A 487777-nucleotide genomic window follows, 5' to 3' on the forward strand; every position below is an offset into this window, starting at 1 on the left:
ATATGAGCGAGGCCAGGGAGCAACACCCCGATTTGGAAAGTAGGAGGCACCCAGCACAGTTTCCTAGTTTCCTGGAAGCCAGATTGAGGGAGGTCACTGGAGTTGACCTCTGGTGACATGATGGCTTTGAGTGGAGACCGCCATTTCGAGGGGGTGTTTTCTCATGGGAAGGAGAGAGATGGTGGCAGACAGAGGGAGTCGCAAAACCTCAGAAAGCATTATGTTTACTTCTCAATAGAATGGGAGAGGCTTAATCATGTTCTCAGGGAAATAGATGGCCAAGAGACAGAGGAAAGAGATAAAGGGGAGAGCAAAGAAAATTAAAGGAGCAAGGACCAGGCTAAATTCTCCTGGTGCACATGTGCAGACACACACACACTCAGCTCAACCTGACTTATCCCTCCTTCACTTTTTCTGGTCAACGACTCCTCTCCTTGCCATTGTTCTCCTTTATTTTGAAGATGAGATGCTTTAGCAAACACATACCCCACCGGGGGCTGTAGGATGTGATCCACTTAGGCTTCTCCCTGAAGCAAGGGGCACTGTGGGGCACCTGCTGGGCTTCATTTCAGCCATCTGTCCCAGGATGTCAGGGCTGCCTTAGCGAGTGTCTGGTCTGTGTCCTTATTTTTCCAAATGAGGAGACTGAGGCCTATGTTTTCCTGGCAGCATAGAGACAGCAGTGCTGAGCTCACCCCAGATCTCTGGATTGCTGGATCACAGCTTCAGTGGGCATTTCCAGAACATTCCCTTTTGATCTCTCACACTTGAGTATTTCTCAAATCCCAGCATGCCTCAAAATCACCTGGGGGGGTTCATTAAGACACAGGCTCTCTGAGCCCCACCCTCAGAGTGTCAGATTAGGTAGGACTGAGGTGGAGCTGAGAATTTGCTTGTCTAACAGCTTCCCAGGTGATGCACAGGTGCTGGTCTGGGGAAGCATTGAGAACCCTGCTGGGGAGGTGCTGTGTGGCCAGGGAAGGCAGGGAGGGAAGCTAGATCTGGTTCCTAGGAGGTTTTCTTTTGGTCTGATCTCATTTTCCTCAGGTCAGGCCTGAATTATGGGGGGAGGAGGATGGCCTGCTGCCAACCCCAAGAAGATGAGCCACTCAACCTTTTAGCCACCAAAAGAGCCAAGGAATGTGGTGGGGCAGGCAGTGTGCTCTGAGACAAATCCCAGCAGAGTCAGGTCGTCCTTAAATACAGCACAGTCTGGGCTAGTCTATCCCTCCCGCCCGTCCTTCCCAGGGGAACAGAACCGCAGGGAAACCTGCAGCGTGGACCTAGGTCACAGTGTACTCCCAGCCTTCTGAGAGCTACTTCCCCTCCCTGATGCCCAGGGGAGGGATGAACACCTCGCTGGGTGTGACCCAAGGTTTTCCCTCCTCGTATTCCATTATCTTGGCTCTCAGAGCATATGTCAAGTGAATTCCGTGTGTCTGGCAGGTTATTACGCACTGAATTAGTGTGGTGAAATAAAAACTATAATAAAGCTGTACTAGACCCTTAAATTGTTAAAATTTATTATAAAACGTGCATAGTTATTAACTGATTTTCGCCTGTGTGCGTTTGGCTGGCGCCCGAAGCCAGAGAAGATGAAAAGTGACTCTGTCAAAGGGAGGCCGAGAGTTGGCTCCTGGAATTCTCCAGAGAGTCCCAGTGGGGCAACAAATTCACAGATTCATGGAGAGCACGGCTTGCCTCTTGCTGATGGCTGCTGCCCCTCCCTGGTGGTGCCCAGGGCTCTCTGGGGCTGCAGGTCATGGTTCCACGGGAGGGCAGCCCATCTGTCCACCTCACAGGGGTCCCAGGGAGGCCGAGGGAGCCGTGGCTACTCTGACCCGGTGTCTCACCATTGTTTATGCTCAGGAGGCCTGGGTTCTCCCCCCTCTTTAATCCTGGGATGGAATGGAAACCGCTGTCTGTGGGCTTCTACCATGTTCTCTTCTGCCATATCCTTAGGCATTTTTTGAGAACCGAGTCAAGGGGCCAAATTTTCCTCTGCTCAGCTAAGGCTTTTTCCCAGTGGTTCCATCACCACCTGTGCTGTCTGGGTCTTACAAGCATTCTCCAGAAATGAGATGAGGGTATTTTCTCTGCTGCTCAATTCTATGGGAAGCAAGAGGACAAGGTTTCCTCTGTTGCAGAGAAAGATGCTCCCTCGAGACCTTAGGATGGAGTTGGGGATCCCTGATTGATTTCCACTGTGCATTTTGAACCAACTCCCAGGTTTCTGTCTTTTAAAAAAAAATTTTTTTGACTGCATCCATCAGCATGTGGGGCCTTAACCCCCTGATAAGAACCATGCCCCTCTGCGATGAAAGACCGAGTCTTAACCACTGGACCACTGGGGAAGTCCTCCAGGTTGCTGTCTTGATCCTGGCTCCAACGCCCTCAGAGGTGCTTTTGAGCCGATGGCGGCATCCTCATTGGTTTTTAGCCTTGGGTTCTTATTGCCACCTCGAGACCAGCTAGACTGTAAATTCACCTGAACCCAGAGACACCTCTGCCTGAGCAAAAGTGAAAAAGAAAAGCTCAGAGTGTTTTCAAACTGCCAAGACTGAGAGTTTTCTTGCATCTCTGCCACGGGTCTCATCAACCCACTGTTTCTTTGTGGATTTCCACTCATAACATACCAGGAACCATATGCACTGTCATGGAATCCTGGGGGGATTAGGCCCTGAGTTTAGGGGGTTCCCAGCTTTGCTATGATCTATGTACTTCATGGTGAGCTGAAAAACCCAGGGCTAGTATGGGAGATTTCCTTGTTTTTACAGTCCCTCTGGGAGAAGTTTTCCTCCAGTCTGTTTCTATTTATTCCTGTGCATATAACTGATGCCTAAGCCTCAGGGCTCACCCTCATATTAGCAGCCAGGGAGACCCAGTGATGGCGTTTCTGCTTTCCTGTGGATATACTGCTCTTGTTGGGACACTAGTGTTGTGTTGTGTTTTTTTTTTTTACCCTAGGTCACTAAGACTGCCATTTGAGTGGGAAGTTGCGGGGAGCATGACCTATAGTTTTAAGACTACTGAATGGTGGTGCAGATGGCTTCTCCCCTCTAGTCACTGATTTAGGGGAAGATGAAATTAGACTAGGAAAAATGTGAGACATCTAAGCTTCAGTGACTGTCTAACACTTCAAAACCTCCCTTTCCTTTCCTCTGCCCCATCAAAGCCTCAGGATAGTCCATGTGGGAAAGTAACAAATGTTTGGATTCAAACAAAGTGATGGGTTTATTCCTTTCCCACCTCCTCTTGGCATGGTAGTGTCAGCACACAGGCGCTAACAAGATTACATGAATATGTAATAAAGTGAAATCTAGTTAGTTGATCAGCATCATCTCTCTGGCCAGGCAGAGTGATTTCCTGATTTTAAAAGACAGTGAAATTGCTGATGTGAGAGCTGGTCCCTGCTGAAGTCGGTCATAAAGTGGCCAACTTATGAGAGCCATGGTGCACTGCAGAAACCCCATGTTTAGGATCCATTTATATCTTCATCCCCTGGTTCCAGGAAGGATGCAAGGCAGTTTTGCAACGATGCATATCCAACTGCAAGACATAATTAAATGAAAAAATAAGTGGACAAAGAAATATAAGACAGGGAAAATAAGACAGCAAGAGCAAGAATGGAGCCAGGAATAAGGTTAGGACACAAAATGCATGACATCAGATCCTGTGCATTTGCTAGAGGTGGAACTCTGGGGCAGCCCTGAACTTTCTGCCGGCCTACACAGAGAAGAAAACAGACTTTATTAAAGACCCATTATCCATGCCATAAGAGCAAACCAACTGCTCAGAGAAGGGACAGCTATTCCTGTTACTGGAAAGAAAGTGAAAGTAGAAGTTGCTCAGTCGTGTCTGAGCCGTATAATCCATGGAATTCTCCAGGCCAGAATACTGGAGTGGATAACCTTTCCCTTCTCCAGCGGATCTTCCCAACCCAGGGATTGAACCCAGGTCTCCTGCGTTGCAGGTGGATTCTTTACCAACTGAGTTATCAGGGAAGCTGCTGCTGCTGCTAAGTCGCTTCAGTCGTGTCCGACTCTGTGCAACCCCATGGATGGCAGCCCACCAGGCTCCCCCGTCCCTGGGATTTTCCAGGCAAGAACACTGGAGTGGGTTGCCATTTCCTTCTCCAATGCATGAAAGTGAAAAGTGAAAGTGAAGTCGCTCAGTCGTGTCTGACTCTTAGCGACCCCATGGACTGCAGCCTATCAGGCTTCTCCATCCATGGGATTTTCCAGGCAAGAGTACTGGAGTGGGTGGCCATTGCCTTCTCCGTATCAGGGAAGAGGCAGAGAGAAATATTCCTCATGGGTCCTTAGAGAGAGGACATGGCATAATACAAACTGCAGTGTCCTGCATGGCCTTACTGTCCATGTAGCAAGAAGTTTAATAGGGCTGCCTCTTAGAATATTCCTCATGGTAATGGGGATGGTTAGGGAGATAGAGCTGCCCCAAAAACACTGTCTGGAGGTCTGACTCAATCAGAACTGAGATGATCTGTGATAGGCTGCCTTCCCTTCATGATGATGATTCCAAGGCGTGGCATCAGAGGCTGCTGCAGTGTTTAACAGGGCGTGTGTGTGTGTGTGTGTGTGTGTGTGTGTGTGTTGGGAGGATGATAAAAGGGGTGTGCTGAGAGTTTTACCTACCCCAAACCCTCAGCTTTATCCCCATCATTTTTCATATTGGGATTCCTCATAACATTTACTTGAAGCAAGGGTTTCCCTACCAGTCATGATAGTTTGAAAACCATGATTTAGGGAAATGGTTTAACTTAATTTAATGGGCGGTTGTTTTCCAAACAGTGTGAGCACTGGGCGACGAATTTTGAGGTAATTCTCCTTGACAAGTACTCAGAGGGCAGCTGCCCTGGGCGGCTGGTTGGGTACAATCCCATATGCTTTAACAGGTGGTGGAGCTGGAGGGGGCCCTGGAATCCTCTTACGGAAACTGAGGAGGTGACCAGGACACCTTCTTGAATAGAAGGCTTTTGGGGATGCATCTATGATGTACGGGCCGCTTTCTAACTGCCTCCTGTTTGATTGGTTGGTGCCCGACTAGCGTCCATTATGATTGGCCAGTGCTTGTGCGCTATGCGTTGTTACTCCTTTTCAACATCACCCGGCCTGCAGCAGATCTGAAAAACTCTTCAAGGGGAATTTGGGGCGCCCTGTAGAGTCCAGACCAAGGGTCTAACAACTCCCCCAACTCTGACTCTGGAAGGAAAAACTTTTAATCCAGAAAAAATGTAAACGTCCACCTCAGTGATGAACCTACCCATAAAAAACCTGTTATATTTAAGTTAAGACTTCATCATTTCCTCTGAAATAAGCTGGCCACAAATTAAACTTGTAGGTCCCGGAATGAGCTAATTTTATATACATATTTTTGACTCCAAGGCAGTTAAGTGATGAAGAACGTTTTCTGAAAAAATGATGACACTGGGTTTCAGAGTAGCTGATCTACATACTTTCTTTTTGGCAATAATTAGAGATCAAAGCCACTTGTCTATAACAGCCACTACGAAGTCACGATCATAAAATCATGCCCTCTCTTCAGAGGAGAATAATGATCATTCTGTTTCCTGTCTGTGTTCAGTTCATCTAAGAGGGGCCTCAAGTTATAAAGAAAGAATAAAGAGGAAGAAATACAGTCCTTCTTTACATCATGTTCATATTTTGGGGGTGCTTTCTATGCACAATTTGCTATTCTGGGTGCTGGGTTAGAGCAAAGAACAGAACTGATAAGGTTCCCACACTTACAGGAGCTCATGTTTTAGTAGGGAGAAACAGACAATGAAATTTAGTAAATATTTTCTTTTATGTCTTTAAGCCAGTTCCAGTATTTGAATCCGCTTGAGCTTGGTGTCCATAAAGTACCTTTTCTCTTGAGTTCAGGTCACATTTTCCTGTTTGTACATCTGGTGATTTTTAATTGAGTCCTGGGCATTGTGAATCACACATGGCAGAGACTTTGGGTTCTGTTATGTGCATCTGAAGAGTATCGACTTGTTTGTCAGTTTGTTTTGGCAGGACGTTAACTTGGCTGGACAGGAGCGGAAATGTCCATTCCATTCTCTGAGGCTTAGCTGGGCTGCCTGAGTCTGCCCTGGGTGTATAGCTCCAGGTAAACCAGAGGTTCAGCTGAGATATTAGGGATATTTGGGTCTCACTTTTGTGACTCTCCATTCTGGCTCATCCCTCATACTTTTTAGCTGCTGTTGATTACCCAAACTCTGTTTTCTGTTTCCTTAAAAATCAGACTTCAGCTTCTAGCTTCTCAGGGCACAGATAGGGGTTGCCTTCAGATGAAAACCGTAAAAATGGGAAATCTCTTTCCCTCCCCCAAATATCAACTTTCTATCAGTTTCTTCCTGTTTTGGGTCACTCTCAATGACTTTGAACATTGTCTTTTAGATATTGCCCAAAATTCATGATTGTTATTTGCAGGAGAGTTAGTCTTCTATGAGCTGCTCTGCAATTATTATAAGTAGACTTCCAAATTTAGCAAGTAGATAGATAGATAAGATCATTTCAGATGGTGATAAAAGCGATGATGGAAAAAAAATATGACAGAGTGTCTGGAGTGTGTATGTGGAGGGGGCACTTCACCTGAGTGATTGGGAAGAGCCTCTCTTAGGAGGTGACATTGAGCTGAGACCTGAATGATAAGAAGAAGCCAGATGTTCATGGATCTGGCATGAGCTCTCCAGAGGGAGCACTAGGTATACAGCTACCCAGGCAAGAATGAGCTGGGTGTGCAGGAGAGGCAGGGATCAAGCAATGGGAACAAGAGAGCAGTAGTCAGAGGCTAGATTGCATAGAGGCTCACAGTTCATGGTAGGGCATTGGCATTTTACTCTATGTATGATTGGAAATCATAGAGGATTTTGTTTTGTTTTGTTTTTTGCTTTTGGTTGTGTTGGGTCTTCCTTGCAACATTTGGGGGCTTCTCTAGATGATGTGTGTGGGTTTAGTTGCCTTGCAGCATATGGGATCTTAGTTCCCCAACCAGGCATGAAACCCGTGTACTCTACATTGGAAAGCAGATTCTTAACCACTGGACTGCCACGGAAGTCCTATCACGGAGGATCTTAAACAAGACAGCCTGTGATCGATTATGCTTTCCAAAGATTGCTCTGACTCTTTGGAGAACAAGCAGGAGTGGAAGGAGGCAGCTCTGGTCATCTAGATCAGGAGGATGGAGGCTTGGGCAAGAGTAATGATCTATAAGAGATCTCTGTCCCATGGACGATGGGCCCAGCAGTGGGGAATCTGAAAGAGCAGCAGGCACCAGGGTAAGTGCTGACCATAGCTGGTCACTATCCCCAGAAAAAAGACCTCGGTGAGGTTGTCAGAAGTGGTTCCTAAGAGACCACTCCTGGAGTGATCAGTTCAGCTCAGTGGTCGTAGTAGAACAGCCCTGTCTGGCTTTCTGGGAAATTCAGGCTCACAGTTTTTCAAGCAGAGAATCAGTAGCCATGATCTGGGCCAACAGCCTCATTGGAAACCGGACTGTGCCAGGCCTGCACCCTTTTCTGGTTCCTCTGCCCAGGTGAAGCTCTTCTATTCAGTCCAGCGCTATGCGGATTCAAGTCTGGAGCTCATATCCTGCTGTTATCCTTCCATTTCTAGAAGCTAACGGCAGAAAATCCCTCCTGGTTCCTGGCCTAAGTAGGGGTACTAATGCAGCCCAACAGAGAAGCTCCCAACTGGGGCAGCAGCTCATCTTAAGTCTGAGGCATTTTCCTCCCTCTCAGCCGGGCTCCTTGATGTGTTTGACTCTTTCCGAGGGCACCCTGGGAGGAGGAGCATCACCAGTTTTGATGATGGGGTCCTGAGCCCAGCAGAGAGCATCTCTCTGGGCTGAGAGGGGCAGTTGGAAGCCCAAGCTTTGGACTCTGTGCACAGACAGGCCTGGATTCAAATCTGGAAGCCTGTCCTCAGCCACATTCTGTAACCTCTCTCATCCCCATTTCTTTGTCTGTCAGTGGGATCAGGAATTCTTCCTGTTTCATGGGATGGCTGTGAGGAACAGAGGAGATACTGAATGAAGTGATGGTCTGCAAAGTGCTCAACAAGATTGGTGATAGGAAGCGCTCCATCAATGTTAGCAGCTTTAGTAATGATGATACATATTCATTTTCATGATTCAGGATAGCCGACCCACCTGAGAAAGAAAGAATTCATGGTGTCATGCAAACAAGAATGGCCTGGAAGTGTCCTGGAAATAGTGACCCATGAGCAGTACCACCAGGGGCATCTGTGGCTCACGGAAAACAGTCCCTGGTAGAAACTTGACAGGAGGAGCCCTTAGTGAGATTGTGCAGGGGGGATGGACATGGCAGTCTGCTCTCTCTTTTTGTTGGCTGCATGTGGGATCTTAGTTCCCTGACCAGGGATCAAACTTCTGTGCCCTGCAGTGGAAGTGTGGAATCCTAACCTGTGGACTGCCAGGGAAGTCCCAGTTCCCTCTTTCTGAGATTTTACAGCAGTGCAGATGCTCCTGGGGGGATCATGGCAGTGAGGCCCAGAGCCTAAGTGTTCATTAAGTCATCAACAGTTGCCTCACCCATGGGCCAGAATCCTGAGAATGAGGCATTTCGTCTCAGATGGGCCTCAAGTTATAAAAATAAAGGAATTCTTTGTTGGTCCAGGGGTTAAGAAGCAGGCTTTCAGTGCTGTGGATCTCGGCTCCATCTCTAGTTGGGGAACTAAGATCCCACAAAATCACATGGCATGGCCAAAAATAAAGAGGTAGAAAATAAGAAGGATGGCAAGAACAAGCCCGCTTTCCATTCATATTTTTGATGGGGGCCCATGGTCTGGAGGTGAGATGGTTCAGAAATGTTGGGTGGGTTTAGCTTGTCCAGAATTCATGGTAATACTTTAAAAGTACCATCAGATTGAGGCACTAGAAGCATTAGCTCTCAATTCTAAAAAATGGAAACCTTAAGATCCTCAAAAAATGGAAAAGCCTCAGATGTTATTGCTGCCCTACCGTTGAGTCTGTGTTTTAGGAGTCCACTGGACAGAACAGGCTGGCCTCTGCTACGCTTGAAGGTGGAGGAAGGGAAGACTGAAGGGGCTGCCCAGCAGAAGTGCCTTTTCAAATCTCACAAAACACGAGGTTTCAGTCTGGAATTCACCAGTGACAGAGTCGTCCTGGGGGCTCTCCTGATCCGAGGCAGGAAGCCAGGCCTCTCCTGCTCCTTTTCTCAGGAGGGCACATATTTGAATGCACGTATTTTGCAAAGAGGGCTTCCCAGGTGGCTCAGTGCTAAAGAATCCACCTGCCAAGCAGAAGACACAGGTTCAATCACTGGGTAGAGAAGGTCTCCTGGAGAAGGAAATAGCAACCTGCTCCAGTATTCTTGCCATGGACAGAGAAGCCTGGTGGGCTACAGTCCATACGATCACAAAGAGTCAGATATGATTTAGCAACTCAGCAATGATAACAACAAATTTTGCAGGGAAGCTGGATTCTAAGATGGGAGGCCTCCTTCTAGGCCAGCTGTGTGCTGTGGAACACCAGGTTGCGAGGCCCTTTCTGCAGAGCACGTGTGTCCCCTGTAGGGAGGTAAGACTTGCTACCCTTCCCCAGGGGCACCATCTCAGGGATCTTTGTTGGTGGCAGGGGGTCAGATTATCTGGAGAGAAGGAAAGATGTCTCCTGCCTCTCCTGCGTGCAGCCCCTCACTCCCTGACTTGGGCTAGACTTTCTTTGGGGTGGTCGGTAAAGCAAAAAAAGAAAAGAGTGCTGAAGAAAAATAAAGGAAGCCTAAGTATACAATGATGGGCATGGTAGAAAGTGGGGAACTTGAAACTGGAGATTAAAAGAAAAATAAGAGGAGCTAAAGAGAAAAGCACAAAATAGAAATGCAAGCTCTGAATACCTGAACTCGCAGTAAGATAAAGATTGAGTGATACAAATACAATAAAACTGATCAGAGTGGTGTCTGAGATAAAACCAAGACGTGAAGTTAATGGGAAGGTTAAAAGAGAGGAACAAGGTGGAAACTTCTCTGGTGGTCTCAGTTCCATTCAGTCGCTCAGTCGTATCTGACCGTTTGCAACCTCATGGACTGCGGCACGCCAGGCTTCTCTGTCCTTCACCAATTCCTAGAGCTTGCTCAAACTTGTGTCCATCGAGTCGGTGATGCCATCCAAACTATCTCATCCTCTGTTGTCCCCTTCTCCTCCTGCCTTCAATCTTTCCCAGCATCAGGGTCTTTTCCTATGAGTCAGTTGTTTGCGTCAGGTGGTCAAAGTACTGGAACTTCAGCTTCACCATCAGTCTTTCCAATGAATATTCAGGACTGATTTCCTTTAGGATTGACTGGTTCGATTTCCTTGCAGTCCAAAGGACTCTCAAGAGTCTTCAACATCACAGTTCAAAAGCGTCAATTCTTTGGTGCTCAGCTTTCTTTATGGTCCAACTCTCACATCCACACATGACTACTGGAAAAACCATAGCTTTGACTAGATGGACCTTTGTTGGTATAGTGGTGGTCTAGTGGCTGAGAGTTCAACACCTGGTGCCATGTGCTATGCTTAGTCATTCAGTCATGTCCAACTCTTTGCAACCCCATGGACTGCAGCCCGCCAGGCTCCTCTTGTCCTTGTGGATTCTCCAGGCAGGAATACTGTAGTGGGTTGCCATGGTCTTCTCCAGGGGATCTTCCCTACCCAGGTCTTCTGCATTGCGAGGGATTCTTTACCGTCAGAGCCACCAGGGAAGTCCTGGTAGGGGAGCTAAGATCCTACATGCCTCGAGGCCTTAACGAATTCAGTGAAGACTTTAAAAATGGTCCACATTAGCAATAACAACAAAAAGGAGCAAGTTAAAAAGGTGGAGATTTACCTGAAGGATCAGGAAGAAGAATTTAAAACATAAATGTGCATTGACATTGAATCTCACTGGCACGGAATGTTTTAAGAAGTTGACCAAGAGCTCGATGCCCTGGCACTTGGTACTGAAAGCAGAGCTCTGTGGGGCTGATGGTCCCCTAAAGAGAGGGATCTGTTGGGGCAGAGGAAGTGGGAAGCAGGTTTGTAAACAGCTGGTTCTCTGAGCAGAGCCCCTCTTGAAAGCATGGTGATGCTCAGGGGAGGAACCAAAAGCTGCCCGGGCCCCTGCAGCTCCTCAGTCTCCTGTGACAGCTACGGGTAAAGCCCTGAAACTCACATCTCCATCTGCAGTGACTGAGGCCTCTTGGGCAGCATCTGCCTAGGGGAAAGCCAAAAACTTGCCTGTCTGGGGCTGTAGGAGGTGCTGTTGCCTGCAGGGTATGGGGTGAGATTGGGGACTTATTTCATCCTAGCCTGGAGCACAGCCAGGATGGAATGTGGTCATGTCGAAAACTTTTATGCCTGACTATGACTTGCCTTCTTTTTCCCAGCTGGTTGCTGGTTATGTCTTCATACAACCCTAAGGTTAGGCTTAGGGTCAGGATTAGGGTGATAGCGAGCACCTCATCACCATATCCACCCTAGGCATGCTGGGAAAATAGGGTGGGTCTCCAGGATGACTCCAGCACTATCTTGGAGGAAAGAGTGGGATCTGGAACCAGTATCCCAGAAGTCAGGACTAAGAGGAGCAGTGCAGGAGATGTAAGAGATGCAGGTTCAATGCCTGGATTGGGAAGATCCCTGGGAGGAGGGCATGGCAACCCACTCCTGTATTCTTGCCTGGAGAATCCCTTGGACAGAGGAGCCTGGCAGGCTACAGTGCATGGGGTTGCAAAGAGTCGGACACGACCTGAAGCGACTTGGCACACACGCACAGCACTGCCTAAACCCAGTCTAGAGGACTACCCAACACAACCCAGATGTGAGCACTGAGTTAAAGATGACCAGCAAATGCCCTGCCCAAAGGTACCACTGGGCACCATTGAAAAAACCAAGTGTTCTTCGGGATCTTCTTTCTTCCAGGTTCCTCTGTGGGTTGGGATCTGTCACAAAGCAAAGTTATTAATACCATTTGGGGATGTGAAGAATCTGAACCACTGGGGGCCCATCCAGAGGAAATTGATCAGAAGAGTGGTCACCCCTGAGGACAGCTTTCTCATCTGGAGAGAAAATTGTTACCTCCAGACATGAATATGCATTGTTCCACGTGCCAGGGACACTAGGGACTGCCATCATCCAGAGCTCTGGGGTGGGAGTGGCAGGGACAACCCCACCAAAGATAAGGAATGGGGACGAGCAGGCAGAGAGAGGGGGGCTCTGGGTAGAACTTTAAGACCCAGCAATCACTATGATGGAGCCTAAGGTCCATAGATCCCAGGGCAGAGAGGGTGACCCCCAGACCCATTGATGAGGCCCCCACAGCCATGACTAATGGACACGAAGAGCTAATGGACTCCTCTCCATCCTTCAAACCTCTGCCAACACTGCCACCAAGAATAACAGGCACTTAGAAACTAATTATACATCTGGACAAATCTGTCTCAGTCTACTGGATTGAACATAATCATATTAAAATGTAATGAATACATTCAAACACATAGTGGAACCAGCGCCAGCAGGGGAGGCTGGCAGCTAAGAGAGTGGGGCTCGCGGAGCCTGGGGCTGCAACGCGTGGGAATGAAGCCCCCACAGGCCTATTGCTGCTGTCCTTGTCACTTTTAGTTTAGGTCCTCATCTACTGGCTCCTGCCCTGATGTCTTGGCCACACAAACTGTGGGTGGCTCTGACCCTGGTTGTTGTCTTGTCTTTAATCTTTGTCTCGCTTGGGTTGGAGAGGCAGAGCAGGGGTTGCAGGATGTTTTTGGTGTCCTGATGACCACAGCCCTCAACTCTCTGGGCAGCCAAATTTGCTGGGAAGGTGGGTATGTGCCTGCTAAGTCACTTCAGTCTTGTGTCTTTGTGACGCTATGGACAGTAGCTGGCCAGGCTCCCTTGTCCATGGGATTCTCTAGTCAAGAAGACTGGAGTGGGTTGCCATGCCCTCCTCCAAGGGATATTCCTGACCCAGGGATTGAACCCACATCTCTATGTCTTGTGCATTGGCAGGTGGGTTCTTTACCACTAGAACCACCTGGAAAGGTGGGTGGAAGGCATCAAACAGCACTGATGCTTCCCAAATCCTGGCCTCCAGATCCAGTCTGGACCCCCTCAGCTGTACTCATGGAGCATACTCCTGCACCCCAGCTTGCATGAAGATTCAGGTCTCTCAGGGGATCCCTGAGAAGCTGAGCCCCTTCCAGCAGCCAACCCAGCACCTGAAGCGTGTTTTGGCCCCTGGACGAATGCCTTGAGTTCCCTGCAGCTTCTTGCTGCCACCCTGCACTTCCATGCCTCCTGAACAAGCCAGCCCAGCCCACCTCAGTCTTCAACTGGGTGTGGAGTTCCAGGGCGAGGCTTGCCAAGTGTCAAGGGTGGGGTGAAAGGGCCCATGTAGGCTTCAATGGTAAGCTTCTGGAAGAAGAAGCTTCCACTACAGCGTGGAAGGAAATTTGAGTCGGGGGCCAAGGCTGTTTGTCGGTTTTTGTGCTGCCTTTTGATGGAGAATCCTGGACCCCCAGGGATACATCAGAGGCAGGCATCAGGGTGAGCACTGTTGAAGGAAGCCACAGGTGACAGCTCGATTGCACCACCCAGCCGGGTCGCCGTGGTGAGGCCAGTGACCCACTTTGTGCCCTGCAGCCAGACCTTCTGTCCAAGGCCTCTTCCCACCTCCTGGGCTCCCAGCACCTTAGTCACTGCCCCGGCTTCCTGAACTTCCCAGGAGCTGCTTCTAAAATGAGATTTTGAACTGGTGGCTCCTGGGGCCAGAGCCAGCTCACAGAGAGGTTTGCCATTGTTGTTGTTTGGTGTTTTGTTTGTCTATTTTTTTAAGAAATGCATTCATTTTATTTATTTAATTTTTGGTTGCACCCCACCCCATGTGGGACCCTATTTCGCTGACCAGGATTTGAACCTGAGTCCCCCATGTTGATGGCAGAGTCTTAACCACTGGACTGCCAGGGAAGCCCCTGTTGCTTGGTTTTGTGTTGTTGCATTTTTTAATTTTGTTGTTTTCCCATAAAGTGTTTTAAACCTTTGAAGTAGTTGCCAGCCCTTAAAAATCTGTTGATTTATTGTTTTAACTATCCAGATTTCTGGCTTCTCTTTAAACATACATCCAGCCATGCTGGGCCAGATTCCCTCACACCATCGTTGGCCAGGAGCTGTGGCCACCCCTTTGGACAAGGTGAACCGTTCCACTGTGGTCACCCACTTGCTTGACACTGGCTGCTTTGCCTCTCTGTTACTGCCCAGTGCCTGAAGGCTTTGGAGTCGCCATCCCTCATCTCATAGTAAAAAGGAAATAACATTGATGAATCAGCAGTGGGTCACACACTAGTATGAATTAGATTCTAGTGCCCTAGCAAAGAGAAGGACGCTAACCTCCTGTACTAGCTTGGGCTGTGTAACAAAGTACCATCAACTGGGTGGCCTAAACAACATTTATTTTCTCATAGTTCTGGAGGCTGGAAGTCTGAGATCAGGGCGCCAGTATGGTCAGCTTCTGGTGATGGCTCTCTTCCTGACTTGGAGATGTCCACCTTCTCACATGGCAGAAAGAGAGAGACAGACAGAAAGAGAAAGAGATAGATCACTTCCTCTTCTTTAAGTATTTTTTTTTTTTTTTTTGGTGAGGACGATTTTTAAAGTCCTCATTGGATCTGTTCCAATAATGTTTCTGTTTTATTTTTCGCTTTATGTTTTGGCTTTTTGGCTGTGAGGCATGTGGGATCTTATTTCCCTGACCAGGGATTGAACCTTTTCCCCCGCCCCCGAACTGGAAGGTGAAGTCTTAACCACTGGACCACCAGGGACATCCTCCCTTCCTCTTCTCTTAAAACCACAGTTCTGTTGTATTAGGACCTTTCCCTTATGACCTCATCTACCCTTGATTACTTATTTAAAGGCCTGTCTCATATATGGTCATGTTGAGGGTTAGGGCCGCAGTGCATGAATTTGGGCGGGGCGGGGTGGGGGGGGGGGCAGACAGTTACAGTCTACAGCGTACCTGGAATTCAAGATATACATTTGGAGGCAAGAGAACAGTCACAGGGATGGGAAATTAAATGACGAATGGAGTCTCAGTCCATCCAGGCATGTCACAAAAATGGAAAGAGCTGCTTGTGAAAGATACTCAGCGGCCAGGAAGGCTGAGGGCAGGGAGCACACTGAGCCACATGTTGGCAGTTTACCTTGGACATTTCCAAATTCTGCTCTTCTTTCATATCTTTGGAAAGTTTTAAGCTCCCATATTGGGATGAGGGTGATTGCAGTGAGGGGTTCTGGGAAGGTGGTATGAGCGTCCTTCTACCACCCAATGCAAGAGCTCCTGGGCTTGCGTCAGGCAGGCCTCTGGCCTGAGAGAGAAGCTGTGTGACCTTTAGAAATGGATTGACATCTCTGAGTTTCAGTCTCCCCAGTTTGAACTTGGGGGTGGAGGGACCAGATTGGTCCCTTTCTCTGGTTGCATGTTTGATTTTAGCACATAATTTCTAAGATTTATTTATTTATTTTTGACTGCTCTGGGTCTTTGTTGCTGTAGACAGGCTTTCTCTGGTTGCAGTGCTCAGGCTTCTCATTGTGGCGGCTTCTCTTGTTGCAGAGCACCGACTGTATAGTGCAGGCTCAGTAGTTGTGGTGCACAGGCTTAGTTGCCCTGCAGCATGTGGGATCATCCCGGATCAGGGATCCAACCCATGTTCCCGGCATTGGCAGGTGGGTTTTTAACCACTGGACCACCAGGGAAGTCCCTTTAGCACATAATTTTAAGCCCTCGTTAAGGACCTAGCTCTGAGTGGACACACAAAATGGATGGTCTGGCCTCAGTCCCACCGCGGGCTGTCCTGGGCCTCCTGCTAAACTCCCTGATCGCACATCCTTCCACAGTCTGACTCCAGCCCATGAGTCAGCTTCCTCCCTCACTGCTGCCCACCTGGTGAGAGCGATGAGAAGATGTATTAGCTGATAATTAAGTTACTAGCTGCCAAAGCTTCATTGCTCTCAGGAGTATTTTAATTTTAACAGGGGACTCCTAAAAACAGAAAGCCTTAGAGACAGCAAAGACATGCTGGAAGCAGAAGGGAGGGGGAGTGTGTGTGTGTGTGTGTACACATGTGTAGCGGAATCTGGCTCTGTAACCTCTGCCAGTATGCCCGACAGTGAAGAAGCAGACGTTGACACCTGTCCATGCATGAGGCGGCCCCCAGATCTAAAGGTAGGACTGCTCTCCTCTAGGTGGGGTCTGGGTGCCGGCCTGCATGGCCTTCATGGAACATTCTCAGGAAGCTGGCAGGAGCAGGACCAGCTGTGGCCCGGAAGCAAGTGGATGAACATTGTCCTATAGGGAAAGCCAAGCCTGGGCTGTAGCCTCTTTGATCTGGGAGTTTTTTTTTTGGGGGGGTAGGTAGGGAGAGTGATCCTCCAGGGAGAGCTGGGGACACTGGGGTTTCCTCTGTCCCGTGGTTGACTGGCTCTGGAAAGTTTTCTTGGGGATGGGGACAAAGGGCTTTGACAAAGGCCTGGAGTTTGATGCAGAATGTGGGATGTGTTTGCTGTTCCAGTTTGTTTATTCTAGGTTCAGTGGGGCAGGGTTGGGGGAGAGGGGCTGGGGGTCACCTCATCCAGTGTCTGGCCCTGGGGGAGGGGCGCTGAAACCAAAGGAAATGGCAGGCTCCGCGGTGCTGCAGGTGACAGCTGGGGCCGTTTGCACCGGGGTGGGGTCCAGCAGGCAGGCAGCACTCTGAGCGCAGATTTGGGACTCATCTCAGTACCTTTCATTGTCCTCAGACAATGAAACTCCACAGGGCCCTGATCCCCTGGGAGCCTGGGTACCCTGAGCCTCATCCCTGTGAGGGGAACAGGGTGGAGCAGTGAAGGCACCAGGGCCCACACCAGCGTTCACGACAGGATGCTGAGAACCTGAAACAGAGAGCACACCCCTGGCCCCTGACCTGCTTGAGGTGCTTGAGAGGTAGTGTGTGCAGTGTTCGCCAACCATGTTCAGGCTACGGCATGGGTGAGAAGTGACAACATATGTACAGAGCGCTAGGCAAAGAGAGGAGCTGCTGGTGACCAGAGTGACCCTGCCAGGATGTTCTGGGGGTCCCCCTGGGGGCTGGGGGAGCACTGCTAGGTGGGCAGCTCGGGTGAGGAGCGGTGTGTGGGAGTACAGCTTGCCATTCTGCCCACCTCTGGGCCTTGGTTTTTTCATCTCTAAAATGGGGACAGTATTAATCTTAGCACCTGCCTCATCAGGGTATTATGAGGATTAAATGAGTAAATTCATGTAAAGCTCCTCAAAGTATGCCTGGCATGGAGTAAGTGTTCAATTTGTGTAATGATTATTAGCTATTTCATCCAATTCAAGATGACAGTGATTGTACCTTGATTTCAAAGCTGTTAAAACACGAAATAATGAGTCTTGGAACTGACGATAGACGAAACCAGTTGGTGTTGATGATGAGGGGATCAGGGCAAAGGAGGCCTGCCTACATGGAAGCCCGAGCCCAGACAGCAAGCAGGACACCATCTAGCTTCGAGGTCCTTCAGGTCCCATGTCCTCGGGTCAGAGGATGGATGTGAGAGTAAGGTGGTGAGGCAACAGCATGGGGTCCCAGCAGAATAACTGGGTCCAAGAGGCTGGGGCTGGTGGAATCCAAGTCCTGCTGGGGCTACTGGCCTGGGGGAAGAGACATTCTGCCTGTTGTACTTGGCCCTTGAGTAGGACTGAGCCTTCTAGGGCCTTTGAAGAGGCAGTAGATAGATGTTGCCTCCTAATTGTGCTGTTCCATGCAAGACTCTCTGGTTATGTTAATATCCTGGTACTACAAAGTAAGACTCACAATTTACTTTTCTTCTCCTTGTTATTATTAGTTTTTACTATTTTAGTAACAACTTACTTGCCATTTACCTTAGAACCAATGATGACACTTTATTGTGTAGAGACCCCACATTTGAGAACAATTGCTGTAACAATGCCAGGGACCGAGGGAGCAACTATGATTAGCAACTATGATTACAGAAGTTAGAGCCATTATCATAGGCTAGTGTGAGCAGGGGTGGACTGTTTAAAACGTATTACAGTACATCCTATAGATGACTGACTTGATAACGTCTGGCATTCATTCAACAAACATTTACTAGATGTCTGCTGATGCCAAGCTCTGAGCATACTTGTAGGGACAGGCCGAGCGATGATATCCTACCCAGCCCAAGAAAGCTAAGAAGAGACCCCTGTCTTGCGCCCTGGTTTCTAAATATTTAGTTATTTGGGTGCATCAGGCCTTAGTTGCAGCAGTGGCACATGACTCTCTAGTAGTGGTGCTGGGGCTCAATAGTTGTGGTGTGCAGGTTCAGCTGCGCTGCGGTTTGTGGGATCTTAGTCCCCGGACTGGGGATTGAAACCACGTCCCCTTTGCAAGGCAGATTCTAAAGCACTGGACCACCAGGGAAGTCCTCAAGCCCTAGTTTCTAACCTGGCTTCTCCACCTCCATAACTACTCAGCTTAGTAAATGCTGTTAAACGTCAGCCCCACTTGAATGCACAACTGACCTTATGTGTCCAGAGTGTATTTCTTTTCTTTTAAGACACATAAGATACCATGCCAAGATCCAGGTCCACCAGGCTCTGTTTCCAACCATTTGAAAACTTCATACTATGGAAATTTTCAGATATACACCAAATTAAGAGAGACTAGTATAATGAAACTAATGTGTCCAAACACAGACTTTAGTAATTACTGGTGTTCTTTCAATCTTTTTATATTTTTCTTCTTATAACATGTAATTTACATGTAAATACTTCATTGTGTATCTCTGACAGATAAAGATGTCTTTTACTTACTACAACTGAAATACTATTGTCAGTCCCAACAGAATTAACAATTCTTCATATCGTCTCTGTGTTCAGTTTTCCCTGTTGCCTCAGTTATTCGTGCTAAGTGTGTGTATTTGTGCTAAGTCGCTTCAGTTGGGTCCAACCCTGTGGGACCCTATGGACTGTAGCCCGCCAGGCTCCTCTGTCCATGGGTGTTCTCCAGGCAAGGATACTGGGGTGTGTTGCCATGTTCTCCCCCACGCCCTCCGTACTTTCTTCCTCCGGCATTGGCAGGCAGGTTCCTTACCACTAGCACTACCTGGGAAGCCCGCCTCAGTTATGTACTTTATCCACATCCGGATTCATACTGGGTCTGCATGTTACAGTTGGTTGATAGTTCTGTTCAGTATCTTTTAACCCATCATCGTTGCCCTTCTTTTCTTTCCATGCCATGAATCTGATATAGAAATGGCATAATTTTCCTGTAAACTTCCCACATTCTGGTTTTGGCTTCCTCGATCCTCACGTGTTGTTGAACATTATTTTGCTATGCTCTTGTGACCTTCTATATATAACTGAGGGCTTGACTAGATTCGTATTCTATTCTTTATATGAAGAACACTTTTAGGTCATGCCATGCGCTTTCTCTTGCCTCACATCAGAAGGCACTTCATGTCTGGTTGTCCCACTTTGTTGATGTTAATTAAGGTTGAGGTTCTGTCAGCCTGATTCATCCATGATCAAGTTCACGATCAGTCTTACATCTAATGGTTTAGTAGTCATTGATGATGATTCCCTAGAGTTATTACTTCATTTGAGGTAATAAAATGGGATGTTCTCATTCTATCATTCCTTCTTAATTTCTTAGCTGTGATTCCTCACTAAAGAAGAACTTTGTCTTATAGTACAGTCTATATAGAAAAGGTAGAGTCATTGCTTCTTTCATTTATCATTTTTTAAAAATAATAATTAGTTGGTGCCTCAGCAGTTGCATTTGTAACAGTTTTCAAGATAACAAATTTCCCCATATCTGGCCGTTGGACATTTCTTCAAATTGTTCCTCTGTCACTTGGCATCACTGGGAGTTTACCTGTATTCAGCCTTGAAAAGAAGTCCTAGGCTGAGTTTTACATTTCATCCCCTGGAGCTGATTACTTAACAGCTAGAAATGGTATTTAGAGACCAGGGTCCTGCTAATTGGTGCTCATTAAACCTTTTATAGAGACAAAACTGGGACTTAAGATAAGACAAAACTTATCTTGAAAAAGAAAAATGAATCCTGCATTCATACTAATATACTTATTGAAATTACATTTCAGGGTTTTTATTTTGCTTTAAAATTTTATGTTTCTTTTCTCTAACACTGAAAATCTTGATTCCTAATGACATTAGTTATGTATACTTTCTCTAGGGTTTTTTTGTTTGTTTTTGTCCTTAGGATATGTCTCATTTGGAATTTAGAGTCAAAAAATTATGTGTTAAAGTAATTTGAAAAAATTCTTCTTTCTGTACTTAAGCCATTAACCTGAAATAAGTTGTGTTTGCATGTTTTCATTTATTTTCTGTTTTTAGAAATTGCTTTACTTCTCCTCTTGATATAATTTAAAAATGTGTAGCAATTCTAATTTGTTTATTTTGCCTTTGTAAATAGGTTCTACTCATATATTGCTTCTTTTAACCAAGTATTATTTCTTTACATGATGTATAATAAGTTCTATTAATACATGTTAATTTTACACCCTACAAGTTTACTAAATTCTCTTATTATTTGTAATTGGTTTTTCTTAAAACTTTTTTTCTTCCAGTTTTATTGAGCTATAGATGACATTGTTGTTGTTTAGTCATTAAGTCATGTCCAACTCTTTGCACCCCTATGTACTGTATCCTACCAGGTTCCTCTGTCCATGGAATTTTCCAGGCAAGAATACTGGGGTGGGTTGCCATTTCCTTCGCCAGGGGATCTTCCCAACCCAAGGACTGAACCCACGTCTCCTGCTTTGGCAGGTGGGTTGTTTACCACTGAGCCACCTGGGAGACCCAATAGTTGATTTAAAGCATTGTATAGATATAAACTGTACAGCATAATGATTTGGCTTACATACCTCATGAGATCATTGTCACGGTGAGTTTATTAAACATCCATCATCTTATACAGATACAAAATTAAAGAAATAGGTAACATATTCTCCTGTAATGAGAACTCCTAGGATTTATTCTTCTCATAACTCATATATATGTGTGTAGTCACTCACTCGTGTCCAACTCTTTGTGACCCCATGGACTGTAGCCTGCCAGTCTCCTCTGTCCATGGGATTCTCCAGGCAAGAATACTGGAGTGGGTAGCCATTCCCTTCTCCAGGAGAGCTCCCTGACCCAGGGATTGAGCCTGAGTCTCCTGCATTGGCAGGTGGATTCTTTACCACTGGGCCACCTGGGAATCTATATAACATATAGCAGTGTTAATTTTATTTATCAAGTTTTCCATCACATCCCTAGTACTTTATCTTACAACTGGAAGTTTCTACCTTTTAACTGCCTTCATCTAATTACCACTCTCCCTCAAGCCCTGCCTCTGGTAACCAAAAATCTATCTCTCGTTCTATGAGTTTCATGTTTATTTGTTTTTGAAGTATAATTGATCTACAACAGTATTTTAGTTCCTGTTACACAAGCTTGTGACTCAATATTTCCATACATTTCAGAATGCTTACTCTGGTAACTCTAGGTGTTATCTGTCACCATAAAAAGTATTACATGGTTATTGACTGTATTTCCCACAATGTACATTTAATACCTATAATTCATTTAATTTGCAACTGGAAGTTTATACCTCTTAATCTCTCTCACCTACTTGTTTTCTTTCCTCACCCCTCAGCCCTCTGGAAACCACCTGTTTGCTCTCTGTATCTATAACTCTGTTTTTGTTTTGTTATGTTTGTTCATTTGTTTTGGTTTTTAGATTCTACTTATATGTGAAATCATACACTTGTCTTTGTTGGACTTATTTCACTTAACGTAATGGGAATTCCTTGTGGCTCAGATGGTAATGAATCCACCTGCAATTCAGGAGACCTGGGGTTGATCCTTGGGTCAGGAAGATCCCCTGGAGGAAGGAATGACAATCCACTCCAGTATTCTTGCCTGAGAAATCCCATGGACAGAGGAGCCTGGCAGGCTACAGTCCATGGGGTTGCAAAGAGTTGAACACAGCTGAATGACTAACACTTTCACTTTTCTCTTTCAATACCCTCTAGGTCCACCATGTTGCCATAAATGGCAAGACTTCATTCTTTTTTGGCAGCTGAGTGGTAATCCATTGTATATATACACTCTTCTTTATCTATTCACCTATTGATGGGCATTTAGGGGCTTCCATATCTTGGCTATTATAAATAATGCTGCAATGAACATAGAGGTGCATATATCTTTTTGCATTGCTGTTTTTATTTTCTTCAGATAAATACCCAGGAGTGTAATTGCTGGACCATATGGTAGTTCTATTTTTTACTTTTTGGGTAATTTCCCTACTGTTTTCCATAATGGTTACACCAATTTACATTCCTACCAACAGTGCGCAAAGGGTTCCCTTTTTTCCACATCCTCACTAGCAATTGTTATTTGTTGTCTTTTTGATAATAACCTCTCTGACAGGTGTGAGTTGATAATCTCATTGTGCTTTTGATTTGCATTCCTCTGATGATTAGTGATGTTGAGTGTCTTTTCTTGTGCCTGTTGGCCATCTGTATGGTGTGTGTATGTGTGTGTGTTTAATGCTGGTTTGTATGAGTGTTTTTGTATATTTTGGATATTATTCCCTTATCAGATATATCATTTGCAAATATATTCTCCCATTCAGTAGGTGGTCTTTTCATTTTGCTGATAGTTTCTTTCAGTGTGCAGAAGTTTTTTAATTTGTTGTGGTCCCATTTGTTTATTTTTGCTTTTGTTTCCCTTGCTGGAAAAGACATATCAAAAAAAGAATATTACTAAGAGCAATGTTAAAGGGATTATAACCCATGTTTTCATCTAGAAGTTTTATGATTTAAGGTCATACATTTAAGTCTTTAATCCATTTTGAACTTATTTTTCTGTGTGGTGTGAAGGAGTAGTCCAATCTGATTCATTTGCATGGAGCTGTCCAGTTTTCCCAGCACCATTTTTTGAAGAGGCTGTTTGTTCTCCATTATATATTCTTGCATCCTTTTTGTAGATTAATTGCCCATATTAATGTGGGTTCATTTCTGGGCTCTCTATTCTGTTCCATTGATCTGTGTGTCTATTTTAGTGCCAGTAAATTGTTTATAATAGGTTTTTTTAATGAATTCTTTTGGATTTTCCAGATATATAATCATATCATCTTCAAGGAGAGATTAATTTTAGTTTGTTTCTTCCTGTCCAATCTTATGCCTCTAATTGCTTGTCTAGTCATGTTGGTTAATGCCCACAATGCAGTGTTTATAGTAGAGGAAACAGTGAACAATACAGTGGATAGTGGTGGTGACAGTGACTTTTTCCTAATTTTAGCAACTGAGTCTCTGATATTTCTTCAGAAGTAAGAAACTGGATGCTGGCTTTTGAACTATTGTGGATGTATGTATTTATATTAAAGAAATATTCATTGTTTCCCATTTTATTGTGGTTTTCAACTTAAATTGCTCTGATCTGTTTACAGTTCCTGGTTTTCATTTTGAGGATCTAGGATTTAGAATGTTTTGCTTATGTGAGTCTGAGCCAGCAATGTGAAGGGATATTGGGGCTCCTGAGACATAGCACTCATAGAATTATGTTGCAGTTTTATTAATAAAACTAGTTTTATTAATAGTTTTCTGACTTGGGCTTAGAATCTTGGCTTTACCTGGGTATACATTTTATTTTCTTGATATTGAATTGGTTTTGGACAAGACCAAGAGAAAAGGAACTTTCATTTTTATGTCACAATGAAAGGAGCACTTAGCATGGGCTTTTGTATTTTTCAGGAACTCAGTGGAGATTTCCTATGTGTAAACAAGCAGGTTATTTTATATTTTTATTTGTGCTTTTGAATGCTCTTTAGTATTAAAATACTTAAGAGGCTGGTGAACAATTACCTCCCAGAATGACAGCATCTCAGAGTCAGTAAACACCAGCACAGACTTTTTTGCTCATCATCTCTTTAAGCATCTCTCCTCTATAGAGGAGCTCCAGTGTTCACACGTTTCAGTGAAGGCAGGACTTAGCTTGGGGGTTGACTGGACCTCACACTATGTCTCTGACTTCTTACTCTTGGCAAGTTGTTCCTCACCAAATCCCACATGGCATGACTCTCTCCATTCCACACTTTGTCCAGAAGGTACCTTCAAAACAGAATTATATTAACAGAAACATTTGTGCACTGTTGGTAAGAGTGTAAATTGGCATAGCCACTACTAAAAATGGTATGGAGGTTTCTAAAAAAGTTAAAATAGAACCACTATAAGATCTAGCAATCCCACTTCTGGGTGTATAACCAAACGAAATAAAATCATTATCTTGAAGAGAGAGTTTCTCTCTGGTGTTCACTGCAACATTATACACAGTAACCAAGATATGGAAATAACCCAAGTGTCCATCAACAGATGAGTAGATATAGAAAATGTGGTGTTTACATACAGTGGAATATCAGTTGGCCATAAAAAAGAAGGAAATCTTGTCATTTGCAACAACATGGGTGAACCAGGAAGACATTATGTTAAGTGAATTAAGACAGACTCAGAATAGCAAATACTTCATGATCTCACTTCCATATGGAATCTTAAAAAAAAAATTAAGCTCATGGTAACAGAGTAGAATGGTAGTTATCAGGCTTTAAAGGGTGGGGACAAAGGGAAAATGTTGACCTTAGGGTACAAACTTTCAGTTACGGATGGCTAAGTTCTGGAGACCTAATGTACAGTTCGATGACTAGTTAATAGTAATGTATACTTGAAGTACGCTAAAAAACCCAATAAGAAATTTATTAAAAGTGGTGAACAAAAAACAGGATTATATTCAGTTGTAACAAAAATAAATTTAACTTGTGAATCAAATCTGATGACACCTATATAGAGGGTTTTGATAGAAAAGACCCACATGCAAAACCCTTGTCAAACAGGAACAGAGGACACAGTTATAATTATTCAGTATAATGTGTCCATCAACAGCTGCCAACTATATTAGGGAACACAAGACACAAGAGTCTCTAACCTGATGCGCCCAGTATGATCACAATAGAATAGAGTGGTTTTTGGTGGATGTTTGAACTGGGTCTTAGAGTATCAGCTTGAGAGGCATTGTTTATTGGGTTTTCCAGAAACTGAATAGCACCAGCTACCCCATATTTATGAATTATTCATGCCAATAAACAATGTTGGCTCATACACTCTGTTCACACACATTAGATTTTCATCCATCCCCTGCTCCCATGTGATTGAAGTTTTAGATATTCCAACAGGGACAAAAATCTGTGAAGGATTAAGTTTGCCTGTGACCCGTGCACCTAACTGGATGCTCAGAGCCACAGATGCTAGAATGATGAGGTTGACCATTTCTCCCAGACTATATCCATATGACCTGTTGCTCAGAGGTAGGCTTGGGATCCATTTAAGGACATACTTGGTGGCACTGAAGAGGAGACTCAAAACCTCCCCACCCAAATACCCTTGGGGACAAAGTGACTCTTCACAGTGAAGGAGTAGGAGCAGCTTCCTTCTCGGGTCTATGTTTGTGTCTGTGTCCCCAGCTTGATTCTGAGCTCTGTGGGGCTGTGCCTGTAGTTGATCACTTCTGCCTCTCCCTGCCTGACTCTGTGGGGTCAGTCTAGCACCATCTGAGCAGAGTAGGTGCTTAGCCACTGCCTATTAAGTGCAAAAGGAAGGAATGAAAAATGATAGCTAGTGCATGTGGTACTGTGCCAAACACTTTACATTAACCTACAAAGTAGGTGTTATTTATCATGCCTATTTTGCAGGTGAGGAAACTGAAGCACAGAGAGTAAAGCAGGCTGTCTAAGGTCACACAGCCTGCATGTGGCAGAGCCAGGGTTTGAGCTGCATGGTCTAGTTCAACTAGCTATGTTCTCAACTATGCCACTACCTTGGTCTCTGCACATTATAGGTTGCAGTGGGGTCAATGGTGTACCTGGAGGGTAGGATGAAGGATCACATGTTGGGGAGCCCAGAGTGACTCACACTGATTGGCCAGTGCTCAGGCAACATTTTAGGTGCTGAAGGATGTAGGTGGGTCATTTGCTGAAATGAAATGCTGAAGACAACAGTCATATGGGTCCAGGAATTAGTCCAAAGTTCTGACTTCAAGGTTTGGGCTCAAAAACCAGCTCCTGGCCAATCTTTCAGATGATGACAATAAAGATAACTGGCAAATGGACTCAGAGGAGAAATTCTGGAAATTTATTGCCCTTGGGTGTCTCAAGAGGAAATGAGGTAACCAGTTAATTTGGGGGCAAAGAGTAATTCCTGTTGGTATGTACTGTGGGTCCCAAAGTGCATAAGGTCATTGGTGACTTGGTGGTGCATGTACCACGGCTCAGTCTTTGAGAAGCTCCTGGCAACATGGGGAGATTCAGGCCCATCTTCTATCCAGATTCTGACTCAGAGTTGTTCATTAGTTGGCAGTGGGCAGTCAGTCCTATCCTGTGGAAGGTGGCTTGGCTTCCGCCATTGTGTGTCAGACCAGTCGTGACCTAGAGAGGAGCATTCTGGTGAGATGGCTTCTGGCTGGGGGAGCCAGCTCCCTTTTTGGCTGAAGGACCAGCCCCTGGCTTTGTGTTTCTCTGGCACATCCCAGGTGCCGCAGTGAAGGGCACCAGAGGCCAGTCGAGCAGCAGGAGCAGTTGTTCCTTGTGGGGAGCTGCCACCTCCAGTGCCACGCTCCTGTTGAGCTGCGAGCAAGTTCCAAGTAATTAAGTGGATTGGGTTCTGAAGCCGCTGTGACCATCAGCTTGGACATCCTTGCTAAGTACTCCTGGCAGGTCTTGTCACCTGCCATCCTGGAAGCCAGAATAGCACTGGGGGCTGCCCCTGCCCTGGTGTCCACTGGGCCTGGAGGCAACTGATGAGGGAGGACACCCTTTGGATATTCTTGTGTATGGGGAGCTAATTACTCTCTTTAGAAATCTGCATTTGCCACCAATCACAGCTTTTCACGGTGCTGGCACTGTCATGGCAACTAAAAGCATATCTGAAAATAAAATGTCACTTTTCTTTTGCATTTCTAGTATAATGACACAGGAAACTTGTTTTTCATTTTTAACTTAACTAGAGACTCAAAGAGTATAGGTGTGAGTGCAGCACGTGTGGGCAAGTGGGTGTTGTAGTGTGTGTGAACATGTGAGTTGTGTGTGTGTGTGCGTGAGGGTGTGTACAGGTGCTCATGTTGATGGGGGTTGTGTATGTGCAGGTGTGTGGCTGCTGGTGAGTTCTCTTTTTGTGTCTGTCCAAGGTTAAGGGCTGACTTTGGGATTGAGATCACACATGGGCTGTGAATGTTTGAAGACTGATCTGTGACTGTGTGTGTGTGTGTGTCTGAAGACGAGCAGTGTTGGGGGAGGTGAGTCTGCAGACAAATGCTCTTGCCTGCATGTGTTATACTCTCATTATACACAAGCTTTCGGGAAGCTTTGTCACTATAGCATATCTCTGTTGTCCCAACTTTTGGGAGGTTCCAGCCCAGTCGTGGCTTCCCAGGTGGCACTTATGGTAGAGAACCCGCCTGCCAATGCAGGAGACCCAAGAGACACAGGTTCAATACCTGCGTTGGGAAGATCCTGTGGGAAGAAGGAAAGAGCAACCCATCCCAGAATTCTTGCCTGAAGAATCCATGGACAGAGGAAGCTGGCAGGCTGCAGTCCATAGGGTCACAAAGAGTTGGACATGACTGAAGTGACTTGGCACACACAGCCCAGTCATAGGAGATCCAGCGCCTCATTTTGGGAGGACCCAACTCCTTGCCACAAACTTCAGAGAATCAGAGATACTATAGATCATGAGCAACTAGACGCACTCTGGCACAGCCCAGAACTAGATGATGGGGGTTTCTGCTCAAAATGGAAGGTACAAAGCATGCAGATGGTCTGTGTGTCGTTCATTGTAGTAACTGACACACCTCGGGCTCAGGGCTGAGCCTGTCCTATTTGGCCTGGGGCAGGGCTGGCCTGCTACCCCAGGGTGCCCTGTACCTGTGGCACCCCACCACATGTACAGATTTGCAACCATAATTTACAACAGTGATCACGTTTGCACACATCCACGGCCTCATGCTTCCTAAGACCGTTTTCAGAGCCTCTTCTCCTATGGGCTGGCTTCTCCAGGAGAATACTTCCCAAGCGTGGAAATGTGCCTCTGGTCAAAATCAGAAGGCTGCAAGTAGAGTAGGGAGGCTTTTCCCAGGAGGCGAGGTGCTCGGGCCGAGCCCTGAGGGATGGAGACTCATCTGCCTGTCTCTGGAAGAGGCTGCCACCCACTGCTATGTGCAGCCCCCCTCAGGGGCCAGCTTTCTCAGGCAGGGGCTCTATCCATGGTGTCAGGGCTCTTTCTTTCCATCACCAAGATTCTTCCAATTAACTTCCCCATACTTCACATCTCTGGAGAGTCTTTGTTTTATTATCATGTTTTTAAACTTCAGTATGAAACCAAAGAGAACCAGTATCGATTAAATAGTTAGTTCAATAAGTGTTTTATTGATCACCAGTTATTCTCAGATTGTCTCAGCCTGGGCCCAGGTGACACAACATGCATCTGAATGATTCCCTACCTGGAGCTTTTCCCAGTGCAGTGTTGCGGGGATGGATGGAGGGAGGGAGGGAGGCCATGGATGACAGCAGATATAGGCACAGTTGGGGGTGCCTTAACCTAGCCAGGTGCCTTAACCTAAGCAGGGTTGTAAAGGAAGGGGTTGACCAGATGTCTGGGGTCAGGGGAAGAGTGAGAGGAAGTCACCACTTGGTGGCATTAAGCCAACCCAGAGGTTCCATACACATGAGAGGCAAGTCTAGACCAGACCTGGTAGAGGGCCACTTAGTCTGGGATGCTCTTTGCTTTGTCTGAGGATGTTAGGATGACGTTGTGTTGGGTTGGCGAGCAACATCACGAGCTTAAGAGCTTTGGCAAGAGTCCAGTCCATTAGATGGCTATGCAAACTCCTCTGCACCCCTCCCCACACATATACACTTTGTTTCTGTGGCTCTGTCGATGTCAACTGCCAGGAAACAAATTCTCCTGGCAAGGTGCTGGACTTTCTTGTAAGTTGCAATCACATTGGCTGTTCAGGCTCCCTCTGCATAGCTTACACCACGGCAAAGCCCATGGGAGTGGGAGTGGAAAAGAACCTGTAAATATGAAGGTCGGTTCCAAAGGCACATTATTGGTTTCTTGTGCAATAATACCCTCTGGTGACATTGAGGCCTTATTAATAACTAAACATCTGTCACAACTGTAATTATATTTCTTGTGCCAGGATTGTGTTTCTAATCATTGTCCTGTTTAAACACGGAAAGGAGGGTGTGAATTATTTAGGCAACTGACTTTGAGTAAATAACCCATCAGCGCTGTGCAGGCAGTAAGTTTCTGTCAACTCCTTGCAGAGTCTCAGTGTCTCCGCTGACGTTCCCTTGATGTGCTCACAAATCTCTCTGAAAACATCGCCCTGGACCCCCGATGCGGCTGCCCGAGCAACCCGGAGAGGGGAAGCCCGAGAATGAGGAAAAGGGGGGCAGAGGAGCCCCTGGAGGGGGAGAGGAGCCGCCGAGGACCCAGGCCCCCGACTTCCCCACTTGGCAAGTCTTCTACCCCCAACCCCCCCGGAGAAACGAGCTTTCTCGAATGTTTGCTCAGGAGTTGATTGTGTTCAGCCCGCAGGTAGGGGGTGGTGTGGGGTCTGGGAGCCTTTGTGCTGAGTGTCCAGGGACAGGACACCCGGGAGGGGTCCCTAGGGGATGCATGTCCCAGCAGGGCCAGAGATTTGACGATCTATCTTGAGCCTGACAGCTGTTCATTGGTTAAATCTGAGCTGTGTGGACGGGTGAGGGGATGGGTTTGAAAGCTGACGCTATCAGGGACTGATCAAGTTGGAGGGGGTGCTTGTTAGGAAAAAAAGCAACAGATACGTTTTATAGAGTGCATATTCCATGGCAGCATAGAAGTGGGAGCTCTGCATAGATAATTTCAGTTAACCTGCACAACAACCCCATATGGGTGTTATTAACCCCATTTTTACAGGAGAAAAGTAAGACAGTTGGTAAACGGCATCACATAGGCCATATCACAAAGGCAAAGGTCAATCCAGGACTCCTACCCATATCTCTCAATACAAAAACTTGTTCCTAACCATTAGATCACCCTGCCACTCCCCTGCTTATGGGTGAGGAGGTCAGCTCAGGGGGAGGGGTTGTGTGTGTTCTGGGCCACAGGCTTCCCAAGGTTTGAGCTCTTTCTTTTTCTTGGTTTTTCATGGCTGTGAAAACTGAAGAGGAATTTTAACTCTGGGTGGTTTTGTGTAGAAGGAAATGTTGATCTATGTGATGCTGACATCAAGGAGTTGGTCTGGGTGAGTCCTTTAAATGGCTATGTTCTGCTGTGGTCTCCCCAAGGTTGTTTGGAATGGGATCTCCAGCCCTCTCTGTCACCAGCTCCTAGTAGGGGCCACGAGTGTTCATGGTGGGGGCCATGAATTCATGATTAGGGTTATGGCGAACTAAAGGAAGTCTGAGTCTCTGCGACCCCATGGACTGCAGCCTGCCAGGCTCCTCTGTCCTTGGGATTTTTCAGGCAAGAATACTGGAGTGGGTTGCCATTCCTTTCTTCATAGGATCATCCTGACCCTGGGGATCAAACTCAGGTCTCCTGCATTACAGGCACATTCTTGACCATCTGAGCCACCAGGGAAGCCAAAGGAAGTGAACACATTTCTGATGACTAGAGCTCCCGATCTTCAGCACTCTCTCTCCATAACTGGGAGCTGGACTGCAGGGCCCAGCGCAGGGTACTGTAAGATTCTATCCAGAACCTTCTCCAATACAGCTCACTGTTTGGGAAATCAGTGTGGGAGCTGACAGAACCCCTGGCCAAGGGCATGCTGACCTGCAGGTGAGCCCTTCTCATCAACTCTGAGGACAGGTCTGGAACAGGGCAACATGAAATTGGAATGCCATACACTGAAGGCAGGCTCAGAGGAAGGGTCTGCTTCGGAAGCCTGGTCAGGAGTCAGAGGACAACTTGGCCTGGGCCTCCACAGCCAAAGAGAAGCCCCAGCAGGTGGCACAGTCCAGTCCGAGATGAAATTCCTGGTTGGTTTATTCTCTGACTTGGATAAGTGGTACCATCCTGGGCACTTGCCCTGGGAGATGGGTGGTGTTGAGGGAAGGAGGTAAGGATTGGGACAGAGAAATGGTTCTGTATGTCCTACAGAGTGTGTGGCAAATGACAGATGAGGCTGATGATACAGAGGATACAAAGAGTTGCCCACCTTAGTGAATGTGAAGATATGATGCAGCAAACAGACAGAGAAGTCAGATGGAGTCAGAAACCCTTTTTACTCAACATACACCCACATTAAAAGTATTTCCCTATTTGTTCTGGTGACTTTGGGTTTTCGAGTTTGGGGGCTGTGATACTGTGATACTGGAGTGGGATGCCGTTTCCTCCTCAAGGGTATCTTCTCGACCCTGGGTTTGAATGTACATCTCTCACATCTCCTGCAGTAGCAGGCAGATTCTTTACCCCCAGCGCCACCTGGGAAGCCCTCATAGCTGCCCTCTCCTGATGGGCATGAATTAGGCAGGTTAGTTTCCCTTGTCTCTGGGGGCAGCAGTAGCCTAAGAGGAATGAATCTGCTCCTCCCAAGCCGTCAACTTCTCCTTTCGGGGAGAGTAAGAACTCTACTTGGACCCCAGGGCTGAGAGCCTCTGGCTTGTTCTCATCACACATTCACACCCACACTCACACACAGTGCACGTAACACTTTTGTTTACACCTTCTTTGGGGTGTAAACAAACACATTTCTCAAAGATTTCTTTATGCAGTGGGCAAAGAGAGAGAGAGCTAAAAGGAAGAGGGGTGAGATAGGACCAAGAGGTGGATGGTGGTCACAGTCTCTGCACCAGGGCTGGGGTGTGGAGGGGAGAGGGGACACAGCTCCCCTGGAACATGCTTTCATATCACTTTCCAGCAGTGAGTTCTTGCAGAGCACATTGTCTCCTTGTCCTCCAGTTCCTTCGCTAGGAGCCTCCTTCAGATAAAGTATGGGTATTGGGTTTTGCTTACAGGGCATCAGGGGCCTCAGACCTGAAACACTATCTGGGCCCACGTGGCTGTGGTTGGTGTGGGCAGGGTCAGCAAATTAGAAAGTCAGAAGGAGTCTCCTCCATACGTCCCATTTTCCTGCCCTGGATCATTTTCCCAACTCCTGGTGCCATTTTGGTTGCTAGTGATGGAAGTCCAGTAGAACTTTCCTCAGTGAAAAGAGAAACATCTAACGTTCCAACAGAGGATCCAGGCAAGGGTGGATGGTCGGGGAACATGTCTCAGAGAATCCAAAGCCTCAGGGATGTAGAAAATCCATGGGAGTTTTCTGCTGGTCTTCATCTCTCTGGTTTCTCTGTCCATGTGAAAATTAGTCCTTTCAAATAGCTACCAATTTGGCAGTCAGCCTCAACTGGGAACTTGTATGGTCTCAATTCAAAATTCCCTGGGGGAACAGGCTCATAGCTGCCCATCCATAAGCATTCCATTGTGTCTGACTCTTCATGACCCCATGAACTGTAGCCTTCCAGGTCCTTCTGTGCATGGAATTTTCCAGGCAAGAATACTGGAGTGGGATGCCGTTTCCTCCTCTAGGGTATCTTCTTGACCCTGGGTTTGAACGTACATCTCTCACATCTCCTGCTGTAGCAGGCAGATTCTTTACCACCAGCGCCACCTGGGAAGCCCTCATAGCTGCCCTCTCCTGATGAAGTTGACGCTGTCTAGGGGAGGAGGGTCAGTGGGTATGAGCATGGCTGCTTCCACTATAAATACATGGATGGAAATGGTGGCAAGACCACAACCTGAGGAGTCAAGCAGCTCCTCGCCCCAGGCCCTTCACATAATGGTTTTGTATTCCGTTCTTGAAGTTGGTCAGCTATCCATGAAGTGCTGGTAAGATACTTGCTAGTCATGCTCTAAGTTAGTGACTTTATTTATACAGTTTTGCCTTTATTATTTTTTGTTTGTTTGTTTGTTTTTTGCTGCTTTGCATGGCCCATAGAATGTTAATTCCCTGACCAGGGACTGCACTTGCATTCCCTGAATTGGAAGCACAGAGTCTTAACCACTGGACCGCCAGGGAAGTCCAACATTAATTTGTATTTATGTATTAATTTGAAGATAATCTATAGACATTGGAGAAGGCAATGGCAACCCACTCCCGTACTCTTGCCTGGAAAATCCCATGGATGGAGAGGCCTGGTAGGCTGCAGTCCATGGGGTCGCTAAGAGTCGGACATGACTGAGTGACTTCACTGTCACTTTTCACTTTACTGCATTGGAGAAGGAAATGGCAACCCACTCCAGTGTTCTTGCCTGGAGAATCCTAGGGATGGGGGAGCCTCATGGGCTGCCGTCTGTGGGGTCGCACAGAGTCAGACACGACTGAAGTGACTTAGCAACAGCAGCAGCATAGACATTTTAAATTGTAGACGATATCAATTTAAATGGAAACTAGGAATAGGCAGTTTTGAATGCTTTTTTTTTTGGCTACGCCGCATGGCATACCCTGATCAGGGATTGAACCCTGGCCCCCTGCAGTGGAAGCACGGCATCTTAACCACTGCACTGCCAAGGAAGTCCTTGGAGCCTTTAAAAGAAGGTGGTCCCCAGGAGACCCAGAGGAGTGAATGATCACTGATGTGACAAAAACAGTGGGGTAGCTGGAGCTGGCTGGGGGCACCACAGTGACCTGTGGAGACAGACCTCACGCAGAGGCAGGAACCGGAGAGGTAGGACCCAGGAGCCTCCTCCCCGCCTATTCTCCTGCTTGTCAGCCTGGCAGCTTACCAGACTCCCCAGACTGTCTATCCCTAGGTCTTGGCCAGGCTTTCTCTTGGTGGGTCTGGAGGAGATGACCTGTAGATGGGGGTGTTTCTTCTCTTCTACTCTGGAGAGTCTCGCAAGGACCCAGAGCAGTGGGTCCCTGCTTGTCTCTGGTCCACCCAGATACTAACTTTTTAGGCTGGAGGCTTGAAAAGATGCTCTTCCCCTTTGTGCAGATTCTGAGATCTGAAACTCTTCTGAGTCTGAAGCTGACTCATGAGTGGTCAGCAGGTCTAGGAGATCAACTGGAAGAGAGTCCCAGGGAACAGAGAGCTGCCCAGTAGCTTCAACAATCTACTGCTAATAAACAGCCTCACCAGCGTGGTGCTCCTCCAACCCAACCTGAAGGGAGCTTTTCTAATATAGTGAGAAATGGATGTGCACTCTTGATATATGAGCTAAAAATAGCCCATGTTCCAAACAAATTGTTTTTTAGTATTTTGAAATGAAAATGTGTAGACAAAGCAAGGATTTAGAATGTATGACTCATTAAATTGCTGACTCTGAAAGCAATGGGAATTCAAAGGGAATCTTTATCTCCCTATTTTTCCCTCCCACCCCTTCTCTGAATAGCTTATGAAAAGAGTCTCTTCATAAACAGGACCCATAAACTCCTCCATGATTTAAGGTCCTGCACAGTGAGAGGCAGATGGAAGTCAAAGTTTTATTGCCTGATTACTAAGCTGGATTCCCTAGTTAGGTTGGAATCATCAACCTGAGTTCCCCACCCTCCATGACCCGCCCATCCTCATTTCTCCTCCTCAGGTCCCTAACAGGTGCCCAGGGAATTCCGTGGCCCCACGGTGGCCACTGATCCTCCCTCCCCACAATGCAGAGCTCTGTTGGACCTCAGCAGCACTCACATCACCAGCCCTAATAAGGATGTCTCATCACCGGGCGTTAACTCTGGGGCTACATCCTTGAGAGAGCACACACTGGATGGTTCCGTGGAGGGATGCAGCCATGGGCACCTCCATCAACTCACTGGGCACCTTAGGCTCGTTATTGGGTTGAATGGAAGGGTTACATCTCATCCGTGGTGTTCAGGGTTTGTTTGTTTGCTTGTTTTTGCTAACAAAACCTTTCTAGATAAGTCTCCTGGGGAAATCCCAGTATGTAGAACAAAAAAGAGACGACCCATTCTGGTTGGATCAAGGTTTGTATGTGTTTGGGAGGATGGGGAGGTCCTTCAGGACCCTTGAAATGAACAGTGAGACTTTTCACTTGTGGGGACTGTTGCTCAACCTTCATAGCATGTCAGCTCTCACCCCCGTACTCCTTGAATATCTTAGTGCTTCTGTCTTTTATCTGCCGAGTCCTGATAGGAGGAAACTAAAACCATGTAGATGACCAGCCAACAGTTCTACCTCATGTTACTTCAAATTCAACTGCAGAGAACTCACACTGCAATGCTCTCCTCTTTGACAACCTCCTTGCTGATGTTTGACACTGTTATTCCTACTTCAGGATGTAGAGAAAACCTTACATGGATACAGGACATGGGCAGGTGGCCCTCAAAACTCATACCTTTCAATCTCAGTGGGTCCTCACTGGGACTCAGAGGTTCTTCTAGCAGCCAGGTCTCTTCCTCATTCTCCACCATGACTGCTTCACCCCTTGCCCACTCATCTAAGAATGAGGCCATTTCCTCATTCACAAATGAAACAAAGGCCCCGGGAGGAAACTTCTCAACTTCCTGAGCACCTCTGTCACATTTCCTGCATCCAAGTTCATCTTTGCCGCTCCCTGCCCATTATAGTAGAGGAGGATGCCTTTCACCAGGTTGAGGACCACCTGCCGCATGAACCTAGACATCTGTTCTCTGTCATCCTCTCTTCAGGGACCTTATTTCATCAGTTGTTCCTCCTTGGTTATTCTTCAACCTCATTCTTCTTCCCCTAAGCATAAACGTTTGTTCTGATGCACCTTATCTTGGAAAAAAATAAAGGGCTGATACGAACTTTTTAAAAAAACAACATTTTGTTTGTTTATTTTTGGCTGTACTGGGTCTTTGTTGCTCTAGTTGTGGAGAGTGAAGGCCCCTCTCTAGTTGCAGTGTGTGTGGGTTCCTCGTTGCACTGCCTTCTCTTGTGGTGGAGTGTGGGCTCTAGGGCACATGGGCTTCAGTGGTTGCTGCACGTGGGCTCAGCAGTTGGGCTTATGGACTCCAGAGCATGGGCTCAGCAGTTGTGCATGGGCTTAGCTGTGCGCTTAGATGTGGGGTCTTCCCGGACCAGGGATTGAACCTGTGTCCCCTGCATTGCCAGGGAGATTCTTAACCACTGGACCATCAGGGAAGCCCTGATATGAACTTTTTAAAAGTTCTTTGAACTTCTGGAAAAAATTGCCTACACTTGCTCCATCTCTCCATTTTTCATCCACCACTCAGCCCTCCCTTGCTGTGATCTGGTCTCTGCCCCCATCAGGCCACTGATCCTGCTCTGACTGGAACAAGGGAGAGTGTTAAAGTAGAAGGACCAATGCCAAGGTGTAGTCAAAATGTATCTGGTGAGTGTACAAAATCTATATATGTATTACTTAATCATAAAATTTTCAAATAGGACCCAGGAATCTGCTGCCCCAATTCCCTTCTCCCTGAGACCTTCACCAATAGCCCACCCAAGTCCCCAGAAGAATTGGGAGGGTCTCATGGACAGAGGAGACTGGTGGGCTACAATCCATGGGGTCGTAAAGCGTCAGACACAACTGAGCACACATCTCCTCTCTCCTTTGCTGACACAATTTCACATCAGCAAGCATGCTTCACTCACTCTTATTAGGATGGTCAAATCTTTTCCTTTTCCCTTTAGCAGGTCCAGCCATCCAGTTTGAATTTCAAATGATCTTGGCTAAGAAACTTTTAATCACTTTTTCATTCTTCTGGAGATTATCTGACCCTATCTCATGGAAATCTTCCTTTCACTCAGGACCTAGTTACTTCCTTTGTGATTCTTCTAATACAGCATGTTCCAAATTGATGATCCTCAGACATCAATGTTAGTAAATATTCCTCTAAAAGTGCTTCATGATCAGTAAAATTCAGATGATGTTCCTCACCGTATCTACTTGTTAGAGAACATCAGTGCATATTAAAATCCTAGAGATAGCCTACTGCAAAGAAAATGATTTATCTTGGCTTAAATCAACTTTTCCAAACACAGTTTGAGCCTGGAGCACTGGATATGAGTAAATATGTGTGTATAGGTATGTGTAAAGGTGAAGAAACCACCTATTAAGTGTTTATTTCCTCTTCCTAGGGCATGCCTAGTTCTATGGAAATGATACGTAACTGGTATACCTTGGGTCCAAGGAATGCTAACAACCATATATTCACAAAAACACCAATAATTGATGTGCCAGGCTTTGTGCTGGGTGTTGGGAATTGAAATGAATAATTCCTTTCCTCTTATAGGTTATAGGCTCATGGAAAAGATGGATTGATACTCACCATAGTGTTTATGTGTTAGGATAAATTCATGCACAGGGCGTGCCTTGAAGCATCACCACACTCACACACACACACACACACACACACACACACACACACAACCTAGGAGTGTACAGCTCCAGGGTACGCCATTCACTTATAAAACAAGAATACAATGTGAATGTCATCCCCTGAAGTTGTGTAATATTCCGAGAATAAATAAGCCTATATCCATCTAAATATGCAGTTTGTTCTCACTGATGTGGTCACATTACCCCACAAAGTTTTTTTCACTCAACCATTTATTACCAGCACCCTTTTCTGCTGTACTGTGACTGATCTCACCAGTCCCCTCTCTGGCAGTTCAGGCTGCCATTTTTGCTCTCACAAGCAGTGCTGTAATGAGCAGCTCTATTTATCCTTATGAACTTGTGCAAGTATATCTAAATATAAATTTTCTAGAAGTGAAATTTCTGGGTCAGAAAGTATATACATTTTTTTTTCCTTTTGCTAGGTTTGCCAAATTGCTCTCCAGAATTAGGGACCAAATTACCTAAGGGAATGGCTTCTGAGGACAGGGGACACTGGAATGGAGGGGAAGGAGGCAAGAGAGGAGAAGGGCTTGAAGGTGATAGTTAATGGAGTACTGTCTCTTAGGAAGAGAGGGGGCATGGGATCAAGAACATAGTCTTCATGAAGAAAAAATTTCTACATGTACAGCCAAAGTGTAAATTCTGGACTCTGCAGAGAATATTACAAATGATCTTAGCTGAGAATTTTTGATCACTCTTGCACTCTCCTGGAGATTCTCTAACTCAGCCTCTTGGAAATCTCCTTTCATTCAGGATCCACTATGTCCTGCATGATTTTTCTCAGAAAAAACGCTTCAAAAAATTTTTAAATATTTTATATTGGAGTACAGTTGGTTTACAATTTTGAGTTAGTTTCAGGTGTATAGCTGAGTGATCCAGTTATACATATACATAGATCCATTCTGTTTCAGATTCTCTTCCCACGTAGGTCTACAGAGTATTGAGTAGAGTTCTCTGTGCTATACCAGTAGGTCCTTGTTCATTATCTATTAAATAGTTTATATATAGTAATATGTATATGTTAATCTCAAATTCCTAATTTATCCATCCCCCACTTTTCGTCTGTAGTAAGCATAAATTTGTTTTCGAAGTCTGTGAGTCTGTTTTGTACGTAAGTTCATTTGTATCCTTTCTTTAGACTCCACATATAAGTAATATTATGTAATATTTGTCTGGTTTACTTCATGTGATAATCTCTAGGTCCATCCATGTTGCTGCAAATGGCATTATTTCATTCTTTTTTTATGAAACATGCCACAAATTGATGTTTAATGTTGACCTTAATATGCATTCCTCTTAAAGTGCCCCATCGTCAGTAACACAGTTGGCCCCTAGGAATCTTATTTCTTTGACAGAGCATTGGGTATCAGGATGCTATATGCTTGTCCTCCTGGCATTTGCATGGGGGATGCAGCAATGGATCAGAGGATGTCTAGCATCATTGGATAAACAGGGTACCCATTTTTTGCAATGTCTGTTTCACCTTATGGCAGGTAATTGAAGATGGTTTAATATTAAAACAATGCTTGATATGTTCTTGTGCAGGACACCAATTTTTAAGACAAAAATCTTGGCCTTCAAAAGCAGGTTCTTGATTGCAGGGGGATGTTTTGGGCTATCACCTCATTATTCTCTTATTATCAGAAGCTCTTTTATAGAAAAATGGAGGATTCCCGGACCCAATCTAACTCATCAAGCACACTCCCTGTGTTTGTATCAAATTTTAATTTGAGCATTTTACTCCTATTGGGAAAGTGGGGCAGGGGGAGGGGGAGGCAGTGGAATCTATGCCCTAACAGACTTGCTGTCAGCAGAAAACTATAGAAAACAGCACTTTCCCTTAAGGTTAAGCTAGTCCTCTCCATCACAGAATTCAAAGGGGACTGGAGGGACACAAACGACCCTCAGGCCTGTCTGCCAGGTGCCCCTTCCCCAGACTGTCCCCCCGGAGCCACATCCAGCTCTCTGTCCATGGTCCATGTGTGGCCATTGCAGGAATCTTTTCTTCCTGGACCTCTTGTCTCTTCTTAGTCCGTCTACTACAGCTTTGCAATAAACCACCCCAAACTCGGTGGTGTAAACCAACAAACATTTTATGCTCATGGAGACTCTGGGTCAGGAACTCATTGGGGGTTTATCTCTGCTCTGGGATGTCTGGTGCCTCTATTGGAAAGACTCAGCTGGCTGGGGGGTAGACTCATTTGGTGACTCATATGTTTGGTGCCTGGGCTGGCTGAAGGACCAGCTCAGCTGGGAGTATCTACATATGACATCTCCACATGGCTTGTGCTTTGCCCAGCATGGCATCTGGCTTCTAAGACAAGCATCTAGAGATGAGCCTTCCAAGAGCACCAGCTGGGACCTGGTTGGCCTTTTATGGCTTGGCCTTGGAAGCATCACTTCTGGCATGTTATGGCAGTCAAAGCAGTCCAAATCCTCCTGGATTCAGGGGGTGGAGGCATAGAGAACACATATCAGTGGTGAGGAGATTAAAAGAATTTGGGAACCACATTTCAAAACTCCCACACTTTGCCTTCATGGATCCTGGATCCTTCTGTTACATGCGCCTAGTGTTGCACTTCTTTTAGCAGCTTCTGGATTCTTGCCGAGCAGCATGGAAGAATAGGATGCTGGTTGGGGCGGGGAGAGTCAAGGTAAAGGGTCTTCCCAATGATCAGAGAATCCTGTGCATAACTCAGAACATGATTATGTTAGGAAAGTATTTGTCTTCCTTTAAATAACCCTCACTTTAAATTACCTTCCTTTAAATTACCTCAGTCTGGTGTGTGCCAGACTCCAGGAGGAAAAAGGAACTGGGAAGAAAGATCCACATTAGCCAGTAAAGGAAGTTTTGCCACCTGGGCAGAGACATTAACCAGGACAGGGTTTCAGGAAAATTAATAAAGTATGTTCCAGGAGAGCCAGTGGCTCGACCACCTATATGATGATGCAAGTGGTCTACTCCAGAGACTTCTCTGGTGGTTCAGTGGTTAAGAATCTGTGTGTTCTCAATGTAGGGGGCATGGGTTTGACCCCTGGTTGGGGAACTAAGATCCCACATGCCATGCAGTGTGACCAAAATTGATTAATCAATCAATATAAAAAGTGGTCCACTCCACAACTCTAGGGGGGCACTCAGAGTATAATTAATTGGGCCCTGGTCACACAGAGCTTTGATGGGACTTACTTAAGGAAAAGCAGTGGTTGGTACCACTGCGCTCTTGTTGGTCAAATGTCTGTCTCATTCCCTTACCAGGTCCATCTCCTCATATTATATTTCAGGGAAACAGATTAGGCCTTGGGTCTGTATGTGAGTCAGTCCACCTGCAGCTGATTCTGGTTCCTGCCCCCATATAAGGGCTTAGCACCATCTCAGCTTGGTGAAGCTTCACTTCCAGTCACACGGGGGCCACCATATTCTTCTGGTAAGCAGCAGCTACAGCTGCTTACAGCCCCCGCCGCCCGGAGGGGCAGTACTGGAATAAGGGTGCGATTTTCTTTGCCTCCTTTCAATGTCCCACCCAGCCATCATCACACAGCAGATGGATATAAATCACAGATTTTACTGAAGGTTTGGGAATAACTGATGTAGGGAAAATTTACCATCTACAAAGAAATCTTCTTAGAGTCAGAAAAAATAATTTCAAGGTAGGGAAAAACTACCATCTACAAAGAAATCTTAGAAAAAATAAAAATATTTTTAGAGGGACTTTTCATGCTTGCATCCCTTTGGCAGTCTGGTGAAGCCTGTGAATTTTGTTTTTAAATGCATGAAATAGACTATTCAAGGGACCAATAAAGGAAATCAATTATTTTTAAGTACAGTGTGGCAATATTAAACAAAACAAATGGGTGATATAATAATACATGTGCTTCCTTGTTGATGTGTTAAATAATAAGATCTGGCAGTGGGTGTAATAACAATCATAATTTTGAAATACTGTGGCTGTAAGTGTAAACAACATGGGGAGATAATTCTGACAACTGTAACCTGGTAGGAAAATATTAGTGGCAAAGCCACAGTATAGATAATTCCACTGGGCCATGAGACTTGCGTTCATAATGGAAGGAAATGCTAGATTCCATTTAGAGACTGATGAAAATAAAGGTATACTCTTTCCCATCCAAATTCATGGGCCCCTTGATTCTGTCCTTGAGCCTCCAAGAGTGAGAGTCCCCCAGAACCCCTGGTGCATTTCTTAGCCTCTTTTCCTGGCTTCTTTTCATTTTCTCGTCAAAAGTTGGGGGGAGGAGTAGAAATGAGAAAGAGGCAGGAGAGAGAAGGGATGCACTGCTTCCATCTCTCTTGGCGCCCAGGGGCTGCCTGAGGTTAGCACGGAGGACAGAGGCTCTGGCCTCACTCCTCCTTGGGGGACCTTGGGAGCCCACCAGACATGGCCCCTGCCCCAGGACATCATCTCTGGTCTGGTTCAATGTGTGGAGAGTAGATTGAGGCAGATCCCACAAATCTCACTGAGTCTCTGTGGGCAGAGACACTGAATGAGGAGGCGGCTGGTCGGTCACAGGGGCAACGCCAAGGAATCCCCAGAAGAGAGGTGGGTTTGTCAGAATTCTCCACTGCAAAGTTACTAATTGTTCTCTTTTTTCCATACTGTATTCTTTGGAAAGAAGTTACTGCATTGGCCACACAAGAAATGAGGAGTCGTGCCCCATCTCCATGAAGGCAGATCATCTACATAGATTATTTGGCATTATTTTGTACAGGATATTTTATCTTTTTCCCTATTTAGTTTTGCAACCACGTATTTTCATAGTATGAACTCATGGACATTTATATGTAGGTGATGATGCCATACAACTTAGTTTTGTGGCTCAAATGGTTGCAGCCTTGGTCATTGGGCACTCTTGGCTCTTGCCTTTTGAACACTTTCTTACTTCCTGGTATGACAGGATGCTCCAAACTCATCTTGTGTATTTCCTGACCCAGTTTCCTGGCCTGGTTTCTTTTATTAGAGAATGGTGTTAAAAACCAAGATCTGAGCCCTAGGCATGCTTGTTGCTGTTGAAGCATTGTTGCTTCTAGGCCCTGTCACCTGACAGAACAAGAAAATATTTATGTAAATATTAACCTATATATATACATATATCTATGTATATTTCTATATGTAACATCTGTACTTGTATCAAGCTAAATATAGCTTTATTCTGATGTTTCCAACTCAACTCCATTAACACAGGATCCTTCTAGCATCCTCCCCTTTCTTACCTGTAAACTCCCACTCCAACAGAGAGAAGTCTGGCTCCTACCATCCACCATCCATTTACTTAATTTTTTTTTTCTGTTTTTTTTTTTGGTTTTGGCTGCACTGGGTCTTCGTTCCAGCGCTTGAGCTTCTCTAGTCATGATGGCCAGGCTTAGCTGCCTGAGGCATGTGGGATCTTAGTTCCCCAGGGATTGAACCTGTGTCCCCTGCATGGGAAGGCAGGTTCTTAACCACTGGGCCACCAGGGAAATCCCTACTTGTTTAACTGTGTTAACATGTAGAGCAGTATCAGAATTGTTAACACATTCCCCTGTGGGAAACAGTTTTACCAACTAAAGTTCTTTATAGCGCAGTTGCCTTTAGTTTTCCAGAGTCCGCTCATTTCCAGAGTTACCTGTGCCAGCACTTTCCCTGTCTCTTATGTGAGGTTGTTTCATATACATGTGTAATACAGATTGATCTGTCCCATTCTGTATTCCATCCTGAAAATCTATTGATCTCCCAAACGATTTTTTAAAATTTGCATACAGTAAGGTTCAATCGTTGTGCTGAAGTTAAATGAATTTTGACAAGTGTATATTGTCATGTATCCCCAATTATAATATCATATGGAATATTAATAGTTTTGCTGCCCTAAAAATACCCTGAACTTCACCTATTCAACCTTTCTCTTTGATTTCTGAACTTCTGGCAACCACAGACCTTTTCAATCTCAATATTTTTGTCTTTTCCAAAGTGTCAAACAATTGGAGACATACCGTATGTAGCCTTTTTACATTGGCTCCTTTCATTTACATATATCCATTTAAGATCCACTGGTGTCTTTTTGTGGGTTGGTATCTCATTTCTTTTTATTGCTGAGTAATGTTTCATTTCATAGACGCACCATAGTTTATTCACCTATTAAAGGACATCTTTGTTGCATCCAATGTTTTGGTGATTATCAATAAAGATGCTATAAATCTATATATTTGAGATTTGCATATGTATATATAAATATATTTACAAGTAAATATGCTGTATACTTTGGCCCCCTGATGCAAAGAACTGACTCATTGGAAAAGACCCTGATGCTGGGAAAGACTGAAAGCGGGAGGAGAAGGGAATGACAGAAGATAAGATGGTTGGATGGCATCACTGACTTGATGGACATGAGTTTGAATAAGTTCTGGGAGTTGGTGATGGACAGGGAAACCTGGCGTGCTGCAGTCCGTGGGGTTGCAAAGAGTTGGACACAACTGAGCAACTGAACTGAACTGATAGAAATCTGCATGCAGGTTTTTTGTGAACATTAGATTTCAAATTAGTTGGCTAAATACCTAGGAGCATGCTAAGACTATCTGTAGCTTTCTAAGAAACTTCCCAGCTTTCTTCCAAGGTGGCTGAATCATAATTGTATTACACCAGCAGGACGGAAGTTTCTTTTGCTTTATATATTTTTTATAGCAATTGGTATTGTCATGTTTGATTTTGGTTTTAGCCATTCTGATAGGTGTGCAGTGGTATCTCATTTTAATTTGCATTTCCTGATGACATGTGATGTGGGGTATCTTTTCATATGCTTGTTTACCATCTATATATTTCCTTTGGTGAGGTGTCTATTCAGGAATTGTCCCATCTATTTCACTGGGTTGTTTGTTTTCTAATCAATGAATATCAAGATTTCTTTGTATATTTTGGCTATAACTCCTTTATCAGATACTTGTTTTACAGATACTTTCTCCCAGTCTGTGGTTTTCTCTTTTCATTCTCTTGATGGTGTTTTGTAGAGCAGATTTTAATCTTAATAAAATTCAACATACCAAGTTTTTCTTTCATGGATCATGCTTTTACCAGAAAGATCATTACCAAATGCAAGATTATCTAGATTTTCTCCTATATTTTCTTCTAAAGATTTTATAGTTTTGCATTTTACATTCATGTCTATGATTCATTTTGAATTTTTATGAAAGGTGTAATTTCTGTATCTTGTTTTTTTTTTTGCATATGGACATCCAATTTTTCTTGCTCTGTTGAAATCTACATATGCTTTCATTCTACATATGCTTTTCATTCATGTGGTCTTCTGGTTTACTAGGGGGGAATTTTGGAGAGAATCTACATGCATGCTCACATTTGTGAGCACTCCCCTCTCAGGGACAAACAGTAATTCCCAGAGATAGTTTAGTATAGGTCCTTATAAAAGAAGAGCACTATTTTATTAAGGGCAACATAATCTGCAAAATGTCCCCTACCCATAGTGGAGAAAGCTTTTTGCCTCCTTCTCTCTCTGGGTCATTCTCAGGGATGCAATTTATGCGCAAGAAATGAGGACTGTTGTGATGATCATGTTACAACAGGATCAACCTGCTTTATATCCCCACCTTTAGCTACACTGGATTGGAAATTAGCTATGAAATCCCTATTGTTTCTCTAGATGGGAAGGACTCGATGTTTTTATAGGGCTTTTCTCCTCTTTGGTATAAAAACTACCCCCACGCCTTCCCAGAACAACCTCCAAGAGGTATGAACAAGTTTGTGTATTTGGAACTACACAAGGACCTTCTGTGCTAGCTATGGGGCACAAAAGTGAAGACAGTATCATATAGGTTCTGCTCTCCAGGCCTCAGGTACTAACAGACCTGGTATTTAAATGCAGTGATGAGAACAGTCATCAAGCAGCATTTTTCTGACTGCCTGCCACTCATTCTTGGGGAACTTAAGCTCCCCAATGTCTCTAGAGGTGTTTCTCACATGTCTGCGCACACAGGTTGTCTTGACTGCCACCTGACAGTTGACATCATTCTCTTCTTATCATCTTTCATCATCAAGGTGATACCTCCTCTCTTGTAAACCTCTGGTGCCTGACCAGAAAGTTTCTATTCCTGGTGTGGCTGGTGCTGGGCCATGGCTGGACCGTGCCCATGAACTTCAGTCAGCTGGAGGGTTTGTCACCAGCACATACAATTTTGATTCATCTTACAGTCCTTCCAAGAGGCTTGGAGTTTTTGTGTGTTTGTGTGTGTGTTGTGTTGTGTATTGCCTGTACAGTCCAATGAATTTTTTTTACCCCCTTATCCTTGAATTTAAAAAAATTTATCAGTACATCTCTATGTGTGAGTCTCTTCTTATTAACTTTGCCAGTAATATGTGATCCACTATGATCTTCATTCTTATTCTTTAACTAGTTAAAAAAAAAAATTTTTTTTTTTTTTTGCTATGATGGCTTTTCTATAGTATTGACTTATTTCTTGCTAACACCTATAATTCTCAGGTTGCATCTCCATTTCTTTGCCCTGTATATATAATATATTTTTTCTCTCAACATATTTATATCCTTGTTCTTTCCTTCTGCATACCAAGAGAGTGCTTCTAATTTTTCTCTCGTATCAAAGCTTTGATTTATTTTCCAATGAAACATCTACTTTTTATTGCTTCTTTTTTAAAGTTTGTTTTTATTAGAGTATAGTTGCTTTACAGTGTTATGTTTCTACTGTCCAGCAAAATGGATGAGTTATGCATACACATATGCCCTTTCCCTTTTGGACTTCCTTCCCATTCGAGTGACCATTGAGCCCTGAGCAGAGTTCCCTGTGCTGTACAATATGTTCTCATTGGTTATTTATACAATAGCCAGGTCTTGGAAGCAACCTAAATGTGCATCAACAGAGGAGTGGATAAAGAAGATGTGGTACATATACTCAATGGAATATTACTCAGCTATGAAAAGGGATGAAACTGGGTCATCATTGCTTCTGACGAGGGCTTTCATTCTGCGAGATGTTTCTGTCCTTTTTTCTCCTTTCCCCATTTGCCTCTTTGTCTTCACCTTGGTTTGTTCTTTCTGTGTCCCTGTCTCACAAAGTTCATGCCTTCTTTATCCTTATGATGACCCTGAAGACATGGTTTCTAAAATTTACTTCTGTTTCTTACTTTCTGATTCTTAAGAAGAATCTTAAGATTCTTCAAGAACAGGCTCTTTTCTTGAACCTTAAGGATGTTTCCCTTCCTACATGATACAACATCATCTGACTGGCTTCCCCTGAAACAGTAACAACAACAACAGAAAACTGAAAAGTGTATGCAACAGTGGTTTTCAAGGTATTATATGAAGAATGAAGAATAGGGAGACATGAGAAATAGGAAACAAAATGAGTCCTACGATTGTCCCAAGTTACTGCCTGAAGAATTTCCAGGCCTCAGTGCAGGAAGGAGGAACTTGGGAATAGCAGAGGTTTAAAATACATAGAGTAGGGGACTTCCCTGGATGTCCAGTGGCTAAGACTCTGTGCTCCCAATGCAGGGGGTCTGGATTCAGTTCCTGGTCAGGGAACTAGATCCCACAAGCTGCAACTAAGAGTTCGGTTAGGGTAACTAAAGATCTCATGTGCCGCAACAAAGATAGAAGATCTTGAGTGCTGCCGTAAGAACTAGCACAGCCAAAACAAAATGAAACAAAGGCTAAAAAAGAAATAAAACTGAAATACGTGGAGTAAAAACTTATAGGACTTTCAGGAGAAACAATCACAGTTGGAGAGCTTAACACTATTTCAGACTTGAGTTGAACAACACTATCCTTTTATTAATATTTCCTTGTTACTCTCTAATTTGGTTCTCTAGTTAGAAAGCTGCAACTTGACCCCAATTTACTGTACCCTTTGTGCAACTGCACTTGTGTCCGGGACAAGCCAAGGGAGGATGGAGGGAGACAAAAAGAAATGGAGATCCTTCCCACCCTTTAGGGACCACATATTATCTTATCAGAGAGTACAGTTCTCCTTCCTCAGAATTTTAGGTTGCTACTGGCTTTCAGTCAGTCTTAAAGGAAAGAAATCCTAAATACTTTTGGAAGGACTGATGCTGAAGCTGAAGCTTCAATTCTTTGGCCACCTTTGGTCAGAACAGCTGACTCATTGGAAAAGACCTTGATGCTGGGAAAGATTGAAGGCAGAAGGAGAAGAGGGTGTCAGAGGGTGAGATGGTTGGATGGCATCACTGATTCAAGCGACATGAACTTGGGCAAACTCTGGGAGATGGTGAGGGACAGGGAAACCTGGTGTGCTGCAGTCCGTGGGGTCGCAAAGAGTCGGGCACGACTTGGCGACTGAACAACAACACTGGCTCTCATAGGCTTCCCAGGTGGCTTTGTGATAAAGAATCCTCCTGCAGTGCAAGAGACCCGGGTTTGATCCCTGGGTTGGGAAGATCCCCTGGAGTAGGAAATGGTAACCCACCCCAGTATTCTTGCCTGGAAAATTCCATGAACAGAGGAGCTTGGCGGGCTACAGTCCCTAGGGTTACAGAGAGTCAGAGATGACTGATCATGCATGACTACACCTGTACTGGCTCTCATTGCCACTACCCTTTCTGCTTCCAAGTTTCCTGTCAGGGGCTGAGGCACGAGAGCACAAAGGGAAAGGAAACAATGATGGGGAATTTCCATTCTTCTTCTGTGTGTTAGGAAACAACTTTCCTATTCATCCCCTGAGAACCTGAGGCATCTTCTAGGACCTCCTCTGTCGTGCTAATGCTCATTTTCAAGTTTCAGGTTGCCTTGAATTCAAACCTGTAAATACCAGAAAAAAAGAAAGGATTAAATTCACCACCAGTTGATGATCCTTTGAGTTTTTATGTTCTTCCCCAATCTGCCTGTTAGGAGCTATTGTCAGAGTCCTCAATTAGCTGCTCCATGCATTCTGCTCTGATCTTAGGCTGCATTCAGTGGAAGATATAGGTGGAATATACTTAACTTCATCTTACCCAGAAGTGGAAGCCTGGTAAATTGATTATTTCAAGAAAAGTGAAAAGGCAATTCAATGGAGAAAGCATAGTTTTGTCAACAAAGCTTGTTGAAACACCTGGATACCCATATGTAATACTTGCATACATACATATATTCTTTAGTCTCTACATCTCACTTATATATACAACTCAACTCATAATGAATCATAGACCTACATTTAAAGAAAAAAATTTATAGAACTTTTAGAAGAAAACATAAGAGAAAACCTTCATGACTTTGAATTAGGTGAATATTTTAAAAATATGACCCCAAAAGAATGATCCATAAAAGCACAAATTAATAAATTAGATTTGATCAAAGTTAAGGACTTTCTTTTTGGAAGTCACTTAAGACTATTTTCTCGGGCTGTAAAATCACTGCAGATGGTGACTGCAGCCATGAAATTAAAAGATGCTTGCTCCTTGGATGAAAAGCTATGACAAACCTAGACATCGTATTAAAAAGAAGACATTACTTTGCCAACAAAGGTCTGTATAGTCAAAGTTATGGTTTTTCCAGTAGTCATGTATGGATGTGAGAGTTGGGCCATACAGAAGGCTGAGTGCCGGAGAATTGATGCTTTTAAAACTCTGGTGTTGGAGAAGACTGTTGAGAGTCCCTTGGACTGCAAGGAGATCAAACCAGTCAATCCTAAAGGAAATCAATCCTGTATATTCACTGGAAGGACTGATGCTGAAGCTGAAGCTCCAGTACTTTAGTCACCTGATGCAAAGAGCTGACTCACTGGAAAAGACCCTGATGCTGGGAAAGATTGAAGGCAGGAGGAGGAGATGACAGACGATGAGATGGTTGGATGGCATCACCGACTCAATGGACATGAGTTTGAACAAGCTCCGGGAGATGGTGAAGGACAGGGAAGCCTGGCTTGCTGCAGTCCATGGGGTCACAAAGAGTCAGGCACGACTGAGCGACTGAAAACAACAACAAAGAGGATGAAAAGACAAGCCACAGACTGAGTGAAAATATTTGTAAATTATGAGTAATTAGCCATTCCCTTCTCCAGGGGATCTTCCCAACCCAGGGATTGAATCTGGGTCTCCTGCATTGCAGGTAGATTGTCTGAGCCACCAGGGAAGCTCTATCTTATAAAACACTTATATCCAAAACATGTAAGAGCTTGTCAAGTTCAATTAAAAAAACCCACTATAAAAATTAGTAAAAGATATAAACAGATAATTCACCAAAGATATACAGATAGCAAATGAGCACCTGAGAAGATTTTCAACATCATCAATCACTGCGCTTGTGCTTATGCACAGTCACTCAGTCGCATCCAACTCCTTGCAACCCCGTGGACTGCAACCCGCCACCCTTCTCTGTTCATGGGAGTTTTCAGACAAGAATACTGGAGTGGGTTGCCATTTCCTACTCCAGGGGATCTTCCTGATCTAGGGATCAAACCCACGTCTCTTGCATATCCTGAATTGGTAGGCGGATTCTTTACCACTTGTGCCACCTTAGGGAAATGCAAATCAACAATACAATGAAATGCTATTATGCACCTTCAGACCTGGAGACTCATCTTCCAGTTTCAAATCTTTTTGCCCTTTCACACTATCCACGGGGTTCTCCATGCAAGAACACTGGAGTAGGTTTCCATTTCCTCCCCCAGTAGACCAAGTTCTATTAAAACATATAAGATTACAATGACTGTCTATACAAAGTGATAATGAGAAAGCAAAGCCACTGGAATGCTCATACACTGCTGGTGGGAATGTAAAATGGTACAGCCATTGTGTAACAATTTGGCTTTTTTTTTTTTTTTTAAAGTTAAACATACATCTTAATACATTACTTTTTGCATTCTTCATACATGCCATATGAATACATGGCTATATGATCTGCCATTCCACTTCTAGATATTTAACCTATATAAATGAAAGCACATGTTCGTACAAAGACTAAACGTGACTGCTCATTGCAACTTTGTTTGTAATAGTCAAAACTAGAATTAGGTTAGTGATGGACCAATTGCTACCTATTCATACAATTTAATGTTACTCAGCAAACTATTGTTACGTACAAGATTATGGATGATTTTAAAAATCATTATGCCTTAATAAAGAAGCCAGACAACAAAAGCACATATAGTACAATGCTATAATTTCTGTAAAATTCCAGAGAATAGAAGCTTTAATGATTCTTATGGATGAAGGGTGAAGGTGAAGGAGGAAGAATTGCAAAGAGATATGAGGAAACTTGAGGGCAGTGAGTATATTTTTCACCTTGATTGTGGCAATTGTTTCACAGGTGTACACATCCATTAAACACATCAAATTGTACACTTTCTAGGCAGTTTATTTTATGTAAATTATACCTCAATAAGCCTGTTTTTAAAATGAGTTTTCAAATCATTCTCTGTGATGGTGAAATCAGGAGAAATCCCTCTAGTTCTTTGGTTTATGGTTAAAATGCTATTTTCCACTGTGTCTTTTTCTGTAAAATACTGTAAGTTCCTTAGCGGTCATTTGAAAGCAAGTGTATCAAGTCTTTTCAGGCTACCTCCATATTATCTGATTGTTACCTAGCTCTTATCTTGATTACTTCATTCAACCCTGTCCCCATTTTGGTTATTTATTTTTCTAACTTCTTGAGGTGAATGTTCAGTAAATTTATTTTCATTCCTTCAGTTAGATTGTGTTTTTCTGTATATAAATCCAGTGATACAAATTATACAGAAAGAAGCCAAATCATGCTGAACTCCTTCATCAGATAAAACCACTATTAACATTTCTGCCAGTATCCTTCCTGACATCTTTCTGTGCATGTATATACTTTGAGTGTGTTTGCGTGTGTCCAGAAAAGTACACAAATCATAAGTGTACAGATCACCACAAACTGAACATACCCAGGTAACTAGGATTCAATCAGTTAACAAAACCTTGCTGCCTTCCAGAAGGCATCTTTATATCCACTCCTAGTCATAGCCTATTCTTCACCAAATCAAAGATAACTACTGCCTGTTTTTCTTTCCTTAGATGGTTTTTGAAAAAAATTATTTTTATTGGGATATAGTTATTTCACAATGTTACAATGTTGATTTCTGCTGTACAATGAAGTGAATCAGCTATATGTGTACATTTATCCCCTCCCTCTTGCACTTCCCTCCTGCATCCCCGTTCACCCCCCTAGGTCCTCACAGAGCCCCGGACTGACCGAGCTCCCCGAGCTATACGGCAGTTTCTCACCAGGTCTGTTATACACATGGTAATGTTTATATGTGGGTCTCAATCTCCCGATTCAACTACTATCTTGACTTCTAATGAAAAAGATTACTTTTGCCAGGTTCAAAATTTTATTTAAATGTAATTATGAAGCATGTATTCTGCTTTATTTGTCTATTTTCATTCAACATTACATTTGTGAGGTTCATCTATAAGGCTTCAGTGTTGCAGTTCATTCACAATGGAGGTTCATTCTTTCTCTCTTGGGTGAATATAGCATAACTTATTTATCCATTTTATTGTTGGTAGGCATCTGGGTGGTTTCAAGTTTGGGGCTATTATGAATAATGCTGCTATAAATATTTGAGTGCATGTCTTTCATGAGCTTATGCACATATTTTTTTATTAGTTATATACTTATGAAAGAAATTGCTGGGTCTTATACATGTAACTTAAATGTATATAACCAAATAAATGATATCATATTAGACAAACTGTTTTGTAACTTATGTTAATCACTGAACAATAACTTAAAGGCATCTTTCCATGTCAATTAATATTATTCACTATATGGGTGTACCAGGTTTTAATCATTTAGTTGTTATTGATGGACTTCTACTTTGCTTTCAGTTTTTCAATAATAAGCTCTGTTTCATATCCTTATAAACATGTCTTTTTGATATTCACTGGTTATCACTTCAGAATAAATGCTTAGAACTGAAATTCTGCATCCAAGGGTATGGCCATGTACATTTAAATTTTGATGCACGTTGTCCAATTTCCTTCTTGAAAAGGGGTACAATATCACTAACATTGACTAAAGGCAACATTTTCCCATCTCTTCACTCACTGTGAATTTTCTCTATATTTTTAACTTCTGTCAATCTGATAAGAGAAGAATAACTTCAAATTTTGCATTGTTATATTTGTTTATCAGTGAATTTAAATATCTTGTTATAAATGTGTTCCTTATTTTATATACTTTGCTCATTATCTTATTGTTACCCTGTAACCATTGATTTATATGCATTCTTTATATGCTGAGGAAAATAATTCTTTGACTCATCTGTGTTGCAAACAATTATTTCAGGCTTTTGTTTACCTTTTAATTTGGGTGCATGTATTGTGGCTGCTGGTTTGGGTTTTTTTTTGGGCACATGTTTTGTTGTTGTTGTTACTGTTTTGCTTTTTCTTTAAATGGGATCAACTTTTAAAATCTTTGCCTTTATAGTTTTTGTTTCATATTTTAAAAGGATTCTTGTCCTCTAGGATTATAATAGAACTACTGTATTTTTCTTTTAGTGTATTATCATTGTATTTTTTTGTATTTACATCTTTGATCTACCTGGAATCTTTTTTACCATATGGAATAAAGAATTTAGTTTAGTTCCTTTTGAAACAGCTAACCAGTTGATCCAACACTTTGATTGTTTCTGCACTAATATGAAATACCACTTTATCAGTATCCAAAATCCCTGAGTATCTCTGTAAGTCTATTTCTTTACTGAGAACTCCACTCTAGTGCTTTGTTTATCCACTCATCCAATAAATACTTATGTGCCAGACACTTCCTAAACACTGGAGCTATATCAGTAAAAAAAAGAAGTGAAACTCCTCTCTTCATGGAGCTTAACTTTCAGAGGGAGATATAAAGACAGATAATAAACCATACACATTACTTTTATTTTATCTCCTGAATTACTTAATGAGGTTTTTACTACTATAGATTTAGGGTATATTTTAACACCAGCTACAGCTACTTTTTCACATTTGTAATTTTGTAACTATTTGGAAACATTGAATCTTACAGATGAACTTTTGAACCATTTGATCAAATTCCAATGTCAGTCCCACTGGGATCTGGATGGTGATTGCCTGAATTTTGAAGTTAATTTTGGGGGATTTGACCTCTTTACAGTGTTTTTTATTTTTTCTTTTCTAATGGTAATGTGGGCTTCTCTACTTAAATTTTCTTTATTCATCTGTATCCTATAGATCCCTTAGAATTTAAACATTTTCTCCATATAGATTAATTTTTGGTTTCTATTGTGAATGGAATTTTATTTTGCTTTCATCATGTTTCATACCTTGTTATCGTTGTATATAAGAAAGCTATTGATTTTGGCACATATTTCTATAAACTCTCACCTAAGTGAACATTGTTCATAATAGTTTTTCAATTGATTTATTCTTAGGTTATTTGTTGCATTTGTACATTAGAAATATTTCCACTGTGGATTGTACTCTTTATCCTTACTAGTGACTCTCTTTATTCTGTTTAACCATTTTCATCTCGAATTTTCTCTGATATTTAAACTATGAATTTCATTTCCTTATTTGAACTGGCCAACATTATCCATACTTTCACTTAAAACTTTTTATTTCTATTACAAAATAGTACATGCTTGTTATTTAAACACCAACTGTTCTGTTCTAATTCCAGTTGATTACTGAAGTTCAGTTCTGATCATAACCCCTGGAGTTAGTGCAGACCCCACAGTCTAAGGGCTCAGTCCTATTTAAGACTGTCCCCACTTCAGACATCAGTTTCAAGTTCATGGGATTCCCAGGATGCTTCAGTTCAGTTCATTTCAGTTCACTCGTTCAGTCGTGTCCAACTCTTTGCAACCCCATGAACTGCAGCACACCAGGCCTCCCTGTCCATCACCAACTCCCAGAGTTTACTCAAACTTATGTCCATTGAGTTGGTGATGCCATCCAACCATTTCATCCTCTGTCATCCCCTTCTCTTCCTGCCTTCAAGCTTTCCCAGCATCAGGGTCTTTTCCAATGAGTCAGTTCTTCGCATCAGGTGGCCAAAGTACTGGAGTTTCAGCTTCAACATCAGTCCTTCCAATGAACACCCAGGACTGATTTCCTTTAGGATGGACTGGTTGGATCTCCTTGCAGTCCAAGGGACTCTCAAGAGTCTTCTCCAACACCACAGTTCAAAAGCACCAGTTCTTCGTCACTCAGCTTTCTTTATAGTCCAGTTCTCACATCCATACATGAATACTAGAAAAACCATAGCTCTGACTAGACGAACCCTTGTTGGCAAAGTAATGTCTCTGCTTTTTAATATGCTGTCTAGGTTGATCATAGCTTTTCTTTCAAGGAGCAAGCATCTTTTAATTTCATGGCTGCAGCCATCATCTGCAGTGGTTTCGGAGCCCAAAACAATAAAGTCTGACGCTGTTTCCTTTGTTTCCCCATCTATTTGCCATGAAGTGATGGGACCAGATGCCATGATCTTAGTTTTCTGAATGTTGAGCTTTAAGCCAACTTTTTCACTCTCCTCTTTCACTTTCATCAAGAAGCTCTTTAGTTCCTCTTCACTTTCTGCCATAAGGGTGGTGTCATCTGCATATCTGAGGTTATTAATATTTCTCCCGGCAACCTTGATTCCAGCTTGTGCTTCATCCAGTCTAGAATTTCTCATGATGTACTACTCTGCATGTAACTTAAATAAGCAGGGTGACAATATACGGCCTTGACGTACTCCTTTGCCAATTTGGAACCAGTCTGTTGTTCCATGTCCAGTTCTAACTGTTGCTTCTTGACCTGCATACAGATTTCTCAGGAGGCAGGTCAGGTGGTCTGGTATTCCCATCTCTTGAAGAATTTTCCACAGTTTGTTGTGATCCATAGAGTCAAAGGCTTTGGCACAGCCAATAAAGCAGAAGGAGATGTTTTTTTCTGGAACTCTCTTGCTTTTTCAATGATCCAGCGGATGTTGGCAATTTGATCTCTGGTTCCTCTGCCTTTTCTAAATCTGGCTTGAATATCTGGAAGTTCACAGTTCATGTACTGTTGAAGCCTGGCTTGGAGAATTTTGAGCATTACTTTACTAGCATTACTTTAATAGAGATGAGTGCAATTGTGCAGTAGTTTGAGCATTTTTTGGCATTTCCTTTCTTTGGGATTGGAATGAAAGCTGACCTTTTCCAGTCCTGTGGCCACTGCTGAGTTTTTCAAATTTGCTGGCATATTGAGTGCAGCACTTTCACAGCATCATGTTTTAGGATTTGAAATAGCTCAACTGGAATTCCATCACCTTCACTAGCTTTGTTCATAGTGATGCTTCCTAAGGCCCACTTGACTTTGCATTCCAGGATGTCTGGCTCTAGGTGAGTGATCACACCATCGTGATTATTTGGGTCATGAAGATCTTTTTTGTAGAGTTCTTCTGTGTATTCTTGCCACGGCTTCTTAATATCTTCTGCTTCTGTTAGGTCCATACCATTTCTGTCCTTTATTGTGCCCATCTTTGCATGAAAAGTTCCCTTGGTATCTCCAATTTTCTTGAAGAGATCTCTAGTCTTTCCCATTCTATTGTTTTCCTCTACTTCTTTGCATTGATCACTGAGGAAGGCTTTCTTATCTCTCCTTGCTATTCTTTGGAACTCTGCATTCAGATGAGTATATCTTTCCTTTTCTCCTTTGTCTTTTGCTTCTCTTCTTTTCACAGCTATTTGTAAGGCCTCCTCAGACAACTTTTTGCCTTTTTGCATTTCTTTTTCTTGGGGATGGTCTTGATCACTGACTCCTGTACAATGTCACAAACCTCTGTCCATAGTTCATCAGGCACTCTATCAGATCTGATCCCTTGAATCTATTTGTCACTTCCACTGTATAATCATAAGGGATTTGATTTAGGTCATACCTGAATGGTCTGGTGGTTTTCCCTACTTTCTTCAATTTAAGTCTGAATTTAGGTCCAATAATTTGCTAGAATGACTCCTAGAATTTAGGAAGTGCTTATACAGATGGTTACAAACTATATAACTCAGAAACAGACATGTAGGGGGAGTTTGGAATGTACAGCTTCTGTGCTTTCTCCCCATGGAATCAGGGCATTTCACCCTCCCAGGGAACACTGATGTGTTCACCAACCAGGAGCTCTACCAAGCCTTGGTGTCCAGAGTTTTTATTGGAGTTTCTTTCCATAGGCACGGTTGTTTAAATCATTGACTACATGCTTTAACTCAACCTCCAGCTTCTTCTCTCAGGTCAGGCTGGCTCAGAGTTCCAACCCTCCAATCATGAGATTGCTCTTTCTGTTGACCAGCCTCTGTTGTGAAGCTATGATGGGGCTCACCATGACTCACCTAATTAGCATAAACTCAAGGGTGACCCAGGGGCTCAGGAATGGCAAGGACACTCTTATCATCCGGGAAATTCCAAGAGTTTTAGGAGCTCTATGCCAGGAACTGGGGGACAAAGTTCAGACAGCTTCCTTATTATATTGATACAGCACTTATGTAAAACACAGAAAATGTATAGAAAGCAAAAGTTACCCTTAATCCCCCAGTGCAGAGCTGACCAGTGCTAAAATTGAGGGAATGTTCTTCTAGAGTTGTTTTCTGTGCATGTATCAGCATGTAAACAAAACTCCTTTTCAGGCAAATGCCGCTAAATTTAACAGACTGTCTTGTAACTTGCTTTTTTCAGTTAATCATTTATTTTGGCCTCTCTCTATATCACTTCATATAAACCAATCTTGACCTCAGTATTTTAAACTGTTGTATTAAATGTACTACTGCTTATTTTCTAAAATTAAAAACAAAAACAAAATACCCCCAAAATGACTTAGTGGCTAATTAGGGTTGTTTCAAGGTTTCCTTTCCTTCTTTTGGAAATTACCACAATGTTTCCATGAACATAGTTATGCACTTGCTCAAATACACAAACATATACAAAGGAATACAGAAAGGAATTCCTATAAGAGAAACATATGAATGAAAGGATACATGCATTTTAATTGTTAACGTATATTGTAAAGTGCTAGTCACTCAGTCATGTCCGACTCTTTGCGACCCCATGGACTGTAGCCCATCAGGCTCCTCTGTCCATGGGATTCTCCAGGCAAGAATACTGGAGTGGGTAGCCATTCCCTCTTCCAGGGGATCTTCCCAACCCAGGGACTGAACCTGAGTCTCCTGCATTGCTGGTGAATTCTTTACTGTCTGAGTCACCAGGGGAGCCCGTATATTGTAAATAAATATTTATAAGCCCATATATTGTAAATAGCTCTTTAAAATGTTTAACTCATGCATATTCCCACCAAAGCCTGCTATCAGTTCTTTTACTTTCAACTCTTTGTATCTTAAAATATAAAACCTAGCCTGATACTTTTTTCTTTTAAAAGGTGAGTTTTATGTGCATTTGTCTTCTAAAAAATAATATGTCATATAATTAAAAATTTTTTTTCTCTTTGGTGATTTGGAATGTATATGTATATATGGATATTTAGTTTCACTAATTTATAACTTTAATTTACATGCTGAAGCATGTTTTAAATATTAAACAGCTTGAAATGAAACAGGTCCTATTTGAAACTTTCCTCTGAAAGATAAGGAAACAGATTATATTCTTCCAACTGTTCTTATTTCTCCTTCTTTTCCTCCCCCTCTTTCTGAGTCCAGTGTATGGTAACCTGGTAAACTATGATAACATAGTCTATCATATAAGTGTAGAACATACAGTGTATGATATCATGGTAAACATTTTAAAAAACATCTATAAGCTAACCTCTGGATAGGCAGAATCTTTAACATCCGTCTTATATTCTGTCTGTCTGTATGCACTCAGTTGTGTCTGAGTCTTTGCGACTCCTGGGGTCTAGCCCGCCCCTGGCTCCTCTGCCCATGGAATCTTCCAGGCAAGAATACTGAAGTGGGTTGCCATTTCCTACTCCAGGGGATCTTCCCAATCCAGGTATCAAACTCTTGTGTCTCTTGCCTTGGCAGGTGGATTCTTTAACAACTGCGCCACCTGGGAAGCCCCAATGGTTTCATGGGAAGTGATAGTCAAATACTTAGCATCCAGCCCTAGGGACCAGGGTTCTAGAAGCTTCTTGCTGAGCCCTGGTTGCCAGGTCAGGGAAACCCATGGGCTCCAGAAGTTGGGTGAGAGAGATTGGGTGTTAATCATGATTAAACATGCATTATCATCGATGTTTAATCCTGATTTGGGCTTCCCCGGTGGCTCAAACAGGAAAGAATCTGCCTGTAATGCAGGAGACCTGGGTTCCATCCCTGGGTCGGGAAGGTCTCCTGGAGAAGGGAATGGCAATCCACTCCAGTATTCTTGCCTGGAGAATTCCGTGGACAGAGAAGCCTGATGGACTACAGTCCATGGGGTCGCAAAGAGTCGGACACGACTGAGCCACTAATGCTTTCACTCCTAATTTAAACATGAATAAACAATGGAGATTTTTTAAAAAGTTATGAAAACTAAGCTTTTTAAAATACAAAATATTTTTAAAAAATACATTCTTATTGTAACAAATGCCAGTAATGGAGAAGTAAATAGAATGAAGGATGTTGGGACTTCCCTGGTGGTCCAGTGGTTAAAATACCACAGTTCCACTGCAGGGGGCACAGGTTAGATTGCTGGTCTGGGACCTAAGATCCCACATGTATGCAGCATGACAAAAAAATAGGGGGAAAAAAAGAATAAGGAATGTTATGGTAGTTACCCTTCTTTCAAATGCCACCCCACTCTACCCTGCCCCCAGAGATGACTGACAACCAATGTTATCAGCCTGGTTTTTATTAAACTCATTTTTTAAATGCTTATATAAGCATGAATGATGTTTGCATTCTTTATCTAATTTTTTAATTAAAAAAGGTAAAACCTAGAGGAAAATTGCAAAAAATTAAAAACAAAACAAAACCCTACCCCTTCACCATCACCCCCTCCATTCTGTGTTTCTCTCTCTCTCCTGAACCTTTATTAGATGAAAATAAATTGAAGACATCACAATAGACTTCACCCCTAAATATCCAGCATATATTTCTTAAGAACAATTGCATTCCTTTATATGACCACAATATAATTATCATACTCAAGGAATTTAACATTGATATAGTAAAGTAAATACAGACCAACATAAAATTTCCCTGATTGTCGCCATAATTGCCATCATATCCTTTACAGTTGTTTGTTTGTTTTAAATCCAAGATGCAATCATAATTACACATTACATGTAAGTTGTCAGGTCTTTAATACAGAACAGTTTCCTAGCCTCTTTTCATGTATTTTATGGCATTGACATTTTTGCAGAGTTGAGGTCAGTTGTTGAGCAAAAGGCCCCTCAGTTTGAGTTTGTATGATGTTTCCTTGTGTTTGGAATCAGGTTATTTTTGGCAGGAATACTTCATACGTGATGTTATTCTATCGGTGTATCATGTTCAGACCTACATGCCAGCATGCCCCATTATTTGTTATGTTACATTTAATCATTAGTTAAAGTCATGCCTGCCAGATTTCTCCATATTCTATTCTCTAGCTATCTTTCATCTAATGCAGAGGTAGGCAAACTTTTCTGTAAAGGGTTAGATCATACATATTTTAGGTTTTTGCAGACTGCATAAGATCTCCATCACATATTCCTTTCTCCTCCAACCATTAAAAATGTGAAAAAATGTGAAATGTGAAACCATTCTTGGCTAGAGAGCTATACATAAACAGACAGACTGACAGTTCTTGCCTATACCAATCATGACTGCAGTGATTGTGAAGTGATGACTTAAATTTCTGTTATTCCTTTTATGTTTATTAGTTGGCATTTCTTTGCAAAAAGAGCTGTCCCTCTTTTCCTCCCTTTTAGAAAATGTCTTTGGAATCAATATGAAGTTATGGATCTGTTTCCATTTTTTAATGGCTGCAAAAAATGCTGAATGTGTTAATTTATTTTTCAATTAGAATGTATAAAGTGCAGACTGTGCTAATCCCTGGGGATGCAATGTTGAGCATAAGTAGATATAGCCCACATCCCCATGGAATTCACCTTCTCATGGGGTCTCATAAATTAACATAAACTTTCAGTTACAATTAGTTCTATAAAGGAGGAGCATTTAACAGAGCGATATGAGCTGGTCAGGGAGGTCAGCAGGAATGAATGCTGCCCTGAAGAAGTGATGGCTGAGATTCAGAGAATAAGCACTATGAGTTTTGTGAAGATGGGGCTGGAAGAGCACCGTCCTGAAGTCAAAGGAACCCAGGGGAACACCTGAAAGATGGGTAGGAGCCAGGCACACAGGCAGAACTCAGTGATGGCCAGTAGTGTGGAAAGGCAGAACAAACACACAGTAAAAAATAGCATCAGAGAAACACAAAGAGGTCATGGAACCAGGCCGTTGCAGGGGAGGGGCGGGTGGTGGGCATTGTCCATGGGAGAATTTGCATTTTCCTCCAGAGAGTGAAGAGAAGTCACAGAAGTGTATTTTATAAATAGGGTAATGCCCAGACCAGATAAAAGCCTTTGAGCTGGAGTTCCATGGTGGGAGCCCCATCACTGGGCCACGGGATAAGCTGGTAGAGAAAGGATGGCACCTTGAACAGAGTGTTCTATTGGCTATGGAGACAAGGTAACAAACTGAGAACTATGTATGGTGTGAAACTAATGCGACTCTGGAAACTAATGGAAATATTTGAATCTTGATTTTGAGGTGGTCACATAGATGTTGCCATTGTTGTTTAGTCCCTAAGTTGTGTCCAACTCTTTGTGACCCATGGACTGTAGCCCACCAGGCTCCTCTGCCCCTGGGCTTTCCCTGACAAGAATACTGGAGTGGGTTGCCGTTTTGTTCTCCAGGGGATCTTTCCAACCCAGGGATCAAGTCTGCATCTCCTGCATTGGCAGGCAGATCCTTTACTGCTGAGCTAGCCACCAGAGAAGCCACATTGGCTTATCATTTAACAAAAGTCATCCAAGGGGCACACATAAGATACAGGCACCTTGCTAGATGTAAAGTTTACCTAAAAACAGTATCCTGCTAAGTGAAAAAGGATGGTGCAAAACAGTCTATAGAAAGAAGCAGCATATATCTGTACAATGTACCCGGAAGGACACACAGGAAGTTAGTAATAATGCTTGACGGGAGGAGAGCAGTGTCTCGTAGACAGGTAGAAGGGAACTTTTTCCTGAATATTGTTCTTTACTTTGGAATTTTGAATCACGTGAGGGGACTTAGAGATGGATTGGAAACACCTAATAACATGTGCTCAAAATATTGGGTTGGCCAAAAAGCTCATTGTGTTTTTTTGTAAGATGTTAGTGATAAACCTGAATGAACTTTTTAGTCAACCCAATACATAAAGCAAAATTGATAGAATTGGACACATAGCCTAGTCCAACCCAAGCAATACAGTAAATAATCAAAGATGTAAAAAAACCCATAAATCAAAATATAAAAGAATCAAAATATATAATATCTGTAAATTAAGGGAGAAAGTCTGAGCCTCTTATTTAGTCTGTACATGTTGAGAAAGATCTGTTTAAACATAGTTGCCTCGGGGCGGGTGAGAAAGCCTGGAGCAAGAATTTATTGCTTTTCAACGTAAATACTTCTGAGCTTATTTTTTAAATTCAGGGCAGGAAGGAGGGACTTCCAGGAAATAGGGCAGCATAAGTAGACATTTTTAAAGCCTCTTCCTTGAAACTTATAAAATCAACAGAGTCATTACCAACTAAAATGAAAACTAAGCTGAAACTTGGGGACAACCTTATTCTTTCTCTGCAAATGCTGAAGAATCGTTGCCAGACATAGCACAACTGGAACCAAAATGAAATAGGATGCTGGGGGTTGACCAAGTTTCCTGAGCTTGAGAACCAGCACAGAGCTGTCAGCCAGAGAACATCCTGATAGTGTCCCCCGCCCTGAACCAGAGCAGAGATCTGGAGAGGTGGGTGGGCTCAGAAGGAGCCAGGCCTCCCTTCACCTCAGATCAGCTACAACAGAAAGGCTAGGGAAGAGGGGTTGGGGGGGCTTCTGGGTCCAGGCATCACCAATTTTCACATATTCTGGCTTTCTGATTGGGAAAGGGAGGAATTCAACTGGAAATAAAGCAAATTTCTAATCAAAGCAGAACATCCAAGGCAGAGAGAGACATTTGCTGTCACCAGTTCATCCTTCCCCCCAATAAAATGTCAGCGCTTTCTCCATTTTAGCTGTATAACATGATTGTCAGGGATGAGATTTTTGAATGTTTTAAAATATTTTAAATGTGTCATGCTAAACCAACCAAATCTGAATCTTACAAAATGAGGCCCAGGCAATAACTGAAGTTGGAAAATTTCTCTCTAACAAGATAACATTTTTAGCCCAATCAATAGGTAAAAATTTAGGTATTCATAGCACTCAATATTGGCAGAAGTGTGGAGAAATATGTTTATAGGAATACTGAGGGAAAAGTGAATGGTAGGAAATCTTTTCTTTGATTTCATGTTTCCACACGGAGTGATAGCAATTAGTATTGCTACTACTACTAGAATTGCTGTCTTCTCGCTCTCATCTCCAGTTGGTAAGTTTGGAGGAAGAAAAATGCTGATAGCTCAGCCTTTCCTTCTTTCTCTCATGGGCTATTCTTATCTGCGAAAAGCACTGCTGGCCTTGAGCTTTCACTGGCCCATCACCTCCTGTGACTGGCCAGGTGGTAAATTACCTAATTCTGCGTGCAGCATACGGAAGCTGACATTTTGATCTCTGTCTGCCTGGCCCCAGCATTAAAAAAAGTCAACCGGAGAGAGGAAAAAGTGCAATTTATTGATTCCTCTCCATCTGTCATCAGTGGTAAAGTCAACAAAGATTTATGTAAAAATAACATTGACTGCTACCTACTAAACATACCTGCCACCTTCATGGCATGCATTCTGCATCCTGGCTTCCTTCTTACCCACAGAAAAGCCCCAAGTCTCTTCTTGCCTTAAAATTCATTCTGTTTGATATTAGCACACCTGTTCCAACTTTCTTTCAGACAGTGATTGCATGTACCGCCCTTTCATGTTTGAAAATCCTGCAGCCTCCTATTTAATATGTGTTCATTATGAGCAAAATCTATATCTAATCTATTTGTAAGTAATCTAACAGTCTTTGTCTGGAGGTTAGAATATATTTAGTCTGGTAATATTGAATGCAACTGCTGATTTATTTGGCTTTCAATCAATGATTTACTTTCTGCTTATCTCATCTGTCCTGTGTTCCCCTTTTCCTCTCTTCTTCCCTTTTTTTGAAATTCAATCAAGTGTTTTTATCATTACATTCCCCACTACTAATTATACATCCTTTTATTATTCTTTTAGCAATTACCCTAGAAATTGCAATGTATATCCTTGACCCACTGGTATAGATCTTAAATGAGTACCTTTATCACTTCAATATGATGTAAGGACCTGAGAATACTTTTAACTATATTCACTCCCATCTTTTGTACAATTGTTATCATGGATTTTATTTCTTTATATATTTAGCAACCTACCAAACATTGTTATTAAGATGTATTATTAGAAGATTAAAATATAATAATTGCTATTTAAATTTACCACCTATTTATTATTTCCAAGCTCTCTATTCACCTGTCTACATTCTTCTATCTGGACTCTTATTTCTTCTGCCTGGACAATTCAGTCTACCATTTCTTTTAGGATGGGTGTTGGTGAAAAATTTTCTATCTGTATGTTTAAGATGTATTAATTTCACAAATTTTTTAAACATGATATTTTTAAGGCTTCACTTTTTTCTTTTAAAATTAAGTTCGTTGAGGACAATTTATATACAATAACATGCAATCATTTTATGTGTACCGTTAGATGAGTTTTGACAAATGTATACACATTTGTATAACCATCAGTAAAGACATAAGCATTTCCATCAACCCTAAAAAATTCCTTGGTGCCCCTTGGCAGTCAACACTACCCCCCACCCCAGTCTCTACCCTAGGCATCCATTGATTTACTTTCTGTCACTCTAGATTTATTTTTCCTGTTCTAGAATTTTGTAAGAATGAAATAATGGAATCTATACTCTTTTGTGTCTGGCTTCTTTCACTCAGGATAACATTTTTGAGATTCAGCCATGATGTGGTAGGTCTCTAGTTTTGTTCCTTTTAATTGCTGAGCAGTATGTCAGTGTATGCATATGCCATCAATTGTTTATCCATTCATTTAGTGATGAACATTTGGATTATTTTCAGTCTGGGACAGTTATGAATAAGGCTGCTATGAACATTCATGTAAAAGTCACAGTGTGGACTTCATTTCTTTAAGAAAATCACCTACAATTGAAATTGCTGAATCATAGTGTAATTGTGTGTTTAACTTTACAAGGAATGGACAGTTTTTGAAAATGAGTGAACTATTTTATATTCCCAACAAAATGTAGGAGAGTTCCAGTGGCTCCACATTTTTACCAGAACTTGGTACTGTTGGGTGTTTAAAATTTATCTATTGTACTGATTGTGTAGCAGTATTCCATTGTGGTTTTACTTTGCATTCCCTGATGACTAACACAGATGACCATTTTTCATATGCAATTGGCCATTCCTCTTTCTTGTGAAGTCATGTCCTATCACTCGCTCATTTAAAAATTGAATTATTTTCATTTTATTGAGTTACAAGATTTCTCTTAAAAATTTTATGTATTTATTTTTGGCTGTGCTGGGTCTTTGTTACTGCACGGGCTTCTCTCCAGTTGAGGTGCGTGAGGGCCACTCTTCGTTGCAGTGGCTGGCCTTCTCATTGCAGTGGCTTCTCTGGTTGTGGAGCGGGGGGCTCCAGGGTGTGGGAGCTCCAGTAATTGCTGCACATGGGCTCACTAGTTGCAGCTCCTGGTCTCTAGAGCACAGGCTCAACAGCTGTGATACAATAGCCTAGTAGCTCCTCCAAACGTGGGAGCCTCCTCGATCAGGGATCGAACCCATGACTCTTCATTGGCAGGCGGACTCTTCACCACTGAGCCACCAGGGAAGCCCCCAAAATTTCTTGATATAGTCTTAATTCAAATTTTTGCCAGATATATAGCATTATATACATACAAATTATATATAATATAGGAATATAAATTATATGTAAATAACTTTTCTTTTTTTTTTCAATTATTTTTATTAGTTGGAGGCTAATTACTTCGCAACATTGCAGTGGGTTTTGTCATACATTGACATGAATCAGCCATGGAGTTACATGTGTTCCCCACTGTCTGTGATCCCCTTTTTTTTCTTTTTGGTCCTGCGGTGCAGCTTGTGGATCTTAATTCCCAGACCAGGGATTGAAACCAGGCCACGATAGTGAAAGTGCTGAGTCTTAACCGCTGGACTGCTAGGGAATTCCCAATTTTTCCCTATTTGTGGCTTTTTTCATTTTTTTCAAGGGTGTCTTCTGGAGTAGAAGATTTTTATTTTGAGGCAGTAAAAGTGTGTGTTTTTCCTTTGATAATTTGTGCTTTTTATGTCCATTTCTAAAATATCTACTCTACTTGCTCAAAGTTGCAAAGATTTTCTCCAATATTTTCTTTTAAAAGTTCTGTGGTTTATGATCTAATTTTGAGTTATGTTTGTGTATGGGATAAGGTAAGAGTTAATTTGGCACTTTTGTCAGAGGTCAGTTGATCACATACATGTCAATCTGTTCCTGATCTATTATTTCCTTGGGTCTGTATGTCTATTCTTCTGCCAAAGCCACACTCCCTTAATTCGTTTTATAATAAGTCTTAAAATCAGGCAATCCTTTCCAACTTTCTTCTTTTTTAAAAATTGTTTTGGCTCTTGTGTGTATGTATATCAATACAATTTTGCATTTATATATAAATTTTAGATTCCGAAGAAAAACTTTCTGGCATTTGGATTTGGATTACGTTGAACCTATAGATCAATTTGGGGAAGAATTAACATCTTAAAAATATCAAAACTCCAACAAATCATGAACATGTTATATCTTTCCATTTAGTTTCGATCTTTTTAAAATTTCTCTCACCAGTGTTTTGTAGTTTTAGGTATACAGACCTTGGACTTATTTGTTAAATGTATCCATAATATTTCACGGTTTTGATATTATTGTGAATATTGCTATTTTTCCAATTTCATTTTCCAGTTGCTTATTTGTAGTGCTGATCTCACAGAATGTGACCTTGCTAAAGTTACTGATTATTTCTAAAAGCTTGTTTTTTGTTGTTGTTGTTGTCGTTGGTAGATTCCTTAAGATTTTCTACATACACAATCATGTTGACTTTGAATAAAGATGGTTTTACTTTTTTCTTACTAATTTGTTCGCATTTTATTTATCTTGAATGATTTACTTCACTGGCTGGAGCCCCCCAGCAAATATTCCATAGAAGCCTTCTTTCTGGTTTCCTAGAAACAGCATTCAATCTTTGACCATTTGGTATAATGGTATCTATCCATTTTTTGTAATGTCTTTCATCACATGGAGGAAATTTCCCTTTCTATTCCTACTTTTCTGAGAATTTTTAGTTGTGCATGAGTGTTAATTTTGTCAAATGCTCTATATGTATGCATTAAGATGATCATGATTTTTTTCTTCTCTGAATATGAAAAATTACACTGATTAATTAAAAAAAATTTAAACCAACTTTGTATGCCAGGGAAAGATCCCATTTTGCCAAGAGGTATCATTCTTTTTATACATTGTTGAGTTCCATTTGCTAATACATTGTTAAAACTTTTGCATTTATATTTGTTTTATTTTCTTGTAAAGCCTTTATCTGATTTTGGTAATGGGGTAACACTGCCCTCATAAAATGACTTGAGATGTGTCACTCTCTATTTCATGAAAGATTTTATAAGATTGGTGTTTGTTCTTTGTTAAATGTGTGTTAGGATTCAACAGAGAAGTCATCTGAGCATAAAGGGATTTGTTTTGTGTTTGGAAGGAGGAAGTTATTAATTATGAATTAAATTTCTTTAAAAGGTATGAAACTATTCATATTTTCTATCTCTTCTTGTGTCTATTTTTCAAGGAGTTTTTTCTATTTTGTCTAAGTTGTCAAGTTTTTTGGAATAAAGTTATTTATAATATTTCTTTGTTATTTTTAATGTCTTTAGGATTTACACTATAGTCCCTTCCATTAGGCCTGATCTTGGTAATTTGTATTTTCTCCAGATTTTAAAATCAGGCTAGAGAGTTACCAATTTTACTTATATTTTCTTTGATTTTCTCTATTATTTGTACATTTTCTATTTCATTGATTTCTTCTCTTATCTTTATTATTTCCTTCCTTCTGTCTTCTTTGGATTTAACTTGTTTTTTTTTTCCTAGCTTCTCAGAGTGAAATCTTAGAATATTACTTTTAAATCTTTCTTTTTCTAAAATAAATATTTTAAGTTATAATTTTCTCTCTAAGCACTGTTCTAGCTGCATTCTACAAAGTTTAACACCTTGCATTTTCATTTCATTTGCTCTAAAAATTAAAAAAGTTTTTTTTTCCCTTTGGCTTTTTATCCTTTGTTTTTAATTCTTTGGCTTGTGCATTATGTAAACTGTGTTTTACTTATAAAATATTTGAGAATGTTCTAAATGCCTTATTGTTATTTATTTCTAATACATTTCCATTGTGGGCAGAGAATGCTTTCTGTGTGATCTCAATATTTTTGAATTTACTGAGAATCATTGTGAGGCCCAACATATGGTCTTTTATGGACATTCCATGTGTACCTGAAAAGATTGTGTATCTGGCAGTGGCTAATGCAGTGCTTTATAAATTCAGGTTGGTCAAGTTATTTCCTAGTGTTTGACAAATCTTCTGTATCTTTACATGTTTTATCCATGCTGAGGGAGGTGTGTTCATTATGTGGGTGGATTTGTTTTTTACTTCATGTATTGTACTTCATGTATTTTAAAAGCTTTATTATGGGTGCATTTTGGATTATTATATCTTCCTAATGAATTGGCTTTTTATCTTTATTAATTAACTCAATGTCTGGCAATACATTTTGTCCAATATTTAATATAATTGTTCCAGATTTCTTATGATTAATATTTTCATCTTTGTACTTTTTTCTTGTACATTTTCATTCTTGTACATTTTTCTATCCTTGAACTTTTAACCTATCTGTGTTTGTATATTTAAAGAGTGCATTTTGTAAACAGTCTATATTTGGGTCTTATTGTTTTTTTATCCAGCTGATGTTTTCTGCCCTTTAATTATAGCATTAAACTCTTTAAATTAAATGTAATTCACAGTATATTTAGTTTTCAATATACTAGCCTGATGTTTATTTTCTATTGTTCTGTCTGTTCTTTCCTCTTTTATGCCTTCTTTAGTGTTAATTATTTTTCAAATATCTGGATTTTGTTGCTGTCCTTAAAGAGTTTTGAAGTTTGTTTGTTACCCAGGTGAGTTTACTTGTGAATTGGCTTGATTTATCTGATGATTTTTAAAGCTCGGTTATGGAAGTAGAATAACTTCTATCCTAAGGCTAGTTCATTCAGTCCTACTCCTAAGGTACAATCTACCTGGGGTCTCTACTAGAATCACAGGTGTTTTATCCACTCAGGCTCATCAGAACTTAAATGTCTTCCAGTTCTTTCTTAGCTCTAGGAATTGTTCAACTTACAGGTGTCTACCAGCTCTTCTTTGCCTGACCATGTGGAATTTTATCCTGTGAGTGTACATCTTAGTTATCAACCCAGAGCTCAAAGGAATCCCTATAAAGATTTTCTCAGCTCTTGGCTGCAGTCTTCTCTCTCCAGTGATCTGCCTGACAAGTTTCAGCTCCCTAAGCTGCGTGAAGGGTCCTCTCCGAATCCTCGGCTCAGGGAGCCTCTGTGCCGAGTTTTTGTTTCTGTTTCCTCTGCAGGGCACAGAAAGCGACTCCAGGCAGAGGCCCGGCCACTGCAGGGCGCGTCCTATTTCTCTCTGTCCGCATGTGGATTACAGTCCTTCACTGGTTATTGTCCAATTATTGAAAACAGTTAATTTATATATTTTTATATGAAGTTTTCTAGTGGTAATAGTGCGGAGGGTCGGGTGGGGGTAAGTCTAGTGCTAGCTCAGGAGCAAAAATTCCTCAGCATTCTTTTTAATGAATATTTTCACTGCATTCAGAATTTTAGATGGACAGTTATTTTCTTTTAACACATCAAAGATTATACCAATGTTTGTAAGTTATACTAACTTTTGTCATTTTGGTTGAGAAGTCATCTGTTGTTCCTTTGAAAGTAGCGTGTGTGTGTGTGTGTGTGTGTGTGTGTAAAGAGGAGGGACTGGCTTCTTTTAATATTAATATTTTGTCATTGGTTTTTAGAAATGTAATTATGATTGCCTATGTGTCTTTCTATGCACATATCCTGCTTTGAGTTATTAGGACTTCCTGAAATTGTGGCTTAATCAGTCTTTGGAAAATTCTCAGCCAAGATTTTATCTGTCCACATTCTGTCCACAAACCCCTCCTTTTTTTTCAGACTTCAATTACATGTTTGACCATTCATGATATTCTATGTATCTCTTAAGCTCTTTTCTCTATTTTTCATTCTTTCCTCTCTTCATACTTCAATAAGATATTTTCTTCTGACTTAATTAACAGTTCACTGATCTCTTTTGTTGTGTTGGTCCTGCTTTAAGAACATCTATTGAATGAATTTTTTTTTTTTTTTTTGGTTCCAGAATTACCATTTTATTTTATTTTCAAAATAAATTCTAGTTCTTCCCTGGTAAATTTCTTTGTCTTACCATTCATTTTCTTGAACATGTATGACAGTTGTTTTAATGTTCATTGTATATAACTCAAGTATCTGGATCACGTATGTTTTTACTGTCTGTTGGTTTTTCTGTTGGTTTTTCTTAATTTGGCCTCATTACCTGACATGTTTGGCAATTAAAAAATTAAATGCCAGATATGATATTTGAAATCTTTTGTGGTTCTACATGTTGTTCTGTCTCCTCAGTGAGATGCCAATTTTCATCCAGCAGGCAGTTAGGAGAGATGTAGATCAACTTTTACTAATCAATAATTGAGATAATCTGAAGATGAATTTGATTCTCTTAAAACTCCTGGTTTGCTGTTCATCTTCATACACGTTGTCTTTCAAGAGCTCCAGATGAAACCCTGGGGCATTTATTTGCGCTGCCCTCCTTGTCAGGTTCTAAGCTCCAGTTTTTTATTCTGCGGGCATTGTGAGATTCCCAAGTATTCCCCTTCACTGTGAAGCGACTTAGCCTCTGCTCTGTTTCCTTTCCTTGTTTTTCACTCTGTGCTTCTTAAAACGAGGCAAGTGCCTTTAGGGGGAGAGTGGAGCAGAATAATACGTTCACTTTTCTGAGGTTTTCTTTCCTTGGATTTTAGTCCCTCAGGTCCTGACTGTCTTGGTAGTACTGGAAGCTGATTAATTTCTCTCTAAGTCTGTGATATTCTCAAAATTTCTGAGATAGTACTTTCCTTTTGGCCTTTTGGTCCAATGCAACTTGGAAATCAGGTAATGTTTCAAAATCAAAGGCAGCAGAGAATTTCAGGTTCACACCAATGCCCTTTCCTTCTCTCTGGATTCCTGGCCCCATTCTTGAGTTCTTCACTTTGATTCCATTTTTTTTTTTTTTAATTGGCTGATGCAAGTCTTTGAATATTTTTCCAGAATATGTAAAAAAAAAAAAGGCCATTTATTTTCTTATTTGTTTCATTTGGAAACTATTTTCTTCTTAGTTTCATACATGATAACAACCTAAATATATGTATAAGTCCTACACGAGGTCAGTTATCCTCTGTTTATTGGCTCATTTTAATTCTGTGATCTAGTGTTACATACACTCCTGAAGCCAGTCTTTTCCCCCCGCTTTGTTGATAACTTGTTTTTGCTTTGTTGAGAACTTAAATTTTCTTTAGCCTAGAGATCAAAAGATTTATCAACACATGTATCAATATAATCTCTTTTCATTAATAATCCAGTCACAGAGTAAACCCTTTGTTTTTTTTTCAAAACCAGAGAGTGTGTTATTCTTTTTATGGTCGTATACAATGTGTTTATTGCTTTGAGATAAATTAAATATGGGATATTTTCTCATTTAAAATTTAAGCCAATACAAAAAATCTTTGTTATAGAATGTTCACAGAATGTATATCTAAAAGTAGAAATCTTCTTAGTACTGATTCTCCAGAGTGAGTTAGGCAACACATAGCATTCCAGTTATATTATGCATATATGGACACTATGTACAAAGTTTTCTTTTTCAAAAATGGTGTCATGTGTGTTATTTTGCAATTCACTCTACAATATAGTTTGGAAATCTTTCCAACTTAGCACATTCTTTCTGGTTATCTACAGCTGCATAAAAAAATCACCCCAAAATTAAATGGCTTAGAACATCAGTGTATTACTACCTCTTTTAGTCTGTAGGTCAGGAGTTCATACAGGGTCCAGTGGGGATGGCTTCTGTCTGCTCTATAATATGGGTCCTCAGCTGGGAGGACTCTTAACAGCAGGGGCTAGAATAGCTGAGGACTGACCAGATCTCTCTCTCCTTCAACACCGCCTCCCCCCCCCCACCACCATTTCTCCTTCCTTACCTCCCAACCGCCTTCCCTCCACACAGCTAGCTTGAGCTGCCTTGCAGCATGGTGGACTGTGGGTACTTGGACTTCCCACATGGTGACTTAGAGCCCTAACAGAGTGTTCCAGGAGACAGAAAACAAGAGCTTCTGGTTTAAGTCCTAAACTGGAGCCTGGCACAAAAATAACTTTAATTCTTTATTTGGTTAAAGAAGTAACATATCCTCGATAGTCCAGGATATTAAGGGAGTCCAGATAGTCCAGATTCAAGGGAAGAGTGATGTAGATTCCAATTTTTAAAAAAAGTTTATTTATTTGCCTGGCCTAGGTCTTAGTTGCAGCATGTGGGATCTTTACTTGCAGAATGCAGGGTTTTATAATTGTGGTATGCAGGATTGTTGGTTGTGGCATGTGAACTCTTAGTTCCCTGACCAGGGGATGAACCCAGCTCCCCTGCATTGGGAGCGTGGAGTCTTAGTCACCAGAGAAGTCCCGTAGATTCCAATTTGATGACAGGAATATTAAAGAATTTAAAGCCATCTTTAATTCAACACAGTCAAAAATTCACCTTCAGCCAAGCATTATTTATATTCTTCTAACATAAAACATATCCAGACACATTCACAAGTTCCAAAAAGTCTCATCTCCTTGTGGCCACCATGCTCAGGTCCTGGATCTGTTTATCTAAAGCAGGTTCAGGGCAGGTTTTCTCAGTCTGAAGATCTGTAAGCTCCTTTCACCTCTCCTCTAAACACCCCACATACAGCAGTGAGACAGAGAGATAGTAACTGCGATAGCGTTTACTGACTGACTACCAGTCTCTGTCATGACTGAGTGACTCTTTGCAACCCCATGGAATCTAGTCTGCCAATCTCCTTCTGTCCATGGGATTTTTTCAGGTAAAAATACTGGAGTGGGTTGCCTTTCCTCCTCCAGGGGATCTTCCCAATGCAGGGATCGAACCCATCTTCTGTCTCCTGCACTGCAGATGAATTCTGTACCCACTGAGCCCTGGGGGAAGCCCAACTGCGATAGACACCCATTCAGTAAGGGAGGAGGTCGGTGGTATTTACAGTAGCAGTCACTCCAGCTCACAGAAGTTCTGAAATCCAGCTGGGAACCTGTCATCAGTTCTTTAACTAAGACCCAGTCCTGCTTCTTGGGAATGATTCTTCACGGCTCTTGGCTTTATCTTTTGGGCTGTTGGTTCCTCTAAGAGTCCTTCTCCCTCTCTCAGAAGAAATGGCTCCTGTGTGCAGCCATTAGGGGTTGGGGATCCAGAAGGCCTCTGTCCCTTTTAGTCCCAAACTGATATGTTTTCTTTAAAACCATTGAGGACTTCCTGTGATTCAAGCTATTGTTGAGGCGGCTGAGGCACCATGTCTCTAAGATTCTTGAAAGCTCATTTAGGCCTGCACTTAGATATGTATGAGGTTTTTGTTTTTTTAATTGTGCTGGGTCTCGGCTGCAGCACACTGGGCTCCTTGCTGCTGTCTGAGGGCTACTCTCTAATGAGGCGCATGGGCTTCAGTAGTGGCGCATGGGCTTCAGTTGCCCTGTGGCATGTGGGATCTTATTTCACCGACCAGGGATCAAACCTGTGTCTCCTGCATTAACAGGAGGATTCTTAACCACTGGACCACCAGGGGAATCCCTTTGTGAGGTCTTAACTAAAGTTCTGACTGCCCTATCCCTAACTTCGTCTTTATCTGCGGACCACAGTTTACTGCCCCCAGGATTTGAGTGTTTTTGCCAGGAGATGTCAGAATCAGGAGGTACAGTTCTCCTCTCTAATCCAGCAAGTCCTGGTTCTATTTCCTCTAAATTCTACCACCAAAAGCGGAATAATTTCTGCTTTAATTAATCTCCGCTTGTCTTTCATCATCGGCATCTCAAAAAACCCAGTTGGCTTCTTCTGTGCTCTACCTGGAACTCTCCTAGTCAGGTCCATGAATTCCCTAGGTTGCCTTCTCATCTGTCATGTCTTCTAACTGACCCACCAGTCCATGACTTACATGCTCTTTTTTTCCCAGAAAGTGTTTGCAGTGTCCTTCAAGTCCTCTCCAAGAGTCTTCCTGAGGCCCTTGCAGCTTTCACTAACAGTCTTATGAGGCACATCTAGCTTCTGTTCATTGTCCAGTCCCAGAGCCAATGTTTTAAGCGTTTGTTATAGCAGTAGTCTACTTCCAGTTACCGAATTTCGTTTTGATTATCTGTTGCTGCCTAACAAACCACTCTAAAACCTCTTGCCACAAAGTAAAGAACGTGTGTTGTAAAGAAGCCAATGCATTCCATAGTCTGCACTTTGATAAGATACACGGAAATCATTATCCCCCAACATGTGCCCAAATAGTTTTTTCTTTTTCTGCTCATTTCTTTTCAGAATGCAACAGACCCCTTCATCGCCCCCTACCCTTGACTGTCTTGGGCACTTGAAGTAAATATACTTATTGAAGGTAAAACAAAAGAAGGAAAGACAAGGGAAGGGCTGGGGTAGAAGTGATAAAATCCCCATTTTTACCTCACTGGGGGCAGTGAGGTTTTTATATACTTATTTAATTGGATTATATTTGCTTTACAAGTTGTGTTAGTTTCTGTGCTAGGACAATATGAATCCGCTCTATGTACACACATATCCCCTCCCTCCTGAGTGTCCCTCCGACCCCCCACAGCGCCCTCTGGGTCATCACAGAGCAACGAGCTGAGCTCCCTGTGATGGGCAGCAGCTTCCCACCAGCTATGTCACACGCAGAGGTGTATGTATCTCAGCGCTGCTCTTTCAGTTCATCCCACCCTCTCCCTCCCCCTCTGTGTCCACAGTCCATTCTTTATGGAGGACAGTAAGATTTAGAGAGAACAAACAACTTATCCAAATTCACACAAGCAGTGAGGGCAGAGATCTGATAGACGTGTCCTCCTCTGGTTAAAGGGTTACATCTACTTTGTACCAGGAACTCCATGTGTGTTTATAGACTCGCTTAAGGCACTTTGGTGACCTGGTTGCCACCCAGAAAATGGCAAAACAACTGATTGCTAGGGGAGGAAACATTGCTAGAAGATGAAGCTTTCATCCAAACGTTCAGAGGGAAAGATGCTTCTGAGACTCTACCAACTCTATTAGTTCATGTGCCTGTGACCCTTCAGAGAAACTTCTGGAAATGACTTCTATGTACATCTTTGAACTATGTACATAAGATTCGGCCAGTGGCTGAAGAAGATAATTTGGGAAGTAGGGCAGGTACAAGAAAAAATAGTGAGAATACAGGGTAGCAAAGACTGAATGCCAAAGGTACGGTATCAGCAATGAGCGTATTACTGGGGCTCAGAGGAACCACACTCAGGGCGCAGATCAGGAGGTGCAGGCAAGGAGGGGACCCTGATTAACTTGTGCCCCTGGCTGGCAGCACCAATGCCCACATTCTCTTGGCAGCTGCACCAGCCAGAAGAGAGGTGATTACTGAGCTGTTTGGACCAGAGGCTTAGGGCAGTATTGCCTGCTTTGCTTCTGATTGGTGTGAGAATTTTTATGTATATCTTTTCTTTGATTCTGGGAGTTGGAAGAATCTGAGCTGGTGGCATAGTCTTTCTGCCACCTAGAGGGGGGCAAGAAAGTGGGGACCTTGGAAAAGAGGGTGCTGTCAGGAAAGACTAGTCTGCTCCAGCCAGGTGGGTTCCTTCTCCTGTGGCACACCCTTGGGAGGGGCAGAAGGAGACTGGTAGGTGTTTGACTCTGTCTATGGGACAGACTGAGATGCCTCTGGGTGTTTTTCATTTTTTTCTTTTTGCAACACAAACGTGGGTAGCACTGTGTATTCTGTCAGCTTCTGGGCATATGAGAGGTAGACAGGTGGGGGACCAGAGAAGGTGACTGGAGACTCTCATTTAAAGAGTTGCCCTTGAGGCATGGGGCAGGGGAGGAAAGGGGCCTGTCTCGGTATGGACTTGGCAGCGGGCAGTGTCAGGGCAGGTTGCAGACAGTCTTCGAGATGTCAAGCTCACACCTGTGTCCAGGCACCCTCACCCCCCTCATCGAATCCATTCTGTGACCTTGGGAAGGGAGGTGGGGGGCCAAACCACGTGTTCTCAGACCCCGGGGAGCGGGATCAGAGGTCGGCAGGCGGTCGCTGCAGAAGTGCCTCCCTAGGTGGTACTGCGGTGGGCACCCCGAACCCTCCTCCTCCCCCAGTTCTGGCCGCAGGCACCTTGACTCGGCGCTCGCCCTCGCCCTGGGAGCGGATGCAGGTGTGATCCTGGCGCCGGGGATGAAGTAGTTAAGGTGGGGGGCGCTTCGGTGAGTTGTCCAATACGGGGAACAGCAGTTTGCCGGAGTTAACGTGGGCAGCTTCTTTGGGGAGGAAGGAAGGAGGACCGTCTGCCAAGCTCCAGTTCGCCCCCCGCGCGCGTGTGCCTGTGTGTGCAGTGCGTGTGTGTGTGTGTGTGTGTGTGTGCGCGCGCGAGTGTGAGTGCGCGCGCGCCGAGGCGTTCCTCAGGTTGCGCTGCCTGGAAACCGAGGGAGCCATTGGCGAGGCGGAGGGGTGGGGGTGGGGGCTCCCCGACCCTCGGAGGCGAGGCGCGCCCAGAAACCCGGCTCCTGACGCGGGCGAAGGCAGGGCGGGGACAGCGCCGCGGGCTGCCTCAAGGCCCCGGGGGGCCCGCCGGGGAGGAGCCGGGGAGGAGGCCGGAGCTGCATGGAGTTTCTAGGGCGCGCAACTCCGGCGGGGCCTCGGCCACTAGGCTTCGGGGCGCAGCGAGGCAGCCGCGCACATGGGCTGAGCCCGCGCGCCGGGGCTCTGCACGGCCAGCGGGAGCGGGAGGGGTAGAGCCGCGCGCCGAGCCGGGGTGCGGGGCAGCGTCCCCAGACGGGAGCCGAGGACAAGGACAAGAGGAGCGCGCCCAGATCGCGCTCCGAGCCGACGAGGGGCTCGCGCCGACCCCGGCGCGCGCTTGGGGAGCAGCCCGGGGCGCCGTGGGAGCCGGCGGCAGCTAGGATGCCGGCGCGGGGCCGCGGCGGCCGGCCGGGGGTGTGAGCGTGAGGCTGAGCGCTGTCCGTCGGCGCCTCCCCCCGCGCCACCTCCTCCCTGCGGGCCTCGGAGGAAGCCCCCGGCGCGCGCGGAGGCGCCTCGGAACCCGGGCTTCGGGGCGGCGGGCCCGCGCGGCCGGCCCCGGCCCAGCCAGAGGTGAGTGCCGCCGCCCGCTCGCTCCCGCCCTCGCCTCTTCCCTCCGTCCGCCCCTCTGCACCGTGCCCAAAGCCCGGGGCTGTGGCGGGCCCTGGTCCCGGAGTGGGCGGGCTGGCGACAACGCCTCCCATACCTGTTGGCGCTGGGAGAGGGCACCGGGCGGCTGGGGGTTGCCCGAGCCTCCTTGCTCTCCCTGGGGGTGGCGGGTGTCCGCCCGCCTGGGGGCGTGGGGTCCGGTCAGGGCGACGGGTGTCCCACCCGGGTGTCCCAGAACTGTGAGGGCTGCAGGCTGGGCGCCGTTCGCCGAGTCGCCGGCGCCGGTAGCCGCTTGTCTGCGCGCCCCCGGCCTCGGGTGCCTGGGCGGTGGAAGGGAGAGGAACTGCACGGCAGCCCAGGTGGAGAGCCGGGCGGCTTCCAGGTACCCGGGAAGCCGGGAGTCCTGGCATTCGGGGGAGGATTCCCTCCACCTCCAGCCCCGGCGAGGGCTACTCGCCCTCCGGGGCGCACGCTCCTCGCCGCCACCGCCCGGTGTCCGCCGGCCCTGGGGAGCGCGGGATCACCCGGAGGCCTCCGGCAGCCCAGCCTGAAACCTGGCTGCACTGAGCTGGCCTCTGAGTCCCCGGCAGCTTCCGGAGTCCCGCGCCCCGGCAGAGGCGGGCGCCGACTCCGCCGGGCAGTCTGGGTTTACCGGATGCCCCAGCGTCCCTGGACTGGCGCGACGGGGAGTGAACTTCTTCAGACTTGGCCCGAGGGCGCCTAGGCAGCAGCAGGTAGTTCTGGGGACGGCCTCGGGGCCAGGGAGAGCGGAGGACGCCTCACCCGGACGGGATGGGGTGCTGAGCGTGGAGCGAGGGCTACTTTTTTGCTATCTAGGCGCCAGCCACGTGCGCCCTCTGCCCCCATCCCCAGCATCATTTCCCTCTGCATTTTTTCTTTGAGGACCAGTGTGTGTGTGGGGAAAGCGCCTTCCTTGTATTGATGAAGTCCTTTACCCCGGGGAAATGATACCTGCAGTTCCTGAGGCCCCAAGCCTGGGGCGCCATCCCCAGGCCTTGAGCTCCATATTTTGCCTAAAAGGACACCTTGCTGGGCTCGCAAGAGAGCTTGCTCAGTGCCGGTGTGTGTGGCTGTGTTGGGTCGTGTCCACTGAAGTCTGATTCGTGCTAATAATAACTATATAAGAACAGCCCCGGGGATGGAGTTGGGGTTACCTTCTCTAGAAGGAATGGGTAGATTTCTTCCCTTCGTGTGTCCAGACACAGAGCATTTGTGCAAAAGTGAAAACTCATAACTCTTAGGATTTCCACGTTCTGCTTCCTTAACTGCTGACTCGCAGTCCAAAAGAGAAACTCTTTCAGTTCAGGCCTCAGAGCCTTGGAAAGGGTTTTAAAGCCATTTGGTGTGAAATTGTCTTGGGGCCAGAGGAGAACACGGCTTTCATCCAACCCTGACCGCAGCTCTTCTCCTTGGTTTGTTGGTGGTTTTCATTTCATCTATTTTTGGGGGGAAAAAAAAGTGTTGCAGATAGAAGGAGGTGTTGATGGAATCTCCATTGTCTTTGCTACTTGGTTCTTTGAGGCTCTGAAGTCTGGAGGCAGCTCGGACCTCTCCTGTGTTTGCTGCTCTCTTGGGACACCCCCAGCTAAGGATGGATTCCTGGGCTCCAGGAGCTGCAAAACTTTGCTAGTTCCTTAGGCATTGGCCCCCCCACATGCCCGATGGATGCCCCGGGGCGGTGTTCTCCTGGCGGCTAACGGAGGCCCAACTGAGCGCCCCCCCCCCCCCCCCCCCCAGCCTTTCTGAGCTCACTGCAGACATGTGGGTTTTTCATGGCAGTAGCTGCCTGAAAAACAGCTATGTTTACGGAGAAGCTGGTCTACAACACTGATGTTGGTTACTGACTGTATCCAAGTGGAGTAATGAAAACAAAACTCTCTGGAAACCCAATCCCTCGGATGTTTTATTGGAGGAGCGCTAAATCCTCTTAGAATTGTTCATTGAGATCACCTTTCTCTGAACTCGGACTGTAACTACTGCCAGTAATCAGGCCTTCAGTGAGGGTGCAGCAAAGGGCTTTGCAGAAAGAAAATCACTTCATTCAGCTGGTTCCATGGAGAACACGATGGGCGGGACGTGATGGAGACCCACGGCTCCCTTTCCTCGCGAAGGGGTGAGGTGAGGGTGCAGGTGTGACGGCTGCTTGGTTAACATTTATCTCCGCAGTGGGAGGCCTCTGATCAGTGCCCAAGCATTGGGAAAGGTTAGGCGGCCGTCTAGAAATTATTTTCCATTGCAAGTGGCTTTGGGAGGGACGGAGTGCTCCTGGGTCAACAGTGGGAGAGACCTGTCTGAGGGCTGGTCCTCGGTTCTCGCACCGCGCCTGCTAGCTAGATTTGGCAGCACATTCCGGCTCCGCCAGCCTCTGCAGTGCCCAGTGGGTGGCAGAAGGGGGCGCTAGTTCTTACATAGAGAGGAATTCTGGTGGTTCAAAGAGAACTTTGGACGTTTAAGGTCTTTGCACACCCTCTTAATTCAGATTTCTGGGACCCTTCTTGGTGTCAGACACTTCTACGCATTGGAGCTCACGTAGCCTTCGTGTTTCGTATTTGGAAAACTGACGCTGAAGGCGGGTAACCAACTTTCATGTGAGCAGGTAGTTTGTGGGTAAGAGGCAGGGTTAGGGTTTGATTCTAAGAGGCTAGTGTTCCGATTGTAGGTCCAGGGCTCTTTGCACACTGCTGCTTATGATCTGAGGAGTGTTTTAGTAACCTTTGACCTTCAGTGCCTTTCGAGGGTCAGACCCAAGGTGGATGCCCCTTCTGTGTTTGCTGAGTGAACCCAGGGCAGCATCTCATTACTTATTCCTGACAAGGAAGCTCAGGCATAGAGGGGGCTCTGTCTTGTGCAGTGGGTCGGGGGGGAGGCCTTGCCCTCCACGTGTGCCCACACTGGAGACGCATGGGGCTCAAGCCCACGCTGGCTTAATTATAGACGGCGGCGCCTTTGGTTGCATGTTCCCTCTCTGCGCCCACAGTGGTATGGGATTGGGTGACATCTTTGCCCTTCCCTTGAGGCCTAACCTGATGTAGTCAGTGTCTGAAATGTCTTTTCGTGATGGAGAACCATTAGGCGGCACAACGAGCCACAGCCTCCTGTGCTTGTTAAGACAGAGTGCATCCGAACTCGCAAGCAATGAAACTGTCCTTCAAGATGGGCAGGGCATTGGCTGACCCCTCGGTGGCTCCATTGGAGGCTAATTCTGCATGTGGTTTGAAAGGAGGAAAATGAAAGCACAGTTGTGGCATCCAACCTGGGGCTTTCTGAGTGAATGATGTTTTTAATCATTTAACATTGAACAAAAATGTATTCAGTGCCTACTATGTGGTACAGATGTAAGAATGAATATGAGATGAATATGACACAGCGGCTACCATCAGAAAATTCACACATTAATGGGGAAGGCAGACCACGTGTGAGGGATACACATTTGTGAGCAGAGGTGGGAGGCAGTCAGTCTGGTGTGACTGCCTGATGTCTGAGCTGAGCTTGAAGGATGGTCATGAAGTAGCCAGTCCTCCATGGGTATCCCAGGCAGAGGATGTTATGGGAGAGGTAAGAAAACACATGGAAGATATGACAAAGCAACTGGTAATTCGGACCTCCTGGAGCTTCAAGAGTGAGGCAGGAAAGGACGAGAGAAGAGGCTGGAATGGTAGAAGGACTAGGGGGCGAGTGGCAAGGTCAGATTGGAGTTTTAGGTAAGTCTGGTTGGAGACCTTGTGGAGAATGGATTTGGCAGTGAGAAGTCCAGAGGCGTAGATACCGGTGAGGTGGCTGGAGCTGAGGCTATGGTGGGAACTATGGAGGAGAAGAGATGAATTGAGCAAACATTTAGGAGAATTCTCAGTTAGGGTTTGTGGGTTGCAAGCAACAGAAACCAGCTCCAGCTAGCAACTAAAGCCAATAAGGAGAAAGTTGTACGAGCACTGATGGAAATTCACAGGGCTCAGGACACGCCTGAAGAGCCAGGCTTGGAGCAGATGGGAATTAGGCAGTCGAGGGGATCTTGGTGGCTGGAGTAGTCTTGTGGTTTCTCTCAGGTGATGCTATGAAAGTAAATGATCTCTACCCTTTCCCTCCATCATCATCATCATCTTATTGTTGTTATTATTCTTCTACATTCAAAATGCTCAGAGGAAATCTCTCACTGGCAAAGCTTTGGGTCTTCATATCAGGAATAGCTTTCTGAAATTTCTTTGGAATGGGGAGAGGTAGTTTTTCTGAAAGGAAGCTGGAATGAATCTGCTAGAAGACTTGGGCATGTCCTCTACAGGAGGGGTAGTTGGTGGGACTCACTGATTGACTGAGTAGGAAGGAGTATTAGGAGAAGAAGGGAAGAGTGCAGCATGACCACAGAGTTTCCAGCATAGGTAACGAGACGGATAAGCAAAATGAAAGTCTGGCCCAGACTAAATCACTCACTTGTTTCCCCACTGGCAGAGCTGTGGGCAGCTTTCCGTGACCAGGCCACAGGAGAAGGTAACGGCCTATTTTAAAAAGTCTCATTAAGGGGCAGTGCTGCTGAGAATAAGGCCTGTTTAAATAGGTTACTTTAGCTCATGCCCCACAAATCTGGGTAGTTTGAAAGCATTTCCATTCATTCATCCTGTATTTATTGAGCATCTCTGTATCAGGTACCAGGGACAATGGCCAATTAGATAGAGGTGGTACTCTCATATTCTAGTGGCGTAAGACAATGAGAAAATAAAAATGGAAAATAAAATTAGGTGATATCACGGAGGCAAAGGCAGGGGTTTCTTCAGATTGGGTGGTCAAGAAAGTTCTCACTGAGGAGTCACAGTTACGCTGGGTAAGTTGGGGGAAGGTCTAGGCAAGAACTTCCAGGCAGTGGCATCTGCTAGTGCAAAGGTCCTGAGGCAGGAACTGCTGGGTGTGTTGAGGAACAGGAAGGAGATGTGTACTGAGAAGCAGGGGCTAGTTCATGGGGGGCCTCGGAGGTCCCCCGGCAGAGTTTGGATTTGATTCTGAATTAGTTAGGAGGACCAGGAGGGGTTTTAAACAGCAAACGGACATGATCCAATTTCTGTTTTCCAAAGATCACCCTGGCAGCTGTGCCTCCTGGGTGTGCTACCGTAGTGCAAGAGTGTGAGTCTCTATTCATCAGAGCCTAAAAGGAAATGTAGTATTTGAGAGTAACAGATGGAGAGAAAATGCTTTGGTGACCTTAATTTAGTGGTTTCTCATGTACCAATTAACTGTGGGTATGGACAAAACTACATTTCTAGTATGATTTGTTTTGTTTAAAAATGTGGTATAGAAGAATAATAGAAAGAAGTGGACTAAGAATTTTAACAGTGCTTGTCCAAAGGAATTGGCATTATGAATGATTTTTTTTTTAAACGAGCTCAAATTTCTTTTATAATCATAACCAATTTTTTTTTTTTAATGTATACACTGATGACCACCAATGTCGTGGATGGGGTGTTTTGAGACTGTATCAACTATACACTTTTTTTCCTACCATTTTATTTGTGGAAATTTTAATGTGAAAAACCCATGGATTCTGGTTGGGGCAGAAATTAGGGTACTTAACCTTGTACAAGCTGTCCAGTGGGTGGCTCTTTGTTTTATGCTTAAAAAATATTTTTGTTATGAAAGCAAACATTCTTTTTTTAAAAAGAGAAATTAAAGCCAGATGGAAATGTTACTTTAAAAATGAAAGCACCTTTCTGCATTCTCCTTCCCCAGATCATTCGTATTTTTGTACATGTATCATGAGATTTTCTTCCTCAGCATTTCAAATACCTCCATCTATATTTTGTTGAAGGATTTTGGAATATTGCTACAACAAGTCACCCTTTCTCTAAATGACTCTCCCAGACTCCTTCCTCTAGAGCTTGAAACCTTGATGACCTTTACCCCCTTGAAACAAAATCGTTAAGAAACTTGAACACATCGCTTAGCTGGGAGAAACAGCCTCTTGCCTTTTCAGTATTCAGAGTGTTCACTGAAAGCATACTTTATATGTATAAAAAATGGAGCAATTAAATATTCATTAAAAGTTCATCTCTGAGCATTTAAACAATATTACTCTAGTGTTAGAGCCCCAAAGTTGGGTCTATGATTACAAATCACTTCTTTTGTTTCATTAACACAAGTTTGCTGCTATGAAAATTTGAAAGTGCAAGTCAGGGAGCTTGGTTCATTATTTTGGTGACATGTTTATTACCTTGGAATGTTATCCTTTGAAAACAGGAAAAGCAACGCATTCCATGGAGTGTTACTTAGAGCCATGGATGTGTTTGGGAAGTGCTTTGTGGTCTCACTGTGCAGACTGGCCTTGGGAGCTGAAGTGTCAGGATTGAACTGCCATCAACTCCGTGCTCCTGTGTTGGATGGGAGACGCATGTGATTCAGCAGAATTGCTACCTTTCCCATCAGTTCTTTAATTAAACACATCCTTTCTTGGGGAAGAGGAGAGTGAAGACGTGCTTAGAAGAGAATGCTTGAAAAGTAATAGAACCATGGAGTTGATGAGTGAGCAGGGACCTTGGTTATCTCATTTTACAGATGGGGAGGAGGAAGGACTGGAGAGAGCACATGACATGCGTTCTGTTAAACAGAGTCAATTTCCCCACCCCAGCGCCTCTTCCCTGCACGCGGCACCCGCACCGTGTTGTCAGAAAAATGAATTTATTTTGGTAAACCCGAGAATTAGGAAAGCATGCTGAACCTGATGAAAAATGGGAGGGTTTTTGTGCTGTTCATTCACTCTGTAAAGTGTAATCTGTTTGTGTACTGATAACAGGCCTAATTACTGTGTAAACATTTTTATAGCCTGGTAAGAAAACCTCAAAACATCTGTACTGCACATTGATGGAGCCGTTCAGCATCCAGCATGCCGCTGCTCATTCTTAAAACCAGTTGCTCTGTTATTTCATCTGGTCTATGGTAGATGATTCATTTGATGCACAGACACATAAACACACACTCCGGATCCAGCGGGAAGTGACAAGTAATATTAGGAAACTTGCGTCGTACTTACTACGTGTCATCCGCTCTCTGATTATGAGCATGTCCCCCAATTTACAGATGAAGAAATGAACAGACAACTCAGGGTCCCAGGTTTGCCAGTGAGGGATGGGAACCACTACAATGTAGACTCCCCTCTAGAGATGTGAAACTCACTAGTTAAATCTCCACCTTCCCTTTTCTCCCAAAGAGAAGCAGACTTTCTACCACAAAGATCAGGTGTGACTTTGTGAAATCACTTTAGTCAAATCACTTTTCTTTCGGCCAAACTCATGAACATAGAGCTGCCAAGAGTCCTCCGAGGGGATGGCGTTTTCAAGTCTGTTTGGTGAGTTGTCCCAATCCCTTTCCTTCCCGAGTCACTTGGCGGTAGCTAGTCCACACATATCATCTGCCCGCAGCTGAGGCTGTTGGGTTCTCTTTTCATTTGGAGACTTAACTCTCAAGTTAGTTGTACCAGCACTAACCAACCTGTGAGCCCCGGTATATCCAAGAACTGCTGGCTCCCAGCTTGGTTCCTACAGGGTGTTTACATGTGGGCTCCTACAGGCTCCTTTGGTGTTCACATAAACACCAGAGTTCTCAGCTTCTCACACCCAAGGAGGTAGAGGTGTCTTTCAAAAACCCAGAAGCACAGAATCCACGGAGCCTTCAAAGGGCAGTAGGCAACAGGGAGGAATCATATAATTGAAAAGGAGGGAAGCAAATGCTGGTGGGTACTGTCAGTGGGTCCCCACGCAGAGACCTCAGGCTTCAGTCATTCATTCGGACGCAGGCTGACTCCGAATCTGCACCCTGGAAGGGACTGAGGCCAGGGAGGATGTGCCCTGGACTCTCCTGGCTGCCTGAGTTCCAGCCGCTGTCCGGAGGGTTCCGTGTGCTTGGAGATCCTTGCATGAGAGCTGTTGCTGAAGAAGTGAATTCTTTCCTCTGATTTGGAGTATTGTGGTTGTCATGAGAGAGAGAGAAAGAAATAGCGAGTCAGTGCTGCCAGGGAGCTTCCCCTGGGAGTGGCCATGTCCTGCAGGACCTTGGGGGCTACAGGGCTGTGATCTTAGACACAAAGGTAGATGCCAGAGTTAGGGACTGACTTGGGATGGTGACCCTTCATCAGGTAGAACTCCAGGGAGTGGGTGACCCTGCTGTGGTCTTGGGAAAGGTGATGCATATCTTTCTAGGGGGAGGTTGGCTGGCTCTGGGCTTCCCTTGTGGCTCAGCTGGTAAAGAATCCGCCTGCAAGGAGGGAGACCTGGGTTCGATCCCTGTGTTGAGAATATCCCCTCGATGAAGGGAAAGGCTATCCACTCCAGTACTCTGGCCTGGAGAATTCCATGATCTGTTTAGTCCATGGGGTCGCAAAGAGTTGGACATGACTGACTTTCACTTTTTCTTTGGTTGTCTCTGGATTTGAATTTTAGAACCTGAATTTGAGAGTTTAGTTCAGTGCTTCTCAGACTTTGCTGCATGTTAGAGTTCCCTGGGAAACCTTAAAAATGTCCCAGTGCCCCATCACATCCCAGGCCAATGAAATCTGAATCATCTCTGTTGGGGGGCGGGAAGGAGAGAAATGGGACAGGGTTCTCTCCCCACCCCCGCCCCAGGTGATTCCACTGTACTGCCAACTTGTTCCTCTAAGGAGAGTGCCTGCCAATCGCCTGAGGATCTTGTTCAAGTGCAAATTCTGATGCCGGGTCTGGAGCAGGCTGAGAGCCTGCATTTTTAACCAGCTCCAGGTGCTGCCATGGGGTCGCAAAGAGTCGGATGCGACTGAGCGACTGAACTGAACTGAACTGAGATGCTGCCAGAGAGCAGGGCCCAGTTAGAAGAAATATGTTCCAGACTGGGCTTCTGGGATTATCGCTTTTTCATGAGAATATGGCCTCCTTAGTTCATCCGAGGTAGGGTTGGAGAACAAGGGGCCCAGATCCTGCCTTTTCCACTTTGTATTCTTACAAAGAACAATAGAGCAATTGAATATTCATTAAAAGTTCGTCTCTGAACATTGAAATGTTATTGCTCAGGTATTAGAGCCCAAAAGTTAGCATCATGATTACAAATCACTTGAATTATTTTTGTCTTTCTGGATCCAGAGCGTTGTCCTGTCCCTGGTCAGCATTTATAGAGTCAGAATCAGAGGCTCTGACTGCTGGAAAGGACCATAGGAATTATTTTGTCTAAACCACTCAGTTATGGAGAGGGGGCTGCTAAGAGAGAGGTTTGTCCAGAGAAACAGATCATCAGGCCGGGGCTGCTGTGGATGCGAGACCAGGAGGAAGGACATGGGAGGATGACTCCTGGGGAGAAGACCCTCCCCACCCCCACCCCATGCTGCTCCTGGAGCAGGGGAATCACACGACATAGGCATCCAGAAAGATGGCTAGTTATAGTCATGTTCAAACACCTGTTTCACAGTCTAGAACCATTGCTGCCAATACCTGTGTTTTTCCATCAAAATGTCTCAAAATCCAGAAATATTACTGCCAATAATATCTGTGTTTCTCCATCCTCTCCCTGCGGCTTCAGGTAAGGATGCAGAAGTGCGACTAAGTGCTTTGCTTCTGTGGTTAGAGTTGACACGTTGACAGATGTTCAACAGCCCGGTCCCAGGAGGGATGCTGACGCAGGCTGCCCTACATCATGCAAAATAATTACATTTACCATTTCTACTCCAAATATTTTTCTCCTGTGGTCCAAACAAATAAAGAACATTCTCAACATATAGGTTTCTGGATGTCGTGGTGGATTATGTTAAACCTGCTGTAAGAATAGTTCATAATTGATGTTCTTGGCATTTATCACCCAGCCATGACATGTTCAGCAGGTGATGACTAATAAATTATATTTTGTTGGATCCTTTTTTTTCCCCCAGTTTTTTCAACTCCAGACACCTGTTTCAGCATGTCAGCGTTGGCAGGGACATTTTCCTCCTTGTCACTTTTGTGCTTCAGAAACTAACTTGAGATGAAGACCAGTGGGTGTGAAACTCAAGGGCTGAGATGGACACTGCTTTCTCGGGGTGTGCATATTTTGCCCTAGAAGGTCAAGTCTTTAAACAGAGTGGGAGATGACTTAGGGGCACATGAAAGTTAGTAGAAAGATGAGGCAGTGTAATTATAGCTAATGGTTATGTAAGTCCTCCTTTTTGAGTACTTTGTGTGTGTTAACTCCTTCAGTTCTTTCAGTGAAGCTTTAATGAAGTAGATACTGCAACTGTCTCCATTTGTGTGGATGAGGACCCCAAACCACAGAGAGGTTAAGTACTTTATTGAAGGTCCCACAGATAACGAGTACTGAAGCTTGACTCATGACTCTAAGACTCACGTCCTCAAGTCACTAGGCTATACTACCTCTGTGACTTTGATTGCCCAAGACATGCCAGGGGCTGCGGAGGACTTCCACGGGACATTGTCACCCAGACCCCGAGTCCGCCATTCCCCTCCTGGAGTACCCTTTGACATTTGAGTGGAGGCTGCTCCCTCATACTGCTGGACTGGGTGCTGATGACATTGGCCCTCTCCTGTTTCCCCCATCTTTGCTTTTCTAGCTCTCTGTAGATGTGTTCATGATGGGCCCACCTCTGGGCAAGCCCTAGTTTATAAACAAGAGAATTCAATATGTAGGTTTGGCATGTCTTGTGGGGCAACTGTATATATGGAAGCATCAGATACTTGTGTCCTACTTGATTTTCAGACTTCTACTTTCCCATGACGGCCACGCACATACTTAGTTCTGGCTTTCATCTTCCCATTAAACTCAGGGGTGAGAACTCTGCCTTAGTCTCTGCCTCATCCTTGCTGAACTGTTCATATTGGTTGATATTATCCCCCAACATGAGCTTCCAGTGGGAGTTCTGTGCAGACTGATGGGACACCCTGAGTTCTCCCTTTCTTCAGGCCTGCTCTCTGGCCTGGATCTCCTGGGTCCAGTCCTTGCCTAAGTTGTGCCAGGATTGCTCTGCCCTTGGCTGTGGGCCTGAGGGCCCTCATGTTTCATTCTCTTCAGCTCATACCCATTGCCTCGGTCATCAGCTTAGCCTGATTTTGTCTCTCCCTCTCTTTCTGCCTGTCTGGTGTTGCTGTCTGATTTTCATGTCCATTCCTTAGGGGTTGGCAAACTTTTTCTGTCAAGTATTTTGGGCTTTTCAGGTCCTAAGATCCCTGTTGCAGTGACTCAGTTCTGTTGTAGCTGGAAAGTAACTATGGACAAGCGTAAATGATGCAAAGAACTGATTCATTGGGAAAGACCCTGATGCTGGGAAAGATTGAAGGCAGGAGGAGAAGGGGACACCAGAGGATGAGATGGTTGGATGGCATCAGCGACTCGGTGGACGTGAGTTTGAGTAAGCTCCAGGACTTGGTGATGGACAGGGAAGCCTGGTGTGCTGTAGTCCATGGGGTTGCAAAGAGTCAGACACGACTGAGTGACTGAACTGAACTGATCAGTAGGTGTGTTGTGATAACACTTTAATTACAAAAGCAGAGGGTGGGCTGGATTTTGGCCCAGGATTGTAGTTTTCTAACCCCTGATACAGAATGCCTGCTGTCTGCCTCTTTCTAAGACTTTTCAGCCTGCAATGATTCTGTCTCTTCAGAGGTCCTTGGCATGGGTAGCCTAGAACCCTGCACCATAATTTCTATTCTGAATTCCCTGTACGTGTTGACCTTCCTGATCTATTGCTATATTCACTTTGCAACCTTGACCTTGAATAAAACCAATCATTCACTTTTTCAAGTTCTCGGTCAGCTAAATTGATTCCACTAAAAATGTAGGTTGTTCAACAACAGGTAGGTCTTAAATTCTTTCTGCAAATCCTTGTATTGAATTCTGGCTGGTTTCTTGACCAGAAATACAATGGCCGTATCCCTGAGTCTCTCCTTCTTTCAGTGTCCTCCTCTCCTCTCCCACGTGTGTTCTTGGCAGATAGCCTTGCTTCCTGCTTTGAGAGATTGGGGCCTGTACCGCATTGCCTCTTCCCTTGACCTCAACATTCTCCATCATTTCTGCTTCAAAATTTCTCCTTTCTTCCCGTTTCAAAGGAAGCTGTATCCTTACTCTTTTATAAGGAAAACTTGACTGTGCCATGAATCTCATGCGTTTCTGTTTCTCCTTTGTCAGATCTCAAATTTTCCTTCCTTCATCTCATCATCGAAAGTCTCTCTAAAACTCTGCTTGACCCTGCCGCCTCCCTGGGCTGCCATCCTATTTCACTCCCGGTTCTTTAAAGGGAAGTTTCTGTAAAGAAGGCTCTGCCCCGTCACTCTCACTCTTTGACCTTATTCTTGTCTTTTCTATTAACCCTTGGCTGCTGGATGACCCTACTGTTGGGCCCCTATGAGGGTAAGTCTTAAATACTTAATATACTGTAAACTTGCTTTTTGAAAGGTCACTGACATCCTCATTTAAAAATCTAATGATGTGGACTCACTTCTCATGCTTGGCAATATATGATACCATCAGTCACCCTTTCCTCAGGTGCCTCCCCACTGAGTGAACTCTCTTGGTTTTATTCTCACCTCTTAGCTTCTTATATGAGTCTGCTAGGGCTGCTGTAACAAAGCACCACAGGCTGAGTGGATTAAACGACAGAGATTTATTTTCTCATGGTTCTGGAGGCTGAAGTACAGGATCAAGGTATCAGCAGGGTTGGTTTCAGGGGTTGAGGGAAGGATCTGCTTCAGGTCTCTTTCCTTGGTTTGCGGACAGCGCCTTCTCTCCATCTTCAGATGGTCTTCCCTTGTCTGTGTCTGTGACCAGTGTTCTCTTTCTTATAAGGATACCAGTCATGTTGGATGAAGACCCACTCAGATGATCTCATTTTAACTTAATTACCTCTTTAAAACCTATCTCCAGACCTGGTCACGTTCTAAGGTACACTCTGAGGTTAGGACTTCAAATATGAATTTTGGGGAAAAGCACCATTCAGCCATAACACTTTTCTATCTCCATATTTCCCCTTGTATACGTGTATGGGCTCAGTCATTCAGTTGTGTCCAACTCTTTTGCAACCCACCAGATGGATTATAGCCCATCAGGTGGATTGCAGCCCACCAGACTCCTCTGTCCATGGAATCTTCCAGGCAGGAATACTGGAGTGGGTTGCCACTTCCTTCTCCAAGGGATCTTTCTGATCCAGGGATTGAACCCACACCTTTTGAGTCTCCTGCACTGCAGGCAGATTCTTTACCACTGAGCCACTTGGGAAGCCCTATGTGTTCCCTTTCTACCCCTCAAATGTAGCTGTTCCCAAACTTCATGCCTTGGCCCTTTTCTTTTTAAAAACTTATTTATTTTTAATTGGAGGATTATTGCTTTACGATATTGTGATGGTTTTTCCCATACATCAGCATGAATCAGTCATAGGTATACATAGGTCCCCTCCCTCTTGAGCCTTGGCCCCTGTCTTCATGCTCTCTCTAGTTTCTCTCTTGGAACAATCTTTTTTCCCTCCACACTTTAATTAGCTCTTGTAACATGACCTCTTATCAGACATGAGATGTAAATATTCTCATAGGCACTCCAAACTCAGCGTGTCCCAAACACAATGGACCATTTCCTCCACAACACACAGCACATTCTCCTGCCTGGCCCTCAGCTCCGAGCCCCAAGGATGATCAGGATAAGATGCTGGTTGTCATCTCTGGTCCTCTGTCCCCACCCACCTGTGACTGATGAGTGTGTCACGGGCACCAACATTCCAACCCCACTGGCACTGCTGTTACTTTGGCCTGGACTTGAGCCTGTTCCTCCAGGTCTATCCACTGGAAACACGATGGGAGTCATGCCACTCAGGACTTCTAGAACTTTCCAACCGCATCTCACTGAGGTTGAAATTCCAACTCCTTAGTGCCTTTCATTTGGTCTCCTTGGCTGTTGACTGCTGTCACTTTCATGATCCATGTGTGTCTCTGCGCCAGCTGCTTCTGCAGCCTAGAAGCCCCTTGACATTTCAAGGCAGTTAAATCTGACTTTCCCAGTGGAGTGTTCCTTGATCCCCATGATGGATTTAATTTCTCCTTCCTCTATGTTTGTGTGGTTTTTATTATACAAATATGTTTGTTACCTCGACATTTACTGTAATGCTTATTGGCTTGGGCTAGATATATTTAGAAGTTTAGAGTCCTGGAAAAGTGAAAAATAAAGGGATTTTAGAAGGTATCTGCTTTCTTCCAAGGAGGATATAGACCCTCAACAAATTAACCTGCTGTTATGTCTCTGATGGAGAGGGTTGGTGGTGTGTGTGTGTGTAGATGCATGTGTGTAGATGCATGTGTGTGTGTTTTTTTGTATGTTTTCTCCACTGTTTTTGGCACAGTGCTTTGCCTGTAAGTCGTTAGGAGATGTTTCTTAATTTTAATTGGAGGTAAGTGCTGTGGGGATTTAGCTGTGCATTTGACCCTCTGTGGCCTTAAGATATGGATATTAATGTTGGAAGAACAGACCTATGTTGGTTGGCAAGATGATTCTCACTGCTAGTAACCTTTGTCTCCATCACTTGCTTGGTGATTATTTGCTGTCGTTGAAGATGGAGATGATGGGGACTAGCAGAGGAGAAATGGAAATGAATTTTAAAAAAACCACTTCTTTCTGGTCCTTGAATTTCCCACAGAAGAGGCAGGAAAGGAAACAAAGGAAAATTAAGGTGCTTCTTAAAGGGACCTTTGAATCTGAACAGATAAATAAGGGAGGCATTATTGCACTGAAATCAAATAATTCACTGTAGGGTCCTCTTAAAAACGAACTCCCCTCCTGAATTTGAGTGAGGTTTCTAGATCTTGGGTAATTGACAGAGGGAGTTGAGGGCAGGGGAAACCATCCCCATGAACAGCAAGAGGAAGCCCAATCAGAAATAATGGCACAGGTCAGATATTACAGTGCAGATCATTGGGAAATATGGTTTAACCTATTGTTGCTTAGTTGTTAAGTCATGTCTGGCCCTTTTGCAATCACATAGACTGTAGCCTGCCAGGCTCCTCTGTCCATGGGATTCTCTAGGCAAGAAAGGGTGTGGTGGTTTAACATTCTTCTTTCCATCATTCCAATGCATGCAGGGATCTCTGCGTTTCACTGTTATCAAGAAAGTCTTTGGGGGACTTCCCCTGGTCGTCCAGTGGTTAAGCCTCTGCACTTCCAATGTAGGGGCCCCGAATTGGATTCCTATTCGCGGAACTAAGATCACACATGCTGCATGGTGTGGCTGGAAAGAAAAACCTTTGGGTCCCTGCATTCACCAGGGCTGGTGGTCAGTGGTACCTCTTGGAAGGTCCTTGAATCCTTTCCCCTGGAGGAGCTGGAGGAAATGCTCACACCCCTCGCCCCTTTCTTTCCTCTGGCTCAGAGCTCCTGGCTGTATCTGGGGGGCACTTCCTAGACCAGGACTGTTTGGGGGTCAGGAGCTCTGTCCCCATCATTTGCTGTCCTGTCATCCTGTCCTGCCAGATGCTGGCTGCCATCGGTACCGTGGTGGAGTCAGCCAGGCAGAGTGAGCAGAGTCGTGGGGACAGTCATAGCACCAAACCACCCAGTTTAGATGCATTCAATCTTGGTTTAGAAACACTTGGGAGTAAATTCCCCTGTGGGATGATGAGCACTCAGACTCCCCAACCCCACGGGGCCCTCTGAAGGAGTAAATTCCTGCCATCTGGTCTTGACTGTCTTGTATTAAAATGTTGCTCTAAGTACAAAAGTAAAAAACGTGCTGTCAAGCTTTGGAGAACAAGTGAAGAGAAGACAATAAAATTTACTCTTAATCCTGTGGACCCAGAGATAACTCAAGGATCACAGCTTGAGGATAAAAGCTCTCAGAATTTGTGTTTGTACGTGGGGGTGTTTTATATGTATTTACGAAGTATTCCTCTATTTATTTGAAGGAGTCATGATGTGAATACTTTTGTATAAGCTGTTTTTTTTTTTTTTAAACTGAATATGTTGTGGATGTTTCTCCAGGTTGTTATATGTTCCCACCTCATCATTTTTAATGAATGCATTCTATTCCACAAATGGCTATGCTGTGTGTTGTTTTTGACATGTATAATTTTTCTAAGGATAAATTCTTAGATGTGGAATGAACAGGTCAAGGATTTGGGAACGTTTATTAAAAAAATTTTTTTTTCCCATTCCCACTTCTGATAATGTGGGATGGCTCATTCCGATGACTTATTTCCATATACTCTCACCATCCGCTATGGGCATTAATTCATTTTTGAAATTTGTTAGCAAGGTGGTTTTATATTATTGTTTTATTCTGGATTTCTGGAACCATAAGCAAACATGCACATTTTTTCATGTGCTTATTGGCTGTTTGATTTTTCCTTTTGTGAATTATGTATTGATATATCTATTTCTAAAAAATAATTTAGAACTATATTTAGAACTAATTTAGAACTATTAAGAACTATAATAGGAAGAATAGCACCCTTTGTTTATTCTATGTTGCAAAAATTTCCAAGTTTGTTGTTTACCTTTTTATTTCTTTTATATTATTTTTAACTTACTGGGTTTTTGATGATGTTTTAATCAAATTTTTATCCTCCTCCTTTAAATATTTAAGTTTGAAAGTCATGTGTAGTGTATGTTTCCTCACAACTAAGACTGCATAAATATTTACTTCTAAATTTAACATTTTCCTTCTAAATTAAAAAAAAAATCATTAATATAGCATATTACACAGAGCTAAAAGTTGAGTAGTATTCAGTGGCTTCTAAGACCAAGTGGTACAGAAGTCCCTTGATGTCCTTGGGAGTTGCTCTATGTGGCAGGGGCCAAGGAGCTTGGGTACGGGAATTATGCCATCAGGTCCCACTGCTCCTCCAGTCCTTTGTACAGACTGGCCCCTACATCCTTGTGGGCGCTGCATCCTACTTTTTAAAGGATGCAGTTGTCATTTGTTTCTTTGACTTACTTGTCCTTCCTGAATTTTCTAAACCTGAGGCATCTTTCATGAAGTTATATTTTTAAAAATTATATTGCAAAAACAAAAATTCCCCTGGAATGGGGATTTCTTGGTGTGCAGGTAAACTATGCATGGTTTTACCTGTAATCCAGTCTTCTGTCCCCTTAGGTTCAAAGTGCTGTCTGTCAAGGGGAACACAGCTAGTGGGTACAACCTGCGTTTGAAAGCAAAAATCACCACACCATAAAGGAGTGACTCATTGGAACCAGTCTTCTCCTTATGGTCTGGGCAGGTGGCCCTTGGCAATGCTGGGAGAAGTCGGCTGAATGTTGCAGGCGTGAGTGGATCTTACGTGGCCAGAAATGGTTGCCTGTGGCAGGTGCCTTCTGTCATCTTTGGTTTGCTCCTCCCCTGTTTTGTCACCACTTTCCTGTGCGTCTTTCCTATTCCCTGGGGTCATCCGTATTTTTCTTTAAAGTCTGAGCTTGGCCATGGCATCCAAGGGCTTCCTCGGTGGCCTAGCAGTCAAGAATCTGCCTGCAATGCACGAGATGCAGGAGACGGGGGTTCAATCCCTGGGTCAGGAAGATATGCTGAAGGAGGGTATGGTATCCCACTCCAGTATTCTTGCCTGGAGAATCCCATGGACAGAGGAGCCTGGCAGGCTACAGTCTATAGGGGCACAATGAGTTGGACACGACTGAAGTGACTGAGCATGCACGCATGCATAGCATCAGAACCTTTACAGGTCAACTTACTGCTCTTTAAAATACACACACACACACACACACACACACACACACACACACACACACATATGTATTTGGTTGGCCAAAATGTCCATTCAGTTTCTCTGTAACATCTTATGGAAAAACCCACACAAACTTTTGGCCAACCCAAAAAGACGTAAAGACCGCTGAATGCCAAAGCATTGGTGCTTTCGAGCTGTGGGCCTGTAGAAGACTCTTGAGAATTCCTTGGACTGCAAGGAGATCAAGCCAGTCAGTCTGAAGGGAAATCAACTCTGAATACTCACTGGAAGGACTTATGCTGATGCTGAGGCTCCAGTACTTTGGTCATCGGATGTGAACAGCTGAGTCATTGGAAAAGTCCCTGATGCTGGGGAAGATTGCAGGCAGAAGGAGAAGCAGGCAACAGAGGGTAAGATGATTGGATGGCATCACCGATGCAATGGACGTGAACTTGGGCAAACTTTGGGAGATGGTGAGGGACAGAGAGGCCTGGAATGCTGCAGTCCGTGGGATCACAAAGAGTTGGACATGACTGGGTGACTGAACAACAGCATATATATTCCATGTTTTTTGATCCTTTCATAGTAGACTATCTGCATTTTCCTCATTGGCCACTTCTAAAATGTCACACTCTTCCCAATGTGTTTCAATTCCAATGTCATTAGATTTCCCAACCTCCATCCCAGTTGCTGATTGAGGTCTGGAGCTCTCCAAGGTCTTGTCTAAGATGGCACCAGGGAGGTATCAGCATCATAGCCACTGAGGTCACATTCTTTTTGCTCTTTCCTCTCCCCCCTTGGACCTTCCTGACCCACTGATGTTAGTGAATGAGGTCATTGCTGTGGGTGATAGGATCCTGAGAACCAGGAGCAGATGTGTTCCATGCACCAGGCTCTGCTCTAAGTATTTTCTGGAGAATCCCAGGCAGCACCCATCACTGCCCAATGCCTTTCATTCCCACTTCATGGATGGGGAAAACTAAGACTCAGAAAGGTGGTGTTGGTAGGGCCTTACCACTAGAATGTGGCAGAGCCAGGACTGGGTCAGGGGTCTGTTTGGCTTGAATGCCTGTCAGCTATGCTGCCTCTATGTGAGTACTTAGAGGTTGAAGGCAAAGGCCTCCTCCCCGAGCAGGTCCTTAAGGTGGACATAGGGAAGAGCCACCAGCAGCAGTCAGAGGCTGATGACCTGAAGGGGCAGTAGGTGGGGCATGATAGGAAACTCTGGTAGGGCACTGAGGTGGGAGAGGGCTGGAAGATGTCCTTTTGGAGGTGTCAGCACTTCACCCTCCAGGTCTGAAAACCTCCCTACCCCTGGGCATCCTTGAAGCAGGAAGCCCAACAAAGCACATCCTCATTCAGAGTTGGACCATCTCCCTGGCCCTGGTAAGTAAGGTCATTTTAGGAGAGAGTGAGGAGAAGATGACTAAATTAGGTTGGCTTTTGTACCTCTTTGGCTGGGAGTGCAGTGTGGGAAGTGATCCAGTGTTGCTTTTCCTGGCTGACTGGAGGACAGAAGAAGACAGCAAACAGTGGGGAACCTTGCACTCTGGTTTGTTTGCCTCTTGGTGCCCTTCCCTTCCTGCCACTCCTGATCCATCAGCTTCCCTCTGATGCCTGCAGCCAAGGGCTCTTGAAGGTGGCTTCCTTTCCTCCATCATGGTCACTTCCCTGCATTCCAGGAGTCCCCATTTGTTAACTGATGTTAATGCTTCCCTCTACCCTGTTTTTGGTACTACCTTGTACACCTGATAGGTTTGTGTTTCCAACCCACATGACCTTGGCTGGGACCCTTTGTTAAAGGAGAAATTCCTGAATTTCTTGGACCTTTCGAGTCTCACACTGGTCTCCAGTGTATTTCTATTTAAAAAAATAATTTATTTAATTTATTTATTTTTTACTGTGCTGGGTCTTCATTGCTGTGCACGGTCTTTCTCCAGTTGTGGCAAGCAGGGGCTACTCTCTAGTTACAGTGCATGGGCTCCTAAATGAGGGGGCTTCTCTTGCTGTAGAGCATGGGCTCTAGAGCGTGGGCTTAGTTTCCCCACAGCATGTGGAATCTTCCCAGACCAGGGATCAAACCTGTGTCCCCTGCATTGGCAGGCATATTCTTAACCATTGGACCACGAGGTAGTAAGTCCTCCAGTGTATTTCTTTGTAGACAGACTAATATGTACATCTCACAGAACAGAAGTCCTCTCTCATATTATGGCATCAGAAAGGCAAATACACATTTCTAGAATAAACGAATGCCTTCATTGTTGTTCCTTGTCTGTCCCAGGATGAGTTCTGAACATTCTCTCACAGGATCCTGTCTCTAGGTCGCTGTCTTAGGAGGCAGCTGGGGAGGTTGTCTTAAGGTGTGACCTCTGGAGCCAGGCCACTTGGGTTTGAGTTCCTGCTCTACCACTGATGCACTCTGCACTCTTTGGAGCAGTTGTAAATTTTATAACTGCATTTTCCTCATCTGTAAAATGGGGATAATATTAATCCTGCCTAGCAAAGTGTAACCGAGACGTTACTTAACATTGCTTAATTAGAATTGCCTATCACACAGTAAGCACTCTAAAAATAGTCACTCTGTTTATGCCTGACCTATTCTCAGAAATTTTCCTTTGGTATGTTCAGGACAGATGGGCATGGTCCCCAGAGAAACTTCTAGCATCCTTATGGCTACATGAGAATTCTCATTCCTGAGTTTTTCTTTTCTGCCTCTAATGGCCCCAGGGATGTGTTTCATCCTAGGTCCACAGTGAAAGGACAGTAACTCCAGGGGAATAATTTTATTTCCTCTTTGTCATGTTGGTTCTCCGGAGGACAAGCTTCTCCATATCATTCATTCATTTGTCCATTCATATATGCACTCATCCAACAGACATTTTGAGTACTCCTTTTATGGCTGATGCTGGGCTCAATGCTGGGGCAACATTGTGTTTGAAGAGCTCAGTGTCTGGTTGTACTTCCTGGATTTTTTTAAATATAATTTTTTTAAAAGTTGATAGGTTGTGTTTTCATTTTCATTTTGTTCAGGAAATTTTCTTTTTCTTTTTTTTTGGCTGTGTGCCATGACAGATCTTAGTTCCCCAACCAAGGATTGAACCCATACCCCCTGTAGTGGAAGTGTAGAATCCCAGTCACTGAACTGCCAGGGAACTCCCTATTTTATGGATTTTTGTTGTTGTTGATGCTGTCTGGTTTTTCTTGTCTCTTGAGCATAAAATAGCTTTTCATTTCTTTTAGTAGATTATACTAAATATCAAACAGTCATAAAGACTCCTCTCCACCACAGAGTGTTTGTGAAGGTTTGATTGTGATGGAGAGGCCTCATGGGATGTCCTCCCGGTGAACTCAGCATCTTGGGTTATGTTCATTTTTGGTCTCTGCATGTGACTTTTCCAATCAGCTAGGACTCTCCTCTTGCCAGCAGATATTCCTGAGGTGACCGCCTTCCTGCCTTCGCTGTCCTCTGCCCTGCTGCCAGGGTGACCTTTTTATCCTGTTTGTGACATTCCTGGGGCCACGCGCTATCTTGGGCATGGCTGCCTGCAGGGCTTCAGTGTCTAGCCTGCAGGTGAGAGGCCTATGCCCAGTGTCAGCTTCCACATACCACCTGGACCACAGGCTCAGTCAGGATGCTTGCTTCTGAGCCTTGTTCTTTCTAAGTGGATGGTTCTGAGAAATATAATATTTCCTGCCACATCAGTAAATGAGGATGTCACAGTCATCAGTGATGACAACCCTCCAATGTGAGGTGGAGAGTCTCAAGGGAACACAGGAAGGAAAAGAATACCTGCCATCTAGCAGCCATCAAACTGCAGCCACTCCTTATGGTGAGCCCCAAGGAAACTCAGGATGTGAAAAGCACAGAATACTGGCCCCAGATAGCTGAGATGCATATCAAAGGAATAATTCAGTGAGCCCAGACTCTTGCATCTTCCCATATATAGAAAAGCACTGAATTCCTTTACTTAGGATAGCTGGTTTTCTTTAATTAGCAATAATCTTTTGATGTTCAGACTACCTGTCCTTTGTTGCAAAACTTCTATATAACCTGGCTTCTCCCCTCATCTGCTCTGAGCAGTTCTCTCAGGGTTACTTGAGTTGCTGTCTCCCAGGATTGAAGTCCTAAACATTTCTACCAAATAAAACATAACTCTCAACTTTTAGGTTGTGAATATTTTTTAAGGTGATAATTCTCAAGCGATTGCATGGCTCAGATAGTCCTTAATCTTGAGGACATGGGCTGTGCCTTCCTCTGTGACACCGTCTTGGATCATAGCATTCTAGGTGATTTAAGTCCATACTGCCCCAATAGCTGAATTCGATGAACTGACCTTCCTTGCAGCTAGATCTGCTTCAGCCCTCTACCTCAAACGCCATCCCTGGGCATATCCTCAGTTTTATAGCAGAATGAAAAGAAATCTTAGGAAAAAATGAAGTCCTTGTCCTCAGTGCTATTGACTTATTTCCAAATACTCTTATGCTCTCAACTCCAAAATAATAGTTAAATTTCAAGCCACTTTCCATTCAAATGATAGATTGAATGAATCTAATTTACATGCTTTTCATGTAAATTGGCCCAAATGACGTTCAATCTCCTGGGATCCTGTATCCTTGTCTGTCTGTCTCATATAGCCTCTTCTGCATAAGTTAGGGCTAATTCAAGTTTGAAAAAAATATTGGGAAGCAGCACATTTTTAGACTTCTGCTTGGTTTTGTTGTTTAGTTGCTAAGTCATGTCCAACTCTCTTGCAGTCCCACAGACTGTAGCCTGCCGGGTTCCTCTAACTATGGGATTTCCCAAGGTGGGAATACTGGAGGGGTTGCCAGGCCCTCCTCCAAGGGATCTTGCTGACCCCTGGATTGAACCCGAGGCTCTTGTGCCTCCTGCATTGGCAGGCAGATTCTTTACCCCCAAGCCACCTGGGAAGACCCGGGAAGTCTCTGCTTAGTCTTGTCCATCTTCAAATATATTTACTCTCAACTTGGTTAGTACTGTGGAAGGAATTATGTCCCTTCCAAAATTCATATGTTGAAGCCCTATTCCCTAGTGGGGTGGTCATTGGAGGTGGGGACTTTGGAAGATCATTATGTTTAGATGAAGTCATGAGGTTAGTGATGGGATTAGTGCCCTTATAAGAAGAGCCCCCACAGTTTGCTTGCTCTCTCTCTCCTTCCACCATGTGTGGACACAATGAGAAAGCAGCTGCCTTGACCTTGAACTTCTAGCTTCTGTAACTGTGAGAAAACAAATTTCTGTTGTTTAAGCTACCCAGTCTAAGATATTTTGCTTTGGCAGCTAGTAAAGAACTGGAAGAGCCATTCTGGAGACCTCTTTACAATCAACATTGGGGACCATGTCCAGCTATTTCCCACAGATCCAGCAGTCTCTTACTTCACACTGTCTTGGGTGGAGGGCTTCCAACTCAGCCTACAGGAGCCCACATCTTTGCAGAAAGGTATCTGTGAAGATACAGATGCCCCAGCTGCCAGAAATGTCTAGAAGAGGTAGCAGGATATATATATATATGAGGATTGCAGGGGAAGAGACATAAAAATATATTAAAATCAAGTCCTTTCATATTCAACTTATTAATTAAAAAAGATTATAATAGCCTTCAGGAGGAGCCTTGAAAAGCAGTTGAACTTTTTGTGTAATTACATTCAGAAAGAACAACTCAAAATCATCTGCCAGAAGCATCTCTGTTGGCAGGAGAGCTTCAGCATCCCTGTGATGCTGGTGTACAATTTCTTCCAGCAGGTGCATTCATCTAATTACCCGCAGGCTCTCGATCCTTGGAAATTCTCGGGGAGACAGTGCCACTCAAAAATCAAAATTGGTTTAGGAGATGCACATCCGTTCTTGTTGACACAGCCTGTTGTTGACACTAGCCCTTAACGTCCTCCAGTCAATGCTTTCTCTTCAAGGGCCTGTGCTGTAGCCACATCATGTGCTCATACTTGATGGCTCTGGTCATTTGAGTCCTGACCTCAAAGTAGCCTTGGTCTTGCCTTCAGATTCCCTGGCACCCTCTCCCCACGTGGAGGGAGTTCCAGGCAGGCTCTTTAGTTTGTAAAATCCTGTTAGTTTCTTTCTAGCTCCAGCTCTAAAAATGAAATAGACCCATGGTACTAAGTGCGGAGGGCTTGCCAAGTGGTGCTAGTGGTAAAGAACCTGCCTGCCAATTCAGGAGATGTAAGTGCCTCGGATTCAATCCCTGGATCTGGAAGATCCCATGGAGGAGGGCGTGGCAACCCACTCCAGTATTCTTGCCTGAAGAATCCCATGGACAGAGGAGCCTGGCGGGCTATGGTCCATAGGATTGCAGAGTTGGACACAACTGAAGCAACTTAGCATGCATGCACACACTAAGTGTGAAAAGTTTAAATAGATAAGAATACAATAACAGTAAATCCATCACTCATCAGAGACTGGTATTTACATTTTAGTTGATTTCCTTCTAATAACTTTTCCTATGAATATGTATGTATTAACATATCTATATATGTGTGACTAGGTAATTATATTTATATGCTTACAATTACATTCTCCATATAACTTTATGGCCTGACCTTATAAAAGTAATACAAGAATAAGATAATAAAAAAACAATCAAAATGGGTATACTTGAAATGTAAGAGTTCTTAGCAGCCAAACTTTATTTATGTGTCAGAGGTGACTATTTTTAATTATTTTCATTGTGAGGGCCTGTGGTGGATGAAATCGCTCTAGATAAGTGCTTCTGTGTTTTTCCTTCTCCACCTTAAATGGAATCTCTCCATCCTGTCTTATGAACGATAGATCCCTGTCGCTTTACAGCACTCCTCCCTTTTACCTGGGGCTTCCCTGATAGCTCAGTTGGTAACGAATCTGCCTGCAATGCAGGAGACCTTGGTGTGATTCCTGGGTTGGGAAGATCCCCTGGAGAAGGGATAGTCTACTCACTCCAGTATTCTTGGACTTCCCTTGTGGCTCAGCTGGTAAAGAATCTGCCCACAATGCGGGAGACCTGGGTTCAATCCCTGGGTTGGGAAGATCCCCTGGAGAATGGAAAGGCTAGCCACTCCCAGTATTCTGGCCTGGAGAATTCCACGGACTGTATAGTATATGGGGTTGCAAAGAGTCGGACACGACTGAGCCACTTTCACTCATTTCCCTTTCACCTTACGCTGACTTTTATTTTTACCAATTTTTAGTGTATTTAAAAAATATTTACTATTTATTTGGCCATGCCGGGTCTTAGTTGAGGCACATGGGATCTTTTTTAAAATTAGTTATGACATTTGAATTCTTGGTTGCGGCATGTGGGATCTAGTTCCTTGAGCAGGGGTGGAAGCTGGGCCCCCTGCATTGGGAGTATGGAGTCTTAGCCTCTGGACCCCCAGGAAGTCCAGACAGTGATTTTTATTTTTAAATCTTTAAATAGCTTTATTGCTTCAGCTCACCTGCTTAAATCTTATTGCTTTGTTCACTTTAAACAGTACCGTTTGACCCCCCATCATGAAAGATGAGGTACTTCACACACCACAATCCTTTTTCCTTTTTTTAAATCACTTTTATCACAATGGACATGAACTTGGGAAAACTCTGAGAGATGATGAAGGACAGGGAGGCCTGGTGTACTGCAGTCCATGGGGTTGCAAAGAGTCAGACACAACTTAGCGACTAAGCAATAACAATCACTGGACCATCAGAGGGTCAAGCATTTACACTCTGTTCTTTGTCTAGAATTGAAACTTCCATGATTTGTCTATCAATTTCAGATTCAAAAATAAAATAGTGTTTCTAATACTATGATTATGTAAATATTTTCACCTGCAGAAACAAACACTGTATCATTAACCCTGTGCCATTTATAGGAGAAATGTATAAAAAAGATCCAAACAAATCATAACTTGGAAGGAAGAGTGAAGGAGGGAGGGGAAGTCCACTCTGTTTATATTTGACATTTTTTAGAAGTGTTTTAGAAGTTTTGTTTTGAATTGATAACATAAATAATATTTATATTTGAAGTGTAATTGATTTACAACGTTAGTTTCAGATAGGTGTACAACATGGTGATGCAATTTTTTTTTTGATTCAATATTTTTGCAGATTATACTCCATTTAAAGTTATTAAAAAACAATGACTGTATTTCCTTGTGTTGTACAATATATCCTTTTGGCTTATCTATTTTTTGGTTTCTTTGTTTTAATTTTTTAAAAGAACTTTTGGCCATACCATGATGTGTGTGGGATCTTAGTTCCTCCACCAGGAATTGAACCCATGCTCTCTGCATTGGAAGCACGGAGTCTTAACCATTGGACCAGCAGGGAAGTCTCCTTTGCTTATATATTTTGTATGTAGTAGTTTATATCTCTTAATTCCCTATCCCTGTTTTTGTCTCTCTCCCTTCCCTCTTTCCACTGGTAAATACTTATTTGTTCTCTATATCTGTAAGTCTGTGTTGTTTTTTTATTCTATACATTGGTTTGTTTATTTTTTAGCTTCCTCATATAAGTGATAACAGTATTTATCGTTATAAGTCAGATAACAGTCTGACTTATTTCACGAAGCTTAATACTCTATAGGTCCATCCTCACTGTTGTAAATGGCAGAATTTCATTCTTTTTTATGGTGGAGTAATATCACATTGTATGTGTATACCACATCTTCTTTATCCACTTAATGTCGATGACACTTGGGTTGCTTCCACGTCTTGGCTATTGTAAAAAATGCTGCAATGAGCATTGGGGTACATGTATCTCTTTATATTTGAAATTTGTTATGGATATTTGGCCTCTTCTTCTTCTTGGGCAGATGATTCAGCTTCAGCCACTGTAGGCTGCTGTGAGTCCCTTTTCTTCCCGCCCTCCGGACACTTAGTCCGGTTTGCCCCCATGGTGGTCCTCCAGGGTCACTCCTCATCCTTAGATTTCACCCATGATATTGATCCCACATTCTGATCTCTTGGATTTCTTTGTATTTTGCTGAAACAATTTTTTGAGTAATCCTGTTTGAAAGTGTCCATGGACGTAAAGCTTTCTAAGCCTCTCTCTCGGTTGGATGTTGACTGGGTGTAAATTTTTACTGTGAGGCTAAAGGACTTGTTTCACTGTCAACTAGCATCTGACGATGCTGATATGCACCTGATGCCTGTATGATTGTCATTCATTAGCAAGTTGTCTCGTCTCTGTTAGAAGCTTGACAGCACTTTCTTTGTGCTTGTGTCTGAAACATTGCGAAGTTTTGGATGATTGATGAAGTTTTGGCTCTATGACAGGCCTTTTCAGTCTGAAGGTTCATATCACTGGCTCTTGAAGTTTTTTCTTCTGTTACTTCCTTCCCTCTGTGTTCTCTCTTTCTGAAATGCTTCTTAGGTGGGTGTGGCCCCTCTTTGTTAAGCTTTACTGTTTATTAATTAAAAGTGATATTTCTATTTTGCTATATTGTCTGTGTTTTCCATGACTTGTTCCTCTCGTTCTTCTGTTTTTTTTTTTTTTTTTCCTCCAACCAAAATTTTCACTTCCCTGACTTCTTAATCTCAGACTGCAAATTTTTCATGGCAGCCTTTCAGATCTACCTGAAGTATTATGTGAATATTCTTTCTATTAATAATTGTCTACTTTTTCTAGAATCATTCTTGTTATTTCCAGGGTCACCTTTTTTGGTAATGCTGATTTTCCTGAAGTGTCTGACAATTCTTGTTTGGCCCTTGGCATTCCTAACTAGTCTGAATGAAATATGCCAACAAGGGTCAGGTTTCCTCTGAAAACCTTTTTCCCCTCAATTGAGAGATGGCGGCAAACCTTCAGAGCATGGGCCATATTGATAAACAAGACTCATCTTGAGGGGATGAACAGGATGCCCCCATGCAAATGCCAGAGGAAGAGAGTCTCACCCCAGAGCACCCCCACCAGCCCTCAGGCACATCTCTCATTTTAAAAAACCTTGTTCTCCGAATGGGAGACTCAGCTCGGTGCTCCAAGTAAAGGGCTTCAATCAGTCCCCCCGGGGTCCACCCCATCTCCATTTAGTTCTTTGTATCAGTCAACTTGGGAGTGCTCTGTAGCACCCCACCACTCCTCTCTCCACCATGAATGGTCTTCCCTTGTCACATTTTCAGCCCTTCCTTACTCTGCTCATTTGGCTTCCCTGGTGGCTCAGATGGTGAAGAGTCTGCCTGCAGTGTGGGAGACCAGGGTTCGGTCACTGGGTCAGGAAGGTCCCCTCAGTTCAGTTCAGTTCAGTCGCGCAGTCGTATCTGACTCTTTGCAAACCCGTGGATTGCAGCATGCCAGGCTTCCCTGTCCATCACCAACTTGAAGCTTGCTCAAACTCATGTCCATCAAGTCGGTGATGCCATCCAACCATCTCATCCTCTGTTGTCCCCTTCTCCTCCTGCCTTCAATCTTTCCCAGTGTCAGGGTCTTTTCTAAAAGTCAGTTTGTCACATCAGGTGGCCAAAGTATTGGAGTTTCAAGTGCAACATCAGTCCCTTCAATGAATATTTAGGACTGATTTCCTTTAGGATGGACTGGTTGGATCTCCTTGCAGTCCAAGGGACTCTCAAGAGTCTTCTCCAACACCACAGTTCAAAAGCATCAATTTTTGGTGCTCAGCTTTCTTTCTAGTCCAACTCTCACATCCATACATGACCATTGGAAAAACCACAGCTTTGACTAGACGGACCTTTGTTGGCAAAGTAATGTCTCTGCTTTTTAATATGCTGTCTAGGTTGGTCATAGCTTTTCTTCTAAGGAGCAAGCATCTTTTAATTTCCGGGGAAGATCCCTTGGAGAAGGGAAAGGCTACCCACTCCATTATTCTTGCCTGGAAAATTCCATGGACAGAGGAGCCTGGCAGGCTACAGTTCATGGGGTTGCAAAGAGTCAGACATGACTGAGCAACTTCACGTATATATATATATTACTCTGCTCAATTTTGTCCATCAAATGAGCCAAGTAATTCTACCTTCCAGAGAGTTGCTGATGTTTTGGAGTTATGTTCTCCCTCTTCTCCACGTTCAAAGCTTTTATGATTTTATTCCATTTTGTCCCTTTATACCATGATTTTAATGGGATTTTAGGAGAGAAAAATATGTTCAGTTTTCCTACTTGAAATACTTTGTAGAGTTGAGAGCATGTTATGAAGATTTCTACATCATTAAAAATTTAGGAAACAGCATTTATACACAGCATACTCTGATATAAATGTATTTTGTTTATTGATTTCTAGGATTTTAGATTTCTGTTTTGTTTTCTTCTTTCTTCCTTTCTTTTCATTTCTTATCTTTGTTTTTCTGATTTAAATACAACACAATGCATTTTTTTTTTTTTTTTTTTTTTGGTGCACAAGTCTTTGTCCTTATCTCTGGATAGATTTCAAAGAATAGAATTTGGGGGTTAAAGGGTGAGAACCATTTTTTGAATGGATACCTAATGACCAAAATGTTTTCTCCAAGCTGTTGTTTTAACTGCTACAAAGTACTATTCCCAATACAGTGTAACTAGCATGTTAAAAGTAACCCCTACCCGCCTTGAGAAAGCAGATAGCAGCCTACAAACTACACTTTTTGATTAGTTAGGAGTTCAACTATTGTTTTCATATCTTTTATGTTTATTTTTATTTATTTATTTTGGCTTCTCTAGGTCTTAGTTGCAGCAGTTGGGATCTTTGATCTTAGTTGCAGTTGGGATCTCTGATCTATTGCGACATGCAGGATATTTTAGCTGTGGCATGTGAACTCTTAGTTGTAGCATATGGGATGCTACAATATGGGAGTTCCCCTCCCAGAGATCTAACCCGGGCACCCTGAGTTGGGAGTGCAGAGTCTTAACCACCAGACCACCAGGGAAACCCCTTATATGTTTTACTAGTTATTGTCATTCCAGTTTAGTGAATTGTTTGCTTCTGTCCTTTTTGTACTCCTCATTTACCTCATTTTATTTTTGGTGTTTATAACAATTAGAAGGTTATGTTTTTGTAGTGGTAAGGTTCTCAGTCTTTTCCCTTGTATTCCTTGAGCTATATTTAAACTGTGAATGTCCTTTAACTATAAAAGATGAGTAAAACATTTACATATATTTCACTCTAGGTTTTTAATTATTTGATTTTTTCTTGGTCTGTTCCTTTTAAATAGTCTTGTGGTTTTGTTTATGTCTGACTGCCTTAAATAGAATTTTTAGGGAAGTGTTACTTAATAGCAGAAGTAATGGGCATCTTGTCTTTTTTCTCATTTTAATGGCAATGTCTCTGCAGTGATTTTCAAAGTGAGGTGTATGAAGTGTTCTTTTGGGGTGTAGGGGAAAAAAAGACGAAGAAAGGAATTAAGCTTTGCTAATATCGACTGTCGAGAGTGGCACTTACATTCTTAATTGGCCATATGTGTGCCAGGCTGGTGTGACAGGTGTGATGTGTTCAGGAGGGTGGATGCTCCATAAAGGGGGGCGTTCGATAGGACCTTCCCTGTGCACTTGTTACCAGTTATTTGTGACACAAATGCCTGACTAGGGAGATTTAGAGATTATATTAATCAATTTTAACTAGACTGATGTCCAGAAAATAAACAAGATATCTGCCAGTGAGCCCCAGCTTTTGGATCATCCTGATCATGTGGGCCCAAGTGGACCACAAGGCAATGGCTGAGTTGGCATTTCCTGTGCTTCCCAGGGAGACCTTCATTAACCACTTGATGGGTTAAAGTGATAAGCCATCAGACTGGGCAAAAGTTGACCAAAACAATTAAAAAACTTCTAAAATACTATCTGAAATGTTGATCTGCATTCACTTTTGTGAATAATGAAACCTGGCCTGATCTTTGAAATGAGATGGAAAATGATTCTAGATGGCTTTCGTACCACAATAAAGTGTGCAGCTTTTATCAGGGCAAATTTCTTCCAAGAGTTGTTAAACAAAAATCAGAATCACACACTTTCTGTCATAAACAGGCAAATGGTCTGCATTTGTGATCTTTCCTGAGATGGCAAGATGTTGTCTGCTACATAGACTTAAAGATGACATTTTAACAAAGACCGAGGAAATAAATGCTTTTTAAAGGAAATTCATGCTATGGAAAGAACAGTTTTGAGAATGGATGTTTCTGGAAATGTTTCAACCATTACATGATTTTGTGATTAGAAAAATATTGTGAGTGTGCTATCTTTAAGCTCAAATCTGTGAAGTTTAAAAATGTGGAGACAGAATTTTGTTAATTTCTTAAGAATCTTCTAAGTGAAGAGATCAAGTATTTTTGGTTAAAACTAAGAAAATGCAACCGCTTTCAATCAGTTTGCAAAATCATCTGTTGACATTAAGGGAGATGAGACTTTACCGGCCAGATATCACAAAAATCTTGGCATGTTTGTGGGATGGATTGAAGAGCAAATATTATGATTTAGTAAATACTGACAATGACATTTTTCTTCCATTTGGATCTGTAAATTTTTCTGAGGTGTATTTTTGGTTATGGAAGAAGTTAAGGATGGACATACACACAGCCTAAAACCATATCTTCAGATCACTATATAACAAAATGTTATGTCAAGATTTTCAATAAGCATGAATAATATTAAATCATAGCTTTCCATAAAAATCCAATTTCTGTATTTTGAGAGAAAAAGTGTTCATGTAAGCAATGTTTTATTAGTCTAGAGTTGCACGTAGAATTCTCATATTTCAGTCTGTGTTCTATTTGTGCTTTCTCTATTTGTTTTAATAAACTTGTCAGAGATTTGTCTGGTTAATTGCTTTTGTTTCAGAGAACCAGTTTTTTTAATTTATCTGTTTTCTAATTTATCTCTTTCATTATTTCTTTTTTGTTTTCTTAATTTATTTTGTTGTTCTTTTTCTAAAAAGTTTGTGTTGAAGACTTATTTAGTGTTTGCATTTTTCTCTTAAGAATACTAAAAAGACCTCACAGTTTATCTGAATGCTACTTTGTTATGCCTCATATGCTTTTTAATAAGACTCATTTCTCTTTTTAAATTTTAAGTATAGCCTATAATTTAAATTTTAATTTAAGTTTTGATATAGGAGTATGTTAAAATTTTCTATTTTAATGGATAAATTCTAGAGGTCAAAGGTCCAGTGTGGTGACTATAGTTAATAACACTGTGTTATATACTTGAGAGCTGCTGAGAGAGTAGATCTTAAATGTTCTCACTACAAAAAATAGGTAATTATGTGACATGATGGAGGTGTTAGGGAAAGCTGGGGTGGTCATCATTTTGCAACATATAAGGGTATCAACACCTTGTATGGCTTAGACTTACACAATGCTGTATGTCAGTTACAGCTCAATAAAGTTAGAAAAAATATCCATTTTAGTGTTTAAAATATTGACTTATTATTGTTTCTATTATATTCAGTTGTGTCAGACCTGCTTTTGAAGACCTTTATTGAAGCTTGCTTTGTGGTCTTATATTTGATAAATTTCTGTACATGTTTTGTAGATATCTGAAAAGTGACCTGTGGGTGGGCAATGGGAACACACACACACACACACACACGCACATTACATCAGCCTCCATAGAAAAATGTCTACCTCATTCATATCCTCTTTGTTTTTATTTTCTTGTCCTAGTGATTTGCCAAAGGCTTAGAGAGTATCTTTAAAATATTCACCAATTTAATATATCAAAAATGTATTTAAATTATTTTTACTTTATAATGATATGATACGTGATACAGAGGTTTGTGACTAATATATGATTATTTTGGATTTTACTCTTTTGAAACGTACACTGACCTTTACTATATTTTCAGTGCTTTTCATTTTGAATTGTTTTGCAGTTAGAACTTTCTTTTCTTTGACCTTTGCCTTTAAGTTTTTTTCCCATAATTTAATTGGTAAACTTCTCTACTCATTTTACTTTAAGTGACCCTTAAAGGCAGCAGTGGGTGGGGGTAGTTTCTCTGTTGTGGCTGCTTGCTATTGTGAAGAGAGTTGAGTTTCATCTTGACCTTTTGTGGGTAACCTGTTTTTTTCTAACCTGGATGCTCAGAAGAATTTTCCTTATCTTTGAAATTCAAAAATGTTATAAGGATTTCTGGTTCTGTCAGTGTGGTCACTAAGCTCACGTGGATTGTTTTCCTGCCATAAATACAGAGATGCAGGATAAAAATATAACAAAAAAGTTAACTCTGTAGCTCAACCAGTTGTGTGCCAGCTTGCTTACAGATTTATCCTTCTCTTTCCTCCTAATTCACTCTGTATAGTAAGGTCCATTCAAACAAAGTACATTTCTAGATTCCCTGACCAGAGGGAGGTGCCAGCAGGAGGTGAGAAGGTGAAGATGGATTTGCCTTTGACAGATGTCTCCATGGTACCTCTCTCTCTTAAGGGTTCCTGTCCTTGATCTTTGCAGAGCAGAGCTTTCCCTTGCACCATCTCAGATCTTATTGGGCATCCTCTACCAGTTCTAGTTCCTCTGGGCACCCCAACTTTGAGGTCATGGTAATACCACCCTTTCCGTATGTGCCTCCAGGCTAGGGGTGGGAATAACTTACTGCTATTGCTGATCTCTGCTAACCAGGCTCTGGGGGGCTTTGCAGCCCTTCTGCCTGCTTAGTAGGTAGCTCACTGTTTCAAATCCTTTGAATGTATTAGCTGACCTAGACTCTGTTTTCCTGACTACACTCTTCCTGTTATTTTCACACTAAAATAACCCAGTGTGAAAGAAAGGAAGAGGAGACGCAGAGCCTAGAGGTGAAAGTGTAGGGGTGGGTGCTCCTGCAGGGTAAGACTCTGGCAGTTGGGAGTCTTAATGTCCATGCAGGGAGGAAAGGCGTGGGCTTAAATCCACAGCAGGCAGGATACAGGAACTGAGACCCTGCTTCTACTGATGGCTGCCCATCTCGTGCATGGGGATTAGAGTCAGTCAGCCCACTGCTCAGCAAAGTGGCCAAGAAGCTTGTCTACCAGGACCTATGGCTGCCAAAGGCAGAGGCACACCTGGCAAATCAGAACTCTCAACCTGTGCCTGGAGGGGTGGGGTGGTGTGTAGTTGACATCTAAACAACCCGTGTGGTGCAGGCCATCCAAGGTAAGGATGAATGGACAAACTGGTCCCCGACTGCTGCAGCCTGGGGGACCGGTGCCATGGGTGGGGATCGCTGCGCATATGCAGCTCCAGAGGGAAAAAATGACTCCTACTGAAGATGCTCCTGCCCACAGAGTGAAATCACACCTGGAAACTGTTTACTGCTAGTGACAGAGAACCACCAAAAAGATTAGTGCCTTAAGAAACTGAGGTAACAGAATGACATTCCAAAAGAAAATGTGAAAAGGACAGAGAATAAAGATTATAATGAAAGATTTATGCTCAGTGATAAATAAAAGATGGATTTATAAAAGAAACATTACACTTCTAGAAATGAAAAACATAATCATTTACATGAAAACTGAGCAGATAGGTTAAACTGTGGGTTAAGTTACAACTGAATAAAAGAAGGCGAATGTAAGAATAATTTTGAAGAAATTGCTTATAACATAGATACACAGATTTTTAAAAATGAAAATTTAAAAAAGTTTAAGAAACTTGGAAGATATAGTATCAGTTAAGGTTTAGTGCAGGACCAGTATATTTCAAGGACTGGGTATTTTAAGAAGGAAGGAATTTAATACAGGGAATTTGACACTTAGAAATTTGTTGAAGGGCTCAAGGACTGGATTTTCGATAGTCTCCAGAATGACTCCCAGAATAATTCAGATCAACACTCTAGGTTTACTACCACTGAGACTCCACTGGATTATGCTCCTTGTTCCTAAAACTTCCTCTTGACCCCGCAAAGGCTGGAGGATGAATTTGAAGTTCATCTGAGGAATCAGAAACCATTGCTCTTCTGCCAGCACCTTAACCACTCCTTCACAGCCAGGAAACTAGACAGTGGACAGAGGAATACTGTTGCAAGAAAGCATCATGTTTGCGTGACTTTTCTTGCCTGTAGAAACAGCCAGAAATGGTCAGGAAAAAGACCTTCATCCAGTGGTGTGCTGGAGTCAGCTCATACCAGCCCATGAAAGCCCCAACTGGTGAAGCTTGTGGCACTGGTGCCAGGGGTGTGGATCTTGTTAAATTTTCAGGAATTTTATGAGCCAGTTATTAAACATGGCTATGCTTAAAAGCATGATAAGAGAAATATAAACTTAAATTATCAGATATAGACTTACAATGAACTAAATGAAATGGCCAAAAACCATATAAAAAGGTGCCTGAACTAGCAGTCAAGGAAATCTAATTTAAGAAAAATGAAACGGTCTGCTTATGCTCGTTGTCAGCAAGGCTCTGGGGGAAATAGACATGCTGATAGGTTAATGGTGGCTCTGCAAATTGTCACAACTATGATGATGGTTTTAAAAGATGTCTACAAATTCTCTGATACTCCATCTTTCAAAAGATAGAGCCTAATTTCCTTTCCCATGACTGTGGGCTTCACTTAGCATCTTGCTTCTAATGAGTAGAATGTGCTGAAAGTGACTGTGACCTGCATCTCTGTATTTCTGAGACCAGTTCATAAAAGCGCCCTCCTCCTGTGTCTTGGAATACCTGCTGGGGGAAGCCAGCTGTCCTGTCATAAGAACACCCAAGCAGCCCTCTGGAGAGTCCCCCAAGGATGTTGTGAACAGCCACATGAGTGCCGTCTTGGGAGTGGAGCCCATAGCCCCAGGTATACCTTCTGATGGTGGTAATCCTGGTCAGTGTCTTGACTGCAACCTCATAAGACCATCTGAGCCAGAACCACCCAGAGAAGCAATTCCTGATTTCCTGACCCATGGAACCTGTGAGATAATAGACATTTGCTGTTTAAGCCACTAAGTTCAAGGGTAAGTTGTTATATAGTGATAGACCACTAAGCCGACCACTTTGGAGAGCACTTTGGAAAAATGCTATAATATTTGATCTAGGTATGCAGGCTAGAGAAATTTCCCCAAGTATATGCAAAGAGACACACATGAGGATGTTCACTGCAGAATGCTTTTCTTTCAGTTGGATAGTAGATAAATAAATTGCAAGGTGGAAAGCTATGGCACAGTTAAAAGTAAATTAGGTATGTGTATACGGATTTGGCTAAGTCCCTGAGCTCTAAGATAGATTGAAACGTGCACATTGCAAGAGCACATGTATACTGTGATATTATTTATGTAAATTGAAAGATATATACAGCAATACTGTGTGTGTGTGTGTGTGTGTGTATGTTGCTCAGTCATGTCCAACACTTTGCAGCCCCATGGACTGTAGCCTGCCCAGGCTCCTCTGTCCGTGGAATTCTCCAGACAAGAATACTAGAGTGGGTTGTCATTTCCTTCTCCAGAGGATCTTTCCAGGGATTGAACTTGGGTCTCCTGCATTGCAGGCAGATTCTTTACTGCCTGAGCCACTGGGGAAGCCTAGAGCAATACTATAATATATTCTATATAATTACACCCAAATGTAGGAAAATTTAAAACCATGAACCAGAAGGATACATTCTGCCTCCAGAATAGTGTTGTTGCAGCAGAGTGAAGGAAGTGGAGAAATACAATAGGTGGGCAGGGCTTCAATATAAGATATTTCTAAAAAGAAATCTAAAGCAAATAAGGAAAAATATTAGCCCGCATTCAGTCTGGGTGGTGGGGCCATGGCTCATTATATTATTTGCTACATATTCTGTAGCAAATAATATATTCTTTGTTGTATTCTTTGAAGTATTCTTTGTTGCCATTAATGTAGATTTTCATTCTGCTACTATTTTTGGATTTCTCCTTTGCTTTGCAAAGACCTGCACCTTTTCCAAATCAGCTTGCCTCTTAGCAAGCTGTCTTCTCTGTGACTTGATATCTCCTCACTGTACTCTGAGATTTCCTCATGAATTTGCATTCTTATTCTTATTTCAAAGGCACCCTGCTTTCTTATTTATTTTTAAGGATGTAACCAGAAACTTATTCTCTTCTTTCTTGTATCATTCTGTTGTTGACAATCTGCTTTTGGCTGTACATCTTCTTGAAAGCGCTTCCCCCTCTAATGATGCAGAACTTTTATTTAGCCCCTCACATTGGTGTTTTCTGCTTACTCATTCCTGTCTGATTTGAGCTCTGTCCAAACCCTCCTTGCCAATTGGCCTGCCCCTGCAGGATCTTTACAAGAGAACACAATTGTTTTGTAAGTACTTAGCCAAACGCTCTGCTGGCATCCATCTAGTGCATCTTTGCTGGAGTAAGAAGGGATCTTCTTGTCCCTGTAACTTAACTCTTGGACTCTGAGGAGGAGACATGCATTTCTAGGGTATCTGAGGTTTTCTGCAGGTCTTCCTTAATCAAAAGCAATACGTGAAAAGCCTACAGCAAATTCCACATCTTCACATGCAGGGCCCATGCCTCAGACCCTTCTGTTCCTAGCCATGTTGCAGACTGGGAGGGATGATCCCTGCCTAGCCATAGGACGGGGATTGTTGCTTCCCAGTGGTGCTAAGGACCGAAGGAACTGGATCCAGACTCCTTTGAAAAAGCAGTTCCAGCATGGTCAGTTTGAGAAGCACTTCTCTCTAAACTACTTTAAGTTGAACTTTGAGAAAATTTCAGAAAGAAGTTCAAGTGCATTTCTCTAGATGTCTTTCTTCTTCTCTCTCTGTAGCCCGTTACCAGTAAATGATGAAACAAAGTAGTTTAGAGAGAATTACTTCTCACACTAAACTGTTTGTGGGGAGGGACTAGTGTTTTGTCTTTTTTGTTTGTTTTTTTCCATTTTTTGTTCAACGCCCCCGTCCTTGGCAGACTGATTTCCGTAAAATGCAAAAAAAATGAATTAGTGGAAAAATAAAGTAAGAAAACAGATATAAAAAAAAAAAAATCAAGTCCACTGTTCACATGCTTAGGTGTTCAGACAATGCTCCAAATTGGTATAAAAATTTCAATGCTTTCATTCAATTCTTGTCCTTATCTCGTTGCAGACAAGCAGCAAATAATATTCAGTTGGCGGTGGCCCACACACTACACTTTAAGTAGTGCTGCTTCAGAGGCCCTGCAGAATTATGTCCTGGAATACTCTTTATCCAGAATAGTAATATCAGCCTACAGCAATGTGCCTGGGTCTTTGGTACTGCAGAGGGGGAAAAAAGGAAGTTATATTACTCTATGTTTTTTCAGAGAAATATAACCAATAGAATATATATATAATACACACACACGTAGAAAGAAGTTTATTGTAAGGAATTGCTCTGGTGAGCCAGAGACCCAGGAGAGCTGTTGGTGTAAGCTCCAGCCTGAGCCCAAGTCCAAAGGCAGGAGAAGACCAGTGTCTTAGCTCAAATTGTTCAGACAGAAAGAACAAGTTTTCCTTTACTTCTCCTTTCTGTTCTATTCAGACCTCTAACAGATTGGATCAGGCCCAACCACCTTGAGGAGGGCAGTCTTCTTTACTCAGACTGCCAATTTAAATGTTAATCTCACCCCAAAACACTCTCCCAGACATACCCAGAATAACGTTTAACCAGATATCTGGGCAGCCCGTGATCCAGTCAAGGCGACACAAAATTAACTGCCTCTGAAGAGCATCGTCTCAAGGCAAGGGGAGCGAGGCTCTTTGGTTTGTTACTTTGCCAGGAAGTGTACCAGTTCCTCAACCCTGAAAACAGGAACTTCTTTTGTTTTTAACCTCCTGACAACTCATCTTTGATATGACCATGGAGCCTGGTGGTACCCAGGAAATAGACTCTTTTTCATCTCTGCTGCTTTTCATTCAAATAGCCCCCTCCTCCTGATACAGTTGGGCTTCCCTGGTGGCTCAGATGGTAAAGAATCTGCCTGCAATGTGGGGACCTGGGTTCAGTCTCTGGGTCAGGAAGATCCCCTGGAGAAGGGAATGGCAGCCCACTCCAGTATTCTTGCCTGGGGTACCCCATGGACAGAGGAGCCTGGTGGGCTGCAGTCGATGAGGTTACAAAGTCGGACATGACGGAGCGACTAAGCAGGAGCAGAGCCTGATGCAGTCAGCTGCTTGCTGACACCGCTCAGCGCTGGGGCCCCCTGGTGCTCTGTTGTATTCACACTGGATCGCTTGGCACATCCATGGCGTGCAATGCCAGCCAGCTTCTCTCTGAAAGTCACCCTTGGCCAGGTTCTTCCTGATCCTCCTTCAAAAGCCAGCGTGTCTTACCTTCCACCTGACTTATCATGACCTTCTTCTGCCCCGCATCCCACTTCATGTAATCCTTAGCAAATGATTACTGACCATATTTATTGAGAACATTTCTGATGCTAAGTCAAGTGCTTTCTGTATCTTATCTTATTTCATGGTTAAAAGAATCCTATGCAGTATGTATCAAACCTCTAGTTTTACAGAGGAGAAGGCTGAGGCTTACAGAGGTTAATTCATTTACCTACATGGCTAGTCAGTGCAGAGCTAGGATTTAAATCTAACACTGCTTTTGACCAGATAGTCCTGATTCGTAGCCAGGAAACTATACGAATTCACAGAAAATACAGAAAAAAAATGTTCATATGATAAACAGTCACCTAATAGTTCTCAATGAGTAAAATAAGTATTTAAAAAATATATATAAGGATCCATCTCTAAGCTTTAGCTCAGGACCACGTCTGTCTTTGCTGATGAACTGATATGTTTCTGTTCTGTAGCCAAACAGAGAACCTTAAAAGCCTGGATTTCCCCAGGTGGCTTGGGGTGAAATTTAGTCTTTAATTGCTGTGGCTGTTTTTAGCTTACTTGGGATAATGTTCTTCCCTTTCTTGAACATGACTTTATTTATCTCTACGGATGGCTCAATTGCACGTGTTTCCTTTCCCACTAGACTTTGAGCGTTTTGGGTGAATGAACTGAATATGTACCTAATTTTGTAGACTGCTTTTTCCAGAAACAAATTATGTTGGTCTATTGAGTGGGACTCAGTTGCGACCAGTTCTCTCTGCAGAGTACTCGGCATTTCTTCTGCAGCTGAACGTGGCTCGGGCACACGTGTTTGAGTATAACCTTGTTACGGCAGCTGTAAAAATGCATGTGGTGGGGCCAGAGCTTCAGACAACCGAGTAGAAGGTGATCATGGGAAGATATTTACAAAATGCTGAGACACTGGAGTCCTGAGCGGTGGCGTGGGAAGAAATACTTTCCATGCCTTACTGACCTCTGTGGGGCCTCCTTCCAGGTGGCAAAATTAGAGATCAGTATGGGTGCTTTCCTATGTTTATGAAGGATTTAAACGATGGTTAAAACAACAGACGGACTGGGTCCTGGGGCCAGCGCTGAGAGGGATGCTGAAACCACACAGGAAATGTTAGCCAGTATGGGCGCCTCACTCCCTGGACCAGGGAACTCAGTCTGGGCGGAAGTGACCCTGGTGGTACATGGTGCCCCTAAGCAGGGCGAGCCGTAGGAAAGGGAGAGTGGTCCTGCCTTGTGCATCTGATTCTCACCTTTAAACCTGTTTGGTCTGGAATTTAACTTTGAGAAAAGAGGTGATGGTAATTGAAGTTGTCTTCCAAAGAAAGATTCTTTAAAAAAATTTTTTTTTGTTATTTTTATTATTTTTAAATTTTATTTTCCTTATTTGGTTGCACTGGGTCTTCACCACTGTGGCAGGTGGGATCTTTCGCTGTGGCACGTGGGATCTAGTTCCCTGACCAGGGATGGAACCCAGACCCCCTGCACTGGGAGCTTGGTGTCTTCGCCACTGGACCACCAGGGAAGTCACCCAAAGAAAGATGCTTGCCCGTTTATGTATAAGGATAGATTTGGCTGGGAGGGGGAGAGTCTGACTTATAATTAGCTGAAGATGTGCCCCTTACAATTGTCAAGGCTTGCATACTCTGTGACTCCCTCCTGTCACTTGTGATCGGCCCGTGGATGGAGGGATGTATGTTTGTTAGCCGTGGAAAGAGTTAAGGGTGGATTGGAGGCTGGGGGCTGGCTCCAGCCTCAGTCATGTGTCTGTTTTACTTTTCAGGGCCCAGAACATTTGTGAGAATTGTCCCAGTTGTTATGATGAGAGAAAAGTACCTTTGATAGAAACAGAGAAATCAGAAAGTGTGGCCTATTTTTTGGAAGATAATTAATTCATTTTTCAACATCTTAAGTTTGAAATGAGGGTTTGACATCCGGGTGGAAAGGTCTGGTGGAGAGCTGAGGCTGCTTGGTTGAAAGAGCCCTTAGGAGGCTTGTGTTCTAGAATGGATTCTTCCAATCACCGGCTTCCTGCTCTTGGTCAAGCCCTGTAGCTCTTAGGAGTCTCATGGGTTGATCTCTAAGTTGGTAGCTCTCAGTCCACTCAGGGGATGCTGGAGTGGGCTCTAGTCAGGAGGGAGAGAGAGGAAGGGGCATCCTGCCGGCCTGCCACTCAGTAGTGTTACAGGGAAAAGAAGACCCTCCCCCCACGGCATCCATCATCAGGGACAGTTGATTGTCATGAGTGTGACTTGAGGGACACAAGGTTTGGGAGCCCGGAAGCCCTGAACAGTCCTCCCCAGAGATTGGCCTTCTGTTGGCTGTCTCTTTCTGTAATTTACACCTTGTTGCTCAGCAGTGCCTTAACGGGCTTCTAGGACCACTCCGGCTTAACACACAGATGCAAATTTTAATGCCCCGAGGGACTCTACAAGGGACTCACACGGAGAATGATTGGTGTGTGGGAGGCAGCACAGGGGCCGTTTCTCTCCCACAGAAGCCCTGGCAAGGGAGACCTCAACCTCTGCTTGCATGCCCCCAGTGGTGGGGAGCTCACCCCTTCCTGTGCCCCTGTTCACCTTCCTGGAGGTCTTTTAAAAGGGTGTCCTCTACCTGCACCCTGGAATTGACTCCTGATCCTTCCTGCCTGTTCCCTAATTCCACCCAGAGGCTTCTCTTTCCTCTTAGCCCCCTTTGCCGATGGGGAAGCAGAACCAGGTGTGCCCCACGACTCACTCACTATAACAGAACTTGCTCTTTCCACTATGGGGAAACCCAACTTTCTCTCTCTCTCACTCTCTTTTTTTTCATATTCTTATCCACTATGGTTTATTACAGGATATTGAACATAGTTCCCTGTGTTACACAGTAGACTTTATTGTTTATGTATTCTAAATGTAGTAGCTTGCATCTACCACCCCAAACTCCCAGGCAAGCTCTTCCCTGCTTCCCCTACCCCTCGGCAATCACAAGTCTGTTCTGTGTCTTGTGAGCCTGTTTTGTAAATAAGTTCACCTGTGTCATATTTTAGATCCACATATGTGATATCATTTGATATTTGTCTTTCTCTTACTTCACTTACTTTGATAATCGCTAGGTCCATCCATGTTGTTGCAAATAGCATTATTCCACTCTTTTTAATGGCTGAGTAGTATTCCATTGTGTGTGTGTGTGTATCTATATATCTATCTCACATCTTTACCCGTTCATCTGTTGATGGACATTTAGGTTGTTCTCATATCTCGGCTATTGTGAGTAGTGCCACTGTAAACACAGGGGTGCATGTATCTTTTTGAATTAGAGTTTTGTTTGCATATATGCCCAGGGGTGGGATCGCTGGATCATTTGGCAACTCTGTTTTTAGTTGTTTGAGGAACCTCCATGCTGTGAGAGACCCAACTTTCTAACTGTATCTCTCGTCCCTCCCTTTCACCTTAGTCCGGAGCCCCTGGCCCACCTTGCACCATTGGGAACTTCACACCCCCAGGCGGAGCGCTCTGGGCCGAGGACCCTGGAGGGTTTGTTAGTCTGGTCTAAGGGGATGCTTTCGTTTCCTGTGGGAGTCCTGGAAGCTGCTTTGTTCTGAAACACCTTGAGATGCTGCCCACCTTTCCGGCAGGTCAGGTGTGATTGGCATCTCAGAGGGCTGTGCTCACGAGCCACTCATGCTAATAGGCGCAGGGCCGCTTCTCAGAGTTGCAGGCTGTTGTCTGTGTTCACTCAGGGCCTGGCATGTCCGACCTGCTTTGAGTGCAGTATAAGTGCAATACCTGCTTTACTTGGGGAAAATGAAACACTTGGATTTCTATACAGTCCTAGCTAAGACATCTGGTCCCTGGATACACTCACATTTCTAGGGTGTTCAACCCTTTCTTATGAGGACAGAGAAAGGGTTTATCAGGCCAGAGAAAGCAGCGAGTGCATCCTTGTTTGCATGGAGAGACAGCTGGTTGATGCCAGGGTATCCCACAGTCTGCCAGAACCCCATGGCTTAAGTTCATTATTAACTGGGGAAAATAAAGTAAGATGTATAGTGAAGGAAGGGACGGAATTTGGGGGCATTTGGGAATCGTTCCAGCCATGGGGACCCTGGTACTCTCTGACTTTCCCTCTACCAATGTTATTGTCATTTAAAAAAATACCCCTGGCCGTCCAAACACTGGGATGGTCCTTCAGGGAAGGAAAAGAGGAATGGATAATGATGTCTTTCTTTCCCCCTCTACCTCTTGTCTCTCGTGAGCAGGGAGAAGATGCCTTTTCACCATGTGACCGCTGGCCTGTTGTACAAGGGGAATTACCTCAACCGATCTCTCTCTGCTGGCAGCGACAGCGAGCAGCTGGCTAACATCTCCGTGGAGGAGTTGGACGGTAAGGAGCCCGTCCTGCCTGGGAGGTTAGCCACCCAAGGGAGCCATCTGGGGCTGTCGTGCATCTAAGACCCTGGCCATCAGTTGTGGCCAAGTCTAACCATGATGCGGCAGGAAAGAGTTCAGAGATCACTTTTGCCCAGACGACTTCTTTGTGTGAGGTGGACCTGGTGCCCTGAAAAATCTGTGGTGAATGTTTTGGTTCCTTTGGATACCAACTGGGGAGACAGCCTTCAGCTCCCCACATGTTATTTTCCAGTTGATGGAATCTTGATCGCCAATAGTGTGACCCTATTTCCCTCTTGTTCACGATGGGGCCCAGCTGTGGGCGAGATTGTAGCCTTGTTAATGGCTATCTCTTGACTTGAGGCCTTTGAATGGTGCTTTGAATCCTGTCCAGATCAGAATCATTTGAAATCTGTGTCCAGGTGGAAATAGCCAGCAATTACTTTGATTGCCTCTGTAACAGTGTAACCCTGCCTTAGGGTTGGGAACGAACCAGAGAACGTGGTGACTGAATTCATCCTGGGACAGTGCCCCCTCTGTAGCCTGGGGAAATCAACTCCTTAATTAAAAAATTAAAATGAGGAAGAAAGAATTTTTTCTTTTTTTTTTTTAGGATAGAGAATTAGGTTGATGCGGCCAGATGTTTGCCTAGGTACTACATCTGCTGAGGCCAAGCCAGCTCAGTTTCCTGTCTTATTTTGGAATGCTGTGTTCCTGGTAACACACTGTTTTAAAACAAGAAGTTGAGATTTACTTTCTAAAATAGGGAAGTTGAAATTACCTCAGATGGCCCATATCTTTGCTTTTAAGTGTAATAGTCTGAACCAGTGCGCTTTCTCTTGCCACATTTCTTCCAAGGGAAAGGTGGGGAGTTTCAGTTCTGGGCCAGGGAAGCCGAACTTGCTTCACAGTTGATCGGCAGGAGATGCGACAAGCCAGGACAGGGGCGTCGGATAGCTTTCTTGCTCTCGCCCATGTTGTTTGCTTACTTCTTGCCAGTCATACCACGTTTTATTACACTTTGCCTTATTGCGCTTCTCAGATACTGCATTTTTTTTTTTTAAACAAATCTAAGGTTTGTGGCAACACTACATTGTCAGATGCTGGTTAACATTTTTTATTGCTGAAATGTTTTTTAATTAAGGTACATACACTATATGTACATAATGCTATTGCACACTTAATAGACTACACAATGTAGTGTAAACACAACTTTTTTAAAAAAGATATTTTATTTTGCTTATTTGGCTGCTCCGTGTGGCCTGTGAGGTCAGAGTTCCCCAGCCAGAGATTGAACCCATGCCTCCTGCAGTGGAAGCATGGAGTCTTAACCACTGGACCACCAGGGAAGTCTGTAAACATAACTTTTACATGCACTGGGAAACTAAAGGATTCAGTGATTCCCTGCATTGTGATATTAATATAAGCTTTATTGCAATGGCCTGGAACTGAACTCGTGGTATCTCCCAGGCCTCCCTGTAGAGGCTTGCTTATTTCCATGATGAAGCAGTGAAGCTCAGGGCCCAGTGGGCTGGGTCTGGGGGAGAGGCCGAAGGGTGTCAGAGGAAGGGGAGTGATGTGGCCAGAGCCAGGCTCCCCATGCCCAGCAGCTGCTCACTGTGGTCCAGACAGACTGAGGACCGGAGAGGAGAGCTGTGCCTGCATGTCTCCTGGCCTTTAGTTGGCCGGAGGATATTCAGACAAGGACCTGGAAGCAAAAAGTAGAGCCCTGACTGCCTCCAAAACGAGCCCATCCTGATGGCCACAAAGAAGACTGAGGCTGAGCTGTGGGTGTTTGGCAGGTGAGGTGAGGCCCAGTCTTCCTTGTGTCCTGAGCAGGGGTCTGCACCAGTGGGGAACTGGGCAGTGGCACATAGATTTGGGGGGCGGGGTGCTGGTGTTTGAGTAGGTTCCCCCAGATTCAGTCACCAGTTTGCAGGAGGTACCAAGAGCCTCCTGTGTATGGAGCCCCACGGAGCAGAAGCCATGAGACCTGGGCCAAAAGTCTATGTGCTTCAAGCAACTCTCTCTCTCTCTTTTTACAGCATAGTTGATTTGCAGTGTTGTATTAGTTTCGGGTATACAGTAAAGTGACTCAGTTATACATACATATGTATCTATTTTTAAATATTCTTTCCCTTGTAAGTTATTATGAAATATCAAATATAGTTCCTTGTGCTATAGAGCAGGTCCTTGTCTATCTGTTTTATATATATTGTTGTTCAGTCTCTCAGGTCATGTCTGACTCTTTTTGTGAGCCCATGGACTGTAGCCCGCCAGGCTCCTCTGTCTATGGGAATTCCCGGGCAAGAGTCCTGGAGTGGATTGCCATTTGTAGTGTGTATGTATGTGAATCTCAGACTCTTAATTTACCCCTCCCCTACCTTTCCCTTTCGGTAACCATAGTTTGTTTTCCATGTCTGTGGTCTGTCTCTGTTTTATATATAAGTTCATTTGTATCATGGTTTTATTTCATATGTAGGTGATATCATGTGATACTTGTCTTCGGCTTACTTTGCTTAGCATCCCTGTTGCTTCAAACGGCATTATGTCATTCTTTTTTATGACTAATATTCCATTGTATATGGACCACATCTTCTTTATCCATTCATCTGCTGGTGTTCATTAGGTGGTTTTCATGTCTTGGCTATTGTAAATAATGCTGCAGTGAACACTGGAGTGCCACGTATCTTTTTGAATTATAGTTTTCTCTGGATGTATGTCGAGGGGGTGGGGGTCAGGGGTCCCTAGTTGAGTAAAGCTGGACTTTGTGGTGTGATGTAGGCTGGGGAAAATACTGTATTTGTCCTTTAGGAGGGTAATCCATACTCTGAGCCTGGAGAAAGGCCATTTATTTTCTGGTGGAAGATTCCTTCTCCTTATTTATTTATTTTTGCCAAGGTGAACCCTGAGTTATGACTGCTCACGCTTTGTTACAAGCATCTTGGGGCTGTGGCAGGGCTGTGACGATGTGTTCTGTGTGTTGAGCAGGCGCTCTACGTTGGCTTGCATCAGTTCAGAGGACTGCAGGTTGGTTTTTAGGGAAACTACCGTTTCTGAGACTGTGTCTGTTTGCTGTTCTCTTGGGACTGCCTTGTGTCAGCCGAGCCCTAACATCCTACTGCTTGGCGGTCACTCGTTTATCCCTGCAGGACACAGGGTGTTGCATAGGGAGTTGATATATTGGACACTGGTGGACACTGAAGCATCCTCTGTGGTCCAGCCACATTGGGCACAGATGTTAGTTGGGTACCATCCCCACCCCACCATAGCTACAGCCTCAGGCTTATGGATCACCAAGGGCAGGTTCCCTCACCTGGTAAGTGACTGTCACTGGGGATGGAGTGTCCCTTTCCTTCAGTGTAAGGAGCAAAGGCACCCAGTCCATGAGAGGTTACCCTCTGAGAACAGGGCCACTTGCCATGCAGGCTACCTGCCTCTGCCATTTGCTCTGAGAAGTTTCTACTTCTTCTCTATAAACAAAGTTCAGGAGGGAATAACGCAAAGCTGCATCGAGTTGGTCAGACTGGAGTTGGGAATCACCCAACAAACTCAGCAGTGATGATTTGGTTGAGATCTTAATGTTCATTCATTCATTCATTTGTGTTTATTCATATATTCATTCCTAGTCACTCATTCATTATAGGAATGTTTACCCAAATGTTTTCTAGGCAGAGGAATATACAAAGAAGTATAATATTTGTTGCCTGGTCCAAGAAGTTTACAATCTACCCAGGGAGTTTATGTATATACAGAATTTATTAGTAGTATCTTGTGTTTTTAGAGTGTGTCATGTGGAATTTTATTAGACACATGAATTATAATATTTTAAAAACAGTTTTCTCAGTGCTATTTATTGAATAATCTTGTGAGGCTATCTTAAACTAAACTTGCTTCTATCTGAAGTTTACTCATTTTCATGAATGTGTGGTGTTCCATTGTATATAAATATATCTCAGTTTCTGTATCTATTCCATTCAGGAAGTATTTTGGGGTTGTTTTCAGTTTGGGGCTGTTAGGATGTAGTTTAGCCTCCCCTTCTGTTGCAGCTGTGATGTTGAAAATGCTCTCCTCATGGCTCCCCATGACCATTGTGAAATGTCCGAGTGTGGGTGTTTCACGTTGTTCTTGCCAGAAACAGTGTCAGCTTCTTGGATTAATGTCTTGGGTCTTCCTTCTACCTAGGTTAGTTTGCTCTCACATCTGGAATGGTTGTTATTTCTGTTTTTTTTGTTGTTGTTGTTGTTTTTTCCTTCAGGAGTGCCTCCCATTCGAACGCTAGATCTTCATTTGATATTTTCCACAAAATGGGTCTCTTCTCAAATCATTTTTCTCTTTTTTTTGCACTTGAGTCTGTCTACCACTTCATGGATTTATTTGTTTGCAGTCATTTAAAACAATTTTTACTATTGCCTTTAGAACTTATTTTCATTATGGTTGAAAGTTTCAGTTTCACTGTAGCTTGATTTTATTTCAGTAGCTATCCTTTAACATTTTGGTCAAAATATGATACAGAAAAGTTTGAGAGTACAGTTCAATTATTATCAAATATGAACACTCGTGCAAAAAGCCCCCAGGTTAAGGAGTAAGGTGTTACCAGCACCCTGAAGTACCTTTGAAATTTTTCCTATTATCTCTTGCTCAGTCACCTATCATTGTTTGTGTTCGTGTTTTACCCTCATCTCAAGGGGGTCACATTATACCTACGGTTTTCTGTCCAGCCTCTTTTCTTCCACGTTGTACTTGTGAGACTCAACCATGTTTTTGAGGGTAGCTGAAGTTCATTCATTTTCATCAATATATGGTGTTTCTTGATAGGTAAATACCTAAGTTCATTTGTCTATCCTATTCTCTTTTTTTGCCCATTCTGTTCTTGGCAGGTGTTGTTTGTTTCTGATCTGTAGCTCCTAGGCTGTAGTCGTTGATGTTGCTGCTGTAGTCTTAGGCTATGTTCTTCTCACGGCAACTTCTTCGTCTTTTACTGGAGTCATATTTTTTTATTCTCTCCCAACTCTTTGTCTTATTGAGAACAACTTGTACACAGGTTATCCAAGTCTCTTCTGTTTCTTGTCATAAATTATATAGAGAGATCTTTTTATAATAAAAATCTGTTTTTCTCCGAGTCTCCCAGCTGATGCTACCTTTGTTTTCCATTAGAAGATGGTTTTATATGGTCCCTTTTGCTTTTCCTGTTCTATTTTGTGACTCATCAATGGAAGTTTTTTGTAGACCCAAGATCTGTCAGCAGACAAGGTTTATAAAGAGCCTTTAGCTTTCTCCATTCTATCTTCAGTTTATTCCAGACCTGGGATAATGTCCCCTTTTCAGCCCCAGCTGGAGAGTCCAGTTTCTAGAAGACGTTCCTCTAGTCCATGGCTGCTGGGCGAAAGCGGGTTCTTGATGGCCCTTCCTATTAAGTTGGCTCCCTTATGCCACAGAATTCTATTAGTTCCTTTATTCTTCTCTGCTTCTGGTCTCTTTCCTGTTCCCAAGCTAATAGTCAACATTCTGGTACATTTGGGTTCTCATCACTCCACCACAAATAATAGGGGATGAGACACACTCACCCATGGCTCCTGTTACCCTTAGAGAGTTGTGTTCCCCAAAGGAGCTTAGAAAAGAGGTGCTGCTACATAGATAACCAACAAGGACCTACTATATAGCACGGGGAGCTCTTCAATATTCTCTAATGACCTAAATGGGAGAAGAATTTGAAAAGGAATAGATACATGTATATGCATCATGGAATCACTTTGCTGTCCACCTGAAATTAACATAGCATTGTTAGTCAACTGTGCTGCAATATAAAATAAAAATTAAAAAAAAAGATGTTGCCGAGGTGGGTTTGGGTTGAGGAGTAGATCACCGTGGAGAACACATGCTGTGAAATAAAGATCGATTGCTTGATTTGCTGGTCAGTGTAGCCTCTGGGTCCCTAGCAGGGCAGATAATGGTGATGAGCCAGTGCCTTCTGTATGTGCCTCTGTGGTGGGTGGAAATTATGTTACACTAGTTTCATTGGTGTGGCAACTAGTGAAAATGTCTCCTCAGCCTCTAACATGTGTGTCCATCTCACAATAAATGTTTCTGGGGATGTGCATACATTATCCTACATACCTTTTTGGAGAATATTTTAATTTGAATCTTGGAATGGATGTATCAGTCCAACTTTGTAACATGAAGTACCACTTTAGTAGTTATCTCCTTCCATTTGGACTCTTCTAGACCCACTCCAGTGTTCTTGCCTGGAGAGTCCCAGAGACGGCGGAGCCTGGTGGGCCACCGTCTATGGGGTCGCACAGAGTCAGACACGACTGAAGCGACTTGGCAGCAGCAGCAGCAGACCCACTGCCTCAGCACAGTCCAGTTTCCTCAATGGCCTCCTGTTTGCCTGATGCAGGGGACACTCAGCGTTTATCCCAGACTTTCTGTGGCATCTGGCAACATTGCTCACACCCTGGGTTTTGGTTTGTCATTGTCTTGGCATCCTTGCTGCTAGCTGGCTCTCCTCCTTCCTCTTTTCTACTTCTTTGTAATTTCCCTCATCTTCTGCCCACTCCTGATGCACTATTGTCTCCTGGGATTGATTTTTGTTGTCTTCCCCAGGAGCAACTGTGTACCAGTCACCTCAAGATAGATATATTTGATCCATGCCTCCCTCCTGAGTTTTAGACCTGCTACTTGTAGCCCTATATACAGTTCCTTAAATTCCAATGTCCAAAGATGAACAGATTTTCTTTTTTTCTCTTAAATTGCCCCTCCTCTGGATTTTTCCCCAGATAATTATATCCTATTATACCCAGTAAGCCATGATGGTAATTTGGGGATCATCCTGGATCCCCTCCTTTTGTCTTACTCTACACATAGCATTGGCAAAGCCTTGCAGATTGACTTTCTTCTTCTCCAGCCATGTCGCTGTTTTCTTGGGCCAGGTCCCCCACCTCCTAGACAACTGCAGTCACCAAGAGGTGATCTTGTGCCTCATCCAGGATACCAGCCGTATATCAGTTCAGTTCCATTTCACTGGAAGAATGCATCTCAAATGCACACTTGATTAAGTTATCACATTTTCCTTCTTGTCCTACAAAAATACACACAAAGATATATACATAAAACAATAATGTATTTAATATTTCTTTATTCATTTCTAAAAATGTTTAATCTATAGAGATTCTAGAAAGTACAGTGAATACCTGTGTACCCTTTGTCAATTGCTAACATTGCAGCATTTGCTTTCTCTCTCTTTCCATTTCTCTCTCACACACACACAGTTTTTTCAACTCTAGAATTTTAATTTGATTGTTCTTTTATAGTTTCCATTTCTTTGCTGAGATACTCTGTTTACTGATTTAAACAATATTTTCTTTAATTCTTTGGACATATTTTCTTAAATTTATAATAGCTCTTTAAACTCTTTAGTGCTAAATCCATCATCTAGGCTCTAGGCCATGTGAGGGTTGATTTCTATTGTCTTTTTTTAGATTATGATCAAGTTTTCTTGTTTCTTTGTATGCCTGTTAATATTTGACTGTATACTGAACTTTGTAAGTGCTATGTTATAACAACTGTGTTCTGTTAGCTTTCTTTGAAGAGGGCTAATTTTTTTGGTTCTAATAGGTAGTTCAATTACTAACTGACCTCCTTAAACTTCTGTTGGTTTGATTTCTTGTTTTTATGTTAGGGTAGATCTCTGGAAATCCCAAGGTGGCTGGCTCCCAAGCCTCTCTAACTTGACAGGGACTCAGCTTCCAAACTCTTGTCTCCCTTGTGGATCTTGTCAGGGCTTGGTTTTAGGTTTTGTGCAGGTGAATCTTATGGAGACCTTCAGAATGTTTTCAGTTGTGGTCTTTCTAGTGTCTGGATGCCTGGGGTATTAATGAGATTTTTCAGACATCCCCTACAGATGCTTACATTTTCATATCTGTCTTCCATTTTCAATCTCATAGAGGCTGCTTCCTGATAAGTCTGGTTTAATCTCAGCTTGCACTGGGTTGCCCAGTCTTCAGCCAGTCACTCATAGGGAACCACACACAAGCTTCTGAGGCCCCCTCTGCCTAGTTTTCTTCTCTCTGTGGCCTGACCCAATAGATTCCAGCCCCTTCTGCTACCCCAACATAAGAACTATGGTTGGGAAATTGTCCCTGGGCAGTGAGCCAGGGAGGACATGGGGCTCACCATGTGAGTTTCCTCTCACCCTGCAATTGCAGTCTTGTGCTGCCTGTTGTTTATGACCTGAAAACAGTTGCTTTATATATTTTGTTCAGGTTTATGCTTGTACACAGTGGGAGGGTTATTCTCATACTGGTTACTTTGTCACAGTAAAAGCTTATTATCAGTATTTTTTTTTTTTTAAACCTGAACCAGTTAAAAGTAATTTTCAACCATTCTAGCATTTTACCCTTTAATGTTTCACTTCTGCTGATAATTCTGAAATGGCTGTCTGCAGCCTACAGCTGTGTTAGCTACAGCGCATCACTGTGACGAAGTGTATGAAGCCCTGTGTGGCCTGGACCCTTCCTTTTTGTCTGCTTCACCCCTACCTTGCCTTCCAGATGGCTTCCTGCTGCCTCACAATCTCTCTTGCTTCTCTGCCTTTATTTTAGTTGCTTCTTTCAAGAATGTTCTATGTACTTGGGAAACACCTAATCATTTTGTAACTTTCAACATTGTCCATTGTTATCCTCATCCTATCATCACAACTGGAGTTTACTGAGTGCTCAGTATGTGCCAGGAACTGTTCAACATGCAGGAGATGATTTAATCCATTTAACCCTCTCAGTAATTCTGTGATACAGGTGCTATTATGAACCTCATTCTTGCAGAGGTGGAAAAGGGATATGTTCAATAATAACCTTCTCCAAGGTCGCGTAACTAGCACGTGTGAAACTGGGATGGAGACTGCCACCTGGCTTCAGAGCTCATGCTTTTCAAGTTCTGTGCTCTGAATCCTCCCGCCTGCTAAGTAAGATCCTTTGTGCCTTCCCCGCACCCTCATGTCACTATCATATATATCACTGCCACCGCTGTGACACCTGGGTGAGAACTTGGCTGATTAATCAGACTTTCAGTGGGTGGAGAGATATTTTTAAAGCTCTGTGTGAGCCCAGTGTATTTCTCATGAAGAGCAGAGGTGCGCTGCAGCCCAGGAAAAGGCTGGTGGTGGGCTTGAGTTCACACTGGAAGGGGTCTGCCTTCTGTGCTGTGAGCTCTGAAGAGCCCCTTTCCGCCCTCACTTGTCTGGTCCATCATATATTTTCTTGTAAAGAAGATTCCTCCCACCCCCCTTTTTTTCCCTCCTCTACTTTTGATGGTTGATTTAGAAATCCCAGAGGCACCCTACTTGCCTTTTTTGAGATCCTTCCCTCTCCAGGCTTTTCAAGTGGGGTTTTAAGAAGGCAGAAACATTACTGTCACAAGAAGAGAAGCTCTCAACTCTTATCTGAGAAGGCTGATGGCTCAAAGTTCTCTCCTCCAGAGGAGGCGATAAAACCTACACAATGAGCCACATCATCCAACAGGAGTGGGAGTGCCAGATAGACAGCTGTGCTTCTGAGCTGGGAATTAGCCTTACAACCTGGGCCTTTTATCTACCTGGCTACTTTCTCCTGGAGGCTTGACTTGCCTTGGAGCCTTGAGAGGGTAAGTCTTTTGTGGAGAGTTGTGAAGCTTTGTTAGCAGTGCCAAGGAGGGATTTCTCTGATGGTAGCTGCTTCTGAGGGCCCATTACTTTAAGGGACATTTTGCCTAAGTCTTCTTGGAGTTCCCTGCATCTGGTTCTGAAAGTGCTTTTTGATAGCTGTGGCCAAGAAGAAAACCTGAGTACTATCCCTGCCACTTTCATTTTCTTCATTGGTAATTTATATGCCACATGCTTCCCAAAGTGATAGAGACATCATATGATAAAAGAAGAAACATAAACTGCAGAGGCTTTTGGAATAGAAATAGGAAATAAAAATTCACATACCAAGAGGAAGAAAAAAATATGACAGCCCCTAAAACTAATACATTTACTGTGAGCATTAAATTTAGCTCCAAACTTCCAATTGATTGGGGCAAAAAGGTAACATACCTTATTCCAATGACAGCCTTCAAGGATCCTATTGGAAGAATCATCGTCTCATCTATATTTTAAATAGGAGCTCCTTGAAAGTGAAAGTGATAGCCACTCAGTTGTGTCCGACTCTTTGCAACCTCACGGACTATATAGTCCATGGAATTCTCCAGGTCAGAATACTGGAGTGGGTAGCCTTTCCCTTCTCCAGGGATCAAACCCAGGTCTCCCACATTGCAGGCAGATTCTTTACCAGCTGAGCCACCAGGGAAGTCTGTAATAAAAATACCCAACATCCAAGCACTTTGTATTGTTATGTCAAAGGTGTTGGTAGGTTTCAACTTTTTCTCAACCTCTAATTCCTGAAGGTTCTTTGAAACCTGTTTTCACTAGTAATGGTGGCTTTTGATGATGGTGTTTCTCAGTGAAGGACTAGGTGCTAATCTTAGACTTCAGATGCAGAGAGAAGAGGGACGATGGTAGTTTGAAAAGTCTTTCCACCAGATGATGCCAAGTACCCGTGTTGGGACATGTTTCTCTGGTTTCCCCCTCCCCCTGCTTGAGATAGTAGGCAGAGGTGATATCTTGGTGTGAAAGTTCAAGGACCTGCACTGTGAAGCATGACCTTTGACTTGGGATATTTGTGGAACAAGATCTAACAATTCATCTCTATCATAAAATAGCCTTGATATTCTTCCTGTGGAAGCCTCTACTTTCAACAGAAATGCATCATAATAGATCTGCTAAGGTAATTAAGCTCCACAGTGCTTCCCCAGATAACTGAATAAGTTAACCTGTTGGGTGGAATTATTCAGCATTATCCATCTGGATACTGAAGAAAGTTTGCCAGAACTCATCATTCTGATGTTGGCTTCATTGATACAGAGCTGTTTCTCTTGGTGGTAATTGGCCAACAGCAGGTTCAGCTATTTCCTAGGACTACTCAGGGATGTGATATTAGCAATATGTTCTAGCAGGAATGGCTTACTGGTTTTTCCTCCTCACAGGAGTATCCAGAGCATCTCATCCAAACACATCTACAAAACATTTGAAAGCAGGACATGAGCTAGGACACAGCCATTTGAAATACAGATTTTGTCTATTAAGGTGGTCTTTTCTACTTTCTCTAATTCTCAAGTCAGAAGAGCACTGAATTTACATTGAGACCTATATTGTGGGGGTGGTGGCGGCGGCTTAGTCACTAAGTTAAGTCTGACTTTTTTGACCCCCTGGACTATAGCCCACCACGCTTCTTTGTCCATGGGATTCTCCAGGCAAGAATACTGGAGTGGTTGCCATTTGCTTTTCCAGGGGATCTTCCCAATCCAGGGGTGGAACCTGCATCTCCTGCATTGCAGGCAAATTCTTTACCGCTGAGCCACTGGGAAGACCTTTATTGCTGTGTGACAAAGTACTCCCAAAGTTGCTGGTTTAGAACAACAAAACATTTTTATTTCACAGTTTCTGTGGATCAGAAATTCAGGAGTGGCACAGATGGCTAGTCTGGCCCCATGTCTTTCAAAAGGTTGTAGTCAAGACACTTGCTGGGACTGCAGTCATCTGAAGGTTTGACTGTGACTGGGAAATCCATCCAAAGCCATTTCCAAGGCTGTTGACTGGAGGTCTCAGGACCTTCCATGAGGGCCTCCCCATAGGACTGCTTGAGTGACTTCATGACATGGGATCTGACTTTTTCTAAAATGAATGAGCCTTTTATGATCTTGTCTCAGATGTCACATATTGTCGTTTTTACCCCATATATTCGCTAAAAGTGAGTCACCAAATAGAGCCTACACTTAAGGTAAGTGGAATTAGGCTTTAGTTTTGAAGGGATGAATATCAAAGCATTAGCAGGTGTATTTTAAAACCACCAAAACACATACATATTAGCTTGGAGATGGTTTCTAGCTATTGAATTGAAAGCTAATGAAATGTTATAGAGTGTTCCAAAGTCGTACTTAGCAATTTCTTTATGCAGTGAGGAAGAGAGCACCAAAAATCTTTGCTACAAAAATAGGGATTAAAGCCAACCTGACAGAATAAGGGCTCAGCAGTCCCACAGGTATGGACTGTCCAAATTTTACTACTTAGCAGCTACAATAGAGTGGGTTAGCTCTTCCCCAATAGCATTTGTTCTTCAGTAGAAGAAATTTTAGCTGGACAAATGTGTGCTCAAATAAAGACTATATTTCCAAGTCTCCTTAAGAACTGGGTATGGCCATATTAGTAAGTTCTGGCCAATGACACCTAAGCTGAAGTGACATTGGGCAACTTTGCTGCACTTTGCCCTTTCTATATCCTTTCCTCCTTCTTATTATTGGAGTGGGAATGTCATCACTTGGCACCATGAAGACAAAGGTGGCCGAGTGGTGAGCTGGAATGACCCTGGGTGCCTGAGGATAGTGAAACAGAGAGAAATTGGCTTCTGATTTGTTTTTCTCACACACAGCCAAACCTACACCCACCGAATCAGCAACCGTATGACCACAGACAATTAATCCAACCTCTAAGCCTGTTTTCCCATTTTAAAATTAGTGTCTTAACACATAATGCTACTTTGAAGAATCTTCTCTTTACTATTTTTAAGGAGGAAGTATTGTTGAATAAGATTAGAGATAATGGATCTACAGTTTCAAAGCATGGGAATTTGTTCTTTTTCTAACATATATAGACTCTATTTCAAGTTCATCTGTTGAAATGTGAAAGGAAGAGGTTCAGCAGGGCAGAAAGAGTGGGACCAACAGGGAAGGCTGGATAGCAGAGACCCAAAATGCCTCTAGGAGAACATTAACTTCTGCTGGGTGTGTTTCATTATGAGGTCGGGGCCCAAATACACCATGTTCATCCCTGTGAGCAAACGTAGTGAATGTTTAGACAAACAGTGAGTTCTCAGAAATATTTGTTTTTAAAAATTCAGATTTCTCTCTCTCTCTTTTTTTTTTTTTTTTTTTGGTAGCACCATGGGGCATGTGGGATCCATTTTTGCTTTAGTTCCCAAAGCAGGACTCAAATCCATGCCCCTTGCAGTGGAATTGCAGAGTCTTGACCGCTAGACCACTGGGGAAGTTCCCCAGAAAAACTTGCTAAATAAGTGAATGCCATGAAATTTGTCCCAAACTGAGCTAGTTGCTCCCGATTAATCATTCTATGAAATTAAAAGACACTTACTCCTTGAAAGGAGAATTATGACCAACCTAGACAGCGTATTAAAAAGCAGAGACATCACTGTGCCAACAAAGGTCTGTCTTGTCAAGGATATGGTTTTTCCAGCAGCCATGAATGGATGTGACAGCTGGACTATAAAGACAGCTGAGCGCTGAAGAATTGATGCTTTTGAACTGTGGTGTTGGAGAAGACTCTTAAGAGTCCCTTGGACTGCAAGGAGATCCAACCAGTCCATCCTAAAGGAAATCAGTCCTGGGTGTTCATTGGAAGGACTGATGTTGAAGCTGAAACTCCAATACTTTGGCCACCTGATGCAAAGAGCTGACTCATTTGAAAAGACCCTGATGCTGGGAAAGATTGAAGGTGGGAGGAGAAGGGGACAACAGAGGATGAGATGGTTGGATGGCATCACCGACTCAATGGACATGATTTGAGTAAACTCCAGGAGTTGGTGATGGACAGGGAGGCCTGGCGTGCTGCAGTTCATGGGGTTGCAAGGAGTCAGACACGACTGAGTGACTGAACTGAACTGATTCATTCTATAGTGAGAGTAGAATTGGGATGATATATCTGATAGTGAAATATGGTTGATTATACATGACATTTAGAGTCAAATGATCTACTTCAACACTCCATGAGTTTTGGTTTTCTTGCCTGTATGTGTCAGTTGCTCAGTTGTGTCTGACTCTTTGTGACCCCATGGACTGTAACCTGCCAGACTCCTCCATCCATGGGATTCTCCAGGCAAGAATACTGGAGTGGGTTGCCATTTACTGCTCCAGGGGATCTTCCTGACCCAGGGATTGAACCTGGGTCTCCCTCATTGCAGGCAGACTCTTTCCTGTCTGAGCCACCAGGTAAGATGTTCTCTCCTGTACAGTGTGGATAACAGTATGTAGTTTAAAGGGATATTATGAGATAATATATGCAGAGTGAGTTACTATTGTATTTAGTATGTAGTAAGTACCCAATAAATAGTAACAGTAATGGTATCAATAGTAGTAATTACTGCTGTTATTGTTATGATAATAATGATGATGATGGTCATTACAAGAATGACAAGACACATCCAGACAGGATTATTACTTCCACCTTGGGGCAGATTGGCTCCTTGGAGGAGAGAGTAAAACACTAACTAGTATCCTATGCAGTTGTCCTGTCAAGACAGGCTCACTTCAGGAGGTGAATGCCTCTAATTGGAAAGACCTTTCAGTGTGGAAGAATCTGGACACCCCATCACAATTCTCAGTGTTTAAGCCTATAAAGATGCCTTTCCTACTCCTCTGGCTTTAACCTCAGCACTTTACCTTTCAAAGACCCTGTCCTCATTGGGATGAAGGTTAAGAGTTTGAGCTAGTGACACCAGCTTTCAAACCTTAGGTTGTCCTGAGAAATAGCATTAGATGTGGGAAAATTTTGTGAGTGACTGACAGTTCAGGCCTTCCAACTCCTCATTGTCACTTCCAAGGATCAGGAATGAACATGCTCATAAATTTCCTTTTTAAAAATATCTCACAAGACTTATTCCTTGGGTTGGAGGGGAGATGGTAATGAGAGACAGGAAGGCTGAAGTCATGGCCAGATAACCAGAACCCATTCCCTCTTGGGAGGGGACATTGTCAGCTCTTTGAATTCAACACACTGAAAAGAAGTCTTCCATTCCTTCCTCTCTGTTGGACTAGTGATGATTTCTGGAAATGGAGGAGTCTAGCCATCGGTTTTGCTGAGTGTAACTTTCTATCCATTTCCTATTGCCTTTCCTTTGCTGGCTTTTTCTCATTCTCCTAGGTTTTCCCTAACCTCATCTGGTTAAAATTCAAGGCTATTTTTGTTTTAATGTTTCTTCTAGACTAGAAACGTCAACTTCAGTATTAATGGTTTGTTTGTAACACTAAAGTTTTATGGTGATAGTGAAAAAAAGTGTAGTTTTTTTTTCCCTCCCTGTAAAGCTGCTAAAACGAATGGCCCCAGGACCTAAGTCATGCTGGCCTGAGGAACGTGCTACCATTTTCATGCTCAGGCACAGGGCTGGTTCTTAGGCTGGTGCCAGTTGGCTTTGCTGGTTATTACTCTGCTGATATCCAGTAAAATGAGCCTCAGGATACATAGCTCACCTCAACCATCTGGGCGGCAATTTAATATCTCTGTTTAGGAGCGTTATAGGAAGGATGGGTTCTAAAATTCTTGGTCTGATGCCCCTAAGCATCTTGTAGGAGATTTTATAGAGCTCAGTCTCTCTGCCATCTGGTGCTCAGGTGGAGAGAGCTGGGGAAAGGGGAGTCATGGGGACTGAGAGTCAGTGTTTCCTGCCCCTCCCTGGTGCTTCTTCCCAGACCGCCAAGTACAGTTTTTTTAGTCACACCTACTGAGGCTGCAAAAACTTCTGAGTTTCAAGTGCATGACTGATCATAATTTGATGCTACTCAAGACCCCTTCCAAGGTGCCATCTATTTCTGGGGAAAGTGTCTTCGGCTGCTTGCTAGATTTTCTTGCTGGATTTGGATATGCACATGAAGAAATGTGCGGTTTCAAATTTTGAAACCTCAGTGACTGAGGTTAATCCACCTGGAGGACAGGTTAGGATGAACAATGAAGTTATCAAAAGACAGGCTGAAGAATGTTCTAAGTCAGGGATTTTAAAGCTGGGGTCTGTATCTCTCCTATGCTGCTGCGAAGTCGCTTCAGTCGTGTCTGACTCTCCTGTAGCTTCTGACTATTTTGTGTGTTTATACATAGTGCTTTTTTCCTGGGGAGAAGCTCTATATCTTTTGTCATGTTCTTTTTTTATTTAATAAGGTATTTTTTTTCATTTTATTTTTGGCTGTCCTGAGTCTTTGTTGCCGCTCATGGGCTTTCTCTAGTTGCAGTATGCGGGCTTCTTCTTGCAGTGGCTTCTCTTGTGGTGGAGCACAGACTCTAGAGTGTGAGGGCTTCAGTAGTTGTGGTACATGGGCTTAGTTGCCACGTGGCATGTTGGATCTTAGTGCCCTGACCAGGGATTGAACCCGTATCCCCTGCATTGCAAGGCGGTTTCTAATCACTGGACCACTGGGCAAGTCCCTTGTCATTTTCTTGAAGGGATTCAACAAAGGGTAACACAAGTTGCTTATCTACACCTCTTGAACTGGACATTTTATACCCATTACTCCATAAAGGTTTTGTTTTGCTTTCCTTTGGGAGACTGGACAAAGTGCATCCATGCATGCTGGGGAGGTTCTTTATGAAGATTGTACTTGTGATGTGGAGAAAGGGTATGAGGGGAGTCGGTCTAGAGGCTGGAGCATCACCAGCCTCTCATAGTCAGGAGAGAAGTGGTGAGGGGTTAAGCTTAGCAAATGACAGTGAGTCAGAGAGAAGTGGGCTTGGGATGTTAAAAATACAGACACTTGGCAGTGTTTGGGCTTCCCAGGTGGCACTCGTGGTAAAGAACCCGACTGCCAGTCCAGGAGACATAAGATATGCGGGTTTGATCCCTGGGTTGGGAAGATCCCCTGGAAAACGGCATGGAAACCCACTTCAGTAAATCTTGCCTGGAGAATCCCATGGACAGAGGAGGCTGGTGGGCTACAGTCCAAAGGGTTGCAAAAAGTTGGACATGACTGAAGCGACTTAGCACATACTCACATCAGTGTTCATTTTATCCATGTTAATGTTTGCAATACCTCTTGCAGACATTGTTGTCCTCATTATACAGATGAGGGAGATTGGTGTGAAAGTGATGAAGTTATTTGCCCAAGGTCACACAAATAATAGTCAGTGGACTAGGATTTGTATTTAACTTCCTCTAATGCCAAAGCCCTAAAGGAGATCAGTCCTGGGTGTTCATTGGAAGGACTGATGCTGAAGCTGAAACTCCAATACTTGGGCCACCTGATGCGAAGAGTTGACTCATTGTAAAAGACCCTGATGCTGGGAGGGATTGGGGGCAGGAGGAGAAGGGGACGACAGAGGATGAGATGGCTGGATGGCATCACCAACTCGATGGACATGAGTTTGAGTAAACTCCAGGAGTTGGTGATGGACAGGGAGGCCTGGTGTGCTGCGATTCATGGGGTTGCGAAGAGTCGGGCAGGACTGAGTGGCTGAACTGAACTGAATGCCACAGCCCGGGCTTCCCAGGTGGCTCAGTGGTAAAGAATCCACCTGGCAATGCAGGAAATGTGGGTTCAATCGCTGGATGGGGAAGATCCCCTGAAGAAGAAAATGGCAACCCACTCCAGTATTCTTGCCCAGAGAATCCCATGGACAGGGGAGCCTGGTGTGTTACAGTCTGTGGAGTTGCAAAGAGTCGGTCATGACTTAGCGACTAAACAACAATAACAATGCCAAAGCCCCCACTCTGCACTAACTCCCATGCTATCCAGTCTCCACATTGTAGGTCTTGATGTGTGGATGTGAAGCAGGTGAGGACAAGAGGAGTCAGGTGTATGGTTAACTAATGAGGTAACTAGGTGCAGGTGATACCAGTCACAGAACAGGGACATGGGAGTTTGAACAGAATCAGAAGAAACTGATAAGAACTGAAGATCATCCCACTGGAGACAGTCAACGGGCCCTTGAATATTAAATTCTGGCCCTCATTAGCCTTAAGATAAAGATTTTGGAATCTTCATTATTTTGAAGTGATGGATTAAAGGAAAGAGAGCCAAAGACAAGTACCCAAGGCCCAAGAGCCATTCATTCCATGGACCGCAGATGGTCACTGGTGACTGGGTGTTTGAGACGGACCACATCCCCAGTTAAGCTCCTTCATATCCTTGAACTGTGCTTTATATGTCATGGCTAGTCCTGTAGGACTATGAAGGATATGGCATCCTTCATATTCTCGAAAGCCAAAAATCCCGTATCAGGAGGAGGTACTCTTTGGGTTAAAAAAATAGGTCACCTATTTGTGCTTAATTAATTTGCTTTATTGTTTGATTGATAACCCCCTCTTTTTCAAACTCTTTAAGTGAAAAACTTGCCTAAAACCCACTAGCTGTCTTAGATTTTAAAAGAAGTTCGCACACTGGCTCCTGGCCACAGAAATATCTTTTTCAGGGTACCATAAAAATACTCTCTAGTTTTCTCCACTAAATAGACCTACAAATAGACTGTGTTACTCCAAATGTCACTCACCTAAAATGAGAACTGCCCTGGGCCACTCTCAGGGCAAGGATAAAGAGCTTGACTTCTTGGGACTTCCTTGGCATCCCAGTGATTAAGACTCTGTGCTTCTACTGCAGAGGGCATAGGTTCAGTCCCTGACTGGAGAACTAAGATCCCACATGGCATGCAGCACAATCCAAAAAAAAAAAAAAACAACAAACTCGACCTCTTGCCTGCAGTGGCGAATTCCAGGGATTCTGGGATTAGCCTGAATTTGATTCAAATCTTCAACCTATCATTTATTATCTATGTGCCCTTTGGCACGTTTTAAAAACACATCTCCATGTCCTCATCTATAAGATGGGGTCATATAGTTCCCACCCTGTGGGAAGAGCATGTAACATGAGGGGCATGGCTGCGTGCTCTACAGGGGCTGTTAGTATCCTTGCTTGGCAGGCTATGGGGAAGGAATAAGATGAGAGAGAAAGTCTGAATTTCTTTTCTTTTTCTTCTCCCCAGCCAATTTTTCCAAAGTGGATTGAAGCAAATTAGGAAGGGTGAAGGATGTTTCAAAGTGAATGAACAAAACTAAGTCTCATCTGAGAATCTGAAATTTGTTGTCACCTTTACATCTTTTTTAGGTGTGTGTGTATATACATAGGGCTCATGTACTTTCTGGGCTTGACTCTGAACCTTCTTCATAGGACGTCTGGAACTCCCCAGACCACAGGGCCCTTCCACCCCTGACATGCCATCATCATTATGTGGAATTACAATTCAACAACATTTTGCTGATGTAATTGTCCTGGGCAAAGCAGGGCAGAGGAATCCACATTTATACTCATATTTATTTCATACACACAGGAGGCTATTTCTCTGTCATTCTTTGTCATCATCATTATCCCAACGCCTCGATCTCCTCACTTATCCAGCTCTCATTTCCTCCTTCCTTTTCTTTGACCCTCAGCCATACACTGGTTCCGCTGCAGGAGAACCAGGTAGGGGCACTGAGATGTGGGTAATACCCAGGGGTAAAGGGCCTGCGGTGCATTTCCACATCATCTGGGTGTGACCAGGGCTCATTTCCCAATGATTAAGGCAAGAACTCTTTAAGATGGAATGTCTTTCTTGGAGCATAGAGGTAGTAAACCCTGCCATTGAATACAACAGTAATAATGTCCCCACAGGTTGTTAAATCTTGAAACTTATCCATCTGTTCAGTATATTCTGTCTTTAACGAATGTTTATTTAAGGGAGATAAGACATCAAGCTAGGTGCTAATGGCTTCATGTTGACTTGTGGCCCTGTCACCCCTGTCCGCTCAGAAATAGACTGTCCCCTCCTTGTGCAGGCATGCACACACACACACACACACACAACTGTAGAGGGATCGTGTTTTCCTCCAAGCCTCTGATGATAGTTTTTTATTATAATATGTTTTTTAGCTCAGAAGCATCGCCTACTCACGGCAAAACACATTTGTCTTCATAGAGAAAGCGGTGCAGTGTATGTGCTCGGCGTGGTTACAAGTCTCTTGGGAGGCTGATGAGTGGGGATGGCAGACTGTAGATCCAGGGCAGGGTGTTCACACATCACGTCGTACCTTCATGGCCTTAACAAACTGCCAGGTGGAGACAAATCCAGTCCACTCTCACAATCATGTTCTTTACGTTCTTCCCAGATTTGATCCAGTCCTGGGGAAATGCTAAACAAACAAACAAAAAAAACCCCAAACAACCCCCCTTCCCCCAAACCCAGAGATATGTAGAGAAGACAGCTATACAACTGTCCATGTCCAGGCTGAGGAAACCTAATGAGCAAAACCTCCTAGCGAGACTCTGCAGTGCACTGGGCAAGACAGATAGCACAGAGGCTTCTTGAGTGTCAGTTTATCTCTCAGTAAAATGGGCATTATCTCAGAATTAATCTTTCCTCACACAGGAAAGTTATGAGAACCAATGCACCAGTTGTGTAGAGCTAATACCTGCAGGAGAAATAAAAGCCCAGGTTGTGAATTCAGTGTGTTGAGTGGTTAAGAGCAGAGGCTCTGGAGCCCACTGTGCACCCTGCATCCCTCTCATTTGGTTCTCACATCTGCTCTGCCAGGCCCTTGCTGTTATGATTCTCATTTCCAGGTGAGGCCACTGAGGCACAGAGAGGTTAAGTCGCTGCATCAAGGTCACACAGCTTGTGAGGACCAGCCAGGTCAAAGACAGGCTGTCTGCCTCCCATGCCCCATCTCCCAGTGTTAACCTTTAATGGTGGTTTAACCTCTCATAATTCTGATTCAGAGGATAAGCTTATTTAAAAATATTTTATTGAAATATCATTTTTTTTACAGTGTTGTGTAAATTTCTACTATATGGCAAAGTGATTCAATTACCTGTCTATTCTTTTTCACATTCTTCTCCATGATGGTTTATAACAGGATATAAATATAGTTCCCTGTGCTATACAGTAGGACTTTCTTGTGTATCCATTCTCTCTATATATGTGGTATGCATCTGTTAATCCCAAATTGCCATCTCTTCCCTGCCTCCCCTCCCGCTTGGCAACCACGAGTCTGTTCTCTATGCCTGTGAGTCTGTTTCTGTTTCGTAGATAAGTTCATCTGTGTCCTATTTTAGATTCCTCATATAAGTGATATCATATGGTATTTGTCTTTCTCTTTCCAATAAACTCATTTTTTTTTTTTAAAGGGGAGGAGTCAGTAGATAGGAAAAAAGAAATCTGAGTGCCTTTGGATAGAATTTTGTAGTTGAATCTGAGGAGGGAGTGTCAGAGAGAATGTGATGGAGTTGAAGGGCAAAAGGAAAGATTTGGAGTGAGGACTGTGAAAATTGTGGAGAAGAGGCTGAATTAAAGGAAGGATCTTCCCAGGCCCCAGCAAGGTTCATTGAAAGTTTATTTATTGTTGAAGATTCCGTGGATGTGTTGATGGCTACCTGGGGAAAGGTGTACTCTCTGGGCTGATTCTGCCTATTCCAGTAATTAAGCATGTGACTTTGGTCAAGCTCTTGACTTCTAGACCTGACAGAGGGGGTGGATGTGGTTGGGTGGCCTCTCTAGTGGCTTCTTTGCAGGGTTAGGGTGATGGTCTTCTGGGACGTGCACCGGCTTGTGGCTGGTGCTTCGTAGAGGAAGATGGTGCCTCTGCGGTTCGCAGCTTGCAACACGGGCCTGGTGAGTCCGTTGGAGTTTTGGCTGCAGTGACACTGAGGTAGGAAGTGGTGGCCTGAGTCTGTCCCCACCCAGGAGGCGGCACTGGGTAGAATGATGAATTGGCGTGTCCTGTGCTTAACCAAGTCACTTGGAACTATAGGATTTCTAGTTGCTTTTTGCATAAGCTGTGTGATTTTCCAATATTTTTTTTTAATGAAGGAATCTGTGATCTACCATTGCTTATGTGATTTTTCTTTATTTTACCTAGCTCTTCTTTCATATTCTTGATTAAAAATTTTTTAAAATTTTACTTTTCTTTTGTATCTTGGAATACCATCAAATTTAAAATACCCTTTGGAAAAATGTCTCTCACAGCACCAAAAATGTAATCTATTATGGACTGTACTGATTGTCAAAATGTGATTGAAATGATATTTTTGAAAAAAAAAATTCAGATTGAAATTTATCAGGTCTTCTGGTAGGCTGAATAACACCCCCACCCCCCACCGCCAAGTATGCCCATGTCCTTGTTCCTAGTTCCTATGAATATGTCACTTTACATGGCGAATGGTCTGTTGCAAATGCGATTACATTATGATCTTGAGATAAGACTGTTACCCTGGGTGGGAGCTTATGTAATCATAAGAGTTCCTATAAGTGGGAGGCAGGAGGCTCAGGTGGCGCTAGTGGTAAAGAGCCCACCTCCCAGTGAAGGAGACACAAGAGAACCTGGGTTCCATCCCTGTGTTGGGAAGATCCCCTGAAGGAGGAAACGGCAGCCCATGCCAGTATTCTTACTTGGAGACTCCCACGGTCAGAGGAGCCTGCTGGGCTACAGTCCATAGTGTCATAAAGGACCTGGCACAACTGAAGCGACTTAGCTCGCATACACAGGAGGCTCAGAGTCAGAAAGGACATGAGGATTAAAGCAAACAGAGAGAAAGACTGGAAGATGCTACGCTGCTGACTTTGAAGATGGAGGAAGGGGACTCAAACTGAGGAACGCAGGCAGTCTAGAAGGTGGAAAATGCAAAGAGGTAGATTAGTAGCTAGATTAGCCCCTAGAGCCTCTGGAAGAAACGCAGCCCTCCTCACACCTTGACTTTAGGACTTCTGACCTCCAGCACTCTACAAGAGTAAATTTATTTGTGGTAATTTGCTGTGTGTGCCTAGATGTACCTAGTGCTGGAGCCTAGGTACATCTAGGCTCCATCGCTTAGTTGTGTCCTACTCTTTGCAATGCCATGGACATGTAGCCCGCCAGTTTCCTCTATCCATGAGATTCTCCAGGCAAGAATACTGGAGTGGGTTGTCATGCCCTTCTCCAGGTGATCTTTCCGACCCAGGGATTGAACCCCTGTCTCTTGAGTCTCCTGCATTGGCAGGCAGGTTCTTTACCACTAGCACCACCCAAGAAGCCCTGACACAGTTGGTTACTTACCCCCAGAGCCAAGTCTTCATACTTGGAGTCAGTCCGGAGTAGTTTGACTCTCTCGAAGGTATCAACATTATCAGGCCAGTTCTTAAGTTTGAAATGATACTTTCTGTCCTCTGCCAAAGATAGGAACTTCAGGTGTATTTGAGGGAAGGAAGGAGAGAGTGAGGGAAGATGGCATTTTTGAGGTAGGGCTTCTTATGGTCCAGAGGTCTCACTGCCTAAGGACTTGCTTATTCACCCCAAGATGCAACATGAGTGGACTTAGGAAGACCTCCCCCCAAGAAGATACCTGGAATGACTTCTGTCAGATAACATGAAACTGTGGCCCTAGGAGTGGGAGAAGGGACCCTGTGTGGAGAAAAGAAATAGAGTCTAGGTACATCTGATGTTTGAGTTGTGTTTTATAGTGACTTTCCCCCCCCCCAATTAAAAAAGGTGGAGGAGGCATAATGATATAAGCATTGTCCCAAGGACCAGGAGACTTTGTGGGCAGCTGCATTTCTTGGCAGTTTGTTGCTGGTGGAACAGAAAAACAAATGTAGAGACAGTGACTAGCAGAACACTTGTACATACTTCCTGTGGAGAAAAGAATTGAGCTTTTGAATTGTCTGAGGCTCCAGCACAGCGAAGACCTGGCTTTGGAATCACGTAGACCTGAGTGAGAAGCCCAGCTTTGCCTCTAGATGATTAACATCTGGGAAGTTACTTTGACTCTCTGATCTTGGTTTGTGTGTGCCTGTGTGTGTGCTAAGTCACTTTAGTCTTGTCTGACTCTTTCCAACCCCATGGACTATAGCTCACCAGGTTGTTCTGACCATGGGATGGATTCTCCAGGTAAGAATATTGGAATAGGTTGCCATGCCCTCCTCCAGGGGATCTTCCTGACCCAGGGATCGAACCCAGGTCTCTTAGATCTCTGGCGTTGGCAGGCAGGTTCTCGGTATACTCAACTTTATTTATTTATTTTTTAAAATGTTTATTTATTTGACTGCACGGGGTGGGTCTTTGATCCCACCCTACGGCATGTGGGATTTAGCTCCCTGACCAGGGATCGAACCCGTGTGGGGTCTTAGCCACTGAACCACCAGATAAGTCCTGGTTTACTCAACTTTAAAATGACTCACATTCCAATACACCAGGTAGTGTTGTGGGTGAAGCCTGGCCCACCACTAGCACCTGGTAACAGATGGCTAGGGTGATGATGGTTCTTTCCATGGGTGGACCCAGCTGCCTGACACAGGGCATGCAGGACAACTTGAACAAATTGGAGGGAGTGGGGAAAATAATCAGCCTGCCAGCACCTCTGGAGGGAAGTGATTTCTCTGCCTCACCTCACTCAAGCACCTTTTTCTGAGAGAACATGTCACAGGTGATGTTTGGGGATGGGGAAAGGTGATGCTGCTACTGACTAATGTCCTGATCGATTTCGCTTCTGGGAGAAGCCCTAGCCCACGACGAGGATAAAGCCATGGGGAGTTGGGGTAAAAGGCAAAAATGGTTGGGTGTAATTTAATTAATTGTAATTTGAGGTTTTTCTCTCTTCCATGTAAGTGCTAGGTTACAGAAGTTATTGCTAGATACAGTTGAGAAAGGCAGTGATCACCCCTTTGTCAATTAGTAATACAGAAAAAGTACATTTTTGATCTCCAAAGTGTTTATAAATATTTTCCTTCTGTCTGGGCAGCCCTTTCTACCCATCCTTGAAATTTTTAAATTTTTTATTTATTAAAACTTTTTTAAAATGTATTTTTTATTTCTTTGGCTTATATCTTATATCTTTTATTTCATTGCAGGATGCAAACTCTTAGTTGCAGCATGTGGGATCTAGTTCCCCAACCAGGGATTGGATCTGGGTCCCCTGCATTGGGAGCATGGAGTCTTAGCCACTGGACTGCCAGGGACGTCTCTCTGCCTGTTTCTTTATCTGCTGGGATCCTCCCCGACCCCCTTCTCTTTCAATTGCCACCTTGTCTATGAAACCCCCAAAACCTTATCCCACCTAGACAGAATTTATTCTCTGTGTTCTAAGTTGACTTATATCACAATGACAAATTGTAGAGTTTGTTTGGGTTTTTTATGGTGTCTCTTCATTTCTCCAGAATAGATACCAGATCATAACCTGGAGGGTGCTCTGCTGTGCTTAGTCGCTCAGTTGCATCCGACTCCTTGCGACCCCAGGGACTGTAGCCCACCAGGCTCCTCTGTCCATGGAATTCTTCAGGCAAGAATACTGGAGTGGGTTGCCATTCCCTTCTCCAGGGGATCTTCCTGACCCAGGGATCGAACCTGGGTCTCCCTCATTGCAGGCAGATTCTTTCCTATCTGAGCTACCAGGGAAGCCCTTCAGGAATATACTGACTGGTAACAAATTCTCTCTTTTTTGAGAGAGATTTAGCATTAACTGATGCTGTTTTGTGTCAAACTATGTGGACCAGTTGACCAACTGAACTGGTAGTGCTGCTGGCATGATGGCGCTGGAACCAGCTGGATTTGTCTTCCTTGGACACTGGCTTTAAGGGACATTCAGAAGAAGGTTTCTTGAGTGTTTTGAGCAACAGCAGCAGCCGAGATCCTGCGAGACTCCCCTTAAAGGACCCCCATGCTCACTGGAGAGTGTTAAAGACATCACATGTCAAGGCAGAACTTTAGGGTAAGCAATGAGCTGGTTGTAAGAAAGACTCATTCATGTTTAAACTTGAAACTTGATTTCAGCATGGCAGTGAGACTCAGGCACAGTTCAGACTTGGACTGGAAATCACCGAGTTGCATAACCCTTGGCTTGACTTTGCATGTCCCCACCTTTCCTGGCTGTGATTGTCCAAAGCTTGCCTGCTTTCAGCAGGACAGGTGCTTTGAGGCTTGTTCTACTGGTTTCATAAAGGGGATGGAGCTGATCTAAGCTGTATCTGCTGTCTGTTCTGAGTTTGCTGGCATTGAGGACACATTCAGTGCCAACCAGCAGGGGCTGGGCAGGCTGAACCATTAGACAAGCCACACTTTGGTTTTTCTGTAGAATTACATTAGCCTGCTGAGCCGGCTGACCTACCAGCCCACTGACCTTGGGGATTTAGAAAATGAACACCTTAGAAATGTGATTCTCAGAGTTTAGAAAGATTTTGCTATTTTCATATAAAATACAGTATATATGTGTGTGTGCTCAGTCGTGTCATACTCTTTGCAACCCTATGGACTATAGTCTGTCAGGCTTCTCTGTCCATGGAATTTTCCAGGAAAGAATACTGGAGTGGGTTGCCATTTCCTCTTCCAGGGGATCTTCTGAACCCAGGGACTGAACCTGCATCTCTTGCATCTCCTGCATTCGCAGGCAGATTCTTTACCACTGAGCCATCTGGGACTGTAGTGCACTGAATTCTGTTGTATGTTGACACTACTAGAATGCAGGATTATTTCATGCAGGATATAACAGAAGTGAAAAATATTGTCCCTGCACTTGGTGGAGAAGCTGAGATGGCAGAACACCATTGAACATTCAAATGGGTGATGCTCTAGAAATCATGGCATGGGACTTCCCTGGTGGTCCAATGGTTTCAATGCAGGGGACACAGGTTCAATCCCTGGTCAGGAAAATAAGATCCCGCATGCCATAGAGCAACTGAGCCTGCAAGCCACAACTGGAGATAAGACCTAGAGCCACAACTAGGACACAACGCAGCCAAAAATAAAATAAATTAAAAAAAAGAAAAGAAAGAACTTATGACCTGCTCCATCTTATCTGACAGATGAGGAAGTGAAGGCACAGATGGGTTTAGACACACCCATGATTTACTGTCAGCTGGGGGGACATGGAGATCTGAGGCCCCTCCCTCTTGCTCCTTGTGAAAGTGAAAGTGAAGGTCGCTCAGTTGTGTCCGACTTTTTGTGACCCCATGGACTATACAATCCATGGAATTCTCCAGGCCAGAATACTGGAGTGGGTAGCCTTTCCCTTCTCCAGGGGATCTTCCCAACCCAAGGATCGAACCCAGGTCTCCCACATTGCAGGCCCATTAGCCTAGTCTATTTCAGTTGGAGGTGTCTGACCATGGTGGGACATGTCTGTCTCATTATAATCTTTTTCTTCTACTGTACCCCTCCTTCCCTGAACTCCTCTGAAATAAGTGCTGGCAGCTCAGGCCCCTTGCTACCTATCCTGCTAGCAATTTATTTCACTGCTAAAGTAGGCTCTACATAAAATGAAAAAGGCCAAGAAAAAAAGTTCAAGTATCGAGACTCCATTTCAATGTGCCCTTAGAACCAACTTGAATTATCACTGAGCACAATTTTAGTGCTTCCCACAACCAAACCACACCATCCCTAGACAGCCAGCCCTCACCTGGAACTTGCTGAATCCACCTGTCTTTCACAGGTCTCCTTTTTGGGGTCATTTCCCTGACAAGCTTCTGGAAACCACCTCTGTTCTTCGAATGCTTTAAGATGCTAGATTATGCACATGCATTATTCAGGCAAAAGTCTCCTCTTTTATGCATTCATGGCCAACAGTGCCAGGCGGAGAGAGGTCTGTGATGTTGCAGGCACTTCCATTTTTCATGGTAACATTTCTTGGGCACTCTGTGTGGAACGGTTCCATTCCCCTGGTGTCTGCAGTCTTATCTTTCTTACAGATTACCACATGAGTAGCTGCCAGAACTTAGGTTGGTGGAGGGTCGAGAGAAGGATCTCCACCTTTCTTAAATATTTTTTAACTTATTTTGGCCGTGGCACACTACATGCGAGATCTTAGTTCCCCTACCAGGGAGTGAATCTGTACCCACTGCATTGGAAGTAGACTGGACTGCCAGGGAAGTCCCAGATCCCTTTCTTCTTTGCCTTTGTGTTAGGCATTTTGATGCACTCCATCAGCTCAGGGCTCTTGAGTGAAGTCAAACCACCCACAGATCAGCCCCAAGCACCTTAAAAAGCCCCCCTCCATGGCCCAACTGCCTGCAGATGGGCCTTCAGGGTTTCTCCTTGTTCTGATGCTCGGGCCTGGTCTGGCGTCTCCTCTCCCTGCTCTGTGTGCTGATCTTCCTGTGATCTAGCTCTGGCCTCTGCCCCTCCTGGTCTGCCACTCTCTCTGGTTCTCAGTCTTCTTGGTGTGGCTGCCTCTCTGGGCCTGTGCTCTCCGCTTCACCTCCCTCATCTGGAATGAGGACCCCTGACTGCAGCTTCCGGCCAGGGGCGGAGGATTCAGACCTCCAGATGTTTGCCAGATGTTTGCCAGACTGCATGTCATGATACCTCAGATCCATTCCACTTCCTCCTATCAGCATAGTAAGAATTCCCCCAACTAGTCAGACTTCATCTTCTCTGCACATCCAGTAACTTGGGCAGAACTCTAGGTCCTGAGGGGTGCCATAGGACATGAACCTGCCCTTTTGATAGAGACCATGAACATTACATATGAAATAATAGCAACTAACTCACAAGTACTTGTATTATATTGTTTGGGTTGAAAATCAATGACCCCCCCCCCCCCCTTTTTCACCTTCCCCCATAGCACAGTTAGCTCTGGGGTATTTTGTTCAGAAAAATTATAGGGATAATCTGATTTGGGGAGAGCTTGGTATTATCTGCCATTATACAAAAGCAAAAAACAAAACAAACAAACAATAAACTGCAACTCTGAACTTCCATTGCATGCAGATGAATAGCACGAACTGGGTTTCCCGTTGTGTCTTTGCTGTGTCTTTATGGACAGAAGTACTGCTTGCCTGTTTTATTCAAAATATTTGAGCCTCTGTTTTGTGTGTCTTCAGCAGAATTTCCTTGGGGAGAGATCACCCCATTTTGTTGATTTCTTTTCTGGTGGATCTGGATGGTGGATGAACTAATTGAGTAAATCTGATGCTATTGAGTAATTTGTCTCTGGGTATTTTGTGTGTTTGCTTTCAACCCAGAAGCCAATAAATGATTCACTAAAGACTTAATAGTAATACTGAACCTTAATGAGTCCTAACTCTGTGACAGGCATCGTCTTGTGTACATAATAGCCCTTAAACTTAGATGACCACTATCCACTTTTAAAGATTAGGTGATTTTTCTGAGATTTTGCAACTAGTAAGGGCTGGGACCAGGATGTGAAATCAGGCCTCTGAACTCTGGAGCTTGTTATTAATTAGGACACGATCCTACCAGGTGCTGGTAATTCATCTTACAGGTGGGAATGGTGCAGGTGTGTGAGAATGGGGCAAGGACTGGGCAGAGCTTAGAGGGAAATCTCGTCCTGACTTGACCTTCCAGGATTGTCTGGCCAAGTTGAGGACAGGGGGCAGAGATTTGATTGACAGATTTAATCACAACATAAGACAACTGTGTGAGAGAGATCATGGCAGAGTCCAGCATCAGGGGAAATGGAGAGCTTTCTCATACTTTTAGAAGTGTGCCAGGTCCCCTGAGTGGAGTCCTGAGTGAACCCTTTCACAGTGGAGTCCATAAGGGCTGCTTTAGCTTCCTTCTCTGTTGCACTGCATGGTGTGCGGGACTCTTTCTGGTGAGTGTGTGAAGGGTTTCATTTGCAAGCCTGTCTGTTCTGGTGTTAAATAATTTTTACACCATGACGATACGTCTTTAGGAGTTGCCTCCCAAATGGATTTCAATAAAGCAGACTCTAAAAAATGCCCTAGTGGAACTCAGTATTTAAAGACATTCTGTAGGGCAGGGTCATCTCAATTTGTCTGTTTTATAAGTTTTTATCTACTGTGTTTCTTTCTTTTTTTTTTTTTTAGTTGTGTTTCTTTAAAGCAACTTTTAAACAATATATTGGACATGAATATTGTTCTCTAAATATGGGCTTCTCTTCCATGCCTTGCCACTCATCGCTGAGTCCTCCTTGACCACTTCTGAGATCTAGGATCTAAGGTGAATGCAAGCTTAAATTAGAGATGGTCTCTGTCCTTAAGAAGTTGGGAAGATTAGACAAACCAGCTGCAGATAACAGTTGAAGTGACAGTTCAGGATCTGTGATGGATCAGCCTTAGCTGTGTCAGACTTTTGGGGGAGATACCCAGTGGCTGGAGGCACTGAGATAGAGGCTAATCTTGGCCAGGCTCTGATGGATGTTTCCTTTCTTCTCTTGTTGACATCCAAAACTGAGCTCTCAGCTTTTCTCTGCTCTCCACAAGGCTCTGACAACCTCTCTATTTGCCAGAAAAGATTGAGGCTGTCCAAGGCGAGTTCTTCTCAACTTTACTTTTTTCCTGGTAAATATCATTTGATCCCTTTTTAGTCATGCTCTCTCTCTTCACTTAAGGCTCTTTGTTTGCACCACCTCCTTGTGTGTGCATGCTAAGTCATTTCAGTCATATCTGACTCTTTGTGACCCTATGGACCATAGCCCATGGCTTTTCTGTCCATGGGATTTCCTAGGCAAGAACCCTGGAGTGAGTTGCTATGCCCTCCTCCAGGGGCTCTTCCCCGCCCAGGGACTGAACCTGCAGCTCTTAAGGCTCCTGAATTGGCAGGCAGGTTCTTTACCACTAGCACCACCTACACCACCTCCTTATCTCTCCTCAAGCTCTTAACACCCCATCTCCCTGCCCCCCAGTCCTAATCTATCATCCACCCTCCTGCTTTCTCCCAAGAATTCAAGTGTGTTCAGGAGCCTTTGATAGTAAGAAACACTTTTCTTCCATTCACCTCCCTGACCGGCTACTATTTAATCCTCTCCTTTTCTCCATCTTGCTTCAAGTGAATTTAGAAAAAGGGTGTTTTGTTTTGTTTGTCGCTAAATCATGTCTGACTCTTTTGCGACCCCGTGAGCTGCAGCCCACCAGGCTCCTCTGTCCATGGGATTTCCCAGGGAAGAATACTGGAGTGGGTTGCCATTTCCTTCTCAGGGGATCTTCCTAACCCAGGAATGGAATCCCCATCTTCTGCATTGGCAGGCCGGTTCTTTACCACTGAGCCACCAGGGAAGCCCAGAAAAATGGTATAGGTGAACTTATTTGCAAAGCAGAAAGAGAGATACAGGTGCAGAAAACAAACCTCTGAATACCAAGTGGGGAAGGGGAGATGGGATGAATTGGAAGATTGGAATTGACGTGTATACAGTACAATGTATAAAATAGATGACTAAAGAGAACCAATTGTATAGTACAGGGAACACTACTCAATACTCTGTGGTGAACTAGATGGAAAGGAAATCCAAAAAAGAGGGGATATATATATATATACACACACACATATATATAGCTGATTCACTTTGCTGCATGGCAGAAACGAACATGATATTGTAGAGCAACTATGCTCCAATAAAAATTTTAAGGATAATAATAATTAAAAAAATTTTTTAAAGGAATAACATTTTAAAATTAAAAAAAAGATAATATCTCGTCTTCCTTCAATCTCTTACTCCAATTATCCCCATCAATCCAATTCCCGCTATTATGCCAGCATTGACTTAGCCCTGGGAGGGTCCCAGATGACCTCAGCACCCTGTCCTCCTCAGGCTTATACTCTGTCACCTGATTTGCTACTTCAACTTCTTCTAATGCCTAAATGTGCCCATGACCTAAGTTGTCTCCTCTAGGCTCTGCCTTGCTGTGCTGGTATCTGCTTCCACCACCCCAGTCACTTTTGGCTTTCATCTTGACACTTGCAGCTCCCAGGCTTTTGACCCAATTTGTAAACTTCTTGCTTGATGCCTCCATTGATTTATCCATGTCTCCACCTCCTCTTGGTACCTCTGCCCTCTTGCAGCAGCCAGCTTTCCCAACCTGGTGGATGGCATCACTGTGCCAGCCTGGTGGATCTCTTGGAGTCTCTTTTGGCCCCAGCATTCAGGAAGTTACCAGATCATGTGTGGTTTATCTACCCTCTCCCCTCATTCTCCAGCAGCTCCACTCATCACAGTTCACAAGAACAATGTCCTGCCTGGTCACCCAGCTCCCTCCCTCCTGTTGCTCTAGAGGACCTTACATGCTGCCAAAAATTAATCTCACAAAACATAGCTCCAGTTTATCCCTCTTCCCCTTAAATCTGCTCTCACCCTGAATATCAAGGATTTCTCCAATGTGGTCCCTGTGTTAGTTTCCTATGACTGCTTGTAAACCATTACCACAAACTTAGTGGCTAAAAATATTAAAGAGGTAGTATCGTACAGTTCTGGAAATAAGAAGTTTGAAATGGGTCTTGCTGGGCTAAAATCAAGATGTCAGTGGGGCTCTGTTCCTTCTGGGGATGTTGGGAGAGAATCTGTTTCCTTGCCTTTTCTAGCTTTTAGAGACTGCCCATACTCCTTGGCTCCTGGCCTCTTCCTCCAACTTCAAAGCCATCAGGGCAACATCTTCCAGTCTCTCCTCTGACTCTCCTACTTTTCTTTTCCATCTTTTAAGAACCCCTGTGATTACATTGTGCCCGTTGAGATAATCCAGAACATCCCCATCTCAAGTTCCCTAATTCAGTCATGTCTGCAAAAGTCCCTTTGCTATGTAAGCTAAAATATAGGTGGGTTCTGGGGGTTAGGAATCTCTGGGGAGTCATTTTTCTGCCTAGGATAGCCCTGAAGTTTTCTTCCATGTTATTTTCCCCCTTTTCTCAATTGTATCTTTTGTGGTTGACTAATGATCATCATAATAAAAGACAATAAAAATAGCAGCCAGCGCTCACGGAGTGCTTGCCCTGTGCTCGGTACTTGCCAGGCATAATCTCATCGAAACCTCACAACAATTATATAATCTCAGTTATTGTTGTCTCAGGTTACAGATGAGGAAACTGAGGCCCAGAGAAGTAATTTGCCCAAGACCATGCACTAATGGATGGTAGAGTGGTTTTTAAAGTTGATTAGCTAATTAATTTGGCTGTGCCAGGTCTTAGTTGCAGCACACGGGATCTTCCATCTTCGTTGTGGCATGAACAATCTTTAGTTGCAGCATGTGGGATCTAGTTCCCTGACAATGGATTGAACCCTGGCCCCCTGCACTGGGGGAGTGGAGTCTTAGCCACTGGACCACCAGGGAAGTTCATAGAGTTTTTTTTTTTAATAGCTTGAATGATGTATAATTTATATACTGTAAAATTCACCTGTTTTAGGTTTATGAATCCATGACTTTTTGTAAATTTACTGAGTTGTCCATACATCACCACGGTCCAGTTTCAGAACATATCTATCACCCCTAAAATTTCATTAGAGAAGATCTTAATCCAGAAGGGAAGCAAGATTTATAAACTAATTATTCTATGATTCACTCAGCTCAGGAAAACTTACTGATGTGTGTTACAGAAGCACAGAGGCTGGAATGTGGGGGTGGGGAGAAGGAAAGCTTTCTAGCCCTTAGAAAGACTACTTTGTCTCTTTGGCCTATTTAAATAGATGAGACAAATAGCCACTGGGTCCACGGATAGCTCCTTGACTTGAGCTCAACCCTGGTTAGGCTGTTGCATTGATGGAAGTTCCCACCACAAGGAAGGGCAAAGCTGCACTGATGGGCACTGCAGATATTCAGTATTCCAAAGCCTGTTCTGAACTGTTCCTGTTTGCTGTGAACCTGAAATCTGGCATTAGAAGGGCTCTGCTGAAATGAGATCAGGGGTCAGGGAGTCTATGAGCAGTCTGGCATCCACGCTGTGACCCAGGAGGAGCTGCCCCCACATTCTGGTGCCTCCCCCTCTCATCTTCATCATGGTCCAGAGACTTCCTTCTCTCCTTCTCATCTCCAGGGAAGATGCAGTTGGTGATGATAACATACATCCTGTCCATGTAAACCTGGAGGAAAACATAGTTGGTGGAGTTTGACTTTGGATGACATGTCTGAGGGGGAATGCTAATAATGTAGGCTGTCGAAGTTGGGTCATCTCCTATCGCTGTCTCTTTTCTCTACCCTTTCTTGCAATTTATTAAGTGAGGAAACAGAGGCCCCAGAGGGGAAGGGACAAGAACTACTTATGTGCTGCACTCTGTTCCAGGTGTGTCTGTGCCTTATGCTATCATGTCGCCCCTGAGAGGTAGATGGAATCATCTTCCTTTTGCAGGTGAAGAAATTGTGGTTCAGAAAAGTCTGGATACCATTAAGAAATGGTATCCCCACTGCTATTTCTCTCCTGGTACCCTTTTGCTCACAGAAAATATGCGTAATTGAAACCGCACGCCTTAGGCATGTGGGTGCTTGTCACGGGTTCAGAAGCAGCCGAGTTTGATTTTCTTGCAAAGAGCACTTGGAAGTGGGGAATGCACAAGATGGTGTGACATTTTCTGCCCTTTCAGTGTAAATTCTACAAAATCATCAAGGTATCACGGAGGGCTTGGCTTTAAAATGGAATACACGCTGAGTTATCTGCCTTCAGAGACTGAGCTATGTCTGATCTTCCTGTCGAGTCGCTAGTCTTGGGTGCTGAAAATGGAAGATGATCCTTTTGAACCATCTGCTCCTTTTGAAGATCCACAAATGTGGCTGAAATCCCTTGGTCACTTTTTGAAAAGGACCCCTTTGGGGTGTCGTTTCCCATCCCATCTGACTGGGAATGGGCACTTAGAATACTAAGTCACTTAGAGGGGCTTCCCAGGTGGTGCTAGTGGTAAAGAACCTGCCTGCCAATGAAGGCGACATAAGAGATTCAGGTTTGATCTCTGGGTTGGGAAGATCCTCTGGCAGAGGAAATGTCAACCCACCTCAGTGTCTTACCTGGAGAATCCCATGGACAGAGAAACCTGGTGGGCTACAGTCCATGGAGTCGAAAAGAGTTGGACATGACTGAGTGACTTAGCTCTCACATACGGAAGAGGAATAGGGGGTGGGCAGGGGCATGCAGGGATGCGCCGGAGGCTGGGTCTGCCCGAGGTTTGCCCTGCTGGCCCAGAAAGCACCCCTGTAGCTGATCCAAGTGATGGAGCCTCCCCGAGATAAAGAGATATCAGGGTCTGTCTGAGCTCGTTGGGTGAGGGCCTGCTTGGAACCACCAAGGGTCCAAGAACAACTAGTTTCAGGGCAAGTACTGAGACTATCCTGCTCTTTCTAAGCAGCAGAACTGTCTTCCTTCAGTTCAGTAGGTTCTATTTCTAAGCAAGTGTAGCAGCCGTGGGCGAAAACAGCTGTTTTCTTTACCCCCCTATAATGTCTATCAAAGTATCAGTTTCCAAATGAGCTTATTTTCAAAACAAATAGAGTCTCAGACCTAGAAAACACACTTATTGTTACCAAAGGGGAAAGGAAGGAGGTTGGATAAACTAGGAGTTTAGGATTAACATATACATACTACTGTATAGAAAACAGATAAACAACAAGGACCTACTGTATAGCACAGGGAATTGTATTGAATATCTTATAATGACCTATAATTGAAAACAATCTGATAAAGAATTTATACGTGTGCATGTGTGCTAAGGAGCTTCAGTTGTGTCTAACTCTGTGCAACCCTATGGACTGTAGGTTGCCAGGCTCCTCTATCCACAGGATTCTCCAGGCAAGAATACTGGTGGGTTGCCATCTTCCCGACCCAGGAATCAAACCCACACCTCTTATGTCTTTGGCCTTGGCAAGATATATATATGCACACACATACACATATGCAATATCAGTTATATAATATGTGTAAATGATATTGTACCATGTAGTATATATGGTGTATATAATCACTTTGCTATACACCTGAAACTAACACAACATTGTAAATCAGCTGTACTTAAAAAAAAAGCCATCACCTTCCATCTTACTGTGATCAGAAGGAGCAGTTTCTCTGTGTGGGCTCGTTTCTAGTTTTTCAGTGTATAGGTAACGTTTGTGCTTTCCCTCCGCCGGGTCTTTGGAAGTCATTCCTTGGGACTGTAGTTCTCCTGGTAGTTGGATGCTGTGCCCAGCTCCGGCCTCAATCTCAGATCAAGTTCAGCCCTGCTGGCTCTCAAGAACCAGATCATCTCTTCTCCCCTCTGCTTGACAGCCCACCAAGCACCCAGCAGCGAGGAAACCAGCCATCCTCCTTCTGGTTGACTGCCCCTGCCCCAGCGCTGACGGCTTTCCTGGGAGCCCATGGCTCACCCTGGCGACCTGTGCCCTTGCTCATAAAGTGGTGTAAAGAAGGGTCCTGAGGGGTGGGTGGGCAGTAGCACTGGCCCATCCAAGCCATGCATGTGGTGGCACTGAGGTTCTAAGTGCCTGAGTGGGAGCCCTGTGCACCCCAGAATTACCAGGGAGCAGTTCCTCAAATGTGGGCTGGTGGCACGCCCCAGATTCTGACACAGAGCATCTCTGGGAAAGCATGGACACGGGATTGGCATAAAGCCCACGCACAGACAGCCACCCAACCAAAAGTCCTTCCATGATTGTTCCATTCTGCACCTTGGTAGTGAAGCATCGTTATTCAGAAAGGTTTGCTGGCACTTTGGTGGTGGGCTGGGTTGATGATGGAGTGGGGCATTGGGGAGAGTTTTGGGAGTGGGGCAACCTTAGCTGGGGTTCCGTTTATCTTGGCCGGTATGGATGTGCCACCAGCTCTGTTTTCCAATCTATCCCTCTGACTTGTAGGTTGTAGAAATGCCTCTATGGTATTCTTTGGTCTGTTTGTTTGTTTCTTCTTTGGCGTCTAGTGGGAAATGGATGCTGTCTCAGAGACAGCAGTCAGATGCCACTTGAACCCGAGTCAGCTTTCGCTGACTGAGAGCCTAGTGTGTCCCCACCAGCCCTGCCTCAGTCGTGCTTCTCTGAAGGTGGTTCAGGGTACAAACGAGAAGGTTCGGAAGGAACTAGACCCTTCCTGCCCTCTGAGCCTTACTGTCTAGTGGAAGAGACATAGGACCACAGAGAAGGTATAAAGGTGTGAGAGCTCACGTCCAAGGAGGCCAGAAGTAGCTTTCTCCATGAATTTTCATCCTTGTTGTATAAAGCCATATATGAAAAAAGTATGAATATCTCCATCTTATTTTAGTACGTGGTAATAATGCGTCTCTCCAATGGAACCATTCTTTCTCTCTGTGTTTTTAATCAGACAGTAAGAACTCTATTACCCAAAGGGTTTCCTATTCTGCTGAAACTGTCAGGAGCCACAGTGCTAAATTAGGTACCTGATTGTAATAATCACTCCCTAGTGTTTGGTGGCAACTAGATGTCTGCCCCTTTTATTTCTTTTCCATCCCTTTCATTCTTATTGTTAATTGTTCTTTGTGTGTGTGTGTGTGGGTTTAGTTTCATAGGGAAATCAAGTCGCTTTAGCCTTTGGGAAGAACCTGAGGGTAGAAATCTCAAAAGAGTAAGGTTGATTGGCCATCCTGCACCCTGTGTTCCTTCCTCTATTCATCCCCCAACCCACCCGTGGATGTTTTTGCTTCAGCTTACCACAATTCATCTCAGATTCAGAAAATCAACTCCCTATCTTGGTGAGACTCACTGCAGCCCTGAGCAGGAGGCCAGAAGCAGATTTGGGTCAGAATTTGCCTAAGGGGGCAGAAACGGGTTAATGGCAGGTCTTAAAAGGAAGTGCTTCCTGGAAAAACACAGCTAATGGAGAGATACCTTTAACATCATTTATATAATCCTCCCCTTGTTGTCAACCATTCAACTATTTCCAGTTTTCCCTGATCACGTGCGCTGTCATGATGAGCTGCTGTAGAAGAAATCTTTGCCTGTATTTGTGATTGTTTTAAAATTTTTAATTTTATATTTTATTTATTTAGCCATGCCTCACGGGATCTTAGTTCCCCAACCAGGGATTGAACCCATGCCCTTGGCAGTGAAAGCCCAGAGACCTAACCACTGGTCTGCCAGGGAATTCCTTGTGATCATTTTTTAAAATCCAGACTTGGACCAGTGAAAACACTGGTTCCCTGTCTGTAAAATGTTGTTTTAGGGCTCTTGTGATGTATGGCCAGATTGCTGCCTGAAAAAAAGGCTGAATTTCCACTTCTCCCAACCATGTATGAAAATTCCATTTCACTCTCTCTTACCAACATTATCTTTAGAGTTTTAGAAGTTGGTGCCGGTTTGGTAGTTTTAATTAATACTGTCTTTGGTTTTACTTTGATTAGAAGTGGGGTTGAATTTTTTTCTTTTCTATAGGGGGTTAGTCAAAGTATTTTCATGCATTCTTTGATATCTATACTGTTCTGGTTTAGAAGGTAGTTCTTGCCTGTTCCAGAATTTTGTTTCTCAAATTGACCCTACTCACAATTTAACCATGGAAATTTCTTCTGTTCACATGTGACATTCTCTTATATACATTATTTTCTTATTCTGTTGTCTGTGTGTACATGTATGCAGGCACATGTATGTGTATAGATATGTATGCATGTTTTTGTGTATGTGTGTAGGTGTGTGTGTGTGTCTTTGTGGATTTTAGTGGAGAGTTGGGTCAGGGTTTACTATGTGGTGCTTTCCATGTTGACTCAAGTTGAGTTGACTCTTCAATAGAAGGCATTTGACTCAATGAAGAATGGCTGTGTGGTGGCCACTCCAGAGGGATTTTGTATGTTCTGTGCTCATGGTCATATCTTAGAATGACTAGAGGTAGTTAGGAAGTAGAACGGCTGTGATCTCATTTGCACAATGTGTATCCAATAAAACTGCACATTGGCAGACTCAGAGTCATGGTGGGGAAACCCAGGTGGGGATGTTTCCTGTCTCACTTGTGTGCTGCCTGGGGTTTCTGCAGTTCTCTGCACCCAGCTCCTCTTGGAACAGCCAGATCTGCACCTCTTCTCTTCCCCTTGATTTTTTTTTCAAGTTTGAAACATGTATGTAAAATATAATTTATAAAATGCTTAATTGGCTGTCTCAGGAGCCTGCGGTGAGGAGTGGTGTAGGGTGGGCAGCTGCCCACTGACCAGCAGAGCAAGACTGCAGGGTTACAGCCCTCCCTCCCTCCGTGCCCTTCCATTCAGATACCCAAGGGGCCCATATGCACCTCTAGGATCAAATGGCCAAAAATGGGACCCAGAGGTTTCCAGAGTCTCTGTCTATTGCAGGGGTTGGGGCAGCCCTGCTGGCCCATCCCTGAGCAGAGCGTCCCCAGATGGTACAGTGCAGGGTGTGGCTGGGCTGGACAGAGTGGGGCAGTGGGCTCTGGATGGGACGTTGGGTAGGAGTTGGGTGTTGCTTCCTGACTGCGGGTGGGGAGCACCCTGACTGAGTGGGTCGAGAAGGGTTGGTCACCAGTCCAGACCCCCAGCTCCTTTGGTTAGAGGCTGCCTTCAGAGTAGTGGCTCATCTCCTTTGACTTTTCCGGTTAAAACAGATGAGGTGAGTTGAGCCAAAGTATCAGTATCGCTGAATGGATCTTGAGGCATCGTCCCCCCACAGAGGAGACTCCAAAAGCGGACACGATGCCTGTTATGGACTGGAGGTTGTGTCCACCCGGAATTCATAGGTTGTTGTCCTAACCACCCAAGGCGATGGTAATAGGAGATGAGGCCTTTGGGAGGTGATTAAGTTCAGATGAGGTCCCCATGATGGGATTAGTGCCCTTAAAAGAAGAAATACCACAAACTTCCTCTCTCTACCACTTGAGGACACAGCAGGAAGGCGGCAGTCTGCAAGCCAGGTCTGTCACCTTGATCTTAAACTTCCATGATCCAGAACCATGAGAAGTAAACATCTGCTGTTTAAGCCACCCAGTCTGGTATTTTGTTAAAGCAGCCCGAGCAGACTCCTACTGTTACTGTTTGTTGGATCACATCCACTAATGTGGCTAAGAAGGACTCAGTGACCACATTGCACCTACATGTCCCAGTGTTGCCATGAGTGGCCCTTTGTTCTTTGAAGGACAATTAACATTTATTTAGACCTTGTATACTAAAGGAAAATCATGTTTATTTTTTGGAAACTCCTTCATCGAACATGCTATTTTCTGTGTGGTGAGGGTAGAGATTTCCCCCACCCTGTTCGCGACCCCGTAGAACAGAAAACCAAGCAATCACAACAACCGACCCCTTCACTGTTGCTTGGGACACTCTGGTTCAGGCTTGACTATGCCTGTGACATCTCTCCAGACCTTCCTTGACGACAGCCTCTCGACTTTTCTTCGTGACTTTCTGGCCAATTCACTTATTTGGCACGACTTGGTGCCTTCAGTTTTTGATTCTGTTTTTCAGTCTCCCACATTTTGCTCTTTGAAGTGCACTGGTTGCCATAGAAGCGGTGATGTCAGGGCCAGGCAGAGAGCTTTATTGGCGTGGACAAGTGCTTTATAGAGTTGTTTTCTCAAATAATGTTTGGAGCTGGTGTTAGTCATACTATGAGCAGCAGGATGCTCAGCTGCAGACCTGCCGCCACCCCGAGGCTTCTGAGTTCTACTACCCACCTGGGGACTCTGCTCTATGACGCTCACTTTTCTGGAACCCTCCTGTCTGTTTAGCCACATCCTATGGAGGGTGCAGTCTTAGAGGGAACCTGGGGGTGGGACAGGCCTGCATCTTCATCAGCAGGGAAGCAAACCCTTCAAAAAGACATTTACTGCCACCTCTCTGAGTCCTCACTGGTGTTCTCACTATTTCCTGTAACATCTTGTCACATTCACACATTGCTTTTAAAATGCTGAAAATGTGCCTCTTGGAGAAAGAGCTTGGGGGAGAGGAACCACACAGGTATGCTGTCCTTTGCTTTATCTGGGCATCTGAGGGGCACCAGACCTACCTGACTTTTGTATCCAGTGTCCACCAGCAAGAAGATCTCCCCAGCCCCAGTTTATGTCAGACCTCAGGAGTGAGAAGACAGGTGAGAGGGAAAGAAAGGGATGAGAAGGTTAGAACTGCTCACCCTAGGCTTCTCTTCTCCAGGCTGATGCTTCTCTACCTTCCAAGGTCAAGGTGTGCTCGGTGTAGGCAGAATCATGGCACCTCCAGAGATGCCCATGTCCTAATCCCCAGCACCTGAGAGTTATTATACATGGCACGGGGGAATTAAGATCACAGATAGAACTGAGGTTGCTAGGCAACTCACTCCCATATAAAGAGACCATGTTGGATTATCCAGGTAGGCCTGATATAATCAAAGGGTCCTGAGAAATAAAAGTAGGACAATCAGGATCAGTGATTCAGAAGGAGAAAGACTCATCCAGTGTTGCTGGTTTTGAAGATAGGAGGGACCCCAGAGCCAATGGATATGGGCAACCTCTGGCCATTGCAATAATCAAGAAACAGACTACAGGCTTAGACAGGAACTCAGGCTTGCCAACACCTTGATTTTCACTCATTGAGGCCCGTGTCAGACTTCTGACCTCTAGAACTCTAAGATAGTACTTTTTTCTGTTGTTAGAAGCCACCAAGTTTATAGCAGTTTGTTACAGCAGCCATAGAAAACTGATTCACACCTCTAGGTCCCCTCCAAATATTTGGCCATCTACTAAAGAGACTCCAGCCCCTTAGACTGTGTCCCTCATGAACTGACTCTCTTTGGGGGTTCATGACCCTTAGGACAGGAACCCTTTGCCTTAGAAGTAAGACTGTGACCGATTGTAGAGTTAGGTTTGTACATAGAAAGGAGGCATCACCATGACTTTTAAGGTCATCAGGCATGTCAGCTGGGTCTTCCTGGGAGCAGATGCTGAGATGGAGGGTGCAGGGCTTATGGGGTGGGGGGGGGGGGGCAGAGATAAAGGGCCAGAGCAGGACTGGGCAGGGAGAGCTGCAGACTGCGATGAAGATCTGACCAAGCCTTCGCCAGACCAGTGAGCAACTCTACAGCAAAGATTGCCCATCAAGGAGTCCATGTTGATTGGAATGGCCCAAGCCCACTTGGCTGGGGCTGCCTGGGAAGATTGTGGCCATGGCCCCAGAGCTGAAGCAGGATCTTTCTTTCTTTTTTTTTTTTTTTTTTTGGTGAAAAGGAAAGTTTGCTTTATTTTGGATGTTGGCAACCAGAGGAGGGGTGGGTGAGGGAAATACGTCTATCCAAAGGCTGGCTCCCCCGCACTGACAATCAGTGGCAACAGCTTTTAAAGACAGAGAGGGGACTGCATGCAGAAACAGCACAGTCGGCTCTGATAGTCATCTTGAAATTGGTCATCAGTGATCTGGCTAGTGTCATTGTGCTTCCTTTAGGTGCGGTTAATCTTCTGTTCCAGGGTCAGTTTGTTTCCACTCCTTTGAGGCCGATTCTGGAACTGTGACAGCTTATTTTGTGGGTACAGCCTGGTCATCATGTAGTTAACTTCTTCCACCTGGTGGGGTTTCAGTATCCACAAACAGCTTACAGGCTATGGCTCAGAATATTATTCATAGCCCTTGAGAAGGAACTAAAGGTCCTTGACTATGTTTAGTGAGAGGTAGTGGTGGTTTAGTCACTAAGTTGTGTCTGACTCTTGCAACCCCATGGACTGTAATCTGCCAGGCTCCTCTGTCCATGAGATTTCCCAGGCAGAAATGCTGGAGTAGGTTTCCATTTCCTTCTCCAGGGGATGAATCTGCCTGCAATGCAGAAGATTTGGGTTTGATCCCTGGGTCGGAAAGATCTTTCTTTTTTTTTAAATTAATTTCCTTTTTTTTTTTTTTAAAAAATTTGACTGTGCTGGGTCTTAGTTGCAGCAAGTGGGATCTAATTCCCTGACCAGGGTTTGAACCCAGGCCTCAGTGCATTGGAAGCATGGAGTCTTAGCCACTGGACTGTCAAGGAAGTCCAGATTCTTTCTTGAAGGGAGATCCTGGCAGTGCATCTATGACCACTCTATGCAGACAGTAGCTACTTTGGGAGTTGTCTCTTGGTTTGAAGTCTTTCAGAGAATTATGGGACAACAGTGATTCCTGTTGGGTCTTCACTGCCTTTTCTCTCCTCTGACTTAAATGTTTGAGACAGGTGCCATTTCTGTTTGGGCCAGGTTTCTGTAAATATGATGTCATCTGGTGGTATAGGCTTTGCAGAATGGACCAGATTCAGCTTAGGCATAACCCAAATCTGTGTACCCAGATCTTTGCCATGTGAGGCTGGGTCACCCTAGCACCACCCCTGCTTCTCCTCTGATTGTAACAGCCACCCTTCTACCTCCCCTGCCACTCCAGACCACAGACTACCCATGGCAGCCGCTCCTAGACCCTCTGCTGGCTCAACGCACGTCCCAACAGTGCCTGTGCCTGGCACCCTCGTCTCTCCCCTTAGTCTCTGTAGCGCCTGAGGTGCTCGAAGCTGCTGGACCCTCTTTGGGCTCATAAGCAACCTAGTAGTATGGGGTGGGCGGTGTAGACTGGGCCTGAGGGGGTGCACTCCTCTTCCTGCATACCTGGGACCCACAGTTCAGAGATAGACCACCTTCACAAAGGTGTCAGCAAGGAGGTCTGGCCAGGCCATCTTCCTGAGTGTCTGTACCCCCTTCCCTGCCTCATTGCCCATCCCTTTTCTCTTGCTTCTCTGGGACTCTGTCTCCCAATAAAATGTTAGCCCTTCAGCTATTTTTTTTTGGCGGTGCTGCCCAGCTTGCTGGATCTTGGTTTCCAGACATTGGATCAAACTCACACCCACAGTACTGAAAGGGCTGAGTCCTAACCACTGGACTGCCAGGGAATTCCGGTTTGTTGTTGTTGTTTTTTTTAATAGCTTAACTGAAGTATCATTTATATACCATAAAATTCACAGCACTGCTCAACCATCACCAAAATCTAATTTTAAAACATTTCCATCTTCCCCCAAACATCCCCGGGGCCATTTTCCGTCTTCCCTGTTCCCGTTCCAGCCCCCGGCAACCACTAAGCTGCTTTTTGCTTCTCTCGATTTGCCTTTTCTGCCCCATAAGATTTTGCCTCAGGCTTTGTTGTTTCAGGAACCCATGTTAAGACCCAAAACAAATGATGCAGAAAAGTTCTTCCTCTTGAAGAATTGCCACTTGGCCTCCTCTGACTCAGAGGCAAGAGCCACCATCCGGGGCAACTTGCTAGAAGTGGAGATAGAGGACGTGGGAACAGATTTGAATTATTTTTAATTAGGACATGAGATGCATTAACAATGATCGTGATGAGGCAGGATAGAACGTGTCTTAGTGCCTGAACAGTTTCTGCTGAAATGGCCCTGTATCCTGAGAATGATTTTTATTCTGATCAGAAATTCCTCATCTGATCACATGCTCTGAGAAATGAGAGCCTGGGAGTCAATAAGGCCCTTAGGTTCTGACCAGGGGAGCTTTTTCTGGTGATTCTGTTGAGTCTCTTTTCAATTTGGTGGCCCCCCAATCAAAAATCTCCCTCAATGAAAGATATTCTGTGCTGTCACCCTTTACAGGGTAACGTGCTACCCTCTTTAGAAATGTGTTCATATTAAGTCAGGGCTTTGACACCTTAACCCCATGGCATCACTGGGGGTAGGCTGCTAATTCAGAACAGCTTTGGCGGAGGTCTGGGGGCGGGCATTCCTTCACCAGAGTCTTTGGTTTCCCTTGTTGCTTTTATATCAGGCACATTGAGCCCCTCTATGATGTTAAAAAAAAATAATGGTTCTGAAGTATAAAACAATTTGCTGTCTGGGAGCCAGGACAAAGGTTATTCTCAAGCATCTATTATGAGTCAGGTCTTAAATGATACATAAAGCAATTTGTTGTGCCTTTAATGTGGGCTTGAGTGTGTGCCAAGTGGGTGTTTTCCTCGTCTCCTTTAAATCCTCTTAACAACACCAACACGTTTCCACTTTAGAAACGTGGAAACTGCCCAGCTAATGGGTGGCTGGATATAAACTCAAATCCAGGCCTGATGCCATTGCAGGATGTATCATCATTGGCGACAATGTAGATGAATAAGGTGGCGCTCAGGGGCTCATATTTTAGAAACATGGAACGGAAATAGAACAGGTGCATTCTGTGAAGTTTTGTGATAATAGCTGGCATTCATTGAACACATATGATGTGCCAGAAACTTGCTTTAAGTGTGTTCTCTAATTCTCTAAAGGACCCCAAGAGTTGTTTCCTTTAAAAAGATTTTTATTTATGTATTTTTGACTTCTCTGGGTCTTCATTGCTGTGCACGGGCTTTCTCTAGTTGCAGTGAGCAGAGGTTGCTCTCTGGTTGCAGTACTTGGGCTTGTCATTAGGGTGGCTTCTCTTGTTGCCGAGCACAGCCTCTAGTGGAAGGGCTCAGTGGTTGTGGCACAAGGGCTTAGGTGTCTCGTAGCGCATGGGATCCTCCCCGACCAGGATTCGAGCCCGTATCCTCTGCATTGGCAGGTGGATTCTCAACCAGTGGACCAGGGAAATCCCCCAAAGAGTTGTTTCTGTTACTAATGTCATTTTATTGATGGACATACTAAGGTTCAGGGGGGATTTAGTCAACCTGCCCAGAGTCAGGAGCCAAGAGACACGCTATTCCCCATGACCTTTTAGGTGACGAAATAGGCAAAATGGAACTTTGCTGAAGAGCTGGTCATCCCTGCTATGAGGAGTCAGGAGGAGGTGTTTTACACAAGGCACCAAAGATAGATAGACAGATGATTGTTTACCCGGAAGCCAGGGAAGGGAATAGAAGGGAAGGGCACTTGAGGCAAAAGGGGCAGCTTCAGCCAAAGCCAAGGTGTGTGGAAGAGCGTACGGATTTGGGGAACCCTCCAAGGCTCCCCTTGTCAGAAGCTTCAATTTGGGAAACAAGAGTTCCCTTTGGAGCAGGGATAGGTTAGGAAAAGAGGTGCAAAGACTGAGGTCTGTGAAGCTGGGAAGGGGGCAGATTAGGACAGCCTGCAGGGTCAGGCTGCTGGGAGCCCGAGTTAATCTTGTTGGCAATGGAGAGCCTTTGGAAAGATTTCATTAGAGGTGTAGCAATCAAATTTTCCTTTTAGAATGACTACCCTGACAACACAAAATATCTTAACACAAGATAATTTATAATTTTGCATCAAGACTGTCAGGGATAGAATACACACAAGAGGAGTCTTATTAGGGTCGGGGGTAGGAAAGTAAGGAACTACCATCATGCCATTAGAACATATATTGGTGGTTGCTTAGGGCTCTGGATGGAGTGATAGCCAAAGGACATGGGGGTTTCTTTTTCAAGTGATGAAAATGTTCTAACAGAGGGCCTGTTCAGAGTTTAGCATGGCAGCAGGTGGGAGGTGGGGTCAAAAGGGGAAGAGGTCAAAAGGCTATGAGCAAACCTCACCACCTACCATTGTCCTCAGTAGGAGAGGGAGACTGAGAAAGGACCTTCCCCAACCTTGCAACGTGGAGGAGGATGGGGAGGACAAGCATCTTCAGAAATAACAGCCTCAGGTGGACACTGCTGGAACATGCTCTTGGACTTCATGTTTGATTTTTCTTGTTTGGGATTTGTTATTGAAGTATCCTATATGCATAGGAAATATGTAAAATGTAGTGTACAGCTCAGAGAATTTTCACAAAGTCGGATAAGCAGCACCCGTCTCAGGGAGCAGAACATGAGCCTGGAAAACCTGATGCTCACAGAGAGAATCCAGACATAAAAGGCCCCATGGTGTATGATCGCATGTATGCAAAATGTCCAGAATAGGTGTATCTATAGAGATAGAAGATATATTGGTGGTTGCTTAGGGCTATGGATAGGGTGATAGCCTAAGGGCATGGGGTTTCTTTTCCAAGTGATGAAAATGCTCTAAAGTTGACTGTGATGATGACTGGATATGCACATACCTGTACTAAAAACAACCTCAGATATGCAGATGACACCACCCTTACGGCAGAGAGTGAAGAGGAACTAAACAGCCTCTTGATGAAAGTGAAAGAGGAGAGTGAAAAAGTTGGCTTAAAGCTTAAGATTCAGAAAACTAAGATCATGGCATCTGGTCCCATCACCTCATGGGAAACAGATGGGGAGAGAGTGGAAACAGTGTCAGGCTTCATTTTTTTGGGCTCCAAAATCACTGCAGATGATGACTGCAGCCATGAAATTAAAAGATGCTTACTCCTTGGAAGGAAAGTTATGACCAACCTAGATAGCATATTAAAAGACAGAGACGTTACTTTGCCAACAAAGGTCCGTCTAGTCAAAGCTATGGTTTTTCCAGTGGTCATGTATGGATGTGAGAGTTGGACTGTGAAGAGAGCTGAGCGCCGAAAAATTGATGCTTTTGAACTGTGGTGTTGGAGAAGACTCTTGAGAGTCCCTTGGACTGCAAGGAGATCCAACCAGTCCATCCTAAAGGAAATCAGTCCTGGGTATTCATTGGAAGGACTGATGCTGAAGCTGAAACTCCAGTACTTTGGCCACCTCATGCGAAGAGTTGACTCATTGGAAAAGACCCTGATGCTGGGAGGGATTGGGGGCAGGAGGAGAAGGGGACGACACAGGATGAGATGGCTGGATGGCATCACTGACTCGATGGGCATGAGTTTGAGTAAACTCCAGGAGTTGGTGATGGACAGGGAGGCCTGGCGTGCTGCGATTCATGGGGTCGCAAAGAGTCGGACACGACTAAGCAACTGAACTGAACTGAACTGAAGTGTACTAAAAACACCTTTGATATATAAAATAAAAAGAAAGAGGAAAGGAAGGATGGGATTGTGCATGAGTAGATGACCAGGATTTTAGAGCTAAGGTGGTGGTGCTTCCCAAGTCCCAAGCCTTCCCAGAGGGTAACACAGTCCTCTTTTCTAACACAATGTATTTGCTTCTCCTGTCTTTGCATTTTATGTAAAAGGAACCAAATGGTCTACTGTGTCTGGCTTATTCAGCTCAACATTTTGTTTGTGAGATTCATACATATTGCATATGCCCTTTGCTTTTTTAAGAATAGTTTTTTTTTCCCCATTACAAATTAATACACATACATCCAAAAAGTCTCTGGAAATTACAGAAAAGCAAGAAGAAGAACTAAAGAGCTCCAAACATTTCACAACCCAGATAGAACCACTGTTAATATTAGTTACTTTTTTCAAGTATTTTGACTCGGCATATTAACTTCTACACAATTGCCAGTAGGAGGTATCCCCCTCTAGTTTTTAAAATATTTTCCATGAAACTGCCATCTTCTGTGGACAAGCTTCAGTGGTTTGTGTAAATGTCATATCCACATTTAGTATTTTAAATATATTCCAGTTTATTTAGAGCTGTAACAAAAATAACACACAATCAAATGCATAATAAACCAAATTTATTAGAAACTACTAGTGTGAAAATTTGTATAGCTTGGTTCATTTGTGATGGTATGAACTTGAGAATAATTTTTAGATATCCTTTTAAATTTAAGAATGTCATAAGAACAAGTGACTTCCTATAAACTGTTACTATTATAACTACCTATCTACATGAATCACAATTTTTCTCCATACCAAATGACTAAATTAAAATAAGTGAATATCATCTGAGATTGTCATAAGAGAAACTTTCATTCATACTGTTCAATTTAAAATTTAGGTTTTCATTGAAATAGCCTCATTGTTTTATTGGTTGATTTTAGAAGATGCAGGTATTATAGTCTGACCTTAAAACTCATTGTTTCTAGTCACTAAGTCATGTCTGACTCTGCCATCTGGCGAACTGTAGCCCACCAGGCTCCTTTGTCCATGGGATTCTCCAGGCAAGAATACTGAAGTGGGTTGTCATTCCATTCTCCAGAGGATCTTCCCAACCCAGGGATGGAACCTGTGTCTCCTGCATTGGCCAGTGGGTTCTTTACCACTGAGCCACCAGGACAGCCCTTAAAACTCACTGATAATAATAAAATACTTCTTTTGTCTCTTTTATGTATTGGAAAAATCCACACAGATTTTGTAAAATGACTTGCTGCTGAGAAGTTCAAAATCTAGTTGTACATTTAAAAATTACAGACTCCCCCAAAAAATTACAGACTCTCTTGCTTTAAAATACACATTTAAAACGATAAAAGTAATGTAAATGTAATTCATTATAAAATATGAAAGGTAAAGACAAATAAGAGAAAAATAAACTAAGAGTCCCACCTATCATATAATCATTATTCAGTCAACAAACATTATATGTTTTCTGTTAACACAAAATTGTTCTAGATTCTGGAGTTGCAGTGATGAAAAGACAAAATCCATGCTCTTACAGATATATATATATATATATGTATATATAAAATATATATGCATATATGTACATGTATATATGTATATACATATACATATGTATATATACATATATATGTATGTATGTATGTATACATATACATATGTATATACATACATACATGTATATATATGTATGTATATATATGTATATGTATATATAAAATCTCTTTTTTCCCCCTGCCTTGTATTGCTTCTCTCCCAACTGGTACCCACTGATTTGCTTTCTATATCCAAGAGTCTGCTTCTTTTATTTATTTGTTTTATTCACTCATTTGTTGTATTTTTTAGATTCCACACATAAATGATATAATATAGTATTTGCCTTTTTTCTGTCTGACTTATTTCACTTAGCACAATGCCCTCCAAGTCCATCCATGCTGCTGCAAAGGGCAAAATTTCATTTTTTATGGCAGAGTAGTATTCCACTATATATATTATATACAACATCTTCTTTATTCATTCATCTGACACTTAGACTCCTTCCATACCTTGGCAATTGGCAAAACTGCTATGGACAAGTTTTACATATTTCTTTGACAGGGGACATATACGTATAAGATAACGGATAAGCAAGATAGCCTTCAGTTCAGTTCAGTTCACTCAGTTGTGTCTGATTCTTTGCTACCCCATGAATCGCAGCACGCCAGGCCTCCCTGTCCATCACCAACTCTCGGAGCTTACTCAAACCCATGTCCATTGAGTCAGTGATGCCATCCACCCATCTCATCCTGTGTCGTCCCCTTCTCCTCCTGCCCCCAATCCCTCCCAGCATCAGGGTCTTCCAATGAGTCAACTCTTCACATGAGATGGCCACAGTATTGGAGTTTCAGCTTCAGCATCAGTCCTTCCAATGAACACCCAGGACTGATCTCCTTTAGGATGGCCTGGTTGGATCTCCTTGCAGTCCAAGGGACTCTCAAGAGTCTTCTCCAACACCACAGTTCAGAAGCATCAATTTTTCGGCGCTCAGCTCTCTTCACAGTCCAACTCTCACATCCATACATGACCACTGGGAAAACCATAGCTTTGACCAGACGGACCTTTGTTGGCAAAGTGATGTCTCTGCTTTTTAATATGCTGTCTAGTTTGGTCATAATTTTCCTTCCAAGGAGTAAGCGTCTTTTAATTTCATGGCTGCAGTCACCATCTGCAGTGTACTGGCAAATGCTAGCAAGAAAATAAAGCAGGATGGTGAGATAGGAATGACATGGGGAGGCAGGCAGTTATGATGGTTAGGGAGGGACACTTGAAAAGAGACCTGAAGAGGAAGAAGTTGTCTGCCATGGGAATACCCAAAGGCAAAGTATTCTTTTCAACTCATAACTCAAAGATGGGAATACGTTTGTGCTTGATTGAAAGACAGAGGCCAGGGTGGCTGGGGTCGGGGAGTGAGTAGAGAAGAAAAAGCAGGAGAGGGGATAGATCCTGGAAGCCCTTGTTAGCCATGGTACAAAGTTCAGATCTTACCCATGTTTTGAGTAGTTGCTTAGAGTCTTTTTGTTTTTGTAATGATTTGATATTTGTATCTTATCAAACATATGGATATAGAGATGATAGTGGAACTGTTCAGAAAACTTTCCAGTTTAGACAGTGATATAAAGAGGGGTTAGGACTTCCCTGGCGGTCTAGTGGTTAGAATACTGTGCTTCTGTGGCAAGGGGCACGGGTTAAATCCCTGGTCAGGGAGCTAAGATCCCATGTGCTGCGTGTCTTGGCCAAAAAAAAAAAAAAAAAAAAAAATTAAGGAGAGGTTAATAACAGGTAATGTCTGCCTTTGGGTAGATGATTAGTCTTTATTTCTTATGAAAACGTAGGGATCTCAGTCATTCAACATGATTCCCAGATTCCAGGTGCCAGATGAGAAAAATGTCATCAAAGGCCAAGTCAAGTCTACTCTCAGTGAAGGCTGAGTAGGAGGAATTTATCCCTTCAATATGGGACCTATAAACAAATCTGCAGCATGAATGGAAGTGAACATATCCTGCTCAAAGTAAAGAAGGGGAATGTTTTTAAAAAGCTTTTTTTTTTTTTTCAAAAACAAATTTTAGTCAGCATCTGTTTTAGTCATAAGGAAACTTAAGAAACCATAGACTGTAAACAAGAGATCAAATATAAGAAAGATAAGCTTTGATGATAAGGCAGCAGACCAAGATGAAAACTTTAGAAGAGAATGCAAGGAAGCAAGTCATTTGGGACCAAAGCTGTAGGTAGTGTTACAAACACCAGTGAGCAGAATTAATATGACAATGAATCTATTTAGTGATAAGGAAGATGGGTTTGAGAAAAACCTGAGAATGAATAGGACAAGGATAAGAAGTTAAAAGTTATCTGAAAAGTTATGAACACAGAGGCCAGACAGCGAAGATCCAACATGTGGATAATCTATACTTCTGAAGAAGAATCCAAAGCAAATAGAATAACAGCTGTTGTGCAACAAAAGTCCCACAGGGCTTTTTTGGGGGGAATGTGACAGAATTATTCTAAGTTCATTTGGAGAACAAATTGCTGTGAAGAGCCAATTAAGTCATTTAAAAAACAAAAACAAAATGGTGAGTGAGCACTTGCTCTTCCAGACATTAGAATTCACTTGAAAACTGTTATAATGAAGAGTGGGGCTCTTGTCAGAATAAGAAAAACATGAAAAAGGAAAGGAGAAGCCAGTGGTATATTTGAGTTTACATGTTTAATACATGGGGAAGATATGAAATCAGTAAGAAAAAGATTTAGTGAATATGGGTGGGGAAGTCTGTTAATATATGGGGAGAAAATTGTTAGTTTCTTTCCTTATGTTAATTCATAAATAAATTGAATTTAGATAGAGTTAAAATATGAAATATGAAACCACAGACCTGTCAGAGATGATAGTGTAGGTGAAATATATCTAAACTTGAGCTTGGGAATGCCTTTCCAACTGTAACCTCAAAGTTTTAATTATAAAGAAAAAGTTTGGTAGATTTGATGTTATAAAATTTAAAACATTAAAAAACAAAATATTATAAACAAATGTTTGTAATAGCTAATGCTAATGACAAACTGAGGTAAAATATTTCCAATGTATAAGGTAAATATTCCTAATACATGAAATTTTTTGGCAATCAGTAGAAAAATACTCCTCAACAAAAAGTGGACAAAGCACATGAACAGGTTTTGTGTAAACAGAGTAAAATCAAAATCACATATAAGCCTTCAGAAAAAATGGTCAGCTTTATTGGTAATAGAAATGCAAAATAAGGAAATAAAATGTCAGTTTTATCCTTTATGTTAGCAGAGTTGGAGGAGAAGAAAATAGATATCCAGTATTGGTCAGGCTGTGTGAAAATAGGCATTTTGATTTATTTGTGGTTGGGATTATAAAATTGTACAACTTCTTGATATGAAATTAAATAATGTATACACAAGTTTAAAAGTGAATTGCCTCTGGACCCAACAATTCCATTTAGAAATTTATCCAAAAAAATAATCGTATTAGTTTTTTTTTTTTTTTCTTTTAAGATATATACTGAAGGATGTTCATTCCACATTGTACCAGAGAACTGGAAAAAGAATAACCTAAACATACACTGTTTACCAGGCTTCCCTAATAACTTAGCTGGTAAAGAATCTGCGTGCAATGCAGGAGACCTGGGTTCAATCCCTGAGTTGGGAAGATCCAGCATGGCCACCCACTCCAGTATTCTTGCCTGGAGAAACCCCAAGGACAGAGGAGCCTGGGGGGCTACAGTCCATGGGGTCACAAAGTTGGACACAACTGAGTGACTAAGCGCAGCACATATTGTTTACCATGTTGCAGAGGGTGTTCTAAAGCCTTTACATATATTAATTCTTTTCATCCACACAACTCTGAGTTAAGTACAGTTGTTAATGTAATCCCCATAGTTATTAATATAATCCCCATTACGCTTATGAGAAAACAGGCACAGACTGTTGATCTAATTTGCTTAATGTTGCATGGCTTGTAAGTGCTGGAATAGGATTTGATCTCAGGAAATTTTGCTTCTGAATCTAAACTATGGTTGTTTCATTGCATGGTGTAATATGTACTGTATAATATAATTCCTACTGTTCAATAATCAGGAATTCATTAAGTGAACACCATTATTCATGGTGTGGAATGCTGTACGACCCTTCAAAATATTTTTTGATTGGGAATTTTGAAAACTGTATGATACGTTGTAAGCAAACAATGAGCTGTGTGTAGTTAAATGCATTCATATGAAAAATAGTGCTCAAGAGGGATGTGCATGGAAGTGCACGAATACCATGTAGGTGTAGCAATGTTTCTCTTTGAGCATCAGGATTATGGATGCTTGTCTGTATTTTTGGCATTGCATGTGGTTTGCTTCTGCATTTCAAAAAAAATGTTTGTTTTTAAATTGGAATATAGTTGCTTTACAACATCATGTTAGTTTCCTCTGTACAACAAAGTGAATCAGTGGTACATTATACCCCCTCTTTTTTAGATTTCCTTCCTATTTAGGTCACCACAGAGCATTGAATAGAATTCCTGTGCTATACAGTCAGTTCTCATTAATTATCTATTTTATTAAAAAATGTTATTAAGTCATAAACTGAAAATCAGAACCAAGTTGTTTCGTGATGAAAATACCTTGTAAACTGTTTATGTTGCCCTGTTTGGGGGAAGGAGAAGCAAACTATTTGTATTATTCTTCTATGATGTGCAACAGTATGAATACTTTAGTCTTTGCTAATTAGAATGGAGCAGAGAAGCACCTGCTATTGTTTGAAGTGGTGGGGAACCTGTGGTTCAAACTGTTGGGTGTAGGATGTGTTCTTGATCCTGGGAAGTGAACAGAGAGAGGAAGTTTCACAGAATACTTGGCCCAGGGTATCCAGAAACATCCCCACAGTCCTTAACCCTCTTGGATGCTGGCGTTTGGGGACTAAATCAATTAGGCGCATGTGCATGCTAAATTGCTTCAATCCCGTCTGACTCTTTGCAACCCTCTGGACTGTAGCCCTCCAGGCTCCTCTGTCCATGGGATTCTCCAGGCAGGAACACTGGAGTGGGTTGCCATGTCCTCCTCCAGGGGATCTTCCCGAACCATGTCTCTTTTGTCTCCTGCATTGGCAGGTGGGTTCTTTACCATTAGCACCAACCGAGAAGCCCAAATTAATTAGGGAAAAACCCCAGTTCCATTATAGCATGACCTGCTCATTTTGGGGCATAAGTTTAAGTTGATTTTTTAAAAAAGATGATAATTGGTGGTATACATTCTCAAAGGAGGAAAAGCCAAGCATTGTTTTCACAGATGTCAGACTATACAAGTGCATTTTCAAAATCTTGGGTCTCTAATCCTTCCCCTTAACTGTTAGATGGTGTTTCAGTGTTTTCTAGAACTTTTTATTACAGAGAGTCTAGGATTGCTCTGATCTTTTTTTTTCTAAGTATTTTTTCTCCTCAGCTCTTTGAATGGTCTTGATTTTTCCAACATTTTAATAAATATTTTGCTAAGATAAGTCCCTGTGAGGATCTCTTTTCATAGAATATGATTTTTCTAAAGGTCAAAAGAAAGTATTTTCTATTCCTTTTTTTCCCTTTAGTTTGTTATTCTTTTCTATTCTTCTGAAAAAATCAATTATTTTTATATTGGAGTTTTAAATTGGTTTTCCCTTGTCTATCATTCTCATTACTTTAATTTCTTGATCCTTTTCCTCTGCATTCATGTGGAACCTCTCAAGTGTATTCTTCACATCCCTGATTTGATTTTTCTGCAGTATCTGTCTTTCCTCACCTCCTTGTGGATATTTAAATACATTTTGACTTCTTATAATTCTTGTATTACAACCCTTTTCATCTCCTCTTGTTTTCTTTTTCTCTTAGACTATTCTCTTGCTATAGATTTTTGCTCCTGTTTCATGAAATTCATGTGTCCTTGAGTTCTCTGAAGCCATGCTCTTCCCCTGGGACTCTAGGATACTGTTCTGGAGTAGTTTTACAGACCTCCCTGTCGGGTTTTACTCTTTGTTTTGAAATAAGGTCTGTCTGAATGTATTCCTGACAACTGACAGGGTATGTGGAATGTTCTGGGCTGCACCTCTGTCCACTTGGGTGATGGGCAGTCAGATCTCTTTCTAAAGCTACAGTCAATTGTGATTTAAGAGATTGTGAACTTAGGTCTGAAATCTAGTCAACTTTCGCCTGATAAAGATATTGCTTTGACATGGTGACATCTTGTCGTGTCCCCAGTGTCTGGTTCTGTTTTATTTTAAACCTACAGTTTGCATTTGCAAAACAACTGTCATCACCACACACTGCTACCCAGCTTGGTATTTCCTTTGTCCTCATATGCTGAACTTCATCCATGGAGGGCGGGTGCATGGTGTGTGGATCAAGAGCTGCTCAGTTTGATGTCAGCCCTCAATTCAAGTCCCAGCTCTTTCTCTGCTCACTCCATTGCCTTGAGCTAGTTTCATAGCTTTTCTGAGCCTTGGTTCATCTGTATAATGGGACACCAAACATATTTGTGGTGATTCAATGAGATAGTATGAGAGACTCGTTATCCAGTGCTAGGAACCTGAGTGCTTACTATGGCCAAGTGCTGTTCTGTGTACTTCCCATGTTTTAAAATATGAGGGAGGCACTCAAGATTTCTGATCCACAGACAGGAAGGAGGCCCTGAGAGGTTTAGATACTTATCGTGGTCGCACAGCTCATAGGCGTGACTCCAGGACTCACCCCAGGCAGTCAGCTCCAAAACCTGGACTCCTCACCATTATGTCCCCAGGCAGACTGCCTCAGAAATGTGTCACTGTGTCACTGTTTCACTGCCATCCTCTCCACTCCCACATTTGGCTCTTTTTGAGTTAATTGATCAGAATGTATGAAGAAAGAGGATGGGATATAGTGAGGGAGGGAGGGAGTATCTGGGGTGCAGAGTGGCCTGGATGGTGGGAAATTGATTTCTTTTTTTTTTTTTAAACCAATTTCTTTTCTTTTTTAAAAGATTTTTTTGGATGTGGACCAATTTTTAAAGTCTTTATTAAATTTGTTACAATATTGCTTCCATTTTATATTTTGGTTTCTTGGCTGCAAGTCATGTGGGGTCTTAGCTCCCTGACCAGGGATCGAACCTACCCCCCCCCCCACCCCCCCTGCACTGGAAGGTGAAGTCTTAACCATGGACTGCCAGAGAAGTCCTGGGAAATTCATTTCTTTGCAGCACAGTTTCCTGTTCTGTGAAGACTGAGGCAGAGGGGTGGATAGTAAGTAGAGGTCAGCTGAAGCATCCTGCTGACTTTCCCAGATGACTGTCTTTATTTCACGAGCAGAGCTGGGGATACCATGAAGCCAGACCTGAGTACTTTTTGTCAAATCAGTCATCTAACTAGGGATGAGGTAGGGAGATTGTATCTGGAGTTGGGCTGTAGTTTAACTAATCAGCTTTGTTTTTGAAGATGAGCTGAGCTCCCATCTTTTGTGATTTTGGCTTTCATGGGAAGCTAGGAGAATGGGCATTAGATGCTACCATTTAAGCCACTAGTTCTTATTCTTCAGATGGTTCTAGAAAGACCCTTCCTTCCATGGGGTGCCTTTGAGAGCGCAGAGGTCACCATAGGGATTGGTGAGGGCTTAATGACACCCTTCTCTGGTGATAGCACCTCTTAGACTGTCCCCAGGGATAAAAATCTTCTCGGTGTGGATAACAGCAAGGATGTGGTCCCTGAGCATCTATGTGTCTTTCAGTATGGTCTGTACAGTGTGTGGAATGACAAATATAGTGCCTGAGGACCCTTCCGCTCTTCTCTGGCACCATTTTGATGATGAATTCTTTGTGTACTTCCTTGTTCCTTTTTAGGTTGGTGTCATACTATAAATGTAGCAGTTGGTAGAAGGCAGAATTGGTGGGAGTGGGTTATTTTAAGGGGAGGGATGTGTAGCAGGCAGGGAAGAGAGGGTAGGAGGGGTGGGAGGAGAGTGGTTTCTATGTATAATATACTTGGAAATCCTGTTCTGTAGACTTTGATGTCAGGACAAAGTGATCCTTGCTTGAAAAATTGCACATTATTTTAGGAAAAAGCCTGGTAGGGTTTGATAACAGTGATGTTTTTATCTAATCTCAGGTAATAAATAAAGCAAGGTACTTGCAATCCTTTGCCAAAATTCAAATGTCAAATTGATTATGTAAAAAGCAGAGGAAGCCAAGTCTTTTACAAGAAGGTTTATATCTTTTTATGGCCGTTCATAGTGCTGAAGTTAAAAGCTTTGCCAGTATCGAAATATCTGATTACAAATGGCTAGGTTCTTCCTGGCCTTTTGAATTACTCAGATGTATTCTTCCCCTTTTAACTTCTAAGTGTGTTGCTTGCATTAAGAATGTATTATTGTGAAGGCTATTGCTATTTTGAAAATAATTTAAGAGGAAACTGGAATTTTCTCTTTTGAAGGTCTGTAAACGATAAAATATATTTACTATAACAGGGGGACATTTGGCACCTCCTCTGTAAAAGGGAGAATGGACCTTCTTTTCTAGAGTCCATGGGGTTTTTAAAAAACTTGATAATGTTAGATCACAAAGAAAATGTATTAAATCCCTCAATGCAGAAACTGTGCCAGCCACATTCTCTGGGAATAAGGTAACCCAGTCTGAAGAAGCAAAGCTACCATTTGATAATGAAAAATCAACAAGAGAAAATCAAGTATTGAAAAAAACAAATTATTTGGACAATAAAAAATGAGGTCAGTGCAAAAGACATATAGCTGAAGTTCACTGAAAAATTACACAGAGGGGGAAAAAAAATTACACAGAGGTAATTTCAGAGATTTAAGTACTTCCATTATTAAAGCAACACATGAGTCAACCAAAGAACTTTAAAGGATTAAATTTCTCTGCAAGAAATGAAAAGGAAAAACTCCAACATACCCACCAATTCCATAAACAAAGCAAAATGGTCAAAGCATGTGGATTTTGGAGCTAGTCTGCTTGCGTTTAAATCCAGGCACACTGCTGAGTGCTGTTAGGCAAGTGACTGGAATTATCTTTGCCTCAGTTTTTTTCATTCAAGATGTTTTGACATGGACCATTTTTAAAGTCTTTGTCACAATATTGCTTCTGGGTTTTTTTTGTTGTTGTGTTGTTTTGTTTTGTTTTGTTTGGCCAGGAGGCACATGGGATCCTAGTTCCCCAACCAGGGACCTAAGGGAATCTGTACCCCCTTCACTGGAAGGAGAAGTCTTAACCCCTGGACTGCCAGGGAAGACCCTGCTTCAGTTTTCTCACCTCTAAATAAGAGTAAAAATATCTAGCTCATGGGAATTAAAGGAGAAAATGCAGATAAAGTCCCTATAGCATCGTAAGTGACACAGTGGGAATTTAATATATGTTAACTCTTACTCACTCCCCTATTTTCATCCACCATCAATGGGGTCTATCTCCCAGTGCTTCTCTGACCTTCAAAAAATTTTTTCTCATTAATGAATTATATTTGGTTCCAAATTTGACATCTTTTTTTTTTTGGTAACAGCTTTATTGATATATAATTCACAGATTCACAGCTCACCCACTTAAAGTGTACAATTCAACGGCATTTAGTACAGTCACATAGTTGTGTGTCCCTCAGCATGATCAACTTTACAAGATTTTTATTGCTTCATAAAGAAACTCTATACCCCTTAGACTTCCCTCCCCTTAACTCCTCATGGCCCCCACCCCCCAACCTTAAGCAACTAATCTACCTTCTGTCTCTATGGATTTGACTGTTATGGACATTTCACATGAATGAAATCATACAATATGTGGTCTTTGTGACTGGCATCTTCCTCTCAACCTAACATTTTTGAGATTTATCCATGTTGTAGCATTGTTAGAACTCTGTTCCTTTTGATAATTGAATAATATTCTATTGTATGGATATCCCACATTTTGGTTATTCATTCATCCTTTGATGGACCACATATGACATCTTGCAACTTATAATGACTTTATTTTATTATTCATCTTTTTTCATTGATTCATTCATTGAACATTTATTTTGAGGTGCTATGCTATGTTAGCCACCAAGAATTGGGTGATAAGATATGCTCTTGATTTCAGAATGCTTATTTTCCAACTGCAGGACACTTAGGGATCTAAGTATGTGCCTGTATTTAAATAAGGGAAGCCCATACCTGATTCACTGATAGGGGGAGGGCAGTGGTCATTCTACCTGGAAAGGCCGTAAGGGAATGAAGAGAGGAACAAAGGCTCAACAAATGAGTATGTGTGCGCAGTCACAGCTGGACAATCAGGGCAGTGGTGGTGGGATGAATGGATGCCTGAAGACAGCTAACGATGAGCTATATTGGGTAACAGGAACCATAAAGTGATTTGACTTGGCTGACAGTTGAGGGTTGAAATGGGATGAATGGTGAGGAATACAGCTGGAGGCATGGGGAGAGGCCAGACTATGAAGTGTCTTATATTGTAGACAGAGGAGTTGATTTTAATGTAAACAAGTATAAAATGAGGGGAGGGAGGAACAGACGGGAAGGGATCAGGTAAGAAAATCCCTTTATCCAAATCTGCTCCACTTTGGAACAAGTTTCTATCTTGGTTTATAGCATCACCCTCCTCATTCAATCAATCGAGTCCTGTCAGTTATACTTGTTTCAGTCATTAGGAACCACTTACTTGCCCCGCTCTGTATGGTATCTTAGCAGGTCTCCATGCCTCCAGTCTGTGGCTGCTCCAGGCTGTCTTTTTGTATTGCCATCAGAATTCTTCATCTTAACCTTATCATGTCACTTTCCTGCTTAAAATATCTCCCAGGGCCCCTTACTGCCCATAGTGTCACACATAGTTGTGTGTCCATCAGCATGATCAATTTTACATTTTTATTGCTTGATAAAGAAACCCTGTACCCCTTAGACTTCCCTCCCCTCAACTCCTCATGGCCCTTGTCCCAAACCCTAAGCAACTAATCTACCTTTTGTCATTATATATAAATGTATTAGAGTCTTTTTCTGTATAGATCATTACAGAGTATTGAGTAGAGTTCCCCATGCTGTGTAGCAATTCCTAATTCACACACCATTTTTCTCTCTTCTCTTGCCCTCTCTTTTCTTCTCATGATCTGTAGCCTCTTCCTAACTGCTGTGTGATTCTCTATTGGCTTTTTAGAATCTTTTTGAAGATGGCATCAATTCCTTCAGTCTGTTAGTCATTAAAGGTTGTCTTTGCAATCTGTTTGCCTTATTCAAATTGCATCCCTTATTACAAGGCATCGTAATTATTTGTTTGTGTGTCTGTCCCTCACACTGATCATGCGTTTTCCCCAAATAATAACAGCCATTTTCATGCCTGGCTTCTACTCTGTAGTCCTCACTTCAAAGTCTTTATTCAAGGAACACTTGCAAAAGATTGAACAAAGTTAGAAATGAAAATGTGTATAAGACAACAGTGAGAAGGCATATTTAAACATGAGAACATACCACTGAATGCTGATCAGGCTTTAATCTTTAAACAAAAGAATCCTTTTTTTAACTGAAAAAAAATTAACCTGCTAAAAGTAGGAGACTTGACTAGGGCAGGGTAAAAAAAGTACTGAGTGAGACTTTATTGAGTTCAGCTCAGTCTCTCTGTCATGTCCAACTCTTTGCAATCCCATGGACTGCAGGACGGCAAGAATCCCTGTCCTTCACTATTTCCCAGAGCTTGCTCAAACTCATGTCCATTGAGTCGGTGATGCCATCCAACCATCTCATCCTCTCTCGTCCCCTTCTCCTGCCTTCAGTCTTTTCCAGCATCAGGATCTTTTCCAATGAATCAGTTCTTCACACCAGGTGGCCAAAGTATAGGAGTTTCAGCTTTAGCATCAGTCCTTCCAATGAATATTGGAAAGAGTTTATAAAACTTCTCAAAAATATAAAGGTCCCTTTCTCATGAGACATTTTGTGGAATTACAGGGAATTCTTTCAAATTTTCAAGGTATAGGTGATTCCTCTATTTAAAAAGCCCTTATGATTCATGGACTCATTTACAAAATTTGTTCTATTATGCAAACATGATCCTGGATCCAAACCTTGGTAAAGGAATTTCAGAAACAAATAAACAAGTCTGTTCTTTGATTAACCTGCAATTTGAAAACGGGTGTTCTGTAGAGCACCATTCTGGGAAATGTAAATGGATGTGCTGGGAAAAAGTTCCGTTGTCAAATAAGTTTGGGAAATACAGCATGATCTTTCCCCCTTTTAGAGATTCATAGAGCATGCAGCACTTTACAGCCTCTGAGTATTCATGCAGGAGAGACCCGCTAATGTTGTTTTAACCTACCATCTCTCAAGCCTGAGAATAGGCCCTTTAAAAAAAATCATTATACATTTAATAGCATCCTGCTGAATAGTTTAGAAAATGCTATGTGGGCACAAAAGTCCAAAAAAATTTACTAGGGAACAGAATTTGGCTATGTGCATTCAGTGTATGGCACTCCAAGATAGGAAGGCTCATTTTAGAAATGCAAGGATAATTCAATATGAAATAATTGACACAGTACATTTTATTAATAGTTTAAGAAAGAGAAGGAAAAGAATCTCAATACCTATTGAAATGATTTAATAAGGTACAATACTTATTCCCAACTAAAGCTTTATCATTCTAATATAAAAAAATCCTATTTGAACCCAGGAGCCAAATTTTAGCTGCTAGAGAAACAAAATCATTTTCCATAAAGCTAGGAGTAAAGCAAAAATGTCCATTTTCCTCATAGTATATGAATATTATTTTGGAAATTTGGACACAGAAGAAATAATATAACTTCTTGGCTCCTTGACATCAACTCCACAGGTTGGGATATTAATAAGCAGGCTAATTCCTGTAGGTGATAATCACTGAGGATTCTCGCCCATGATTATGACTACACCATTTCTGAAGATAATTTATATTAAAGTTTTCTTTCTTTTAGCCCTGATTATATACAACAGCATCTAAGGACCACTCTTTTGTTCTTCCTGCTTCTGTTCGTTGTTCTCACTGCCAGACCCATAGTCCTGAAGGCGGGGAGAGTCTTGTTGCAAAGATGCTTGTTTGCTTCTTCTGGACCAGGATGGGGGAGCATCCTCTGTGGGGGGGGGGGGGCAGTGAAGATGAGAGACTTGTGGAGTGATGGTTCCTACTGGAGACCCTCACTGCTTACCCACCTAGTTCCTGAATCAAGCTTTCCTTCGGTGATAGTCCCAGAGGCAGCAGTTATCCACTGTTGCAGGTCCTCTGCCCCGGGGGAAGCTGAGTGTCAACCTTATCCTTTGCCAAAGGACCGTGGTTTTGGCCCTCGTGGCACCTGGCCTTGCAGCAGTACTGTTTGGTATACTAAAGTCAGCTCCTGGGAAGGAGGAATGCAGACAGACATAAGACAACTTTGGTTTTATCAGCTATGTCACAGTTCTAGCCTAGTTAAATATTACGGGGTATGTTATGAAAAATGTGAACACATGACTGTCATGCTGTATGCTTGTGCTTAGTTGCTCAGTTGTGTCTGACTCTTTGTGACCCCATGGACTGTAGCCTGCCAGGCTCCTCTGTCCATGGCGATTCTCCAGGCAAGAATACTGGAGTGGGCTGCCAACCCAGGGATTGAACCCTGGTCTCCCACATTGCCAGCAGATTCTTTGCCATCTGAGCCACCAAGGAACAGATATAAAATGAACATCCGTCAAAGACTGTATTTAAGTCATCAGTTGAGAGAGCCAGTAAGATGATACATTTTGTTCTAAGAAACAGTCCAAGGACCAGACATATACAGGCAAATAAGAAATGCTGATGTGGATTTACAAATGGATGCAAAATGGTCCATCCACTGGGCACTGATTGCATTCCACTCAGTTCAACTCTATGGGCAAGAATCACTTGCATTATTATTAATTTTCCAAAACTTACAGATTATACAGTAGTTCAAAGTTGATGAGAGACTGAAAGAACCTGGCAAAGTATTTTAGACAAGACACCCAGGAATCCTTTTCATCCATTTCAGTCTCACAGTTTTCCCCCACAAAAAACAGGATAATAATAATAATACTCTCTCAACTCCTAACTGACTACAGGAGTCACATGCTTTGACTAAACTCCATTAGGCTCAAATAGGTTTCACTTTCCTCTTTTTATAAACAACCTTCCTATCCCATCACTTTTTAGCCAATGGCATGCTCATTGCTTTGCCCTAACTTGTCTCTTGCTGTCTCCTATATTCTCCTGGCATATTCACAGACCTCCCATTTTCTGTTTGGGCATTTGTTGCCTGTCACTGTTTTAAGAATGATCACAATCTTGGTGGTTTACTACAACACAGAGTTGTTGTCCTCTGCTTCTGAAAGTCAGAAGTCTAAACTGGGTCAGCAGAGCTGTGTTCGTCTGGAGGATCTAGTGGAGAAGCCCTGGCCGTTTCCAGCCTCTTGAGGCTGCCTGTGTTCCTTGGTTCCTGGCCCACATCACTGTGACTCTGCTTCCCTGCCCACCTCTCCTCAGACTCTCCCTGTCTTCCTCTTAGGAAGAACCCTGTGATTATACTGGACCCACCCAGATAATCCAGGAGGATTGCCCCCATCTCACAATCCTGAAATCACACCCACAAAATCCCTTTTGTGTGGAAGGTGACATCATCAGAGGATGTGGACTACTTTGGAGGGCCACAATTCCACTCACCACACCCTGGTTTGCTGGCCTTGAGAGGGTGAATTCTGTGCCTGCCTCTGCTCATCTCAGGGTCTTTCCAGGAAAGCTTTTTAAACGATCCTGAAATATCTCTAATTTCCTCCACCTACTCATTTGTCAGAGCTTCCCAGGTGGCACAGTGGTAAAGAATCTGCCTACCAATGCAAGAGACACAGGAGACACGGGTTCAATCCCTGGGTTGGGAAGGTCCCCTGGAGAAGGAAATGCAACCCACTCCAGTATTCTTGCCTGGAGGATCCCATGGACAGCAGAACCTGGTGGGCTACAGTCCATGGGGTCGCAAAGAGTGGGACACGACTGAGCACGAGCAGCCGTTTGTCACAGGCTCACCCTCCTTTTTGTCCTTCCTTTTTCTTTAAGGCAGTCTTCAGCATTTCCAGAACATATTCCATTTGTGTGTTGGTGTACATTTTTCCAAAGAGGAAACTCTATGCTTGGACTCTTTGGGTGAGGTGCTGACCCAGAGAAAGTGTTAATGCAAGTTCCTGTGTCCGACGCACAGTGAGGCCAAACAAACTGAAACGTAGCAGTTTGGGGCAGAGAAAGGTTTATTGCAGGGCCATGCAGGGAGAGAGGTGGCTCGTGCCCTTAAAAGCCTTGAGCTCCCTGAAGGGTTTCTGCAGAGCACTTTTAAGGGCTAGGTGAGGGAGGCCGGTCTCAGGGTCTTTGATCAGCTTATGCACAATTCTCTGATTGACTGATGGTGAGGGATCAGGGTGTACCTGCTCCAGGTGGCCTGTGGCTATGAGCTTATGGTCATCAAGTAGTTAGCGTCTTCCAATTGTTGGCGGGGAGGGTTTACATCTGTAAAACAACTCAGGAAATGTGCCTCAGATACTCAGGTACTTCAGAGAGGAGCTAAAGCAGCCGATATGGGGGAAGGCCTGCCCTCCTCCCCAATGCCCCATAGTCCTGTTTGGTTACAGTTCCCCTCTTTTCTTTGGTATTCCTCAAGCTTGAGGATAACAAGTTTTGAACAAGAAAAGGAATAAAGGTTCAGGAGGTTAATCATAAACTTTAGAGAGGTACCCACAGGGTGCTGCTCGGTTACAAAAGACTCTTTGGGCCTGTTGTCCAAAGGATGCAAAATCCTCACACCCATGAAGAGATGCCTCAGGCTGTCCATCTTGACTGCGTCATCCCCTACACACCTGCAGAATTCTCACCCAGCTCCTGAGGTACCTTTGGAATATTTTACTACAAAGTGGAATCAAGGGGTAAGATGCAGTGGGGAAAGGACCGGAAAATCATTCATTGTTTGTATAACCAACGCTATGTGTTTCTCTCTCCAATTACGGCAGCTGCTGCTGCGGCTAAGTCACTTCAGTCGTGTCCGACTCTGTGCGACCCCATAGACGGCAGCCCACCAGTCTCCCCTGTCCCTGGGATTCTCCAGGCAAGAGCATTGGAGTGGGATGCCATTTCCTTCTCCAATGCATGAAAGTGAAAAGTAAAAGTGAAGTCGCTCAGTTGTGTCTGACCTTAGCGACCCCTTGGACTGCAGCCCACCAGGCTCCTCCGACCATGGGATTTTCCAGGCAAGAGTACTGGAGTGGGGTGCCATTGCCTTCTCTGAGTTACGGCAGAGGACACGTGTAATAAGAACACCAGTCTTAGCCAAGAATTATTGGATGCTTACTGTGTGTCAGGCCTATGTCGAGCACTTTAAATATTTTAACTTATTTAATGTTCACGGTGGGGGAGGGCACTATTACTAGCTCCATTTTACAGACGAGGAAACTGAGGCACAGAGGCATTGAAGAATTGCTCATGGCCAGACAGAAAGTAAGGGCCAGAGTCAGGATTCAATGCCAGGCTCCAGAGCCTGTGTCTGTAAGATTAAGGCCTCAGACGTGTCAAGTCTTTTTGGAGAAGACAGCTGAACGCTGTGCAGGCCTGTGCCTCCAGGATGGTATCAGTGAGAAGAGATTATTGTGTGCCAGGGTTAGTCAAGGATGGGAAATGGACACTAATATGTATTGAGGATTTTAGAACGCTTTTTAGAGATGGTTGCTATCACTGGTGGCTCGGATGTAATGCGGGAGACCCAGGTTCGATCCCTGGGTGGGGCAGATCCCTTAGAAGAGGAAATAGTAACCCAGTCCAGTATTCTGGCCTGGAAAATCCCATGGACAGAGAAGCCTGGTTGGCTACAGTTCAACCCGGTCACAAAGAGTCACACATCCCCGAGCCACTAACGCTTTGGAGAAGGTGCGATGCCCCCTGCTGGTGGAACAACTTCTGTTTTCTTTGTACCTAAGTCCTAAGGTCAGTTTTTAATGATCATTTCTCCCTGCTCCTGTTTGAGATCTGTGAAAGACTTTACTGGGGAAAAAAAATGTCCATTTTTCTCTGCTCAAGGGTACTCTGGTTGCTAAGCAACCTCGACCTCAAATTTGGGACTCTTCTTTGACTCTAGGGACAGTATCCTGGTATAAGTGGACATTCATAATTTACTACAAGGAGAACATTAAATTTTTAACATAGACAGGCTGTAAATGTTAGTGGCTCTGCCTGTATTTTCAAGATGGAAATCCTGAAGAGTTTACTTCTCTGAGATGTTTTTTTGCAACCTGCCTATTGGCAAACACACTCCATATGAATTCTTAATCCATTTGCACTCTGACTTGGCTCATTAGTAAATGGAATTGCCATTCCGCTACTGCTTCTTGACCCTCAGAGACCTCAGTCATCCTCTAGTCTCTTTCTCCCCGACTTCTCACGTGTCCTCAGTCACTTGGTTTTTTTAAGATTCACTTTTGTAAAGCTTTTTGATTCAATTTCAACCTCCTTTTCTCTACCTGGCAAATTCAGTAATACTTCTAGGTCTCATGCTTTTTCACCAGGACTGTAGTAAGCTTCCAACTCATCTTTTTTCTGTATTTTTTCTCCCTTCTTATTCATGTCCCCTGCCCTGCTTCCCTTGAGTCACCCTTTAAAAACGGAGATGCGACCGTATTATTCTGCCTCACAACCTTGATGGTTCCCTGATGGTGTACAGATGCCCTGTCCTGGCTGTCAGCGTTGTCACCACCTGACCACACCCCACCCCACCTTTCTCCACTGCTTTGCAGGCACACGCTGTCTTCCGGCCACTCGAAACCTACAGCTGTGTCCATACGGCTGTCACAAGTCTGTGCCTTTGCAGAAGCTCACACCTGCTAGAATGCCCTGTCCTGCTTTTCATCAACACTGGTTTTGTGTCATTGTTCAAAGTCTGACTCCTGTTTCTTTTCTCAGATGGTTTGAGTCACAGACTTATCTACATCCCTATAGCGTTGTGGGAACATATCACATTGTATTATATTAATATTTATCTGATGATACATTTATGATACTAGGTGCATTTTTTTAAGTCTATGACATGCTTGATCAATGATGCAGATGTATGGGGCTCCCTGCCATGTGCAAAGCTCCAACTGTGTCCTCCTCCTGGCCTTCTGAATATTGAGATGCGTTGAGATAGGCAGTACTGTAAGGCTGACACCGGACTTCTTCTCATTTACTGTTCAAAAAAGCAAGCCATTTGCAAACATCTGTACCCTTATCTGTGGCGAGCAATAAATGGTTTATGACAAGCTTCCCACCTGATTCTGAAGAGCGGATGGGCGGCATGCTGTGCTCAAAACAGCAGCTCTAATCCATCCCTCTTAAGAACAGGGCTTGTGCTTTATCTGTCTTTGTCATCCAGCCACCTTACACGGTGCCTGAGACAGAGTCGGAATCCAGTAAATTCTCATGATATAGATATATTGAATAAGCTGAAGAGTTGTGTTCTTATTGATCATTTTTAAGTGGAAGTAAGTTTAGCTTTCATATAATTATAGGTTAAAGTCATAAAACTTATGAAATACCTGGTGTGTTAAGTCCAAAGACTAATGGATCATCGTGAGAACTAAGAGGTACAAAAGAGGTTCTGCTGCCCCTGTGTTCACCAGGGCTAGTCATCACTCTGAGTCAGAGTAGGGACATTCAAGAAAATTCTGTGTTCTTTAAAAAAGAATTTTAAATTTCAGGCATGTTAGTTTTCATGCAAATGATATTAATTACCCATGAAATTTATTTAGTCTTCAGAGCTGTCCTGGTTAGATATATAAATAGAACATTTTTCTTATCTACTTCCTAATGTTATTGAATGCCCTTGAAAGTCATAATGAGGAATTTACTTTTAAGAATTTCTAATTCAGATCGACTTTCAACCTAACAGTCCAGCTGAAGTCTGAGTCCAACTAAGAACTTACTTGCACTTGATAAAATATCTAAATTTTACTCTTTGTTAATTTTAGTCCAAAAAAATTACCAATTTTCCTTTAACATCTTGTTTGTTTCAAAGAAAACCATCATTGTTTCAGAATTAATCTTTAAGTCATGATGCCTAAAGACCAAAAATCCATTAAAATATGGGAAAGCTCAGACTTCAGATTTTATCAAGCACATGTAAAATACAGGGTTAAAGTATTTCAGAATTTACTGGGTTTTTTTAAAATGAACTCTAAATTTGAAAAAATGAATTTTGTAGTCTCTAATTGAAATAAACATCGATGACATGTTAAAAAGCACTAACCATGTAAAAAACAATATATGTCAAAGAACCCATTTTCAATGTTTACTAGTATGTAAGTTTATTAATACTAAAAGATGTTATAGGTAGATTTGTCATCTCCCTAAATTAAAAAAAAATTCATTTTCAAATTAGTAATCTTAGTGATTATATGTGGATGTTACTCAATTTAACCTCTTGCACAAATATTAGTGCAGCCTTCTATAGAGCTCACACTTCCCATTGTTAATGTAGAGCTTTAATATAGAGCTAAAATAATTCTCAGTGCTGACCAGAGCATGATCTGGATTTTCTGGAAAAGGGGGGAGGGTCTTTCCCCCTGGGCCTGACTCTACCTTTGTTTCCAATTCTTTGTTTATTCTTCCTGGATTCAGTTTCCTTTATCCAGTGCACACTGGACTTTATTCTCCCTCTGAACAGCTTACGGATTTTTCCACTGCACTTTCCCAGTGTTATTTGGAAGACCTAAATGTAAACACATCTTCTTATTATCCTCTTAAGTTGGGGCCAGTGAGATCAATGAAATTAAAAATACTCAGATGAAGCCTACTCACCAAATGAGCTGCTGCCTTCCCTGTATGAGAGAGAGCAGTTGGCGGGAAAGATAAATGGTTGGATCTGAGTGGGTTCTTTTTTTCACCCTTGCTCGGCCCCTGGTGAAGCTGTGAATGAACACTGACCTGTCCACAAAAGAGAGAGCTAGAGCAGGGGTAAGAAAGAACCAGAGCGTGGTTGCCTGGGTGGCTGGGGTCCTGCGAAACGACTTTTTATCCTATGTTAGAATCAGATCTCCAGAAGTTGTCCCATTTCAGTAGAAAGGTTGGCTTAGAGGATATGAATCCCAAACTTCTCTAGCATAATCAGAAATTAACAACAGAAATCCTGAACTATTTATCTGTCTAACACTGACCCTCCGGCCAGGCCTAAGTTACTTGAACTCCCAGGCGGTCTATTTCTATATAACATCCTTAAACGTGTCTCCTCCTCCCAAAGTCAGGCTCATCATTTGAAATTACAATGAGAAGAGCTCACTGTCAAAGCAGGGAGGAGAGTGTCCTGATGCATTAGTGTGCCCACGTGTTCACTGGCTGACTGACAGACTGAATGAATGAACGAGTTATGGCAGTGCTTGCAGTTTATCATGATGCCTAAGGCTGACACCCGTGTATCTCTGCAACACACAGCTTCAGCATGAGAAGAAGATGTGAGTGAATGTCACATGAGTGTGATGTTGAGAATACACTCCCACAAATTACACTCAGTGTTTCCACCAGTGGGTGTGCTCGCTTCAGACAAGTTATTTATGATAATATGGGCTTTTGAAAAGGAGTACAGGCAAAAGTCATCTCTGGGGGCTTCCCTGGTGGCTCAGTGGTGAAGAGTCCACCTGCCAATGCAGGGGACACAGGTTTGATCCCTGATCCAGGAGGATCCCACATCCTTAGTTGTGGTGGAGCAGCAAAGTCCATGCGCCGCAACTACTGAGCCTGTGCTCTAGAGTTTGGGAGCTGCAATTTCTGAGCCCACATGCTACAACTACTGAAACCCAAGTGCCATAGAGCTCTTGAGTCCTTGAGCTCCGCAACAAGAGAAGCCACCACGATGAGAAGCCTGGTGTATCGCTTCTAGAGATTAGCCCCCCTCACGCCAACTAGAGAAAAGCCTGTGCAGCAACGAAGACCCAGCACAGCCAGTAAATAAATAAATAAAAATTAAAAAAAAATGTCATCTATGTTCAGTGAACGTGTTCCTGGACCAAAAGAAAGACCAAGGTTGGATACCAAATGAAGAGGGCAGAAAATTCCTACTTAATCCCATCCTGACATTTTAATTGTCTTTGGGGAAAATCATCCAGTAAAAGGAGACAATGATGACTTTGGGCTTCTGTTCCTTTTCTATAATTTGTTTTTATTTTTTGTGATTGCGCCAGGTCTTCGTTGCTGTGTGCAGGCTTTCTCTGGTTGCAGTGAGCAGGGGCTACTATTTGTTTCAGTGCGTGGGCTTCTCATTGCAGTGGCTTCTTTTGTTGTGAAGCAGGGTCTTAGAGTACAGGCTCAGTAGTCCTGGTGCACAAGCTTAGTTGCTCCAAGGCATGTGGAATCTTCTCACACAGGGATTAAACCCATGTCCCCTGCATTGGCAGGAGGAGTCTTATCCATTGGACCACAAGGGAAGTCCATCTTTGGACTTTTCTGTACTAACAGTAAACAACAGGGAATGTTCAGTCTTGCAGAATTCTAGAATCTTCAAGTTGAAAGAAGCCTTAAAATTCATCTCTACCTTTCCAAAAATGTTTCTACAAAGTCTTAGTCGGCCCTGCTTCTCCAAGAATATCTCCAGTACCAAGAAACTCCCTCTTCAACATGGTGGCCAGTTCTACTTTTAGATTATTCTTCTGTGTTAGGACACTGTTTGTTGCCTTCAGATGCCACCAGGTTACCTTGGTCTTGAATTTGATTGCCCACCAGATCCCTAATGGCAGTGATTACATTCCCCAAGAATCTTCACTTTTTTTCTTGGATTGCTTTCTTGCTCCCTCACCCTATTCTGAATTGGCTTTAGTTTATTCTTATCATTTTGAAAAAGGTATTGAGATATAGTTTGCCGAGAATAAATGCACCTAAAGTGTGCAATTTGATGCATTTTGAAAAAATACACACCTATGAAACTACCACCATGATCAAGACATCAAAGATTTCTATCTCATCCCAAAACATCATATTCCCCTTGTAATTCATTCCTTCCTCCACACACCTTCTTCCTTGTCTCTAACTGATTTGCATTCTTAGGCACAGATCAGTTTTCATTTTCTAGAGTTTTATATAAATGGAATCATACAGTATACACTCCTGTGTCTGGGGTTCTTCCTTTTTTTTTTTTTTTTCAATTCTTTTTTTTTTCTTTTCTTCCTCATTCTTGATGCTTACTGTTCTCTGGGGGAGTAAGAGTCAATGCCTCTGGGACTAACATTCATCCTGACATTCCTGAGACTTTGACTGAGTTACTTAAAAATGGCCATGAACTTTTAAAAATCCTTTTTGCTTAATTTTTTTCAGTTTTAATATTTTTATTGAAGTATAGTTGATTTACAGCATTGTTTTAATTTTTGCTGTACCTCAAAGTGATTTATATATTTATACATATATGTATACATTCTTTTTTCATATTCTGTTCCTTTGTGGTTAAAAATCCTTTTAAACATTGTCTTACAAGTGGTTGCTGACTGCTGCTCATCTGCTTGGCTTCATGTGGAGTTCTTTGTGGTTGAAGCCTGGATGATGATTGCTAGAAGAATATGAGGTGCTTTTTAGACTAGCTTCAGAGTAATCCAGGCCATAAGCAGACAAGAGAGTGGAACTAAACAGCAGCAAAAGAATAAGTGAGAGAGAGAGTGAGGGTATAAACAAAAGGCCAGTAGCAGACATAGAGAATGAAATTCTCTTTTGGTGGGAGCATTTTTCTCTTTTAAGTCCTTTTCATAAGGAGATGCAGTGTCAGAGTTCTGGCCCTTCATTCAATAATCATCCCTCCCACTGCATCAACTATGTGGAAATGTAGAGGAGGGGGTTATAAATCACATGTTGACATTACTGTCTGCATCTTTGAATAAGTTATCATTAAAAAGACACAAAGCTTACTACTATGAAACTGACAAATAAAGGGTACTATGGTAAATTGTATTGGCAGGTTTATAGCAAAGAAAAAATATAGTAATAGACTGAATTACACGGAGAGGAAGTCAGAACACGGTCCCTTTTTACTTTTCTAGTTATAGTCCATAAATCTGCTTTCAAAAATATATTGGAAGAGACAGATGGGCACAGTGTCTTGTTTCATGCAAACATTATAAATAAAACATTTCTTGTAATCCTTGGAATTCTGCTTGGTGCATCTTAAAAGATCTATGCTTAAAGCCCTGAGCTGTAGATTCACTAGAAAATGTAATTTTACTACTGATGCTAGACATAAATACAAATCCTTGTAACTTTCTACAGCTTGAATAACTTTTTATTCCAACGTATTCACCATATACTTCACAAAAAATCAACTTTTGCTTCTTCACCCTGAAGATTATCAATTTTGTGAATTGTCTACATGACAGTTTCATCTCAGGCCTTCTTTCCAATTCACGATCCAAGTCACTCTTTGTCTGTTTTTTGCAAAAAAATGTGTGTCCTGACAAAATGTCAATTAACTTAATGCTGCCGTCAGGGGAGAAGTCATTTTACTATCTAAAAAATCATCACTGTATCTCCAGATGAAATAAAACTGACTTTTGGCTGTAGACTGTTATAGCTGTGACAGCAAAGTCACATCTTACCTGGACAATAATTCCTCCTTAAGTTCATGGCTGTTTATTAGCATGTTGAGAGCTCTTAGGAAGTTATTATCTTTATTGACAGAATTTCTGTTGTCTATATCCTGACCTAACCATTTGTGCCAAGTGTTTGGAGCTTGGGATAATCAATTGCTATAGCTCCCTTGACAGGACTATGCTGTTTCATAAATATTTTATGAATTGTTATAAATCTAGCCAAATTACTTGAGCCAAGTCACTTAAACCAGACTAAACAGGTTGGAAATTAGAATGCTAGATCTTAAGTGGACCCTGTGGATAATTGCCTTAAAGAAAAGAAAAGCTATTCCAGAGATATTAAGTAATTCTCTAAATTCACAAGAGCACATAAGTAGTAGTGTTAAAGCTAGATTGCTGCTTATGTACTGATTCTCATTCTGGTGCTCTTTTCTACATAATTTTGGTAGCAGTCCCAGATAGCTGGTTGACTCTAGAATCCTTACTGGTCATGTTTCTCAGCGTTATCATGGTACAAGTGTTCCTACCTGAACTGATAATGCAATGCATATAAATTACTTGGAACCTAGTAAGCCATCAGTAAATGTTAACAGTTCTCATTTGTCTTCTCTTCTTGCTGCTTTTATTAGAAACTGCTTTAGTTAAAAAAAAAAAAAAAAAAAAGCTATTCATTTGACTGTGTTGGGTATTAGTTGCAGTGCACGAGCTTCTCTAGTTTCAGCACACGGGCTTCTCTTTAGTTGTGGCATGTGGGCTCTAGAGCACATGGGATCAGTAGTTGCAGCACATGGGCTTAGTTGCCCCAGGACCAGGGATTGAACCAATGTCCCCTGCATTGGAGGGCAGATTCTTAACCACTGGACTGCCAAGGAAGTTCCAACTGCTTTTACTTTGGTATTTTCATGCTAGAAGATGCCAACGAGTAGACTTAGATCCACTCATAGCCTTCGAAGAACACTTGGTATATTTATAATTCATTTGCCACCCCCTCTTTTTCCTATACGAAATTAAAAGATACTTGCTCCTTGGAAGAAAAGCTATGACAAACTTAGACAGTGTATTAAAAAGCAGAGACATCACTTTGCTGATAAAGGTCTGCATAGTCAAAGCTATGGTTTTTCCAGTAGTCATGTACGACTGTTGAGAGTTGGACCATAAAGAAGACTGAGCACTGAAGAATTGTTGCTTTCAAGCTGCGGTGCTGGAGAAGACTCTTGAGAGTCCCTTGGACTGCAAGTAGATCAAACCAGTCAATCCTAAAGGAAATCAACCCTAAATACTCATTGGAAGGATTAATGCTGAAGCTGAAGCTCCAATACATTGGCTGCTTGGTGCAAAGAGCTGACTCACTGGAAAAGAACCTGGTGCTGGGAAAGACTGAAGGCAGGTGGAGAAGGGGATGACAGGCGATGAGATGGTTGAATGGCATCGTCAATTCAGTGGACATGCATTTGAGCAAACTCTGGGAGATAGTAAAGGACAGGGAAGCCTGGCATACTGCAGTCCATGGGGTGGCAAAGGGTTGGACATGACTGAGCGACTGAACAACAATAACAAAAGAACTTACTTAGATATCATTTAAAAAATCTGATTATTCTTATCTGTTCCTGTAAGTTTCTGGGTTCTGCCTTCTTAGACCTAAATTTATGGGCAATTATCTTGAAGAAATTTGAAACAATAGATTCCAATGGGTAGAAATCATGCTGAATCTGTTCCTTGCTAGTCTCTGATCATGTATCTTGGTAAGGCATCTGCTTCCTTGCTTAAATATTAAAAAAATTTTTTCCCCTTTTTACTACCAATTTAGAAACAGTGAAACACACAGGTCTTCAGTGCACAATTTGATGGGTTTCAGTAAATGTGTATATTCATGTAACCTAGTAAATGCATATATCTATGTGCAACAGTTAGAACTGGACATGAACAACAGACTGGTTCCAAATAGGAAAAGGAGTATGTCAAGGCTATATATTGTCACCCTGCTTATTTAACTTATATGCAGAGCACATCATGAGAAATGCTGGGCTGGAAGAAGCACAAGCTGGAATCAAGATTGCCGGGAGAAATATCAATAACCTCAGATATGCAGATGACACCACCCTTATGGCAGAGAGTGAAGGGGAACTAAAAAGCCTGTTGATGAAAGTGAAGGAGGAGAGTGAAAAAGTTGGCTTAAAGCTCAACATTCAGAAAACTAAGATCATGGCATCTGGTCCCATCACTTCATGGCAAATAGATGGGGAAACAGTGGAAACAGTGTCAGACTTTATTTTTTTTGGGCTCCAAAATCACTGCAGATGGCGATTGCAGCCATGAAATTAAAAGACGCTTACTCCTTGGAAGGAAAGTTATGACCAACCTAGACAGCATATTAAAAAGCAGAGACATTACTTTGCCAACAAAGGTCCGTCTAGTCAAAGCTATGGTTTTTCCGGTAGTCATGTATGGATATGAGAGTTGGATGGTGAAGAAAGCTGAGCACTGAAGAATTGATGCTTTTGAACTGTGGTATTGCAGAAGACTCTTGAGAGTCCCTTGGACTGCAAGGAGATCCAAGTAGTCCATCCTAAAGGAGATCAGTCCTGGGTATTCATTGGAAGGACTGATGCTGAAGCTGAAACTCTAATACTTTGGCCACCTCATGCGAAGAATTGACTCATTGGAAAAGACCCTGATGATGGGAGGGATTGGGGGCAGGAGAAGGGGACAACAGAGGATGAGATGGCTGGATGGCATCACTGACTCGCTGGACGTGGGTTTGGGTAAACTCTGGGAGTTGGTGATGGACAGGGAGGCCTGGTGTGCTCCGATTCATGGGGTCGCAAAGAGTTGGACACGACTGAGCGACTGAATTGAACTGAACTGATGTAATCACATGTACTAGTTTCTCAGGGCTGCTATAACAAAGTTCCACAAACTGGATGGCTTACAACATTAGAAGTTTATTGTCTCACAGTTCTGGAGGCTGAAAGTCTGAAGTCTGTAGGCAGGGGTCCTACCTTGCTTATTCCTAGCTTCTGGGGGTTTCCAGTCATCTTTGGCATTCTTTATTCTGTAGCTGCATAACTCTAACCACTGCATTCGTTGTCACATGGCCTTCTGCCTTTCTCTGTCACATGATTGTCTTCTTATAAGGATGCCAGGAATATTGGCAGTAAACCTATTTCCAAATACTTTCACATTGTAGGCATTAAGGCTTCACTATATTGTATATATTCTGGGATGGACATAATTCAACCCAACCCTCCACGTCAATGTTTACACTCATGTAACTGTGTTATCCCACAGAATATGTATACACTGGAACAGAGGTCAGCAGCCCTCCCCCACTCTTTTTTTTCCTGTAAAGGACCAGAAGCAAATATCTTATGGTTTGTGGGCTGTACTCTATTTCAGCTACTCAACTCTGCCTCTGTCATCTAAAAGCAGCCATAGACCATTTGTAAGCAAATGAGTGTGACTGTGTTACAATAAAACTTTATTTATACAATGGGACCTAGGCTAGATTTGGCCAATGAGTCATAGTTTGCTGAGCCTTGTGTTAAGGCATTTCCACACCCCAGAAAGTTCCATCAGTCCCCCTTCCTGTTCAAGCCTCACCTCCCATAGGCAAACACTCTGTGGCTTTCTATCGCTGTAGATTCGTTTTGCCTGTATTTGAACTTCATATAAGTGGAATCTTACAGTATGTGCTCTTTTGTGTCTGTCTTCATTCATTCAACATAATGTCTGTGGGATGCAACCAGGATTGTATCCTTCTCCTCCCCAGATTTATTGAGGTATAATTGACAAAATTGTAACATATTTAAAGTGTGTAACATAGTGATTTGATATGAATACAGATTGTGAGATGATTGCCATAATCAATTTACACATCCTTCATCTCACATAATTACCTTTAAAAAAAAAATACTGTAGAGAATGCTTTAGATCTACTCTCTTAGCAGATTTCAAGTATACAGTGCAGTATTATTAACTATACATTGACTCTTCAGAACTTAATCATCTTATAACTGAAAGTTTGTACCTTTTGACTAATATCACCCTGTTTCCCCCATACCCAGCCCTGGGCAGCTGCTGTTTTACTCTCTGTTTGTATGAGTTCAGCTTTTTTAGATTTCCCATAAAAGTGATACCATACTGTGTTTCCCTTTCTCTTTCTTTTTCTCTTCCTGGCTTGTTTCACTTATATAATGCCTTCTGGTTTCATTCATGTGGTTGAATATGGCAGAATTTCCTTTTTATGACTGAATAATATTCTGTTCTTTATTCATCTGTTGATGGACACTTAGGCTGCTTCCATATTGTGAATAAAGCTTCAGTGAATGTGGGAGTGCAGATATCTCTTTGAGGTAATGATTTTGTTTCCTTCTGATATATGCCTAGAAGTGAGATTGCCGGATCATATGGTAGTTTTAATTTATTGAGGAATCTGCATACTGTTTTCCATAATGGCTTTACGAATTTACATTCTCGTAAAAAATGTTCAAAAGTTCTTTTCCCTGTATCTTCATCAACAATTGTTATCTGTTGTGTTTTTGTTAATAACCTTTTAAACAGGTGTGAAATGATATCTTACCATGGTTTTGGTTTGCATTTCTCTGATAATTACTGATGTTGAGCATCTTTTCATATACCTACTGGCCATTTGTATGTCTTTGGACAAATGTGTGTGGTTTTTTTTTTTTTTTTTTTTTTTGCTATTAAGTTGTATGTGTTCTTTATATATTTTGGATATTAACCCCTTATCACGTATGTGGTTTACAAATATTTTCTCACATTTCTAGATTACATTTTCATTGTGTATGTGTAATCTTTTGTGTTGTCAATAAGATCATATTATCTGCAGATGTCATTTTATTTCTTCATTTCCAATTTGGATGTCTTTTATTTATTCTTGCATAATTGCTCTACTTCGGGGTTCCAATACTTTGTTGAATAGAAGTGGTAAGAGTGGGCACTCTTTGTCTTGGTCATGATCTTAGAGGAAAAGCTTTCAGCTTTTCACCACTGAGTTTGATATTAGCTGTGACCTTGTTATATGTGGCCGCTGTTATTGAGGCATATTCCTTCTATATATAATTCAGAGTATTTTTTTTAGTATCATGAAAAGATGTTGAATTTTGTCAAATTCTTTTCTGTCAAGAAGATTACATGGTTTTTATTTTTCATTCTATTAATGTTATTACATTTATTGGTTTATGTATATTGAAGCATCCTTGCATCCCAGGAGAAAATCTTATTTGATTATGGTGTATGAGACTTTTAGTATATTTTTGAACTTAGTTTGCTAATATTTTATTGAGGCTTTTTGCCTCTGTGTTCATCAGGGATATAAGGTTGTAGTTTTCTTTTCTTGTAGTGTACTTGTCTGGTTTTGTTATCAGGGTTAATACTGGACTTGTAAAATGAGTTTGGAAGTGCTTCTGTCAATTTTTTTTTTTTTTTTTTGGAAGGGTTTGAAAAGGATTGATAATTCACCAGTAAAGCCATCTACTCCTGGCTTTTCTTTTGTGGGAAATTTTCAATTAATGATGCAATCATTAATTAGTGATGCAGTCACAGACATGTTATTGCTATGTTCAGATTTTCTATTTCTTCATAATTCAGTTTTGGTAGAGTGTATCTTTTTTTGTTTTCTAGGCTATACAATTTGTTGGTGTATAATTGTTCATAATATAGTCTCTTATGATCCTTTGTATTTCTGTGGTATCAGCTGTAATGTATCCTCTTTCATATCTAATTTTATTTATTGACATATTCTCTTTTTTTCTTAATTTTGTTTATCTTTTCAAAACACAAAGTCTCAGTTTTGTTGATCTTTTTTTGTCTTTCTAGTCTATTTCATTTACTTCTGCTATGGTCTTTATATTTCCCCACTTCTACTAACTTTGGGCTTTTTTTTTTTTTTTTTCCCCTTCTTTTACTAGTTTGTTGAGATATAAAGTTAGGTTGTTTATATGAGATCATTTTTTTTTTTTCTTAGTGTAGGCATTTACACAGTAATCTCTCCTAGTACTGTCTTTGTTGTATCCCATACGTTTTGGTATATTGTGTTTCCTTCACTTGTCTCAAGAAATTTTTTTCATTTCCCATTTGGTTTCTTCTTTAACCTATTGGTTGTTCAGGAGCATGTTGTTTAATCTTCACATATCTGTGAATTTTCCAGTATTCCTGCTTTTATTGACTTACAGTTTCATACCATTGTGGTTAGAAAAGGTACCTGATATGATTTCAGTCTTAAAGTTGTTAGGACTTGTTTTGTGGCCTAATGTATGATCTGTCCTGGAGAATGTTCTGTGTGCCCTTGGGAGGAATGTATATTTTGCTGCTGATGGATAGAATGTTCTGTGTTTATCTGTTAAGTCTTTTTAGCCCAATACAGTTCAAGTACTATGTTTCCATATTGATTTTCTGTCTGGGGTGATCTATCTATTGTTGAAGGTGGAGCTTTGAAGTCCTCAGCTGTTACTATATTGCTTTCTGTTTCTCCTTTCAGATCTGTTCACATTTGCTTTGTATACTTAGGTGCTTTGATGTTGGGTGCATCTTTTTAAAATGGATACATATTATTCTATTGCACCTCATTTTTTTATCCTGTATCCTGAGGATGAGCAGTTAGGTTGTTTTCCATTTGGGGCTCTTATGAAGAAAACTTTTTTGATCATTTTTGTGGACATTTATTTTGGTGGTTATATATTCTGTTTTTCCTAGGGGCCAAATTTCTGGATTGGTATAAAGTTGATTTTTGTAAGGACCTGTCAAACCGTTCTCCAAAGTTGTTGCATTATTTTATACCCTCCCAAACTATTATGAAAGATCCAGTTGTTTCACATCCTCATCAATGTTTGATATTATCTGTCTTTTTGATTTTAGACAGTGTATTGGGTATGTGTTGATACCCCATTATGATTTTGGTTTATATTACCATCATGACTAATAATGTTAGGGTGATTTTTCTCTCTGGATGGTGAGATTTTTTCTTTCTTTCTTTTTTTTTTTATAATATTTATTTTATTGAAGTATCATTAATTTACAATGTTGTGCTAATTTGTGCTTGTGCTAATTTACAGTGTTGTGTTAATTTGTCAGCAAAGTGATTTAGTTACACACACACACACACACACACACACATATATACACATATTCTTTTTCATATTTTTTTCCATGATGGTTTATCACAGGATATTGAATATAGTTCCCTCTGCTATACAGTAGGATCTTGTTGTTGATCCATTCTATATATAATAGTTTTCATATGCTAATTGCTAGGGGTATTCTGATCTTGTATCTGTAGGTTGATTTTTTTCATTAAATTCCAGAAGTTTTCATTCATTATATGTTCAAATATTTTTCCTTTTATCTCTACCCTTTCTCTTTTAGGTTTCAGTTACATTTTTGTAGATATCTACACATCTCACAGGACACTGAGGTTCTAGTAATATTTTTCTGTATCTTTTTCTTCTTCAGATTCAGTGATTTCTATTGATCTGTCTTCAGTTCAATGACTCTTCTGCCCGTCTATTTTTCTGTTAAGCCCATTCAGTGGATTTTTTGTTACTGACATTATACTGTTGAGTCTAGAATTTTTATTTGGTTCATTTAATAGTTTTTGTCTTTTGAACTTACTCCGTATGTTCACTCCTTAGGACACATATTCCTTTGAGTCTTTGAAATTATTTATAATTGCTGTTCTAAGGCCTCTGTCTGCCAATTTCAATATCTGGGTTATCTTTGGTTTCTATTGACTGTTTTTTCCATTAGCAGTGGGACACCTTTTTTGTTTTTTTGCATCTTTAATAAATATTTGTTGTATACTGTACATTTTAGATAATGCCTTGTAGAAACTTTTAGTTAATTTTTTTTTGGAATGATGTTCTAGCAGGTAGTCAAACTGTTGGCCAATCACCTGGAACTTGAAGGTTTTCTTTTATACTTCTTATGGCATTTTCATTTAAATTTTGTCCTGGGTCTTAGGATGAATCCATTAGTCTTAGAATATAGTCTTTATTAAGAGGAATAACCATTCTAGAGTTTCAGTGGAAATTTCAAGCTTTATACATACCAGTTCTTCCAGCTAGATGTGACTTGGACCCAAACTCTGCCCATGCTGTGGAGGGGAGAAGCTGAAGTCTCTGCTCAGCTCTTTCAGCCTATAGCAATTGTGTTCTATTGGAATTCTTAAAGTCTTTCCTGTGCCTGACCAGTTCGAAGGTCAGCCATGGATTTGAAGTGTTTTTCCCTTTGTAGTTTCTTTTTTTTTCTGGGATAATCTCCTATTTTCAACTGTTCTGGTGACCCCAAACTCTGTCTCTAATCTCTCAAGCCACTAAAACTTTAGGTTCTCTACCTTAAGTTTTAGTCACTTCATGACTCATACAGACTCAGGAATGGCCTCAGAAGAAAAGCAATATAAACATGATTTTCTCCTTATAGCCTTTTTTACCCCCTCAAGAGTCCAATCCCATTTTGTTTTTGTCTGCTTTTGATCACCAGTCTGTGCTTTCAAATATTTACTTTCTATATTTTATTTAGAAGTTATTGTTACCTGTGGGAGGGTCAGATTGATAAAAGCTAGTCTGCCATTACTGGAACAAATATTCTCTGCCGCAATTTTTATATGTTTAGCTTAGGGCACAGAAATTTACTTTTAAAATCCAAGGCAATGGATTATGTGGCTCTCAGTAAAATTTGATTCCAAGCTGAAGTTATGGAGTAATAGCAAAGCTGTATTTTATTCTCTCTTTGCTTTAAGGTCAGCTGTCTTTAGTGGACATTTGTCCCTTCCCTATAGAATTTCAGTGAAAATTTCTAAAAGGCGCTAACACATACCAACATATGAAATTTTTCTACCATTTCCATATATATGTATATATTCCTTATACATATAAAAGTGTGTTAGTTGCTCAGTCACGTCCGACTCTTTGCAGCCCCATGGACTATAGCCTACCAGGCTGCTCGGTCCATGGAATTCTTCAGGCAAGAAAACTGGAGTGGGTAGCCATTGCCTTCTCCAGGGGATCTTCCTAACTCAGGGATCAAACCTGGGTCTCCTGCATTACAGGCAGATTCTTTACCATCTGAGCCACCAGGGAAGCCTGTATATGTATATATATGTAAAATAAACAATATCCAATCCTTATAATGAGCCAGCTACAAATCTAGAAGCTGAACCTGTTGACTGATCTATAATTAGTTGACACAAGGTTAGCTCTTAGATTTGTATCTATATATAGTATATGTACATATATATTATATGTTAATACCTAAATATGTATTAGTTATAGAGAGGTAAAATATTTTAGTATGATATATACTATATATTATGTCACATTAGGTAATATTACTATTGCAACATACTATTATAGTGTATTCATATGTATATACTCTTATAGCACTATGGGTATGCTCAGTCACGTCCAACTCTTTGCAGTCCCATGAACTGTAGCTCACAAGGCTCCTCTGTCCATGGAATTTTCTAGGCAGGAATGCTGGAGCCAGTTGCCATTTCCTACCCCAGGGGATTCTTCCAGACCCAGGGATCAAACCCTTGTCTCCTGCGTTGGCAGGCAGATTCTGTGCCACTAGCACCACCTGGGAAGCCCATTAAGTACTATAATACTGTGTGTTTACTGTACTGCAAACTGTGCCATGCTAACTATAATACCACACTATGTAATACTACATATACTATGTAACATTATATAGGTCTGTTGGATTTGTTTGGGTTGGTCGCCCTTGCCTCTCTGTCCGTTCTCATTCAGCCTTCACTTGGACGTATCAGAGGAACCTCCGCATTGTCCTCATCTGATACTCTTCTTGTGTTCCCTGACATTGCCAGTGACAGTCCATTTGCAAGCTGTCGAAGTCACAAACTTCAGGGACATCTGTTTCTCCACTGATCATTAATCACCAAGCCCTGTTGTTTCTTCCTCCTAAATAATTTTGCATCTGCCCACTTCTTTAAACTTCCACTGCCAGCATCCTAACATTGCACTGTTTTGGATTGCAGTAAATAAAATACTTGACAAAAACCAACTTAATCTCTATGAGATTTTTTTGTTTGTTTCTCTGTAAATCTCACATGGTAAGAAGTAAGAGTTAGGGCAGTTCCAGGGCTAATTTAATGAATTATAAATATCATCAGGACACAAGTGGTTTCACACTTTCTACTCCACTATCCTTAATGTATCAGTAATGTTATTCCCCTGGGGTCACAAGATGGCTGTGACAGTTCTCAGCTCACTTGTAGACACAACCGCATGAAGCAAAGATGGACACGTCCAGCTTGCGTGTCATTTTTATGCATGAGAAAGTCCTTTCTAAGATGTCCCTCTGCAGACTTCCTCTTGGGTCCCAGTGGTCATCACTGAGTTATTTATCCATGCCTTAGCTAAAGAAGGCTGGAAAAGTGAGTTTCTGGTGTGTTCAGTGGGTACAGTGGAAGGCAGCTTCTTCTGGCCAGAAGGAAGATTGGGATGGATGATGTGGATAGAGGGACTGTTATTTTAGAGAGGTGTGTAATAGGATCTAACACATACACACTCATCTCTCTCCTGGACCATGTCCAGAGCCTCCTATTCTTTCTCTTTGTTTCTAGTCTTACTCTCCTTTGATCTGTTCTCCCCCATTCCTGCTACCGGAGGAGTCTTTCCACAAGTGTATAGATACCTGGTTCGTTTCTTTGCTTGTTTATTGTCAGTATCTCTCATAATTATATATACTGCCTGAGGGAAGAGACTTTGTTCTGTTCCCAACATTATGCCTGAGACCAGGCCTCCCACATCAAAGGTGCTATCATTAGACATTTGTTGGTTAAGTGACTAAGATGCAGACCTGGTTCCATCGGTCCCCACTTAAAACCTTCAAATGGATTCCCTTTGCCTCTGAGATGAGGTCATGCCTTGTGGAAACTGTAAGGCTTTTCGTGAAGTGGTCTGTACCTGTGTTTGTACCTCCCCCCACACCTCACATCTATCCTCTTCTCAAGTTTTCTAGAATGTTTTTCAGTTTTTCAAATGCACCATGCATTTTCTTCCCTCTCCGTGTTTCCCTCTAAAACTGTTTTAGCTTTTCACTTTGCCTAAGTCCTTCCCTTGAAACAAATTTCAATTTCAGTGTCACCTTTGCCAGGAAATCTTCCAGACGTTGGAAGCCCCTGGACTTCTACATCCTGGAAGTCGTCACAAGCTATTGTGACCACTTAATTATGTTTCTCTACCACCATCATTTAAAAAACTCAGCTTTACTGAGATAGTATTCACATTCAAAACATTCACCTATTTGAAAGTACAATTCAATTGTTTCTAATATATTCATTGAAGAAAGCTGAGCACCGAAAAATTGATGCTTTTGAACTGTGGTGTTGGAGAAGACTCATGAGAGTCCCTTGGACTGCAAGGAGATCCAACCAGTCCATCCTAAAGGAGATCAGTCCTGGGTGTTCATTGGAAGGACTGATGCTGAAGCTGAAACTCCAATACTTTGGCTACCTCATGCGAAGAGTTGACTCATTGGAAAAGACCCTGATGCTGGGAGGGATTGGGGGCAGGAGGAGAAGGGGACGACAGAGGATGAGATGGCTGGATGGCATCACCGACTCAATGGGCATGAGTTTGAGTAAACTCCAGGAGTTTGTGACGGACAAGGAGGCCTGGCATGCTGTGATTCATGGGGTCGCAAAGAGTCAGACACGACTGAGCGACTGAACTGAACTGGACTGAACTGAATATATTCATAGAGTTGTGCAGTCATCATTACAATCAATTTCAGAGCATGTTTTAATCATTCCCTCCAAATATGCATACCCATTAGCAGCTATTTCCCACTTTCTTTTCCAGTCCCCCTAGTCCTAGGCAACTACCAGTCTTCTTGCTTTTGCTATGAATGTGGCAATTCTGGGTATTTCATAGGTGAAAATTAAACTTTGTGTGGTCAGTGATTGTGTGTCCTGTCACCCCGTATGTCCAATACCCACAGAGAGCCTGGTATATGGTTGGCACTCAAGAAATATTTATTGTATGACTGGCAGATCGAATAGTTAAAAATGTCAATTTTCAAAGTTAATCACTCCCTTTTCTGTATATCTGCTACATTCTTACATGTCTTTATTGCTGTTTTTATCATTCGCATTGACATTTTTAATGTACTTGTTTATCTCTGTGGATTAGGAGTTTCATGAGGACAAGAGCTATGCCCGATTCATCTTTGTATATCTTTGCTGAGTGTGTTACTTGGCACACCACACATTAGACAAATATTTGCCGGATGGGTAAATGAATGAATGAGTTAGCTCTGACCCCCCTCCTCCCCAGATTGGCAGTCAAGCTCTCCCACTGGGACAGGTGGGCTCAGTACATTTGTTTGTTCATCCTGCCAGTGTTTATTAGCAACTTAGGATGTTATTTTATCTTTCCCATCAGCATTCCATGAATGTTTGCCTCTTCCACGGTGATCACTCCCTCTGTGTGTAATCCTGGTGTCCCCTCAAGCCCTGCACAGGCACCATCCCCTGACACACAAATTTTGGAGTTCATCAAATGGTGTGTGGTTTTGTTTCCTTTTGGCTGCACCATTCGGCATGTGGGAGCTTCGTTTCCCTACCAGGAATTGAACCCATGCCCACTGCAGTGGAAGCAGTGAGTCTTAACCATTGGACTGCCAAGGAAGTCCCGCTGTATGGTTTTTTTTTTTTTAATTTTTAAATTAAATTTAATTTATTTGCTTTTAAGTCTTTATTGAATTTGTTACAATATTGCTTCTGATTTGTGTCTTGGTTTTTTGGCCCCAAGTCATGTTTGATCATAGCTTCCAACCAGGAATTGAACCCATGCCTCCTGTCTTGAAATGCCAAACGCTTAACTACTGGACCAGCAGGGGATTTCCCTGGTGTGGTTTAAAGCCCATGTTTGCGAGGCTCTGAGGCCCTGGACATCAAGGGCAGGGTCACTGTGTCAGACAGGGTCATGATGTTTAATTCCCTCATCCTGAGGTACATTAGTAGGTCCTACTGTGCAGAGGATTCACCAGGAGTGGTCAGAGTGAGGGGTCATGTCACAGAGAGAACAAACACTCTGCTTGGGGGGGCATCTGTGTCTGTAGGGTATGTAGAACATGTCTTCATGTGTTGGTTTACCTGGCTTGAACTGTACCTAAACCTTTTCCAGAAGGTCATCGGTATGGTAAAAAGGGAAGCAGAGGGCCTGTTTCTACAGGCTGGTTCTTTGCTGTTGGTGGTGATGTTATTCAGTTGCTAAATCATGTCTGACTCTTTGTGACTCCATGGACTGTATCACACTAGGCTTCCCTGTCTTTCACCATCTCCCAGAGCTTTCTCAAACTCATGTCCATTGAGTCGGTGATGCCATCCAACCTTTTTGTCCTCTGTCGTCCCCTTCTCCTTCTGTCTTCAATCTTTCCCAGCATCAGGGTCTTTTCCAGTGAGTTGGCTCTTCATATCAGGTGGCCAAAGGACTTGAGCTTCAGCATCAGTCTTTCCAATGAATACTCAGGGATGATTTCCTTTAGGATTTACTGGTTTGATCTCTGGAGTCCAAGAGCCTCTCAAAAGTCTTCTCCAGCACCGCGGTTCAGAAGCATCAGTTCTTTAGTGCTCAGCCTTCTTTATGGCTCAACCCTCACATCCATACCTGAACTGGAAAAACCATAACTTTGACCTTTGTCGGCAAAGTGATGTCTCTGCTTTTTAATACACTGTCTAGGTTGATCATAGCTTTTCTCCCAAGGAGCAAGCATCTTTAAGTTTCATGGCTGCAGTCACCGTCCACAGTGATTTAGGAGCTCAAGAAAAGAAAGTCTGTCACTGTTTCCACTTTTCCCAATCTATTTGCCATGAAGTGATGGGACTGGATGCCACGATCTTAGTTTTTGGAATGTTGAGATTTAAGCCAGCTTTTTCACTCTCCTCTTTCACCTTTATCATGAGGCTCTTTGGTTCCTCTTCGCTTTCAGAGCCAGACCCCCTGGCCTGTCAGTGCGGGGCTATAGCCATGCCTGGTGGCCTGGGTCTGGGCTCTGTGTGCCCAGCTGCCCATGATGCTGCTAGGGAGCATCTCCTGCAGCACAGCCCGAGGACAAAGGGGCTCTTTCCGGCATGCTGCCCACAGGGTTCCTCTCGAGAGGAGCAGCCAGTCCTGGCCTGTCCACAGTTTTGCCTTCAGTGCCTCTGCTCCTGGTTTCCCTGGGGAATGACCAGCCATTGGCCGGTAACCCATAACTGCCCTGCACATAAACTCAGAGGCCACTGCTGAACACTGGTGGCCTCACAGGACTCTGTTCCTCTGGACTTTGGCTTCTTCTGGAGAATCCTCCTCCCCCCCACAAATGCTTATAGACCAGCTGTTTTCTGTGGTAGGCTGAATGCCAGCCCCCCAAAAGTACTCACATCCTGACCCTGAGACCTGTAAACATGTTACCTTATATGGCAAAGGGACTTTGCCGTTGTGATTAAGAGGTTTTCCTGGATTATCTGGGTGGGTCCAATGTAATCACAAGGACCCTTAGAAGAGGGAGGCAGGAGCTCAGAGAAAAAAGATGCTACACAACCGGCTTTGAGGGTGGAGGGAAGGGGCCCTGAACATCCTCTAGAAGCTAGAAAAAGCAAGGCTTCTTCCTGGAGTTTCCAGAAGCAGCCATCCCTCCCAACACCTTCATTTTAGTCCTGAAAGACACCACACCTCTGACCTCCAGAACTGTATGAGAATAAAATTGTGTTGCATTAAGCTATGAAGCTTATGGTCATTTGCTACAGCAGAAATAGGAAATGAATATATTGTCCCTACTGTGGTGTTGCAGCAGCCCTAGTACAAAGGGTTTGTGTCTGGCCAAATAGGAGATACTCAGTTTCTGAACCCCAAATGAGGCTGTGTCAGTCAACTTGGGCTACCAGAACAGAAGACCACAGACTGAGTGGCTTAAAGAACAGAAATGTGTTTTCTGACCGTTCTGGAGGCTGAAAGGTCAAGTTCAGGTACCAGCAAGGTTGGCTTTTGGTGAGGGCTCTCTTCTTAGCTTGCTGATGGCCACCTTCTTGCTGTGTCCTGGCCTTTCCTCTGTGTGTGCATAGAAAGAGAGAAAGTGCTGATGGCTCTTCTTCTTATAAGGACACCAGTCCTACGGGATTAGGGTCCACCCTTATGAACTCAGTTAACCCTAAGTACCTCTTTAAAAGTGTTATCTCTCAGTCACATGGGAGGCTAAGGATTTAACATATGAATTTTGTGAGGATGCAGTTCAGTCTATGATACAGGCCCTCTGCAGTTACCTATATCGGCAGAAGGAGCAAAGGTTCCTCAGGCCATTTACGGCCTGGGATCTCAGTGACCTTTGCAAATTACAGAGTGCAATATGGGTGCCCTCATGACAGTGTCCTTAAGCCAATCCCTGTGTGAACTCACCTCGTGCTTCTGTCATCCAGGGCTTCATAGACTAACCTGGGGTGTCTGAGGGTTTTTTCACTGAACTTGTTTGGGCAGTCTGCTGTTGGCAAGTGTAACCCCTCTGGGATAATCATCGGAAAAGTATACTGAGAGCATTGGGAGTTAAAAGTACAAAGTTCTTTGGTGAAGTTCCATTTGGGTAAGGCAATCTGGTAGACTGCCTCTTCCCCCACCCCCTTACTCCCCGCCAGCCACTGCTGTCTTTAGTGAAGGAAGCAGTTTGTTAGGTCCCCGGCCATGATTTCATCTTTCTAGAAGTTAAAATCATTTTATATCTTCCCATGCCAGCTTTCTCTGATCCAACTTGATGCTATACTGTTCAAAGGATGCTTCTAACTCCATCCCAGGGCATCTCATCATAGCACCCAGTCCTAGGGACTTCCATCCTAAGGTCTAAGTCTCAAAAAAGTGACTTCTGGCCAAGTCCACGCCACTGTGCTAGAATGTGAATTGTTAGTGGTTTAGGCTACCCAGTAAACAGGGGAGCCTTATCTCAAGAGAGCCAGACAGACACTGTGAAAATGGTTTGTGGACACCAAAGCCTTCAGAGTGCTCTAAAGATGGTGTCCTGTGATGGAAGCCACAGGCCCAGGGAACAATGGAGACCTTCTTACCCTGAGAGAGTCTCTTGTCTGGCAACTTTCTGGAAATCCAGCGCTGGCAGCAGGCAGACAATTCTGATTAAAGATTCAGCCACCCCTACGCCCACCCCAGATGTTCCCAAAGAGCAGGGTGCAGAAGGACCTCTCATGTTGGCACAGTGGGCATGCTTCCCGGTGTAGGAGCCCACATGTAGATGTCACACTGGCTGGTGGGTCCGCTGTAGCCCAAAGGTGTTAGAGGCAGATCCTTAAATACATTGCTTGGAAGTGAATTCAGATCTGCAAGCTAAAAGTGTCAGTCTTAACAGTCACCATCTTAGACTGATGTGTAGGCAGAGGGACTCAATTTGCTTGCCTGGAGAGCCCAGTGTAAGCCCTGAGTTTTTATCTTCCTCCAATGAGAGTTTTGATTTATACTCAGTTCTGAAGGGACATAGCTTCAGGCACTGAGAAAACAGCTGTGTATTTGGGTTTATTTGTCCAAGTGACCAGGGACAGTTTGGGGACAAACAGTGCCTTATTTGAAGTTGTTTATGCTTCCTATATCTCTCCCCTATGGGACGACCTTGGCTAACCTTCCCCAGCTGGGGAAGACCTGAGTCATCTTATGTACAGCCTAAGGGGACCTTGTCCATAGCCTGGGGGAAGCTTCCATCACATTCAGAGCCTTAAGGAGAACTTGCAAAGTCTCCAGTCCTGTCTGGGCCCCTCTCCCTTGGTTGGTGGCAGGCAGTTAAGTCTGAGGACCAGTCTTCCTCCAGGGAATCCTGTGCTTGCCTTGGCAGCATCTCAGATTTCTGCTTCCAGGAACATAACTATGGATTTCTCTGAGTTATTCCTATGATTGGGCTCCTGGACTCTTGCAACCGTGGTTCCTGAGTGTTTCCTTAATGTAGCCGCTGTCAGTGCCACTCACTGTCTCCAGTCTACGCACCTTCCTTCTCTTCTCTCAGTATCAGGCTCACCCTTTTAGGATCTTTGCCTTGGCTGCTCCCCTGCCTAGGTTGCTATCCCACCAGCTTTCCAAATGACGGGCTCCTTTATCTCTTTGGGTCTCAGCCCTGGTGCTTTGTCTTTGGTGAGGGCCTCTCACTCTCCTCCTAGTCATCTCCACACACTGAATGTTTTATTTTATTTTTTATAGCCCTCGCCACTGTCTGAAACTTCCTTCTTGCTTACTCATGAGTCATCTGTCTTAACCCACTAGAATGTAAGTTTTATAAGAACAGGGACCTTGCCTGGCTTCTTCAATCCTCTATCCCAATGTTCAATAACTCAGTTCCCTTTACTTAATGAATCAAATAATTGGGGCCTTCTCAACCTGACTGGAGGCTTCCCTAAGTGGCTCAGATGGTAAAGAATCTGCCTGCAATGCAGGAGACCTGGTTTCAATCCCTGGGTTGGGAAGATCCCCTGGAGAAGGGAATGGTTACTCACTCCAGTGTTCTTGCCTGGAGAATTCCATGCACTGAGGAGTCTGGTGGGCCACAGTCCATGGGGTGGCAAAGAGTTGTATATGACTGAGTGACTAACACTTTCACTTTGACAACTTGATTGGAGCTTGGGCCCCATCTTGCATAGGTAACAGATTTGGGAAGATATTCTGCTAAACAAAAAGTAACTACTGTCTGTCCTTATATGACCCTTTTGCAGTATCAATGAACTGAAGGCAGCTGTAACACTAGGCCTTCCCTCCTGTGGGCCTGTAAGTGGAAAAGAGAGGCAGGAAAATTGACTTTCCCACTGGGTGGTTGTTGCCACCCTTCCCAGGAGGCAGAGAGGCCAGAGTCAGTGACTGTGGCCTTGGGTCAGTCTGATGATACTGTGCCAGGTTAGGCTCACTCCCAGGGCTGCCGTGGCCCGAGCCTGTCATGTTCCCCACTGGGAGGTGGGTATCCTCTACCCTCTGTTAGAGGGAGATTCAGAGGGGTGCCACCTGCCTCCTCTCACCCGAACACCAGCTGCCATAGGGTTTTCCGGCAAGGCCCCAGTGCCCCGAGATGGGCAGTGGTGCTTGGCCTCAACACATCCTCCCTTTCTTATCCCAGGAGTCAGGGCCCCCAGGACTGTGTGTGCAGAGTCAGAGCCACATTCTAGCCTGTTCTGTGAGTCCATGAGCTCCAACAGCCTGCCACTAGGACACCGCATGCAGCTTCCGGGCCCTGCCAAGGCTACCCTACTATTCCTGCATGGGGTCAGCTCATGCCACTTGAGATCTCCCCAGTGCTGTCCCGGTCATTCATTTATTCTGCCACTTGACAGACAGTTATTGAGCTCCTCTGTGTGGGGGAACAGATGGAGGGCCAGTAGCCACAGGAGCAGTTACAAGAGACAATATTTCATGGGGACATGTTCATGAAGTGCCATCTGGCAGGTGGTTGGCCTTGGGTGCCCCAAGCTCCTTCTCTGGGCAGAACCGACTGGTCCCAGACTAATGGCATCCCACCTGCAGGGCTGGGGTTTCATCCCTGAGGGGGCTTCTTGCTGTGTCTACCATCCTTTGACAAATGGTTGGGGGAAATGCCTTCCTCAGGATTTCCTCTGAGCAGTTCTCCCTATACTGCCCCCTGTGCAGAAAGAAGCACTGGGACAGCTCCAGCAGGAAGTTCAGGGGTGAGGGGGGCAGGGCTGAGCCCAGGGCACTTCTGAGCACAATTCCGAGCTGCCCTCGTGGAATAGTCCACAGGATTCCAGAGAGAATCAGAACTCACCTCTCCCTTCCCAAGGAGAGCTTGGTAAGAAACCTGACTTCGGTTATAAATCCTAAAGATTCGGTAGGTATTTGTCATTTGGAGAAGACGAACGGAAGAGTGTATTCTGAATAGCAAAATAGACTGTAGTCTAGAAAGAAAAGATCTGGTTCTGATACAGCAAAAAGCAGTATCTGGTGTGGAGTGGGTGAGGGATGCTGAGATGTGGGAAGAGATCCAAGTTTGGCAAGAGCCTGGCACATCAAAGCTGGGGTGGGGGGCGGTCTGCCTTTCTCCATCACAGTGGGCTCTGGCCTGGCATTGGACAGCAGCCCCATAAATACCGGGTTGGCCAAAAGTTGCATTTGGGTTTTTCCATAAGATGTTCCAGAAAAACCCCAAAGAACTTTTTTGCCAACCCAATACTTGCTACGGTGGTAAAGAATCTGCCTGCTCATGCAGGAGACGTGGGTTTGATCCCTGGGTTGGAGAAGGGAATGGCAACCCACTCCAGTATCCTTGCCTGTGAAATCCCATGAACAGAGGAGCCTGGCGGGCTACAGTCCATGGGGTCGCAGAAGAGTGGGACACGACTGAGGGACTAAACAGCAACAGTACTTGTCAAGTGAATGAGTGGGTGGGAGGCAGTGAGGAGTCTGATGCCGAGCAAGCTGGGGTTGGAGGTGCTGTTTGTTTTACACCCACCACCCTGGATGGTGGAGGTACAGTCACCAAGCAGGGAGGGGCCGAGGGAGTGTTTCCGAGGTTGAATTGTGGATAATGACATTGAAACTTTTAGAATGTGTTCGGCAGAAAGAGCAGAATAATGAAATGTTTTTGTATATATGTATTTTTTTCTCATAGAATGTGTGAACAGTCCCGGTTCACTGCTCTAGAATTTAAAAAATTGTCCCAACTTGTTTCTCCATTGAGAGACCTTCATTTTCTATTCGAGGTGACACATCTGAAAGAAAAGATGATGAGTTAAACAGGGAGGATGCAGGCGGGGAGGTGGGGCTGCCAACAATTACCTTCCGTGTCGTTTTTTTTATCAGGTATATTGTTGTGAACCAATTTTCATGTTGAAATGGCTTTTCTCCCCACATACAAATTGCTTTTTATGTTGTTGAATGGGATGGCAGGCGCCCTCTTTGGAGATTAGCTAACTCAGTTGTCAGCCTGTGCTAAAATACGCACCTTGGAAGCCCCTCAAAGGGCAGAGTCTGTGACCAGTTTGCTCCTCACGACTGAATTGATGAATATGAATTGGAAGGAAAAAAGGAGTTTCCAAAGGAATCAGGTATAAAACAGATGCCTTGAGTTTTGTGGTTTCCCGTTTGAGATTTCATAGAGTCCCAGGAAAAACGGACCCCCGAAGGGAGAGAGTGTTTGTCCTCCAGCCCTCAGTGCATCCATGGCTTTGGTTTGTTTTTAAAAATCACATATGGTGCTTATAAAAATCAGACACATGGGCACGTAAAGGAAAATTTAATGACCCCTCCCAACTACCTGCAATCACCTGGAATACTGCCATTTCACGATCATTTACCTATACATTCAGTTGTATTTCCTTTCTGTCTTTTTATCCTTAGGAATGTTTTAATTGTTAAAATCGTAGTGGACTGTAGAAAAATGGTATAGATGATCTTATTTGCAAATCAGAAATAGAGACACAGACGTAGCGATCAAACATATGGATACCAAGGGGGAAGGGAGGGTGGGATGAATTATGAGATTGGGATTGACATATTTTTACTGTTGATACTGTGTATAAAATGGATAACGAATGCGAACCTACTGTCTAGCGCAGGGAACTCTCCTCAGTGCTGTGTGGTGACCTAAATGGGAAGGAACCTCAGAAAAGAGGGAACATGTGTATGTGCAGCTGATTCACTTTTCTGTGCAGTAGAAGCTAACACAGCATGGTAAAGCAACTATGCTCCAATAAAAATTAATAAAAATAATTTCAAAATCATGTTGCTTTTGTAAGTTCTTATCCAAATGTTGTTTTAAGAAGAAAGGCTTTCTTGTGTCACTTAGTAAATGTGTTTCTTGATTATGTGTAAATTCTATCACAGGGATGTAATGAAATTGATGTTGCATAGTCTTTTTTGTTTTTACTGTTTTATTTTTGATAACTTCAAATTGAGAGGAAAATTTCAAGAATAGTACAATGAGCTGTCGTATGTCCTTCACCCAGGTTCCCTGATTAATGACATTTGAATACACTTATTTTATCAGTGTTGCTCCCTTCTAAATCTATACAATTTTTAGAGTGAGCAGCAGATATGATGTTCCAATGAGTCTTGAATTCTCTGTGCATATTTTTCACACTTTCCTGCATAACCATGACATAATCATCAGAATCAGGAAACATAGTGTAATACCATCATCTAATCTATAGTCTCCATTCAGGTGTTCCCAGTTATTCAAGTGCTGCTGTTTATAGCTAAATCATGCCATCTAGGATCATATTTAGCACTTCTCTATGATGTTTTTTCAGTTTTCTGCAGTCTCAATAGGCCCCTCAGGTTTTGTGTTGTTATTTTATTTTCACTACCTGGACATCTTTGAAGATATTACTTTGTAACATACCTTCATGTTGGGTTTGTCTGATGTTTCCTTGTGGTTAGATTTAAATTGTGCAGCTTTGGCAGAAATGTCACAGAGGTGATGATGATGTGTCTTTCTCATGGCATCTGATCAGGTGACACATAATGATGGTTTGTCCCATTACTGATGATGTTAACTTTGATCACTGAATTAAGCTAGTCTGCCAGGCTTCTCACTGTGAAGTGACTTTCCCTTCAGATATCTGATCCTCATTAAACTTTTACCCACTAGTTTAGTATCCATTACTGATTCTTGCCTGAATCAATTATTATTGTGCTAGTTATCAAATGATGGTTTTTCCAAGTCCATCATTGCTTATAGATTTGTGGGCATTACGCTGTAAGCAAGAGCCTTTTCTTATTCACATTCATTCTTTCATTTATATCAGAATGTTTTATGTAATAGATCATCAATCTCTTTCTGTGAGTGTTTATTTTGATGCTACCAATAGTCCCCCTTCAGACTAATTCCTGGATCTTCTTGGTATAATCTCATCATTCAATATGATGATCACATAACACATGAAGTTTGGAAATTTTTTCTACTTGACAATAAATTATGAACGTTTTTTATGTAACTAAGAATCTACAACATTGTTTTTAGTACTTGCACAGTGTCCATCAAATGTACTTGATGCTTCAGCCTTCCTGGTGGCTGATGTGGTCTGAGAAAGACCCCTCCCATATGCTAATGCCTTTATTTCATTAGGCAGGGACACAGAATATTATCAGAAACAGAGCTGGCGCAAAGAGTGGAAGCAAGCCCAGCATTATTTGGGCATAATCATTTCCTGGCCCCCCGCCTGAAACTTTTGTGCAGCTGCTAAGAGTAGAGGCAGTGTCTACACAGGATGCAAGAATATTCATTATGATGATACCTTTCATATAAAAAAATTTTAGCTACCTGTTAATATATGCCAATCAACTGGAGATGGAATACTACATAATCATTAAACTAGCATTATATGAATCAACATGTATATATGTGTGTGTGTGTGTATCCTTTATATTAGATATGCATGCCCACCCACCCCCACACACATGCACACACTCATCAATGCATATATATTCAGAATAAAGGGGAATAAGTCCTGTGTGCTGTGTGCTCAATCGTGTCCGACTCTTTGTGACCCAATGGACTGTAGCCTGCCAGGCTCCTCTGTCCATGGAATTTTCCAGGCAAGAATACTGGAGTGGGTTGCCATTTCCTGCTTCAGGGGATCTTCCTGACCCATGAATCGAACCTGCGTCTCCTGCATTTGAAGGCAAATTCTTTTACCACTGTGCTCCTGAGCAACAGTAATTACTGAAATCATTATGGCCATTACTATTGGGTTGAAAGGAAAGGAATAAAATTGGGAAGTGGTCTATAGGGAAGGGGTTTCAAGCTACTGAATGTAAATTATACTTCCATGAAACCATTTTAAAAAAAGCAAGCTCTGAAATAAACATCTCATATAAACTTGATTAGCCTGGATTAGGTAAACATTTGCTATTTTATTTTCCTTTTTTGGACTTATGTTTGAAACATTTTATAAGAAATAAAGATTTTTAGAAAACAGGAATGGGAATGATAAATATCAAAACCAAGACAGTGATTATATCTGAGTATGAGAGAAATGGGGAAACAAGGAGAGAGATATGGAGAACTTCATTTGTATCTGTGCTGTCTAATTTCATTGTGTTTTTCTAAAGAAATTAAACCAGATGGCAAAGTGTTAAGGTTTGATAGAGTTTGGTTGTGGGATTTTAAGGATTTGCTTATATCATTCCCTGGGCTTTTCTGTATTTACAAAAAGATACGCTATAGAAGTAAGGGGGTAACTAAGGTTCACAGTTTCTGGACAAGAAGGTAGTAATGAGGTTAGCCATTGCAGCAATGATAAGAAGGAAGTAATGGAACTCATAAGCTGCATGGCACGTTAGCTCCAAAAGGCAGAGCCTGAAGCAGGGGTTAAGTACTAAGGTCTTCGGGGAGGTGCAAACATAGGGTAGCAAGAATGGGAAAAGAGAAGTGAGAGAAAGAAGAATGGAAAGTAAACACCCGGGGGTGCATTGCTAGGTTGACCACTGTGTCATGAGGTCTCAGCTATAGCAGATGTCTCAGCTATGTCTCCAGATAGTGTAGAGAAATACTGTTTCGAAACAGTCCAGTAGAGAGAGGAATGGAGAGGAGGTTTATTTCCTAGCTCTTTCCTTTCTTCTCTTTGAATTGGTCAAAATTGAATTTTTAGGAAGTGAATACTCTCGTGCTTCTGGAGTGTCATCAAACCCATTTGGCCACCCCTTGGAGGACAGATTGCATACACTCTGTGTTGCTTCATCCAAATGTAGAAACCATCGTGGAGTGGGAGACCCTGGCCATGGCTTTAGGCCTGGGGTCACAGGGCCCTAAAGGACCCTGATTTGAGTCCCCATACTGGCAACAGCTACAGCAAAGCAAGTGGCCAAGAGTTTGGAGGAGGGATGAGGTCAAGAGACCCTGGGGAATCCCATTAGATGAGGCCGACACAGATGGGATGGGATTGTTGTTCAGTTGCCAAGTCCTGTCTGACTCTTTGCAATCCCATGGACTGCAGCACGCCAGGCTTCCCTGTCCTCCACTCTCTCCCTGAGTTTGCTGAAGTTCCCTTCTGTTGAGTTGGTGTTGCTATCTAACCATCTCAACCTCTGCTGCCCTCTTCTCCTTTTGCCTTCATTCTTTCCCAGCATCAGGGTCTTTTCTAATGAGCTGGCTCTCTGTATCAGGTGGCCAAAGTATTGGAGCTTTAGCTTCAGCATCAGTCCTTCAAATGAATATTCAGGGTTGATTTCCTTTAGATCGACTGGTTTGATCTCCTTGCAGTCTAAGGGACTCTCAAGAATCTTCTTCAGCACCACAGTTCAAAAGCATCAATTCTTTGGCTTTGAGCCTTTTTTGTGGTCCAACTCTCACATCCGTACATGACTACTGGAGTGAATAGTCGAGCAGAATGGAATGGGATACCTCTTATCTAAAACAAGAGAGGGAATGAGAATGTATTTTGTGGTAGGTAAGTCTACAGGGGGAAAACGGTGACAAATTAGAACCATTCTGGACTGATAACTCCTTTCTTTTCTGAAGACCAACTTTGGGGATGGTTTTAGGAAATGGGATAGGATTTGGAAGAGAATGATGAAGATCATGAATAGAATGATGGGGAAAGTATTGTGTCTGACTGTGGAGATGGGGAGGCTGCTTGAGGTGCACAGAACAGGCCTCACAGGAAATTAGGAGGTGATGGTAAGAGTATTGGGAAGAGAGTGGATGAATTGAATGAGGCTCTAGGTAGTTTGTCTAGTGGGGCTGAACAGGAAAGAAAGACAAGGGCGGGCTGACAGTCTGGAGAAATGCTGAGGAATTAAGGTCTTAAAAAGGTTAAAGAGCATGCTTGTGGCAGTGACTGTTGGGAAAAATATGAGGTTGTGGTATGAGAAAGAAATGTGAGTGCTTCGTGTTTCAGAGTTGGATAATGTTGGATGAGGCCGAGGACCAGAATGTGGTCAGGTGATGGGTTTCTTGAGCGGAGTAGAAGTAAAAGCCTTTCGAGAAGCAGTGGCTAAGGACAGTGAGTTTACTTAGAAGAGCAAGAGTCTGGGACTGTAGAGAGATTGTTGTTCTTTAACCTGGTCAAGGTGAAAAAGCTTGAAGAGGAGTGATGAGTAGATTCAGCTCAGCTCTGCATTGGAGAACCTAAGTAGATGATTAGGAACTGTTTCAGTGCTGAGTCACCAAGGGAGGCCAATTATAATAACAAATAGGGTCAGCCATTGCATCGTTGACCCTAGACTGAATCATCACCATATAATCCTGAATCCAATTACCATCCATCTTAAAAAATCTTATGCATTTTCACCACTGAAGAATCAGTTTCCTCCTGTGACACTGGGAAACTCCCCCGCCCTGACCCGCAGGTTTCTTAAGTAGTGATTATTATAGCACTTGGCATGCTGCATGCAGCCCATGGGGTCGTAAAGAGTCAGATACAACTTAGCAGCTGAACAACAACAAAATAGCACTTATCTCACAGCGCTGTGATTGCCTGTTTGTGTTTCTGCCTCTTTCCTCAGCTGCCCCGTCACGAGAGCTTAAAGGGCAGAGCCAGATCTCATCAGCATTAGGTCCTCACCCAGGCTGGTCCCTGCTGACCTGTGGATGCTCAATGCATGGCCCCGGATGGTGGGGGAAGAAAGAGGGCAGTGGCAACATCAGGCATGGGGAGTCTGTGGGTCACCTTCTGTCTGATGGTTGAGTCAAGCTCTTTGATTAAGTCGTTTCCTGGTTTTGCTTTTTCAAATATAACCTTAATCTCTCCCCCAAATTACTTCAGAGATATGTAGAATATTTGGAAAAGAAAAATAATCACCTATAACCTTAACCCGCAACAGCAGCTACCATTAATGATTTACTGAATATTTTAACAATCATACATTTTATTTTTTATTTGAATATATAATACATTAGTAAGACACATTTCAAAAGGAAGAAGAATGTATATAGTGAAGGTGTCTGTCCTGTCCTTCCTCCCCACCTAGTTCTCTTCCCCAGGGGAACCAGGCTTTCTTGAATCCTGCATGTTCATCCAGTGAGATCCTGGATGTTTACAAGGAAGTTTGTGTCCTCTTTTTTTTTCTTCTTCTTTCTTCTTTTTACACAAATGGTAGCATGTGACACACACCTTTCTGCGTCTTGCTTTTCTCATTTAATAATTCATCTTGCCTATCATTCCACATTAGGATATAAAGAACATTCTTACTCTTTTTACATCTGCATACTCTTCCATTGCTTGGGTGTACTCTGGTTTATTGAATTTCTTTTCTTTTTATGGACATTTGAGTTGATTCTGATCATTTAAAGTTGTGATGTTTTATTATGGAAAATTCAAGTGTAATGAACACCTGTGGGCTGATCACCCAGCTATAATTTTGGACCAAGCTTGTTTTGACTGTACCCGCTCTGCCAACCCTCCTCTTCCTTGTATTATTTTAAAGCAAATCCCAGATATCTTATCATTTCACCTGGAATTGTTTTAGTATAGATTACCTGGAGAATCTGCATGGACAGAGGAGCCTGGCAGGCTACAGTCCATGGGGTCCCAAAGAGTCGGACACGACTGAGCGACTTCTCTTTCACTTTTCACTTTCATGCATTGGAGAAGGAAATGACAACCCACTCCAGTATTCTTGCCTGGAGAATCCCAGGGATGGGTGAGTCTGGTGGGCTGCCATCTATGGGGTCACACAGAATCGGATACGACTGTAGCGACTTTGCAGCAGCAGCAGTAAATAAACCAATTAAAAAAGAAAACATATATATAATCCCTGTTGCAACCAACAGCCTGGTTCATGGTTCATTCCACATGTGTGAATGGAGCTGTAACATACATTTCTAGAGGTTTGTTGAGCTAAAGCATGCCTTTTTAATAGAATAGACAGAATAGACTAGAATAGACATTGCCATTTTGCACTTCAAAGAGACTGTACTAATTTACACTTCTACCACCAAAGATTCAGAGGATCTGCTTCCTCTCGGCTTTATGGCTTTATCTACACAGGATGTTATCACATTTCTTGATCTTTACTTGCCTTACAGGTGAAAATATACAAATGTGATTTTAATTTGCATTCCTCTTTTTCTGAGTTGGGTTGAACATTGTTTTGTATGTTTAAGAGCCATTTGTAATTCTTTCCTGGGAACTGTCTGCCTAGATTCTTTGAACATTTTTCTTTTGGTTGGCTCTTTTTCTTATTGATATATAAGTGAAAGTGTTAGTCGCTCAGTCTTGTCCAACTCTTTTGAGACCCCATGGACTGTAGCCCTCCAGGTTCTTCTGTCCATGGAATTTCATAGGCAAGAATGCTGGAGTGGGTTACCATTTCCTTCTCCAGGGGATCTTCCCGACCCAGGGATCAAGCCCAGGTCTCCTGTACTACAGGCAGATTCTTTATGTCTGAGCCACCAGGTGCCCTCTCTCAATTGATATATACCAGCTTTTTAAAATATGTAATATAAATTGCAAATATTTTTATTTTGTTTCTGATTTTTTACTTAGTTTACAGTGATTTTTGCCATGTGGAAGTTTTAAATTTTTACTTAGAATTTGTCAGTCTTTTAGTTAATGGCTTTTGGTGTTTGTTTCCTACGAAGTAGTGTTATTCACTCAGATTATAAAAAAAATTTCATCATGTTTTGTTTCCTCTTATAATTATGGCTTCATCTTAACATATTTAGTCTTTGGTTCTTTGGAACTATATTTCAGTATGAAGTGTGGAGTATAGTCTCATTTTTAATTTTTTCCATATATCTATCTACTTACTGGTCCTAAAATTACTTATTAAATCCACCTTTTCCCTTTGTCTGAAATGTCACTCTTATTATATACTAAATTTCTGTCCATATCCAGACAAATTTCTGATCCTTCTACTGCTTCCAACTGAATGATTTATTTTTATTTATTTAAATAGGTTACCTCTATTTTTTTTGTCATTTCCCACTTTTATTATTAAAAATAAGGCTTAAAAAATAAAAATAAAAATAAGGCTGTGATAAGTAACTCTGTAACTATATCTTTATATATACAAATACCCTAAAATATTTTTCATAATAAATTTCCACAAAGGAATTGCTGGGTCTAAAGATATGTATGCCTTTAAGATAGTTCTATTATGGAAATCATCAATCTTAGTGAAATACAGAGAGGTGAGTGTAAACCCTGAAATAGCCCCCACTGGGCTTCAGTGAATTTTCAACATTTTACCAGTCGTATTTATTCTGTCACCCTTGTCCCCTGCATCTTTTCCTGGAGTATTTTAGAGGAACATCCATAATCATTTCATCCATAATCCCATCAGTATAGCTCTCTAACTTAAATCCATTTACTTCTATATTATGTATCTCAAAAATGGCCATTTAAGATTTGCTCTATTTAGGATCCAAGCAAGGTCTATGTTTAGATTTTGTAATTGGAGGGTGATTGCTTTACAATGTTGGATTAGTTTCTTCTATACAATAATGCAAATCAGCCACAGGTGTGTGTGTGTATATCCCCTTCCTGTTGAATATCCCTCCCATCCCCTCATCCCATCCTTTAGGTCAGCGCAGAGCACCAGGGCTGAGTTCCAGGTGTGATACAGCAACTTCCCACTAGCTGTCTACTTAACAAATGGTAGTGTGTGTGGGGGGCTTCCCTGGTGGCTCAGCGGTAAAGAACCCGCCTGCCAATGCAAGAGACAGAAGAGAAGAGGGTTCGACCCCCTGGTCGGGAAGATCCCCTGGAGGAGGGCATGGCCACACACCCCAGGGCTCTTGCCTAGAGAACCCCGTGGACACAGGAGCCTGGTGGGCTGCAGTCCAACGGGTCGCACAGAGTCGGCACGGCTGAAGTGACCAAATGGCGGCAGTGTGTGTGTGTGGCAGAGTCAGACGCGACTGATGTGACCGCACACGCGCGCACACTGTGTGTATGTCAACGCTGCTCTCTCAGCTCGCTCCACCCTCTCCCTCCCCCACTGTGTCCTCAAGTACGGTCTCTAGGTCTGCAACTCTTTCGCTTGCTGCCTGGTTGCCCTGCAAACAGAGGCAGCCAGATTGCACTCCCACCAGCAGGGTGCGGAGTTGCTTTCACCATCTTGTCTTGCTAATTCTGGGCACGTCATCAAAGGGGTCTAGCTGATCTTCCAGTTGCTGCAGCCAGAAACCTTGGATCCTCTCACTCCTCTCCTTTCCCATCCCATACTCTGTCCATCTTTCAGGACATTCTGGTGCAGATTCAACCTTCAAATCCATCCAGAACCTCTTCTCCTTCCTGACTTGCTCTCCCCGCTGAATCACTGCAACATCCTCACTCTGCTCTCATGTTATCCCCATAGTCTGTTATCAACCCAGCAGCCAGAGGCATCCTTTATAAAAACTGAGATATAATTGGCATATAACATTATATTTGTTTCAGATGCATGCCATAATGATTTGATATTTGTATATATTGCAAAATGATCACCACAATAAGTCTAGAAAACATCTGTCACCATAGTTACAAAATTTTCTTCCTTGTGAAGAGTACTTTTAAGATCTACGCTCTTAGCAACTTCCAGATATGCAATTCAGCATTATTGACTATAGCCATCATGCCATATGTTACATCCCTATGAGTTATTTTCTTAATAACTGGAAATTTTTCCCCTTTGACCACCTTTACACATTTTTCCCCCACCCCACCTGACTGTGGCAACCACCAATTTGTTCTCTGTATCTATGAATTCAAGTTGATTGCTTTTTTTTTTAGATTGCACATCTAAGTGAGATCATATAGTATTTGCCTTTCTCTCTCTGACATTTCACTTAGCATAATGCCCTTAAGGTCTACCCATGTTGTCACAATTGGCATGATTTCTTTTTTTATGGCTGAATAATAGTCTGTTGTGTATATATATATGCCACATTGTCTGTATGCATTCTTTCATCGATGGACCCTTAGATTGTTTCCATACCTTGACTTTTGTGCCTAATGCTACAGTGAACATTGGTTTGCCAATATGTTTTCAAGAAAATGATTTTATTTCCTTTTGTTACATACCTAGAAGTGGAATTGCTATTTCATACAGTGGTTCTATTTTTAAGGGTTTTTTAAAAAAGACTTAAAAATTATATATATATATATATATATATAATATAATTATTTATATACACACACACACAATTTTTTGAAGTATAGTTGATTTACAATGTTGTTCCAATCTCTGCTGTACAACGTAGTGACTCAGTTATACACAAATATGCTTTTTTTTTCATATTCTTTTCCATTATGGTCTATCATAGCATACTGAGTATAGTTCCCTATGCTATCCAGTAGGACCTTGTTGTTTACCCATTCTAAAGGTAATAGATTGCATCTACAAACCCCAAACTCCCATTCCCTTTAAGTTTTGGAGGAACCTCCCTACTGTCTTCCATAGTGACTGCACCAGTTTACATTCCCATTGGCAGTGCACAAGGGTCCCTTTTCCCCACATCCTTGCGGACACTTGTTATCCCTTGTCTTTTTGATAAGAGCCAGCCTAACAGGTACAAGGTGATACCTCACTGTGGTTTAGATTTGCATGTCCCCGATGATTAGTGATGTTGAGCTGCTTTTATATGGCCATTGGCCACCTCTATGTCTTCTTTGGACAGAGGCATCCCTTTAACACACAAGGGAGACCACGTCACACCTCAGCTCAACAACCTCCATGGCTCCCTTCTCACTCAAAGTAAAATCCAAAGTGTTGATAACGGCCTACAAGGCCCTGATGATCTGCCTTCCCGCCTTCTCTCTCCAGTATCCCTGCTACTTCTCCCTGCATCCCATGCCCCTCGACACTCCATCCCACCTCTGTCACTTGACCCCCTGGCCAGCCTCCCAGCATTCCAGGCGCCTAGGGATTTAGTCCTGACTGTTTCCTCTGTCTGAAACACTTCTGCCCAAAGCCCATGGCTACACCCCTTGCTTTGAAGCCTTGGCTCAAATGTCTTCTTGTTGCACCTCAATTACCCTCCCTCTGTGTTTACTCAGGAACCTGTTCCTTGCAGCCCCCTCTCCCCTCCCTGCCCAGTTCTGCAGTGCTCTTCCCTCTACCTTTGATCATTTATCACCTTCCTACACCCGGTGTTATTCATTTTACAAAAGGCCTGTTGCTTACTCTGTCTCCTCCCTGCTCCCTTGGAATATAAGTACACAGTATTGAGGATCTTCCTGTGGTCCTGTCAAAGCCTAGCTTTTAGAACATAGCTGGCACATGGTGGACACCAACAAATCCTTACTGGCTGAGTATAAATTCAGTAGACAAAGCATGGCGTATTATGGTTCTACTCATGCTAAAAAATTAATAGTAAAAAGTACCACAAGTGAAAAAAGTAATAATGAGATGGAACTTGATTTTATATGATTTGGGGCTGTCTGTATTTTTTCCCCTTGGAAACAAGTCGTTTGTGTTTTTCCATTGTTCTGTTGGGGCCTTTCAGTAAAACCTTTTACATATCCACGATGATTCCTTTGTTCACCATATGCCAATTCATGTTGGTTTATTTTTTAGGTTGTTTATTTGAGTTACCAGTTTTTTAATGTATCAGTCTGCCTCCCTTGGTTTTTTTTTCTGGCTGTGCCGCACAACTTGTGGGATCTTAGTTCTTCGACCAGGGATTAGAACTGAGGCCCTCACTAGTAAAAGTATAGTGTCCTAAGCACCAGACCACTAGGAATTCCCAGCCTTCAGTTCTTTAGAAAGAACTTCTTTTGCTGTTTAGTTATTATAGTTTTCATTGCCTCTATATTTTAATTTCTCAAAAGCAGGTTTGGGTAGATGGTGTGAAGTTTATCTATAACTTAGTATTTTCCAAGTTCTCAGCTGATTGTTATAGCACTCTGCATGAAGCCATCTTTCTTTTCCTCTATGGATTGAAATGTTTCCTTTATCACACTGTCCGCTTCCATGATCCAAATATCCACACGGCCAGATGTGGCCCTCATCTTCCGCCTTGACTGCCAGCCAGGTTTCCTCTTTCTTAAAGAGAAATCTGGAATGATCTGTGTGTGCATGTGGGTGCACTTGTGTGTTCTGGAATGGTTGGCTTATTCTTTTGTGACTCCCTTAGGATTTAGCGTCTGGGTAGAATTCCTAAAGCAATTTCTCCCCTTTCCTGAGCTGCCCTTGTAATATTGGAAGGTTGGCGCAGGATCAGTCTGCCTCAGCGGATTTCAGTTTTATTTCCCAAGCCGGGGCCAGTGCCAGGCTTTGCAAATAGTCTTTTCAGAGGTGCAGACTTAATTTGATAGAGAACCAGCACATTAAAACAAAATGAGCAAGTTGGAAATTTTAAGCAAATAAATTGCTTCCTGTTGATAATGGGTCACCTGCAGTGGAGAACAATCCCTTTCATATCCAGGCCCTTTATCCATGCTCAGGAAGGCACAGTGGAATAGGAAGCAATGGGATGGACAGGTGTGCAGGAGTTTGGTGAGCTACTGGAGGGGGTTGCTCCTCAGACTTCTCACAAGTGTCTGAATCAGTCCAAACCTGTCTTTTTCTTTGCACAGTTCGATGCGGGGCTTGGGCTCACATTATCTTTTTTTTGTTTTTTTTCATATTTATTTATTTAAGTGGCTGCATCCGGATCTTCGTGGTGTCATGCAGGATCTTTCACTGTGTCACACAGGCTCTTTGGTAGTGGTGCGTGGCTTCAGCAGTTGCAGCATGCTGGCCCTAGAGTGCATAGACTCTCTAGTTGTGGCCCTCCATCTTAGCTGTCCTGTGGCATGTGGGATCTTAGTTCCCCAACTAGGGACTGAACCCATGTCCATTGCATTGGAAGAAGGATTCTTAACCACTGGACCACATGGGAAGTCCCTCACGTTGTCTTGAATTCCAGAGATTCGGATTTGATCCCTGCTCTAGGAAGATCCCCTGGAGAAGGAACTGGCAACCCACTCCAGTATTCTTGCCTGGGCAATCCCATGGACAGCGGAGCCTGGCGGGCTGCAGTCCATGGGGTCGCACAGAGTTGGACGTGACTTAGCAACTGAGTGACCATAACAGCCTCTCTCTAGGCAGCAAGTCTGGGGCAGCTGGAGTTTTCACGTGAGAAACAAGACCGGGCTGTGTTCACGTGCACCCTTGCCAGTGCACAAAGGAAGGACAGGTTTGACAAGAGTTAAAATTGAAAAAGTTCACAACAGTAGAGGAATTCTTTCCTGTATTCAAGTCAATCCCTACAACTCCCACCATTTGTCATTTTGCCCTGAGTCTCAGTGCCATGAATTGTTTGGAAGATGACTGTATGAGGATTTTTATTTCATGGGCTGAGCCTGTCTTTGGGGCCATGGTTTAGGTGCTAGAGATGCTCTGGCCCAAGACACTGAATGTGGATAATTAGGAGCAAGCAAGTCAGGCTACACACGTGTGACCATCACTGCCCTCTTGTTTTGTCAGGTTTGGTCTGTAAAACTGGTAAATCCCCATGACTGGCAGAATCTGCCTGCTTCTGCCTCATCCCTAATGTTGGTATTGAACTCAGGTCTGGCTGCTCGATTCTCAAAAAATCAATACTCGTGAGAGAGATAAATGTTGGTATAAAGGGAAGTTGCTTTTAATCAGAATGCTGGCAATCTGGGGAGATGGTGGACTCAATGTCCCCCAAAACCATCTCTGTAGAGTCTGCTCTGCCATGAAAGCTTTTAAAAGGAAAAGGGGAGGTAATCTGAGTCAATCATTGGGATGGAGGAGGTCAGAGTCATGGTCACCCCCACTGTGTACAGGCCTGTGGATTTCTTGTGAGTATTCTTCAGATCTTATCCTGTTCACATAATTTGTTCATGAGACTATTGAAGGGGAAACTCTCTGATCATCTGTTAATTACTTATTCTTCATTTCTACTTCTTTGATCTATGGAAAGAACCTATGAGTTAGGCAAGGTATTGTGTGATCAAAAGATCAGAGGAATTTTCCCAGTAGTCCAGTGGTTAAGGCTCCAAACTTCTACTGAAAGGGCCTTGGATTTGATCCCTGGTTGGGGAACTAAGATCCCATATGCCAATAGATTTGGCCAAAAAAGAAAAAGCAAAGTGAGATTTGAAAGGAATTGCTAGAGCCTGGAGATGACAAGAGCCTGGTTTGAGGTTGGTGACAAGACAAAGAGGCCTCCTGCAAAGAGCTTTTTCCTGCCAAAAGCTGCTCACAGCATGTGGCCGAGGTTGTTACAGGTGGGGCAGAGGGCAGGGGCAGGCAGCAGGTTTGGGTTGGAGGCACAATTGGGGGGTTTTAGACTTTAACCCTGTCACTGGGGGAGTCTTGAGGCTTAAGATTGGTAAGCCTGTGGGGGTTCCAAAAACAGACTTTCCTCTAACTCTCCAGAATGTACATCCCTCTGGGACCCAAGAAAGATGTCTGTTAAGTAGACAGGGGTAGAAAGCTGGGCAGCTGTGCCGCTTTGTGGCAGTAATGAGAGCTGACTGGTCAGTGCAGAAGTGGGAAATGACATGGTCCCAAGACAGCAGCCATGAGGGAGGAGGGCACTGATTCAGGGGAGACAGAGAGATGCCTGGAGCATCCTAGGAAGAGCTTGGGAGGCTGCTAGGGAGAGTCTGAAATCATACCAGAGAGTCATAGAGACTGCTGTGGGGAACCCAGGCAAGGGCAAGGGCAGAGCTTCTCAAAGTGTGGGGCCTAAACAATGCATGAGGAGGGAGATCAAACTTGCTGATTGGGGTATGCATGAAAAAAAAAAAAGAAGAAATAAATAGACTAGAAAATAAAATATGTCACAGGTGGGAAGGGTGTGTCTTTTTCGGGAAGTATGTGTTTAAAGAGGTAGACTATGAAGTTTAGGGAAGCTTGGCATGCTGCAGTCCATGGGGTTGCAAAGAGCCAGACACGACTGTGCAACTGAGCAACAGTGAACTTTAGGAGTGCACTCAAATTGCTGCCCTGACACTTAGAACCACATGGCCTGAGATGAAGGGCAGTCATCCATGGGTTTTTGCCAGGAATAAATGAGCTGATAGACAAGGATCATTCAGAGCAGTGCCTGGTACTAGTAAACACACAGTAGATTTAGCTTTTACATAGTAGTTGGAGCCAGAATAAACTGCTGCTGTTTGAACCTTTTTTTTTTTTGCCTATATAAAAGCAATTTTGTATGGTTCAACCTAATATACTCATACACCTCCCCTGTGTATATTACAACTATATTACACATCTGTCATGATGTACAATGCATTTGTTACTGTGAATTGGAATTAAAAAGGCTATGTAATATCTTGGCTTTCCCTGGCTAGGGAGTGGCTATGAGGCATCAGTTTTAATAACCAAGTGTGATATTGCCATAGGTGTTTTGCTCTGAAGGTCCATGACATGCTCTTTGACTGTCTTTTTGTAGCCCACTTCCATGTGTCATTGAAGGGTGGACTGGGTGCTGGGCTTCCTAGAGGTCCCCCTTACCTCGTGGTGGGCAGAAGCATCTGGGTCACAAGGGAGGTCCTGAGTCCACTTCATGAGCCACCCCAGGCCTCCTTCTTGGCACCCTGAGTCTGTGCACTGGCTGCTGCAAGTCTTTTCATTAAGCCTGGATTGATAGACTCAAAACAAAGCTGTATGACAACATGGATGGACCTAGAGATTATCATACTAAGGGAAGCCAAACACAAATATCATGTAATATCACTCATATGAGGCGTCTAATTAGAAATGATACAGATTAGCTTATTTACGAAACAGAAATAGAACTTCTATTGAAAACAAACTTATGGTTCCCAAAGGGGAAACAAAAGGAGGGAGGGATAAATCAGGAGCCTGCAGTTAGCACATTATTGACCAAGGGGGTTCGCAGAAACTAACACCTGTGGCATTTATTGACAGACATAGTACATGTCCAATCAATAATGTGTTAACATACATGTACACACTACTATATATTCCTATAAGATAGATAACCACCAAGGACCTACTGTATAGCACAGGGAACTGTACTCAATACTTTGTAGTGGCCTATATGGGAAAAGAATCTAAAAAAGAGTGGATATATGTATATATATAACTGAGTCACTTTACACCTGAAACTAATACAAAATTGTGAATCATCTATACTCCAACAAAATTTAAAAAACAAAAATAAAACACAAAAAATTCAAAGCTGTATTTCCTTTAAAAATAATTTTTGCCTCATTAAAAAACAAAACCAAAAGCGAGCCTCTCTTGTTTTCTTGGATTTTGTTGCTGTTCAGTTGCTAAGTCGTGTCTGACTCTTTGTGACCCCATGTCATGTCAGGCTTCCCTGTCCTTCACCATCTTCTGGAGTTTGCTCAAACTCATGTCCATTGTATCAGTGATGCCATCCAACCACCTCCTCCTCTGTCATCCCCTTCTCCTCCTGACCTCAGTCTTTCCCAACATCAGGGTCTTTTCCAATTAGTTGGCTCCTTGCATCAGGTGGCCAAAGCATTGGAGCTTCAGCTTCTTGGGTTTAGTTGTTAGTTTTCTGTTGGAAAGTTGTTTTCTGTCTTCAGCCTAGGAGAGATTCCAGAGGTCAGGGAGAAGACTTGGTTACTAGAATAATGCTTTGTGAGAGCCAGAAAAAGAATCAAGAGTTCCAGCCACTAAGCTATCCAACACAGTTCCTTCCCGCTGGGGGCCTCGGTCAGGGCCCCACCACTGCCTGACCAATGTCTTGTTTTCTATTATTATTTTTTAAAAGATTTATTTATTTGGTTGTGTTGGGTGTTTGTTGCCCCGTGTGGGCTTTCTCTAGCTGCAGTGCTCAGTGCTGGGGCTTCTCATTGCGGTGCCTTCTCTTGTTACAGAGCATGGGCTCTAGAGCATTCGGGTTCAGTAGTTGTGGCACACGAGCTTAGATGCCCTGCAGTATGTGGGATCCTAGTTCCCTGACCAAGGATTGAACCTGTGTCCTCCGCTTTGGCAGACGGATTCTCAAGCACTGGGCCACCAGGGAAGTCCCCTGTTTGCTATTATACCTTGGTCTCCTGGGGCCTGGTCTCCCGCAGCACTCAGAAGAGTGCCTGACACAGTCGGTGCCCAAGAAATATTTGTTGGGTTGAGTTGAATTGAAGAACACGAAGATAAACTTCGTTTTTCCAGAGGATTTTCAAGACCTCGGGGAGGGGAGGGTTGAGCCGTGCCTGAGAGCCCTTCTCCTTCTCTCCATTCAATTTGCTTCAGGTCTATTTCTGGAACTTGGATCTTGCTCTCCTGGCTACCATATCAGTGCTAAATCCACAGAGTGATCTTGTTTTCTCAGATGCCGATTAGTCTATGATCTCAGGATATTCAGCTTAGGAACAGTGTGCCTTAATGAAAAATTAAATTATATTGATTATTACCATGTTGCTCACAGATAAATTCCACTCAATTTGCTGCTTGCAGATCCATGCAATACTGCCTTATGTGCCAAATGGTACGACGCCTATTTTCTGCCTTGGGCTATTTCCCTGAGAAGGTGCTTGTTGCTGTGGGAGAAATGGGTCCTTGTGAGAAATAACTCCTTCTGGGGAGAGAAGCACCAGGCTGGTTCCCAGGATGCAGCTAGTCTGCTGGGCTGTGGGAGTTGGTCCATCTCCTCGTGGAGGAGCGACCCAGCATCCTACCCTGGAAACAGTCCTGACCTGAAGCCAGGAGGGCAGCTCTCTCCCCTCTTATCCCTGCTCCTCCCATATTAGGGGAGCCCCTTTCTTCTCTCTGAGCCTCAGTTTCCTCATCTCAGCCATGAGTGTGTTTTCTGGGCACATCCTTTGGGCCGGGCTCTGTACTGAGTATGGGGTCTACACAGGGTCCTGCAGTTACCCTGCAGGTCTTTTTGAGGCAATATCTGAATTGTCTCCCTTTTCCTGAAGCTTCCCTTTATAATCATCTGGATATTGAGCTTCAGAATGGTAGGATGAAAGGTATATCTCATAGGGGATTGGGTATCTATGCATAGGAATGATGAAAATGGAGGATGGTAAGGACTGATACTGCCTTTTTTGGAGAGTATGATATTATGATATAATAAGAAATATGTATTTGGTCTTCCTCCCTAGTTCCTTGGAACCTCTGAAGTGATGAGAGTGTCATTTGTATGCTAAGGAAATGACTGGTGGCTGGGGTCCCTAGATAGCTTTAGGATGGGGGCTAGTGAACAGAAAGACCAAGGCATGATTGGAAGGTTGGAACTTTTAACCCCATCAAGTGACAGTCCCCTGGAGAAAGGAATGGTAACTCACTCCAGTATTCTTGCCTGGAGAATTCCATGGACAGGGAGCCTGGCGGGCAACAGTCCATGGGGTTGCAAAGAGTTGGACATGACTGAACATCTTTCACTCACTTAGTGACCTCCAGGGAGAGAAGAGGGTCTGGAGATTGAATTCTGTTGCCAATGGCCAAAGATTCAATCAACTATGCTTACCTAATGGGACCTCCGATAAAAACCCTAGATGATGGGGTTTGGAGAGCTTTCAGATTGGTGAGTACATCAAGGCGCTGGGAGGGTGGTGAGCCCAGAAAGGATATGGAAGCTCTGCAACCACTACCCCCGCCTTCCCTCCCTTACCTGGTCCTATGCGTGTCTTCCATTTGGCTGTTCCTGAGTTCTACCTTTTATAATAAACCAGGCAATGTAAATGAAGAGCTTTTCTGAATTCTGTGAGCTATTCTAGCAAATTATTAAATCCAAAGAGGACTTGTGGGAACCCTTGACATTATAGCCAGCTGGTCATAAGTCCAGATGACCTAGACTTGTGACTGGCATTTAAAGTGAGGACAGTTTTGGGGGGCTTCAACTTCAGAGTCTGCACTGACTCTAAGTAGTTAATGTCAGAATTGGATTAAATCATTGGACAACAGATTAGTATCTAGAGAACTGGAGAATTAGTTGGTGTGGGGAAAACTCTGACACATTTGATGTCAGAAGTGGTATGAGTAGAAACGAATCATTGAGGGCAACTTGGCAATATCTATTAAATACCTTAAAAGAGTTTTTGCCTTTGACCTAATAGTTCTGTTCCTAGGATATCATCTGAAGGAGATAACCATCAAAATGCATGAAAATTTATGTACAAAGATTTCCATTGCAGCATTATATAAAATCAGAAATGATCTAAATGACCCATGCTAGGAGTCTGGTGATATCAATTTGGCTATCATGATTTAATGGAATGCTACACAGCCATCAAAATGATGTTTTAAAGACTACTCAACAATATGGAAAATTGAAATGATAGTGTGTTAAATGAAAAAAAAATAAAGCTCTAGAGAGAACTTGATCCCAATTTAATTAAGAATATTTATACATTAAAAAGTTTGGAATAAAGCACCCTAATATATATTAACAATGGTTATTGCTTGCCAGTGAATTATAGATTTTTTTCCTTTATACATTCTGGAGGCTTTTTTTGTAAAAAGCATCAATTAATGTGTTGCACTCAGTCATGTCCAATTCTTTTGTGACCTCAAGGACTATAGCCTGCCAAGCTCTTCTGTCCATGGAATTTTCCAGGCAAAAATATTGGAGTGGGTTGCCATTTCCTACTTCAGGGGATCTTCCCGAACCAGAGATCGAACCCGTGTCTCTTGTGTCTTCTGCATTGGCAGGTAGTTTCTTTACCACTGAGCTACCTGGGAACTAGAAAATGTTGCATTCCTCTGCAGGCCTAGCTCTAGTCTTTTGACGGGGGTTGTCCCCATCCCAGAGGTCAAGTCCAGAACCTCTCAAGACAAAGAAAACTACCGCCTTGCTTGATGTCCTCTTCCTTTCTCTTCACTCATCACCCTGTTTTTCCATACAGAGACCCTCTGACAATGCTCACTCTCATCCTTATTCAAATCAGTTTAATGGCTCTCCTTTCATCCGTGCTGGGCAGTCAGTCCATCACCCGGTGCCCGTGGTCCAGATGGGCTTTCATTGTTACTTTCAGTTCTCATTTGCTTTGTTCTTTTGCTGTTGGAGAATTAGCTTCAACGGACCTGGCATGCTAAAATCAATTCAGCTTAATCTATGGAGATGTAAACTTTGGGGACAAATAAACTCTGATCTAGCTCCTTAACCCTTAGAGATGCCCCTGGCTTTCTGCTGCCCTATGTTAGGAAAGAATGATTACTTTTCGTGACCTATTCGGTCTGTAATTTCTCCACCTAGTAAATTACTGACAAGCTTTTCTTTTCAAATGCTAGCTAGGGAGGGAGTTGGCTTGATTTTTTAATTCAAGGTATCATTTGAGCCCTGAGGTAAGGAGAAAGGCCAGGGGCGTAGTGACACCAGGGATCCACAGAATGAACCTTGAACCATTGTCCCACCAGCCTCGAGCACTGCGCCTTTGAACTGTTTTTTTCTTTTTTTTTCCAACACTGCCTCTTGCCTGCCCCCAGGGTTAGTGATTCCCGATGAGCCAGAGGGAGTTGGGGGGTGGCCAGGGAACTTACCGGAGCTGTGCTCAACCCTGAATTCTAACTGTAGATCCCAGATACTGTTATAGTCTCAGGGAGGAACAGTCAATAAATGAGCATTTATTGAAATGAATGCAATCACATCTCAAATAGCAAATAACTAGGAGTGAGGATCCTTCGTTGTTTAATCGCTAAGTTGTGTCCAACTCTTTGCAACCCATGCACTGTAGCCCGTCAGGCTTTTCTGTCCATCAGATTTCCCAGACAAGAATACTGGAATAGGTTTGGCATTTCCTTCTCCAGGGGATCTTCCTGACCCAGGGATCTTCCTAACCCAGGAATCAAACCCTGGTCTCCTGCATTGCAGGTAGATTCTTTACCTTCCGAGCCACCAGGAGACTCCTTTAACCCCCTTTAAAATGTACCAAGAAAGCCGGGTTAAAAAGTGAATTAAAAAAAGCAGCAGCATAACCCCCATCTTGCCCCCATCTGTTGGCATCAGCACTGTTCAATGCAGGACGCTCCTCATTGCATCCCTGCCTCCTCCCAGCATGTTTCCCTCTTCCTTCAGAGCCCCACCACCTTGCTGTCTCAGCTCTCACCTCTGTCGTTCCCTAATTACTGAAACCAATTAGTTGTATTTGCAGATTGATTGATTATGATTAAATTGGAACTCATTCGCACTAAAACCTGCACCGGGATTGAACTAGCATTTTATATGCAATTATGGTCATTCTATTCCTGTTTTCCATCTTCATCATATTTTTAGTATCACCATCTCCAAAGGCTAGTCGTGTATTTCTGTGTATTCACCAGGCCTGACTGCTTGGGTATCTGTCAGGGCCCTGGACTCCAGGTGGCCAAATACCATGTTCCTCCCCTCTCTGAAACCCTCTGCTTCCTCCTGAATTCTCTCAGTTTATATCGTCACTGCTCACTCCATCAGGCATACTAGAATCCTCAGCATCATCCTCAACTCATCCCTATCGTAACCTGGGGACACTCAGGTGCCCTGACCTGACCACTCACAAGTCTCTCTGCCCCTCCCAGCAGCTCTAGGGGCAGCTCTAGGTTCTGTATCCCCACTTGGTCTCTGTGACAGCCTCCGGTGAGGGCTCTACTTCTCATTCCTTGTCACCATAGTCTTTGCCAGCCCTCGGTTTACAAACCAATCTGATCCTTTCTCTCTCTCTTTTTTTAAATTTAGAACCACTGAGAACTCTCTGTGACCTACAACAGGTGTCCACAAACTTTAAAAAGCTAAAGTCAACATTTTAGGCTTCGTGATTCAAACCTTCCCCATCCCAATGAGTTAGTTCTGTTTGTGTGGTCCCAAAGCAGTCGACCATGGACAACTGTATGTCAGAAAATGGCCATGACTGTGTTCCAATAAAGCTTTGTTGACAAACAGGGTGATAGACCAGATTTGGCCACAGACAGATTTGCCAACCCCTGGCCTACAAGGTAAAGCTTGGGTGGCTTCTAAGGCTCTTTCAGTCTTGTCTTGGCACACATCTTCCCCCTTGTCTCTCAATGTTTCTATATCCACTGTGCAGCCAGGATGTTCAACATACCCATCTTGGTACATTTTCCCCACTCAGCCTCCTTTCCCTTCTCTCCGTGGTCTTAAGATTCAAAAGATTTCACAGAGCTGTCTGTCCTAAGGAAGGACTTCCATGAGATTTATGTAGACTTGTATTACTGTGCTTGTCATCCTCTGTTATGAATATCTGGTCACCCTCTGTCTTTCCAACTAGAATGTAAGCTTTTCAGAGCCTGGAAAGTTTCTTTGGCTCCCTGTATATCTTAGGATTGCATCTGGCATATAATAATTATGCAGCAACTCTTCAGTGAATGAAAGGCTGTATTAATCATTTCTATATATGCATTTGTTGTTTTTCATCGAAAAGGGGGAAACTTTTCTAAATCTCTTTTGTCATTGGCTCGGCCCCTGTCCTATTATTTCTCCCAAATAAAGACTTCCAGACTTGTATCATATTTTCTGGTGCATTTGTGTTCAGTTCCGTCAGTTCAGTTCAATCACTCAGTCATGTCTGACTCTTTGTGATCCCGTAGACTGCATCACACCAGGCCTCCCTGTCCATCACCAACTCCTGGAACTTGCTCAAACTCATGTCCATCCAGTTGGTGATGGCATCCAATCAGCTCATCCTCTGTTGTCCCCTTCTCCTGCCTTCAGTCTTTCCCAGCGTCAGGGTCTTTTCCAATGAGTCAGTTCTTCGCATCAGGTGGCCAGAGTATTGGAGTTTCAGCTTCAGCATCAGTGCTTCCAATGAATATTCAGGACTGATTTCCTTTAGGATGGACTGGTTTGCTCTCCTTGCAGTCCAGGGAACTCTCAGGAGCCTTCTCCAACACCACAGTTCAAAAGTATCAATTCTTTGGCGTTTGTGTGACTAGTTAATAATTGCCTGCCTAGCCTTGCTGAGCTGTATCTCTCCAGCAGTTTCTCCATGATACAAATCAAAAGAAGCCATCTTGTTCATTTGTAAAGCCCTCACATTTTGTGGTTAAAACCCCGGTGCTTCCCAAACTTACCTTTCTGTGGATAATAAACAGATTTCAAGCTAATGAGGACTGAGATAGCAAACATTGTTCTTCATTACTGATTTGAGTTTGCCAGTTAGCACAAAGAATTTCAGCTGATTCTTCAGAGCTAGACCATTAGCAGATAAATACTGACTCTGCCTGCTCTCTGGATTTCATCTGATACACACTCTGTTTAGGTGGCTTGACTGATGAGGCTGTTCTGTATGATCACTGTGCTTCCACCATTGTTCCTGCCTGAATTGGCTATGACCCTAGAGAGCATCATGGAACCAAAGCATGGTTTTCAGAGGGCATTGCGTCAGAAAGTAGCGGGTACCAGTGGTGGCTCCAGATATTTCTAAGAAAATAGATTTGTTGGCATCATGTGCTATACATCTCTCAGTCTCTAGAGCAGGACCATTTCTATCCCAGGTCTTGCTTGGCTTCAGAACATCAGCCTCATTCCAGGGAGGAGAGGCCCAGATCCATGTGGGAGTGCAGACTTTGATTCTAGAAGATTCCACAGGCAGAGAGTGGATTCCTTTTTTTTGGAAGATGTGTCTTACCTTTTGTACTCTGCACAATGACAGTTGGACAGGCTCCTGTGACCATCATAGATGTCCCTCCTGTGGCCCACACAGGCATCTTGGAGGGGGTAGAATTGGCCATGCTGGTGCCTGGTGTTCACGTGTTGCGTGAGACTGCAATGAAATCAAAGACCAAAAGCACGGTTATATAACTCTGAAGCACAAGGGACTTTAGCCTAAAGAGGGGATACGTTCCAGTGGAAAGCACACCACGTGACTGAGTTGTTCCTGAAAACTTGATCTGTGGTCTCCACTTCCCGAGGATGTGGAAGGTGGCCAGAGCCCCTTCGTGCTGCACCCTGGCTGTCTGCAGCCGGAGGCAGAAAGATCCGGCCTGCTCCCATGTCTCCGCCGTTTTATGGGCATATTTCTCACACCCTGTTCTGCTATTAAAAACAAAATTAGGCACACATCACATGTCTCAGACTGCAAGACCCATTTCCTTCTAATAAGCTTCTCGTTTCCTGGGCTTTCCCTTCACTGGAAAGATTAAATCTCCAGAGGCTCCCATTATGGATTTCTAGTTTTGTACTTTCCCCCTCACCCCTTCTGTTATTTTGAAAGAAAAAGAAGTTAGTGAGCTTTGTCTGCCTCTGTGCATGCATGCACGCACACACGCACACACGCACACACAACAGAAGTAGATATTCTTTTTAAAAAAATAATTTATTGCTTGATTCTTTCTTAAGAGTTATCAATTTTGTTGATTTTTCCCCAAATCTCCAGCTTTTTTTTTTTTTTTTTGGTGGCATCACATGGCATGTGGGATCTTAGTTCCCCAATCACAGATCAAACCTGCATCCCCTGCAGTGGAAGCTCGGAGTCCTAACCACTGAACTGCTGGGAAAGTCCCCTTGGGAGCAAACAGAGAAGGATGACTTTGTCCCACTGACCTGGGGCCAAAGAAAACAGAACTCTGAGCTGAGCTGTTTCTTCTCCATCCTGTCCTGGGCTGAAGCAGGGCCAGCCTGGATGCATACTGCAAACAGGAAAACCATGGGGATTTGGGGCCTCGAAGGAGCATGTTCCTTCAAGCAGGGCACCGGAGGGACCCCTGTCTGAGGTCTGAGTTACCAAATCCAACAGTCCAGAGGTGAGACAGCTTAAGGAGTAGCCCAGGCAGCCAGGTAAGGGTCGGGAGGCACACCCACCAAGGCCCTCATTTCCAGGTCAAGTTCTCAAACATCCCTAACCAAGCCCTCTGGAGTAGCTAATGTCAGGATGTAGGCCCTTTCACTGCTAAGATCTAGGGCATGCAGAGGGACCACAGGGGTGAGGCTAGGCCCTGTCAACAGAAGGGGATCATCCTTCAGTGTGACAGCATCAGCCCAGAGTTGAGGATAGAGTCAGAGGGGTGGGAAGAGGAGATGGTGCCTTGGGAAGGAAGTGGTCCAGAGAGCAGAGGCAGGGCTCAGCCTGCAGCTGGCCATCAGGCTGGCCCACCTGGGACCCCAGCAGGGACCCTGTCATCATCTGACATTTTCTACTGTTGCATGGTTTGTGTCAGACCTGTTGTAAAACCCCGTCACAGAGGCTGGAAGGAGACCCAGCCCAACCCAGTTTTCAGATGAGGCTGTGGGACAGGCCTGCCCTGATCATGGGGACTGGATGGACTTCTTTGTGAGCTGATTCCCATTTCAGGAGACCCTCCGTCTGCATCCCCCTACCCTCAGTGTCTGGACTTGGGCCGAGTGAGGCATGACCTCTGTCCTCGTGTCCTTGAGTGCCATGTGCCAGGATCTCAAGCTGAGTACTGGCTATAAGCTGTTTTAGGTCCACCCGACACGTGCTTGGAAAACATATGGCTGCTTTAGATAATCTTGGGCATGTTTCATTGATGAGAAAAGTCTAAATATGCAGACAAACCCCTTAATTCAGAATTTGGAAAGGGCTAAAATGTTTTCTGTATCATCAATGGAAAAAAGAGGTGTGTTTGAACAGCAGATTAATATGGTATGAAAAAGAACACAGGCTTCCTATTCTTCTTTTAAATACTGTAACGATGTCCACGGATCCTTAGAAAGGGGCTCAAAGGACCTCACGGATTCTCTTGGCCAACCTGGCTCATTTTACACATGAACAAACCAAGGCCTCAGGGTTTGGCTGCAGACCTAATTCGCTAATACGCCTGGCCGGGAGCCCAAGGTCCTGACTCCCAGACTAGTCTTCCTTCTGCTGGAGCACACATTTATTCATGGAACGCATCCAGCATGCTGAATTAGTATTGATAATGAATCTGCTGCTGATATCTGGTGCTTACTTGTTCAGATTCATCATCCACTGAAGAGCTAGCTGTCTGTCTAGTGTCTCCTTCAGCACATAGGTGGGAACATAGAGCCGCGAATGAAATGTACAAGGCACTTGTAGCTCACAGAAGCCATGATTTCAGCACCTTGATTTCTTTGTATTTCTAGGTGGTGTGGGCTAGGTGTCATGAAGCAGCAGTAACTGTCCTGCTGACCAGTCAGCAGTGAGGGAGGAAACTTGGCTGTGGTGAGTGAGGGTACTGCTGTGAAACACACGACCTCTGACCTGGCCTGGGAGGACTGATGTGATTTGGGCAGGTAAAGAGGATGGCAAGGTGTTTCAGATGGAAGCACTGGCTGGGAGAGTGCAGAGGTCTGAAAAACAATCCCCAAAGGAATCAGATCCCCAAGGCTAGAAACTTATAAATGTTACTTTGGAAAAATGGTCCTTGTAGCTGCCAATAAATTAAGGATCTTGAGATGAGGAGTTTATTCTGGATTATATGGTGGTTTCTAAATGCAAGCACAAGTGTCCTTGTAAGAGGCAGGCAAAGGGAGATCACAGACAGATGAAGAGAAGGTAACCCCAGGGCAGAGATTGGAGCCTTGCGGCCACAAGCTCAGGAAAGTAGATTTGCAGGAAAAAGTGGGAAAAGAATCTTACCTGGAGCCTCTGGGGGAGGGCAGGTCTGTCCTCATCTTGATTTTGGTCTGAGCGTGCATATTAAATCGCTGTCTTGTCCGACTCTTTGCTACCCTTTGGACTGTAGCCCGCCAGGCTCCTCTGTCCATAGGATTCTCCAGGCAAGAATACTGGAATGGGTTGCCATGCCCTCCTCCAAGGGATCTTCCTGACCCAGGAATTGAACCTGTGTCTCTCTTATGTTTCCTGCTTTGGCAGGAGGGTTCTTTACCACCTGATTTCAGATTTCTAGCCTCCAGATTGTGACAGAATAAATATCTGTTGTTTTAAGCTACTACATTTGTGTGATTGATTAAAGCAACCACAGGAAATTTAATGCAAAGAGGAAAGGAAAAGCCTGCCTGGGTCAGGGTTCAATGTGCTTGCTGGGAGGATAGTTAGATATTTAGAGACGTGGTAACTACAGTTAGCCCTTTGTGGATGCTGAATCCATGGCTACAAGGTCTAGCTGCCCAATTCCATTTTATACATTTTTTATTAGGGGACTTGAATATCCGTGGATTTTGGTATCCACAGGGTCCTGGAACCAATCCCCTACCGATACATGGGGGAAACTGTAAATGGCTACGGCTGATGTCTTGCATTAGTTCAGAGTTCCTGCAAGTTTCTGACTGGATCTTATCTTCCCACCTGGAGTGTGGGTCTCTGAAGGGGAACCACGATGCCCGGCAGATCACTGTCTTTATTCTCCACAGTCCTAACTCCCGTGCTCCTCAGGTAAAGGCAGCTTGTTGAATGGCCCGATGTGTGCTGGCAGCTGCCGCAGCTGAGCTCACACTGAATTTATTGATGAAAAGTCAAAGCTGTCCATGTCTGGTGCTCAGATACAATTGACGTACCTCTCATCTCCAGACTGTGATCTCAAATCGAATTCCCATGCCTCACAGGAGTGTGAGGTGTTAGGAAGTGCTCAGCCAACCCATGATGAACAGAAGGCGAAAAGAGATCAGGGCTCTGGAGGGAGGGACTCTGGGTGGAAAGCAGAGCAGCTCTGGCGGGGGTAAGAGGATGGGCATCCCCCTGCTGGGGGAAATGGCCTTCTTGATGGTAGAGTCAAGTTCTCTGCCAGCCCCAGAGAATGTGATTAAAGATGCCTCTGGGGCTTTTATGACACTCTTATTGATCTGAGGTTGTTTATAGCCATAAAACAGCTGTAAATTAGAGGAATGAAATAAAAACAGCAGGATACTTAACTCCTGTCCTCCTAGGAGGTTGAGAAAGCTTTCTGCACAGCTCTGTGGCAGCAGGGAGCTGAATGTACGTCCACAAGGGGGACTCTCATTCTCCTTCCCTCCCTAGCTCAAGCTGAGAGGTCGCTGCCTTCCTGTTCAACCTGAGAGGTCGCTGCCTTCCTGTCTTCTCCCTGCTGAAAGCAAAACCTCAGCCTTACTGGGAAGTGTCCATGGCTAACGTGATTCCCAGCTGGGACCACTGGCTAATTGTGCACCCCCTACTTTGTGTAGGGTGTCCCTGGTGACTCAGATGGTAAAGAATCTGCCTGCAATTCAGTAGACCCAGGTTTGATCCCTGAGTTGGGAAGATCCCTTGGAGAAGGGAATGGCAACCCACTCCAGTATTCTTGTCTGGATAATTTCATGGACAGAGGAGCCTGGCGGGCTACAGTCCATGGGGTCGCAAAGAGTCAGACACAACTGAGTGACTAACACAACACTATGTTGTGTTAGCTGCTCAGAGCTAGTTATCTCCTCCTTCCAAAGCTGTTTTTCTGTTTTCTGGTGTTTTTTTTTTTTTTTTTAATCCCCTTCCCTCCCTCTCTTTTCCTCCCATTCTCTTTTCTCTCTTTTTTTCTTTCTCTTTTGGCCACCTTTTTTTTGGGGGGGGAGCGTGTTAACGGGTTTTGACACATCACTCTTTGTAAAGTAATTAGGAGTTTTCTGCAGACAGTTGCCAATCATTTCAATGCAGTAGAGCAGTGGCCCCCAATCTTTTTGGCAAGAGAAGACAGTTTTTCCATGGATGGTGGGGTAGGGGGCAGGTATGGTTCAGGTGGTAACATGAGGAATGTGGAGCAACAGATAAAACTTCACTTGCTAGCCCACCGCTCACGTCCAGTTGTGCAGCCCAGTTCCTACCAGGGGCTGGGGACCCCTGCAGTCAACCACGCTTTGTGACCATTGGACTTTCTCTGCTTTCCTGTTGTAGAGATCCGAGAGGCCTTCCGGGTTCTGGACCGAGATGGGAATGGCTTCATCTCCAAGCAGGAGCTGGGCATGGCCATGCGCTCTCTGGGGTACATGCCGAGTGAGGTGGAGCTGGCCATCATCATGCAGCGCCTGGACATGGACGGTAAGACTGGGGCCCACAGCATCCCCACCCCCCCACCCCTATCCCCTGGGATGAGCCAGGACTCATCAGAGATCTTGGGTTTGAAGGGCCTTTCAAAACAGTCAAAAGACTTGGAGTCAGAAAACTTGGATTCATGTCCTGGCTTACATTTCAGGCAACTTGGAAACTTGAACCAGGTCTGGGTTTTTCAAACCACATTGCACAGACCTCCAGGGGTCTGCAGAGGTGGCTCTGGGGCCACTAGAGGGAGCTGGGGGTGGGGGCGGGGTGGGGGAGGCCTGGCTGGTGGAGCAGTGAGAATGATTCTGTTTCATTTTCAAAACAGCTTTGTTGAGACAGCATCCACACACCCTAAGATTCACCTGTGCAACCTGAGTAATTCAGTGGCTTTGCGTGTATCACAGGTTTGCACAACCAATAGCATTATCAATTTTATAACATTTTCATCACCCTAAAAGAAACCCTTTACCTCTTATTTATCACCTCCATTCCCTCTAAAAGTGAAAATGTTAGTTGCTCAGTCGTGTCCAACTCTTGGTGACCCCATGGACTGTAGCCCACCAGGCTCCTCTGTCCATGGAACTCTCCAAGCTATTGCTCTATCCCCCACCAAGTCCTAGACAACCACTAACCAACTTTCTGTCTCTATGGGCTTAGCTCTTCTGGATCATGGGATACACGGTCCTTTGTGACTGACTTCCTTCACTTACCATAATATTTGAAAGGTTCATCCGTAGTGTAACATGTATCACTATTTCGTTGCATTTTATTGCCAAATCACATTCCATTTTTTGGCTATAACAGCTTCTTTTCTCTCTGTTTTACATACTGGTTTCTACATACAGTCTCAATGGGGGAAAGTGTTTCACTATCCTTAAACAGTTCTGGAAAATGACAGCATTTACTGATCCTTAAGATTCTTTCCTGCTCTAAAACCCTAGGAGTTTATCCCAAACTGGCTGTGACCTTCCTGCCTTGGCCAAAGGTCCAGAAAGAAGCTTTCTTATTTTAGGTTTTTTTTTTTTTTTTTTAATGTGGACCATGTTTTAAAAATCTTTATTGAATTTGTTATCATATCGCTTCTGTTTTATGTTTTGGGTTTTTGGTTACGAGTCATGTGGGATCTTAGCTCCCCAGCCAGAGATTGAACCTACATCCCTTGCATTGGAAGGTGAAGTCTTAACAGCCGGACTGCCAGGAAAGTCCCCTGATTTGTTTTTTTCAACACACTCTCCCCCTCTGGAAAGCAGCTTGATCCCAGGTGTAAGGGGTCCAGAGTGGTGGACTTTGTAGAGCATGAAGTAAAGACCAAGTGAAAGGAAACAGAGGATGGGGGCAGGGGTCTTTTGGGAGAGACAGATGAAGACCCTGGTAGGGGGAGGTTTGCTTGGCCTGCAGACTAGCTGAACACAGCTGTGTCCTGTTGTCTTGCCGGGCTTGTTGGAAAGAGGATAAATTTAATGATGACTGTATGGTGACTGGACCCCAGTGCCAACCACCAAGGGCAGCTGTGGGCATTTATCTTCTGGTTCAGGAAAGAGATGTTCTATCAGGGATGTTCAGTAGTACGTGGAGTGCTGGCCCTGTCCTTACGTCTCTGATTGATTGTGACTCTGTGGGTCTTTGCAGGCCTGATTCGACCTTGCTCTGTAGTTAGAGGTACTGGGTTGGCCAAAAAATTCTTTTGGGTTTTTCTTCATCATCCTATGGGAAAACCCAGATGAACTTTTGGCTAACCCAATATTTCTGAAAAGCTGGAGCAAAGCACATGTTGTATAGCAAAATCTCTTCCCTGGATTCCCATCATCATTTCAGAGAAACACTTCCAGAAAAAAAGAGTTTCTTCCTTAAAATAATAGAAATCTTAACCTACCCTCTCTGTAGAATTAAGAAGTTTTTTTTTTTTTTTTTTTTTTTTAATGCCTTTGAGTCTCCTCTTATAGCGTAGCAAAATAAAACATGGTCAAATGGACTAAAAGCAAATGGACTTAGCAACATTTAGTCAAAATGAGCCAGGGGCTATCATGGGAGAGTTACTTCCATGGAAGTTTTGTGGGTCTTCATCCAAGTACATCCTTGCTCTCTGTCTATTCACTCATTAGACCCCGGCTCATGGGGAATTTTTACATTATTGCAAATCCTCCCTGATTGCAGGAGGCCTTGGAGTCCCCTGGGGGCCTCGGGTGATGGTGCTGTTCCTGGACCCCATCAGGACTCAAGTAGCCAACGGGATGAAGCTTAAGAGATGCCAGGTTTCACCCATTCATTTGCAATATCATCCTTAGTGACCAATGCCGAGGGCGTGACTTCCAAGCAAAGTGTACAGAGAATTTCTATTAGTTCCTTTAACAGAAGCCTAAATCATCTGCTTTTTCATGGTGACCCCATCAGGTGAAAGCACAGTTATTTACTTTTCTTTCTTTGTTTAAATATATTAATTTTTGTTTTTTAAAAAATTTCTGCCATATAACAATGCAAATCAGCCATAATCTTATATATCTGAAATGCAGCTTCCTCAAACTTTTATTTTGTTGCCTACAAAAGAATCAGTACACAACAAATGAAGACAATGCAGCAGTACAGGCAAAAAGAATTGCCTTTTGCGATGTAATAGATGCTTAAGTATGAAAAGAGCTAAGGGAAAAATACCCAGGCTGAAGCTGAAACGTCTTTATGTGATTTGTCAGTGACACTGGTAAGTGAAATTTCTGGGTTCTGAGTACTGGATATGCGTGGATTGACTGTTTTTCAGTGTCCTTCTCTTAGTGGGGTCTTTTGAGCTATTCTGTTTTTTTTTTTTTTTTTTTTTTTTTAAGTCAGGTTCTAATTATATCCTTCCTCCCAGCTTCTGTAACTGGAGATTCTCTGCAGACATTTGGCCCTACCTAATTAAGCTTCTCTTTGGTGTGAAACTTGTGGAACGGCAGAGATTTTTGTGAGGATAATGCCGCATGCACGCACACGCACACACACTCACACAAGGGTTTTGGGCCAGAACTTAGGATTCTTCTCTGTAAGATGACCGTGACTCCTGACAGACCCTGGTCATGGGATCCAAGGGCATCAGGAGAGATGGCAGTGCCTCCGTGCATCCCAGCTGGCTGTGATTTGAGGCTGGTCTGGCCCACACACCGATCCATTCTCTCTGGGGTCCCTGCCGGTTTGCCTGCTGGTGAGGTCATACCTTCGGCACGAGGCCCAGATGGAATTAGACCAAGTCTGTACAACCTTAGTCTCTCCATGAGGCTTTCATTAGGTGGTTCCTGGGGAGTGGGGTGCTTTGCCGACTCTGTGTGTAGCAGTAATCTCCCTGGATTAGGGAGCTCGCTGGCTTCCTGGACACAGAGCCTGTGGGAGCCAGACGGTTCCAGTGTGTGTGTGTTGTGGGGAGCCGGTTTTCCAGAGGGCAGAATGGAAGACAGGCAGTAGCAGGGTCTGGAATTGCTCTCCTGACCATAGCCTATTTGACTTCAGAGCTGGGACTGACCCTGTGTGTGTGTACACCGCATAGGCTGAACTGCCCCGAGTTAAATAAACAGAAAACCCAAATTCCTGCCCAGTTGCCCAGTGCTTCCTTTATGGCTGCAAAGGTTCTTTCAGCCTCTGCAGCTGAGGTGACTTCTGAACTGACATCAGTTGGGGACTAGGACTCATGTTTCCCAGATGCTTTTGCCAGCCTCTCACCTTCAGCCCAGATTCGGGAAGTCTGAAGCTCTCTTCCTCAGCTTCCTAGAAACATTTAAGCTCAGTGACCTAAGGCAATCCTTGCATCGGGAAATCCATTTCTCTCCAGTGCATTGCAGTACCAGTTATGTACTGTCCTTAGAAATGATAAAATAGTCACCTTACAAAAGCATCTCCAAAGCTTAAATCTTTTATAGAAGCAAGTTGAGAAAGTGACTGTGGGCTCTGCCATGCCCCTGCTGCTCTCATTAGCTCTGCGGTTCCCACAACAGTTCCTGGGGCCCCTTGGAGCCTCCTGTAATGTCCTCTGGGGAAAAGGGCCTTGGTATCTTTAAGACCAAAGGGACATTTTTGACTCTTTTCTGCATCGTAATGGTTTCACCAACTACACCACTGTGGGCATCTGGAGTGAACCCAGCCAGCTTTGTAAGTAGTTTCCTGAAACCATCAAACCAGGAGATGCTTTCAGAAGCCCATGGTTTCTGCCTGGGTCCCCGCTCATATTTCTTAATGCAATCTTCCTTTCCCAGCTGTCTCCACCTCTCCTGCACTCAAGGAACAAAACAAATGCAGCCCTTGCCCTCTGCATTCTTAATTTTCCTTCTGTGCCTCAAAGGTGCAGAATCTTATGAAATTCCAACAAATTTGGGGTTTTGAAATGAATTCTTATCCCTCAGCAGGTTTATAGGGTTTTTTTGTGTTTGTTTTTCTTTTTTTTTTTTAGGTTCACCACTGTCTGGATGGTGAGTATGATTCAGCTTTGTTCCATTTAGAACAGATTTTTCTGGTGTCCATTATGTGTGAATTTGCTTAACTTTATGGTTGGCAAGATGCCTTTTTGCTTCATTTTGAGGCAAACCACTGAGCTGCAAAGAATTAAATTATGGCCAGAGTCACATGAAAGAGTTGGCAGGGTCCTCGTTGTTAGCCTGTGTGTCTGTATCTTCCCTCTTTTCCTACCCATTCGTTACATGTATTGACACTTTGCTGATCAGTCATATGATTATGACTTTCCTATTTTCATCTGTGATCTTCTAGAAGACAGAAAAGTCTATACTTAATTCCCAGTACAGCTCATTTCCACTTCACATTCAAACGTGTCAGTGTACTCATGTGGATGCTCTGGAACAGGCCTAGGTCTATTTTGTGATTTCAAATACATGCTTCCTTCCTTTCTTTTTTCTGTCTCTCATTTTTCTTTCTTTCTTCTCTCTTTCTCTCTTTGTGTTGAAGTATAGTTGATTTGCAATGTTGTGTTTAGTTTCAAGTGCGCATCAAAGTGATTCAGTTATACATTCACATACAGCTATTCCTTTTAGAATTCTTTTCCATTATAGGTTATAACAAGATATTGATATATTTTCCTGTGCTAAACAGTAAGACCTTGCTGTTTACCTATTTTATACACAGCAGTGTGTATATGTTAATCCTAGGCTTCGATTTCATCCTTCCCCCACCCTTTCCCCTTTGGTAACTATTAAGTTTGCTTTTGATGGCTGTGAATGTGTTTTTGTTTTGTAAATAAGTTCATTGGTATCATTTCTTTAGATTCCACATCTAAATGATATCATATAATATTTGTCTTTCTCTGTCTGACTTACTTCACTTAGTATGATGATCTCTAGGTCCATCCATGTTGCTGCAAATGGCATTACTTCATTCTTTTTATGGCTGAGTAATATTCCATCATCTATATACACACTTCTTTCTTTAGTGAGGGAAGATGCTCACCCACAGACTTCATGAAGGGGGATGACCTGGTGGAAGTAGCTGGGGTTTTAGCATTAAGCAGAGGTACATGAACTTGAGTGCACATGAAAAAAAGAAAAAAAGGAAACATGCTAAACAGACACGTCGAGTCAGAATCCCCAGGGTGAGGCACAAGAACCTTCATCCTTTAACAATCTAGCCAGGTTATGGACAGCACTGTGTCCATCAACATCATTGGGTGACTTTTGGTTAAAAGAAAACCTTTGGCTGAAGAGAAATCTTCAAGCCTGTGTATTTTTATGAACAAGAAGGTCTGAGGAGGAGTAAATGCCTGAAAAGCAAATAAGGATATATTTCCTCTGGGGATATGACGAAGCAGGACTGGTCAGTCAGTCCTGCTTGAAAGAGGGGGCCTTCCCAATGCTTGTGTATGCTGGGGCCTTGGCTTCCTCCCTTCTCCAGCTGTGGTCCAGGGACCCACAGAATCACCGTATCCTGGGAGCTTACTTGCAGTGCTGACCCTCAGGCCCACCCGAGACCGGCTGATTCAGAGCTTGAGTGTTTTTTTGTTTTTTTTTTTTAATTAGTTGGAGGCTAACTACTTCACAAGAGCTTGAGTTTTAACAAGTACTTATGTGCGTGGTTGAGTTTGACAGGTGCTAGTCTAAGGGCTTTCCTGATGGCTCAGCAGGTAAAGAATCCACCTGCAGTGCAGGAGACACAGGAGATGAAGGTCAATCCCTGGGTCGGGAAGATTGCCTGGAGAAGGAGATGGAAACCCACTCCAGCATTCTTGCCTGGGAAATCCCATGGACAGAGAAGTCTGTCAGGCTACAGTCTGTGGAGTTGAAAAGAGTCCGACATGACTGAACGCGCGCGCGCACACACACACACACGCACACACACACACACACACACACACACACACACACACACACAGAGTCTAAGGCATACCATCAGAAACAGGAAGCAACCCAACCATGATTTCTTGTTTGACAGTCTTTTCCATGGAGTGCAGTCCTTCCTTAATCTCCTGCCAGTAACCCTTGGGGAAGATGTGTAACTTTAAAAGCTGGAAGTAATTCACAAAGTCCTGGTGAAGGTCAGTCACAGGAAATTCTCTCTTTTTGTGTTTGTATTTGTGAATCAGCATGATTGGCATCAAACTACTTCATATTTCATTCTGTTAGGGAATTACTGCTGAATTTATTTTGACTTCATTACGGTAAATCTTAGCTAGGTAATGACAGTGATAACTACTACTTATGTAGTGCTCACCATGCTTCCGATAATAACTTAGAGTGATGATAGTAGAAGCTAACGCAGTGGAGTCTTCATTGTAGACTGCTATTCTGGCACTTTACTTATTAACTTAGTTCTCATAACAGCTATAGGTACCCATATGATTCTCATTTTATAGATGAGAAAAATGAAGTACAGAGGTTTCAAGTTACTTGCCCAGGTCACACTGCTAGTAAGAGCGCCATGAATCTAGCCTGAACTCCATGGGAGAGACTGTCAAACGAGGAAACGCGATTGGGTTGCTTCCTGTTTCTGATGGTATGCCTTAGACTATGCGTGTGTGTGCTTAGTCGCTCAGTCACGTCCGACTGTTTGACAACATGTCTTGTCAATGTGTTGTTTTTCTTTTTGTGATTTGGTGGATATAGGTCACTTAGGCTGACAACAAGGCATTGAAGCAGTGACTTAACAGGACACAGACACACATGCACACACACTCCAGTCACGGTGTCACGTAGATATTTCAAACCTGAGTGAGTGTTTTGGTTATCAGTTGCTGTTCCAGATAGTCTCCTGCCATCAGCTTTAGCTGGATGATAAATTTCAGCCACTCCCCAGGTTATTCTTGAATGAGTCAAGCCTGATTCTAGAGCAGAGTTTATGAACTGAAGATGGTGTCTTTGGGCTTCTCATTGCTTTAGCAAAGGGGCGTCCTTTCGGGCCTCTCGGGATAAGTAGTAATGGTGGATGTTTGTGACAAATCCACTCCAACATCCCTATCTCCCAAAGCAGCTCCTCCCTCTGCATTTTCCTAAGAAGACTCTGCTGTCTCAATTGTATTGACAGTTGCCCACAATGAACCTAAGTTTCTGCTAAAGATTAAACTGTTCAACCCATTTCCTGCCACTCGATCCAACATAATGAAAACAGAATTTCTGGTTCATGCACCCATTTCATTAACAGCATCCAGTATTATATTCTGTCTCTCTTATTTTAATACCTTAGAATTCATGGCTACACTGGTCCCCCTGGTTTACAACAATACAAATTAGCAATATCTTGAGACTCTGTGTTCCTCTCCCATAGCAGACTTGGGACTTCTGGAATGTGCTGATCTGATTGGAGTCATGGATTTAGAGTCAGTGAAACTTGGTAGGAATAGATCTTGAAAGTGGGCATCTCTGTTCAAGGCAAACACAGAAGTTGTGTTTATTTCCAGTCTTCATGATCCACAAGTTCTTCAGACTGATCTTTTCTGACCTCAGAGAAATATCAGAGTGGACATCAGGGAGACTTGATCATTCAATTTTCTGAATCCACACAGAAGTCCCCATTCTAAGTCTCAGGTCCCACTTCTTTCCAGCCAGTACCCTAAATTTCACATGAGTGACTTGATGAGTCTGTGATTTCATTATCATTCTACGGGCCACCCAATTAAATTTGAGGTCTTCCCTGAGGTTGTAAGAAATAAGTGATGATTTGGGGTTTACCCTAGAAGCACTCTAGTTCTCTGACTGTAACCTAGCTGAGAGTTTCAAGGCCTGAGCTTGTCAGAGCAGCCATTACACCCTACAGCCCTTGTAGTCATCATTGCTACTATAAAGGTCAAACATAGGAACTACACAGGCCTTTGAAAGCCTTGCTTTCAATGATTATTTTATCCCAGAAACCACAGATGACATTTAATTAATTATGATGCTGGTCATGCTATAGATAACAGTATACCATTTTTCATTAGGAAGAAAGTCATTACTTCATTTAAGATCATAGATAAGCAAGACAATCTCAGAATCCCAGTTGCAAAGTTTGTTTCCTCCTGGTACCATGTACTATGTCATCGTGAAAACAGAGATTGTGCTGAATTCCTAGGAGAGAGAGTCTTGTGTGAAAGATAAGAACCTGCTGAAATCCTTTATACATAAATAATATTTCACTCAGGCAGAATTTACTAAAAGGAATATAAGAAAATGCCTATCTCAGAACACCCTGACCAGTATTCAGTATTATTTAACAAATCTTTACTAATGTGGTTGGTAAAAAATGGGGACTTAGTTTTCACTCACAAGTGAGATGATGTATTTTCTTTTCTTTTTTTTTTTTGATGTATTTTCAACATGTTGATTAGTGATCTGTTTTTTCCTTTTCCAGATTGTCTGTTTTTGTTGTTGTTGTTGTTGATCTGTTGCAGTAAGGACAGGCTAAGTTATGCTGCAGTAATAAATAATCCTCCCTGAATATTAGTGGCTCAGTATCACAAAGTAAAACATCTCACTCACGCTGTGTGTCCACTGTAGGTTGGCTGGGTGTTTCCTCTTAGTCATCTTCACTCAGCAATCCTGGCAGAGGGGGGCTTCTGTCTGTGCTTCCATGACAGCGGTGGCAAGGGAAAGACACTGAGTGAATTACATGATGACTCTTATTTAAAGTTTCTGTCACTTCTGTTCACATCTCATTGGCTACAGCAAGTCAGGTGGCCATGCCTCATATCAAGGGCTATTGGGAAGTTGAATCTGACTCCATGACTAGAATGGAATGAACTGGAAATGTTTGGTGAACAACACTAATGATGATGTAAGGATTTTAGGCTTTTCTTTTTTCATTAAGATGTAATATTTATTGCAAAGATTTTATCTCAGGAAAAAATTTTAGAAATATTATGAATAGGGGCAAAAATGATTATGAGAGATTTCACACATTCCTTTCAGCTTGATCCTGTAGATAAAACTAAGGAACAAAATTTGAATGGCACTGAACCTGTGTGTATGTGAGTGTGTGCCTGTGTATGTATGTAATATATCAGTAAATTTTGTTCCCTTGAAAAGAGAATACTCCTCTTTTGAAATGATTCTGGAAGGTTAACAAACATGGCTGTGTATTAGGCCACAAAGACAACCTAATTAAATTCCAAAGGACAAATATTATAGGCACATTCTTTGACTATAGTGCAATAAACCAAAAAGTAATAACAAACGTTTGAATAAGAATCCCACCCACTTGAAAATTTTTAAATGAAAAACCAAAATTTTTTCAATAAACAGATCCAAGAGCTGATTTTTGGGGGAAAAATGCAATACATTGACAAATAAAGCATATTTAATTAAGAATTAAGAGAGTTGTCACTAAACTAGAAGAGAAAAAAATATGGAAGTTTTTAAAAAAGAATATGTGATGCAGTTTAGTGCAAATACATGTGAATGTCTACATGAAATGGAGATTTCTGGAAAAATATAAGTTGTTGAAACTGATTCAAGCTGAAATAAGTAGTCTAAATCAGAAGTTGCATACTTATAGCCTACCAGCCAAATTCAGCTCTTAGCCATGTTTTATTTGGCTCACACGTCATTTTATAAAGCAGAAAAAATATCATATTAAAAATCTGCATTTCTCCCTCTTAAAAATATCAGAGAATTTGGCAAGTCTGGACTTGCATTCTTTCATTGCAATAGTTTGGTGAAGTTGAGTAGCTGTCCTTTCTAGGCAGGGCAAATGCCACAGTCTCCACCAGTCCTTATTGTCTTACACCTGCCTGCTCTCTTGATGGACAAGCTTGGTCACTATCAACTTGGGAGTTCATAACTCTACCTAAATGGACCAGTGTGTGATGTGGGCATCGTTCACTGCTGTGACAATCAGTTCTTCATTTCCTCTAGTTTTCATCATAGGATGTTTTGATTTTCTGTTTTTATTTCTGTGCCACTTATTTGTTGACATTTCTAGCAACTTTGGTAGATGACTTATTTTAATTCTTCATTATTTACTAATTAAGGCAGCCAAGACAATAAATTTGCCACTGAGAAGACACTAGTAGTATCTCAGAATTTTGATAGATAGTTTTAATTGTTCCATTGTTTTCTTTATAATATTTTATTGTAGTTTTTAACTTCTTCTGCCCTTCTACAATTTTTTTGAGAGAAGTACTTTATAATTTCCAAGTCAGTAGGGTCTTTAATTTCTAGTTTACATTTAAATTTTCTATTTTTGCTGTACATTGGAAAATTAATATCACCTGGCTCTTTACTAGGATATTCCTTGTAAGTGAGAATAAGATGAACTTTTATGAAGGTGTTGCCTCTATGGTATAAGACTTTATATATGCATAGAAGTTATCTTCATATTACCTATATCCCTTCCACCTTTGTTTTTGGTTATTTTATCCAAGATAAGTTACTGTGATGTATTGAAATCTCCCACTGCTGTTACCTTGCTTCCTCAGTTTACTTTCAACAGCTTTCATTTTAGTTTTCAATGCTCTGTCTGTCTTCACAGTGGATTTTACCTCTTATCAATGTAAATATTCTTGAAACACTTTTGAGTTAGGCTTTTGCTTTCTGTTGATTTTTGCAATGTAACCTTTCCGCTTGTGTTTGCATAACATTTATTGTTATGTGTGGTCATTGGGGAACACTCACAGTTATTCAGCTTCTTCCAGGAACATGGTATCCTGCACCCATGCCCTTTCTGTGTGATTTTGTTAGGTGTATAAACCAATATGTACCACTATGTTTTAATTTTTAATTATTCTGAAAAAATAAAAAAAAATAATTATTCTGAGAGCCTTCTTGTCAGAAAGTTTAACCTATCATTTATTTCCAAACTTTTCAGTTGGGTCTTAATTTCTATCATTTTGCTTTATGCTGGTTACCATGTGACCAACCTAAACAGCATATTAAAAAGCAGAGACATTACTTTGCCAACAAAGATCTGTCTAGTCAAGGCTATGGTTTTTCCAGTAGTCATGTATGGATGTGAGAGTTGGACGGTGAAGAAAGCTGAGCACCGAAGAATTGATGCTTTTGAACTGTGGTGTTGGAGAAGACTCTTGAGAGTCCCTTGGACTGCAAAGAGATCCAACCAGTCCATCCTAAAGGAAATCAGTCCTGGGTGTTCATTGGAAGGACTGATGTTGAAGGTGACACTCCAATACTTTGGCCACCTGATGCAAAGAGCTGACTCATTTGAAAAGACCCTGATGCTGAGAAAGATTGAGGGCAAGAGGAGAAGGGGACAACAGAAGATGAGATGGTTGGATGGCATCACTGACTCAATGGACCTGAGTTTGGGTAGGCTCCAGGAGTTGGTGATGGACAGGGAGGCCTGGCGTGCTGCAGTTCATGGGGTCACAAAGAGTCAGACATGACTGTGACTGAACTGAATTGATGTGCAAATTAATGTATTTAATTTGTCTTCTTTTTTTTTTTACTACAGTGGGTTTTTTAAAATTGAAAGATATTTGACATACAACTGAGTTTTGGCTATACAATGTAATGATTTGATATTTATTTATTTTGCATAATGATCACCACAGTAAGTCTAGTTAATATCCATTCGCTGTACATAGTGAATTTTTTCTCCTGATAAGAACTTTTAAGATCTATTCTCTTAGAAATGTAGCAACTTTCAGTTATACAATACAGAACTATTATTAACTGTAGTCACCATGGGGGCTTCCCCAGTGGCACTAGTAGTCAAGAACCCACCTACCAATGCAGGAGACATAAAGAGAGGTGGGTTCAATTCCTGGGTCAGGAAAATCCCCTGGAGGAGGAAACAGCAACTCACTCCATTATTCTTGCCTAGAGAATCCCTTGGACAGAGAAGCCTGGCAGGCTACAGTTCATAGGGTCGCAAACAGCTGGACACTACTCAGGTGACTTAGCATACACACACATAGTCACCATGCTGTAGAGTACATTCCAATGATTTGTTTTTTTATAATTGGAAGTTTGTAACTTTTGACTACCTTCACCCATTTCACCTCCCCATCCCCTGCCTCTGGCAACCACCAACCAGAGAACCTCTGTTGTCTGTATTCATGAGCTTGGCTTTTTTTTTTTGTTTTTAAAGATTCCATATATGAATGAGATCATGTGGTATTTGTCTTTCTCTGACTTATTTCACCAATGCCCTCAAGTTCCATCCATGATGTCACAAATAGCAAGATTTTCTTTTTCGTGGCTAAATAATATTCCTCTGTGTGTGTGTGTGTGTGTGTGTGTGTGTGTGTGCGTGTGTGTGTATACACACACTGCATTTTCTTTATCCATTCATCTGTCGATGGACAGTTTGTTTCCATATCTTGGCTCTTCTAAACAATGCTGCAGTAAACAAAGGGATTGCAGGTATCTTTTTGAGTTAGTGTTTTCATTTTCTGCAGATAAATACTCAGAAGTGGATCCAGATGAATTATATGATATTTCTATTTTTGTTTTTTGAGGAACTTCTATACTGTCTTCCCTAGTGGCCGCACCCGTTTTACATTACCGCGAGTAGTGCACAAGTGTCTCCTTTTCTCCACACCCTCCCTGTGCTGTGCTTAGTCACTCAGTCGTGTCTGACTCGTTGCAGCCCTATGGACTGCAGCCCGCCAGGCTCCTCTGTCCATGGGATTCTCCAGGCAAGAACACTGGAGTGGGTTGCCATGCCCTCCTCCAAGGAATCTTCCCAACCCAGGGACTGAACCCAGGTCTCCCGCACTGCAGGCAGATTCTTTACCATCTGAGCCATAAGGGAAACCCTCACTAACACTTGTTATTTCTTATTTTTTTAATGATAGCCATTATAACAGATGTAAAGTGATATCTCATTGTGGTATTGATTTGTATTCCCCTGGTAATTAGTGATTTTGAGCATCTTTTCATGACCCTGTCGGCCATCTTTGGAAAAATGCGTGTCTTCTTTGGAAAAATGTCTATGCAGATCCTCTGTCCATTTTTAAATAAGACTTCTTTTCTTCTTCCTTTTTTTTTTTTTTTTTTTCGCTGTTGACTTTTATGAGCTCTCTATATATTTTGGAAAATTAACCCGTTATCAAATATGTGATTTCCAAGTATTTTTTTCCATTCAGTAGGTTGCCTTTTCATATAGAAAGGGTGCTTTTGTTTTGTTTTTTTAAATAGTACTCTCTCAGTTGTTTGAAAGTTAGATATCTTGCTTTCAATTTTTCTAGTAATGGCCATAAAATTTTTTGTGAATTTAACTCCTAACATCAGTTACAAATTGATAATATTTGCTCATATGGAAGATGAGAAATTAACTGTTTTCACTTTTTCTCTTTTCTATTCTTTTTTTAATTTCAATATATGGCCGTTACAAATATGCCTCCCTCTTTTTTAAAAACAATTTTTATTATTTTCAATTTAAAGAATATTATCAATTTTATAATCATATTTGAAACACTTATTTTGCCTGTACATTTAACTGGTTTGAGTGCTTAGAGACAGCCACATTTAACTCATTTTCTGCTTCTTCTTTTAATTAATATACATTTGTTCCTGCATAAACTTTCTAAAATTTCATTGTCATTTTTTTTGAGGAGGTTTACCTCAATTCTAAATCTGCTGAGTATTTAAAATCTGAGAATATCTTTCTCTTGATACCTGCACAGATGACAAGTTGCTTTAGGTATAGAATTCTTGGATTTCAGCCTTTTGCTTTTAAAATTCTACAGTTGGTACTCCATTATTTTTGGTTTTACATATTGTCAAGAGGTTCGTGACCAACCTGCTGTTAATTCATTGTGACCAATCTAATTTTTTTTAGATTGTGATTATTATCTGTGAAGTATGAACAGCTCACCAGTCTGTTTACTCCCCTCTGTTATAATTGCTAACAGAGGTTGGTGCTTTGTTGCTGTTAGGGTTCCTTGTGGTATGAGTCACTCTTTCAATTTTCTCAAGTTTTTTCCTAGAAGATATTTTTTCTTACCCTTTTTGTTGTACACCCTTTTCGCTCCACAGATTTCAGTCTCTTTTTCTAGCCTTCTGTGATAGCTCAGTTGGTAAAGAATCCACCTGCAATGCAGGAGATCCCGGTTCGATTCCTGGGTTGGGAAGATCCACTGGCGAAGGGATAGGCTACCCACTCCAGTATTCTTGGAGTTCCCTTGTGGCTTAGCTGGTAAAGAATCCACCTGCACTGTGGCAGACCTGGGTTCAATCCCTAGGTTGGGAAGATCTCCTGGAGAAGGGAATGGCTACCCACTCCAATATTCTGGCCTGGAGAATTCCATGGACTGTATAGTCCATAGGGTCACAAAGATTTGGACATGACTGGGCGACTTTCAATTTTCTAGCCTTAGGTAGTTTAGATCCTGGACTGCTATCTCTGCATTTCCCCCTCCAACAGTTTTTGTTTTTTCTTCTTTATCTTCAGGCTTCTGCATTTCTTATATGTGTGTGTATATATATATATATATATATATATATATATATATATATATATATTGTTTTTTGTTTTTTTGTACTCAGGTTTTCTGCTGAAAATTATACTGGGTTTTTATTTCTATGACACTGCCTTCTCATCTCTGTGATTATTTTCTTGCCAATTTTCTAATTTGATTGATAAGACATCTTCTCAATGTTGTTGAGGAAATACAGTGAATACTTTTCAAACATTCTTTGGCAAATCTATTTGAGAGTGAGGTAGTTGTTGAGTTCTGAGTAACTGTTGGTGACTTTTGAGCCACAGCATCCCTTCACAGTAGAGGCAGATCCAGCGCCTAATTCTTGGTTTTCCAACAGAGGCAGATCCACTGCCTAACTCTTGATTTTCCAGCAGAGGCAGATCCAGCGCCTAATTCTGACTCGGGATCAGGTTGGACTAGGCTTCAGCAGAGATGAACAGGATAGTAGGCAAATCCACGTCTAGCCCTATGCAAAGAACAAGTGGTGTAAGGGAATTATAGGCGGTACTTAGTCAGCAACCTAGGAAAATAGAAGAGGAATCCAAGCAGGTGTCCCTTATTGTCCCAGTATACCTAGAATCCCTGTTAAAAAAAAAAAAAATGCTCCCTGAAGTTTCTGAGTCTGTGCTATGTGGGTACATCTCATTTTTCTTTTTTGCCTAATTTCTGTGGGTAGAAATTTTAGATCAAATAATAATGATAATTTCAGACATTTTTTCTTGTTTTTGACTTTAATGGAAAAGGCCCCAGAGTTTAAACTTAAACTTGCAAATGGAACTGCTTGCTGTTTGATATGAATGTTAGTTATAATGTTAAGCTAATATATCCTATTCTTGGTTTACCTTTTTCTCTTTTAAAGCAATTGTGGCTATTAGGTAACTTTTTGACATCTATTGAGGTAATTATATAGCTTTTATTATTTCACCTGTTGATCCTGTGTATTATTTAATTGAATTTACTAACATTAAAAAATCTCCTATGGTTCAGACATGATTCTTCAGGATGAGTTTCTGTCACAACATCCTGTTGTGTTTGACTAGCTATTGTTTTGGGCTTTTATTTAGGCTTTTGTATGTGTACCCATGAGAAGTAATTGATCCTTTACCTTTTCTTTCCATTTGGCAGGTTTTTGTATCAGGGTTTTGCTGAACTTATAAAGGTATTGGAGACTTTTCCATCTTTTTACGCACTGGAAGCGATTATAAAATAACTGTTTCTCAATATTCTTACACATATTCCTGTGAAATATGTAAACATAAAAGTTTGGGAGTATTCTGTATCAGTATTTAGTTTATATTATGTTTACTAACTATTCAAATGATCATTTTCTTTAGTGAATTTGATTGTTTATTTGTTCCCCCAAATCACACATTTCTTTTTGTTTTAAAATGTTAATGTAAATGTGTACTTGTCATTCTTTATATTTTGATGTCCTTTAATCTATAAATACATCATCTTTGTGATTTCTAGTTTTATAAGTACTTCTTTTCTTTTTCTTAATTTGACATCCGGATAATTTTCCTTATAAATATATATATATTTTTTTTTTTCAGAGAACTGAATCACTGTTTAGTGGTATTAGCTTAGTTTCTGGAGGGGGGGTTATATTTTGAATTTTACTTCTGCTAGTAGTTTTTTAGTTTTGCTGTATTCTTTCCTTATTTTCTCCAGCTTCTTTTTCAACTTCACCTTTACTAACTGATTTCTAATTTTTAATTGATTCATAATTCAAATAATCTAAAATGCATGTTTCTTGAGTGTGTGAGTTAAGGGGTTTAGACAACTATATAACTCATACCCTAATATAAAATATAGAAAATGTCTTTAGTTCCTTGAGAAATACATTTTCCTACTCTGTGGTTTATATATTGATTTCTTGATAGACTCTTTTGATTAGCAGATACTTTGTTTTGATTAAATCCAGTTTATCACTTTTTTCATGTTCGGTGCTTTTTGATTCTTGTCTAAAATTTTTGCTTACATCAATAATGTTATAAAATACTTCATTACATTTTCTTCAAGAAGATTTATGATTCTAGCTTTTAAATTTAGGTCTGCAATCCATGTGAAATTTGTTTTTGTGTATGGAGTGTGGTAGAAGTTGCAGTTCAGTTTGCCCTGTACTGATTTTTGGTTATTTTAAACACAATTTGTTTTTTAAAAAAGTATTTTCTGTCCAAGTCATTGAATTGACTTGGAACCTTGGTTTGGTATTGATTGACTGTAAATGTGACAGTCTATTTCTGGATCTGTCTTCTCCTCTGTTTATCTGTTTGCTCTGTTTTCTGCACTAACATACTGTCCCGATTTCTCTAGTTTCATGTTGTCTTTTTTTTTTGCCGTGCCAAAGGGTACATGGTATCTTTGTTGCCCTATCAGGGATCAGATCTGCTCCCCCTGTGTTGGAAGATTGGACTCTTAACCAGTGGACCACCAGGGAAGTCCCTTATGTCAAGTCTTGAAATCACATAGGTCCTAAAACTGTTCATCTTTTCCAAAATTGTTATGGTTATTCTAGATCTTTTTCATTTCACACAGATTTTGAAATCAGCTTGTCTGTTTTGTCAACAGAGCTATCTGGGATTTAATGCTGATTGTATTAAATCTGTAGATGAATTTTAATAGAATAGATATACAACAGTAGGTCTATAAGAAGGATCTGTCTCTCCACATCCTTAGATCATATTGAACTTCTCTCGACAGTATTCTATATGTTTTGCTTTGAATGACTTGCATATCTTTTGTTAGATTTATTCCTGTTAGTCACTCAGTCATGTGTGACTCTTTGCCACCTGGCTCTTCTGTCCAAGGGATTCTCCAGGCAAGAATACTGGAGTTGGTTGCCATTCCCTTCTCCAAGGGATCTTCCTGACCCAGGGATCAAACCTGGGTCTTTTGTATTGCAAGTGGTTTCTTTACTGACTGAGCCATCAGGGAAGACCCTAGATTTATTCCTAGGTACTGATGATTTTTGATGTCCTTGTAAATTGTATTGTTTCAAAATTTCACTTTCAGTTTGTTTGCTTCTGGTATGTAGAAATAGAGTGGCTTTTAAAATTGAATTTGTATTCTGTTGTCTTGCTAGTTCTAGTAATTTTTAATAGCTTCTATGGGCTTTTTTACATTCACAAAGGTGTTGTTCGTGACTAGTAGTTTTAATTCTTCCCGTCTAAGTTTTATGTCTTCTGTATTTCTTTTCTTGCCTTGCCACACCAGCTAGGATTGATTAAAGTGATAAGAGGAGACATTTTTATTTCTTTCTTGATCTTAGGGAAAATCTTTCACCATTAAGCTTTTTGTTGATGCTTTTATCAGATTTCCTTTTCTCTATCCAGATTGCTGAGTTTTCATCTTGAATAGGCATTGAATTTTTCCATTCTTTTTCTGCATCTATCAAAACAATCATGTTTTTTCTTATATTCTGCTAATATATGGAATTACATTGATATGTTTTCACGTTAAGCCAACTCTATATTCCTAGAATATACCAGATTGATTCATGATATATTTTCCTTTTCTGATATTTCTGAATTAGATTTGCTAATATTTTGCTAAGGCTTTTTGATTCTATGTTTATGAGGCACATTGGTCTATAATCTTCTTGTACTTTCGTTGCCAAGATATCAAGTATATGCTGGTCCTATAAAATGAGTTGGAAAGTATCTTTTTCTCTTTTAAGTTCTGAAAGAGTTTGTTTAAAATTAGCATTTTGCTTCCTTAAATGTTTATTTGAAGCTCTCTAGACCTGGAATTTTCCTTGTTGAAAGGATTTTTTTATATGATAAAAATTTTCAATTATGCAGAAATGTTGAATGAATTCGTTCAGTGACGAGCACCTATATACTCATCACACTGATTTTACAATGCTATATTTGCTGTATCATTTTTTATTCATCTCTCTATGTGAGAAGCTTTTTGATTATGAAACACTTTCTTCAAAGTCATAGAGCTATTCAGATTTTCTGTTTCTTCTTGCATTAATTTTTGTCACCTCTGTGTTTCAAGATGTTTATTCCTTTTAGTGAATTGTCCAATTTATTGACACAGATGTTTCTTAATATATTCTAATTATCTTTTTAATGTCTGTGTGTGCACGCTCTGTTGCTCAGTTATATCCAACTCTTTGCGGGCCCATGGATGGTAGCCTGCCAGTCTCCTCTGTGCATGGGATTTTTCAGGCAAGAATACTGGAGTGGGTTACCATTGCCATCTCCAGGGGATCCTTTTGAACCAGGGATTGAACCCACATTGCCTGTGTCTCCTGTATTGGCAGGCGGATTCTTTACCATGGAACCACCCTTTAATTCCTAACATTGTTAGTTATTTTTACTTTGTTTTTTCCTCATCAACTTTCTTAAAGTAATTTTTAATCATTTTATAAACTAACTTTGACTTTGACAATTTTCTCTACTGTTTGTTTTTATTTCATTGGTTTCTGCTTTTATTTTAAAATTATTTTTTTCAATTTACAGGGGTTTAATTTCATCTTCTTTATCCAGCTTGTTTAAATGAAAACCTAGATCATTGATTTTAGACCTTTGTTTTCTAATACAGATATATAAAACTTTAGACATATTCTATAAATCCTTTTTTGAGAATTATAGTAAATTTTATTACATGTTCAGAGAATTAGGTTTGATTTGAATAGAGAAAAGAAGTCTGTTAGACTAACATTGATTGAAGACTTCCTTCACATGGTAAGTGGGTAAGCACACACCCATTTTACAGATGAGGACACCAGAAGTCAAATCAGGGACTCTCAAGCCTCACAGGAAGCTGCAGACCTGGAAGAATAATAGGACTGCGGCTTCATCGCTATCCTTTCTGGATTCTCACTCCTCCCTGCTGCTATCCAAAAAAGACAGATCCTAGAATGTTGTAACCACATGAATGACAATGGTAGTAATTATTTGCTTCTACAAGAATATTTTAAAGTTTGGAAAGTGTCTTCACTTCTTTCCTCTCACCTGTTTTTCCAGTATTCCCGTAATGATCAGGTGTGTGTGTGTGTGTGCGTGTGCATGCGTGTGTTGCACACAGGAAAGGTGTGTTTTGGGAGAAAGGGGAAATGGAGACAGAAGAGAGCATGCCTAGTCTTCCAGGCTGCATAAGGAATGCTGCATTCTCTTTTCCAAGCATTCAACATCTTTTGTATTCCATAAATCTTGATATGATGTTTTATTTTTTTTAATTTTCAGTTTGCAGTCTTTTGTTAAAGATTTTTTTTTTTTTTGATGTGGACTGTTTTAAAAGTCTTTATTAAATTTGTTACAATATTGTTTCTATTTTATCTTTTGGTTTTTTGACTGCAGGGCATGTGGGATCTTAGCTCCCCAACTAAGGCTCAAACCCACACCCCCTGCATTGAAAGTCTTAACCTCTGGACCACTAGGGAAGTCCCTGAAATCTTTTCTAATTTCTTTCCTGTGTTGTTTGCTTTTTTTTTTGCCTCTGACTCCTGAGTGGGTTAGAGATACCATGCTTAATTTCTAACTAATAGAAGGTTTTATAGATATCTTACTGTGATTGTTAAAAAATATCATCAGAGTATCTTTACTATTATCTTTTGATTATCATTGCCATCAGAAAACATACCTTGTATGAATTAGACCCTTTGAAATTTACCATGTCTTGTTTTGCAGCCTAGCATGTGTTTCCTTATGCACTTAAAGAGAATGTATATTTTGCATTCTTGGGTATAGTATTCTATAAATGTCTATTAGGTTACACTGCTTACTGATAGGATCCACATAGGGGTCTTACTGATAAGATGGCTCGTTATGTCGACCTTGCAAAGAATAGATAACAGTGATCCTTGAGACTGACCAAGTTACCCAAATGGCATCCTGTTATCTCACTGGCGCCTATCTTCTCAAAGCTACGAGACCACCAGATTCCAGACCTCCGGCTATGTGACCATCTCTTCAGAGAGTTTTTCATTGGTGGAGTATAAGAAAGATCCCGACAGAAAGGGAGGATGCTGGTTCTCCTTAAGGGCCAGTCACCCTCTCTTTTCCCTCTAATAAATTTCCCTTTTCTTGCCTGACTGCCCAGCTGGCTCTCTTTTTCTCTGCACTAGCCTTACACTTAGTAGTTCAGATCTTCTATAATTTCCTTGAAACTATTTTTCTTCTATCATTACTGTCAAGAGGTGTTAAATTCTCTATGTGGGCTTGTCTGTTTTTCCCTTTAGCTCTATAATTTTTTTCTTGTGTATATTTTGATGGTCTATTATTAGATGCACATGCATTTAAAATTATGTTTTTTTTTATAAATTGACATTTTTGTTGTTATGAAATGTCTTATAATACTCTTTGTCTTGAAGTCAACTTTGTATGATATAAATACTGCCATACTAGCTCTGTTGCTTTAGCATGTGTCTGGCAGGCTTTTTCAACTGTTTTACTTCTCAGTTATTAGCACCTTTATATTTAAACCCTGTTTATTAGGAGTTTCAAATAATTGGATTTCCTTTTTATCCAGCTAGCCATTTTTAAAAAAAAAAATTCGTGTCTCTTTACAATTTATGTACTTGTTAATAAGACTGGATTTATATTTTCTGTTAGAATCATGTATTGTTGTTTTCTTCTCTTCCTCCTTTTCTGCCACCTTTGGGTTAAGTGAGAGTGTTTCAGTATTTTATTTCATTCCTCTTACTTCCTTATTAGCCATATTATTTTGTATATATGTATCTAGTGGTTGCTTTAGAGATTACAAGTGCGTTTTAACTAATCACATCTTTCTTTGAATAATCTTATGCTACTTCCTAAACAATCTAAGAATCTTACAACATATAAATGAATGTTGTCATGTATTTTACCTCCATATTTTATATCGTATTTATCACCATTTCACCTCTTCTGATGTTCTTTATTCCTTCTTGTGTATCTGAGCTTTCTTCTGGTTTCATTTCCTTTCAACCTAAAAGTCTTTTAGCATGTCTTTGACTATACATCTACAAGAGAAGAATAATCTTAGGTTTTGACTGACAGGAAATGTCCTTTATTTTTGAATTTTTAAATTGTAATTAAATATATATAATATAAAATTTGCCTTTTTAGACATTTTAAGTGTACAATTCAGCAGCATTAAATACGTCCACCATGTGGTATAGCCATCACCAATCTCTATTTCCAAAACTTTTCCATCACCCCAAACAGAAACTCTGTAGCCTTTAAGCAGTAAACTCACCATTATTCCATTACTGCCACCCCTGGGAACTCCCAGTCTATGGTCTCAAAGGTTCTGAGGTGGGTGTCAGGACTTCCCTGTCACAGGGCCTGCGATCTGAGCCCTGATGGAACCCCACAGATCTCTTTTTGCTTCAGAGCTGAGCTGCCAGGTTTTCTGCAGCTTAAGGGGAGTAGTTATCTTCGCTCGCCTGGTTTTCTGAGATGTGCAAGAGCTCTGTCCTCGTTCTGCTGCCTGTTCCTGGTCCTTGGAGAACCAGTGCAGACTTGTTCTGTGAAGCCTGGGGGCCTCAGAAGAATTTCTCTCAGCTCTCCTGCCCGCTGCCCCCAGCCTTCACCTCATTTGCTTCAGTCACTCAGTGAAGGTCCCGAGGATGCAGATGGTAAGTGGTAGAGAGGAAGTGCTCTGCATCTGGGCTCCTTGGGATTCGACTCTGTCGCAGGAGCCCACACACGGCCCCTGCAAGTTTGTTAGAAGTCAGGCTGATTCCTCCTCAACCCAGTAAGCACCATGAATGAAAGCAGACAGTGGTGCTTCTCTGCTTGGAAGGGCTCATCACTTCCTGGAATTTAGTTCATTTAAATTTCTTTGATCCCTCAGCTCTCTGACGGAATTAAAAAAAAAAAAAGAAAGAGACTATGACTTTCTGATTTATCCTGTTTGTTCTTATTACAAGTGAGGAGGGTGGTCTCTGTGACTTTCCACATTCCAACCATAAATGCAATCCTTCTAGTTTCTTTTGCTTTGTGTTTTAGCATCCATGATTTCTAGGTGTCTCTGAGAACAAGAAGTAAATACTTTTTTAAAAACGTTTCTTGTGGTTTCTGCAGTAAAATTTGCTTTTTCCACCCTAAAGCAAAATTCTTTCAGCCACCCCTAGAGATAGAACACTCTAGCTGCCATACACTGGATCTCGAATGAGAAACAAATAAGAAGGCTGTCCATTTGCCAAAAGAGAGGCCCCATGGATTGCCTGTGGCCCACACTGACAGTGTCTCAGATCTACTGAGCACAGCCCTCTTCCTGGCCCCAGACTAGCCAGAGTTCATCCAGAGTGTCCCACTGGATTGAGTGGGCCTCATTCCTGCTCCAGGTACCCCTGCTCTGTTCTCTGTCAAATCAGAGCAAACACCATGACAAGTGCCTCTCTGTTCCAGCACATCTCCATCCAGTGTGCCCTGCTCTGCGGGTACTTCCTCACCTCTGTGCAGACATCTCTCCTGTGCCGAAGGCCCAAGGGCATAGTACCCCAGGGGACTCCCCCTGGTACACGCCTCACACCCTTTCCCCGTTGCATTCAGTGTTAGTAAACAGTCAGTTCATTCATTCCCTAGACACTTATGAAACCCCTGTTGACCAAAAAAAAAGCACAACCTAAAAGTTGAGGATTGTGTTTTATTCAGTGGACTTGCTGAGGACTTATGCCAGGAGACAGCCTCTCTGATAGCTTTGAGGGGCTCTTCTGAAGAGGTAAGGGAGGAGCCAGGTTATATATTAATAGGAGTTTAAAAAAAAAAAAAAAAAGAACATTGAAAGATTACTGTTAAAGAAAACCAGACATCTCAAGTTAATGAACTTAGTGCTTTTCTATGGGTGGGAAGATACAGGGGTCTGGGCTCGTTGAAATCATTCCTTTGATATTCACCTTACCTATCTAGGGCCAGTATCTTGTTTTTCTCCATCCTGAATCCCCTCAGGTCGCAGAGTCAGGGCAGCTACAGGTTGATGGCTTGAGGGTCCCCAGCAGCCTTTGTTTGCTGATGTAACAGGTGACCTTCTTTGTCCATACCTCCTCTATGTGTCACACAACATTCTAGGCACTTGGCATTGAACTGTGGGGATACTGAACAAGCCACATCCTCGCCTGTGTGGAGCTTCCATCCAGTGGGGAGATAGTTTACCCATCTGAACTTCTTCGATCCTCACAACCTTATGAAGTAGGTTCTTTCACTGATGTTATTTTCCAGGTGAGAAAGTAGAAGCACAGAGATACTAAATAAATTGCCTAAGGTCTCCCAAAATATACGGGTAAGGATTCTTGCAGGAACATAATTTATTTGCAGGGCAGGAGGGGCTGTTTCCTTCCCAGTTGTCACAAGGATTGAAATATTCTTACCCAGCGGACCCACCTCCAGGCAGAGAGCTTACTTGATAGTCTGAAGATTTGGCCTCTGGATTTCACTCGTATAAGTTGCTGTTGCCAGTTTTTGTGTGTTTGTGGATTTTCAGGGCATTTTAATTAGGAATCAGGGGAGGGAAGGCAATCCCTGTTAGTCTGGCTGCCGGGACAGCTTGGAGTCTCTTAAGCCTTACTTATGACACAGATCACCCACGTGGATCAAAATTTGGGCTCACTGCTTGTGATTTAAATGCTTGCTGCCATTTTTTTCTGAGGGGCCTTAAGTACAGGTGGCCTGTTCCATGTGTTTTTATTTAATCCTGGTTCCCTTCTCCGAGTAGGTAGCTGTAGATAAATTGCTTGATGAGGGCACCACCAAAAATAATCATTTCTCCTGGTACGCTCTGAACGCAAACATTTCACCAAAATTTTAGGAAACATATGCTTTTCTCACATTCCACCCCTCACTCCCCCAAGCCTCAGAAAGGGCAGGCACTTAGCACAACTGGCAAAAGATGAATAAATTTCCCCCTCATTTACATACCTATTCATTAGCTAGGGTTGCCATGGTAACGGTGCCTTCCAGACACAGACCTGTGGGCCCTGCACAACTTCATTTTGGAAACTGTCTGGAAGCCTGTAAGATCTTCCTGGAGCTTGACAGGGAGGGTGGTTTTAGGCAAGAAGAGGCCTAGAGGTTTCCAGTCATCTGCAGGTTATAATTACCAGGTAAGTAGATATAGGAAAGTGAAAGTGTTAGTTGCTAAGTTGTGTCCAACTCTTTGCAACCCCATGGAATGTAACCTCTGTCCCTGGAATTCTCCAGGCAAGAGTACTGGAGTGGGTAGGTAGCGTTTCCCTTCTCAGGGGATCTTCTTGATCCGAGGATTGAACCTGGGTCTCCCAAATTGCAGGCAGATTCTACCATCTGGGCCACCAGGGACATAGGAAGAACAGCATTTTACTGGAAAACAGTCTGCAGTGCTCTGGGTGTTCTCTGCCTGCCAGTCACTGGGTGCAAGACAGTCAAATACAAACACAGTGAATGAGCTCTTATTTTACCCGTGTCATTTGTCTCCTTGGACACATGCCTGTCTATTTGAGATCCTGGGATATAAACACACACACATACTCATCCCTATAGACTTTTATCCAAGAAAGGCAAGATCCCTGTTAAAGAAAGGGGATTTGGGAATTGAGGGTTTGTGCGAAAGAGAGAGAGTACTGGAGACTTTTTGAAGTGGGTTCTAAACTTTTCCCTGCCTTTGGCTGGTCCAGGATCCTGGTCCAGTCCAGGGACCTTGAAGCCTCTTTCAGTCAATGGGGAAGTGGTTCTCCAGCTTTGCCAATGAGACCTTTCCACAGCATAGCAAGTGGCTCACAGCTGCCCGATGCTACCTTCCTGATGTCACAGATGTGCAGAGCACAACCCTCCTTTCATCCTAGGACTGGTCAGAACTCATCCAGAGTGTCCCACCAGATTGAGTGGGCATCTTTCTTGCTTCGGGTACCCTTGCCCTATTCTCTGTCCAAATCAGGTCACACAGCATGCCCCGTGCCTCCATGTTCCAGTACATCTCCAGTCCTGGAGTCTCCTTCTTGTCTGGAGAACCTTGACAAATACATCACTGTTATCTCTGCCTGAAGCATCTTTCTTTCCCATGTCTGTGAGTTCACATCTTCAGATGCTTTCTCCTCCACAGAGTCTTCTCTAATTCCTTCCTGCCGGGCTAGAAGTAATGTCTCCTTCCTTCAATTTTTATAGCACCTAACTGTAACCCTTATATCTTTCTTTAAACTCTATTTTATATCAAAGCATAGCCAATTATGGATTCCCTGGTGGCTCAGTGGTGAAGAATCCGCCTGCGAATGCAGGAGACATGGGTTCGATTCCTGGGTTGGGAAGATCCCCTGAAGACGGGAACTGGCAACTCATTCCAGTATTCTTGCCTTAGAAATCTCATAGACAGAGGAGACTGCTGGGCTATAGTCTAAAAGATTTGGATACAACTTAGCGACTAAACAACAATAGCCAATTAAAAGTGTTGTGATAGTTTCAGGTGGACGCCAAAGAGACTCAGCCATCCATATACATGTGTCCCTTCTGCCCCCAATAAATCTTTTTTTAAATAGATCTTGTCTCATGAAACTTTAACCTTCTCCTAAGCATGATCTACTCAAATTTACATTTGGCACCTCTGGCTCCTAGCATGGTGCCTGACATGTGATAGATACTCTGTAAATATTTGTTGGTTAGTAGAATAAATGAATGTCTGTGCATTTGGCAAGCAGTGTGTGAGGAAACGATATCTGATGCCAGGTTTCCCATAAAATGGGAAGCTGTGCAATTCATTTTATGGTGGGGAGCTGGCCACACAGGGTCATCAAGGTGGGCCCCGAGGGGTCCTGCATGTATGACTAGGGCGCCACCTCACCTCCGCAGCCCAGCTTGGACTGCATCTTCTCTCTGGAAGTGGTTTTAGTCATGAGCCCAAATGTGATATTTTCTTTCTCTGAACTCTTAGCATGACTTGATGTAACCTCTCTGGTTTACCTTCTCAATTAATTGGCCAAAGGCTGGTCTTACCTGTCTCATTAAGAAAGACTGATGTGGAAGTTGGACTCATGTTTATTGCCCTCTGTGGGATAATCAGCTTCTTTTCTTATATATTAATTTTTATGAAGCTGTAATTGGCACATAACATTGAGCTTTTGGTATACAGTGTAATGATTTGATATGTAGTGTGATGTGATTACCACAATAAGTTTGGTTACCATCCATCGCCATATGCAGTTACATTTTTTTCCTTGTGATGAGAACTTTTAAGATTTACTCTCTTAGCGACTTTCAAATATGCAATACACTATTGTTAACTATAGTCACCGTGCTGTCCATTAGATTCTCAGGACCTATTTATCTTCAGGAAGTTTGTACTTTTGATTACCTTCACCCATTTTACCCACATGGTAAACTTTTTACCCACTTTAGCCTGGGGGGATGGGTATCATAAGATCATAAGAGTGTTTCTCTGGGAAAAGAAGAGGTAGGATTAGAGTTTCATTTATCTATGCATTTGATTTCTTTTAAATTCTGCATATAAAGAGATTGTATAGTATTCGACTTTGATTTATTTCACTTAGCATAATAGCATTTATTTGTCGCAAATGGCAAAATTTCCCTTTTTAAGGCTGAATCATACTTCTATATTTATATGTATACATGTTTTCTCTATCCATTTGGTATGGTCAGCATCTTAAGCATAGGGTTCTGGCATATTAGGGCTCCCCAGGTGGGTGTAGTGGTAAAGAACCTACCTATCAATGCAGGAGACATAAAAGACGTGGATTCGATCCCTGGGTCAGGAAGATCCCCTGGAGGAGGGCATGGCAACTCACTCCAGTATTCTTGCCTGGAGAATCCCATGGACAGAGGAGCCTGGTGGGCTGCAGTCCATGGGGTCGCAAAGAGTCGAACACAAGTGAAGCGACTTAGCATGCATGCATGCACCTGGCATATTGACATTTGATTCCCTTGGTTACCTGGTAGTTGCTAAACAAAAACTTTTGGAAGAGAGACTAAATGAAACTCTAGTCCTACCTCTTCTTTTCCCAGAGAAACACTCTTATGATCTTATGATACCCATCCCCCCCAGGCTAAAGTTTAACACCCACACTTATAGCCTGGAATTATAGATTCTTGGAACCATGGGGAACTAAAAAGAAATCAGGACTGATGGGAGGCTCTCCACCTGCTTCTGTTTTGACTTTCCAGCTGAGTTCAATCAGGCCTTGGGATTGGAAGCACTTCTGCTTAATTTCACAACAAGGTTTATTGAACCAAACCTCCAGTCAGACTTAAGAAACAGTCATCAGGGTGGGGTGGGGGTGTATTTTACAGAAACACATGACAGAGTCTGGTCCTCTCAGAAAGAAGCTGCAAAAGCTAAGAGGGGACACAATTAAGATCTATAACCCAGGATTATACATCAGATTTTGAAACTGGTGCCTTGGGGTCCCTTTGATCTCGAATGAGAAGTTTTGTATACAGAAAAGTAAGTCCTGCTTCATAGGCCCATAATATATTCAGGAAACTCCTCCCTCTTGAAGAAGAGAGAAGGGAGAGATATAAGTGGATTCCAAAGTGGTGAAGGAGATTCATGAATCACAGTGATCCAGAGCGGGAGGAATATAGTCCATGTTTGAGGTCCCCATCATGGAAAGGATCCCAACTGGGTCCCAGAGGCCTCCCTGCAGAGAGAAGCCCAGGCCGGGGGAAGCCTCAAAGGGGGCCTGGGACAGTTGGACAAATTCTCTGGCCCAGAGCAGACCTCACCTATTCTTGCCTGGAATCCTCAGGAAGCAGTGTGAAAATGATGACCTAGTGCAAGTTTTCTTCTAACTTTTTGGAAAGAAAAGAGATGGAGAATGTAGTGAGTATTCGGCATTTCTGACAGCATTTCACCTTCATCTGCCCTCTCCCTTCATATGTGTCATTGTGCTTGGCTGACCAAACTGGTCTTGACAGAGAGGGCTTTTGCTTTTTAGTGACAAGAGTTTTTCCTCAAGCAATTAGAAAAGATCAGGTGGAAGAGAGAAGAGGTTGGGACAGCCCAGGGCTGGAGGGAGTTGCTTGAGGACGGTCAGGCATCAAGACTGTCCTCTGTGCCCCACGGGGTTTAGTGACAGATGCTCTGTTCACAGGAAGGACATTATGGGGACCTCTGTACACCCCCAGGAGGCCAAGGTCCGGCTCTGCCTCCATCTCTGACAGCTTTAAACTCATTATGCCATTTATGTAACACCCTACTTTTTTGTGCTGTTGCATATGCATTAACCATTCGATCATAGGATCTCAGGGTGTTTTGCCGAAAGTTTTCACTTTCGTCTCAGGTTCAAAGGATTTGTTAACAAAATAAGCCACTCATTATATACAAATAAATAATACAGATATTTATTAGAGAATTATCTAGATTCCTTTCAACATACTAACCTTAAAAGAAAAGAGAAATAGAAAGAGCAGAGAATACATCACCAAATTGGGTTTTAACCAACATCCAGACTTAATCAGCGCTGAGAAGTCCTGTGTTGCAGCACATTTGGAGTCTCAATTGGGAAAAGGGTCCCAGGCAGCACGTCCACTCTGTGGGTGAGACCTCAGATTGCAGTTTCGATTCCCGTTTATAATCCCAGGACAGAAGCAAACTGATATCGTCATCAATCTGTGACCAAACTGCAAGCCTGGTTTCCTGTTAATGCTGTTTGTTTTGTTGTGTAAAACTTGGAATGTTGCTAAGCCTGGGGCTTGATTGATTAGGCCCCCTCCAGGGTCTTCGCGATCTCAAGAATCCTCCCCCATCTTATCTAAGGTGCGTCCAGCCTTGCACTCACCGCAGGCAGTCACTCCAGTCACTCCCAGTCAGGGCAATGTCCAGGCAGGTTAGAAGCAAGGTCAGAGGCTGCTCTGCTTCTGTCTCTGAAGCCTAAACAAGACTATTTATTTAATTTCCCTAACAGAGGCTAAGGAGAACTGGGGAGCAGAATGCACACAGAAAAGTGGTCTTCCAAAGACAGCAGATTCTAAGCCTTGAAACTTGAAAAATGTTACCTTATTTGGGAAAAGGATCTTCAAAGATGTGATTAAGTGAAGAATCTTGAGCTGAGGAGATAATCCTATATGATCAGGTTGGACCCTAAGTGCCTGCACATCAATTCTTTTTTTCTTTTTAAAGATCAACTTCTTTTTAAAAATTTTATTTACTTATTTTTGTCTGTGCTGGGTCTTTGTTGCTGCGTGCAGACTTTCTCTAGTTGCGGTGAGTAGGCATTACCCTTCCTTGGGGTGCTCAGGCTTCTCATCGCGATGACTTCTCTTGCTGAGGAGCACTGGCCCTAGAGCACTTGGGGCCAGTAGTTGTGGTGCACGGGTTTAGTTGCTCTGAGGCACATGGGTTCTTCCCAGACCAGGGATGGAACCCATGTCCCCTGCATTGACAGGCAGATTCTCAACCACTGGGCCACCAGGGAACTCCCACATCTATTCTTATATTTGTGTGTGGGGGGGGGGGGGGAGTTTTTTTTTAAATAAATTTATTTATTTTTAATTGGAGGATAATTGCTTTACAATATTATGTTGGTTTCTGCCATACATCAACATGTATCAGCCATAGGTATACATATGTCCCCTCCTTCCTGAGCCTCCCTCCCGCCTCCCACCCCATCCCACCCCTCTAGGTTGTCACAGAGCATGGGGTTATAAGAGGGAAGCAGAGGACAGATTTGGCACGTACAGAGTAGAAAGCCATGTGGAGACAGAGACGGAGATGAGAGTGATGGAGCCACAAACCAAGGAACTCGGGCAGACACCAGAACCTGGAAGTGCTTCTGGAGGAAGTGATCTTGATTTGGACCCAGTGATGCTGACTTTGGATGTCTGACCTCCAGAACTGTCAGAGAAGTTGTTGTTGTAAGCCCCCACGTGTGTGATGATTTGTTATAGCCGCCACAGGAAGCTTATACAGGAAGCTACTCACTACAGGCAAATGTCCCACTTGTCCTTGATTGATGTCTGCCCGAGCAGCAGCTGCTTGAACCTAGTACCTTCTGTGACCACCCGTTCCACAGTCAGAGGGTTCTGATAGGGTGATCAGGCTGGTTCCAGTGAAGTCTAATTCACCCCATGGGTCCTCAGCCACTCAGTGTCACCTGTGCTCCCCATGTGCTTTGATACCTGATGTTCTGGTTGACAAGTCAAATTGTCCTTAATGGGAAAGTGATTTTCACTGTTGTCAAAAATTGTTCTGAACTCTATTGCAGCTTAGAATAAGTCTACTTCTACTTCTGAGAGTTCTCCACGTGCCTTCCCCCTCCTCCTCAGTTTTCCTGCAATTATCAATATAAAAATTACGATCATAAAAATAGCATTGTTTGGAACTTCCTGGACCAGTGGTTAAGACTTTGAACTTCCAGTGCAGGAAGTGTGGGTTTCATCCCTGGTTGGGAACTAGGATCCCATATGCATTGAGGCCAATAAACCAAAACATAAAACTGAAGTAATATTGTAACAAATTCAATAAAGACTTTATAGAATAGTCCACATTAAAAAAAATTTTTTTTTTAAATAGCATTATTTTGCATCATTGTTATAGTTTAACCTTTTCAGAATTTTTTTTCTTTAACTATCTTGAGTAAGGTAGCTAAGTGAGCATTAGTCCAATAGAAAAATATGGAAAATGATGTGAAAAGAGGAGGAATGACTGGGCCCAGGTCAACAAGTAATTAATGGAAAGTCATGATTATTATCCAGGATCCCTTCAAGTTCATCACAATCTGTACCACTGGAATCCAAGTGGTGTGAAGGCAGTCCAGGGGGTGTGGAAAAAAATCCACTGTGTTGTGGGAAGAAAGTACTAGGACTTCCTCATATGTATTTTTAATCTAAAATCAAGAAGAACATTGAACTTTGTTAATATTTGACAACAGTCCATGCATCTAATCTGTGAGTAACTGAATGTCCCGTGTGTTTTCAAATCCTCTACTGATGGAAGTGCATACTTTTTAAAGAGCAGAGAGATTGCTATTCTCCACCATCCTTGTCCTTTTTAGCCAAAACATGTTGTTGTTTTTTTTAAATTTCCACTGAATTTTTTTTTCAAAATAGATGATTTGAGGTTTGATTTAGGATGATATTTATGCACGAACGTGTGGACACAAATTAGTAGGTGCTAATGAGATGAATGAATTAGTCTAGTTAACTCATCGTCTAGTAGGGGAGCCAGACGTGTAAACAATGACTAATAGACAACACACTTAGACATAAAGAGAGATGGAGGGATTAAATTTTGAAAAATAAAGATACTCCACAAAGTTTGGGAGGTGGAATGGAACTGGCTGAATTTCCTCTCCCTTGACCTGTGATTTGGATCAACCACTTTATGAAAATAAGAGAGATGGCAGAGGTGGACTGAGGCCAACCCTTAATGGACCACTGCCCACACCGTGTGATGCATGGACACGTGACAGGGTGGGCTGTTCAGTACATCACTGGGCAGCCCATGCCCACTCCTCCTTAGCAAAGCGGCTTTATTGACCAATTCTCTATCCTTTTTTTTTTTTTTTGAGAGATACCTGATACAGATAAATTTTCCCCTACAAAATGTTGCTCTCTAAAGTGTTTTGGAAGCTTGGAAGATGTGAAGGACCCATTTTGGTTCTGTAGACCTCAGACAGCTTGAATTTCTGCCTCTGTTTTCTCATCTTCCCATCACTGGACCAAAACATCGAAGTAGCCTGTCTTTCTATTAGGTTGGCCAAAAGGTCTGTTCAGGTTTTTCCTTAGGGTGTTACAGAAAACCTGAACAAACCTTTTGGCCAAACTAGTATTTCAGCTCAGCCTACTTGAAGGAGTAAGTACATATGGAGTAAGTCCTCTTCAGTGACTCTTGACTGCTCTGTGCCTCACTTTCTTATTTATAAACCTCCTAGAGTTGTTGTGAGAATTAAATTGGATGTTTCAATTTCTTATGTGTCTGTCACATAATAAGTGATCAAAGGTGTAAGCTCATTTTATCATTGCTGTTGTCAAAGTGCCTAGTAAAGGTGTGGATCTAATGCTTCCTAACTCCTTCAGTCTGGCGGGGTGCCCTCTTCTGGAACATGTGCCTGGATCACACTGAACCTGAGCTCCCCTGACACTGGGAGCTCGTGTCTTTCCACTACTGGTGTGCAATGTCCATAATGACCCTCAGGAGTCCTTAGATAGTTTCCATGTATCATCAGATACCCCAGGACAAACAGGTGTCCTAGAGTGGGTAGTTCTCAAAGGTTGGTCCTTACTGACTTCTGACACTTCCACTGGCCTTTGTAGAAGTCAAACCACACAGAATTCCATCATAATTTTATTATTGTTGTTGGTGAAGGTTTGAAACCTTTTTAAAATTCACAGTGAGATTGTCTCCAAAGGCAGATCGGTTCACGTATGGTTGAATTTGGTCAAACAGCAATAAACAGAAAAGGATGCTTGATCTCGGAAGCATTTGCTTTTATTGAAAAAAATATTTGTCCTGAATAGTATGGGAAATGACTGCCTTAGAAAGATTGTATTTGAGTTTCACTAAATTCAGCCAGTTAATTTTTATATGGAAAAGTACTAATGGACAAGCTAGAAAAGGACAGGCTGAACGCTAAACTAAAATTAGGTAAATTTGTAACTGGGTGAATAATTATGCTCAAGGGAAGGTTCCCAGCAACACGCCGTGGGGCTTTGCCACCAACTTTATTTTGTTCAAAAATCTTTGCAGTGATTTGCCGAAGCCAGTGCATGATGGGATTAGGATCCAAAAAGGTCTTGACAGGCTGGAATAATTAGGCTGAATCCAACAAGCGGAGACTGAGCAGAAACAATTGTAAGGCTTTGCCCTTGCCTCTGAACGAGCAGCGATACAAGAATAGGAAGCAAAAAGCATGACAAGAGAGGGACAGCTCTCAGCACAGGTGCAGATGCTTGGCACTGGCTTAGACATGGATCCATAGAACGATGGAATGGTACTTCCAGGCTGTGTAATTAGAGGTATTGTGTCATAACAAGAGAAGTCATTATCCGCCTCTCCCCTGACTGTTTGGACCACAGCTGAAGTATGGGTTTCAGTTCTGGCCTCCTAATTTTAAGATCCCGTACAGCACATGTGGCGGGGAGGACCAGGATGCTAGCTGGACTCCAGATCATGTTCTCTTATGCATCAGATGGAATTGGGAATGCTTGCTTTGTAGAGAAGATTCCGAGAGGTCATGAGAGTTGTCTTTAAATATTTTAGGTTGCCATTTGATAGTCAAAGGGCTGTCATGCTTGAAGAATTAAACGATTTCTGGGGGACTCCTCAGGACTAGAACAAAAGTCAATGGATGAAAGCCACTTCTGGGAAAGCAAAGTTTGACGTAGAGGGAAAAGTGCCATAACTCTTCAATACTAACATTTCCAGCAGTCCATGGACAATTGAATTATAGTGGGAACACGCTTTAGAACAGTGCCTCAGAGTCACCTCTCAATGGCTCAGCCAGTAAAGGATCTGCCTGCAATGAAGGAGACCAGGTTCTATCCCTGGGTTGGGAAGATCCCCTGGAGAATGGAAGGGATACCCACTCTAGTGTTTTTGCCTGGAGAATTCCATGGACAGAGGAGCCTGGCAGGCTACAGTCCATGAGGTCACAAAGAGTCAGACACAATTGACTGAGTCATACTACACTTTTTTTAGTATTAGGAGTTGAAATTGTTGGCCAAGATGTAAGGATAGGTTGTGTTGTTGATTTCAAGGTAGCTCGTGGATTTTTTTTTTTTTTTTTTTTTTAAGATTCTAGATGTATAAGTGACCAAGGTCATTGAGATGTAATAGCCTGATGTCTGTTCATGCCCACACATATAATAGTATCCCTAGAACCACCTAAAACCAAGGTCAGAATTTTCTTTCAAAGATGACTTTGAAATCAACTAAATGCCTGAGCAAGCACTCACTGGACATGTAGGGGTCCTACATGAAGGAGCATGAAGGAAATGACCTTGAGTCTGAAGATTTGATGCCAGGATTTACAAACACCTCTTCCTACATTAAAATAATACATTTATTGCAAAATAGAGTTTTCAGTAGGATTATACCATCATAACATAGCTGGCTCCCAAACCCTTCCCTACCTAATTCAATGAGTTTCCCAATCTAATTGGATTGTTTAGAATCGTCCATCTGGACAACAAAAGTGTCTGCCAAAAGTCATTCATTTTATGTTACCTTAATTGGCTTTGAATAGTTTTCTCAGTTAAAGGTTCAATCACACCTTGATGGTTTATAGAATCTTTCTAGAGAAAAACATGGTTTTCCCTGATTTTCTGTTAACAAGAAGGTGTGTATTCAATTCATCGATAAAAGCTGTTCAGAGTAGTTCAAATATACATCCAGGCTTAGTCTTCAAGTTAGACATTTTCAGCTGCCAGAACATGGAATAATATAACTTTTTATTAGCACTCACGATAAGTCTGGAGATAACAAGAGTTTCTGGCTGGTTTAGTTAAGGCTGACATGTGTGCGTGCTCAGTTGTGTCTGATTCTTTGTGACTGCATGGACTGTAGCCCACCAGGCTCCTCTCTCCAAAAGTTTTCCAGATGAGGCCTTTCCCAGACCACCTACTCCCTTTTCTTACATTGCACCACCTCGTACCATTTTGAAAGATTTTACATGGTTTTGCAGATGTTAAAGCCTGCTAAGTCATGCAGTCTGAGAGTTACAGCCTTAGAAGATTTAATCCTTTTAATTTTGATTTTTAAATTAACATACAGTATGACTGACTTCTTTTGGATGTACAGTTCTGTGAATTTTAACACATATGTGTAGATTCACATAACCATCAGTTCAGTTCAGATGCTCAGTCGTGTCTGACTCTTTGCGGCCCCATGAACCACAGCACGCCAGGCCTCCCTGTCCATCACCAGCTCCCGGAGTTTACCCAAATTCATGTCCATTGAGTCGGTGATGCCATCCAACCGTCTCATCCTCGGTCTTCCCCTTCTCCTCCTGCCCTCAGTCTTTCCCAACATCAGGATCTTTTCAAATGACTCAGCTCTTCGAACCACGAACACATTCAAAGTACATAACTGCTTGATCATGCCCCCCAAATCCTTTGTATCTAACTTCCTGAGAGATACTGGACTCCAGATTGTTTGTTGGTTTTTTGTGTGTTTTCCTTGTAATGTCTTTGGCTGGTTTTGGTTTCAGGGTAATGTTAGCCTCATAAAATAAGGTGAGAAATGTTCCTTCCTCTTTTATTTTTCTGGAAGAGATTGTGTAGAATTGATACTATTCTCCATAAATGCTTGGTAGAATTTGCCAATGAGCCATCTGGGCCTCGAGATTTCCTTTTCAGAAAGTTTCAAATTATGAATGCAATTACCTCAATAGGACTATTCCGCTTATGTCATTATATTCATTTTTGGTGAGTTCTGTATTATCTAAGGGATCAATCCATTTCTTTTGTCTTACTTGCTTGGAGCTTATATATTGTATCTACTGACATTGAAAACTCCACCGGACATGTTGTAATTTTTGGTTTTCAATCTGCAAGCATTTTTTATTTTATTTTATTTATATTTTTAAATTTTTTTTCCATTTGTTTTTATTAGTTGGAGGCTAATTACTTTACAATATTGTAGTGGTTTTTGTCATACACTGACACGAATCAGCCATGGATTTACATGTATTCCCCATCCCGATCCCCCCTCCCACCTCCCTCTCTACCTGATCCCTCTGGATCTTCCCAGTGCACCAGGCCCAAGCATTTTTTAGAAGAATAGAATGGGATAAGGATAGTCTATCACCTTTACCCAGATATTACCATTCCTTCACTTTGGATGTTCTAAGTTCTCCTCAGGTATCATTTTCTTTTTCTCTCCGGAAGTTTCTTTGTCTGCTGACAATGAATTTCTCTGTTTTCCTTCATCCAAAATGTCTTTGTTTTGCCTCCATCCCTGAAAGATATTTTCAATGGATGTAGAATTCTGAATTGACAATTCTTTTCTCTTAGCACATTGATTTCTTTTTAAATTTTTGGCCATGTGCTATGTGAGATCTTAGTTCCCCAGTGAGAGATGGAACCTGCCCCTCCTAATTGGGAGCTTGAGGTCTTAACCAGTGGATCACTGGGAAGTCCATCTCTTAGCAAATATTCTGTTCCTTTTCTGCAGACCTCCATGTTTCATGATGAGAAGTTCACCATCATTTGACTTGTTGTTTCCCTGTGGCTCAGCTGGTAGAGAATCTACCTGCAGTGTGGGAGACCTGGGTTCAATCCCTGGGTTGGGAAGATCCCCTGGAGAAGGAAACGGCCACCCACTCCAGTATTCTTGCCTGGATCATGGACTGTAGTCCATGGGATCACGAAGAGTCAGACACGACTGAGCAACTTTCATTTTTCCCTGTTGGTAATGCATCCTTTCACTCTGGCTGATTTTTAGACTTTTTTGTCTTTCAGTTCAGTTCAGTCGCTCAGTCGTGTCTGACTCTTTGTGACCCCATGAATCACAGCATGCCAGGCCTCCCTGTCCATCACTAACTCCTGGAGTTTACTCAAACTCATGTCCATTGAGTCAGTAATGCCATCCAGCCATCTCATCCTCTGTCGTCCCCTTCTCCTCCTGCCCCCAATCCATCCCAGCATCAGGGTCTTTTCCAATGAGTCAACTCTTTGCATAAGGTGGCCAAAGTACTGGAGTCTCAGCTTTAGCATCAGTCCTTCCAATGAACACCCAGGACTAATCTCCTTTAGGATGGACTGGTTGGATCTCCTTGCAGTCTCTCTGAGAAGTCTCTCTGAGAAGACTCTCAAGAGTCTTCTCCAATACCACAGTTCAAAAGCATCAATTCTTCAGCACTCAGCTTTCTTTATCATCCAACTCTCACATCCATACATGATCACTGGAAAAACCATAGCCTTAACTAGATGGACCTTTGTTGGCAAAGTAATGTCTCTGCTTTTTAATATGCTATCAAGGTTGGTCATAACTTTCCTTCCAAGGAGTGTCTTTTAATTTCATGGCTGCAATTACCATCTGCAGTGATTTTGGAGCCCCCCAAAATAAAGTCTGACACTGTTTCCACTGTTTCCCCATCTATTTCCCATGAAGTGATGGGACCGGATGCCATGATCTTAGTTTTCTGAATGTTGAGCTTTAAGCCAACTTTTTCACTCTCCTCTTTCACTTTCATCAAGAGGCTTTTTAGTTCCTCTTCACTCTCTGCCATAAGGGTGGTGTCATCTGCATATCTGAGGTTATTGATATTTCTCCCGGCAATCTTGATTCCAGCTTGTGCTTCTTCCAGCCCAGCATTTCTCATGATGTACTCTGCATATAAGTTAAATAAGCAGGGTGACATTATACAGCCTTGACCTACTCCTTTTCCTATTTGGAACCAGTCTGTTGTTCCATGTCCAGTTCTAACTGTTGCTTCCTGACCTCCATATAGGTTTCTCAAGAGGCAGGTCAGCTGGTCTGGTATTCCCATCTCTTAAAGAATTTTCCACAGTTTGTTGTGATCCACACAAAGACTTTGGCATAGTCAATAAAGCGGAAATAGATGTTTTTCTGGAACTCTCTTGCTTTTTTGATGATCCAGTGGATATTGACAATTTGATCTCTGGTTCCTCTGCCTTTTCTAAAACCAGCTTGAACATCTGGAAGTTCACGGTTCACATATTGCTGAAGCCTGGCTTGGAGAATTTTGAGCATTACTTTACTAGCATTACTTTAATAGAGATGAGTGCAATTGTGCAGTAGTTTGAGCATTTTTGGCATTGCCTTTCTTTGGGATTGGAATGAAAACTGATCTTTTCCAGTCCTGTGCCCACTGCTGAGTTTTCCAGATTTGCTGGCATATTGAGTGCAGCACTTTCACAGCATCATCTTTTAGGATTTGAAATAGCTCAATGGGAATTCCATCACCTCCACTAGCTTTGTTCGTAGTGTTGCTTCCTAAGGCCCACTTGACTTCACATTCCAGATGTCTGGATCTAGGTGAGTGATCACACCGTCATGATTATCTGGGTCATGAAGATCTTTTTTGTACAGTTCTTCTGTGTATTCTTGCCACCTCTTCTTAATATCTTCTGCTTCTGTTAGGTCCATACCACTTCTGTCCTTTATCGAGCCCATCTTTGCATGAAATGTTCCCTTGGTATCTCTAATTTTCTTGAAGAGATCTCTAGTCTTTCCCATTCTGTTCTTTTCCTCTATTTCTTTTCAATGATCACTGAGGAAGGCTTTCATATCTCCCCTTGCTATTCTTTGGAACGCTGCATTCAAATGGGAATATCTTTCCTTTTCTCCTTTGCTTTTCGGTTCTCTTCTTTTCACAGCTATTTGTAAGGCCTCCTCAGACAACCATTTTGCCTTTTCGCATTTCTTTTCCATGGGGATGGTCTTGATCACAGCCTCCTATACAATGTCACGAATCTCCGTCCGTAGTTCCTCAGGCATTCTATCAGATCTAGTCCCTTAAATTTATTTCTCACTCCACTGTATAATCATAAGGGATTTGATTTAGGTCCTACCTGAATGGTTTAGTGGTTTTCCCTACTTTCTTCAATTTAAGTCTGAATTTGGCAATAAGGAGTTCATGATCTGAGCCACAGTCAGCTCCTGGTCTTGTTTTTGCTGACTGTATAGAGCTTCTCCATCTTTGTCTGCAAAGAATATAATCAATCTGATTTCAGTGTTGACCATCTGGTGATGTCCATGTGTAGAGTCTTCTCTTGTGTTGTTGGAAGAGGGTGTTTGCTATGACTAGTGCATTCTCTTGGCAAAAATTATATATATATATATATATAAATTATATATATATTTTTGTCTCTACTCATCAGCAATTTGATTATGATGTCTCTGGGCTTGTATTTCTTTAAGTTTACCCTATTCGTGATTCATGGAGTTTCTTAACTCTAGTGGTTTATTTTGGCTAACCAATTTGGAAAGTTCTCAATCATTCTTTCCTTAAATGTTTTTTATTCTCTGTAGTTTTTCTCATCTCTTTGTGTGACTCAGATAGAATGGACGTTAATCACAGGAGAGGAGAAGGATCCATCATTTTTACTGATACTAATTAAGTTCATTAACTCTTTCTTCTATCATTTCCATTTTGTAATTGAGCTTATCTATAGAGGTGTTTTGTTATTGGTGCTTTTTGTCCAGCTCTAAAATATCATTTAGGTTCTTATTTATATCATCTGTTTCTTTGTTGAAATTTTATGTCTTTTTTTTCTCTCTAGGATATTTGCTCTCACTTGTTGCAGTATTTCTATAATGGTTTGGTTCAAGCTTCTTTCAGATAATTCCAATACATGTGTCATTGGCATCTGCTGTTTGTATTTTCTTGTGTGGATAGAAAGTTTCCTTATTCTTCATATGTTGAGTAAGTTTGTATTATTTTCTAGACATTTTGAATATTACCTATGAGACTCTGGGCCTTATTTACATCCTATGGAGAATGTTGATACTTTTGTTTAAGAAGGGAGTTGATTTGATTGGGTTTAGGCCACTAATTCTAACCAATTTTCTTCAGATTGTGGTTCCACTGACCAGCTTCCAAAGCCTTTGCATAGCTATTCAGATCTGTTCTGCTTGTGCACGCCCCACTGGCCCTTCTGGGATCTGAGTAGTGGTCAATTTTCCAGTTCAGTTTATGGTAAACTGTTCAGGGTCTGCTGCATGAGCAGTGTGTGAATAAGCCTAGGTTTCATAACTAATGCTATGGAGGGGCTTTGCCAAGCTCTTCACTCTCCCAGACCTTCCTGACACTTTTCAATTCTTTTTTTTTTTTAATTCCTACAGTCAGAAACTCGGATCTTTATTTGTCCCATTTTACTGTGCACTTTGCATGTGCAGCCACTTGATTCAAATGGTGGGAAAGCAGAAAGAGAAAATCTTCAGGGATTTTTCCCTCCTTGAAGCAATGACTCCTTTGATCAAAGCAGAAGGTGTTTTGTTTTGTTTTGTTTTTCTCTTCAGAGATTTTAGGAACCTACAGATTGGGGCATGAGGAAATGGGGAAGTGAAAAAACATTCAGTCTTTCCCCCACACTTTCTGAGCACTGACAGACCCCCTTTCCACACCCGAAGCCAACACTAGGGAGCCTTCTGGGGCTCTCACTGTCCACACCAAGGTCCACTTCCAGGCTCCCCACCATAGTGCCTCTTGCCTGGAAATATCACAGGAAAAAGACAGTAAACTCTGCTGGTTTGGTGGGACTTCAAATTCAGGTCTTCTTCCCTAATTCCTCTACTATTGCTTCCTTCTCAGAATCTTCAAATTGCTGCTGCAGGCATGCTGTCCAGATTTTATAGCTGTATTCAGTGCAAGACACGGGGTGGAATCTATCTACCCATAGCCAGAAACCCTTGGAAAATTTTCACATTCTCTTCAGCCTACATGGTGAATTGAGTTTTCTATCACAAATGAAGTCACTATACCTGAGCCATGGAGAGTCAGGGGTCTCTGAAATGCTGAGTGATGCCCTAGGACCACCATAAATAGGAATATCAGCTCTCATGAATCTTTCCCTTTTGGTACACTGTGAACACCTGGGTCTATGATTGACAGCCATTGTCTGAAATCTATTATAATTCAATTTCTTTCCGGAGTAAATTTTGTGCTTATAATAAGATTCCAAAGCAAACTCATTCCCAAATACGTACTTTCTATTAAATTTAGTTTAAGTACTGACATACTGGATTTTTCCTTCAGGAAGCTTCTGTCAGTGCAGAATACTTAAGAGAGCACCCTAAGTATGAGGAGTGTCAGGATTTTTGGTTCAATCTGTCCATCTTTCTGTGGCATGTATTTTTGAAGAAACCTTCATCTCTACTATTCCCACTTGAGTGTTGCTGTCATACTCCATTCCTGCAGTAGTGTTGCTAAGGAAGAGAAAGGCTTGGTGTTGGGAGGAAGTAATCCCTGCTGACCTTGGTTAGGAGATCAAATCTTGGAAATACAGGAACAAAGAAAGACTCTGAAATCCATAGGTTTGGTGACATTCTGAAGAGTGGTTTGTTAATTTTCCTTGATAAATATTTTTTAAGGGTTCATTTAAAAGAAATAAGTTCTGCATATCTCTTATATATCCTGGAATTTTCTGAACTGTTTCATACACTTCTGAAGTTTCCATTTAAAGATATATATGAAATTGGATGTTCCCAATCCAGGAAGCATAACATCTAGGTTTTAAGTCCAAATTTAAAACCTTGAATCTTCAATGAAATGGAAACATGTCAAAATGATTATACGTCCCCTTGTTGATGACCATATTTTAAAGTCAGACGATTCCAGTAATTGATTATTTTTAACTCTTTTTTTTAGTGCAGTCTGTCTTAGGTTCTTTTGCATACTACTGTCCTTTGGTATTGCCTTGTCTCTCACTGTGACCAATGCTCATGATCTACATGGGGAAAAGGCATAGTTTTCATAAGGAATTTGGTCAAGTTCTTTTCCTCAGCTATTTCAGTTCGGAAGTCACCATCTTCCAAAGTCCTGGACTGTTGCTTGGCCTTCTGCTCAGTGTGTGGACACATTCTGTGGAGATACCCCTGGCTTGGGCTAAAGCATCCAGGTGGTTGCAGCCTTTATCAGCTCCAGCAGCCACCCCACGGTATTTACTCCTACTTTGTACTGAATCAAGCTAATAACTTCTGGAGTTAAAACAATTGAACTTACTATCATCAAGGGACTCATTGCAATGAGATGTGCGGCATATAGAGATATTTAATGTGCTGTAATTTTTTTTTATATGTCGTGTAACAATGGGGCCCCAGAAGAACAGTTTTCTATACAATTCTAATTTTGCATGAAATGATCTGGGTGGTGGTTGTGTAACATTCTATATAAGATAGGTTGGTGCCAAGGGACAGCTTACTTCTATACAACTCAAGAAAGCTGTGATGCATGATCCACACAGGAAGTCCTCAAGATTCAGCTGCATGCTTGTTCCAGGAGAACCATTAACTCTTTAGAACTATCCTATGTATAACACATATATAAGATAGTTCCTAACATAGGGCTTGGGATTAACATATATACACTACTGTATATAAAATGGGCTTCCCAGGTGGCTCAGTGGTAAAGAATCCACCTGCCATGCAGGAGATGGGAAGATCCCCTGGAGAAGGAAATGGCAACCCACTCCAGTATTCTTGCCTGGGAAATCCCATGGATAGAGGAGCCTGGTGGTCTACAGTCCATGGGGTCTGAAAGAGTTGGGCACAACTTAGTGACTAAACAACAACGTATATAAAGTAGATAATCAACAGGGACCTACCGTATAGCACAGGAGACTCTACTCAATATTCTGTAATAACCTTTATGGGAAAAGAATCTGAAAAAGAATGGATATATGTATATACATAACTAACTGAACCACTTTGCTATACACCTGAAACTAATACAACATTGTAAATCAACTATACCCCCAATATAAAGTAAAAATTAAAAAAGAACTATTTTGTATGGACCTTTTAAAAGTTTTAAACAAGAGAAATAGCTTCCTGTTTTATTATAACCCAATTACAGGCTCATATAGAAACTTTCAGACTTTCCAAAAATGCGAGACTTATTGAAAAAACTATGGATTCCTGTAAGGTGTTACATGACCAATATTATAAAGATTTTTCAATAACATGAGAAATGTTCACAATTGAATGTCAAGTAGAAAGGACAGGAAAATATTATTTCAATTATTTTATTTATTTGCTTAGAAGAAAAGACTCATATGTTTTTTCTGAGTGGTGTGTTGATTTTTCATTTCCTGTTTGTATTCTTTATTCTTTTCTATTTTTCATTAGTATAAATAATGCCTTGATAAATGACATAGTGCAGAGATAGTTATCCAAATTTCTGATTAATTCCTTAGGACAGGTTCCAGAAAAGAAATTATGGAATGAAAGAGAAAAACATTAAAGAGGAACTTTTTATCTAAATGGCATTGCCAAATTAATATCCAGAAAGGCTCTGCCAAGACCTGTTCCCATCACGGGGGATGAGGAGTCTCGGCAGACTGCACACTGTCTTCTCACTTAAAAATAAAATCTTCACGCACTGGGGATGTGGGAAATGCCATCTTATTATTGCTTTAATTTGCATTTATTTTCATACTATTGAAGTTGAACATTACCACATGTTTAACAATCATATTTTCTTTTGTGAATTATCTATTCACATCATTTAGCATTTATGTCTTTTAAATGAATTTCTTTGTATTTGAGCAGTATTACCCTTTTGTCAAGTTCATGACATAGAATTTTCCTCATTTTTTGCTAAATAATTAATTTCATCTCTGAATTTTTTTAACATGAGGAGTATGTTATCAAGTCTGTGAATCTTTTCTGCTTTTCTTGTATTGATTTGAAGCTTAGAAAAGTTTTTCCCTATTTCACATATATATTTCCTCTACATATCTTTAGGGTTTTAGAGTAAAATAGAACATGAGGAGCAAAAATTGATTTTTCTTTCTAAATTCTTAACTTATCTTCCCAACACCTTTAGTCAAATAAACCTATTTTCTATTCAGTTATTTCTGTTTATTATCTATATTTCCTGTAGCTTATTTCTCAGTAACCCTGTATCTCCTATTCATTCTTACATCAGTCCTTTTTTCATTGCTGTAGTTTTGTAATACATTTTATTATTTGATACAGCATTATTGCTCTTAATTACTTTTAAAGCTTTTCTTGCCTGCTTATTCTTCCAAATAACCTTAAGAGTCATTGGGAAGGCTTCCGAAAAATTCCATAGGGACTCTTATTGGAATTGCTTCAAACATATAAATTAACTTGGAAAAAATTAATATCCTTACAATAATCTTTCCATCAAGAGTCATGGTATTATTTGCCATTGTCTTTAAAGACTTTTAAAATATTTCACTAAAATTGTATGTGTGTATACATAAATGTGTGTGTGTGTGTATATATATATATATACACACCCACACATATGTATTTCCACCCCTGGCTCAGAAAGATCCTCTGGAGGAGGAAATGACAACCCACTCCAGAATTCTTGCCAGGATAATCCCATGGATAGAGCACTATGGTCCTTGGGGTCACAAAGAGTTGGACACGACTGATCGTGCATGCAAACTTGAAAATGGCATTTAGGACCCATATGAGGAAATCACTTTATTCATATGTATGTATGTGTGAAGTAGTCCAACTCTTTGTGATCCTATGGACTGTAGCCCACCAGGTTCCACTGTCCATGGAATTTTCCAACCAAGAATACTGGAGTGGGTTGCCATTTCCTACTCCAAGGGGTCTTCTTGACCCAGGGATCAAGCCCACATCTCCTGCATTAGCAGGCAGATTCTTTACCACTCACCACTTGGGAAACCATATGTGTGTGTGTGCGAGCTCAGTCATATCTGACTCTTTGTGACCCCATGGACTGTAGCCCTCCAGGCTCCTCTGTCCGTGGGATTTTCTAGGCAAGGATACTAGAGTGGCTTGCCATTTCCTTCTGTGGGGGATCTTCCAGACCTGGGGATTGAACCCACATCTCTTGCATTGGTAGACAGATTCTTTACCACTGAGGCACCTGGGAAGCCCTACAATGAAATATTACTCATCCATACAAAAGATTGAAATAATGCCATTTGCAGCAATATGGATGGACCTGGAGATTTCATACTAAGTGAAGTAAGTCAGACAGAGAAAGACAAATACCATAGGATATCACTCATATGTAGAATCTAATTTAGAAAAAAATAAGAAAGAAAAGAAACAAATGAACTTATTCACAAAAGAGAAACAGGCTTACATATATTAAAAATAAATTTATGGTTACCAAAGAGTAAGCATTGTGAGGGAAGGATTAATCGGAAACTTGGGATGAACACACACACACATATATAAGATAAATAACCAACAAGGACCTACTATATAGCACAGGGAAAGGTACTCAATATTCTGTAATAACCTATTTGGGCAAAGAATCTTAAAAAAAAAATAGACCCATGTATTTGTACAACTGAATCACCTAGCTGTCCACCTGAAACTAACACCACTATAGATCAACTATATTGCAATATAAAATAAAAATTAAATTACAAAAAAAAAGCTACAGGGAGAGAGACGTCTCAGTTTCCATCTTGTAGCTGAGCAGAGAAGATGCAGGGGGAAGCCCTCCCTCTGGAGGCTTCCCTACTCAGAAGCATGGAGACCCTAGCCCACAGAGCAAATTTTTCTCCAAATGCTAGGAATCAGTGGTTCAGGAGCCCCCTGCCACCCATCCACCTCATGTACACAGGGGAGGTCCTTTCTCCAGGAGACTCCCAGGTGAAGCCGGCCCCCTTTCTGCCAGCCTCTGGGCACTGCAGACCCTCTCTACCTTCTCTGTACCATCCCTCCACCTGTGCTCCATCATCTCTGGGAGCCCTGCCTACCTGGGTCTGTCTGTGCCCGCAGCAGAGGAGACCTGCCAGGAGGATGGGAGGGAGAGCCAGTTGGGATATAGCTGCAGGCTCAGAAGTCCCTGGGCTCTTTTCCATTAAGTTTTCTAAATGGTTATTGCTGTCACACAAGAAAACGATTGATTTTTAAATGTGTGTCTGGTGCCCAGCCACTGTTACTAAATTTCCCAGAATGACTGTTGTTCTTCCTAGACAATCATACTGCCCTCTGAATAGTGATAATTTTGTCTTCTCCATTTCTGAGGTGGTTATTTCTCACTGCCATTTCACATCATAATATTGACCAGCACGTTGAGAATAATACTGAATGAAAATGATAGCAAGTATCCTAGGTCTTGATTATCTGAATGAGGATTCCTCCCTGTATGAGGATATCTGTTCTTGTCTTAAATCTGATCACTGTTACTTTTTTAAGGAGATCACTCTTACTTTTCCCATGGAGAAGGAAATGGCAACCCACTCCAGTATTCTTGCCTGGAGAATTCCATGGCCAGAGGAGCCTGGCAGGCTCTAGTCCATGGAGTTGCAAAGAGTCGGACATGACTGAGCAACTAACACATGTTCTTTTCCCAGTTTTAAAAAGTCCTGATGAGATATTATATTTAATTCAGCTTCTTTGTGATATCTATAGAGATCACCACTTAAAAAAATTTATTTCTTTACTTATTTGACTGCACCAGGTCTTAGTTGCTGTGTGTGGGATCTTCATTGTAGTACGCAGGACCTTTAGTTGCAGCATGTGCAATCTAGTTGCCTGACTAGGGATTGAACCTGAACCCCCTGCATTAGGAGTATGCAGTCTTAGCCACTGGATCACCAGGGAAGTCCCCATCATCTTCTCTTTCATTATTTCTTTTCTCTCTTATTTTCCTCTGTCTTTATTTAGACTAACTTAGGGTTGTAGGTTATTCCTACAACTATTTCTGCTGCTGCAGCAGCAGCTATCTTTATTACTGCTACTGCAATTGCTCTTCTCCCCTCCAACATAATATGATACTTTCCAAATAACACTTCTGTTTGCCTACAAAAAATTAATATACTAATACACTGCTTTAAGTAACAGTCAGAGGAATATACCAAGAAAAAGCATATAAGTAGCAAGTTGTTATGTGCAGGTTTTGGCTTTCCCAGTACACTATGACCTCTCTCTTCTGCCCTTTTCAGTTCATGCATCCTTGCGCCCTCCCTGTTTATCATATTATATCCAGACACTACTCTACAAATAAATTTTGGACCTTCTGAAGTGAAGTGAAGTGAAGAGGAAGTTGCTCATTCTCTTTGCGATCCCATGGATTATACAGCCCATGGAATTCTGGAGTGGATAGCCTTGTTTCTTGTCATCCCTTTTCTCTCCTTGTCTGGTACCTCCATTTGTAGGTACAACCCCAGCGTATCACACGAGGAGAAGTTCCAGCACTGGCCAGCATCGTGCTACAGGCTCCAGTCTCCATGCCTAATCAGGGGGGAGGCTGTGGGAACCCAGTGGATACCCACTGGAGTGGGTAGCCTTTCCCTTCTCCAGGGGATCTTCCCAACCCAGGGATCAAACCCAGGTCTCCTGCATTGCAGGCGGATTCTCTACCAGATGAGCCACAAGGACCTTCTAACACATCCCCAAAATTAGAAAGATAAGGATGGAGTGATATTCTTTTCTGGCACCACAATGAGTGTTCCTGAGCATCCTTTCCCCTTCCTCCTACCTTGGATCTACTGTCCTAGATCATATCAAGTTTCTCTGATTTTTGCCTCTGTAGCACTTCTTTTGAGGTCAACACACACTTGTGATGCCTTGTTTGTCTCTCTTCCCAGCTCAACTCGAATTTCCTAGATCACAGCGTTGATGTCCTCCATGTTCATTTAGCATCCCCAGGTCTAGCGCAATGACTCTACATAATGGGTCTGGGAACCTATTTGTTGGCTTGAGTTAGAAGTCATAGTTTTCTGTCAATGGATCCCAAGTAGACCTTGACTTTGCTAGAGCATTGATGGTGTCCTTACCTTTTCTCCTCACTGAAGCTGGGTCCCTCTTCCTTCCACTCATACATTTCACCTTATCCTCATATGTTTGTACAATCTCTTAATTGCATAGGACTGTTTTCTTTTTTTCCCTTTGGTTGTGCTGAGTTGGGGCACGTGGGATCTTTGTTGCTGCATGTAGGATCTTTGTTGTGGCATGCCTCATCTCTAGTCACAGCATGTGGGATCTTGTTCCCTGATCAGGGATCAAACCTGGGCCCCCTGCCTGAGCCCCCTGCATTGGCAGCAAGGAGTCTTAACTACCGGACCACCAGGGAAGTCCTGCACAGGGCTGCTTTCATCTATCATACTGGGAATACAAGCAGGTGTTCCTTAAGCCTTCTTCTCTTTCTAATAGTGAATGAGTTTCAGGAGTAAATTTTTCTTTGGGTACTCAGGATAATGTTTCTCCTCTCTTTTTGGACTCACCCCTATTTTTCCCCTTCATTTTCAGTTCTCAATGTGGAGACCTGGTTCCTGGAATTAGCCAACTATCATTTGTGTGGGTGTCACTGACCACCTTCTTTTCCCACTTGAGTTTCAGAATATCCACTTATGGGGAGGAAGTGTGCCATACCTCGTGTAGTTTTTGGTGACTAGTAAGTATTCAATAAAAGAATACTGGACAGGGTTTGTTTTCATGCTTACTCTCATGACTTCTTTAAATCTAAGAAGCCTTTATGGTTAAAGAATCATGATCAAAGGGCCTCCCTTGATCCAGTGGTTAAGCCTCTGCTCTTCCAATGCAGGGGGCATGGAACTAATATCCCACATGCTTTGGGATGCAGCCCCCCAAAAAGTTAAAAGATAAGAATCATGATCAAGAAGCAGCATATTAAACAATGATAATAATTCTGGACACTTATTACACTCTGGGTTCCCACAGTCTCCCCCCTACTTAGGGGTGGAGACTGGAGCCTGTAGCATGATGCTGGCCAGTACTGGAACTTCTCCTCGTGTGATATGCTGAGGTTGTACCTACAAATGGAGGTAGTAGACAAGGAGAGAAAAGGGATGACAAGAAACAAGAACAAGGTGTCAGACTTCCTAGCAGACCAGGCACACACACTTGGGAGCTGGTTGCCTGGGTCTCTAGGTTTTGCAGAGTCTGGGTCTCCGAGCTTGGCGAGGACCAAGGATGATGCTCATGCCTCTTCCTGTCACTTCTTGGCAGGTGCTGCAGCTCCCTTTCCAAGAGCACAGCCTGCACAGACGACCCGTTTTATTTCTCCATCTGCTTCACTTGCGCTGTGGCTGGCAAACATTTCCTTAGATTTTTTCAAGTGGTTGATGGTTATCCTCAGCTTTTAGAACTTCTGTGATTTTTTTTTTTTTTTTTGGTCCTTTTCTACCTTCATGGACTTTTTTTTACAGAAAGTTGAATGAAGACACATTAGAGATTATCCTCATTCTTTTTTTATTTGATATATTGGAAATGTGGGAGACCTGGCTTCAATCCCTGGATTGGGAAGATCCTCTGGAGAAGGGAAAGGCTACCCACTCCAGTATTCTGGCCTAGAGAATTCCACGGACTATATAGTTCACGGAGTCACAAAGAGTCAGACACAACTGAGCAACATTCACTTTTACTGGAGTATGGGATATACTAGAGTAGTATTAGCTGACACCTGTCATGTCATACAATTATTTTTGTCCAGTTTTGGAAACAATTAAGATCTAGTCTCTTAGCAAGGTTAATGTTTATAATACAGTTTTGTTGGCTACCATCACTGTAGTGTATATAAGACTTCTGGGACTTATTTCTCCACTAGTTGCAAGTCTGTATCCTTAAACAATATTGTCCAGCACATTAACCAAAACACCCAAATAGTCAGATTGAAAAATGGGAACTTCCTTGGGGGTCCAGTAGTAAAGATATCACCTTCCAGTGAAGGAAATGCAAGTTCAATCCCTGGTCAGTTTGGTTCAGTTCAGTCGCTCATTGTGTCTGACTCTTTGCCACCCCATGGATTGCAGCACACCAGGCTTTCCTGTCCATCACCAACTCCCAGAGCTTGCTCAAACTCGTGTCCATTGAGTTGGTTATGCCATCCAACCATCTAATCCTCTGTCGTCCCCTTCTCCTCCTACCTTCAATCTTTCCCAGCATCAGGGTCTTTTCAAATGAGTCAGTTCTTCACATCAGGTGGCCAAAGTGGCTTCAGCTTCAGCATCAGTCCTTCCAATGAATATTCAGGACTGACTTCCTTTAGGACTCACTGGTTTGATCTCCTTGCAGTCCAAGGGACTCTAGAGAGTTTTCTCCAACACCACAGTTCAAAAGCATCAATGCTTCAGTGCTCAGCATTCTTTATGGTCCAACTCTCATATCCATATGTGACTACTGGAAAAACCATAGCTTTGACTAGATGGACCTTTGTTGGCAAAGTAATGTTTCTGCTTCTTAATATGCTGTCTAGGTTGGTCATAACTTTTCTTCAAAGGAGCAAGCGTCTTTTAATTTCATGGCTGCAGTCACCATCTGCAGTGATTTTGGAGCCCAAGAAAATAAAGTCTGTCACTGTTTCCATTGTTTCTCCATCTATTTCCAATGGAGTGATAGGACCAGATGCCATGATCTTAGTTTTTGAATACTGAGTTTTAACCCAACTTTTTCACTCTCCTCTTTTATTTTCAACAGGAGGCTCTTTAGTTCTTCTTCACTTTCTGCCATAAGGGTGGTGTCATCTGCATATCTCCTGGCAACCTTGATTCCAGCTTCTGCTTCATCCAGCCTTGCATTTTGCATGATATACTCTGCATATAAGTTAAATAAGCAGAGTGACAATATACAGCCTTGACATACTCCTTTCCCAATTTGGAACCAGTCTGTTGTTCCATGTCCAGTTCTAACTGTTGCTTCTTGACCTGCATACTGATTTCTCAGGAGGCAGATCAGGTGGTCTGGTATTCCCATCTCTTAAAGAATTTTCCACAGTTTGTTGTGATCCACAGAGTCAAAGGCTTTAGCATAATCAATAAAGCAGAAGTAGATGTTTTTCTGGAACTCTCTTGCTTTTTCAATGATCCAACAGAAGTTGGCAAGTTTGATCTCTGGTTCCTCTGCCTTTTCTAAATCCAGCTTGAACATCTGCACGTTCACGGTTCACGTACTGTTGAAGCCTGGCTTGGAGAATCTTGAGCATTATTTTGCTAGCATGTGAGGTGACTCAATTATGTGGTAGTTTGAACATTCTTTGGTATTGCCTCTCTTTGGGATTGGAATGAAAACTGACCTTTTCCAGTCCTGTGGCCACTGCTGAGTTTTCCAGATTTGCTGGCATATTGACTCTGTGTTGAGTGCAGCACTTTCACAGCATCATCTTTTAGGATTTGAAATAGCTCAACTGGAATTCCATCACCTCCACTAGCTTGGTTCATAATGATGCTTCCTAAAGCCCACTTGACTTTGCATTCCAGGATGTCTGGCTCTAGGTGAGTGATCACCTGGGTGATTATCTGGGTTGGGAAGATCTTTTTTGTATAGTTCTTCTGTGTATTCTTGCCACCTCTTCTTAGTATCTTCTGCTTCTGTTAGGTCCATACCATTTCTGTCCTTTATAGTGCCCATCTTTGCATGAACTATTCCCTTGGTATCTCTAATTTTCTTGAGGAGATCTCTAGTCTTTCCCATTCTATTGTTTTCCTCTATTTCTTTGCACTGATCACTGAGGAAGGCTTTCTTATCTCCCCTTGCTATTCTTTGGAACTCTGCATTCAAAAGGGAATATCTTTCCTTTTCTCCTTTGTCTTTTGCTTCTCTTCTTTTCACAGCTCTTTGTAAGGCCTCCTCAGAGAACCATTTTGCCTTTTTGCATTTCTTTTTCTTGGGGATGGTCTTGATCACTGCCTCCTGTACAGTGTCATGAACCTCCATCCATAGTTCTTCAGGCACTCTGTTTATCAGATCTAATCCCTTGAATCTATTTGTCACTTTCACTGTATAATCATAAAGGATTTGATTTAGGTCATACCTGAATGGTCTAGTGGTTTTCCCTACTTTCTTCAATTTAAGTCTGAATTTGGCAATAAGGAGTTCATGATCTGAGCCACAGTCAGCTCCCAATCTCATTTTTGCTGACTGTGTAGAGCTTTTTCATCTTTGTCTGCAAAGAATATAATCAATCTGATTTCAGTATTGACCATCTGGTGACGTCCATGTGTAGAGTCTTTTCTTGTGTTGTTGGAAGAGGGCGTTTGCTATGACTAGTGTGTTCTCTTGGCAAAACTCTATTAGCCTTTGCCTGCTTCTTTTTGTATTCCAAGGCCAAATTTGCCTGTTACTCCAGGTATCTCTTGATGTCCTACTTTTGTATTCCAGTCCCCTATAATGAAAAGGACATCTTTTTGGGGTGTTAGTTCTAGAAGGTCTTGTAGGTCTTTATAGAACCATTCAATTTCAGTTTTTTCTGGGTTACTGTTCAGGCCATAGACTTGGATTACTGTGATATTGAATGGTTTCACTTTGAAATGAACAGAGATCATGCTGTCATTTTTGAGATTGCACCCAAGTACTGCATTTCAGACTCTTTTGCTGACTATGATGGCTACTCCATTGCTTCTAATGGGTTCTTGCCCACAGTAGTAGATATAATGATTATCTGAATTATATTCACCCATTCCAGTCCATTTTAGTTCACTGATTCCTAAAATGTCAATGTTCACTCTTGCCATCCTCTGTTTGAGTACTTCCAATTTGCCTCGATTCATGGACCTAACATTCCAGGTTCCTATGCAATATTGTTGTTTACAGCATAGGACTTTACTTCCATCACCAGTCACATCCACAGCTGGGTGTTGTTTTCTCTTTGGCCCTGCCTCTTCATTCTTTCTGAAGTTATTTCTCCACTGATCTCCTGTAGCATATTGGGCACCTCCCAACCTAGGGAGTTCATCTTTCAGTGTCCTATCTTTTTGCCTTTTCATACTGTTCATAGGGTTCTCAAGGCAAGAATACTAAAGTGGTTTGCTATTCCCTTCCCCAGTGGATCACGTTTTGTCAGAACTCTCTACCATGACCCATCCGTCTTGGGTGGTCCTACATGGCATAGCTCATAGTTTCATTGAGTTAAACAAGACTGTGGTTCATGTGATCAGTTTGATTAGTTTTCTGTGACTGTGGTTTTAATTTTGTCCACCCTCTGATAGATAAGGATAAGAGGTTTATGGAAGCTTCCTGATAGGAGAGACTGACTTACCTCTATGGTCAGGGAGCTTAAAATCCCTTATGTGCCTTGCAGCCAAAAGCACAAAACATAAAATAGAAGCATTATTGTAGCAAATTAAATAAAGACGTTTAAAATGGTCCACACCAAAACATCTGTAAAAAATAAAGTCGAAAAAATTTTCAAATAATGGACAGAGGAACTAAATAGACATTTATCCAAAGAGCCAACGAGTCCATAAAATGGTGCTCAATATCTGTTCTTTGTGATCCTAAAGTCAAGATTATTCTGAAGTCACTGCATCCATTTTCTCATAACTTACACCCTAATGTATTTCAGATCCGAGACTTTCTAGTCTACACTATTTTCTTAAGGTTAGAAATGACCTCACAGCTATTGGAGTAGAAGGCTAGTTTGGTGCTAGTAAGATGCATGGTCTGTCTTGACAGTTTCTCTTCTGCATGGATCCCTGAGGAAGATGTGCACATAGGAGCAGCAGGAATAAGGAAGAAAGTGCCCATGTATATTCAGCCTTGCTCATGGGCTGTATCCCTATGTAGAAAATAAGAGAGGAGGTAGGATGGCTGGGCTAACTCTCAGCAGATCAGGCTTGGATGGACCCATAGCATAGATGAACAACAATACCAGAGGAGTTTGGGCCCCAGCTGTGAGCACAAACTTTGCACACTTCCTGAGAGCCAGCCTTATTGATTACTTCCTGGTCCAATTGGAAGGGGAGTGAGAGTGAGCAGTGCCAAGGCGAGGACATGCCTCCACTCTCCACCAACTCCTTTCTTTATCCTCACTATCCCTCAGCTTTCTATTGTCCATGTGTGCGTGCTAAGTTGCTTCAGTCATGTCCGACTCTTTGTGACCCTGTGGACTGTAGCCCACCCTCAGGGCTCCTCAGTCCATGGGATTCTTCGGGCAAGAATACTGGAGTGGGTTTCCATGCCTCCCTCCGGGGATCTTCCCCACCCACAGATCAGACCCATGTCTCTTACATCTCCTGCATTGGCAGGTGAGTTCTTTACTACTTGCGCTACCTGGGAAGCCCACTTTCTACTGTGGTCAATTGCAATTTCCCATTTGGATGTAAAGCAGAAGTAAAAGCATCTTTTCTGTTATTCTAGGATACGTAAGAGATGTTAAAGCTCTGCTAAATGTCCAGCTCCCATGAGAAACAGGCTTTCCAGCATGCTGAGTTGCTGGAGGCAGGTGCATTGCTTGGGGTTGTCTGGGCCTTGGTGCTGCTTTGACAGGCAGGTTGAGGATGGGGCAGTTTAGGAAGTAGGAGGACCTAAGTATGTAAAATTCTGAGCGCAGAGGCAGAGGATGGAGAGAACATGCTAGTCCTTTCAGAATAGTGGCTGAGTTGGCCTGCTGCCCACAGTCAAGCCTTCACAAGGAAGAACCTTGCTTGTGTCACCAGCCGCTTTGAAGTCTCAATTAGATCCCTAACCAGGGATCAAACCCATGATCCCTATAGTGGATACGCTGAGTCGCAACCACTGGACTGCCAGGGAAATCCCTGTTTCTCTTCTTAAAAGGACACCAATCCTATTGGATTAGGGCCCCACCCTTATGACCTCATTTAACCTTAATCACTTCCTTCAAGTCTCTGTCTCCAAAGATAGTCACACTGGGAGTTAGGGATTCAACCAATGAATTCTGGGAGGACACAATTCAGTCCCTAACACATTATAAGAGGTTGATGCGGAAACATTAGGCATAAAAATTTCACTGGATGGAGTTGGTGGATAGGGTGATGCTCTCACTCCCCACTTGGACACTTCCCACTGACTGCATCAGGGACAAGCAGGGCTTATCTTCTCCTGTTCTCTTCCCATAGGAGTCCTTGTTCCAGCATGAAGGGAGGGTGGTTACTGCTCCAGTCACACGACATCCTTCCTGGGGTCCATAAGATATTTAAGGTGCTCATCTCCTCTTTCAGCTTGTTAGAACCTCCCCTCCCTTATGGGTTAAGGGTTCTACTGACTTTTAAGAAAGTGCACACCATGAGAGCTGCAAGTCAAGTTTTATTTGGGGGCAAAATGAAGACTATAGCCCAGGAGACAGCATTAAAGAGAGCCCTGAGAAACCACTGTGAGGAGACCAGGGGAAGAACTAAGTACATAGGCTATATACCTAGGATATTTTGCAATAAGGGGCTTCCCTGGTGGCTCAGCAGTAAAGAATCTGCCTGCCAAGGCAGGAGATGGGTTTGATTCCTGGGTTGGGAAGATCCCCTGGAGAAGGAAATGGCAACCTACTCCAGTATTCTTGCCTGGGAAATCCCATGGACAGAGGGGCCTGGTGGGTTACAATCTGTGAGGTCACAAAGAGTCTGACTTGACTTAGCATCTCAACAACAACAACAACAACAGTATTTCAATAAAGGGTAGGTAATCAGGAACATCAAAAGATTATTAATAATTGAAGAAAACCAGATATCTCGAGTTAAGGAATTTAGCACTTTTCTAAGTATGGGAAAATGCAAGAGTCTAAGCTCACTGAAATCATTCCTCAGGTATATACCTGAGCTATCTGGGGCCAGTATCCTGTATTTTCACATCCTATGTTCCCTCAGGGCTCACCACAGGGAGTGCCTGCAATCTGATGGCTGCTAGATGGCGGATGTTTTTTTCAGTCCTGAATTTCCTCAGGGCTCACCGGCTTATGTTGGAGGGCTGCAATTGCTGATGACTGTGATATCCTTGTTTACTGATATGGCAGGAAATATTCCATTTCTCAGCTCACTCCTGAGCCATTAAGAATTTCCAAATTAGAGCCTTTGCTCCTACCGTTGAGCTGCCCTAGCTCAATGCTTTTAGGTCAGTCCCAGCCCCTACTTGATTCTGCCCTGGGTGATGGATTGCAACCTCCTGGAGGGTAAGCCTGTGTCTATTCATCCCTCTCTTGCCCCACCATGCACCTCACATCTCCGTGCTTTTGGAACTGAGTCAGTTGATTGGAACCGAGTCTCAAGCAGACATTTCTTCTTCCTCCCAAGCTATCTCCTCATTACCCTTCTTTACCCATCATTTTTTCTGTATATGCCTTTCCTTCCTTTTATTTCGCAGGGATTTTTGTTGTTATTTTACCTCTCGGTGAAAGTTTCAGCTGGTTGGTCTTAACGAATGTCGTGCAGTCCTGGCCCTCCCGCAGCTTCTTGCCCTCGTTCAAGTTCATTACTCTGACTTACATAGCAGTGGGAAGCAATCAGATGTGGTCCTGGGCAGGTTAGCTTCCTGCCTGTCTTGCTAAGTGGATCATGATATTGGAAGCATGGGGGAGGTTAGGAATGAGTCCTTGTTGAAGTGAGTTTCACTGTTTCGCTCTGCACTTACTTGACCGTTAAAGGTTCGTAAAATGATTTAACCTAATGAAGCTTTTGCATTCGGAGTTCGCTGCATTCTGTGAAGGGTCGGGGGGGACGGTCTGGGAAGATGCCCAGTTTGTCTTTAGGGGCCACGTGAATCCAGAATGCCAGCCTGATGTCACCCTGCCAGGTGTGGTGGAAGAGGGTGCCTGTAGGATTGTATGGGAGAGACCTGGGTCCTCTGAGAACTGACCCTCCAAGGAGAATTACTGAGACCCTCATTGCAGGCAGAATGGCAATTTGGGGAACAAAGAGCTTTCAGACAGTGGTCATTTGTGTTAAAGCCTCTAAAGGCCATTTTCCCAGTTCCCACTAAATTCCTTCCTAAAAGTTCAGGTAGGAAAACATAATATACCCTCAGATGTTGCAGAGAGGTGTGAACCTGGAGCAGGAATTATACTGGGACCTCTGACATAGAGGGAGGCTTTGCAACATGGGGTTAATATCAAGAGTTCCAAGCTGATCCCTCAGCAGGCATATGCTAGCTGCCGAGCCTTGACCTAGCTCCTTTTAACCTCTTCTTGATGAAGTTTTCTCAAGGGTAGAATGTGGAAGGGCAGAACCTATTCACAGGGTTGGGATGGAATCACACACAATAATATATGTCAGACCTTGAGTTCAGTGTCTGGCATATGGTAAATGTTAAATCAATATTTCCTATTACTTATTATGACTCTTTTAAATGCTTAAGAAAGGCCTCCAGCAGCTGACCTGAGACTCGATATCTAGGCAAAAAGACAACTTAGATTTCAATTTGCCTCTTTGTGCCAGGAGCCATAGCACTCCCCAGCCAGGGAACGCTGGGCTCAGATGAATGAGTGTTGCTGACAGAGTCATACATCACCCGGCCTCCTGAGAGGCAGCAAAAGCATAGGCGAACTGCTGGGTTGGAAATCACTGCTCTGCTCCCCTGTGTGAGCTTCTGCAAGTTACTGAGCCTCTCTGTGCGTGAGTTTTCTCATCTGTAAAATGGGCCACTGGTAGACTTCAATGAACCAGGCTGTGCAATGTCTTTCAATGATGCCATGGTATCACTCAGTATGTTAGGTGTTAAGATCATCACCAGACTTCCCAGACTTTGCCTTGGCCAGTGGCTGGTTTTTGTATAAGGAACTTAGGGAGATATCTCTGAAATTGTACTCATCTCAGCACTCCTGGGATGGATGCAGGGTGGGGTGGGGTGGGGAGACATGGGGAAGAGTGCTAGGAGCAGCTTTGATAGCTTATGGGGTGTTTCCAGTCCTGCCTGTCCTTTAAACTAGGATCTGCTGAAGGGGACTTTTATTCAGTCTCCATCTGAATAGAATCTTGTACTCCTGGAAAGACCAGTGCTGAGCTGTGTATGTGAGGGAGGAGTCTTTGTGTACTGAGGGTCTGCAGAAAATGTGCAATATATACATGCTCAGGAGCCAGAGCTGAGAAGATCCCAAGAGACATAGAGAAAGTCAAAGAGTCATCCCTCTTATTTCTCCAACTATGGGCCTGCAGGAATCTCCCTTGGATCATTGATAGTGGGGGGGGGGGGGGGGGGGAGGGGCGGGCGGGGGGGAATGGAGGAAGGCAGTGGAGAATCACATTTTGACCAATAAAAAATTTGAGGTTCCAAATGTCTTCTGCTTAATAGCTAGAAACAAATCCTTTCATGAACCAGACCTCTCCTCCAACTAGTAGAAAGGCTCTGCCAAGTCCCCTGTGCCCCTGCGCTGTAGCTAGCACCCCCCTGGGGTTGCCCACCATGACCCAAGCACTTCCCTTGCAGTCAAGGGTTTCAGCAGCAAAAAAGCTGCTCCCTTCACTGAGGTCAGGATATGGTTGGAAGCGTCTCTTCCACTTGCCAACTTTGAGGCTGATGTTCTCAGCCAAGGGCACCATCAGGGAGTGAGTGCTCCCTGATGACTTTGACTAGGGTTCCATGTGGACCCCAGTTCCACATGCTGCTCTCCCAACACCTGGGTTGGGGGGGAAGTTTCAGAGAGGTGGGTGATCACTCTCCTCTTACCTGAAAGATAGATTGTTTAAAAACAGCCTCATCCTCCTGGTGCTCAGGTGCCTAATATACTGAGAAATATATATTGCACATGCTCTGGACCCCCCCCACCCCCATTCCATTCAGCTCCCAAGTGAAAGTAGTGCCTACTATAGCCTGGCCAGGAGCTTGTATGACCCAGCCCAGTGGATGTATTTTAGATAGGGTCTCATGAGTTCTTTATAAAAAAATTATCCACACCCTCGAGCTTCTAAACCTTTATGAACTGTTGGACGTTGCCCTGGGTGACAGACAGTTGGGATGATGCCCACTGTTACTAGACAAGCACCTCAGAAGGAGGTCTCAGAAGGAGAACCATAGTACAGTAAGTCCTCTGCATATGAACAGGTTTCACTAGTAAGTCCAATTTGTTCTTAAGTCTCATTTGTTCATAGGTACCCAACTAACACAATCAGCTAGATCATACTGTACTGTAATAGGTTTATAACACTTTCCACACAACTAATACATAAAAAACAAACACAAAAAATAAAGAAAACATTTCTCATCTTACACTAGTACAGCACAACAGCTGGAATCCAGGGGCTGGCATCAAGGGTTACCAACTGGAGGAGGGAGAGGAGGTGGGAGATGGTGGAACTGAAGGATTGTCAGCAACAGGAGACGGAGGGCAAGCTGTGTTTCACTCTCGCCTAACGTTGATGGCACAGATTCTGGTTCCTTGCTGGAACCAGATGCATGTTTGCATCTTTGAATGTTCACAACTTGACGACTGGCATGGAGGGGACTTACTATACTTGAGACACTATCTAGTCTAGTGTTTCTCAAACTACTTCCCCTTCCTTCTGTTCTTCTTCCTCTTGTCCTGCTCCTCCTTCTTGTTCTGCCACTCACCTGCTCAGGTGCCTTTTAAGACACTTGTTTCTCTAGTTGCCCCAACCCCATGACATTTTAATAGCACAGATATAGTGTGCATATGTCTCTTTACATACTGCGACCTTAGGAGGGCCACTAACCATTGTAATGCCTCAGGTATTTTTTGTCCCCTAAGAATCACTTTCCATCTCACTGAAGGTGACACTTGCTCTCTTGAGAATGCATCTTCTGGTCTGAGACTTTTTGGCCATCCAGCACCAGCTTTTTGTTTATTTATTTATGGCTGCACTGGGTCTTCATTGCAGCACACAGGCTCTTCACTGATACATGCAGGCTTTCTCTAGTTGTGGTGAGCAGAGGCTACTCTCTAGTTGCAGCAGGCAGGTTTCTCATTATGGTGGCTTCTCTTGTTGCAGAGCATGGACTCTAGGACACTCGGGCTTCAGTAGTTGGCTCAGGGGCTTAGCTGCCCCGTGGCTTGTAGAATGTTAGTCCCCAGAGCAAGGATCCCACGTCCCCTGCACTGGCAGGCTGATTCTTAACCTCTGGACCACCAGGGAAGTCCCCAGTGCCAGCTTTGAGTAGCAGGAGAAACTTGGGGTGAGCAGCGGGTTAGTGCGTGAATATAGCAAGTGTGACTGTCCTAGACTGGGAGCCATGTGGTGCTCACTCAGTGTGAATACCAGCAAGACTGGGCCATTCTCAGCTTCCTCCAGCTTTCTACTTTCACAAATACTGGATGATTTATCTTTGGGTAAACATCCTGGACTGCATTTAAGGTAGTTTCCTCGCTTTGTCTTTTTCTTTAAAAGTGAAGTTATTAAATGAAAATGAACCAGCAGGACACAGCATCTTGAATCCTGCTAGTCAGTATTCAGGGTGAGCACACCAGGGATGCAGAAGAGAGCTCATGTCTTCTCCACATCTCTGCCAGCATCGAACAGTGTTCTTTTTAGAAGTATTCGCTAGTTTGAAACGCAAGATGCTAACTTGTTGTCGGCTGATGATGACCAGCCAGGGTGAAGTTTTAGATCCTTTCATCTTATTGAACGGTAAGAGGTACATCCCTTTCTCAGTAGTCCTTGGACTGCCCCGCCCTAGTTGGTGGCTCAGTCTTCCCTTTCCCACTGACTTGTCATGCCTCTCCTATCCTCTTGGAAGTTTTATCTACACTGGGATCTGTTCCTGGACTGTCTTTTCTTGAATTATTGACATCTTGATGATGACATCCACCTGAATTTTGGAAGCAGGTTTTCAGCAAAGGCTCATGGAAGGCAAAGAAAATACAAGCAAGAGACATCATTCATTCTCTAAGGGCATGTTGAATGCCCACCGTGGTATCAAATATAGAGTCATTTCAGACTGGGTCCCTGGCCTTGCCGAGCTCACAATCTAGGTGGGAGACAGGCATGCACATTAGTGGCTGAGATAGAGGGTGATCAGTTCTAAACAGGTGCACATTAAGTTAGTAGGAGAGACAGAAGTTTGCCCAGCTCTGTCTAATGAGATGAGAAAGGGTCAGGAAAAATACCAAAAGAGAACATGATATTTCAGCTCCATCTTATGAAACAAGTTAGAGATCACCCAGCAAACAAATGGAAGGAACAGCGTGTACAGAGGTCTGGAGCTCTGAAATAGCATGGCGTCTTGTGCAGAGGTGGGGAGCAAAAGGTGTCAAAGGGCATAGTGGGACTTGAGGTGGGTGGGTTCTGAGGTGGCTTCCTTATTTTTGGTCAAAGATGCCATTGAAATTTATAAACCAGGATCAGATATGCTTTGGGAGAAGTAAACTCAACTGTGTGGAAGAGAGTGAGGAGGTGAGAATATGAGGACAGAAATCATTTTACTAGTAACACTGTAATTATTATTAGAACATTCTTGGAAGCATTTTCCTATCACAGTGTTTTTGGAACTGAATTAGCAACTGAATTAATGAAGAAGGTAGAGCAGCTACAGCTATTTAAGAACTGAAATCAGTGAGACTTGATGACTAAATATATGTGTGATTGACCAGTATGAAGGAAGAGATTGGGATGAAGGTGTGATTTCTCTCCTGTATAGCTAGGCAACTTGGGGTTCAGGAAATACAGCACCTGTGAGGTTGTAGGAGGTGTTGGTTGGGATTTAGATATAAATACTAACAAATGATTAGGGATAGGTGGTATTGGAGGTACTAATTGTTTCCAGTTTCTTGGTTGTCTTCTATTATTTTAAGAGTGTTGCACAATTTTCAGAAATGGTTCCAGCTCTTCGTTGATCAAGGTCATGCCATGGAGAAAAGCATGTAGATGTTTATTTCATGTTTATTTTATTCATCCACTCCAAGATGTTTATTTCATTATTTCAAATTATTCCTTGATTTTATTTCATGGAGATGTTTATTTCATATTTCCAGTGAAATAATGAAATAAACATTGGGTAGGTCAATTTCAGCTACTTTTCAACTCATATTTATATCTTCTCCTTCCAGGGGACGGCCAGGTGGATTTTGATGAATTCATGACCATTCTTGGCCCCAAACTGGTGTCTTCAGAAGGTCGCGATGGTTTTCTTGGAAACACAATAGACAGCATATTCTGGCAGGTGAGTTAAGACTTTGTTTAAATATTAGATTTGATAGTAAACATGGGTTTGGGACTAACATTTGACTGTGAATTTGGGGCTTCTGTTCAGCATGTGAAGCTCTCTTCTGGGCTCGATTGACATACACTCCTTGAACTGGACAGCTAAGTTGAGATCATACTAGGTCCCCTGAAAACAAGTATCAAAACTATACTCATTTAAGTCTTGGAAGAGTGAAATATCTCCCTATTTATTCCCTATTTCAAAGATAGTTTTGCATTTTGGGGAAATGAGATTCCCCCTCTTCTGGTTTACAAAAGCCTTTTTCCTGGAGACACTTAGGAAGGACATGTTGGTATTGCCTGTACTCACTGCCATTCCTGGTTCAGGAGGTCCTTGCTGAGAGGAGGATATGATTGCCTTGTGTGTTTGGATCCTATCTCTCAAGAGGACAGAATGGTTTTAGCTCAAAACTTGTATTTGATACTTCTCAATTTGCTTCTGTTTCTATCTGCAAGCTGTCTTAGAAATTCCAAGTAACAATGACCTTTGAATTATTTTGATGTGCTATAAGTCATTTCTTTATATTCTTTAACTTTAAAATACGAATGTTACTTTGTGATTATGGAATTTGGGGAATGGCTCATCAATAATTATTTTAAAAATTTGAGTATGATTTGTCAAATTAAGTTGAATTATGGTTTAGACATGTAAAATACCATTCCAACACAGGGTGGTTTCTTTGACTCCTTGATGTGCTTTTCTTCCTTAACTAAAGGTGCTTCTCTCGTCTAGTAAAGGACTGCAGCTGGGCGTGTGCCTCTAGTCTTAATCTGCTATCATCTTGCATAAAACCAACAGATACTTAGTAAGAACTTATTACCTATCCGGTAGTCTAACAGTCACTATGGGTTTTACAAAAGACTTTTAAGACAGTCCTTCATAGAGAATAGAGTGGTGGTTGCTAAGGGGAAGGAGGGTGGGGGAGAGTTGGGTTGGAAGTTTGGGATTAGCAGATGCAAACTGGTATGTGGAGAATGGATAAACAAGGTCCTACTGTATAGCACAGGGAACTATATTCAATACTCTATGATAAACCACAATAGAAAAGAATATGAAAAACAATGTATATATATGTGTAACGGAGTCACTTTGCTCTACAGCAGAAATTGATGCAATATTGTAATTCAACTATACCTCAATCCTGTTGGTTACAAAGGGCATCCGCCTTCAGTGGAGGGAGAGGACTCCTCCCAGTGAATACCCAGAGGAGGGGGTCACTGAGGACCACCTCGGAGACTGCCGACCACAAAGGGGAATGGGGCTGTAATTTGGCTTCAGCTTCCTGGCCTGACACTGCTGTCACGGCCTTTCATTTTTTTCAGGTTTTGGTTTCTCCCTATCTTAGAGGAAAACTGACCATGGATGTTCTCTGTGTTCTGAGAAGTGATCCCACCAGGCCCTAGGCTCACCTTGCAAATTAAGTCTGCTCTCGAGGGCTCACTCATTCCTGGCATTCTAGCCTACAGGGCCAAGGGGAGAAGAAAATCAAATGAGATTCTGCAAAAAGGGCTATTTATCAGTTGGTGCTCATCCCCAAAGTTTTGAGCCCCTGGCTCTTTGCGGGAAACTGGTTTCAGTGAAGATGGAATTGATTGGCTACTAACACGAGGGCCATGCCCCAGAGTCTGTGTCCTCCCTGGATACTTAGTCCTCTGGGTGTGAGGCTCACAGATTTCTTGGCTGCCAGTTCAGAACCTCTCTTTTATGTAGCAAATAATAACTTGTGGAATTCATATTGTCTTTTTCTCCTTTATTCATCAAAGTCCCGAGTGTTGGCTGTTATTGCTGTGATGTAGTTGAGCAGAACTTGGTGTACGTTAGTGGTGGAGAGGAGGTGAGGGAGGGGTGAGAGGGCCAGATGCTCGGTGGGGGTGGGGAGGGCTTTCATGCTCAACACTTAAGCTCCATTGCAACTGCAGAGCAGCGGGGTCCTCAAAGTCACTTTATTCTGCCAATCACTCGCACCACACACCACGAGGCCACTTGTACCCAAGAAGGTATCTACTGCAACAGATGCTTCCATGCCAGGAAGCATCTGCATCTCGGGTTCACCTGAGTCCCCACAACAGCCCTTCATCTTTCCTCCTCCATGACCTCCAGCGCTGTGCACAGCTGTGTTCTGCCATGAGCCCGCAGACTGTGGTAATGACCAAATGGCAGAGGTAATGACCAGCATCACAGGAGATCATGCCGCTCTGGTGATCTAGGTCCAACCAACACTTCTGTTAAACTCTTCTCGCTTTGAAGAGAGAGAGAGAGATGAGTCCCACCCTTAGCTAGGAGAGGAGCCAGTGGTGTCTTACCATTGGGACTTACCTGTACCTGTATGGGTAGAACACCTTGGCTCCTTGGCTCACATTTTTATCTTATGTATAGTCAAACTTCATTAAGACTTGATTAATTTACAGGGGTTTTTTTTGTTTGTTTTTTTGGGGGGGCCTGTGCTCGGTCTTCATTGCAGTTCATTGGCTTCTTTTGTTGAGGAGCACAAGTTCTGAAGCGCGTGGACTCAGTTGTTGTAAGCACATGGACCTTAGTTGCCCTGCGGCATGTGGGATCATGGTTCCCTGATCAGGGATCAAACCCGAATCCCCTGCATTCGCAAGGCGGATCTTTAACTACTGGATCACCAGGGAAGTGCCTAATTTACAGTTTCTGATTTAAGAAATGAAACACATCAATATTTAAGCAAATGGATCTGTTCAATGGATGGCATTGGATGTGTGGGAACAGGTTTGGGGCTGGAGGTTGAGAACAAAGAAACTCACAGGGCTTCCTGCTCTTTGTGCATGCTCCAGAGTGAGCTTTTGCTTGCCTGTTTACAAATAGGTCTAGTTTATCTCACAGCTGTGTGCTCAGGAAAGAAACACTCCAGAAAGCTCCAGGTACAATATGATGCCAAATCTGTTATGCATGAAAGAACTGGAAAAAATATGCCCGAATATTGACAGTGACGTTCCATATGTGATAGCATGATGAGTGATCATATCTTTCTGTATTTTTCAAAAGCTTGACAATGGGCATGCATTATTTGTATAATTAGAAAAAGAAGATGAAAGGAAAGTAAATATAGTCCCCAGCTAGTCAAATAACTATGAAGTATCTACAATGTGTTCATCTGTGAAATTGTAAATTATCTGCCCTGTGAGGTCAACCTTGGATAAAACTTGCAGGGAAAGCAAGTGAGACAGAAGAAATTATATTCATTCACATGAGGTGTTTGTTGCATGTGACCAAGACCTAGAAAATATCAGGATTTTGACTTTGTTCTTTTAAGGATAACTTGCATTCCAGCAGGCAGAGTCTCTTCTTACATCAAATCTGGCACCAACAGAATGGTTCTCTCCTCAATATTTTGTCAACGTGCCACTCTATCGAAGTTTGGGATCCAAAGCTGCTGTTCTTAATCATCTTAGGAACCTAAATAGCTTTCAGCAGCCATGCCCATCACGAGGCCTGTTAGATTGACAGCGAATGCTTGAATCCCCAAAGCAATTTTACTGCCTGTGAAATATGGAGCATGGAAAACTTAGCAGAGGTTCTCAGAGTCTTGTTCCTGAACCAGCAGCATCAGCATTGCCTGGGACTTGTTAGATTTGCAAACACCTGGATCCCACCCCAGAAACACTGAATCAAAAGCTCCAGGGTGGAGCTTTTGGGTTTTGGAGCTTTCTGGGTTTGGAGCTTTTGGGTTTTGGAGCTTTCTGGGTTCAATCTGCCCTCCAGGTGGCTCTGATGCTCGCCCAAGATTGAGAGCCACTGAGATTTCTAGTGATCCTGGCACGTGGGGCAGGCACCCAATAAGGCTTACTGGTCTAATTCAGACCTTGGTCATTTGGGGTTTTCCCTCACTTACCCATATTTATAAGTATCATTGGTCTTTAGTCCATATAACAGTATATGTTTTAACTGTTTCAAAAGACGGAGGAATTACATGTCAATATGTAGCTAATCTTCTAAGTAGGAATTGCCTTTCTAAGCATTAAAGCAACAGAAGAATCATAAATAAAAACTACTAAACTATTGAAAGGATGTTTCCGAAAATAATTGGGAGACTTCTCTGGCAATCCAGGGGTTTGTTAAGACTCTGTGCTCTCAATCCTGTGGCACTGGGTTCTGTCAGTGGTCAGGGACTAGCTCCCAGATGCCACAACTAAAGATCCTGCATGCTGCTACTAAGACCCAACACAGCCAAATAAATAAAGAAATAAATAGTTTAAAAAGTAATAGGAAAAAATACAGGAATAGACTAAGGTATATGTGGAGAGCATTTCTAAAACAATATGGAAACCTCTAGAAATGATAATAGATGAGTGGGATAAGAAATAGCAATTGATGGATACTTTACTTTAAACAAACATTAAAACAGTTCTCAACCTCACTAGAAATCTAAGGAATATCTACTAAAATAGTAATTGGATAACAGTTTTCACCTATCAAGTTGGAAAAGAATAAAACATATAATAGTGCTGTCAAGAGTGAGAGGAAATGGGCAAACTCATATACTACCAGTAGAAATGTAAATTTTAAAACTTTTCTGAAAACTATTTGGAGATAGTTTTCTACAACTTTTCCAATGTTAAACCCTATAATTAAAAATAATTCTACGTCTAAGACTCTGTCATATGAAATTAGTTAGAGGTGTAGAAAAATGCGCTTACAAAGATGGGATACTGTGCAATTTTTTAAAATAATATTTTCACTCTACAATCTAGAGATTTTAATTTACAGTGTAATTACATCCTTGTCCTACAACTATTATATATCCATTTATATTCATACAGAGACAAAAACTGGGGAAAATGTAGTAATTCTGACAATACTGTTTATTATGACTTGGAATAAATGTGAATGTAAATTTTCTTTATCCTTGTATGTAGTTTCTGAAATTTTTACAATTAGACCATAGGATCTATTCTGTTACTATTCAATGAAGTTAACAAAATCACACTGTAAAACAACTGTTTTCAGTGGCAAAAAAAAAAAGTGATTGGACTTTCTAATACATGTGTCCATTGCTATGGTAAATAAAGCACACAAAATTTACGTGAGAGTTCAAGTTTATAATCAAAATGGTGACTGCCAGCTGCCTGGAGGAAAAGAATTCAGGCAAAGCCTCTGAGAATCAGTGGTCACCCCAAGCAGCTGGGTGGCCACTTGTTGCAGAAGCCACAGGAGGCCTAGGCCAGCTGCAGTTCCCCAATGTATCAGTCACCTTATATCCAGTTAGTATTTCGAAAACTCACCCTTTAGAAGAATGTCTGCATTGAGTTCATAATCAGAAGAAAAATAATAAGTTGAAAGTAATTTTAAATATCCCTTCTAAATAAATTCATGATGGGTTCTCAGCTTTGTGGTTGGGTTGGGCTGACAGGTGACTTCAGCCAAAAAGAAGAAAACGTCACTGGTCATATTATCCAGGAAAGTCCTGGCTGCTGCTGCTGCTGCTAAGTCGCTTCAGTTGTGTCCAACTCTGTGCGACCCCATAGATGGCAGCCCACCAGGTTCCCCTGTCCCTGGGATTCTCCAGGCAAGAACACTGGAGTGGGTTGCCATTTCCTTCTCCAATGCATGAAAGTGAAAAGTGAAAGTGAAGTCGCTCAGTCATGTCAGACTCCTAGCGACTCCATGGACTGCAGCCTACCAGGCTCCTCCATCCATGGGATTTTCCAGGCAAGAGTACTGGAGTGGGTTGCCATTGCCTTCTCCAAAAGTCCTGGCACCAGTGACTTAATTCTTATGTCCAGTAGAATTTTCCCATGTTTCATGTAAAGTTATATTCTTTTTTAAATCTACTTAAAAGCCTAATACACAGGGTCTGTGTGTAATGTGAATATACTGTAGACCTCAGGAAAGCATAGAATTTTCATTCAAAGTTATCTAAATGGGGACTAGGTCTAGTAAGGGTAATATCTTCCATTCAAGTTCAGAGGGAAGAGAGAAAGAAACAAGGCAGGTGTGGAGCTGGTGGAGACCTCTTGGGATCAGGCTGATGAATCCTCTAAAATCCACAGTTCAGATCAGTTCAGTCACTCAGTTGTGTCTGACCCTTTGCAATCCCATGGACGGCAGCACACCAGGCTTCCCTGTCCAACACCAACTCCCGGAGCCTACTCAAACTCATGTCCCTCGTGTCGGTGATGCCATCCAACCATCTAGGGAAAACCACTAGACCAATCAGGTCTGACCTAAATCAAATCCCTTATGATTATACAGTGGAAATGACAAATAGATTCAAGGGATTAGATCTGATAGAGTGCCTGAAGAACTATGGAAGGAGGTTTGTGACATTGTACAGGAGGAGGCAGTGATCAAGACCATCCCCAAGAAAAAGAAATGCAAAAAGGCAAAATGGTTCTCTGAGGAAGCCATACAAATAGCTGTGAAAAGAAGAGAAGCTAAAGGCAAAGGAGAAAAAGAAAGATATACCCATTTGAATGCAGAGTTCCAAAGTTCAGCAAGAAGAGATAAGAAAGCCTTCCTCAGTGATCAATGCAAAGGAATAGAGGAAAGCATAGAATGGGAAAGACGAGAGATCTCTTCAAGAAAATTACAGATACCAAGGGAACATTTCATGAAAAGATGAACACGAGAAAGGACAGAAATGGTATGGACCTAACAGAAGCAGAAGATGTTAAGAAGAGGTGGCAAGAATACACAGAAGAACTATACGAAAGAGATCTTCATGACCTAGATAACCATGATGGTGTGATCACTCACCTAGAGTCAGACATCCTGGAATGCGAAGTCAAGTGGGCCTTAGGTGTAGCATCCCTACGAACAGAGCTAGTGAAGGCGATAGAACTCCAGGTGAATTATTTCAAATCCTAAAAGATGATGCTGTGAAAGTGCTGCACTTAATATGCCAGCAAATTTGGAAAATTCAACAGTGGCCACAGGACTGGAAAAGGTCAGTTTTCATTCCCATCCCAAAGAAAGACAATGCCAGTTCAGTTCACTTCAGTCACTCAGTCATCTCCAACTCTGTGACCCCATGGACTGCCGCATGTCAGGCTTCCCTGTCCATCACAACTCCCAGAGCTTACTCAGACTCATGTTCATTGAGTCTGTGATGCCATCCAAAATCTCATCCTCTGTCATCCCCTTCTCCTCCTGCCTTCAATCTTTCCCAGCATCAGGGTCTTTTCAAATGAGTCATTTCTTCGGATCAAGTGGCCAAAGTATTGGAGTTTCAGCTTCAACATCAGTCCTTCCAATGAATATTCAGAAGTGATTTCCTTTAGGATGGACTGGTTGGATCTCCTTGCTGTCCAAGGGACTCTTAAGAGTCTTTTCCTGCACCACAGTTCAAAAGCATCAATTCTTCAGCACTCAGCCTTCTTTATAGTCCAACTCTCACACCCATACATGACCATTGGAAAAACCATAACTTCGACTAGATGGACATTGTCGGCAAAGTAATGTCTTTTCTTTTTAATATATGCTGTTATATTGCTGTCTAGGTTGGTCATAACTTTTCTTCAAAGGAGCAAGCTTCTTTTAATTTCATGGCTGCAGTCACCATCTACAGTGATTTTGGCACCCAAGAAAATAAAGTCTGTCACTGTTTGCATTGTTTCCCCATCTATTTGCCATGAGGTGATGGGACCAGGTGCCATGATCTTAGTTTTCTGAATGTTGAGTTTTAAGCTTTTTGACTCTCCTCTTTCACTTTCATCAAGAGGCTCTTTAGTTCTTCTTCACTTTCTGCCACAAGGGTGGTGTTATCTGCATATCTGAGGTTATTGATATTTCTCCTGGCAACCTTGATTCTAGCTTGTGCTTCATCCAGTCCAGCATTTCTCATGATATACTCTGCATATAAGTTAAATAAACAGGGTGGCAATATACAGCCTTGACATAGTCCTTTCCTAATTTGGAACCAGTCTGTTGTTCCATGTCCAGTTCTAACTGTTGCTTCTTGACCTGCATACAGATTTCTCAGGAGGCAGATCAGGTGTTTTGGTATTCCTCTCTTAAAGAATTTTCCACAGTTTGTTGTGATCCACAGAGTCAAAGGCTTTGGCATAATCAATAAAGCAGAAGTAGATGTTTTTCTGGAGTTCTCTTCCTTTTTCAATGATCCAGCGGATGTTGGCAGTTTGATCTCTGGTTCCTCTGCCTTTTCTAAATCCAGCTTGAACATCTGCACGTTCACGGTTCACGTACTGTTGAAGCCTGGCTTGGAGAATCTTGAGCATTATTTTGCTAGCGTGTGAGATGAGTGCAATTGTGCAGTAGTTTGAGTAGTCTTTGGCATTGCCTCTCTTTGGGATTGGAATGAAAACTGACCTTTTCCAGTCCTGTGGCCACTGCTGAGTTTTCCAAATCTGCTGGCATACTGAGTGCAGCACTTTCACAGCATCATCTTTTAGGATTTGAAATAGCTCAATGGGAATTCCATCACCTCCACTAACTTTGTTCATAGAGATGCTTCCTAAAGCCCAATTGACTTCGCATTCCAGGATGTCTGGCTCTAGGTGAGTGATCACACCATCATGATTATCTGAGTCGTGAAGATCTTTTTTGTACAGTTCTGTGTATTCTTGCCACCTCTTCTTAATATCTTCTGCTTCTGTTAGGTCCATACCATTTCTATCCTTTATAGTACCCATCTTTGCATGAACTATTCCCTTGGTATCTCTAATTTTCTTGAAGAGATCTCTCGTCTTTCCCGTTCTATTGTTTTCCTCTATTTCTTTGCACTGATTACTGAGGAAAGCTTTCATGTCTACCCTTGCTATTCTTTGGAACTCTGCATTCATATGGGAATAACTTTCCTTTTCTCCTTTGTCTTTTGCTTCTCTTTTCATAGCTATTTGTAAGGCCTCCTCAGACAACCATTTTGCCTTTTTGCATTTTTTTTTCCCTTGGGGATGGTCTTGATCACTGCCTCCTGTACAATGTCATGAACCTCCGTCCATAGTTCTTCAGGCACTCTATCAGACCTAATCCCTTGAATCTATTTGTCATTTCCACTGTATAATCGTAAGGGATTTGATTTAGGTCATACCCGAATGGTCTAGTGGTTTTCCCTACTTTCTTCAGTTTAAGTCTGAATTTGGCAATAAGGAGTTCATAATCTGAGCCACAGTCAGCTCCCTGTCTTGTTTTTGCTGACTTATAGAGCTTCTCCATCTTCAGTTGCAAAGAATATAATCAATCTGATTTCAGTATTGACCATCTGGTAATGTCCATGTGTAGAGTCTTCTCTTGTGTTGTTGGAAGAGGGTATTTTCTATGATTAGTGTGTTCTCTTGGCAAAACTCTATTAACCTTTGCCTTGCTTTATTCTGTACTCTAAGGCCAAATTTGCCCGTTATTCCAAGTATCTCTTGACTCCACACTTTTGCATTCCAGTCCGCTATAATGAAAAGGACATCTTTTTTGGGTTTTAGTTCTAGAAGGTCTTATAGGTCTTCATTGAACTGTTCAACTTCAGCTTCTTCAGCATTATTGATTGGGGCATAGACTTGGATTACTGTGATATTGAATGGTTTGCCTTGGAAAGGAACAGAGATCATTCTGTCATTTTTGAGATTGCACCCAAGTACTGCATTTTGGACTCTTTTGTTGACTTTGATGCCTACTTCATTTCTTCTAAGGGCTTCTTGCCCACAGTAGTAGATATCATGGTCGTCTCTGTTAAATTCACCCATTCCAGTCCATTTTAGTTTGCTGATTCCTAAAATGTCGATGTTCACTCTTGCCATCTCCTGTTTGAGCACTTCCAATTTGCCTTTTTTCATGGACCTAACATTCCAGGTTCCTATACAGTCTTGCTCTTTACAGCATCGAACTTTACTCCATCACCAGTCACATCCACAGCTGAGTGTTGTTTTTGCTTTGGCTCCATCTCTTCATTCTTTCTGGAGTTATTTCTCCCCTGATTTCCAGGAACATATTGCACACCTACCGACCTGGGGAGTTCATCTTTCAGTGTCCTACCTTTCTGCCTTTTCATACTGTTCATAGGGTTCTCGAAGCAAGAATACTGGAGTGGGCTGCCATTTCCTTCTCCAGGGGATCTTCCTGACCCAGGGTTCAAACCCAGATCTCCTGCATTGATAGGGGGATTTTTTTTTTTTTTTAATCTCACCAGCATATACCCAGGGTAGGTACTACACAACTTTAAATAGAGGGTGAAAAAAAGACTTCTCTGAAGAGGTGATGTTTGAACTTACACTTAAATCATGAGGAAGTACCAGCTGTGCAACCTCCGGGGTAAATGTTTACCATGGGGAGGCAACAGCAAATTCTAGGACCGTGAAGAGAGGCGAGCTTGACTAGAGCTTGGCAGGCAAGTGGCCGGAGATGAGGTTGGGGATGTCTGCGTAAAGATCAGCTTTTGTGAGACACTATAGGTCCTATGTTGGGATATACATTCAGTAGAATGTGACTGAAACCAAGCTAACAGTGGTACAACCAGAATAGAAGCAAATAGAAATCACTCTTACTCAATTCTCTGTTGCCCTCTGATTCATTGCTCTGAAATCCTCCAATATCACCGTATCCAGGTGGCTTATGTCCACATCTGCACCCACCCATCAGAAAGCCAACAAAGGGAAATGGAGCACAAGTCTTTGAAGAAGCTGCATACAGGGCTTCTATTTGTGTCTAATTGGCCAGAAGCTAGTCACGTGGTTGACCAGAAGTCGGTCATGCTGCCACACCCAGCAGCAAGGCATGTTGGGAAATGGTAGTCTTTCTCTTGGGTAGCCATGGTCTCAGATTTTTAAATTGAGGGTTTTGTTGCTATTGGGCTTCCCTGATAGCTCAGTTGGTAAAGCATACTGCGTGATTCTACTTATAAAAATATTTTAAAATGACAAAATCTTATGAGCTAAACACTGAATAGTGGTTAGCTACAGTTAGGGATTGGGGGTAGACGTATGAGAATATGATGAAACTGTTCACTGTCTTGAATGTGGTGTTGGATACACGAAACCTGCACATCTGAAAAAACTGTAGAGTAGTGAACCTACACATACATGAACATGAGTGCACATAAAATAAGGGAAATATGAGGAATACTGATGGATTTTATGAATGTCAAAATCCCATTTATGATAATGTACTGTGACTTTGCAAAATGTTGCCATTGGGGGAAATTGGGTGGATCTTTCTGAATTATTTTTTAACACCACATGTGAATCTACAACCATTTCAATAAAAATGTTACAAAATCAGAATATACCAAACTATATTAACAGACATTGAGAAATGAGAGAATAAATATAAGCCAATTTTTTCTTTAAGGAAATGTCAGAAGTTCTTTATTCCATTCACTTTACTATTCAGAAAATATAATTTAAAATGCATATTTCATAAAGTTAAAAAATCAGGAATAGGAATATAACAAGGAGAGCTATCTTTATGTTTAATTTAGAGGATAAAGCATACAAAACAATATAGCAAAAGACAGAAATCAAAGGACACAGCTAAAAAACAAAACTATATGACAACTGAACTGTGAATATACATCAGTTATAAACCAGTGGATTAAACCGCTTTATTTAAAGACAAATTCTCTCAGATCAGCTTATAAAGACAAGTCTGACACTATGATTCTTATAAAGAGAGGGACACCTGGAAAAGAATTTTTTAAAGGAAAGAGTCTGTATTTTTACCTGCTCTGTCAATCTCTGTTTCTTGATTGCTGTATTTTGATCATTCCTATTTAATTATTGAAGTATATATTTGCCATTTTATTATTTGTTTTCTTTTTGTTTGTTCTAGTCCTTATTCCTCTGTTTTTCTTATCTTTCTGCAGGTTGCTTGAACACTTATAAGAATCCCATCTTGATTTATTTATAGTCATTTTGAGTGTATCTCTGTATAGTTTTCATAGTTGTTGATTTGGGTATTACAGTACATATTTGTGTCTTCGCAATCTACTGGTATCAACATTTTGCCTCTTTGAGTGGACTGTGAAGACAGTACTTACATTTAACTTCTTTTGCCTTTCTACTTTGAAATATCAATATCAGATGGTATTATAATTTTGTCCCAATCATTAAATATGGCTTATAAAATTCATGAATAAAAGAACAGTCTATTGTATTGACCTAGGATATTTTTATTCTTTTTAATATCCCATCTTCCTTTTTGATTCTTCAAGATTCTTTATTTCATCATTTCTTTCTTGTCTGAAGAACTTCCTTTAGGCAGTCTTCAAAGATAAATTTGAGAGCAGCAAATTCTTTTACTTTTTATTCATCTGAGACTGTCTTGATTTGCCCTCATTCCTAGAGGATAACTTTGCCAGTGTGTCCTGCAGATGATAGTTGTTTTTCTTTCTTTCTCAGAACTTGAAAAATATTACACCACTTCCTTCTGGTTGCCATGATTTCAGAGAAGCAATCTGTTGTTATCGGAATTGTTTTCTCACTGTAGGTAATGCATCATCTCTCTCTGGCTGCTTTCCACAATTTTTCTGAGTTTTTAATTTTTTAAACTTTAATTCTGAAATGTCTTAGAATGGATTTATTTGGGTTCATCCAGTTTGAGGTATGATTAATTTCCTCAATTTGTAGGTTCATGTTTTTTTTTTTACCAAATTTTGAAAATTTTAGCCACTTCTTTGATCATTCTTTGTTTATCATTCTGTGATCCCACTCCTGGGACCCAGATGAGTGTTGTAACTTTTTTATTGTTGCACAGGTCCCTGAGTTTATTTTTTTCATTTAGTCTATTTTTTCCTACTGTTCATATTGTATGAACTCTATTAACCTATCCTCAAGTTCATTGATTCTAACCTCTGTCATCTCTAATTTACTCTCCTGTTTAGCAACTTTTTTATTTCTGCAGTTATATTTTTCAGTTCTATAATTTTCATTGGGTTCTTTTTTTTATAACTTCTATTTCCTTGTTGAGATTTCCTCATTTTTAATTTGTTTTAAGAAAGCTTGTGATTGATCATTGAAGGATTTTTATGATGTCTCCTTTAAAATCCTTGTCAGGTAATTCCAACATCTGATTCATCTCAGTGTTTTTATCTGTTGAGTGTCTTTTCTCACTTAGGTTGTGATTTTCTTGGTTTTTGATATGATAGGGGGTTTTCTATTATAAGCTAGAATTTGTGCCTTATATGTTAATGGATTTTAGCATTTAAAAATTTATTTAGTAGATAATCATACTCTTTAGGCTTCCCTGGTGGCTCAGTGGCAGATAATACAATTGCCAGTGCAGAAGATGTGGGTTTGATCCCTGGGTCAGGAAGATCCTCTGGAGAAGGAAATGGAACCCACTCCAGTATTCTGGCCTGGGAAATCCCATGGACAGAGGAGCTGGGTGGGATTCAGTCCATGGGATCACAAAAGGGTTGGACACAATTTAGCAACTAAACAAAAACAACAGTCCTCTTTAGGCTTAACATGTAGATCCTGTCTTACATTTTTTTGGGCCGTGACTCCAATGACACCTTTATTTCAGAGCATTTGGGATGATACTTGGGTCAACTTAGTTTATCTGATGCTGCAGGGGCCCCCATTTGGGCCCTCCTTGTGTCACTCAAGAGGTGGAAAGGAGATGTCCTTAGGCCAGGTTGACAAGTATCTTTTCTTGGGGAAAGAGACCTTCAGGCAGGAAAGGGGCAGCTCCATTAGCTAAGTATATCTTGTGGTGGGATTCTCCTCTGCCTCTGGGAATCAAACGGTGTTCCCCAGGCCATGTGCTTGTTTTGATCCATTTAATCCAGTGAATCTACAATGAGATCCATTTTGCTGTTGCCCTCAGTCTCTGGGCAGAAATAAAGAATCTCCAACCCATGAAGACACAGATTTACTGGGTCCTGCCCTTATTTGGGTGGAGATCCTTCTTGCCGGGGCTCCCTTGTTAATCACCATGACTGAGGGCAATTTCAAGTCTGCCAGGGAAGGAAAGCACTTCCCTTGGCTGCTTATCTAGTGGGGCCCCCAGTAGATGCCCTTGGCCCTTTGTGGGCTTGCTTTGTGTGGTCTAAGGGACTCCCGTTCAGCCATGCAGTCTGGGGGAGGAATGAGCCTACCTTCTGTTGCTAGATTTCGGGACAAAAAATGTCAGATATGGGTTGCTTTCTTCCATTGGGTAAAGGTTGAAATATCCTGCCACCGTGGTTTTCCTCCAGTGCTGGTTCCCAAGCTTGTTCACCTTCCTCTTAGCACCTTTGGGAGGTCTCCTTTGGTTATATCTTAGATTATTTCCACAGGTTATAGTTGTACCTGGCAGGGAATAGCAGGGAGAAACAAATCTACAAAATGCTGCCTAGGCTAAAATCCCATTATTATTAAATAGATCCTTTAAAGTCTTGGTGTTTACTTTTGTAACTACATTTATAGCAGTTAATTTTTCTAAATGGTTTTATTTACATTGTCATTTATTTATCCTTTAAAATTCTTCTATTTGAATTGTTAATTGTAATTCATTTCTCAGTTGACTGAAGAACTTTGTAATTTTTCATACTGGGGATCAGAGAGTTACTGAAGAGAAATGTTTTCCAAGCCCTCTGCAAACTTAAAGATATCCTTTTGTTAACTTTGCCGATGAAAGAAAAATGGTTGAATATACAGTTCTTGGATGATAAAATGTTAACCTCAATATCCTATTAATACTTTTTCATAGTGTTTTACATAGAACTCAACTTTTCCAGATGTTTCCTAGAAGGAAAATGAAAGTTCCTTTGTCAAATAAATTATAGAAATGCTTCCTATTTCAAGCAGGTCACCTCTAGCAGATTCATAATGTCCATTCAGTTCAGTTCAGTCACTCAGTCGTGTCTGACTCCTTCTGACCTCATGGACTGAAGCACGCGAGGCCTCCCTGTCCATCACCAACTCTCGGAGTTTACTCAAACTCATGTCAGTTGAGTTGGTGATGCCATCCAACCATCTCATCCTCTGTCGTCCCCTTCTCCTCCCACCTTCAATCTTTCTCAGCATCAGGGTCTTTTCAAATGAGTCAGTTCTTTGCATCAGGTGGCCAAATTATTGGAGTTTCAGCTTCAACATCAGTCCTTCCAATGAATATTCAAGACTGATTCCTTTAGGATGGACTGGTTGGATCTTCTTGCAGTCTAAGGGACTCTCAAGAGTCTTCTCCAGCACCACAGTTCAAAAGCATCAATTCTTCAGCACACAGCTTTCTTTCTAGTCCAACTCTCACATCCACACATGACTACTGGGAAAACCATAGACTTGACTAGGTGGACCTTTGTTGGTAAAGTAATGTCTCTGCTTTTTAATATGCTGTCCAGGTTGGCCATAACTTTTCTTCCAAGGAGTAAGCGATTTTAATTTCATGGCTTCAGTCACCATCTGCAGTTATTTTGGAGCCCAAAGAAATAAAGTCTGCCACTGTTTTCACTGTTTCCCCATCTATTTGCCATGAAGTGATGGGACCGGATGCCATGATCTTAGTTTTCTGAATGTCCATTAGTTTAGTAAAAGCTCTGTTATTGCCTTCATTTGAGAAACTTGTTTACTTTTGTTTAGCCTATTGATGTACTGATGATGGTGGGCTTCCATTTTGTGCTTTTCCTATTAACACATATTCACAATGTTTTCAGTTATAAGGAATAGGAAACCTAACCCTAGATTAAACAGTAGACAATGGTAAGAAGTAAGAAGTCTGGAGTAAGAAGTGAGAAGGTAAGAAGTAAGAAGTCTGGAGTGGGCTGTCAGGATGGGACAGAGGCTCAGTAATGTCAGCCCAGGTCTCTGAGCCTCAGTCTTCCTTTCTGTCATCCTCAGACCGTTGAAAGCATATCTTCATCCATGTTGCCTGCTGGTTGTAAGATGGCTGCTACAGCTTTGGACACCAGAACTATATGAGGAATCGGGTGGAGATGGCAGCAAAAGCTCTTTTTTTCTGAGAATGATTCTCTTTCTTACAAAGAAAAGACTTTCTCAGAAGGCTCTGGAAAGTTTTCCCTTTAAATCTCATCAACCAAACAAAATCACTGCTAGCTGCAAAGGAGGCTGAGAAGATGGGTACCCACCTGGCAGAGATGAATATAATAGCTTAAATCTGTAATGATCTACCCTCAGGGTTCAACTTGTTGTTCTCCTGAATTAAATCAGGTTTCTTTAAGAAAGTAGGATGGCAGGTAAGTGGCTGCTGGGTACACTACAAATGGTGCCCACCACAATCTTCCTCTAAGTAAAATGGTGGGCATAATGCATCACTGGATATACTTTTAGGTGTCTGTCCATGTGTTTTGTACTTTGTAGGGAAAAATTTGGAGGATGGCATGATTATATCCCTCACAGAGAACCTGCTTTGTTTTGCCCAGTGCTTATAACCTTTCTTATTTATTTAAAATCACATATTGCGCAGAATGAGTCTTTTTATTACTTTGCCTGGCTTTCAGGGAGCTCGTCTAATATGTGAACTTAGGCCTTTCTTCCACCTAGTACTGTTTTCTATTATTATCTTTTTAATTATTGCTTCTTCTCTTATTGTTTTGTTTTCCTCACTGTGCAACATAAAATTCTTAAGATGAACTTCTGTTCTCTTTCTTCTTGTTTGTCACTTTCTCTCTTCCTGTTTCATTCCTTTCCCATCCTAACTCTAAGAAAATCTAAAGTTGGTCCTCTGCATATTAATCCTGTGTGACCTTCAATGTAATTTTAATTTTGCACTTAGCTTTTGAGTTTCTTAACATTTTGTTTTCTTTTCTGTTTCTTTATTTCAACATTTTTCTCCTGTAGCTTCCTATTTCTATTTCATAGTGACCATATCCTCTTGGATATTTTAAGGTATCATTTTTTGAACAATGATTTTTTTTTTCAGTTATCCACCCCCCACCTCACTGCCCCAGTCAGAATAATGTTTATTTTCCCTTGATCTTCATTATCTTTTCAAAAGTACTGTGCTAACTTTTTTCTCTAATCCATTTTCCACAGTGTCCTGGTATTGGTCACAGGACACAGAGGCTATTTAGCGTGGTTTCCCAACTTCTTCAGGACTGTGTTTTCCTCTTGTGGCTCAAGGGTATGTATATCTGGTGGTTTCTTTCCACATTCATATCCAGGACCATGGCAATTAGGAGAAATTCCTCCCAGATTTTGGCCTGTGGTCTTCTCTTATCTTCAGTTCACAGTTGGTACTGGGCTGGCTTTCCTTTTTATTTACTCCTGTGTGTATTCTTTGGGGAAATTAGCAAGCAAATGTAGTTTGACTCTGGGCCAGCACTTATATCCAGTTGGTGGAGACTTGGGAAATTCCCAGGGAGGCAGTAGGCAGTAATAGAAAAAAGCCCAGGAGGTTTGAACAATCTGCCTTCCTCCAGATCTGCCTCTTGCTTGCTGTGTGACGGTAAGCCCGTTACTCAACCCCTCAGAGCCTCTGCTTCCTTAGCTGTAATAGGAATATCCACGTGACAGGAATGTTGCTATTGTCCAGTCGCTCAGTCGTGTCCCACTCTTTGCCACCCCATGGACTACAGCACACCAACCTTCCCTGTCCTTCACCATCTCCCGGAGTTTGCTCAAACTCATGTCCGCTGAGTTGGTGATGTCATCCAACCATCTCATCCTCTGTTGTCCCATTCTCCTCCTGCCTTCTGTCTTTCCTAGCATCAGTGCCTTTTCCGATGAGTCTGCTCTTTGCATCAGGTAGCCAAAGTATTAGAGCTTCAGCTTCAGCATCAGTCCTTCCAATGAATATTCAGGGTAGATTTCCTTTATGATTGACTGGTTTGATCTCTTTGCAGTCCAAGGGATTCCCAAGAGTCTTCTCCAGCACCACAGTTCGTCAGGGATATTGAGAATAAAATGGAAACCACCTCTGAGGAGCTTGTAAGTTCAGTCCCCTCCCTCCTGTTTCTGATACTCCACAGTGAAATAGCAAGCATTCAGACAAACTTCTTGCAGTCATCCCTTCTCTCATGGCCCAGGCACTGTCCTGTGCCTGGACCCCATTCTCTTCATCTTGAGAGACCGTTTCCACGTGGACAATGGGTTTGAGACACTGAATATCCTCCTGAGATACACCCTCTGCCAACTTTTCTGTGTCCATCAGGACTCTCTCAGTGTTCCATTTTGAGAGGCAGTGTAGTGTAATGGTTAGGATCACAGGCTGCTTGTGAATTCTAGATCTGCCTCTGATGAGCGGTGGGACCAAAATCAGATTTCGTGTCCTCTTCTCTGCTTCATTTTCCTTGTATTTAAAATGAGGATAGTGATATACCTGCCTCATAGGGTTAACTGAATTGTGTGGTGCTCTTAGATCACTTCCTGACACAGGACAAGCAAGGTATCAGTGTTTGCTGCTGTGACGATGATGATGTTGATGGTAGCCGCCACCATCACTCCATCAGACCCTCCTGCTACAGACCTGCTTCTGGGCACACCCCTTTCTGTCCAGCCCAGTGCAGTCTTCATGGCTGTACCACTCCTCCCCTCCCCCACCCCTGTTCCTGTTGGCTCCTGGAATTGCACCTGATTCCCTTCCCTGTCTGCCTTGCCCTCCAGCAGTCACCTTCTCCATCCCCAGCTATATTTGCCCCAACACTGTGAGAGATGAAGGATGGAGACTGCAGAGTCTCTGTCCTTGGAGACGTTGCAAAAAAGACAAGCCCGCCATGTGGAAAGATTTAGACATTTATCTGCCTAAAGGCAAGAAACTGAACAGGTGATCCTTCAAGGTCATGACTGTGCTCAAAAATCTTCCAAAGGCTGTACTTCTCCCTCAGGACAGAGTCCAGATTCCAAAGCTTCTTCTGATCTGCCCTGCTAACCCCTTGAACCCAGGGCCCCTGGCTGGGTTCAAGCTACCAGTGAGACTCCAAAACTACTGAGTCCCGATCACACACCACTTCCTTGTGCCTCCACGCCTTCCCACTTGGGCTCCCCTTGGCCCAGACAGCCTCTCCTTTCCCGCCTGCCTCCCTAAACTTGGGGAATCCCTTGGCCCCCCACCCATGGGTATAGCCTGCATGTCCTTCAGCCCCCACTGGGGAAACAAATGGCCCGCCCAGCCTTGGGGACCTGCTCCCCAGTCCCCACAGCCTCTGCTTATGTGGCATCATGTGGGCCATCTGCTTGAAGCAGTGGTTTCTTGTGGTAACAGGATGCTGAAGAAGCATCACTTGAAACATCACTAAAGCATAGCTTTTTGTCCTCTGTTGCTCCTTTACAACGTTCAGAGTGGTCCCATTCACTGCCCCTAGATGAAAACCCTGGTAGCCCATGACTTTTTGTTGACAAGACTCTTAAGTCTTAAGAATTAAATATTTTGCTGATATGGATAGCATAGAGCAAATAGAACAAATGTGATGTTACATAATACATTACCCATACTGAAGAAATGGTAACATGATACAATATTTGCTCTAGAATTTCTTAAGAAATTAAATATAGACACAGGGTCATGTTCCTTCCTTTTGCCCATTATACCAAAGTTGATTTTTATCTTTTCTATTCGTAGTTTTAGACTTTTACTATGTATGTATGCTCTGTAAACAATCATTTATTTTACAGCTTTACATAAAAGGTATCAAATGGAGGTGGAGCCCACAAAGATAGACTTTCATCTCTATTCAACCAGTTTCCTACACACTCTGTGTGTATCTAGAACAAGATCTCATCTTAATGTTTCATCTAAATGGTGTAGTATTGTAACTAGCTGGGATTTTGTTTTCATGCAAGATGCTTTTCAGGGTTTACCCATGTTGATGTGTATAGACCTAGATGATTTTAAATGCTGCGAAGTAGTCCATTTTACCATCAGTGAGGTTGTCCATCTCATACCCTCCTCACTTAGATTATTTCCAGGTTTTTGTTATTATAAGGTAGTGCTGCTATTAAAATCTCCTTAAGTACCTGTGCGTGAGTTTCTCTAGGATTTATACCTGGGATTAGAATTGCTGTGTTCTGGGGGTACAAATTGTCAGCTCCATTAAGAATTTTCCAACTGTTTTCTAAGACCTCGTTTCAATTCACAACCCCACCCATATTTCACTTGGCCCCGCTTATCTGCATCCTTGGAAACAATCTTTGCCAACATGCAGCATGTGAGATGGTAATTTCATAGTTGTCTTAGTTTGTTCTGCCTGTAACACAGGAGAGGATGACCATTTTCCCCCTATGAATATTAGCCATTTGGGTTTTCTCCTTTGTGATTTTCCTGTTCATATTCTTTTTTTTTTTTTTTAATTGAAGGATAATTTCTTTACAGAATTTTGTTGTTTTCTGTCAAACCTCAACATGAATCAGCCATAGGTATACATATATCCCCTTCCTTTTGAAACTCCCTTCCACCTCCCTCCCCATCCCACCCCTCTAGGTTGATACGGAGCCCATTCTTGAGTTTCCTGAGACATACAACAAATTCCTGTTGGCTATCTATTTTACATATGGTAATGTAAGTTTCCATGTTACTCTTTCCATACATCTCGCCCTCTCCTCCCCTCTCCCCATGTCTGTAAGCCTATTCTCTATATCTTTTTCTCCACTGTAAGTAAATTCTTCAGAATCATTTTCTAGATTTGGTATATGTGTGTTAGAATATGATATTTATCTTTCTCTTTCTGACTCACTTCACTCTGTATAATAGGTTCTAGTTTCATCCACCTCATCAGACCTGACTCAAGTGTGTTCTTTTTTGTGACTGAGTAATATTCCATTGTCCCTATGTACCACAACTTCTTTATCCATTCATCTGTCGATGGGCATCTAGGTTGCTTCCATGTTATAGCTATTGTAAATAGCAATGTGGGGAACATTGGGATACGTGCGTCTTTTTCAACCCTGGTTTCCTCAGGGTATATGCCTAGGAGTGGGATTGCTGGGTCATATGGTGGTTTTATTCCTAGTTTTTAAAGGAATCTCCATACCATCTTACATAGTGGCTGTATCAATTAACATCCTATCTGTAGTGAAAGAGCTTTCCCTTTTATCCACACCCTCTCCGGTATTTATTGTTTATAGACTTTTTGATGATGGTCATTCTGACTGGTATGAGGTGATATCTCATTGTGGTTTTAATTTGCATTTCTCTAATAATGAGTGATGTTGAGCATCTTTTCATGTGTTTGTTAGCCATTTGTATGTCTTCTTTGGAGAAATGTCTGATTAGGTCTTTTTCCCACTTTTTGGTTGGGTTGTTTGTTTTCCTGGTATTGAGTTGTATAAGCTGCTTATATATTTTGGAAATTAATCCTTTGTCAGTTGTTTCATTTGCTATTATTTTCTCCCATTCTGAGGGTTGTCTTTTCATCTTGCTTATAGTTTCCTTTGCTGTGCAAAAGTCTTTAAGTTTAGTCAGGTCCCACTTGTTTACTTTTGTTTCTATTTCCATTACTCTAGGAGGTGGGTCATAGAGGACCTTGCTTTGATTTATGTCATCGAGTGTTCTGCCTATGTTTTCCTCTAAGAGTTTTATAGTTTCTGGTCTTTAGGCCTTTAATCCATTTTGAGTTTATCTTTGTGTATGGTGTTAGGAAGTATTCTTATTTCATTCTTTTACATGTGGCTGTCCAGTTTTCCCAGCACCATTTATTAAAGAAGCTGTCTTTTCCCCATTGTATATTCTTGCCTCCTTTGTCAAAAATAAGGTACCCATAGGTGTGTGGGTTTATTTCTGTGCTTTCTATCTTGTTCCATTGGTCTATATTTCTGTTTTTGTGCCAGTACCATACTGTCTTGATGACTGTAGCTTTGTAGTATAATCTGAAGGCAGGAAGTTTGATTCTTCCAGTTCCATTCTTCTTTCTCAAGACTGCTTTGGCTATTCAGGGTCTTTTGTGTTTCCATATGAATTGTGAAAGTTTTTGTTCTAGTTCTGTGAAAAATGCCATTGGTAATTTGATAGGTGATTGTGTTGAATCTGTAGATTGCATTTGGTAGTATAACCATTTTCACAATACTAATTCTTCCTACCCAGGAACATGGAATATCTCTCCATCTGTTTATGTCATCTTTAATGTCTTTCATCAGTGTCTTATAATTTTCTGTGTACAGTTCTTTTGTCTCCTTAGGTAAGTTTATTCCTAGATCTTTAATTCTTTTTGTTGCAATGGTGAATGGGATTGATTCCTTAATTTCTCTTCATGAGTTTTCATTGTTAGTGTATAGAAATGCAAGTGATTTCTATGTATTGATTTTGTATCCTGCAACTTTGCTAAGTTTGCTAATTAGCTCCAGTAATTTTCTGATACTTTTTAGGGTTTTCTATGTACAGTATCATGTCATCCGCAAACAATGAGAGTTTTACTTCTTTTCCGATCTGGATTCCTTTTATTTCTTGTTCTTCTCTGATTGCTGTAGCTTGGACTTCCAGAACTGTGTTGAATAATAGTGGTGAAGGTGGACACCCTTGTCTTGTTCCTGATCTCAGGGGGAATACTTTCAGTTTCTCACCATTGAGAACAATATTTGCTGTAGGCTTATCATATATGGCCTTTACTATGTTGAGGTAGGTTCCTTCTATGCCCATCTTTTGAAGAGTTTTAATCATAAATGGGTGCTGAATTTTGTCAAAGGCTTTTTCTGCTTCTATTGAAATGATCATATGGTTTTTATCTTTCAATTTGTTAATATGGTGTATTACATTGATTGATTTGCATATATTGAAGAATCCTTGCATTCCTGGAATAAACCCAACTTGATCATGATGTATGAGCTTTTTGATGTGTTGCTGAATTCTGTTTGCTAAAATTTTGTTAGGGGTTTTTGCATCTATGTTCATCAGTGATATTGGCCTATAGTTTTCTTTTTTGTGTTGTCTTTGTCTGGTTTTGGTATCAGGGTGATGGTGGCCTCGCAGAATGAGTTTGGAAGTGTTCCTTCCTCTGCAATTTTTTGAAAGAGTTTTTAGAAGGATAGGCATCAGCTCTTCTCTAAATGTTTGATAGAATTTTCTTGTGAAGCCATCTGGTCCTGGGCTTTTGTTTTTTTGGGAGATTTTTTTTATCACAGCTTCCATTTCAGTGCTTGTAATTGGGTTGTTCATAATTTTTGCCTCTTCCTGGTTCCATCTTGGAAGATTGAACTTTTCTAAGAATCTGTCCATTTCTTCCAGGTTATCCATTTTATTGCCATATAGTTGTTCATAATAGTCTCATAGTCCTTTGTATTTCTTCATTGTCTGTTGTAACCTCTCCTTTTTCATTTCTAATTTTGTCAATTTGATTCTTTTTTTTTCTTGATGAGTCTGGCTAAAGGTTTGTCTATTTTTTTAATCTTCTCAAAGAACCAGGTTTTAGTTTTATTAATCTTTACTATTTTTATTTCATTTATTTTTCATTTATTTCTGTTCAGATCTTTATGATTTATTTCCTTCTACTAATTTTGGGGGTTTTTTGTTCTTCTTTTTCCAGTTGTTTCACAAGGTGTAAAGTTAGGCTGTCTATTTGATGTTTTCGTTGTTTCGTGAAGTAGGATTGTATTGCTATAAACTTACCTCTTAGAACTGCTTTTTCTGCATCCCATAGGTTTTGAGTTGTGTTTTCATTGTCATTTGTTTCTAGAAATTTTTTTATTTCCCTTTTGATTTCTTCAGTAACCTGCTGGTTATTTAGAAACATGTTGTTTAATCTCCATGTGTTTTTGTTTCTTACAGTGTTTTTCTTGTAATTGATATCTAGTCTCATAGCATTGTGATCAGAGAAGATGCTTGATATGATTTCAATTTTCTTAAGTTTACTGAGGTTTGATTTGTGACCCAAAATGTAGTCTATCCTGGAGAATGTTCCATGTGCACTTGAGAAGAAGATGTATTCTTCTGTATTTGGATGAAATGTCTTGAAGATATCAATGAGATCCATCTCATCTAATGTATCATTTAAGACTTGTGTTTCCTTATTCATTTTCTGTTTTGATGATCTGTCCATTGGTGTGAGTGGGGTGTTAAAGTCTCCTACTATTATTGTGTTACTGTCAATTTCTCCTTTTATGTCTGTTAGTGTTTGTCTTATGTATTGAGGTGTTCCTATGTTGGGTGCATAGATATTTACAATTGTTATGTCTTCCTCTTGGATTGATCCCTTGATCATTATGTAGTGGGCTTCCTTATCTCTTATAATCTCTTTATTTTAAGGTCTATTTTGTCTGATATGAGGATTGCTACTCCAACTTTCTTTTCTTCCCATTTGTATGGAATATATTTTTCCATCCTCTCACTTTCAGTCTATATGTGTCCTGAGGCTTAAAGTGGATTTCTTGTAGCCAGCATATATATGGGTCTTGTTTTTGTATGCATTCAGCCAGTCTGTGTCTTTTGGTTAGAGCATTTAATCCATTTACATTTAAAGTAACATATGTTCCTATTGCTGTTTTCTTAATTGTTTGGGGTTGATTTTGCAGATCTTTTTTCTTCTCTTGTATTTCTTGACTATGTAAGTCCCTTTAACATTTGATGTAAAGCTGGTTTGGTGGTACTGAATTCTCTTAACTTTTGCTTGTCTGAAAAGCTTTTGATTTCTCCATCAATTTTCAATGAGATCCTTGCCAGGTACAGTAATCTTGGTTGTAGATTTTTCCCTTTCAGTACTTTAAATATATTCTGCCATTTCCTTCTGGCCTGCAGAGTTTCTGCTGGAAGATCAGCTGTTAAGCATATGGGTATATTACTTGTTGCTTCTCCCTTGCTGCTTTTAATATTCTTTCTTTGTGTTTAGTCTTTGTTAGTTTGATTAGTACGTGTCTTGGCGTGTTTCTCCTTGGGTTTTTCCTGTATGGGACTCTTTGTGCCTCTTGGACTTGATTGACTATTTCCTTTTCTATGTTGGGGAAATTTTCAACTATAATCTCTTCAAAAATTTTCACATATCTGTTCTTTTTCTCTTCTTCTGGGACCCCTATTATTCAAATGTTGGTGCATTTGATATTGTCCCGGAGGTCTCTGAGACTATCCTCATTTCTTTTCATTATTTTTGCTTTATTCTGCTCTTCAGAAGTTATTTCTGAACTGATTAACTGATTTGTTCTTGTGCTTCAGATATTCTGCTATTGATTCCTTCTAGAGTATTTTTAATTTCAGTAATTGTGTTGTTTGTCTCTGCATGTTTATTCTTTAATTCTTCTAGGTCTTTGTTAATTGATTCTTGCATTTTCTCTATTTTGCTTTCAAAGTTTTGATCATCTTTACTCTCATTATTCTAAATTCTTTTTCAGGTAGTTTGCCTATTTCCTCTTCATTTGTTTGGACTTCTGTGTTTCTAGTTTGTTCCTTCATTTTGCCCATTCATATTCTTTGCCAAATTTTCAATTTGGTGGTGTGTCTTTTTTCTTATTGATTTGTTTGACTCATTCTTCTACTCCCACTTCTGGGTGACTCAGTTCTCCTGAGTACTAGTAAAGGTAGAATAATTTCAGCCTGTATTATAACAAACTCAAACCAAATCACCACATCCCCCAGAGAGAGAGAATTTCCATTTTTCCCTCGGTAGCAGAATCTAGATGAAATGAGTAAAGCAATCAAGATAGCATGGCTCGTAAGTGCAGGATGGGTAGCTCCATGGTTTATTTCTTACACTGGTACAGCCAATGTCACTGTATGTTGGAACTGGTCTGCATTACCCAGATGCTTTTCTGAATCTGGGAGGACAAATTAACCCTTCCGTATATAATTCAAAGTGTTTACCTTCATAATATTATCTTTTGCTATTTTTGCCATTGTGATTCTTTAAGGGGGACTCACTAAATCTTTTTTCAAATTACTGTTTATTGCATGGGGGAGTGTTCCCAATGCTGTAGTAACCTAGCATGGATTATACACCTTGCAGCCTTAATCGAGCATTTAAACCTGCTTGGTTGGACTCCTACTATTTTCTCAGCCTCCTACTATATGATCAGAAGAATCCCAACCATTTCACACTTCTGCCTGTTCTTTTTTGCTCTTCCCTGCATCCTCCAATGAGCTATGACTTTCCTGCAAGGCCTGGAGGACATGTTTTGTTCTCTTTTCCCTGAACCTAATAACTTCACTGACTTCACATAATGTTTTTCTTGACCTCATCACAACAGAGTTTCTTATGATTAATTTTTGATGCTTAATAGTGTATAGACTTTTTTGGAGAAGATTAGCTACTGTTATCTTTTGATTTGGTTTATTATCTCTCCAACTTTTTAGATTCTTATGTATTAATGTCTGCTCTTTTAACATAGTTCCTGTCTATGTATTTTCAACATTTCTGTGTATTTTTTCTTGGATTTGCTTTTATAAGTAGCATATAGCTAGATTTTTAAAAACCCAACCAGTTTGTCTGTCTGTAAATAGATAAGTTTAGCCTACTTTCTCTGTGTATGTGGCATGTGTGCTTGTGTATGTTTAAGGACTATAGATGATTTTGGACTTATTTGTACAATCCTTATCTTGTGTTTTCTGTTTATCATTGGGTCAATGACATTGTCACCCATTGAACAGGTTACTCCCTTTTTTCTTGCCTGCTTGAAAGCTATACATTGTGCAATGCTGCTGCTTAGGCTCTCAGTCACGTCCAACTCTGTGCAACCCCTTGGACTGTAGCCTGTCAGGCTCCTTTGTCCATGGGATTCTCCAGGAAAAATTACTGGAGTGGGTTGCCATGCCCTCCTCCAGGGGATCTTCCCAACCCAGGGATCAAACCCAGGTCTCCTGCATTGCAGGCAAATTCTTTACCACTGAGCCACCTGTATAAATTTTACTTGTGTTATTTCACATATAAAATATATGCTTAAGAATTTTCAACAAAATTCAGAATTACTTAGCATCTGTAGGATCCTAATAAGTTAGACCATGGCCATCTCTTTCCTATCCTTGACAACTGTTGTCTAGAATTTGGGTGTTGCTGATCATCACCAAGGGCACCTTGGCCCATACCCTGGTGTACCTGCATTCTCTTGCCTCCCTAGAATTAGCGCTCTCTCAACCCCAGGGATGGTTGGAAACTTGTGGCCTCCTCTCCTGGGTAGGAGCCCAGTCTCATTGCTGGTGCTCCCTCCATCCTCAGTATTGTCCTCTGCTTCTCCTCCACCAGCTCCGTAAAGAACTCTCAAGAGTCCCTGATGTTGTGCAGCACGGTCTCAAGATTCAACATGGGCTGGAGATGCATGACTGCATCTGGTTCAATGAGGCTTAGCCATAGAAGCTGATTTTTGAGGATTTATTCTGAGAAGTGAGATCAGATCCCACCAAGACACTCATGGTAGGGAAGTTTCCAGACTTAAAGAAGGAAATTCAGATCTTAAGCCTGTTTGCTTTAGCACACGTATGTGTGTAGCAGCCACTATGTGTATTAGTCTGCTTGGCTTTGATTCAGGAGCTAGTAGACATGAAGACAGGTGATGTTTTCTTTGCATTGCTTTTTGTAAGCACCATGGTATAAATATGTATCAAGTAAACCCCTAAAGGTTCCATTACCCGTAGGACAGGCCTGTCAGCTGAGTATCATACACCTATCCCTCTGACTGTAAAATCTGGTGGGAGGAAGTGGGTAACCTGTTTGTGGCTTTAAGCCCTCACCACCAAGCACAAGTGTTGTCGAATAGGATAAGTGTCCCAGTTCACTTCCCACCTCTGGGGACATCTCAGTTATTCCTCACCTGGCTCTCTTTTTTCAGCTGATATGAACCTGGGCTAGGGTCCATGAAGAAATCTGTAGAGGATACTATTGCTTGAAGACAAAGTCCCCTGGTATTTCTGTTTGGGGAAGGGACTGCTCTGGGAGAATGAGCAGAGCTCAGCACTGGGAGCTTGTGATTCCAGACCATCCTCGCCACTCATCTCTGTAAAGGAAGGACTGCCTAGGGTGTCCAGCCCAGCTGCCAAATTTGCCTTTTCCTCTGGTTTCTTAGTCTACCCCACCCGGGGACACTATTTGTCCATGACTCTTTAGTCATTGGCATGACCAGCTGGGCAGCTTTTTCTTCATCCTCATATGTTTCACACTCCTCTGTCCCATGACACTTTTTTATTCTTGACTGAAATCACTGTCCAAAGTCAAGAGATGACTTAAGTCCAAGTACCAAAAAGAAAAAAAAAGATATTTATCTCAAGAACCCTCTAAATCAGTTGTATGTAGCTGGAAATTGTCTCTCATGGAACCCTAAGTCTGGCATAGAGTGTACTTGAGATCTCAAATAGAAACACCTTAATACAGCTGATGATACTATGTTTCATACTGGAACTGATAGGAACAGAAGATGAAGGAATAAGAAGGTATGAAAGTCAGGGCCCAAGTGGGAAAGAAGCTAAAATATCCTCAGTTCCTCTCATAAACGTGTACCCCAGCCACAGCACCTCTCCTGGACCTGTCTACCTGGGGTGCGTCTGCACAGAGAAACATGTCTATATGCGCACAGCACCTCCTTCCTGAGGAGAGGCATTGAGCCAGGCACCGATTGGGTTAAGAGGAAGGCTCTGCAGATATGAAGCCCGACTGTGGCTCCTGGCTGGAGGACAGGACCTTCTTCCCCGAGACCGAAGGTTAATGAGAACACAGAACAAAATATATCAGGAGCCTTCGTCCCAGCTCCCACAACTGCTGTCCAGTTGGAGCCCGTGCTGGCCTCCAACCAAATTGCTAATCTGATCATCTCTGCCTGGTCCTGGTGGGGGCCACAGGGCCGTGAGCAGAGCCAGGACCAGGCTGTGACCAGCTCTTCTCCCCCAGGGCTGGGGAGGTTGCTTCCCATTGACAGCAGGACTGGAGAATACAACATCTGCTCCTACATTTTCTGAGTCACAGCTGTTTCTGCTGCTGGCTCATTTCTTAGAACTTGCCAGAATCTGCCCACTTATTCTTGCCAACTCATCCAGGTCACAGAGGATCACAGCTGTGACTATTGTCCACAGATTCCATCCAAGAGCCCTTAGGGATGGAATGATCAGTCAATAGAGTAGCAGGAAAAAACCCCCAAGGAATCAGTGGAGCAAGGGCCTGAAAGTCAGGCAGAAACTGATCATTTATTCCTTCCCAGGAGTCGAGCAGACAGCATGGTAGTTCTGCCTTAACCTTAACCCTAACCAGCTGGAGAAGACTCTTGAGAGACCCTTGGGCAGCAAGGAGATCAAAGCAGTCCATCTTAAAGGAAATCAACCCTGAATATTCATTGGAAGGACTGATGCTGAAGCTGAAGCTCCGATACTTTGGCCACCTGATGCGAAGAGCCAACTCATTGGAAAAGACCCTGATGCTGGGAAAGATTGAGGGCAAGAGGAGAAGGGGGCAACAGAGGATGAGATGGTTGGATGGCACCACTGACTCAATGGACATGAGTTTGAGCAAACTCAGGGAGATAGTGAAGGACAGGGAAGCCTGGCATACTGCAGTCCATGGGGTCACAGAGGCGGAAACGACTGAGTGACTGAACAATGACTTCAAGGATGATTCACATTAATAAACATGATTATGCTGTTGGACTTCCCTGGTGGTCCAATGCTTAAGAATCCACCTGCCACCATACGGGGTACGGGTTCAATCCCTGCTCCAGGAAGATTCCATATGCCACAGGGCAACTAAGCTGGTGTGCCACAACTACTGAGCCCCCGCCCTAGAGCCCACGCTCCACAAGAGAAGCCACAGCAACGAGAAGCCTGCTTGCCGCAACTAGAGAAAGCCTGCCTGCAGCAATGAAGACCCGGTGCAGCCAAATAAATAAGTAAATATTTTTTTAAAAGATGATTATGTTGTTGACTACATATTTGAACTGCATCATTTCAGACTGTATAGGGAAAGTCGTCCTGCACTCATTAGCAATATCTCATTACTTAGGCATTTTTAAGAAATGGAGTTTTATCATGGCATTTCTCCACAGTTTTGAATATCGAAGGTAATTGGAATTAACTGAGACTTTTTAAAAAGTGTTTTGAAGTGGAAGCTGTGAGAGACATTGGTAATTAGCATCATCTTATCCCCTCAATTAAACTGCCAAAGTCCCTAGCAGTTTTCTTTTTTCTCAAGTTACTTAAACATAACTCTGTAATTGTGTTTACCCAATTTGTTTGCCCAGGCAGCTCTTTTTTTTTTTTTTTTTTTCCAGTGATAATGAAGGGGAAGACTTAGCCACACTTGCACCAAATTATCATAAATTCTAAATTCGCCAAGTCTGAAATTCTTAACGGAGGTTTACAGTGTATAAGTGCGTCCTTGGTTTTAAAAGCCTATGTCTTGAGCAAAGAAAGAGAAGACACATTTCTGTTCTGACGACACAGTGAGTCTGCTGCCTGTTGGCTCTCAGACCCATATCTACCAGTTTATGCATTTTTTCCTGTGGTGTGAGCATCAGAAACAGGCCCTTGAAACAAAATTCAGATTTTAGGAAATGCATCTGTTAAGCAGTGCAGGATAATTTTTTCAGAATTGTGTTGAGTACCTTCCTGTGTCGGTTGCTATGAGACTACCCTCAAGGAATCCACCACCCAGTCTGGGGATGATGGCAGGGGTTCAAAGGGTAAGCATGGTTGTGACCTGCTGGGCCTCTCCTGGTTCTTGGCGCTGGACACCTGGCCTTTTTGTGAACTGCAAAATCTGAGATCATACTCTAAGCACGTGCATTGCAGGTCTCCAACCAGCCTCTCCTGATTGCAGCTGAAATAGCAGATGCTTGATGGCTTTATAGGAATCAAATTAGAAGCATTAAAACACCTATCAATCACAGCCAAGCACATGTGCCAGTGAGGCTTGACGTCAAAAGCTGTATGGTAATCAGCGGCAAAGAGCTCATTAAAACCAGCTAACTTCCCTGATCTGGAAATTGATTTCTCCTACCCGGCACACCTTCTAAATCTCATCTGACAGCTTTGTCTGACACCATTTATCACTTGGGACAAACTATGGATGGAGATGTGGACACGCCTTTGGCCAAATGATCACACTTTGGTTCTGTTGTTTTTTTCTTCTGCTTATGGGGAGGTGACTGAACTCTCCTAGCAAACAAAAACAAAAGAAGATTAAAGCATTCTCCTTTCAGATATGAACTAAAGCAATTAAAAAAAAATGGATTGGACTTCCTTATCATGATTCTCCAGCGAGGCCCCCATAACTGGATATCTTTTGGGCAAAGTAACTTTTTAAAAACTTAATTAATTTGGCTGCATCAGGTCTTAGTTGAGGCACATGGGATCTTCATGGCATCATGTGGGATTTTTCACTGTGGCGTTCAAACTTTCTAATTATGGCTTGAGGGCTCAGTAGTTGCAACATGTGGGATCTTAGTCCCCCAACTAGAGGTCAAACCCACATCCCCTGCATTGGAAGACAGATTTCTTTTATGTTTTTTTTTTAATTGAAGGATAATTGTTTTACACAATTTTGTTGTTTTCTGTCAAACCTCAACACAAATCAGCCATAGTTATACATGTGTCCCCTTCCTCTTGGACCTCCCTCCCATCTCTCGCCCATCCCACCCTTCTAAGTTGATACAGAGCCCTTGATTGAGTTCCCTGAGACATACAGCAAATTCCCACTGGCTATCTATTTTACATATGGTAATTAAGTTTCCATGTTATTCTCTCCATACACCTCACCTTTTCCTCCCCGGTCCATAAGTCTGTTCTCTACCTGGAAGACAGATTCTTAACCACTGGACCACCAGAGGAGTCCCTGGGCAAAGTAACTTTGACATCAGATACACACTAAGTTTCTTTTCCACACACATGCAACAGAAAGCAAATACTCATTGTTAAAGCATCCTATGGGGAATTCAGAACTAGCTGGATGTCATTGTTGAGCTTTGGGCCTGTGTAGCCCTGGAAGGCTGAAAGTTTCAGAGGGCTACAGAAATTCTAATAATTAGGATCCAGATATCTGGAGGCCCTTCTGTGTCCACTTGCTGGTTCCATCTGTGGGTATTGAGCCTGTATTCTGCTCTTTTTATCTGGGTTGAACTTGGACAGCTAGATTAAATACTCCCTCCCTCTTGTTTCTTCACTTGTACAATGGGGAGAGTAGTATGATACTGTTTCTTGCAATCGTTGTGAAGATCAAATGAATAAGGTACATAAAATATCTAGTTTGGTTCTCGGTGCATAGTGGGTGCTCAATGAATATTTGTTTCTTGTTTTGAGTCCTTCCCACTTCCCCTCTAATGTACTAATACTTCTGTGGAACTTTCTAACTTAAGATCTGTGCAAGTATTGGCAATCTTTGCTATGAAGGATTTGCTTTGGTTTTTGGGGAGGATGTTAATCCTGGGGTGGAGAGTTAGGTGCATTTTGACATCATCAATTGTCTCCTCTTTTTGGCTTCTTTGTCCCCTGACTGACACCTCATGCTGTGTACATATAAGGTGTATAGCACGATGATTTGATGCACATATATATTGGGAAATGATTCTCACAGTAAGGTTCAATAAGACCTCCATCATCACCTCCCATAGTTACCTTTTTAAATATTGTTGTTTTTGTGATAACATTTAAGATCTACTCTCTTAGCAGTGTTCAAGTATACAATACTATGTTGTTAACCTTACTCAACATACTATACTTTAGAACCCCAGAACTTAGTCATCTGATAACCAGAAGTTTGTACCCTTTGACTGACATCTCCCCATTTCCCCCTTTCCTTGGCAACCACAAATCCACTCTCCATTTCTAAGAGTTCAACTTTTCCAGATTCCACATATAAGTTAGATCATACCATCTTTGTCTTTCTCTAACTCATTTTTATCTGACCTACCCTCAAGATCCATCCATGTTGTCCCCAGTGGCAGGATTTGCTTCTTTTATGGCTGAATAATATTCCATTATGTCGTATATGAGATATGGGGGCTTCCCTGGTAGCTCAATGATAAAGAATCTACCTGCCAATGCAGGAGACATGGGTTTCCTCCCTGGGTTGGGAAGATCCCCTGGAGAAGGAAATGGCATCCTCACTCCAGTATTCTTGCCTGGGAAATCCCATGGAGAGAGGAGTCTGGAGGGCTGCAGCCCATGGAGGTCACAAAGAGTCACACATGGCTTAGCAACTCAATAGCAATAACAATGAGATATAGACCCCCCAAGTGGGATTAATATCTTTAATGGTAGTTCTCTTTATTTGGAGAAAATTCTATTTTTAATTTCTGGAGGAACCTCCCTACTGTCTTCTATGGTGGCTGCACCAATTTATATTTCCACCAACAGGGTACAGGTTTCCCTTTTCTCCACATCCTCTCCAACACTTGTTATCGCTTGCCTTTTTGATAATGGCCACACTAATAGGTGTGAGGTAATACCTGATTGAGGTTTTGATTTGCATTTCCCTGAGGATTAATGATGTCAATTACCTTTTCATATACATCTGTGTGTTGTCTTCTTTGGAAAAATGTCTATTCAAGTCATTTGTTTTTGGCCTCTTTTATACTCTGTGTGTGTGTGTGTGTGTGTGTGTGTGTGTGTGTGTGCGCGCGCGTGCGCGCGCACTCGGTCATGTCAGACTCTCTGCGACACCATCAACTGTAGCCCCCCAGGCTTCTCTGTCCATGGGATTTCCCAGACAAGAATACTGGAGCGGGTTGCCATTTCCTTCTCCAGGAGATCTTCCTGGCCCAAGAATCGAACCCGTGTATCCTGCATCTCCTGCATTGGCAGGAGGATTCTTTACCACTGCACCACTTGTGAAGCCCTTTTATACTATGCCTTTTAGGAAAATATACTATTCTCCCACTTACATGTCTTTTTTTTATAGCTGTGCCTACAATTCCCACTCCTACTGTTGCTTTTACTCTTTCTTTTGCTCAGTTACTAGTTTTGTTATCAGACCTAAATTGCCTTCAGGATGTTTTTCACTAGTTACTTGTGTTTGCTGGGAATGGGAAGGAGTGGCTTCCGCTGCCTTGGGACCTAAGCATTCAAGGCAGCCTGAAATTAGCTCTCAGTTTTTCAGAACTCACAACCCTCAGTCCCTTGAGCTGATGGACATGAGTTTTAAATTGTAGATCTGACTGCTCGGCAAAGACTGGGCTTTCTCAAATGGGAAAATGCCAGATGATGCTGGCTCGGGCTCTTCCGTGAACAAGTAGCGCTTCTTTTTCTTGGGTTTTTATTGAACATGTCATGAGCTTTATTGCCTAAGTGTTAAAGCAGGAGGACAAAGTGGGACATCACTTTAACTTCCATTCAGAGTGCTGTCTTGCCTGCCTGATTCCAGAGGGCAAAAAAGGGCAGCTGGCTGTGCAAGAAAAGGGTGTATTTTGCAAATATGAGTCGTAAAACTCTAGTTACAATTTTGTATTTTGTTTTTTAAGAGCCTGGAAGAACATCTGCTTGCTACAACCTTTTAACTTGTCCTTAAATATTGGGGTTATGATACAACTTAATGGAACAAAACAAATTGATGAGGAAGAAAATAATGGTTTTTGCTGAGTCAAAATAAGTTTGTTTCATATTGGAAGGGTATTGTTTTCTCAGAGGAGTAAATAAATGTTGAATCCTGGGATTATAAGGGAGCAAACACGTGTCTAAATGAATCTTTATGTGAGATCCTAGCCAAGTGATTATCCAGCCTATGTTTGGTTGTATCCACCGCCAGAAACTCTTTCTCTACACTAGAAATGTATTTCTTAACACGGATGGACCTAGAGATTGTCATACTGAGTGAAGTAAGTCAGAGAAAAACAAATACCTTATGATATCACTTATATGTGGAATCTATAAAAGTTATACAAATGAACTTATTTACAAAATAGAGTCACAGATGTAGAAAACAAACTTAAGGTTCCTGGGAGGGAAAAGAGAGGAAAAGGGATAAATTGGGAGATTGGGATTGAAATATACACACTACTGTATATAAAATGGGCTTCCCCGGGTGGCTCAGCAGTAAAGAATCTGCCTGCCATGCAGGAGACATGGGTTCGATCCCTGGGTTGGGAAAATCCCCTGGAGGAGGGCCTGGCAACCCACTGCAGTATTCTTGCCGGGAAAATCGCATGGACAGAGGGATCTGGAGGGCTACAGTCCATGGAGTTGTAAAGAGTGGGACATGACTGAGCACACAGAATGAACATATACAATATAATACAGATAATTAATAAGGACCTACTGTATAGCACAGGCAACTCATCTCATACTCTGTAATGACCTATGTGGGAAAATAATTTTTATAAGAGTGGATATTGGTATACATATAACTGATTCACTTTGCTGTACAGCAGAATCTAACACAATATTTTAAATCAATTATACTTCAATAAAATTTTTTTTAAATATACATATTTCTTACATCAAGCCCCAACTGATCCTGGTACAGCCTATACTCATTGGTCTCACTTCTAATTCAAAAGGACAAGTCAGAATTAATTATCCTCTCTTCTACCTGACAATGTGTAAAATATTTAGAGACAGCTTCTTTATTTGCCCTGTCTTTTTTCTTCTCCAAGATAAACTTTTCTGTTCCTCTGTTTCCTGTGCACCATTCTGTTTACTTTTTTCCAATAATGCTATCTTTGATTCTCATTTCTTGTGAAAATAAGCCTCCAGAAATGAATAAAACATGTTTCCTCAATCTTCATAAAGGCAAGCATCCAGAAATGAATAAAACATGTTAGGTCCTGCATGATGGTATGGAATTATGATTTTTTTTGGCCTTCACTTTTATTCTTCTGTGCCAGCAGGAGACATTGCCATGATTTATTACATATCCTAGGATGTATGTGTTTATTTTGTTATGTGCACTATACCTTGATTAAAAAATAATTAGTCTGTGAAAAGTACATAAACCACATTAAGTAAGACCACTTGTTTTTATACACTTGATATACATGCACCAGAATATTTCCCAAAACGGCAGTACCGTCTTAAATTCCCGTCAGCAGTATGTGAACATTTCAGTTGCTTGATATCCTTGCTAGCACTTGATCTCTCAGTTTTGATTTTTTTTTCTTACATTTTAGCCACTCTAGTAGGTATATAGTGTCACCTCATTATGATTTTCATTTGCTTAATCTTCTTAGTGATATGTATGTTCAAATCTTGTACCCGTTTTTTACTGTACTGACTATTTTCTTACGATCGAGTTTGGGAAGTTCTTTATATATTCTGCACACTGTTTTTTTTTTGTTGTTGTTTGTTTTTTAAAAGCAAAAAAACCCCAAGTATTATTATTATTTTATTATTATTATTATTATTATTTGTCATACATTGACATGAATCGGCCATAGATTTACACGTATTCCCCATCCCGATCCCCCCTCCCACCTCCCTCTCCACCCGACTCCTCTGGGCCTTCCCAGTGCACCAGGCCCGAGCACTTGTCTCATGCATCCCACCTGGGCTGGTGATCTGTTTCACCATAGATAGTATACATGCTGTTCTTTTGAAATATCCCACCCTCACATTCTCCCACAGAGTTCAAAAGTCTGTTCTGTATTTCTGTGCCTCTTTTTCTGTTTTGCATATAGGGTTATCGTTACCATCTTTCTAAATTCCATATATATGTGTTAGTATGCTGTAATGTTCTTTATCTTTCTGGCTTACTTCACTCTGTATAAGGGGCTCCAGTTTCATCCATCTCATTAGGACTGGTTCAAATGAATTCTTTTTAACGGCTGAGTAATATTCCATGGTGTATATGTACCACAGCTTCCTTATCCATTCATCTGCTGATGGGCATCTAGGTTGTTTCCATGTCCTGGCTATTATAAACAGTGCTGCGATGAACATTGGGGTGCACGTGTCTCTTTCAGATCTGAAAAACCCCAAGTATTATTTTCCAAGTATTTTATGCGAGATTATGGCTGTTTTCATTGTCTCAACAGTGTCTTTTTAAAAAGAAGCCTTTAATTTTTGTGAAGTCCAATTTGCTATTTATTTTATGATTCATGTTTTATGTGTTCTAGCTAAGAAATCTATGCCTAACTCAGGATCTCATGTTTTCTTCTATACATTTAATTGTTCTAGGTTTAATATTTGGGTTGAATCCATTTTTAATTGCTTGCATATTATATTATCAGAGTAAACATGTAAATGAGTTCCAAAGATATTTTTCCCCAAACATTTCTTAGTGAAAGTCAATGACATCGTGTCAAAGAATATTCAAGAAACACCTTCTATTGGGGAAGCTGAACCAAGGGCATATCTCTCTGCTCTTCTCTTGTTCTGACAGAATTCAGTGATAGATTAGAGTGTCTCGAGGAAGGTTCTTAGAGGTTTTGAAATTTATGAAGTTGCACATAAAATTAATCCAGTTGAATTGTTTTGAGGAGAACTATAAGTTTCATCAGACTTTCAAAGGAGACAGTGACCACTGTTTGCCCCACCCACCTGCTGAAATGTTAAGAACAATTTTCCACAAAGTATAGCCCAGAGGCCAAGTCCAGTCTGTCACCTGTTTTGTTAGTAAGGGCAATGTAGCCACATCAGTGTGTATTGTCTAAGGATACTTTTTCATCATAATAGTAAAGTAGTTAGGACAGACCTCATGAGGCTCACAGAACAAAATATTTATCACTTGACCCTTTACAGCAGAAGGGATGGATTACATATCCTTCAGGATAACCTGAAAAAATGAACATTGTCTTACTAGGTTTCTATTGACTGTTGTGTTTGTTGGAATTCAACGCTACACTCCCTGATGTATGAGCAGATATATACTGTTGATGGTTATATGCAGAACTCTGTATCTTTAACAGTTGAAAGCTCTAAGAAGCCCACGATCTTGACCTGAAAGCTACCCTCTTTTCCCTCAAAGAGAAAAGAAGATCTTCTAGGCTTGTCGATATCAAGTTATCTTTGCAAAGTTATTTGGAGATCAATGGAGTGATCCTGGTGTTCCCTTTTGTGTCTCAGAACGAGGCTGCAATAATTTTAAAATTGGGAAATACTACAAATGGTCATTCCCATACACCCAGCTCTGAACTTTGAGCAGCGTGGCTTTTGGCTGTGGTCGTGATTGAAAATGAGTCTCTGGGAAATGAGCAAGGTGATTTGCTTCATAAGAAGTTAACTATAAGCCATTTAAAAGCACTTAATGTTTATTTGTTGTTACTGTTTTTTAATAGCAGGTTGGAAGCCCTTCTTTCTAAAATGAATTCAGTGTCTGTTAAAAACTAATCCTAATTCCTGATGGTAAAATCATGCTGTCTGCAAACAGAAAGGCTTTTAGTTTTCCTGAAGGTTGGAGGAAAGGGCCCACACAGAGGATTGAGCTTTTCCAAAAGTAATATCCAAGCAATTAACAGCTTACTTTTAGAAAAATGTGAGCCAGAATCCATTCTCTTTTCCCCTGAATTCTCAAAAACTATTTCTACCAACTCAGACTCAGCAGCGCTGCTAGGGTGCTGATTCAGAGGTCAACCCAAGTCAATAAAACCATGTTATTCAATAGAGAGTTCTCTTTAGGGTGATAGAATATTGTATTGTTCAATACTGGAGAAGTCATACCTAAAGACCACCTACCTCATTTAGAATATTGTCTGAGGAGCCCAGACTTGTGATTCATATAGGAGAAAACAAGCATTAATGAAATATTCAATCAGTTGAATACATCTATATTTCAGGGAGATCACACAGTGTTTGTCTTTTTTTCCTTTGATGGAAACCCTTTTAATTTGCCAAGGACTAGACCCTGAGCTCCTCTGTCCATGGGATTCTCCAGGCAAGAATACTGGAGTGGGTAGCTGTGCCCTCCTCCAGGGAATCTTCTCGACCCAGGGATTGAACCCACGTCTCTTACATCTCCTGCGTTGGCAGGTAGGTTCTTTACCACTAGTGCCACCTGGGAAGCCCGTGGAGTAACAAAGAGTCAGACACCGCTGAAGGGACTTAGCATGCAGATCCTGAGCTCAGTCTGATGAGAATCCACGTTTCCTTGTTTATGTCCTCCATGCCTCGCTTAATACCTGTCACACAGTAGGCAATGAATGAATGCATAGATGGATGATTGAAAGAGTACTTCCTGGACCGAGTTAAAAAATTCCCTGAGCAATCTGTAAGAGCTTAATGGTATTAAGTATGCATATGCCCAGAAATCCCAGGCTGGATATTTGTCCTACAGATGTCCTCACACCGGACATATAGAAGGATGCTAATCACGGTCTGTTTGAGATACTGAGTTGGAAATAGCCTAGGTGTCCATCCCTAGCAGAATGGTTTAGTTCATGTTTATAATATGAAACACTTGCAACAATTCAGGTGTACTTATATAGCCATGTGGATGAATCTCAGAAGTATACAAAACAGCGGGGTTCGTAGCATGCTACATTCATGTAGTGTCAAGCCTGTGGGCCCTTAACACGTATTTTGAGGCAGTGTTCCAGGGACAGTTTAAGGTTATGGATTCTGAGGGGGGGGCCAGACTTCTTGGGTCTGAATCTCAGCTTAGGTGAATTACTTAATTTCTCTGTGCCTCAGTTATGTCTGTACCTAACCGTGTTGTCATCCCAGTTAGATGAGTTAATGTAAGTGAAGCATCTAGAACATAAGTGACCCACAGGTGTTATCTGTTATAACTATTATTACAAAAGAATATGAATAAAGACGTGTCAAACATATTAGAGTGTATGATCAAGAGGTGAGGGAAGGGAGTGGGATTTGGAGAAGAAGGGAGGAGGAAAAATAAGAAAGGGAAGAAGAAAGTTACTTAGAGATTACTATGAGGAGCAGGTGACTTTAATTTGCGACACTGGTAAGAGCACACTTTCCGGGTTTCCATGGTATCAGATATTCTAAAATTTCAGTAACAGTTCCAAATCTTGAATACCCATGTCTGGGTCTGCCCTCATTGTAGTATTTGAAAGCCAAACTTAGATCATTATGGAAGACTTTATTGTACCTGAATCTTCCAAGGTTCCTAGACCTTGTGTTGAATTGATGAAATCTGCCAATTGCTTCTGATTTCACTTTTCCTTGTCACTCTGTTAACCTCATTTTTTATTTTTCTAACAAATCAGGCATTGGTGATCAACATTTGCTGTGACATCATATAGATAAAATTGGTTTTACATTTTCAGCCATTTGTAGATAAGATTTAGAAGAGAAATCTTTTCCTCAAGGCAGCCAAGATGAAATTTTCAAAGGTCTTTGAATAATCAAAGGCTTCTAGTGGAATTTAAAATCTTCCTAGTCAATCTCACTGTTTTGAGTCCCTGCTGTCACCAATATAAAGGGTTAAAAGGAGGGGAAATAGTCACTCTTTATATAGTGCAGAATGTCCATCCAAACGTTGGTAGCAAGCACAGAGGGACCAAATACAGCTGGGTCATGGCCAGCCATTCCTCAACGTGGAGTGAGGTTTGTTACAAGTTATTCATTCCTACTACATCAATTTTTTTGTGTGCATATGTGAGTGGATTCAGGTTATTCCTATAATAATTTACCTCCATCATTTGCATTTTGTATCAGAATTTCTTGAGGAAATAGAATACACTCAGATACAAATGAGGAGGTTTAATGAAGAGATTGTTTACATAGTGTAGGCAGTTTGATGGAAGAAATAAGAGATTAAGGGACTAATATAGCTGGAAGATATTCGTATCCCACCAAAGACTGAAGGGAAAGGGTTACTGGAACCCCGTTAGAGTTGGAAGAGTGCCACCCAGTGGGAACTGGGGTCATCGAGGGACACAGCCTCTGCCAGAGTAACACAGCCCTTCCTTCCTTCAGTCGCTCAATCGTGCCTGACTTTTTGCTTCCCCGTGGACTCCAACACCAGGCTTCCCTGTCCTTCACTATCTCCAGAAGCTTGGTCAAACTCATGTCAATTGAGTCAGTGATGCCATCCAACCATCTCGGCCTCTGTCATCCCCTTCTCCTCCTGCTTTCTATCTTTCCCAGCATCAGTCAGGGTCTTTTCCAATGAGTCAGTTCTTCACATCAGGTGACCGAAATATTGGAGCTTCAGCTTCAGCATCAGTTTTTCCAATGAAAATTCAGGGTTGATTTCCTTTAGGTTTGACTAGTTTGATTTCCTTGCGGTCCAAGGGACTCTCAAGAGTCTCCTCCAACACAGCCCTAGTAGGAAGCAAACAGAGGAGAAATACCCCCACTTCTCCCTGAGAAGTCTCCCACTGGCCTAACCCAAGCAGAAGCCAAGAAGCAAGGCTGTGTAGGAGATGCCACAATAGGGCTTAACCCAGCTTCCCAGGGCCTAGGACAGGGAGGTGCAGAAAATGGATTGGAGGGATGGTAGATAGAGAATTTTCAGCATTCATTTTCATTTCATATTTTTTTTTAACAAGGAGAGAAAGAAGTTAGAGAATTTCATTAAACAGTACCCATGGGAATGTGGTACAAGTGTGAACATAATCTACTAAGCGTTTTATGTCAGAAAAGAGATTGGGAATTGCTGGGCTCTGAGGCTGACTCCCAAGGTAGAAATATAAGTAACATTTTCCTCAGATAAATCTCATATGCTATCGTTGAGCACAACTGGGTGCTATTTATAAATACATTTGAAAGGCAAATTTCTATTGCGATTTAAATATCTGTCTTTAGAGGAGAGGTCCCCAGGGAATGCAGGCTCCATTTCTGATCCCCTGTCTGTCTTCTTTGCCATTGTATACCAAGCAGCCAGCACGGTGCCTCCCATTGTGAATGAATTCATTGGAAGTGATCTTTCTGTGTCTTAAATGTTTTCGTATGGACTCAATGGATTCACATCCATTACAGAGATAATTAAAGTGACTTTGCTTATTATGTAAAACTCAAATAAATGATCTTAGTACCTTGGTCAGATAGAAATATAGGTGTTTGCACCTTGATGATAAAGTGAAGGGATATAACTCTGAAGACATACTATATTCTGTTTGCCAAGGAGTGGCAATAGATGCTGGTATTATAAGCCATGGAGTCTGGCTGTAGTCCCCTGTACCAGTAGAGATAGGGGTGGGTTGGCAGTCATCTCTTACCTTTGCTGCCAATATTCCCTGCACATATCCATCCCCTCCCCCAGAGCTAGAAGGGTTAAAAAATCAAATACCTGAAATATATAGAGATGTCCTAAACTCCAAGTTTCTCCTGCACACATAGTATTCAAACTCATTTGGGAATATTGGTATGCCTCAATTCTCCATGTTCTGGGAAAAGATTCTTAGTCATTTTGGGAGACATTCTGAGGATGCAACTAAACATGATTAAAAGGGAGTTGGGGGAGGGGAACCATTGAGTTTACTGTTTGTCCTAACCTCTAATAATGCCACAGCCTCCAGTAGAGTGGTTTGCTGTAGATCAAACAGTCTGTGATTATCTGTTGTGACTAACAAGTATGCCAAAGTAGAAGCATCTGTGGGGCTTGACACTCCAGGTCACCCATCAGGGAGAAAGCCAATTGGAGAGGTCAGTTAATGTGTATGGAAGTGACCCAAGGGTCTAATCTCTCAGTCAGGAAAGTGCTATGGGAGATGTCTATTGTGAGGCTGGGTGGGAGATATAGCCTGTCAATGTGGGCAGTGATGGGTCAGGTCCCTTGGCAGGGAAGGAGCTGACCTTTTGCTGGGTCTTACAGACATGCCCACACAACGTCTAATGGAGGGAACTTCATAATGCGGCTGTTGCTCTGTGATCAGTTATAGAGTGTGAGCAAGTTGTCCTGTGTATCCTGTCCCTTCTTGGGGATCACAGACACAGGACTGGAGAATCCAGACTCTGTTGTTTTTGTGTAATTCAGAGAACTTTCCTAAGATGGATGGGAAAGTCAAGTCCCTTAGAGAAGAAGTAAAAGGGTCTTCCCTTCTCCCCAGAACTGAATAATCCAAGTGTCTTGGGCCAACCAATGAGGCCCTTAACAAACAGCAAGACCATCCACAGGGGCCACACTGAGATAGTTTGATGTGTCTCTATAATGACTAACAGGAACTGAGGAAGCCAAGAGTCAAGGTTCTTCTGAGAGGGGATCAGATCCAATCAACAATGAGCTCGTTTCAGATGGGTCAGGATGAGGACAGGATGGGGCGCCCAACTCCCAGCCCACTAGTGTCCATCTGATGGACTCTCCTCACCCCAACTCTCCTCCACTGGCCAGTGGCCCCCAGAACCTGTTGTAGGACCTATTATAGCAGAGTGTACACGCTGAAGCTCTACCTTTCAGCCAGAGGGGCAGGAAAGGTGGGGGCTGCTGGGCACGTATAGAGAGGAGAGACCTTGGAAAAGCAACCTGATGAACTTGTATGGACTTCCAGGCTCACCCCCAGGCTACAAAGTCATGGATCTCACCCTGAACCAAAGTCTTGGAGAACTGATTCATAGTATAGACCATCACCCAGGTTCCATATTGGCTGGCAGATGGCGCACACACACGGGACAGATCTAAACAGCACTGCAGAGGCTTTGTCAACTGAACCCAATGTTGGAAATACAACGGGTGGATCAGAATTTGTCGCCTTGGTGTTAGGCGAAGACCTTCATGACCTTGGGTTAGGCAAAGAGTTCTTAGACATGACAACAAAAGCACAACCCATAAAGGAAAAAAAAAGTAAAAAGATCAATTGAGTCTCAGCGAAAGTAAAAGATCTGGGACTTTCCTAGTGATCCAGTGGCTAAGACTCTGCACTTCCAGTGCAGGGGGCCTGAGCTTAATTCCTGGTCAGAGAACTAGATCCCACACGCTGCAGCTAAAGATTCCATATGCCACAACAAAGATCAAAGATCTCACGTGCTGCAGCTGAGTCAGCACAGCCAAATAAATAAATGAAATATTAAAAAAGAAAGAAGACAGGCTACTGCAGGCTGTACAAGGGATTGTGGTACAGACAACAGTCAGTGTAACCTCAGCGAACTTCCCAAACACCAAATGTACCATAGTAGATTCAAAGAAGAATTTCCCAGTCTTAAAATAAAAACACTCCATTTCTCCCCTCTTTGTTTATAAAACCACCACCAACAAAATCCAGAGTATCAACCACTCATTTCTGTCTCACTCACCTCCTGGAAATTGCCTCCTTATGCTGAGAACTGAAGTTACTTAATCAGTGACTTGCGATTTGTAAAGCTGAGCAGAGCATCCTAGGTTGTCTGTGATCAGTATGGGTGACAGTAGGCTGAGGGCTTTACAAGGGGGTAGGAAGGGAGCTAAGTTTGGGGAGCAGTGTCTTTGCGTTTTTGAACTATTTATTTCCTGAGCTTCCTACAGCAAAAGACTGTCTTTGTTTTATTCTTCAAACCTTTTTGTTTTACTTTTTAATGCTCTGATATCAGATTTCTTGATGTTTTCATCTTTCCAGAAACAATAATGATAAATGTCTTGGAGTCAAGAAAAGTATTGGGTTTAACCATGAATCAAAGAGTCACAGTCCCACCCACTTTCTATCAACCTTCTCCAAAGGGTAAATCAGAATCCTTTCATAGAAAATGGAAGAGGATTGTCAGTCTAACCTGAGTGGCTGTTAGATTGCTTGGGTGTCTAAACCATGACTTCCTCTGAGATAAAAACAAGATGATTAATTTCAGAGTCTCTCTCGGTGTCTCATTTAACTTTCCCCACTCTCCACCGATTCATAAAGCTCCCGCAAAGGGAGATGAAGGGCCCGGCTATCAAAAAATAAAAAATATAAATGCTCCTGGCTCGCCGTGTCTGCATTGCTAAGTTCAATCAAGACTTTGAATTGAAATAACACAGAATCATAAAATTTCCAGACACCCATGTCTGCAGGCTTTCCCTTGCTGGCTGCTCCTCCCCCATAGCATAACACAGTCACCCCAGCCATCACAAAAGGGGTTCTTTTCTGCTACTGAAAATCAGAGATGCAGACTGCTCGCTCTTCACATTCCAGATTGGGGGCTTTCAGTGAAACTGCCAGCTCTAGGATTCTGAGGGACCACCAGGCTGCCAGACTGTACAAGCTGACTTCAGTCTCAAGCACCCAGGTCCTCTTGAAATATATTATTTTTCTGATCTTCCACCTAGGGGCAATCGTCCACTCATTAAATACATCCTAGTCAGGTCTGCTAGAATCTGTCTCCGGCCTATGTGGCTCCCCTGAGTTTCAGGGAGTCATAGGCCCATTGAGCTTGGATCCCCTGAACCCTTAGGTCTGTCCCATATCCTGACCTGATATTGATTCGTTTGTTTTGTTTGGGAGTATAATTGCTTTACAATATTGTGTTAGTTTCTGCTGCATAATGAAGTGAATTAGCTACATGTATACACCCCACCCTCTTAGACTTCCCACCCCCCACCATCCCAGCACCCAGGTCACCACAAGCACTGAGCTGAGCTCCCAGTCCTCCACAGCAGCTTCCCACTAGCTGTCTGTTCTCCACATGGCAGCGTATGACTCATTGGTTTTTGACTTGAAGAAAGCTGAAACATGTGGCCTGTTCCAGGTCCTACGTGGAACAGTGGGAAAGCACTCATGTTGGAGCTTACCAGACCTGGGTTTGAACTCCAGCTGTGCCATTTACTATGTCATCTTTAAATTCACTGGTTTTCAGAGCTCACTTACAAAGTGGGAAGCACGCCTACCTCACTAAGCATCTTGAGGCTGAAAGAAAAGAACAAATAGGTTCATCGGCTTGATGATACAAACATCTTAAGACAACCCTCACCCTAAAAAGCAACAAGCAAGACTCAGACAGAGTGAAGTAAGTCAGAAAGTGAAAAACAAATACTGTATATGAACACATATATGTGAAATCTAGAAAAATGATACAGATGAACCTATTTGCAAAGCAGAAATAGAGACTCAGATGTAGAGAACAAATGTGTGGACACCAAGGGGAGGGAAAGTGGGGGGTGGGATGAATTAGGAGATTGGAATCAAAATAGTTACACTACTATGTATAAAATAGATAATTAGAATCTACTATATAGCATAGGAACTCTACACGATGCTCTGTGATGGCAAAGAGGGGATCTATGTATACATGTAGCTCATTCACTTTACTGTACAGTAGAAGCATAACACTGTAAAGCAAACCAAGCAAAACAGACTCTGTTCACACCCCACCCTCTCTGACTTATAACTCTTATCTCTTCTTTCCACAGAAAACCCTCCAGAGAGTAGTCTAGCCTCACTCACTGCCACCAGCTCCCTTCTTGCACTGACTCCTGAATCCCCTCTGATCGACCAGAGTCCCATTCCTACCGTTCCATAAACGGCTCTAGTGAAGGTCACGGGACCTTCACGTTGCTAAATCCAAAGGTCAAGTCTGATCTGTATATTCTTGGCATTCCAGCAACCCAACACAGTCAGCCATGCTGTCCTTGAAATGCCCCCTTCACTCAGCTTCCAGGATTGCTCACGCTCCCATTCTCTCTGTCTCCTCCTTCTCCGTCTCCTTTGCTGAGCCCTGCTCACCCCTGCTGCTAAACCCTGGAGGGCCTTGATTCTTCTTGCTGCTGGAATTACTCATGCCCTTGGATTTAAATACCTCTCTATGCTAAAGGCTCCCAAATGTATGCATCCAGTGTCTGCCCTGAACTCCAGACTCCTCTGACATCCTCACTTGGTTATTTATTTATCTTTATTTTTGACCGTGTTCAGTCTTCATTGTTACAAGTGCGCTTTCTCTAGTTATGGTGCAAGGGTTTCTCATTGCAGTGGCTTCTCTCATTGTACAACACAGGCTCTAGGCACACAGGCTTCAGTATGTGTTGTGTGTGGGCTCAGTAGTAGTGGCACATGGATTCAGTAGTCGTGGCACACGGGCTTAGTTGCCCCATGGCATGTAAAATCTTCCCTGACCAGGAATCGAACCTGTGTCCCCTGTGTTGGCAAGCAGATTCTTAACCACTGGACCACGAGGGAAGTCCCATCCTCACTTTGTTATTGCCACTGTGTCTTCACACCCCACATCCAATCTGCCAGCAAATCCTCTCAAAACAAATGCAGAATCTGGTTCCTTCTCCCCTCTCCTCCTGGTTCAAAACACCATCATCTCTTGCCTGGATTAGTGCAAGAGTTTCATCACTGATCTTCCTGCTTCTGGTCCTGCTTGCCCCACTTGACCAGCACAACCAGAGTTATCATGTTACAATGTGAGACAGACTTTGTCCCTCTTTTGCTCCCCCTTCATCTGTTTGAACCTATTTCTAGGGCAGGAATAGACCTGTAGATGTAGAGAATGGACATGTAGATACAGTGGGGGAGGAAGAGGGCAGGATGAATTGGGAGATTAGGATTGACACATTACCAGTTGTAAAATAGATAGCTAGTGGGGACCTGCAATGTAACTCAGGGAGCTCAGCTCAGAGCTCTGTGACGACCTAGAGAGATGGGATGGGTGTGGGGAGAAGCTCAAGAGGGAGGGAATAAATTTATACTTCTAGCTGATTCACTTTGTGGTATAGCAGAAACTAACACAACATAATAAAATTTTTTAAATGAACCCTCCCCAGTATGCCTATGCTGCCTGTCCTTCTATTTTCACCTTCACCTACCGCAGCCAGGCCAGCTTCCTTGCTGCTTCTCCCATAAGCAGGTACCTACCTCAGGATCTTTGCATTTGCCATTTCCTCTGGGTGGAAAATCCTTCCCCCAAACACCTAAGGGTCCCTGTTCTCTTCAGGGGCTGAGAGGTCTTCACTGACCACACTAACTACAGTAGAATCTCCTTTCCTCCTGTCCGTTCCTTGGCCTTGCTTACCCGCCTTGTCCTGCCTTAGTTTTCCCCAAAGCTCACCTCACATTCTTTCATAAAATGTGAAGGCTTTTTCTTAATGTATCGTCTGTCTTCTTCACCGAAATATAAGTTTGTTCAGCAGGTTAGGAAACCAGTGCCTCAGTTTTCTCATCTAGCCAAATAGAGGAAAGGCCCAGTTTTCATGGCCACCTCCCAAGGACATTGTGGGAGGTGTTTAGTAACATTAAAATTGCTATCTAGGTGTAAGGCATTAATTCTATCATCATCATTATTAATGAAGGTTCCAGGTTATTCCTGCTTCTACCCTCTCCCAGCTATCTTCTGGGAAGGTTTTCCTTCTTTTTTGCAATTAGAGGGCAGCCTAAACTTTCCTCACCTGTAACAGAAAGGACAGCTGGCAATGAGGGGACCATCTAGGCTAAGGAATGGGATGAGTGGCCCTGGACAAGCCACATTGTGCTTCAGAAACTTAATTTCCAAAATATGCCCCAAAAGAGGTACATATAAGATCTCAGAGTTGATAAGTTCAAAAAATAATAGTTATGCAATTGCTTGCTCTATATAAAAGATCTAGGATAATGACGAGGCGCAGAGTGCTAATGTGGACATGTTCTGGTTGAATAACCTGTGACCTTGGGTGTGTTATCTTACTCCTCTGTGCCTCTGTTTCTTCAAGCGTAAAGCAAGATGCTAATAGAACCCATCTCTTAGGATTGTAGTGTGGTTAACTCACCAGCACTTATAGCAGTATTTGGTGGTACCAATAAATGTTGCCTATCTTTGTAATTATTATATTACTATTTGTAAAGTATGAATTGCCAGTCCAAAAAAAATCTTGTTTTTATGTTACTGTATATTCTTATTATCTGGGGGCCAGTGAAAAGTGATTTAAAGGACTAAGGAAACTTCCTTTACACATTTATTGAATCCTAACTACCCACTAAGAGCATTTTAAAGAGAGGTTTAATAACCAAAGTCAAATTTATATATAAAAGACTTCACTCTCAGTCTTTTAGAATTCTTCTGATGTCTTTTGATAATTCTCTTAGTAAAGAATGAGTGACAGAAATCAGAAGATTCAAGAAGCCTCTGGTGTAAAGTGAGAGATAATAGGAAGGGCATGTGAGCCGAGCTTGGTTTGCACCCAGACTGTGATTGAAACTGCATCTCATGGGGGTCTTTTCCAAGGGGATTTGAGGGCAATCATTAGCTCTTTAGAGGCTTTCTTCCGAGTGTCTTCCATTTTCGGAGTCTCAGTTTCCGCATTGTGAATTTGAGAGTAATAATAACTGCCCTAAAAACAATAGCAGTCGTTCTCTATTTCCCTCTCATATTTGCTTTTCTAACAATCATAATTTGATGGCAGTTGTTCCAAAAAGTCAGGTCCTCTCTTTCCTCCGGAGTTGAGTTGTGAATTTTTCGCGCTGTTGACTCCAATCCCATCTTGCCAGACCATATTCTCCCTCTTTTTCAAGATTGTCCCTAGTTATATTCCACTGGGAGAGGGGTCCTTCCTGTATGTCCCTAGAAACATACATCTGCACCATCAGAGCACTGACCACGTGATACGGTATTTGTTCCTGTATTTGTCAGTCTCTGTCATTAGCCTGCAGGCCCTCCTAACCCGTTGGAATCCTAATACCTAGCACAATACCTAACACATAAATGACACTCAGTACATAGTTCTTTCTCAGGAAATTTTATTTACAATTATTCAAAACACTTTCCCACATATCTTGGAAGAATTGTTATGCAAATAAAATGCCACAACAGATGTGAAAACATCTTAGAAAGCTAAAAGCACTATGAAAACCATATATATTAAAAATGAAATAGACCTTTCAGAAATGCCTTGATAATGTGTAAAGGAGAAAAAGAGGTAATTGCATCTGTCCTCTGTCAGTGATATAGCCATTTTATTTGCCTAAAGTGATCGTTTAACCCCTCTAAATAATAAACCCATTCTCTTAACAGAAATGTGTGCTGATAGCATCTACAGTGCAAGGCACACGGCTGTGTGGAGAATGTAGAGAAGAACAGAGTGGAGGAAATAATCTTTGGGCACCAACAAGTCAAGGTAGAAAGTGTGGAGGACTGAGACTCTGCACAAGAAGTGCAGAGGCATTTATAACATTTAGAGGGGGAAACACTTCCTACCACTAGGGGAAGCAAAGCAGATTTTATGGAGGTGACTTGAGGGGTGAGTACAAGCTGGACAGCTTTTCCTGATGGATTTTGAGTGTGAAGGTGAGAAGGAGGCAGGGGGCCCACAGTGCTGAGCTGACAAGAGCAGGTTGAGAACTTAGTTTCAGAAAGAATGATCCTAGCAGATTGTGCAAGGAAGACTGGTCCAGAGCCTAGGGCATCAGTAAGGATACGCCTGTAAGAATCCAGGTAAGGACTGAGAGAGTCTCGTGCAGATGGAGGGCAGAGAAGGACAGGTACAGAGGTTGTAGAGGAAGAAATGATTTCAGTTACATGTAGGAGGCCACTGGGAGGAAGTTGAGGCCTCAGGGTGGAACCAGAAATAAGAGGGCATGAGTGTGAGGATGTCATGGCTCAGGGAAGTGCTGCCAAGTGGCCTCTGATTTCTTCCATGTAGCAGTTGCACTCAGCGTATCTAATTCACCAGATCAGTGACTTGATTGAGACACAAGAAGGAAGTTGCTGCAAAGGCGAGGCTGTTCATTTTTCATGCTTCAGCAAGCAATTGTTTCCCTTCGAGATGCCCTAGAAAGCAGACTCCATTCTGGGGTGGTCCTGCCCCGGTTCTCACTTTGCAATCAGCAGCTGCATCTGTTAGTTTGGGCAAGTGATTGATGGCTGAGGCTGCCTCCTGGGGCGGGGGTGGAGAGGGGAAGGCTGCAGCAGTTTTGACAAACTAGAGCACAGAAAAAAACCCAAGAAAGAAGATCCACAATTGTTCAGGTCACTTGACTGCATTTCAGAGTCAAGGGCTTTGATTTCAACTGCTGGATGAACCAAGCAGAACAAGCCATCGAGCCAAAGCTGCTGGTTTTCTGGTTGTTATCTGTGTGGTCTTGTATGGAATGTGACACCTTCAAGTCCAAAGAGCATATTTTGAGATGCTGTAACAAGCCAAACTCCTCTCTGAGTTCTCTTGGAAGCTGGAAAGCCTTGTTCCTCTTATTTACTTCTTCACTGAAGTGTTTACCTGAAACTACTGGGTGCTAGATCAAATTCCAGGATGCCATCCAAAAAAGTGTGTTGTGTCCTAAGGGTGGCCGTGGTAGTCATCCTTTAATATAATCATTAAACCCATAGCTCTTAAGAGCCTACACTGTGCCAGGCAGGCTTCAGCACCAGTGGTGAATGAAACAGAGGGAGAGACAGCTAACAAACAATAAACTTGTAATTTACTTAGAAATGCTAGGGTGAAAATAAAGCAGGGTGATAGAGACCGGGGCTCCTTGGGATTAGCTGATCAGGGCAGGATTCTCCAAGGAGGTGGAGTGACTTGGAAAGGAATCAAGGGTGGAGCCAACTTTCAGAAGAACAGTGGGAATGGCACTCTGTGCAGAAGGAACTGCAAGTACTGCGACTTCCCTGGGGGTCCAGTGGCTAAGATGCCAGGCTCCCAATGCAGGGGGCCCGGGTTTGATCCCTGGACAGGGAACTAGATCTCAAATGCTGCAGCTAAGAGTTCACATGCCCCAACTAAAGATCCTATGTGTAATCAAATAATAAAATTAAATTATAAAACAAAGAAGAAATAGCAAACACAAAGTCCTAAGGTGGGAACTTGGCATGTACCTGGAACAGCAAGACACCCTGTCTGGCTAGAGCACAGTGAGGCAGCAGACGGGCAGGGCAAATCAGAGGGAATGTCCCGGCCACCAAGGAGTCTGGATTTTATTCTTCCTCTGGTGGGACGCCATTGTGACTTTAAACAAAGGTTTGTCCTGATTGAATCCATGGTTTCCAATCCATCCATCCAAAGGCTGACTCTGGTGGCTTTGAGGATTGGGGTATAAGGGATTCAGGGAGTAGATTCTTTGAGCAAGAAATAGTCTGGAGTTTCAAAAAGTACAGTAGTGACAGCCAGAGATGTAGATCCTACTCTCAATCCTTCTACCTGTCCATCTGTGAACGTGGACTAGACGCCCTCCCCCATTCCAGTTTCCTCATCTGTAAAATGATGGAGTTGCAGCAGGTTATATCTAGGATCTCTTGTCACTCACCCAGGCCTGAGCTGCAGGATAAAACCAGCGTGAGCAAGTATCCCTTAAGAGCCTCCTCTCCAGGCAGTCAGGGAACCGTGTCCTTCCTCTGAATGTCCATCATCTTCACGGCCAGTCCTGAATGTCCATCATTATCACGCTGTAATAATGACGAACTGGCAGCATAGGAAACAAAATCTATTGGTGTCCAGAGGCACGTGTGTTTGCTACTCCCATCCAGGTAGTCATGGCACCCTTGTAAAATACAAGTTTCATAGAGCTGGAGCATTTTGAAGACCCATCAAGTCAGCTTTCATTTGCCATGTGCCCTGGGAGCAATAGTTTTGGGGGGCTCAGACAGCAAAGAATCTGTGGGCAATTCAGGAGACCCAGGTTCAGTTCCTGGGTTAGGAAAATCCCCTGGAGAAGGGAAATGGCAACCCACTCCAGTATTCTTGCCTGGGATATCCCATGGACAGAAGAGCCTGGTGGGCTAGGCTAAACAGTCTAGGGCTAAACAGTCCATGGGGTTGCAAAGAGTCACACACAACTAAGTGACTAACACCTTCACTTTCTTTTTCAGGGGAGGGGTTACCAGGACCCCCGCCCCCCACTCAGAGCAGAGTCCATGCAGAACAACCCCTTCTCTGCAGACACACCATACCCAGAGCCGGCGCTGAGTCACCTAATTGCCTACCCTCTTCCCCAGGTGCTTGCTCAGTGAGCCCCTTCCCATCATGCTCCACCAGCACATCCTCTGCGAGTCTGGCAGACCTGTTATCACCTGAACAAAAGCTGGGAGTCAGGCTCCCAGGGAATATATCACTGGATTTACCCTCATCCCTTCCTCCCTGGAGAGGAGGAAAAGAAGAGGCAGCTATCTTAGGAAGCGTCTTCATCTCTATTGTCTATGATGCTGTTGGCCTTCCTCTTGTCGGATCAGATGTCTTTCTTTGGAACTAGATGATTTTTTGTTTGTTTGTTTTAGCTCTGCTTCATGGCTTGTATGATCTCAATTTCCAAACAAGGGATTGAACCTGGGCCCTAACCACTGGGTCACCAGGGAGTTCCCAGGACTAGATGTCTTAAAGTCATCCCTACATCTACCCCTTTCTGTATTCTTGTAAACCAGTCCTAAATAGAGAGGAAGCAAGAATGCCATAGCTGGCATGGACATTTTCTTGGAGGAAGGATTTCTTAAAGGCGGTCTGATTCTGAGGTGTCAAGGGAACAGAGAGGGCTGACCTGTGACTGCAGCAGTGGGTTCTAGAAACTGCCGAGAATCACTGGGAAACACTAGCTTTAATATCTCTAAATATTGGTCCTTAGAACAAAGGGTATTTCAACAGCAAGAGGTTGGTAATACCAAAGGTCACCCAAAGAGGTGAATTTAAATAAGTAAGGCTGAGTACCAAAGAAATGACGCTTTTGAAATGTGGTGCTGGAGAAGACTCTTGAGGGTCCCTTGGAATGCAAGGAGATCAAATCAGTCAATCTTAAGGGAAATCAACCCCGAATATTCATTGGAAGGACTGATGCTGAAGCTGAAGCTCCAATACTTTGGCCACCTGATCTGAAGAACTGATTCATTGGAAAAGACCCTGATGCTGGGAAAGATTGAGGGCAAGAGAAGGGGGCGACAGAGGATGAGAGGGTGGGATGACATCATCAGCTCAATGGACGTGAATCTGAGCAAGCTTCGGGAGATGGTGAAGGACAGGAAATCCTGGCATGCTACAGTCCACGGGAGTGCAAAGAGTGCCTGAACAACAAATGGCCACTTACGATTGATAATTTTCTTAATCATAGCTGCATTGCGGCAAGAGGATTACAAAGCAAGCCGTTTTATGTGGAAATTCTTAGGGGAAAAAAATAACTCCAGTACAATAAAAAAAAACTTAAGTCCAATAATATTTTCAGAAATTCCAAAACAAACACAGGGAAATTGTGCGGTAAGAGAGTCTTTAGGATTAAATTGCTGGTCTCGTTCTTATTGTAAGTATTGTAACTGTATTGTAAATTGTAACTTAATGCTTTACCATTCTGTCCTCTCAGTAAAGTTGCCTTGGTTCATGGTGTGGTCACATCAACTGAGATGAACAGAAAACTCCCAGCAAAGAGCTAGCGCATAGTAGGTGGCAGTTATCACTTGCAACTGCAGCCACTCCCTTCGGGTTTCAGGTTCCTGCAAACTAGAGTTTTCCCTGCCATCACACATCACCAGGGATTCAAAAGCAGGATGCCTCGTTCTAGTGTGGCAGGTATCACCCACAGGCCAGAAACTCTATTTTCCATCTCCGGAAAAAAAGGCTGTGCAGTGCTTGTCTCCGTCAGACAGGTGTGGAAAAGTATGTGTTTGTATTAAAAGTTCTTGGAGCCCTTGGGATGTAAGATAATATATAAATTCAGGCTACCTTTATCATCACTGCTCTATTTATGTGAATTGGATTTTGTTACTCAAGGTCTTTGGAAACAGACAGAAATAGAAATGTATGAAGACACCCTGATTTCCCTCCTTTGGAGGAACTTTTTTCTTGTTATGTGATTCAGTTAATTAAAAGAAAATTACCAGAGTCTACCATTTCCCTGGAGACTACTATTTCCAGAAATGATTTTGGAATCTGGTGCCTGCTGGGTCTACAAAGCAGGCTTTCAGACTTCTGCCAGGAGCCATCCCCAGAGTGGCCTTGACCCCTGCCTCTCCTCAGCAGAAGACGGTTTTGTGGATACATCCTTTAGAAACCTTCCCAGGGCATCAGTCCACTACTGACTCAGCTCCTGGAGCACTTCTGGTCTGTTGGCACTCCCCGGGTCTGCCTCGTCTCAGGGCTGAACTGTGCCATTCGCGTCTGGCTCACGTTGCTGGATTTCAGTGTGATCACCTCTAGGAGAAACCATTAGTGTGTTTTCTCCCCCTTCTTTTCCAGAGATGTTGAGCAACAGGTACCAAATTGGTACCCAGTTTCTTCACGAACACAGTTCACAGATCGGAGGGAGGCCAGCAAGTGTTTGTAAACATAACAGATCCTCGGTGTGAGACTTTTATTAAGTAATTGACTAATTCATAATTATTTATTAACTCGTTAAACAGAAATTAGCTTTTTAAATAACTTAATCAGCCACGGTAGAAAAATTATTCATGAATTTACTCAGCAGTCTTATTCAACCCCACAGACATGTCATATAAGTCAGATTTTAGTTTAGACCACTGAACGCCTCTGAAGAAGGTGGTAACACTTTAGTACTCAGGAACAGGATTTGGTTTTAACTCTTTCAGGTTTGGGGGCATCTCAGGCTCAGAAAGCTGAGTTAATTACTGTTATTTGGTTCAGGACACACTATAATACCTTCAGCACATGAGAGACTGTCATCCCTGCCATTGATTTATTTCATTATTGTTTTTTATCTTCATCTTTACTCCCTTGTTTTCATCCTACCTTTACATACCCACTCTAAAAGTTTTAGTCAATGTCTTTGAAAACAATAATTATTGATAACTTTAAGCAATTTACCAGGGCCCTGTCCTAAACATCGTTTACATACTCTATCTCTTTTAATCCTCTCAACAGCACTGTGAGAAAAATTCTTTTTTTAACTATTTGGCTGCTTTGGGTCTTAGCTGGGGTACACAGGATCTCTGTTGCATCACTCAGGATCATTTGTTGCAGCACACAGATTCTCTAGTTGTGGCACATGGGCTCAGTAGTTGTGGCAGTTGTGTTTAATTGCTCCGAGGCAGGTAGGCTCTTAATTCCCCGACCACGGATGGAACCCACAGACCCTGTATTGCAAGGTGAATTCTTAACCACTGGACCAACATCGAAGCCCCAGAGAAAAATTCTTTAGTTGTTCTCCCTTACCAGATGAGGAAACTGAGACACAGATATATTAAGTAACTTTCCCATGTAGCACATCACAGAGGGAGAATTCACTCAGGCAACTTATGCTGGGAGCCTGAGCTCTAAGCACTCTGCAAGACTGTATCTACTATATATTTTAAAATAGTGTGTTGTTTTGTGTATTGATGTTTTTAAGGTGTATTTGAATATTATACTGCTATAGATCTCCTTCTATATCTTACTTTTTTTCATTCTACATTATGTTTTTAAGATCTAAACAATTGCTAAATGTACCTCTCAGTTCAGTTCACTCAGTCGTGTCTGACTCTTTGTGACCCTATAGACTGCAGCATGCCAGGCTTCCCTGTCCATCCTTAACTCTTGGAGCTTGCTCAAACTAATGTCCATTGAGTCAGCGATACCATCCAACCATCTCATCCTCTGCCGTCCCCTTCTCCTCCTGCCTTCAGTCTTTCCCAGCATCAGGATCTTTCCAGTGAGTCAGTTCTTTGCATCAGGCAGGCAAAGTATTAGAGCGTTAGCTTCAGCATCAGTCCTTCCAGTGAATATTCAGGGCTGATTTCCTTTAGGATTGACTGGTTGGATCTCCTTGCAGTCCAAGGGGCCCTCAAGAGTCTTCTCCAACACTCCAGTTCAAAAGCATCAATTCTTCGATGCTCAACTTTCTTTCTAGTCCAACTCTCACATCCATACATGACTACTGGAAAAACCATAGCTTTGACTAGACGGACCTTTGTAGGCAATGTTTCTGCTTTTTAATATGCTGTCTAGGTTGGTCATAGCTTTTCTTCCAAGGAGCAAGTGTCTTTTAATTTCGTTAATTAAATTAATATAATTTCAGTAATTAAATTTAATGTACCTGTAGTCCATTGTTTGCCACAGAGCATTCCCTCATACACATCCATCCCAGTTTACTCTCCCCCCGCCCACCGCAGTTTACTCTTTAATTTCTTTAGTGATAGACACTTAGAATGTCTTCCGATCCCTAATCCTGTTGACATAAATATCCCCATAAAAGTCCCCTTCCAGACCTGGAACATCATTTGGAACAGGATTGTTGTTGTTTAGTTGCTAAACCGTGTCCAACTCTTTTGCGACCCCACGGACCGTAGCCCTCCAGGCTCCTCTGTCCATAGGATTTCCCAGGCAAGAATGCTGGAGTGGGCTGCCACTTCAGGGGATCTTCTCAACCAGGGGACTGAACTGGCATCTCCTTCTCTTCCTGGAAGTCGGATTCTTTACCACTGAGCCACCTGGAAAGCCCTTGGAACAGGATTGCTGGGTTATAAAGTGTGTACTGCTTGTCAGATTGATTAATGAAATGGTGATACCAACTTGGTCTCAGTGGTGATGTCAGTGTAGAAGGTTCTCTCTTCTTTATTCTCATAATATTTCTCTGACTTTTTGATTTTTACCAATCTGATAATTGTAAAGTGGTACACCTCTGTTGCTTGTTTGCATTTCTCTACTCACTCATGAAATTGAACATCTCTTTGTAAACTTGCAATTTATTTTACCTTTACATGAATTACCTATTCATGATTTTTGCCCATTTTTAATGCTGGATCTCCTATCTTGTTGTGTCCTGGGTACTAACTGTTGGTTACTTTTAGAGATTGCAAATATGGCCTCTCAGTCTTCCCTGCATCGGTTAACTTTGTCTATGGTGTCCTTTGTTGAATAGAGTTATAGTATTGATATAAGTATGTCCATGGCTTTTTTTTTTTTTTTGACTTGTTATTTGAGCTTTGGGGTCTTGTTATTCTTCTAGACATATGCTTCTGAATATAATGGAGAAACTTTGTGTAAGATTAAACATTTATCACAGAGAGTTTTAAATATGCATAATTAAAAGTATAGCACCAGTTGTACAAAAAGGAAAGGAAGTAGATTGGGTTAAACTATTGTAAGGTCTTTGCATTTTTCTCAGAAGTGCTGAGTATACTAATTCAAAATCATTTTTTATAACTCAAGAATGCAAATACCAAGTTATACTTAAGCCCAAATATGTCAATAATTACACTAGTATTAAGTGGACTAAGTATTCTAATAAAAGATAAAGATTTTCAAAACTAAAAATAATCAAAATCCAACAGTAAGCAGCTTACAAGGGACACAATTAAATATAAAGATGCAGAAATGTTGCAAATATAAAGGCAGAAACATACGTACTCAGCCAGCATGACCCAAAAAAAAGTGGTGTAGTTATATCAATATCAAAGTAGACTTTAAGACCAGCCTTACTGAAGATAAAAGGGTCAATTCAACAAGAGGATGTCACAGTTCTAAATTTATATGCATCCTAATAGCAGTTTCAAAATTCAGAAAATAAAATCTGACTCATCTAAAAGAGAAATAGACAAATCCACAGTTATATTTCTAAACTTCAACATACTTTTTAGTAACTGGTAAAAGAAGCAAGCAATTAATCAGTGAGGACACAGGAGCTTTCAGCATGATGAATAACAAATTAATGACTTAATCGATGTATAAAAATATTTCTTTGAACAACTGCAGATTATACATTGTTTTCAAGTGCATATGGAACATTTACCAATATAAACCAGATGGTGGAATTTAAAACAAGTTTCAACAGATTTCAAAAGTGAAATAATAAAGTATGTTCCCTGATCATAATGACTCTAAGTTAGAAAACAATAAATAAAAGAGAAATTTAAAATCCCCAATATACTCCTAAATTAGCCATGGGTCAAAAAGAAACCGCAATAGAATTTAAAATGTTTTGAACTGAATGAAAATGAAAATATGCCATATCAAAATATGTGGAATCTATATATTTAAATGCCAGTTCTTTCTTTTTCTGTTAGCTGTTAGTTTGGATGTTTCTATTGAAAATATATAAACCTGTCTTTTATGTGAAAATACAGTCTTATGAATTTATAGGAGCTTTTAATATAATAAGTAAATTAGGGCTTTTTGTGTTATTTAAGCTACAACAATTTTTCTGGTATGTGTCAGTTGGATTTTAAGGTTTTAAAGACAAAGCAAAAGTTTTTATTAAAATTTTTTATATAGTCAAATTTATGAATTTTTCTTTCATGGTTTTTGGTTTTTGTGTCATAGTTAAAAAATTCATCCTCACTCCATGTTTTTCTAGTACTTATAGTATATATATTTTACATTTAGATATACATTCACTTGGAATTTATGCTAGCATATGGTGTGAGATGTGGATTCGGTATTTTTTTAGAGACAACAGTCTTTTTATCTCATTATCAACTTCTGTTGATGGACAGGTTTCCAGGATTTTGCTACTACACGTTCTTTAAAACAATTAACCTTGTAGATTATCATTTACATACATACAAGCAGACAGAGGGATACATTTGTAGAGGTGAATTTGCTAGGTCAAAGCATATGTCCATTTATAATTTAAATCCAGTGTTTCTCTTAAGAGGTATAATGCCAATACAATCCTTGCTCCTGGAAACTCTCCAGGATAGGTTCAAGAAGGAGGCCAGCAATCTGTGTTGGATTTCCACCTTAGCAGCAGCCAGAACCCCACCCTGGGATCTCAGCATGTTGTTTTCTAGAGGTGTGCAGCCCAGTGGGTGATATAGTGGACAGTGTCTGTGAGTCCCAGAGTCAGCTCCATCCCTTCCACACAGTGTAACTGGGCATCTTACTGCCTTCTCCCGCCCCAATTTCCCCACCTATAGAATAGGAGGAATTATGGCTCAGATGGTAAAGAATCTGTCTGCAATGCAGAAGACCCAGGTTTGATCCCTGGGTTAGGAAGATCCCCTGGAGAAGGGAACGGCAACCCACTCCAGTATTCTTGCCCGGAGAATTCATTCCAGGGAGCCTGGTGGGCTACAGTCCATGGGGTCCCAGATAGTCAGACACAACTGAAGCTTCTATCACGTCATCACTACTGTAACTATCATCTACAAGCACTAAGTATACTAATACTGTGGTCACTACTGTATGTCTAGTACCATCTCTAGCACGTGGTAAGCACAGATTAAATCCTATCTATTGCCCAATATTGTTGCTTTCTGACCTGACTTGCCCTTGCCTACCATTTGTGTAGCAAGAAGCTTAATATTTATACCTGCTTTTTACTCTGCCCTCTTATTCTTTTATTAACACTTTGCTGAAAGTCTTTTTTTTTTTTTTTTTCCTGGTATCATTTTGCTTCCTTCCAACATTCCATTTAAGATTCAGGCATTCGTTTATTCACTTGTCCTAAAAGCAGTAAGTGCAAGTATTGGACTGTCTCTTGCTCTTCTAAGCCTTCTCTCCCCTCCTACCATTCCACCACACCTCTCTAGACTCGAGATGGATCTATATGCAGGCACCATCTTTATGTTGTTCATCTTTTTGTGTTTAATATTTATTTATTTATTCATTTGGCTATGCCAGATCTTACTTGCAGCATGCAAGATCTTTGGTCTTTGTTGCAGCATGCAGGATCTTTAGTTGTGGCACGTGGGAGCTAGTTCACCAACCAGGGATTGGACCCAGGCCCCCTACACTGGAAGCATGGCGTCTTAGCCACTGGACCACCAAGGAAGTCCCCATACTGTTCCTCTTGATGCCAAAAACTTGGCCTCTGGGCACTGGTGTTGGATCAAATCTCAGAGACAGAGTTTTTGGTGAAGTAGAAAAGAATAGCTTTATTGCCTTTCCAGGAAAAAGGGGACACAGTAGGCCCCTGTCCTGGAAAATTGTGGTCCCAACCCAGGAGGATTTAGTGAGGAGTTTTATAGTAATAGTTCAAGGGTAGGGTTCAGGGTGTGTGCAGGGTCTGCACTGCTTTAATCTGGTCTCAGGTAATCTCTTCATGAGCTTCTCTGGTTCCTTTAACCTGGAATTAAGCGGTATTCTCTGGAATGAAGAATGCTGACATCTTCCATTTGTAGGAGTGTTTAGTTCTATAAAGAGCTCAGAGATATTGTTAGGTGTATCCCTTGAGATGGAACCAGGACCCTGCCCCAAGGCTACTGTTGTTTCTTGGCTATCATCACTTATCTCTGCATCCCCTCCCTTTGCTGATTAGAAACTGTTTGAATCTACCCACTGGGACTCAGGGAAGGTCATAGAGGCTGGAGTTCAGTTCAGTTCAATTCAATTCAGTTGCTCAGTCATGTCTGATTCTTTGCAACCCCATGAGCATGCCAGGCCTCCCTGTCCATCACCAACTCCTGGAGTTTACCCAAACTCATGTCCATCCAGTTGGTGATGCTATCCAGCCATCTCATCCTGTGTCATCCCCTTCTTCTCCTGCCCCCAATCCCTCCCAGCATCAGGGTCTTTTCCAATGAGTCAACTCTTCACATCAGGTGGCCAAAGTACTGGAGTTTCAGCTTCAACATCAGTCGTTCCAATGAACATCCAGGACTGATCTCCTTTAGGATGGACTGGTTGGATCTCCTTGCAGTCCAAGGGACTCTCAAGAGTCTTCTCCAACACCACAGTTCAAAAGAATCAATTCTTTGGTGCTCAGCTTTCTTCACCGTCCAACTCTCACATCCATTCATGACCACTAGAAAAACCATAGCCTTGACTAGACAGACCTTTGTTGGCAAAGTAATGTCTCTGATTTTTAATATGCTATCTAGGTTGGTCATAACTTTCCTTCCAAGGAGTAAGCGTCTTTTAATTTCATGGCTGCAATCACCATCTGCAGTGATTTTGGAGCCCCCCAAAAATAAAGTCTGACACTGTTTCCACTGTTTCCCCATCTATTTCCCATGAAGTGATGGGACCAGATGCCATGATGTTAGTTTTGAATGTTGAGCTTTAAGCCAACTTTTTCACTCTCCTCTTTCACTTTCATCAAGAGGCTTTTTAATTCCTCTTCACTTTCGGCCATAAGGGTGGTATCATCTGCATATCTGAGGTGATTGATATTTCTCCTGGCAATCTTGATTCCAGCTTGTGCTTCTTACAGCCCAGCGTTTCTCTTGATGTACTCTGCATATAAGTTAAATAAGCAGGGTGACAATATACAGCCTTGACATACTCCTTTTCCTATTTGGGACCAGTCTGTTGTTCCATGTCCAGTTCTAACTGTTGCTTCCTGACCTACATATAGGTTTCTCAAGAGGCAGGTCAGATGGTCTGGTATCCCCATCTCTTTCAGAATTTTCCACAGTTTGTTGTGATCCACACAGTCAAAGGCTTTGGCATCGTCAATAAAGCAGAAAGAGATGTTTTTCTGGAACTCTTGCTTTTTCTATGATCCAGCGGATGTTGGCAATTTGATCTCTGGTTCCTCGGCCTTTTCTAAAACCAGCTTGAACTTCTGGAAGTTCACGGTTCACGTATTGCTGAAGCCTGGTGGAGAATTTTGAGCATTACTTTACTAGCGTGTGAGATGAGTGTAATTGTACGGTAGTTTGAGCATTCTTTGGCATTGCCTTTCTTTGGGATTGGAATGAAAACTGACCTTTTCCGGTCCTGTGGCCACTGCTGAGTTTTCCAAATTTGCTGGCATATTGAGTGCAGCACTTTCACAGCATCATCTTTTAGGATTTGAAATAGCTCAATGGGAATTCCATCGCCTCCACTAGCTTTGTTCATAGTGATGCTTTCTAAGGCCCACTTGACTTCACATTCCTGGATGTCTGGCTCTAGGTGAGTGATCACACCATTGTGATTATCTGGGTCGTGAAGATCTTTTTTGTACAGTTCTTCTGTGTATTCTTGCCACCTCTTCTTAATATCTTCTGCTTCTGTTAGGTCCATACCACTTCGGTCCTTTATCAAGCCCATCTTTGTGTGAAATATTCCTTTCTTATGTCTAATTTTCTTGAAGAGATCTCTAGTCTTTCCGATGCTGTAAAGAGCAATATTGCATAGGAACCTGGAATGTTAGGTCCATGAATCAAGACAAATTGGAAGTGGTCAAACAGGAGATGGCAAGAGTGAATGTTGACATTCTAGGAATCAGCGAACTAAAATGGACTGGAATGGGTGAATTTAACTCAGATGACCATTATATCTACTACTGTGGGCAAGTATCCCTTAGAAGAAATGGAGTAGCCATCATGGTCAACAAAAGAGTCCAAAATGCAGTACTTGGGTGCAATCTCAAAAATGACAGAATGATCTCTCTTTGTTTTGAAGGCAAACCATTCAATATCATGGTAATCCAAGTCTATGCCCCAACCAGTAACGCTGAAGAAGCTGAAGTTGCATGGTTCTATGAAGACCTACAAGACCTTTTAGAACTAACACCCAATAAAGATGTCCTTTTCATTATAGGGGACTGGAGTCCAAAAGTAGGAAGTCAAGAAACACCTGGAGTAACAGGCAAATTTGGCCTTGGAGTACGGAATGAAGCAGGGCAAAGGCTAATAGAGTTTTGCCAAGAGAACACACTGGTCATAGCAAACACCCTCTTCCAACAACACAAGAGAAAACTCTACACATGGGCATCACCAGATGGTCAACACCGAAATCAGATTGATTATATTCTTTGCAGCCAAAGATGGAGAAGCTCTATACAGTCAGCAAAAACAAGACTGGGAGCTGACTGTGGCTCTGATCATGAACTCCTTATTGCCAAATTCAGACTTAAACTGAAGAAAGTAGGGAAAACCACTAGACCATTCAGGTATGACCTAAATCAAATCCCGTATGACTATACAGTGGAAGTGAGAAATAAATTTAAGGGACTAGATCTGATAGACAGAGTGCCTGATGAACTATGGACGGAGGTTCGTGACATTGTACAGGAGACAGGGATCAAGACCATCCCCATGGAAAAGAAATGCAGAAAGGCAAAATGGTTGTTTGAGGAGGCCTTACAAATAGTTGTGAAAAGAAGAGAAGCAAAATGCAAGGAGAAAAGGAAAGATATTCCCATTCGAATGCGGAGTTCCAAAGAATAGCAAGGAAAGATAAGAAAGCCTTCCTCAGGGATCAATGCAAAGAAATAGAGGCTGGAGTTAGTTCCCTGCAAACAAGGAATGAGGGACATGGAAAGACTTCAGTGCCAGGAGCCCCACAGGATCCTGCTGGGTTTCATTCTCAGATCCCTCACATCCTCATTCATCCACCCTCCCCTGCCCCCCACCACCCACACACACTCTATGGCTAGTGTATTCCCTGATAGGAAGTTCTTGGAAGGTTGATGAATGACCCTGCCCTGATTCACTGACCTCACTCCATTCATTTGCTCATTTATTTACCAAATGTTTGTTGAGTATCTTCTGTCTTCTAGGCCCTGAGGATATAACACTGAACAGCAACAAACACTCTTTTTCTAGACAGGGTAGGGACAGCTACTTATCTCTTTCTGGAAATTATCTGTAGAGCATAAAGGTCCAGCATTTTTGGTGGATGGTAATTGGGAACTCTTTGGTACCAGGAAAGCATGCAACCCTCATCCCTATGATGCTTCCAGATTTTTATCTCTTGGGCTCATTGCCTACTCTATCTGCTGAACTCTTCCTTCTACAAGCCTCAAGTCTGATGTCGCCTACAATATCAAACCTTCCCTGACTCCTTCAAGGGACCACTCAGAGTGCTGCATGGATCTGGATAAAAATAAGCGTGCTTCTGAAAAAGGGCAACCAGACTGGTGGAACCATGGTCTCTGCTTCACTTGAGTACTGGTTGATGGGACCTGGATTTGTTTTTTTTCCTCTTAAAAAAACAGCAAGTAGGAAGGAGACTTAGACACAGCCGTCAAATATTTAAAGAGCTGCCTAGTGGAGTTTGGGACTGGAGAACAGTGCTGAGCATGGCTTTCATGAAGGTCAATGAAGGAAATGAGAGCAGCTTGGCAGACGAGACCTAGACATCCGCGTGGCGCCTTCGCTGCAGTCCAGCATTGACACGGAGGGTTCTGTGTCCTGGATCCCTGAGTGAACGTTTGCCTCCCACCAGAAGTTCCCACAGACCCAGAGAGTGGTTGGGTAGTCTCAGTGGCTCTTCTGGTTCAGTGTTCAATGCCAGTGAAGTGAAACAGAGTTCCGTGCACCTCTATTTTTAAGCAGTCAGATTTATGCAGCCATGCCTAAGAGGCCCTGGGAGACTGTTTATTGTTAGATTAAAACTGTGGTTTCTAGAAGCCTTTTTCTAACTCAGCAGGCTATGCCATTAGAGGCTTGACATGGTTTCGAGTCGTGCAGAGAAGAACTTCCAGGGTATTATTTTAAGAATCTCCCAATCCTCTGCACAACTTCGCCCCGCACACCTGGGAGTCTATACTATGCTGACAAGTCAGCACTCCCCCTCTGCCTGTGTTGTTGAAGTGAGGTTATAGGCAAGGGTTCCGAGAAGAGCAAAAACCGGATGCACCTTTCTCCTGTAGGTTGCCTTTTGTGGCCAAGTCTCCTCAGTTGCCACTGGCCAGATGAGCATGTCCATTCCACTCATAGCTAAAGGAGGGAGAAGGGAAAGCAGCGCCGTGTACAGTGACAGGAGGGGTGCGTTTTCATTCACTCCTCGCCAACTGGTGGTGCAATGACCGGACAGCCTAGCTCCTAGCAGACAGACCTCTCCATTCCTTGCTGCGGCCGTGACTGCCTTGTCTTTCTTTCTTAAATTTTATTTCTTTATTTTGGCTGCACTGGGTCTTCATTGCTGTGCACAGACTTTCTCTAGCTGTAATGAGTGGGAGCTACTCTAGTTGCGGTGCATGGGCTTCTCATTGTGGCGGCTTCTCTTCTTGTAGGGCATGGGTTCCAGGGTGTGTGGACTTCAGTAGTTGGAACACTTGGGCTTTGTTGCCCCATGACATGTGGAATCTTCCCAGACCAGATATAGAACTCGTGGATTCTTAACCACTGAACCACCAGCTAAGTCTGACAACGTAGTCATCTTTACTAATTTGGATCATCCTCTCAGTTAGGGTTAGGGTTAAAGTTAAGTCACAGCTTCAGTAGTTGCGGCACACGAGTCCTAGAGACGCAGGCTTCAGTAGTTGTGGTGCATGGGCTTAGTTGTTCATGGCATGTGGGATGTTAGTTCCTAGACCAGGGGTCAAACCTGCATCTTCTGCATTGGCAGGCAGATTCCTAACTCTTGGACAACCAGGGAAGTCCCTGCCTTGTCTTTCTTTCAGTCTTGTAAATAATTTCTATTCTGTCCCCTGCTCTTTTCTTCACTGCAACCCTCTCTGGTCTACAAATATCTGAAACAACTCCTTTGCTGGATGGATATAAATGCTGGTGGATCTCTGTCTAGTTGTTCTCTGGTAAAGTCCCCACCACTGCCTTGTCTTGGACCTCCCAAGCATTTGCATCTAGCCCAGACCCAGAGATGACTCAGGTTACACTGGTGACCTCAGCTTTACATATCCCATGGATACTAACAACTTTCCCTGGGATGTCCATCAAGTCCAGTCAATAGAATGTTTTTTTTTTTTTTTTTACCATTCCTGGTGATCTAGTGGTTAGGACTTGGCATTCTTGATAGAATGTTTTCAGATATGAGATAGAAAAAAGAACAGTTCTCATCAAACATGATCTCTCTTTGGTAATTCATTTCTTTTGGGTTGTCATGAAAACTGTTGAAGACAGAGGTTGCAAACTGCTGACCCGTGATCCAGACCTAACCTGAAGCCCTATTTGGTCTGGCAAATACAAGTTAAATTTTTTTAATTGGTTGCCAACATTTTAAAACAGAGTGACTTCTTTTTTATGTTTTCAATCAAAGTATCGTTGATGTGTAATATTATATTAGTTGCAGGTGTACAACATAGTGATTCAATATTTTTATAGATTATACTCCATTTAAAGTTATTACAAAATATTGGCTATGTTCCCTGTGCTGAACAATATGTCCTTGTATCCTGTTTATTTTATAAGTAGGACTTTGTACTTCTTAATCCTCTACCCCAACTTGCCCCTCCCTGACCCCTCTTCCCACCGATGACCACTAGTTTGTTTTCTGTATCTGAGAGTCTGCTTCTCTTCTGTTATTTGTTTGCTCTGTAATATAGGGTGATTTCATATAACAACTCAGATGAACTGTTCTGGAAAGAGCAGGCTGCGTTCCCACATGGCAGCCTCAGTGAAGCTGAGCATGGCCGCTGCCTTTGGACTGAGATCCATTTCTATTTTCCTGCATCTTTGCTGCCTCGACTGTCCCGCACCCACTGTATTTCACCCACTTGTGTTCTCTGGCCCTGGAGCTGACACCCGTCGACTCCTCCAACGCTCATAATTATCAACAGCTCTGTGAGCCTAGCAGTGTGACTTAGAATGTTTACTCTAAAAAGTCTCTCAGCATAAAGGAATGTACATTCGTTACCAGCAAAACTGTATGACAAGAAGTGAAAAGGACGTTCTTAAAGCAGAACAGATAAGATAATGAGGGAAACGTGGACCTATGTGTAAAAATGAAGATTTCTAGGAATAGTTGAAATGTAGGGCAATATAAATTTAATTTTTATTCACTCTAAAAATTTGTTGATTTGTTGACCTTTGTTGATTTTTGGCCACACTACAGCTTGTGGAATGGGCAGTGAAAGAGTCAAGCCCTAACACCTGGACAACCAGGGAATTCTCTACTGGCCTTTTACAGAAAAAATAGTTGTAAGGTTTTGCGTGTTTGTAGCACTTGTAAAGTTAGATGCATTGCAACAGTAGAATAAAAAATGGGAGGGAAGAATTGGAATGAGGGTTGTTTTCAGGTGGTTATAGTCTGTGTGATGTTGCATTGAATTCTTAGAAATTTGGGGAATCATAGTCAAAATGCTGAAATTTCAAGGTAGAGAAATCGGGAAGGCAGACAGAAAAAAAGGAAATCTTATACAGACCAAAAGAAAAAAAAAAAAAAAACAGCCATTTAAAAACAAAAATTAGAAATACAATCTTCAAATATTGTTTCCTACTCAGGTGATTTTTTAAAAAATTGAAGTATAGTTGATTTGTAGTGTTATGTTAGATTTTTGTGTATAGCAAAGTGACTCATTTATACATATTGTTGTTTAGTTTCTAAGTTGTGTTACACTCTCTTGTGACCCCATGGTCTGTAGCTGGCCAGGCTCCTCTCTCCATGGGATTTCCCAGGCAAGAATACTAAAGTGGGTTGTCATTTCCTTCTCCCAGGGATCTTTCTGACCCAGGGATTGAACCCACGTCTCCTGCATTGGCAGGCAAATTCTTTTCCACTGAGCCACCAGGCTCAGTATATATATATGTACATGTGTGTGTGTGTGTGTGTGTGTGTGTATATATATATATATATATATTCTTTTTTAATATTCTTTTCCATTATGCTTTATCACAGGGTATTAAATACAGTTCCCTGTACTATACAGTAGGACTTTGTTGTTTATACATTCTATCTATATATAAGAGTTTACATCTATTAACCCAAACTCCCAAACCAACCTTCACCTACTCCCTTCCTCTTTGTTCTCTATGCCTGTGAGTCTGTTTCTGTTTCATAGGCAAATTCACGTGTGTCATATTTTAGATTCCACATATAAGTGATATCATATGGTATTTGTCTTTGTCTGACTTACTTCACTTAGTATGATACTCTCTAAGTCCATCTGGGTTGCTGCAAATGGCATTATTTATTCTTTTTTATGACTGAGTAGTATTCCACTGTAAAAATATGCCACATCTTCTTTACCCATTCATCTATCGATGGTCATTTAGGTTATATCCATATCTTGTCTCTTGTAAATATTGCTACTCTGAACATAATGGTGCATAAACTAGAATCAGAGTTTTCTCTGGATATGTGCCCAGGAGCAGGATTGCTGGATCATATGGTAACTCTATTTTTAGGTTTTTAAGGAATCTCCATACTGTTCTCCATAGTGGCTGCACCAGTTTACATTACCACCAACAGTGTAGGAGGGTTCCCTTTTCTTCACGCTCTCTCCAGCATTCAAATAGTGTTTTATCTGAGCTAGTATGCAAAAGGATGGAATGAGGAAGACTGTATGATAAAGGTAAGAGTATTGGTTATGTTCTGGGCCTTAAGGTGAACAATGGCCTCGTAGGTCTATAATGCTTCATAGCATCACAAGAAATATACCTGCATTCTTTTATACATATTAACTATTATATTAAAATTTTGGAAATTATTTAATTTCATATTTCCTACCAAGAAAATATAATCTGTATCTGGAAAAGTAGATTCTGAGAAAGGTGGGGTTAGTTCTATCAGCCACTGCAAAAAGCAAAAAAACCTGAAATCCTAGTCTCAGGCTGTGAACGTCTGGTTACAGACTCGTCAGAGATGATGCTGACACCGATAGCTTTTAAAAACCAAGTGGCCTTGAGGGAGAGGGCTGTGTTGTCTCTTGTGATGCTTTAAAAAATGTGCGCATGTCTGTCTACGTCTCTCCTGGAGGGATGAGAACGTCTTTATGTACACTTTCTAATTTTTCATAGAATCTGAAAATTGTATATGAGGATATTACCCCTGAGCCAGGTCATTGCTCTAAATCTTCTTGGCACCCAGAGGAAACAAGCAGCTAGCTCTTTATTTAAATTAGGTGATCACACTGTCTGGCCCTTGGAATCATATGGAAGGCAGGAAAGTGTGGGCTACAGATAGAACTGGTTTAATGAAGGATTTTGGAATAATGGAGTGAGTCTACTGTCTGAACCTCGCTTGAATGGCACACCTTTGAGGTTAATTGGATGAATCATACATATTTTCTTCCTGTCTTTAATCACAAGTGCAGGGGGGAAGCCACCATGTCCTAAATAAAATGCATTCTTCCTTTGAGCCCATTCTAGTTTGAAGCCATTGATTGTGTTTTTACAGGGCCTGAGAGAACCAAACAGTCAAATAAACCCAAATATCAACAGAAGTCATTATTCTGAGGTTGGCTGTGAACTTACAAGTGTTCTTCCACTTTAAACAAGAGTAATGCCCTAAATTGTCACTAATTAGTTGTCACTTCAGGCAAGACCTACATATCACGGTTTTCACGTATTGAATGTAGCAGTCGCTTACTCAGTCCAGAGGTGATGCATGCTCAATAGATGTGTGTACAATACTATGCCAAGTTATACAAATGGGAACCGGATATTATGCTCAGATACTTCACAACCAGCAGAGAAGACAGCAAGGTAAACCATTCAAACAAAATGCCTTGATTCTCACATCTCTTTTATTCCTTCATAGCACTTTCTCAATGTGCAATGTACTTTTACCTGGCTGTTACCTGTTTGGTGTCGGTTGTCCCATCAGGCTCTAAGCTCCAAGAGGGCAGGACCACCTCTGTTTGGCCTTCAATTGCATCTTTGGATCCCCTGCCATAGTAGCCACTTGGAGAGAAATGAAAACATCCTGCCATATTAGTAAACAAGTATGTCACAGTCACAAACAATTATAGCCAACAAGCATGGTGAATTGGTGAGCCCTGAGGGAGCTCAGGAAGGAAAGAATACCTGCCATTTAGCAGCCATCAGACTGCAGCCACTCTCTACTGGGAGCTCTGAAGGAATTCAGAATACAAAACAGGATACTGACCCCAGATTGCTGAGGTGCATATCACAGGAGCGATCTCAGGGAGACCAGACTCTTGCATCTTCCTATATATAGAAAAGTGCTAAATTCCTTAACTTGGGTTATCTGGTTTTCTTCAATTAACAATAATCGTTTGATGTTCAGACTACCTGCTCTTTGTTGCAAAACTTCTCGAGGGGGAAGGAAGAGTTAGGGAGTTTGGGAAGGTCATATACACAGTGCTGTATTCAAAACAGATAACCTATGAGGGCCTACTGTATAGCACATGGAACTCTGCTCAGTGTTATGTGCCAGCCTGGATGGGAGTGGGAGTTAGAGGAGAATGGATACGTGCCTATGTATGGCTGAGTCCCTTAGCTGTTCACCTAAAACTACCACAATATTGTTAATTGACTATACCCCAATACAAAATAAGAAGTTTGAAAAAGAAAAAAACCTTCTGTATAACCTAGCTCCCCACTTGCCTCCTCAGAGCAGTTTCCCAGAGCTATCTGAAATGCTGTCTCCCAGGCTGCAGTCCTCATTTTGCCCCAAATAAAACTTAACTTGCCACTCTCACATTGCGAAAAATAATTTTTTCAACATGGTGTGCCTATGTACTAAGCTGCTTCAGTTATGTCCAACTCTTTGCGACCCTATGGACCGTAGCCTGCCAGACTTCTCTGTCCATGGGATTATCCAGGCAAGAATACAGGAGTGGGTTGCCATGTCCTTCTCCAGGGTACCTTCCTGACCCAGGGATTGAACCCGTGTCTTACGTCTCCTACATTGGCAAACAGCTTTTTTACCACTAGCGCCACCCAACATAGTGAGAAAGCATTAAATGTTGCCTAATGGAAGTGCTCAGAAAGCCCAGAGGGTTTTACATAAGTCAACCTGGGGAGTCAAGGATGATGTTCAAAAGAAATGCTGCTTGGGCTGTATCTTCAAGGATGTGTGGGAGTTTCCCAGTGAGGCAAAGTGAGAAAGGGTTTTTTCAAGGTCAGTGATAGAGCATGTGTTCTAGGCCATATACGGAAAAGAGTGCTGCCTCATCTGCTTTTCAAAATCTGCTGTTTAAGATTCTTTCCAACTCTCACATACCATAATCTTGATCCTAACACGACACAATGGACTTGGGTTTGGGTGGACTCTGGGAGCTGGTGATGGACAGGGAGGCCTGGCATGCTATGGTTCATGCGGTTGCAAAGAATCAGACACAACTGAGAGACTGAACTGAACATGGTAAATATTTCTGTTTCCATGACTACATTTTATATAGCTTATTTTTCAGTCACTATAGAGCTGAAACTCTATAGAGTTACTCCAACATTATGGTACCTTATGTAAGAAGATGGCATTTCAGATAGCTCTGAGAAACTGATCACACATGTATTAAGGTTATTTCTTCTTCTATTATAATTTTTATAATTGAAATATTTCAGGGAATTCTTTTAGACTGATGTTTGTGTATCAGTAAACAAGAAACATTTGAGAACCACTGTAAAGAAATGGCACTAGAATTTGAAGGGAAGAAACTAGCTATATAACTCAGAAGTTTCAGCTAATGTATTTGATTCATAATCTTGAGCCAATGATAATGAAAGGGACTTCTTTAAACTCAGGTTGTGAGTCAGGCAGTTGAGCTTAATGAAACCACCCTATAGAGAAAGTATATTTTATGTCCATTTTACAGATGAGGACACTTTCCATCAAAGATTTAAGTAACTCGTCCAAGATCAAACAGTAAGGAAATGATGGAGATAATATTCAAAACCAATGTGTTTGTTCCCGAAGCTCTTGTAGGGGGTAGAGTATAGACCAGTGTTTCCATACTGTTGGCAATCCTTAGATCCCATCCTACAGGCAATACATAGTGGTGGTATTTTCTTTGGATAGATAAATTTGAGACACTTTAAACAGCATGTTTTCCTGCAAGACTTGGCAGAACCTTTCATCTGCTTAGGAACATTGTAACTTCCCAAAGTGGAAGACAGCATGTATTTATTGGGTTGGCCAAAATGTTCGTTCAGGTTTAGCCACTAGCTCTTACAGACAAATTGGAATGAACTTTCTGACCAACCCAATACTTTGCAAAATTTTTAACCGTAGGACACTTAAAAATGTTTCTTATCCTGATGGCAGTCTTCCTGATTGCTTCTCAGAATTGGGTTCAGGAACAGGAGTTGAGCAATACTAACATAAATAATCAATACTACTTCACACACCTCAAGGATCCTTTTTAGTTTGAGTTCAGCTCCAAATATGTCTTCCTGAACCACCTATAATTTTACACCATGTTCTCTTAATGTCCATGGTTTTCTTCCATGTTCGTTTCTCTCTGTATCGAATTCCCTCTCTTTATCCCACCTTACCGGATCTTCCTGGAAAACTACTTTGACTTGGTCCCTTTTCTCCTGAGTTTTCCCTGACTCCCTTAGGCCAACCTGGGAACTGGCTTTTCTACATTGCTGGGATCTCTTATCCCTTAGAATTGTAATATTTTCTTTACTTTCTGCCAATCCACTGGATAAGTAATTACATTGGTATCAGGGACGGTGCCTTTTTATATATAAATCTCTGCAATCTAACACAGTGATGGTGTAGAGCAGGCACTTAACTCATGTTGGATGGATGGATGGATGGACAGGAAAGTGAGCAAGTGAACGATCTGACCAGCTTCACTGGTTTGGGAATATATGCATTAGAAGAGTTTTACTCTCTGGACTAGAGCCAGCTGGTGGAAAGTCTTCCCCTCCAGGCTTTGAAGTTTTTTACTTTTTCATGTAGGCAGTGCGAAGCCTTTAAAATATTTTGAGTGGAAAATTTAAATACGATATTAAAATGGCATTCAAATAAGATGAATCGGGGAGGCCAGTCTGAAGACAAGAGGTCTGTAAAGAAGTGCTGCAATATCCCAGGCATTATGTGATGAGGGAAAGATAGCTCTCATTGCTTATTTATAGGACTGGCTCGAGACAGATGATGAGGTGAGAGTTTGAAATATATTTCAAAAAGCAGATATCATTATGGAGCAATGTAAGGGACACAAAGATGAAAAATACATACTCCTTGCTCTCAGAAATCTCATAGGGGAGATAATCCAAGATGCACACAAATAATAAACTATGAAAACTATAAGGATGCTCTGAAGGTAGTAGGACCAAGAAAGGTAGGAGAATTAGAGAAACCATGGAAATTCTAAGTGAAGAAGTCTGGGAATATCTAACAAAGGAAGGGAGGACTTGAGAATGGCCTCAAGAGGTGGATGGAATTCCAAGGAAGTGGGGGCTGGATCGAGCACCTGGTGGACACCGAGAAGGGCCCCTACCTGGTGACTCTCAGCCAGGGTTCATGGACCAGGCTGGTTCTCACCCTCCCGGGGACATGTACTTTCTGCCTGGGAAGGTGAGGGAGGGGTGTCTTTGTCCCCCACACCTTCTTCTTCAAGAATTTCAGGCCTACGGCCAACTTTCCCTCCAGGTTTCCCCATTCTGGTGCCTGTATGCAAAAGCAAACAAAGGAGCAAAAACTTCGGCAGGCCTCACTCTCCTGGTGGGAAAGCAGCCTGCACTCACCACTGCCTTTTCTTGGCTGCACTGGGTCTTCACTGATGCACGCGGGCTTTCTCTAGTTGCAGTGAGCAGGGGGCTTCCCACTGTGGTGGCTTCTCCTGTCGTGGAGCACTGGCTCTAGGCCTCCCGGCTTCAGTAGCTGTCGGGCACAGGCTTAGTTGTGGGCATAGTTGCCTGAGGCGTGTGAGCTCTTCCCAGACCAGGGATCAAACCCGAGTCCCCTGCATTGGCAGGCAGATTCTCAACCACTAGACCACCAGAGAAGTCCCACACTATTTCCTTTAATCATCAGAAATTCTAAAGGACTGAGTGCGTGTTCCCATTTTGCAGATGAAACAACTTGGGGCTCATAGATGTTAATATCTTTGTTCAATTTCAGTCTTGGATCAGCTTAATATTGAGAAGCCCTGATTCACACCCCTGATACACCCAGATATGCCATTTCATGGAGAGCAGACTGGCACTTTGGGAAGTCTTCAGCTGGACAAGAATGACAAGAGACATTTTTTTCTCACAGACCTTCATGAAAATGATTCACCCAGGCAGCACACGAGGGCATCTTTAGTATTTCATTATTGGTAAGGATGAATGGTAGGCACCTATGTCTGTATACTTTAAAAAGCACTCATCTACACATTATTCAATTTGATTCTTATGCTAACCCTATTTTCTAAATAAATTAGAGATTATTATCCACATTTTGTAAGTGAAGAATCTGGAGCCAAAGGAGGACTCAAAGGGAAACCTTTTGCAACACATACCGTTAACCTAAAATGCATTTGCTCCCAAGGAATGGACTGTTTATTTCCTCAGCTGAAACACTGGCCCTAGGTCATTCCTGACCCTCTGATATTTTGAGTAATTCTCCAGCCAGAGGAGCTTTCAGAGGCTAGATGGCAGAATCTTTAAGAGGTGCTGTAAGACTTAGCCTAGTAAGGCGAGAAGTACCCCTGAGTGACTTACTGCTGGAATTCGGAGCTAATGGAAGCCAGCCTCCATGCCCGGCCAGGCAAGCCCTCCATTGCTCTTTTTTCTTCATCACTTCACCTCTTCCTCTTGGTGGGAAGCAGCAACCAGCCAGGGTGAGCAGGTAGCCCTGGGGGTCGGGTGCACATCTGGTCCAAGCATCAGGCTTTAATGGGAAATACTCTTTCGAGCCTCATCTGCGAATGTTTGTGCTGGACGCTGCACCCAGCCTCCACTTTATAGGTGCTGGCTCATCACCAGCTCAGCACCCCAAGCCTTCGCTCTGAGGACTTCTGGCGCGGTTGCACCCTTGGCTCAGCTCGTCAGGCCCGTCTGAGCCGAAAGTGCTGAGTCTGTGAGAATCCCACGTGTGGATTGTTTTTACAAGGTGGTGTCCTGGAACCCAACACTGCAAAACACACCTCAGAGCTGCCAGATCCAGGGTGAAGGCCATGACAGAATCACTGGACACTGGATTCCCAGACCCAGAGGGCAATCCCCACCCCAAGGCACCGCATCCCCAGCCGGACTCCTTGCTTCTCGGGTTGCACCGACACAGCTTCCGCTCTGCCAAATTCTTGGGTTCTACTTTCCTGCCAAGGTCAGCAGGAACTCAGTTAATCTGCTGGGTGAGTCCTAGCTGGGAAGTAGCCAGAACAGGGGGGTGGAGAGGGAAGCAAATTATTTAAAAAATCCCCTACCCTGCATTACAGACGGAAATGCTTCAAGCCACATTTCCGACATCAAACGCAAACAGGCACCTCTTTTGCGTGGGTGGTTTCTCTATTCATAAGTGACCGCAGGTTGCAACCACGTTAAAAAGAAAAACAGCTTTTTTGAAACACTTGAGAACCTGAGCTCCTAGAGCAACCAGACGTTCAAATTATGAACTGAGAGTATTTGCTGGGCAAATTCCATCAGGATTTTGCGCCCAGCAGAAAGTCTCAAGTTTCACACGAGGGGCCCTGGCTTGTCAGGACCTTCTGGAATCTATGGGTAACCAATGCTTCTTCTGCTCAACCACTCAAGCCTTTAGATTAAGCCCTTTCAACTCGGATAGCTTTTCAGAGAGGCAAAAAAATCTCATTACCAGAGGTTGTCTCTGACCACAACATGCGGAACCAACAGCTCAGAGGTTCCACTGACCACTCTCTGCTGTGATTTGGTAAAGCCCCTTCATGCGTGTGCAAGACTGAACATCATCAATGCCCAGTAATGCCTGGACTTCATTCTTACTTCGCCAGGGCTGAATATCTTGAAAAATCCCTTTTTATAAATCTAAGAGTGAGCGAAGAGTCTACTTTGGCTAAAGGCAGGAAGGATAACATGTACAGAAAGGCCCCTCTGATTTAGTGAGTCATTCATATCTCAGTAACATCATCCTTTTCTTCTAGGCAGAATTTTAATCAGAGGTGGTACTTATTCACAGGAAAAGTCATCTCATTTTTCATCTGTGCACCCACCTGCTGAGAAATACTTGGGATTTTCTCTCTGCCCAGTGCCTGGGGCTCTTCTAATCAGAAACAGAGAACTGAAAGTTTTATAATTGTTACTTTTATTAATACATCTCAGTGTTCTGGAAATATCAGGTTCTTCTGCCTCTTGGGAATGGCTACTAAGGTGATGTAGACATGAAGGACACCCCCAACTCATCTTGAAAACCTAAAGGATGTGACTGACGCTGAGTAGGAATCAGGTGAGTGATGAGCATCATCACTTGGATTGAATGTCACCCCTGATGCTGAGGTGAATTCCCAGGGCGGATGGCTTGTCCCCAGAGTGATGTCAGGATGTCTGTGCATTTGAAATGTAAAATATAAGCAATCCACGAATTCCTTGGCTAATGCGATTCCAGGCAAACATGTGGAGTAGACAAGTTATTTATCAAAGTGTGGGGCCTGGTTTTAGTTTCAATCAGGAACCAAAATATAGAGTTTGTGCTTGCAATCCCCAAATGACACAGTCACAGTTCACTGGAGCCAGGAAGAGCTTTGAAGATCAACTTGTCCCAGACCTTCATTATATAGATGAGTTTTGGGGTCGCTCAGGTTTGCTCAGCAGGACGAATGACAAAGCTGAGACTGGGACCCGATTTTCCTGGCTTCAAGTCTGATTTTCTTTCCTGCATCTCCCAGCCGAGACATACCCATCAGCATATCCTGTCACGCCCAGATCACATCAGCTGGGCATTATGTTTTCAGCTTTTTTTCTGTTTGGAAAATTTTGGATGCAGGTAACAAAAATCCTGTGTTACTAAGCAGAAGGGGAATATATTGGGAAAGTTTTGTTGTTTATCCGCTCAGTCGTGTCCAACTCTTTGCAACCCCATGGACTATAGCCCTTCAGGCTCCTCTGTCCATGGAATTTTCCAGGCAAGAATACTGGAATGGGTTATTGGTAGGGTTCAAAATTCATAGAAAAGCTAATGAAACAGGCTGAGCAAAAAGGAGAAGAAAATGGGACTTTCCTGGTGATCCAGTGGCTAAGACTCCACGCATCTAGTGGAGGGGGCCTGGGTTCAATCCCTGATCAGGGAAGTAGATCCCACATGCCACAACTAAAAGTTTGTAGGTCTCAACTAAAGATCCCGCATGCCACGACTAAGACCTGGCACAGTCAAATATATAAATAAATACTACCCTTGCAGAAAGCAAGGGTAGCTTCTGGGGGAAGGCGGGCTAGATAACAGAGCATAATTGACAGTATTAGCTGAGGGAGGCAGCTAGAATGAACGAGCCCATTTTTGTTCCTGTTGTTTTTGAACTCGACTCAAAGTTTTCTGGAGAGACTCTGATCTCCAGATTCAGCTCATTCACTGGTATTTCAGGCTAAATAAACATTGTTTGGGATGAGCCAGCTCAGGCATTTGGTGGATTGGAAGCCCTGGAGGGAGGGTCCAGCTGGTCCTGCTTGGATTACTTGCCCTGTTAGGTGAGGATGCTGAATGGCCCACACCAGCAAATGTCTTGCATGTAGACATGGCTAGTGTTCACGAAGATTTCCTGATCTTGAATTTTAGCACATGAGAGGAATACCTTTCCCATCCCCTGGAAGTTAGGCATGGCCATATGGCTTGATTTAGCAAATGAAACTTCAGCAGAATCCGTGTGCGTTGCCTCTGGGATTAACACATTTAAGAGTCATTAGATGACTCAGCACACGTTCCCCCAGTCAAGGCAAACCCTTGGGCCTTGTGTCCACATGGCAGCATCATAAACGAATGGAACCTCTGCCTCTGAGGGACAGTCATCGATGGTCTTGGGCATGTTACAGCAGCATAACCCAGATTCTCCTAAACAATGCATCCACTTATGAGCTATAAAGGGCGTTCATGTAAAGGGAACCCAGTGATATCAAAGGTCCACCATATAACTTGGGGAGAAATCTGACTTGCAGCTTGAGGTACCATCAGTATGACATAGAGATGGGGTGGCCTGTATTTCATCCCAATCCTGTTCTGATGAGCATCTGCCCAACTTCATCCCTTCAGTCTGAGATGCACAGATTGAGATTGCTATGGGGCAATGAAGGGAATGTGCCTAAGATATCAAGCACAAAATACCTCCCAGAGCAGCCAGCACAGGTTTTTTTGTTTTTGTTTTGTTCTTTGTTTTTTAATCAGCAAGTGTTTGTGTAAATGAGGAATCAATGGTGTGTTTGTATGAGAAGCCTACGCCTGTCCTTACAATATGACTTCATCTCAAGGAAGTTAGGTCTGACAGGTAAATCTAGTTTAACACAATGGGAACCTCAAAATTAAATATCATATAAAAATAAGATTATGATTATATAATCCTAAGGTTTTATGTCCAGAAAGGAAACAGAAAGAAGCATAAAAGTATGACTAGAAGTTGTTATCCATTCTTCTGTCAACGGACATTTAGGTTGCTTCCATGTCTTGACTGTTGTAAACAGTGCTGTGATGAACACTGGGGTGCATGTGTCCTTTTGAACCATGGTGTTCTGCAGACACACACCTAGGAGTGGAATTGCTGGATCCTATGGTAGCGCTATTCTTAGTTTTTTAAGGAACCTCCATCCTGTTTTCCACAGTGGCTGTACCAATTTACATTCCTACCAACAGTGTAAAAGGGTTCCCTTTTCTCCAAACTCTCTCCAGCATTTATTGTTTGTAGACATTTTGATGATGCCCATTCTACACATCTTTGTTAATCAACTATATCCCAATGTAAAATAAAAACTAGAAAAAAAGAAGTTGCTGGATCCCCTAATGGACATCTCTAGATGATACAGATATGGATTTTCCTGATATATGCAGGCCGGTTTGACCACTTGTTAGAGCCCCTGGTTCCATTTCCTTTCTGAATGCTGAACGAGGAAGATATTTCTGGGCTTGTCTTAACCCACTTTTCTTTTTTAAAGAAATTCAGGCAAGACTTTATGGGGGCCCCTGCTGCAGCAGGAGGGGAGTGAGAACAAGCAACAGGTTCCCTTGCTCACTTGCTCCCTGAGGGGGGCAAGCTTGTTCTTTATGGGGGTGGGGAGGGTAGGGGTATGTTCAGGGGTCTGGCCAGAGGGGTGGCTTAGGTGGTTTGCCCACCCCTTAGGTTGTGTTGAGTGCAGGGGGCAGGCACAGTATCCCGCTTTTGCTCCTGGCTCTTCAGAAGTAGCAGTTCAGCTTTTTTTTTTTTTTTTGGTCTTTTTGTATCTTTTGTCCAGAATTTGCTGCAACTGTGTGCACACAACTATTTTTAGTTCCATGTAGTTTCTCTGTGTTTTGTTGCTGGAGGAGAGTTTCTGGAGAAATGCATCCAGGTGCAAACACCGCAGCCTTGCAGCACAGGGTTCTAGTCCCAGGTAGACTCATTCCCCACAGAGAGACTCTACAACCTTTTTCTTAAGGTAAAAGGGCCTAACCCTACGTCTTAAGGATGTGGTCAAGACATCAAACAGGGACAGGAGAGAGAGTAGAGTTTTGGATCAAAGCAGCCTAGTTATGCGTTGTTCAGTGCGTTTCACGGTGTCCTTTACTATTGTCTGCTCTTCCCTTAAATCTGAGAATGTTGAAAATTAAAGCAAAGTAATTTTTGCCTTCCATCCCTGGAGCTTCCCTACTTCCCAGGTCACCTTTAGGTTTGGTCTTTCTCCAGGAACCTCAGTATCTTTTCGATATGAACTTTTTGATTTATGTTCTGTCTTCCTTTGGCATTGGAAATAGCTATTCTCTTACACTCTGTGATTGAGTCTCAATTGGAAGAAAGATAATTCCAAAATAAAGCAATGTGATTTTTTAAAAAAATTATAGGGTGTAAGTATAGAAGAAGTGTCCCAGTTTGCAACATTTGAAGCTTAAATTAGTGGGAGGCAAGGACCCAAAATGGGATAATTTGGGGTGGAGGTTGAGAGCAATGGGAGTCAGTGAATGAGAGGGAGGATTAAATATGAGTTCATTGCAGATGTAAAGTGAGAAGTCAAGAAAAATCTTGTGTCCTAAGGGTTACAGAACCAAGTAAAAATGACTGGGACAGGGACTTCCCTGGAGGTTCAGTGGTTAAGACTACTTGCTCCCAATGCAGTGAGTGCCGGTTTGATCCCTGGTAGGGGAATTTAAGATTTCACAACCAAAATAAGTAAAATAGATGTCAAAAGATGATGAGAATAATAGTTTGACGTCTATATCTGAAATCCGCAGTAATCAGCTGTGGGAACGTTTCTGATTCGATAGAGTAATCTTTCATGCGCAAACATACGCACATACATTTTTTGTTAGTCTTTTATCTCTGGGGACAAGATATCATCAAACCTAACACTTTTGAATACAAAATATGAGCATGACAAGTCAGCTTACAGACTTGTAGGAGAACTAGCCTATGCATTACAAATACCAGCTCTGTGCATTACAAATACCAGCTCTAAAATGGGAATTGAACTGTTTTCACCTTTCAAAGATATCTGCATCTGAGAATCCACAGAGTGCTAACCTTTATGCCTCTCACATAATAAGGGCTTAATATGGGTTGATTACTACTATTATTATGAATCGTCTAATTCTCAGCAAGACCTGGTAAAGTAAGTGTTACTGCTTTTCAGACATGAGGGAACTGAGGCCCAGAAGTTAAGCATTTTGCCCTCAAAATCACACGATGTAAGAACTGAAATTAGCGTTCTGGTCTCTTTTTCCTGATTCCAAACCAGGTTCTTACCCACTATATTATTCTGCTGATATTGAAGCCCCGCCCGGTGTTCTTCATAGTTTATGCATGGAGAATCACTGACCTTTGAAAGCGAGAAAAAAGAATGTTACCATTCAAACCCCACCTCCCCCAATTTATCATTTTGCTTTGCCATGCAAGAATGTGTGAACATGACTTTACAGGGAGGAGAGTGCACTGCTCCATGGACCCTTGTGATGAAATGCATCAAGACTTCATGTAGCTGGGTTTTTTTAAAAACCTCATTTCTGTTTAGAAATAAATTGATTTAGCATTTTGCACAGTGCCTCCCTGGACCATACTTTATGAAGTGGAACAATCACCTAAATGTTCAATTAGTCTACGCAGCAAAGGCCAGAGGAAGCACACACAGAACCACATCCAGAGCGCGGCTCCCGTTCCGTAGCCAGCGGGGCCCCGCCCAGGGTGGGAGCCTCAGGCCCTCCCCTCCAGCTCCACCACCCGAACCAGGCGGGACACCTCCCCGTCCAAGTGTATGAAGGCAGTAAGTGGAGCAGAGCTATGGGCCTCGACAGTCCATGCAGCCTAATCCAGAGAAAAGCATGATCTGAAAGGATACACGCACCCCAGTGTTCCCGGCAGCACTACTCACAACAGCCAGGACACGGGAGCAACCTAAACGTCCATGGATGGAGGAGCGGGTAAAGCAGATGTGGTACATATATACAATGGACTATTACTCAAGCATAAGAAGAATGAAATAATGTTGTTTGCAGCAGCATAGATGGACCTAGAGATGATCGTACTAAGTCAGACAGAGAAAGACGAACACCATAGGGTATCACACGTGTGTGAAATCTAATTGAAAAAAGTAGAAAGAAAAGAAGCTGATGAGCTTATTTAAACACTTATTTAAGAAACAGACTTGCAGATATAAAAAACAAACTTATGGTGACCAAAGTGGAGAGGGGAGGAATAAATCATGAGCCGGGAATGAATACACGCACACTACTAAACATATGATAGATAACCAACAAGGAGCTACTCTATAGCACAGGGAACTCAACTCAACATTCTGTGATAACTTATATGAGAAAAGAATCTAAAAAAGAAAGAAGATGTGTGTATGTATAACTGAGTCACTTTGCTGTACTCCTGAAACTGGCACAACATTGTAAATTGACTATACTAAAAAAAAAGAAAAAGAAGATACATGCAGCCATGTCCTTCCCCCAAGAGACATGCCGTGCACCTGTTTACCACCTTAACAACACAACTGTCACCTGGGCTGCAGCCAGGATCACCTCCTTCCCTTCTTTTTCACTCTGTAGTTAGAGCCCACACCCTACCTCTGTCTCCATGTCATATGTATTTCCTTCACCACACTCAATGGAAACTTGCATTATTTTGTCCGTTTGCCTGCTTTAAGGGGCAGATGGGGTACTTTTATCTTGTTTTCAATCTCCCCTGCTACACTGTCAGCTCCCTGGTGCTAGAATGCATCAATCTTGTTACCACGGGATTCACAGCACTGATGCAGGGCCTGGCCTAAAGCTCCTGTTCTCTATTATTTGCTGAGTCAAAGTTCTTCCATCCAGCTGAACTGCCATCGTTATGTGCTGTCTTCTTGGCTCCTAAGATTATTTTATGGTTTTTTGTTTTTAAGTTTATTGTGGTAAAAAGACTTAGCATGAGATTTACCCTCTTAACAGATTTCAAGTGTACAATACTCGATTGTTGACTCCAAGATCATTGTTGAGCAGCATATCTTTAAAGCTTATTCATCTTGCTTAACTGAAACTAGATCCCCATTGATCTTAACCTGATTGGCACCTGTGCCTGCTGTCCTGGGCTTTGTATTCTGCCCTGAATTCTGAACCCTGGAAACAGTTCCCCACACATTCCAAGCCTCTGGCTCAGTATCTTAGTTTCCCTCACTGCCTGCTAGCTCCTGGGCCCGGAAATACATTGTCTATAACTGGACTGCACTTTCCAAAGCCTGGAGAATGGACGGTTATGTTTAACTGATGCCAAACTCCACAGCAAAAAGTGTTTATAGTAATGACCGACAGAACATGTTGGAGACGTTACACCAAGTACACTGCCCCCAGAAGAGCCATTGAGGGTGTCCATTTCACAACATTAAACACTCTCAGCGTTAATATATATGTCAAAATAATACATATATGTGTATATGTGTATGTATTTTAAGTTTTACCAATTTGATATTTTTTTTAAGTTTCTCATTTAAATACACCATTTCAAAAGATAATCAGAGCTACTTGCATTTTCTTTTCTGTGACCCAAACTATTTTCCTTATTAATCTCTAAGAGCAACTGTTTTACTTATTAATATACAAAAGCTCCAAGATTCAGGATGTTAAATGACTATCACAATCATGGAGAATATTTTACAAGTTTCCTTTGTGGTGTTGTTTTGTTTCTCATTTCTTGTCATGGTAAAGTTTTAAAAATTTGAAGTTGACAGAACTAGGAATTTTTAATTTTGTTGTTTACTCCATTGTGTTTATGATTAAAAATGCTTTCCCCATTTAGTCATGAGTTAGATAGCTATCCTTCTAACTTTTATGATTTATAGCTTGGTTTGTTGTTATTGTTTTTCAGTCACTAAGTCATGTCCAACTCTTTTGTGACCCTATGGACTGTAGCTCACTAGGCTCCTGTAGCCATGTGATTTCCCAGGCAAGAACTGCAGTGGGCTGCCATTTCCTTCTCCAAGAGATCTTCCTTACCCAGGGATGGAACCCACACTGCAGGTGAATTCTTTACAGCTGACCCACCAGGGAAGCCTGCCATAGCTTGGTTGCAGTTTAGTTCAGTTCAGTTCAGTTGCTCAGTTGTGTCCAACTCTTCGAAACCCCACGGACTGCAGCACACCAGGCTTCCTTGTCCATCACCAACTCCTGGAGCTTGCTTAAACTCATGTCCATTGAGTCGGTGATGCCATCCAACCATCTCATCCTCTGTCGTCTCCTTCTCCTCCCACCTTCAATCTTTCCCAGCATCAGGGTCTTTTCAAATGAGTTAGTTCTTTGCATAAGATAGCCAAAGTATTGGAGTTTCAGCTTCAGAATCAGTCCTTCCAATGAATATTCAAGACTGATTTCCTTAAGGATTGACTGGTTGGATCTCCTTGGAGTCCAAGGGACTCTCAAGAGTCTTCTCCAACACCACAGTTCAAAAGCATCAATTCTTTGGCACTCAGCTTTCTTTATAGTCCAACTCTCACATCCATACATGACTACTGGAAAAACCATAGCTTTGACTAGATGGACCTTTGTTGGCAAAGTGATGTCTCTGCTTTTACATATGCTGTCTAGGTTGGTCATAGCTTTTCTTCCAAGGAGTAAGCATCTTTTAATTTCATGGCTGCAGTCACCATCTGCAATGATTTTTAAGCCCCCCAAAATAAAGTCTCTCACTGTTTCCATTTTTTTCCCATCTATTTGCCATGAAGTGATGGGACTGGATACCATGATCTTAGTTTTCTGAATGTTGAGCTGTAAGTCAACTTTTTCACTCTCCTCTTTCACTTTCATCAAGAGGCTCTTTAGTTCTACGCTTTTTGCTGTAAGGGTGGTATCATCTGCATATCTGAGGTCATTGATATTACTCCCGGCAATCTTGATTCCAGCTTGTGCTTCATCCAGGCTTGCATTTTGCATGATGTACTCTGCATATAAGTTAAATAAGCAGGGTGACAATATACAGCCTTGATGTACTCCTTTCCTGATTTGGAATGAGTCTGTTGTTCCATGTCCAGTTCTAACTGTTGCTTTCTGACCTGCATACAGATTTTTGAAGAGGCAGGTCAGGTGGTCTGGTATTCCCGTCTCTTGAAAAATTTTCCACAGTTTGTTGTGATCCACACAGTCAAAGGCTTTGGCATAGTCAATAAAGCAGAAATAGATGTTTTTCTGGAACTCTCTTGCTTTTTCAATGATCCGACAGATGTTGGCAATTTGATCTCTGGTTCCTTTGCCTTTTCTAAATCCGCCTTGAACATTTGGAAGTTTTCGGTTCACATACTGTTGAAGCCTGGCTTGGAGATTTTTGAGCATTCCTTTGCTAGCATGTGAGATGAGTGCAATTGTAAGGTAGTTTAAGCATTCTTTGGCGTTGTCTCTCTTTGAGATTGGAATGAAAACTGACCTTTTCCAGTCCTGTGGCCACTGCTGAGTTTTCCAAATTTGCTGGCATATTGAGTGCAGCACTTTCACAGCATCATCTTTTAGGATCTGAAATAGCTCAACTGGAATTCCATCACCTCCACTAGCTTTGTTCATTAGTGATGCTTCCTATGGCCCACTTGATTTCACATTCCAGATGTCTGGCTCTCGGTGAGTGATCACACCATCGTGGTTATTTGGGTCATGAAGGTCTTTTTTGCATAGCTTGGTTTAGAAACATTAAATTCTTAAATCTTTCTAGAATTTACTTTTATTTACATGATGAGTATTTCACTTGAGTTTTTCCCCAGAGAACCAAATATCCTAATACATTATATACATCGAGGCATATTCTGGGCCATGGACACATATGTTGGTTGCTCCATCATCACCATAGCTTGTCAATTATTCTGAAATATATTTTATGCTTTAATACCTGAAGATTCAGTCCTTTCACATTATTATTCCATGTTTATTTTTCATATCAACTTTAGGATGCTTTTTCTAATTCCAAAGTAAATATCATTGGCATGTTTATTAAATTACTTTAAGAGCTGGCACCTTTAAGATATAAGCTTTTGCCATTCAAGAATGTGGATGGCTCTCTAAATGTTTATTTTTCCTGTATAAATTTCAGTAGAGATTTTCACCATTTCCCATGAAAGTCTCATATATTTCTTGTTAGCTTTATTTCTTGACATTTTATAAAGGGTATGTGTGTGGATGGGGGTCTGGGAGGGAAAGCACTGATAGAAGAGGGAAGTATTTTGGTATGTGTGTGTGTGTGTTTGTGTGTGGTGAGTGGAATTTTTTTCTTCATCATATTGCTCTAGAGAAGTTACAGGATTTTACTGAATTTCATTAATCTTATTGAATCTGATTCCTTTTGGTTTCATAGATATATGATTATATAGAGTTCAACAATTATCGGAGAAGGCAATGGCAACCCACTCCAGTACTCTTACCTGGAAAATCCCATGGATGGAGGAGCCTGGTAGGCTGCAGTCCATGGGGTCGCGAAGAGTCGGACACGACTGAGCAACTTCACTTTCACTTTTCACCTTCATGCATTGGAGAAGGAAATGGCAACCCACTCCAGTGTCCTTGCCTGGAGAATCCCAGGGACTGGGGAGCCTGGTGGGCTGCCATCTATGGGGTCGCACATAGTCGGACATGATTGAAGTGAATTAGCAGCAGCAGCAACAATTATATTTTGGCCTTCAAATTTCTGATAGTTGTGCCCCTTATTTCTGAAATAAATTTCTAGGCAAATAGCTCCTTCCCCATCCTTGATGTGACTGTATTATTCCATCTTCTTGCTTCTGTTGTTGCTGAAAAGACAATGAATATTATTTTTGTGAGGGTAATCTGTCAGGTCTCTATTTTTCACTTCTCTAAGGATTGCCTGTTATTATTTTTTCTGGCTGCTTTGGGGGGTTATGCTCTCTCTTTGCATTTTGCAGTTTTACTACAACTTGTCTAACTGTGTATTTTTAAAAAATATTTATTTGACTGGGCCAGATCTTAGTTGCAGCACACAGGATCTTCCATCTTATTTGTGGCATGGAGAATCTTTAGTGGCAGCATCAGTTCAGTTCAGTTCAGTTCAGTGGCTCAGTCACGTCAGACTCTTTGCGACACCATGAATCACAGCACACCAGGTCTCCCTGTCCATCACCAACTCCCGGAGTCTATCCAAACCCACATCCATCGAGTCTGTGATGCCATCCAGCCATCTCATCCTCTGTCGTCCCCTTCTTCTCCTGCCCCCAATCCCTCCCAGCATCAGGGTCTTTTCCAATGAGTCAACTCTTCGCATGAGGTGGCCAAAGTATTGGAGTTTCAGCTTCAGCGTCAGTCCTTCCAATGAACACCCAGGACTGGCCTCCTTTAGGATGGACTGGTTGGATTTCCTTGGAGTCCAAGGGACTCTCAAGAGTCTTCTCCAACACCACAGTTCAAAAGCATCAATTCTTTGGCGCTCAGCTTTCTTCACCGTCCAGCTCTTGCATCCACACATGACTACTGGAAAAACCATAGCTTTGGCTAGACGGACCTTTGTTGGCAAAGTAATGTCTCTGCTTTTTAATGTGCTGTCTAGGTTGGTCATAACTTTCCTTCCAAGGAGTAAGCGTCTTTTAATTTCATGGCTGCAATCACCATCTGCAGTGATTTTGGAGCCAAAAAAATAAAGTCAGCCACTGTTTCTACTGTTTCGCCATCTATTTGCCATGAAGTGATGGGACCAGATGTCTTGATCTTAGTTTTCTGAATGTTGAGCTTTAAGCCAACTTTTTCACTCTCCTCTTTCACTTTCATCAAGAGACTTTTTAGTTCATCTTCACTTTCTGCCATAAGGTTGGTGTTGTCTGCATATCTGAGGTTATTGATACTTCTCCTGGCAATCTTGATTCCAGCTTGTGCTTCTTCCAGCCCAGCATTTCTCATGATGTACTCTGCATATAAGTTGAATAAGTAGGGTGACAATATGCAGCCCTGACATACTCCTTTTCCTATTTGAAATCAATCTGTTTTTCCATGTCCACTTCTAACTGTTGCTTCCTGACCTGCATATAGGTTTCTCAAGAGACAGGTCAGATGGTCTGGTATTCCCATCTCTTTAAGAATTTTCCACAGTTTATTGTGATCCACACAGTCAAAGGCTTTGGCATAGTCACTAAAGCAGAAATAGATGTTTTTCTGGAACTCTCTTGCTTTTTCAATAATCCAGTAGATGTTTGCAATTTGATCTCTGGTTCCTCTACCTTTTCTAAAACCAGCTTGATCATCTGGAAGTTCACGGTTCATGTGTTGCTGAAGCCTGGTGGAGAATTTTGAGCATTACCTTACTAGCATGTGAGATGAGTGCAGTTGTGCGGTAGTTTGAGCATTCTTTGGCATTGCCTTTCTTTGGGGTTGGAATGAAAACTGACCGTTTCCAGTCCTGTGGCCACTGCTGAGTTTTCCAAATTTGCTGGCGTATTGAGTGCAGCCTTTTCATAGCATCATCTTTCAGGATTTGAAATAGCTCAACTGGAATTCCATCACCTCCACTAGCTTTCTTCAAAGTGATGCTTCCTAAGGCCCACTTGACTTCGCATTCCAGGATGTCTGGCTCTAGGTGAGTGATCACACCATTGTGATTATCTGGGTCATGAAGATCTTTTTTGTACAGTTCTTCTGTGTATTCTTGCCGCCTCTTCTTAATATCTTCTGCTTCTGTTAGGTCCATACCATTTCTGTCCTTTGTCGAGCCCATCTTTGCATGAAATGTTCCCTTGGTATCTCTCATTTTCTTGAAGAGATCTCTAGTCTTTCCCATTCTGTTGTTTTCCTCTGTTTCTTTGCATTGATGGCTGAAGAAGGCTTTTTTTATCTCTCCTTGCTATTCTTTGGAACTCTGCATTCATATGGGAATAACTTTCCTTTTCTCCTTTGCTTTTCATTTCTCTTCTTTTCACAGCTATTTGTAAGGCCTCCTCAGACAGTCATTTTGCTTTTTTGCATTTCTTTTCCATGGGGATGGTCTTAATCCCTGTCTCCTGCACAATGTCAGGAACCTCCGTCCATAGTTCATCAGGCGAACTCTTAATTGCAGCTTGTGGGATCTAGTTCCCTGATCAGGGATTGAACCTAGGTCCCTTGCATTGGGAGTGCTGAGTCTTAACCAGTGGATCACCAGGGAAGTCCCTAGTTGTGGATTTCTTTCTTTTAAAAAAAAAATGCTTGTACATATTTATCTATTTCCTGGCTGCCTTATGTCTTAGCTGAGGCACTTGGGTCTTTTGTTGAGTCCTGTGGGGTATTCTGTTGTGGAGCATGGTCTCTAGCTGTGGCCCACGAGCTGTTATTGCAGTGCTTGGGATCAGCAGTCGCGGTGCATGGGCTTAGTTGCTCTGCAGCATGTGGGATCTTAGTTCCCTGACCAGGGATTGAACCAAGTCCCCTGCATTGCAAGGCAGATTCTTTTTTTTTTTTTTTTAATATTTATTTATTTGGCTGTTGGGTCTTCATTGCAGCATTCAAACTCTCAGCTGTGGCATGTGGAATCTACTTCTGTGACCAGGGGTTGAATCTGAGCCCTCAGCATTGGGAGCTTAGAGTCTTAGCCACTGGACCACCAGGGAAGTCCCATAGAGTTCTTTTTATGTGTCTTCCTTGAACTTTACTGGGCTTCTTCAAACCATGGATTGCGATATGAGCCTTTAAATCCTCACATAGTACCTCTGCCACATTCTCTCCCCTCCTTCTGCCACTCAAATTATCTTATGTCAGATCCACTCCCTGTATCCTTTATGTCTCTTATACTCCTCTACCTCTATCTGTTTCATTCTGGAGTATTTGTCTGGCCTATATTTCAATTCATAAATCCTTCTATCAGCTCTATAAAATCTGCTCCTGAACCCATCCATTGACTTTTTAATATTTGGTGATTATCACTTTTAGTTCTTTTCTCTATTTCTTTTTAAAATTTGCAATGTCTGTGTTCTTATTGACAGTTTCCAGTTCATTGGCAAAATTGTCAGGCCTGGTTTATTTCATCATGAGTGTTGTAAGCCTCATTGTTTTACAGTCTGTATCTATAACCTCACCGTTGAAGTCCCTGCAGGTCTGTTTATATTCTCTTTTATTTCTGTTGGTCCTGGCTCATGGTGTGTTGTCTTCATTTGCCACACTATTTTTGAATGTTTGCTGGACCTTGGCTTTGAACACTATGTATTGAAATATTTCGAAGCCTGGAAAGATGTTATCTTTCTCCAGCTCCTCTTTTCCTTTCCCAGAACAAGGTCTCCCTGTATCCTGTTGATATTGAACAAATACTCGATTTATTGCCTTCTGTATCTCTAGGAAATATATATCAAAGATACATACTTACCCTGAGTACTCATGGTTATATCCCCTTTACTTTGGGTTAGAGTAGCTTTCCATAGGTTCATTGTAAGTTTAAAATGGGTTTTTTTTTGGATCTTGAACAAGAAGAAATGTATGCAGAGTTAGTATTTACCAACACACGGCCTCGGGCGGCAAATCCGTGGCTCTGCTCACTGACACTTTGGGTGCTGGTGTGTGCATCCTCAGTTGCTAAATCATGTCTGACTCTTTGTGACCCCACGGACCATAGCCCACCCGGCTCCTCTGTCCATGGAAGTTCCCCGGCAAGAATGCTGGAGTGGGTTGCCGTTTCCTTCTCCAGGGGATCTTCCCAATCCAGAGATTGAACCCAAGTCTCCTACATTGACAAGCGGATTCTTAACCACCAAGCTACCAGGGAAGCCCCTTCGGCTGCTGGTAGAAAAACCCTGACATATCTGTGTCTGGAGGACGCAGACACAAGTCTGCAGAGCTGCTTGCAGGTTTCCAGGGACTTGTGTTTTGCTTGTTTTTCACCAGTGTTCATCTAGTAGGTTTCTATTGGACTGAGATGAGGTCTTCCTGTGGCCTTATTTGGGCTTCCCTTGTAGCTCAGCTGGTAAAGAATCTGCCTGCAATGCAGGAGACCTGGGTTCGATCCCTGGTTTGGAAAGATCCCCTGGAGAAGGGAAAGGCTACCCATTCCAGTATTCTGGCCTGGAGAATTCCATGGACTGTATAATCCATGGGGTCACAAAGAGTGGGACACGACTGAGTGACTTTCACTTTCATGGCCTTATTTTCTGATTTCCAGAAACAGAGAAAAGGTAAAATACAGGAAAACCTCTACCTCAGCACATTCCAGTCTCCAAATTGGTCCACATGTAGGACTTTGCAAATGAGGACCTTTCTTCCATGAAGCTCTCCAGTCCTGAACTTGGGAGCAGAGTGTTATTTGAGGGGTGCAGACTCCACATGGGCAGAGAAAGAGATTATGGTGGAAGGGAAGATAGGGAGGGGCTAATAGCACCCCCATATCTCTTCCACCCTCAACAGCTTTGTTGTTGATTTAGTCTGTGGCTCTCAGGGCCTGAAGGAGATGCTGATGGTTTTCCAAAGCCTTTTTCTCCTGCTGTTCATATACTAGAGGAAGAAATTTCATGGACCTACACAAGGCCTCCTTTTAGGTTTGTTAATCCATCACCACAAGCCTTCAGCTGTGGATTCCTTCAAGATTCTGGTCTAATTACAGCGTTTATTGTTTCTTTTTCTTTCACACGTATTTTAGTGAGAGTTTGGAAACTGTTGCATCAGAACTTTTAAGTGGATCCCATTTTAACCAGCTCAGCTATTTCTTGGAAACCTAATCTTTTATTAAACATTAGAAAATGCTGAGCTTGCAAGAGAGAACCAAATTCTCCCAGGACACGCTGACTTAATAAAAAGAGATGATCGTTTGTGACAAATCAGCCATCAACTATCGAGTTTATAGAGTCCCAGAGTTTTAAGTATTCATGTTGTCTGTGAGGTTTCATGTCCTGCAAAGAAATGTGACATTACCAGTTAAGTCATACCCTTTCTCACATCTGGGTAATGCCTCCAAATGAACAGACTGTTTTAAAAAATTAAGCATATATTATTGAAACTGAAAGACATTGTATGTGTTATTTTCACAATAACCAGTGCCCTTTGCAGAATTCAATTGACTTCTGAGACACAGCAGGCATTATATAAGCTTTCGACTCCTATTCTAGATGGCTTACTGAGATCATTATTTTCAGGAAATAAGCATATCAAAATATTTTTATGGCCAGCATGGTTCCAAGCTTATTAACAATTGAAATTTGTAACAGCCCTCCAACTAGTTCAGCATCTAAGATAACGATGTTGCGGAAGTATTTACCTGTTGCTTTGTACTCAGCTGGAGTCAAGCATGAACACTCTCTGGCTGGATGTAACCAGTGGGTGCATTTCTGGAAGGCCTAATTCTTCCTCTCAATTTCTTTCTTTTCAAGGTAATTTTGTTCCCCTTCGTATTAGTTTGTTATTCTATCATAACTCTTAGAGGCAGCTCTGGTGGCCTCTTGGCATGAGTGCAATATTTGTGTCAGAATTCAGTCCCCATGAGACCAAATCAGAAATTTCACCCACCAGGGAAGAGAAGAAATCAACCCAGCTAAAGATGATGCACGGGAAACATTTCCACCAAAACCAAAAACAAAATAAATCATTAGTCGACTGAATAAAAAATCATGATCATCATAATTACTTGACATTCATCTAAAAGTTCTAGGCAATCCAATGAACTAGAAACAAGCAGAACAATTAAAATGTGATAAAACTGTCAAGAGAATCACTAGATATAATGCTAGAAATAAAATTAGAATTCATCAATATAGCGCAATACAACATAAATATTACAAAGTCAGTTTTCCTTATTTAGAAAAAACCAGTGAGAAATATGGAATATGACTTCATTCCTAAGAACAAAAAAACATAAAGCACAGAAGAATAACCTTAATAAGAAATATACAATAATAATATAAATTAACTACCAAGAGTTAAAATAAGATTTGATTAAATAAAGAAGCATATCTATCTCTCAGAGAGCAAAATAAATATAGTAAAGATATGAGGTTATTTTTTCAAGTTAATGCACAATTTAATGCAATCTGAATCAAAATACCAATGGAACTTTTAGTGAAATGACAGATGTATTCTAATTCTATCTAGAAGGATAAAATCTTGAGAATATGAAGAGGAAAAGAAATTTTGGGTTGAGTGTTGCTGGAAAGAATAATTAAAGTTTTCAACAGGATAATAAAACATTTTATAACGCTACAGGATTTAAATCAGTGAAATCAACAGAATGATGGGCTAGTCCAGAAATAAACCCCTATATAAATTCAACCAGAGGATGTGATGAAGGAGTAGGACTTGAAATCTGGTTAGGGTATTAGGTGCCAGGACCCACTTTCAGTAGTGATGGGATTTTTGAATCCTGGGCAACTTAACAAAATAGAAGAGACCAAATTTTCCAAGCTTGATAAATCTTAGGAGGTTTTATCAACTTCATAATATCTTGCTGGGCAGCACCATGGGAGGCAGCCCTATGCTGATTGGCAGAGGAAGCATCCACAGAGTGCTCCAAGATGACCTTTGACCCAGTATTATTTCCTTAGCCTCTCCTTAAGTCTTTTCCTTCAATTCACACAAAGATTCAAATCTCGAGAAGAATGAAGAAGGCTCAGAGGGAGGCTTAAGGCTGCATCTCACAGTACTGTGTTTTTTAAATTCTAAGCTGGGACTTCCTTCGTGGTCCAGTGGTAGACTCTGCACTTCCACTGCAGAGGGCGGGGGTTTGATCCTTAGTCGGAAAATTAAGACCACACATGCCCTGTGGTGTGGTCAAAAATAATAATAATAAAATGAATAATAGGGACTTCCCTGGGTTCCAGTGGCTCAGATTCTGTGCTCTCAATGCAGGGGGGGCCAGGTTCAACCCCTAGTCCGGGAACTGGATCCCACATGCCATAACTAAAAAAGATCCTGCATGTCACAGCTGAAGATTGCGCATGCCACCGGCGTGCCACAACTAAGACCTAGCACAGTCAAATAAATATTTTCTGAAACAATAATAATGAAATGAAATGAAATACGTTTAAAGAAAGAAATTCTGAACAAAACCTCAGACATCCCAGAAACATCTCATTTTAACTTATTTTAGTTTTAATCTCAATTTAATTTTGATCTCATTTTACTTAGATTGTAGCCATCAGGTTAAAACAAGTTTGTTCAACTTCATCATGACATTTGGAGGCCAGGTAATTCTTTGTAGTGGGAGGCTGTCCTGGGCAGTGAAGGATGCTCAACCTTCAAGCCCACTCACCTCTTCCACCATCAGAGGTGTGCTTCCTCCAATGCAGCTTGTTCTACACATATATTTTCAGTAGCATTGTTCACTCTGTCACTAAGGGTAAGCCATGACATCCTGTACTCCTTCTCCTCCCTCATCCTCCAACTCCATCCTGTCACCTAGTTCTGATGATTCTAAATTCCTAAACGTGTCTTGTCTGCATCCCATCTCTCTTTCTGGACAGCAGCAACTGTCCTAGTTCACACATTTATCACCTCTCGCTTTGACTCCTACAGATTAGAACCCACCCCCAGCCCCCCATCTAGTCTCCCTGCCTCCACAGTTGCTGTCCAGGCTCACTTCCTAAACTGCAGACGTCATCACGAACTTGCTGGCCAAAGACCATCAGCAGTGTTTGCCCAGTGCACTTTTGCCCTAATGGATCAAGCCCACAGACTTGAGTAGAGTTGCAAGATCCTGCCTGAGAAGAACCTAACCTGCCTAGCCACCCTCACACAGCTCTCCTTCAACACCCCCACCCCACCACACACAATCCTCACCACTCCCCATGTGCCACCATCCTTGTTATGTCTTCATGTTTGAAACTTTAGAATTTCCTCTGTTACGAATTTTCCCTTTGGAGCTCAGCTCATTGCTCTGTGATGAACTAGAGGGATGGGTTGGAAGGGGAGAGGGAAACTCAAGAGGGAGGGGATGTATGTATGCATGTGTGTATGCTAAATCACTTTAGCTGTGCCCAACTGTTTGTGACCCTATGGACGGTAGCCCACCAGGCTCCTCTATCTGTGGGATTCTCCAGGCAAGAATACTGGAGTGGGCTGCCATACCTCCTCCAGGGTATCTTCCTGACCCTGGGATTGAACCTGCGTCTCTTAGGTCTCCTGCATTGGCAAACGAGTTCTTTACCACTAGCGCCAACTGGGAAGCCCTTGGATGTATGTATGCATATATTAAGAGCTTATTCACATTGTTGTACAGCAGAAACTAACACAATATTGTAAAGCAATTATCATCCAATTAAAAAATTTTTAAAGAAAAGAATTTCCCCTTTGCAGAATCTCATCCATTCTGTAAGATGCAACTCCATCACGTCAGGTTGAGGTAGATTCTCTCCTCTAAGTTCCTGATCCTATTTTGACATTTCCACATTGTTATAGCTTTGTGACATGTCCTGTGCCCCAGCAGAATATGAGTTCTTTAAGAACAAGTGCCCTTTCTCAGCTCATTGGGATCCTCAGTGCTTAATACCACACCCATAGAATAGAAGATAGGTAAGAACTGTTGAATGAATGCATGAGCAGGTGAACCTATGTCTCCATCCCTTTCAACACAAGGACTTGACTGCTAGGTGAAGCAGAAGTGGTGAAAATGTTGGACATTGAAAGGAAGAGCTGGCTCTGAAATCTCTCCTGGGTCACTTCGGGCCACTTGGGGTGCCATGACTTTGAATTGTCAGCTGGATTTAATAATGAAGCTTTCAAAGGGACATTTGCCTCAGGGGGTAAGGGCTTTGTGGGTTATAGTGAGATGATGAATCACTCCCTTCAAAGCGGAGAAAACTTGCTACTTCCTTTCATATTTGTGTTAAAATTGTGTCAGATTGTTTGTTAGGACTTGGAACCCACCCTGAATTTCTGAGCAAGCTATTTCTCTGGACTCTCAGACTGACTTCTTTGCACCATTCCTGTGGATACGTTTGCTGGAATGAATCAGGATCGGTTCATTCTACTGGCAGCAGGGATGGTTTGGAGCCTGTTACTATGGAAATGAATTTATTACTTCTGTGGTTCCTGCCTGATTTTCAGGCTGTATGGCAACCTTTGCAATACTCCTGTGAATTTCTCCCCAAAGAGGGGCAAGGATGAAAATAGAATCATGAGGATGGAGAGCCAGGGATCTGTGATAGTCAGAAACATTTGGCAATTCTCTTTGCTTCAGGTCAGCGCATCTCACTCTTGTTTATTTGTTTCATTTGTAGTTAAATGTGCTACGCTCAGCACTTCCCTGAGTTTACTCACTGCCCAGACAGAACTCACTGTCTAAGACAAAGACTGTTTGTTTGTTTGTTTGTTTTTTTTAAAGAATCTGTCCTCCCACCACTGATGGACCAACATCACCCAAGTACAGAGTTTGATGACTTCATGGCCCACTACCCACCTCCTCCTTCCCCAGGACCTGTAGCCTTTGTCCCATTTCCCATTCCATTGATTTTCATGGAATTCTGTGGCTTGATAGGGTAATTCTTCAGCCCTGTCTAATGCCTTGCTACAGGGGAGGGAGGCATCTCAAATCTCCTGAGATGTGGAAGCTGTTTAGGCTGTAACCTCTTGCTCGTTGTATTCCTAAGAAGAAATAGGAGGAAGGGGAAAAGAGGAATTGACAACTTAGGAACCTTATGCTTCTGAGTTCTGAGAGCTCTCAAAGGCAGCCTCTCATTCCTGTTTTCATTCTACATTGTTAGGTAAACGGAGGTTCATTCATTTATTCATTCAGCATCAAATGCTTTAGAGTCCCTATCTTGTGCCACACACTTTCCTAATGTCCTACAGGGAATTGTATGATGTGGGAAAAACCTGCACATCTAATGTCAGGAGTATCTTGAGTGTGGAAATAGAGTGAGAGTAAAGGAGAAACACAAGAAGGGCATGCCTTATCCATCTCATCGGGGAAGAGATTGTACCAGAGAAATAAGTACAAGAGTCGTCCACAGAGAACCAGATGGGAAAAGGGAGGGGATGGAAAGGGGGTGAGTAGAGGTGGTCTGAGCTTGGGGTCATTCCTGAATTTAGAGGCCAGCCTGCACCATGCAACCACAGAAAGGCAGAGCAAAGTTCACTCGACGATAGTGATGAAGTAATTACATTCCTCCTGTGGTGGCATCCAAGCTGCTCCAGAAAATAGAATCAACCCTAGGAGAATGCCATCCAATGTAGAATTAGCACTGTGTCAGGTTAATTTCTTTCCCAGCCTCACCTTAGGTTGATGAGCTCAATTTAAGGATCAAACTAATCATCCTTGAGTAATTGTTGGAAAATGTGAAACTCTTCTGCTTTCTGTGACTTTCATTTATAGTGCATGTTCGGGGCCTTGACGAATATAGCCAAAATCCACTGTGTTCCCAATTATCTATTAACTCACCTCACAATCAAATTTAATCTGGCTGTAAGTTTCCTTCACCAGAGTGTCAGGAAATTCAATCTCTGTCATGTTCTAGGAGTGCCTCCTCATTCCCAGAGGCCTGTGAGAATCCAAGTGGTACCCAAAGCCCTGGGAGGATCCTCTGGCCCTTCTATGAAGGTTGCCATGGTTACCTTCTTGCCCTTTGCTGTGGAATGATGCTTGGGAACTTCCTCTCTGCCATCTCTTGGACCCCTCAGAGTATCCTTAATATTTGGACATCATTCTCTGAGCCTGAGGAAAGACTGACCAGCCTGACAGTTATCTTGCACTCACCTCTTCAAGAAAGGTCAGATCTCTACAACTCTCAGAAACGCCGTTTCTCAGCCTCTGGAAAGGAAGTGCCTATCCACCACAGAACATTCAGATAGGAATGTGGATGAGGTTATCTTCCATACACCAGATCTTTCCATTTCTTGGTGTTGAAACTCTTCAGCTATTAATGACCCCCAAGATATGGTGTCCCCGACTCAGAGCAGAGGTAACCTTCTTCTAATGGGGAGAGAAAAGTACATCTCAGTTTTTATCTATTGAAATTCATTTACATATTTTGTGAGTTGATGTAACTCTTAGATTGAACAAATGCTCTCTTGAAATAAAGCAATTCTCTTTTCATCTCTCAGTGTCCTTTCCGCTTTATCCCCTGACATAAGGGGAAAACTCTGGCAGATTTTTCCTGTCCCTCTCAGACAATAAGAACGTTCTGTGCTATCGTCACTTTAAGTCACGTAACACAGTCTCCATTTAGTCATGAACATGTCTGACCAAAATTGCAAATTTGATTTAAAGTGACCATTCTCCTGGGTTGCTGGGAGGAAATCAACTGTTAGGGAAGAGGCTCAGGTGACATGTCTCTCTCTTCCCACCGGGTTCTCCTGCTCCTCCTTCGGCCCCAGAAGCTGTGGCTTCTGAGTCGTCAGGGACCAGGCAGGGCCAGAATGCAGGGAAGGCGGTGGGGGGGGGGGGGGGGCGGGGGGGGTGTTTCTATTGACTGGCACCATTGTGGTGATCTGGCATCTCGGCTCTCCAGGTTTGCCAGCTGGTTAAAACCTCCTCACATAGCATGTGCATGTGTGCAAAGTCACTTCAGTCATGTCCAGCTCTGCGACCCTATGGCCTGTAGCCCACCAGGCTCCTCTATCCATGACATTCTCCGGACAAGAATACTGGAGTGCGTTGCTATGCCCTCCTCCAGGGGATCTTCCCGACCCAACAGTTGAAACCTTGTTTCTTAGTCTCCTGCATTGGCAGGCAGGTCACTTAGCGTAGTGCCCCCTAATTTCATTCATGATGCTTCATTCATGATGCTTCATATTTCCATCTCCTATGGGCTGAATAATAATGCCGTTATATACACATACCACATATCCTTTATCCATTCATCAATTGATGGACACTTAGTTTGTTTGCGTATCTTGGCTACTGGAAATAATGCCACAAAGAACTCATAAGTACAGATACCTCTTCAAGATAGTGATTTTATTTTCTATAGATGAATACCAGAATGCTGAGTCATGTGATCATTGTTTTTAATCTCTTGAGGAACCTCCATACTGTTTTTTGTAGTGGCTGCACCAGTTAACATTCCCACCAGCAGTGCACCAGGCAGGGTTCTTTTCTTCACATCCTCACCAACACTTGTTTTCTCCTTTTTTGATAAATATTTGTTTATTTCATGTATTTATTTGGCTGTGCCAGGTCTTAGGTGAAGCATGCAGTATCTTCAAATCTTTGTTACAGAATGTGGGATCTTTTTTTGCTTCATTTTTAATCAGATGATAATTACTTTCGAATATTGTGATGGTTTCTGCCATACATCAACATGAATCGGTCATAGGTGTACATACGTCCCCTCCCTCTTGAACCTCCCTCCTACTTCCCATTCCACCCCACCTCCCTAGGTTGTCACAGAACATCAGATTTGGTTCTTTGCGTCATATAGCAGATGCCACTGGCTATATATTTTACATGTGGTAATGTATATGCAGGATCTTTAGTTGCAGCATGCAAACTCTTAGTTGCAGCATATAGAATCTAGTTTCCTGACCAGGGATTGAACCCAGGCCCCCTGCAAGGGGAGTGTAGAGTCTTAGCCACCAGGGAAGTCCCTTGTTTATTGCTTATATTTTTGATAATAGCCATCCTAACATTCAGAAAACTAAGATCATGGCATCTGGTCCCATCACTTCATGGCAAATAGATGGGGAAACAGTGGAAACAGTGTCAGACTTTATTTTGGGGGGTCCAAAATCACTGCAGATGGTGACTACAGCCATGAAATTAAAAGACACTTACTCCTTGGAAGGAAAGTTATGACCAACCTAGATAACATATTTAAAAGCAGAGATATTGCCAACAAAGGTCCGTCTAGTCAAAGCTATGGTTTTTCCAGTAGGTATGTATGGATGTGAGAGTTGGACGGTGAAGAAGGCTGAGTGCCAAAGAATTGATGCTTTTGAACTGTGGTATTGGAGAAGACTCTTGAGAGTCCCTCGGACTGCAAGATCCAACCAGTCCATCCTAAAGGAGATCAGTCCTGGGTGTTCATTGGAAGGGCTGATGCTGAAGCTGAAACTCCAACACTTTGGCCACCTGATGCGAAGAGCTGACTCATTGGAAAAGACCCTGATGCTGGGAGGGATTGGGGGCAGGAGGAGAAGGGGACGACAGAGGATGAGATGGCTGGATGGCATCACCAACTTGTTGGACATGGGTTTGGGTAGACTCTGGGAGTTGGTGATGGACAGGGAGGCCTGGCATGCTGCGATTCATGGGGTTGCAAAGAGTCGAACACGACTGAGCGACTGAACTGAACTGAACAACTCTGAGATGATATGTCATTGAGTTTTGATGGCATAGTCTTTCTGGTGACCAGCCCCAATTCTGAAGCTAACCAGGAGCCAACCAAGAGTCATCTCATAGATCAAAATTCAGTCCTATCACACAGGACATTCCAAGGGTGCTAGGAGCTCTGTGTCAGGAACCAGAATCAAAGACCAAATATTAGAATAAGAGATGATCTTAGTGTTCTTATCGCTTGGGGAATTATAAGGGTTCCAGGAGCTCAGTGCCAGGAGCCAGGATCAGAGATCAATATATATTCAATATATTATATACATATATATTCTATTATTTTACAGTGGCCCTGTGGACAGCCCCATACCAACTCTGTCTCACATGGCCCATCTGCTCCATGAGAAACTCATCCAGTGTCTACAGGGACCTGTATACCCCGTTGGCCTAGGACCATCCTATTTATGCCTCTTTTCTGAGCATAATATTTTCACACTTAAAAGTGTCCCATTTTGGATGAAAAAGTTATGTGGCCACTCTACTATTTCCACAACTTCCGGGTGTGGAGAATACCCGACACAACCCTCTTTCCTTCGCTCTAGCCTCCTCTGCCACTGAGCAAGCCTCCTAGATTCCCAGGCGGAAATCAGACCACAGTCCACTCTGCTTCTGAGCTGCAGGAATCCCACTGGAGACCCTTCTCAAGGCTTGAGAAGAGGGGCAGGTGCCTCCCTCTTCCAATGGGAGGGACTGTTTCTGAGCATTGTCTTCCCAACGGTGCCAACCCCTGTGATGTGGGCCCAGTAACAAGCTTCTCTTACTTTCCTTTTGATAAATTCTGCATGGCACAGATTCACTAGAATGTGAACTCCGTGAAAGAGGGCTTTATTGTGTTTGCTGTCTGGATCAGAGCCTCATACATCGTAGCCATGTAATATTTATTTGTGGAGTGAATGATGGATGGGAGTGCCTGGCATCTCACTTGGGAACATAGTTGCTGTTGTCTTTAGATCACAGTTCAAACTCCATAGTCATAAACACACCATTAATCATGGCCATGTGCAATTTTATGCAAATATGTCAATGTGATAATGTCATATATGTTGGTAGCTTTTTGACGCTGCTATTTTTTCTTTTCCTTTCGGACTCCTTCTCCTTTCAGCCTCTCCTCCTCCTCCTCTTCTCTCCCATCTTCATTTCCCTCAACTCCTGTTAACCATGTATACACATAACACATACATTTACACACACAGAGTATTGCCTTTTTCTAGAGACCACACTATACAAACTTTCATGCATCATACTTTTATTCAGTCACACCTCATGGATATCCTTTGCCATTTATTAAATATTCATGTATAGGGCTTCCCTGATAGCTCAGTTGGTAAAGAATCCTCCTGCAATGCAAGAGACCCTGGTTCGATCCCTGGGTCAGAAAGATCTGCTGGAAAAGGAATAGGCTACCCACTCCAGTATTCTGGAGAATTCCATGGTCTGTATAGTCCATGGTCTCACAAAGAGTCGGACACGACTGAGCGACTTTCACTTTCATGTACATTAGGCTAGTTTCTGGCTTCTCTAGTCTATTCTACTGGGGTTTTTTTAAATTTAATTTAATTGCTAATTATTATATAGATTTGTTACAGTAACAGTTCTCAAAGAATATTCCCTACCCCAGCAGAGGCTGCATCACCTGGGAACTTGCTACAAATACCAATAATTGGGCCCCACCCCCAGACCTAATGGATGGGAAACTCTGGAAAGGGCCTGGGAATCTGTACTTTAACAAGCCCTCCAGCAGTTTCTTTTTTTTTTTTTTTTCCCTCCAGCAGATTCTGGTGCAAGCTAACTATGTGCTTTCTCAGATATGCTCGGTATGTTGCACTATCTCTTAAAGCAAAACCCCACCATGAAGTCTTTTTTTCTTTTGGCTGCACTGGGTCTTCGTTGCTGCACGCCGGCCTTTTCTCTAGTTGCTGCGAACAGGAGCTCCTCTCTAACTTCCGTGCTCCAGCTTCTCATTGCTGTGAATTCTCTTGTTGTGGAGCACAGGCTCGAGGCACATGGGCTCAGTAGCTATGGCTCATGGGCTTAGTTGCTCCGCAGCACGTGGAATCCACCCCGACCAGGGATGGAACCCATGTGCCCTGCATTGACAGGTGGATTCTTAACCACAGAACCACAAGGGAAGTCCTCCCACATAGTCTTTTACTTCAGACTTTCTTGGCTCTTCTTGAGTGTTTCTTCTTTCAAATGAATGTTAAGATTGTTGCTGTTTAGTTGCTCAGTCGTGTCCGACCCTTTGTGACCCCGTGGACTGCAGCACGCCAGGCTTCCCTGTCCTTCACCATCTCCCGGAGCTTGCTCAAGCTCATGTCCATCGAGTTGGTGATGCCATCCAACCATCTCATCCTCTGTCATCCCCTTCTCCTCCCGTTTTCAATCTTTCCCAGCCTCACGGTCTTTCTAATAAGTTGATTCTTCACATCAGGTGGCCAAAGTATTGGAATTTCAGCTTCAGCATCAGTCCTTCCAATGAATATTCAGGACTGATTTCCTTTAGGAATTACTGGTTGGATCTCCTTGCAGTCCAAGGGACTCTCAAGAGTCTTTTCCAACACCACAGTTCAAAAGCATCCATTCTTTGGTGCTCAGCTTTCTTTATGATTCAACTCTCATATCCATACATGACTACTGGAAAAACCATAGCTTTGACTAGATGGACCTTTGTCAGCAAAGTAATGTCTCTGCTATTTAATATGCTGTCTAGGTTGGTCATAGCTTTTCTTCCAAGGAGCAAGCATCTTTTAATTTCATGGCTGCAGTCACTATCTGCAGTGATTTTGGAGCCCAAGAAAATAAAGTCTGTCAGTTTCCATTGTTTCCCCATCTATTTGCCATGAAGTGATAGGACCAGATGCCATGATCTTCGATTTTTGCATGTTTAGTTTTAAGTCAGCTTTTTCACTCTCTTCTTTCATCTTCAGCAAGAGGCTCTTTAGTTCCTCTTCTCTTTCTGCCATAAGCGGATGTGTCATCTGCATGGTTCAAAGTTGGGAGAGGAATGTTAAGATAACTTCATCCAATTAAAAAAAAAACAAAGCAACTTGTGTTTCCAGTGGGAAATTTCAGTCAGTTGTATTCAGTTGGTCGAAAAGTCTGTATGGCCAAAGTTTTGTCGGCCAGAGATGTTTCCTAACATCTTATGGAAAAATCCAAATGAACTTTTTGGCCAACCCAAAGTATCAGTGTTGGGATAATTGGCATTTTTGTAACATTAAGTGTTTATATTTGAAAAAAAAAAAAAAAACCTGTCTTTTCATTTGTCATCCATTAGATTTTATCATTTTTTAATAATTGTTTCCTGGCTTTTCAAATTTATTTATAAATAATTACAGTTTGAGATAATTATATGGGGTTAAATACTGTTCCCATTCCATTTCTATACTAGAAAGGAAACTATAAGATAGCTAACTCTTTATCTTATACATAGTCACTTTACTAAAAATCTCTCTTTAGTTCCAATAGTTTGTCATTTCCAGCAATGACATTGTCAACAAAATGATGATCATATTTCTTTTTCTCCCATGTGTATACCCTTCTTGATTTTATTTGCTGCATTTACTAGGACCTATAGAGCAATGTTGAAAAATAATAGCAAAAGCAAATGTATCTGTCTAGTTCCTGATTTAATTTGAAATGGCTTTACTGTTTCAACACTTAGAATAATATTTATTGTTGGGCTCTGGTGGTCATTAATATTGAGTTCGCCAAAGCATTCATTCCAGTTTTTCTGTAACATCTTATGGAACCCTATGCATTTATATTTAAGTGGTTTCCCTCTAGTCAAGTTTTAATCTGGATTTTTATTAGGAACGGCTGTTGATTTCTATCAAATGTCTTTTCAGCATCTATTATATGTTTTAATGTTTTTTCCCTCTACTGTGTTCTTCTCATTCTTTTGAGTGTCCTTCTGTAGGAAGAATAAAACAGAAATTACTGTCTCCATCAATTTTCCTGTCTCATTAGTTTCACTGAAAAAAGGGATTCTAATTACTTGGGTAAATTATCTGAAGCTAAGAGGCTGGGAGGAAAGCAACATGAATCTGATAAGCTGAAATACAAATTGTTGTTTAGTTGGTAAGTCATGTCCGACTCTTTGTGACCCCAGGAACTGGGGCCCACTAGGCTCCTCTGTTGTACATGAGCTACAAATGGAGGTATGCAAATGACTCTTGGAGCTCTTTCCTCTTTGACCAGCTCAACTTAAAAAAAAAAAAAACCATAAGTAAAAAAGAAAATAATTGGAAACAGTAATCGTGTAGAGGGTCAGAGCCTGACAGATCTGGGTCCAGCTCTTAGTTCTGCCACTTGCAACCTGGACAGCTTTGAGTAGTAAAAATGGCTAGCCTTTTTGGAATTTTTACTGTGTTTTTCTAACCATTTTATATGGATTCATTTTGCTTACATGCTTCCTCTCTCTAAATCACGTGCTTCCTCTTACTAAACAGAGAATGGTGTATCTACTTCATTATAGGGTTATTGGAAAAAGAATTGCAAGGGATTGCAAAAAGTTAGCTCCATGCTCTCAGTTGTGGACTTTCTCATTAAAAAGCTTTTCTTTTTCCTTGATAACTGCCAAAAATTAACCTACCATGAAGCGGAGGAAGTCACTTGTGTGGTTTCTTGGCCAAACAGCCCCAACCTCTCCTCTAATAAATAGGTTCCCATGGGGTGGAGGTTGAAAGTTTCCTTTGGAGTGTTGACCTTGAGCCTGCACTCACAGTCAAGCACACCCTTCCTGTTGACCCTGGTCCATGGGTGTGACCTTTTCCTCACAGCAGTGGACTGAGTAGGAAGTGATAAAAGTACCAACAGACCTCATTCTCCCCGTGGAATCTCCTAGGGACAGAAACGTATAGGGGCTCCTGGAACTTGAGCCTCTTCTGTGTGGTGAGAACTTACATGGACTCCGTGAGCCCACCCCTTACTCTCCTTCCAGGACAGGACAGGCAGCTCCTTGCTGACCCACTCTCCAGATCAGTCTCTGAGTGCCCTGGAGGCAGCTGCTTGGTCAGTGGCTGAGCAGAGGACTTGGAGCACACTCTTCATCCTCTCTTCCCAGTATCTGTGGAAACAGAGCGACTCCTGCATCATTCCTTGAACTCGCACCTCGGTAGCACAGCTGGTGCCCTCAGCAAATGGCTGGTCCGTCCTGCCAACTGCTCACACCCAAGCCTTAACTCCAGCTGGCTCAGCCCTGATTCTGCTCCTTTACATCCAGAAAATCCTCTTGTCACTACTTTTGAAGCACATCTGGAATTTAACCATCTTCCCACCTCATTGCTACCATGCTGGTCCAAGTCACCATCATCGCTTATTTAGATGACTGGTAAATCTAACTGGTCCCCGTTTCAGCCCTTGCCCCCGTTCTGTCTGTGCACCCCACAACAGTTGGATGCCTAACCAGTCAGTCAGTCAAATGCATAAGATTTGTGCCTTGCCGTCCCTCTCCAAGTAAGCAAGGACATCCTCCCATGGCGGTAAGGTGGTGCTTCCCATCTCACCTCTCTGACTGTGTCCCTGCCACCGTCTCATATTACCAACCCCTCGTGTGTGCTAAGTTGCTTCAGTCATGTCCAACTCTTTGTGACCCTAAGGACTGTGGCCCACCAGGCTCTTCTGCCCTTGGGATTCTCCAGGCAATTATAGTGAATTGTTTGCCATGCCCTTCTCCAGGGGATCTTCCCGACCCAGTGATCAAACCCACATCTCTTTTGTCTCCTGCATTGGCAGATGGATTCTTTACCACTAATGCCACTGGGGAAGCCCCACCAACCCCCAACCCCATCCCAAAACACACACAGCTCTCCTGACTGTGCATGCCACCTTGTTTGTCTTAGCTCCTTGACCTCGCTTTCCACCCCGGGCCTTTATATATTTGAACTCCTTACTGAACCCTGGTCTCCTCCAGACCTGTCTTCCACCACTCAGAGTCTTAGAAATCACGGTAAAAGCCAAAAGCATTGCCAGGAAACTCTTCTTGTTAGAAATGTTTTAGGGGTTAGACATCCCTGGAAGTCCAGTGGTTAAGACTCTGCCTTCCAATGCAGGGCATGCAGGTTCAATCCTTGGTCAAGAAGATGCCACATGCTAAGATCTCACATGTCTCTTGGCCAAAAAAATCAAAACATAAAACAGAAGCAATATTGTAACAAACTGCACAAAGACTTTAAAAATGGTCCACATCAAAAAAAAAAAAAAAAAAACCTTAAAAAGTAAAAATATTCCAGGGGAGTCACAGAAAAAGAGTTGTTCTCTTGTCCTCCAGACCTGGTTGACCTGCAGTGGCTGGTGATTGTACACAAGTCACCACCAGTTCATATATACACTGTCTTTCAATTGCAAAGTTATCACTTGTTCTGTAAACCAAGCTGGAGAATGAGAACTTAACTGCAGTATGCATGTACTTGCTTCTGCGATACATGACCTTGTTTATCTCAAGGAAGAATCACCTTTCAGAATCCTGTTATTAGTCTTGATGGCAGTGATATCCTCTTAGGTCTTCATTCTTGACAAATGGATCTCTCTATTCCCCAGAAGGTGCTGAAAGAATCTAGAAATATTTCCTGGTGTATAATCTGTCATGGAAACACATTTTCTATTGATCACTTCTCTACTTACTGTACAGTACAGGCAAATTAAAAGGCTGAACAACAAAGAATTAATGCTTTCGAACTGTGGTGTTGGAGAAGACTCTTGAGAGTCCTTTGGACTGCCAGGAGATCAAATCAGTCAATCCTAAAGGAAATCAACTCTGAATATTCACTGGAAGGACTGATGCTGAAGCTGAAGCTCCAATACTTGGGCCACCTGATTCGAAGAGCCAACTCATTGGAAAAGACCCTGATGCTGGGAAAGATTGAAAACAAAAGGAGAAGAGTACAGCAGAGAATAAGATGGTTAGATAGCATCACCGACTCAGTGGACATGAACTTCAGCAAACTCCAGGAGATGGTGGAGGACAGAGAGACCTGACATGCTGCAGTCCTTGGGGTTGCGAAGAGTCGGACATGACTTAGCAAATGAACAACAACGTCAACCAGCAAATTAGTTGAACCTATATATCAATGCTTGTGTGGTTTGTAAAACAGTAGCTGTTACAAGTTTATCAGTAGTTAGATCATAAAAAGAGTACCAGTCTTTCCCCTATAGAATAAAAACTCAAGGTGGCTTATACTTCTAATCAGAACATAAACTTAGCACAGAGGGCCTCAAAGTCTGTGAGGCATCAAATCTATTGATCTCTGGGTCCCACCCCCAAGATCGATCCATTTGCTCTAGTGGGGAGTCCAGGGCAAGTGATTTTTAGTAGATGGTTGTGAACTGCACTTTTGAGAAGGAGTGGATTCAATGAGAGAATTTTGGATTCAGAAGAAAACACTTGAGTGTTAATTCCAGCTCAGAGGCCTAGGTTTCAATCCTTTGATTTTTGTTTTCCAGTCTATCAAAGGGAACCAGCCATAACCATCTGTGTTATTATAGATATTATTTTCACAAAGGTTGTTTTTGCAGGCAACCAACCTCTCTGAACAGGCCGTGAGTGTAACCACAGCAAAAGTCACAAATCTTATGCATTTGACTCTGTAGGATAAGAGAAGCACCCTCAAGCCTTTTTTCCAGTTATTTCCGTTGAAAAATAAATAAGCTGCATATTAGAGACAGCAGCAGGACTACTTACTGATAAACAGTCAGTTAGTAGAAAGACTATAAAAACCCAGCACTCTGGTGCAGTTAATGAAAGGATGACATTAATGGTCTCTAAGGACACAATTTATTGCAACATCATGATTTCTGTACAGAAAGTGACATTGAAATTGCAAGGAAACCATATATTTTGGTACTAAGTTAGGGAAAGGACATACTCGCTAGATCTTAGAATGATTGCTAAAAAATGTTTAAAGCAGAAACAAACTTTGGCACTTAAAAATGATAAACTTGAGGTAACCATTGCTCTTTCGGCAAATATTTATTGAACAACCATTCTGGGCAGGCATAGAAGAAAGCTGCCCTTGCAGAGATTACATTGTAATGGAGCAGATAATGGATGTTATAGTCATGAAGGTCATATTTATAGGTAACCAACTTTTGAACAAACTAGCAGGGAGATAAGTAAGCTACAGTAAAGTATAATAAATTATAGATTTACTCTGTGCAGTACAGTAGCCACAAGCCACACTTGGCTACCTAAACTTAAGTTATTTAAAATCAAATACCATTAAGGATTTCTCTGGTGCTCCAGTGGTTAAGACTCCATGCTTCCATCAAAGGGGGCAAGGGTTCAATCCCTGGTTGGAGAACTAAGATCCCACATATCAGTGAAACTTGTCCAATTGCAGAAAGTTCTATGGGGCAGTACTGATCTGTACTATGATGTATGATGGAATATATTCTGGTGGGTAGTAAAGTGGGGCAGGGTGACAGGCCATGTGAGGAGTAGGCTGGTTGTCATTTAAATTGATCTGGAGAATGTCTCTTAAGAAGGTGACATGGGAGGAAGGACCTAAAAGAGGAGGGTAAAGCATGGAAATCAGGGGGAAGAGCATTCTGGGAGAGGGAACAGAAAGCACAAGTGCCCAGAGCAAGAGCCAAATCTGGGGTGCTTCAGGAACAAGAGGAGTCCCACGTCAAGTGGGGAACAGTAGGGATGAAGTCAGAGATGTAAGGTAGGAAGTGCCATCTTACTGCCATGGGGAGGACATCCCTTCTTGTTCATCCTGCTGTTGTGTGATGCACAGACAGAAAGAGGGCAAGGGCTGAAGCAAGGACCAGTTAGGAGAACTACCAGTCTAAATGAGGGATGATGGTGACTGGCTTGGTAGCAATGAGGTGGGAAGATGGTGAGATTCTGAACATGCTTCGAAAGTAGAGACAAGATTTTCTGGCTATAAGGGAACAGAGTCAGGACTGAGCCAACTGGTGTTAAAGCTTGAGATCTGAGCAACTGGCAGAATGGACTTGCCATTTACTGAGATGTGCAAGACTGTGAAGCCAGAAGACATGGTGAAAACAATCCCAAGTTTAATGTAGGGCATGTAAGATGTGAATGCCAGTTAGACATCAAGGTGGAGAAGAGGAGGAGATGATGGGATTCATGGATCTGGAGTCTAGAAGGAAGGTCCAAGCCAGAGGCACATCTCTGATAATCACTTGTGTCTTGGCTGTGAGACCTGGATGAGGTCACCAACAAGTAATGGTAGGTTGAGAAAAGTTCCAAGAACCCTCCTGGGCACTTGAATGTGATGAGGTCTGAATGATAGGGAGGGACCAGAAAAGAAGGTAGAGAGGGAAGGGGTCCAGGAGTGTGGCATCCTGGAAAACAAAAGAAAATGTTTCAAGCTGTCCAAAACTTTGTTACGTCAGATAATCATACCCCCTTCCTGATTTGCCAGACACATTTCACAGTCCACCTGTTATCCTGTCACAGTTATTAATAGTGTCCTTCTTCATTCTCAACATTCATGTTACAAGATACGATATATATTGAAAACTTGCTGATTAGATCAAGTTAAAAAAATGAGTCATTGGATTTAACAGTGTGGAGGTCATCGGTGACCTTGACAAGGGGATTGGAGTGGCATGGTGGGATGGGAGGTTGAGTGAATGGAGGACAAGAGGTTGCTCAGCAGCATCAGCTTTAGAAGAGTTGCTGAGACAAGAAATAGAGAGGTAGCTGGAGGGAAAATGGGGTCAAAACGGGTTTTGGTTTGAGTTTTTGTTCTTATAAGAAAAATAATAGCTCATTTGTATGCTGATGGGAAAGATCCAGTAGAGAGGAAAATTGATGATGCAGGACAGAGGGGAGGGAGACTTCTGGAGAAATGAGCGGGGCTGAGCTGCCCGGCAAGAGGAAAGGGGGCCCTGCCAGGGGCACAGAAGGGAGGCCAGTGTACTGGCTCTGGTGCAGGGAAATGAGGAGGGGTAGAATCTAAGCGAAGTGCTAGTCTGCCTGTTTGAAGCTTTCTCGTTAAGTAGAAGGTGCAAGTCATCAGTAGAGGACGGAGCGGGGAATGGGAGTGAGGGCAGGGGAAGAGAAGGTGTGATCCCTTGTCTAGGGAAGGAGGAGAGGGTAGACAGGAAAACATGGTTGCCCTCCACCCAGGACTGGATTGAACATGGAGGTGGTGAATTTCTGGTGAGTCCAGGAAACCCGAGTGGGTGTTGCCACAGCCAGCTGTTGAGTGCAGACCTGGAGTAGGGGGTGATCTGAATGTGCCCCATTTTTGTCTGAGAGAGTCCAACAGGCCATATATACCAGGGAAATGAGGCTTTATAATCATTCCCAGTGATTAAAACAAAAGAGGTCAGTCAGTGTTGGCAAATACATAGTTTTTTTAAAAGCTCTTTTATTCATTAAAAATTTATTCTATAATTGAAGTTCCACTGGATCTTGCTAAAATGAATAAATAAAGCTGTATTTAATTAGCTACAATATTTACATTTCAACACTTAATGAGCTAACAGCTACTAAGAGTTTGTTCTCATAAGTATGTTGAGAATCTCCCTTCAGTTTTGTTCCCCTTTTGTGCTGAATCATTCCTTTCCAGGGGTGGGTTGTCAGCCAGTCCAGTGTTAAGTGTTAGTTGCTCAGTCATGTCTGACTCTTTGCGACCCCATGAACTGTATCTCGCCAGGCTCCTCTGTCCATGGTTACCATGGATTCTCCAGGCAAGAATACTGGAGTGGGTAGCCATTTCCTTCTCCAGGGCATCTTCTCAACCCAGGAGTCGAACCTGGGTCTCGTGCATTGCAGTTGGATTCTTCACTGTCTGAGCCACTGGGGAAGCCCCCTCCACATCAGCCAGTCTAGGGCCCAGACGTCTCTGGAATGGAAAGAGAAACCAAACTTGTAGGAAACACAGCCCCTGCGGGGAGGAACTGTGTGTTTGGACTACGGGAGAGAGTACAAATCAAGTACAGAATGCCACCTGGTCCTGAGAAGCAAAGTCATTCCTCACCAGTTGTGCAAGGTCCAACCCAGTTGTCCACTAATTAATTCAGAATAAGTAAAGGACAGATTCATGAGATTTAGCCACATTTTGTGCTTTGTCATTGCCTTTTTCTTTTGCCACTTTATCAGCATCATCCTTGATTCATTTTACTCCTCAGTACATTCCTAGTTATCTCAGTTGATGAGTTACATGACTTAAGCTCTTCTTTTTATTTATTTATTTTTTTTTTTTTAGCTTTTCTTAATTATAAAAGTAGTTGTTTCAGAATTTATGTTTTCCTAATTATATCATTCCATTTTTTTAGTATATGTGCTGCCGAAGCGAGCACTGTTTTCCTAATTATAAAAGTAACAAAGACTCAATGTAAAATTTTTGGAAAATGCAGAAAATTTAAAAAGGGGGGAAATCCATTTTCAAAGACAGCCACTAACAGTATTTTGTCTTTCTTTTCAGCTTTTTTTCTTAAAAAGTAATCTCTAATTATGAATCATTTCAAACATACAGACAAGTATGAAAAGATAACAAGCAACTCGGATTAGCAGATGTTAACATTTTGCTATATGTGCTTTAGAGCATTCTTTTTTTAAGATTTTCTTTTTTTTTTAATGTGGGCCATTTAAAAAGTCTTGATTGAATTTGTTACAGTATTGCTTCTGTTTTATGTTTGGGGTTTTTTTTGTTGTTTTTTTTTTCTGTTTTTTTTTTTTCGGCTGGGAGGCATGTGGGATCTCAGCTCCCTGACCAGGGATGAACCTGCACCCCCTGCAATGGAAGGAAGTCTTCACCACTAGGCCACCAGGGAAATCCCTCTTTATTTTTTTAATAAATATCATATTATACATCCAGGTAAAGCCCATGTCCACCCCTTGTCCCACCCTCCCTCCCCAGAGATAACTATTGCCCTTGGCTATTGCCTACAATGCATTTACCAGTGGTCATCTGGGTTTGGCCACCTGGGCACTAGGAAGAAACCTTACGTGTCTGTTCAGCAAGGCTGAGGCCCAGCCCATGGAGATGGTCACCCCACCTCCCCATCCTCAGTACACTATGGGAGCAGTCATCAGCCTCCCTCACTTACCTTTCTATGACATTTTCCAACTGTATTTTAAGATTCCATTTTTACCTTCATAGTAACTGAAAGAATGGGGTATGGCATAGACTACTCATACAAACTTTAAAATATATGCAATATGTTACAAGAGTAAAATTATTCCCAGGTTAAAATGGTGGCAAAGTAGCTTGAATTGCTCTTTCTTGACTTCAGATTCACATTCAAAACCTACTGAATGCCTGTTATGTTTTATATGACATATGGCAAAACACCAAAGGATATCTTTCCCAAAATCCACCATCAAACAGAGTCAAATGTGGTCTAATGCTAGTGGACTTAAGTGCCTTTTATGCTTCTAAAGATATTTTGATGTGTTTTGTAGTTTTTATGTTATTGTCAATGGGATCTTTTCCTCGTCTTTTCTAATAGACTTCTGATGTGTAAGAAGTCTGATACCTATTGATTTTGTATGTTTATTTTCCTTTCAGACCATTCTCTACTAGTTCAGTGTTAGTATAAGTGCTCTTAGATTTTCTAGTAGACAAAATATCTGCAAATATTAATTAAATGTACTTATTTAAAAAATTAAATGTAATTCTTCCTCTTTACTTTGATAACAAATCTTTTTTTTTCCTACTTTATGCCTACACTATATTAGTCTGAAATTCTAGAGTATTTTGAAGTTGAAAGGTATCCTGTATTATCCTTGGTTTTAACTGCACCACTTCTAGGCTTCCACATCCAATAGGGTGTTAACTAGTGGTTTCAATTAGATAATCCCAGTCATGTTAAGGGCTCTGTTCATCCCATTGTTAGCTTGGTGAAAGGTTTAAAAATCAGAACTGAACATTGCCTTTTTTCAAATCTCTTTCCAGAATTTATCAGTTATTTGCATTTTTCAACCTATTACATGTTTGTTAATTAATATAAAATAAATAGCAAAAGTAGGGGTAAATGTCTGTAATATGTGTTATTTCATAGTTACATATATTATGTATTGCATATACATATATAATACACGTATGTAATGTGTGTATTGCATAATATACACAATGTATATAATCAATACCCCAAATTTCCTACTATTAAACAATTTTTGCATTCCTCATAAAACTGCTATTAATATATTTTTAAGTTCTGTTTGCTATTCTTTCCTAAATTGGTCATTTTATTTGGACTTTTTTCACTTAAATATTAAAAATATGCATTTGTCATGTCATTAAATATTAATCTAAAAAGTAATTTTAAATAAGTTTTATATTGAATCTATCATACATAAATAAACGTGCACAAATCTTAATGCACATTGAAATTCTGAATGAATTTTTATAAATGAAACACCTGACCAAACAGTATCCAGATCAAGAAACGGAATATTTCAACACACCGGAAGCCCTCTAAGTGTCCCTCCAAGGTTAACCATGTGATGAAATTATGTTTTAATAGCTGCATGATGAGTGAGGAGGGTGAATAATAGCAGACAAAGCCAGAGAGGCAGGGAAGAACCAAATAAATTAAGACTTCGAGAACCGCACTATGTTCAGTTTCTATTGTCACATAAGAGATTGCTCCAAACTAAGTGGCTTAAAACAATACAAATTTATTATCTCCCAGTTCCCATTGCTCAGGAGTCTGAGCAAGGCTCAGCTGGATTCTCTGCTCAGGGCTTCACAAGGTGTCAGCTGCAGTGTGGTGCTCATTTTGAATTCAAGCTCAGCCAGGCTCATTGTGGTTTGTTGTCAGAATTCTGTTCTTGTGGCTCCAGAAATGATGTTCCTGTTTTTTTCCTAGCTGTGGGCCAGCAACCACTCTCAGCTCCTGGAGTCTGCCCACAGTTTTGCTGTGTGGACCACATAGTCATTTCACAGCATGGATGTTTGCTTTCTGCCAGGCCAGCTGGCTCTCTGACTTCACCTTCTTTTAAAGGATCCTCTGATTTGGTCAGGGTCTCCCAGTGTAATTGACTCTGATGAATTCAAAGTGTACTGGCTAGAAACTTAATCAGAGAAGGGGTATCCTGCACTAAAAAGGGAATTATAGAAGGGTGGGGGTCATTGGGGATTATCTTAGAATTCTATTTGCCATAAATGGAGAAAAATGTACTTTTTTGTTGTTGCAATGAAAAGCTATTGGAAGGATCATAGTTACAGGGTTGGAGATCTGATTTAAGTTTAAATAAAACTAATATTGGTTGTCCGTTGTTCAGTCGCTAAGTCATGTCCAACTCTGCGACCCCATAGACTGCAGCATGCCAGCTTTCCCTGTTCTTCACTATCTCCCAGAGCTTGATCAAACTCATGTCCATGAGTCAGTGATGCCCTCCAACCATCTCATTCTCTGCCATCCTCTTCTCCTCCTGCCCTCAATCTTTCAGGATTATGCTATGTGGACAATGGAATAGGATTTGGGTGTCATTGGATTTGGGTGTCATTAGAAGGAACATGGTAACATTATCTGAGACCAAAAAGAGCATGGAGGTGGAAATGAAGAACTTAACTTGGGACATGCTAAATTTTAGATTCCTATTCTGTTTAGACATCCAACAGAGTTCACAGCTAGATATATATACATGGAGCCCAAAGGAGAGATCAGAGCTGGAAATGTACATTGAGAAATCATTATCTGGGGTGGAATGTGAATTCCAGAGACTTGATGAAAACACTAGGGGGAGATTTAGATGATGCAAATTGCTACAGATGCCACAGTTTCCTAAATTCATAGTCTTATAATCAGTTGCACAGATAGACTCTGGCCTGGAGTCTTCCCGTAAGTGACCCCCTTGTTTGGCAGTATATTTTCTATGACATCAAGTTAGTTTTTCTTTTTTCTTTATAAATCTCATATTGAAGCACGTTCTATCCACAGTGAATTCTTGTCATCAGCATCAGTTCATATAGCCAAGGGTCACGATGTAAATTGGGAGTTAGAAGTTGAAGGAGAAATCAAAATTCATAGGCGCCTCTGATTGGAAAAACCCACAAACCTTCCTTTCAAAGACAGCATTGAGTAATAGGAACAGCCACACAGATCGTTGGCTGACTGTGTGTCATGGGAGGAATTGAGAAAGGAAAAACTGCCCCTGAGGAGAGGAACCCTGGCACTCTGAGTTTAGGGACGCTTGATCAGTTTAAATCTTCTGTAACATTTTTATTACTGTCTAACTTTTTCCCTTTCCTTCCTTGACAATAGAATGAGCGATGTTCCTATGAACGCTGTGTGATCTGTGGAGCTTCTGAACTATGAGAAACTCAGCTATTACTTATTCTGCCCGTTCCTTTTCTACTTATTGTTTTATATTTTCAAAAATCATCTTGGGTAAAGATACCTCAGTCCTTGGATCCTTCTCCAGTGGAAGGAGTAAATTAAACAATTTACTTTACATTAGAATTCACGAGGTATTGCAGATTCTGTGCCTGGGGCAATCAGAGGCCGGGGCTGCTGGTCTGATGAAATGAGCGTGGGCAACTGAGCAGCCAAGAGAGCACGACAGGGGAGGACAAACGAGTCAGTGAGACCTCCAATTGACTGGAGTCGAGAAGGAAGGAATGGATGGGTGCAAACCTCCTCTGATGCTTTCCAAGGGGATCATCTCTTTGAGATGCCCCAGGCAACAGCTCTCAGCCAGGATGGATGAGCCACAGTCCCAGCCCGCATTTTAACTTTCTTTGATTCACAGACTGAATTCCCATTTCACAAATTTCTTATGAGTCCCTTATATTGAATTCTTAACTCAGAAAGATGGCATTTGCATTGAGGGCACCAGAAAGCGTGAAGACATGGAAGGAACATTTCAAAATTCTAATATCTCATAGCCATATAAGATTCTAAATAAGGACACAGCAAAATTTATGTAGCTGTTGCCCATTTGTGAGGTGATTTAATTCATTTCCTTTGTGCTAATTACAAATAACTATACTAGATATTACTGACATAAATCTTTGTGTGATTTTCTGATATTTTTAAGATAGAAGGCTGGTCCATTTGAATAACATGATTCCACTACCTAAGCCTTGATAAGTTTGAAGTTCACATCACATGCCACACGCATTCAGGCATTATGATCCTGTCCAAAAATAAGAACTGTTTCTAATTTTTTATTTGGACCTTAATGTATATTCCTGGGGAAACAAATAATAAAATACAGTAAAATGTAAAATAAAACAGAGCAGTCTGTTTCCTTTTTTCCAGATTTTTCACTTCCATATACAGATTGGGTCTCTTCATATATACGACTTTTTAAAAACATTCTAAAATGTCTTTGTCTCCAAAATATACCATCAAAGTAAAAAGAGCCTTCAGAGGGAAAAAACAAGTAAAACAAATCACTAAGCACTGCATTAAATGCACATGTTGTTAGGATCTATGCACCAGCCGCAGAAATCAACCCTGGCTAATTTAAAATTTGTTATTATTTATTTATTTTTGGCTGCACTGGATCTACATTGCTGTGTGTGGGCTTTCTCTAGTGTGATGAGTGGGGTCTACTCTCTAGATGCAGGGCATGGGCGTCTCATGCAGTGGCTTCTCTTGTTGCGGAGCACAGGCTCTAGGGTGCACAGGCTTCAGTAGTTGTGGCACACGGGCTTAGTTTCCCCATGGCATATGGAATCTTCCTGGACCAGGTCCTCTGCATGGGCAGGCAGATTGTTAACCACTGGACCACCAGGGAAGTCCAACTCTAGCTAATTTAAATAAAATAATTTTATTTTCATAATGTTAGGTATCTGATAGAATTGATAAGAAGGCTGGCGGACCAGGCTTGGGGAAGGTAAACAAAATAAATGAGACTGTGTAGCTGGCACCAGAGCCCAGATACCGCTGTAGAACTGCTCCAGCCAGCCCTAGACTCACAGTCCCACTCTGTGTCACAGCCGCACCGCCCAAAGTCAGACCGGACTCCAGCGGGCTTCTCTGCAGCTCTAGCTCCAGATCCAATGTCTGCTGTGGTACATCTGACTGGCCAAGCCTGGGTCATATGCCTGAATTGCAGTTGCATGGGAAGCTGGTGGCATTTATGGTCTTTGGCATTTCTCAGGTGATGGATGATATATTTCCCATGGTTCATAGGGTGGAGGATGCTCCAAACACAGAAAGGAAGCTTAGGTGCTGTATCAGGGTTCTCCAGAGAAACAGAACCAATAAGAGACGTATATGATATAATAAATCTCCCCTTATGTATGTGTGTATACGACACACGTGGGATTCCCCAGTGGCTCAACAGTGAAGAATCCACCTGCAATGCAGGAGTTGCAGGAGACATAGGTTTGATTCCTGGGTCAGGAAGATCCCCTGGAGGAAGGCATGGCAACCCACGCATATGCATGCACACAAATACACATATACAAGAGGAGACTTATTATTGAAGTTGGCTCATGTGATTACGAAAGCTAAGATGTCCTGTGATCTGCTACCTGCAAGCTGGAAACCCAGGAAAGCGGTGGTATAATTCATTCTGAATCCAAATGTCCAAGAACTAGGAGCCCTGATGTCTGAGGAGAGGAAGAGGTGGATGTCCCAGCTCAAGCAGAGAGCAAGTCCCTCTTCCTGGACCTTTTTGATCTATTCAGGCACTCAGCAGGTTGCATGATGTCCATGTTGGTGAGGGTGAACTTTGCTCAGTCTACCAGCTGAAATGCTAATCTCTTCCAGAAACACCATCACAGACACACCCAGAAATAAGCTTTGACCAGCTATCCGGGCATCCCTTAGCCAAGTCAAGCTGATACAGAAAATGAACCATTGTAGGTGCCCTCTGTCAAAAAACAAATTGTCAGATCTCCACTAGAGCAGTAATTTTCCAACAGTAGAAAAGAATTCCCAGGAGAGCTTCATAAATCGTGGATTCCTGGCAGCACCAGTTGAGACTGTGTGGGTCAGGTGTGAAATTTGTGGATTGGCATCCGTAGTGAGCACTCAGGTAATGTTGATCCTGCCCTTCCAAACACCTCACTTTAAACACTTCACTAGAGCATACCCTAATTTTTTTGGTGTATTTTAAAAATTTTTATTGGAGTATAATTGCTTTACAATGTTAGTTTCTGCTGTACAACAAAGCAAATCAGCTATCTGTATACATATATCCCCTCCCTCCCTTCCCCTCCCCTCCATCCACCCCCCTTCCCATGTCATCACAGAGCACTGAGCTGAGCTCCCTGTGCAATACAGCAGCTTCCCACTAGCTATCTATTTTATATACACAGTATATATATGTTAATCTTACTTTCCCAATTTGACTCACCCTCCCCTCCCCTGTGTCCACATGTTCATTTTCTACGTCTCCATCTCTATTCCTGCCCTGCAAACAGGCTCATCTGTTCCATCTTTCTAGATTTTAGGAGATTCCATAAAAAACTAAAAATAGAACTACCATATGACCCAGCAAGGGCTTCCCAGGTGGTTCAGTGGATGAAGAATCCACTTGCAATGTAGGAGACACAGGAGATGCAGGTTCAATCCCTGGGTTGGCAAGATCCCCTAGAGGAGGGCATGGCAACCCACTCCCAGTATTCTTGCCTAAAGAATCCCATGGACGGAAGAGCCTGGCAGGTTCCAGTTCATAGAGTCATAAATGATCAGACTGAGTGCGTGTGCATGTGCGTGCACACACACACACACACACACACACACACACACACACACATGACCCAGCAATTCCACTACTGGGCTTCTACCCTGAGAAAGCCATAATTCAAAAAGATATATGCACCCTGATGTTCATTTCAGCACTATTTACAATAGCTAAGATGTGGAAGTAACCTAAATGTCCATCAACAGATGAGTGGATAAAGAAGATTTGGTACAAATACACAGTTGAATATTATTCAGCTATGAAAAAGAACAAAACTGGGTCCTTTGTAATGATGTGGGTGAACCTAGTGTCTGTCATACAGAGTGAAGTAAGTCAGAAAGAGAAACACAAATATTACACATATTAATTTTTGACCATGGTACATACAACATTGATGCATGCAATTATGTGATACTTTCTTTTTTATTAGCACAAAGTTTATGTTTTAGCTGTATTCATATTTGGTATGGAGAATCACTTTCTGTCCTAAATCCTAAATCACTTTTGGCCATCAACATTTCTTTAGACAGAACCTCAGAACACCAGCAAGCTTTTTACAATATATATCCCTCATCATGACAACTTAGGTATTGTTTTGAGTTTGAGATGTATCAGAGAATTCTGAGGTTTCCTGCTATTCACATTTATGAAGAGCCATAGTTTCTTTGCTTTGCTTAATTGAATTATGTTTCGCTTCATATTAAATAGTTTCTCTTGGCATCTTGACAGATATCACCTCCTGAGTGACAGACATTCATAAAGAATGAGTCAACCACATAGCTTCTCCAAGTCTGAAAATTTCTGTACTCCTTCCTGAGAGATTTGGCAATGTCTAACAAAAAGCTGCCAATCTTAATTGTTCAAAATAACTTCTTTATTGCTATATCATAATGTACTTTTTCTCCTTTTAATTATGAAAAAAAAATTTTTTAAATAAGGAAAAGAGCATGCCTTTCCAAAAAACACAATGTAGTTACTGTGCAAAACATCACCAACTTCCTATAATTGCTTCTGACCTTTTCTTTCCTCTTAAAAAAAATGATACATTGCTGATCTAGTTGATATATCTTTTATATGCTCTTCCTTTTCTTTCAGGCAAGGCTTTATTTGGGCCCCTGCTGCAGCAGTGGGGGAGCAAGAAAAAACAACAGGTTCTCTTGCTTGCTGACTCCCTAAGGGGGGTGAGCTTGTTCCTTATTATACAGGGTGAGGATAGGGGTGTGTCCAAGGGTCAGTCTGGAGGGGTGGCTAGGTGGTTTGCCCGCCCCTTAGGTGGTGTTGAGTGCAGGGGGCATGCGTAGTACCCTGCTTTTGCTCTGGACACTGTTTTTGCTCCAGGCTCTTCAGAAGTGGCAGTTGGGCCTTTTCAGTCTTTTTGTATCATTTGTCCAGAATTTGCCCCAACTGCCTGGGCATAAGGTTATTTTTAGTCCCTATAGTTTCTTTGTATTTTGTTGTTCCAGGAGAGGTGTGTCCAGATACAAGTTTTGCAGCACTGCAGCAAAGGGTCCCAGGTCCCAAACTGTTTCATTCTCCCTGAAAGACTCTACATCCTTATTCTTAAAGATAAGGGGCCAAAGGTCTCTTCTGAATCTTCTTCCTGCTGGACAGAGGCCATAGATCCTAGCCTACCCTAGAAGTATCTCTCCCCACTCCATGCCTTTTCAGGAGAAACCACTGTCATGAGTTTGGAGTGTTTCTTCTAGACTATGTTTTGTGGAGATATTTTTTAAGCAAAAATCTAGGATCCAGATTTAAGTTAAAATTCTACCATCTGCTTGGCCCCTACCTCACACCCTACACACATACTCATAAATTAATTTAGGGTGATTCATAGACCCAAAAGGCCAGAACTATAAAGAGACAAGAAGGAAATAGGAGAATATCTTTTCAACCTGGGGATAGGCAAAAAGTTTTCTGGACAGAGCACAAAAATCTCTAACCATGAAAAACCTGAATCATTCAACTTCATTAAAATTTAAAACTTATGTTCCTTAACAAAAACCACTAAAGGGTATGAAAAGGAAAGTCACAGATTAGGGGAAAATGTTTTTAATATGTATATCTGAGAAAATACATATACAGATATATGTATGTATAAACTTACAACTGAAAGGTGCAGAGACAAACAACCCAATAAGCAGTGTACACAATATTTGGTCACTTCACAGAGGGAAACATACAAATGGCCAACAAGCACAATAAGTGGAAAGATGTACAACATTAGCTACCTCAGAGAAATTGCAAATTAAAACAGCCATGAATTACCCACTCCATGCCCACAAAGAAAGTTGAAGATGAAAAGACGAACAATACCAAATGTGGGCAAGGAGGTGGAGTAGGTGGGATTATGATATATTACAGGTAACAATGCAAAATGGCACCATCACTTTGGAAAACAGCTAGGCCATTTCTAATAAAGTAAAATATATACTTACCCTAAGTCCCAAGCACCTTCTCCCAGAATTTTCCCAAGAGAAGTGAAAATACAAGTCCGTGAAATAATGTGCCCAAGGTTGTTCAGAACAGCCTAATGATCATAGCTGCAAACTAGACACAGCTACGTGTCCACCAACAAGAGAATGGATAAACACAGTTGTGGCAAATGCATAAAATATCTGTCTCCGGTTTCTTCTGTTTCTCCTGTTTCTCTGGAGAACCCAGAACCCTCACTAATGCAGCTTCCCAAAGATCAATGCTTGGTGCCTTTCCTGTCAGCAGACAACCAAAAGCCCTTCTTTCATCATGAAGGATCAGTAATGTTACTTTTGTAACCACGGACAGGGTCTTGTACTGGCCTTCACCTCCAGTCTGACATCTCCCAAAGGTCCTCTAATCTCTGTTAAATAAGAGAATCAGAATTGCAAATGATACACCATCTGAGAGGGTTCAACCTCCATAGTCCTTGACCTAAATATATACTCAGTATGAAGTGTATCTAACCTCACAGGGAGATTCTTTGTTGGCATACCTGTAATGCCCCACTCAGTGCCTGACATCCAGCCCTCCTCATGTGTGGTTGGAAGCAGGGGGCACCCAGGAAGAGAGTGCCTCAACCCAGCAGAAAAACCCAGGTCAGCACCAGAAGTGATGTGTCAGAATCACCCAGATTCTTCGTGCTGGACCCCACTCTGCCCCCAGAGTCTCTGGGGCCTGAGAATGTTCATTTCTAATAAGTTTCCTGGCAATACTGATGAACCTCTGCATTAGAGCTCAGGGCTGGGGAAAAGGGCAGGAAGTCAGAAACCTCACACAGAAGTCAGGCAGCAAAGGGGGAGCAAGAGGAAGACCAGGACATGGGCCAGGGACCACACCAAGTTGCCAAGAGATTTTTTACATTGGATGCTGGCCTCTAACAGTGGAGATGGGGTGGGTTATTGAAACACACAGGGCCAGACCACACCTAAACAGAACACAAGTGTGAACCCACCTAGGCCTTCCTGCCTCAGTCCTTGTGGCAGGTAGCATGTATGCCAAATTGGAAAGAGCAATGCGTTCTGTCAATATAGATGTCAAGTATGAAATGCTCAATTGATACTGATATTCAGACTTAGGAGATGGGAGCCGAGCCATGTGAAGCTTAACTAATAAGACACAATTAGAGAGCATCGATAGGGGAGTATGTTCTCTCTTGTTTGTAACATGTAAAATTTTTGGAACTTCCCTGGTGGTCCAGTGGGCAATGCAGGGGGCCTGGGTTTGATCCCTGGTCAGGGAACTAGATCCCACATGCCACAACTAAGAGTTCACATGCTGCAACTAAAGATCCTGAATGCCTCAACAAAGATGGAAGATACTGCATGCTACAACTAAAGACCTGGTGCCATCAAATTAATTAATTAATTAATTTAAAAAATGTAATATTTTCAATAAGTCATAGATCCTCAGGTTAAGGTGGAATTTACTCTACAATGCTATTTCTTCTCTTCTTCCAACATATTTAGCAGCCTTGAGTCTGTAAGTTTATCCAGTTATTCTGGATAAACTAAGTTATTCTTAGTTTATCCAGATTTTCTTCCTTTTCTCTTCTGCCCTTCCCACAGTGCTTTAATTCCCTCCAGCCCATTCAATATTAATCCTTTTCCATCACCTTAAAACCTTAATTAGCTATTTTGATATATTCCCTAGGAACTCTGAAGTCTGATTCATCAAAGTGATAACAAGAAATTATTTGGGGAATTTGTTCCAATTTAAGTGACAAAATTATTTCCCCATTTGTTATTTATCTGCTTACAGATATTCAAAGGCTCAATACCAAATTTATACTTGAGAAGCTGGTTCTCTGTAAGCAAGCTTTTTCTAGGGTAAGTGGAGGATAGACTGAGAACCTGCATTGTATCCTACAGCAATACAATTTTTTATATTTATTTGAAATTTATTTTTATGTATTTGGCTGTGCTGGGTCTTAGTTGTGGCATGTGGGATCTAGATCCCTGACCAGGGATCAAACCCAGGCTCCTTACATTGGGAGCATAGATTCTTGGCCACTGGACCACCAGGGAAGTCCCTAGCAACCCGTCTTTGAGCCAATATAAAGAAGTAAGACTGAATCAGAAGAAAATGGGCCTTGCTGGAACATATTTCCCTGGGAAGAGTGGTGTGGTGATCAAAGTGACATCTGATCAGGAAGGAAGTGGATCCCATGTGAAAAGGATTCCACCCCCAAGCCTGAGGCTTCTGAAATACAGCTTTTCCACCCCTGGAAAATCAGGCCTCCTCTTTTAGTGGCTGGCCCTCCAAAGAAATAGAAGATGCATCACAATGTGCTTCTTGTACAGATGGGACATGACTCTCCTACCTTGAGGGTCCATCTCTACAAAGCCAGGAGGCCCAGGGCATCCCATTGACTACAGAGCTGCTGAGATAATTCCTAAGTAACCTGCATTTTAGTGTCCATTCTGCTTCCCTGACCCCACTTCTTCTCCCTTATCTGTGAATCCAGAAAATAAAGTACATTGTGTAGAGCTACTCAGAGCATCTGTCGTGTGGGCTTCAGTCACCACACAAGAAGAAACAGGACTCAAGGGGAAAGAAATGAACATTTATTGAGGGCCTGCTGCTACAAGACTAGGCAGTTTAATATATCTCATGTCCCAGGGGCCCATGAAGTGAGCATAACAGGTCAGTTTCATCTATCAGCCGCAGTTGATAAATAAGGACACCAACGCTTAGCTTCACCATGAAGAACCTTGCTTAGCTCTCTTTATAAACAAAAAGAATGTGGAACTTGTACTGCTTATTATATATAGTTGTCAGGGACTGTTTACTTAATCCTCACAACATTCATACAGGAGGGTACCTGGTGGCTCAGACAGTAAAGAATCTGCCTGCAGTGCCAGAGACTCAGGTTCAATCCTGGGTTGGGAAGATTCCTTGGAGAAGGAAATGGCAACCCACTCCAGTATTCTTGCCTGGGAAAACCCATGGACAGAGGAGCCTTGTGGGCTACAGTCAAGGTCGAGGTCTCCGTAATTTGCTTGCTTTCTTCTTCATTGTCTTAAGATGGCTGCTCCAGTCATCAAGGCTATGCAGGAAGGAAGTGGAAGGAGGGAGGGAAAAGGTTGCCCATTGACAGTAACCTCCTGTTACTCCAAGCTCTACTCACTACTTTTGTATTTGTGAGGGAGGCCTCTTAATGAAAGCCTCTTGATGAAAGTAAAAGAGGAGAGTGAAAAAGTTGGCTTAAAATTCAACATTCAGAAAACTAAGATCATGGTATCTGGTCCCATCACTTCATGGGAAATAGATGGGGAAACAGTGGAAACAGTGGCTGACTTTATTTTTCTGGCCTCCAAAATCACTGCAGATGGTGACTGCAGCCATGAAATTAAAAGACACTTGCTCCTTGGGAGAAAAGTTATGACCAAGCTAGACAGCTTATTAAAAAGCACAGAAATCACTTTGTCAACAAAGGTCCATCTAGTCAAGGCTATGGTTTTTCCAGTGATCATGTATGGATGTGAGAGTTGGATGATAAAGAAAGCTGAGCACCGAAGAATTGATGGTTTTGAACTATGGTGTTGGAGAAGACTCTTGAGAGTCCCTTGGACTGCAAGGAGACCCAACCAGTCTATCCTAAAGGAGATAAGTCCTGGGTGTTCATTGGAGGGACTGATGTTGAAGCTGAAACTCCAATACTTTGGCCACCGGATGCAAAGAACTGACTCATTGGGAAAGCCCCTGATGCTGGGAGGGATTGGGGGCAGGAGGAGAAGGGGACGACAGAGGATGAGATGGTTGGATGGCATCACCAACTCGATGGACATGGGTTTGGGTGGACTCCAGGAGGTGGTGATGGACAAGGAGGCCTGGCATGCTGTGGTTCATGGGGTCGCAAAGAGTCGGACACAACTGAGCGACTGAACTGAACTGAACTGTGAGGGAGGGTAGGCACCTAGTCATTGCAGTGACTGATATAGAACAAAGGGGAGAGTAGGGTTCGATTAGGCAGCAAACAATCTTTGCAACAAGGTCCTGTTGGCCCAGGATTAGACAATCATCAACTCCAGCATCAATCTCTAAGCCTCTGCTGCCCACTACAGAGGCCCAAGACTAGGCAATCATCAATTCCATTATCAGTCTCCAAGTCTCTGCTGCCCACTACAGAAGCCATAGGAACAAACAATGGGCTGCTTCAGCACTCCAACTGGCTTGGACCAAGATTCTAGGATTCGAAGAGCCCAGTGCATTTCAAACTGTGAAAGATCAAAATGAAGACAACCTATATTTCTAAAGCATTCAGTTTTAAATGGAGAAAGAACCCCTAAATTTTTTTTTTTTTAAGTTTTTACTCTTACTTGTGATTAGTGTGTTGGTGTAGTTGGCTGCCATTTTCTGTACTTGTGAGTCAGGAATGGTGGCCCAGTGCATCTACCAGCTGCCTCAGCTTTTAAGATATCTTCAGGAACCATAGAAAAGACATATTCAAAGAGGAGAATATGATTATCCCCTTGTTTTGTGTTTTTGTTTGTTTTTAAATTTTTATTTTATTTGGCCATGCTGTGCAGGATAAGAGATCTTATTTCCCTGAGCAGGGATCAGACCTATTTCTCCCACATTGGAAGCTTGGAATCTTTTTTTTTTTTTTTGGAATCTTAATTACTGGACCACCAGGGAAGACCTGATATCCCCTTGTTCATCAAGGCTGAGGGAGAATAAGCCTAAAACATGTATCAGATGGCTATAAACTATGTTTATTGCCCACATTTCTTTCTTTTTTGGCCACACAGTGCAGCTTGTGCCCTTAGTTCCCCGATCAAGAATTGAACCTGTGCCCTGGGCTGTGAAAATGCAGAGTCCTAACCCCCAGACCACCAGGGAAGTCACTACGCACATTTCTTGCTTTGAGGATGTCCCGTCCTCATATCTCTGTCTGTTAAAGCCTAGCAGAGAAAAAATTAACAACCTCTCACCCCTCTAGAATTCTGGGTGTCCAGGACTTTCCTTCACTGATTTTCCAAGAAACACTGAGAGCAGAAAAATGTGAAATAGATTATGGTTGGATAAAATGCAGTATTTCATTCTAAAGTAGTTATAATACAATCTAGCTGAATTCCAAGGAATTGGGCAGTGCTAGGGTTCAGGGAAAGACCTGCAGGCTCTTTGGGATAATTCCTTATAGAAGTACTCATAGTTATTGGGGTTCAAACCCTGGAAAGCTCCAAGAGGCCCTATTGTTTCTTTTTTACTTCACTAAGTGTATTACCATGTTATCAAAGCACAGCTTGTAGGCATCTGTAAAGACTGCCAATGGAAACAGAAGCTAATGTACCAGTGCATTTTACTGGCTGGATTCCAAGCTGCACGCAAGCTTGCTGAACTTAGAATTAACTGTAAACTTGGATGTCTTGCTCTTGTGCTGCCGACCCTGCCACCAGCATTCCAGGAAGGATCAGCTGAGCCACAGGGACAAAATACTGAGAGCTCTGAATCATCTTTGATTTTTCTGAAACAAGAGTTGAATCCCCCGAAGATGGATTTTGAGTCTCTGGAAACCCACACAAGGTAGTAGCTATCAACATCAGAAGAGATATTTGGGAAGGACACCAGGCAAGTTGGAGTCAGCTGGAGAACAGTGCCAAGCCCTCAAGGTGGACCCCCACTCCTCTCAGAGGAGCCACAAACAGCCCCAGCAAAGCAACATGGCATTTCCTTCTTGAATCATCTGAGTTCCATGCTCACGCTGTGATTCTCCAAATGTCACACCCAGTGACCCCTGTCCTTCTGAGGCAGACATGTGACTCCATATACCCTCCTGCCCCTGCCTCTCCAAGTGAGGTCAAAGCCATGCATGTCTCCCTCCTGTCACAGCCAGAACCTGGGTGGGCCTTTGACCGACATGGGCTGGGAGATGCTTGTCTTCTTGGAGTTGAGCCTCAGTGATCTTAGTCAGTCTTTGTTGGCATGAACTGAAAGGTGCAGGGCCCTTTCCTGCCATGGACACAGAGAAGTAGAAAGTGTTGAGGGTCTTAGAATCCCAGACTGGGGACAGGGAGCAGCCTTCCTGGGGTCCTCTTGCTCTGTGTTCACATTTTCTATGGATTGTGGATGTCTTGATTGCCCTTGGATCCTGAGAATTGTATCATTCACTCTCTCTCTTATAATTCTTTTTTAAATTTTATTTTTTATATTTATTTTTGACTCTGCTGGATCTTCATTGCCGCATGCAGGCTGTCTCTAGTCGTGGCGAGCAGAGGCTACTGTCTAGTTGAGGCGTGCTGAGGAGCATGGGCTCTAGGACACGCAGGCTTCAGGATCAGCAACACACGGGCTTAGTTGCCCCACAGTATGTGGGGTCTTCTCAGACCAGGCTCGAACCTGTGTTCCCTGCATTGGCAAGAGGATTCTTATCCACTGGACCACCAGGGAAGCCCCTCCCTTGTAATTCTGTATCTCCCCACCCACTTATCCTTCCAAAACGGCCCTTGTTTGTTACTTCACTCAGTTTGAATGGATTTCTGTGTTTTTGCCAAATTTCTCCACTAAGACATTGAAGATCCCTCGGCTATCATTTTATGACAGATCCAGCAACAGTTTTTTACGTTCAAAAATACACTCTTTCAGAGAGGAAAGAAGATTAGTCTAATAAACACCTAAAACACACAGACATGTTCTAGTAAAATATATAAAGGATATATATCCTAAACATGCTTCTTTCCTCCAAATGTCATATATTTCATGGTAAATGAGTGCTGGTGAAGGCTATCATTTATTGTGTTCTCTGTGCCCGGCACAGCAATAAACATGTCACAAATGATGGTTCATTTCATCCTCACAACAACTCTACGTTCCCATTTTACAGATAAGGACACTAAGGCTTAGCCCTGAGAGGTTCTGTAAATGCCCAAGAAGACCCAGCAACTAAATCTCCACATCTGTCTTCCTCAAATGTCTGCATTCTTTACGAGCACACAAACACTGTTTGGGCAATTTTCTCCACACTCTTGGCTCTGTGGGGTGTTAATAGCTGTTTGTTTCTGTTAGAATGCTTTTGATGCAAGTAGCAAAAACAGCAATTCGAATTGGCTTAAAGGGTAAGGAATTATCACAGAAAATAGAAGTTCAGAGCCAAATGAGCTTCAGAGTTGGGTGAGTCAATGGATTTGTTCCTCTTCCTCCTCCTTCACGGTGACACCTGGGGAGACTGTATTATCAAAATACGGCCTCTGTGCTCTGTTCTTCTGTAATGTGACCTTGGCAGACTTCCCACTGATAGAGGAGTCCACCTCCCAACCCTTTGTGTCTGGGCGGCCTTCTTTTAACCAGTAGAATGCGGTGGAAGTGATGTTTCCAGGTCTGCTGATGCTAGGTCAGCAAAGGCCTGTGTTGTCTGCGTACCGGAACACTTGCACTTGGAGCCCTGAGTTGCCATGTAAGAGGTCTAGCCACCTTGTGGCTGCCATGATGTGAGGAAGCTAAGCCTCACGAGGAGGTTGTTGGCGATCCTGCTCTGGAATCCTTCTAGCCCTGCCGCCAACTGCATGGGTGAACAAATCTTCAGATAATTTAGCCCCAACTGTCGAGTCGCTCCAGAGAAGGCAATGGCACCCCACTCCAGTACTCTTGCCTGGAAAACCCCATGGATGGAGGAGCCTGGTAGGCTGCGGTCCATGGGGTCGTGAAGAGTCGGACACGACTGAGCGACTTCACTTTCACTTTTCACTTTCATGCACTGGAGAAGGAAATGGCAACCCACTCCAGTGTTCTTGCCTGGAGAATCCCAGGGACGGCGGAGCCTGGTGGGCTGCCGTCTATGGGGTCACACAGAGTCGGACACGACTGAAGTGACTTAGCAGTAGTAGAGTCGCTCCAGTTTTTGAGTCTTTTTCCAAATGAGGTCCCAGAGAACATAGACAAACCATGATCCCAGAACAAGGTCACTTCCACGCTGGTAACAAGATGCCATCACAGTTAGACATGACAGTACGCAGAGATTAAAGAGGAGCCATCTCTTTCTGTGACTCTATCTCTCTCCACAAGGACATAATGCTTCCCAAAGACCTTCAGCAGGCATCACAGCATGTGTCTTTAAAAATGGGTCACATGAGGGCTTCCTGGCGGCTCAGTAGTAAAGAATCCACCTGCCAATGCAGGAGACACATGTTTGATCCCTGGGCCGAGGAGATCCCACATTCAGTGGAGCAGCTAAGCCGGTATGCCTAAGCTGTTGAGCCTGTGCTCTCTAGAGTCCGGGGGCTGCACCTGCAAAGCCCAGGAGCCCTAGAGCCTGTGCTCTGCAACGAGAGAAGCCACCGGAATGAGAAGCCCACACACTGCAACTAGAGAGTAGCCCCCACTTACCACAACTAGAGAAAAGCCTACACAGCAACCAAGACTCAGTACAGCCAAAAAGAAATAAATACAGTTGTTGTTGTTGTTGTTTTAAATGGGTCATATGCCCAAATGGAACAGGATGGTTGTTAGTGGACATGTCAGCTACATGTCAAACACAGTGTCACCTACAATATTACCCAAGAAAACATTTCTCTGGTTCAGTTCAGTTCAATCGCTCAGTCGTGTCTGACTCTTTGCGACCCCATGATTCTCAGCACGCCAGGCCTTCCTGTCCATCACCAACTCCCGGAGTTTACTCAGACTCATGCCCATCGAGTCGGTGATGCCATCCAGCCATCTCATCCTCTGTTGTCCCCTTCTCCTCCCGCCCCCAATCCCTCCCAGCATCAGGGTCTTTTCCAGTGAGTCAACTCTTCGCATGAGGTGGCCAAAGTATTGGAGTTTCAGCTTCAGCATCAGTCCTTCCAATGAACACCCAGGACTGATCTCCTTCAGGATGGACTGGTTGGATCTCCTTGCAGTCCAAGGGACCCTCAAGAGTCTTCTCCAACCCCACAGTTCAAAAGCATCAATTTTTTGGCGCTCAGCTTTCTTCACAGTCCAACTCTCACATCCATACATGACCACTGGAAAAACCATATCCTTCACCAGACGGACCTTTGTTGGCAAAGTAATGTCTCTGCTTTTAAATATGCTATCCAGGATGGTCATAACTTTCCTTCCAAGGAGTAAGCGTCTTTTAATTTAATGGCTGCAGTCACCATCTGCAGTGATTTTGGAGCCCCCCAAAATAAAGTCTGACACTGTTTCCACTATCTCCCCATCTATTTCCCATGAGGTGATGGGACCAGATGCCATGATCTTAGTTTTCTGAATGTTGAGCTTTAAGCCAACTTTTTCACTCTCCTCTTTCACTTTCATCAAGAGGCTTTTTAGTTCCTCTTCACTTTCTGCCATAAGGGTGGTGTCATCTGCAGATCTGAGATTATTGATATTTCTCCCGGCAGATATTTTCTCTCTCTGATACTTGATTCCAGCTTGTGCTTCTCTGGTTAACTACTGGCAAACACTACACTATAAAAGGTTAAACTGATCTCTTTAACTATCAGTACAAGACAGCTCAGAAACACTTATACTAATCATAGTTTTAATTTCCAGTAAGGGAAATCATATGCCACATTTCTCATTCAAATTCACCATGGAAGACTTTTCTTAAAATTTAAAGGTGGAGTACAGTTGAAGAATATTTTGCTTCATGGAACTATTTTCTACAGAAAAAAAATTGGAAAAAAACAGTACAATTATATACGACCTCTAAAGGTATTTCTGTTAAAATCAGAAACATGACAAATGTGCCCATTACCAAAATTGTCATTTAACATTCATCTAGTAACCAGTGCAATTAAGTAAGAACTATGCCCCTATTTAAAGAAATTACATAGAACTTCTTCCCCGTCCTCTTTATTCCTCTAGTTTCTACTTTTTAAAAGAGCAGTTTACACAGTATGGGACTTAAATCCAATGGATTATGGTTAAATTGTTGGGGTTTTGTATTATGTCTTCCCTTTTAAGAGGTAGCCACCTCATTTGCATTTGGTTCTGTAGTCAAGTCTATACATTTATTTCATTATATTTTAGATTTGAATGGTTTCAGTTCTCAGGAAAGTTTCCATTATACCATGATTTCTACCTTCTTGGATTCATTTTTTTGATTCATCTCTCAGTGGGCTGATAGGATTTTCAATAATTTATTCATGAAGGGTGTTGAATTTTTTGCTTTCTGAGTGCTTGCATAGCTGATTTATGCTCTGTTGCCTTTGTAGATGAACTACAACCCCACCAGGTGTCAAATTCTAAAAGCTCTTTCCTCTAAATCTCCGTTGCATCTCACCACTGTCTCCTGGAGTTAAGAGTTGCAGAGGACATGATTCTCTTACCCTACTGTTCACGCACATTTTATGCCAAAATGTTTGCAGAATTTTACTCTTTATTCTTGCATTTCAAACACATCATTGAGATACATCTATTTGTGTTGAGAGTTTTAAATGATGTTACCTGCTTAACAATAAGCCCTAAAGATCCAGAGAACTAAATTTTTAGGAAGTGGGTGGGTTGTTTTTTTTTCTTTTTCTTTCTTTCTTTCTTTTTTTTGGTTCTTGCTACCGTTCTGCTGCTACTTGGCTCTTCTTTAGAAATAATGATTTTCTGTATATCTCTATTTTATGTTCTTCATGTTTACCATCTCTTACATGTTTTTCATCCCTGAATCCTTCTCTCTGTAGGTCAGAGCTAATGATACTTATTTTGCCATCTGAATCACTGAGTCCATTTTCTCTTCTGTAAATCTTGCTCTTTACTGCTTCTCTGTCCTTTCTGCTATGGTATTATTGGATTCTTAAAACACTGAAAAGTGAAAGTGTTAGTCACTCAGTCATGGCTGACTCTTTGTGACCCCATGGACTGTAGCCCACCAGCCTCCTCTGTCCATGGGATTCTCCAGGAGTGGATACTGGAGTGGGCTGCCATTACCTACTCCAGCGGATCTTCTCAACCCAATGGGTCTCCTGCATTGCAGGCAGATTCTTTACCATTTGAGTCACCAAAGAAGCCCTCTTAAAACATTACCTCTTTTATAGTAACCAGTTTTCTTCTAGTCAACAAATTGGTGTATATATTGGGTTGGCCAAAAGGTTCATTCAGAGTCTCTGGAAGATGATTTGGAAAACTCAAACTTTTGGCCAACCTATGACTACCTCAGGAAGCATAACACAATTGCTAGACAAAGTTTACTTTTATTCCCTATAAACATTTTTCAAAAGTATGTTTTCTTCAGTCTGTATAATGTTCAGTTCTCCTGCAGTTTTTATGTCTTGAATCCCTTTCACAGATTGCAAATTTTCTCTGTTCTCATTTCCTTCAGTACAAACATCCTTTGCATAAAGAAAGATAAGTAATGGAAGAGAATTTGCCATAAAATAGTATAAGTCTCATTAAGCCAGCAACATTTTTTTTTTCGCTTTTTAAAACTTATTTTACTGAAATACAATTGATTTATAGTGTTGTGTTCATTTCTGCTGCGCAGCAAAGTGATTCAGTTATTGTTGTTGTTCAGCCACTCAGTCGTGTCCGACTCTTTGTGACCCCACAGGCTGCAGCACGCCAGGCTTCCCTGTCCTTTACCATCTCCCAAAACTTGCTCAAACTCATATCCACTGAGTCAGTGATGCCATCCAACCATCTCATCCTCTGTTGTCCCCTTCTCCTGCCTTCAATCTTTCCCAGCATCAGGGTCTTTTCTAATGGGTCAGCTCTCCGCAGCAGGTGGTCAAAGTATGGGAGCTTCAGCTTCAGCATCTGTCCTTCTAATGAATATCCAGGACTGATTTCCTTTAGGATGGACTGGTTTGATCTCCTTGCAGTCCAAGGGACTCTCAAGAGTCTTTTCCAACACCACAGCTCAAAAGCATCAATTCTTTGGTGTTCAGCCTTCTTTGTGGTCCAACTCTCACATCCATACATGACCACTGGGAAAACCATAGCTTTGACTATATGGACCTTTGTCAGCAAAGTAATGTCTCTGCTTTTTAATCCACTGTCTAGGTTTGTCGTAGCTTTTCTTCCAAAGAGCAAGCGTCTTTGAATTTCATGGCTGCAGTCACCATCTGCTGTGATTTTGGAGCCAAGTATGTCACTGTTTCCATTGTTTCCCCATCTATTTAAAACATTTTTCAGTTATATATTTATATACCTTCTTTTTCATATTCTTTTCCATTATGTTTTACCACAGGATATTGAATACAGTTCCTTATGCTACACAGTAGGACCCTGTTGTTTACCTACTCTCTATATAATAGTTTGCATCTACTAATCCCAAACTCCCGCCTCTTTCCCCATGGCAACCACAGGTCTGTTCTCTATGTCCATGATTCTGTTTCTGTTTCATAGATAAGTTCATTTGTGTCATATTTTAGATTCCACGTATAAGTGATAGCATATGGTACTTGTCTTTCTCTTTTTGACTTCACTTAGTATGATAATGTCTAGGTCCATCCATGTTGCTGCAGATGGCATTATTTCATTCTTTTTTATGACTGAGGAGTAGTCCATTGCACACATACACTACATCTTCTGTATCCATTCCTCTGTTGATGGACATTTAGGTTGTCTCCATGTCCTGGCTACGATGAACAGTAAGGGAGCAACATTTCTTGGGAGAGCCAAGAGCATGAGCTTTGCATCATGAGCATCCATTTAAAGAAGTGCATCACTTTGGGGCTGCTTCTCCAGAGGGGTGAAGCCAGGGGCCGTGCGTCCGCCTTCTTTCTCTGTCTCTCTTGAGGTTGACCTCCGCTCCAGAGCCACATCCAGTTGAGTGGTCTTTTCCTCTGCGCTGCTTTCTACTCCTGTCATGGGGCGTCTCTTGCCCTTGGACATTCCAAGCATATCAATTAATGTTTCACAGTGATGCTACACAACAAGCCTGCCCGCCCCCGCCCGCCCCCCGCCACTCCAAACTCAGTGACTAAAAAAGAAGCGCTGATACAGATGTTCTTGTCTCTGTACGGCAGCTGAGCCCCAGCTGGGAGGCTCTGCTTCTAATGTAACTGGGTTCAAGTCTTCCCCACATGTGTTCATTCTGAGCCCAGGCATCAGAAACTCAGGAAAGTTTTTCTCATGGGTATGTCATTGTTTGAGAGGGTGTACCCAACTGTCTCTGCTCATGCCACACCCACTACCATCTCATTGGCCAAAGCAAATCACCTGACCAAGTCTAACACCAATGGGGCAGGAATATTCTCCAGGCAATGGTAGAAATGGGAGGAGGGGTAAATATTTGCTTTGCAATAATTCAAATGATAATATGGTTCTCTTCTTCAATGCTATGATTCACAATTTCAAAAGAGCTTCAAATGGACTGTCCACGGCCTATCTCACTGCTGCTCAGATGTCCTCACATCACCCAGTCTGGTGCAGTTGGTGTGTTTCTCCCGGAATCCTTTGCCTCAACCCCGTAACTTCCCCTGAACGATCTCCACCTGGCTTTTTAGTGCTTTTATGGAGCTGGTGATTTTATGATCCCAGTTATTTCATTTCTATAAAATGTTTGTTTTTCTTTAGCTAATTGGAGTTTCACAGGCAACAAATAAAGTTTTAAAAAATGAGACTGGGATGTATAATTGAATCCAATAAAGGCAGCACTGCGGCGGCTTAGCCCGGCTCTCAATTTGTGATCTGAGAGTTAATGCTTCCCTCCAGCCGCGTGATCTGGTTATTAACAGGGAGAGGCCACTGCTTAACCATGGTCTGAGGTTGTCTTTTGGTTCCTAAGTTAGAAAGTCCTACCAGTTACCCACATGCTCTGTTTGTGATCTGGTTACTAAAAGAGTTGTCACTTCTAACCACATGCCTCATTTGTGATCTGGTGAGGAAAACAGAAGGAAGCACGATTTAACCCAAGGGCCGTGTTTGTGATCTGGTTACTGAACAGGTGACCATGCAGCTTGACCACATTGTTGCATTTGTGATCTGTTCTAAAACAGAAGGCCAGGGGCTTAACCAAGTGCCTTGACTGTGGTCTGGTTAGTAAAACAGAGTGCCTCCTATATACCCACACACCATATTTGGGTTCCAGTTACTGAAATAAAGAGGCACATGGCTTAACCCAGTCTACCTTTGTGATTTGGTTGATGAACAGAGGACCATGGACCTAACCTTGAACTCCTGTCTGGCTCTTTCCTGGAGGAAGAAGGAGGTCTCTGAACTGCACAGGGTTTCCTCTGGGAAATAAAATTGGGTCAAGGATATTCTAACTAGTTACGGGTTCTAAGGAAAAAAATAACCACCTTAGTTTCACTTCTCAATTGCAGAACAAAGTATCTTAGTTCTCTTAATTTTTAACAATTGATACTAATATTTCTATGGCATGGAAGGGACACACCGCCCTACCCTGCCATGCTTTCGCTCACTTCTACATACTCCTTTTGTTTATTACAGTCCACTTAGCCTAGACCCATTTGATTTGGGTCTTCTGATTTTTCAGCCTTGTATTTGGTCATCTTTTCTTCATACAGTTTGCATCCCGTATTTACATACTCTAGCTCCCTTCCTTGTCACTAGATCCTGTTCCATTCCTCTTTTGGCTTCAATGTGCTATCCATTCAAGGCCCCTTTTGTTGAATATTTTCATTTGCCATGTGTTTCTCTTCATGCATGGGGGTCTTCGTCATCACATTGGTTATTAATGCATTTTACCCATTTTTCAAGACAACAGACATTCCTTCTCTCATTTAACAAATACTGATCAAGGGCTAACTTCTGCTAGGTACTCTGGAGATAAAACTGCCAACAGGTCTATTCCAAAGTATCTTGTAGTCTAGTGGACAAAGCAGAAACATCAGCTGGTGATCTTCATACACTGTTGTAGGTGTTGAAGAGCATTCAACCTCATGCAACACCAAAAGACGGACCATGGCAACGTCAAAGAAGTTGAGGCCTTAAGGAGGAATTGGTTTAGAGGAAGACATGGGGTAGAGAGTTTGTTCTCAAGAGAGGGAATAGACAAAAACCCAGAGATGAAAGAGTATCCAATGCATATGGCAGCCTCGGAGGAGCTTAGGATGGTTGGCAAGTGAAGGATTCAGGTATAGGGGGTTGGATGAGGCAGGGCGGATGGCAAGGCCAGATGCTCGAAGCATGCAGAAAGCTGCGTTGTAGACTTTGGACTCCACGGTGAAGGCGCCAGGGGTGTCATGGAAGGGTTTTCAGTAGGTCACTTGACTTCTTGACCTTTTTCAGAATAAGTATTCGTGTCTAGAATGGTTACAGTTCATGCAGACAGCATCAAGGTAAATCCAAACCTCATTCATTTGAACAGCCTGAGAAGGTCTACAGTTTCTCTTTTTCTAATAGACACGTTCATTATTTGGTCGTGCAGCATGTGGGATCTTAGTTCCCTGAACAGGGATCAAATGTTCACCCCCTGCATTGGAAGCTCAGAATCTTAACCCCTGGACCACCAGCAAAGTCTCAAAGATCCACATTTTCTTATCTATATTTGCAGTGGGGTTACTGTATGGCTCTCCCTGCTCCCCCACCCCTATCAGAAATAGCTCTCTTCTCTCTCTGAAGGTACTCACCAAGAATGACTTGTCTGGGGTCATGGATGTAGTCAAAGGAATGCTCCAGAGTGAGACAAGTGATGCAGTGACTATCATCTTACTGCTTTGCTGAAAGCCAGATGGAGGCTGTCAGGAGCTTCCTGAAAGCCTAGATGACATTCTTAAAAGGAGAAAGAAAAGCTGATGTGCTCTGGCCACGAGGAACTTAAGTCTCACTCTTCTCAGACAGAATTATGTGTTGGCCAACTTCAACCTCCAACCTGGAGCAGACGTGGATACTACGAGCCTAAATGAGAGATGAGATTGGATAGCCCATCATTAACAGGCTATCACAATTCTGCCTTATATTCCTATTGCCTTTCAGTTTTCATTAAAAAGATTTAACCTTTCTTATTTGATTGGATATTCACAAAATCTCTATGAGGTGGATAAGGCAGATCTTCTTCTTGCTTTTATTATTGTTAGTATCTCATTTTACTATTCTTATATTTTTATTATTGCTATTATCTATTCAACAGATGAGAAAATAGAGTCCAAGCTATTAAGTGACCTGCCTAAGGACACTCAGATAGTGGCAGAACCTATTCTAGGTAGTGAGTTGAATCTTTGCACATAAGACATTTCCATCAGTCCCCCCAAATACTCTGAACCTCTTTCTGTATTTATTTGTGGGATGGTGCAGATAACTCAGCTGATTAACCTTATTTTCTGAAACTGCCACCACTGCCAGCTAAAGTTTGAGGAAGGGACTTGACATGGCACACAGGCATCAGTTGAGTGTTACATCTGTGATAACTTACCCAGTGACTCAGGTTCTATGTAACTTTTCATGTGTGAGCCACAGCAAAACAAAGAGTTGGAGAAGCAAAATGTATGAAGTCCAAGGAACTGTGCCTTTTAGAATAAAAAGACCTTTATCCAGATAGCAACCCAATGACATGAATAACATTATCTCTATTTTCCTTTGTCTTTTTTTTTTCTTTTTTTGGTTGCACCACTCTAGCATGCAGGGTTCAGGATCTCAGTTCCCCCACCAGGATTCGAACCATGCCCGCCGCAGTGGAAGCACGGAGTCTTAACCACTGGACTGCAGGAAAGTCCCTATCTTTGTTTTTCATAGGGAAAACTGAGGAATAGAAAAGTTCAGTAACTTTCACTGGATCATACAGTCAGTATATGACAGTCTCCACAGAACTACGTAATCTTCGTAATCTACACAGAAATCAAGGTTACAGACTTTTTCACAATTTATTCCTACCAAGAACACATGCGCACGCACGCGCACACACACACACACACACACACACACACACACACACACACACACGCACACACAGAGGCTTCTTCATTATGCCTTCCTTCCCCTTCAGTCATATCTGTCTTGCATTAACACCCTATCTCACATTAATAGCATGAAGCCCTTGGGCTCATCAGCACATCCTTTTAGACATGCAAAGGGGAATTTTGTATGTTTTTTATTCTCAGGAGTTGCTATGAGGAAATGAATATTATTCCCATGCATTCCTGCATGTTCCCCATCTTCCCATCGCATCATCCTCAGACACCACAGACTCTGCAAACATCTCCCAGGAGTTGGCCAGAGTGGGCTCCCCATTAGGACCCTCTTCCTGTGTCTCAGGGGAACAAGGTCTTCAGGAAAGCACTCAGTTTATCTGCCACCCCAGACTATGCATCCAGGAACTGACACCTCACCCAACAAACCACGGCGTACCCTGCGTCCAAGCTCACAGACATGAGATGACTTCTTTCCATACCTAAATGTTTTACTTTATAAACAAAAACAAATGTATGCCTGTATTAGATTCTTGTTGCTGCTGTAACAAAAGACCACATACTTTGTGATTTAAAACAACACAGATTTATTCTCCTAGAGTTCTGGAAACCAAAAGTCTGAAATTAGTTTCACTGGGCTGAAACCAAAGGGCTGTGTTCTTTCTGAAACCTCTGAGGGGAGACTCTGTTTCCCATCATTTCCGGTTTTTGATGACTGCCTGCATCCTGTGACTTGTGGTCCCTTCCTCCATCTTCAAGGGCATCACTCCAGGGACTTCTCTGGCAGTCTAGTGAAGACTCCGTGCATCCAATTGACCGGGTTCAATCCCTGGTCAGGGAACTAAGATCTCACATGCTGCATGGCGTGGCCAGAAAGTAAAACTTAAAAAAATAAAAAGAACATCACTCCAGTCTCTGCTTCCTTTGTTATACTGCCTCTCCTCTTTAGCCAAATCTCCCTCTGCCTTCCTCTCAGAAGGACCCTAGTAAGTATAATATTTAGGGCCCACCCAGATAAGCCAAGGTAATGCCCACCTCCACCCCACATTGCAAGGTCCTTAACTTAGTCACATCTGCAGGGTCCCTTTTACCACATAAAAGAGCAGATGTATAAATTCCTGGGACTAGTATGTGGGTATCTTTGGAGCTATTATTCAATCCACCACAAAACCTACTTTTCAGGAGTAGGGCTAACTCAAACTCTCATAAGTTTACACGTGTGCACACAGACAGTTCATATCTGAAATCACATATCCCACCCCTTTGCTCCTTATCTTCCACCACGTTGTTTAACCTCTCTGAGCCCCACCCTCTTTATCTGTAAGATGGGTGTGTGTGAGCTCCACCTCTTGAATACATTAACCCCTGTGAGGCTTAAATGAGGTCTACAATGTATCTGGCACAGAGGAAGCTTGCCCTGCCCCCAGCCTTTCCTCCTACCTGCTAGCAGACAGGCCAGCTGGATGCTGAGCATTTGGTATCCAAACAGTCCAGTCTTGGGGGACATCCTTTCTCAGATCTGCAGCCAGGGGACCCATCGATGAGCTCAGCTCCTAGGCGAGTTCTCTGTATTACGGATCTTCATCTGGAATGGCACTTGCCAATTGAAATGCAGCCTCCCCTTACCCACACTGTGGTCAAACACATCTTCTGTGGAGCCTAATTCTGTCACAGGGTAACAGTCACAGAGTCAACCTGACCCTGCACTCTTGGCAATAGCACAGTTTCCTCCAGGGCTTGGAGACCATTCCTCCATCTGAGCATCACTGATGTGGCTGTCTTGTGTTCAGGGCCATGCTCTATAAGAAATTTGGAGTTGGAGGCACTACTGCGACCTCAAGTGGGCAGAGCCACCTGACGTGGAAATGAGAGCTGAGGGAAGAGCAAAAGCCCACCTCAGGTGCTGGACAGGCGGTGGGGAGAAACTGGCCTCTTCAGCACCCCCTCCAGAGGCCCTGTGGTCCATCAGCTCTGAAGAGGAGCAGAGGGAGAATCGCTCACCAGGAGGGCTGGGGTCTGAGCTGCTTCAGGAGCAGAGACAGGGGAGGGGACCCTGCCATGGGGGTGTCATCCCCTTCTTGCCTTCATTCAGAATGGAGACGTTTCCAGAGGGCAAAGCGTGTCAGCATCATCTACGGACTCTGAGTCACATGTCTGCCCCACAGGGCTGGCAGGAAGTGGAAAATTCCTTCCAGACCGTGGTGGTAAATAGGTGCTCAATCTCAGTTTGGGTGTGACTGTGGGTTTTCATCTTTCTTCTGAGTCACCACTGCATTCCAGGGGGAGTTCGCAGAGGCTGAATCCTGTGTTACAACCCAGTCCAGGAGCTGATTTGAACAATTCCTTACAGAACTGAAGAGCACAGTGCTTTCCTTCTCTCCGTGTCCTCATGGCCTCTGTCCCAAGTGCAGGGACACCTGCCTGAGCCTAGATGGTGCCATCCCAGCTTGGCACCCACTGTTGGTTTGTTTGGTTTTTTTTTCCAGTGCTTTTACCAGCCTCCCATTCCGTGCCCAACCTGTGCACCTTGTTCAAGGCTCCAGGTGTACCTGCCTCTTTGTTCATGGTTGGGGCAGGGGACTCCTAAAAACTTTCATTTCAGTCTCACTGTTTAATTCTTCATATGGAAAAAATCTTGGAGCAAGAAGGACTTTAGGAGTCTCCCTGGTTATGCTGGCGTTGCCTACACTTCACATCTGGGTACCATTGGCAGGCTGATGGTGGGACACACCTGGGAGGGTCTCCTTTTTTAAAAAATAAATCTTTTTAAACTTTTCTTTAAACAAGTTTTATATTTTATTATTATTATTTTAATTTTTGACCATATTCTACCGCATATGGGATCTTAGTTCCCCGGCCAGGCATCGAACCTATATCCCCTGCATTGGAAGGTGGAGTCTTAACTGCTGAACCAATGAGGAAGTCCCAGGAAGGTCTCCTTCTTAGACAGAGGAAGCTGTGTTGCCCATGATATAGGGCCAACCATGAAACAAAAGGCGCAGGCAGGAAGTTCTGTAGTTCTAATGACCTTGCATGACCTTGCCACATGAGGTTTAGGGCACACTTAGTAAATGGCTATACTTTTATGTATGGATGTGAGAGTTGGACTATAAAGAAAGCTGAATGCTGAAGAATTGATGTTTTTGAACTGTGGTGCTGGAGAGGACTCGAGAGTCCCTTGGACTGCAAGGGGATCCAACCAGACATCCTAAAGGAGATCAGTCCTGGGTGTTCATTGGAAGGACTGATGTTGAGGCTGAAACTCCAATACTTCAGCCACCTGATGCGAAGAGCTGAGTCATTTGAAAAGACCCTGATGCTGGGAAAGATTGAGGGCAGGAGGAGAAGGGGACAACAGGGAATGAGATGGTTGGATGGCATCACCAACTCAATGCACATGAGTTTGAGTAAACTCTGGGAGTTGGTGATGGACTGGGAGGCCTGGCGTGCTGCAGTCCCTCGGGTTGCAAAGAGTCGAACATGACTGAGTGACTGAACTAAACTGATACTTTTATGCTGCAGGGAGATAAATGGATGAGCCATGTGGGTGGGACCAGACTACAGGGGTCGCCACCATGACAAATGTAACCATTTCCACCCCTGGTTGAGAAGCGCTGACCCACTGGCCTTCCCTGCAGCCCTCTGTCTGGGGGGCATGATGCCTCCTGAAGATGAGCAGAGGGAATAGATGTGGGCCTGTCCCACTGCTTCCCCCCAGAGGAGAAAGGGCTGTGTCATCAAATTCATTTCACACCTTCTGTGAAAGTTGAAATGAGTTAGGATTCATCCAAAAGCTGGTTGGGGAAGATGTGGTCTCCAGCTGTGCAGGTCTCCAGCTTGAGGCAGGAGTGGGACCTGGGGCCAAAGATCTGGAGACCAGAGCACCCAGCAGGGAGCAGAGGCTCCGTCCTTTCAGCCGGCTGTCTGGCATTTTATCTGATCAAGGATTCGGGACTTGCCTAGAGGCGCAGGGCCCCCCTGAGGTTCCTCTCTCAGCAGGAAAACGCATTCAATTTCTCGGCTTTTTCACCTTGAAAAGGTAGAGAATCTGATCATGGGCGGTTTCATTGCCCTGAGAGCCCTTCCTGGCTTCTCACGGATGCAGTGGGGGCGGTGCTGGGCGGGGGAGCAGAGGCATGCAGGGAAGTCTCTGCTTTGGAGCCAGTGGAGGGGTCACAGTTATCCATTCAGCAAGCACATGTCCTGCATCCAGCTGGGACCAGGCTCTGTAAGAGGACGGGGTGTAAATGCTGTGTAGGGCACCGTGCATGCTCTTGGAGGCCTCACCAGCTACTGGCGGAGGCCAATAAGCAGACAAAAGTAACTCCCAGTGGAAGAGCAGCGATAAAGAGTTCCGAGGCTCCAGGGCTGCCCGCCTTCGAACCCTCTGAACTGGTGGAGGGAGGGGGGAGTCTAGAGGGTCCAGCTTCCAGCCGATACTGCATGCTCCTTCTTCTGAGTCCAACTAAGAGAGATGACCCCCCCCGCCCCAAAAGGCCAGGGGAATCCTTTGACTCACCCTACCCTCTACGTCAATTTCCCAGAAGAGAAAAACAAAAGGGATCCTGAGAGAAGGATCTTTGTTGGAGCCCGGAGCTGCCTGTCTTCTATGACCCATCAATTCCTCTGTTTATGCATCTATTTATTTTTTTAAATTAATTTTTGTTGGAACATAATTGCTGTGCAAGGTTGTGGTTTTACTGCAGAGTGGATCAGCTATACGTACACATATATCCCTTCTTTTAGGATTTCTTTTCCATTCAGGTCTCCACAGAGTACTGAGTCCAGTTCCCTGTGGTTATATAGTAAGTTCTCGTTAGTTATCTCTTTTATACATAGTATCAATTATGTGTATATGTCAATCACAATCACCCAACTCATCTATTTAGAGATGATGATTCCCAGCATATGATGACGGGGAGAGCACAGAAGGCTTGGATGTTTCACCACCACGGTGGGCAGTCACATGCTGGGAGAAGGGTCTCCTTTTTGAAGTAGAACTTTATATACCTTCGTACAAACATAGGTATATGTGAGTGAACATATTTACCTCTTTACCTTGAGTGAACATCAGAATCTTCTGGAGAGCTTGTTAGATATAGGTTCCTGGGACCCACCCCTAGAGCCTGTGATCCAGCAGGTCTGGGATGGGGCTTTGTTGTTCAATCACTCAGTTGGATCCAACTCTTCACAACCCCATGGACTGCAGCACACCAGGCTTCCCTATCCTTCACCATCTCCTGGAGCTTGCTCAAACTCATGTCCATCAAGTCGGTGATGCCATCCAACCATCTCATCCTCTGATGTCCCCTTCTCCTGCCTTCAATCTTTCCCAGCATCAGGGTCTTTTCAAATGAGTCAGTTCTTCGCATCAGGTGGCCAAAGTATTGGAGCTTCAGCATCAGTCTTTCCAATCAATATTCTGGATTGATTTCCTTTAGGATTCAACCCTGGAATAGGGATGGGGCTGGAAGTTTGCATTTCCAACTGGTTTCCAGATGATTGCTGGTCCAGGGAACACACTTTAGAATCGCTGGGCTAGATGAATCAGGGGTGAACAGCCATCTTCCTGCTTTAAGAGAACCAGACTTCCTGAGCAAGAGACGATCTGTATGACAAAGCTGCAGCTGAGGAATGGTTGTGAAACTTGTGCACTGAGCTCACGGACACACACACAGTGCCTGGTGCTCAGTCAGAATCCCCACAACCGTCTGGGCAGTAGGGCCCCAAAACATCCTCATCACTTTCTCCATTGGCAAATCCAGCATTTGGGTCACCAGCTTCTCATTTGTGTATTTAGAAACAATAATAACCATAGCCCTGGATTCATTACAGTTTAGCAAGTCTAAGGAAAGGAGCGCAGATAAGGAGTTAATCATGTGAGAATTGTAGAAGAGATCTGTCCCATGTTCCTTAACATTTTAATCTTTAAAAGTGATACAAGGGGGAGTGGGATGAATTGGGAGATTGGGATTAATTTATGTGCACCTGCCATGTGTAAAACAGATAGTTAGTGGGTAGCTGCTGTCTATAGTCAGGGATCTCAGCTTGGTCCTCTGGGTTATCACAGAGGACCCTACTGGGATAGGGTTGGGGCGGGAGGGAGGCTCAAGAGGGAGGAGGTGGATGTATATACATAACTGACTGAATACATTGTACAACAGAAGCTAACACAACATTGTAAAGCAACTGTACCCCAATTAAAAAAAAAAGTGATGCAAGAGACTTTTAGACTTTTAGACTTTTTTTTAGATTTTTCAGAGCAGCAAGGGGGTGGGGCACAAAAGGAATGGATAAATAAAATAATAATATAATATATAATACAATAAATGACATAAAGTAATAAGATTAGGGAAGAAAACAAAATTACACTGCAGAATTAAAATATTCCCTAGAGATAGTAGGAACAGAATTAACAGTGCAAAAGAAAAAAAAAAAAAAAAAAGAGTTATATGAAAAAGAAAACAAAGTGATGAAAATTATTAGAGAAAAGATGAAAACTTTGGAAACAAAGAAATCTAAGAAGCATATGTGTTCTGAAGAAAGGAAGGTATCAGATAGAACAGGAGAAAGACAAGATCTAAAGTGGTTGTCAGGAAACAGGAGGCAGAAAATGACATGAGTGTAATTTATTAATAAAACCCTGCTCACAAAACTCCAGCCAAGATTAATGCAAAGACATCATTTAGCAGAGTATGGAAAACATTTATTTTTAGTTTCACAGATAATAAAATATTCCTACTAGTATCTAGGTAGAAAAAAAAATTATCTTCAAAGTGAACAGTTAGGCCAATGTCTTTGCTCCTCCCCCACAATAAATAACACTGGAACTGGAGATATTCTAAGGGAGCTTGGAGGGGAAATTTTGTGCAATTCTAGAATTTTCTATGAGACTAAGTGGTCTGTCATGGGAATTGGAGAACGGAGCTAAGTATTTTCAGATTATAAGAACTCAGAAAAGGTAATGTTCACAAATGTTTCATTGTCAAACTATTTTTTTAAGTTTTTTTAGCAGATAATTGGATGGAAATCAGGTACTCGGGGTTAAGAAAGTCATAGAAAAGTGCAACTGAGCATCGAAGTCAATTAAAATACAATGAAGCAGCAGTAGCTGTTAGAAATGTTGTTACAAAATTAAATGCGGATGCCAAATACTGTTCTAGAACAAGATGAAAATAGTAGAAAACGTGCCATGATAAATCTCAAATTAAACTCGCAAAGACTTTAAAGCTTAGGGTAAGAGATAGGAACATGAAGGTTTTTAATTTTCTTATCATATGTAAAGAAAGATGAGAAAATGCAATTCAATTTCTTGAATTTGATAACATAAGAAATTATGAGTTAAGTAACACATTTGATAAATGGAAAGATATCCACCACTATAATCAAAACGAGGAAAACTGTAGGTTTTCTTTTTTAAAAAAACAAAAGGCAAGGAAAGCATAAGGAAGATCTGAAGGCTAGAAAGCAGGAAATAAAACAACGAAAGTATAGTCAAATTTGTTTAAACAATAGATGAAAATGTAACTAGACTCCACCATTGAAGGCAAAGAATCTCAAGTTAGATTTTTTTTTTTAAATCCAACTCTATTGTCTTTATAAGAAACATGCCTTTTTTTGAAGTTTTAAAAACATTTTTATTGAAACAGTTGATTTACAATGTTGGGTCAGCTTCAAGTGTACAGAAAATGACTTGGTTATATATATATATATATATATATATATATATATATATAATTCTATATATTTATTCCTTTTTGGATTCTTTTCCATTATAGGTTATTACAAGATATTGAGTATAGTTCCCTGTGCTCTACCGTAGCTCTTTGTTGGTTATCTATTTTATATATAGTAGTGTATATGTTTTAATCCCAGACTCCTAATTTATCCCTCCCAAGAGTCATACCTTTTATTTTTAAGCTTAATTCTCATGAGTTCTTTATTTCCTTCAAAGTTTAGGATAATACCTGTTACCTAGTAAGTTAGGTGTTCCTTATATGTTGTCCTCATTGATTGTAAATTGTTTCCTGGTTTTTATGAAAATAAAAAATGTTTTATTTTTATTAACATGTTTCTTATCATTTAATATGTGGAACTTGAATTTTAAAAAATTTTACTGGCGTATAATTGTTTTACAACGTTCTGTTAAGTTTCTGCTGTACGGCAAAGTGAATCATCTATGCATTTACACGCATCCCCTCTTTTTTGGATTTCCTTCTCTATTAAGTCACCAGAGCATCCAGTAGAGACCCCTGTGCTACACAGTATGTTCTCTTTAGTCACCTATTTTATACACAGTATCAGTAGTGTATATGCGTCAATCCCAATATCCTAGCTCATCTCACCCTCCCTTCTCCCCTTGGTATCCATGCATTTGTTCTGTCTGTGCCAAGAATCATTTTAAAGAAATGTATTTAATATAACACAAGAGGCATTTCTATCAATAGCCTCAGATATGCAGATGACACCACCCTTATGGCAGAAAGCAAAGAGGAACTAAAGAGCCTCTTGATGAAAGTGAAAGAGGAGAGTGAAAAAGCTGACTTGAAATTCAACATTCAAAATACTAAGATCATGGAATCCAGTCCCCTCACTTCATGGCAAATAGATGGGGAAACAATGGGAACAATGACAGACTTCATTTCCTTGGGCTCCAAAATCACTGCAGATGGTGACTGCAGCATGAAATTAAAAGACGCTTGCTCCTTGGAAGAAAAGCTATGACAAACCTAGACAGTGTATTAAAAAGCAGACATTACTTTGCCAACAAAGGTCCATCTAGTCAAAGCTATGGTTTTTCCAGTAGTCATGTATGGATGTGAGAGTTGGACCATAAAGAAAGCTGAACACCGAAGAATTGATGCTTTTGGACTGTGGTGTTGGAGAAGACTCTTGAGAGTCCCTTGGACTATAAGGAGATCAAATCAGTCAATCCTAAAGGAAATCAATTCTAAATATTTATTGAAGGACTGACGCTGAAGCCGAAGTTCTTTGGTCTCCTGATAAAAAGAGCCAACTCATTGGAAAAGATCCTGATGCTGGGAAAGATTGAAGGCAGGAGGAGAAGGGGATGACAGAGGATGAGATGGTTGGATGGCATCACTGACTCAGTAGATGTGAGTTTCAGCAAGCTTCAGGAGATGATAAAGGACAGGGAAGCCTGGTGTGCTACAGTCCATGGGGTTTGCAAAGAGTCAGACACAACTGAGCAACTGAACTGAAGAGAGATGTTTAATAGAAAATGCATGTATATTTTTGAGATTAATCCTTTGTCTGTTGCTTCATTTGCTATTATTTTCTCCCATTCTGAGGGCTGTCTTTTCACCTTGCTTATAGTTTCCTTTGTTGTGCAAAAGCTTTTAAGTTTAATTAGGTCCCATTTGTGTATTTTTGCTTTTATTCCCAATATTCTGGGAGGTGGGTCATAGAGGATCCTGCTGTGACTTATGTCAGAGAGTGTTTTGCCTATGTTCTCCTCTAGGAGTTTTATAGTTTCTGGTCTTACATTTAGATCTTTAATCCATTTTGAGTTTATTTTGTGTATGGTGTTAGAAGGTGTTCTAGTTTCATTCTTTTACAAGTGGTTGACCAGTTTTCCCAGCAACACTTGTTAAAGAGGTTGTCTTTTTTCCATTGTATATCCTTGTCTCCTTTGTCGAAGATAAGGTGTCCATAGGTACGTGGATTTATCTCTGGGCTTTCAATTCTGTTCCATTGACCTATATTTCTGTCTTTTTTCTATATTACTGTCTTGATGACTGTGGCTTTGTAGTAGAGCCTGAAGTCAGGCAGGTTGATTCCTCCAGTTCCATTCTTCTTTCTCAAGATTGCTTTGGCTATTCGAGGTTTTTTGTATTTCCATACAAATTGTGAAATTATTTGTTCTAGTTCTGTGAAGAATACCGTTGGTAGCTTGATAGGGATTGCATTGAGTCTATAGATTGCTTTGGGTAGTATAGCCATTTTCACAATATTGAGTCTTCCAATCCATGAACACGGTATATTTCTCCATCTGTTTGTGTTCTCTTTGATTTCTTTCATCAGTGTTTTATAGTTTTCTATATATAGGTCTTTCATTTCTTTAGGTAGATTTACTCCTAAGTATTTTATTCTTTTTGTTGCAATGCTGAATGGTATTATTTCCTTAATTTTTCTTTCTGTTTTCTCATTGTTAGCATATAGGAATGCAAGGGATTTCTGTGTGTTAATTTTATATCCTGCAACATTACTGTATTCATTGATTAGCTGTAGTAATTTTCTAGTAGAATCTTTAGGGTTTTCTATGTAGAGGATCATGTCATCTGCAAACAGTGAGAGTTTTACTTCTTCTTTTCCTATCTGGATTCCTTTTATTTCTTTTTCTGCTCTGATTGCTGTGGCCAAAGCTTCCAACACTATGTTGAGTAGTAGTGGTGAGAGTGGGCACCCTTGTCTTGTTCCTGACTTTAAGCTCCTGCAGCTCAATTCCAGAAAAATAAATGACCCAATCAAAAAATGGACCAAAGAACTAAACAGACATTTCTCCAAAGAAGACATACAGATGGCTAACAAACACATGAAAAGATGCTCAACATCACTCATTATCAGAGAAATGCAAATCAAAACCACAATGAGGTACCATTACACGCCAGTCAGGATGACTGCTATCCAAAAGTCTACAAGCAATAAATGCTGGAGAGGGTGTGGAGAAGGGGGAACCCTCTTACACTGTTGGTGGGAATGCAAACTAGTACAGACACTATGGAGAACAGTGTGGAGATTCCTTAAAAAACTGGAAATAGAACTGCCACATGACCCAGCAATCCCACTCCTGGGCATACACACCAAGGAAACTAGATCTGAAAGAGACACATGCACCCCAATGTTCATCGCAGCACTGTTTATAATTGCCAGGACATGGACGCAACCTAGATGCCCATGAGCAGATGAATGGATAAGGAAGCTATGGTACATATACACAATGGAATATCACTCAGCCATTAAAAAGAATTCATTTGAATCAGTTCTAATGAGATGGATGAAACTGGAGCCCATTATACAGAGTGAAGTAAGCCAGAAAGATAAAGACCAATACAGTATACTAACGCATATATATGGAATTTAAAAAGATGGTAATGATAACCCAATATGCAAAACAGAAAAAGAGACACAGATGTACAGAACAGACTTTGGGACTCTGTGGAAGAAGGCGAGGGTGGGATGTTCTGAGAGAATAGCATTGAAACAAGTATACTATCAAGGGTGAAACAGACCACCAGCCCAAGTCAGATGCATGAGACAAGTGCTCAGGGCTGGTGCACTGGAAAGACCTGGAGGGATGGGATGGGGAGGGAGGCGGGAGGGGGGATCGGGATGGGGAGCACATGTAAATCCATGGCTGATTCATGTCAATGTATGGCAAAAACCACTACAATATTGTAAAGTGATTAGCCTCCAACTAATAAAAAATAAATGAAAAAAAAGAAAATGCACACAGAGAGAAAACAAGCATAGCCATGTTGATATAAAAATTGACTTTTTTCAAACAGCACTCAAATATTTTTTAATAATGGATTGGATATATTGATAACAAGGCACACCACAATTCTATACCCATTTCCAATGTGTGGATTTTTTTCCCCACCACCAAGCAATTCTCCATCATTAGCTGGGTGTCATACCATTTAACTCAATTCTGACTATCTACCCAAAGACAGTATCAGATTCTGGAAGTTAAGGGCTCGATCTCACAAGACTGCCCACCCACTCCACTACCTCAGATGCCAGTCACAAGTCCAGATTGTCACCTGTGCTTCTAACTGACTGGCTATAAATCAAATGTTCCCACCACCCACTCCTTGGTTCTATTAATTTGCTAGAGCAGCTCACAAAACTCAGGAAACCAGTTTACTTACTTGTTGTTCAGTCGCTAAGTTGTGTCCAACTCTGAGACCCAGTGGACTGGAGCACACCAGGCTTCCCTGTCCTTCACTGTCTCCCAGAGTTTGCTCAAACTCATGCCCATTGAGTTGGTGATGCCATCCAACCATCTCATCCTCTGTCATCCCCTTCTCCTCCTGCCTTCAATCTTTCCCAGCATCAGGGTCTTTTCCAACGAGTTGGTTCTTTGCATCCAGTGGCCAAAGTATTGGAGCTTCAGCTTCAGCATCAGTCCTTCCAGTGAATATTTGGGGTTGATTTCCTTTAGGATTGACTGGTTTGATCTCCTTGCTGTTCAAGAGACTCTCAAGAGTCTTCTCCAGCACCACAATTAGAAAGCATCAGTTCTTCAGTGCTCAGCCTTCTTTATGGTCCAATTCTCACATCTGTACATGACTACTGGAAAAACTATAGTTTTGACTATATGGACCTTTGTTGGCAAAGTGGTGTCTCTGTTTTTTAGTACAGTGTCTAGGTTTGTCATAGCTTTCCTTCCAAAGAACAAGCATCTTTTAATTTCATAGTTTCAGTCACCATCCACTAATCCACCATCCAGTAATTTTGGAGCCCAAGGAAATAAAATCTGTCATTGTTTATATTTTTCCCCTTCAATTTGCCATGAAGTGATGGGACTGGATGCCATGATCATTGTTGTTTGAATGTTGAGTTTTAAGCCAGTTTTTTTCACTCTCTTTCATCCTCATCAAGAGGCTTTTTAGTTCCTGTTCACTTTCTGCCATTAGAGTGGTATCACCTGCATATCTGAGGTGGTTGATATTTCTCCTGGCAATCTTGATTCCAGCTTGTGATTCATCCAGCCCAGCATTTCTCATGACTTGCTAGATTACCAGTTTATTACAAGGCTGTTAAAGGATACAAATTGATGGCCTGATGCATAGGGTGATATATGGAACAAAGAAGCATCTAGCCTCATGGAGCTGGGGGCCTGGCATGGCAGAGCATGGATGCATTCCTGGTTCACTAACTGAGAGGCTCTCTGAACCCCTTCCTTTTGAATTATTATGAGGTTTCATGACATAAACATGATTGATTAAATCATTGGCCATGAGTGAGTGATTCAACATCTAGCCCTTCTCCTCTCCCTGCATAGCAGGAGATAAGATTGAGAGTTCCAGCTATTTATGACTGATTCTCCTGGTGACCATGTCCATCTTTTGTTGGTCAGTCAGAGATTTGCTCAGTCATGTCTGACTCTTTGCAACCCCACAGACTACAGGCTCTTCTGTCCATGGAATTCTCCAGGCAAGAATACTGGAGTGGGTTGCCATTCCTTTCTTCAGGGGATCTTCCCGAACCAGGGATTGAACCTGGGTCTCCCACATTGCAGGCAGATTCTTTACCGTCTGAGGCACCAAAAGTCACCTCAGTAACATAAACTCCGTTGTGGATGACAGGGGCTTGTTACGAATAACCAGATACCCATTTATGGTTCTCAGGAACTGAGGACAAAAGACCAAATATAGTAACAAAGATACTTCATTGCTCTTCTCACTTAAGAAATTCCAAGGGTCTGAGGAGCTGTGAGCCAGGAACAATGGACAGAAGACCAAAATATATACTTATTATAATTCCTAATATCATGTACACTTTGCCCATTCTGTAATGGAGGCTGCCCGTCTGTTTGTCTTGATATCCTCCCAGTGCCTGGGCTTTTTCATATTCAGTACACTCTTCCCAGGTGTTACCATCCTTTCTGATGACTTTTACTTTCATCTGTATGCGAATGACTTCCAGGTCATCAGCCCATATCTGTGTGACCTACTGCCTCTTGGGCTATTCTGTTGGGTTGTCCTTCTGGAACCTCCAATGCCCACATCCACAAGTTCACATGTCACCTTTCTCTTCAAGCCTGTTCTCCCTCTGTTCCCATTCAGCTGAACATAAAATCCGGTGTTATCCTGACCGGTTCATTCAGCTCCAGATTCCACACACAGGGACTCACCTTGACCACCTCTTTCCTACATAGCTCTTGCATGCTCTCTGTCGCCATAGCCCACAGTTAAAAAATGATTAAAGAAGACAGTTCCGGTGATATCAGCAAACTTTATTTAATGCTTCAGGAAGCAGACAGTCCCCATTCTAAGAGCAACACCATGGGGCAGAAGGCAGGAAGCTTTTGTAAGATAAGAATAAAGAACAAGGAAGAGAAACATAGGAAATAGCTGATTGGCTGGGGTCACAAGGTCACCCTTGTTTGGGATGAGAAGGCCCAGAGTTGGGTTGGCATTTGGGAATTGGCTGACTGGACATCCTGAGTTTCTGGTCAAGAGAAGTGTTTACAGGGACATGAAAGTTATGTAGGTTTTGATTTGTTAATGTGACGCCTCAGGTAGAAGTGGCTTCACCTTGGGCCTGGCAGCTTCCCCAGTGGCTCATCAGTAAAGAATCCGGGAGATGCAGTCGTGGGAGATGCGGGTTCAACCCCTGGAGTTAGGAAGACAAACAAACAACCAAGCTATGGATTGACCGAGATTATCCTACTAAGTGAAGTGAGTCAGACAGTGAAAGACAAATATCCTATGATGTCACTTATATGTAGAATCTTAAAAGAAAAGATACAAACGAACTTATTTACAAAATAGAAACAGACTCACAGACATTGAAAACAAACTTACAGGTACTGAAGGGGAGCGGGAGGGAGGGATAAATTAGGAATTTGGAATTAACAGATGCATACTGCTATATAGAAAATAAACAACAAGGACGTACTGTATAGCACTGGGAACTATATTCAATATCTTGTAATAACCTATAATGAAAAAGGATCTGAAAAAGAGCATATATATACACACACTCACACATGTATATGTATATGGATATCTGTGTATAACTACACCACTTTGCCCTACACCTGAAACTAACAGGGTTAGTAAATCAACCAGACTTCAATAGAAACCACAGCACCAACCAAGCTCCTCATCATGGCATACAGGTATTTATCAACTAGCACCTCAACCACAACTCTGACCTCATCCCCAAAAACCTTCTGCTCCAAGTCCTCAGACGAACTCAACATACGGCTGTTTGACGGACATTTCCCAGGGGTTTCCAAGCCATCCTGGGCCCCCCTTGTCACAGCCAGTCATCCCACTGAATTGAATTCACTCATTTGCTTGTCTTTTGAGAGCAGGATCAACGTCTTACTCATCTGGTGTGGAGCTGGCCTCGATAAACATTTGTTGAATTAGGAACTCAGTCTTCTTACTATAAAGAAGGCCTCATTTAAAAAATATTAGGACTAAGAAAACAATATCTGGAGACGTGATTCTTTTCTATGGACTGTAATGCGTTACTCAGGGTCTTTGACAAATCAAGTCAAAGAAAATAAGGTTACAGGAGATACAGATTATAATTATAAGGCTACATAATATAATTAACAAGGGCAACTATATTTGTGTAATTAACTCTACAGAGACTTTACTATAATGGGAAACTCCCTAGAGTCCTAAAAACAACAGATGTTCAGGTTATATTCTTTAACCACGATCTACTAGAAACAGAAGAAACAACAAAAATCAAACCTAGAAGGAAGACAAATAGGGTTAAAAATACAAAATGAGATATAAGAAGTATTGAGAGAAATTTTAAATTGTGGTACTTTTGTGCATAGTTCCATGCCAACAATAATGAAAACCTTTCTGCTAGTTTTCTGAGAAAGGACATAATTTCAAAATTGACTCAGGAAAAATAGATTGCCCATGATGGAAAAAATACTTGTTGGCACTGTGCCCATACTGTTTTATAGTGACTTCTTTCAAACTTGTAAAAGATCTATTATGACAATATAGAAAACATGGAATTCTACTCAACTGATTTTGCTTAAATCATAGTATTCTAACATTCAACCTGACCCAGAGAACCAAATAAAAGGAAAACTATAGATTTCTGGAATCTCCATTTTTCCTTCTCTTTTTACAGCCATTGAAGTTCTTTTCACCTAATACCTGAATTTCAGCAAATTCTCAGCTGGGGAGAATTTTTCAGACACTGCAGTCCTTTGATTGGTCTTCCAGGAACTGGCTGCTCATTTTCTCAGAGTCTCTTTGATGTTGTCATTCTTAGTCTCTAACCGTGGCAGAAGGACCCCAAATTTCCCATCTGTGAGGTCCATCATCCTCACCATACATTTTTCCAGGCTTCTCTCAACATCCAGGCTAACAACCACACGTTCTCCTCTCAAATCTAAAGGGAGATGATGTCACGGGTCAACCCTAAGTGTATCTCGGAATTCACTTTCACAGTCAATTAAACTGTGATGCAGAAAACAAATCCACTGAAACACACACTCCCCGTTCAATTATTCTCACTCTTATAAATGGCTTTAAGCTCAAGTCATTTAGGTTTCCAGCAAGTTCCAGTAACCCAATTTAATTTGTCAATTAAATTATTGAAAGCAAGGTGGCAATCGCTTTACAAAGAAATCAAGGAGAAAAAAAAAATGTCTTTTTTTAAAAGACAATTTAAAAGACATTTTCCAAAAATGTCTCTAACTTCCTTTCATTATGATCCAGACTAACTTCAATCATTGACTTCTGTATTCAGTCTTGGGTGAGTTATACTGCAGAAATCCCAAAGGCATAGTGACTGACAACCAGGGTTTATTTCTCACTCAAATTACACGCCCCTCGTGGATTAGCTCCATGTTGCCTTCATTCTGGGAGCCAGGATGAAGGAACAGCCCCTATCTATGTGCTTTTGTAGCAGAAGAAAAAGAGAAATGGCAGGACGCACTGATGGGTTTGAAACTTTTCCTTGGAATTCCATCACTTTCATATACAAATTTCACTCTCATTTTATTGGCCAAAGCCTGGTGCTAATGGGCAGGGGGAGAGCCTCTGGCAGGAAAGGGGAAGAAATCATTTGAAATAATATAACCTGTTACAGCCCACACTCTTGCTCCTAAATATTCACTTGCCTCCCTTCCGCCACAAAATGTATTCGTCCCCTCCCCAAGGAAGACTCTCAGAAGTCCCACCTGATGACAGCAGAAGACTTAAGATCTAGAATCTCAAGAAGTACATGACTTCTCTTGATCTGGAGACAAATGAATTTACGGACACAAATTACCCACCCCCGCCACCATGTACACACACGTATAATAATGGCAGAGTTGGGCTAACCACCAAGAACATTCTCATCCAGAAAACAAACAATGGAAGATGCACGTCAGTCAAAGCCTCAGAGCAATTCTGAAATCCTGTTGAACAGACCTTGGGGTGAAGGCTGTTACTTGATTAGATTAGACCCTAGTTCTGCTTTCTGGTGGCCCAGGTGGTGAAGAGTCTGCCTGCAAAGCAGGAAACCTGGGTTTGATCCCTGGGTCAAGAAGATCTCCTGGAGCAGGGAATGGCTACCCACTCCAGTATTCTTCCCTGGAGAATCCCATGGACAGAGGAGCCTGGTGGGCCACAGTCCATGGGGTCTCAAAGTCAGACGTGACTGAGCAGCTTCCACTTTCTGGAGGGCCTTCCTGGTGGCTCAGATGGTAAAGAATCTGCCTACAATGCAGGAGACCTGGGTTCATTCCCGGGGCTGGGAAGATCCCTGGAGAAGGGAATAGCTACCCACTCCAGTATTCTTGCCTGGAATATTTCATGGACGGAGGAGCCTGGCAGGGCACAGTCCATGGGGTCATGAAGACTCAGACACAAGTGCGTAAGTCATGTAGGAGGGTTCCCTTTTCTCCACATCCTGTCCAGCATTTATTGTTTGTAGATTTTTTGATGATGGCCATTCTGACTGGTGCGAGGTGACAAAGCTTTTGCACAGCAAAGGAAACAATAAATAAGATTAAAAGACAATCCTCAGAATGGAAGAAAATAATTGCAAATGAAACAATATGACAAAGGGCTAATCTCCATAATATATAAGTAGCTCATACAGCTCAATATCAGGAAAACAAAGTGTCTAATCAAAAAATGGGCAGAAGACCTAAACAGACATTTCTCCAGAAAAGACATACAGATGTCCAATAAACACATGAAAAGATGCTCCACATTACTAACTATTAGAGAATTGCAAATCAAAACTACAATGAGGTATCATCTCTGATTTGTTTCACTCTGAGTTCATTTATTTCTTATAGATGAGCAACCAGTTGCAACTTGCAAGGAGACCCTGCTGCCTCCCAAACTTTTTACCTAAAGCCAGAGACTCATTCAATATGTATCTACTCTCTGAGTTATCACAGGCAACAATTTTACCAAATGTTTTGCTACTGCATAACATGGGTTGTTATCTTCCCAGCCACCAATACCATTTTCTTTTTTTTCTTTAATTTTGGTTACACTGGGTCTTTGTCACTGTGTGCAGGCTTTCTCCAGTTACGGAGAGTAGGGGCCACTCTCTAGTTGTAGAATACGGGCTTAGTTGCCCCGAGGCATGTGGGATCTTCCTGGATGAGGGATCAAACTGGTATCCCCTGCATTGCAAGGTAGACTCTTAACTACTGGACCACCAGGGAAGCCCCCAATACTGCTTTCTTATTTCCCACTGCCTGCCTGACCCAGGAATCCACACATCATATTTTAGAATTTTTGTTATGGTAGCTTCTCAGTTCTATGTACTTATTTTTGTATTGTTGACTCAAACGAAGTTATACCATGGTAATAAAGAAGCCCCAAACCTCTGTGGCTAATAATGACAAAGGACATTTCTTACTCACATTACTTTTCCTTTATGGGCTGTCTTCTCCACTTTATCCTCATTCTGGGACCTGTTCTTTTTAGGGCATCCTGTTCTCATCGCAGAAGGAAAAGGTCACAGACTAGAACCACATGACGGCCCTTAAGGCGTCTAATCGATAATACCCTATGTGAGTTCTACTCTCATTTCATTGGCCAAAAAAGTGATAGAACCAAATCTGATAGAAATGGAGTGGAAAGGTTAATCTCCCTTGTAGGGGAAGAACATAAGTGGAAACGTTACACCTTTTTCTCAGCTGTTCTTCATAAGCATGACTTTGAACGTGCAAACGTGCATTTTATCTTGTTAGAACAAGATACACACTTAGAGTAAGATGAGAGTTGCTGGTTTCTTGGAAGGTTTAAAACTTTCTAGAGACATATGCATTGTCTGAAGTGTGACACAACTCCAAAGTACGTGAGGTGTGGAGGGGTGACAGCAGATGGCTGGATGAGCAGGAAGAAGCCAAACGAGCAGGTGGCGTGTTTTTCACCAGGAGTCTCGACGGAGGGGGGAATGTCGCACTCCCTGAATTCTGAGAAGTTCCTGCAAGTTCACAAGTGTGCTTGGAGCTGAGTGTGGCGGAAAACTGCTCATCTGATGTCTTGAAAAGCTGGGACAAGTTTGCATAGAGGAGGCATGGGACTTGCTAGTCATGTCCCAGGTGGCGCTAGTGACGAAGAACCCATCTACCAAGGCAGGAGATGTAAGATGTAGAAGATTGAATTGCAAGAAACATTTTGGGGAAGGTCTCCTGGAGGAGGGCAGGGCAACCCACTCCAGGATTCTTGCTTGGAAAATCCCAGGACAGAGGAGCCTGGCGGGCTACAGTCCATGGGGTCACAGTCGGAGACGACTGAAGCAACTACGCATCATACACAGTCATGCCCCACGCTGAGTTCTCACCCCTGTGTGCCCAGACCTTCTCATGCCTCTTTTATCTCCACAGTTCGACATGCAGAGGATAACTCTGGAAGAGTTGAAGCACATCCTCTATCATGCCTTCCGGGACCACTTAACGATGAAGGACATTGAGAACATCATCATCAACGAGGAGGAGAGCCTGAATGAGACCTCGGGGAACTGCCAGACAGAGTTTGAGGGTGGTAAGTACCCTTTTTTTTTAAATCATCAGTACTTCATTTAAAAAGCAAATGTTTATTTTATTTTTTATATTTATTTATTTATTTGATTGCATGGGGTCTTGGGCTTCCCCGATAGCTCAGATGGTAAAGAATATGCCCGCAATGTGGAAGACCTGGGTTCGATTCCTGGGTTGGGAAGACCCCCTGGAGGAGGGCAATCCATTCCAGTATTCTTGCCTGGAGAATCCCCATGGACAGAGGAGCCTGGTGGGCTACAGTCCATGGGGTCACAAAGAGTCAGACATGACTGAGCGATGAAGTACATACGTGGGGTCTTAGTTGCATCATGCAGGATCTTCTGTTGTGGTACACAGGCTCAGTAGTTGAGGTGCTTGGGCTTGGTTGCTCCACAGCATGTGGGAGCAACTTAGTTCCCTGACCAGGGGTTGAACCCACATCCCCTACATTGCAAGGCAGATTCCTAACCACTGGACCACTAGGGAAGTTCCTGGTAAGTACCTTTTCTTCTGTTCTCTGCCTGCTTTGGAAGAGGCCAATGCCTCCACATCCTCTGGATGAAATATGTGTTTACAGACTCCTGGGGTGAAGTGGCCGTGGGTGGGACCCACAAGTCCAGGACCAAAGCTAAAAGATCCTTTGTGCAAAGATATAGTAGGTTTCTATTTTTTTTCTATTTTTTCTCCAAACTCTGCATTTTTGCAAGACTTGTGTTGACCCTTCCTTCCTTTGGTGACTGAGGTCTGTGACTTGCTGAGGGGCTTAGTGGTGTGGGCCTTTAGTTAGTGGGGGCTGCTTGGGTGGTGCAAAGAGCCTGTCTGAGCTATTGCTGAACCTGGATCAAGCCACTGGATCAAGTCCAGTAGCTAATTGTGTGACCTTGGGCAAGGGGTGTAGCTTCTCTGAGTATGTATCCTCACCCATAAACATCGGGATAGTTATATCTACTTCACAAGATCCTTAGAAATGGATTACTTTTTATGCTATGGTCTCTGAATGCCCTGGCAAAAAAAAAAAAAAAAAAGCCATGCTCATGAGAAAAACTTTGATGAACCCCACCAAGTAGTTACAGAAGAAATAGGTTCTCCTAGGGCCAAAAATGAGATCATGAGAGGTCATTTCTCTTGGGTTCATGAAAGAAAAATAAAGCCTACCTTATTCCCTAATCAGTAAAGAGTTCCAGGGAAGTTAAATAATTGAGTCCCTCTTTCCAACTTTGAAAGTCAGAGCTGTTAAAACTCTGATGTACAGATATTTTTAAAAATTACCTTAAAACAGCCTAGCAGGCTACCAGCAATTTTTAACTTAAGGTTGAGAGTTTTTAAAAAGGTCTACTACTTTCTTCTATTTTTTTTTTTTTTCTGAACATATTGCAACAAGCCAATATGTGCAGATGGTAAGCTGTCAGGGAAAGTCCAGAATGCAATTTGGTTCCCTGGTCTTGGAGTTGCTGCATTAGAACCAGCTGAACCCCACAACAGGAAGATAGCATGGGGCTGAGTTAGTCCTGGGCACCTGTGGGCCCTGTCTGGGCTGAACTGTTGCAGGAATTGGCTTATTCTCTGCGATGGCAAAATTAACTGAAGTCTGAGAACTAGGCAGGAGACTGGGGTAAACTTAGGAGCAATGCATCCTTGTTAAAGGTGTTCACATTTAAAGATTTCAAAAGTGCTGGCTTCCGAGGTGGTGCCAGAGGTAAAGAACCCACCTGCCAATGCAGGAGATGTAGGTTCAATCCCTAGGTCAGGAAGATCCCCTTGGAGGAGGGCATGGCCACGCCAGTATTCTTGCCTGGAGAAGCCCATGGACAGAGGAGCCTGGCGGGCTACAGCGCATAGGGTTGCTATGAGCCGGACACGACTGAAGTGACTTGGCATGCATGCATGCTGGGTACAGCAAACAAAACCCACTTGTGGTTCAGAAGGTGACTTGGTTACCCTGCTTGGGACCTGGGCCATAGCATCAGTGACTACATTTGGAGTTGGAGCCACACAGACCACACTAGGGCAGGAAGGTCACAGCCAATGCCATTTACAGCTGGGCAGGCAGGGGAAGAGGGAGGACGAACAAGGGTGAGGAGGGCAGGGATTGGATTAAAATTTCGGATAACAGCAGGCCTGGCTTCTCCGTTCCATCTGGTTCTCAGCTGATAGACTCGGTGCTCAAACAGTAGAAGCATGGGGGGGGGGGGCGGTGGGCCCCAGCTGTCAGACACACTCTTGAGACGGGTAGGAAGAGTATTTCTGGGCACTGCTTTTTTCCACAAGAGCCTTTGTTTATGGATCGGTGTTTTATTCAGAGAAATGTCACAAGTCTTAGTAATTTGAGAAAGGTCAGACTGCCCTGGGAAATCATCTGAACTCTAAGCACTGTCTTTTTATTACCCAAAAGCTCATCTATTAATAAAATAAATGGCTGACTTAGGGGTTTCCTGGGTCTGCTTTAATGATTAGTACATATAGGATTAGCCACAGTTCCCATTTAGGGGTGATTGATAAGGACCAGGAAACTGTGCTTTAAAATTCATGGTCTTATTTAATAAAAGAAATATTATTTGTAATTAGCACCTTGCTTTCTTGAGTGACCTATGTGACCTTGATTACACAATCCCTTTTATGTATTTTCACGGCAAAGAGGGTTTTTAAAGTACGTCAGTGCTTTTTGGCCCCAAACACAACCTCATGTGTTTAGTGGTAAGATTTTTCCAACCTGGGATATGATCCATGTCACCAGTACATTTATTTAATGCCTGCAACTCTCCCCAGATTCAGGAAGGAGCCTCCCCGATTTTACTCTGGGCAAAGGTGTCTGGAAAGAGACGGACACACAGACGGACACACCAGGGCACCCTGGTGCCCTAGGACTGAGAGAGTCCATTTGAGACCTTGTGGTGACCTTGGCCTTCTCCATTCCATCTTTTCCCTATGCCTGCTGCCCACAAACAGGGGCCTGTTGGCAGTTTGAGCTTCTCCCTGCTTCTACCACCGTCTGATGGCCTAGTTGCATGGCTTGTGCTTCCTGAATATTCTTGACCTGCAGCTGTTTGGACTGACGCTTCCCTCCAACAGTCAGCCTCTTCCTGTCTGCTCTCACCCTTGATCCAGTCTACAGGTGAAGTGACTAGACAGGCGAGCCTGCAGCTAACATCTCAGAATCCCCCTCCAACCTGGCAGTATCCACCACCACACATCTTGGCTGGTACATGAAGCATCTAACTCTGAAGGGACATGGTGGTTTCCTGTCTTTCTTTCAGTGATGGACCTCTTTATTTATTTTTGACTGCGCTGGGTCTTCGTTGCTGCTCAAGGGCTTTCTCTAGTTGCAGAGAGTGGGGGCTACTCTCTAGTTGCAGTGCACGGGCTTCCCATTTCAATGGCCTCTCGTTACAGAACAGGGGCTCTGGGTGGCACAGGCTTCAGTAGTTGCGGCTCCCGAGCTCTAGAGCACAGGCGCAGTAGTTGAGGCACATGGGCTTAGTTGCTCCGTGGCATGCGGAATCTTCCTGGACCAGGGATCAAACCCTTGTCCCCTGCATTGGCAGGTGGATTCTTAACCACTGGACCACCAGGGAAGTCCCGCGATGGAACTCTTCTCTCTCCAAATTTTATCTTCTCAGCAACCCCAAGTGACCAATGGAGAAAGGGAACTGGGACATTCCCCCAGACCCCAGAGCCCCGCTCCCAGGCCACCTCCCCTCTTGCTGCTCCCACCCAGGACGCTCTCTCCTCCTCCTCTTTTTAGAGCTTTGCTGAAGCCAGCATATTCCCATGCTGATTAGCTCGCCTGTAAAGCTGGGTGATCCATGGTGCTTGGAAATTCTGCTCTATTTGGTATCAGAGGAAGGAATCAGGGAGGAATAAAAACCTAAAGATGCAGGAAGTCTTTGCCTTAAAAAGGTGAAAGGGTACATCTGTCTCAGAGCAGAGAAGGAGGAGATAGCCAAGGAAAGAGGCATTTTGCAGCAGAGTCGGAATCTGAAGAAGCCCACGTCAGATGTCTTGGAGCTCAGCAATGCTGGAGCTTCTGGAGTGTGAAGGAAGTTTGAAAATGCTGTAGTGTGAGTCCCTTAGAAATTAACAGGAGGGTTTTCAAAGACTGTCAGCATCATTTTATGTCAGTGACTGTATTTTTTTTAAAGGGCACTAGCCTTTTATTTATTTATTTAACAGTGAAAATGTGTTAGTCACTCAGTCGTGTCCGACTCTTTGCAGCCGCGTGGGCTGTAGCCCACCAGGCTCCTCTGTCCATGGGATTCTCCAGGCAAGAATACTGGAGTAGGTAGCCACTCCCTTCTCCAGAGAATTTTCCTGACCCTGGGATCAAACCCAGGTCTCTTGCATTGCAGGCAGACTTTTACCATCTGAGCTACCAGGGAAGCCCATTTAACACTGAAGTCTTTTAAAATATATATGTGTGTGTTTATTTGGCTGTGACAGGTCTTAGTTGAGGCATGCAGGATCTTTAGTTGTGGAATGTGGGATCTAGTTCCCTAACCAGGGATCAAACCCAGGCTCCCTACATCGGGAGCCCGGGGTCTTAGTCACTGAACCACCGGAGAAGTCCCTCAGTTGTTATATTTTTCACTTTCATGAATCTTGGGTCTGATACTTTCACAAATGTGTTCAGACTCTGATCCTTAAGTTAGGAAGTATTGATTATTCCACACGAATGGAAAAATTTGGAGAAACAGGTCAGGAGTCTGAAGGGTGAGGTGCCTCTGATGGGAGAAGTTTCAGGGGGACAGTTGTCTACTTTTTAGGTTTCATTTTGCTTTAGTTTCATTTTATTTGTTGGATTTTTAGGTCAACACAAACAACAAACCCACTCCGCCCCACCTCATGCACACACAGCCCTTCGCACAGTCCGATCTGCCTTATCGTCATGGTAGGCAGGGCTCTGCGATCATTAGGTAAGCATTACTTTTCTCATCTTCTCCCACAGAAAGGACAAGGGGAAATAGGATGAAATTCCCAGTTACATATAAGGAAAGTTTTCCTGGCATCTTCAGGAAGTCCTGAATTAGGGCCTCACAGCATGGGTAGATTTTCCTAGAGCCCCAGAAGAAGTCATTTACAGAAAACCCCAAGAAGGCAGAGAAGAGACTAGAAGACTCTAGAAGAATCTAACACAAAGATTCTGATGTGGACTTCCCATCATCCACACCTGGTTTATAGGGAGAAAATCATCAACTTGAGACAGACACTTGACCAGGTGTCAATCCATACCCTGGGTGCTTTGGGTAACAGGTCGTTAACCCCACCAAGTTCAGGGCCCCCCTGGTGTTACCCAGAGTTGGCAGTCTCTGTGTCCCCAATCCAAGGAGACTATGTCACTAAAAGTTGAACTTCCAGGCCCTCTCAACCCCTCATTTTAAAAATTCCTTTACTAAGATAGAATAAACCAATGTACTAATGTGTTGTCAGTATTTGTGTCCCAGTTATTTGGTGGAATAAATAGGTCAGCATCTGCCAACACAGGTCAGATATGAGACTTTGTGGCCACTCACAGTGCCCACTCACCATCCATCCCAATTGTGCTGCTCAGTCACTCAGTCATGCCCAACTCTTTGTGATCCTATAGACTGCAGCCTGCCAGGCTCCTCTGTCCATGGGACTCTCCAAGCAAGAATATTGGAGTGGGTTGCTGTGCCCTACTCCAAGGGATCTTCCTGACCCAGGGATCAAACCCTCGTCTCCTGCATCTCCTGCATTGGAGGCAGATTCTTTATCCGCTTAGCCACCCGGGAAACCCATTCATGCTAATAAGGGAGGTTTAAGATGGTTTGCTTTGGTTGGACCACCTGTAATCACTGGCTATTTTGACCCTGGAGAACATAAGCTTGGTGATACTAAGAGACAAATTTCACATTTTATTATTGGGTTCCAGTCACTTGACATATATGAAATTAAGTGGCCTTGTGTTTGAATCATCTATTCTCCCATCACTGACGCCTTTTTCAGAGTTCTCATGATAAATCATGTTGAATGTTAAGTTCAGTAGTGTTTGCTTCCAGAATGTTTACTGCTTCATTCACATTGACCAGTCCAGGAGGATTGGGATGAGGGATGGCATGCCTGCCAAGTGCTGTTCATTTGTTAACACACTGGACTGACCTGTAGGCAGGGACTGAGGGATCAGTTCTGTGGCCCCCAGGCAACAGATGAGGAAACCGAGGCTCAGCAAGGTGGTCATTTATCCAAAGTCAAACAGCGAGTAAGGATCTGAATCCGGGTCCACCTGACCAAACCATGCCCTGGCTCTCCATTCGTGGTCCTGGGTCATTTCCCCAAGCTTAGGCATTTCAAAGACACTTTACAGAATGGCTCTTCACCGTCCTTACTCCTTTTCCATTTCTTCGAATGAAATCATATTATTAACAGATCTGGAAGTTGAGCAGAAATGCACGCAGCAAGATCTGTGTGTGAGCCCTTTCAAGACACATCCCCAAGTGTTGTCCCTAAATGGAATACCAGCTGTCGGGGTTTTGTAGAAATTCTGACAACATGCACGGGAGAGGGAAATCAAGCAAAAGTCACCAACTGGGGAGTAAATTGTTTCTCTGAAAGCCACAGCAGAGCTCTTCCGTACCATTCAACATGATGGACAGGAGAAACAACTGTCAGAGGGGTGACCCAGGCCAGGCAGCCCCAGAGGATTCCTATGCAGTCATTTGGGTTCTCTTCTCTGCCCTGTGTAGACTAGTTGTGTGATCCAGGGAACTCATTTTAAAACTCTCTGAGCTGTGCAGACATACAGAACAGAGTTTTGGACACAGCCGGGGAAGGGGAGGCTGGGACAATTTGACAGAGTAGCATTGAAACATACATTGAAAGTGAAAGTCACTCAGTCATGTCTGACTCTTTGCAACCCCATGGACTATACAGTCCATGGAATTCTCCAGGCCAGAATAATGGAGTGGGTAGCCTTTCCCTTCTCCAGGGGATCTTCCCAACCCAGGGATCGAACCCAGGTCTCCCACATTGCAGACAGATTCTTTACCAGTTGATCTCAAGGGAAGCCCAACATATACATTACCATTTGTAAAATAGGTAGCTGGTGGGAATTGGCTGTATGATGCAGGGAACCCAAATCCGGTGCTTGGCGACAACCTAGAGGGGTGTGATAGGGTGGGAGATGGGAAGGAGGTTCAAGAGGGAGGGGACGTATGTTTACCTATGACTGACTCATTTTGATGTATGGCAGAAACCAACATAATATTGTAAAGTAATTATCCTCCAATGAAAAATAAAATTTAAAAAAAATAAAATCCCCTGCAATTAGCACAATGATGCACATAGCAGGTGCTCAATAAATGTTTGCTGAATGACTGAAAAAAAATAAAACTCTCTGAGTCTTTTTTTTTTCATCCATCCCATGGGAAGATTGGACAATGGTGGTCACAACTAGATTCAAATACTTCTGGGCTCCTTGAAAGGTCAGAAAGAATTTTGCAGCTGTGTCTCCTCAAGTCGTCCCTGCTGAAGTCACAGTGTCTCTGTTGGATGTCAGATGGACATCTGGATTTGGAGACCTGGCCATGCACCTTGGGTATCGCATGCCCATCCAGCTGAAAAGGGCATGACATGTCATCGACACCATCTGCTCCCAGCTCAGCAGGGGTGATAACTTTACTAAAATAAAACCTGTTCTCCTGGGGTAGGTGTCAGAGGTTAAGGGGTAGGTGAGGTCAATGGCAGGTAGTGAGACAGGAGACAGTTTGAAAGAAAGTTGGGGCTTTGGACAGAAAAAAAAAAAAAAGGATTTTTCTTCTACTATTTGGGGACCTATCAAAGCAAACCTGTAGGGAGGTTTTTCTGGAGCCGTGAGTGAAGCATGAGGAGATTCTGAGATACATGATAGAGTCCTGGGGCAGTCTCTACCCTTCGCATGCTCTCTTTATTTTTGACAAATTGGTATGATGGTTAAGAACTCCTGCTCTGAGCTCTGGACCGGGCTTTCTTAAAATCTTGCCTCACCTCATGCGGGTTACATGAGCAAAGTACTTAAATAAATACTAAGAGCTGAATTATTTTCATCTATGAAATGGGAATATCATGACCTTCTTCACATGGTTGTTATGAGCATATAATTTATTTTAATTGGAGGACAATTCCTTTACAATATTGTGGTGGTTTTTGCCATACACCAACATGAATCAACATAGGTATATGTGTGTCCTCTGGATCCTGAAACCCCCTCCCACCTTCCTCCCCACTCTCTCCCTCAAAGTTGTCCCAGAGCACCGGCTTTGGGTGCCCTGCTTCATGCATCAAACTCACACCGGTCATCTATTTTACATATGGTAATGTATATGTTTCAATGCTATTCTCCACATGAAAGTATTTAGTACAGTGCCTGACACACGGCTCAGCCGATAAAGAATCCGCCTGCAGTGTAGCAGACACAGGAGACAAGAGTTCAGTCACTAGGTCAGGAAGATCCCCTACAGAAGGAAATGGCAACACCCACTCCAGTATTCTTGCCTGAAAAATCCCATGGACAGAAGAGCCCGGCGGGCTACAGTCCAAAGGGTCACAAGCAGACACGACTGAACATGAGCACGATTTAAAAAAACAAACAACCAAAAAAACCTGGCCAGTCCCTGGCCCCAGTTCTCTTCTTTTTTGTTTGTATTTTTCAACCTGGAGACATTGCAGAGTATGCAATGCTGGAATGCCACATCTTTGAAAAATGGTCCAGGGACCAAATTTACAGGGTTTGAACCATACCCTCTTTATGTGTAGAGTCAAGTCCTTGCCAACACTGGCGTTCTCATGAATATTGGTCAAGACACTTTTGCTTGTAAGTAACAGAAACTCAACCCAGACCCCCGCAAACTAAAAGGCACTGGCTCAAATAATAGGGGAAGTCAAAGGGATGAGCTTTGGTTGACTTGGACCCAAAGAGTTCAAGCAACATTCTCTCCCTCCCCTCCTCTTGCTGTCTCTCTCTCTCTCTCTTTGTTCTATCCTCTCTTGGCATCATTCTTGGGCAGGCTCTCTCTCCCCAAGGTCAACAGGATTCTCTCTGTAAAGAGTCAGTTCCATTCCAAAAAGGGACTCCAATCAAATCTGCGTGGCCTGTGTGCCTACCTCTGGACTAAGCCAAGAGCTCAGAGTACTCTACTAGCCAATCTGGTTTGTTATGGGGGAAAGGTGAGGGCCTGAATTGAGAATTCCACCAGGTGTGAAGGCAGAGATCCCTAAACCAAAAGATGGATTTTGCTGCATGAGGGGGAAGGGCGACTGGAAAGGCCACAATAACACCTGGCCACACCACGCCAAGGATCCCTGGAGGACCCGCAAAGCCAGACACAGCTGTCTGACCTCTAGAAACCCGAGAAGATTTTGTGGAGAAGAGACCAGCTCACACCCACACAATTACAGATGGCCTGTCCTCCTCCTACAAAAGCATCGTGAAACACACAATCCTGTTACCATAGAGGCCACATCCTCCACCTCTAACTTCAGGTCTTATGTGGGTGCCTGGCCATTTCTGTTATCACTGACGTATAGAAAAATGTCTTTCACGAGCTCTTAATTAGCTCCACTCTAGGCTGTGGAACTATCCAATTTCATACAATCATAAAGTGTCAGACTTGGAAGGATCACAGACCTCTAATAGCTCCCAGACCTGCTAGGTCTGGTTTATGAGTGAGAATCACCTGAAATGGGTTTTATATTGTTTTACCATTTTCTCGGGCCCCAAACTCCCTGCCAGGGCTATCACTTACGTAGATCTATGTTGGGGCAATTAGTCAGAATTGTTAATGATCCTGATTTGCCTTACTTGGGAGCCTGTGTCTCTGAAAATTGAAGCTAGAAAGATTTTGAACCCATTCTATCTAGGATCACCCAGCTGATCAGTGGCAAAATTGGTGTAGACTCCTGTCTCTGGGAAAAACTTCAAGAGCCACTGCCTGGCATTTGCCCAGTGGAGCTGCGTGAATCTCTGTTAAAATAAGAAGGGGAAGGAACAGTCTATCCCTAGACCATTACACACCCAGGTCCTGTCACAGCAGCCAGGAGTCTGCTGAGGGGCACAGACTGACTAATGAGCTTTCAAGAAAACAGGACACCTTGCGTCTATGTCCTCCTGCGTCAGCCTCCCCCAGTGCACATTTCATCCCTATGTATTTTCCGGACTCCTACTATGACATCTATGTACTATGTAGAAAGAAGTCAAAATCCACCTGGGGGACTTCCCTGGTGATCCAGTGGTTAAGAGTCTACTCTCTAATACCAGGGACCGAGGTTCAATCCCATACTAAGTCCAGGAGCTATGATCCCACATACCGCAGGGTGACTAAGCCCACGTGCCACAGCTACTGAAACCCACGGGCTCTAGAGCCCATGCTCTGCAACAGGAGAAGCCCCTACATGCTACAATTAAGACCCAACACAGCCAAAAATTTATATATATGTACACACACACACACACACACACTCAGGAGAAAGACATAGAAAAGATCACCAGCAGCATGATGTATTCTTGCCATTTTCAGTGTTCAATAAGATCCAAGAAGGAATAAATTCCTTGAGAAGTTAAACACAGAGTTACCATATGACCCAGCAATCTGGCTCCTAAATTTGTACCCAAGAGAACTGAAAACACGTCCACACAAACACTTGTATCAGTACATGAATGTTCATAGCAGCATTATTTAAAATAGCCAAAAAAATAGAAACAACCCAAATGTCAGTGAGTGGATAAACAGAATGTGGCACATCCATTCAATGGAATATTATTCAGCCACAAAAAGGAATGAAGTACTCATCAGTGCTACAGCATGGATGTACCTGGAAAGGATGTTAAGTGATAGAAGCCAGACACAAAAGGTCACAGAGTGGATGGTTCAGTGTATATGAAATGCCCAGAAAAGGCAAATCCATAGAAACAGAAAGTGGGTCAGCGATTGCCAGGGGCTGGGGAGACTAGGGGATGAGGAGTGACTTCTAATGTGTTTGGTGTTTCTTTTTAAAGTGATGAGAACATTCTAGAATTAGGTGGTGGTGATGGTTTCACAATCCTTGGGAATGTACTAAATACCACTGGATTGTACACTCTAAAAGGGTGAATTTTATGCCATAGATTCTACCTCAATTAAAAGTAAGTAAATATTAAGAGCTGGTACAAAGAAGAACACTCCTGCCTGTTGTGTCCAACTCTTTGCAACCCCATGGACTATAGCCTGCCAGCCTCCTTTGTCCATGGAATTTTCCAGGCAAGAATACTGGAACAGGTTGCCATTTCCTTCTCCAGGGGATCTTCCTGACCTGAGGATCAAACCTGCATCTCCTGTGTCTCCTGCATTGGTAGTCTCTTAACTCAGAGATTAAGAGCTCCATAATTTTTTTAAAAATTTAAATATAAGGCACTTTAAGAGTAGGACAAATGTTCAGGAGACGCCTCATGGAAAAGTAAAGTTGGGATTAAGCATGGAAGAAATGAGAGGGAAGGTAGGTAAGCACCATTAGCAGAGGCAAAGATATGAACGGTGCTGCAGAGTCTTAGGTGGAGAAGAAACCTGCTAGGCTGAGACAGAGGTTACTGGGGGAGGGAAGGAGCCATGGTCTCAAAACAGAAGGAGATAAGAGGTGATCTATGGTTCTACCTGTCGAGCTCAAGAACTAGACAGAACTGCTTCCCCCAGCTAGGCAGGGGGTGGGGGAGCTTTGCAGGGAGATTTCAGGGCGTGGTGACGCATAGCAAGCATGGCTCCAAGACGGTGAGTCTGGCTGCAGTGCAGGATGAATCAGGGAAGAGACCAAGGCAAAGTTCTGGGAGCATTGCTGTAGGCTCAGGGGACTCAAGGCTGCAGGAAACAGGGGGAAAAACACCTCTTTTCTCTGATCCTCAGAGGATACAGGGAGGAAACTGTGTGCATTTCAAGTTACGGTTGCACCTAGCTTTTACTTTATTATGAGCTGGTTGATCTCAGAACTAATTCTTGACATTAGCAGAACAGTTATCACTGGCACCTTTTACAGAGAGAAAAACTGAGCCTCAAAGAAGCTCCACCTCTTGCCCAGGGTTCTTCCTCAGTGCAGTGAGGAGAAGTCTTGTCTTCAGCTCCCAGTGCATCCTGGGCTGACCTGCCATCCTGTCGGGGAAACCACGCGGAGACATGGAGAATAAATACACCAAAGTATAGTGCAAGGCAAATATGTGATAGCCAAAGACAGACACTCAATTATTATCAACAAGCATATTAATTAGTGCCAGGTTAAACTGCTGACCAAGTGTTTGAAGTACATTTCCTTTTAATTAAAGTTTAAAAATTGAGACAAATGAAAGCAGCATGTAGTTAACATTCTCTTTTGGGGAAGACTGAAGCATTTTCTTTATATCTTTCTAAGGGTGTACTTTTCTGTTGCTAAACAAACGATCAAGAGTTTGTATAGAACTTTTGAACCTGCAGGTTAAAATCAGACCTGGGTCCAAATCCCACCTTTTTCATTTGTCAAATGATCCTGGACTCTACTTCTCTGAGCTTCAGAGCCCTCGCCTACTGAATGAGGATGATGTACCCAACTCATGAAGGACTATCGCTATCAATTCTGCCAGGACGTCTATAAAGCGCCTAATGTGTACCTTGCCCACTGATGTGGGTGTTCACTAACTAAAGAATTTTTTCAAGGTTTACAAAGGGGAATTAGAACTCACTGGGCACAGACAACATCCCAGTACCTCCCTATGTTCTTGGTCCTCACCACAAGGTAGGTCTTATTAACCCCTGTTTTACAGATGAGGAAACCGAGGCCCAGGGAACTTGGCTTGCCCAAGGTCACACAGCTACTGTGTGGGATAATACAATCATGGTTCAGATTTGGGTCTGGCTCCAGAAGTCATGACTTTTTCACTCTGCCACGCCACTTCCCTGCGAGTGACTCCCCTGATGGTCCAGCGGTTAAGGATCTGCCTTGCAGTGCAGGGGACACAGGTTTGGTCCCTGGTCCGGGAACTAAGGTATCAGAAGCGGTGGAGCCACGGAGCCCATACACCACAACTGCTGAGCCCGGACACCACGACTGGAGGATCCATGTGCCTCCAGGAAAGATCCTGTGGGATGCAATGAAGATCCTGCATACTGCGGCCAAGACCTGACACAGACAGATAAATACGTGTTTTTAAACAGAGTAGAGCAATTATATTAAAAAAACAAAGCTGGATGTGAAAGGAGTCTCCTTCTTGTCCAGAGTCTGAAAAACAGACTCCAATGATGAGGGGTTTCAGAGCGACCCAGGCGTGAGCTGGAGGCTTCCCTCTGCTCACAGAGCTCGGGTGTGGATCCAGACTCACAAGGCCTCAGGAACCAATATTAGGTCCCCAGGCCTCCTCCTTTCTTATCTCTCCCCTCCCACCGCTTTGAAGGATTTTTAGATCAAAGGTGCAGCCGCTATCCTGGGGGGTAATCCTATTGCCTGTAACCTTGTTTTCTGAGTGTCCTTCACCAAGAAGGGCTTCGGCAAAAAAATGCCTCCCTCAGCCCAATCACACAGTTTTCCTTTCCCTTAAGCCTTCGCTAGCCCTCAGGATAGGAAGGTAGAAGTCTGCCTTCAGAAGCATTTCTGTGCTGAGGAGCAGCTCAGAATAAATTAGCTAGTCTTCAGAAAGTGTGAGATACGCCACTTCCACATCCTCATCTTATTTTCTGCTTGGGTCCTTTCCTTCCCAAATGCTACCTCCCTTTTCCTTCCTGAGGGCTGCTATCTTTTCACGTTTTGCCCATTCCTGGGGGCAGGCATATCTCTGCACCAAGGAAATGTTCTTCCTCCAGGTAAGAACTTATAAGATTCTAAGACCCAGGCATGATGAGCAAGTGGTAGAGAACAGAGCCAAAAATACTTTCAATCACCCGAGGGAAGCAGAGGCCCAGTGGGCCCAGAAGGATTAAAGATAACAAGACGAGGCCTAATAGACAAAGGTAGAAATAACCAACAAGTCTTGGGGAGGGTGACAGAAGCTGTGCTGGGGGCGCTGGGTCTCTGTGAAGTGTGGCCTGCTGGAGGAACTTTCTGGTGGATGTAATTTTTAGAGGCCCCTTGACGCCTTGTCTCAGGGGAAGCTAGAAACATCACACGCTACCTGCTTCTTCTCTGCTATTTCTAGGGCTTTAGATGAGCCATTGAGTGTCAAGGAGGAGAGGAACTTGAACTTTTTTTTAGGTTTTTTTTAAAAGGTATGTGGACCCTACTTTGACCGTTTTCTTATGCCATGCTTTTTTCCAGCAGAAAATAATTTTAAGGGAAATTATATTTCTTTTCTCCACTTAATCTGGCCTAAAGAAAAACCAAGGTACAATAGAATGTCTAGCAGAAGGACCCCTTTGCAAAATGGAAGATAATCTGAAAATGTCCTGGTCTTGGGTTTCCACAATACCCCACCCCCATCCCCATGTCCCTAATGCTTGTACGCATACGCACGCATGTGCGCGCGTGCACAAACACACACTCACACACACACACTGGATTCAGTCATTGGATCAGTCAGATTGGATTCAGTCATTCTATGGAGGGGCCAGAGAATTCACATTGATATCAAATTCCCAGATGGTGCCGATGCTGCTAATCTAGTGAGTAGCCCTGAGGTAGGCAGCCTTCCCACCAGCCTCCCAGGAAGGGATTTCTGCCTCAAGGTAGGTGGGAAACTGTATATAAAGGTCACTGCAGGACCAGGAATGGACAGAGAAGGAGGTGGAGATGATAAGAGGAAAAAGGAGGAAAAGAAATTCTGTCATGGGAAACAAGGCCTGGAGGAGAGACCTGTCCCTCTTTTTTTCAAAGTTTTTGCTTTCTTGGGACTTCCCTGGCAGTCCAGTGGTTAAGACTCTATGCTTCCAATGTAGGGGGTATGAGTTCTATCCCTAGTTGAGGAACTAGGGATAGGAAAAAAAAAAAAAAGCTTTTCCTTTCTTGTTATTTCCATTTCCCTATTTCTGGCCTATGTTCGTAACCCACATTCGTTAATGCTTCCTGATCGAGACCAACTAATGGTTTCTTGTGGGTCTTATAAAAATGGTGACACAGACCTAGCCCAACAAAAAGATTAAGAGAGTGCCACCCCAGGATCCAAGGTTAGACCCTTGGGGCCGCGGAATCTGGGGGCAGGGACACCCTGCCTCCGAAAAGTCTGAGAGGAGTTTGTGCCTCCCTGCTTCATGCTGTCCACAGCGCTCGTGGTCCCCATGTCTCAGATTTCATCAGGCATCAGGGTCACCTGGTTAAACACGGATGATCACTGGCCCAACTCTCATACGTGCATGCTAAGTCACTTCAGTCGTGTCAGACTCTTTGAGACCCTATGGACTGTAGCCTGCCAGGCTCCTTGGTCCATGAGATTCTCCAGGCAAGAATTCTGGAGTGGGTTGCCATTTCCTACTCCAGGGGATCTTCCCGACCCAAGGATCGAACCAAGTCTCTTATGTCTCCTGCATTGGCAGACGGGTTATTTTACCACTAGCGCCACCTGGGAAGAACCCACTCCCAGAGTCGCCCATTCAGTAGATCTGCGGGATGCAGGGGTAGCCTGAGAATCTGCATTTGAATAAGCTCCTGATGATGCCATGCTGCTCACCCAGGAACCCTGTTCTCAAGACACTGACATGTGTATCTGCCATAACGCCGTAAGTCGCTTAGAGTCATTTCAACCACCAGCCACCCTAGGAACAATCCTAGGGAAGGTAAGTGGCTTCCAGCCCCGCAGGAGTCTGCGGCGAAGCACTGGAACCTGGTTCTGTCTGTACCAGCTGCCTCAGACATGGGAGGCAGGCGCTCTGCAAAAAACGGGCACGGCCGGCCTGAATGAGACTTTTGGTGAGACTCACTCTAAAAGGTTGCCCATTTTCTTGCTCTGAAATCGCTGTAGCTCCATTATCACATCCAGAAGCCTGTACCTCACTCTGAACATCACATCTGTCATGATTTTTGTTCTAGAAGTTTTGCCGCCTCCTATCGCCTACCAGGACACAGGATGCCCAGTGTCCTCCCAGAGCTGACCTGGAGATGCTTTGTTGGAAGTGACCAGTCTTCATGCTGGGGGCTGGTCCCTGGGCTTGTTGAGGAAGAGGTGCCGGGTCCCCAATCCCTTCTCACGGTGTCATTTCTCTCTCCCCTCCCCACCCTCCCTCCACGCCTCCTGACCCGCTGTTCTCCTCTCTCCTCTCCTCCCCGCAGTGCATTCCCAGAAGCAGAACAGACAGACCTGTGTCCGGAAGAGCCTCATCTGCGCCTTCGCCATGGCCTTCATCATAAGCGTCATGCTGATCGCGGCCAACCAGATCCTCCGGAGCGGCATGGAGTAGCCGCCTCCCCAGCAGCTGCGCTCCCGGCTCCGCGCATGTGCTTGCCCCGCGGGCAGACTCGTCCTCCACAAAAGCGGATGCGGATGGTGCAGACGCGGCACCTTCCGGCGCAGAACCCAAGGTTGCAGTGCAACCCCGTGTCGTGGCAAACCCACTCCATCCCCTTGGCAGGTACACAAAAGGGCTGTCTTCAATGCTTTAATGGTCTTGTTTCCAAATGCAATAAATAGCCAGGAGTTCCGGACGACCGCTTCAAACGCCGGTAGGACCTCGTAAAGAGAAACTTAACGTTCATCTCGGAATTCCCATGGCCATCCAGGTTGGTGGTGTGAGGGAGCAAGAGAGAGGCTGACCACGCAGTCACCACGGCGCCCCCTTCGTTCTCCCCAGGGGTCAACTGGAGACTCCCCCCCACCTCCACCCCCACCCCAGGGCGACCCTCAAGTCCCAAGAGGCTGGCTTCGGGGTTGTTGCAGAAGTGGACGTTCCCATCCCACCCTGGCTTCCTTCCTCCACCCAGTGGAGCCCCCTCCCCGCCCAGACGTGAGGGGAAAGCCATTGAAGGGGGTGCATCGCCCCAGCGGTCTGCCAGGTGCACCCCCTCCGCTTCCGGTCTACTGCCTTTTCTACGGGACTCTTGTTGGCAGAGTTGGGGAGCTCTCGGTTTCCGTCGGCACTTGGCTTTCTGTTCCTAGAGCACATCGCGCACCAGCATTTTGGAATCTGCAGAGAGCCTTTCTCCCAGCTTTGCCGCCTGTGCTGCCATTTAGACAACAGAGAAGCATAGCCGTGGGCATCTCTATAACCTAGACAGACAGACGTATCTATCGGGCTTCTTCAGGTGTGACATCCATCCATCGTCCCTCATCGCTTTACTGCTGATAGAAGCCTGTCCTCCGACGCACATCCCTGCCTCTTGGCAGGGTCGTTTGGGGACGGGGAGGGGCCGCGGCTGGTGGTGAAAGAGGTGTTTGTTGCAAGTCACGCCCCAGCTGTTCAGAGTGATGGAGTCTGAACACATCACCATGTGTAAGAGACCTCTGTAAGTCAAGGTCCTTGTGCCTCTCACCTTTCTCTCATCTTCAGATTTGCTTTGTTAGTCTGTCTTTCCCAGATAGAGAGAGAAACACCATCCCAACGGGAAAGATGGAAGGATCCAACCATTGTATTTTATGCAACGTGGTCCTGCAGTTGGATTCTGCAACTGACTCATTTTCACGAGAAAACAAAAAGATGCTAATAAGCTCAGCCGACTCCACAAGTAAAACACTTCTGTTGGGGAAGGGAAGTGAAGCCAACCCCATCTCAAGTCTCTGATTTCCGGACTTTTCCTAGTTGCCATATCCATCGCCGTCACTCACCCAAGCTCGAGTAGTCTGATTAGCCAGTAATCTTTCGTAGTAGTACTTTCCTTTGTACGTTTCCAAGCTCAGGTCTTGATTTCTGTGGTGGGACTGTCTTGCTCCTCTTTCTTTCCATTGCATCCTAGAGCTACAAGATTATCCTCCCTCCCTTTTCCCTTTTCATTCAGTATGGAAGTGCCAGACTCCTCTTTTGCTGCACCAAGTGGTTTTGGGGTTGTGGTGTGTGTTTTGGAATCCCTCCTCAAGCCTCCCGTCCCTTTCTGCCCTCTTCCTCTCGTCTTCTCAGAGTTGGAGCGTTGAAGCTGTCAGCTTGGGGTCTTCTTCCAAATTACCCCTGCAAGCACTTTGGACAACAGCCCGGGAGCAGCTCTCAAAATTTCCCCACTGCAAATATCCACAATGAGCACAAGTAGAAATAGGGTTTGAGCCATAGCGTGGAGGGAGGAGCAGGAGTCAGCTCCCTGGAGCCTGGGAGGTTGTGAGTGAGTCCCTCTGTGAAAATGCCTGGGGTCCCCCACATCCAGGCCAAGTAAGGCAGTGACTTGCCCGTCCCTCTTGCTCGCCCAGCCCTGCCAGACACTGTGTGTCTGTCTGCCTGCCTCTCCTCTCCCCTCTTGCCTAACTCACCTCCATCCCTCAGGACCAGACTTCAGAACAAGAACAGGTGCAAATGCAGAATATGAATGTGCAGGACAAGTTCATCATTAGTTTCCACCCTAAGCAGTTTGCTCCTTCTCTCTCTCTTTTAACTGGACTTAAGTAAAAGTGACTCTATGAATGACTCAGCCATGTCCTCCTGGGGAAAGGGGTATGAGAGACACCAGGTAGACTGGATCAAGACCCCAGGGATGATTCTTAAAGGACCCTGCCCTATGAGAGGGCAGTGCTGCAGGTGATGCTGGACTTCAGGGCAAAAAAAAAGAGTACTTCTGTAAAGTACAAGTTCTTCTGCCTCCTCCTGGAGGGAAGGGACCTTTAAGGATATAAGGGTTAAACCTTAGAGAAATTAGAAGAGAAATTAGCTGCTGTGTAAGCAAGGAAATCTAGAAAGACACCGACAGCCTGTTTCCCAACAAGTCCTCAGCATCCTCTTCCTAAAGAGGATCCTTTTCATCTCTCCTAGTGACCAGGAAGTAAGTTCATCCTACCCAGGAGAAAGTCTAGGAGAAGGTGTCCTAGAGAGGATGACTTCTAAAGACGTTGCTAAGGAGAGAGGACAAGAAAGAAGCTGTAGACTTCTCTTTGATGGGCTTGAAGTTAACCTCCTACCGTGGTAACCTCACACACCATGCCAGGACCTGAGTGTGTGGGAGCAGCCCAGAGGCAGTGGCAACCGCAGGCTCTGGGTGCTAAGAGCTTGCACCCTGGCAGCTTTGCCTGGATGGTCTGTCAATGGTATTGAGTGTAAGCTGTTGGCTTCCCACTGTCCCACTCCAAGTCCTGTCCACACCCATGCTACTCCGAGCCAGTCAACACCTTCCACGCTGTGGGAGTTCCTGGGTGCCTGAACGAAGACTCTAGGAGTCCCGGGCCTCCAGTGTGCCATGTGGCCCCTGATGGAGGGGACCTCTGCAGAAAGTGAGAGGGAGTAACCCAACTCTCACACTGTCCTCCCAGTGAGCAGACTTAGGAGTCTCCTGTGGGGTGGCTGAGTGACTGGTAAACCAAGCTTGGCTCACTCTTGCCCTCTACACCACCTCTTCCAACCACACGAGTCGGGAGTCATTTGCTTGAGAGACAAGGGGTGCAGACCCTGATCCCCCAAGAAGCTGTCTCCCATCACTCCCAGAGCCCCCAGACAGGACCCAGCCCGGGAACTATTAACCGTGGCTTCCAGCATGTGCGTGGGTCCCACATGACCACCAATCTGTAAAAAAAAAAAAAAAAAAAAGGCGTTGTCATGACAACCCTTGCATTCCACCCTGAGTGTGCCAAGGCACACAAAAATAGGGAACATTTCCTTAAAGAACAAACACTTGGGCTCAGCCTGCTTGCATCCTGACTCCCTGAATCCATAGCCCACTGGTGGGAGAAATTAGCCTGAAAGAAGCTCTGTCTTTTTCTCTTCTGTTTGGACCTGTCCTTCTATTTGCTCAGGAGAACAGGAGCCAGGTGGTATCTTCCCCACCTCCGAGAGCCCAGAGCAAAGACCCCCTGAATCTGGGCAAAAAGGCAGGAATGCCATCTGGAAAACAAAAATATTTTAAGCCCATCTTTAAAAGCATCTGTTTGCCTGTTGAGAAGCTTTCCCACAAGCCAGAAACGTGAACTAAAGTGAACTGAGGCTTACATGTGGTCCTCAGCCAGTCCAGTGGTTTCAGAAGTTTCTAGGTGTTTGATTTGCCAAGAACAAGATTTGTACAACATGTCTTCTGTCTTGAAACCTGCTTCCTATCTCAGTTTGCACCTGACAAATGGTCTCCTGTCTGCCGTTAAGCCAAAAGAACCTAATGAAAGATCACACGCTTATTTTGATAATCATGTCCCCATCCCAACCTCCCATCCACAGAATCACAAAGTGATGTATCGAAGAGCTGGGAGAGAGAAATTTATCCTTTATTCCAAATGCCTTCTCTCGGCTTAAGTCCAGACTCAGGTCATAAATCAAAGAGAGCTTTGCTCTTAACCAATAGCTAGCAGCCTCCCTGGAACAGTATGAGGGCATGACCAGAAACGCAGGGTGTGACCACCAGGCTCCTCGGCATGGCTGGCGTGGCCGTGTGTGGCTGCGCGCCTTGAAGCCCTGTTCTGCTGTGCTCTGTGCTCTATCCCCATGGAAGCTACTGAGTTCTGCTCCTCAAACCATATTGGGTCATTTTACTGCACTGACTATTTGTCCAAAAGCCTGCAGTGATCGTGTTATTCATTCTATTCCACTAAGATACACAGAAGGTCTGGAACCCGACTGCAAAGAGAAGGGACCCCGTTTTCTGTAATACCATGATGATACAGACGGACTTGGGCTTCTAAACTTGGGCAATATACTGGTTGTGTTGCCAGGAGGACTGTGGAGCCATCTTCCCTGGAGATCATTTATCTGAAATGAGCTCAAGATTTCTCCTTGGCCTCTTCTGCAGTCACGCCAGGGCGAAGAGTTCATAACCTAAAGATCTGGTTCTAGCCATCCTCACCACCACCTCAACTCCCCCAGAAGGGGAAAAATAATCCATCAGGAACAGAAAAGAAGCATTATTCCACAGCTAAGGTTTTCAATTTGAATTATTTAAAGCAATGGAAAAATAGAGCAGGGTTCAGGCTGCCTCTTATGGACACTGTCTCCATGACAATTTAAATGTCAGAACTATTCAGCTTCACTTCTTCCTTCCTTTGACTAAGTCACTCAGGGGACTGTCCTCCGTTATGTGGCCTTGTCATAGACACTTGGTTTGGAGGGGAAAGGTCAGGCATGCAAACCAGCAAGCACTTCTCTTAGTGTCCTATGCTCTGTGCTAAGTCCATGGGCATTGAAATAGCCATGGTTTCTAGTGAGTATTGGTTTAGGACCCTCTTTATAAGGTCTCAAGAGACCAGATAACAATACTCAAAAAGCCTTGGAGGCAAAATTAATTTGACTCAGTTGACTTGAAATATAGTCACAAAGAATCAGTTTCTGCCAGTCCCCCAAAGACAGTCCTCTGAAGTTGGGAAAAACTTGCCAAGTATCCTGCTTTCCCGCCCCTGCCTTGGGTAGCTTATCCATTGAGCACATCCCCACCCCACCCCCGCCACAACTCTGTGCCCCCCAATACTGGGCATAGCTCTCATCTGCCTCTTTTCCTTGAGAAAGCTGGCTTGGCTTTCAAACCCATGCTTCTCGCATTGTTACACATTATTGTCCAAGTGAAATGAAGGCAGAAGCTGGAATTTTCCAGGGGAGTAGAGCAGCAGGATAATTAGGAAGGAATATTCCAGGGAATGTATGATGTTTCTTCATCTCTGTACCTGGGAGAGAAAAAGTTTTTAAAAGGTGACCGTGGCTGATCTCTGAACATTTTCCATGTACATCTGGTCTACCCTGGGAGCCTAGATGGGCTTGAGTGCCAGAGGGCTGCTGCCTACTAACCTGATCCCAACCACATGCACTGGGAACTTCAAGAGGGGACTGGTAGCTCACCTTTCCTTGGGGGATGCTGATTTGCCAAACCCCAAAATGCCTTTTCCAGAGTGCTCTGTCTGGGCTCAGACCTGTTGAACTGAGGCTAGGAGAGAAGACATTAGCACTGCAAGCAACTCTGTCAGCCAGAAAGATCACAGGAGGCAGGGCCCCTAGGTGCCTCTGCCACCCACCTGTCAGATAATTCTGAGCGATTTCCCCTCCCAGCCTCAGTCTTCTCATCTCTAAAACAAGAGGAAAGTTCAACCTGATGACTCAGAAGAGCCCTCCTCTTGTGACTATCTGAAACAAATGGAAGTGAATGCCCACACTTGATAGGGTCCCTATGTCCCCTATGAATTGTATTAACTTTTTTTAAAAATACAAATCCCCAGAGGCCGTTGTAATAAAGCATCTCTCCTGGTGTCCTTTGTCTGTAGATGAAACAATGCAAATAGGCCTCTGTCAAGTGTGTCTTGTAGGCAGGTTTTGTTTGTTCCCTGAGGACTTGCTGATTCAAGGGAACATCCAAGAAGGGCTTTGTGTCCTGTCTGAGCCAGTGTCAAAATGAAGGGCATGGGGTCACCGTACCACAGGTCATGTGGATCAGAATTCCTGACTAAGGAGGGTAAAACAAGGCCAGATTCCGGGAAAAGATGCAGTTTCCCCATCTGAAAAAGCCTGACTGGAAGTTACTAAATATAAAGAGCACAACTTCTGATCATTTCTTTCTTTGCTCATTTTTCTGACCCTTGGAACTGCAGGTCCTGTACGTGTGATAGTGGCTTGTAATTATTTGTACCACTGCAGAAGGGAGAGAGTCATGATCTCTGGGGATTGTTAGGAATTCGATTAACCGTCTGGGGAGACAGGCACCGGCAGCGGTCCTTAGATGGCTGATGTGATGCTGAGCACAGGTGCCTGCGTTAGAAGCAATCCACCCATGATGAAGGATAAAGGGCAGAGAGAGGGCGGCCGCAGGGTCCACACAAGTCTCCGGCCCTTCTGCCCATGACAACCTAAAGTCCTATGTCTCTCTCCTGTTTGTTTTTTTTTTTTCCTTTTCCTGAAGTAAATGGAGGTCCCAGTCATTGTTTTTCTAGTGAGCCCCAACTGCTCTTTCCTGCAAAGTCCTAGATTGGCCAGGGAAGGGTCCTCTCAGCTCCTGGTGGAAATTGACACAAGTCACTGTCAGCTATCGCCAAGGAAAATCAAAGAATGCTCTTTCTAATCTGGAAGTCAGGCTTCAGGGGTCTTTGAATGACTTCTTAGTGGGGTTTGATTTTCTTCCCCAATTGTAAATCTAGGAAAGAGCTATTTGTCCAAGGACTCACCAAAGACAATGCCTTTGGGGGAAAATCAGCCCCAAAATCTGGCTGGGGAATGAGTTGGCAAGCTATCATCTGCTGGGGGTGGGGGTTGTTGTGATCCTAGGAGTCCTTAGAATTGAGACATGAGTTTTTTTTTCCAAAGCACAGTGGTAAATGGCGGGATGCAAATCGGAGCACAGATGAGGATTATTACAAGCAGAATGACCAGAGCTTCGCAGATCTCCTATCCAGAATGGGCCACTAAGACTGCAATCCTGGGTCACAATCTTCCCATTTACCTCATTCATATTCCATCTCTTTTATTTTTCCATTCAGTATTCATTGGTGATTTCTGCTATTAAATAATGAGAGAGTCAGCAGATTAGTCAGAAGAAAATCTTTATATAAAATGTAAATATTAATATAAATTAACTTGGCATGCAACTTACTGATCTCATGAAGTACATATTATTATTATGTTATCTTAGTGTATAAAGGAAACCTGACTGCCATATTTACCAGATGATTTCTCTAACCAAACTTGTCTGTAAATATATAATCTGTATAAAAAAGAGTCTAATTTACCATTATTTATGCAATAGAAAAAAATAAAAGTTTTTTTTCTTTTGATGAGAGATTCAGCTTGTTATCTGGGGCTGTGATTTGCAAAAGCGTCGTGAAATTCATTTCCATGACCCTGAAGGGCAACCAGATCTGTCTGATGACCGGCCAGCAACATCACCCCCTTCTAAGAAGCAAGAAGCCTTCGAGAAAGCTGCCGGGGATCTGGTCTTTGGCGGGGCTTCCGAGGGGAAATGATTGACAGCAGGGGCAGGAAGCCGGCTAGGGAGCATATGGTGAGAAATAGGAACCAGCTTCCGGCTGGGGAGCAGACAGTCTCATTAAGAAACCTTTGCAGACACCCAAGCTAATGGTGTCAGCCTCTGGGATTCCATTTGCCAAACCCTTCCCAATATTAGTATTCAGGCACTGCTTAACTTTTGCTTAAACATTTGGAATTTTTAATGTTAGTTAAGCTTCTTGGGCATAGGAAAAAGAAACCACACATTCCCTTATAATATATATAAGGAAATGTGCTGTGCTATACTTAGTCCGTCAGTCATGTCCGACTCTTTGCAACCTCAAGGACTATAGCCCCCCAGGCTCCTCTGTCCATGAGATTTTCCAGGCAAGAATACTGGAGTGGGTTGCCATTTCCTACTCCAGGAGATCTTCCTAAATGTCTTAAGTAAAAAATCTTGAGTTTCCTGTGGGTAGAATCTCCCAGTGTCTCAGGGTCCTCTGTTCTGAGTACTGCAACTTATATACCTTCTCAGGGGAAGCTTAACAAGGTAAAATCACTAAGCTTTGCTTTTTGTTTAAAAATTCTAAATATAGAGCGTTCTACAAAAAGCACATGTTTTTTTTCCCCCTCCCCTTCTGTTAAAGGGGGCCTCTGGCAAATTCCACTGAGATAATAACTTGGGTTTTATAGTCTCTGATCTGGGTTTTAAGAATTATTTTTTATTATAAGGGAATAGTTAGTGATGAATATTCATTCTCCTGGGTACCTAACCCAGCAAGGGGTGTCCTGCAGGACAAAAGACCCACCAGAGGGCTGAGAACAGAACTCCAGTCTGACCCATGACCATGGAGATCATGAAGCCTGAAGGCTCAGAGATAATATCCAGGGCAAAACAAAGCTATCCCTTAGAAGGTAAAGTATCTTTGAATTTATTGGGATTTTTCCATACTTCTGGTGATAAGTGAATGCCTTTGTCTTTTTCTTTTTTTTAAGGTAAATGAATTTCAAAGGCCTTTCTTTCAAACAAAGGTATGTCTGCGGCCCTGTGCACAATTAGGAAGCCGTGCTGGGGACTTTGCTGGTGGTTCAGTAGTTGGGACTTCATCTTCCAATGCAGGGGGAGCAGGTTCAATCCACAGTCAGGGAGCTAGGATCCTGCATGCCTTGTGGCCAAAAAACCCCAAAATCTAAAAAAGCAGGAACAATGTTGTAACAAATTCAATAAAGTCTTTAAAAATGGTCCATGTCAGAAGTCTTTAAAAGAAAAAAAAACTAGAAAGCCGTGCCCATCGCTTCTCCTGCCAGTTCTGGAAGGTCTACCTGTAGCAGGTTGCCTGGCCTTGAACGACAAAGATGAGTGACCACCCTGATGGAGGACCCGAGGCCATGTTTCCAGGTTGATCTCACCCTCCCTGGTTTTACTTCAACCCAGTACACATGTGCTTCACTCGCTGGCGATGGTCCAAGAGAGGACACGGCTGTTCTCCAGCCCACTGGCTAATCGTCCCCAGGTCCTGGGCCATGCTCCAGCCCCCAAACACAAGCCAGTGTGTAGCCACAAGACTCTTTTGACTTGGGACATCTCCAGCCCTGTAGCAGTGCTCAGAGGCAGCAAGGCCCCACTCTCACTTCTGAATTTCCTAGAATGAGGAAGTAAAGGTACCACTGATGCTACAGGGCTGTGCCAAGGTGACAGGCTGGTAGACACTTTGGGGCTTGGCGTCCCACTCTGGCTCTCATAACCTTTGTCCCCCCTTTTTTTTTTCCTATGCTGTCAAGATAATTTGAAGTTAACTGAGCTTTAAACACAGCAGTGGTTCCCAACCCTGGTTGCACATGGGAATTGCCTGGGGAACTTAAAAAAAAAAAATCCTAATTCTTGGCACCAGCCCCAGATACCACAATTCCATCGCTCTGAGATGCAGCCTGTGCTCAGGGATGCTCGCTCTCCAGGTGATGGTCATCAGGGTGAAGCACCAGGGCAGTAGGTTCCTACTCTTTCTGATTTGGGTCATTTCCAGAGAAACAGGCCAGGCCTCTTAGCACTGTGCTATGCTCAGTCACTCAGTCATGTCCGACTCTCTGTGACCCCATGGACTGTAGCCCGCCAGGCTCCTCTGTGCATGGGATTTCCCAAGCAAATAGGGGCACGTTGCCATTTTATCCTCCAGGGGATCTTCCTGACCCAGGGATGGAACCCGCCTTTCTTGTGTCTCCTGCACTGGGAGGCAGATTCTGTGCTCCTAGTGCCACCTGTCAGCACAACGGCCTTCAAGCTGTGGTCCCTCAACTAGAACCTGGAAACTTGTTAGAAAGGCAAATCCTCAGGCTACATGAAACATTTCCTGCCCTAGTAGGGCAGGAGGCTTCCCTGATATCTCAGGTGGTAAAGAATCCGCCTGCAGTGCAGAAGACACTGGTTCTGTTCCTGGATCGGGAAGAGCCACTGGAGAAGGGATAGGCTATCCACTCCAGTATTCTTGGGTTTCCCTTGCGGCTCAGCTGGTAAAGAATCTATCTGCAATGCGGGAGACCTCGGTTCCATCCCTGGGTCAGGAAGATCCTCTGGAGAAGGGAACAGCTACTCACTCCAGTATTCTGGCCTGGAGAATACAGTCCATGGGTTCTCAAAGAGTTGGACACGACTGAGTGACTTTCACTTTCACTTTTTTACTGGTGAACAAGGATGTCACAATCATCAGCAATTGTGACCCTCCAGCGTGAGCTGGTGAGCTCTGAGACACTTGGGAAGGAAAAAACACCTGCTGTCAACAGCCATCAGACTGCAGCCACTCCCTACAGTGAGCCCTAAGGGAACTCAGGATACTGGCCCCAGACAGCTGAGGTGCATATCAAACGAAAGATTTCAGTAAGCCCAAACTCTTGCATCTTCCCATATATATATATAAAAGCCCTAAATTCCTTAATTTGGACTACCTGAGTTTCTTTAATTAACAATCATCTTTTGATATTCAGACAATCTGCCCTTTGTCACAAAAATTCTATATAACCTGGCTCCTCCCCTAGTCCCCTCCAAGCAGTTCTCTCAGGGTTACTTGAGATGCTGCCTCCCACGCTTAAAGTCCTAAAAATTCCCACTGAGTAAAACATGACTATGGCATCCCTGGTTGCTCAGTGGTAAAGAATCTGCCAGCCAGTGCAGGAGACGCAAGTTCGATCCTTGGGTTGGGAAGAAAGTGGTGACCGGCTCCAGTGTGCTTGCCTGGGGAATCCTACGGACAGAGGGGCCTGGCAGGCTACAGTCCATGGGGCTGCAATAGAGTCGGGCACGACTTAGCAACTAAACAACAACAACTCAATTTTAGGTTGTGAATATTTTTTTAGGTCTACACACCCCAGACTATGGAATCTGAGATTCTGGGGGTGAAACAGACAATAAGCCCTGCAGGTGATTTGGAGGATGATGCTCCCTCAACAGTGTCACCTCCTTCTTAGTGACACTGTTTTTCACAATGATGGATGGCAGAATCAATATATAATTATGATTATGATCAGAGTCACTGGGTG

General features: G+C 42.7%; 1 protein-coding gene across 1 annotated transcript; it reads left to right on the plus strand.

The window, feature by feature from the left end:
- Positions 1-76992: 76992 nt before the first annotated feature.
- Positions 76993-478736, plus strand: CALN1 (calneuron 1). Its single transcript, XM_061153364.1, has 6 exons — positions 76993-77053; positions 120123-120247; positions 241109-241252; positions 303259-303371; positions 460221-460377; positions 476550-478736. Exons 2-6 carry the CDS (start codon positions 120130-120132, stop codon positions 476675-476677), a joined length of 660 nt encoding a protein of 219 aa, XP_061009347.1. The 5' UTR covers positions 76993-77053; positions 120123-120129; the 3' UTR covers positions 476678-478736.
- Positions 478737-487777: the final 9041 nt, after the last annotated feature.

This window comes from Dama dama, chromosome 10 (genome assembly GCF_033118175.1).
Source record: "Dama dama isolate Ldn47 chromosome 10, ASM3311817v1, whole genome shotgun sequence".
Lineage (NCBI taxonomy): Eukaryota > Metazoa > Chordata > Mammalia > Artiodactyla > Cervidae > Dama > Dama dama.

Coding starts and splice junctions, on each gene's coding strand:
- CALN1 (XM_061153364.1), top strand. CDS start 120,130: ATGCCTTTTCACCATGTGACCGCTGGCCTGTTGTACAAGGGGAATTAC. Junction 241,253..303,258: donor GCAGCGCCTGGACATGGACG/GTAAGACTGGGG, acceptor TTCTCCTTCCAG/GGGACGGCCAGGTGGATTTT. Junction 303,372..460,220: donor TAGACAGCATATTCTGGCAG/GTGAGTTAAGAC, acceptor TTATCTCCACAG/TTCGACATGCAGAGGATAAC.